General features: G+C 44.6%; 12 protein-coding genes, 1 long non-coding RNA gene and 1 other non-coding gene across 33 annotated transcripts in view; 11 read left to right on the plus strand and 3 right to left on the minus strand.

The window, feature by feature from the left end:
* Nucleotides 1–5,197: 5,197 nt before the first annotated feature.
* LOC131105335 (tumor necrosis factor receptor superfamily member 11B-like) lies at nt 5,198–24,419 on the minus strand. 3 transcript variants are annotated; one of them, XM_058053343.1, is made up of 6 exons: nt 24,279–24,419; nt 12,552–12,779; nt 12,017–12,161; nt 10,506–10,721; nt 8,307–8,531; nt 5,198–6,765 (listed from the first exon to the last, which is right to left on the minus strand). In XM_058053343.1, the coding sequence occupies exons 1-6, from the start codon at nt 24,360–24,362 to the stop codon at nt 6,371–6,373; spliced, it is 1,293 nt and encodes a 430-aa protein (XP_057909326.1). In that variant the 5' UTR covers nt 24,363–24,419; the 3' UTR covers nt 5,198–6,370. The 3 variants fall into 3 exon arrangements, with proteins under 3 accessions (XP_057909326.1, XP_057909327.1, XP_057909329.1); XM_058053344.1 differs by lacking the exon at nt 24,279–24,419 and adding an exon at nt 16,996–17,185; XM_058053346.1 differs by lacking the exon at nt 10,506–10,721.
* Nucleotides 24,420–56,877: 32,458 nt separating this feature from the next.
* Nucleotides 56,878–68,858, plus strand: colec10 (collectin sub-family member 10 (C-type lectin)). Of its 4 annotated transcripts, none has more exons than XM_058053814.1 (7): nt 56,878–57,077; nt 58,873–58,944; nt 64,092–64,163; nt 66,262–66,315; nt 67,242–67,340; nt 67,979–68,190; nt 68,491–68,858. In XM_058053814.1, the coding sequence occupies exons 1-7, from the start codon at nt 56,951–56,953 to the stop codon at nt 68,725–68,727; spliced, it is 873 nt and encodes a 290-aa protein (XP_057909797.1). In that variant the 5' UTR covers nt 56,878–56,950; the 3' UTR covers nt 68,728–68,858. The 4 variants fall into 4 exon arrangements, with proteins under 4 accessions (XP_057909797.1, XP_057909798.1, XP_057909799.1 ...); XM_058053815.1 differs by having other exon boundaries at nt 67,245–67,340; XM_058053816.1 differs by lacking the exon at nt 58,873–58,944.
* A 133-nt stretch (nt 68,859–68,991) lies between these two features.
* LOC131105709 (uncharacterized) lies at nt 68,992–78,163 on the plus strand. Its single transcript, XM_058054116.1, has 8 exons — nt 68,992–70,880; nt 70,954–71,037; nt 71,182–71,787; nt 72,593–72,971; nt 74,936–75,021; nt 75,089–75,169; nt 75,341–76,150; nt 77,090–78,163. The coding sequence occupies exons 1-8, from the start codon at nt 70,784–70,786 to the stop codon at nt 77,467–77,469; spliced, it is 2,523 nt and encodes an 840-aa protein (XP_057910099.1). The 5' UTR covers nt 68,992–70,783; the 3' UTR covers nt 77,470–78,163.
* A 1,723-nt stretch (nt 78,164–79,886) lies between these two features.
* mal2 (mal, T cell differentiation protein 2) lies at nt 79,887–86,987 on the plus strand. The gene is made up of 4 exons (XM_058054039.1): nt 79,887–80,201; nt 80,705–80,875; nt 84,872–85,072; nt 85,846–86,987. Exons 1-4 carry the CDS (start codon nt 80,085–80,087, stop codon nt 85,915–85,917), a joined length of 561 nt encoding a protein of 186 aa, XP_057910022.1. The 5' UTR covers nt 79,887–80,084; the 3' UTR covers nt 85,918–86,987.
* A 756-nt stretch (nt 86,988–87,743) lies between these two features.
* LOC131105410 (protein MTSS 1-like) lies at nt 87,744–119,030 on the plus strand. Of its 9 annotated transcripts, none has more exons than XM_058053483.1 (17): nt 87,744–88,260; nt 89,774–89,835; nt 94,293–94,366; nt 107,270–107,354; nt 108,476–108,567; nt 108,707–108,781; nt 109,252–109,263; nt 111,779–111,936; nt 112,039–112,146; nt 112,244–112,341; nt 113,166–113,295; nt 114,289–114,405; nt 114,884–115,108; nt 115,286–115,519; nt 115,657–115,816; nt 115,907–116,182; nt 116,616–119,030. In XM_058053483.1, the coding sequence occupies exons 1-17, from the start codon at nt 88,189–88,191 to the stop codon at nt 117,134–117,136; spliced, it is 2,499 nt and encodes an 832-aa protein (XP_057909466.1). In that variant the 5' UTR covers nt 87,744–88,188; the 3' UTR covers nt 117,137–119,030. The 9 variants fall into 9 exon arrangements, with proteins under 9 accessions (XP_057909466.1, XP_057909468.1, XP_057909461.1 ...); XM_058053478.1 differs by having other exon boundaries at nt 87,746–88,260; nt 113,034–113,295; nt 116,616–119,029; XM_058053479.1 differs by having other exon boundaries at nt 87,749–88,260; nt 113,034–113,295; nt 114,887–115,108; nt 116,616–119,029.
* A 642-nt stretch (nt 119,031–119,672) lies between these two features.
* Nucleotides 119,673–139,347, plus strand: LOC131105468 (transmembrane protein 65-like). Of its 2 annotated transcripts, XM_058053611.1 has the most exons (9): nt 119,673–119,727; nt 119,819–119,915; nt 120,091–120,410; nt 126,925–126,969; nt 129,544–129,611; nt 130,248–130,302; nt 133,349–133,391; nt 137,114–137,219; nt 137,948–139,347. In XM_058053611.1, the coding sequence occupies exons 3-9, from the start codon at nt 120,131–120,133 to the stop codon at nt 138,098–138,100; spliced, it is 750 nt and encodes a 249-aa protein (XP_057909594.1). In that variant the 5' UTR covers nt 119,673–119,727; nt 119,819–119,915; nt 120,091–120,130; the 3' UTR covers nt 138,101–139,347. The 2 variants fall into 2 exon arrangements, 1 of the variants encoding a protein (XP_057909594.1); XR_009119940.1 differs by having other exon boundaries at nt 119,675–119,915; nt 133,801–137,219; nt 137,948–137,999.
* On the minus strand, nt 135,897–149,222 carry mboat1 (membrane bound O-acyltransferase domain containing 1). The gene is made up of 14 exons (XM_058053610.1): nt 148,963–149,222; nt 148,360–148,505; nt 148,033–148,110; nt 146,515–146,610; nt 145,603–145,658; nt 145,468–145,522; nt 143,809–143,989; nt 142,732–142,924; nt 142,553–142,656; nt 142,404–142,468; nt 142,173–142,305; nt 141,948–142,099; nt 139,965–140,179; nt 135,897–136,581 (listed from the first exon to the last, which is right to left on the minus strand). The coding sequence occupies exons 1-13, from the start codon at nt 149,050–149,052 to the stop codon at nt 140,020–140,022; spliced, it is 1,509 nt and encodes a 502-aa protein (XP_057909593.1). The 5' UTR covers nt 149,053–149,222; the 3' UTR covers nt 135,897–136,581; nt 139,965–140,019.
* A 3,365-nt stretch (nt 149,223–152,587) lies between these two features.
* LOC131105628 (transcription factor E2F3-like) lies at nt 152,588–162,488 on the plus strand. 4 transcript variants are annotated; one of them, XM_058053971.1, is made up of 8 exons: nt 152,588–153,215; nt 154,575–154,704; nt 155,506–155,636; nt 157,022–157,110; nt 158,622–158,780; nt 158,865–158,979; nt 159,282–159,423; nt 159,609–162,488. In XM_058053971.1, the coding sequence occupies exons 1-8, from the start codon at nt 152,934–152,936 to the stop codon at nt 159,911–159,913; spliced, it is 1,353 nt and encodes a 450-aa protein (XP_057909954.1). In that variant the 5' UTR covers nt 152,588–152,933; the 3' UTR covers nt 159,914–162,488. The 4 variants fall into 4 exon arrangements, with proteins under 4 accessions (XP_057909954.1, XP_057909955.1, XP_057909956.1 ...); XM_058053972.1 differs by having other exon boundaries at nt 152,590–153,215; nt 154,575–154,692; XM_058053973.1 differs by lacking the exon at nt 152,588–153,215 and adding an exon at nt 153,334–153,505.
* A 375-nt stretch (nt 162,489–162,863) lies between these two features.
* Nucleotides 162,864–296,605, plus strand: cdkal1 (CDK5 regulatory subunit associated protein 1-like 1). Of its 2 annotated transcripts, XM_058052923.1 has the most exons (16): nt 162,864–162,955; nt 163,521–164,149; nt 165,238–165,401; nt 166,361–166,473; nt 186,330–186,414; nt 200,337–200,433; nt 201,571–201,619; nt 204,989–205,109; nt 212,441–212,544; nt 231,720–231,886; nt 242,468–242,613; nt 257,184–257,364; nt 263,609–263,671; nt 282,301–282,384; nt 284,560–284,724; nt 296,042–296,605. In XM_058052923.1, exons 2-16 carry the CDS (start codon nt 164,036–164,038, stop codon nt 296,198–296,200), a joined length of 1,812 nt encoding a protein of 603 aa, XP_057908906.1. In that variant the 5' UTR covers nt 162,864–162,955; nt 163,521–164,035; the 3' UTR covers nt 296,201–296,605. The 2 variants fall into 2 exon arrangements, with proteins under 2 accessions (XP_057908906.1, XP_057908907.1); XM_058052924.1 differs by lacking the exons at nt 162,864–162,955; nt 163,521–164,149 and adding an exon at nt 164,189–164,675.
* Nucleotides 296,606–346,705: 50,100 nt separating this feature from the next.
* sox4b (SRY-box transcription factor 4b) lies at nt 346,706–351,934 on the plus strand. Its single transcript, XM_058053158.1, has one exon. The coding sequence runs from the start codon at nt 348,295–348,297 to the stop codon at nt 349,510–349,512; it is 1,218 nt and encodes a 405-aa protein (XP_057909141.1). The 5' UTR covers nt 346,706–348,294; the 3' UTR covers nt 349,513–351,934.
* A 40,772-nt stretch (nt 351,935–392,706) lies between these two features.
* Nucleotides 392,707–392,779, plus strand: trnam-cau (transfer RNA methionine (anticodon CAU)). Its single transcript has one exon. It is a non-coding gene; the product is annotated as a tRNA-Met (tRNA).
* A 109,252-nt stretch (nt 392,780–502,031) lies between these two features.
* LOC131105505 (uncharacterized) lies at nt 502,032–505,892 on the plus strand. Its single transcript, XR_009119948.1, has 3 exons — nt 502,032–502,301; nt 505,325–505,420; nt 505,550–505,892. It is a non-coding gene; the product is annotated as an uncharacterized LOC131105505 (long non-coding RNA).
* Nucleotides 505,893–510,449: 4,557 nt separating this feature from the next.
* On the plus strand, nt 510,450–517,496 carry nrsn1 (neurensin 1). Of its 2 annotated transcripts, none has more exons than XM_058054028.1 (6): nt 510,450–510,591; nt 512,978–513,095; nt 513,165–513,257; nt 513,356–513,474; nt 513,851–514,038; nt 514,120–517,496. In XM_058054028.1, the coding sequence occupies exons 2-6, from the start codon at nt 512,997–512,999 to the stop codon at nt 514,236–514,238; spliced, it is 618 nt and encodes a 205-aa protein (XP_057910011.1). In that variant the 5' UTR covers nt 510,450–510,591; nt 512,978–512,996; the 3' UTR covers nt 514,239–517,496. The 2 variants fall into 2 exon arrangements, with proteins under 2 accessions (XP_057910011.1, XP_057910010.1); XM_058054027.1 differs by having other exon boundaries at nt 510,467–510,591; nt 512,981–513,095.
* A 2,183-nt stretch (nt 517,497–519,679) lies between these two features.
* Nucleotides 519,680–530,000, minus strand: part of LOC131105301 (doublecortin domain-containing protein 2-like) — a 15,658-nt gene continuing 5,337 nt past the window's right edge. Inside the window, exons 7-9 of the mRNA XM_058053285.1 lie at nt 529,370–529,553; nt 521,371–521,441; nt 519,680–521,064 (exon numbers count right to left, since the gene is read on the minus strand). Coding sequence (XP_057909268.1) covers nt 520,090–521,064; nt 521,371–521,441; nt 529,370–529,553 — 1,230 coding nt within the window. The 3' untranslated portion in view covers nt 519,680–520,089. The remainder of the gene's footprint in view (nt 521,065–521,370; nt 521,442–529,369; nt 529,554–530,000) is intronic.

The raw sequence follows: 530,000 nt of genomic DNA on the forward strand, positions 1-530,000 counted from the left end.
AAATACTCAGTTTTATAAAATTCATTCCTGCATTGAATACTTATAATAATAATAATACATTTTATTTGTATAGCGCTTTTCAAAATACTCAAAGACACTTTACAGATGAATGGAGTTGAATAAAGTAAGTAAACAGAATAGAAGACACACCAAAATACAACATTCATTGGTTAATACACAGTTAAAACATGAGTAAAAGCGGGGCGGGGCACAGCAGTCAGATATAAAGAAGTTAGACATTAAAAACAGATTTAAAGAGGTGAGTTTTTAGTTGTTTTTTGAAGGTGGGAAGGTCAGGGCAAGCACGGAGTGAATGGGGCAAAGAGTTCCAGAGGGTGGGGGCAGCGATGGAGAAGGCTCTGTCTCCCCGGGTTCGGAGCTTGGTTATTGTAATGATGCGGTGTACAGAAGTAAGTTTTTTAGTCGCCATTAAAATAGACCGAATAAGGGAGAAGGGTTATGAGTGTGTTTTCTCTTCCGTTGTCACAATGATGCTCAAAGATAAAATCAGCGGCTTACACTCACCTAACAGATGCCTCGCCTCTGATGGCAACAAGTTCCGACACAAACTTAACACGCCATGCACGCGACGTAACCCGGACATCAAGGGATTTTCACGTCAAACGAAATAATTCCAAATAAACCACTTTTAGCTTCAGTTGTCATTGACTATGACGAGGGTAGCGAAACATACTTTTAAAAAATCGTTGTCAATTTGGGCCAAAGTCGTTCACATTATGTTATGGATTGCAAATGAACCGGTTGAAACAATTGTTTCCGTCATTTCGAGCATTCTGCGCGCCAATTATGTCCACAAAATGGCGACCTCGGCTTCAGCTCCTCAACTTCGACATCGTTTATATACTGTATATTGTCCTATTGTCGGAGCGAAACGCCACTATTCGTGCCTCAACGTGACTTAAAACTTTGATACTGACCTTGTAGCATTGCTTGTGCGTCGTCTGAGTTACATGGCAACTCCAGTGTTCTCCGTCAGGGTGTTGGAACGCCGACTCGATACCGAATTAAATTGGCGCCAATGAAAACGATGCTGTTGCAAGACAAACCGTTTACTTCGGCACTTCTCCACGGTCGTGGCGGTGTTAACTGTCACTATTTTCAGCCCCAAACCGTGGTAAGGGGCGGCCTGACTTCGTCAGAGAAAGACAGATGGTTGCCTGCTGCTTCCGGTCAACTTTTTTTTTCGACGAGCCAGCAACAACAGAACAGCGCGCGCGCGCGCGCACGAGATCCCCGCACTTCCTTGTTCACGCTCAACCCGCCCCACATAGCTGGCCAAACACATGCCTGTAACAGCGTTGAAAACTTCAAAAAATTAAGCAATATACATGTAATATATCCTAAAGCATTTTCAATAAAGAGTTTCAACAATCACGCCTCTTAGTTTTACAAACAGTAGACGGCATTCCCTCTAGAATACTTCAGCTTGGCTGCCAACAGGTTGACACAGCGTCATTGGGATCGTCGGCGCCATGATCCGGACGAAACCAGGAAGTGCAAACGGGAAGTTACAGCGCGGATGTGACGTCGTGTTTCACAATGATTTTACACACTATAACAAGAGAAATAATACTTTATACTCCTGAAGCACATTGGGCACCGTTCGTAGGGGGCTGTAAAAAAAAGAGGCATTATTTAATTTGTTGGATTTCACGTAACGTCACCGCTTACTGGCGGATCAGTACGGTGGCCTGTGATGGACATACATTGATGATATTAGCCTCTGTCGCCCTCCTGTGGCCACTTCGAAAACACACAAACGTCTTTTTGAAGTGTACTGTATTTTGGACTAACAAGTATATGTTGAAAGCACACAAATGACACATGATACATATAACATAGCCAAGAATTGCATAAAAGTAATTTTTAAGGAGAAGAAATCCAAGAATTGAGGCCCTTAATTGACATCCTCCCTCGCCCGCATCATAATCAGCAGTTCCTTGTCCTCTTAATAATGTAGCCGATAGGCGCACATCCCAGCGTGCTTTGCGGTACTGTCTATGAAAGAAATAGCTGTTAAATTACTTGTTTTAAGCCACGTAAATAGGTTATTCTTGCACACGACTGGCCAAGTCTGTTCTAAATCTATCTATTGTGTTGATGTTTGATGGTATTTTTTTCATGACACCGTGACTGTAATTGTTATGCTGGGCAATCATATACTGTGTTTTCTCAACGGTAAAGTCATGGCTAATGTAAGCTTTATCTTACTCTGCTGAAGATTGCGGGACAGCGGACTGACGATGACGCTGACGACGACGACGACGACGGCGACGACTAGAGAGCAATATGAAGGCTGCGGCTGCCGGCGACCAAAGAGCAATATGAAGCCGGCGGCAGGGCGCAGACTGCAGCGGCCGTCAGGCAATCTGTTGTCAGCTGCCGGCCTGCGGGCAAACTGGAAACGGTGGCCGGTGGGCAAACTGGAGGCGAGGGTTGGAACCTGAGGCCAAGCATCAATCTAGGTCCACCAATTTTTCGCCATGTCATCAGACAATTATTCTGCACGAGTGTGCAAAATTTCAGGGACGGGACTCAACAGGAACCATGTTTCCTTCCCAAATAGATTGACCACGAAGCCGGTCAAAGGCCCTAAAAAAAACAAAACTTTAATAAATTCATCAAGCATCGAGCTAGGTCCACCAATTTTTCACCATATCATCAGACAATTATTCTGCACGAGTGTGCAAAATTTCAGGGACGGGACTCAACAGGAACCATGTTTCCTTCCCAAATAGATTGACCACGAAGCCGGTCAAAGGCCCTAAAAAAAACAAAACTTTAATAAATTCATCAAGCATCGAGCTAGGTCCACCAATTTTTCACCACATCATCAGACAATTATTCTGCACGAATGTACAACATTTCAAGAGTCTAGCTCCAAAGGAACATTGCCTAGTAATCGAACAGACTGCTCAAAGGTCATAGGTCACCATCAACTTGTTGAATGTAGAAACACTTGTTCTTGGAGTTTTTTTTTCATTTTTCAATATGTTGCAGACACCATCCCATCAATTAGGGAGAAATTGGTCCCAGCTCGATACAACCTTGCTAAAGCTAAGTAGCTAACCAAAGGTTGCACAGATGTGAAACTGTGCACACTTGCTTCATATTCTTTGTAGATGTTCTGTTGCGTTTTTCGACACATTTGAACATTTTTTTGTCCGATCGGCGGGGGCGTGAACATGAGGAGACAACAAAATTCCGACGCCCACTGGTCGAAAAGTACATGTCCGACCGACACCCGACTGATGTCGATCCGCTCATCTGGAGGCCCCCAACAACATACTCGAATTTCAGACCTCTGCGTTGTCTGGAAAAAAAAATTCTGCGGATCAGGTCTGAAGCACACGACAGTCTGCAGGTCGATGACTCTCAGAGCATTTGCGGCCATTTCAGCCAGATTTGGAAAATAAAATTATGAAAAAAATGAATGGACTTTCTTTCATTGGAGTCTCACGAGGCTGGAAAGACGAAACCTCTGAAAAATTTGGGGTCGCTGGGGTCAATATGGGCCTCGCAGGGCGTGAAAAACTGCTTTCCCTCCAAAAAACCCTCTTTTCTCCCATAAATCTCGGACCCTTTGATCCAGGACCCTGATTTTTTGATATGTGTATCAGGGGCTGGCCGCTGACCTGTGTGCCAAGTTTCAAGTGTCTGGCTTGAAAGGGGGCGTGGCTAGACCTGCAAACCCACTAAATTGAGGCCTGCTTGAGGTCAAAGGTCACCCCTTTCTGAACTAAAATGGACTGACTTTCTTTCATTGGAGTTTCACGAGGCTGGAAAGACAAAAACTGAAAAATATGCAGTCGCTGGGGTCAATATGGGCCTCGCAGGGCGTAAAAAACTACTTTCCCTCCAAAAAAACCCTCTTTTTTCCCATAAATCTCGGATCCTTTGATCCAGGACCCTGATTTTTTGATATGTGTATCAGGGGCTGGTCGCTGACCTGTGTGCCAAGTTTCAAGTGTCTGGCTCGAAAGGGGACATGGCTAGACCTGCAAACCAACTAAATTGAGGCCTGCTTGAGGTCAAAGGTCACTCCTTTCTGAACTAAAATGGACTGACTTTCTTTCATTGGAGTCTCATGAGGCTGGAAAGAAAAAAACTGAAAAATGTGCAGTCGCTGGGGTCAATATGGGCCTCGCAGGGCATGAAAAACTGCTTTTCCGCCAAAAAACCCTCTTTTTTCCCATAAATCTTGGACCCTTTGATCCAGGACCCTGATTTTTTTATATGTGTATCAGGGGCTGGCCGCCGACCTGTGTGCCAAGTTTCAAGTGTCTGGCTCGAAAGGGGGCGTGGCTAGACCGGCAAACCCACTAAATTGAGGTCTGCTTGAGGTCAAAGGTTACCCCTTTCTGAACTAAAATGGGCTGACTTTCTTTCATCTGACTTTCTTTTATTGGAGTCTCACGAGGCTGGAAAGACAAAAACTGAAAAATATGCAGTCGCTGGGGTCAATATGGGCCTCGCAGGGCATGAAAAACTACTTTCCCTCCAAAAACCCCTCTTTTTTTTCCCATAAATCTCGGACCCTTTGATCCAGGACCCTGATTTTTTTATATGTGTATCAGGGGCTGGCCGCTGACCTGTGTGCCAAGTTTCAAGTGTCTGTCTCGATACGAGTCGGGGGTGGTCCCAAAAGAAAGCCCGTGCCCACTTATGGGGGGGGGGGGGTCGTCTTCGGGAAAAATGCCGTAGGACGTACCGTTCTCGAGTTATTTGGTTTTGGTATGGGCTACCAAGACCTCCTTCACCCCTACACCTACACCTAACCCTAATACTATGTCGCTATCTGGTCGTCAATTAAATGTACTGCAGGCAAATACCGACACCTTCTGGTCATTCCTATGTACTGCAACTCCCATCATGCAATGTCAATGGAGGATGCGTTTTTCGCCTATTACTCACCAACGGAAGCTCGTATCGAGACGGGACCCACGTGCATCTACACTAATTCGACCCCGAGCAGCTATCAAGACCTCCTTTACCCCTATACCTAACCCTAACCCCTAACCCTATGTTGCATTAGATTACTACAATGAGTCCGAAAAGTCTTTTTTCCATTGTCATCAACACGATGACATCTCCTGATCATTGCTGGTGTCCTGTGAGCTGTTTAAGAAACGATAAGTCACAGCAGCAAAAAAGTGTAATCTTTAATGAGGCATCTGTACACACCATTAGACATTAGTGTTACCCGAGGCATATATACAATAAAGAAACCGACACTTCTTTGTATAAAATGATAGAAAAACATACGTATATAAAACACATCTCCCTTCAAGATTTTGCAGCATGTAAGATCCAGTTTTTCTTAAAAAGCAATAAAAGCAAGCCTTTACAAAGAATGGAAAGTTAAAGTCCCTTTTAAATAGAAACACAATTTTACATTCAGAAAGCTGACAATAACAACACTAAATTCCTATGAACTTTACTTGCCAGCAGTCGTGGACAAAACCAACAAAACAAGACACAATTATATAGCTCATACCTGGATTTCATAATGAAACCAAATCCTTCCTCTCAAATAGTGAGAAAGTAATAAAAATAACACATTTGCTTGCCCATTTTCCATAAAAGTGTGCTATTTACATCTTAAATAGTTTTGTTTATTACTTTTCACAGACTCAAAAAAGTTCCCATGAAATATTTTCCAAAGATTACTCTGCCTGGAGGACACAAAAATGTAATTACTATTTTTTAAAATCAAAATCATCTGGTTAATTACTGAATAACATGCCTTTGTTTCAGAATGTTCCGCTTATTGAAGTAAGGGATGTTCTTTATGTGTATAGATCTGTATCTGTTCCACATAAATCTACAACTTTAGGTGCATCTGCACAATAGACTTTTGTCAACATCATAATAACAATACAAGAGATGTATCAGAAATACACAAATGTAACGTTCATTTTACACCATGTACTCGACCTCATTTGATGTTTCAAGTGTACCTAATGTTTTGGCCAGTAAATGTCTACGGTATCGGAGTGCATCTATTCCAACTTGAGTGTTATTCTCCCTTGAAGTTTAGTATGAACAAAAGCGAGGGATGGGCAGTTCTGTGGAATTCATTGTTGATGAATCATGACTGGAAGCTATTGAGGCAAAATGGAGTGCAGTACCCAGCTACAACAACCAGAGGCGCTGCTGAAGCACTGTAGCATGTAGACCGTTGCCATTGTACAAGTCTAATTCTGCTGAATACAACACAGGCATTGAAACTAGCGTTCAGAACAGTCGGAGAGACATTATCTCATAACATTAAATGTAATTGAGCATAAAATGTCCGCAAAGCCAATTAAGATTTAGTCATGTGCCCATCCCTAAAAAGTAGTTGCTCTTATTCGTTGAACGGCTTAAGAGTTTTAAAACACAGTTCATCTTGAAGCATATTAACAAACATCTTTTCATACATCTTGCGAGTGGAGGAGTAGCCGATGATGCGGTTAATCTTCTTCAGGCCTTTTAGAAGATAACGTGGTGCCCCTTTGCTGCGCAGTACCCTCAGACTGTGAGAAAGACCTTTGACTAGATCGAGGTCAAAGTTGGCGATCTTCCACAGGTGGAGAAGCTGGAGGATGTACTGCTTGGGAAGGCAAGTCGCGAACACCGCTGACACAACCTCCCGATGAACATGAACCCCTGGCAAACTGTTGGTGACCTCCAAGAGGTCGTCCAATGTCAGGTTCTTCAGGCTGTTGCAGCGGGAGATTTTGCGCTCACAGTGGTTCACACCTGTACGACACAATTGCAAGAAAAAGTTGCGATTATGTTGCCTTTTTTCTCTGTTTTTCACACGTAATGTTCATGCTGGGTTAATAGTTGGGACGAGTATACCACTATCTGTATCTGCATCTGTATCTCTTCACCCATCTAAATTATCTGTATCAGTGTCCGTACTTGTAATGGGCAGCATATAAACAGGAAATGGGTGTGGTTGATTCAGAAATGGGCAAGACTTAAATCTGAACATTATTTTAAGTCTGAAAATTGCTTGGGTTGATCAGAAGTTGCTATATGTATTGTTTATTATTCAGCAATATGTGTACTATGCTATGTGTGTAAGTGATCCTTGAGAATTTATTCTTCAGTTATTTTTAATGAGCAGTGTGAAGTTGGTGATTCAATAAACAAAATAATAATAATCTGTCAGCCTTGTTGGCTGTATTTTTCTCAAATGCACGGCATTGGGTACTAAAAGCAGTTTTCCAACTGACTTTATATCACCAGCCAAACCACCGTCAGTATACATTAACAAAACAAAACACCATCAGTGACTGATGCACAATCGTGCCCGCTGTCTTGAAAAAATATGCGCTGTGTATGTTACGAAACAAGTTTAAGGTTGCAGGTGCATACGGCAACGTATTGAGAGGGGGTTCATTTTTTAGCACACTAAAATACAGCCATACATGCAGGATGCTTGACACAGCTCTTGTGAGGCTGTGCAAGTGTACCTAATGTTGTGGCCAGTCAATGCAGGTTACTGTTGCCACTGTCCGTATACTGCTAACCGAAAATTATTTGTATATTGTAGGTAGCACGCCTGTTTTATCATGACTTCATGGAATAAGACAAAAACACACTTCTGGGGGAAAAAGCGGTCACGCTACCCCATTTGAGTTGAGTGTCTGCACAGCTCTGTGTGCTGCGCATGCTATGGAACAAGTTTTCCATGTAACTTTAGATACAAACCAAAGTAGTGGCCAGCTGAAAAAAAACTAACAAAGTGGAGGCATTGTGACAATCGCCAAGATGTTTTCAAATTCCCAATTGCATCGTGTGCTGTATGTGAATGAGGCACCGCTGAGGTCCGCTGCAGCCGTGTAGGGAGTGGTGCTCGCTGTGTGTGACTGGCCAATCACAGAGCGTGAAGAGTGAATACATAATGAGCATTTTCTTTTAACACAAATACAGATAATGACCAAATGTGCTCATTTCATACTCGTATCTGGCAAAAATGCATTATCGTTAACGGATGCATCACAAACTGCTTGCCCTTGCCAAGTCCTATCCAAAACACTCTTTTAAATCTGTGCAATTGTTGTGTAGTAAATCCTGGCCTACATAGGATTGGTTTTAAGTAGGGATGCCCCAATCGATCAGCCACCAATCAGTATCAGCCAATTTCCGTGACAAATGAGGCGATTGATTAGATTGAATTAGGTGATTTCAGTCCAAGTCGATCGGAATCGGCAGGGTAAAACACTGATTGGAGCATCACTACTTTTACCGTCTTTACTAAACAAAAGTGAAAAACATGAAAGTGGTCGCACCTTTTATTATGCCATACTGCTTATCTTGGTCCTTGTTCTGTTGCCTCCATAGTCGTAGCAGTTGGAGGACCTGTTGCTGTGGCAAACAGGACTTTTTCAACCTCTCCACGTTCTTGCGATCCACCCTCCGACCCGGCAGGCTCTCCAACAAACGTTCCAGGGGCACAGAGGACAGCTGCAGTGAGGCTAGTGACTGGAAAACTGCCTCCTCACACAAGAACACATCTAGAAGAAGATAGCAAAACTCACTGGTTAATCTAAAGCACCACAGTGCATTACTGTGCATGCAGATTTGGAATTTATTTCAACAAAATGTGGGTGTTCTGCAGTCAATACTTGTGTTTGATATGCATCACAAGTAAATACCAGTGATGAGCGAGTAGACCAATATCGGTATCTTTTAAGTCTGAAATTAACAGGGATTGATCAGATGTTGCTGTATTTATTACTATCTCGCTATATGTGTACTGTTTGTGTGTAAGTGATGTGTAAGACTTTTTTTTTAAATGATCTGTGTGAAGTTGTTGATTCATGCAAGCATGCAAATGATGGCAAGGGAAATCATCTATCAGCCTTGTTCACTGTATTTTGCTCCAAAAACACAGCGTTCAATACTTGAACTTAAAAGTTAACTTAAAAGTTTCCCAAGCGACTTTATCCCATTTTTAATATATTAATTATTTTTTAAAAAATTAAATTAAATTTATTTATTTTTAATATTAATTGATTTAATTAAAATATTTTATTTATTTATTTTTTATTCTCATTCCGCCAGTTTTTTCATAATTTTTAAAATTTCTTTCTACTCGTTAATTTTTCATCCAATTCAGACAATTCAAGCATTAAATCGTTCATTTCCCAGCTTTTCCAAAAATCCCCAAATTCGACGGATTTTTTTCTCATTAAAAATGAATGGGCTTCACCAACTTCACCACTCACATTTCTGCCGTGAGGTGTCAGCCTTTTTTGAAAATGCCATCAGGCCCCCTCCTTTCTTACAAACATCAAAACAATCCCTCCTATCAAATTGACCACATCAAACCGTGCGTCTTAACTCTTTACAATTGACAGTTTTAGATGATAATTTATTCTCTATTAGTGTCCTTGGAAATACTTCTTCACTGGCATATTGGCTTCAAATAAGCATTACTGCCCCCTGCTGCATGCATCCAGAATTACAGCTTGGTTCTTTGAAATAAACCACAAGTCTTTTGTCATGTTAAAAACGAAACCTTCATCATTTGGTGTCAGTGTTGCTAACTTGGCGATTTTGTCGCTAGATCTGGCGACATTCCAAACCCCCTTGATGATTTTCTCAACAGCAACTAGTGAGCCTCCGTCATTTTTCAAGCGATTCACACCATTCACGTATCAAATCATACAACTTTCTCATCAGATTCCGACTGTTCGACACTGCTTTTGCCCCACCCTCGCGTCGGTGCTTTTATAACAGTTTGGCGCCGCATGTGACCTTTTCTTCAAGAAGTACACGCACTGGCACACGAGGCATCACTCTCTGAGCTTGACCATGTCATGTCGACGGGGCTAGTTTTTCTATTTTATCCCCCCGTCGCTCCCCATTCTCCAAGTTCTCTGATTGGCACCATTGTTCCTTTTTAGATTCTGTTCATCTTTAAAAGTAAATACATTGACGTGTACAGTTAAAATGCATCCTGTACCCTTGCTCGGCAACGTTAGCCCCTTTGTGCCCTTGCTTTCTGGCTCTTAGCTTCTTTTCTTGTGAGTACCTGCCCGTAGTTTTGCTCTACCAAGATTTCTGTTTGTTACTTGTTTTTGCCTGTGTGACCTTTTGTTTTCTCTTGTACTTTGGTCCCTTTGTATCTCAGTTTTTTTGTTTGTACTCTTCATCCTTTATTTTTGACCCAAGTGGACTACCTTTGTCGAATAAACATTTTTTGTTCCTTGAAAGTGTCTCTGCATTGGGGTTCCAGACTGGCTCTCGCCACCCCCTCGTGACATATAATGGTTGTGCAAAAAAACAAATTTAAGCCTTTTACTGTGTATTTTGGTGTTCCAGTAAATGCAAAGAAATACATCACTAAGAAAATCCCTTGTCCAGCATGGTTAAAATAATTTGGCTTCGATCAGACTGTGTATGTACGTATATGTGACCTCTATAGACTTCTAAGTCGGCAACAGTATTGTATACTATCCCCACTTCAAACACCATGGCCTCACCTGTGTGACACAATGTGTGTTGATGAGCACAATCAATTGCCATAATTTGGTCCTGGCTCCCACAAATGCTGTCTGAAGTGGACGTTCCCTTTCTCAATCTCTTCATGCCCACATCTGTGCAGTTTCTGTGAGGTCGACATTGCTCTGTCGAAGAGGGGCTGCTGGAAAAATGACCAGCAGGACATGGCTTGCACACAGTGTCGCTCACCGGTGTACCTGGAAAGAGACCAAGCAATGAGGGTGTGCCCTTTCAAAGCAAGGAATAAGAAGAATATCTTATTGCTCGGTGGCCCACGCTACTGTTCTTTTAATCCACACTGCTGTGTGTCATGTTCAGGGTCACACATGAACTGGAGCTATATCTCAGCTGATTTTGGGCGGGAGGCACACCCTTATCTCACACTCATATCCACACCCATGGACAATTTAGTCTCCAATCAACGTGCATGAGGGAGGAAACCCCTGCAAGCACAGGAAGAACATGCAAACTCCACACTTCTATCAGAGTTTTGATTCCAGATCTTCTTACTGTGAGGAGGGCCAACTATACCATGCCGCCCACCTCTTATACAAAATAGCATTTACAGTACTCCAGTGGATTCATTGATTGAAATGTGAATTTTTCTTTTCTTGACATTTCTTTTGGTCATTTAGAGCTAGAAAGAGTCAGCACTATATATCGTATGTTTCTTCAATTAAAATACTCCATTACTCTCAAATTGTCTGTGTGGTAAATCTGCATTCTTCTCCCCTTGGCCAACATGCAGCCTCCCCACCATGCCTACTCTGTTGCTATCTTAAAATGTAAAAGATAGCCATGTAATCCGAATGATGAATTAATTTAATATTTTAAGAACATGAATATTCATTCATTCATTTTCTATTTTTGTTTTAGTTTTTGCCTAGCTTCTGATTCTCAAGGCTTCTGCCACATTTCTGTCCATTACATAATCAGTACTGCAGTTTAAGGCAGGGGAATCCCCAGTAATGCTGTCTCAAGTCCAGGTACACTTCGTGTGAATTACAGGGTAGGAAGAATGGCGGGTTAATGGTTGCAGGATGAATGTTAAATGTGTTCCACAGAGTAGAGATAAGGATAGATTTGTGGATTCTGGGAAGTTGGCATCTACACAGCTCCATGTGTAGCACTGTTTAAAGTAAATAAATAGAATAAAGTATGAAATAATGTAAGATAAAATATAAAAACTGGAAAAGATAGACACCATGGACCACACCCCAGCTGCACTGGGCCGCCGTGCAGACATAAGGTGTTTTTGTGTAAAGTAAATACCATATTATGTCACACAGAGTGAAATATTCCAAATTGTCCATAGGTATGAATATGGGTGGGCATGTTGTTTGTCTATATGTGCCTTGGGATTGGCTGGCCACCAGTCCAGGGTGGACCCCCCCCTCTCGCCCCAAGACAGATGGGATAGGCTCCAGTACGCCTGCGACCCTCGTGAGGATAAGCAGTAGAAAATGGATGGATGGATGGAAAAACACCTTACCTAAGGCTGCCACTCCATAACCAGGTGGGCAGGAGCTGTGTGTGATGCAAAACTCGACCACTAGGTGGAAACCTGCAGCGCATTCACACACTCTGTCATGAGTGCTATTGCACTCCTGCTTCACCAGCTGTCTCTCTTTGCACACCTACACAAGACAACACACAAGAAGGAAATCTGTCACCAATCCTGGATGTCTGGAATATGGAAAAATAAACATTTATTATGGACGGAACTAGCAAAACCGCAGACTTGAACCTACATGTTCCTGAAAGGAATACAATAACACCACCTTGTGAATTTGTTAAAACAATAAGGTACCGTACGATATAGTCACGCACATGAGGAAAAGATCTGAGAAAAACCATGCTAGTTTAACATGAGGGGAAAGGTGAATAAAAATAACAAGGTAACAAATTCCTATTCCAGTTCAAATAAGTGAAGTAACAGACTTGTATCTGCTTAAATCTTAAATAGTGTCTGAGAGAATGGCCATGAAGTGAAGTCTTATGTAGCGGTGTGAACCTCTCCTACCTACCAAGGTGCAGTATTGACATGAGTTCCCCCAGTGCCAGTTGTCAGCAAAGTGCCTCTCAGGGCAGTCTTGGCACTCTGTTGGGATGTCAGCGGTGCAGTGTCGCGTCACGGCCGTGCCCGGAGGACACTGGTCGCACAGGAGGAGGTCTGAAGTCACCGGGTCGCGGTACTGGTACTTGGGTGGTGTTGCCTGCTGCTGAAAGGCCCAGGTAAGAGAGGCGGTGAAGAGCTGCACAAGGGGTAAGAAATGAAGTGGTGGTGAGTGAACGGTGACAGTGGAAGTCATATTGAGCACATTTTATGGGACAGAGAACAAAATATTTGCAAATGCTGGAGCGGTTGCCTGCCCAAAGCCTTCCAGTAAGAGCGAGGTGAAGGAAAGGTCAGAGCTGTAAAGATGTAGCTCCTGGTGGACTCACTGGCTTAAAGTCAATTGAGCGCTTTATAGAGTCTGAGAAGAAAATCATGCTTAGACCTGGATCCCTGCATAACAGCTTCTTCATTGTTGGCCCTTGTTAATCTCCATTATTCACTTTGTAACGCTTCCAAGCATTATTTAATTGTCTTTGTATGATTTCATCATGCATTTTAGTCTTCATTACATCTCTCACTGCGTCTTTGGCATCTTTTCGTTACACTTACTAAATGATTTCTTGACAATAAAGTAAGTGGATTCAGATGTTTTAGTCGAACTAAATACTTCAACAACAACAGACAATTGTTCTCTTTTGACGTGTGATACACTGCTTCCATTCTTTAAACCTTGGTTATCAATCTGCTTTAAATTATTTTGCTTTCTTTTGCTAGGCAACCACATTTAGAAAAACCATCAAGAAAATGAACTTATTTTCTGTATCAGGGTTTTCAAAGCAGAGCCTCACATCAGGTGGTTGAGGTCCAAAAACAGCTTTTCTTGTACTTAAGGCCTAAAAATAGAAACTAGAAACTTTTTTTTCACTAAAATATTTTTTGTCCTGATTTTTTTTCTACCTTTTAAAGACAACAAAAAAATCTTTTAAAGTACTTTTAAAAAGATTTTATTTGGTTTTTTAATGTAAAAATGAACAAGTGGTTAACACGCAGGCCGCACAGCTAGGAGGCCCGAGTTCGATTCCACTCTCTCTGTGTGGAGTTTACCCGTTCTCCCCGTGAGTGGCTTTTCTCCGGGGACTCCGGTTTCCTCCCACAAGGGTTAGGGTTAGGGTTAGGGTTAACCCTAACCCTAACCCTAAGTGTGGTGTTTCTCCCACTGCGCTGGATACCTTGTTTTAGATACTGGAATAAGTTTGTTGTGCTGCTGCCCTTTGTTGCAATGGGCTTTGCAGGGTGCAGTCACTTGTTCCATGGCTGCTCACACCACTCACATCAGTTCCAAACTTTCTTAGGAACAAACTTCTTGCTGTTGTTAGGGCAAACGGTGCACCACAGCAAGAGGACAACATGTTGTTTTTTAATTGTCTGCAACAAAAAACTCAAATGAATCGATAAAACCGTACAGCATCCCCTTGTGCAAAGTGCACTGAAGAGTTGAGCTACGCACAGTGACAGCATCTGCAGCAAGATCATGTTGTAGGTCTTTGGAGCTGGTCTGTTCTCACCATCCTTGGCCTCTGCTTATCTGAGATTTTCTTGGCCTGACACTTCGGAGGATATGCCAATGTGCCAATATGCCAATGTGTTGCACTTTTTTTTGTTACAACACTGAGCAAAAGAGTGCCCTTACACTTGGCTGTCAATTCAAGTATTTATTATTTTATTTATTGTTTCTGTGAAGAGACTGAATAGTTCTCAGCAGACTTGGAATATAAGCCATCAGTTAGCAAGCATGTTTGACATGCAGCCATGCAGACAGTGGAGGGAGGACACATGCAGACCAGATGTTACCCAACAGCCTGCTTCCTTTCTGCTACAATATTGGCTCTGTGGACTTTCCCGTTCAACGGGCCAACGTTGCATTTGACAGGGAGCATTCTCGCATGTCACATATAATGTGTTCTGCGTGTGTGTGCAATACATACAGTATGTGTGTTATGATTGTGGCCCTCTCCGTGGTCGTCTCCCCTGGCCGCTGTTTGTTACAACAACACTAGGAGGTCACTGGGCTTTCCCTGTCCAACACCAGAATACAAAACACTCTGTCCTACTCTTTTATTGCCATTCACCACTGCCTATCCTCCTGTGCTTTTGTATTTATGCTGCTTTCCTCATAGAACACACCACCACAATAACAAACCTGAGGGTATCTCATTGGGCACATTTCGTGTGTTATGCTGGCACCGGTATTTAATGAACAATGGCAGCATTCTACTCCCAGTAGATGGCATTGTAATTCTGCTTTTTAAAACATCTCATACGCTCCTGGTCTACCAGAGAACAAGAACACGTTGCAGGAGGGATCAGTGCTACCAACTTTGTCACTATAATTACGGAGAAATATATAGACATATATAGCCATTATCGCTTGACTCATACACTAAGAGAGAGAGGGGAAAAAATAAATGTCCTGCTTATGTTAGTTATGGGTGTTTCTTTTAAATTAAACATTAAACATTAAATATGATGCCAAAATAATAAATTCTGTATTTCTTCAAACAACGGCCTCAGGTCTGATAGCTGCCATTAAATCTTGGGTGCACCTTCCTCCTGAAGAAATGAATAAAACATCTAAACGTAAAGCTTGTCTTTGTTCTTCAAACAGCGACTTCCACTAATACTAGATGCTGTGCCTCGTTTTGCTGTTGGTGTGTCATCCAGCCAAATAATGGATTCTGCTGGATTAGATGGTTTGCCCTTTCCTCTATTATTTCCTCTATTATTCATATAATGGTAATTGTAATAATAGTATATATAATAATATATAACTTCCTATAGTTTAAAAAAAGTGGAAAATTGAAATGTACTCTGTTTTTTCAAGTACCATCCCTCACTCTAACATCCTGCCTGTATTAGAGTTAGGGTGCGTTCTTCTTGTAAACAAATAAATATCCATCTGGGAGTACCTTCAATGTTCGTGCAGACCTTCCAACATGTACTCAGCATGCAATTTCACTTTTGAATACACTTGTATGCTTCTCAAAAGTATTTCAAATCAGGGTGTGTGAAAATATTTCTGTCCCCGGGGCGTCATTAAAGAAAATGATTGAGAACCACTGCATTAACCTAACACGCAGAAACACACATTGCTCTAGATTTTTGCACCAAAGGTCCATTGAGCCCCCGAGAACAAAAAAAATTGATGGACAAAAAAAAAAAAAGATGAATTTTTGCAAGTACTCCCCAAATTTTTCCACTTCATTCTCGCTCGCGTATGGGCAGACAAGCTATGACCGGAAGTCCGTCCTGCAGCTTCATATAGTTTTGCGAGCTCTTTGTGTTTTTAAATCAATGTCCCCTTGGGGGCACCGTACCATGGCTCTGTAGTGAACACATAATACAAATAGATGAAAGGGTTTCACAATCTTCAAGCAGCCCGTTGAAGATTTCAGTGTTCAGTGGTTTTTCCTGACAAAACATATCAACCATGAAGAAATTTCAGTAGAAGGATTTCACCTAGAATGACTTTGTGAGCCATACCATGTCTCTATGCTTTGTCTGTAGTACGGGTGGCCCCACACGGAATCAAACTGGTGCTCATAGTCATAAAGGAAGAAGGTTATTTGGCCATGAAATCAGAGACGGTCAATTGAAAGACATGAGAGTGTTGACGATATAGAAGCCCTGACGGAGAGTGACCTCGGCTCAGCTAATCTGGTTACAGTTACCGCCGTCACACCAACAAGTCAGACTGAGTTCACTGGCGTGTGCTCACAAGCACATGTGGAAATGGTCACGGTCACATTGTTTTTGTCATCCTTCAAGCAGTACTCTCCACTGGCCTGCCTCCAGTGGGACAGCACAGTTAAATTCAATGCCGTATGTACAGACAGTGGAAAAACAAGAACCAGCATGCTGGGAAATGTTGAAAACTAATTGCTATGCTATGAGTACATCACATAAATTCATTTGGGGGCAATTGAGGTAATGGCATAGAGTGTTTCAAGCACTATATTGCTTGTACTTCTGTATAAGTGACAAGAATAAAGGCTTGTTCAGTTCAAGTGTAGAACGCTATTACAAGAGCTGTAGGGTCACACAGCATGCGAATAAGCGTGACACATGAAGAGTTGGTCTTTTTGGCCACTTGGGGGCAGCAGAGAAAATTAAATTTGGATGAAAAAAAACAAAGCAAAAATAATTTTATAATTACTATTAAAAAGCCATTTTATATGAGAAAGAACTCCACAACCTGAAATCAACTTGCATTTGTTTTCTACCAGAAGTGTTACTCAATAAAATGCCAATGATTAGTAATAATATTGAAAATGTGATAGTTTTAGTTGATACATAAATATAAGTTCATGCTTAAACTCATATTTAATATTTCATAGTTTTTAATAACTAAATACCTGTTTATGTGTAGTTTCCAGCATATCCAGCAAGCAAAGTGAGGGTACACAGCATAAAAAATGAATAGATTGTCAGGATCTGTGTTGTCGCTTTGCATGCTGCCGCCTTCTGCCCTTTCTTTGCAGTGCACCTCTGGTTTAGGTGTCTGTCACTCCCACACAACTTGTGCCAATCTCATCCCTGACCTTCTAAAGCACATGTGTCGACAGAGGGTCGAAGCACTGCAGGTTTCCTCTCCAAGCAGTTTCTCCAGCAGATGATTTTATTGACGAGCTCCTTCCCTCAAACCAAAGGAGGGTTCATCATTCAAATCACCTGCTTTAGTGACCGGCTGGAAAGAAAACCTGTAGTGTCTCGGCCCCCCATGGCAGGAGTTTGACACACCTGTTCTAAAGCATGACGGCAGGTGTGCCTCGTTGTTACCTTCCTCGTCCTACATGTTGGGCAAGGTGTCTTTTGTGTCCTAACTTTCTGGCTTTTAGCACCTTTTTTGTAAGTACCTCGTTTTGGACTATGGGGATTTTTGTTGCTTCTTGTCTTCTTACCTGTGTGACCTTTTGTCCAGTGTTTTTTGTTGCACTCTGCTCCCGGTATTTCCTGCTAGCCGTTTTCAGCAGTGTTTTTTGTTCTCTTTTGTGTTGTACTTTTTTTGACTCTGTGTAGTTCTGTTTTTGGTTCATACTTTTGCCCTCTGTTATTTCCCCAAGCAGACTACCTTTTGTTAAATAAAACATTTTTGTTACACAAGTGTCTCTGCGTTTGGGTTCCAGACCAGCACACACCACCCCCTTGTGACATAGATGAGCGGAATTGTGACAAAAGTTTGTAGTATATAAATGTTTGTAGTATACTTTTTTGTGACTCTTATTTTTGTAATGCTGTGTGTTGTTGTGCCCTTCGTAGTATTGGGGACGGGACGTAGTATTCAGCTTGAGATGATGATGCATGACAGTAATTCTCAGCTGTTGGGTCGGGACCCAAAGGTGGGTCACAGTAAGCTCGTCACAAATTTAATTAAACAATTTCATATACTGTCGATGAAATGTTTAGTCAATATAGGTATTTTTTTCCATCTTCCTCCTTAATAAACATACTGTTTGCCCAGTTAATAGTGACATATCTGATTTACAACAATTGTGATAATTGATATGGATTCATGCGTTATTTGTATGCATACAGTTCCTCATTTCTTAGATGAAAGGTAGTAATAAATTAAATGGCGTATAATTTTGTGAAAATTTTAAATAAAAAAATAAAAACACAACATCAAAGTTGTATCTTGTATCTTGCAGCGCTATTGTGGCATGCTTGAGTCGTACAGGAAATGGTCAGATCTGTAGCTTGTGCAAAAACGTGATCCAAACATCGCAAGTCAAACACGTGACTCATAACGTAACCTACCTGCTGCAGCATGCGTGCATACAAATAAATATCTAGGTAAAATACCCATGTCAAAATTACATCCAGTCCTGCTGCAAGACATGCTGGGTAACTCGTTCTTGACCCTCTAGTTCAAGAAATGTCTGATTTGTTGCCATTTCCCGGATGTTCCCATTTTGCCAAACTACCACTACCAAACTACCAATGTTTCATCACTCTTTCCCTCATGCCAAGACACTTTTTGAGAATGGATGTACTGGAAGATGCTCAGAGGAGTGTGAGTGTGTGTATCAGCCACCAAAAGAGATATTGAACTTTTCAACCTCCTTGTTGTCTTTGAAGATGCCATTTGATGACATCATAGTCCATCACTGGAAAGCCAAATTACATGGCAGCGAGCACTCACCGACAGCCATAATTACACTGTCAGTGTGAGAAAGTACTAAATGAGCGCAGCCAGATGGGAGGAAAGGATGGATGAGGGTATCGAAACGAAGAAGGAAATCAAAAGATAGCATAGGGGAAGTTAAGATTAAAATATAATGATTTTAACGTAGTAGTATAAACATCAAAAGGATAAACGCTCAAGGATGTTAGCGTTAAGTACTTTAACTGGGCACTTAAATGCTCAGCGACCACCAAAATCTTTTCACTGGGAAGACACTTATTGGTTAGAGTAAATAAAATTGTATTACTATTTACAGTTGGTTCATGTCACACTGCTTATTATGTAACTTCTGTCCATCACAGCTAATGCGCTCTCTTTAACCGTTTCGGAGAAGACGTGTTTTCCAGCAGCATGAAACAAACATTAAGTACTATTAATTCCTAAAAGGCACTGAAAACACAAGGTCAAGCCAGTTCACGACACAACCCATTTCCCACTTCACGCATACTAACACGTTCTATTTGTTGAAATGTGCTCATAGGAGGCAATAACTCTAAGAGCTAAATCCAAATTATTTACATGAAATTACACATCACATTAAAAATTGTGTGCGAATGCTGAAAAATGATGTCAGCATGCGCCGATGCCAAGGCAAAACAGTGAGAAAACTTGGTGGTTGTCATCAAAGAAATCCAAATATATTATGTAATTGTTGCCCCTAGTGTTGGGAAGTAATGACATCAGAGTTGTCATACTTACGAAGTGCTATAATCTACATAATACCACACAATGACGCTGCAATTGCATTTTTTGTCCATATAATTATTTTTTCTGCAAGAACATCCATCATGTTAGGAGAACCAGAAGATCATAGTACTTACTAAATCTCTTTGCATATTTGCATGACAATTGAAGCTCACTGTGACAGGTATTGTTATTTTAGCTGCAAAGAGAATTGGGTGATAACTGCAAGCAGAGAGCCTGTTATTGATAACAAGTATATTACACAACACAGCAGCAACAGAAGCAAACTGGTAAGGAGCAAACTGGTCAGTCAGTACGCCAAATCTAACACGCATGAAGTTGCAGTTGACATGTAAAACTAAATCAAGAGGTTGCCGACAGCCACAGCTGTTAATAATAATGCTTTTTCATTCATTCATTCATTTTCTACCGCTTTTCCTCACGAGGGTCGCGGGGGGTGCTGGAGCCTATCCCAGCTGTCTTTGAGCGAGAGGCGGGGTCCACACTGGCCGGGTGGCCAGCCAATCCCGGGGCACATATAGACCAACAACCATTCACACTCACATTCATACCTATGGACAATTTGGAGTGGCGAATCAAGCTAGCATGTTTTTGGAATGGGGGAGGAAAGCGGAGTACCCGGAGAAAACCCACGCATGATAACCATAGAAGCAGAAATGGATCCTACAGTCACATAGGTCTGGGGGCTCCTAGCAATATGGCTAAATTGACTGTAATCTAGCGATAATGATAATAATAAATCAAGAATTGCAGTTCCATAACTTCATTGAGGGAATTGAGTCTTGAGGGAATTGCCTTGTGAAACAACACCCTCTGCTGCAGCACTCCCCTTGCATATAGCAGCAACAAAGCCTTTTCTATTTAAGTTCCATCCATCCATTGTTTTCCACGTATCCAAGATCCGGTCAGGGGCAGGAAAGGGGACTTTATTCAGCTTTTCTTGGCAGATCCCAGGCCAGTTGAGAGACATAGTCTCTCCAACGTGTCCTGGTCTTCCCAGAAGCCTCCTACTGGTCAGAAATGCCCCGAACACCTCCCGCCTCCTGTCAATGCGGACCTTATCTCCAAGGGAGAACCCACCCACCATATAGAGAAAACTCATCATTTAAGTTCCCATTACAAACCATATGTATGTGCACAATTCAAAGCAGAGAAGAGAAATCTGTGAACATGGGGGAACACAAATCATCCATACGAGGAGAACCTGCAATCTGGCTATGAGGCTGACCTGAGCACATGGGGGTGAAACATCCTGGACTATTTGTGTCAAAATGACTTCCACCACTAATTAGCAACCATATTGACTTAATGGCAGAATTTTAAGTGTCTGCATGAAATGGGAGAATGATGTTGGAGTGCATGAGGTCACCTATCAATTGGTGACATGTGGAGTGGAGCCGGAGCACAAAGGGATCAAACCACAAAGCAGCAGTTTGTCCACAGAGCACATGGCTTCAGTTAACTGAAGAACGCAGGTGGGCTGAGGGGCATTCCAGCTCGTTGCAAATATGTTTGTGTGTGAGTGTTTTCCCGTGAATATGGAATCTCTCTTTTTTTAAAGCATAAAGTGATGTGGGATATGCTTCCATGCTGTGTGGCAGGATATTACACATTGATTCATTGCTCAGTACGTCCAATTCTACATAGCTTTTCAACCCAGAATGCGTCAATCATCCATTTTTTTTTACCACAAATCGTCTGTAAAGATTCTAATTCATTTTTTGATGGTGAAAATTGCAACTGCTGATAAATACTTATCACACGAGAAACTATCACACTAACCCTAACCCTATGGCAAAAAGTCATTTGCTACAACAGAAAAGAGCCACCCCCTGCTGGTGGTGAGTAATGTCATCTCCAACCTCGCTATATCATGCTGAGCTGCTATTACATTGTGGATGAAACAATACCCCACATGCGTAAAGAATAGGTCCGTTTTTCTCACCTACTGTTGCTGACTTCTCTGTTTGAATAATATCACTTGATCAAGCCTATGCTACCATCTTAGCCTAGCATCTTAAACTAATTGGAGACTCTAAATTGTCCATCAGTGTGAATATGAGTTGGGTGAGTGTGAGTCTGTTGTTGTGTCCTTTAATTGACTGGGTGTATCCCACTGTTCACCCAAAGTGTCAGCTGGGACAGGCTCCAGCTCAGAACAAGCGGTATGGAAAATATATACGAATGGATCTTTTCTGTTTTTCTTCTTACATGTTTATAGAATCCGCACAGAAAAAATAAGCATTATTTGTCTTAACGCTCGTAAACATTTGGGAATGTTGAACTTCTGCTGTGTGTCTAATGTTATGAGGTTGTGTAACTATTTGCGCTGTGCTAACTGTATGTAACAATGTGCACACTGTGCTTTACATTTTCACCAGATTTGCATCAGTCATGCTGTTTTTAATGCAGCTCATACGGAAGTAAGATGAAAGATGAAGGCCAGTGTTTGACATAGGGTGATACAAATAGCTGTATCTCTTTTGCATACTCCCCCGCTTCTCCTTGTCTCTTGACCACACACTCCACACAGTCCTACACAAAAAATCCCTCCTGCCCCCTCAGCCACCCTCCATTCATGCAAACGTCTGCTGTTGATGCAAAAGAGGAAGTTAGCTTTGCAAAGACAACTTCCACAGGTGAGCGTTTGTGTGTTTAAAAACATCTTGCTCCTTCCAACACCCTCTGTATGACCCTCCTGACACTTCCTCACACATTCTTCAAAAGAGTGTGTTGTTCACCTCTCCATAGCCTCTAGTGGCTCTAGCAGTTTGCACGTCAAATCACTACAATGGACAACTAGCGGGTTTGGGGAAGTTGGTGTGACTCACAGTAACGGCCACATCAGAGAGGAAAGTGGGGATAGGGGCGTAAAGATAAAGAAGGAAGAGATAAAGCGTAATCAAACACTGAGATATTATTGTACTGTATGTTCCAACTTTGGGACTAAAATGGCAAAGGTTGATTGCACACCAATATGTGAATCAGCTTCCATGGTAGTTGGTTTCATAAAGAAGAAAAAAAATTAATCCAATAATAATTTCTTGGCTCGACAGTATTCAGCAATCCTTCATTTATCGAGGTACATTTTTTCCAGACCCGACCAAGTTAAATTCATGCCTGCAAAGTAGGATTCCTTATTCACAGATATAGAGCATAGAAAACCAGTGTCCAACCTTGTAAATATGGTTTTAACATTATTAGAGCTCTCTAGACATACTATCATAACACCCCTAAAAGAATATTAGTCAAACTAATAACAAATGCATTTCAAAATAGGTGCATAATGACTAAAGACTAATACATGGGTGGATGTACAGACGAAAGATGGTAGATGTGTAGATAGACAAATGGTTGCACGTGTAAAACAGGTGTATTGGAGACACAATGGAGTGAGATGGATGCATAGTTGTATGGACAGTTGGGAGAGATGAATGGACGCAGGGACAAACCAAAAGACAGCAGGTGGGAACAAAAAATAAAGAAAACTCAACGTATAGTTGGACAGGTTCATGGACAGATGAACATATGGACAAAATAATAAATGGATGGATGGATGGATGGATGGATGGATGGATGGATGAAGAGATGGACAGCCACACAATCTAATGGATGGATGGAAAGATGCTGGGGCATATACATCAAATTATGAACGCACGGGAAGACAGACAGATGGAAGAATGAACTGACAGACAAACAGACTGACTTAGGGTGGGTGTGTCAATGGCCGGCCAGACAGATGGGCAGATGGTGAAGTTGCATGATTAAATTCCTGATGTTTGTGTATCCACAACAGAATAACTCTCCCTTTGACCTTCTCTCCACGGCTCATGTCCTCATAAAGCCCCCAAAAGATTTCATGTTGATGTTTGAAGACAGAAGACATATTGCAGCCACATGTCAGGGGCATGCAGGGAGCAGGAAGTGCTCACAGGTGCAATGAGGTACGATCACTAATTCTGAAAACAGCTCCATTTTTAGAGGACACCAGATGATCATTCTGAGTGGCTGCTTGGCTGCACGGCTCGCATAGAAGCACGCCAGAAATATTAGGGATCCCCAAGGATATGATTGGCCAATTAGCAGGAGGTTGGAAAGGACACTGACTCATTAGTTGGCTAAATATGATGCTTGTCTGACTGAATTGATATTTTTGGGCGATTACCATATGTTTGGGAACATCATGCGAAAAGACATTACAAGTTAGACAGATGAATAGGTCAGATTAGGCTGAGCTGACCTCGGATAACTGTTCAATCAATGACAACAATATCAATCTATGCATATTGCTTACAGGTACACACACACCTTTACTGAGGGCAAACCCACTCAGAGTAACACCTCATTAGTGGCTACAACAGAATCATTTCGCATCATTTTGCATGAGCTGTGCAATATTTGCATTGTAAAAATTGTTCTGTTATTCTGTTCCGTCTCTAACGAATTTTGATGCTGAATATAGCTAGTACAAAAGTGCAGACTAAATGGAAATTCAGTGTACATATTTTATTCACATGTTGTATACTCAAATGAAGAGTGTCCAGCGCATGTTGCACACTGGGCACAGAAGTGAACAAAATAGCAACTAACATGAAGAATGATTTTAATTGTCTTAAACTGAAAATAATGCACATCTACCCACAGAACACACTACAACACTACCATCAAACCTTTAAAATAAATGTGGATGAACTTTGACATCTAAAAACGGGCTCTTCTGGAGAGGGTAAGGGAAAGTAATAAACTTACCAAAATGAGTTTCATGGCTGGGTTCGTGCTCGCTATCCAAGCGCTCATCTCCGCTGCGGAAAAGTGTACTGATGTGGACTCCATCACAAATGTGCTCTTATAAGCGCCAGACAGACACACGCACTCACACACACGCACAGAGAGAGAGAGAGAAAGAGAGAGAGAGTGAGAGAGGACCTTCCCAGCCACTGAGAGACGTCCATGCTAAGTCCCGGCTTTCTCCGTGCGTGGTGCGACATTCCGTGACAATGAAATGACGTCATATTGAATTTGTGGCTCAGTTATGTATTTGAAGTCTTTTAATGTGCTACAGTCAAAGGACGCGATTTGAATGCCAGGGGTATTACTTTCTAGGAATGTGCCCTCTTCTTCACAAGCAAACGTGTGAACACCACGTGTCACCACCACCCGGGTTTCCTCACCCGGGTATCAACATCAGTAGCCAGTATACATACATGGACCCTAATATTCCAATTGCATTTGGTTTATTTGCTCAAAAGGGAAGAACGGAACCTTTGTATACACCTCATTCCGAAGGCAAAGTGCCAATCCCAATGAACATATAATCGGATTCAGACAGGTGGAATATTCCTTTCCCCAATCCGATTGAGGTATCTTGTACCCGCTCAAACTGGAAAGTTGTCAGGGTGCTTCTTCTTCGTGTGTTTTTCTTCTTCTGTGATTTATTGGTGGGTGGCAAGCAGCTTTTGGTGTGCATTACTGCCATCTGTGGAACAGAATCTAAACACTTCTAGTATACTCACAAGTCCAGTTTTGATTAAAAACAAAATATATATCTATATAAAACATGTCCCAAGTTTAATTCTAAAATATTAGCAATATTGAATTTGATCTTTTCCTGTTTAAATTTATCCTGGGTGCGTTCTTTCAGCGCATGCTCAGATATGACGTAACACGCAGCTGGAGACGTTCTTCAGCCAATCGGCACTGGACTACTGTGAAAAGTTTGTGATCCAAACAAATTTCAAGACTGGACGAACGAAAAACTGGCAATACGGAAAAAATCGGGGAAGTCAGTATCACGTGATGTACAACAAGCGGAACAGTTTGGTGAACTTTGCACTTCACAGCTCCCAGTCCTAAAACATTTCTGTCTTTTTGTGTGTGTGTGTGGTGAAATCCACAGAAGGAAATCCCTGCATCCATGATTTATGACATGTGCTTATTCAAGTTATTAGGTGTTAGTCATAGAAAATAGATGTTGCAGAATAACCACAGGCCCAGTTGAGTCCATGACACAACATAACATTACGTAATTGAACAACTCATTTCCAGAGACACTTTGTTTGCTGTCAACAACCGAAAGTTCCACGTACTCCTGGAAACTACATGTTTTAAAAACATGTAGGGAACTGTAAACTTTCTTGTGCTTGATCATAACTAATAACTAGTCACGTCAAGGTGACGACCTGTAAAGTTTTTATTCTTGCAGTCATAAATGATTAAAAATAGAAACACGCATTGCATCTGAAGCAATCTAGCAGAAAACGTAGTAGAAATTGTATCAGTAGATATATTTTTTAAACGTTTTTTCATTATACTTTTCTTTAAAATAACGTAAAATACTGTCTTAAAGCATTAGGGTGGCAGGGCAGTCGAGTGGTTAGCGCGCAGGCCTCACAATAAGGAGACCCAAGTTCAATTCCATTCCAGTTTGCATGTTCTCCCCATGCATGTGTGCCGTCCCCGTGCTTCCTCCCCCATTCCAAAAACATGCTAGCTTGATTGGCCACTCCAAATTGTCCATAGGTATGAATGTGGGTGGGAATGGTTGTTTGTCTATATGTGCCCTGGGATTGGCTGGCCACCAGTCCGGGGTGGACCCCGCCTCTCACCCAAAGTCAGCTGGGATAGGCTCCAGCACCCCCGCGACCCTCGTGAGGATAAGCGGTAGAAAATGAATGAATGAATGAATGAATGAACTGTCTTGTCTTGTTCTAGTAGACCCAATCTTGTGAATGTTTGGTGACACTCCTAATTTTAAAGCTATAATAAATTTGGCTATTTTGATTCTAAATAAGAACGTAAGAATAATTTTCAAGGTAAACTATCAATGCCACTCCGTTTAACATTCTGGTGTGAAGTGCACATAAAAAGTATTTATCCTTATATCCATTGGCTTGACTATGGTTTTATTGGGGATTTACCTCTGGGGCTTAAAAGGTTATTAATGTCATGATTTGTACTCATTGATCGATATTGTAGTCATCAATGAATTTGCAGGGCTGCTTATCCTGTTGGTCTTCAATAATCTGGAGCCAATTGTGATTGATCGGATGTCATTCAATCACAAGGCAACTCTGAATGCCGACATTGTCGTGGGAATAGTGGGAATTGATTCCTGGCCAGCTACATGAAAATAACCATAACACTGCCAATGGCCTATAAGAATTATTATCAAGAGAATTTGGGTTTAATATGTGAAATTAACTGCCACGAAAACATTCAATCAGTGCAGAACCAATCAAGGTTCCAACCAAAAGCGGAACACCCACATAGGTCACGTTACAGGATGGATCGTTAATGTTCCTCCGACCTTTGAATGTAAGACAATGTTCTGAAACAAATGTGCTCATTCACATTCCATTAGGTATATAGTACTTAACTCATCTGTATTGGAAACTGGGTATTACTTCTTTTAGTTTCAGTGAGAGTACTAAACATGCTGGGAGAAACACAGAACTTCCCCTTGAATGTTCCCTGAAAGAAAATAAAAAGTAGTGACTGAGTGAAGAGGAAGGGTTTAGGTAAGGAGTGAATCTCTTCAAGGACCTTTCTGAGGCTGGAGCAGGAACATGCTGGATGTGGAAGCAGGTGGCTGGCAGAGCAAAGACGTTGAAGAAAGCCACAGTGCAGGCCCACCTCTTCCAGTCGTGTCGAAGGAGGGGAAATACGCCACATTTAAACACAGATCAGAGCGCTCATACACGCCAAACGTGAATTTAGTGTGAAGTCGGTCCAAATATGATTGACCTTGTGCGAGTACTCCACCCTGAACCTAAATCTTCCTGAAGTAATTAAGACATATACTGTGTTAAAGTCCTTATTGTGCCCTTGTTGTTTCAAATCCTTTCAGTTTTGTAAATAGTTGTGACCAAAAAACATCTTTCTGTTGTCCACCTTTTACTAAACACTTACGGTAACGTCTGACAGCGTTCTGCAGATGTGTGGGAAACCGTCATTAAAAGACACTGTTGCTTAGTCAAAAGATGTTCAGGAAATGCTGTCTCGTTACTAGTATTCTTCTCGTCCAAGCAGCCTGCGAGTTAAGGTGGCTTAAAGGTTGGCAGGAAACGTGGGCCACAACTCTGTTGTTGTACAAAGAATAACCATTGTTTGACCTTCTCATATTCTTCTCTACACCATCGAGGTCCAATGCAGACTTCATTTTTCAGGCTACTTTGTAGCTTCAGTATCCAGGCCCCTTGATGGAAATTACAGCGGACAGGTCTTTATTTTACTAAGTGGTCAAAAAGGCCTGAAATGGATGCGACACTGCCATGATGAACACAGAGTGAGAACAGTGAAGAGGGAAGCAGTAGTGGAGGTTAGACGCTTGGAGAAACACAGACACACAGGCATAAAAAGAGCAATGAGTGTTCCAGCGGACCTTGTGCCCAGCGTTGGAAGTGTTGCCAGCCCAAACAGTGAGTCACATGTGGCCTTGAGAGAAGAAATAACAACAGAGGGATCCCTGGACTTCCACAGCAGCTGATGTGGTCACCTTGTTTTCTCTTGTGAGGTTTCTGAAAATGATTTAGGGGAAACTCTACGAAGCCGATGAAGACAGACGTGTCTGGAGTGACACATAGGCGCATCAATATGTAGGAACACTGCCAAAGAGGATATTTATAAGGATTATAAGGAAATGCCAGTGTGTGTGTCTGTGTGTGTTTTGTGTAGGTTTTTTTTACAATAGGCCGTATTCAACCAAACAAATAGCATGATTTATTAATATCCATCCATCTTCTTCCGCTTATCCAAAGTCAGGTCACAGGGGCAGCATCCTAAAGCATCCTCTTGATGGATCATGAGGCATTCCCAGGCCAGTTGTAGGAGCCATTTATGCTGTCTTTGGGTTTAATTCACCTGGTTTGTTTTGGAGTAATCTCAGTGTTACAATTGGTTGACCACTGGGAGGTGTTGGGTATAATAGGGCAGAAGTGATAGTGCATGGATTTAGGGTGACGGGAGGTCACACGGTTTTACCGCTCACACGCACACCATTGCACCACTTTCACGCCTCTCACCCCTCTTATTAGATACATCTGCCATCATATTTGCCACCTTGGGCATTGGTTGTCAGAGATCCACCAGTACATTGAGGGCGTTGCCTTTCGGCTCAGCTCCCTCTTCACCACAACGGGTCAATGCAGAGTCCGCACCACTGCAGAATATGCATCAATCTGCCGGCCTTCCCTCATTTCTGAACAAGACCCAGAGATACTTAAACCCCTCCACTTAGGGCAGGATGTCATCTCGGACCCATATACAGCACTCCATCCTTTTCTGGGTGAGAAGCTGGACCCCCACTTGGAGACGGTGATTCTCATCCCAGCCGCTTCCCACTTGGTCCCGGTTTAATGAATCCAACATCAGTCAGTCAATCAATCAAACTTCATTTGTAGAGTACTTTTCATACATGAAATGTAGCACAAAGTGCATTACATGTTAAAAAAAAAACAAAAAAACAAGACACACACGCATAGACAGCCCCCAGCACAGAGGGCCCCCACTGAGGAAACACTGGATATATGGAATATGACCACATCATCAGCAAAAAGCAGAGACCATATTTGCTTTTATTAATTATTATACTGTGTTTGAAAAAGTGTGACTGAGTGAAGCCGCGAAGGCTCCAGCTCACCCTTACCTGGAACAGGATAAGCGGCAAGAGAATGACTGCTGTTGAGCCTATCAACCGTTCCATTGGGGAATGATCCCCATCACCATTCCAGCAATCGTCAACCACAACATTACAACTCCCTCACACCCAACACCCCCACATTCCTTTCTCGTTCCTGCGTGTGTTTGCCTTCGGGATCTACCAGGAATGTGGACCTCATGGTGGCACAGAAGGAAATATCAGGTATTGGAATCTATACAAACCATCTTGTTTATTTTGAGCCACTTCTCTGAATCAGTGTGAATTCTGGGTTTTAGTCATTATAGCAGGACTAGTGCCCTTGAGCAAAGCACTGAACCTTCATCTGTGATATTATTGCACACTGTGGTATCTCTCCTCAGACCTTCAAGACAGTTTCCCCTTTGGGATTAATAAAGTACATGGAAATGCAGAAAGAATCATCCTAATTTACCATTGGGTGTATTTATGGCAGGATTGTCATTTGCAATTTCTTTGCAAGTTACATTAGATGGAAAATGATATGCAGACAAATCATTTGGGGCGGGGGAATTTTACTGCTGTCTTACATCACCTTGTCTTTTAACACCACCCGGTCAGCATTTATGAAGCCAATGAAATGAAAGTCGGGTGTGTGAAACTGCACAGCATGATTACAAATCTACTGACAGCATCTGTCCATACATATACAACATACTAGGCAGTGAGACAAGGGGTGACAGGACATGATGATTGGTTGATGGGGGGTACAACACAAGGAGAGCCGAGAGGGGAGAGGGGAGAGGGGAGAGGGGAGAGGAAAAAATCCAAACTAATCTCCTAAAATGAAAGTAGCACAGTGTGGGACTGTTAAAAAAAACGTCTGCATACAATTTGGCATGAAAGTAAAACACACTGTTCACACACATAGACACAAGACCAGCGCCACAAAGAGGAAATGGTCGCCAGTGCGACCAGCAGCCAGCCACAGCTACCTGCAGCCAATTACGGCACAAGCTGTGGTCCCCGTCATGCCCGCACGTTTTTGATGTCCTCCACGGAAAGAAGAATCGCCAGGCACATGACCTACCACTTCCCCCAACTGTCCATCACGTACCTGGCGGTGAACGTTCCGCCAGGGCAATTCATCTAACTGTACGTTGGAATAGTACCAGTTTAATGGGCATATGTTGATATTTCACAGGATACTTTTGAACAGAAATGAACATTTTACATAGGAAACAATTCTGTCAGCGGGGGAAACTATTTGAAGTAAAGTCAATCGGCAGCAACCTGCTTTCCTGCTTGTGTGTTGGTTTCATGCGAAGAGGGTTAGTAATGTGTGTATTTGTGCTTGGCGTGTACTAGCCAAAACACATTTTAACTCACTGGACGCAACCTGGAATGGCACGGGCCCAATGTAAAGATGGCTTCACTGTGCAGCTACTGTGCTTATGCTTTACTCTACAGGGTCTCACCCCTCACCACCCTCATTACACCACAGTGAAATAACCAGGGTCAAAATCAAACACATCCCTTCAATAAAGAGGAAGTGGCGACTGGCCTTTAATTTGACATGTAAATATGGAATAACGCTTTCAATGTAAAACATTTAGTGTTCCCCACAGGCAAGCAGAAATCCCCCCAAAGCTGTGAAAACTCAAAACCTTCATTTTGAAGAACTTTGTAGCAGTTGGCAACAAGAGCACAGAGGCCAACCATCACAATCCAGTGGAAATCACCCTAATATTTTATCCTCAAGCACCCTCAAAAAAAGTCCATATAAATAACTTCTTTTGTAATTCAGTTGAAAAAAGGTAGACTTCAACGTTATTGTGCCAAGCTAAAATAGCCTGACATGCCTGTGAATTCGGAAAGAGCCGATGGAAACAGTTTGGAAAAGAGCAACAAAGTGCAAACTACACTGAGCTGGTTTGACAAGCAGCCACTATTGCTTGCTGAAGCCAATCTGGAAATGACCCTAACAAGGTGCTTTTCCAATGTACTGATATCGTCTAGCATTGAATTATGAATATCCACTGATACTGATGTAGGCAGCAGCTCTTCCCTCTAACTAAATCACATTTCATGTGATACATGAACATATTATGCTTCTTTACTGTCATGCAATTATGGCAAAATATTTATATCATGTATTATATATTTTTTAATATGTATAGCATTCATATATTTATTTGTAATTATTTTTAACATTTTTGTTCACAATATAGCCATTCAATGTCATGACTAATAATAGACCAACTGAAATAACATTAAAAAATAATCTTCCCCTATTATTAACAAGTAAGACAGGTTCGTTTGAGTAAATTGGCAAATTTTTTCACAAAATCAAATGAATTATTGCTGGTGATGATACAATTTGAAAAGGTACACATTTTTAAATTGCACAAAAACACAAATCTACCGTATATAAGAGCAAAGTGTGTAATTCTGGACAAATATGATGAGTGAAATGATGAACTAGGCTTATTCAGGACATCGCGCATGAACACAGCATGAAGGAAACATAATCAATAGAAGTAGTGAAGGAGAACGCCTTACTTCGCCAGAACTTTCATTGCAAATGGCAGCTAGGGCCACATCAAAACAATTTCAAAATGTACAATGGGATCAAATATGAAAAATATCTGATATTAGCAATCCATTCCGGTGTTTACAATAGCAAAGAGTTGGAGTGATGGCGACCATATGGCGGTATTCTTTCTAGTCAAAAAACTAGGTGTTACGGCAGAGTGCAAAACTTGTCATGCACAAGTTTTCTGTGATGGAACATACGTATCTGGGGAAGCTTAATATGATCAACTTCATTGACTTCATAGGTACTGTTCTCAAGACACGACATATTTTGAAACGGTTCTTAAAAAGAAAAACAGACTTCAAGTCTGCTTCTTCATTTTAAAATGGACAAACTCAAGGTGACCACTTGATTCAGATATTATTTTCTTTATTGTCTTTTCCCCCATTATTATCTTGGTAAGTATTTTCCACTGGGCTAATCTTTTGCAGTCTTTGGTTACCTTGGAAAAGATGACAAAGAGGCGAGCAGCCTGCAAAGCAGCAGCATGCTTCCTGCTCCCTCGCCAGGATGCCACTGGAATGCAGGCCACTGGGCTTTCCCGCAATGGGCACTGTGCTCTACTGCAAGGAACGTCCTGTCTGCATGCAAGTGTGTGCTGGGGAGTATGCGTGGGTGGGCATGTGTGTTGCACATACAGTTTGTGGGTAAAATGGGTGATAGCGTGGTAGCGTGTGCTAAGTTGACATTGGTGATTGTTAAATACAGAATAGGCCCGAGTTGCAAAATGCCATACTGTAGATAGAAAGACGTACAAAGATGTATTATTAATGAATGGCCTTTTACAGTTTCCCTTGTTGCTCACCCTTACACCCACAGAACTTCCAGTAAACATCACTTCTTTATTTGCAACCAGTCCTATTGTTTGTCTTTCTAATGAGAAATACTGTAGGCCCATGTTAATGTTATGGAAACGATGACCTGTGGCTTGAAACTATAATAGACTGTACAGAAATACGCAGCCAGGCAGACACACACATGCTGACAGTGCCAGAAGAAGTGTGAGCTTAATCCAGTGATGGGTGCACTGCCAGTAAAAGGGCGTTGAAAGCTAAATTTGGCTGGATCTGGCACAGAGGAACAGTTGAATCTTTCTGGAAGGAGAAATTGATAGGTGGGCTGAGTGGGGAAAAAGTCCACAGACAAGGGCATGAGAAGAGAAGTGGATGTATTGAATGGATCTTAAATCTGGCGAGTAAGAGAAAAGGAGTGATTTTTGGGCCGTCAAAACACTGAGCTATGTTTGTTTAACACAGATTTGTCATGAGGAGAACTGACTTCATCTCCACCTCATCTATCGACTGGAGCTGTTCCTTTCAGTGAGGTCTCAATGTCTGGAGCGCAACAGTGGTGGGCTGAGGGTTGTTCTGCTGTGGTCAAACAGCTTGCCTCACAAAAACATCAGCACAGCCACACATGGAGGGACAGGGAATATAATATTATATACAGTATGTGTGATATGCACACTCCTGGTTGATCTCTTTCCGCCGTGTCCCTCTACTCCCTCTGTGGCAATCGACCCGGTTGAGTCTTGGTTCTGTTTGACTTGTTCCTTTCCTCGGTCGAGCCATGAGTGAGTGACAGCTGTTAACGCCGTTCCCCCCGTTTTCAGGCAGAACGACACATCCCATTCAGTTTAGCTCGTAACTGTGTGCGTTATGTGCTTTGCAATTGGCTGGCAACCAGTGCAGGGTGTACAGTCCGCTGTTCGGTTCGCCCAAAGTCAGCTTGGACAGGCTCCGGCCATGGACATGCAGGACAGAAAATGTATGCAAAGATGGATAATCATATCGTAAAGACACTGAAACGAAAAGGAGTGCACAACAACCATATTAATGACATCATGTCCAGGTTCAAATTGTAATGCAACAGAATAGTACAACGTTTTGCCTTTTTCAAGGTTCCACAAATGGCAGTTCCAGGATCAGTGATATTCTGTGTGAGACTTCTTTTGGACACCCCCACACAATATGGAGGAGTGCTAACTTCTCACCAGATTGGCCATACACAAAAACAGTTCACAATTGATTGTTTTATTTAACAATTTAATTTATTTTTTTCTGGACTTTGCTATGTTGTCATTGTGCTATTTCTGGCAAATGCAACCATTCTTTGTGACCTCCCAACTTTGTCTAATCCTCACAAACTCCTTGCAAAATTCGTCATTTTCACCCATCGAATTTGTCCCAGAGTAGCACACAAATGTGCATGTTAACTGTTGAGCCAATTCAATGTATCCCTGCATTGAGCACTGACATCCTGCCTTTGTTGTTGACTTGTGACGATAATCCTTTGGTTTTAGGGGGGTGCCAGTATCTTGTGACACACATATCGGGACCTACTGAGCACAAATAAATATGCGTACTTGTGGATCCCCGTTGAGAACGCCGCTCTGGGCAATTGCCCACGTGGCACATAATGTAAAACCGCCCACTGTACTGTGTTATAAAAACTACACTGCCACATGGTTGATATTTGAAATAATGCGAAACTAATGTTTTCAGTTAACAAAGCCAGTTAACTTTGCCAGAGTGGCATTTTTGAATCACACTTATGAGGAAATGTTTGTACACTTTTACTGCAAATGGGCTGATTAAAAATACATTTCTGTATAAAATGTGACAGCATGGAGAAAGGAAATCCAGTCAATAAATTCTTTCATAGACAACTTGAGGTTACCACATGCATGCCTATTGTGTAAAATCTGTGTAAAATCTTTATGATCCTATTGTTTTACAATCTGTCCTGTCATCTCGTTTAACCACATACAATATGAATGATGCTGGGGAAAACACAAGTGTCTTGTGAGAATTTAGCAAAAATTCCTGCATTTGTCATCAATTTACGGTAAAAAACTTCAGTTTATTAGTTGATTTGTGTGTTTTACTTGGTTGCCCAACAAAAAAGAAAATGTTTCCCCAGAGATTCATGATATTAAAACATCATGTCAAACATCATTTTGGGAATTGCATTTTGGACCAAAGGGCAGTCTCTGAGGCCACAATCAGCAGCACTCTGCTTCTGCAAACAGTTTAGCAAAAACCTCCAGTCGGAAACCATTTAGTTCCACACTCAACGGCAGTCATAAACATAAACCAATGTTCCTGAGTGGACACACACACACACACACACACACACAAAGGGGTTCGGTGCTGGGAAAGCAGTGTGTGGCAGCCAGGACAACAAGATGCCTTTGCACTGGTGTGTGGGCCAGCCAGTAGCTGTGCTGGTAAAGCAAAGCAATGGGTGGCGAAAGCATTTATGTGTCAGGGCTGAATAATCAGTGATGTTGTTGCTGCTGTAATGCTTGGCAGGAGTTTCACCTTTAGTAACGGCATGAGGCTTCACCCCTAAGCTTCAATTAGTAGGGAATTTTCATGGCGGGAATAGCTTGTTATTCCTTTACTGTTGCAGTGTTTTGTTCAGTAATGATTTTTTGCGCAGCGGCTCACTGCATCAGAAGAAACATTTTACATAATACTAATTATGTGCATAAGAATCAATGAATCAATTAATTATTTATTTAAATTGTGTAAGAATCTGTTGTTCATCAATTGCATGTTGAAGCGACTGAGGGATACATTTGTGCACTACTTGGCCGCAACCAGCTGAGGCGCTGCTGATTCTGTCTTAACAGGGGTAGCATCTTTCACCTCAATACAACACTGCAATTGAAACAAGATTTCAGAATGGAAACAAAACGTAACAAATCAGTTAATTAATTGTCCATTATAATTAAGGAAATGTCACCTCCAATACAACATGAAGTCACGATTTAGTCACAAAACTGGTATGTATTAATGCCCCTTTTTCAGAATTGTTACAATTGCTGTTTTTGTGATAATATCCTTAGTCTGTGTTTGTCAGATCTTGTCTGATTATGTTCACACACAGATCTTTCTGAGGTCCGGACTGTGTGGCCAACATCGTAACCACATATGGCTTAATTATTCATATGTTTAGATTTTGTCATTAAGAGCTTGCTCACTTCCTGTGTTGACATGTCACCCAAGGGGAACTTCCCTTTTTTTGGAATTTTGCCCATCATTCCCAGCCCTTATGTGAAACATGAACACATATTTCTTTCCCTTTTCTGTGCATACTCATTCTGACGCTAAATCCCTTAAAACATTTAAAAATGCCAACAGTGTTCCGTTTCCACAAATGACTTGTATAACTGAGCTACAGCAATATTATTCTTGTAGCAGCTAACATGAAAAACATTTTTCATCTGGTGTACTAACACAACGCCTTGCTAATAGTCCCAGCGTCATTCACAGATGGAAAAATGGATACCTAGCTCTCCATTTGGCTACCAAGACTCCAAGATGCTGGTTTGCCGTCAGCATTTTTTACCTGAAGACTGGAGCACACGTCTTCCCTTTGCAAGTGTTGTCGCGGCATCTATGCTGCTGTTGTTGACAGAGCTAGCATAAGTTTGGGTATCAATGCACTCGGGAAAGAAGTTTGGCTCATGTTTTAAATGATCAAAATAGAGCATGATACTGCAACTATGGCATGTTGTCATCAGTGTACGTGTTAATACATGATCACAGCTTGGATATCCATGCAACGTTGGTAGAGGGTTTCATAGTCTAAATAGGTGTATCCCAATGACAGCATTATAAACTAGCTCAAACTCGTTTTCCCGTGTTATTATGCACAAATGCGTAGTGTAAATGATTGGCAAAATTCCCCAAAAGTGCAGTTCCCCTTTAAGTGTCACCACGGAAACAACACACTAATCTTGATTGGCATATGGGATGCCTGTTTTTAATGAAATATTCAAATGGTGATCCTATCGGTATTCCTATCGGTAAGTATTGTAGTCAACCATTCAGTAAAGTGCAAACAAGGACAATCCCTAATAGGTTGTCAGCTGCCTTACCTTTATTATTATCTTGTGCCAGATATTCTTTATAGTGCATAGAAATCTCACTTTGAACAAGAATTATTCCTGGAAATTAAGTGAAGATTATTTTGAATGTCCTTACATTATTTGGATTAAAAATGCAACAGGCTCGTTCCCTATTTTACGGCAGAATTCATGACAGAAAAGAAGATTTAAGAAACTTTCTGTGGTAGACGCAGCTGGAAAATATTAAGTTAGGAAACTTGGAGCCATGATGCGTCTTCTTATACAAATGTGTACACTTCTCCCACATTTGTTCATGGAACTGCTTGGAGTCAGTATATAAAGGGATTACGTTCATCTTCTGACATCAGACTGATGCTGCCATTAAAATGCTCAAATTTAGCTCTATTAAACAGGATAACCAGATGAGAGTCCAACAAGCAGCCACATGAAGCCAAACAAATTCGTCTGGGGCAAAAGGAAAAAGTCAAAACTTCAAAAGATAGTCCAAACAGAAAACCTGGAAAATACACTTGAAACACATAAAGAAACGCTAGAAAATAATCCAGCTGCTGAAGCAGGAAAGCAGGGTGGGTATTGAGTCACTGGTGAAGAACATGAGGGTGACACATTTGATCGAAAAACGAAACACGCGTAAGTAGGCTTTTGATTAAGTACATAATTATCCAAAATATATAATACATGGATAATGATGATAATACAGCCACAATATACTGGTTGGTCGGAATGGGGCTTTTGTCAAATCAGCGAACCCACCCCACAATGCATGCTAAGGCTGAGCTCTATCACATCTGGGAATGTTGACTATTCCAGGCGAATAGTGGACTTGAAACGGTATTGATGGACATTCATGAGTCCATAAGAACATATAAACAGATTGCATATTGGAACAGCAGCTTTCAGCTGGACACAGAATATTTGAAGGTTATGGATGTGGCTGTATTTCATATTAGTCCCAGACAAGACATACATTGATTAGTGTCCCTAAATAAACGTACCTCTTTATGTATGTATGTATTTAGGACCGATTCCAAGCCACACCGCCCATGTTCATTCTGACACTCAACAAAGACATTTTTTTAAAAGTTTATCAAATGTGAGGTGCTGTTTCCCACTGAACCCAAAATGGTTGTCCAATAACGGGGTGTGGTTTTCTCAGGGTGTGAAAGTGGTGACTAAATGCACCGCTGTTCTTTTGCGTCTCTAAACCAAACCAGGAGTAGGACTGTGATGACAGGCACATATTCGTTGTGTGAATCATTGGATTGTCTGTGGTCGCAGTAGGTGTGTGTGTGGGAGCAACACGGTTCTTTATCAAGATGTAAGGGGTTAGCACCCCATCAATATTATTAATATATACATATATACATATATACATATATATATATATATATATATATATATATATATATATATATATATATATATATAGGACTAAGATGACAGCAACAGGATATTTGTCTGTGTTGGTCAAGTCAAAGCACATAGCACTTGGTTCAAGTGGGCATTTTCCGCTATAAAATGAAGGATTCAGGTCCAAGAATCCAATGACGGGGCATTCCCAGCTATGGCTACCACCACTGCAATGTGCCACCTACAAAGGCCTGCACCATCAGCCAGCTGCATTGGGCCCTCTGAAGGCAACATCAGAGAAGCGAATGTGGTCACTCGTGGTGAACCAGTAATTATTTCATGAGCTGAGCTCTTAAGTCTTTCTCTAAACCAACTCGAGGTTCAAAGCAGTGGTGAAATTTCAGGACAAGGCACCTCCGTCATGCTCCCCATTTTGAGTATTGTGGTGTACACGGATTGACCAAAATGAATCCAGGGTACTCAATAAATAATAAAAAGAAAATGTCTGAAGATGGAAGTTCAAATGATGGACTAGAGACTCATCACAGACTTGACATACACGTGACATGGTTTATCTGCTGTAGTCCTCTGAATGTATTGGTCTGTGACACTTTTGTCTTCATCTTAATCAAATGATTGGTCTCATTGCATGCCAATAATCAGGCGACAATCAAGTGTCATTGCCAGATGACACAAGGGACGTTAGTATGTGATGGTAATCATTATTTGGTTCAAAAGCAGTATTCCGGAAAACGGTGAGTCCTTCAGGAAATGGACCCCAAATGAAAGAACCTGACTGGAACCAACCATGGGTCCAGCTGTAAAGTGTTCTGCTGTGATGGCACAATCACCGCAAAGACACCAAACATGTGCTGCCCTCAAGAGATGTTTGTCTGGGATGCCGCATTTTGTGAATAATACAAATCGGAATGGCCTACCATCAATCAGCTTGCCCTCCACTAATAAAGTAGTACCCAAAACAAGGGGGTTTGAATCTCTGCTTGAGCTTCTCTGTGTGTAGGTTGCATGTTCCCACCTCCAGTACATGCATGCAAGGCTAATTGGAAACTCTACATTATCATATGTGGGAATGTGAATGTGTCTGACTGACCAGCATTTCAGGGCATAGCCTGCTTCCGATCAATGTCAGCTGGGATAGGCTCCAGCTCACACATGACCTGGGGTTGGATAGCTGGAGAAAATGGATTACTCAAAAGTCCCATAAAATCCATTCTGGGACAGCAGTCCAGATGCGATTTGCAAAATAGTTTTCCAACTAATTTTTACACCAATATAAGATCGCACTTCATGTGGGGTCAGCTTGAATTCAGAACTGTACAACCTTAGTGACATTTATAATTCGAGGTTAGAGGTTGCATCAGAGATTCACAAGATCATCTTGTGAAGTTGCCAAAACAGTGAGGTAGCCTACATACCAGGAAAACAAAAAAATGTATCTGTGCACACTGGGAGCCATCCTGGTCAAAATGCTTGTTGTGTATTCCAAAGCCAACCGTTGTGTCCGGCATGTGATTCTTTTGCATAATCACCTCAATGGAGAAATGGAAATTATGACTCTGTATGTAATATAAATTACACAAGTATCTTGTGGAGTCTCAACAGGTTACACACATCATCAAATATGTAAATACGTTGTCTTTGCATGCAGTCAAATTTTTCATCATTAGTTTTTGGGTATCACTCACAGTGTGAGTGTGCAAGGCTGTGTGAGTGTGTGTTGCAGTGTTCAACAATCTTAAGTATGCTTTCCTGGGCCCTTGTCCCTCCTTAAAATGTGGTTTCCATGTTGCAGACTCCTGCCACGGGGGGATTTCTTTCCAAAGTTCTGTTTTAGTGATTAACTATATTCCTCAGAGGCAACCCAGGATTGAAATAGCTAAATAAAGCCTTTAGTTGAGCCAGTATCTGCGTGTATTCTCGGAAGTTAAGACGGTTGATGTGGCTGTGTGATCCATCATGGTCACGTTTGTTCTTTGAAAATACCATATTTGTATGAAGAATAGCGGTGTGTGGAAAAGGCCACCCTCCTGTAGCTTAGTTTTGTGTGTTTAACGTGGTTTCCTGTTAAGTGACAGAACCTCTAATCCAATGAACTAGGCATGATGGGAAGAAAAGTGTCATCCTTACTATTCCATGAATGCAAAGAGGAACTACAGAAGTGAAACTCCAGAATGTTGGCACGTTAGAAAAAGAGCGAGGGATGGCACCACTTTCATGCCTCCACTTCTCCACCCGTGCTGCCCCTGGGTGCTTGCAAAAGAGGCATAGCCGAAAGCCTCTTCAGCGTTCCTTGCTTTTGCCTTCTTTTTAGAGAGGCACATTTAAACAGTCAAAGGCCTTGCTGTGGTCGCACACTGTTCCAGTTTCCCCTTCTCCTCTTTTCTCATCTTGTCAAAGAGCTGTCAAACTAGATGTCTGAATGAACTCTGAGTTGACATAACAGCTGCCTGGTCTCATTCAGTGGTAAATCACTGCTGATCTTCTCATGCGTGATGGGAAACTCAAGGAGACCAAAGTCCTGGTACGCACAGACTGGCCTTGGACTGAACATAGAGACAGGTCAATGCCTTTGAATATTTATATTCAAATATGATCAATACCTGGGGGTTATTTGACACATGAAAGCACCCTGTGTATCAGCCCATCATTCCACACACCTTTGTAAAAAAAAAAGAAAAAGCAGGCTTCACTACACAGCTTGAAATAAAGCCTGGGTGTTGCTGACAAATGTGCAAGGTGTAAGTTTTAACAGCAAGCTTTTGTTTCTCCTAGCCTGTTAAAATGTGACCATCATATACCCAGGTCAGTATGACAGGCCTATATAAGATTGTATGTTGTATATTGTATATGGGAGCTTGAAATGGTTGCATTTGCAGCTTTGAACATTTTTGAAAATCTTGGAAAATCCAGGAAAAGGTGGAGTTTCAAGTGCATCTCCCATGATAATCAACTTCTATTCAGCCATTGTGTGAAACAAAAAAGCTGGCTGTATTAGTGAGGGTAATTTCCTTTTCCTTATCAAGGTCTACTTAGAAATACACTTGTGGCTGTTCTCATTTCCACCACTGACTATTCCAGACCAACAATAAATCGTCATCTCTCAGAACTGCAGCAAATCAACTTTTCCTGTTGTAGAGACAAGATGAAAGTTGTTATTCCTCAGGGAGATACTGATGCCAGACCTTAAAACCAGTACTTTCACTCAAGAAAGTTTGACACCTGAGAATAGTGTAAAAATTCCCCATGCATGCAGCAATTCCATCCATAATTTATTCATATTTTGCCAAAAACAAAGACACCACAGACGCACATTGCAATTTGTGTTTCAGATTTAGTGTAGCGAGCGCTTATTTATAAAATGTGCTGACTTCATAAGCAACTGACTTTCTCACAGTGTTTCAGTGTACACGATTTGTGTGACTGTGTGTTTGGCTGTGACAGGGGAAACTCCACACTCTTGAGACCCTAATGAATGGGTCACTTGTGTCTTGTTTTGTCGTCATTATTATAAAATATTTCCCCTGTCGAAATTCTCTTCACAGGCAATTCCAAAAAACATGCTCTTTTTGTAAGCTGCCAGTTGCTCTATAGAGAATGGATGGAAGGATAATTAAATACACTTAATAAATGGACCAGTGTACATCCATTGAAGAAATGGATGTGTCAACCTAACACAAGCCAACAGTGAACTCACAATGAGCTTCTCACATAGTGAAATGAATCAAGAATCAAGAATCAAGAATCAAGAATCAAACAGATCAAACAAAGAATGGAAGGCCTCACTTGCCTCAGTTAAGGTCAGTGTTCATGACTCCACCATAAGAAAGGCACTGGGCAAAAATGACCTGCATGCAGAGTTCCAAGATGGAAAGCACTGCTGAACAAAAAGAACATTAAGGCTCATCTCAATTTTGCCTAAAAACATTTTGATGATCCCCAAGACCTTTGGGAAAATACTCTGTGATCTAACGAGAAAAAGTTTGAATTTTCAGAAGGTGTGTGTCTCATTACATCTGCCATAGATGTAATGCCACATTTCAGGTTGCTGGTTGAGTTATTCTACTTTCTAAATATTTTTGTGTGATCATTTTCTTTATTTTTATAGTCATTTGTCATTAAATAGAGGTATAGTGTCTGACTTGAACGGTTATAAGAATACTAATAGTTGAAGAAATAATTATTTGACCCTTTGGTCAGCTACTCAAAATCAGGTGGCAAGCTTCTTGTAGCTGACATGCTATTAGATCGGTGATCTAAAGAGGTACAGTGATATCCATTTAATAAAAAACACACAGTGTATTGACAATACGCACAAGCCAGAAGCACTCCACAGACGTCAACAGCTGAACTTTAGCCACTGTTTCCACAAACATGTCCCAAAAACGTCCATACTTTGGGGGGAAAATGCACAGCCTTTTTTTTTCCACAAATGTGACATTTGACTGTGACTTCAAACCTTTCAGACATTTTGTCCCCATAGGTCAGAGATATCTTGATTCATCCTTGGAATGTAAACTGTGAAACCTTGCAAAAAACATGCTGCATGCTAACATGCTATAAAACATGCTACAGCATGCACGGCAGAGGTTGTGTGCTCTGGTCACATGATGCTTTCTTTCTGAGTTTCTATGACAGCTCAGTGCCAGAGCTGTCTGCTCCTCTCATCACAACCAGTAAACCCAGAAAACAGTCACCCTCGGTCCAACCTGTGTTGGCATGTTGACATATTTAGGGGGGACATATAAGGGGAGTGAGACACTAGCTGGGATGAAAGACAGTCGGTGCCTCAGAAAGAAAATTGGAGGATAGCAAAACGATAACGAGTGACAGGAAGAACACAAGTAATCAGACTGTGGCTCTAAATTGCCCACTTCCAGAAAAACTAAACAGTCTGTGCTGCAAATGGGCTGAACAACCACGATGTGTGTTTTAAGAAGCCGTAATGAGGATGATGTCAGTGAGTCCTATGAGCAATAGTTCCGTTGGGTAGATTACAAAAACACAAGACTTTCAAGCCATTTGAGGAGGAGATGAATAGAAATTGATGCGATACTGGATACTGGATATTTTTTTGTATGACAATTGTATGACATCCCAATCAGCAGTGTAGTTCTGGTCAGTTTTTGGTTGAAGAAAATTGTTCTGGCTAGTTGGTGAGGTCACTAAAGTGAAGCCTTTTGCATCTCCAAAACAATATGCATGGTGGACAGTTGACAGACAGCAGACAAATGCACAGATTGTGAGGTCTGCCTTTTTGTGTGATGCAAATGTATTCATCTTTTCAATGAGAAGCAAATCGCTTTGCTTCTGTGACCCCACCAACTAGCTAGAACTACTTTCTTAAAGAAAAACTGCACTTTTTGGCAAATTTTGACCATCCTCCATCATCCTGATGTGAAACATGAACACAAACAGTATTTCTTTCCCTTTTCTTAAAACGAGAGAAAAGGAGCTCATGTAGCAGTGCTATTGGTAAAAATGATATGATGTGTGTAGTAGATACTGTGGTCATTTTCTTGGACATACTAGGCAAACACTTGTGTTTTTGTGATAAACTTTATATACTGTATCCTTAAGACTGTTTTTGATAGTAGCAATACAGAGCCCAAATGGTCAAGAGTCTCCCTCCCTTCAGCCATTCACCACACGAGAATGCTCATTAAAACAAAAGGCATCGCAGTGATAAGATGACCATGCGAGAAGGGCCTTAGAAGCGGGAATACATCACACATGGGACAAATATCCAATACACTTTCCCAGGAGAAAGCAGACCAAAAGGAGATGAAAACACGATGGACTCCCAAGAGAACGCTGACCACAAGGAACCCAGTCAAGATCTTCTATCACGAGAAGCAAGCCAGCAGGAGAGGTTCAAAAGACTCACCTGGCCTTGACCTGAAGGGTATGGGACACTATCAGGAGGATTCTGGGGTGGGAGAGGGCTGGATGATTAACTAACTATACTTTGTTAGTTTGAGGAGGGGTCCACCCTGGACTGGTGGCCAGCCAATCCCAGGGCACATATAGACAAACAACCATTCCCACCCACATTCATACCTGTATGGCCACCAGTCCAGGGTGTACCCCGCCTCTCACTCGAAGACAGCTGGGATAGGCTTCAGCACGCCTGCGACCGTCGTGAGGGTAAGCGGTGGAAAATGAATGAATGAACAATAGCATGACCACATGTTCTGTAGATAGCAAACAACTATATGCAAATAGGGAAGATCAAAATGAAACTGCTGTCACACCAAACATGAAGGTGAACCTTTTCATGACTCTGAATGAATCGGTCATAAAATCTGCTTTTCATCATCCCAGCCCTTGGCCTCCCTTGCTGACATGTGCTGTACCATGCATTTGGCCATAGGTTCGTTCATCCGCAACTGACATGTTGTGATTTCTGTCTGGATGAGTGACAGAAAAAAGGATAAGTGAGATAGAAAGATGGACAAATGTACTAAAGGATGTAGGCTTGCTTGTTCAGGGGAGAAGTATAGGAATTTAACCCTCAGAGGTATTGTCATTCTGGAAGTCTTGAAAGGAATGACAGCCAATGAAGAATGGATGCCTAAATGATGGACAAGTTTTAAACACTGTGGAGAATAACAGCAATTTTTTTTGGCATGAATGGAGACAAATTTCATTCTTAGTCTTTCCATCACGCTATCTGTCAAAAGACAGCTGTTTGCAGTTTCCTTCAATTGTCTGGAAATTGTTATTTTCCTTACTTTTTACAATTTTCTGTGATTTTGTCATTAGGCACATTTCATGATATTGAAGGAGACTCGAAAAAGACTGGGAATGTACTCGTGGAAGACAGAGTTCATGAAAATATTGGAGCAGTATGAGTGATAATTAACTATATATACTACTACTGTACATGTGCTGTATGCGTGAATATACTGCATGTATAAATGTATGTATGTACCGTATGTACTGATCCTGTATACAGTACAGTATATAGGTTGTGGATGGACTGTCTCAGAGTATCAATAAACTGAATGAATAAGAAATAATAATTATATTATAGCATGTAGTTAGCGCATAGGCCACACAGCTAGGAGACCCCAGTTCAATTCCCCCCTTGGGCATCTCTGTGTGGAGTTTGAGTGTTCTCCCCGTGCATGCGTGCCTTTTCTCCGGGTACTCCGGTTTCCTCCCACATTCCAAAAACATGCTAGCTTGATTGGCCACTCCAAATTGTCCGTAGGTATGAATGTGAGTGTGAATGGTTGTTGTCTATATGTGCCCTGGGATTGGCTGGCCACCAGTCCAGGGTGGACCCTGATGGGACTTCATGAATAAATTGGCTGCTCAATCCCTTGAGCAAGTTCTTTGTTTTCTTTCAACTTGTATTACTGTACTATTTCTCTGGAAGAATCCTGTCCGCTTTGAATGATATCCAACCCAAGATTACAGAGGTAGGTGCGTTCCAAAGTCAAATTGTTTGCTTGTTTCAAATTTCAACCAACTTTTTTTCTGTCACTGCAAGTCTTACTGACGTAATTGACCACTGATGCTTCGGGTAGCTGAGGGTCAAAGCGTATACAGTATATGTGCATGTTTTTATGGCAAGCACCCTTTCAACCCATTTGCCATGCCACAGCACATAGACATCGACAATGCTTCAAGGGGCATTCAAGGGCACATTCCTGGATGTCATCTAGAACATCTAGGACGGAGATGAGAGCCAGTGTCTCTGATATAACATCAGTGATTTCCAAAGTTGTGGATGAATGGACAGCAGTTCCCTCAGATTCTCAAAAATTTCATAGAACGTCGTCCCATAAGACCTTAGGCTGTTATAGCAAAGGGGGGAGGCCAACCTCACATTTTCCCACATTTTCACATCTCCAAGACCCCTTCCCTTGGAAAGTACAAGTACACTTGGGGGTGCATATCACGGACAACCTCGGCTGGTCACTCCACACCTCCGCTCTGGCGAAGAAGGCACAGCAGCGACTGCACTTCCTGCGGCGGATGAGAAGAGCCTCCCTCTCCCCTCCTATCCTTACCACCTTCTACAGAGGGACCATCGAGAGCCTGCTGACCAACTGCATCTCCGCCTGGTCTGGGAGCTGCAAGGCCTCGGACTGGACGTTACTGCAGAGAGTGGTGAGGACAGCGGAGAAGATCATCGGGACCCAGCTCCCCCCCATTAAGGACATAGCAAACAGCCGGTGTGTATCTAGAGCCCATCGGATCTGCTCTGACCCCACACACCCCCAGCATGGACTGTTCTCTCGTCTGGCATCGGGGAGAAGGCGCTGCAGCATCCGCTGTAGGACGACCAGGTTCAGAGACAGCTACTTCCCCCTGGCCATCAGACTGCTCAATGCCAAATAAGCCCTTCTACCTTTACTCACATTATTATTATTTATTTAAATTATTTCAATTATTTGGGCAATTTACTGTTCACGCTGCACTTTACTTTATGTTGTTCATATTTGGTGTCTATTCTATCTATTTATTCTCCACATTATTATTATTATTATTATTTATTATTACTTATCTTCTTTTGTGTCTGTTATTATATGGGAGCCAGGCAACGACATTTCGTTGGCAATTTCACTACTGTGTTTTTGTGCAATGACAATAAAGGGAGTCGATCTATCTATCTATCTACAAGCATACTCATACCTAACAGGATGAAAACTCAAAAAATGGCAGGTATGCTGGAGCCTATCCCAGCTGACATTGGGAGAGAGACAGGGTACACACTGGACTGGTTGCAGGAAGAAAATTTCAGCTAGAAAAAAGTAAAATTGAAATTTGACGCCCATGCACAACCTGAATCACCATTGTTCCACTGAAGGAAAAAGCACCCCAGATCATGATGGCACCCCCTCCACCACCCATCAGATGGGATCATGTCATGGGACCATGTCACGTTTGGTGCTCTCGTGCAAATTCTAAACGGACAGTTTTGTGCTTTTGATGGCGACATGGCCTTTGTAGATGTTTTTTGTTCTTACAACCCTTCTGTGGCAGATCAGATGAACTGCACTTGGCACCAGTAACAACCTTCATTTGGGCCAAGAATCGTCCAATTGGATCCTCCTTCTGAGGTGTACCAGGATCTTTTAAGAAGATTCAATGACTGTCTTACTGTGTACAACCACAGCAGCAACGGTGCGCTGCGAGAGGCCGTGCTTCTGGAGCTCAACAGTTCGACCGTGTTCAAGGTGAGAACGCTTTTTGTCCGTGCCACCAAGATACCAGACAGAAAATGACAATGAGTCCACATTTGTGCCAGGATTTTGGCTGTCAAAGGCTGTGATCTCAAACTTTTGATCAGCTGATGAATAACCTATTTCACATTAATGCTAGTTTGCAATTTATTGCTCATCAATTTTTTGTCTCGCTCCAATTTCTTCTTTTTTTGAAGCTCTTCTTCGAACATCCAGTGCAAAATGTAAATTCTTGCAATTTTTGGTCTTAACATTTTTATCATGTTTCATTTTTACATCTCACAGCAACTATGGCGCATTAAAGGACAGCTGAACAAATTGCAAGACGATATATAATGGGCTTGAGGATATTTTGATGTGAATTGCGAACATATGGAAAGCTACTGTCTTTCATTATTTGTGAAATCTATAGTGCATATAACTTCAAATACAAGATCCGACACTGTTCATCTTTAAGCAGGTATTAAATTGCTCGTCCACTCGTGGAATTCAGTATTCAGTATTTTTTCATATGTAACATAATTTTTTCCACTCTTTTCTGTTCCAAAGTTTTTAACCTTCGGGAGATAAAAACGTTAAAAAATACCTCAGAAGACATGTTTTGTAATTACACCAAGGTAGTGAGACATACACTATTGTACAGCGTGTGTTTTAGCCAAATATGGATAGAGACTTGAATGAAATGCACATGTAATGTACAGACGTACTCTACTCTTTTCAACGCCTTCGGCTGACGTAAGAGAAAAGGTGGTGTAACTTTCAGCCATGGAAAAAATGTTATACATCAGTGATGCATGTTTTTCATCGCTCAACTCTGTACTTTTTCAAATGATGTCTGTAACCCGACCGCTTTGCTGTGGCTTAACATCAATTTGTTTGCGAGTTGGAATCAATTACTCGTCATGGTTTCAGCGTCAACATTTGGAGTCTGTACCCTTTTCCCGTGTCAGGCGTTTAACCGCCACATCATGGAGGGGATTTATAGACCCAGTGTGGGAGCACAGAGCAGAGTGGGCTGCTTTGTCGGATTGTCATGGACCCATATGTCACGCAGCCCATAATTGTACATATTATTGGGCTTTCATAAACTTTCTGTACTGCGATGAATCTCCTGTTAAAGTCTATATCAACAAAATATGACCACTCGTGTGCCTTTTGTCACAATCCAAAGTCTACAAAACACACATCCACAATGACCAGCCATGCCTAAACCAACATGGCGGTCTTCAACATCAGTCTTCCAATGCAAACCCAGCCTTCTGTTGTCATTCCATAAGTCATCTTCCACAAAATATAATTTGTTGTGTCAGTGATTTATGCTGTGTGGTATAAGATCACAGTTGGAAGCCAAGAACTTAAGTTGTTGTCTTATATCTTTCACTTTCATAAATCTGGGAGTACCATAAGTCACAGAACATTCAGCTATGTTTTCCTTGTATCTCACAAGTCTTTTCATTATTACATTAGGGAGGGTGGTCACAGCTCAGAATGGTGTGGAAAATTAGGTGACACCATCTGTTCAGCTGCCTCCACTCACACATGAGATCAATTATGACATGCAAACAAGTATTTTTGAACGGCTTTTTTGAACAGCTGTACTCATCAGTGTCACAGATGACTTCAGGTAAGATAAAGCGTAAACCCTGCTCACCAGTCAATCACGGAAAACCAAAGTACCAGGTGAAAACCCAGACAAAGACAGGCAGAATATACAGCCTCCATACACGGATTGCCAGTGGAGATTTGAGCACTCTGTAAATGGACATAGCTCTATGTACAATGATGTGCATGTTTGATTTCGGTTGCTTCAACAGTTGTAATATTGAGGTTATTCCTACATTTCTGAAGGTAGTTTACAACCACAAAAAAAGAATTCAGGTCTAAGTCAATCATTGGGAACATGAGGGATGTTTCGTGTCAAAGTGCAACCACATGTCTGGATGAAGTATGCTAGAAAAACAGAGTGACACCCAAAACTGTGAGGTGGAGGCGTGAGAAAGGCTGAGGTGGTTTGCTCAACATCCATCTGACAGCTCCGCCCACTTGACATGTTTGCATCTTACCCCAAGACTAGATATCCATCCATTTTCTATGCCGCTTATCCTCACTAGGGTTGCTGGGGTATGCTGGAGCCTATCCCAGCTGACTTTGGGCGAGATACAGCCTGGACTGGTGACCAGCAAATGGCAGGGCACATATAGATAAACAACCAATTTAGACAACCAACATGTTTTTGGAACGTGGGACGAAACCAGAGTACCTGGAGAAAACCCATACAGAGATGTCCAAGCGGAGAATCAAACCCTTGTCTTCCCGATCTCCTGACTTTGTCTTCCCCTTTGACTTCTGACTTTCCGAAGGCAGTCGCATCTTTCCCCTCTCCTCCCTTATCTTCCCTGCTTTTCTTGCTTCTTATGTCTTGTTAAGTTCCGTCTTATACTTTTTTAAGAGCATCTCTCTGCACTGAATCGTGGAATTGATCAACTGGTCTCCACGCAATTGAGACGGTCTTCTCGACAAGAAGCTCAGGTTCGGGGGAATCTGTCTGCCCTGGCGGAATGTTCACCGCCGGGTACGTGATGGACAGTTGGGGGAAGTGGAAGTGGTCATGTGCCTGGCGGTTCTTTCCGTGGAGGACATCAAAGCCGTCTACCCATTCGGAACCATGATAACAGGTCTGTTGCTGATTGGATTGGCCACTTTCCTGGTGTATCGCAGAATTTGTATGATGGAGGCAGCGGATGGAGTTGGCCCACAGCTGCCCGTCGTGAATGATCTGGTGGGCAAAGCCGTTCACACTCTGGCTGTGACTGCCAATCACAACAAGGATGCCATCTTGGAGAAGATTTCGGCTTTGCAAAGGCAGTTGGATCGATTGGGAGACCAGAATGGACAGTAGGATGGCCAATCTATTGGAATGTGGCTGCCCAAACTAACCCGAACAATATTCTTAATCTGGATTTTGGCGTCCCCACCACGCCTAACCAAGGTCGTGTTGTGAAAACAACTTCTCCCAAGAGATTGCTGCAGCAGGACGCTCTGACCCGCCATTATTTCTTCACGGACACCTGTTGTATCTCTTCTCTGGGCCCACCACAGACGTCTCCATGGCAACTGCTGTTTATCGCAATGACACCCTGCGAACTGAGCTCCAAGATTGGGCACCTGACAGGGAAAATGTCGCAGGCCACGCACTCATGCATCCAAAGACACACATACTCATTGCACTTTTTTTCTTGTTGCAACTAAGACTGTGACTTCAGTGCCAGGTGTTCCAGCCAGCAAGCTAACAATTGCTAGTATGGGGAATCACTATTTTAAATGCTGTTTCATAGTTAGCTTGTTTATTTTATCCATATTTCTGAATGCATGCTTTACTTCCAGTCTAAATCTTTCCAGATGAAAACAAAGTGCAATACCCACTCTTTTTTTTCATGGTTGGTGAAAAATGTTTTTAAAAATTACACTTAACCAAGTGTGAAGGCATTGTACATACGTACATCATTTAACTGTAACACTGCCACTGGCACGCCCAGTTGTGCCTCATTTGCATCACGTCAGGTTGGATTGTTTCAATGTTCCCAAACACAGTACAGTAAAATGTGATACATGTGACCTCTGTGTCACAAACTGAAAATGGATGAATGAGTGTCACACGGGAAGCAAGTTGAGTTAAGGTTGGGTTAAGGAAATAAACGGACGGCTGAGATTTAGCAACAGAGCAGTTTGTGTAAACTTGAGGAAAGCCACCAGTCACGGTTGAAAAAGACAAACTTTTGTCTTGAAATGAAATCTTGTCTCTGTAAAATGCTTCCTGGAAGAATCGCTGGACATTGAACCAAAGTCAGCAAAGTTTAGGTCAGATGCAAACACCCATCCTTCACAAGAACCACAAAAATGGTATTTTGGGTCTCACACACACTGCGTTTCCATGTCCAACAAATGTCTAAGTTTGCTAAAATAAATATATCATGACCTTCTCGCTACCTCTGTCCAAATGACATGACGGTTAGATGGAGAAGACTACCTGTTTTTATACAAGTTAGCTGCTTTAGAAAATGGTTACACTTCCCATTTTCATTCATAATTGCCCACAAATATATTATTACAATATACATTTCAAAATACGATATGATTTACTGCCTTACCTTCACACATTTTCTATATGTAATGTCTGCTGTTGCATAAGAGAGCCAGTGTATTTATCTTAAAATATCTTTTACGTGATTCAGTGTTTTCGCACTATGAAAGAAATCTCAGGGAAGCACAAAGAGAACGTTTACCATTTCAAAGTGTCTTTACACCTTGTGAAAAGTTTTGTCAGATGTATTATTATTTAGAGTTTTGTCACCACTTTTGCTCCGACCAAATGTGTGTCTGCATCGAATCTGTGGTTGATTTGCCCACCATGAGTAATACGCTTGAGGGGGCGAAAGAACGCATACATTAGTGGGTTTCTTAATGAAATGAAATTATGTTTCACTTGCTGACTTGCCTTGATCTTCATAGCGCAACAATTCCTGCGGTCTGACTGTACTAGTTGGCCTCAGATGTCTGTTTTCAAATTCCTCTCAGGGATCTTTTTGTTTTCAGGAAATCCAAGAGAGGAATGAAAATTTGGAAATCCATCCGTCTCCCCAGATTTATTTTTGGTGAGGCGAGATTTCACAATAAGTGTGAAATGGTTACAAGACATTTCCTGCGACCTTTGCTTTGCTCCATATTTTTCATGTTGACACCGTTCTTAGTGGTTTGTTCGTGTTATCGTGTCAATTAGAGCTGAAACCCCTGTCAAAGCAACAAAGCAGACTAAATAACAGCTTCAGGACCACTGGACATTATATGTACTATATGCAGGAGACCAGCCTCTCTCTATCATGGCAATAACATCCCTCAGATCGCCAACTGTAATGGCAGTGTTTCCCAATAAATTCATTTACTTGTGGCAGCCCTTCACCAATAAATCTGAGCCGCCACTTATGGTTTTGCCGCTACATGTTAGACGGCAGTATGCAATGTACGCCCGCTCCAAAGTCCCATGCAGTACACAATTAAGATGGAAGAGATATGCGTTTACTCAGTAAACACAAGCGGTCATGCAAGGTGAAGTATTCATCACGGGAGCAGAGATCCAGACAAGTAGGGCAGGAGTGTGCATTCCTACCACTATGAAAGATGAGGTGTAGAAGCTAACCCTAACCCTAACCCTAACCCTAACCCTAACCCTAACCCTAACCCTAACCCTAACCCAGCCCTGCCTTAGACGAGCAGGAATCATAACTAGCAATAGTGCTAAGGAGACTCTTCCATCGTTGACGTCTGAGTGAAATACGTACATCAGGTGTGTGCAAAGTGCTCATTCAACAAAGTTGGGACATTCATGCTGTTGGCCACAGCACAAAAAATCACACATTTTTTCTTATGTAAAACAAAATGCCTTTGATCTGAAGAGTTCTAACTTCCACTCTAACTTCCAATCATTAATCAATTTAAGGACATTCGTGCCATTTTCCACATAGCAAGAATTATTTTCTTGACATTCCCTCTTTTTGGAAGGTAAAATGCCTTTGATCTAAAGAAATGTAACTACTTCCACGTTTCCCAATTAATTCAGATCTTTCCAACATCAAAGCATTCATCAAATTAAGGACCTTCATGCCATTTTCCACCTGTCAAGAATTCCCACTTTTCTTGACATTCCTTCTATTCGGAAAGCAAAATGCCTTTGATCTAAAGAGTTCCAACTACTTCCACATTTCTCAACTAGCCCTAACATTTAGCCTTTCCGGTACAATGCGTTATCATGCTAGGTGTTAGCATGTTGTCATTGGTAGCATGCTAACATTTTGCCAGCACACAGCTGCCTCTTTTTGCCTGCTTTTGTATCAGTAGCACGCACAGAAAAGAGAAAGACATCTTTGTTCGTGTCTGATAAAGATTATGGATGATGGGCCAAATTCCAGAAGAAGTTTCCTCAGAGTATGCCATCGCACAGAGATTTGTATCAGAGCAGGCGTGCCCATCACGTCGATCGCAGGTTACCGGTACATCATTTTGGCTTGTAACTTGCATGCACTCCGATATGTATGTATAATAATGTACAGTATAATGTAGATGAAAAATCATCCTCATATTCTTTAAAAACTTCATCATAATAAGATACAGTTCAGTTAGAATTGAGCCTGTCATTGTGAGTTGGTTACATGTCTTATGGCACTCCAGGGATGAAGATGAAGAGTTTGTTATTTTTCACTGGATACCAGACTGACAAGTCATGCGTGTTGGAAATGCGGCACAGAGCAGACAACTTCATCTGTTAATGCTGTTATTTTCTAATTCATTTCACTGGATGAAATACTTTGTTCTTTAAAAGACAAGCTGTGCTCTCTGTGTCAAACAGCATTTCTTGCTGCAGGAAAAACAAGGTTGTTTGTGGTCGGGTTACCAATGTGGAGTCACTCCTCGGTTTAGGGGTGTGAATCACACACTTAATTAGAGAAAGGAACAAAAAGCCCATGTAAGCAATTAGCTTGAGGAGGCTTGTAATGTACATGTCATGTAATGTAATGTGTGCATGTGCACATTACACTCATCGTTTAGGAATGCGGAAAAAGCCCATGGAAGAAGATGGAGAATGAGCGCTGTCACACACATACTCACAAATATGAACTCTTTTACTATCCATTATATATCTCAGAATTGTGTTACAATATTCATATGTAGTAATTGGTCATTGCTTTTGGTCTTCTCTATACAATTGGGAATTGTAAATAGCAGGGATGTCCGATGAAATCTTCCGACTGATCAGCTGATAAGGACACAAAAATGAGATATGGCTTCCTATCAATATTGTTTTTTTCTACCGATAATGGGTGAAGGCTCAGTATCTCCATGGTCTGGAATTATTTCCACACAGAATTCCAAAGGTGAAACAGCACACTACCAGCCACTTCATGGTTCCAACATCGCCCCCCCCCCCACTCTATCATGTTTTTTTCTAAAATTGATTGATAAATGATCTCTGTTTTGTGGTAGACTATGGCCCATTATTAGCCCAAAATATTGGGCTGTATGTATATAATATGCAAGTTATACAGTATGTAGTATTCTGGTTACTAGGAGGCAGCAATGCTACGTTGATGAGGCATTACCTTAGATTACATTTCCTTAACCCTGCATGGATTCAGCCATGGCATGTCCGACATGATAGAGTGGAATAAAGGTTCTCCTCTCATTCCAAGTGGAAGTGGTAAGTGTTTGGCTTCTTACTTTGTCCTTGAAAGCCTTTCTGAAAGGGGACGTATCATACTCATTTTTCAGCCCTTTTGTATTTTAGTTATTGACTCCTATAGAGCACAGAAAGCGTTCTACGTCTTCCAGAATCTGCACCTATTCAGCTATATTTCTTTGGATTTTGTGGTTCCCAAAGAAACGGTCTGTTTTAATGTACTCCAGTTCCCTCCCCCATTCCAAAAACATGTTAGCTTCATTGGCCACTCCAAATTGTCCATAGGTATGAATGTGAGTGTGAATGGTTGTTTGTCTATATGTGCCCTGGGATTGGCTGGCCACCAGTCCAGGGTGGACCCCGCCTCTCACCCAAAGACAGCTGGGATAGGCTCCAGCACCCCCCGCAACCCTATATTCTCATAATATTTTGACTTTATTATCATAATAAAATAACTTTTATCCAACCCAAATGTGCTAAAATTATGTTATTCTTTATTCTTCTTATTCTTCTTTTTTGTTTGGTTCTTAGATTATTTTATTAAAATGGCATTTGTAGGTTTTAATATTTCAACTTTGTGCAATTTTTTCTCTTAATTTTATGACTTTATTCACCTAATATTTTCTCTTTTTTTTATCCACGTGTGCTACTTATTTTTTTTTTTTTTTTTCGTTTTTTGTCTTGTTTAATTGTTAGAGCTAGTGTTAGGGTTAGTTTGTTTGTTGAATGTGCCCAGGGCCAATGAAAGAACTGCTTCAAGCCGTAAATGGCTGCAATTTTGCCACTTTTGCCACCGCTGGTTAACAGATGAAACATCATTGTACATTATTATAACAGGCCTTCTGCTTGCGAGAGTTTAGCAAGGTTAGTACAGAGGCATGTTGTTTACATTGGTTGTTCCTCAGAGCATGTTTCCCCAACCGGCCAGCTATTGTCAGCAGCACTGAAAGCCAGGACCATAAAAGAGTTACTGAACCAAAATACACATATTTTGGAATCTATTAATTCCACTGCAGAAAGGATATACTAAAGTCTTCATAGTAAAAAACAATATTAGACTTTGGTCTATTCTATCGATGTTACCTATCAAGAGGTTATAGCTGAACAAGTCCAACGTGTGACAGGTCTGCATCACTTCCTCTCAGGAGCACAGTGTGTGCTATAGTTGGATTGAGTTGTTCCTTTGCTGAAAACAAACATGTTTTGTCATTTCCCAACTGTTCCACCGGTATTCAGCAGATTTTTGTCTGCAAATACAAATAACATGAGAAATAACATAAGAAATGCCAAGCATAACACAGGCAGTGAGCTCAAATTCAAGAGGTTGTGTTTTAAAGTCTTGATTACCAAACTCTGTCCTTCAGGGAGCAATTGGCGATGATGGATTTGTTTTCTTTCTCATTAATACTGTCTTGGTATTACAACCTCTTGTTGTACCCTGGGGGACGTTCATGCTCTGGATACTGTCACAAAAACAGTCAAAGACATCCTAGGAAGTCAAGCTATTTTTTAGCTCAACATGTGGCACTCTGCAAATGCGTTCTTTGTTTGCCTCCCTCGGCTCTCCCAGTGTCGTTTTCTGTAACGAGACCTCTTTTCTTTCTTATATTTATTTCCCTTCTTCCCTTCTAGCTCTCCCAGACACTTCCATGCCTCCGCAGGTATGCCATCAGGACCTCGGGCCTTCCACTCGTCATCCTTTTCAATGCTCTTCTCACTTCGTCTTTACCAATCTTTGCAGACACCTCTTATTTTTGATGATATATTTCATACTCCACACACGAGATGTATGGAGTAATGTGTCAAATGAAATGAAATTGACAGTATGAAAGCAGCTGGTACACCTATCAAAATCAGTGTAATACTATGAATACGGCTAGACGTAATAATTGAATAATACTGCGATGTGGGATACCACCGCTTTCCCGTTACCACCGCTTTCCCGTTACCATCCGATATTCCGGCTGCTATTGGACCAATTTTGGATTTTACAGCTAACGTGATTGGTTACATCACATTACATTACATGACATTACATCACAGTATTTTTTACAATTATTTTAAGCTTTGAAAGCTTAGCATCTGCCCTGGTTAGCATGTTTTACGGTTTACGTCACAATCTTGCTTGATTTATTATTCATTTTCACCTCTCCTCAATCAAGCAATCAGTTCACTCAAATTCCCACTTTAATGACACATCAGTGTTTCACTGGAATTGATATGACACAAAGGATGAGCATTCTTACGTTTTATGTTTCTGTTTCGCATGTTGGTCTTTTTTCTCGCACTATACTCAAACTGAAATACATTCAGAATGATGGATTCCGCCTATGATGGAGGAATGTGAGACTCTGGTAAGTGTTGCTTGATAGCATGACAAGGAGCTGATAAGACCATGTAAACAAGAGTGTGTGAGCATTTTAGTGTGTGTGTTTTCTGCTCATTAGCGCTTCGCTGATCTGCCGTCTTTGGTTACGTCTCTCAGTAGGCACACCGACCACAGAGGAGGCAACACAGCCGACATAAAGTTGCCAAATAACATGGCATTTATGATAATGGCAGGAAGATGCATCCCGGGATTGCTGTTACTCTGTCTTCCAGTCTTACTGACCTCCCTTTCTGCAGCCACAGAGGTCTGCAGCAACTCCCTCATACCTGGAGCTAAAGGTAAAACTATTGTCATTTTGCAAAACAGCTTTACTTCATTAATTCCTCAGCATAAGCTTTAGCTAGAAAATACTTTGCCATGTCGTTACGAAATGCTGTTTAACTTCTTGTAATTCAGGAATGTGGTCAAATGAAAAACGGAATGGAAAATTGTGAGGAAACACCAAGAATAATTTTGGAGTGGTTTATAGAGTTGGTGACGAAGGTACCCAGCATGTAATGTCCTGTAGTTTAACTGCTAGCCCACAGTCTTTTGGAGGGAATGCCTTTCCTTTTTATGACATCCAGTAGCTCATTCCCCTGCTGATTCAGACAGACTTAATAAAACTCACACAATGTGAAGTGAAGCACTCATGTCTTCAATAATGTGGCGTGAGATGTGTGGTAGAAGTGAGTTGGGACGTAAAGTCCTGTGTCTGTGTGTGCTGAGAAAAACTGCCATTGTAACTTTGTGTATTTAGACAGCCGCCATGATACTCGAGCGATTATTTGGACAAGACTCAGCTAAGATATGACTGACCACGCAATTTGTGTCTGACATCTTGTGTGCTCCTGTTTTTATACTTTAAAGGGTGTGTTTTTTTTCAGTGTTTATCCAATATTATACACCCCTCCGAACGGTATCCTGTTATTGTACTACTATTTCTCCTACTACCTTCTACTTTGACTTTAATGTAGATGCACAACATGTTTCTTTTTATTCACACGGCATATATCAAGAACTGAGAATGATTGAAGCATCTTTCAGGCTCCCTTTAAAAATGGCCTTCCCCAAACGTTTGAGCTGGTTACAGCATTTGTGATGTAATGCTCGGTTTCGATTGAAGAGGTTAGATGCCGTACATGGAGTGGTGTGAAAAAGGATTTGCCCCTTTGATGGTCTCTTATTTTTTGCATGTTTGTCACACTTAAACGTTTCAGATCATCAAACAATTGAAATATTAGTCAATAACAACACAACTGGACACAAAATGCAGTTTTTAAATGAAACCTTTCATTATGAAGAGAGAAAAAGATGCAAACTGGCATGGCTCTGTGTGAAAAAGTGATTTCCCAGCAAGAGAAAAGTATTTTCATCTTTCAACGGCATTTCACATGTGACTGTTTTTTTGTGTGTCCCGTCCAGCCATTGGGGCAGATAGTATTGTTGATGCCCTCACATGCTAAACAGATTTGCTCTGTCAGCAAGTGGGACAGTTTTTGTGAACATGAACATGAAATATCCGGCAAACTGTTCGCGGAGAGGTGCACTTGTTTCGGACACGCACACGTTGCCCTCACGTCGAACATCTGAACTCCACCGCACCAACGGTACCTCTGACAAAGTGTGTGGGACAATGAGCACTCTTCCTCGGGCAGGTGAGGTTGCCGCAAGTCCGGCTTCTGCTGAGCTCCACCGTACCAGCGGTGCTTTGTTACCGCTCTGAGTTCATCCACGGTAAGTCAGGGGTCTCCAACCAGTAGATCATGAGCTGCCAGTAGCTCCTAAACACTTTTCAATTCGCTCTCCAAAGACTTTCATATAGTACAACTCCTATACCCACCATATCAAGAGGGCTAGTTCGTAGTTCGGAAGCACTTTGGCTACAAGCTGACATAATAGGTGGTTGGTTTTGTTATTGGCATTGATCGGCATATGCATGCTTTTCCATGCAAATCAGCTGATACTGATCCGTCGCATCCCTAATGCAAAAGTTTCAAGCCATGCCTCAGTTTGCATTAACATGTAAAAGCTGCTCTATTGTCAAATGTATTTGTTTAGCTCTCATGCTATCCATGCTTTCTGTGTATGAAGGAGATCAAGGTGAGCTTGGTGAAGAGGGAGATCAGGGAAAACTGGGGAAGAAAGGACCTCCAGGATGTCCAGGTATTATGTTGAATTACAGTTTTTGGCAGCCTTGAGACCAACATCTTTCAAATCAGGCCGATCAGGTTGTGTTCATTATAGATTTCTCCTGACCCGTTTCCCATGGACTGAAAGGAACAAAACCTGACCGAGTTTTTAGTCATTCTGGTCGTACATCGGTACCAGCCATGACAACACGCTTCCCACAGCTGCATGCCGCTGTTCTTTCAGGACTTGGGATTAAAACCGTCTTCATAGTTTAAATAAGCGGTCTGTGGAAGACTTGCGTAGCCACAAGACCACGCTTCTGTCTGCGTTGTGATGTGAACTAAGTCATTGGTTTTATGCCCCCCCCCAGTTGATTCATTGGTAATGCGTGGGTAGTGGGTTCTGGTAATTGTGTGACCCTTTGTAAGCGAATCCATCACTAAATCTCAGTGCTGCTCCAACATAACTAAGCATGACCTTTCCCGTCAGGGTTTGGACACTTGCCTTCTCCAAAGGTGGTGAGTGATAACGCTTCAACTGGATTTGAGTTTCTGGATCACAGCGATGGAGCCATGTTTCGTCCAGCATGACTAGTCTTTAAGAAGTCCTCCTGATTTTCTTGACACATGACCAAAGGAGCTTGGCTATTTTGACTTTCCTGCTCCTGGAAACGATTGAATATGAAAATGGTCATGAGGGATCCATTATATATTTTCCACAGACCCCACACTGATCTTAGGCTAGTTGATGAACCGCTGTTACTGTATGCTAGCAAAGCGTATTCTAATGAATTCTTATTTCAAACGATACAATGCTGTTATGGTTATCGAACGGGGGCCGCCCGGGGGCCCAGTGGTTAGTATGTAGGCCACACAGTCAGGAGATCGGGAAGACCTGGGTTTGATTCTCCGCTTGGGCATCTCTGCGTGGCTTTCCTCCGGGTACTCCGGTTTCCTCCCCCATTCCAAAAACATGCTAGCTTCATTGGCCCCTCCAAATTGTCCATAGGTATGAATGTGAGTGTGAATGGTTGTTGGTCTATATGTGCCCTGGGATTGGCTGGCCACCAGTCCAGGGGTGCCCTGCCATTGGCTGGTGTACCCCACCTGGACCTACAAGCACTACTTCCACGTCATTGATTAACGTAAGAACATACGGTGACGGTGTAGCAAAAGTGTTTGTCCGTGTCATCAACATCGCTCAATGTCACTGCAACGCTAGATTTCAATCATTTAAAATATAGTTGGAGGGTTTTTCAAAAATGTAACACAGTAATTACTTTCCAAGGTAGCTAATTACATCCATAAAGGAATAACTCCATTACTCATTCAATTACATTTAATGAAAGTACTTTATTAAAGTAATTGCCCAATACTGCCAACCGCCCTCTAAAATGGCAGCCGACAATGGGGGCTGATGTCTCTTTATATCCTGCCTGGCCAAAAAATGGGTCATCACCAAGATTTAACGAAGCAAATAGGTAAGGTATTGAATAATTACTGCATTAGTTCTCGTTTGTTAAACGATCATGTTGAAAGACATCCTGTGGTTGTGGAAAAGACTCTCTTTCTGAATGGTCAAATTACTGGCACGCATCAAGCAAGGGAAAACATTGAAGGAGATTGCTCCAACTACTAACATCAGGGTAAAGACTGTCCCAACATATTAACAAAAAGTCAGGAATCTCCCGTCATCAATATGAAAACACCATCTTGGCAAAAAAGAATGCAATTCTGGACAGAAATAAATGTTGCAACATTGCAGAAGCTTGTGGAAACGATTCCACGGTGAATCAAAGCTACAGCGAAGGGAGCCATTTCCACCAATACCCAACCACAGTTGAACCCGCAGTGCCAAAGTCAGTTTCTTCTCATCAGACATGCCCGTTGGTATGCAGCCTGTCAAGTACGGGGACCTGAAAAGCGTTCTTCGCTAAGACAAACAAATCTGAATTCATATCATATAAACTATGAAGGTACATTAGGTATTAAGTTTCCTACAATAACCAGAAGTCATGCTGCAGCCCGTCCAAGCTGTCTTCAGGCGAGAAGAAATACCCATTGCGCAATACTCAGTGGGTGCGTAATTTGAGGACTGGTTTTGGAGGCCCAAAGAAGGCCAGCATTGTTAGTGCAGTGAACGCCATCATGCCACGTCGAGCACTGGGTATGGTGGAGGCCGCTTTGAGTTACAGCGATATACTGTAGCAAGTTCCCAACCCTCAATTATGAGGACAAATCCAGTTTAGATGTTGAAAAATATCACTCAACTATTACAGTGACAAAACAGCAAATGTAAAAGATGGGCAAAAAAGGTCTCCTGTCAATTCCCCATACTGTATTTTAACAACACTCATCAAGTTACGACTACAAATATAATGAGATCCAATGCAAGAGCTGATGAAAAAAAGATGATAACTGTAACACACCGTATTAATCATCATCACGATATATTAATCATCATTATGGCACCTGCTCACACACTAATTATTGGTAGCTTGTTTCTCTCCATAAATCTTCATTCAGTGAGAAATGTAAATCACCTTCCAACAGAGCAGCCAAGCATTAAACGTGTGTTTACACTTACTGCAGCAACATCACTCTGATTTTTAGCTGCAGATGACAGCAGCTCAGCAGATGACGCATAAATTCCCCGTCTTCATTTAGGAGGTTTTACAGGAAAGCGTGGCTTCATTTTAGAACGTTATAAGGGACTACCGGACAGTTATTGCTCTGGAAACATAAACAACGTGTTGCTCTTGGTTTATTCATTCAACAAATGTTGGTGCCCCCCCCCCCCCCCCCCCCACCAAAAAAAACAAAACATTTCTATTAAAGTTACTCTAACCCGAGCTGTGAATTTGTTTTTGTGGAAGTTAATTGCTGCGTGGCCGCTGTTGTGAAAGCCAGCAGGGAAGCACATGTTGACAAATGGAAATTGGGCCTGCGGCTTCTGTTGGATGTAAGCCAGCTCTCTATGCTCCGTCCACGACAAGGCGCACGTTCCGGCATTTGATCATTACTGAACAAACAAGCCGGCATACAGAGTTCAGCTCAGGATTTCCATCAGAAAAGTCCCTTGACCATCTGGGTGATTCAACTGAAGCAGCTCTAGGTGCCTTCAACGTGTTTCCCTCGTGACACATGAAGCCTTCCACCTTGTTAATCCACTAGCAGCTGCATGGGGAATCCAGACGTTAAGCCGGTTGGAGGGTTTGGCCATTATAAAGAGCAACAGAAGTGATAGGAAGAGCTGTTATCTGCAAGACGGATGGACGGTTTAACTGGCAAGTGTAAGCTGAGGGAAAAGTAACATTCATCAACTTTTAACACTGGGAAGACGGAGCAAAGAAGAAAAGACCCCTCAGGTTCAAATGGTCAGGATATGCTGCATGTAATCTAGAGCTGAAGTATTTTGAGTGACTTTAGATTAGAAAAATCAACTTGTGAGGTGAGCTGGGATTGGCTCCAGCACCCCCGCGACCCTTGTGAGGAAAAAGCGGTATAAAATGAATGAATGAACTTGTGAGGTGCGTTTGTGTGTCTCACAGCAACAGGCTCTTCGTTTTATCAGCTCAAACATCATTCATTGCCTTTGCAACGGCTTCCTGAGGAATGAATCCCACTCCACACTAGCATGGGCCGGTTAGCGCTTTCAAAGTATACCGCGGTATGAAAAGTCACGGTTTCAAAACCACCAAAATGATCCGTCATACTGTTTCTGCGGTGTTAGAGAAAGTGGAGGCTGTGCACAGTATCACGACCCCTTCATTTGTCCCCTGAACGTTTCCCCCCCGTCCAAGGACCAAGTCGGCTGTTTGGGATTACTTCAACTATCGTAAAAATATTTATGGCCACGGCTTGGAGGTTAGGCCACAAAGGTCACCAAACGTGCTTGCGGGCATTGGTGGCGAGGCGACCCATGGAACATGATAGCACATGGACGGGGGCTACACTCAGCGCTATACGCTAAATTCAAGGTGAAGTTCATGTTGTCTTCACATGAACTAGCTACTGTGGTGCTGAGATACACAAACACCAGACTTGACGCCGGAAAGACAGGTTTGTATTGCAGGTTTGAATGATCTCACAGTCATTTCTAACAAAAATCTACCGTTGCGGTAGCAACCCACACCAAGCTGCAGCTCAACTCTGAACCTTCGATGTCACTTCCTGTCCCCTCAACACTCAGCTCACCTCGGGACCACATTTACTGTGTCGCAACACACACAGGCACATTTTAACTAGGAGGTATGCTGGAGCCTATCCCAGCTGTCTTGGGGCAAGAGGCGGGGTCCACCCTGGACTGGTGGCCAGCCAATCCCAGGGCAGATATAGACCAACAACCATTCCCCCCACATTCATACCTATTTGGAAAAGGGGGGGGGATACCCGGAGAAAAACCATGCAAAATGTGCAAACTCCACACCCAAACCAAAATGTTCCAGAGCTTCTGACTGTGTAGCCAACATGCTAGCCACTAGTCCACCGTGCGACCTGCTTATTTAGTCTTATTATAAAAGTGCCTTTATGACAGATCACATCGATCATATAAGATGTTCAGGTTATGAGTCTGTGCAATAACCTTTCATACATCCTGCTTATTTAGTCTTATTATAAAAGTGCCTTTATGACAGATCACATCGATCATATAAGATGTTCAGGTTATGAGTCTGTGCAATAACCTTTCATACATCCCTCTTTTCCTCATTTGTACCTAAACTTGCCACAAGTTCCGCCGATGAGCTTGACTTTTGTGTATTCCAGCTAACCAGAAAAGGGATGAACACAATGCAGTTTAGCAATTTGGGCTAATCTTCTGATTCTCATTGAATTGAAACAAGAGGATAATTAACGACCACCAAACAAAACAAGAGTCCAATGAAAAACAGGCGGAACTAATGTGGCACAGAAATGCACAAAATTGTCCAAAATGCCCTGAATGATCCAAACTCCACTTTAAAAAGGAGATCTGGAACATGCACCAACACAGATGGGTTCTTTGGGAAGCACCGTGACAACCGAGAGATTGAATATCATATATCAATAATATCAGAATATCAATATATAAAATGAAAGACGGTATCTCACACACCATGTCTTCCTGATTGGATCATGTGTTGGGTGGTAAAAGTTAGGACCTAAAATATTTCTCCTCCTCTTCTTTCTCTTCATTGCCAGGAGCAGCCGGAGAAGTGGGGCTCAAAGGAGCGCTTGGTCCCATGGGAAAGACGGGACCGGATGGAGACAAAGGTACGGTGGATAAGTGGTTGGCTCTGAGGGTCCATGCACTCAAGCGGAGTGCTTTACACTGAATGCTGAACAGTATTTGATCTATTTATGAGTAACCCAACATTTCCGACATCACAAGAATCCCTCGCCCAAAAATTCCCAAAATGAGGAATTTGGTCCTGTGTGTTATTGTAGCTTTCAGTGATGGCGACCTGCATCCCACTGAGACGTCTGTCTTATATTCTGGTTATTTTAGCAAAGTCATCAGAAGGATTCATTTCATTTGTGTATACAAGTACACGGAATTCAAGTATGACGTATTCCACTTTCTTCTTGTAGTTTTTTCAACTAGAGATTCCAGAGCGATGGGGATAAGTGAATTCCGTAGAACAGAAATCCACGCAGGCATGGGGAGAACATGCAAACTCCACCTAGAGATGCCCAAGCGGAGATTCCAACCCTGGTCTTGCCCATGCTTTGCCCGTGTGGCCTACATGCTAACCACTTGGCCACCGTACTCTTAAAGTGTATTTCATTTGTTTGCAACAAGTCTGACTTTTAATTGAAGTGTGCCACTTTATATCCCGGATGTCCTTCCTGACGAATACCGCTGATGCTGAATCGTGGACTATCCCGCGCTATGCTTGGTGTGATACCGCCATCTATTGGTCACTTTATGGAAACGCAACCAGCAGTGACGTCAGTGGGTCCCAGCAGGTTGTTGGGCCACATTTTATTTAGTGTTTTGCAATCTATGACTTGTGTATCTAACTTGTGTATGGTACCGCTCACTTTGCCGCTGAGCTAAGGAGCAGAGGTATTTATAGAGCAATGGGCAAGTATTCATTATTATGATTATTATTATTATTAGTTGTATGGCGTTTGATTTTACAGAGAACGATGACGGAAGGCCAAAATGTGTCTTCAGGTGCTTGCAAATGACGCCATGATGCCAAGGCTGTTACGATGTTCATTTTATCACATCGTTTTGATTCATTGATGAATCAGTGGTTAATTGATTAGCCATTTCATGACAACTATAACTTTTAAATATGTAAATATGCTGTGATTTCAGCCTCTCAAATGGGACTATTTCTGAATTTCCTTCATCCATGAAAGCAGATCTTTAATCTCTGTGTTTGGACACGTTTGGAGACATGGACACAATGATGCCTCTTTTCTGAGCCGTGTGTTTCATCATATCAGACCTGGGTTGGAATCTCCACTCGACCATCTGTCGAGTCTGCATGTTCTCCCCGTGCATACGTGCCCCCCCCCCCCCATTCCAAAACATGTTAGCTTGACTGGCCACTCCAAATTGTCCATAGGTATGAATGTGGTGCAGCTGCAGCTGATATGTGCCCTGAGATTGGCTGGTGGACCCCGCCTCTGCTGGGGTAGGCTCCAGCATACCCCCACCCGAGTGAGGATAAGCAGCATAGAAAATGAATGAATGAATTGGTTCTGAAATTAATTGTAAGTTGCAGTTCTAACTTTGATAATAAGCAAAGTTGGATCAATTAGGTACGCTTTTAGCTTTAAATAATCCCTGGTATCGTATATTAGTACTGTATATTTGATAGTCCTATATTAGTACTGTATATTTGATAGTCCTATATTAGTACTGTATATTTGGTACTCCTATATTAGTACTGTATATTTGATACTCCTATATTAGTACTGTATATTTGATAGTCCTATATTAGTACTGTATATTTGGTACTCCTATATTAGTACTGTATATTTGATAGTCCTATATTAGTACTGTATATTTGATACTCCTATATTAGTACTGTATATTTGATAGTCCTATATTAGTACTGTATATTTGATACTCCTATATTAGTACTGTATATTTGATAGTCCTATATTAGTACTGTATATTTGATACTCCTATATTAGTACTGTATATTTGATACTCCTATATTAGTACTGTATATTTGATAGTCCTATATTAGTACTGTATATTTGATACTCCTATATTAGTACTGTATATTTGATAGTCCTATATTAGTACTGTATATTTGGTACTCCTATATTAGTACTGTATATTTGAATCATACTCCAACCCGTTCAAGGTAAGGCTAACTTGATGTATGTGTCATACATTTTTGCGTAGGGGACAAAGGAGACACAGGTCTGGATGGGCCCTCTGGTTTGAAGGGGAAATCAGGTATGAAATATTTGGTCCAATACATTTTATCCAGCATATTTGCACCTCCAGCCACGTCTCACATCATATTACATGAACACGCATTAGTGGTGAACACCTATATTTGACTATTTGAAATGTGATGTATATACGTACGTATATAATAGGGATTCAAACCTGGATTATGCTTCTATGCCTTAAACTTGTTGGCTTCCTTCATCGCGAGCAAACGTTGGCAACTGAAGAAAGACGGGGGGGGGGGGGGGGCTCTGGAGATGAATGTAATCTAACCATTCCAACACTTAACTTATCACCAATATTCATCTGAAATCATATGCAGAGCTACGTGGGGGGGGGGGGGGGGGGGGGTAGATAAGTACGGCGGCACCGCAATGTAGCAGCATTCGTCCAGGCTTTATTAAAACATTTGATGCCAATTTTTGGTGGTGCTGCCAGAGCGTGAGCCACGCTAATAGATAGATAGATAGATAGATAGATAGATAGATAGATAGATAGATAGATAGATAGATAGATAGATAGATAGATAGATAGATAGATAGATAGATAGATAGATAGATAGATAGATAGATAGATAGATAGATAGATAGATAGATAGACTCCCTTTATTGTCATTGCACAAAAACACAGTAGTGAAATTGCCAACGAAATGTCGTTGCCTGGCTCCCATATAATAACAGACACAAAAGAAGATAAGTAATAATAAATAATAATAATAATAATAATAATAGATAGAATATATAAATATAGCTGCCAAATAGCTGCCATCTCCAACAGCATTGCTATAAAACATAGTAGTACCTTATTACTCTTTTTGGCCATACTCGTTGGGACTGCAAGAAGGGAATAAACAACAAACCAGTATGTGGAATAAACTGCTGCTCCCCGTAGCGATGCTGTCTCTAACACATGACCTGTATCCAATCAAGCAGGCGCTACATGTGACTGTGAAAGGTACAAGAGAATGATGGGACAGATGGATGTTCATGTAGGCAAGCTGAGGAATTCGGTCAAGTTTGTCAAAAATGGTGAGTGTGAGCTTTATCCGATAAATTGTCCGTAGGTGTGAATGTGGGTGTGGATTGTATACAGCCGGGGTGTCAAAGGAGTGGCCATGGGGGGCGGAGACGCTGCAGGTTTTCTTTCCAGACGGTCACTCAGGCAGGAGATTTGAATGATGAACCTCCTTTGGTTTGAGGGAAGGAGCTCGTCAATGAAATCACCTGCTGGAGAAACTCCTTGGGGGGGAAAACCTGCAGTGCTTCGGCCCTCCGTCCACACGTGGTTTACAGAATATACCGTCATGGAAAATATGTCAGACCCTTTTTCCTTCTTAATTGAAATGGCTGCTACCATTACAGTTAGGAACATTTCAACATGGAATATGTCTTTGGCATAGCTATTGATTTTGGTTATCAAGAATATAACCAAAAGTCTTGAAAACCACAGAAAATGGCGAGATATGAGCTCTTAAAGGGGACCAATCAGGTGTGAGTGAATTCTCTTCCTGTCTTTGGAGGCGAGAGACAAGGAAAACATGGCAATATGGAGGCCTGTGGGGGATGGATTTATTTGGGACCACATTTTTCCTAATATGATATGAAAATATCATCTCTTCACCCCAAGTAAATATGTTTCAAACGCCATCCTCTCTGCTATTATCCAGTCGTGCCGGGCTTAACAGAAAATGAAGAGCACTACTACCTGCTGGTGAGGGAGCCCAAAGACTTCAAGGAGGCCTCACTGAGCTGCCAGCTGAGGGGCGGCACCCTGGCCGTGCCAAGCACCAACGACAGTAACCGCCTCGTGGCAGACTATGTTGGTCAGGCAGGACTCACAAGAGTTTACATCGGCGTGCAGGCTCGGAGCAGGGACACGGTAAGTATGCTAACAGTACACTTTGAAGGTTGCTAAGATGTGGGTGGAGCCACAGTTGGTCAGCAACGGTAAATGAGGCTAAATGGATAGCGATTGGTGGCTGACTGATTCCTAAAGCATCCCTAAATGTAAAGATATACAATGACATACAACTTGGTCAAGTCATGGCTCAAAAGGTGAAATATTGCAGTTTCATCCTGCAGGTGCCTGAATATGAAAAGGCGTGAAGTCATAAGATGCGTGGGCGTTGGAGATGTTGGCATGTCTTGTCAGTCGCTTTCTCCTGCTTCTTGTCAACAGGGTGGAGCAAACGGCTCACAGAATGGACTTTCCAGTCCATTCCGGGGGTTTGAAGCTTGGAGTCAGGATGAGGAGCTCAGTTCTTCTGGCTCCAACTCAAGCTGTGTGGAGCTGCTCAGCACTGGGACGTGGGGGCGTGTGGAGTGTGACGCTGCCATGTTTTTCATCTGTGAGTTTCCAAAAAGCAGGAGAAGAAGAGGAGGAGGAGCAAGAGGGGCTACCTACTCTTCATCTTGAGTCATTACTCTAATTGTACTTCATGCAAGTACAATTAAATACATGATGTATCATGGATGTTCTCACATTTGAAATGTTTTCACTGTGTGTATTACTCTCCTTCTCCACACCATTAAAAGCCTCATACTGCAGCTGATGGATCTGAGCGTGGTCCAAACGGCCTGAGGTTGAATTGAAGGCATTTGGGATTCGACCGCCATGTCGAGGACTTACATATTAGAGCGGTTCAAACGTTGTATGGATTGGTCAAATATCTAAAGAGGAATCCAAAGTAGTATAATGGAAAGCACGCAAGGCCTATTAGATATTATTAGATAAAAAACACAAGGTCACACTGCAAGAGATGATTAAACACAGCAAACATCAAGTCATTACTTGTCAAACTGGCAACCATACAGCGTCAGGTTTAGTCTTGGATTCCCACCACATGATGCATGTGACCAGGAGCGTTTGGACCACGTGATAGCAGTTCCCTAACTCCTAAGAAGAGTTCCAGCATTGTTTTATTTGCTCCCAAATGTGTTAACTCTGGTTAATTAGTGGCTTGGCATAACGTTCATTCATTCATTTTCTCATTCATTTATCCTCACAAGGGTCGTGGGGGGTATGCTGGAGCCTATCCCAGCTGTCTTTGGGGAACTCGGGTCTCCTAGCTGTGAGGCCTGCGTGCTAACCACTCGTCCATCGTGCAGCTGGCTTGCAGCAACATCGCAGTGGACGGTCCACAGTGGAGTGGACCGTCAGCTCCTACGGACCAGAGTGGAGCTCCACGCATATGTCAATCACACAGCGAAGCGTGTGGTGTCTGTGTGGGGTTTGCATGTTCTCCCCGTGCATGCGCACCTTTTCTCCGGTACCCCCCCCCCCCCCTTCCAAAAACATGCTAGGTTAATTAAAATTGTCCATAGGTATGAATGTCGGGGGGAATGGTTGTTTGTCTATATGTGCCCTGGGATTGGCTGGCCCCCAGTCCAGGGTGGACAGCTGGGATAGGCTCCAGCATACCCCCACCCTAGTGAGGATAAGCGGCATGAAAAATGCACGGATGGTGTTTTTACTCACATTGTTATCTCTCCTAGGAGGGAGGACAGATAGCATCTCCTACAACATCATATGGAAGTAATATGCAAATTAGCCAATGACATCACATAAGAATTTCCGGTGACTTCTAGGAGAGCCAATAGCTACTTTTCTTACTGTCGGCAGGCAACAGTGGTGCGACTGAGGAGTGAATGAATAATGGCTTCACTTCAATGTGAAGCTTTCACGACATGGAGGATCCAACATGGCTCCCTCACTCTATTGTGTTTTTAAATGAATGAATAAATGGCCTCTGTGTGTTGGTTGGCGATGGAGTATCACAGTATTAGTATTAGTATGTAGTATTCGGGCCACTGGGCGTCAGTAATGTTACACCGATGAGACATGACATCAGATTAGATGACCTTCACACTGCATCTAATCAGCCATGGCATGCCCGACTTGACATAGTACTCCTCATATTCTGTGTGGAAGTGGTAAACCTTTGGCTTCTTGCTTTGTCCTTATCCCCTAATCCGTTTAAACATTTTGGCAATTGGAGAGGCCGGGAGTACAACTGCATAGCTAATGTATTAACATTTAGATAAAGTCTAAAATGCCCCACACATGAGCCGGTGTTGAATAGCAAGGAATGGACAAAAAAGGAAGGAAAGAGCATTCATAATCTTGCACTATTATGCTTGCTGACTTCCTGTTATTACAGGCTGGAATTTTGCTGATGGGTTTTGCTGACTCTTCTTCCAATGTGCATGTAAAGTGGAGTCTTATTTCTTCTGGAGAACCGTGCACAAACAGAAATGAACAAAGCCTTGCTTCATGTTCTAGACACCTACTACACTTCATAACTTGTTCACTGCTCCTTTAAATTGGTATCATCCTCAAGGCGTGGCTATTGCTTTTTCCTGATTCAGCAGATGCCAGAGCTTTAATGAGGATGTTTTGATGCAACACTTGTTGCAGTTGTAGCGGAGTGACAAGCAAGTCGGTGACTTGGGAGTGATTACAAATTGTACACATGCCTGTGACATTTAACAACAAGTCAGGGACCATTACAGCAGATGGTTGTGGCTTGATGGACGGATCAGAATATGGGGATAAATGTCCAAGATCAGGTAAGATCGCTCAGACTTTATATCAAACGATTAATGAAATGGCGTTACTAATTGCTATTCTGATGGGTCTCAGTGTGGTGGATCGGAGCGGCCGCTGTGTGTCTGGGGCTGCTCTATCTTCTTCTGCTGGTTATCATCATAGCGATGGTGGCTCAATGTGAGTACGTGCCTTGACACCAGTGCAATCAAACCATACCACAGTACGTCAGTGTGCGTGGGTCTAGAACTCTTACGTGCACCGCGAGCAGCATTTCTCTGTGTTTTCTTGCAAACATCATCTAAATCTGCCCATTCTTTGTAGACACCAGGCCAGCCTCTCTTAATGACCCGGAACAATGGCCCTTTGGTGTGACTGGGTATGACAATCTGACTTCATGTGTCCAGTTCCAGAGCAAATACATCGCCTTGCTAGAAAGCAACATCCAGTTAGACAGCCAGCTCCGTTCTCTGACTAAAGACAAAGACGATGTCACAGGGGAGCGGGACATCCTCCAAAAGGAGCGAAACACCCTACACAGTGAACGTGACACCCTGCAAATTAAGCAGGAACACATCGAGAAGGAGCGTGACGCTCTCCAAAAGGAACACGAAACCCTTAGAAGCGAGCGTGATGCCCTCAAGGGTGAGAAAGAATCCCTCCAAAACGACATGGACACCCTCCAAAATGAGAAAAACACCTTGAAAAGTGAGCGAGACTGGATCCAAAGTGAGAAGGAAACTCTCCAAAATGAGCGAGACACCATCATGACTGAGCGAGACTCCTTAAGAGACGAGCGAGACTATCTGAAGATGGTATCCAGCAATCTGACCAAACAGTTGGAGGTTCTGCAGAACCGATTCAACACCGTGGTTGAAACTCGAGATGGCTTGAAGGAGGAGGCTAAGGAGTTAAATCAAAACAGAACAGGTAAGAACACCACACAATCAACAAGTTGAAGCCTGTTGGAAATACCAGGTAACTTCATCCACTTTATTGATCCCAAAGGAAATTCTTTACTGAGATCCCTGCAGGAGATCCCTGCAGGAGGTCCCTGCAGGAGATCCCTGCAGGAGATCCCTGCAGGAGGTCCCTGCAGGAGCCCATGATAAAACATAAAGCAGGGCTTTCTTATCAAATTCACTGCCAAAGTACGGCCATCCTATCGTATATTGGCTCAGATTCACCACTCTTATGGCTGGGACTGAGCAGCGTCATGATTCAGTAGAGCTGGATTTGTGTGCTCAACAATAACACGTCCACAATAAGGCAAGCGTTCCTTCATTTGGCTTTTAAAGATATTAATATATCTTAGATATATTAAGAAAGATATTAATATGCCAGTCATGTATTTCCATCGGTGGAATGATGCCAATGATACGAATAATAACAATGTCCCTGGAGCTGGGTTATTCTGCATGTCACATTTTTGGGGAGACTTTTTCAGATGTCCTTATAAGAGGAATAAGAATGTCCGATACAGTCACGAGTTGGCTCTCTTGATCTGTTTTAATAGTTTTAAAACACACAGAAAAGAGAAAGACTTGCTGTATGTGTTCATGTTCCACATCAAAATTGGGAATGATGGGCAAAATTCCCAAATATTCCCAAAATGTCCTTTAAGAAAATGAGCTTGGGTTGCCATGGTAATGACAGAAACACATGCATACTTCTTATGAAGGTGTTGTACATCGTGACGCCTGACAAATGTACACTTTGATTCTGTGTCCAATAGAAAAAGTTTGTCCCTCGGATTGGGTGAAATTCCAGGAGAAATGCTACTACATCTCGAAGAAAGGGAACACTCATTCATGGCAAGCAAGTAGAAGGGACTGCAAAGACAGAGGAGGTGACCTGGCCATCATCACCACAAGACAAGAGGAGAACTTTATCACCGCATATTACGACCAACTGTGGATCGGCCTGTCTGACTTGGATCACGAGGGCAAGTGGAAGTGGGTGAACGGGGAAGAACTGGACTTTAAAGGTTTCTGGCAGAAAGGGGAGCCCAACAACTCAAATGGAAATGAGGACTGCGTGGAGGTGTCACATACAGGAGGGGGATGGAATGATGCACCTTGTCGCTTGCAGTTGTCCTGGGTTTGTGAAGACTAGTATCTACTTTGTGGGTGTGCTTTGCTAACAAGTCATCTACTGCGTATCCATTTGAATACAGCGGCCATCTTGTATTGTGTATCTCAGCGGGTCTTCTAGGGTAGAACGTAAACGTTCCTTGTTTTTCCACATAGTTATCGAACAAATAGTTGATAAAGAACTCAAGGGTGAAACGGTCCTCATCAAAGCTCATCAAGTCGTGCAACATTTAACATTCTTCACCGATTGCATGTCAAAAGTAAAGCTGTCAAATGAATCCTTTTTTGAATTCATCCGTTTTCGAATGAATCATGGCAATTTGGAACTACAGTCCCAAACATGAATAGACAAATAGAAATCAAAAAGGAGTCAGTAATGAGTAGCTGTGCCATTCTTGGGATGTTTGATGCTTCCAGGAGGCTAGTGGGAATGGTGGTGAAGATGGCTTCACGGAGGGCTTCCACTGTCTGGAACTGACGGCCATGTTTGTAAACGTCCTTTGCCATCCATCACCAAATGTCCTCAACTGGATTTCGATCATGGGAACACGCAGGACGGTCCAAAACAGTGAGGTTATTTCTCAGGAAGACGTCCTTTGTCAGGAGGGCATTGTGAACTCCAGCCTTGTCCTGTTAAAAATACCTGGCCTTTACCACACGGACGAGGGCATTCAATCACGAAGGACGCTTCCTGCAACATGAATTGTTGCTGGTTGTTTTACCTAAAAGGGAAAGTCTTTAATAAAGAACAAAAATACACGAGAATGGTCAAAAGACAAAAATGCAAGGTAAGGAAAGGAAAACTACGAGTGGGGACAGATAGTAAAACTAAACCATGGTGAGACTAACAAGACCACAAGAACCTACCACAATGTAACCAGAGGCTTGTAGCAAACAATGATGAGGGGAATAAGGTGGGCATAAAGCAAACAAACGGCAAAGGCAGGGAAAACCTTAGACGCTCTGGTGGGCTGACGGCCTGTCCACACGGGAACCTTTTCCACAATATTTCCAGGGTGGGGAAACCTGACAACCCTGTTCAGTTGCTGTCTCGACAAGCCAAAACACTACTTTCTCAGAATGACGATGCCGCACCAACTGCTAACAGCAACAACAATGGCGGACTACAGAGTTGTGTTCGTGCTGCTGTTGGCCATGAACTACACTTGGAGCAGAGACGCATTTGCAATTACACGCTTTGGTTTGGAGTCTAGCAGAACACGACAGACCGTAAGGGCGTGCTTTCCTTCTTCCTCTATTGTTTTTTGCAGCATTTGGTGAAATTGTTTTGTCCCAGTGATGCCTTCTATGGTGGACAATAATGACAGAAACATGAGCATAAGTTTGCTTATTTGAGCCTTTGAATAGGAAGGAATGAACATTCATAATATTGAACTCTTGTGACTTCCTGTTATTGCATACAGGAACTTTACAGCGTTTTGCTGACTCTCCTGTATTATTGCTCTGTCCAGTCAACTTATTTCCCAAAAGAGCCTCAACGGGCTCGACAACCCGGCAACAGCGGACACCAGTGGACGATAGACGACATGATCTGAACCCGCATCCGGGCAACCAAAAACTCAAAATCTTGACGAGGGACCGCAGACGGTGTGACGTTCACCCGTCTGTGCCTTGTGGTGCTCTCTCTCTCTCTCTCTCTCTCTCTCTCTCTCTCTTTCTCTCTCCCCTCTGTTGGAATGTCTTATTAATTCTTCCTAACAGCACACATAGATCAATACAATAGTCAATACAGCCATAGATAAGTTCCATACACCCATTACACATCGTAACCTTATCAGACTGCTCCTTTCAATTTGTACACATCCAAAAGGCGTGCCTTTTGCTTTTTTCCTGATTCAGCAGATGCTAGAGCCTTAAAAAGGACACTTCCACGCAACACTTGTGAAAGTTTGTAGTGGGCTGCCAAACACGTAGGTGGCTGAAAAGTCATTACAAATTGTACACATGCCTGTGACGTTTAACAGCAAGTCAGGGGTGATCAGAGCAGATGGTTGGGGCTTGATGGACTCGGATTATAAACCAGAACATGGAGACAGACTTCCAAGATCAGGTGAGAATGCTAAGGACTTATATCCAACTATCAACGAATGCTAAAGTGCTATTCTGATGGGTCTCAGTGTGGTGGATTGGAGCTGCTGCTGTGGGCCTGGGGCTGCTCTACCTTCTTCTGGTTATCATCATAGCTATGGTGGCCCAACGTGAGTACATGCCTTGGCATGATTAAATGTGTGCAAATGTGTGTGTGTGTGTGTGTGTGTGTGTGTATCAACACACACACACACACACGTGCGGATCAACACGTTATTAACGGCAGCATTTCTCTGTGTCATTTTTTGAATATCAAATCAAGATCTGCTCTTTTCTTGCAGATATCAGGTCAACCCCTCTTAAAGATGCTGAACAACAATTACCTGATTGTGACAATCTGACTACCCAATGTTTCCAGTTCCAGAGCAAATACAACACATTGCTAGAAAGCAACAAGCAGTTAGAGAGCAAACTCTGCTCTCTGACCAAAGAGAAAGACGCTGTCTCAGGGCAGCGGGACACCCTTCAAAGTGAGAGAGACAGCCTTCAGAGCGAGCGAGACGTTCTCCGAAAGGAGCGAAACACCCTGCACAGTGAACGCGACACCCTCAAATATCAGCGAGACACCTTCAGGAGCGAGCGAGACACGTTACAAAATGAGCAGGAAGCCCTCGAGAAGGAGCGAGACACTCTCAAGGGCGAGAAAGAATCCCTCCAGAATGACAGAGACAGCCTCCAAAAGGAGAAAGAAACCCTCAAAGGTGAGCTGGACACCCTCCAAAATGACGGGCATACCCTCCAAAAAGAGAAAGAAGCCCTGAAAGGTGAGAGGGACACCCTCCAAAATGAGAAAGAAACCGCCAAAAGGGAGCGGGACATTCTCGAGGGTGAGAAAAAATCACTCCAAAAAGACAGAGACACCCTCAGAAGTGAGAAGGAGATCCTCAGAAGTGAGCGAGACGCTCTCAAGTGTGAGAAAGAAAATCTCCAAAATGAGCGAAACACCTTCAGAGATGAACGAGATCATCTGCAGTTGGTGTCCAGCAATCTGACCAAAGAGTTGGAGGTCCTGCAGAGCCGATTCAACACCGTGGTGGAAACCCGAGATGGCTTGAAGGAGGAGGCTAAAGAGTTAAATCAGGACAGAAAAGGTACGACCGCCACACAAACAAGTAGAAATCATAAATCGTTAAATCAGCTGAGGTGAGCGCTAGCTTTCAACTCTAAAGGACTTACGGGCTCACAATGACAACTGAGAACCGAGTCCCGACCTCGCCTTGCTCAATAAGGCAAGCATGGTTTCATTTGCTCCCCGGCGCCCCCCACAGTTATGAGGTTTGATAAATGCAAGCGGTAGACAAGCACTTTTGGATCAGGTCTGTATGCTTTACGTATGCTTTGCCTCTCCAGCTCACGAGAACATGTGAGTGACAGAAAGAAAAGCTCGGATTTGCCTGCAAAGAAGTCATTTGCCACCACCTGCTGATTTGACATTTTTACTTTTGTGGCAGACCCATAAAAAACAAATTCATCCGCTGAGCCGGACATTGGACATGCCTGTTTTAAATATTACCACAACTAGCATATTTTATGTTCCATGTTAGTGTTGCTCTTATTAATAATTCACTCAGTGTTGAGCAATTTGGTATTAGTGCTACCTCAAGAAAACATCCGTCCATCTATTTTCTATGCCACTTATCCTCACTAGGGTTGGGGGTATGCTGGAGCCTATCCCAGATGTCTTTGGGGAGAGGCGGGGTCCACCCTGGACTGGTGGCCAGCCAATCCCAGGGCACATATAGACAAACAACCATTCCCACCCACATTCATACCTATGGACAATTTGGAGTGGCCAGTGAAGCTAGCATGTTTTTGGAATGGGGGAGGAAAGCGGAGTACCCGGAGAAAAGCCACGCCTGCACGGGGAGAACATGCAAACTCCACACAGAGATGTAAAGAAAAGATATAGAATAGATAAAAGATGGCATAATTACTGCACACACGCATGCATGCTTCTGATGATGTTCTTCTTGTTGTACATTTTCATCCATCAAAGTGATCACTTTACACTTTGATTCTGTGTCCAATAGAAAAACTTTGTCCATCGGAATGGGTGAAATTCCAGGAGAAATGCTACTACATATCTAAACAAGGCAACACAAAGTCGTGGAAAGCAAGTAGAAGAGACTGCAAAGACAGAGGAGGTGACCTGGCCATCATCACCACAAGAGAAGAGGAGAACTTTATCACCGCATATTACGACAGAATCTGGATCGGCCTGTCTGACTTGGATCACGAGGGCAAGTGGAAGTGGGTGAACGGGGAAGAACTGGACTTTGAAGGCTTCTGGCAGAAAGGGGAGCCCAACAACTCCGATGGAAACGAGGACTGCGTGGAGGTGTCACGTGCAGGAAGGGGATGGAATGATATGCCTTGTGGCGAGCAGTTGTCCTGGGTTTGCGAAGACTAACATCCACTTTGTGGGTCTGCGTCCTCAGGTTTCATTTTTTATATGATTTTATAGCTTTTTATATCCACTGTACGTTCATCTGTGTCGCTCAATCAGACATCCTCACCTTCATCTCCTTTGCACAGTGCACCGTGTGCTGTGGTACATCATCTACAAGTATAAGAATAGAAATAGAAATCTGTGGTCAAACTGTCACCATCATAAAAGCTCATCAAGTAACATTTAACATTCCTATGTGATGACATGTAAAAATGCAAGAGTGAAATCCAAATGTGTTGTGTCCCACAGGACTGCTGTCCATTGACATCAAAGTGTAATTGACATAACCGTCCATGACCATGGACGTGGCCATAGCTAGGCGTCACTTGGCCTGTTGTACTGAGCAGCCAGGATGATAGCCGTCTGTGGTGACGTAACAAGTGAAACACACGTTAAGCAAAGATATACAGAACACGCACTTGACGTCATGCACGATGGGGATTTGAGTCTTGGGTTTATCTATTGATAAAGGTATTTGCCACTTTGACTATTTTCTTGTATTGTGCGTGTATTTGAGAGAGACATTATAAAACCATGTAAACCAATGAAGATCGTAATTTAGCACCTCCATACTGTCATACAGTTTGTGTATGTATATGCCATATATATTTTTGGTATATTTGAAAGATCACTTTGTGGCGGCTGAATCTGTTCGGATGTGTTTATACTTTTGTATAATAAAGTTTATTCAAATGAAACTAAGGGTCTTTTTAACCTCTGTTATTTCCAGTTGTGGTGAGAGTTTGGCCGACATGGACAAAATTTGGTTTTCACCACATCCTCAGCCGTTCCTTCATATTTGAAAACATCATGCGAACAGGAAGGAAGATTTGCCCGTCTGGCCGTACCCCTCTTAAATACAATGCCATGACATCATGCGATGGGACGCACTGGCCCATCATTCACTGTGACGCCGAAACGCCCCTCAACTCATACCAGAATGCCCTCATATGGGCTCCTATATTCCAAATTCTGGCTAGACATTAACAGCAACATTTCTTTTCCACAAGTGCGTTTTGTAAGGTGACAGCATCATGTGTTTTTAGCACATACTAGACAGTACAACAACTCCTAACCTCTTACTTCTCGTGTCTGAGGCAGATATGCCATCTGCTCCAGACGTCGCAGCCACCCCGCTGTGTCAGGATTAGGATATGCCGCGATGCGTTCAGGTGGATGTGGTATGGGGTACTCAAGCAGCCCATTGTCAGCCTATTGAAATAATGGCTTAAGTCATATTTTCAATGACTCAGCATTGGCAGAGAAAGTACCGGACCTTGCCATCAGGGCTAAATCATGGACACTTTAGTGATTTGCCAAGTTTGCGTCATTGGGAGCCGATTGACAGCAGCTTCGTTTTTTCTCTTCAAGGTAAATGTCATTGGTCAACATGTGTGGAAGTCAAACTTCGCTATTGCTGATAGTTGAAAACAGAATCTGAACCCAGTTGAGGTGAAAGGTCGCGTGTTTACAAAGCAAAATACGGATGCTAACTCACTAAGTTAGCGTCTACTTCCCATAACATCTGTTGTTCCTTTGCTGGTGTTATAATGCGCAGAAAAGGGAAAGAAATATGTGTTCATGTTTCACATAAGAATTGTGAATGATGGGCAAAATTCCAAACAAGTGCAGTTCGCCATGAATTTTCACTCCATCGTTTTAATCCCCCCCAAAACCCACTAAGTCAGCCAGTGTCTCTTAACTTCATGACTAATATATTGACTTGTGCTCCTTCAATGTGAAAATGAATCAGTAGCCACGCCGTTGTCTCTGATTTGTTATCATTTTTTCTCTTGGTCTTTCATAAATCATCCATGAATGCCACTCCTGCCTTAGTTTCCTTCTTACCAAAGTAATGGCTGACGCTTTTAACTGCATGAACAGCTGCTGCCTTTTGGGGGTGGAAAGGGTGTTCATAGTCCGGTCTGGGAGCCATTTGTGGCCCTTTTTAAATGATCAAGCTTAAAGGTACAATATAAGTGAAATGGGTGTCATGATGATATGTGGCCCTTGGTTGAAAAAAGTTTGGACACCCCTGGTTTACCCAATTAAAATGATGTTGCATTTTTTTACGTTTCTGTATTATCAGATCAATGCCAAATGTGTAGTATCCCCACATTTCTACTCCCTATATTGTTTGAATAAATTAAAATATGGGCTCTGGGGTTTTTCATGTTTATGATTAATAATAGTGATGAGTCATGAAATAACTGTTGCGCAACTTACAAATATAATAGAGTTTTGATTGTCATTTTCACTGATATTGAAAAGACGATTATTCAAGTGAGATTGTTTGTTGTTGTTGTTATTTACGATCGTCTTACTCGGTCTTTCATTGACAGGACAATTGGACGTTCATGTTTCCGTGATGTCTTTGAACGCAGCATCATTGTTCCCTGCCTGGGAGCGGCACGGCTCGTGCACCTGTCCGACCTGTTCCAAGAAGGACTTGACTCCTGAGGAATTTCCCCGGCAACGCTTGTCTTTTGTTCCGGCGGCTTTACGGCGGGTGAGAGCCACAGGGGAGGCCGCAAAACAGAGGAGGGAGAGAGCCAGAGAGACGGGCGGAAGGAGAGATGTCGGATCCGGCCACGAATCCCGCTGCCACCTCCTTCCCAGCGCCAACCATTTCGCTGCCATTGGGACTGGAAGTGTTGAGGACGTACTCTGGAGCGCTGGTCTTCTTTGAAATAGTAAGTGTACCGGGGTCCAAAGTGACACACCGAGTAAGCTTGCGGTGTGGTCGGAACAGTACGGCGCCATGGGTCACCTGGCCTGGTAGAGAACCAATTGAAATACTGTAGTGGACGTCTAGTTTGCTAGCATAGCGACCTCATGGTGTCTCCTGTTGGTGACCTCACTGTACCTTCATCCTGCCTTCTGTTTTTGATAGATCACAGGTTTGCATCATTCAGCAGCGCGGTGCAGTACCTTCTTCCATGCATCCAAAAGCTTTGTTTTGTTTACGTCATAGTTGTAATGCATGGCAGCCATACCTACATCTACTGTATACCTGTATACCTGTATACCTGTATACCTGTATACCTGTATACCTGCACACCTGCACCAAGGCGTCCATGCTATCTTTATGACCTTCATGGCCACCAAAAAGAAAATGGACACTCTGATTCAGACAGACATGTTTGATTGAGGCGTTCATGTGACTGCAAATCATTGCTCCCGCTTGTGTTTACAGTTATTTGGTGCTTTAGTATGGATCCTGGTGGCGTCCTCCCATGTACCAGTGCCTTTGCTGCAAGGCTGGGTGATGTTTGTGTCTGTCACCGCCTTTTTCCTCTCCTCCGCCTACCTCACGCTCTTCATCACCGGCCTGGCGGACCGCATCAATACTGATTGGAACTTTTTGGTAAGGAGGAGATCCATATGTTGACTCTCAACAGCTCCGGTATCTGCCAAAATGGAGTGCGCCCTTCTCATGTATAGCTTGTCCATGGACTGTTATGGAAATAACTTAGAATAGTCAGTGTACAGCTTGTACAGGTGCAGATTTTCTTGAAAATAACTCAACACGCATTATTGGCTCATTCAGTACCAAAGACGTATTTATACCCTTTTATAATCCCAAATCTGCTGCACGCTGCCTGCACACAAACATTTAATAGTAATAGCTAAAAAGTCAAACATTTCACAGCTCATGCAATAGTCTCTCAGACTGAAAATATCCCTGAATCCCTACCTCTCATTCAGATATTTACCCAGACAAGACAACTTTTACCTTGGTCTCCACCACTTTTGGTCAAGCTAACATTAGTGGGAAAACAATCCTGTCCACCTTTAATTATCTTTGCAATAAAAACCCACGCTCAGCCCCTCACGGTTTGATAGCAATGCTTTCAGTAGTTTAAACTACTTACATTGTTTGGATAATACTACTACTACTACTACTACTAGTAGTAGTATCAGCAATTTAAAAAATGGCCTTAGCAGAGGTAAAACTGCAAAGAGATGTTATGTCATGCGCAATATTGCGTGTGAAATCAAAGGGGAAGTTATTCTTTCACATCGCACGCGTGCCAACATGTCTCAATTACCGTAAATGCAACATTGCACTTTAGTTGCATAACTCCAAATGATCTAAGGCCATAACCACACTAATGATTATACTGTTAATAATGCATTCAGTCTGTTGTGTTGTTGTGTTTATCACGACTTCTTCCCTTGTAGTAGTATGACTCCCACTACTACGTCTTAAGAGATGATCTTAGTTTGGGATCAGAATACAGGCTGCCAAGTTTGTTCAAGAAACAGTGCAAACTAATAGTTTTTTTGTAGTTTTTTAAGTACATGGATGCTCATCTTTATCCACTGAATTAGCTATTTATCATCATCATCATTATTATTATTATGATTACACATTGTGGTATTTTCTTAGTCTATTAGAAAATGGTGCACGCTAAACACAGGAAGTGGACAAACTATGAGTGACTGCTGAGTTGGAAGGACTCTTAGGACATATTGAATTGTGCAAGGGGAAATATGTGGTGTTTCTTAATATATTTCGCAAGTTTTCAGCTAATGAAGCATTAGCATGACCATAAATACTCATATTTGGATTGACAGCAGAAAACTGGACACGAAACAACAAGATGCTTCCTCCTCTAAAAGACGTTGAATAATGCCATTCTATTTACACACTGTAATGACAGTCTTGTTGTATATACAGTGTTGGATCATTACAAAAAATAAGATCATGCTGACATTTGGGCTGCAAGCTTTGTTCCTCAGAGAAGCCATGCGGTGCTGCTGTTTGTTTTCATCCTGACAATGAGCGTCATGGATGATGATCTCACACCAGAACACAACAAAGGCCTCACAGAACTGACAACAGTCTTTTGTTATACCCCTTATATAGATGCCAGCTTCTTTTTGCTATGTCAGTGGTGTGTACCGTATAATATATATATATAATATATATATATATAAACATATATATATATGGAAGGATTTGACTTTGTCCTGTGTCCTTGTGCAAGATACATATAACCTTCATGGTTGACTTATTGACACCTGAAACCCTCCAAACTGGCCGTGTTTAGTTGAGCAAGCGAGAAGCAAGACGTATTGTTTTGTTAGTTATCAATTAACCATTACACTGAAACAACACCTTAGAAGCGGCCCTGAAAAGCTTTGGTGAGGATCTGGGTAACATGTAGATCCTAGGGGTGGGACCAGGCATGGAAACAGAATGAAAACATGCATGATAACTAAGTCCTTAACATCTTGTTTCCAGCAAATATTTATTGAAGAAAAGGATACTCCTTCCAGGTTTCGGTGCACAGGGAACTGGTTCTAGCAGGGACAACACATGAATGGGACTTTGGTGAGGTGCACCGACAAAGAGCCCATTCAGTTTTGCTCCGAGTTTTCACAATGATGCTGACAGGATTCCATTTTCCAAAATGGAAAAATACCATGCAAATCCTCTAAAGTTCACATTACGGGCTCTAATTTCATAGACCAGGCACCTGCCTTGCTCCACGCCTACACCGTACCAACGGGGTGTGGCCAGTGCACTTTGCAAATTTCACAAGTAGCGCAGTCTGACGCAGCGCCGTGCACTCACGCGCACGTGGCAAAGGGGGAGGAGAGAAGGCAGACGAGTGTAATCTTAAACAAGCACGTGAACACCTCTCATTGTCTTTAAATGCACCGGACTGTACTGCATCAGAGGCCACCAAGCGTCATTCACTACACACGCCCCCTGGTGGGCTAAGTCATCTGTTCCTGACAGTTACATTAAACACAGCAGCAGGCTAATCCAAGCATCTTGCTTGTTTTCCACCAGCATTCCTGCTCTGCCTGGCCAAATAGCAGAACCTTTGGCGGCATGTTGGCGCTGCCTCCTCCTCATCCTCCTTGAACAAAAACATGAACAGTATTTAACAACCAACTTCATATTCACCCTTGTTTTTGGTTGTTGTTCATTATTATTTGCCTAATGGCTCACTTTCTCTGTTTACACAAAGTCCGTGCTGCAGGAGGGGCAATCTGGCGTGCTTTCAGCACAACCATGAAGATGCGAGTGGAGCTGTCTTGTGCTTTTTTTCTGGCCGAGTTTTCACTATTTCTTAGTGGTTAGGGGGCGTTATCAAATGACCCAATTGGCTACGCATAGTGGTGCACCAAATTACCACTGCCTGGGCTGCACCACGCTCAGCCACCTTGCGCTGCGCCATGAAATTAGAGCCCATTAGAGTCAAGGCAGACGTCAGGTCATTTGCTTCTAGTCTTCCGCCATTCAATTCCAGTTACATTGTGTGCGGACTACATGTGTTGCCATCGCACCACGTGCATTTTTGTACTTTGGTCAAAGTACACGTTTTGGATGCAGCAAAATGCTTTTTAGCATTAGCATTTTTAGCTTTCTGTGTTATTTATTGTCTGTGTTACTTATTGTCTATTATTTGTCTCTATAATTGCAATGTGCAGATTGAAAATCGGAAATTGGCATCTCATCGTGTTTTATACACCACAGACAAAGAAAATATTCAGCACAGTTCCCTCGTTTATTCAATGTGTTTGCAGTATAGAGCCAGAAAACACTGTAGTCTGTGTGTTACACCCCTTGAAGTGACGGCATCCTCTATCCTCTATCCTCTATCCTCTATCCTCTATCCTCTATCCTCTATCCTCTATCCTCTATCCTCTATCCTCTATCCTCTATCCTCTATCCTCTATCCTCTCCTTTCAGGAGATGGAAAAAATATATATATATAAATATATAAAATGACCCCAAGAGCACAGCGGCGACTTATCCAAGAGGTCACAAAAGACCCCACATTCAAAGAACGTCCAAAGAACTGCAGACCTCACTTGCCCCAGTTAGGTCAGCGTTCATGACTCCAGCATAGGAACCACACTGGAGAGTTCCACTGCTGAACAAAGAACATTAAGGCTTGCCTCGGTTTTGCCAGAAAACATCTTTTTGCTGCTTCAGGACCTGGAAGAGTGAATTGTGCTGTTTGTGACCGCAAGCTGAAACCAACTCGGGTTCTGTAGCAGGACGATGATCCACAACACACCAGCAGGTCCACCTCTGAATGAAGACTTTGGAGTGGCCTCGTCAAAGTCCTGACCTGGATCCTTTTGAGATAGTCTGGCGTCATCTCAAAACCTCATTTTGTGTTTGATTGTGTTGTCATTGACTAATATTGAAATGTGTTTAATGATCTGAAACATTTAAGTGTGACAAAAAAAAAAAAGAAATCAGGAAGGGGGCGGGGCAAACACTTTTTCACACCACCGCAGAGACACAAACAAGTCAGGCTCTCGCTCCTTTCCCCCCTTTTACTCTCCTGAGTGCCATTCCAGTTCCTAACGCATCCTTTTTCCTCATTCGCAGGATGTCTTTTACCATTTCATAGCTCTGCTTTTCTACTTTGCCGCCTTCGTGCTGGAGGCGGCGGTGACAGCAGCCAACGGGGGAGCCATCATCACACCGCTGCCAAACAGCACCGGAAGTGTGATGTGTATACCCTACCCTCGAGGAAACGTATTCACAGTGCTGACTGGCAGCCAGTACAATACTAATGTAGCAGCCACGGTAAGTGCCTTCTCACGTGTCTGTTAGATGGTGCCCTTTTTACCTTGGCTTTGCCCATCATCCACAATCCCGAATGTGAGACCCTTGTGCGTGCCTTCTAGTGCTGTTTTTCACTTACGATGCACGTAATTAGGATTCACCTATTCCACCTCGGTCTTTCAGCAACACCGTGCCGGGTTAGCCCATTTCCTGAAGAAAAACGTTGTAAAGGCGTAGGCTAGTCCAGCTGCATAGGGGCCCATCTTCCCAAAACAGTCGACAGATGAAAGTGCATTTTTCTCTGCTGGTAGGGAACCAGGAACTCCAACCACTTGCCTGATGGTGGCGTCTTTAGGAATTGGAAACAAATGTGGCTTTCCCTTATGAGGCATTGCTAGCAAGTAAACGGTGGAGCAGACGCCCACATAAGGAAGATGGCCTTCTGTGACATCACAAAGGAACAGTTTTACCACGCCTTTTGAAACCGAGCGTTTTGAGCCATCCCAAACTTCTTTCAGGGCTCTCTTCCAAATATGCAAACCTCATGATCTGAAACCTGGCCATGGTTTAACACCAGAATGCAACATTCTAACTACATTTATAGGTCAGAAAAGTGGAAAAAGCATCATAGGTTCCCTTTAACTATCTTGAATCAATTGACCAATTGAATCAACTGTAGGCAACCTCCTGAATGGAATATGAGTGTTTGCATCCAGCAGCGTTTTCTACTTTGAAGGTATCTATGTCGGTCAGAATGATGCAAATATTGTCCACATTCTCTTTTTCTCTTCCAGATATTTGCGTTTGTGGTGACACTGTGCTACGGCTGCAGTTTGGTGATGGGCTTCAAGCGGTGGAGGATCTAACCTGCACCACAATGGCTTCATCCAGGAAACAAACGGTTGCTCTGTTTTTACATTTCCCACCAGCTTTGACCAAGAACCAAGCTTTTTAAGGTCATTAACCTCTGAAAACATTGAAGTGCCGTATTGTGGGGGATGTGACAAAATATGTTGTCATCGAAAGTGTAATATGAGTAATGTAGTGACACTGAGGAAACTTTTTTTTTTTTTTACTTTACATCAACACTATAGCTTCCTTTTTTTTTCTGAAATCACTTCCTCATTGGAGGGAATATTTCCCATTTTCAAAAAGCAAAATACCACCTGTTCATGGTGTTTTTGTTTCATGCATAATGGGGAGTTCGGTTGCAGCGTTTCTTAGAATGAACCTTAAATAAAGGGTGGCGGATTGATACAATGGGAAGAGAAGGTCACTTGGCATAAAACATTTTAAAATGAGCCCTAACTTAAAAGGGGAGTTGCCGTGGTATCACTTTTGTCTTTCACACTTTTCAACCATAAATAGAATATTGGAAATGTTGCACCTCGCTTTAAAACCATGCTCTAAAGAATGCTATTGCATAACTATAGATGAGTGACTTTGTTGATGTTGATTAAATTGCTCCAAGTAATAATACCATCACTCAATGAGCCTTGCTTGCTATACCGTTTTATTAGTATGAGTTGAACTGACCATAGAATAGTCAATTATTTGTGATTTAAATGCATTTAGGATGTTTGATTGAATTTTTTTAAATGTGCCTTTGATATCGTTCAGGTGCCTTTTTATTATTCCCAACAAAGATTTTTAATTAAAAAACAATTAATACAAAAAATGTCATGTCAATTTTGTTTTAATGTTTAATTTTCATCAGAACTTAAACGCAAATGGTTGTGTAGCTCAAGCCATAATGCCAGTTCGTATGTTGAGTTTAAGTGAAATACTTTGGAAAGAACGGACGGGCCGTATTCAAACACTTGGCGGGCCGGATGTGGTCCCCAGGCCGTAGTTTGCCCACCCCTGTATCAAATCAATAAGCTGACCGGGCCAACGTGTTGTTGACTCTCTTCCAGTTTTGAACATGGCTCAGTGCCGTCCTCTGGTGGTTCGTTATGGAACTGTCATTTTAATGTTTTTCTCAAGAAATTTGCAGTAAATTGCGATTGCCTTCAGTGTTCAGACCATGTAGAACACATTGTAAATACGTGCATATATTTCTCTTGTCCACCAAAACCGCAGAGCAATACAACATACTGGCATATTTTTGTTTTTTTTCCCTGCAAAACATAAATGTATTGTTTGGAAACATTTCGGTCCTTGGAGATTTTCACTATTTCGATTTTTGTGCAAGCGAGAGTGGGAGGCGGTTTGAACCCGTTCGTAAATCGGCTTAAAATATGCTATTAATTGTTATGTACACTTTAACCACTAGATGTCGCCCATTATCTGTTATACAGTAGCATCATCGGCATACAGTTGCTGTTGCATACAATAGTGGTAGCCGCGCTGGGGGTTATTTCCACCAACAGTATGTCCATATGATGATATCAAATGATATTCATGCCACATGCAGTGAATGGAACTGTGATTATTATTCCATATTTATTCGCAAATTAGGTTTCGTGTTTTGGCTTAAATAGACGCCACCTGTTTTGCCGCAGGAACTGGAAGCCTGCCTTCAAAATAAAAGTGTGACAGGTTTTATCCAATGCAAATCACTGTGTGATTTGTGTCGATATAGACTAACATTAATTTATACTTTATTGTCAGAGTCGCTATCTAAACTTGAAACATTGACTAGACCGGACACGTTTTCCTTTTTGACATACTTTTCTTTAGTTGTGGTTAAACTAACCGGAAACGTGTTTTCCTGGTTGTAGTAGGCTTGGTGTGTTTTCTCACTCAGTCGATGTTAGGACGAGTAGACTCACGGCCGGGGGGGATAGGCTCGCCTTACCTGTCAAGATATCGGACAGGGCTACCTATCCAACATTTTATCTTCTTTTCTTTTCGGCTTTCAGATTGTTAAAGTCGTTGCAGAAGTCTTAACATGGATGTGAAGACGGTGGCGTGGAGCGGACACTGGGATTTAAATTTCACTCTCCTTCCAACAGCTTCTTTTGGCCTGAAGTGAAGTATACACCGGAGTAGACTTCCAACGCCTTTTAGCACCATTTTAGCGAGAAATTACTTTGGTTTTATTCTTTTTTTTCGCGCAGTCCTATTGCGAGTGATTTTTCTCTCTTTTTTGCTCGATTGAAGTCGGGATCGACTACTTGGAGGTGGTCCCGAAAATGGAGGCTGTTATCGAAAAGGACTGCAGCGCGCTTGGAGGACTCTTCCAAACGCTTATCGGAGACATGAAGGTAAGATCAAGTTCAAATAAAACGCGGTGGTGTTTTTTTAATCCTACAGCTGTTACGATCCCATCAGTACACACGGCTAAGCTAACTTTCTTAAGTGAACCAGTTAGCTAGCATAACTTCTTCATCATGGTTGGCCTCTGAACTCTGAACTCCTTCAAACGGTCGCGGACTTCCAGAGTCTTTCATGGTTTGGTTTAAAAAGTCTACATTTCTTGACGCGCTAAGACACTTTTCGGTGTTGTTATTTTGGAGAAAGGCAGGTGTAAGGTTAATGGGGACGTGTTATTTCTGCGTGTTTTGGACAGACGGCTAGTTGAGACATTTTAGCTGGTGTCTCAGCTGCCGTGCTTGGCAGCAGGAATGGAAGGAATGTCATGCCGGTGGTAGAACATTGTCTGCGGGGGTCAAATGGCCAGACGTCAGTTTGTTGGGAACAGGGTTGGATCCTTCGGCACCTGTTGGCATCCCACATTGTCTCTACGCTAGCTCCCAGTCCATCCGTTTCCTACACCGCCTGTCCTGTTAGAGGGCGGCATGAGGCTCCCGGGCTGCGGTTTGCCCACCCCTGCTCTAGGAAGATAGGGCTTGGATATCAGCTGATGTTCGGTAGCTCGCCAAAGAATATTTGTTTTTCTAACTGTTCAATTCAGACACAATGCCTGCAATTGATGACAAATGAGGACACAGCTGAGTGGAGAGTGCTTTGTGAATAAAGTACAATTGGAATGTTGCCACTGGCTTAATGTGAATAAAGTACAGTTGGAATGTTGCCACTGGCTTAGAGAAACAGATACCTCACCTCTCCCTGGGTTAGTCAAAGTAGCTTTGACACTGCTGGAAGTCGGACGCACCTGGACTCGTATGAATTTATACTTTCCTAGGACAGTTCTTTTCAGGGAAAGAAGTAAACGATGCTAAGGTGTGTGTAACCATTACCATCGCTTGGAAGTCTTTGTTGGGTGTCATGTTTGACAGCATAACATGACATTCCTCAGGCCCCTGACGGTAGTAGCACACAACCTGCAAACATTTGTTCAAGCCCTCTGGCTCCCTTTGCCTTGTGCCGCTCTGCCTTCTGCTCAGCTCCACTCGCCACCGCTTGGTTCTTGCCTTGGTTTAGAGGACTCTATTTTCAGCTCAAGACCTGAATTGGGTGCATGTAGAGTCCCATTAGGACCCAGGCTCATTATGGCGTAGTATTAATACTTGCTGTGTGGGGACGTTTCCTCAAGAAGCCACTGACCTGTTTTGCAGCCTTCAGGACATGATGGTAAAAGACAATTATATTATACAAATATTTGTAACTGTTTAAAAAAAACAAAAAAAAACAAACATAATTTTGGTGGTGATTGAACTAAAGTGTTTGTTATAGGAGCAGTGAGCCCATTAGAGCCCCCGCCTGCACCAAATCTTGACTCAAATGTTATGCAACTGTGGGAATGGTGAAATATGTCTCCATTATGAGATTATGGCCTTCATGTATGGTCTCTATCTCTCTATCTCTCGTTTACAGAGCAGCTACCCTGTTTGGGAGGACTTCATCGCCAAGGCTGGCAAACTGCAGTCCCAACTGAGGTGAGCTTCATATTTGCATGACAGATGACCCCTTGGTTGCCACCCAACTCATAGTTTGCCAAGTGATGTTCATACCTGACCACTTTCAAATGATAAAAATGAACATGGCTTGAACGTTTTTCTCAATTTCTCAGAACATTTGTGATGAAATTGGTCATCCGTCTCTTAACTAACCAGCTTGAGCTCGTAAAATCATCTTTTGCTCATCCTGTCCGTTCAAGGTAATCTAATTTGTCTTCTTAAAGCTGTGCATTTCCACAAGTCCTGCCAGTCTTCTCCTGATCCTGACAACGGCTGCCTGTCCTCACCACCTCTCATGGTTGGCTTTAAGTGGCCACGTGTCGCTAGACAAACATCTTATGACAGTTGAGATAAAAGCATATTGTTCTGCAAATACTCTAAGTATGGATGCCCTGCAGCCTGGAATATTCTTTGATGAACCGTGCACAGCAGCTCTCTTGGCGTGTGAGTGTCCACGTGTTCCTGGGCAGACTCGGAGTGACAGCTGTATAAAGGCTCGGGGACATAACAATGCTTTGTCCTGTCCCATGCCTCTTTTCTCAGCATTATGGCTGATTAATGGTGATATGTCGTACGGCTGCAGCCATCATTTAGGGGTTAAATATGTGACCCTGTCATATTAAGCTCAGGGGAACATTTGTGGCCTTGTTGCTAATGACTGCCTATTTGACAGTAAGGCGTTTCTGTGGGTCTCCGCATTGGGGAAATGTTTAACAAAAGCCTTTCCTGGTGAAAAGGTGATATCTTCTTGGCTTTTGGATTTGTTGCCCTCTTTTGGTCACAATGATACTTGGAAGAAATGTAGGGTTTATTTGCCGCCATGGAAGTGAGGATTAGGACGTACTGAGCCTGCTAGCTACAATTTGCTTCATTGCATTTTGCAGCTAGCTAGCAGATAGATGGCAGGAATACCAGCCGAATCGTTTTTTCCTAAAGTTGGTATTGCCTGTTTTATTATTTGATGCAAGTTCTGACCCAATTAAGCTGAGCCTACACTCCGCTCCGGTCTGCGGTAACTGTGCTGTATATCCAAATTGATGCCAATCCTGCTGGAGTCCTGCTGGAGTCCTGCTGGAGTCCTGCTGGAGTCCTCCTAATGCTGACCTACTATAAGGCTTTTTGTTTGCTTTCATGTTTTCCACAGCCACTTCACGTTTGGCAAAATAGTGGTTTTGACCACAACTTAACCTCCCCCCATAGAGCTGTGTAATCTGTTGTGGGACTAGTTGACATAGAGGGACACACACTTACACACACATGGTAGAGCACAAACACAGCCACCTTCCCGTTTTGGCCCAAATAAGTGGCTAGCGAGCAGTAGTAGCATATGTCTGTGTGTAATGATGTCCTTGGGGTAGTACCCTGTAATTTAGCCCCTCTGCACCCCTCTTACAAAGCAACTCGGAAGTCGACCAATTACAGTGTTCAGACTGTTCTGTCTTATTTTTTTTTGTTGTTTTGCACCAACTGGGGGTGTTTTTTTCCTGCTGCCCATTTTGGTTTGAGTGCTAAAAGAAATAGCGCAGGGTGGAATAAAGGCTAGCTGATTTCTAATCACGGTCTCCTTTTAACTTGTCAGTGTTTGGTCTTGTTGCTGGCTTATGGCTGATGCAGCTGGGTCTCGGCTGAGTCATACACACACTTACAATTTATTTGAGCTGGAAGCCCTGGAACAGTGAAAGGCCACCTTGAGAGATCACATTGTCTGGCGGTAGTGCGGCTATTAAATGGATTTGAGTTGAGATATTGAAAAGGGAGATAGGTGCATGACAGTCGTGCCTTATAGTAATGCATATGCTGTACAACACCGAACACGTGGTGATGTATTCTATATCATAATGGCTGGAGTTTTGTGTCTCGAAAGTGGTGTTAAATTCTCTTTCCATGGTCCAAATCAACCACAGCTGCATTCCAGCTTCTCCTGCCCTTAGAATAGATGGCGGCAGCAGTAGTAGTGTATCATTGTCAGAAAGTGCACTCTGCTGTGCTATGCTGCAATCTATGAGATTGGCTCAGTCGGACATTTGTGAACTGGCTGTGATAAAGTTGGGGCCGGTGTTTTAGGAAATGTAAGGCCAAGTTTGAAGTCATTGTGGCTACTATGTGCAATGTCTGCAGCAGGGGTCGGGAACCTTTTTTGGCTGATAGAGCCATCAAAGCCAAATATTTAAAAATGTATTTTTGTGAGAGCCATATTATGAATTTTTTTTAAACATTGCATACAACTAAAAGCGTGCATTTTTAAGCAAAACCAACAATTTAAAAAAACGAGTCTTTATTTATTGTATTTATTTATACTGAAACTATTCAATAATATATCATACTTATAACTACTATATATACTGTATACTTGTATAGCTCTAGTTATAGCTGACTATTTGATTTAAAGGAGAAACGTTTACTTCTTGGCGTCTCAATGACACGGGTAAGCTCCCATATTGTCCAGTAATAATCAGTTTTGGCGCTGGCATTGGCTCCGACCACCTGCATTGCAGCAGAAGTTGGATGGATGGATTAAAATGCATACACTGTGAAGCCTGATAAGTCCACACAACTCAAAAATGATGTTTTAACAGATTACACAATAATATTTTTGTGAAGTTTTTCAATGTTTTATGTTTACACCAAATAAAAAATAGATATTTGGAGTTGCCTTAAATGATCTCAATGTCATCTTATAAATATTGATACTACACAACTCATAATTGGAGAGTAATTGACTCAAAAATGTCAATATTTTTGAAGTCATATGTTATGAGAAATACACTCCAAGATTTCAACATTTTTGAACTCGTATAATGTAGGAAATGCACTCAAAATTGTCAATATTATTCAACTCATAATCTCAAGGACATGCAATCCAAATTAATTCTAAACTGCAATGCTGATGCCGCCTGCAACACAATGTTCATCAGCCAATAATGTTCGAAAAGAGGAAAGCAACACCACAGTGACAATTAATTTCACATTGTGCTTCTTAAGTCGTGAATCAAAGGAGCTCAGTCAAAACAAAACGCTTGCCATAAAACAATATGAAAAGAGAATGGGACCAGTCGAGGGTGTACCCCACCTCTCGCCTGAAATCAGCTGGGATAAGCTCCAGCATACTCCCATGACTCTACTGAGGATTGTCTGCAAGTTACTCAGTTTTGTTCTGTCACATCCGTTGGCAGCCCCTTGAGTAGAATGTAACTAAGCAGCTGTTAGCCATCATATTCTTGGGCCGCGTTAAACACTTATTCAGTAGAACACCCTATACGGTGAACCCTAACATTGTCCAGGCGTTTTGTTTTGGTTGCATTCCGTATGTTTACAAATGAACAAACACACTTTTGTAGCTCCAAGTGCCTTGGATGATGTCTTGCATCTCTCTGTGTGGCATGTGTGAGCGATAGTTTTGTCTCATGTGAGATCAGATATTTGTTGAAATGCACGTGCACACAGGCACCAACAAAAGAGGCTTTCATCCCCAAACCTGTGATCTCAATTATGAGAGGTGTGTTGATGTTGATGTGTGTGATGTTGTTAATGGATGCTGGTTAACCAGTCGGCAGCATGTTGTCAGCCACCCAAGGACTGGTCTGTCCGGCAGCCTGCAATTGAATGAAAAGAGTAAAGCCAATCTTCTTCTGAAAGAATGGACGGAAGCCCTGAGGTCCTTAGGTTTGCTGTGTTGTTTGCCCCAGGCTGTTGGGACCGTACAGCAAGGGTTCTTAACCTTTTTGATGTTGGGGTCCGATTTTTTTTCAGTGCAGAGTGGCCCGGGGCCCATTAAATATCAACACTGTAGATTTAATTGATCTCATTGATTTGTTTAACTCACAGTTTAAAAAGCTAACACCTGAATAAAGTTTAATGAATAATAACATGAATAATAACAAGATTTTTATTAAACCTATCTTAACTTTTGCTAATAATTCATGGAACAAATCAAGCAAGAAAAAAGGTAAAGGCTTAAGTCAGACTTACTAATTAAAAAAATAAATAAAGTGTAAATAAAGTGCAAATAACACAATAGCCTTACAATCAGCAAATAAATGTAACAATTGCTTCAGCAGTCTTCATTTTGACTTGGTAGAACCTTCATTCGCAAAGCCGTAGTTGAGCAGTCTGGATTGTACTTTTAGTGTACAAATTGGGAAAACTAAATTTCTCCATAAATAAACTTCTCCATTGCTAGTTGTAGTTGAATGTCTTCTTGGGATCTTCTGTGAGCTTGTTAAACAACTGACTCATCGCTTTTAACATTCTCCACACGGCAGGATACATTCAGGCTTTGACTTTGGCACCTGCTTATACTGGAGAACCGTCATTTGCCCTTTATTTTCCCAGAGTTCAGTCAGTATGTCCTATCCAACCTAGGACAGGTTGGAAGCACTACTCATGTTGCCATCAGCCGATGTGTTTTTGTAACTAAAGTTGCTTTTCTCTTTTAGGGCTAGCGTGCTTGCCTTGGCTGCCTTCTTGGATGCTTTTCAGAAAGTGGCTGACCTGGCTACCAATTCAAGAGGTAGGAATCTGCGTCATTCACCTTGTGCTTTTGCCCAAGCAGTGTAAAATGTCGGTGGTTGTGAATCACCTGTGCTTCACAATTGATTTATCAGAGTTTTCACATGAAACCCTGTCCAGGGCAGTCATGTTCTCTGCGCACCGCCCCCACCTCTAGCTCGTCCACATCTGGACTCTCAGATCCTTCAAGTATGTGTGTTTGAGAGCGAGAGACTACCTCCCGCTCCCTATTAATAGGAGCTGACACAGACACATACATTCATCACCCTACCTGCTGAAGTGGGCGAGAGAGAGAGTCGCTTGAGGAAGAGCTTGGGTTTTCTTTCATGGTTCCTTGTAAAATGCCCAGTAGTGATGTTTAAATTCCATTCTGTCAGTGTTTTGTGTCATCACTTATTGGATCATTTGTAACTAGTATATATTATGTCATCATTGGGTAATGTTAATAAGATGGTATTGAATACCAAAGAAAGACATTTTTACACCGTTGCCACCCCAATGCCACTGCCAAATGCCAAATGTCTTAATCATTTCAAAGACATCATAACGTGAGGATGCATATTTTTGATATCCAGTTAATCACATAACGGTAGATACAACATGTCTTTAGTGATTACTATAGTTTTGGGTGTAAAAGCCTCCTGTACTATGACTTACTGCATACTAGTTGTCACCAAAGCCTGCTGCTCTGTTAGAATTTTCAGAGTGTGTCGTGCATTTGATTTGAGAACAGCCATTACAGTATACTCAGTGAAAACATCAGCTCTCTGCCCTATGAAACATTGCTCCGCATGTGAGTACAGTATGTGATCTAGGTAGCTCTGACGTGGATGAGCATCGGTTTGGTTTTTATATCGTCATCAGATAAGTGTCCATTTGACGGTCAGTCAGCTAGAGCCTGCTGAGGTCACATAGTAGATGGATGATGACTTTACCCGTATCTTGTAGAAAAGGCAAGTTCATAACCACAGCAGTTGCACCAAGCAGTGCCGTTTCACTCAGTCATTAGACAAAATAAGGCACTAAAACAACTGATCCCCATCATACCACTGCCATACCTTTTGCACCCAGCCATTGAAGCACCAGGAAAGAAGCAGAGCTTACTGTTCAAAATGTATCTTATTGAGGCAAGCAGAACAAGAACTGTTAAAGTTTAGGTACCGTACTTCATTCATCACATGTACAATGTGCAGTAAGCAATGGGTGGCAACCGTGTGACGCCAACCGTGGATTCCAGATCTTGTCAGCACCTTTTCTCAATTAAGCTGATGGAAAATTAAGTGCAGATAGTTTTACTTGTGGAGGAAACTGGAGCACCTACGGCGAAAACCTGTGCAAACATGGAAAGAACATGGAACCTCCACACAGCAAGGCCCCAAAGTCAGATCCATGCTGTAATGGAATGTAATGTAATGGCAATGGGGCTGATAAAATGCTGTGGCAAAGACGTATATCATGATTGCATCACAGTCTGCCTGCCGCCTTTTGACGCTGTGACTCCTAATGTTATAACGATTGGCTAGTTGATCGATAGACTCTGAGGTTTACAGTAGGTGATCAGCTGATCTGCTGGGCTTGGGGTTGCCTGTGGCAGGGGCACCTCTGTGCCCGCTGCTGTGTGGTCCTCGATGCCCCTCTGCCCTAGTGGAGTGTGGTCTTTCGCCAGTCTCAGGGGTACCTACCTACCTACTTAAAAAAAAAAAAAATCTTTCGTCTATTCCTGCCAGCTTTGTGTTCATCTAAACAGGCCCAGGTTTCACACCGACTACATATAAATACATTGAGAAGTTATTTTGTAATTAAATATACAGACTGTCATTTGTAACATATTTGGTTTGTGTTGTACCGAAAGGTTTGTCCAATGTAAAAAAAAATACTGTGCTATATGATATATTTACCTGAAATGGCTGATCCCTACAACCGGTCATTTGGAAAGGAACATCTTGACACTAATCAGGGGTGCCCAAACCTTTTCATACCACTGTATTATAGAACTTCATATCCATTTTGGAAATTAGGACTATTATTTTATTATATCCCCATCGCCACGGCTTTAAAAAAAATCCTAGGGGAAACCCTGGGTAACTGTATAGTTGTTCTAGTAACAGCTAAACTAGCAGGTTGTGATACTTTAGATAGGGGATCATGTCAGCGGCAAGCAGATGCACAGAAGGTTGAAACAGCGCTTGGTTTCTTTTGCCAGCTGCTTTGATTCACATTGTAATATTTTTCATGGAAAATGGATAGTGAGTTTACTGCATCCTTTCAGATTTGAACGCATCAGGGACACAGAATGCAAACTTAGCAACATCACTGGTGTTTTTTTCGATTTGTAGTGAAGACAAATTGACTTTCTCATCATGATCTTCATTTTCTCAATGAACAGATTTCTTGCTTCTAACTGTGTGGCATTTCGAACAGACAGTCTTTCATGCACACAATGTTCCTGTGTGTGTACGCATACTCTTATATACAGTATGTGTAGATGTGAGTATATGCAAATGCTTATGCATCTACTAATCCCATTGCCCTGTCAGCGGCTCTACTTCAGGGTTGTTTTGACATGTCCGATTCTTTGGGGATGATAAAGATTCCTGGCTAAGGCTGGCATGTAGAAACATGTTCAAATTGGTTTTCCATCTAATATGGTCCTACAGATCAAATCTGCCTTTACAATTCATTGTACAACTGTGCCTCGTTTATGGCGGTGAATTGGTTCCAGACTGCAATAAGGTAACTCCAGCAAAGTAATCGGAATATGTTTGTAGTTGCAGCATAGGAACCTGTTTGACTTTCTAAATACGGGCTTTAACTAGGGATGAGCCCGATACCTGTTCTAAACAAATATTCGTTACGGGTATTTTTGCCGGATACAAGCATGAAACAAGTAAATTTGGTCATTATCCGAATTCACGTTTAAAGAAAATGCTCATTATGTATTCACTCACCGACTCTGCAAGCGGCGGCCACAGAGGAGCTGAGCGGCACCTTATTTGGCAAGTTAAAAAGGGCTGCTGTTTCATTGGTCACACTGCCTCCACTGTATGAGGTTTTCTTCAGCTCGCCTCTCTTTGGTTTGGATCTAAAGTTCCTTGGTGAACCCGTCTAACATACGCAGGCTTCTAGGCAGCCTTGTGTGGCGTCTGTCCCTCATGCATCAGGGATAGTAGCATGAGCGCTATTTTCCTTGAAATGTACTTATTTTATTCCAAGTCATCATGAAACCGGTGTACTACTTACAATAGAATCATTTTGTTCATTTTCAGTGACTGGCCACAACATTAGGCACGCCTCTGCCTGTATGGCTGTGGTCAAATATTACACCCCTCTCAATATGCTGCAGTATGCACGTTGTAATTAAGATATGCCTTAAGATATGCCTTTATTCGTCCCTCAGTGGGGGAAATTTGTAATCTCAAACTTCTTTCCTACGCCACACGTTTCACAAGAGTCGTGTACACGGCTTGTCACTGCCAGTGTTTTTTTTCCCGTCTTGGCCACTTAGCTTCAAGTACTGAACGCTGTGAGAAAAATACAGTGAACAAGGCTGACAGATGATTTCCCTGTTTGCCGTCATCGCATGTTTGCATGAATCACCAACTTCACACAGATCATGAAAACATAAGTACATAATAAGTCTGACACATCACTTACACACACAGTACACATACGTATAGCCGGATGATAATAATAACTATAGCAACTTCTGATGTCAATAATATACACATGTAAGCCCCACACATTTCTGGTTAAAACACTCCCACTTCCTTTTTATGCCCCGCCCAATCCGAATACAGATACGGACACAGATCATTTAGATGGGTGAACAGATACGGATACACATAGTGTACTACATTCAGTGTAAAGGTAATGTATATGTGATCCGTAGCCTGCTCATTAGCAATGTGCAATGTGAAGAAAGAATCACAGGAGACTGTGGTGACTGTAGTGGTGTTACTTTGGGTCTACGGGGAGAGTCTGGAACCAATTAACCGGACTATACAGGGTCATTGATGTAATGTACGTATATGTGAAATATACTTGGAGCCTGCTAATTGCTGCCATTGGTGTTTTTGTATCATGCAAGCATAATTATTACAGTAAAGCCTATGGTACAGTAAAGAGGCTACAATAATTGACAGTAAAATCCTGGGCAGCGGAGGGACCCATTTTACTATTAACATGAGACCTTACTTTCAGGCCACGTCTTTGTTGTGCTTAATGAGGGACCACATTAGGTAAAAGTTCTTGCAAGGCAGACGTGGGAAAGTTGAGTTCACTAATAGCACAGTTGAGTACACTAACAGCACAGAGTTCATTAAACAGCAACGTGAAACAGCAGGGTCTCAAACTCTAGAAGGGCTATATGAGGTTTGTAACGAGTGCGTGTCCGCATGAGCTCCATTCGATCCATCCAAAATTCTGCACACCAATTGTGCTTACACGTGCACAGAACCGTAGTCCACGTGTGTGCGAGTGAAACGGATCAAGTGTGTCAAGTTGATCAAGGTGTAGTGTGTGGAAGTGCTGGTGATTTCATGGGTACTTTAGGGTATTTTAGCAAAGCCCGTGCCATACTGTACATGTTTGCCCGATTATGTGCCATGTTTTATCAATGATTATGACTGATATCAATCAGCCATCTGCCACCTGTCAATCCTGTGACACAAATGCACTCATCACTGTCGACTAGAAATCTGCCTGCTTTCCTTGAACAAGCCGCTTTTTAAAATGGAATGACTGGAAGTTATTTCAGTTGTCTTTGTGATTGACTTCCATACAGCTCGATTTAAAAACCAAAAAAAAGTGTATGGGTGTGTCCTCCATGCCCTGCTCGGTTCACGACTTGGCCTCTTATTACAGAGCAGCCTCAGAGGCTGAAGTAGTCCACTGCCTCAATGCCCCCTTTGAATTGGCTCTGTCCTTTTTTGTGTGTGTACATTTTCTGTCCACTATCCAGCCCAGAATCTCGTTCCCCATACGATTTGCGTGGCTCTGAATCAAATCTCTGTTGTCCTGTGTCTGACCTGACCCCATCCCGAGAATCGTACAAATATCTGGACCAACAATTAAATCACTTAATGGGTTGAAAAACAGACAGGATCTTTGACAAACACAAGCTTGCGTTTAACTGGAATAGATTGTATTGTGTCTCATTTAATAACTGGCTTTCTGATCCTTGACAATGTACTTTTAACATCAATAAAAGGGCTATTTACCTCCAGGGCAGCACCAAAGATATGGTATTTAACAACATTGCCTTTGCATGATTCTGCAGCCTTCGTGTTCTTACATAACAGCTGCACTATGATGCAATTAATTCACAGATGGGCGCCAAAACGCCCTTGTCATAGAGTTTAGGGACACTAATGTGAGTGTCTGTAGGATGCTAGCTGCTCAGCATCAAGGACAAAGTAAAAAGACACACAGGTGAGTAGTGCTAGAAAGACTAAGAATATCTGTCAGTGTTTGTGGGTGTTGTCTCTGTTTGCACTGTTTTTGTTTAAACATCAACCTGGTCAGACCAGTGAAGCTCTTACAAGCGTCTATGTTGTCTTCACGTAAGTTTTGCTCTCTTTAATAAGTAACATTGAGCATTTAGACTGAAGACCACATTCCCCTTCTAACTCAACCCGCCATCCAACAATCCAGCCTCTGTTCTGTATGAGCACATAGACGGACTCACACTAGGTTGCACAGATATGGTGCTACCTTACAAGACCTTGACTGGAGCCCAAATAAAACAGAGGAGTATTAATCTGGCCGTGGTGAACGTGACTTTGACACCAACTTTGGCTTTCCATACAGACTACAGTGAAAGACTTTTTCCTCTTTTCCTTACTTCATCAACCACATTCTTTATTTCCTGGCCTTCTCCAGTGTTCACTCTCCTCTTTGTACTGGCACCCAGATCTGTCTACTTTCAGGCTTGCCAAGCCAGGTGTGACAGCTGAGACCCGGCTGTTGTGTATTTGGTTCATCACAAGGAACCGAAGGCTACAGCAAAAGCAGTCCAAGGTTGGAACAGGAGTAAAAGGTTTCATTTCAGGTTCTTGTGACCTCTTGGAGCACTCTTGGGGCTAATTCCTTCCAAATGTGCTTTTCATAGATACCCTACCAGAGGGGTGCATTTGTTGCCCGACATGCTCAAAAGTAGTTTTACAAATATTGCAGGACCATTATCTCAATGACTTGAATGGCGAGTAGGGCTGTCAAATGATTCAAATTTTTAATCAGATTATTCACAGATTTTTAATGCATTAATCATGATTAAACACATCAACAACTAATTCTCAAATATGCCCATTGTACCGCACTTAATGACTAGAAAGTACTAGAAAAGTACTAGAAAGTACTAACTAGAAAGTAGTATCATAATTGATGTTATATATCATTATGTATTAAGAGATCCAAATGAACTGACTATGCCAATCAAGCTAAAAACCACTTGTCTAATAATAGTCTATTGAATAGTAGTAGAACATTAGAATCCCACTTCTATACCAATAACTGTCTTATTATGAGCCATGAGGGGTTGGGTTCACAGACATCACGTAGTCTAAGGTAAATGTCTTTTTTTCCAGTGTCATTTCAGCATACGTAAATGTAGCAAACTCCACATCTGAATGAACCCTTTAGGAGCCGTCACCGGATATTCACCCCCCCATGTCGTACTATGGCATCACCAGTCTCAGAAATGACCAGGTGCCCGTCTCCACCATTTAGCTCATTTACTCTTTCTCATCTCTCAGCCAACACAGCCACCACCATCATCATCATCATTTACAGTGGGTCTTGCACACCACCCCACCTTCACCTTCATTAGAAGTGTATTTTTTCTGACACACGCATTCTGCCATTTCCATGTATTTTTTCCTCCATCTCCGCTATCCCCCCACCACCACCTCCAGCGCCATATCGGTGTGCGTTAATTACGCTAAAACATTTAACGTAATTAATCAAATAAATTAGTTACCGCTGTTAACGCGTTATTTTTGACAGCCCTAATGGCGACACAATATACTGTATACTGTATGCAATACTTCACCACATATACAGTAGCTGTTAAACAGCTCAGTTGGCAAGTTCACGTAGCTTCCAGTTTGCCGATTGTTCTTTCTTGTGCGATAGACTCTTTATGAAGCTCTCTGAATGAATGATCTGCTTGTGTGAAGCATTTCTGTCTGTGTGCGTGGGCGGGCGGATGGACATGGAGGGACAGTGGGTTGGATGTCTCTTTGACAATATCGGTGGCTTTCACACATTGATGGGCACGCATGCACGCACACACACACGCACACACACACACTCACACACACGTCAGCAAGCAAAGGCTCAGGAACAGTGGTGGGTGTGATGTGGTGGTCATTCTTACAAACAAGCCAGCGTAGTGTTGTGCAGACAAACTTCTTATTCTCTTCTATTTATCTGCTTTTAATTGTCACCATGCCAGGCTGGAGGGCTCGCACTGGAGGGCTCGCACTCTCTGTTTTAGAAAGACCCATTGACAACCAAGCAGTAAGGGCAGGAGGTTTCTCTTTCTTGCCTTTAGTCAATCTGATCAATTTTTACATCACTTTAAAGTCACTTTAATGCATGGCACAAGAACAGATGTTAGTCAGTTGATTGAAATGATAGTCTGTCGTTAATCCTTTGTTTGTGGAATGTGTGTCAGACCAGATAGGAAGATCACAAAAGTGGGACACCACAGCCTGAAAAAGCACAAGAGGGAGTCTCTAGGGCGATCTACCCCCCCTACGAGTCATTGCCTTTCTCTCACGATCCTTTTTCTGCATCATTCTCTCTATCAGACTTATTTGTTGTTACAAATGGAAGGACTTTGCTAACTGTGATCAGACCAACATTTATTCGTGTCACGTCTAATGCTGCCATTTGTTTATGCAGCAGGAATGTCATCGGCATTTTGTCCATGGCTGAAGCAAAGGAGTTCCAGTTTTTCTTTTTCCCTCGGGACGGCGCAGTAGAATAGCCACTTTTAAGGTCCATGGTACACGAGTTCACCAAAAAGCTGTTTTTCCACCGGGTACTTTCCCATGCAACATTCAATACTTTACTTTGAACATTTATTTTTGTCTTGACTTTGGCCGCTCATTGAACCAGCCAATTGCTTACTGACTGGATAAAGCCAGGCACTATGCTAGCATCATAGCACAACATTCCGAGAGGCATCATTATTATTATGGACAGCAGTATAGCTACAATTAGGCATTCATAACCTACACTTGCAATAGTAATTATTATTTAGTTGTTCTCCTACAACTGTGCTACTGAACATTTCTGTGTATTGTAAGATGTCCCTCTCAGTACGGCCAGTTGACGATTTGGACTGATGTTTCAAGGTGCATGGAATATTATAATATTATAATACACAGCTATATAAACATATTGAATACCAGAAGAAAGGTTAGACACTCATCTTTCATTGTTCCACCTTTTTTCATTTTTAGTAACATAGCTAAGTTTCAGCTAAATTTAGCGAAGTTTTCAACAAAAAAAAGCAGAAAAACAGATTTTGTGAAAAGATACATTTTACTTTGACACAAATTTAGCCATATTTACTGTATTTAGCCAGAAATATCTAAACAACCATACCACAGGATAAATAACACCCCAAAAATTAGTTTTAGATGAAAATAACAATTTAATTACAAATACAACACTATGAACTATTTACAGTTTTCACATTTGGAACTGAACTGTGTGTGTGCATTTCCCTTCCATGCGTAACCTACACGCTACACGCCTCCATGCTTTCCCACTTCCTGCTTGCTATGGAGCCTTTACTACATTGGAAAAATGCAATTTTTCACCATATTACGTTTTTGGGGGCTTAAAACTGCATTTAACATGATCTTTGCCTCTTGAGCAAAACAACGGATAAGGTGTATGCATACTGTACATCTTTGTATCTTTGCGACATCAATATTGGATTGGGACATCCCTAACTGGAATGCCACTGTCTTTGATCAGTTTTTACTTCAAATGTTGCGTAAACAGTCTTCAGAAGAGACAAGTCAATTGTACTGAACTTTCTTTAAGGCCCAGTGAGAATGCCAATCAAAGCAAACGACTTAATATGGAACGCTGACATTAGACTTTGCCTCAGATGTGCTTCTATATGCTTCAAAAGATGGTGCGTCTATACTGCTGCCTGCTGAAAGCACATTTAATAACAGTGTAGACACAAATATGGCTATTTCCAAATGATTTCAGATTTATGAGCTGCAGCGTACACCCTGACATTGAATTGTCAACAAAACAACGTCTCTTTCATCTCCTCAACTAACCTCCTCGTATTCCCCTCCCCCTTGGCTCCGCCTCTCCAGTCTTTTAACAACAGCTGCTGAGAGATGGGTTCAGGCAGTTTGGCTTTTTTGCATGTCAGCACCCGCCACCGTGCAGCAGGTGCGCGTGTGTGTTCCTTGCCCACAGCGGTGCATGTGTCGGTTCCCACCGAGACCAGACATTCGGACTGTCGAGTGAGTGGGATGCCGGAGTAAAACCGCTAAGGAAGCTGTCTGTCTGTCATTAGATGTCTTAAGAGGGCAACAGCATTCAGGACAACATATACTGTAGACCGGGTTATTATTCCCAAAGGCCTTGTCCTCATTTCAATGCCATCATACGCCTCTGTTAACGTTGCCCTTTTAATTGTCATTCGAGCCACAGAAACACTCACCCTCTCTTTTGGGCGACATCATTGTCTAGCACACTGACACCTAAGACTGCTCCAAAGTGAATGTGTCGTGTGTGACAGACAAGCAGAGATGTTTTCAGATGCCACCGGAATGCCCAGAATGTGTAGTGACGGACCACCACAAAAATGCCTTTATTGTTGTCACTCAGATACTGTATTTGCAGTGAGCATTCCTGCTACTATTGTTCACAGACACAAATCAATGTGTCCACTTGAGGCTGGGTCCACCTCCGTTTTATTTATATTTCAAAAACATTTAGACTGGCCACTGCTAGCTTTGAAGGCCAACATAAGGAGACCCTCTTCTTTGGTGAACCCCCCACACCCACGGCTCTCTAATTAGTGAACATATCAGTGTACCTCAGTCCAGATGGGTGTGTGTGTTTAAATCTAGCTGTATGGTCTCTAGTCTCTTATCAGTGTAACCGCTGGCCCACACTTAACGGCAAACATCTGCTGCTATACACGATGTTGGGGTGAAGCCAACCCCCGTGTTCTGGAAGCAGGTCGACTCTCTTAGTCCAGCATGCATCATTCTGACACGGTCTCACTCATGCTATGATGTAGCGGGGAAGAAATGGACTGAAATTTTAATCCCACTCTCATAGAAAGAGAGATAATACAGCAATCACACTGGCTTCCTATTGTATTGATTCTTCCATTTGGGTCACATTCTGTCAGCCTCAAGGCTATTGTCCGAGACACAAACACTGGAATAAAAGTCCTTTTTTCCTCTACCCTGTATAATTAGCATGTAGTTTTAGAAAGTGTTCTATATAAAGTAGACAATCAGACATGCAAACATGTTATTGTTGAAAGCGCAGTGTCACATTCCTAGGACCAATACAGAAGGCTGATGAAGGCATGGACATACGTACCCTACACAACTTGGTAAGTCAAGATCATGCTGGCAGTGGACCGTTGGAGTCTTTCAGAACACAAAAACCATTCTGTGGCCTATTTTGATCTTTGTTTCCTCTTTAGTTTTACCATTTGCCATTCCAGTCAGTTTGTTTTGGGGGGTTTTCCAAGTGTAAGTTTACACTATTGCACACTTGCACGCAAAAATGAGGCTTATCGTGCTTGTGAGTGTGTGAGTTTTTTTCCAATCGGTTAATGTCGGTGGTGCGGGTATAATTACAAGCCTGCAAAATAGCATGTCTCATTGCAGCTATTTCTCGTGACTGCCAACGACTCCACTGCACATACACACATACTGTATATCAGCGGGCTGGTCTTGTCTGGTGCTTGTGCCAGAGTGTTTTTGTAGGTTTGTGTTGATGTGCTATTTCTAGAGATCACTTGGTGTTGTGTTTACAGCCGCTTTTGTGCTTTAAGTCCATCCATCCATTTTCTATGTCGATTATCCTCACTGCGGAGGGGGTACGCTGGAGCCTATCCCAGCTGACTTTGGGTGAGAGGCGGGGTCCACCCCGGACTGGTGGCCAGCCAATCCCAGGGCACATATAGACAAACAACCATTCCCCCCCACATTCATACCAATGGACAATTTGGAGTGGCCAATCAAGCTAGCATGTTTTTGGAATGTGGGAGGAAACCGCAGTACCCGGAGAAAAACCGCGCATGCAAGGGGAGAACATGCAAACTCCACACAGAGATGGCAAGCAGAGAATCTTCCCCATTCCCCCTTCCTCACTGTGTGGCCGACATGCTAACCACTAGGCCACCGTGCGGCCGTGATTGAAGTCAAAATGTTCATTTGTATATACCCGCTGTAAATGAATGCTTAAGTCACTTGCACTATACACAGAACACATGAACGACATGAATAACAGCAATAAACCCATACAGTACAAACACCATTTTTAAACATGGGGACAAACATCAATTTACGACCGGCCAGTCGAGAAGGTATTCGACAACAGGTTGAAAAATATCCAAATATGAAATATAGGTGCAAAGCAAATTTGTTCTCGATCAGAAATCCCTCCACACTCCTCACCACAGCCCAGCTTTACACAGGTGCCGTTTCTATGGAAACCGGCAGTCATTGCAGAGGCCATAAGGATGGGGCAATTCTGATTTCAACAGGCAGTTTCACAGACGTCATATTTGCAAATTACCATTAGCTAACAAGTTGGCAACTATTCCACACACACAAATCAGTTTGCTAAGCGCAGTCTTGCTAGGTATAGGGCGCGTTGCAGCAAGCCAACTGCGGTCCTTTCATATGCTTCATATCAAATCCAGATGTACGGGTGTGGTAGTAAAAAAGAAATGATCAACTGAAACCTAACTCTTCCCCCGACACTGCACACTTCAGCTGCTCAATTACTGTGCAATGAATAGCTTTTGCCAGTACTAACACTTTTTGAGGCGCTGGAAGCCTCCCTGTGGTACTCCAACATCTGTCAGCCCCACCTTCAAGAATAATATGACTTCTCGTGATGGATAGATGGATGATAGGATGGAGTAATGGATGGAAGGCAGCCTTAAAACCTTTATTGTACTTTGTAGGTTGTACTTCTCATGCATAATTTTGTTTCAAATGATTGTGATCATATCCTCAATTGGACCGACATGAATGGTTTTATTGTTGTTGTTTTCAACCTTTGAGCGTATTTTGGCATGTGGCACAAAGCACGAACAGTGCTGACAGCAGAAGGACTTTCTCTGCTGGAGGGACACACAAGTTCCTCCAAGAGCCCGTCGCCCCTCACGGCTTTCTCCCTCATGCAAACACAAAGTCACACAGACGTAAAGATATGCAGACACAGTCCCGCTGAGAAACTTGCATACTGAGCAGCCACACAAAGGTTCTGTCAATCACCATAAAGTCTGCATAGAAGCCCAGCCCGAGGTCTTCCTAAGGATGGAAAGCCACACTAGTCCAATTCCAATTCTCGTCATGTTTCCAGGCTTCATTAGTCATGTCACGTTAATACCCGTATGCGAAAGAATTAGATTTAAGAATTGTGCGTTTCGAGATTATGATCGGAAACAGGGATTGACTATAGATACGTTATGGTGTGGTAAAAATGACGAGGATCACACAATTAAAACCTTCAATGCAGCAATTCTATCTACTGATGCTGGCATTTGGGCCCATATTGTGTTCAAAAACAGTCTTGAACTCCTTTGAAGTAAACACTGGATTTATCAGACATTACTCAGAAATGTAGTGCAATGCCCTGTTCTGATGATGTTGTTTGTATTGTCTTTCAGGAGGAACGAGAGACATCGGATCAGCTCTGACCAGGATGTGCATGAGACATCGCAGCATCGAAGCTAAATTCAAACAGTTCTCCATGTAAGGAAGCCACTTTGTCTGTGGCACCGCTCTCCCATCATTTCTCTCTGCTCAAGTACTACAAGCCCGACATTTATTTACATGCCAGACTGTTTTGGTCTGTGCTTGGTTGGTCTGTACGAGGGTGTAGGTACAGGAGGTATGTACCATCAAGCCTCACGCCATGGAGCCTGTAGTAGTGCAACACATTTGGTGTTCTTCGACTCTCGCAGTGCCATTCAATACAAGAGATAGCACATGTGACGCGGTTATAGCCGCCAAGTGTTGATGTCATGTGGTACTTGTGTGTGAGAATGCCCCCTGTAGTTCTTTACTGGGAAAGAGACCATTGGTCTGGCAACAGGCATCTATAACGTTTCATACACTGCATAGCTGTTTCCCTTTCGCACACACACATTACCTAGACAAGAGGCTCTAATTTTGGATGGCATTTCAGCAGATTCCTCTTGGATCTCCGCAGCAGGGCCTGTACAAGGGTGGGGGCACCACCCACCCCACCCACTGACAGAGAAGTGTCTGCAAGAGAGCGGTGGTGTCTAATTTTAGTTATATGCACTAAGCCTGCAGCTGCTGAGCACTCGCAGCTTCTTTATCACGCTCCTAAATGCGCGTCCCAGGACTGGCACAGTTGGGTAATGATTGACAGATAGGACTGCACAAGCTCCTAACATCCCCTTGTGACACAGTCGCATACAAACGACACTGTCGCCCAGCCTCCGGTCTGTTAATGATTGGCAGACTAACGATACGAGATAGCCAGAGGACACACACCTAATGGTTGTAATGCCCGATTGCCTGTCTGATACTTACTTACTTACGGCATCGGGTCCAACATAAGAAGGTTCTACAGCTTGTATGTTGACCATTGGGATCACACTTGGATAAAAACTTGTTGTAATTCAGCCAAACTGGAAGGTTTTTGAGCACAAACTGACTTATTAAGGTCATGTCACAGCATCGCACTAGGATTCAGGTCAGGACTTTAACTAGGCCACTCCAAAGTACAAATAATTGTGTACATTTCTAAATAAGTATTTGCAGAAATTCACTTGTCACGGTAAGGCCTGGAACCAATTCCAAGTGTGGGATTACTGTAACTATTTTTTCACTGATTTCAACAGGACCTTCCTGGAGGCTCTGATCAACCCCCTACAAGATCAAATGGAGGAGTGGAAAAGAGGCGTCAACACCTTGGACAAGGACCATGCCAAAGGTATAGCAGCTACTGTAGACCTCATCATTTTGAAGCAGGGCGGGATCAGAATTAGATTGTAATCTGCTCTGGCTTTGATGGCCATGTCTGTGAATGTACAAAAATATATGCAAGTGTTTCATATGTTTGTCTAAACTAGAATATAAGAGAGCTCGACAGGAGATCAAGAAAAAGTCATCAGACACGCTGAAGCTTCAGAAGAAAGCAAAGAAAGGTAAAAAGGTTATTTTCATTTTAAAGCCTAAGGTTTTGGAATAAATCCTTCACAAATTAGGATCACGCTAACTTGTGCAGAAGAGCTTTGTTCTGACTGATGAAGACTTTTGGTACAGATCCGGTGCAGCTAAACATGACCTTACTTGGTAGCATGCGCAGGGCAGTGGGGTCTACTCCTCACTTCTCCAAACACATGCACCTCCATCGAAAAACCATAAAACATAAAACAGCCAGGCCAAATTCGCTTCCACTTTGTTTTGTGATGTTTGGATTGAGGTTCTAAAAACATTCCATCAGTCAGTATTTGAATTGTACAAGCCGTACAGCAGATTTGCTGAATGTGATGCCACACCGACACGTCATCAGTTTAGTTTAGAGTTTAGTGGTGGCATATTTTCAGTTGACTTTTTTTCTCTCCTTGTCTTCATGCATTTGTGATGCCACCCTTCTCTTCCTGCTGCTCTGCAGCTGACACTTTTGGTAAGTCAGTCAATACACAGAGGTAGCACTGGCTCCATCGTGAATAAATCATCACCATCTATCATTTAGCTCCCCCACTGACATCCCCTCTTTCATGTAAGGTCTTTGGTTTCCACGGCTAGGTTCATAGCATGTAGGCATCTTGTCCAAGGTAACACCGACCCAGCCGCTGCCTCTTTAATGCATCTTCCTGTGCCTCTTTTTCTTTGTCTTGTTGTGACTCTTCTCATTCATGCTGTATGTAGACCTGAAGGTCAGACCATCCAGTTACCCTGGCATCCAGGCTCCATATTGCTAAGAAGCTATTGCTACAGAAGCCCGCGATGGGGTCAAAACACCCTTCAAAAGAAAAATGTTTACCCAAGTCGAGACGCGTGTTCGGGAGATTTGAGTGAAAACAGAAGTGGAAGGTACAGCAATGCAGACCCTCCTATCCTTGAAAGTGGCCTCACTCACCTACCTTGTTCATAAGTAAGGTAGTGAACATCAGCAAAGAGTCTTTATCCAGTGAAGAAGCCAACAACGATGAATATTGGTTGGCTTCTTCACTACTTGGCTGTAACTCCAATACCCAGAAACTCCGGATACCCAGTCTTGTGACAAACAGCCCATAATAATACATTTTATTTGTATAAAATGTAATATGACTGTAGCGTCATGTAATCACAGCTGCAGTTGCAGTATTCTGGGGAGTAGTATTATTATCGTGATTATTTACAGATCAAATCCAACATGGTAGGACCCAGTTATGATGGGTAGTTGTCCCTCACCTCTTGGTATTTCACGGCTTCACTTTGTCACGGTTTTTCACAAATATATTAAGAAATAATGCTGTTTTGTGGTTGAATACTATTATTCATTAAAATAAAATATGCATAATGAAGCACATTTTTGCCAAAATGAAGCATTTTCAAGCATAAGAGTGGCTAAATGAACTACAATACAGATATGAGGTATTCTGAAGATGCTGTGAATGATATGTCACGTTGTATCAGTAATGTTACTGTAATGTTTGCTGGGACGTGTTCACACCAGACAGGCTTTTATTCCAGGTCAAAGAAGCGCTGGTGAACCATACCATTTATGTCAAATACCCATACTAGTCTGAATCACATTCAGAAGTACACAGGTTGGGGGGGTTGCTCACATGAGTGGAAAGCAAACAAATGACTCAAATGGATCATTTTGAACCCTGGGGCTCAGTTATACAACTAGATCATCACAGAAACTTACAATGTAATCAGAAACCTGTCTGTATAATGTTTGTATACTGAAACCATGTACATGTACTGTGTGTTGTCTCTATTATTTTTGAACTGTACCCTCGGAAGGTAAATGTTGTAAATATTAGGCCATTAACAGTCTGTCTGTCTTTATCCGTGTAAGCATCCCATTATATTTGATAGCTCTCAGGATTCAGGAGCAGTATTCATTGTCTGTATTGCTTGTCATCACGAGGTAGAAATATATCTGCCAAAATTATTTGACATTTACAGTCTGTTGCGATTTCCTTGCTCTAAGTAAAAACACCATATGTAAAGACCTAAAACAGCCAAGACGTAGGTAGGTCGGTCGGTAGGTAGGCACCTTTTCATCCCCATGGGGAGGTTTGATATATAGTGACGTTTGCACTATATATTTATTGACTTCACTTGTCACCCCTCATGAATGTCTGTTGTAATGTAATCCGGTGCATAATGATCTTTTGCTTTTCTGTGGCCAGGTATGAAGATGGAGGATTCCCAAAGCCTCATTACGTATTCTATAGAGTGAATTTGTCATTGCAACTGTACTCCTTTACTTGTGACTCACATTGACAAGGTCACAGGTGCTCCAACAGCGCCAGTTGGGTTTCTTTGCCCAGACACAAAATCAGATAGACCTCAGTGTTGTTCACTGAGAGTTTAACCTCGGCGCATCAAAAACATGCCAATGTGCTGCCAATTGTACGTCCCAACCTTTCTGCTTCTATTGAGACTTAGTAGTTTTTTAGTAGTCAAGGTATTCAACGTCCCTCTGAGCTATATCTAGAAACAGCCTAGGTTTGAAGGGCTTGACGAGGAGTACACACAATCAGAAGACACTTAAGTGCCAAAATGCTTCCTCACGTAGGACTGACAGGGAGAAGTGAAGTGGGTAGTAAGTAGTCCATGCTATCACACTAACTTCTCAAATGGTCCCCCCCCCCGCAACGGGGGCCTGCAAGAGGCTTTTTCATTTCAGTGCAGACCTACCAACATGTACAAATGTATGGTACTCAACATGCAATTTGACTCTTGCATATGCTTCTATGCTCTCTATTTTGTTGCATTTTCCTGCTTTCATTTTCAGTCCGTACAGTACCGATAAATGAAGAATTATCACTTTCTCTAGTATTTCTAAACAACTCTGTTCCTTGGGGGGGCATGACAGAAAATAATAGATATTTATTGAATCTATTTAATAATATATATATACTGAAGATGTTTTGTCTCACGTTATGAAAAGGTTAGGTCATGTGTGTTTCATGTTGCAGGTCGCGGCGATATCCTGCCCCAGTTGGACAGCGCAATGCAGGATGTCAGCGATAAATACATTCTTTTGGAAGATATTGAGAAGCACGCCCTGAGGAAGGCCCTCATAGAGGAGAGACAGAGGTTCTGCTGCTTTGTAGCCATGCTGCGGCCCGTGGTGGTGGGTACAATGTTTGGCTCATTGCTGCTTCAGGTTTCACGCTCAATTATTTTTCAACTCTTTTACACCTCCGTGGGACCACCAACTGCCTGATGGGTGCAGGATGAAGAGATTTCGATGTTGGGAGAGGTCACCCATCTGCAGGCAATCTCTGAAGACCTCAAATCTCTGACCTCAGACCCGCACAAGCTTCCCCCAGCCAGTGAACAAGTGAGACATCCAATAGGCATTTTTTTGCTTTGTGCATCTTTTGTGTTGCAGTTTGTTTTAGATGTTGTTTTATAAGGACTGTGTCTATTCCAACCAGGTCATCTTGGACCTGAAAGGTGCAGACTATACTTGGTCGTACCAAACTCCACCCTCTTCACCCAGCACCACGACGTCCAGGAAGTCCAGCATGTGCAGGTAAACACAAATACCACCTTGATTTCTGGCATTGTTTCCATCCTTTATTGAACCATTTTTTGTTACAAAAACCTCAGGACACGCCACCAAACATCACAAAAAGTATATGTGCTATGTGATATCTTATGCCCCCCCCCCCGCCATCCATTTCATTCTTCTACCTGTCGCTAGACCTGTCAGGCATAGATAAATGAACAACAATGCATTATTTGTTGCAAATAAATAACTGTTGGACCTGATCAGTGAAATTGGCTGATTCCTAAAATCTTTTCTCCACCGAAAACATCTTTCACTTGTGCTCCCAAATGGAGCATCCGTGCTACTATTGAACTGTTGTCTTCCCTTTGTAACTGACACTATTAACAGTTCACTCTGGCCAAAACTATTGTCTAACTAATGCTGTGTTAAAATGGTGACACAAGATCCCCACACATATTACGAGCCCCTCTCCTACGTAACGTTTGAGCGCTTTATATGTCAATATGTTGGTGTCGGGACGTGGATTAAGCTTTGCTTGTCCTGTATCGGTGGTTACATGTTGGGCTGCGTTCATTATTTCCTAACCTTGTTCCTCCTCACTCCCCCAAATCCCTGCCTTCCTCCCTCGTTTCTCTTTTTTCATCAACCTTTTATTCAAACTCCACCCTTATATTCTCCTCTTTGGGTGTCCTTGATCTCCTTGCTCCACGTAGTCTGAACAGTGCTAACAGTAGCGACTCCAGGGGATCCAGTGGCTCTCACTCTCATTCTCCTTCCTCCTCTTCTTCCTCCTCTTCCTCACACCACCTCTTCCACAACCATCAAACCCGCCACCGGTACCGCAGCTCCACGCTGTCCCAGCAGGCCCCGGCCCGCCTCTCCAGCATCTCCTCCCACGACTCTGGCTTCATCTCGTCATCGCTCGACCAGTACGCATCTTCCAAGTCGTCCTCGCCGATGCCCACTGAAAGCAAGGTGAGGGGGACAAAAATCTACACACTCTTCCTCCGAATGACTTATCTAACATGTAGGTAAGACATGTAAACAATCTACACACTCTTACTCCGAATGACTTATCTAACATGTAGGTAAGACATGTAAACAATCTACACACTCTTACTCCGAATGACTTATCTAACATGTAGGTAAGACATGTAAACAATCTACACACTCTTACTCCGAATGACTTATCTAACATGTAGGTAAGACATGTAAACAATCTACACACTCTTACTCCGAATGACTTATCTAACATGTAGGTAAGACATGTAAACAATCTACACACTCTTACTCCGAATGACTTATCTAACATGTAGGTAAGATTAACAATACAAAAGGCTTTCCCGTCCGCTGTGGCAGACTGTGGTTTGGAGAGGCAAGCCTCGGGACTTAACATTTGACTACTTGGAGTGCACCTCTATCTACAACTCACATTGTGAGTGCTAGGTGGCTCTGTACGGGCTTAGTGTGGTTCGGGATAAACCATAAACCAACCAGGCTCCCCCAACAAAACGTGTACCATCCAGTGAATCTGTTTTTACAAGTTAACGTCCAAACGCTTCATTATGCTGCTGTGCAGATGAGGCGCTGACAAACTGGGTTCCTTGCTTTAGATCAGATAGGTGACTCGGGAGTATCAGATTTATTCAAATAGACACGGGTTGATCGTTCGTTGTCTTCAAAATCACCAATTGCATGTTTTAAGAATAAGGAATTTTCCAAAGCAGAGGGATCTTCAAGCTCTCTTCAATCCTCCAGCAGGCCTATTAACACCATGCCACATCAGAGCGACAATGCATGTCATGGACTAATGACTCCCACGTGGCCGCACCTCCGACTAACTGCTGAGAATTACGTTGCCTGTGCCATCTAACGTACTGCTTGTAACGCTGACATGTCCGTTTGCCCGTCTCCACGTGTCTGTCCCTCTGCCACCTGCTTTGGTCCCGCTTGCTGCCGTTGTCCCAGCCTTGTGCCAGTTCCAGCTCCTCTGATGTGTCAGAGTGTGGGCAGCTTCACGGGGACTTCACCAGTGAACCCCATTCCCTAGCAGCTGCCGCCACACCTCCGCACACTGCTGACCAGGTGAAACCCCCTCTTCCCCCACCCCCTCTTATGCAACAATGTTCTGTTGTACTGGTAGCCCTGCTTCATCCTACTGAACCTCATAGTGAACATCGCACCCACTTGGCTTCCCAAACACCACAAACCACCTGAGATCACTAGACCGCTAGAACTAGAGCAGAATGGAGTGCACTACTTGTCCACCACCAGTAGAGGTGCTGTTGAGTCTTTTTGCAATATAAACACATCAATTGTGGACAAAATCATATTAAATAGTGACAATATATACATTTGTCAATCAACAAAATAACCAAGGAATCGGAACCCCATACCATTGCCATACCTTGTTTACTTAGTTTTTTATTCTTTTACTTGTCTTGGGTATTTGGATGATTTCCATTGTGTACATTTTTATTCTTCCATCTTATCATTTCAATCATTCATCCCGTTGTTTTTTTCTGTCATGTCTTTCTGTTATCCTCCCACCGACATACGCAAGCAGCTCTCCAATGGCTTTGACCACCACGGCCCAGCCAACCCCCCCTGCAATGGTGTGAGCCTGTGCTCCAGCACAACCTTCCCTTCCTTCCCTCCATCCTCCACTTCCTCCTCCTGCCCCACACCATCATGGTCACGTCCCGCCTCAGCACTGCTGCCAGACTTCCCCCACCACTGCCCGATGGGCTCTCTCATGGTGCCTTCCTCTCGCGTCCCCAGCTGGAAGGTTGGTCCGAAGACCATTGTATTTGACTCGTCCGGGGTCTGGTCTACATGTCATCCTTTTTACCTTTTGTTTATTCATTGTCGTTTGCCATCATTTAAACGGATTGCACAGAAGGAGAAGTATTCCTGTGAGTCCATTCTGATCAGAACACTGACTGACTCGACTGTTTTTTACCAGGACTGGGCAAAGCCAGGACCATATGACCAGCCCATGGTCAACACACTGCGCAAGAAGAAAGACAAGGGGCCACCAGCTGTAGTGGACTATAATGGTGGTACGGGCACTGAAAGCACTGCACCGCAAAACCTTTCAACCCGTACCCCTACCCCAACCCCTACCCCAGCTCCAGCTGAATTGCAGACGCCCCAAAAAGCTTCAGTCCAAGGGAGGAACAGGACAGCACCAGTTGAGGTCACTTCAGTCTTTCTCAGCCAACACAGATTCTGTCTCGTCATTGTCGCTCTTCTTCATCTTCACTAAGTTCTACTGTGATATATATGTAGTAACACTTGCAGAGCTGAGTACTCAAGCTATATTGATGCCTCCAGGCTGCTGAATTTGAGGCCCAGGATGAACTGGCTCTAGCCCTATCAAGAGGCCTGGAACTGGACACACAGAGGTCCAGTCGGGACTCAATACAGTGCTCAAGCGGATACAACACTCAGACCAACACACCCTGCTGCTCTGAGGACACAATACCCTCCCAAGGTAACGCGCAGTACTCAAGTACCCAAGCAGTCACAGCAACACTTGCTATATATATTGTATATTGATTTCTCTTCATTGGTCCCCCTCCAGTGTCAGATTATGACTATTTCTCCATGGCTGGGGACCAGGAGCCTGAGCTGCAGCACTCCGACTTTGACAAGTCATCCACCATCCCCAGAAACAGCGATCTCGGCCAGTCCTACCGACGCATGTTTCAGACCAAGCGGCCTGCCTCAACGGCCGGCCTGCCAAGCGCACAGGGTCCTTATCCGGCACAGGCGGGCTACCCCGATGGATCTCATCCCTCCACACCCACCCACATGGGGACGCTTACCGCCACTGGTCCTTATCCTCCTACTCCGACAGGTACACACTCGGCTCACACAGTCCACTCGCAGTCCTCATCTTTTTATGACACGTTTGCACCTGCTTTGGACTGATGGATTTAGAAGATGCAGCAGGGTTTCCTTAGGATTGTTTGACGCTGTGGTGGTCGACTGCATGGGAGGCGGACTGCCGCCGCCGCCGCATCGCCGTGGCACCAATCCATTTATTTAACATTTCCATTTACTGTCGCTGATGATGTCAACATTGGGGTGGGCTTCAAGAAGAACTGCATGAATGAACTTGAATACTTTTCTCTCAGCTTGTACTCCCTCTCCTCATCTGTCAAGCGCACGTTGTGAAATGTTTTTATGATATTTGACGTTAATATTTGAAACTTATTGTGGTCAATTTGTAAATAATAGCAATAGAATACAAATAAAAACTCAAGTCTAATAGTTGTCTTTCTTTACAGGCAATTCACATCATGGCTTTTACTCTGGATCCCACAATTCCTCTGGCTCCTATTCCACGGGGCACGGTCCAATCATTGTTACCCCTGGCGTCGCCACAATCCGCCGCACTCCCTCCTCAAAACCCTCGTCCCGCCGTGCAGGCTCACTTGTAGGTGCAGGTCCGGTTTCTGTTCGCACAAGCGTCATCCCGGTCAAAATTCCAACCGTGCCTGACATGCCGGGGGTGGTGAATGGGAGCAGGAGCGGAGAGGAGCTAGGAAGACAGAGTTCAGATTCTCTCGCATTTCCAGGAGGTGAGAAGGCTGGCACACTGCCCGTGGCGTCTTGGAGCGGTCAGGCTTCGACCAATCCTCCCACCACCCCGCTGTCCCACCAGCTGGCCCAGCAGCACCCTCACAGTGAGCCAGGAGGAGACGAGGCAGGCGTGGGGGCAGATGGCAACATGTTGATGGCCATCCGCAAGGGTGTCAAGCTCAAGAGGACCCTCACCAATGACCGCTCTGCACCCCGCGTTGCGTAACGTCAGCGACATCCTTCACAGGGTTCAGTTCCCTCACGGACATTTGGGTTGTTGGTTTACTCGACAACCAAATTTCAGTTGTTTTATGTGCCGCATTTGCTGCTGGAGTGAGAACACCTCCTGTCGTATGCCCACCGGTAAATCCCGTGCCATGAGTCAAGCAACGTTTCTCAGAAGATGTTAAAGTTGGACATTTTGTGACAAAGAACGGACGTGTTTTTGCCGATTTGAGTCCATAGCTGTGCAATTACAGAGTTCATGACAGAGGATGATGTGTCCCTGACACGACTGACAATTAGATGGACAGCACGCCTGCTATTCTAGTTATCATTTAGCATCACATGGCGGATGCTCTTGTTTAAAGGGAAACACATTCACGTGCTCTTTACTGACTTGTTGCCGTATGTCCGTGATTTGTAAACATTTGTTGCCAAAAAGCGTGTTGCTGCTTCTCACCTTAACTTGGATGAACTCGTGCTTCTCCACGGTGCCGACTTTTTTTTAAGAATCCTCCCTTTAAGTAGTTTTAATATCGTGTGGCAGCACAATGTCAGCCTCGTTTTACAAAGTAAGTTCTTGATGTACATGCACCGTTGCCTTTGGGATACCACCACATTTGAACTCTTCTAGTCTAATATGAGCTAAAATATCTCATGCTGAGCTTTGGATGTTAGCATTTATGAATTGGCTTCTTTTCTCTAGCATTAATTAGCCATACTGCCACATCCAGCAGAGCGATATAGAGCATAAAGCTTACTAATGTCATGTCATGTAAAAACAATGGAACAAATCGAATCAACACTTAGAAACTAATTAGGAAGAGGGCGTTAATACAACAGCATGTAGCATTGGTTAGATTTGCCCATCTGTCGCGTGTGGAAACTTGGTGTTGGAGTCGTAGCATTAGCCGACCAGACACGTCCTGTGTGTACAATCACAACAATGTCATTGGTATTATCTCACAAATACACAAATACTGTGGCTGTCTTTTTCTACCCACAAGATGACGTCACACTGTTTGTGTTTGAATTTCACTTCAACACTGTGAGAGCATGCTGACCTAACGATGCATAAGAATTGTAAATATTTAACTGTCGGAGCATTTTAATTTATTTTCTCCATGTTTATTTTGTACTCCCCCGTAACACGGTAGCTCTGTTCACGCACCCACGGTCTGATGTGTGATGAATGCCATTCTAGCAACACCGATGCTTGCTATGAATGACTTTGGGTCCCTTATTTCACTCCGACACGTATAAACTAGAATTGATCAGAGCTGGCCGCCTAGAAAGTACATCACCACTATAATAGTACTACGGGTTGCTGTGAAAGCTCACAGATACTGGCTTTGTAATGGAGATACTGTACTTCATCGGTATTACTCCTGAGGTGGAGACATCAAGAGCATGTAGGCCTACTCTAACCTGACTTACTTTCCCAAAGTTATACGCTATAATGAGTTAGAATCGAACGCTTAGGAAGGGTGGCAATGAACGAAGGCATCTGAATCCGTTGATTTGACCAACAATGAACAATTTACCTCCATACTGTTACATTTCAATGGCTGTACAGGTGAAACGATGACTTATGTCAATATTGTTGTAACCCTGTCCACTTGTCCCCTTGTCTAAAACTCGTATTATCCACCTGAAATGTTTATATTTACATGACCACTATAGCAATGATATAGTATCAGAGTTCCTTGTTGTCTGCATATCTAGTGGAATAATAAGGCTATACTGAACATTCTGCTCAGAGAGTTGACCTATTTACCTGTCCCTGCACAGTTCAACAGGCAAGGATGCAATTTATTCCCAATAGTTCGTGGTTGTTGACAGCTTTAGCAATATAATAAAAATAAGAAATTGAATGGTCTTGTGAATGAATATGTCTACTCTATTTATTTGTATATTTTCCTTCTTTTCGTTGTTTTTTAGTGTTTTCATTTTGTTCTGCTTCATTAGCCATTACTGCACAAATCACAACACATTATTATTATGGCCACCGGGGGTCACTGTTTTCCGCTGCCTGCATGGTTGAGCAAAATAGATACAAATAGATCGGTTATGCAAATAGATACTCTATTGAGCTCCAGGAGAAATTCACAATTAAAAATGCATTAATTATCCCGTCAGAAAAATATTCATATTAAGAAGAAATCATCATGTGGATTTTCCATAACATTCGAGACTTACCAGTGTTGTGTGGAAACCTCCCTGGTGGAGTGACGTGTTTAAAGTAGGCAGGATTGTGGCCAGGCCCAGTCCTACATACTGTTAAATGATGTTAAACTATAATATTCCGACAGGTAGCTTTAAACTTTAAATAAATACTACATTTTAATCGCAGAAAGGGTGCGTATTGGTTTAAAAGTCTGCCAAATGCGACTATCCTGTTTTCTTGCAGCTGTGCAATGTCAAAACTCTCGCAATGAAAAGATGGAAATCAACACTCACTGAACGTGTGTACGTCGGGAGGTGACGTCATGAGCACGCGCGGAAAAAAGCTGCTCTCTCATTGGTCACTTCTGCGGTCGCTTCCAGTGGCTCGAGCCAGGTCTCATCCGCCTCGCACGATCCCGTCAAACGAAGGTTACGCTAGCTGGCGCTCCTTTTGCCAATATGTCATTTCCCCAAATTATGACCACGAAGAGCGTCTTTTTAACGGCTTTTCTCTCGTTAGTCTGTAGCCTTTGAGCGGGGAAGAAAAGAAGAGACGTGCCGTTTTTAGAGCCTTTATCCCGGAGCTTGTTGGACGGGACAGCCGAGCACCGACTGATGTAAGCCAAGTTGATTTAAATGATGCTATCATTTAGCCATCAGTACTGCTCATCTACTACCATTTAGCCACGCCTGCTCGGGGCCCTTTGGGCAACCCTCGTTGTCTTTTTATGTTTTATGTGTGAGTGTAATAGGGCATGCACCACTAACCGGCCCGGTGCCATGTCCCTCCAGCTTTCTGACCCTCGTCGCCCCCCTCCCGCCCCATCTGGAGATGCTACCCAGCCTGCGGGGACTCCTGCGGCCCGTCCTCTACATGAGAGCCGGCAGCGGGCCCCTACGAGCCGGGCTGTTCGGCCAGCAAGCTTCATCCTTGTCCGGCCCGGGTCTGTCGGCCGCGAGGCGCCACCTGGGCACCCACCCGCTGAAGGAACCGGTGGAGCCCCTCAACTCGCCCCGTGGAGCCAAGGAGTTTATTTATAGCCTCCACCCGTCTGAACGCACATGCCTGCTGCGGGAGCTGCACAGGTTTGAGTCCATCGCCATCGCCCAAGGTAGGTGTGCAGCAGTGCGCGTTTGATGCTGTATAGGCTGCATCTCTGCATACGGTATGCCGATGATATACCTTTGGCATGTCGCTGTCACCCGTGGCCAGCCAGACCTTTTTTAACTGGGGTGGCCAAGGTGAGACCATGACTCAATGTGGGGTGCCAATAAGTTGATACCTGAAATGTGTAGAAGCCTGAAGAGTGACCATGGGTGGCCACCACGCCTCATGACCTGGTAGCATACTATACACTTTATTAGGTACGCATGTCCTTAACCCGCCTTGACCAGCCAGGGTCACATTCCACCTGCGCTTTACCAGGGTTTAGGTTTATAACCAGGGTTTATAACCAGGGTTTATAACCAGGGTTTATAACCAGGGTTTATAACCAGGGTTTATAACCAGGGTTTATAACCAGGGTTTATAACCAGGGTTTATAGAGTTCGAGTCCAGAGCCCTGGACGTGGAGCTAAATGTCCAGACTGAACAGCATGACTCAGCATGTCAGGGAGTGAGTAGTACACATACCACACATGGGACGTTCCGATGGAGATTCAAACCCAGATCTTCGAGCATGCGGGCAATCAATGACATTTCACCTCCCTCTGTGTAGAGGCCATTATCTATGGACCTCCAATCAGTGGCTGAAGTTGAACTCCCATTGCTGAAAGCATTCATGTGTAGCCATACATGATTCTCACATTTGCAAGCCATTTACAGTACATTTTGTAGTAAATGGATGAATTTGTTAGTTCTGGGGTCAAACTGTCACCATCATAACATACATAACATATTTACTGACTGACAATACGGCGGCCAAAGGAGTGATTTCAATGACAAAAGATGTTTTGAATTGTACTGAGCTTTGACTTTAGAGGTTGCACTTTATTTGTAAGGAATACCCAGCACTTCATGGAGGTCACCTGTGATTCTGATAGCCCCCTTATTGATTTTACAGTACACTATTCATGTCTAAAATAGCCCACTGGTTGTATATGCCGTATTCCCTATTATTAGAATTACAAGAGTGAGTCCTTGGTAAGATACTGCATGTCCCTGTGCACTGCACTGCCATACAAAAACATGACGCTGCAAGTCTTGAAACACATCCATCATTGGAGCAGATCGATTAGTCGGGAGAGGAGACGATGACAACCAGGGTCTCAGTATTGTGTGAGCGAGAATGATTCTTGTGTTCTCTGCTGCCGTTCGGAGCAAAGAGTCATTTTCTTGGATGGATATGTACTTGATCCTGGAATGGCAAGCTCAGCAACAACTCCAGTCATCAGCCTTTAGTGGAAAGTCACAGCAAAGAAATAGAAACCAGAATAGTTGTACATGCAAGTAGGATCTCTGGCATCTGAAAGGAAAACTAGAAGTACATTCACCAATACATGCATACATGTAGTTGATACCAGTCATACATTATTCACCAAGAATAATGAATAATAATCACATGTTGAGCCATTTTTCTGTAATCCTACTCACTAACAACCGAACAGGGACAAAAACATCCTTGACGCAGCTGATGTAACAATAAACAAAGCTCCTTTCTCAGCATGAATATTGACCCCAATATGAAAGTAAAATACTAATAACCCCTTTCATGTGCAAATTCACCCCACTTGATGTTTAACTTGCTGAGTATGTTGTGTGCAGTCTTCAGCAAGTTATTGTAGCTTCCTGTTTGTAGAAATAACAAGAGGAACGGCATGAGAGCACGCGGATTGGCGGAAATTCCAGACACAAGGAGACTGTATTTTTGAAGGCTGCAGCTCGGGCTGCTCCGAACGATCGGCCACTAATCGGTATCGGCTGATATCAGTGGGGAAAAAACACAGTATCGATATCGGCCGATACTTGCCTCAAAACGCCAATCAACTCCGCCCCACCGCAGCATCCGGAACAAACATGTCTGCCGTGTGTGGGACTCCTGTTTTGGTGAGAGTGAGAGAAGTTTGGCCCGAAAGAATGTCGCATTGGGGCGGCGCTTTGAAAAGCTTTAGATTGGTGCGGCACTTGGGGGCCAGCGCTCAGCAGGGTGTGGTGAGGGGCAGGCTGGCGATGTTTGTGTTCCATATAGCATCTAGTACTTATTATACAGATGCTGTCACTTTACCACAAGGTTGACACCAGGCTGTTTCCCTTTGATGGCTGACAAGTCATTGTAAAAGACACAAGTCAAGTGTGTGTGTTGAGGTGTTCCTTGTCATTTTGTTTTGGTCGCACATCAACGACCCCTGAAGGCCGCACAGAAGAACATTTCCATCTCTGCCGTGTTATGTTTGCAGCTCAACTTCAGCCCTCACTGATCCTACTTCCAGTCTTTCATCAGACCATCTCAGTCCAAGCCTCAGTCCGTTACCATCTTGGCTCAGGGTTCATTCTTATGTTATGTTTGCAGTCTTTTGTGTTTGTTTTTTTGTGTGTAACTTTGTGTATAGCAGCTTTACACTTTCAACCACTGGCAGGGCAAAACAAAAGACAATACCAATAAATAGCAATTTCCGTACTGATGATACCATAGAGATAGAAAATGAAAAGATTGAGCATGTTGAAAGCTACAAACAACTCGGCAACACAAGAGACAAAGTTGTAATCCCGGTTAAGGCTGGCTGGAGCTTGGCAGATTGAAAGATATCCTTTGCGACAAAAAATGTGCTGTCGTCCATAGGAGACGGCTCTTTGACCATGTGTACTACCTGCAATGACGGGTGGGAAACCTGGACAACTACCATGTTTTCTCAACAACAACGTATCACCTCACAGAGACAAATGCTCCACATCTCGAGATACTTATCACAAAAGAGGCAAAAATGTCCATTACTGTTTTCAAAGCTGACGTGTGTGAATATATCTTGTTTTGCGTAAAACATCAAGATAGTAGGTCTGCTTTCGTGGGTGACGAAGGACATCATCAGAGGATATTTACATTTGAATTTGACCTTTTCAATTAGTGGGAAATGTGAAAGATTTTCATTTAACGCGTTTAACACGGACACCTCCTAGTCCAATTTGTGTGGGCAGATGTGGCTGTAAGGCACACTGACCAAGGGTTCCAGCTGGAAAACTATGAACGGTGTATTATTCAGCCCCCGTACAACAGTATTGCTTGAAAAGTGCAAGTGTCATAGTAGCTGTTAGCAAAGGGTCTGGGCCCAAAATGTTTGATGGGTAGAACTGGTGCTTCCAAATGGTTAGATGATCCAAATGGCGTTAAGCTGCTTGAGGATGCCTTGGGAGAGAAGTCATCTTGGGCTGCATGGATTGTATGCTATGATGGTAGATGGTATGCATCAACAGGAAACTGGCTGAGATCAAATGTGGACATGGATTCATCATCATCATCATCATCATCATCATCTCTTTATGGTCAGAGTGACACTGCAGGCTGTCTTTGTCGATTTTAAACAGCCCAATTAAAATATATTTTTCCCATTTCTGAGCCGTATGAAGCTCCGCCCCTGCCTTGTTAGTCGGGACAATATTTCCAGGACTTAATCTTCTTTTATCTCTTCCTATTCTGCTGCCTAATTGGCGTTTGTGGGGATTGCGGCGGGTGTTTGGAGTCCTCTTAAGTCCCACTGAGCAATCCTCCCGTGGTGCTCTGCTGACATGCAGCACTGTCAGGTGTACTACATAGCAGATGATTACAAACCTTATTCTTTTCACTACACTCTCTTATGATGTGGCCCACATAATTCTGTCTCATAAATCATAGAAATATGCTGCAATGTTTGAGCTTGATGAATGGCTCTTCTACACACACGCACACATGCAGTCTCGGTAGAATGCAGTATGTGCCAACCGAAATGCTGCATCCCACGCCTCCTTAATGAGAGACTCCAAAATGGCTAAAAAGCAAAGGGCAAATGAGGATGACCTTTGCCAGTAAAAACAGAGCGTGATATGCCGCCGTCGGACATGAACAACCATCGCCTCTGCAAATGTTGTGTATGAGGCTGCAGTGGATCGTCGGAACAGACTTTTTCTTGTATTTGATGATTGATGGTGTACTGACAACTTATCCAACGTGAGGAGTCGTGTATATGTTGATGTTGTTCAGACGTGAAAATAGTGTCTCCATCGAGCACAGAAAAAGTTTCTTTCTGTAACTGTACATAAGATGTTAACACGTTTGTTGATGAACCCGTAATGTTGGACCTTTCCCACGTGAAAATGTGTCAAAATATATCCATCGCCATGCATTACGTTTCCTACTGGTTTGTATGCAGTCAGCTCAATGGAAGCAGGAAAGGCGCTCTGGACAGCATTTGTTAAATATCACCATATCACAAGAGGGTTAGCAGTAATTATCATGCATGAACACGTTTTAGCTAGTTAGCTAGTTTTAGCTACATTGGGAAGTGCATTCAAGTGCATCTTGGATACGAGCAGTTATACACTTGTAATAAACACGTTGTTCAGATGTGAAAGTGATTCTTGGGGGTTGCCAATTCCAATCTGTCAGTACGGTCACTATGGGCTACTCGGACAAACGTGCAAGATTAAGGCCGCCCATGGCCGTGGTTAGCGGCCCATCACGCTCCATTAGAGGCTTTTCCCCTTCCTTCCTGCTGAGCCCAATTTCTTGCAGGAGGGCAGTGCTGCACCACACAATCAATGCCTTGCCCCAGGGGACCTTTGTCAGCCAATCAATGGTCTCTTCTTACCTGGTGTCTTTGGGAGTTAATGTGTGGATGAACTGCAAGGACTTTCTGTCGTAGCCTGACAAATGCGTGTGGTCTCCATGACAAACACGCTTTGCTGTTGGAGATCCTTCCTCATTTGGTCTTTCAGCAACATGAGACATCCTGAAAGGACAGGAGAACGGGATTTGAAGCTCACGGAGGGAGAAAACGTGCTGACACTGTGCAGTCCAGAAAATGTTTCATGTTGAATGAAATTAGAAGAACTAATGTCACTCTCTTATAGCAACCCCAAAGTGCAGGCTGAAACACGGCTTTTTCTTTAGCGTACCTCGGAAATGCCTGTGACGGATGGAATTAGACATCTGCATGTGGAAATTGGACTCCTACTTCCACAGATCGGCGTGAAACAAATCCAATTTCACAGAACCTGCAAGAGGAAGCGACTTTATTGCCCTCAGCTTTGAGAGCGAGTGGAGATTCCTGCTGGTTTCTGCTCCGCATAGCGCCGCTGAAACTAAGTGGTACGCTTTATTTTGGTACAGTTGTTATCCAAAGTTGTCAGTTGGACTAAAACAAGCAATCGTACCAAATTTGCTTGACTTTTGTTGCGTTAAGAAGGGTAGTGGAATGGTAGCGGCAAGGTGGAGAGGACACATCACTCGGATGCCACCATGGGAAGAACATGAATGGATTGTTTTTCTTCCGTGTTAATGTGGAGATGCAGCACTGCTTCTTTCCATGTCATTTGTTCGTCTTTGGTGGCACCGGTGCATTGTCACACGAGCGTTGCTGATCCCCATCTCTCGCTGTCAAACGTCACATTCCCGAGTTAGCGTTATCTCCTGAAAAGTCCTTCACGGCAAACACACACAAGAGGCTCATCTATCAAGCGACGACAGTTGAATATTTTTGTTGCCACCAATCAAGGATTACTAGCGTCGTGTCAGGTTCGCCTCCCCCCTTAGATGTACGTATCAGTGCTGGTGTCTCCTAAGGATGTGTCCTCACCCCACTTTTCTCCAAACGAGAAATATTGCCAATTTCTTTGTGTGACACCCCTCGTCAACATGGCTGCACCTTTGTGCACCTATAAAAGACACCTCTATGTTGTACCGTCCATCCATGCTCTGGTATTGTTACAGTGATGCCTCCTCCATCGCCATTAATGGCTTTCAGACCTGTCGATGCATTCATGTGTTGGGAAAATGAAGTTGCGGAAAGTGACGTCAGGGGCTGATGCGGGTTACCCCTGCAGCAGTAGGCCATCTTTTTAGGATGATTGCACCTGTTGTGAGATGATTCAAACCTGCAGTAAGAGCCTATTGGTCCAGTGTTGAGTCTATTTCCGCCTATTTTCCATCTTCTATCTTGTGTGTCTCACCCAACATTACTGTAGTATTACTGAGTCAGTAATACTAGTTCATCATTTTAGAATACTCCATATCTTCATACCGTTGACGAATGTGTCTTCTAAAGGCCTAATATTCATTAGTTCACTCAGGTACTCCCCTGTCCTCCCCCATTCCAAAATCATGCTAGCGTCATTGCCCCCCTCCCCCAAATTGTCCATAGGTATGAATGTGAGTGTGAATGGTTGTTTGTCTATATGTGCCCTGGGATTGGCTGGCCACCAGTCCAGGGTGGACCCCGCCTCTCCCACACACAATAATACACCATCAGTGTTTCCTTTTGTGACGTCATACGAGCTTTCTGAGTGAAGGCATCACCGTCCTCTTCCTCTCTCTGATGCACTTTTACCTTCTCTTTTTAGGTGCTTTTCACCTTCTAGGCTAGCTTGTTTCCCCAAATGCATGTTTGACCTTTCTTCCTTTTATAGTTGAAACATCTTCATCCTCTCTTTGTCACCAGGGCAGCTTGAGATTGCACCACCTACTGCAGCACAGTTGAGATATGGTAAGGAGTGTTTTTTCATGTTTGTATGTGTGCTGGCCGTATCATGCACTGTTATTTAGCCTTTAAGGTAGACCTTTCAACAGGACTGGATGCAACGTATGAATCCTCCCGTCCTGTGCAGTACTGAAACGTAGTAGTGAATTTTCCTGCTGTAGTAGTAAAACATTCATGGTGGTAGCAACACTCCTCACTTAGCAGTCGACAAAGAAAGCTATTGGCTAATGTAGTAATTCTTAAAGTTTGGGACACACAAACACATCTGGTGGTGCGTAGATCCTTCATGGAAATGAAACTGATTTGAGAAACCGCCTGCCACCCAGACGATTACGGAGCAAATACATGAACCAGACGCCAGCGCTACCAAATAGGTCTGTCCCTGGACTAAAGTAGATTTCTGCACAGGTTAAACATGTGGTCATTGTTTTGAAACCATAACCACATTCTCCAAAGCACGACTCCGCTCTAAAACTTTAAAAAATATATGCTTCTGACCAGCAAGACGAGGTCTCAATAGCCACGTTTACATGAGGAGTTTTTCATCTTTCTACATGGAAAGGAATGTTCCAATCTCCTGTCTATATGCGCCGCTATAATCAAACAGAATAGTCAATGGGGCATGCCCAGTAAAGCATAAACATCAACATCACGTGATACCGACTTCCCTGAGTTTTTCTTTCACCTGTTGGAATATAAACAGCCATCATAGTAAACATATTAATGCCGTACCACCTATAAACAGCCATCATAGTAAACATATTATGCCGTACCACCTATAAACAGTCATCATAGTACACATATTAACGCCGTACCACCTATAAACAGCCATCATAGTAAACATATTAACGCCGTACCACCTATAAACAGCCATCATAGTAAACATATTAATGCCGTACCACCTATAAACAGCCATCATAGTACACATATTAACGCCGTACCACCTATAAACAGCCATCATAGTAAACATATTAATGCCGTACCACCTATAAACAGTCATCATAGTACACATATTAATGCCGTACCACCTATAAACAGCCATCATAGTAAACATATTAACGCCGTACCACCTATAAACAGCCATCATAGTAAACATATTAATGCCGTACCACCTATAAACAGTCATCATAGTACACATATTAACGCCGTACCACCTATAAACAGCCATCATAGTAAACATATTAATGCCGTACCACCTATAAACAGCCATCATAGTAAACATATTAATGCCGTACCACCTATAAACAGCCATCATAGTAAACATATTAATGCCGTACCACCTATAAACAGCCATCATAGTAAACATATTAATGCCGTACCACCTATAAACAGCCATCATAGTACACATATTAATGCCGTACCACCTATAAACAGCCATCATAGTACACATATTAATGCCGTACCACCTATAAACAGTCATCATAGTACACATATTAACGCCGTACCACCTATAAACAGCCATCATAGTAAACATATTAATGCCGTACCACCTATAAACAGCCATCATAGTAAACATATTAATGCCGTACCACCTATAAACAGCCATCATAGTAAACATATTAATGCCGTACCACCTATAAACAGCCATCATAGTAAACATATTAATGCCATACCACCTATAAACAGCCATCATAGTAAACATATTAATGCCGTACCACCTATAAACAGCCATCATAGTAAACATATTAATGCCGTACCACCTATAAACAGCCATCATAGTACACATATTAATGCCGTACCACCTATAAACAGCCATCATAGTACACATATTAATGCCGTACCACCTATAAACAGTCATCATAGTAAACATATTAACGCCGTACCACCTATAAACAGCCATCATAGTAAACATATTAACGCCGTACCACCTATAAACAGCCATCATAGTAAACATATTAATGCCGTACCACCTATAAACAGCCATCATAGTAAACATATCAAGTCACTTTCAAAGTGAAATAGCTCAGTCACGCTGCTTGCCATCCCAACATTACATGAGATATGTATAATGTTGAGCATGAGATATGTATAATGTTGAGCATGAGATATGTATAATGTTGAGCATGAGATATGTATAATGTTGAGCATGAGATATGTATAATGTTGAGCATGAGATATGTATAATGTTGAGCATGAGATATGTATAATGTTGAGCATGAGATATGTATAATGTTGAGCATGAGATATGTATAATGTTGAGCATGAGATATGTATAATGTTGAGCATGAGATATGTATAATGTTGAGCATGAGATGGAGTAGTCATTTTTGTGTCCCAGAAATCATTCATTAATGTTCACTCTTGTCTTTGTCGTAGTTTGTAGTTCATCATTTCCATTGTTTGTCTAATAATGAGATCAAATCTGGGATGGTATCAGGTGACACGATACTGATACCAGATGTATTAGCGATATTGTCTTCATGCATAAAAGATGCATCCATTTTACTGCCAGCAGAGAGCTGTAGTTTTGAACAACTATTACTATTCTTATTCTACCCCAAAAGGCGAGGCACATCAAATGGCCGTGTTTTTCTTAGTGAACGACTGTAGTGTGTGCTCATTTCCTTATTTCTTTTGCAGTTCTACTGCACAATGCACTCCCCTTCGTTGGATTTGGCTTTCTGGACAACTGCATCATGATTGTTGCCGTAAGTGTTCGACCAAGGCTGGTACGCTGTCGTTGCTAACACTGAGAGAAGGCGCCAAGAAAGAAGGAAGTGTGTGACAGTGAGGAGTTATTTTCATGAAAATGTGGTGTACTTCGGCTGTCGAGTGGTTAGCATGCAGGCCTCACGGTTAGGAGACACGAGTTCAATTCCACCCTTGGTTTGCATGTTCTCCCCGTGCATGCATGCCTTTTCTATGGGGACTCCGGTTCCCTCCCCATTCCAAAAACATGCTAGCTTGATTGGCCACTCTAAATTGTCCATAGGTATGAATGTGGGGGGAGTGGTTGTTGGTCTATATGTGCCCTGGGATTGGCTGGCACCAGTCCAGGGTGGACCCCGCCTCTCCCCAAGACGGAGAAAAACCCACACATGCACGGGGAGAACATGCAAACTTCACACAGAGATGGCTGAGGGTGGAATTGAACTCGTGTCTTTTAGCTGTGAGTTCTGCGTGCTAACCACTCACCGCCGTGCAGCCTGCTGATTACTAAAGAATGAAAAATGGTAGAAACAAACGTGTTTTTCTGCTAAAGATGAGTGTAATCTTGCATGTTTAAAAATCAAAGGTGTAAAATGGGCGGGTCTTTGAAGAGATGGTTGTTGTTCTACCTGCAGGGCACGCAGATTGAGTTGTCCATCGGTGTGATCCTCGGCATCTCTACTATGGCAGGTAAGATCTCCATGCGTCTTGGATGGAAAGCAATCAATGTGACGGTTGGTTGATTTTGAAACGAAGCAATAGTACACCTGATCATCACCACACCCGCTGACCTTTCCGTGGCACACGTCCACATGTTGTTACCGGGTTCCATGACTGGCCCGTTCGCTTTTAACATGATGGCTTCCTATTCCGGGAAAGCAATATTCCTATTGTGTGTTATGCAATACATTAGAAATATTACATTGCTGATTGTCATTAAACAATCGTAGTCATTGTCAAGAACAGGCAACAGCATCACACACACGGAAACAGGAGCTCAGAACGCTGAAAGCAGCTCTCCCGTACCTCCAGTGTAGCCCAACGGATCAACTCATTCGCTCACAAGACCGATTTCTACGGCTTTTCCATCTTTTCCATCGTTTGCCCAAGAGGCACAAAGAGGTGATGTTTGGTGCGGTTAAGCTCTAGGGGGCCACGGCCACAAGGGGGCAGTAGTGCATGTTGGAGGGCATCTTTCCCATCAATGCCAGGCATGCTCCACAGCAACCAGGAAGTGAAAAGGCATCTGGTCATGTTGCACAAGCAGGGTAGCAGTAAAGGGACATTTTAGTCATACACACGTATGACACACGTTTAGTCATGCACACGTGCACACGTGCACACGTACAAACACACACTTCAGTTGCAAATGAAATGGCAAGATTGTAAATAGTTATGTATTTGTTTTTTTCGTTGAAACAACCATTTTTTGTGGCGTTACGTTGCGGCATGGTTGTTTAGACATTTAGGCCAAATGTACGGGTATTGAACCGGGTTCCACTGCTGATTACCAACCAAGAGGAAAAGGTAGAAGCAGACCTTGTTCTGCTGAAGGAGGACTCTCGTCTTTCTTTTGCTATCTTTGCGATGTACCGCGTGTCTAAAGCCCAAGAACACAACGTTGGCTGTGCTTTGACGTATCATCAATCATGGCTGGGATTCAATGACTTCAAAGTCTGACTTTTGCTGCCTTGCTTTGACTGCGTTTACGGTTTCTGTACTGACTGCCTGTGAACGGCCTCCTTACCAGCGATATCGGGCAAGAAAGCTCTGTGGTCAGACCTCCAAGCCAGAGATGCGTTAGATTCCGGTTTTAGACAAGCTGCAAGCGCTTTAACACTCGCTGCCTGCTAAGTGCGAGTGTGCGGATGGGACTAAAACGTCCACCGCCATAAGACCACGTAGCCGCAGATAGATGAAGGGTAAGAGCTGCTTGCTTCCTTATCCTCACTGCTTCCACCACTGAGACGCCATTACTGCAGCTGCGGGGACATTCAGGCTCCAAACGGCCGCTCCAAGGTGATGCAGTGCCAGTGTCAAGACTGCAGTCAGGTCCACCAATCACAGCATTTCTGGGGTGCAGATGTTTGTGGATGAGTTGACTGACGCGTTGCTAAATATGACCTGCTAATGAAAGTCAAAAGATTTAGAAAGGCTGCACCTTGACTGTGTTGCCATCCTCGTTTGTTTCATGCTTCATTTATTCACTAGCCATTATTCTTGTACCAGAATGGATGGACCACCACCACGTTTGTTTTATTTCACATTTACAGTACATTACAACTTCTACAAGATACTAGCATAGCTGGGTGTCCATTGACGGTATGGTGCTTTAAAGATCTAACTAACCTTACTATATTATTATGTCCAGCAAAATATGTGCATCTACCTTAAAATTCACCTCTTTTCATGGCACTATTAGGATAGGCCAAAATAATGGAGACACTGTTATTAGAGCTTTTAGTGCTGTGGTCTCCGTCCTGTGCGAGTAGCAGAAGCCCCCGTATGCTTGGAGCCGAGCTGGACGCTAACATGGTAGAGTTTCATCTCGGCACGCTGGCTTCGCTCGCTGGAATCCACATGTGCAGGCGTTCCCTCCCAAACGGGAACAGCATGCTGCCGTGGAGCGTACTTAAGTCGTGCTGCCGTGGAGCGTACTTAAGTCGTGCTGCCGTGGAGCGTACTTAAGTCGTGCTGCCGTGGAGCGTACTTAAGTCGTGCTGCCGTGGAGCGTACTCCGTCGTGCTTAAGCAAAGTGGAATGTACATCGAATGTCGTCCCTCGGCCCCCACCCTCACACGCATCACGTTGCAGTTTCACAACTTCACTCCATCACCGATTTTCAAACTTATATTCATGAATAAATCATGATGTTTTGTGCTTGAAAAGCCAGTGGAATATCAGTGGAAAATATGCATCATAAAATAAATGAAACATTGTCAAGCATAAAAGATGCGTTGAAATTGGGGAAGTACTGGTAGTATTCTACATTGGCCACTAGGTGTCAGTAATTGTTGCATGAGAGCATCAATTATCTAACAGGCACAACAATCATCATAACAATAACAACAAGGTCACTTCCTGTCCTCCACACGGAACACATCTACTGTGGCGAGCACGGCTTTGACTTGCGTCTTCATGGACTTACTTCCTCTGATTACATCTGCTGTGCTGGCTGAGCCGATCTAAAGGCTACTTTTATGGGTGCTACTTCATGGACATTCACTCATCATGCTCGGGTCTGGAAGGGATTACCAGTGATAAACCAGGGACGACCGTACACCAGCGCCAGTACGTCCTGATGTTAAACCCACGTTGAACCGCTCTCTGACAACGTCAGTCAAAACAGAGTGTTGTCAAAGCGGTGTATGTCATATGCAGCAGGTATTATTGCTGTCCTGCCAAAGCCGAGGTTTGGTGCGTGTGGGCCAGCGTCTCGTCATTGTGGGCGAGCGTCTCGTCATTGTGGGCGAGCGTCTCGTCATTGTGGGCGAGCGTCTCGTCATTGTGGGCGAGCGTCTGGTCATTGTGGGCGAGCGTCTCGTCATTGTGGGCGAGCGTCTCGTCATTGTGGGCGAGCGTCTCGTCATTGTGGGCGAGCGTCTGGTCATTGTGGGCGAGCGTCTCGTCATTGTGGGCGAGCGTCTCGTCATTGTGCCCGCGGGCCAATGAGCCATGCAAAGCTCAGTCTAATAACTCCAAACTTCAATCTCACTCTGGTCTCTTCCACCCTCAGCTGCTGCTCTCGGCAACCTGGTGTCGGATCTGGCAGGACTCGGGTAAGAGTTTCTCACCAGCACGCACGTCAACACACAGACACGCCTCCAGACGTCAGGGTTCGGGTGACGCCTGGAGGTCTGACACCAGGCACAAAGCACTTTTGAAGCACCTGACTGCTAACTTCAGACAACCGTGTTGATACTTTTGCATCCTTTGAAAGCTCCACGAGTGCTGATGTCATTCTTGCCCTTGGCATGATGATAATATTTCATCACAGTCTGAAACCCCAACTTGTCAACGTATGCCAACGTATGCCAACGTATGCCAACCTATGCCAACCTATGCCAACGTATGCCAACGTAGCAGCCTTGGGTTTAGCTTTCTTCTATTAAGATGATTGTTCTTGTCGCCAATGTGCTTTTCCATCATATTTTGCTCCTGCGTGTCACCCATCACGGTCGTGTACAGCAGCCGATCCTCATTGGACCAGCTGAGGGTTAAAATGGTGGACAGTGGAGACCGCCGCCTCAAAGGAAGGTCACGTGCGTACACGGCACAACTGGAGTCCAAGCAGGATTCCAGCCACGTTTGTATTTTTGTAACAACTAAGTTTGCTCCATCAATGAAATAACATTTTGGCATATTGTATATTATGTCAAATAAGCCAAATAATCCGCCAACAACAAGAATACTTTCCAGTGTGTAATCTTCTACTTTGAAACTTGCATCTTACACAGCAGTGCGGCTCATTTGGGGCCATGTTCTATTCTCATGACATCTCCGTTACCTGTTGAAATACGTAGCGCTAGCGAGTCAGGGAGGGAACGGCAGCCCTAATCACAAGATAATCCCGAAGTCACACGAGGACTGTTATGCAATATAAGTGTATATGTGTACATATATGTGATGTACATTCATGTAACATAAGGTAACATTTCATGCCTGAAATAAATTAAGAGAAAGAAAGATAAGAGTCTGTTACCTTAGAAGCAACACTAAAATCATCACATGGCAGCTTAACACTCAAAAGGTAGCGAAGAAATATGCAATCCAAGTACCAATACAAGTTTGAAATAAACAACTATTTTAACCCCCCCCCCCCCCCCATTCCAAAAACATGCTAGCTTGATTGGCCACTCCAAATTGTCCATAGGTATGAATGTGAGTGTGAATGGTTGTTTGTCTATATGTGCCCTGGGATTGGCTGGCCACCAGTCCAGCTGGGATAGGCTCCAGCACCCCCAATAGAAAATGAATGATTAGTTCCAGTGTTCCCAATTCCACATCCAGCAGCCTGCTGTGACGGGGTCATCGTCCGTATGGCCAGACGTTGTTTTCGAGTCTGATGGTGTAGATGTCACGCCCTGTGTGGGTTTGCACGTGACAGTTTATGTTTGAGTTTCCGGCCTAGGTTTTGGTGTCCGTTTTGAACTCTTATTTTGTATTTAACTTCCTGTTTTGCCCTGTCGTCCTTGGTTGCCTTAATCACTCACACCTGTCCCTAATTTGTGTTTGTATTTAGTTCAGGTGTGTGCATCTCCCCTTTGTGGGATTATTGTATTGTTTGTCCGTCAGCTACCTGAGTTGCTATTAATGCACACAATAAATATTATTTACCTGCACTTGGTCCTGCTCTCTGCATCCTGGGGTCGAACTTTAAAGCAATGAAGCCGAATCGTGACAGTAGAAGCACAATGAGTGGTCAATGAGGGTGTGTGTTGTGGTGCATGATACACCTACACCGTTTGTGTGCTTGTATCTTCATCCAACTTTGGAGCCCCTCGGGGTGATTTGTGGAGGTGAACCCAGGTCAGACATGAGGACCCGTGTGGTCAAACAATTGAATGTTTTATGTGGGAGAACAGAAAATGGTGCATTTCAGTGAAATTCATTTTCTTTGGAGCTCAGGCCCATAAAGTCTAATTACCAGGGTCCCATGTTGTTCACGTTGATGAATGATGCAGCCCCCCCCCCCCCAGTCGAGTGTCGGATATGTGACAAATAGCCCAACCTTTCCTAGCACCCTACATTTGCATAAATGACTGGCTGGCCTTTTACTCCAGGGTGGCAGACTTAGCTGTGACGCCCCCCTTGGGAGACCATCAGGACCTCGACTTCTTGCAGTAAACATGAATGAGCTCTGTCAATTGATTTTGGCGCCGCCATTCAACGGCCATCATAAAAACCATGGCCGTGCGGCGGCGACATGACTTGACTGTAGGGTTCCCGACACCCGCATTGAGCCGAGCAGGAAGGCACTATGACTTCATGTCGTATTGGCGCGACAGTCAACACTAGTCTGTAAAACCTCCAAGGCTTCAGTTTGCCAGCCAGACACGGGCGACGCCAATCCATGCCCGGGTCTTTCATCAAACCTACTGGCGTTCCACTTCTCATCTTTCTTTACACGCTTCGCCTAGCTTTCAACAACTGCCGCCAACTAGCTAGCTGGCGAGGATTCTCGTCTTCGGTCACAGTGACATTTTGTTTTTGAAAACAAACAGGAAATTAGGGTAGTTTGGGACTCCTTTTTGTCCCACAGGGAAGTGGACATGACGTCCATCGGGTACGTACGGACTGTCATGAAACTAAATATGGCTTGTCCTCCAATGGACATTGTCTATGATAGCACTCCTCATAAACATTAAACATGTACAGCTAACCCATGTGATGGGAATTGGGGCGTCCCTATTTAACACTCTGGTCCTTGTTTGGAGTCAGTGTCACCAAAGCCAAAGAAAAAGCCATCATTAAGCCTTTAATACGAGCTCAACTGACGTGTTGTGAGGTGCACTGTAGAGGTTGGCACACTGGATAGGAAGTAGATGGATGGATGGATGGATGGATGGATGGATGGATGGATTAGATCAGATTAGCTGAGATTTTCACTCGATGTTCTGACACATTGACTGACTTGACTCATCCCAGCCGTCCAAGCTAATGCGTGTCATATAGCAAGTCAGTCCCCATCTCCAAAGGCATCGTGTCCTTGGCCTTTTCATCAAAAGGGCGACTAGATGGAACCCGCGTGCTCCCTTCAATTGAATAGGAATTCTACTAAAAGGATTGCCTGTGTAGCCTCAAGTGGCTCCGGTGCTCCACTTCCTGCTGTGGCAATAGCATGCGTACACTGGTTGAGGTGTTGGCATGCTATTGGTGCGTATGCGTGGCCTGGCCGCCTCGTCTCAGCTGCTGTTGTCTTTTCTCAGTGGTCCAATTCATCTCCCGCTTGCCAGCACAGCCTGAACACTGTAAAAAATAATAGCATAAGAAAATAGGACAACTGAACACCGCTGGCACACACAAGGGATACTATGATGCTCCACGAGCTGACTGGCGCCACATGGTGGAGACGCGTTACATCACACTTATCACTCTTATTTCATGGCATCAAAGGTCAACAACGTATCAGTGCAGGAAGGAGCATCCGTTTCTGCTGAGAAGAATAGCAGCTGAGTCCTACATAATTCAATGTAGCAATTCCATCTTGTCATTTGTGTGTCAGCGATGCGGACTGTAAAATAAGATAAGATAAGGTTTGCCTTTCTTAGTCCCACAAGGGGAAGTGGCAGGTTTAGAGCAGATGAAGAAGTCCAAAATCAAGGTAATACAGGTAATACAAGTTTTATACATGTTGACCAAGCCACGGCTTTTTTATTGCACGCTTTATTGCACGGTTATTGTACAGGATTTTTTGAGTCTGAAAGTGGCCAATGGAAGACGGCATATGTTTTCCAACATTCGAATCCTATTGACTTATTTTCTTCCTGCGTGTCTCCAGGCTGGCAGGTTACGTGGAGGCTCTGGCATCTCGACTGGGCATGCAGATCCCGGACTTGAGTCCAAAGCAGGCCGACATGTGGCAGACCAGAGTCAGCTGTCACACGGTTGGTCGTTTGGCGATAATATGCGAGATAAGACTTATCGCTGAAAGCATCGTAGCTAAGAGAAGTGTCCCTCTTGTTGTCATGGTGACCCCCAGTAAAGTAGCGGCGGACCTGCCTGGTCCGTCTGTGGTAAGGTTACGGGTCGGGGTTGTGTGCAGTGCATGTGAACATTTGCAACAGCGGGCTGTCAATCATATATTTATTTGTAATGATGTGTGAGGTGATGAAAAAGTCACTTAGTCAATTAAGACACTTAATTACACTTGACCACTCCAAAGCACGAGTAAATAAATTGGAACGATGGTTCCCTAGCGGTGCTTTAACCGGCTACGTAATCAGCCGCTAACGTTGCTCCGTGAACGACGCTGATGTGTTTTTGTCTTCGCCATGCGTTGTCTGCACCTGATGGGTTTCCAATGCTGCAATTAGCTTTCATTAGCGGCGTCATCAGACGCGACAAAGGCTGACTCTTCAAGTTCCCGACAGATCGATGCGCCTTCTTTTCATGGAAGCGTGACAGGAAAGTAATAAGGAAAGTTCTTGGACTTTTGCTATGGTTTAACCCAGAATGGAAGATTCTAACTCCATTTACGGGTTGGGAGAGTAAGGGAGCGAGGAAATAGGATCTAATATGGTATTTATTATTATTATTATTATGATCAGGTTAGCCATCTATGTACGGCATGTGGTTGGATCAACACGTTCCCTGATTCCCGTGTCCTGTGCAGGGCAAAGCCATCGGCGTGGGGATCGGCTGCATCCTGGGAATGTTCCCCCTTCTCTTTTTCAAGGACGATGACGATAAGAAAGACGGTAAGACGGAGAGCAAAAAGGAGAAGACACAAGAACAAGCTGTGACATTGGAGGGCAGCAGGAAGTGACCCCGTGAAGGACTGTTTGGTGTGCTGTCAGGACTCTTTGGAGTTGGATTGATGGACCAAAATGTCCCTCAACTCCTAAAAAAGTCTCATTGTTTAAAAAGACACCTGAAGACCGGAGGTGTCACATTAGTGCTTCATTGAAGTGGAGCACGTGGACATCTCCTGAAGACGCGTCATCATCAGCCTGCTGCTATTGGCTCCACTATTACTCCTCAATGGTCCTCCTTCTCCCAGGTTTCAATGGTCCTCCTTCTCCCAGTTCAATTCCGGCAACACCAAGTCCACTTTAGTGTTGGTCTTTGGACTCGGGTGAAGCCTGGGGGTGTGCTCTTAGTTTGTGTGACGTCAGGTGACTTGGCATGGCGGCTCCCCAAGGGCGGAGAAAGGTGTGCTTTGGAACCGATCAGCGTCTTTGGCTTGGGGTTCTTCTTCTTCTTTGTGGATCACCAAATGAGACAAAATCAGCTTAACGCCGTCATGGAATTCCATTGACATTTGACACCAGGCGGCTTTTATCGGCTATGGCGTCTCTACTGCCCCCTAGGGGCAGCACCCGAGACCGCTACATTGGGTACCCGCCAAGTCCTAGTCTGATACTTTACCCTAAAAGGTCGCTAAAGGCGCCCCACATATTAGGATTAGCTTTTGGACTGTCTGTGAAAACTGACCTTTAGATTATGAGCAGATTGTGTCGGATATTAATGTTGTTGAACATATGAGTACACAAATCTTCTTCTTTTGTTGTACAATGTGTTTATTTCTGTTGGAGTACTACAACTTAAGTAACTTTATTGTTTATTGTTTGTTGGACCTCCACCATGCATGCGCTACTGACAAATCTTATTGTGTGTATTTATTTGTTACAATCCATCGTTAAAAAAAAGGATGGATTATGAATCTTGCTTCATTGCTAAACTCGTTGATTGAACAAACTATTCAGATGAACTAAGCACAATCAGTTGTTTTTAAAAATGCTTTTTCATACTTCTATTTAACATCATCAGTATTCCCAGTTGATTTGCTGTCTCGTTATTTTTAGACAAAGACGGAAGAACACTATCAAATATTTGAGGTGACAGCTGTTCATATTTTGTTGTCATGACGACTACTACTCTGAAGGAGATTTGGAAAGCATCGTGGCGTTTTGCCGCATGCTAATGAAAGCATGTAGCTATGACTCTTTTGTTTTTTGCTTTTTGTCTGCTTTTATTAAACATCATTGACTGTCGTGGTGTGTCTTTGATTGACAGTTTGATGGCCTTCCGGAATTAGTCTCTTTATGGAAGACCTGTCATCCATCCAGGCTTCACACAGATATGTTTTTGTCAAAATGAAGGTGATTTTGCGGTTCCTTTTTTCATATCGTCTAGTCGGTAGCAGGGCTGCAGCCTGGAATTTAAAAAATATATCTAAAAATAACGCATTGGTAAGCTAAATGATCCTTTAGGGCATGAACATTTGTCTACATTGCGTCATGGTGGCGTTTCATTCATGCAGCCTGTGCAAGCAGTGACCAGATGACGGCGCACACCCACGGGGGGGTGGGGGGCGTCAGTAGGGGGAGTTTGGTGGGTTGCAACTGTGGCTAATGGAGTTGCTGCTCCATCGGCTGTGGTGACAATGGTGACCTTTTTGTGTCATGTCTGCCACAAAGAGCAAGTGTGCACGCACATAATTGAGCTATAATGTCTTGTGTTGTGTTGTGTTGTGTTGTGTTGTGTGTGTGTGTGTGTGTGTGTGTGTGTGCGTGCGCGCCTTCACACTCCCACTATGCTGGCGTGAATCCTTCCCCGAGACAAGGAGCCTCGTGTCTCGTCCTACTTGAGCCACGGAGGTGATGTAAAGAAGACTCTCCGTGTATTACCTGGCTGGAAGCCTTGTAGGGACCGTTCCTTGGTCTGGGCGTCGTGCAGGAGACCTCAGTTTCTTTCTTCATTGTTGTTACAGTGAAGAGGAAGACACCGGGGGGGGCGTGACGCTGACTGGGAGTCTGTGGTTTTTCCAGCTTTGCTTTTGCGTTTGGGACGCAGGACAATAACGGCCACCAAGCTGATGACGTGCACGTGAAAGTACATGGACCTGGAGGACAGCAGATGCGTCAGCTTCCAGTGCGTGCCGTAACGCATCCAGGAATGTTTTCCCATTAATAACGGGGCTCGCACCACTTTGGTGAGAGCCTTTTCTGCAATAAGATACGTGCGCTCTGACAGCAACGGCGCAGTAGACGGCCATTGTAAAGCTTCCCATGGAAGCACAACATCAGCCAACATGAAGACCAATTAGAACGTGATAAGATGCCGTACCATCAAGTCCAGGTTCTAGTGCGACTACAATGTCTTGATGGAATCATCCACTTTTTATTATTATTATTTTTATTATATGTGTTATAAGGTGCATGCACACGTGTCCACCGCCGATGTCACACCTTCAGGGTTTTGCAAATTAGACAAGTCAGTGCCACACATAGATTGCAGGCCTGTGGGAAACCCGGATAAGCCACAAAGGGAAAGAAAATAGTGACAAAAGAAATAATAAAAACCTCCACCAATAATAAATACTATACCACCAATATATATAATATACCACCAATAATAAATACTATACCACCAATATATATAATATACCACCAATAATAAATACTATACCACCAATATATATAATATACCACCAATAATAAATACTATACCACCAATATATATAATATACCACCAATAATAAATACTATACCACCAATATATATAATATACCACCAATAATAAATACTATACCACCAATATATATAATATACCACCAATAATAAATACTATACCACCAATATATATAATATACCACCAATAATAAATACTATACCACCAATATATATAATATACCACCAATAATAAATACTATACCACCAATATATATAATATGCCACCAATAATAACTAATATACCACCAATAATAAATACTATACCACCAATATATATAATATACCACCAATAATAAATACTATACCACCAATATATATAATATACCACCAATAATAAATACTATACCACCAATATATATAATATGCCACCAATAATAAATACTATACCACCAATATATATAATATACCACCAATAATAAATACTATACCACCAATAATAAATACTATACCACCAATAATAAATACTATACCACCAATATATATAATATACCACCAATAATAAATACTATACCACCAATATATATAATATACCACCAATAATAAATACTATACCACCAATATATATAATATACCACCAATATATATAATATACCACCAATAATAAATACTATACCACCAATATATATAATATACCACCAATATATATAATATACCACCAATAATAAATACTATACCACCAATATATATAATATACCACCAATATATATAATATACCACCAATAATAAATACTATACCACCAATATATATAATATACCACCAATAATAAATACTATACCACCAATATATATAATATACCACCAATAATAAATACTATACCACCAATAATAAATACTATACCACCAATATATATAATATACCACCAATAATAAATACTATACCACCAATAATAAATACTATACCACCAATAATAACTAATATACCACCAATAATAAATACTATACCACCAATAATAAATACTATACCACCAATATATATAATATACCACCAATATATATAATATACCACCAATAATAAATACTATACCACCAATATATATAATATACCACCAATAATAACTAATATACCACCAATAATAAATAATAATATGAATATGATCAATTGTCATCAACCTGAACTTCCACATGCCTGCTGCTGATGATGATGGTGGATGAAGGTACCTGTAGAAGGTCATGCTGGGTTCTGCGGCCAAGAGTAGAAAAGGCGTGACGGTGTAGCAGACGGCTAGCTGGGTGGCGGCCCAGGTCAAAACGTCGTAACCCAGCTTTGACGCTCCAGATCCCAGGAAGTAGCGGCGGAGAGACCTGCGTGCCTTGTGGGTCAGGAAGGACAAGAAGATGCGTGAGATGAGCTCCTCTGGCGTTTGTCTCGTTTGGCGGACTCACAGCTCGTGCGGCCAGCGTGACGGGGATGGCGGTGATGAAGGTGAAGTAGTACCCGGGGTAAACGCCGTGCCACAGGGCGGACAAGACAAAGGTCAAGGCCAACCGCTGCCGCGGCGCTCGCTCGTAGCAGACCCTGATGAGGGGGCGGAGTCAGTAGCAGAAATCCAAGCATCCAGAGGAGTGAAAGCGAGTGAAAGCGAGTGAAAGCGAGTGAGCGGCGGCGGAGCGTACGTTTTGAGCCAGTTGCTGGTCTGGATGTTCCAGTTGTCTACGAACGTCTTGAAGCTGGTGGCCGTCTGGGGAAGGACCAGTCAGATGATGATGATGATGATGATGATGAGGATGATGAGGATGCCATTAGCTGAAGACATTTGGCCTACCTCGATCCCCACGATGTTCAGGTTACTGATGAGGTTCCAGGAATACTTCCCATTTTCATCCACCCCCAAGAAACCGTAACCGGCGGCGTTGTGGACGGCGTCGGCTGGCGGCACAAAGAAAGACAGATGACTTGCAAAGGCGTAGCTAACGCCATCACGCTGACGCCCACGTTGCTCACCTAGCGTCCAGGCAAAGTAGAACTTGGGCCTGGCGGCTTGAACGGAAAAGAAAGCGTAGGTGAGCCGGGTGAGGAAGGGGGCGTGGCGGACAAAGTCGGGGTGCACGTTGTGCGTTATGGGCAAGGACGGCGTGACGATGAGGAAGAAGAGCATGCAGCCGCAGCACACCAGCAGCTTTTGACAGATCGCCTTCTGTGGAGATGATGGATACAACAGGGGATGAGGGGCTGGTCCCTGGGCCAGCACGGCCACATGAGTACTACAATATCAAATACTAGCCATACAAAAACTGCTAAATGACAAAAATACGCCTCAACTAAAAGCCATGAATGTAAAGAGTGGATCCGGCGTATTCGCCACTGGCGACCCTGCCATCCTTTCGCTAGGACATCCCATCCATTTGTGTTCTTAGCTCCAAAATGTGATAATACTGCAGGAGAGTACTGCAGGACAGTACCTGCACTACCAATGCACTACCAATGCACTACCAATGCACTACCAATGCACTACCAATGCACTACCAATGCACTACCAATGCACTACCAATGCACTACCAATGCACTACTAATGCACTACCAATGCACTACCAATGCACTACCAATGCAGTACCAATGCAGTACCAATGCACTACCAATGCACTACCAATGCACTACCAATGCAGTACCTCACAACTACTGTGTTTGGAGGCTGAAGATACTGTCACGGGCGAACATCATCCATCTTCTATGCCGCTTATCCTCACTGGGGGGGGGGGGCGGAGCCTATCCCAGCTGTCCTGGACTGGTGGCAGCATGTTTTTGGAATGGGGGGGGGGGGGGGGGGGTGCACGAGGAGAACATGCTAACTCCACACAGAGGCGGCCGAGGGTGGAATTGAACGCTAACCACTTTAGCACCGTGCAGCCGTGATCCAAATTCCTAACTTTTCACATGAAAAGTTTTAGTTGGCCTAAAAATAAGACATTTGTTGGTCCGAGATGAAAATGTACTGCTTCTTGTTCTTCCATATTGTGTTGTACTACATACTGAATACTGAATACTACATACAGTATGCTCTTGATGAAAACGGGGGTTTACCAGAGGGGACGGGTCTGGAACTCGATGGTAGCCGTTACGGGGGCCATGTTGCCCGAGCCTGCTGCTGATGTGGCGTCCGTGGATGAAGTGGATGTAGTCGTCGTAGTTACTACACGGGCCCACCAACACGCTCAGGAAGTTGAGGTTGTAACTCAGATATTCAACCAGCGAAGGCCTCACACTGCGAGAGACAGAAAAAACCAAGACCCGTGACCGTGGGACCCCCAGCCCGCTAAAATCTGGATGAAGAAGCAAGGACAGGGGACAATTTCAACTTCCATAAAAGTACACATTTGAATATGATACAGTAAATGTGAGAATACTCCTACAAATACATGATGATGACGATGATGATGATGTTGGCTAACGATATTTACAGTAAATAATAGCCAATCACGTCCTATGGAAGTCAGGAGTGCAGCATGGTGTTTATTGTCGTTGGGAATGCATCCATGTGTGGATCATATTCCATCTATCATGCAATCCTTCCCATGCAAGATGGCGACATGGAGCGTACGTGAACAAGCTAGTCACCATGGCCGGATCTCCTTGTCCTTGCTCGTCTTGGCTGAAGGGACAAAGACAATGATTCATTTTTAAGAAGCAACCATCCCGGCAGACAAGAAAGCGAGTGCTGGGAGGACACGGTATCAATTCAATCAATAACTTTATTTAACTTTATGTTTGTCATCCCATTTGGTCTGCGTCCTGTAGCCAATCACCAATCACCACACTGGATCGAAAAGAAAAGTTAAGATGATCTTTCACCAGAGATTGGGAATGAAAGAATGTTTCAACAAATGAGGAGTGACTGGATTTATCATTCCAAAAAACCCCTCCATCATTTGGCAGGCTGTGCTTGCATGTTTTCCTCATGTCCCGCCTACCAAAGGCAGGAAGCCAGCACGCTGCATTGCTTTCAGCTCCTCGGTGCCGCCCTTCCATAGCACAACGGCATGCACGGAGTGAGCCCTGCATCCCGTCTTTGGAGGCGGCACCGGAAGCACGCAGTACAGGAGATGTGCTGTCCAATATTTACACTTTTTCCATTGTACTTAAAAGTAATCTTGTCTCGTGTATGGTCTCATGACACCTCCAAATGACATGTACTACAAATGTACTACACTAAATACACTGCTACACTGCTATACTACCAGTGTATATGTATTGTAAATGATATAAATATATGAACTGGTTGATGTCCACGGTCTCCAGACTTCTGATCATCATTGATTTGACTGAAATACGGATGGCGTTACTTACCTGGTGATACGTTTGATTCCCTGCCAATGTGTTGTCCACACACTCATTGCTTTGGGCGGACACAAACATAGAACATAGAAACATAGAACTGGTACAATTCTATGTACTGTATGTAAAAGGCTTGGATGCCCGCCATAAGAAGGGGTGAGGAAGGGGTGAGGAAGGGGTGAGGAAGGGGTGAGGAAAAGCTGAGTAAGCGATGGCACGGTGCGGAATGCTGCTTTCCAACATTCCACTGCCAAGCAACTTAGTGGGCGGACAATGAGCATCCTTCTCTAATTCCACAATCCCAGTCTCAGGAAAGGCTGGCTTTGTAATAAAAGCGGTGTGACTCTTCCTGTCCTCTAAACATGATCATGTGATCACTGCTAGCATGCTAAACGTGTCCAAACTTACTTTATGGATCGTCGCTTCTGTTCTGCGGTGAGTTGTTCGGCTTTCTTACACATACCTGGAAAAAGGAGAACTTTTGAACATTCCATAAACCCCCATTGTGCGTAGGCGGGGCTTTTGGCCATGTGGCGTTCTTACCGTCGTGGAGCTGGAAGGCTAGTGTGGTCATCTTCTGGGTCACAATCATCAGCGGGCTGGGCAGGAAATCAAATATTGCTTCATTCAGTAGCATACGGATCCACGTCCAAGTACAGTCAAACCTCGGTTTTCCAACGCCCTAGTTTAGGTACGCTTCAGTCTTCCATGAACATTGTCACCCAAATTTGGGCTCTTTTGGTTATCGTACAATATTCCACGTTTGCCCCGTTTTATATCGTTCCTCAAAACCCAGTGGCTTGGCGTTGCTGAGTCCTCTCCATGCATTTCTATTGTGTGACTGCTTGATGACCCGCCATGGGGCCAAAGAAAGTTGCCGTAAAGAAAGTCCAATCTGGCCAGGAGGTCTGCATCAAGTGCAGGTCCCATGCTGGCGAGGAAAGAAGAAATCAAGGAAGCTAATGTTGCTGAAGGGCTAAGACGATCCCAAGTGATCCAAGATGGAGGAAGTGCTGTTGGCGTGCATCAGCTCCTCTCTCACCTCCAGGCTGAGCTCAATGGAGACAGTGAAGTGAAGTGGCCATTGTTCATTTATCCATGTCATCTCAGCCAACGCACGCTGGTTGGGTAGTACTCGTGCTAGCACCTAGGACTTACACCGTAGCACTAAACGTGTTTGATTTATTTCATGCTAAAAACACGGGTGACTTGCCATGCCCTGAGACATGACGCTCCCTCCTACTATCACTGGTTTTCCGTCTTATGCAAGTAAGTAGTATTCCACGTACACTGCTGCTCTTCATCAGCGGTGCTGTGTTTACCCAAGGCCGTGGCGCTGGTGACGCTGTGAGCCGGTAGAGCACATTGTAGGAAAGTTAACCGATAACACATCATTCCACGCTCGCAAAGTGGAATGACTAACAGCCTCTCATGGCAAAGGTGTGGCTTCCTCACCCGGAGAAGTCAGTGGACAGGATTCCGTAGTTAAAGATGAACACTCTGCTCACTTGGCACATGGTCAGGTATCCCATTGCGATCACCATGGAATTCCTTGGAGGGAAAAGGAAGGTGTTCATGTGCAAGCTCCAACGGCAACTGGGAATCATTTGTCTATTTATTGTGTTAATGAGGTCAACATGGGCAAGGCCAACTAGATAAGGGGTCCTTAACCTTTTTTCCAGTGTAGAGTGGCCATTAAATATTATCATTCATTCCTTTTCTACCGCTTATCCACACCAGGGTCGTGGTCGAGAGTCGCGCATTTGTCATTAAACAAATTAAACACACTGATGTGCCCGGTGGTTGGAGGTCAGGGCCAGCAAACCCTTCTCTGCTGGCCTGAAAGGAAAATTGGTCCCAATGATGTGCATTGTCAGCTAGCTCATATTAAGTCATTCTCTTTCGTTAGAATGCACAGAAAAGGGAAAGGAATGTCTTTTCACGTTTCACATAAGGATTGTGGCTAAAATGCGCCACGTACAACAAAATGTGGTCTCAAGTGAACAAATATGCCTACATATGCCTACATGTACTAAGAGTACCCGGTTACTGTAATGATGGACTTTCTACAATATTCTATGATGGCTCATTTGGAGTGAGCTGTGGATGTTTCTTGAATCACTGGGCCTGTGCAAAGACATGATGACAGTTTCCACAGCTCCACCTGAATTACCCAACAACACAACGCCTGCAGTCACCTCTACCTCCACGCACATCCCTCCACTCGGGAAAGGGTCAGAAAATGCTTCCACTGTCTCATTTAGCAAATATGAGCGGCTCAGCTGCTATGAACTTGAAATGAGGATAAAATTGCTGTCATTCCTAAATAGTATATGATCTCCAATTATAGCCGGAAGTGTACATTTCAATCTAATCGTCTCTTTTGTTTGGTGTATGAAGGCCAAGACAAAGGCGGCACCCAAGTATACACACGTCCCACTGTCTTCATGGGATTCAAACAATGCAGTACACTGAGTGAATAAGCTACCATTTGGTGTCGTGGCCATCAGCTCCACCAATGGCTGAGCCTGACGGACAAGTTTGACCTGAATAGGACAGACGTAGCGCTAGCACTATCATAACGTTTGCTGCTTTTGCTTCATCACTCTCTGTCAGCTTGTTGCCAGGCAGACTGGTCAGTCTGGTCTAGAGACCTTGGCCTGTTGGACACAAAAGAACTCTATTCACCTGTCAATCCTGATTCTCTGACTTAGACATTCCAGATCTGAGCTGCTGTCTTTTTCCATATAGAGCATTTTAGACATGACGTTAAGTAAACCGGCCCAGTCCCGAGAGTGGTTTCAGTTCTTTGGGCTACATGATTTAGCTTGCTGTGTTGTCCACCTACCCTGCTTCATAATGTGAAAGTCGTGAAAGTGTCGGAAAGTCAGACATTCTTCAAAAGCTGACAGTGGAAGAAACCTGGACTATGCATCTAATGGATGGATGGACAATCTCATCTAATGTTCTTACCTGTGTACATTGCTTACGTCATCCTGGATTATGATGACGTAGTTTCCTAGCACCACAATCACGATGAGGGCGGAATACCTGTAGAGAAGGACACGTGAACACAATAGAGCAACATGTCGACCGCGCTGCCTCCTCAACCACAAGAAAGCGTGATCATATTGACAAGCACATGCGTACCCTAGTTTACTCTGTGGGCTTAAAGGCCCGTGGAAGTGGCCTGGTGTCAGAAAGGCCCACCAAGAATCCTTTGTAAGGTTCCGTAGCCAAACGTTGTGGAAAGTACAACTTCACATACCATGAGTGCAGTGTGGACGTCCTCATACGTACCATCCAAAGCAGAAGATGAGGAAGGCCATGCCAAGTAGGGTGGCCACGGCATGCCTCACCAGGGGATTGCTATGGCGAGGACTCAGGTACAGACGGAACCAGAAGGCGGCCGCCAGAGCAAACAGCTGACATGCCAGAAAGTTCACCTGTGGCGTATAAACACGTTGCTGGTGTTGCAGGAATATTCTGCTATTTGCAAATATAAGTACCACCACTGATTCTGTATTATGGTGTATTATGGTTATGTTGCCTTGTCTTTCACATGTGGAACAGCTAAGCTACCAAGGCAGGGGAGATATTTAACCCATGACATCATTACCAAAGTCTAATTCCCCCAATAGGATCCATCCATCTGGTGAGGACAAGAACATGGCTGGATGGATGGATGGATGGATGGATGGATGGACTTGGTCACAGTTTAGCACAGCATCTGTCACCTCATCAGTTTATTACACATGCTTTGTTTTTCACACCCACGTAAGGCGAGCGGGTGGGGTTAAGTGATCAGTCACTCTATGGGAGGTACGAAACGAGCGTGGTGGACCTGCTCAATGGAAAGTGCTGGACCTTTTAGTGAGATAATAATGTGCTGACTCGTCTTACCTGGTCCAGAGGAAATCCCAAATGTTCGCTGACCGGCAGCAGCCACTGAGAGCCAGTAGTTTTAAACCCGTTGACCGCGCTCTCGTCCATCCTACACTCTTGTTCCTCGACGTTCCGGGTCACTCGCTTTTTCTTTCCTTTCTAAGGACACATTTACTATTTTGTGAGACTAAAACACATTGGTCCTCCAAGAGAAGGTCCCGGGGAAAGTCAGACCAGCCCACAAGCCCGGCTTCCTCCCACTCCTCACTCAATTGAAGTCCGAGACAGCCTGAGCTGGATTAATGAAGGTGGACAAAACTTCCGAAAACACCTTCCAAAATAAAACACATACCGGAAGTTTATATTGGACTGACAATACTTGTTCCATCTTGTGACGACACCTGTTGTCCCAGGATGGAAATAAAAGCGGAGAGTGCTCTCAGATATTCTACACACGTTTTGTAAGTGATACTTCTTGTTCAAAGTACAAATAAACAGAATACATAAAGCATACATTTGCTATGTTATACATTGTAAGCATACATCGGTAATGGTAATGGTTTCATTTGATTTGAACATGCATCAAGTTACAATTGAGTGCATCACATAACCAATTCACAGTTCCACATGTCCAAAAGGAGTAGGAAGAAGCAAAGCTTATTGTACCCCCCCTTACTTTACAATCTATAACTGTTACATTTGTTCACTTCCTGCCTTTCTGATTTAATTTTTATTTGTATTTTTGACACATACTGAAGTATATGGTGATATAACCATATAATGACATAATGGTTACCATAGTAACCATCAATATAGTGATATATATAGCACATCATGACTGGTCCAAGACTCTTCATTCTTGTATTTAGCAAACATCAACTGCTGGTATTGTTTCTTGAATGGGCTCATCCTTGTACATTGTTTGTAAGGTGGGTCTTCTCCCCGTTTCCATGTTCTCCTCGTGTATGCGTGGCTTTTCTCCGGGTACTCCGGTTTCCTCCCCCATTCCAAAAACATGTTAGCTTCATTGGCCACTCCAAATTGTCCATAGGTATTTATGTGGGGGGAATGGTTGTTGGTCTATATGAGCCACCAGTCCAGGGTGTACAAAGTCAGCTGGGATCGGCTCCAGCATACTACACCCTTCCCAGTGAGGATAAAAAAACAGATGGATGGAAAAGTGGGTGGCACTTGACAAGTATTCAATATGACAAATGATACTGCAGTGCGAGCTCAAGTGTTAAGATGGTAAGTAAGTAAGAAATAAACACCCTCTGTGGGCTGCTATCAGAATATTAGAGTCATCTGCACCGTGTGTATAGTGTGTATAGTGTGTATAGTGTATAGTATAGTGTATACTATGTGTATAGTCCTAGCATTAGTTTGGATGTAATAAACAGCATTAGGAGCCCAATACCTCCACCGTGCCGTCATAAGGATTGTATCCTCCATTCCTTTTTCCATACTAGTGTCTATCATCAGTCTGATACAAGTTGCTTTCATATATCCAAAGATGTATACAGTATTTTTACATGTTTTCCCATTTATCTTTTTATCTGTCTTTTTCTTAAATGTTACCAGGAAATTGCGATTTGTTCTCACCACTCTCCCCTGTGTTTACACTGATGACAGCATCTCCTGGTGGTCGCTTGCCAAAAGACTTCCTGTAGCGCTTGTCCTCATGAGGGTCACCAGTCAGCTGGAACCCCAAATGTGAGGGATCAGCCCAGAATTACACAGGAGGAGCTGGTTAATGATCTGAAGGGAGTTGGGGAGGATAGTCTCAAAGAAAAACATTAGTAACACACTTCCCCATCATGGATTAAGTTGCAATAGGGTCCCCCCAAGGTCCCCCTGCTGAAAAAGGCAGTAGAAACCAAACAAGCTAGTCTGAAGGTTGCCAATGAACACCTGAATGATTGAGACAAGACCAACAACCATCACCACTGTCATATATGGAGGTGAAAACCTACTGTTTTGGGGTTGTTTCTCTGCTTAGGGTACAGGAAGACTTCACCACATTGGGGGGGCGATGAATGGGGGCGTGTACCGTACAATCTCAGATGAGAACCCTCAGCCAGAACACTGAAGATGGATCGTAGATGGCTCTTTCAACATGACAATGACCCAAACCATACCATCAAGGATGGCTTAAAAGTCTTGAAGTTGCCAAGCGACAACCTCAAGGCCTTTGGGAACCGGAGGGTGTAAAGAGGAGTGGGCTAGAATCCCTCCTGAGATGTGCACAACCCTGGTGAGCAAACAAAGGCTTCTTAGCACTAAGCCATTTTGCTTGATGATCAAATGTTTATTCCATCCATTCTCCTCCGCTCATCCAGGTCAGGGTCATGGGGCAGCAGTCTCAGTAGGAACCCCAGCCTTCCCGTCCCCGGCCACCTCCTCCAGCTCCACCAGGAGGACAGGAAGGCGTTCCCAGGCCAGCTGTGAGACATAATCCCTCCAGCGTGTCCTCGGTCCCATCCGGGAGGCATCCGGACTGGATGCCCGAGCCACCGCAACTGGCTCCTCTCCATGTGAAGGAGAAGCGGCTCTACTCTGAGCCCCTCCCTGATGACCCTATCTCTCAGGGCAGGGTTCAGCAACCCACGGCTCCAGAGCCGCATGTGGCTCTTCGGCCTCTTTGTTGTGGCTTCCTTCGCAATGCTCCAGTATTTTTTGAACACCGGACTGGGTAAAATATGCATCTTTGTCATGAGTTTTTAAAAAATTAGACTTTCTGTGAGACCCTGAATGAATCCTGGCTGAGTTCTGAGTCCCCCGGCTCAGCTCTCTTTTCACCACGACGGTCCGGAACAGCGATCGCATTACTGCAGATGCTGTGCCCATCCGCCTGTCGACCTCTCGCTCCCACCTTCCCTCACTCGTGAACAAGACCCCGAGATACTTCTATAACTCCTCCACCTGGGGCAGGACCCCATTCCCAACACCATTCCCACCATGGAGGGAGCACTCCACCCTCATCTCAGAGGCTTCACACATCAGGACCTTGACGTCCCGATGAATGATAGCATCATGTAGCATGATTATTAACGTGAGTTAATAAACCTACCATACTTTAGCCACACCTCCCAGAAATGATTGTTTCCTCATGTTTTTTTGCAGACAATTAGTAGGGTGATCAAATCATTATTCCCCCCTCTGCAATGAATCGCTCTTCTCTTTGCATATCCTTTCCTTTCCTTTCCTTTTGTCATAATTTTCACATGATTACAAAGGCATTTCCCTTGCTCTTGATAAGTTTTCACTTGGAGTGAATATATATAATGTTATGTCTGGTTTAGAACATTGCAATCCGTGTCGTTTGCCACACCTGTTTCATATGCAACGTTCAAAGATACTTGATATTGATGTTGATGTATAATGTATAAATACACCATATAAATATAGATTTCGGACGAGTACGACTTAAAATAAGACTTCGAAGTGTGGAGCTTTAGAATCAAAATCCACACCTTCAAACTCACTTGGTACAGTATGTTTGCTTTCGCCATCTAGCGCCTGTGTGTGGAATTACAAGACGTGTGACCGATGACGTTTACCTGTTTACAACTGCCAATGAGCACGTGGCGCGCAGAATTCATCGCCGCCATTGGACAGAATGGGCTGTAAAATAGGGCGGGGACCCCGACACGAACACCCAATAGAGAGGGACATGTAAATTCTTTTTGAAAACTTCCCGGGAAATCTGAGTTTCGCGGGAGGGCTCTTGAGCGCGTAAACCGTATCCCTTCATTCATCAGGCCGCTTCCTGAAGCCATTTCTCGACGGGGGAAACGAGAGTTGGCTTACTTTTTAATCCGTTGCATCTGCCTAAATGCACGTTCACGAGGACTCCTACGTTGCAAAAGTCGATGATTCGGACTTTTATCTTCACTTCGGTCTGAGTATTTTTGTAACTCTTGCGGTGGATTAGCAACCGGAGCGGCTTGTAAGTGTCGAGACAAGAAAGGGGCTACCCGGAGAACAAGATGAGAAGAGGGATCTCCTCGGCTCCGGACAAAGTCATTTTAGCGGGCGTCGGCGGCTCTCCTTTAGACAATAACATCATTTTAACAGCTCTCTCGGATCGTTTAAACCCCAGTCAAGCCAACGCTACTTACATTCAAATAATAACGACACCCCCGCCTTGCAACGTTACCCAGACCCCAAGTGTATGTTTGTCCGAGCCCTCGATAAACAACATTTACACAACTCCACAACAAAGTGCGGCCAATGGAGCAGGACGTCGAGCCGCATTAGGAAGACCGCCGGTAATCTCCTATCAACATATTGAATGCATTTCCCCCGACTAGCGTTAGCCTGCTAGGGTTAGCCGAGCTTGTTGTTCTGCCAGCTAGCTGCTAGCCGCTAGCCGGGCAGCTAACTAACTACCGCTGGCTAAGTTGTCCAACTGTAGCACTCGAGTGTTTTATGTGACTGTCAGCGCAGCGACGCCTTTAAAGTGTTTTAGCACCGTTTGGACACATCGGCTTGTCCTGAACGGCTCGCTGGGCGGACTCGGTGATGCTTTTGAGTTCGCTTGAGCCAGATGGAAACATTGGTAAGAGATCAGCAACGTTAGCGCTGGCCTAGTGGCCGCTCAGTCTTCTTCATTTGGGGGGTTGGGGATGGTATTCGGCTGTTTTTGCCTCATCTTGGCCCGCTTTCGGCCGTCCACCCTTTTATACTCGCAGCTCTTGTTCTTGGGGGCACTTTAGCCCCACTTGAGCTTCGATACGAGCAGGGCAGCTTCTATCGGCCATTAAGATGCAACTTGGATGAAGCATGAAAATGAGTTAGCTGTCATGGCTAGCAGCAATGTTAATGAACAAGGTGGAATCATTAGTTGGCGGCCCTGACTGATGTTGCACAAGCGTATGCTGTATTTATGCCGACTCTGAATTAAGTGCAAAACGATGCCTTTCATAGTCACCCTCGTTTGTTCCTTGAGTGCTACTTTGGTGCTACTTTGCACATTTCCTGTGCGCATAACCTGCTTAAAGCACACAACTAGCCATGCTTCATTCCAGGATTTGGCCTTTCTTTAGTGTTTTATATATGGTTTAATTTTGAGAGGTGAACTGAGCGTGTTTCATGCTGGAGCAGGCGGGGGAGGAGGGGGGTGCTGGCTGATAGAAAATGGCTGACATTTAGACTGTCAACAGAGGACATGCTTCTCTGAGAGACTTAAAGGTTGAAGGATGTGATGATGTGGCACCAGGATACTAGCATGGCCGCCTTGCCCCTCCAACGCACCCACAGTGGGGTTGCTGTTCAAGAACCTTGGAGGGCTCCATGAAGCCCCTTGGCATGTAATGGTCACCATCTTGATGCATGCTTGTAGCTCAGCAGATGGAAAGGCTTTTTGGGCTGGTTGGTATTGGTAGTGATTGAGGGAGGCGTTGCACAAATGAGTTCTTTGAGGTGAAGTCCCATCTTGTTTCCAGAAATGGACTGCAGCACGACGTGATGATAGCAAGCCTGACTTTGGGTAAAAGTAGAAGCAGGTGTCATGGAATGGGAAGGATGGTGTTGAACAGTACAAAGTAGTGAATACGCTGCCTGTCATTGACTTTTTGCACATGCTACAAAATTGGAAGCTCACCCTCTTCCCTTCCATATTGTCCCAGGCCAAAAGGAGGTTAGCCCTGGACGATTCGGACCACCAGTATCAGTCAGAACCCTCGAGGTCGTCGAGAGGCAGAGGTGCCCCGGTAGCCAATGGGACACACGTGAAGACTCCGAAAAGTAAGACTTTTTGTACGTGCAACACAATAAAGTTGGAACCTGGTTTGTATCCTGTTTATTTCTTATGGTTCTATGATTACGTCACTCACTGAGATGTAGACCCCTGGGATCCATCCATCGGAGATGAAACTAGATTGCTGTTCCCCTTGAACAATCCTACATTGTGCTGGATGTAGAGTGCTCGTCGCTGCCATAAAACTCCACATGATCCTTGGGGGGGGGGGGTCTCTTCTCTAGGTGTCAAATTCATACTGTTTTTTTATATATTTTTTCATTTTTGGGAATGACAATGTAGTAGTCAGGTTTGGCAAGTAAACCTAAAAGCTAGATTTTTGTGTACATTTTTGTAAAGCAATTGTATTTGTTATTGGGAACCCAAGGGAACCTGGTACACAGTTGTACCGCTTTGTGCCCATTGGATTGGGTACTATGACAAAAATAGTCCCTAACCGAGGAGGGTATGTTTTATGTGGAACATAATTGGCGCTAGTTTTCTTCCTCCTAATAAACGTCATTCAAAAGACAACCTTGCATTGCTGAAACGTCTGAATCTTCATCTGTTTTCGCTCAGCTACCTTGGCTACTTTGGCACATGGTTGTACCGTGTCGTTCAGTGTTTATATAGTTTTCCGGTACTTTGGTTTGTATCATCATGCATGTTGGCTGTTTGTAGACCAGGCTGCAGTGGCACGACTGGGAGTCGGAATGCTTTGTGTGTGATTGAGGACGAGCGGTGTGATATCCATGGATGGATGGTGCTTCATATTTTAAAGATGCTAGTATTTAATAGCCTATGTTCGTCTTCCACTGTAGCACCCAAGTCCCCACCAGAGAGGACGCGCTACGACACCTCCCTGGGCCTGCTGACCAAGAAGTTTGTGGATCTGCTGGCCCAGTCTTCAGATGGAGTTTTGGACCTAAACCTTGCAGCAGAGACTTTGCAGGTCATTTGCTCCTCCGAACTGAACCGATTGCTTATATTGTGGTTAGTGAGCGCTTAAGTAGGCCACACGGTCATGTCAGCATGTCAACATGTTGCCCTCGTCATGAGGATCCAAGGCTTGACTCTTCATGGAGCACCTCTGTCAGGAGTTTGCACGAGGTGTGAATGGTTGTTTATGTCAATGTGGTCCTGTGATTGATGTGAACCTGCCCAGGGTCTACCCAGCCCCCACTCAAAGTCAACTGTGGTAGGCTCCAGTCAATGAACGACTGCTAAAGTACTGTACAGTATGCAGTACGTTGTAAAGGCTTTGGCTGTGTCTGATTCCGGGGGCTGCTTCCTAAAAGTGCGCATCTGTAGGCTGCATGACGTCATTGTGCTGCGCCGAGGCTGTCCCGATTAGAAGGGCCACACGGGCTCCTCCATGAAGAGGTCTGCATGCCCACCAACCGTGGTGGCCCATCATATCCAAACATTCTTATTAGGATGCAAAGCTGAGAGAATCAGAATTCACAAGTATTCCTTTGTACAAAGTAAGTTTTGATGAATTCACAAGTATTCCTTTGTTTGTACATAGTAAGTATTGATGAATTCATAAGTATTCCTTTGTTTGTACATAGTAAGTATTGATGAATTCATAAGTATTCGTTTGTTTGTACATAGTAAGTATTGATGAATTCGTAAGTATTCGTTTGTTTGTACATAGTAAGTATTGATGAATTCGTAAGTATTCGTTTGTTTGTACATAGTAAGTATTGATTTATTTGTAAGCAGAGTTTATGTCATGCTACAAAGTTTATATGACGTGGAGAGATTCGACTTTAGATATTAATAGTGTTATGTAAATACCCAACACTTCATATTATGAACAGAAATGGAACAAGATTTCATTATTTGTGTACATCACCTCCATGTTTTATTGGCAAATTCGGTTAACTTTTATGAACGTAAAACGTCAAAGTTGAGAGGAAGTAGCCAAAATGTGCTAACTAAATACAGAGTTATGAATATTACTACAGTTTAATATACCAGGTTTAGCTGTGAGCTGGAGATAAATCTGGCTCGGAGAACATTTCTTCCCTCTCCTGTAAAATAAAATGGTAAAAACTACTAACTTTGTTACTTTACTGTCGCGATTGAAGGCGGATATTCTGTCAGGACGTTAAGGTAAACATGAGACCACGTAACGCTACCAGCTGGAGGAGGGGCCTCCCGAAGTCTGGCCTCCGTAGACCGGGTAGGCTAGTGGCCCAGTAGCATGCAGACCCCGGATTGGGACGCAGCCTTTATGAAGTTCTGGAGGTTGTGACATACTGTGGATGTACGTGGATGTGTGGTTCAGAATCCCACCTCCTAACGTTTAGTGATGTACTGTTCTGTGTTCAGGTCCAGAAAAGAAGGCTGTACGACATCACGAATGTACTGGAGGGCATTCATCTCATCAAGAAGAAGTCAAAGAACAACATTCAGTGGATGTAAGTGATGACTTAAGCCTGAAGTATGCATCGGCATCACGGCAGGCTAGCTCCTCCCCTTCCACGCCCACAGAGCTGTGATGGGTGGACCTTTTTGGAGTGCATCATTTGCGTTTGCTCCCTTCCATGAAAGCACCAAAAGCTGTCAGACTTACTGTGCGGCGTGAAAGCCAGGGGTCGGCAACCTTTACCATCATGAATGACAGCCTTACTTTGAATAGATGACCATGGGGGTAGAACAACAAGATGCCACCCCGCCCCTTCACTTGCTCATCCAATCAGCAAGCAGAATGGGGTCTAGATGCATTCAGGGACATGCGGTGAGTCGGATATTTCAACCGCTTAGAAAATGCCCATTTCCTCCACTTTGGTGTAAAAAAGTCTCATCACGGAGGCCGGGATCCGCATGTGTCTCTGGGGCTGCGGGTGGCCGAGCCCTGGACATCAGGCTAGTTGTACCGTACTGGGGGCCCAATCAACCCCTTTCGTGCAGAACCTTTGGCGAGAGTGGAAAAGGTGGACCAAGGCACGGAGCCATTAGGCCACAAGGTAGCTGAGTCACAGAAGGGCAGCGGTACGATGGGTCATCACCAGTTGGAGATGACCACCGCCTTTCCTAGTGAATAAAGACTGTAAATAGCGTCAACGTCAAAGCACGCGCGCTCATCCACAGACATCCTGTATGAACGTCTTATTTCATTCATGATGTTGTTGCTCTCACAAGGGATGACCGCCTTCCTCAATCCCACAATTAGAAGAAGTCCAAGTAAGGCCAGATGGTCTACACGTGATGTCATGAGCAGGAGCCAGCGGGGGACTTGTGGCCACGCCCAGCATGGTACCAATGGCCTAATGTGGCACACCCACCGTTACTATCCCAACCCCTCTGGCGACGTTCCACGTCTTCCGCCAATGGCTACCGTGTGACTTGACTAGCCACGTACGCGCCGCTAATGCCAATGAAATATTGCATTTTTATGCTAAGCTATTTCTGAATACATTTGATCATAATAATATGGTTGAGCATCAGTTTGTGGGCCAGTAAGCATTCTTTCTAACTCCTAGTCTGCCTTTGCACCTTTGCTTTACCAAGCATCAACATCTGCAGCACCTCTGCAGAGCGGCGAGGAGAGAGGAATCCAAGCAGGATGACCCCTAAGGTGCTGCGCTAATTGCTATGAAACTTACATGTAGCTAGCAAGACGCAAAGACAGCGGGAATCCCAGATGTGGAGGTGACGTTTTCTCTTGTTGCATTGTCGGGTAATGCCGTCGCTCCTCCGACCAGGCGCTAATTATTTCATGACACGAGCCCTGCAAGTCAGCCAGACTGATGGGACTGCAGGGTTGCTAAGGGAAGGCCCGAGTCAAGACTCAAGCCAAGAGTCAGGGATGCGTGCAGGCCTTTTCCAACTTGGCGTCAATGACGTTAGTTTTGTCAGGAATTGTTTGTGTGGAGATTTGCACTTTACTGAAGACCTTCCTTGTTAAAAGTCAAACGTCTGCTCAAAGGGGCTGCAGTCTGTTGGAGGTGGAGGGGTCACTCAACCAAAGGCAGAGACTGACCGCAGAGGTTTCCGCGCTGGCAGAAGAAGAGCAGAGGCTGGAGCAGCTCATCCAGAGATGCAGCCTGGACTCCAGGCACATGAGCGAGTCTTCAAGCAACCAGAAATATCCTTTTTTCCTGAAGCCGATGCGACTCTTGGCCGCCTCTCCTTCTGTCTTTCGTTCTTTCTTTGACCCGTTGACCTCCACGCATGCCTACGTCACGTATGAAGACATCAAACAACTGTCGAACCTTCAAGACCAGACGGTTATTGTTGTCAAGGCGCCCACAGACACCAAGCTGGAAGTACCAGATCCTGACGAGGTAAATTCTGTGTTCTGCTGCTCTTGTCTTGCTTACAGAAGTCAGGCAGTAGGCGAGGTGCTTCCCTCATGCCACTAGCATGCAAATGATCTTCCGCTAATGAGCTCGTATCAGCCATATTTATCATGCATCCCCAGAAAATATGGCCAAACCTTTGAAGGGTTCTGCAATTAGATTTTTTCCCTACAAAATCCAAAATGTCACCACCGCACACGGATCCTGTAGGAACCACTGAAATGTTCTTTAACATTTAACAAAAACAAATCTGGCTAGTTTGGATTGACACTTCCTCCCTTCTGCAGAGCTTATCCATCCACTTGACCAGCACCAGAGGCCCGATTGAAGTCCTCTTGTGTCCTGACGAGGAGAATGACCACAGCAGTCCTGTGAAAAATGGAAACACGGACATCAATGGGAACTCACCCTTCCTCAAAGTCCTCCAGGGTAAGCTGTAGAAGGAACGAGTGACTCAAAGCGTCTGAATTGATTGGGTTTAGGTCAGGCCTCCGGTATGCGTGGTACAAATGTCATACTGTGATTCCCAGCCGGGGATTACGTGGGAAGTTGTCAGGTCTAGTCCTATCATAGTCATATGTTCAGTAGTTAACCTGCTTCCAAATCCTCTACAGATCCCAGCATCCCAACCCAGACCCCCAGCACCTCCTTGGCACCAGCACCACCCTCCTCCTCCGTCACCTCCGTCTCGGTCACTGCTCTCTCGCCCATCTCGTCCCCGTACACCAGCCTTCTTCAGCAAACGGAAGACCAGATCCCCTCCTCCCTGGGGCCCTTCTTGAACCTGGCCCCCCCGCTCCTGGAGCAAGATGACTACTTGCTAGGTCTTGGAGACGACCAGGGGATCAGCGACTTATTTGACGCCTGTGACTTTGATAGGATGCCCTCCTTGGGCCTGGACGACCTCCTGTGCAGCTAGCACTAGCTGCTGTCAATCATCCTGGAGTGCATTGGAGCGCGTTAGACATGGTGAGCGTGGATGTCTGTGACTAGTTTGTATAGGCCAATTCTAAATGCAACCCCAACCCTAACCAAAGGCAGACAAGCGGCTGGTTTACTCACCTGAAGAGCAGCATGGTTGGTACTGGTCTCGTTTGGCAGCAATGAACCCGAGTGCTCATATTAACAGAAGACACACTTGGAGGGAATCGGATGGTACAGAACTGAATGCTAACAACCCTAAAGTCAAACAATCTCAGCAAAAGTTCCCGCAGGTGATTACAGTCGCCCCTCCTTTATCGTGGTCAGTTGCTTCCAGACCCAACTGTGATGAGCGAATCACCGCCGAGGAGGATTCCACATGTACAAATGTCATATTTGCATAGCGCATAGAAAACCTGGTTATGACCTTGGGAAATACGTTAAACATGATCGGAGCTCTCTGGCATGGAATAACATCCCTATAGTCACTTTTATTGGCCAATATTATAGACGTGAGAGAAAATAGGACAATAACGTGGACGCGCTTACACCTACCCGTTTGTTGGTTTCATTTGACTTGATGGCCTGAATGAAGTCCTCAAATTACCGAAGCTGACACGGTGTCATTCCCACTGCAGGCTTTCCCATCAGACTCCGTGCCGGACCGGGCTATGCCTTCGCTTTGAATGCATCACTATAGTATGTCTTCTCAATGCCTTGTCTTTGGGTTTTTGCTCAGTTTAGGACAAAGATAGTCAAATGTTGCTTCAGTTTGCTCATTGTTGTTTAATAATATGTCGTAGTCAACCGAGGAATAGCGATAGGACTTTTCAATGAATATACTCGGGAAAATCCAAGTGCAAAATGGCGAGGGGCGACTGTATATCAGCACATTTTGGACGCGGTTAACTTAAGGCGAAGTGTTGCAGCATCCGTGCTGTCGGGCCGTTGAACCTGCCGTGATGTAAATGGAAACCAGGTGACAAATAAACCAAAGCCATTTCTAACCACTGCACGCCAGTCTGGCTTGGTAACAGGTTACCATGTTACCAGGCTACCAGGTTACCACGCTACCAGGTTACCACGCTACTCGTGACTTGACTCGATCACTTCCACTCCACGTTATCCACTAGCAGTTGAGGCGAGTAGACCGAACTCGTGATCGCTCGGTCATCACTGGCCTTCATCTAACCAGTGATCTAGATCTTAAAACTGGTGAAATATAATCTGTCATGAGAAGCCGTTTGCTCGGGGTGGCTGCCCGGACTTGGACCCGTGTGATGGTAAAACACAACAGTCTTGTCGGAGTCTGTGGTTTTTAAACCTACGGTTGCAGGGCGTGTTGCTGCTGTTGGTGTGACGTGTGCTTGTCTCAGCGTTTATGGCAGAAGATCTGTCTTGCTCACGACGGCCTGCCACGTGTCCTTTGTTTTGCTTTCTTTACTAGAAATGTTGCGTGCCCTAGGGTGCCCTAGGGTGCCCTAGGGTGCCCGAGGCTACCTCGCTTGCTGTTTGACAAGATACAAGAGTTAAAAAAGATGGACGCCAGTCTTTGTGGTTACCTTTGCATTCCTAGCACACTTGGATCATCAGTTGTGTGAGCATCCACGTGTAGACCTTCTCACGAGATTTACACCACCACCCAGCTGGGGTGCACCCTTGGTGGCCGTGTGCTTGGGGTTTCTTTTCCAGATGATAATGTGAGCCCCAGATCCTATTCAGACATCAAGCGGGAGCTTCTGGGCCCTTTAAATGGCCGTCACAGGACATGGCTACGTCTCCACTGGACTGGAATCGGTGACTTCTGTCCACTGCTCCAGTGTCTAGCATTGCTTCGTGACACCGTGTGTCCGTTTTACATTTGGGACTTTTTTTGACATGTCAATGAACTTTTATTTTGTTGTCAATCTTCGAGATTAGGGAAGTCTGGTATTCCGGTCTTTGTCGAGCAAAGAGTATTTGGGCGACATTGGAAAGAACAGCGAGGCTGATGTCTTCCGATTAGCCGGACTTAGCGTTACGTGAGCTTTCCTAGCAACATCGCTACTTTTGTCTTGGCAGCTTCTTTTCAATGTCTCTCAGATACTCCCACATAGAAGCAAACTATCTTTTATCCGCTTTTTGGGAAGAGCTTGGCAAAGGAATGTTGATATATGGTAATGCACAGTTAACCCTGTAGTGTTTCTTCCACAGGGTGCGGTTGTGCGCCCATGACTGTTTGATGGAATGTTGTTGTGGTACGACAGCCGATATTGAATTAGCACCGCCGGACTTGCGAGGCTCATTCTGTCTGTCGCCCATTCAGTAAGCTGAAATAAAAACGAATATGTGATTAAAAATACATGCTTCTACAAAAGGAAAACTGTAATACACATTTTGTTTTTAAAATTTGGGTGGAAGGTTGTTGGGATGTCTAATGTTTAGCATTTTCCTGTGTGTTCCTACGGTTTTGCTTTGCTTTAACTTTTGCTAACGAGGAATTGAGGGTTGCATATGTGTGTGTGGGGGGCAAAGTGGGATTTTTCTATCTACTGTCAGACTTTGTAATGGAACATTTGAATAAAGGAAATCTACGTGAGCAAAATGCTTGCAGTTTGGGGTCTTGTTCCCTATTCCCATTCTGTGTGGTTCAAATGGGTTTTTAGCCACTTCAATGTAGTATGTACTCGTATCAGTACGTGTACACAGTACATTTCACAACATATTAGTGTTCAAAAGTCGGCAACATGCATAAAATGTCAACAAAAAAATCTTGGACAAGGTTAAACAGACTGCTGGTTTGCAGTATTTATTGAAGTAAAACATACTATATACTTGTATACGCTAAGTAGGCACTGGTACATAGGCTGTGTCTGAATCCGGGGGCTGCGTGACGTCATCGGGCTGCGCCAAGGCTGTCCGAATTAGAAAGCCCGCTAAGGCTCCTCCCACTGTGTCCTGCTCCTCCTCCTCCTCCTCCTCCGTTGAGGAGGACTTGTTGCATTCCCACCAACCTCCGTGGCCATCATATCCCAACATTGTCAAGTGTTGCTTTATTTGGGTAAGTAGAGTTTGATTGTAAAGTCATACGTTTTTCTACAACGTGGAAAGATTGGACCGATGCTACTAGCCTTATAAACACCCAGCACTTAATATTATGACCATAAGATGACGTCATTATGTGTGCACCCCGCCGACATGTTTTATTGGCCAATGCTGTGCTAACTTTTATGAATGTTCTTGTGTTCATGTTGTCTTGTTTCCATTTCTCATAAGCACGCAGTAAAGCAACCATAAACAACATTTAGCAGTAAAGAATGTTTAAGCTGAAACGACGGCTCTTGTACTTTTCATTGTCTGGATTCATTGCAAAGATTGAAGAATAGGAGGATATTCCGCCTTTCAAATGATGAGTGTATTTGAATACGGTCAGCCATTAGTAAGGCAGAATGGAGTATGAAGATAGATCTAGGTGATATTCATGAGTACAGTGGAAGGTACAGTTATTTCTAACAGGCTTAGCAAATGGCTATTTCATAGCATGAATGATAATACCGTGACTATGTGAAAGATGTATTTCAGTAAATGAGTATGAGTGCATGGCGCTTCTGTCTGTGTTCCATCAGCAAAGATGTCCAGTGTCGGCCCATGGGACATCCTGGGGACTGGTCTCCACTGTCATCATCCATCCAGTGGGTGTGCTGGATGCTCTCCACTGCCGTGTCACTAACCCTTCTTGAAGAAAATACTCCAATCTAATAGTTGTAATATACTAAAGATAATCATGATCAGGATGGAGCTGCAGGACGGCCACCACGGCATGTGGCACCACCATGGTCTCCAAACCTTCTCCTTTGGCTTCCTGCATTGTTCTACTACTTCATATAAGTCATATATGGCATCAGATAATACATGCAGTAAAACTTATGTGGTGCTGCTGATCAGTATTGTAGTAATGAACCAAGTAGCCAAAAAGTACTAACTAAATGAAGGAGCTATGGATATTACTACTGTTTAATGTGAACTGGAGAATCATTTATAGAAGGATAACATTTCTTCTCTCTCCTGTAAAATAAAATGGAAAAAACTACTAACTTTACTTTACTATCGCGATTGAAGGCAGACGTCATTCGGGGTAAGCATGAGACCACGTGACACAACCAGGAAGTGTGACGAAAGGCTGGACCGGCTCAATTCACAAGGCTGGTTCGCGGCTGGAGGAGGAACCTCTGAACGTCTGGCCTTCGTAGACCGGGTAGGCTACTGTCCGAGTAGGATGCAGACCCCGGATTCAGACACAACCTCTGAATGAGCAAAAACGTTGGATTTGGACACTACCGGCACCTCTGGCTAATGATTGGCTCCTAATGAACCAATCACAACCAAGACAAAGACACGAAGACATGAAAAACACGAAAAAACATTAAAAAACGAAGAATGGAATGGCCTTTATTGTCATTATACGAGATGTACAACGAGATTGGAGAAGCATGAAACATCGATTTCATGTGGGGGTTGGAGTAAGCAAAACGGTAGAAGTAGATAGTTTTGTGCAGTAGGAACTTGCGGGTGTGAAACAGTAAAAAAAGACTGGTTCTCATACGCGAAAGCACCCACAAGTTTGTCCCTCTGGTCTCGCCGTGCCTGACATACTCAAAGTATGGCGGACGGGACCTTCTGATAGTGTATTCTGGCCCTCAAAATTCTTATTTTCGCATCTCGCACACCCCGGGGTTCCTGAATTCGTCTTGAAGTAAATAATTTGCAACGCTGCAACTGAGGTAAGAATGACCTTTTTTAGTACTGCTCGTCAACTTGCCCCACGTGGGCGCTTGCTACAAACCCCGGTGAAGTAGGGCATGCTAACAGCTAGCAGGGCCCCACTAAACCCCTTTCAAGCAGGCTGCCGTGCTAAACAATGTACTATACTACGGCAAATGTGCGCTTGTCATGAATGTGCACTAATTGTGACTGGTGTCAATATTGCACCTTACAGTGCATGTTCTAATAGGATGCAGCAAAAGTTGTAAACAAGCGTGGCATCTGCGATAGAGTACTGGGAATTCAATAGCGTTGTTTAATACGTGTTTACTTTGAACAATACCAGTGCAAAGAACAGGACAAACGATGTAACCTACCGCGAAATGTTTCATTCATTTCACAAATAGGACCGAAATGTGTTCCAAAGTGGAACTATCTTATCCCAGCGTGTATGTAGTCTGTACCTCTGAATGATTGAATTGATGTTGGAATGAACCATTCATCTGGAAGATTAAGTGTCTTTGCTGGGGGGGCTTCCTGGGCCCAGAAAAGGTTTGTAACCAGAGATTTGTGTGATTTCAGATCATGCCTTCATCTTGTGATTCTTCCCTGATCGACGACATTGAGGACATGGTGTCCTCCAGTGACCCCACCCCCCAGGAGAGACGGTCTGCTAGAAGGAGTATCATACCCAGGTCCAGGAGGAAAACGGACATTTTCAACAAGGAGCAACTCCAAGCTGACAGGTACACGATTATTTGGATATATCTTTTTTGTCACTGGGATTATTTTATGTAGGGGTGTCTGTCAGGGTGCTTAACCCCATGGTGGAGTATCGATACGGTCACACCGTATATCATGGTTTTTTCATTATTTAAAGTCCAGCCCATCAGCGGTTTCAACATGACAATTAGAAGGCGTGCAAGTCCATCCACACTGCTCAGTACAGTGCTAAAGCGTGGAACCTGAAATGTGCACGAATGGATTGAACCTTACATCCGTGTATCTCCATTTGTTTCTCCTTGTTTATGGTTCTATCCTAACGAAGATCCTAACCAAGCTGGGGATAGAGAAAAGCTCCTGTGAGGTGTACTGTAGGTGGGTTAGGATGAACAAATAATTTGACGTGCTACAAACGGCCCCTTGTAACTTCCCCAGCGAGTGGGACTTTTCAGAGGAAGACATTTTGCCAAATGCTCTGCACACACGTGATGAGAAACAAGCTTCCAACGCATCAAACCTCATCAACCACGTCAGCATCAATGCTACGCTAGGAGCCCGGGGCTTGTTCCTATCATTGCAGCAGTTTGGAAAGTGTAAAAAAGTTTGCCAGACATGAACCGAGGTCTGAAGCAATGTGTGATTTCGTCCTGGAAATGATGACCCCGCATGACCAGACCTCTACCATCATTGGAGATAGAAGTAAAGCTTTTGGAGCCACAGTTTGTACTTGTGAGTTTTGTTAACAGTCTTGATATCTGATAAGGACAAATGCAACTTTCAATCGTTCTTACCTCCAGGTGCACACAAACTACAGTTGAAGTGAAAAAAAAGTGTAAAACGTTATTGGTTATCTACGGGTCTTGAGAAGCACAACGTTAACGGCATCGGCTTGTGCATCCCAACTATAAAGAATTTGATGTAAACCCGGCTTAATATTTACTATTTGTATTCATGAGACCATGCCATGCATGTTTTCCCCCAGTCTGATTCCTGGCACCCAGAAAATCTGGATGAAAACATGGGGCTGCAGTCACAACAACTCCGATGGGGAGTACATGGCTGGACAGCTGGCTGCCAGTGGATACAACATGACTGGTAAGTCCATGTTCACTGGCGGTCTGATCATGCCGCTTCCCACCCAACTCACTGGCAGCTGTACCCAGAGGGGAGCTGTCTGGGGGGGTCTTGGCGTGTGACTGCTCTATAGGAGGCCACGGCTCAACATTTAACATTTTATGAAATGTATCCAACGTGGCATCTGAATTGATGTCATTATATGATAGAACACAAGAGGGCGGTATAATAAATAGAATACCTTATTGTGCAAGCCTGATTTACACTTAATATGCTGTCTACTGTCTCCTCAATATCGCAGGTTATGGAATGTTGTGGCATTGCAATATGTTTTAGTCAAGTAAAATAGTTTCAGAAGCATCGGACAGGTGACGAGTGACGGTGACAGGTGACAGGCGACTGACGACTGGTATCGGCTCACAGCATTTGCATGTTTTTTGTATGGAAACCAGACGAGATCAGTGCCTCATTTTGTTGCTCACTTTATGCAGACACGGTCCTGAAGGTGATATTGTGTAAAGAACGTCTGTAAGATGTGACGGACAACTCCATGATGTGGAACGCTCTGTAGGGAGTGGATGAATGATTAGCAATTAGCATTTGTAGGATTATGATACACATCCATATGTTGGTGGCATTGTAGCGTATAACCCCCGTCTGAATTGGGGGTTTCTGTCATGATTGGCATTTTACTACGCCGTCATGTAGACTTCATCGGCCATTTGAACTTGGTGCTTCCCTTCCTTGTCACTTTCTGTTGCTGTTCGATTCCTGGCCCGCTCTCCTTTTAATTTCCCATAGTCTCTTTTTCTGTGCATCACGTTTTCACAGATCCGCCCCTTAGCTCTCAGGGTGAGTATTGTTCTTTACCCTGAGACTGCGGAAGGAGAACTTGCCTGTCATGGCCAGAATCGGGGATGGTTCCGGCGTTAAGGCCATATGCTAGGCCTTGAGTGGCGTGTGGAATGCCATGCAATGGTCTCCAATGACGTGATAGTATAGGAGATAGTATGGGAGCGCCAACGATGGAATGCCAAGGACTGTGAGAATATTGTGTCTGGTCTGCAGCATAACGGGGGAACTTTTCATTTTTGTGTTTATGTCCTCGGTGAACACAGCAGCTGACACCCTGGGAATCACAGCGACGCTGCGTTGTTGAAGAAGACGTTTTAGACAAAGACCATGCTATGAAGACATGACATCACCTCCTCCTTTGCCTCTGCTTCTGATCTTCACAGCCCCCCCCATTCCTTCCAAACTATGACATCACCTGGTGTGATGCGTAGTAGCAGTTCTGGTGGCGGCCTGTAGATGGGAGCCTTTCCTCAAGAGCCGCAGCATAAAGATGATGATGTCATGGGTTGGAGAAACAACCCAGTGTTCCTTGTTCTTCTCAGTCATGGGTTCACATGTGTAACTTTCTTTCTTTATTTGAATGGAACCAAACAATTTAAGTCGGCGCAGTGGAACAGTATGATGGATGTTTTGGATTTCTTGGTGAAATAGATGATCATTCTGGTCATTGAAGATGTTGTGGGGAAGGGGGGGGGGTGAGGAACAGCTGAAGCGCTTGAACAAAACGTGGGATTTGACTTTGCTGTCATTGTTTGCACCTGCCTACCAACTGCCTGCACTTGGCCCATGCTGGCCGGCCCGCAACGTCTCTGCACGCCCCAAGAGGGCACTGTTACCCTGCCATCGCACCCTGTCGGCAAAGCAACCACAGACTGACTTCATACACAAACACACACATGCAGCCCCCCCCCACCCCCCACCCCTTGTTGTTGCCAACCTCGCTTCGCACAAAACACTTCAGTTATGATTTTTACATAGCGGTTAGCGGTTAGCGGTTAGGCAAAATGACTCCCTTGTACACAACGTCAGCCAAATCAGGTGTTCCTTGTTTGGACGGCCGTTGGAGGATGTGACCTCACTTGATGACATGCACGTTAGTGATTAGATAGCTAGTTAGTGATTGACACTCGGTGACTTATTAATAATACTCACCTCCACGAATTCTCATGTTGATGGCGTACAAGTGCCATTTAATGGACTTAATAAGTACTCGCCTTTTTCCAGTGAATGCAACCTGTCTAAATGGAAAATGGCTTAGTTTTTCCTCTTGTTTTCCACACCCTACTGCTACTCTACGGCTTGTATTACATCACTGTGTTAGCGTATTCTGGCTTGAAGTGTCTGCGCATGGCCCTCGCATCACTGGCACCTCATTCACAAAACGCAGGGGGAGGACTTTTCTGATTGGCTGACTGCACGCTACGCAACACTACACTGCCGCCGTGTCACAGCCAGCGAAGCTTTAAAATCCTCCCTCTGACTCCGCCTCCCGCATTTACAAACGTTTACGCTTGGGTGTCGGACAGGCGCCGAGTTGCAGCAGTGATGAGAAGTGGTTTCGTATAGAGTCATGTAACGTGTCATGTTCCTGACTGGCGGCTGTCAACCATCAGGCTGCTGCTCGTGTGACAAATACTCTCCGTCTTTCCGCCGTGGCGCTGCTATGTGTCCGGGAGTTCACTCTGGGAGGGGGAGATGGTGACGGGGGATGGAGCGACGTAGGCAAGGAGGAGAGGAAGTATCCGTGAGGAAGGGGGCAGAGTAATAGATGAAGGGTGTAGCCGACAGAGACGGATGCTCTTGAAGCCAACATGGAGCAGCAGACAGTCTGGCAGATGCAGACACTAGTGAGATGCGGCAGTAGGGGGGCAAAGAGGTAATAATAGAAAATGAAATGGAGACCTAAATGCAGACACTTAAATAATGTTTATCGCTACATCCACACTTGGTGCTATTTATACTGGGACTTTAAAAGAGCAAAGCAGACAACTGACGCCTGGAATGGCTGTTAATATGCAAATGAGGATATGCAAATGTATATGTTGACGGGGGTACAACCCTTTAGAATATTTACGTTGTCACATAAACACGTGGAATGCCTAATTATCTCTCCCCGACTCGCTGTGCTTCAAAACGGCCCATTTATTTAGTCTCCAACATGACTAATGGCCTCTATTTATCATTTTATCTCGTGAGGCGCCAAGTGGGTAAAAATGGTGTCTTCTCTATGCTGTATCTCGCCCAGCCAGAATTCATCTCCAGCCTCCAGATAGACCACGAGTCCAAGCCGTGGAGTGGAACCGCTTAGAGGCCAGGAAATTGGAGTGATCCCAAGCCGTGCGTGTGTCGGGGTGATCCTACAAGGTGACCCTCGTGTATGCAGCACCCGGGAACCTTTTAGAAGCAATGGGATTAGGTAACCCAGCCAGGCCTGCTTTGAACATTCCCTTGAGAGAAATTGGGATAGCGAAAAGAAGAAAGTGGGATAGCAAGCGGGAAGGAGGGATCATCGCTCAATCTCATCTATTGATTACTGCAAGGATAGGAATTTGGACCACATCACAAACCTGATGAAAATTGCTATTACTGCAAAAAATGTCCAGGAAGTTAAGACTCACCAGATTGGTGTCAGGCCATAAACGGAAAATGTACTGACATCTACAAACACAAACATTTAAAAAGGTTTCTTAAAGGGGAAGCAACACTGAAAACGCTGGGGCTGACCCTTAATCGGGCAAAAGTCATATCCCCATATATTTAGGTAGAATATCCATATACCATATATATCTTTTTTCCATAAACTCAATTTAGACAAAAGGCAAAGCCAAATATGTTTTATTCAAATGTAAACAATCTTCTCTCAAAACAGCCATTGTAATAAAATAGTCTCTTGTCTTTTTTGAAATGAGTATATAAGAAGGGAAATATACTGTCCAATCTTCCGTGCATAGTGCTGCACCCACGGTAGTCCCTGTAGCCGCTTAGCACCGTGGACTGCACAGCACACCGGACAATAACTTTGCTTTTTATCAACAGCAAATGGACAGAATTGTTTGTAATGTTGTATAATGGCAGCATTGGAAGCTAGGTGAAATGAACGTGTGTCTTGTGTCATATTACACAGAAGAGGGAAAGAAATATGTGTTCATTGGGAATGATGGGCAGAATTCCAGAAGCAGTTCCCCTTAAAGGTTTAATGTGTTGAAGCTCAACGTTTTTTTTTCCTCTCATTGCAAAATATCTCCAGAGCATTTGGCAACATGTCTTCCTCTGAAACAGTGAAGTCTCACGTGATCAACGGCGTGTTTGTTTACAAATGACTCAAGGGAGTTTTCACCCCGTCACAGAAAAGGAGCAGAGTATTTGCTCAGCCTTCCCGCCTACAGCGCAGTAGTACAGTAGTACAGTAGTACTGGTGATATGTTTATTTGATTGATCGTCATGGCTATTGATGATTGCTTGATAACGGCCGTGCACCGATGGCTACAACCTTCCTGATCCCCTTTGGTCTCCTGCCTAAGCAGTTCCTCAAGCACCGCCAAGTAGCAGTCGATACGGAGCTATGACGGCGTTGAGGCACGGATGCACAATGACGAAGGTCATCAGGGTCATCAGGGTCATCAGGGTCACCCCCGGTCAAATGAAGCTTCATTTACATTAAAACAGACAAACTGGCCGGATTTCAAACGGTCTTGGAGGACATTGGAAGACGTTGTGCCTGACTTGTTGACAATCACACTGGAAGATCCAAAGATGTGATGTTGCCTGATATTTTCACTCTTCTGGAATAACTTTATTCTGGAATAACTGTCTGTTCCATGACTTTCTTTCCACTCATTTGTTGCTTCTTTGTTTCCTTGTGAACTTGACTAAAAAACACGCGTGTAATTTCCCTTATGAAAACGACATGAATGCTTGAAAGGCATTAGCAATTAATGAGACTTGTGAAGCTCACGTGGGGGTGGGGGGGAGGCTGGGGGGGGGGGGGGGGGGGATGGATAGAAAGCAAAAGAAATCCAGAGCGAGGCCTTCAAGGACATGCAACAAATGATTTTCAAAGCTGCCTTTAAGCCCCCCCGTTTGTGCTGTTTTGGAAGATGCCTTCTATCAGAGTATGTCGTAGTCGGCCCCAGTGCCGCTATTTGTTGACCACCTGCGGAAAAGGAAAGCAAAGCGTGCGTTCGTGTAAGACGGCCTGCTGAAATGAAAGCCCCGGCGACCCGTGATCGAACACTGGCGTTGTCTGGGCTTACACGTTCATATGATCTGGGACGATCTGTGGAACAGACCATGTGATTGCAGGTGGGAGGTGGAAAGAAATGAAATATTTAGCAGTGTGTGCATGAATGGGCATGCCAGTCCTTTTGTAATAAATGAATTCTACACGTGTCTCGGACTAATCTTTCCTTCATACATATAAATGAATTGGCTATGTGCTAGATTTCCGTGTGAGAGCGCAGATATTAGATCAAGTGGATTTAAAAGCTGTGATTGATTGGAGCAGCGGGTTTAATTTGAATCGCCGTCGGACAAAGTAACCTTGATCACCAAGCAGAAAAAAATGATTGGAGGCATCGCCGGGCCGCTGCTTGGCCGGAGAAAGGCTGCATGAATACACGAGCCTTTTCCTGTGTGTGTTGGGTTACGCGTGACTGCCCAAGTGCCATCGATCGAGGAATTAGGATTGGTCATCTTGGTTTAAACAAAAACTGTTGCATGCTTTCCTTCTTGCCTACCACTTCTCGCTCACTTTGGGAGATGGGAGATGGTCCGTGACAAACCTAACTTTACAGAGTGAATGGTAGAGATGTGTACCTTCTCACTTGAACGTCATGGTGAACTAAGCAGCAGTTAAACTGTTGCCTCTGCAGCCCGTGTCAACTACAAACCTTAATATGACAATCCACACAATCCCATTTGTCACAATTGTCTTCAGTCTTCAAGATTCAGTGACAAAGTTGCAGTTGGGCCGGGGCTGGATACTTCCACCAAGACAGTGACCCTAAACACGGCTCCAATTCCACCAGGGCATCCATGCAGAGGAACAAGTCCAACGTTGTGGAATGGCCATCTCAGTCCCCAGACCTAAATATGATTGAAAATCTGCGGTGTGATTTTAAAGTGGGCTGTCCATCAAACCTGACTCAACTGGAGATGTTTTGGAAAGAGGAATGGACAAAAATACCTTCAACCAGAATCCAGACCCTCTTTGGAAGCTATAGGAAGCATTGACTTCTGCTAAAGGAGGATCTACTCAATGTTGATGTCACCTGCGTACTTTAGTGGACATAATGATAGCAGACTTCCTGCACATCCTATCAAGTTCATTTGACTTGTCATCCATCCCTGGTTGGTCTGCTATAGGATATATTTACCAGGAATGGCTGATCCCAACAAGCAGTCAAAGGAACACCGAGACCATGACCAGGGTGCCCTAACCTTTTCACTGATTACGATATGAACACATGCAAACATTTGGCATGCGTATTACTGTTTGTAGTCATTCAATTCTGCAGTTTGAGTTTTTGATCTTACAAAATTGTTTTTGTCTAAACATAACTTCAGCTCGCTCTTTTACCGTGAAGAGTTATTTGTGGTGGCACTTACTACAGCCAAGATCTGAACCTTTACAACCTACTTGTTGTCAGACAGAAGTGCTCACCACATGTGCCACTGGAGATCCGCAATTTGGGACATTTAGGATTTTTTGATGGTTTTTGTGTGAATTGTCCAGGACAGGACACAAAGACGTCATCATTGCTAAGATGTAGCATGGGAATGTTGTGTGTCTGCTACCACACCTTTTCCCACGGAAAGACATCCAACGTTGGACTTACTCCAAACCGCCTTTGTCTTCCTATCCTGCTAAAATGTCTCATGCACACCACGGCATCCCCGTCCCTTGTTGGACAGCAGTCTGCAACTTGTACACCGTCTGTTCACCGTGTGGCCAAGACGTGCATAGTTCACAAACACGCTGTACTTTTAGATGACCTTTTTTAGTCGGCATTCTGTTGCCTTTTTAGGACTTGGCATTTGTCTCCGCCTTCACTTCATCTTCTCATCAGCTTCCACTTGAAGCCGAGCACATGGACCCGGCTGAACAGTCGACAGCGGGACCCCCGCTGTGCTGTTTGAATGACAGAATGAGTGCTCGCGTATCACTGTCACGGTGATCCAAATTTCAGGTATGATTCCCGTTTGGAGGTGAATGAATCAGCCCAATTTGCGAGTCCACTAAAATACATCAAGTACAGTCCGTCTCAACAATTTCTTTTGATAGATTATTTTCAGATTGTATACTCGCAGCATGGGTGCCTCCGCTGGATTTAGCTCCTGACCACATATCACATTAAAGGCACTCAGATGTGTGCTGCCACTGGATTAGCATATGAAAAGGCCATCCCATAATTCCGATGCCATCTGCTTTGACTGGAATCTGTTAGTGGGTGATGTGTGACAGTGTGCATGTTTGAGTGGGTCCTTTTCCATCACTTGCGTTTCCACTTTTTCCTGTTTTAGTTCCACATGAACCTATTCCGCACAAAGAAGCTGTAAAGCAATGCATGTATAATTTAGGAAGGAAAACACTTCAAATTGTTTCATTTTGCAATGATTTATTAATTAGGGGCCAAGTTGGGATCTGGCTTCATGTGTGCACCAGCTAACTAATGTATTCAAGCACAGATGCATGGAGGCTCTCGTGCCAGCGAGGATGCTCACGCATGTACACACATACACATTCTATAGGTGCTTTTGTACTTAAGAGAACATTAGGAAAAAGTTCAATGTTTTTTGTCTCTCACTTCAGAACAGGAAACGCATACATTATGTACATTCATTACGCGTAGACTGAAATCTCAAGCCTTTATTTCATGCAAGTTGGATGATTGTGGCTGACAGTCATCATCACAATTTGCCTGTTGAGTATAAAGTTATGACGGGACTCTTTCCACGTATATACACTCTTACTCTCCTGAGAAACACGCACCAAGTACAACAAAACATTGTACTTACTTATTGTAACATACAATAAAATCAGGGAATCGATCCTTGTGCCTTGGCATGAGAGACCATGAACTTGATGGTGGTCAAGCATTGCTCTGCTGAGTTTTAAATGTTGAGGTCTTGGCGTTTTCAGTGAAATACTTCGTAATGCTTACACGAAACGTCGTCACATAAAATAGCACACTTCCCATGAAACAGACCTTTCCAACGATGTGCCGTATGCCAACGATGTGCCGTATGCCAACGATGTGCCGTATGCCAACGATGTGCCGTATGCCAACGATGTGCCGTATGCAGGGCCTGAATTCTTCTGCGTAGGAATAAGATGCATGATGATAGAATGGCTGGCAGGCCCGTGATAAAGAAGCCGCGTGTTTAGTGCTGTATCACTCATTCTATATGATAATATGATAATACACAAATGTATGATGCCATATAAAACCGAGGGTACTATTATCTTTAATTCACCTCTGGTTTGTTTTTCCCTTTTGTTTAGTCAGGTGGGAACACGCTAACCGAATTTGGGCGAGGCCCAAACCAACTGCATGGTGCTAAACCAACACAGGATGGTTTGTTTGTGAAGAAGTCCTCCAACGTTGATGCCAAACGACAAATGAAAGCACAATCGAGCTGTTAAGGTCATGAATATGAAAGAGCACATCAACATGTGCAAAATACAAATGCTGCAATTGACTTTATTGGATTCATCCATTTACCCTCATTTTTACTTCTCTCTCTTGAACCCTGCGGCTTGTACAGTGATGCTGCTAATTCATGGCTGAAAACTAAACGTCCCAGGATGCTTTGCGTGCGGCTTCAGGAAGTAGTCTTGTGGAAGTGGAAGCTAAAATCACCTTGTGAAGTCTTATGCAGCTCTCCAAGTGCACAAGTACTACACCTTCTGTTTGGACTATGTTTGGACCCCAACCACCCAGCATCACCGAAGGGTTTCCAAAGGCCGGACTACCGTGTGATGAAAAGCTTTAGCTCAAGTTAAACGGACATAAGTGGCACAAAGAGCGACAACGGAAGAGAGAGACTGACAAAGTGTGTGATGAAGGAATCTTAAGGCCCTTCACTTGTGATGCCGAAGAAGAGGACCTGAGGGGTTTTAGTTCCCAGGAGGAGGATGGAGATGAAAGACTGTAGGCTGTTTGACTACGTTATAGGCACTGTTCAGCGTCCGTGCTACACGTGCACTACATATCCCAAATCCATGGCTTCGATACCAGTGAGTTGTATAATCTGGAACTTTTCATTTCACTCCATCTTGCTGTTTTTTGTGTCCTTATTTCTTTGACTTGCTGAATACACAGTTCCAGGTAATTCCTGAACAAGCATTCCCAAGATCTTAGTTGCAGTGATGAACAGAAGTCAGCGAGCTGGACAACAAACGGAGCAGCTTTTCTTGGTTTTAAAGTAAAACAGTCCTCATCAGAGGTTGTAAACTAGAGTTCGTATGCGTCGGCCAACATCTCTCTGCTAGGCTGATGGGCGATAGTCTTGGAGGCTGTGGACGCTTGGAGGCTGTGGTTAAGATCTTAGCCGTGTTCATTTCAAATGCGTTGGCATTCCAGGCAGTGATCAGGTAATATGTTCATTAAGAGCATTAAGGTAGTTATTTCTAACACGGTAGACCTGCAGGTGCACGTAGACCACGTTGGCCAGACGAGTAAACCGTGAGCAGACATCACCAGTTGAGCAAGGTGGACCACAAGGTCTTCTCCTGTTCTGCAAAAGCGGTTGCCTCAGCAACTCACTCCATCCCATTTCCTTCAGCATCTTTGTCTTTGACTTTCCTCCCTCCTGGAGTCAAATTGTATCGCTCACTCGGCCCGTCTTTGCTTCCTGCACACTGATCTTCTAATCATCGTCTGCTCTTTGCTTTTTCACTATCTTGTCGTGCGCCCCCCATGTCCCGTATTTTGGATGCCGTCTTCTTTCACTTTAGTCTTACAACTTCTTCAATTTCAGGAATGCAAATGAATGTGGGGATGGCTAGAGGAGCTGGCTTGGAGGCCATCATATCATATGGCCGTGCTCTGGGCCTCTGCCTTGGAAGCCCCTTGGAGGGCACCAGGATGCCCCCCTTGGAAGGCACCAGGATGCCCCCCTTGGAAGGCACCAGGATGCCCCCCTTGGAAGGCACCAGGATGCCCCCCTTGGAAGGCACCAGGATGCCCCCCCCTGGAAGGCACCAGGATGCCCCCCCTGGAAGGCACCAGGATGCCCCCCTTGGAAGGCACCAGGATGCCCCCCTTGGAAGGCACCAGGATGCCCCCTTGGAGGGCACCAGGATGCCCCCTTGGAAGGCACCAGGATGCCCCCCTTGGAAGGCACCAGGATGCCCCCTTGGAAGGCACCAGGATGCCCCCCTTGGAGGGCACCAGGATGCCCCCCTTGGAGGGCACCAGGATGCCCCCCTTGGAGGGCACCAGGATGCCCCCCTTGGAAGGCACCAGGATGCCCCCCTTGGAGGGCACCAGGATGCCCCCCTTGGAAGGCACCAGGATGCCCCCCTTGGAAGGCACCAGGATGCCCCCTTGGAAGGCACCAGGATGCCCCCCTTGGAGGGCACCAGGATGCCCCCCTTGGAAGGCACCAGGATGCCCCCCTTGGAGGGCACCAGGATGCCCCCCTTGGAAGGCACCAGGATGCCCCCCTTGGAAGGCACCAGGATGCCCCCCTTGGAAGGCACCAGGATGCCCCCCTTGGAAGGCACCAGGATGCCCCCCTTGGAAGGCACCAGGATGCCCCCTTGGAAGGCACCAGGATGCCCCCTTGGAAGGCACCAGGATGCCCCCTGTGCTCAGTGCATCAGGAAAAATACAAGCATGCGACATCTGGGCTATTTGCATACGATTTGCATTTGGGCCCCAACTGGCTGTTTTTGGAATGCCAAGAGGCTAAATTCAGTATTTATTACTCAGGCCCATGACTAGTTTTCACATTTTTGTGCCATTTGCATCTGATTTGCATGTCCCTCTGCTTGGACGTGGGACTTTGGGGCCAGATGACCTAAATTGTTTCTATTTCACTTGTAGATGGAAAAAGGAAGGAAGAGGGGGGGCTTGTATCACATGGAATGACGCTACTTAGCATACGAAAGCCTAAATACTGGAAAAGGTTATTAGGACTGTCAAAAATAACACAGTTTTATTCAATTAGTTAATTACGTCAAAAATGTTTGCACCTCATGTGAAGCCACGCCTCTGACGCACACAATTGCATCTCTACAAAGAACTATTTTCTCTCACAGCTCTTTCACAATAATAGCACTAAAACATATCTTATGTGTTTTCTAAATCATCAGGAAGCCGGAAAAAACCAATAAGTGGCTATTCTTATCATTCACTTTCAAGAAGTACAATTTACTGCATTTTGCAGTAGATGTGCTCAGAAGTCACAGAAAATGCACTCAAAGTTAATGCAACGGGATTTCCATGGTGTCTTTGAACGCAACCCCTCATTGCTCATAATAACACGGTTAAAGTGAGATTCAAATGTTGTGATGCTATTGAAGAGACTGGTGTTAGGATAGTATTAGATATTACAATATTAGATATTAGACGTGTGGCTGATTAGCAAATGTGTCGTCATTTGCTATAGAGAATTTATAAATTCATAAAATACAGTAAACATGGGCATACTTAAGGCAGTGGTGATTAATCATGATTAATTTGTAAATCTGATTAATAGTTAGTAGTAGTAGTAGCAGTAGTAGTTAGTAGTTGCAGTAAAAGGCTGCATGTTGGCCACACAGTTTGGAGATGGGAAGACCTGGGTTGGAATCTCCCTTGGGTGGAGTTTGCATGTTCTCCTCGTGCCTGCTTGCCCCCCCCAGGTATGAATGTGGGGGGGGACGGTTGTTTGTCTATATGTGCCCTGGGATTGGCTGGCCACCAGTCCAGCTGGTATAGGCTCCAGCATACCTGCGACTCTAATGGAAACAAGGAGCATAGACGATGGATGGATGGGAATCAAGCCAAGGAAGATAGTTGTGTGTGTGAGATGGAGCAACGCTTGTCCTCCTCTTTCGTTCTTTCTTTCTTTCGTTTGTTCTTTTCTTCGTAATGTGCATGTCAGGAAGCTCCTTTAGCTTGAATAAATAGTTTTCAACAAGTGCTTCTTTCCATTAAACAGTGGGATATCTTTCCCACATTGGTAGAGTACGGGTTAGCGTTCATCTGTTAGCGCCACCATACTTTCATACCCGTTTTTTGTTCAAGTCTGAGCTTGTCCATCCGCTCAGCTCAGCTTTTCCATACAGGTGGCTTTTATGTCCTTCTTTCTTTGTCTCCTTCCTGCAGGTGACAAGCCTGGAAGACGGGGAATACAATACAGACACACCTGCATGTTTTTTGGATCACACCCATGTCATCCCATGGTTTTATGTACACTGGTGGCTGACCTGTTCCTGCGTATACTTTAGCCACCGCAGACGGGCAGCTCACGTGCACGCCTGTCATTGAACGTCAACCGCCATCAGCAAACGGCAAACACGATCACATTTGTCATGTCAGCAATGTGGAGCATCAATATTCCCCACTGTTATTGTCATGAGTCTGAACTGGCTGCGGTTATGATTTTGACAGATTGGAGGTGTTGGAGTACGTCTCGTCTCCCTCACTGTGCTAGCATAGCTCATATCTATCATAGCTCATATCTTTCTACATGCAGCTACGTCCTTTCAACAAAACATAAAAAGATAAGTCGGAGCATTTGACTCCAATCTGTTGGGAAAAGTTCCAAGTGAGTGACTCTTACTTTGGTAAGAGAATTTGCTGATGACTGCAGCGCCACATTGCATGGCATGGTCTTGTTCAGGGTTGCTTGTACGTTGGAATGATGAGATCATAATGCCCCTTTGCCGTTGTTGCTGATTGTTTTGCTTATATTTGATGTAGTAGAACAAAGCAGTGGTAAGCTACATCATCAAATGTCAGCGAGAAATGACTTTCCAGGATTATATTATGTGGGATGCAAAATGTTTCTAAATGTACTTCCAACATGTCTGTTCCCGCCCGGCTGCTGCTCACCGCTCATGTTGGCCAAATGTGGCTTGATGTTCATGAAAAGCAGATATTCTGCCTGGAGACGGGGGGGGGGGGGGGTCGTATATCTGTTGGAGGCCTGCGGTCCGAGTGAGATTGCTGCCGAATGACTTTCTCTTTGTACGCTTCCTAGACCTTCTCTTGGCCAGACACACCGACTTCCTTGCCCTTGACTCTTCCCAATCTCTGTCCCGCTATGTGGAACATCTTTTCATGCCTGCACTGATGACCATAATGGCTTTCCGTCTGGGCTGCAGACGAGTGATTGGCCCCAATTAGCGCTTGAACCCGAGGCTTCATATCATCGTGGCTATGCAAGGTGAGACGCGTAATGGCCTGGTTCCTATCCCCCGCCTTTACGCAGCTCAATAAATCATCCATAATGCGAATTTAAAACCACAACCGACCCACGATGGACTTTTATCCTCACTGCGGGAATGGCTCCTGTATGCAGCCGCCCGTATGTGCGTGTCCTTCTCTGCCCTCTGTTCATGTTCACCCTGGACAAATACAGGATGTAAGTACCAGTACTGCATGCACTTTGGTCTTTGTACTCTATATAGTCCTTGGCCGCCTTCCATCATGTCGTATTTAGCGTTTCTGCTGTTGCTTCAGCCTCGCTTGCCTTAAACCATATCAGCTCATCAGTCAACGTGTGAAGTAGCATGTTCACAAATATTGTCATAAGGTCATGGTTGATATTTAACATACAAATACTCCGCTCCAACGGAAATGACTGGGGTGTCACACGCTGCCATTTTGCATGGCGTCATGAATGACGAGGCGCAATTCAAAATCGCACATTTGGGGTTCCCGGTTCCCAGATATTTACATTTTATGCAGTTACTTTGCCCCCACCCCAAAAATATCCCTTTATTAATGATTTTGGCTCGCTTTTACAGAATATATTTCTCATCTACTCCCCCCCCCCCCCCCCCCCCCCCCCCACATTTTCTCTGTGATGTGATGGCTGCTTGTCCGCTGCAGTAATGGACTCCACTTAGTTGTTCAGAACTGGAGACAACCCCGAGGGAATGGTTGTTTTTAAGATGCTGTCAAACTGTTGGGTCGGGGCGCTGTGCTGTACCCCCGCTGTGCCTAACTTGGCGTACACCCCCAGTCAGCAGTGATGCACAGTGACACCTCGGCAAGAGACTTTCCTCTCTGCAGCGATCTGCAGCCATCCTTCCTACCAGTCCCAACTATTGACAGCAGCCCACCATAGTTATTTTAGTCTAGACCCCCTAGCCTCCAGCACAGATGACTGAGGGCTGACTTTCTCCTTCTTTTCATGAAAAAACTCAACTTCTTCAGCCCCAATAGGGGTTTCCACGAGGGACATAACATGGGGCATGTTATCAGATTTTGTGCTGCTCCCTCTGGAGCCAAAATGGCTTGGGGGTCTGTTTTCACGAGCTGCTTTTGTGTGCCATCCATGACCCCGTTTCTGAGCGTTTCTGGGAAGAGCTTATTGTTGCAAGGCGGCGATCTGGCCTATCCCGGGTATCGGATTTGTAGGCCGCATTGCACTGCATTATGCTGCTTTATAATTGCTGCAGAATCATTTCCATTCTAATAAATTGGGGTACACCCTCACACCAGTAGGGTCCTTCCACAGACACATTGTCTTTTTATGAGTTTGCAAAAATCAATCTATTATCAATCTGATGGTTAATCCATTACCCAATTCATCGACAACTTATTCTTGTTGACCCAACTGCTAAGTGTAGGTGTTTGCATCTCATTCATTTGGTCCATCTATGGCCTAACCCAGGCCTGGGCAGACTACGGCCCTTATGTCTTAGTCACGTACAAAATGTCCAAATATAGTTTAGGTATTTCATGTGGTTTGGTGTTTCAAGTGCAGACACAAGCAGATTGACAGACAGATAGGAATAAGGAACACAGGAAGAGGAACATATCAGTTCCAAAGTCCAAAAGGGAGAACATCTTTGACACTTGGAAATCTCTAAACAGCGATACCAACATAAACACCAAAAGGAGCTGTTTTACATCCACATGACAATTTTGACATACAGTATATCACACCATGAACTATTTGGCACTAAACTGTGTGCACGTGCGTGTGCATGCACACCATTGGATGCCCATCAATGTGGGGGTTCAGAACCTATGAGCTTGAAGAAGTACCATATGACTACATCCTCATCAGATGAGATGCTGGAAGCGTATTTGTCCTCTACGTACTCTGTCAATATGGTACTGTATGGTATCTAATAATAATATATGGTATGGTGATCGTAGCATGATCCCAAAAAGACATCAGGGCAGTGCAGCTCTAAAGCAAGGCACTCCCATGTGGTTGGCGTGCACTTGCATCAGACGGTCAACTGCTGAGGAAGCGTGTGCTCTGTGTTGCCATGTTCCTCTTCCTCTGTATTCCCAAATGTTTGGATGAAATACGATGTCGATGTTGGTCACCTTGCTGGTCTGGAGTGTGCTCGTTGTGCTAAATGCCCCATGTGTGGTTTTCCTCAAGTGATTGACAGCTGAAAGAACATTGTGTGTGTTCACTGGCCCTCTAATGACAGTTGATTGCATTATCTTCCATGCCCGAGTGGTTGCTTACCCTGCTAGACGGATGGCTTGAACCACCACCCCCCAGGCCTGTATGTGCGTCTGGGTGGGTGTGTGACTTGATCGGAGGTGAAAGTCATGAATCCTCTTAGGCCCACTCGGGCTTTGCCAAGTCAGTCAGGCAAACGTGCTCTCCCACGTCGCCACATGGAGATTTCTGCAGCCACACACCCTTGTGGGTCCAAACACATGCAGTGGTACCCGGGTAGTGTCCAGACTGTTGTGTCTAGGGAGTACTACATAATGGAATACTTTCTTTGTACTTCTTTCCTGTGAAACACAATGTCTGAGCATCGTGATGATGGCTTATATCATGACCTTAATGCAGTGCTTGCGAAACAGTGGGCACCCCTGGGGGGGGGGGGGGGGGCATGAGAAGTAGGGAGGACTTTCAGTATTACTGCACAGCAGTACGCACACATGTACGTACAAATTTGTCGTACTCGGCAAGCGGCTTGATGCTTGAATCTGCTTGTACGGGCCACTGCTGTCTTTTATTATTTTCATGGGGAAATATCACTTTCAGGTTCAGTCTGTACTGTACAAATAAATAAATGGGGGAGGGGGGGCTGGACAGAAAATGTGACAACCACTGCCTTAATGAAAATGTTAACTATAATGCATACATACATTATAATTTCACTCTTGGAATGATGGGCTCACAACAATTGTAGAACAAATAGCATCCAGCAAAATGGCGACAGGCCTACCCTGCTCTTCCTCTTCTATTGGACTAAATCTCACTGTCCCGCCCAGCTTTGATGCACACCACCGGGGTCACCGGCCCGATCCGCCTTTGGGTCCACCTGTCCTTGGAGCCAGCCTGCCATCCAGCTGCCCGGTCGGCCAATAGGCCAGACAGGCCTTGTTAGCTCAGTCAAGTGTGTCCATTCACCCCAAAGCCACCCTTTGCACCGGAATGCTGGCTCCTATAAACCTCTATGCCGCTGTCTCCCAAGGTCGGCGTGTCCTATGGATTTGCCTGGCGTCTGTGTGTATGCGTGGGGGGGGGGGGTGTGAGGAAGGCGGCGGTTGAGATGTGGGGTGAAAAGGATGGAGGGCAGAAGACGGAAATGACAAGACAAATGTGTTTGTGTGCGCGTCCATGAAGCGACGTGTTGGATCGGATGGAAAAGTGGGTCATGATATGTGCATGCGACGCTCCGGGTGTCTGGTATCGAGCCCCAGGGTGGCTGCTGTCTGCTTCTTCTGTGTCTCACACATTTGCATGTGCACACACACACACACACACACACACACACACACACACACACACACACACACACACACACACACACACACACACACCAGTACGTTTGCAGGCACAGCCAGCACACTGGGTTGAAACATGTGGAAGTATCTAGTGCGTCCTATACTTGCAGTGGAAAGGTGGCCGTAGGTATGAGGAACCAAGATGGAAGAAGAAGACCATACGGTTCCATAATTGAGCGTGACAATGAAGGACTGCGTATGAAAGGCTCATGCAGCTTGCATGCTCTCCATCTACCGTGGACATGCAGTATAAGATCTGAATGTTCTCAGCTTCACCAACTGTCTGCAAAACCAGAGGAGGTTACATAGAATCATTTCCTCGGGAACTTCTTGGAAATGCTTGGAAGCCTCATCATTTTATTCTTTTCACACTTCTGTCAAAATATTTTTTGTGTTCTGGGGATGAGAACATTAATTTAAATTTTTAGCCTTGAGGACATATTTTATAATTCTAATTCTAATAATGTTTCACTTAGTTTACCAAAAACAGACCAAACCCCAGCCAATGTAGATCAATGACAAGTTGCTGTCAGCTTCGTTACGCTGAGTGTTTCCACTAACAGTTTTCACTCCAATATGTTTGTATATGGAATGGAATGGAATGGAACGGAATGGAATGGAATGGCCTTTATTGTCATTATACAAGATGTACAATATATCTGCATACGTGGGGTTGGGGAAAGGATCTTACTCCCATCCTGCCCATTCTTCCGACTGAGGGCGTCCCTGCCCTCTGACCCCCCAGCTGAGCCTCACATTGCTTTCTCTGTGGGGGGGCGGGGGGGCTTCACACACCTGTGGCTAAATCGATAACAGTCTGGCTGGCTGTTTGTGGTCATTCCCAGACCTCATTTGGATGGGGTACCTTCAGCTGGCTCCTTCTTCACCTCTGGAAGTCTACCTAGGCTTTGGATTTCCTTGTTCCATCCGTCTGTTTACTCCATGAACTCACCCGCACCGCTAGCCCCTCCCCTCATCTCCACAGTGGGTCTGTGATTGAAAGGTGTTCTGCATGACCTTGGGTTAATGTAGGCATGCATACACACATTGACCCCTGCGGTGACCTTGGCAATGTCAGCCAGGTGTGCTTCATATCGGGATAATGCCAAGGTATATGTTTCATATAAGGGTAATGCCAAGGTATATGTTTCATATAAGGATAACGGCAAGGTATATGTTTCATATAAGGATAATGGCAAGGTATATGTTTCATATAAGGATAATGCCAAGGTATATGTTTCATATAAGGATAATGCCAAGGTATATGTTTCATATAAGGATAATGCCAAGGTATATGTTTCATATAAGGATAATGCCAAGGTATATGTTTCATATAAGGATAATGCCAAGGTATATGTTTCATATAAGGATAATGCCAAGGTATATGTTTCATATAAGGATAATGGCAAGGTATATGTTTCATATAAGGATAATGGCAAGGTATATGTTTCATATAAGGATAATGGCAAGGTATATGTTTCATATAAGGATAATGCCAAGGTATATGTTTCATATAAGGATAATGGCAAGGTGTATGTTTCATATAAGGATAATGGCAAGGTGTATGTTTCATATAAGGATAATGCCAAGGTATATGTTTCATATAAGGATAATGGCAAGGTGTATGTTTCATATAAGGATAATGCCAAGGTGTATGTTTCATATAAGGATAATGCCAAGGTATATGTTTCATATAAGGATAATGCCAAGGTATATGTTTCATATAAGGATAATGCCAAGGTATATGTTTCATATAAGGATAATGGCAAGGTATATGTTTCATATAAGGATAATGGCAAGGTATATGTTTCATATAAGGATAATGGCAAGGTATATGTTTCATATAAGGATAATGCCAAGGTATATGTTTCATATAAGGATAATGGCAAGGTGTATGTTTCATATAAGGATAATGGCAAGGTGTATGTTTCATATAAGGATAATGCCAAGGTATATGTTTCATATAAGGATAATGGCAAGGTGTATGTTTCATATAAGGATAATGCCAAGGTATATGTTTCATATAAGGATAATGCCAAGGTGTATGTTTCATATCGGGATAATGGCAAGGTGTATGTTTCATATAAGGATAATGCCAAGGTGTATGTTTCATATAAGGATAATGCCAAGGTGTATGTTTCATATCGGGATAATGGCAAGGTGTATGTTTCATATCGGGATAATGGCAAGGTATATGCCGAGAGAAAACATTGGCACAGGTAGAATGGCTCGTGAATGGGGCTGACCTTTTTTAATCACTTTGTTGAAATCTTTGACAGAATATGCTCACGAGCACATTCACGTGTATGAATGAACGCACTGAAACGGTGTCAAAGGTCACTTGCGTATGGAGTTTATCCTAGCTAAAAATGCAGGCAAGTAACAAAATAGCACAAATAGCCAATTCATCGTAGGGTCAGCTGTTGTGTAATGTCTTTCCCATATTGTATACTGGTTTCCAAAGGAGTTTATGGTGTGTAGTAGTGTTTGTGTACTCATGAAACCAATATTTGTCTAAGCTGAACCGTCCAAAATTGAGACCGCCTCCCAAGGTGTAGTAGTGATGGTAGTGAAGTACGGAACGTAGTGAACTTTGGGCTGTGCCCACCTGGAGGTAAGGAGGACTGAAACAAGGGTGGATTTGTCCTACCCAAATATTGTGACCTTGGCACAATGTAATTGCATGTAATTGCTTGTTATTTGAAGCGCACATTCCCCACCATTCCAGGATGCGTGTCTCCACACAAAGGGCTTTCTTCATCAGATCAAGTCAACTGTACATCTGCAGCAACAACCTCACCCATATTTACCCCATGGCTATGATATGCAAAGAAATGCCAAGCGCTCTCTTGCCATTGGCTATGGCGCCCTTCCTATGCAAATCTAACTTTCTAGAGACTTCCCAACACTGTGGCGGAGTTGTTGACATTCGGGATGTGCACACTTGCACGCTGAGTCACCGTGTCCGTTAGGGAAACTTGAAGCCATGTCTGCGTGTACAAAGTATTATTAGTATGGCTCATCTGTGCTTTATTGGTTGCAGTTACACAGAACAATAACAATCATAAAATGACTTCTATCTTTCCATAGATGACCCAACAGAAGCAGACCTGTGGCTACTGAACAGCTGCACCGTCAAAAACCCTGCGGAAGACCACTTCAGAAACTCAATCAAGTACTGAACACACCCACACCTTTACAAGTGATGTTTAAAATGTCATAGCATTTGAATTATTCATTGCTTGATGTGAATATAATATAATATTGCTTTAAAGGCAGCCCACCCAACCATAGCTTATTAAGAACAGCCATATTTCCTGGGACTGCCAAAGTGCTACTCTGTTCCACTGGTGTTTTCATGCACATCACACACGTGCACACAGAATGCAGACAGGGAGCCACATTTGCATAAACACAGTGAAATTAAGCTAGAAACTGTTTAGCATTTTGATGAATTTGCTGCCATCGGGGGCACACCCACACCTGGCGGGTGTGTGCTTATTGTGCTGGGGTGGGCAAACAATGAGTCGCTGGGTGCCTTGCTGCTGGCTGTTCAAAAAACCAAAGCCTTTAAGTCCATTTACATGTTAAGTGTGCGATTGCATGCATTTTTTTCATTTTTTCAATTTTCCAAATGCTGGTAAGCTATCGTTTCCGTCTCCTAACAAGAAGCATCCTTTTTTCTTTAGAATTCAAAACACATTTGGCATTTTTTAACCTCAAAATTTGAAATAATGACATTTTTGTTAATATTTGTATCTTTTCATGTGGCAACACTCAAGGGAAGAGAAAATCCACTATCGCTGTCACCCCCCCCCCCCCCCCCCCACCCGTGCCCCAGCAGTGGCTAGCAGTGTCCCCGTCTGATACGCATCGATATCCATTATTGCCAGTTATTATTGTCATGTCACAACAAGATGCAACTGAGTACGGAAGATTTCTGTGGTGGTAGAAGTTTAGTACGACATTTGAAGCGGAATGTTTGCAAGGCCACGGCTTCCTGAAACATATTTGCAAAGCGGGACAAACTCCCACGGGACAGGAAAAAGTCATTAGCTATAACGAGGGCCGTCAAAGTAAGTTCTCTTTATTATTAATATGATATATATATTAGTACTTTAGCTGACATAATGATTGCAGACTTTCTGTAAATCCTATAAAGTTCATTTGACTTCCATCATCCATCCCTGGGTGGTCTGCTATAGGATATATTTCCGTGGAATGGCTGATCCCAACAAGGATCGTTTGCAAAGGACCACCTAGACCATGACCAGGGGTGCCCTAACTTTATCACATCACTGTAATGTGTTGATATGGCAGCTTGAGAATACTAACAAGTAAATGAGTATAGTATATGTACGTATGCATGTTATGCTAAGATGTGTCAGGCGCCTTTCAAATCAACGATGTGTTAAAGGAGATGTTGCGCAACAGCGTGTAATTAAACATCTCTGTTTGTGCTTGCATTCTAGCATGTGTTCAATTTCTCCACTTGGCTCTTTCTAGTGGTTTCTGTGATCAAGGGAACGTGTGCTTAATGAATTAGAACCAAACTCGGAGTTCTGTACAATTTTTAAAATAAAGCAATTCCCATGTTTTATTTAGATTCATTTCATTCTAATTTTAATATTCATGAAGCAACGGAGAGAGGGAGAGAGAGGAAGAGCGAGACGGGGAAAATCAGGTTCTTTTTAATTGAAAAGGGACACGCAGCAGACAGAATGAACACTTGGATGGAGTCCAAATGGTATATGCTGATACTTATAGCGTGTACTTATTGTGTGTACTTAGCCAGATGCCTGCACTGCTGCTGTAGTACAATTACTACGGCCTTTTTCATCACTTGTAGACTGTACTTTCTTGACGTGCATTGGAAAACTGAACTTGGAAACTATTTTGGCTTTCCAATAAAATAACCTTGAACATTGGAAGATGATGAAATAAAACATCTTCCATTTCTTAGTAAGCAGTACTATTGAATAATACATGATCTTTACTGCAAGTTGAAAGTGTTTGTTTAGGTAATTTGCTGATTGAATGGGTGTCATAGTGTATGTGTGTATGCCATTAGTGCTTTCTAGTTGTGGTATTGAATATGCATCATAGCCCTTAGCTGCATCTGCTCATTAGTACCATATTAGTCAGATGTTAGGCAAGTGATTTTACAGTAGAAACACGGAGTCTCAGGGCAAAGAAAGATATATTACAATACATAGGCAGATCTTACAGTAGCAACGGCCGTCATCCAACCGCGGCCAAAATGAGCATTTGTTGCTTTTCCATATTTGGCAGAAAGTCTAATTACAAAATGCAAAAAAGCGTGCTAGGTTGGCTGAAGGCCTGTCATGGATGATGCAACCTATTTGTGTTGTCCCCGATGGCTTCTGCGCTCCTCACAGAAGCTGACTTTATTTTCTCCGGAAAAAAGCAAATTGTTAAGAGTAAAGTCTGTAAATCTCATATGTAAAACATATCAACATATAAAAATAGGCAGAATTCTTCTGTCTACCATGAACTCATTCATTACCAAAGACATCGAGCATTGCCACATTCCTTCTACCCACACGTCCGACCCCAAAGACATTTGTTTGCGCCAGAAGCAAAAAGAGGTGATGACGCAAGTGCGCACAGGAAGAGACCATGTTTGGTGCCGTAAGAACGGCCACAAGGTGGCGCTTGACCAGAGCTCAGCATGCATCTTTCCCAAGAGCTCCACGGGACGTGGATAGGCATGGAGTAGTGTAGCGTGCAGAAGGTTGGCATTGAAGGCAAATTTTAGCGAATGCGCACACACGTGCCTCAAAGGTTGGTCGGCCCCGTAGGGAGGAATGTCTTGTGGAAAACGGTCCAACATACTATAAGTAAGATGAAAAGCACCTGAGAACTATTGACCAATTGTCCAATGGACCAATCGAACGTGAGGATGGGCTAGCGCATGTTGCTGCAGCGTGTTTGTTGTCCCTTTGTTCTCCGCAGTGTTTAGGCGTCCGCACAGTCGGACACAAAGCAAATGTGCGTTATTGCATCAGATGTTGGGAATCATATCAGTGACGTTATGGTGAAAACTCTCTTCACCATGAATCTGAGTCCAAAGGTCTGAAAAGATTCATTTTGCCTACGTGTCCCTTTAGGGCCACCCTGTAGATTATAGTTCAGGTAAGGCTTCCAGGTGAACGTACGGTATGTTTTTGCCTGAAAGGTCGTTCTAAGTAACCTGACAAAAAACATGGCTGACATGAAGGCCATTAAGGCCAGAAATGTTTCCTTCCCTCTCGTACATGACAACAAATCGCCAGTGACCTTTTAGAGTTTTTACTCAGGGCAGTTGTTTTAAGTCTATGTTCACTGACTCTCGCAGACAACACGTGGATTTGTCGTTGACTCGAGAGACACACACACACACACACACACACACACACACACACTTGCTGCTGGGGGCGGGTTTTGGTGCAACCCAGGGATTGGCATTAAAACTGTCAGTTCTGCAGGGCATTAGCCTACATTTGGGGGTACACGTAAACACACACATACTCGGCAAGGAGTGAGAAGGCAGAACGGGGTGGCTTTAGGGCGCCTCGGACTGAAGCACACCAAGGTGAAGGTCGGTCCATGCAAGGCCCTCCGTTGGGTTGTCAACATTTGCAGTGCATTCTATCAGGACGGTATGGCATGATATGTTTATTGATGATGTGTTCATGTTTATTGCACACTTGCATTACAGTTCATTGACAACAGAACTTTCACTTGACACTTCCAATATTTCACCTTCCTACATTTGTCATGTACATATCTTCCACTTCCCGAAGGAGAGGACAGTATTGAAAGAAGCAAATAGGAGTTGACATATGTTCATCTTCTCCTATAAATATATACGTATAAATAAGTTCAAAACATCACAAAATGCCTCCTCAAAAAAGACCCAGCCATCGCTCGATGTTGCTTCCCCTGCCGTCGTATCGCTGCACGTCTATTGTACGGTAGGCGTTCCACAGCGTTGCATTGTTGTTCTCATTTAGAGAATGCAAGGCGAGAGGCCGCATCTGATCCCGTACGGGTGGTGAAAACCAGCATTCGTCTTTGACTCATGGCCTCGCTCTGCTTGTGGAAGTTGATTGTCGTTTTTGGCAAATGACAAAGTGCGAAGAAAACCTAACATCCTTGGAGAAAGCAGCCCAAGAAGGGTTTTCCATTTCAGACCCTCTTCCTACAGGAAAGGTAGATCACACTTTGATTCAGTCCACTTTTTGTCACAATCGGGTCAGCATTTTGTATTCCGTCAGACAGACTGATCCTTTTAAAGCAATGCGGCTTTTGTTGGGCAGATCCTATCAATAGGCTCTCCGCTTAACCTTCAGGACGTTTAGCCCCAACAACAGTCAGATGTCATTTGGTGCAATGAACGTTGAAAAGTGAAGTGCTCGTTCATCAGAACAGGTGATGGGCAAAGCAGGCATCGGAAGGGACGGGAGGCTAACGATGTTGGAATCCCTGTCTCTAACGGACTTGACGTTTATCAGCTCTGTTGGCTTCCAATGGCCAGGCATGAGTTGCTCTCATTTCACAGCCACTCAAAAGTTTAACAGGCTTCCAGTCATGGCGTGTCCAGTCAGAGGACATTGACTTTAACAGCACTGCTACAGGGGCAACTTAGCTGTGTTTGACCACTTTATTCCTTTTTCTGATGAAATACTTTCCTACAAAGCGCAGAGTAGGGTTGGGCTATACGGACCTTAACGTCTACCTCAGGATATTTGGGGATGTATCACGATGCCACGATATCAATTACTGCGTAATTACTGCATTTGGACGTACAGTAAAGTCTCGTTATATCTATCGGTAATATCGAAGTACTGCTTATTACGATACTATTTTCATTTCCTGGTAAATTTCTAGTCTTTTATGATATAATTAGTTCCGTTAGTACGATACTGGTTATCATGATAATCCGGTTACTACAATGCCCTTTTCATCTCATCTTGTTCTATACTATAGAACAATGTCATTATAGAACATTGTTCTATACTATAGAACAATGTCATTATAGAACATTGTTCTATAATATAGAACAATGTCATTATAGAACATTGTTCTATACTATAGACAATGTCGAGTGCATTATTGCCCACTTTTAATGCAGTTCGGCGCAGGATCGGATATATCGACAGTCCGGTTACATCGATATTTTTCCGACTCCCGACAATATCGATATAACGAGACTGTACTTACCACCTCCAGTACAGGTAAAGCTGTTCAATGCCTGCTGAGACATCCAAATGGGGGGCAGCCTAGCGCACGCACGGACAGTGTTTTTCGTCCGTGTCCGTATGTTGCCGTGTTCCTCTCGGATGCGTGCGTACACGAGTGTTGGCTAAATGAACGGCTGCATAATCACAGCCTGTCACATGGCGGCTGCGGCCGTTATACGGCTTTTCAGAGCAGCAGTCACAAATAACCCCGGGCTTTTATCCGCTCCGTCTCAGACGGTTGGTTGCTTTTAAGACACCCCACGGGGCTCCAATGTTTTTCCTGCCGATCCTCAATTGTGGATTTAAGCCGTTAGAGGACAAGTTAATATAGCATTGGAGATAGAGAGGCGACCTTTAACCCTGGTGGGCTGCGAATGAGTCCAAGTCTGATGGTTTCTAAAGGGATGGACTTGGAGTTTAGTTTGGGTGCTTGAAGGAATCCTCTCATCCATATGGAAGGCTCAGTTAGCATAGCGGCTGTTTCAGTGTCCTGAGGAATGCCGCCAAGATAGGAGTTGGACTTTTAGAACCCAAAAAGGGTTACCACATATACGAACCCTTCGTTGAAGGTGACTTAACAGTGAAGTCTGCTTTCGATTGCTAAACATTTAAACAGGCTCTGGTGTCTATTTTCAACACAAACTAGCTATTTTTAACATTTCTGCTCTGTGTACCGTACTTCGTTTGAGACTGACTATTGGGGAAGTAGACGTGTACATTCACCCGGTAGGAGAGGACAGGATTAGCAGTATTTCATCCTAATAGCTTTCTCTCCTCAATCTTATGTGAGCTTTTAAGAAAGGAGGGCGAGCTAAGTCCCTCAGCGGGGGGCAGGATGGGGTGTCCCGTGCTTTTTTCTCCACAAATCATCATCAGACATTCTTTCCTCATCTTGGAACTTTACCAGCAGTTGAAATCTATTGACATCAGACATTTTTACTGTGCAAATATATTGAGATATAGAAATATAGAATCTATTTCTAGAAAAATATAGAAATATATAGATTGTCTGTGGAATTGGTACCTTGGCATGGTCACCGTGTCAGGACGTGTCGGTGGGAGAGGAACTGACAGTTGGCATATGGAAAATATTGCACTGACCCTCAAATACCCCCCCCCCCCCCCCCCCGCCCCCCCCCCCCCCCCCCCAGATGCAACACCTGCCCCTCTTGTTCTGTCAAACTGCTTTCATGACAAGAAAGGCACCAACCGTCATGCGGTGCCAAGAATGTTCTTCTCGGTTTGCGTGCTGGCGTTGGTCGGAGTGGTGAGGGTGGCCATTATGTTCTTAGATGCTTTGTTTGTATACGTGTGGATGACGGAGCCACCCACCCAGCTGGCAGGTGGGTGGACGCCAAGCAGCCTGCATAGCAGCTGCCGTGTCCCGCATCACGTCTGTAGTCACACACCGAGGGGCGTGACGTTTGACCACACTGATGCTGAAACCTGACCCGCCTGGATGTCTTCATCAGGGACGCCTTGCAGTGTGTGTGCCACAAACCCAAGCAACATGGCTGCCTTTTAGCCCAACCGTGGCCGTTCCGTCACACATTGGCCCCAAGGGATGTAGGACACAGTTTGGCAGGTTTCTGCACGTATTTTTCACATCTGATATCATATCGTATGCCCGCTGAGCATGCTGGGGAAGTGTCTTATGTGACCTTGTGTAATAATGGCTCTTTAGCCAAACGCAAACATGTTAATGGAAGCCATCTTCTCCAGAATACCCCATTAGTCAAATGTTGGAGAGCTGCAGCCCTAGTTTTACGTACGTAGATGTGTTGTTGTTCTTCCTTTTCAACCTTGAAGTCCAAATACTGTCACCCGGCCGACAGCAGCCTCCTCTCTGCTACTTCCATCCGGGCAGAGCTGGGCCGCTTGCATCAGATTGTTGAGATTGTTTTGCTGGCATCGGACGCTTATCGGATATCAATATCTGCCTCTTCAAGCAGCTAAACAAGCACTGACCTGGAAAGGGTTTTGTTGAACTGGCTGCAGATTATTCCGGATAACATTCTCTCCCTTTCTAAATGCTCAAGGTAACGATTGACAACTGTGGCTCTTGAGACCTTGTGGTACCCCGCCCACACCGAGTGAGACCTCCAAAGAAGGAGGTGCTCGGCTTCTCAGTCGACGTGACATCCATCCTCACGAAGTTAAAGCTTCCAGACATGCTTGATATACGTCAAGTCATGCAAAATGGCAGGAGAACTTTTGACCTTTGAATGGCTTATGCTGAAACCTCCTGGGGGGGTAGAAGTGGTGGTGGCGGAGGAGCAGAAGATGTAATGTAAATAGAATAAATGACATGATGGCTTATTCCACCCAGCGATGAGCCGAGGCTGATTTGCTGATTGGGGTAGAACGTACTCGGAGAATATTGGGGCCACAACCATGGATTTCTCAAGTATTTTCTCAGAAAGCTGATAGAGACGTTGCAAGCAAGCCAAGAAGCAGTTTAACCAAAGAGTATTTGGAGTGACAAGCCCCAGGACTGCAACCTGAGAACCTACTTTGAAAAAACGATTAGACCAGCCTAGTTTCTTCAGTCCATCGATTCGATCGTCCAGCGATTAATAGCTGGCAAGTAAAGGAACATTTGTTTGGGCAGATATAATAACCAAAATAGCTCATTAGAGTTGAACGTAAGAGCTGATATCTACTGATATCCAGCAACTTCCAATAACTCGGCCAAACCCACAATGAAAGATGAAAAAAAAAAAAAGTGCTCCAGCAAGGGAGCGATAATGGCTGCCATCGATGGTTCAGACTTGACATACTTCTCCATGAAAATGCATTTTGCTTTTTGTGTGATTTGTGATTTTTAGTCCTCTTGAATTGGCTCGGAAGCCTGAAGCAACACGCACCTTTTATTCAACTTCAACATTAGCCAAAGGAAAGACGAGATTTCATTCAACAAAGAAGCTGGGGCTTCGCTATTCATCTCCAGATCCTCTCCTTTTTCACAAACTCAATGCATTTTTCCTCTTTCCTTCCCTTCAAACCTTGCCTTGAACCTTCCTTTTAATTGCTGTCGGCTCAAACGGTTGCACACAAGGGGCTAAAGGAGAAATATATTTCTTTTTCAACATCCACGTGATGGGCTTCTGCATAGAAATGTAATCAGACAGTTGGCTTTGTGCACGCTGCACGCTTGGCTTCTAAATGGAGGCTATTTGGAAGAAATAAGGAAATAAGGCTCTGTGGTTAAACGGAAGCCCTTTTAGGGGGCCTGATGAGCCACCAAGGAGCTACTTGAGGCGGCTGGGGGAGCAGACATCAGCCGGGGAAATTAACAGCCTGAATAGATGTTTAGACATTGTTGCTTTATAATGAGACTTCTTAGCGCTTGCATCGTCCCCAAACACGTACCGCCGTTCCTGTATTCACACATCTGCTGCATATGCACGCTGGCACAGCGCTAATACGTAGCAGAGCACCCAGCGTCGTAAGCGCACGCTTGCCCGTGTCAAAAGGTTCGGTGTAGGCGAGAATCTTCCTGAAAGCCGCATTGTTCCTTCATCCTGGTCTGGTTGGCTACCAGTGATGGAGACAGTTGCTCCTCCGTAACCACGTCGTGAGTTCTGTTAGTGGCCGACATCGAAGTGGACATTAACATCCAATATCGGACAGTGTTTCCTTTGTCTGGGAGAAAATGGGAATGTTTCCGCCAGCCGGGAAGAGAGTGCCGATGCATCCCAGGTCACTGAGCATGTGCCATTCCATTTGAACAAACCCTGGCTCGTAATAATTCATATCTTGAAACCAATCATGCTGGTTTATGCTTCAACTCATTTTCATTGACTCATTCATCCGAGAATGCCCTTTGACCTCCGTCAGCCTGCTAAGGATTCCCAGTCGCCTCTACTTGGGAATCACTACACACACACACACAGGAAGTGACGACATGTTCTTACAAACACGTTCAGGTGTTTTCAGCCGTCATGTATGTTCTTCCACGCCACATGTTCTTTCTAAAGTGTTGTGACCCTTGGCGCCGATGCCATGCATGAGCAGCGAGCCAAGAGTCTTCGTTCCCGTGAACGAGGCAGACGCTCATGCATTCCCACAGGAGAATGTGATGTTCATCCGAGTATCGGCGTGTATCCTCCACATTTATTTAGTCCATGCTGTCAATCACCCACGGTGATTCATCTCCTACTCCTGAAAAGGACATGAAATATGACGTGAATGAAACATTAGCTAAACAGACATATAGCTGGCAGGGACGAACATGGAAGTGTAGGAATTAGGAAGAATTCCAGGATCCCTGGTGGAATTGGAATGAGGGCAGTACAGTCCAGCTGCTAAACAACGCCTGCTTCAGCCAGAAGAGTTGATGGCTAAGAGGAAAATACCCGAGACGTCAAAGACAAATGCACCCCCCCCCCCCATTTTACGTCTGTCTCGCCCCACCGACCAGCTCATATCTTAATTACGGAAGCTTGATGGCTACTTAACCTTGCCCCTCCCTGCTTACGCTAATGCGGAGAGGTCAGGACCGGCTGATTGGCTGACTCGCTGTCAACTCAGCCGGAAACGACCGAGTGCGGATGAGCGGATGAGCGGATGAGCAAAGGGATGAGACGCGTGAGCAAGGACGAGAAATCTAAAATATGTCACTTAAACACAAACTATATGGGCTGTTTGACCTTTGACCTGTAGAACACGCCAGGGATCGGAATGAGGACTGATGTCAGTATGAGGTCTTGGCACAATGACTTTGCTGCTAAGATGTTTTTATGTCTGGGGTTCAACGCCTGCCGCTGTTTGAGCTGCCATTCGTTTAAATTGACCATCAATTTACTCTTACATCAATTTACATACGAAGACCAGTGGAGGACGCCTGGCCCAACTGCCACCATCATGGAACCCATAGACGTGTGAACACTGCACTCTTCCAACATACGAAGACCAGTGGAGGCCGTCTGGCCCAACTGCCACCATCATGGAACCCATAGACGTGTGAAGACTGCAAGTCATTGTTGTCCAAGTCCAAGTCGTGCTGCAAGTCTTTGATACTGTCAGGTCGAGCACAAAGTCATCAAATTGTGAGCGGCGTTTGACTCGAGTCGGATCTGCGTGACGTAGTGGAGTCCTCACCTGATTCATATACGTGTCGTGTATGCACACGTATATGAATATATATATGTGTCGTATACGCAGCGTGTACACGCACAAAAGCAGGCTCAAAAACGTTGTTGCCACCTTGATGTTGTAGCCATAGCGTAACATTCAATAATGGCTAATGTAAGTAGTTGAACTTGGCAGATAGAAATAGGTTCTCTATAATAAGTAGAGGAAATCTCTTAGTGATAAGCAACTACAACCATAATGACATCACATTCTATGTCAAGGATATCAATTTGGGAACTTTGGGAACCATTATTTCAAACAATACAGTCAGCAAGCATTTTTTGTATGACTATTTGTCTTTATTATTAGCATATTAGCTTGTAAACTCGCCCACAGATGTCTAGCAAACACCAAATGTGAGCGAGGGAGACCTGGGGCAAACAGGAGGAGCGCATGTAAATCGCGTCACTGCTGTTAAAGGACACTTCCCTTAACGTGTCATTAACGTGTCATTAACGTGTTAGCTCGTTGCACTTTAGTGGTGAAATGGGATTAGCTGAATGGGTGATGAAGTGACGGACATACGCCACCGAAGCGGCAGGTGAGTCTCTTGTTGTCCTACCCACAGACATGGGGGGGGGGAGGGGGCTGCACAATTCACACCATCTCCTGCCAAAGCATGGCCGACATTCCTGCATCACGCTACTCGCTCCCTGCCATCGACATTGCTGACACAGGCGGTAAGCAGGCACAATCGCCGTCTCATCGCCTCGGGGGAGGGGGGGGGGGGGCAATCTCGTCTCACCCTGTTCCTGGGTGGGATGAGACGGAATGGGATTTTGTCATGCAGTTGCCGTGGTGATACTTTCAAGCCCAACCGAGCACTCGCCCCAGTGACCCCACCAGAGCAGCTGTCCCCCGAGATCAGAGGACGAGGGGTGTGTGTGTGTGTGTGTGTGTGCGTGTGCGTGTGTGCATGTGCGTGCATGCATGCGTGTGCGTGTGCGCGTGTGCATGTGCGTGTGTGCGTGTGTGCGTGCATGCATGCATATTTCCTTGGCATCCCGCCCTAAACGTCTCCAGACCACGTCAGGTTTTGTGCTGCTCTCCATTGCCTGAAGTCCACACGCATGCGTGGGCACCACAGGGTATTAGCCCCCCCGTGCCTGGAACATACTGTAAAGGCATGCCCATAGTGAGGGATGGCGATGTGGAGGCTATGCATACATGAATATGGTAAGGAGGGCTGCACTGTACATGCGGTTTTACTTGAGTGGACTCACCAATCAGTGAAATGAGAGCAGACTAAACGTCTCAGTGAACTGATCTGGTTGACTTGGAGCCCTTCACCGCCAGTCCAACATTGAATGACTCGAGGCCAGAGCGCCGGGCTCGGCCTGGAAGCTGGGTAGCAGCCGCTTGTCCGACTTTGGAAGAAGCTCTGGAGTAAAAGAGCCAATCACGTCAGAAGATCTCAAACTGTGGCACCAGCGCCACGTAAAGGAAGTGAACTATGGATTGAACATTAAGAATTGTCAAACGCCTGGAAATGTTGACCAGGACTTTACCATTTACCAGTCCACCCTGCTCCACTGTGGTGTGCATGTGTGTGCTCCTGCCCTCGCTATGGTTTGTCCCGCTGTCTGACCCCCCCCGGCATGAAGGCATGAAGCAACAGACCCAGCAGGGAACCAGATGCCTTCATTCCAGACACGGGCAAACGTCTTTCCTTCATAGACTGGCAACTAGAGGCAAATGCAAGGCAGCCTGATTTGGAAAAGGAGAGAACAAGTCAGGAAGGAGACGACCAATCACATCCATCCGTTCATACCTATGGACAATGGGGAGTGGCCAATTAACCTAGCATGGTTTTGGAATGGGGGAGGAAGAAAAGCCCCAAGCAGGGAGTCGAACCCGGGTCTCCTAGCTGTGTGGCCTGCACGCTAAGTCTAGTCCCCACCGTTCATTTAGCATCATTTGGCAGCCGTCAAAGAAAAACCAAAAAAACAAGCCGTGACCAAACACTAAGGCGGCGTCCATGTTGGTTTTGCTGCCACCGCGTGTCCGACGTCTCCAATTGACGGGAAAAGTAAGCCGCGGGATCACACTGCATCGCCTGTGAACGCCGGAAGCGTTCATCAACATGGCGATCCCTGTTGTAGGCTTACACTCGCTTCCTTCAGGGCCGCTCCGGCGGCCGGACGGCAAGAAGCTCCTGTTGTTGATTTTTCTTGTTTTGTATCGATGGAGACCAACAGTAGCCGCACGCTTTCCCATAAATATATCCCATAATATGCACGGATATATACATTGATATTGAAGGGCTGCTGAATTGACCTCAGCCTACCCGCCAATCATCTCTCACTGCCTAAACACTTCCATCCGCTCCGGCTGGGCTCGTGGCTGCCGTCAAGTGGCTTCTTGTCTTCCTTCCACATCTTCGCTCCCTTTTTATCACTCCATACCCACACACACACACACACACACACCTACCCACACACACACACACACACCTACCCACACACACACACACCGAGACACACACACACACACACCTACACACACACACACCTACACACACACACACACACACACACACTGAGACACACACACCTCAGTCTTTGTTTTGTAAATAATACCAACACACTCTGAATCAAAACCCAACTGACAGTTTGCATCCAGTTTCATTGCTCTTCCCCCTCCTCCGCTTCCACTAATTCCTGCCTCACATCCACGCCCCCCCCCCCCCCCCCCCCCCCCGGATCCCTCCCTTCATCCCCCCTTGCTGCTTCCAGCTGTCAGGAGGCTTCATTATTAAAGATTCATGGTGGAGTCTGGCCAGCGCCTCCAAAGGCTTTTGTCAGACAGAATATCTCAAATGTGACTGCCGCTAACTGGAGGTGACATGGAGAGAGACTCCCATGAACACCCCCGTTGGCATGTATATATGTATGTATATATGTATGTATATATGTATGTATATATGTATGTATATATGTATGTACATATGTATGTATATATGTATGTACATATGTATGTATATATGTATGTACATATGTATGTATATATGTATGTACATATGTATGTATATATGTATGTACATGCACATGTACATATGTAGATATACACCCTGTATTTTACAATTCAATAAAGGATGGTGTTTACTTACCATATGTCGACTTGATTAGAAATATTGGAGCGCAGAAGATACTCCGGAATCATGGAAACGTGTTTTAGATTCCAGGAAGTTCCGTGTCAGCCAACGGATGCGTACAATGAGCTGCGCTACATGTTAGCCATGTTAGCCATGTTAGCCATATGCCCCTTTGAAGGGACGCCAGAGTGAAAAGTAAACCACATTGGAGCAGATTTGTGAAGCGTCCAATGTAGTCTTCAGTGAAAAGCTCATGAATGCGAGGATGTGACGACGTTTTTACCAGCAGTCCAGCACTCAGAAATACAAACCACACTCTTGTTTGTTCTTAAACCCCATTGGATGTTCATAGATGCAATTCCATGTAAAGTACATGTATTGATGTCATGAAAGACATTTCTGTTGTTCTGTACATTTTATGTTTGTAGTTTGTTGATTTCATAAATGAACGGAATATAGTTAGTATCATATATAAATGCATATCAGGACATTAAGGACCTTCCATTCATCTTCCCAATACTGTAGGTTTTCTGAAGAGACCACATTGCTAATGTAGCATTGGTTGCACAATGCTAAGTTGCAGAAGTGCAATTTATTTATTGTTTGACTTTTTTGTTGCAGAAAAGCCCAGGAGCAACAGAAAAAGGTGGTGGTAGCCGGTTGTGTTCCCCAAGCCCAGCCTCGAATGGACTACCTGAAAGGGCTCAGCATCATTGGGGTATGTGCTACGTCATGTCTAGCTACCCGCGTTGCACTATGGAAATAACAGAAGAAACTATTTTTATATATTATCGTTATATACACGCACACACTTTGACCTGCCAGTCGCCTGTCTACCGCCATGCCGAGCCGTGCCGAGTCTGGCCCACCTGCTGTTCAGTCAATCGATAAACCTCCCAAGGAAACCATCAGCACAGTGTCCGTGTCTTTTCCAGCGAGGGCCACACCCTGGAAAACAGAAGCCTTGTTGATTATTTGACGTTTCAATACACAGTACAGTACTGTTTGGCAGCGTCTGAAATATTGCATAAAATATCCATGGCCATGAATAATGCAATTCCCTTGAAGTCACCATGTAACATAATTCCATTCCAATCACATTCCAGTGGCATGTATATGGAATATAATTACATTGGGATAAACAAGCCCCCTTTAGGCCGAGGCAGGAACAGCTGGGAAGTTCTTTTGTCCTGGATAGATTGGAGTTAGCATCCATACAGACGACGCATAGAAAGACACGTGAAGGGGCGCATGTGGCAACAATCCCAGACGGGCGTCCCAGTGCCCTCACACTCTTTATGTGCCCCCCCCCCATCAAACCCACAACGCCAGTGACAGTTGGCGCTGTATGGAAATGGCATTCAAATTAGCACTGGTTTCTTTTAACGGCACGGTGGGGGGGCTTAAAGCGCCACTCATTCCTTCCTTCCTGTTCACGTGGGCCGCGTGATGGCGGCGGCGTTGCTGTGGAATGAATGACGCTGTAACTGCGAGGTACACCACGTCACGCCAGCCCACGCCGCTTCACGTCTCTCAGCTCGACATGTCACTTCCTGAATCTCAGATGCATCACACGCCGCTAGAAGCGACGCTGGCTTGGGATTGGACAATTACAGGGGGTCGACAAATGCTGTAAACAAGAGACATGGTCCACCTGTGGACCTGTCCACCTGTCCACCTGTGGACCTGTCCACCTGTGGACCTGTCCACCTGTGGACCTGTCCACCTGTGGACCTGTCCACCTGTGGACCTGTCCACCTGTGGACCTGTCCACCTGTGGACCTGTCCACCTGTGGACCTGTCCACCTGTGGACCTGTGCCTGGATAAAGCGTTGTGTGCTTTTGTGTGTTTCAGGTTCAGCAAATTGATCGAGTGGTGGAGGTTGTGGACGAGGCTGTTAAAGGTATTTGAACACACACACCAGACTTTACAAATACAGCGTGTCTTCTGGTCGGGTCTGGTCACTTGATGGAGGATTTCTGGTTTTGAATGTGATTGTTGATTTTGGACAAATGATTTTGTCCAAAAAAATGTTCATGTCACTTTGGTCATCACAGCCATTTGAAGGGGTGTGGCGTACGTATTTGGGTATGGACCCCTGGCCTCGGTCCACGCTACAGCTCCACATTGGGTGCTTGCTTTGCTTCTCAATACTCCACGGCACTAGCGCAGTCATGGCTAGCGACGGTGCCAAGGAGAATCGGGAGAGCCTTTTCCGCTGTTAGCTTCTTGTTTTTGAACACTACTTTAATGGACTTCTACAAAAGGGGGCAGCCTCGTTTGAGCCAGGGAAAAGCTAGGCCACGGGACTACAAGCTAAAACTATTCATGCTGCACTTCAGCTAACAATGAAATCATGCAGTAGTTCTCACTCTTCACTATCGCCCAAAAAGAAACCCTAAAACACCGAAAGGGGGCCGTGTGCTCTTCATGTGATCTCAGATTTCCCACCCTAGTCAGGTTAATTGGCATGGATGGATGGAAATATGGATGGATGGAAATATGGATGGATGGAAATATGGATGGATGGAACTATGGATGGATGGAAATATGGATGGATGGAACTATGGATGGATGGAAATATGGATGCAAAGACTATTTATGAATGATTATTACATACATTATTAACATTGCCCTTAGAATGGAACAGAATGGTTATTATGGCATGTAGCGTGATTATGTGATACCATTCCACCCACCGGTGTTATTTTGGGCGATACCCTTTCTGTTTAAGGCGTGGACTCGCATGGCCGCCAGTAGATCATCATGTGAAGCTATGTGGTCACCACGGTGCTGGCTGCCTAACCAAGCGTCCACGGAAGCGGTCCCAGCCAGCTCTTGTCACCAAAAACCAAAGTAGAAAGCAGATGTTTGTGTGTGTGGCTATTTAGACCGGAAGCTCCCTAATTAGGAACATCTGCTTTTTTGGGAGGATGGAGTAAATTGTGTCTGGCTGCGGGTTCGTGCCTTTGATGACCAGTTTCTCTCCTCCAGTCTTCATCATCCATCCTGCCACATCTTTGGTCTTTCTCTTCCTTTATTGTATTCTTCTTCCTGCCTCTCCTATCCCGACTCTTTCCTCAGCTTTCCCATCTCTTCCCTCCCTGGAGAAAGCGGTTCCCAGTATCATTACTGTTCCTGATGACCTCGTATAATGGAGAGCTCAGAGGCCAGGAGAGCCTTAAACTGGGGGGGGGGGTGCCTTTTGTAAGGGTGACTAAAATGCGTACCCCAGTCAATGGCTAGTCATTGTTCTTTGGCCCACGGCTGTTTTTCCATGTGAACAAGGGATTGGCAAGCTTTTACGATCTGGGCTCCCTTTTCACTTTGGCTCTTAGTCCAAAATGAATATGGCCGCCATTCTATCAGGATGCCTCAGCACTGGAAAAGTGTTTACTTTGACGGAATCCTTGGAGCGTGAAGCTGATGTTACTACCTGTTGTAAACGACGTCCGTTATCTGGAGTTGCTGAGCATGCAGGCTCTACTTTAACGTTCTCACACGTGCTGCCGGATCGGCGGTCATTGTGCCCACCGCCTTCGTCCTCTCAGTCGGTCTGCTCTCCGTATTGGTTCAAACCAAATTAGCCCTCATATCCTCATAACTGCCATCTGGTGTTTGTGCATACTTGAGGTGATGCCCAGCGATATTTCCTTGCTAGCAATAGCTTCGGACGACCACAAACCCTTGAGCTGATCCAGAAGTCCACGTCAGATTGAATGACACCTTAAGGGGGTGTCCGTTGCTAAGCTCCCAGATACTGATGCCATTCCACCTGTTATTCTGTCGGCCGTCGCCCACTTTGGATCTAGTGGGTGTGGGGGGTGGGCACCACCCGAGGTGGACAGGCTAATGCATCCAGTAGCTGGAGATCAGAGGCTGCATAGCATCAATATGACCCCATGATCCTTATTTCAGCAGGACAAACACTTCTGGTGTCCCATGCTAAAATAAGATTAGCTTCATCTTAAAGACACGGCAAAGAAAGAGAACGGAAGTTGACACGTTTAAAATCACAATCCAGCGTGCTTTGGTAAACCTTATCTTCTGATGCTCCGTGACCTCCTATCTGGGCGTGACAATACCCCAAAGCTTTTCTTGGGCTTCTACTGGAATGGCTTTCAATGTTGGTGTGCTCCATCCCATCAGGTGAGCTAGCTGGGATTGCTACAATAATACGACTGTTATCAAACTGTTAGCCATTATATTGACAAGATGGACGATAAACATGAAACCACTCCTCTTCTCTTCATCGGCCACCTTTACATCGGAGAAACTTGTGGTGATCATGCCTCGGTGGGCGGGGGGATGGATGGAAACAATGGCAGAAACACAAATGATGGAAGAAGCTGCCTCCGTCTAAACCCATATCCTGGTACCAGATAGCCACCCGGTCCTTCCGTCTAAACCCATATCCTGGTACCAGATAGCCACCCGGTCCTTCCGTCTAAACCCATATCCTGGTACCAGATAGCCACCCGGGCCTGGCTTCTCTCCAGGAGGGGGGTTTGTTTCATTTCCTATCACGACCAGTCACGCCTCACTGATTGGCTCTTGTCCTGCTCGAGGGCACATGGTCATGTTCATCTACCAATGATAGCCAAGCTTTCTGCCCGGGGCCCGCCCTCCCATGGGGCTCACCCTCCCACGGGGCTCGCCCTCCCACGGGGCCTAACCCATCAGATCAGGGCCATCTTGCGTCAGCATTTTCCCATCCTGAAAGCCTGTGCTTAATCAGGGTTACCAGAGCACTTGAATGCATCATCACATGAAGAGGGCATCCTATCTCAACGCGCACAAGACACGGACACGGGGTTGCTAGTCCGTCGTCGTTGTTGATGTTTGATTCCAAACTGTTCCAGATTATCATCTGTAGTGTAGAGCTTTGGAGTCTGCAGTTGTTTACAGACCATCTAGTCATGGATAATCGTGGTAAAACATAACAATTTCATTCTCTCGTCAGAAATCAATATCCTAACTTGGTCCATGGAAAACGTTTTTCCTTATTCTTTGACTTTTCTAGAAGGCCTGTAAATGTCCGCCACTGTTAATATGGCTACTTAAAAACCATACAATCTGTGTGAACTTCAGCAACAGCATTGGACGTGTGCCACAGTTGATCTTAAGTAGGAAGAGGTCAGCAAGAGCCCCCACCTCCCTCTTGGGTCTTAAGTCGTCTTACAGCAACTTCTTGGACAATTAAATGCTTGCAGAGAGATCCAGCCAGCATGCCATAGTACTGAAAGCACCACTTTGTTTGTATTCAACTCAGGTCACTCGGTTCGTCTTTTGGGCCAGAAGAAAGATGGAGGCCGCAGGCTGGGAGGAGCCAGACTGGATCTGCCCAAGATAAGGAAAAACCCCCTGATTGAGATCATATCCATCAATACAGGGTAAGACACCAGGAAGTACCATCATGGCGGTATGCAGGGTGCTGCCATGCTGTTCTATCTTTCGCTGCCGTCCGTTAGCGGCTTAGTTTTCAATATAAACACAAACGCGTGTAAAGTGTAAATATACTACAGTACATCCTGATATCAGTGGAGTTTTTATCCCGAGTATGGACTTGAAAAAGCTCTTACTGCAATGCTCGTGAAGTATCAAAAGTATAAATGAACTCACCTTTTTATGAATAGGTGATATATCATATATTTATGATATACGCGCCCGTACAAACCCATGCAGACACATTTTATGGACTCATTTCATATTGTCTACAGATCTACCAACCCGTAATGTCAGCGGCTCCTTAAAAGGGCTTCGTGCAGGCCCAGGCCTTCCCTGCCGTCTTCCCGGCCAACAGCGGCTGCAGTTGACTGACATCTTCCTGACACCCGCCATTGATTGATGGTTAGGGTAGACGGACGTTAAATGTCGCTAAATGTACAATAACGGACACTAATTTCCAAAGATTGTGTTTTAAATCCGTCTCTAACTGACGAAGCGTCTGGTTTTTGTCACCTTTACTTTTTGGGCACCAATCCTGACAACAGTGGCATAGATTTTCCACATGGGACAATTTATTGGAAATGCCATTTTGTGTTCAGATTGATTCACAATATAAGTTTCATTAGGTTGCATATTCATTTCATTTGCACCTATTAAATTCAAATTAGATTAGCTTCCCCCTCGACTAAATTAGTTTTATCCGCACCAGAGGGAGAAAAAAAAATCAATATAGTCCAGCTTGCAGTCAGATGCCCTCTGGTAGCATACTAAAGGAACAATGGCGGCTTTCATCTGGTCCTCTTTGCTCGAGGCAAATGGCAGCCTTTTGGTTTAAAAACACAACTCATGAAATAAAATGTCTTTATTTTGCTTCTAATATTGTTACGTTACGTTATGTACGTTATGTTACGTTATGTTACGTTATGTTACGTTAATATTGTAAGTGTGCTAAATACGAATCAGCGTCACCAGACATGCATCCTTTGACAAGCAGGATCAACTAGTAATGATGAAAGGGGCCCTAACATGCTCCTTTTGGGGCCCTAACATGCTCCTTTTGGGGCCCTCACATGCTCCTTTTGGGGCCCTCACATGCTCCTTTTGGGGCCCTCACATGCTCCTTTTGGGGCCCTAACATGCTCCTTTTGGGGCCCTCACATGCTCCTTTTGGGGCCCTTTGTATGGAGTCGTGGACGCCTATAAAGCAGCGACACGCCTCAACCAGCAAAGCTTTCTAGATCTTCCACAATCCGCAGCTCTTTTCCTTTGGAGTCCGTGCTGTCCGCGAAAATGGTCTTCATTTATTCCACCCACAGCCTGCCCCCAGTCACGCCCACTCCACCGTGGTTGGTCACTCTCACCACGACCTGCGAATGGTATAGGAGTTGATAATAAACGCAATGTATCGTTTTATAGTGTGGCCTTTTAACATCCAGCCATATGTGTTGGATTCCGAATCCTATCCGGAAGGAGAGACAGGACAGTCAAGTTTCTCAAAAATAGAGGTTACCTCAAGACGTCTCTCAGTGCTAAGTAGCTTTAGCATTTTCTACAGCAAGGTGTGGTGGGAAACGGCTATTAGCAAGCTTTATGTGGTGGTTATTGGGTGTAGCTGCTCTATAGGAGTCCACAACGCGATACCCAGGGTTGAAAATGCTATGATGGGCCCCCTTTAAAGCGCTGTAGAACCACAGTGATGGATTCAATGACGTCACGTGTATCTGACCTCTATGTTGACCAAGCCTTAGCGGCACGTTCTCCCAGCTGCAACGACACGTGCTCTCAAATTGGATCGTGTTCTGGTAGCCGGTGCTATGTTGTTCCAGATCAGCCAGAGGTCAGAGTTCATGGCTCAGATAGCCTCAGACTGGGTCCAAAGGCTGCACTCGGTCCTGCTGATGCTCTGGTTTGTGTCCCGCTTTTAGAACACTTGACGCTATTAGTGAAGTTGGTGCTTAGCTTTGGCCCCGGGGCCCTTTAAGGGTCCCTCCTCCCGTGTTTATCTCTACTCTACGTGTGGATGTGTGCCGTCAGCAGCAACAAAAGCCCTTTGTGAGCACGCTCAATCGGGATGCTTTAGCATCATAAACCAGGAATTTACAGCCACTCAGTCAGAATGGGCCGTTAAATGTGTGTGTGTGTGTGTGTGTGTGTGTGTGTGTGTGTGTGTGTGTGTGTGTGTGTGTGTGTGCGTGTGTGTGTGTGTGTGTGTGTGTTGCTGTTTGTGTGAAGCCTTGCCATTGAACTCCAGGCATTAAAAAAAGCCATTTGTTCCACAGTCGCAGCTCATTTCATTTCATTATGTGCCCTTCCTGTTCTCCTGGTCTGTCTCTTACTTATTGCAGGCAGGTTTTGATAATCCTCTGCCCCCCCCCGACCCCCCAACCAATAACTTGCCCCATCATTTGCGTCCTCCAGGCACACAGGTAGGCAGGTGGGTAACAGCAAGAATAAACGGGTGGAGGATAGAATCTTGTCGTGAGGACATTAATGGCAAGGGTCCACATTTCTGTCCTGCTTAAAAATGTAACCTTTTATTAAAATCACTGCAATATTTTAAGTAACGTTTTATCACAACAGAAGATGTATGCCTCCGTCTAAGGTTTACACCAGACGGCGCCACATGACGTCATTAACATTTTTCCCGTGGACGGGAGACAGAACAGCATCGGTAACTTTGAAGTACGCCTGAACAACGTCTGACGAACGGGACACACGAGACCAGACCATGAACGACATTGGACACACGAGGTTTTAACCTTCATTTAAAGAAGCGGACAATAAAAAATGAGCCTGCACCAGCTTTTATTTAACCCCATCACGAAGGTTTAGGGTGAAGACAAGGAGATGCCGAAGAAAACCAAACAGCCCTTTGAGGCAGAACTTCCCCGTGAAGCCACCGCCCAAACGTCCTGCTTGTCAACATTGGAGTTATGACCTCAAACATAAGAAGCTGAAACAATGCAACTTTGACCTTGAGGTCAATAGGATATGTTGGACATTGCTGTATTTCCTTAGCATTTTAGTCCTGTTCTCAGTTACGGCAGGCAAACATGAGCTTGTGTTCACATGTATTGGCGCTTCGAAGGGCCCTCCGAGGGCCGCCATAACGTCATGTGGCCCTGAATGAAAGGAGTTTGACACCCCTGTCATGGAGGAGCAACAGCTACAGTATGTGAGGATGAGGGCAGGCTAGCAGGCACGGCTAGCAGTAAACATGAGTTACGAGCACAGCTGGACTCCTCAAGATGAACTCCTTCAATACCAGACATTTTCCCAAAGTGGCCTCCAGTACGACCATTTCACAGCACTGATCTTTCAAGGCACATGCAAGATCATGTTCTAGGGCGATACAAACATCAGCATACCAAAATAGAGAAAATATAAATAACGTAAACGTAATGAGAAAATGGAAGGCACAGTTCTAGTTGAGGCCTGGAGTGGCGGACCAAGACAAATCTCAGCTAAGCAGAGGCTAAGGGTGGTGAGATGGCCTTTGTTCCTCTCACCTCTACAGAAGCAAATCATCCGTCCATACGTATGCGCCATACCATGCAAGGACAAGGGCTGACAGGACAGGACCATTGGGCGATGAAGGGGGGGGGGACAACATCCAATTCCAAACTAACCTCCTAAAATGGAGCACAGTGCAAGTGAGAAGAGTCAAAGTCAACCCACAGACCAGCTCCAAAGACCTCCAACAAGATCTTGGTGGAGATGGTGTCAGAGTGCATCCTCCAACTATTCAGCTATTCTGGAAGACGAAGAAGCCTTTCTGCTCACATGCCACAAACGGCTTCAATTTGGGGTAAGGTGCTGTGGACAGGAAGTCAAATGGAGTTATTCGGACATAGCGGGGGGGCGGGCGTATGCATGGCAGATGAAGAACACAGCATTCCAAGACAAACACTTGCTACCCACAGTAACATTTGGTGGTGGTTCCACCGCGTGGGGGCTGTGGGGCCAGTGCAGGTACTGGAAATCTTCATCAAGTTGACTTGAAGATTGCCGGACTGGTGGCCAGCCGACTGCTGGGTGTAAACTATCACCTCCCAACAAAGACAGCTTGACAAACTCTTGGCCATTTTCACCTGACCTACCAAGGGTTCCTCAGATGTTGGCCCGGAATGATGATGAGTATTCAGTAGAATGAAGCGGAGAAGAGACGAAGTGAGGGGAAGCTTTGGAAGCTTGGGGAGAAGTTGGGAAAGCGCCAGAGTTGATTGATGTAATCAATGCTCGCTACGACTCCCTCAACTCCAAACTACTGTTGCATCACTCTCGCTAGAGTCCTTTCTTCTTGGATCTGTAACGAACAGTCCAACAGAACATGTACTGGTCCACCTAGTCCAGCTGATGGCCATTTGCATTCCCAGCGGTAAAGAAGAAGAGGAGGAGGACAGCCTGTTCAAATGTTGCTAAGCTAGACGTCATCTCATCTGGCAGTCTGGCACCTCAACACACAGATCCCCAAATAGCTCTGTATTATTTATGAACAATAAATACGAGTTATTTATTTATTTTCCCTCCAAAAACCAAGCACGAAGGCAGAAGCTGCCACACCTTCACCTCCACCAGCGCTGCACCCCACGGCCTTGCTGATGTTTATCAAGCTGATGTGGGGGTCGTTTTCAGCTCCACTGGTCTGAACATATTATTCCATTTCCCTCTTTCCCGCTGTTTAAGACACAGAGGCGCGAGTTGAACTCCCATACACACCATTGCTCTGCCTGACTCACCAGGAGAGGCCGTGCTCCCTGCGGTAAATCCAGAAGATTGATGTGTCTCCTTGGACACAGATTGGATGTCATTACAAGACATGACGCTACAGAAGCCCCCAGTAACCCAATTAACGCCCGCGTGACTCCGAAAGCACACGCTGCAGACGCTGCAGACGCACGTTGACACAACGGACCATTTGCATACACCCTTTTTCATTTTCCCTGTCAAGCATGCCATTCCAAACGTTCCTGGTGGAAGGGAAGAAGTGGTGAACTGGTGTGGATCTGACCAGCGTGCTCGCCATTCAGCGGCCCAGTTGGCTTTGGCGTCTTTGGAGGTGGTCTTCCCGGGTTCATTTCAGGACTGCCCGGGAGTCCGTGGAGATGCTGTGATGGTTTGGACTGCAGGGACCTGGTTTTCCGTTTCCCAAGTCATCCACTAAAGCCAAGCAAAGCCTGAATGCCGGTTATGTCTGACGATGATGATGATGATGATGATGATGATGATGTGGGTTCTCCCTCATCAGGCAGCGTTTGAACTTTTCTCGTCCGATGTCACCCATCACCTCGTGGGGAACTATAGAGTCCAATCCCGGTGTGGATGGGACGTGGACATCAGGTTGTGCTCACACACGCATGCACTGTGCACAATGCCAGCACAACACACACACACACACGCACACACACACACACACACACACACACACACACACACACACACGCCCGGTCTGTTTATGTATGGAGCAGTAATTATATATTTAGCTAATTATAATTAGCGTGTAAACCCTAAGTGCTTATCATTGAGAGAACCTTTTCCTGCTCAACGATCTCCAAGTGTGGAGATTAAGATTATGAACAGGGGAACTCTACAGGAAACTACTTGTTATGGTGTGTGTGTGAGTGTGTGAGTGTGTGTGTGTGTGAGTGTGTGTGTGTGTGTGTGTGTGTGTGTGTGTGTGAGTGTGTGTGTGTGTGTGTGTGTGTGTCAAGGGAGGTTTACAAACGTATAGAGAAACCGCAGGGCTTTCTTTTCAAGACTGGAACACAATAGTGCCTCTAACAGACACACACACACACACACACACACACACACACACACACGGCGGTCCCGCCACACGAGGGAGGTCGCCCCTGATTGTAAACCGTTGATGAACCACACAGTCGTGGTGCTTTAATTAGCGGTATGAAAGAGCAGGAGGAGATGTGAGGAAGGAGGAAAGACGACTGATAAGGAGGCAAACTCGGTTGCTTTTCCCAAAGTCAACGCTCCGTGAATGCCAGTGGGACACGCCCCCTCCGTCCCATCCTGGACACGCCCCCTCCGTCCCATCCTGTTTGTGTCAGGAACGCTGACCAGTTGTCGTACTCCGTTTAGGTTGATGGGGACGTCGAACCTGCTAATGCATTGTCGTGGTATTGGACAAACGTTCAGCAGCAGCACGCTGACCAAGTCACGTGCACGCACGCATAATTGATGTGCACACACACACACACACACACACACACAAAGCCAAGTAGACCACCGACTGTCTCTTGGGATTAATGTTGGTGTGATCCACTCAGCTGGGCCTGATCACATTAAGATGGATGGACCCCCTGGTGGTGGCTCTGGTGTGTGTGTGTATGTGCACATGCGTGTGCGCCTGTGTTTGTGTGTTTGCGGGGCCCCATCTGTCTCTGTTTTCTCCACAGCGAGGTTTGGTGACCTAGCTGCCAACTCCAGCGCCCTCAACTGGGACGAGCGAGGCAGAGAGAGAGGCAGGGATGGACGGATTAAAAGTCCTATATTTGGGGTCACATGATCCATGCATATCGTTTGTGTTTCCAATGGATTAGTGGAGCGCTGATGTGCTAATCTCAATGTTTCTTGGTTTCAAACACAACATTAGAAAAGTTGCATTTAAATGGAGTTTGGAACTTTGGTTTTCTTTGGTTTTCTTCTTCTGGAACTTAATAGGGATATGGATCATAATGGTATATAACCTGAAAATGGATTGTATACGCAAGGTAACAAGGAAACAAGTAAAAAGGCAAACATTTTTGTAAATTGTGAAATACAGTAGAACCAAATTCAATGTGTTTACATTCCACATTTACGTGTTTTAACTTCCTAAATATCTATTTTTACCATTATTAGAGACCCAAATTGTCACCTTTACTTTCCTATCCTTTGTTCGCACCACATTTCTAAGAGATGGCCTTGGACTTAAGCATGCCATGCTAGTGAGCTAGCTAGTTAGCCTCCAATGTATTTGTTTTGAACTTAAGAAAGGCTTTTAAATAGAATGGGGTGAGGTCGAAGGTCAAATAACACAATGAAAAATGGACCACTTCCACACGGAATGGGAGGGTACCTTTTCTCCACCCTACCATGTCAGACATGCTGTGGCTGGTTAGATGCAGTGTGATGGAATGTCAGTGGTGTCATGGCTGACACGCATGCTTAGAATATCCCTAAAATATGACTTTAATGAAGTATAGTTGAGGCATAAATGTGAAGGATAAATATGATTTGAATATGATTTTAAAGTTGAAATGACCCCTCTCCTGTCCAGGTGTCTGAATGCGTGCACCTACTGCAAGACGAAGCATGCCAGAGGAGACCTGGCCAGCTATTCCACGGATGAGCTGGTGGAGCGAGCCCGGCAGTCTTTCCAAGGTGAGGTCCTTGTTTTGCCAACAACGCCGCATGTTGAATACGCTTTAATGTTCATTGCAAATGTCTGTTAGCGTGTGCGTGTGGCGGGAAAAGGTTCATCATGTTGATGTTTGTGTTGAGTTGCGTGCCCATCCACTTGGCGTGGTTTGATGCCAGATGAGCAGCTGTTGTGCCCCAACATCTGTTCCTTAAGAGTAGACTCCCACCTCTACTACTGCACAGCAGGCCATGGCTCAATAAGACCCCCGGGGGGGTCAGTCAAGGGCATCAGCTACCAACTGCAATCCCGTTGTGCGTCTTATCAAAATGACAATATCCAGTGACTGAAACGGCCATGATGGACTTGCTGTTCTAACGACTTCTGCACGATCACGGTGTGTAAAACATAAGGTTGTTTGCATATATATATTTATATATATTTATATATCTATATATAGATTGATTGACAGGCATGTCAACTATCCATCTCTCCCTCCCTCACCTTCTGCTCATCCTGTGACTACCCCGGATGCTGTAGGGTGGGATTCTTGATGCCCCGTCAATCACAGGGCTGACACACGGAGCCAAATGCTCCCACTCATGCTCTCACCTACGGGCACTTTGAGTCAGGAGTTGACCTAGCGTCCACGGGTTTGGACCGTGGGAGGGAAGCCCACGCCAGCGAAAGCAGACCATGCAAACAGCCCAGAATGGCTGCAGCTTGGATTTGAACCCGAGACCTTATGATGTGTTCTGGTTTAGTTTCAGAGCTACCAGAACTCTTTAAAGCAGCTGCATGCATCCTCCGGCGGTGCCCGAGGGCGAGCATTGAAGGGCGAACTCACCAGCTGTTGGTGTGCTCCTGTAGGATAGAATCCATGGCGGGTTGAAGATGCCCTTTACACTTTGGGAGCAGTTTAAAGACATCGGGGCATCGGGCTTCTGGGATGTGGTAAGACTGTCATAAGTTGCTGTTCTTATGCCAAGGGTCCTGAAGGTGCATTCACTTCCAACACCGAAGCCGTATTTATACATTTTCATCAGGGCAGCGGCCATCGGTATCGGCCGATACTTGCGTCATAATGCCGATCCCATCCGCCAGAACAAGCTTCCTGCCGTGTGTTGGACTTCCTGTCTTTGTGAGAGTGGTATAGGCTTTTCACACTCCAAAACACGCCACAAAAACCGCTTTAAAAACTCTAGATTGGGGCGGCATTTGGAGGGGCGAGCACTTGGCAGGGTGAGCTGACTCTTTCTGAGTTTCGTGATGTCATCATCCGTCGGGTAGCGGCTATAACGCCCCGATCCCAGACCGCTGGACCTGCAAGTGTGGGAACAAAGGATGAAGGATAAGCGCTACAGAAAAAGGATGGAGGGTTGGAATGAGCTCACGTCATCCAAATTCATGTGAAAGCGAGGGCTCGTGTTCCAAGGTTTTCCTGTGTCGGTGAGACCCACCGTGGCAATTCCGACTCAATCCGCACCTTTCACACCAGGATGGTGAAGTCGAAGCAGGAAATTCAGCTTGGAGGTCAGATGTAACGTGCTTACGTGATCCGTTATGAAACAGGAAACGTGATAGTCAGTGACAGTTGTTGTTTTCAAAACACAGCCAGAGGAACCCGAGGGCTGGTGCCCCACTTCAAACCAGAGGTGGGGGGCAGGCAAAATCCCTTTTTTAGAGAGATGTTTTGGTCCACAACATGAGATCCCGTATGTCCTGATAAGAAGTATGAACCAGTCGTTGGAGCTAACACTAAACATGTTGCTACCCCGGGAAGCTTCACTGGTGTGACTGGGTCAACACACACACACACACACACACACACACACACACACACACACACAGGGCGGAGTTGGTGGCCACGCCCTTTAACCATCAGTCACCATTTCCCTCTTTTGTTCATGAAATCACCACCACACGGCCCCCCTGATCCCACTCAGTTAGCGATGTACCTTTTTAACCTGACCCCAATGGAACCGCCCAATCCGATTGGCCACTTTGATTTGTTATTTGGTGGCAAATAGAATCCACCGATTTTCGGGTGTGGATTGCGGTTTGACATGTATGGTTTTGCGCTCCAAGGAGCTAGCATATGCTATAGGGGTGGAGCCGAACTCGAACCCGAACCCGAACCCGAATACGGCATTTGGAACAGCACGAATGCTGACTTTTTTAGGCCTTTCAATGCAAGATGGCCGTGTTTTGGTCACATGGGCACTAGAAGCCATTCTTTCATTCTTTCATTCAAGCAGTTGCTGTTTGTGATGCATCTTACCGTATACCACGCTTTGAAAAACTCCTCATTGGGAGGGGCCTCAGCTGTCCCCCCCAGTGGCTGTCACCTTTCCGTTTGAAACTGTCAGTTGGAAATCCTGATGACAACACAACCTGACACCACTAACATTCCGCCATGACACCATACGTCAGAGTATGGCATTCATCTGTCATGACACCGCCTGGCGTTCAGGCCAGCACCCGCAAAGGATTCAGCGTTCTCAGCAGAACCTAACATGAAGGAGAACAACTTGGAATTTGTTCTCCAATGTCAGGACCAAGTAGCCCAACATTATTCCCTTGTCTTCCTGTCAGCTTTTTTCCGGCTTTTCCATTTTCTTTTTGCTTCTTCCTTAATTCTGATGATAATGTACTACATCCAGTACTTTGCTACTCCATCACCTTTACTTTCAGTAGTACCTCGTTGTTTATGCCAAAAGGTCAAACGGAAACAAATGTACGAGAATTGAGATACTGCCGAGTCGGAAAACTGCCATGCCGGCCGATTAGGCTCTTCTTCCCAGTATGTTAGCATGTTGGACTTCATGTTTCCCTAGTATCAGTAGCACTCATGCAGCCCCAGACCATGACACTACCACCACCATGCTGGACTAGGCAAGACGTGCTTCTCTTGGTCCGCACTTGTTGCAATCAGTTCCAACGATAACGCTTGCGTGTTGCGTCATTTTCGCTGGATAGTGAAGCAATATGGCCGTACGAGCTGTACCCTGACTACTTTAAAGTAGAAGAGACATATTGAACATATCCACGGCTGCATGGATGGCATGTTTTCCATGGTTAAGCTTCCTTTTATGTCGCTTCCACATGACTGATGAATTTGAAACACGCAAGAGTGACAGCATTTCTTTAGCCGGCGTCAGCTGGATGGCATTTGACAGATATGTGGGCAAGCTCACCGGCGAGCTGCAACATCTGTGACAGATGTCAGCTCCTGTTTACCTTTGCTGCTGCTGGAACGCGACACTCGCGCAGACAAGACTGCCAAAGTTTGCCAGGAACAATCCTCCACGGGTCGGCGAGTCTACCGCTTCCATGGTTGTTTGTTGGCGGCAGGAATCACACACCTAAACAACCGTTATTCGCCCTGTCAGTAGCAACCGGGCGTTGCAATGGCCTAGCGGAGCTGTGGAGGTGTAGATTGGTCAGGTTCATCTCTCCGATTGGAATAAAAGCATGGCCACATGCCGAGATGCCTCCAGGATGCGAAGGCTCGGTGTGGTTGCCTCCAGTTGATGGCTAGGTGACAGCTCGGTGCAGACGTGAAACATCGACAGCTGCATTGATTCCAGTTGAGTCACCACCGTCTAAACTGCTGTGCTTGCTAAATACATTCCAGCCAAGGTCATTATCCCAGACCGGAGCTCTCATGGAAGAGCGAAAAATGGATTTCTGGATGGAACCTCTTCCCGACTCACAAGTTGTTATTTTCAAGCTGAAGCATCTCCCCGTGTACGCTCTTTGGCACTCAGACACAGTTTAGGCTCCAGCAACAGTTTTTCATTGCCTGGCTCTTGTCCAGCCACTGAATTCCAAAGGTCAAAGCAGAGGTCATACGTATCCCACCACTGGCAACATTTCGGACTTTGGCTGAATGTTTTTAGCTTCATGTGTTGGGTTTCTACTCCTGCATTTGCCTGCGGACCAAAGCTCTGCCGTCTGTTGATGGCAGACAATACATCCAACATGACATCCATGTCAAATCATGCACTAGCATGTGCATTAGCATGAGCATTAGCATGTGCATTAGCAAAGCCCATCCAAGGTTCCATTGCGTCTGGCTCTCTGATTGGAGCAGCTGAGTGGACGAGGGACTCCAGGTCATTTGCTGCTCCGTAGCCCTTGGCTACTTTCACGGCTGAGACCAGGGATGGTGCGCAACTCGTGGATGCGTAGGGCGCCACCAGTGTGGTGCGCAACTCGTGGATGCGTAGGGCGCCACCAGTGTGGCGTGTACGTAACTCGTGGATGCGTAGAGCGCCGTGTGGCGTGGAGCTGACTGCACACCCGCTGCTTATGTCCGCTTTGGGCCGTGACGGACCCCCCAGCAGCAATGTGTGCTTTCACTTTTAAGTCTTTAAATAAGAGAAAACTCTCCCAATTTGATTTGAACATGCATCAGGTTACAACTGAGTGCATCCCATAATCAATTCCCAGTTCCACATGTCCAAAAGGAGTAGGAAGAAGCAAAGCTTATTGTACCCCCCCCCCCCTTTACAATCTGTAACTGTTACATTTGTTTCCTGCCTTTCTGATCATTTTTTTCTATTTTTTATTTGTGTTTTTGACATACCAAAGTACTCTGTGATATGACCCTACAATGCCATAATGGTTACCATAGTAACCATCAATATAGTGATATATATAGCACATCATGACTGGTCCAAGACTCTTCATCCTTGGATTTAGCAAACATCAACTGCTTGTATTGTTTCTTGAATTGGCTCATCGTTGTGCATTGTTTGATTTCCTTACTCAATCCATTCCATAGTTTGATTCCACATACTGAAATGCTATGGCTAGCATAACGCAGTCCTAGCATAGAAGTGTTTCAAATGTACTTCTTCCCCAAGGTCATATATCCCCTGTCTTGTAGAGAAGTATTGGATGACATTTTTAGCTCGTTTGTTATTGTTAGCTTTATGCCTTACTTTAGCTGTTTAAGTTGAAGTATTAGTGATTTTCGAAATAAGGAGTTAGTATAGCTATATAACTCCCTCAGAACGTCCTGGCAGTGCTGCGTGAATCCGTACGTGTCCTCAGCGTGATGGACAGCCAAGACGTTGACCTCCGGCGCTCTTGAGGCTGGACTTGGACGCCACCTGCACCAGCCGCCACGCATGACCATGGCGCTGATTGTGCGTGTCCGTGTGGTGTCAGATTGCATCAGTTCATTGTGAGCGGAGGACCATGGCGCCCCCCCCCCCCCCCCCCCCCCCCTTACAGTTTCATTTCAAAGTTCAGCCAAAGTAACGTTATCCTGGATTTGTTTCTGTCTGGATCCTCTTTGGACGTCTTTTCAGTCTCTCTGCAGGCTGGACAAAAAGGCAGCAGTGGGCGGGGTTTGCGCGTGCACGGTGTCGCCCTGTGATGAAGTGCCAAGCTGGCAGCAGAGTGCAGTAAATAGGACCCCCCCCCCCCCCCCCCCCCAACACACACACACAAAGAGAGCAAGGGATGGAGACAAACACGCTCACACACTCTCCCGCGTTACACTCCACTCCACTCATTGCCAGACTGAGGCCGCCAAGCCCACACCTGGCGTGGTGCTATTATGTCACCGGGTGGGGGGGTGGGGGGGACACCATCTGCTCCGTCCTCTGTCGGCTTGGATGATCTCTTGGGACCACCATTTCCCTCTTACATAGGAACTTCCTGAAGTCCCCATAAATGCTCTTTGCTCGTGTCTCACCTCACGTCTCCTCCAACTGCTTCCCTTCTCTTCAGCTCAATTGCTTTGCCCCCCTCTGTGCTGGCGCCCCTGGGGGAGGGGCGTGCAGTTGCACAATCAGTCAATAGGTGGCAGCACAACACTTAGATTTAGTCTTCAGCACACTCAATTTGCCATTGTCTGTCAGGCTTAGCGTGTACTACACACACACGTACTACACACGTACTACACACATACTACACACGTACTACACACACACATACTACACACGTACTACACACACACGTACTACACACGTACTACACACGTACTACACACATACTACACACGTACTACACACACACATACTACACACGTACTACACACACACGTACTACACACGTACTACACACGTACTACACACGTACTACACACACACGTACTACACACGTACTACACACACACGTACTACACACGTACTACACACACACGTACTACACACACACGTACTACACACACACGTACTACACACACACGTACTACACACGTACTACACACACACGTACTACACACGTACTACACACGTACTACACACACACGTACTACACACACACGTACTACACACACACGTACTACACACACACGTACTACACACACACGTACTACACACACACGTACTACACACACACGTACTACACACACACGTACTACACACACACGTACTACACACGTACTACACACACACGTACTACACACGTACTACACACACGTACTACACACACACATACTACACACACATGTACTACACACACACATACTACACACACATGTACTACACACACACGTACTACACACGTACTAAGACTGGGTTTGTGCCTGTTAAAATGTTGAACTCCTCTCAATCGTCTGACTCACATCCCCCCCCCCCCCCATAACACAGTGTCGGGTGTGTTTTTATGTGCGTCTTCCATTTTGTGGCTTTCATGCTGTTTCGCTCTGCTGGTCATAGTCGCCACGTCCAACTTCCTCCTGGGTAGGATGGATTGCGTACGGCCAGCTAAAACCCGTGGATGCCAAAGGCTAGATGTCACCTTGCTGTAAATACTTCCATAGTAAATACTTCCATAGTAAATACTTCCATAGTAAATACTTCCTTAGTAAATACTTCCATAGTAAATACTTCCATAGTAAATACTTCCATAGTAAATACTTCCATAGTAAATACTTCCATAGTAAATACTTCCTTAGTAAATACTTCCTTAGTAAATACTTCCTTAGTAAATACTTCCTTAGTAAATACTTCCTTAGTAAATACTTCCTTAGTAAATACTTCCTTAGTAAATACTTCCTTAGTAAATACTTCCTTAGTAAATACTTCCATAGTAAATACTTCCATAGTAAATACTTCCATAGTAAATACTTCCTTAGTAAATACTTCCATAGTAATTACTTCCATAGTAATTACTTCCTTAGTAAATACTTCCTTAGTAAATACTTCCATAGTAATTACTTCCTTAGTAAATACTTCCATAGTAATTACTTCCTTAGTAAATACTTCCTTAGTAAATACTTCCATAGTAAATACTTCCATAGTAAATACTTCCATAGTAAATACTTCCATAGTAATTACTTCCTTAGTAAATGCTTCCATAGTAAATGCTTCCATAGTAATTACTTCCTTAGTAAATACTTCCATAAGATATATTCCATATAACAATAACTGCCAGCGCTCCTGTTGACGTACTCGGGCGGGTGAAAGCTTTTGGAGGAGTGGAAGAGATGGCATGAAAATAATAATTTCCACATGATTACGTCAGATGAAAAGATGATGAAACGTGAGCCAGATTGAGTTTGTCTCCTCATGAACATCCAGGATGATCGTTGCATATGTTTATGTTCAGCAAGGTTGCTATTTTGTCTCCTCCTTCCTCCCTTGGACTCTTTAACACCTACTCCTCCTTTCACCTCCCAAGGATGGCATGTTCCTCTCTGCCAACATGGCTGCTGCTCCACACATCCCGTGGCGTTCTTCCTCCCTTCATGTCACATCATCGCTGGTGGAATTTCATCTTCAACTGGAACTTTTATTCTTTTACCTTTTGAGCCCAGTTGTCTTCTTTTCTTTTCTTTTCTTTCTCCATGGTTTGATGCCGTCCAGCAACAGAGGGAGTCCTTTGCAGTCTGCACGGAATGATTGATAGGTGCTGATGGTCGTCACTCCACCAAAAATCACTTTGCTGTTTCATGAAACGTATTTGACATGCAGAAATGTATCTATGTTTGTTTTCCTCAATTGAGACATGATGCAACTGTCCCACTTTGGTTTTGCTGTTTGTCTCTTTCCCCGCCTCAATCCAAAAATTCCCGTAGCTAAAAGTGATTAAGTGACATGGGCCAGCACTGCTGATTCTGAAGGCCCCGGGCAGATTCCACTGACATGACAACGCACATCAGCCAATATCTTTGGTAAAACCAGACATCTGTGTCAATCACTTCCAGATCATCAAGGATATAAATAACATCCAAGCCGGAAGGTTTCATGTCTGATGCCGTCTTCATCTGTCAAAACATTTGACGATCCACACGTTAGGAGTACGGCGACAGGAAACTGCCAAGACAAGGCAGTGTGATGGACTTAAAGACAAAGTCGTTTGGTAGTCAGACATGTTTACTTTCACTATCTCAGCAGTAAACACTGTGAAAGCGGTGAAGCAAACGTGCCAACAATGGATAGGTGGGAACCCCAAGGGATACCAAGGCAGGGAAAATAACACCCAGCGATTTGTGAGGGCTGAATTTTTTTTATGATGCCAATATATGATGCTTTTGAAGGCATATTGTTTTGGGAAGCCAAACTCTTTACTTGTTACCTTCCTACCCCCCCTTCATCGGCCAATCATCCTGTCCTGCCCCCCCGGTCTCCCTGCATCGTGTGGTGTTGATGTACACACGTCTGCATAAGCGACAGGAATAAAGGCTTGTTCGTTCATACAATGAATCAGAATAGGAACAACCTGGCAGATGTTGGGTCTACTAAGGCTTGACGGGACCGCTGGGATCTTTTCACACCAAGGTGTAAGACACCCCCATTAGCGGCTCACTCCCCACTTGGCGTCCTGAGTCGAGTTCTGGTGGGATTTGGGTGGGACCGTTAGCACAACACATCGTCTACGCACAAACACAAGAGGTGTGTATCTACGATGCATGCGTGTTTTTACGTAGACGGGCCTTTCAAGTGACTTTGTACATAATTGAATAAATCCAAATAAATCCAAATGTCATGGCGTCTTCAAGTGTTTCAGAGAAATGACTTTGGTCCCAGCGGTTCTCCGAGTCTTCGTGTGGCCATTATTACTTGTTTGTCCTCCTGCTTTCTATTGTCATATCATCTGTTTTTTTCATACCCCCTGCAGGGACCACTTCTCACATTGTGGGCCACCCACGGCCAGAGCCCCGAGCCCCTAGTGGTGGGTGACACAAATAGGCCACCGGGGCGACAGCTCATGCACACGCTCATACCGACAGACACTTGCTCAGAGAAACGCTTGATAGTCTATTCAGCACGTCCGCTAAGCGCTAAGTGCTAAGTGCTAAGCGCTAAGTGCTAAGCTGTGCTCCTTCGATGCTTCGCTTTCATGGTCGTTGCTGCTTCGGCCGTACGCCGCAAATAAGACGCCGTTCTACCACCCACGCCATCTAATTAACATGGAGACGTTGTTCGACCAATGACTGCAAAGGATTTCTAATCGTATTTTCTGCGTTTTATGCGTTCTATCACACCCAACATGGCCATAAGTCATTCATTCATTCATTCATTCATTTTCTACCGCTTCTCCTCACGAGGGTCGCGGGGGTGCTGGAGCCTATCCCACACGGCCATGATATCAAAGTCCAAATGAGTAAATCCATAACGTCCACAACGTCCACAACGTCCATACTAGTCCTGAAGATGTCCTTTCTGCAGGGCAGTATCGTTCTGCGTTTGCTTGTTTACGCGTTTGCGACCGTGCTGTCATGTCCGCCTCGCTCTCGAGCACCAGTAAATGTCACTTCAGGTTTTCAGCTGAAGAAGCTGTTGAGTGTTTCTGCCTGACAAGATGGCCTCTCCTCGCATCTGTCATGCCAGAGAGAACCGGCTCTTTGATTCCCGCTGACCCCCATCGCGTGTGAGGGTTCGGGGCAAAACTCTCCGCTTGCTGAAATGGCGTGTTTGTGTGTCTGCTTGAACGCCCATCTACTTTCTCTCTTCTCTCTCGCCCCTTACTCTCCCGAGTCCATGGACTAGCCTGCCAACAATGCCAGACCGCAACTTGCATCCTTACTCTAGTTGTTGTTGTGGTTTAGTCAATCCTTGGAATGGTCCCCATTTGTCCCCATGGACTGGTGGACCGCTTGCCATGTGATCTGCAGATAAATGAAAGTATTGCTACCTTGATGCATCAGTGGCGGTACCGTACCCTGATAGCAGACCCAGCCTAAAGTAGCTCAATGACTGAGATCTGGTCTAGATCTTATTCCCTTGGTGGGGACTACTTTTTCTTCCGCCTGGGTAAGTGCGTACGCGTAGCGCCACGCGGCTCAGTCGATCCGGCTCAGCTTGTTGAAGGATGGCCGATCGTAAACCGAGTCGTGTGAATTTAGAATTCGGTTTCATTCCTATTCTTAATAATGAATCATTCCTAGAAATGGTTGTTATTTCACTTTTTTATTGTGGTATTATTTAAAGCAGCATTTTCACATATGCCATGATGCCATGTACGCAGTAGAAAAGTACAATCTTTGGCTTCTACTGAACTGATAGATGGATAGATACTAGATAGATACTTCATTCATCTCCTCGAGAAAGTCACACTCTGTATGCTTGAATTCTAGATGACCAGTAGGCACCACAGTAGATGGTGCCAGGTGACCAGTAGGCACCACAGTAGATGGTGCCAGGTGACCAGTAGGCACCACAGTAGATGGTGAGAGATGACCAGTAGGCACCACAGTAGATGGTGAGAGATGACCAGTAGGCACCACAGTAGATGGTGAGAGATGACCAGTAGGCACCACAGTAGATGGTGAGAGATGACCAGTAGGCACCACAGTAGATGGTGCCAGGTGACCAGTAGGCACCACAGTAGACGGTCGGTCTTGAATCTGCGTTTCATTGGATTTTTGTGAGACAGCGTTGGTGTCTTGTTAAAAAGCAATGTTTGGTTCTGATAAAACTGCTCTCAGTGGATAAACTTTGTCAGTAAACCACAGCCATTAAGTCATCAGCCCTGGGCAATAACACGGAATATGCTGCATGTTTACATCACATGCGAACATTTACATACAAATTCCAATATTTACATGATTAAACCCGTGTTCGAGGGCCACAGTAGAAATTAGCATACACACACAACGTGTTATCACCAATGCCTTTGCGCTAACGCCATGCTAATTTCTCAATGCAGCCATATAACACACGCATGATATTGTACTCAGTCACATATGAGGAGACACGGCGTGCTAGTCAAGCTCATCAGGATTTGCCACAATAACTCCTTTTGTACACACACACACACACACACACACACACACACACACACACACACTCTCCCTGGCTAAGCGAATGAACAAACCCAACCATGATGCCTGCCGGTGGCTCATGAATACATTAGCATAACTACTGACCAGACATGTTATTATTTATCACATTAGTCCCGTACGTAGCACGGCACACGGGCCAGCACACACGCATCTACACACGTTACCAACACAAATTAGGTCGCAGCCTTAAATTCAAGTTACAACCTTATTATGTCTGATTCATCAAAAGACGTGCGCGTGCACGTGCACGTGCACGTGTCCGTCCATTGCCTGGACGTCTTTGACAGCAGATAGGAACTATTAGCACCTCAAGGACCTTTTAGTAGGATGTGATGTCCATGTGTCTGCAAGCTGGGCGTGTACGTGGCGTGCGTGTGGCGTGGCGCGTGGTGTGTACGTGGCGTGGCGCTGCGCGCGTGTGGCGTTCCCCTGCCTACCTGTTCTTGGGCTCTGTGAAGCATACCGAAATGTGATTGGCCCCCCACAGCTTCCTTCCACTCGTGGACCCGATGGCGCTCGCTGCGTCTCAGCCTTTCCGTCTCTGATCCAACACGCCCCGTGGACATTCATCGTCCTCTTGGTTTCCCCTCCCACACTTTTCATGACTTTGAATGCATCGTCCAAGTTGTATTGTACACATCCTTCACGTCCTAAAAGTGGTGGCTGATATGGAAAGCAAACTAGCAAACTATGCCATCCACAGCGTACCGTTCTCCACAGCCACTTCTAAGTACTGCAGTATCAAGTTCAAAGTTCTGCAGTATCAAGCTCAAAGTACTGCAGTATCAAGCTCAAAGTACTGCAGTATCAAGTTCAAAGTACTGCAGTATCAAGTTCAAAGTACTGCAGTATCAAGTTCAAAGTACTGCAGTATCAAGTTCAAAGTACTGCAGTATCAAGTTCAAAGTACTGCAGTATCAAGTTCAAAGTGCAATATGCTTCATATTTGACATTTAATTTCCTAGCAAGATCTCATAGTGTATATACTGGTCATATATTAGTCATATATATATATATATATTTGTCATATATATATTAGCCATATATATCACATTTAGGTGGTTTTTTAGATTCTTTCCAGTTTAACGGTTTCTGTGGTGTTTGCTGCTGTGCAATGTAAATTCCCCCAGTGAGGCACGAATAGAAGTATATCTAATCTAATAATCAGCCATAGTTTATGAAATTGTTATAAAGCGTGACAGAGGGAAGCAGTGAAATCGGAAAGGCGAAGTGGTGAAGGGAAATGTTTACATGTGACTTAAATAGTATTTGTTCCACTTTTTCTTTGATATTCCATGTGGTTTGACGGGCATTGAACAATTTCACGGACCTCTCCTTATTATCTTACAGAGAAGGAGACGGACTCCCCCGCATCCTAGCGACGTCATGGCGTAGCAGAAACGGGCCGTCAACAAATATGTAGAATACCAACGGTCTGCACATGCTTGGTGTTTTAATGTATTATTCATAGATGTTTACATTTTATCCTCAGCCAAGTGTTTTTGTGGAGCAGTTCCATGTTCTTCAAAAAGCCTTTAAACTGTCGCACACTGCAGGAAAGTGGAGATAGTGAGGAAGCCAAACCGCCGCTGTTTGCACGGGAACAAATTATGACAAAACGTCAGTTGATTTGCAATTTCTTCCAGTTTTTCGTCGTCCATGACTTCACTGTTTCTGCACTCCGGTTTGCCAGGAAGCAGTCATAGCCTGCAGCTCCGCTGGTGTCGAGGGCTGGTCTTGTCCCTGCAGATCCACTTTCCTCTCATGTAGTTGTCCGTCTGCTCGGAAAACTTCAAGCTACTTCCGTCTTCAACACACCGGAGCAGATGAAAGTGAAGATGTACATCGTTTCCAATACCCAACACGTTGATACGTTGAAATGCGAAGGCATACCGTGGAAGCATCCGTGTACTTGTGGTACTTCCACACAATACGCCTGACCCATTTACGATATGGCGCATACGTTGCACGTGCTCACAACGACACCAGCGGAAGCTTTGATGTACCCAGGCACTTTATCTCATGTTCAGGCGTGTGCAGAAGGTCATGCCTGTAGTTTGGAAACTAGTGAAAGTAGGTTAAAGCTGACAAGCTGCCGTTTCAAGGCTTGTGTAGGCTCTTCATTAAAGTCGCACACACACACACACACACACGGTCGCTGCATGGCGGTGTGCACCCATGCACACGCGTGTGCTCCCATACGTGCATGCTTTTTAATGTAAACATGCCTTGGAGGGAGTATTTGCATAATACAAGTGCGTGTTGACGCTACCTGCCAGGCTTCCCACGCGCCGCATCAACACGTGTTACTCTCGATTAAGCTGATTAATTATGGCCGTTAAACTCTGTGTGGCGTGTGTTTATTCCTGGGGAAATGTACTCGTACTTGAATACTCGTAATTCTTCTTCTAGAGGAAGGAGCACATGCGACCCGCATGGATGCTGGTCAGAAACCAAACCTGATGGTCTTTTAAATGGCCTCGAGTTTAGCTTGATTTGTGGCTCACACGGTGAAGGCATCGCATCAAATGATTGACAAAACATGTTTGTGTATTATATGTCGGAATCAAGCGATGTGTCGCCAGTCAAAGTGTTGTCAGGAAGCGGCACATGAATGAAAAAGCACGTGCACATATGGGACATATGGTGGATGTTGACAACGACAAATGGCCTTTTGGTAGCCTGCACCATGTCCACGTTCCCTGCTGTACGCCACTCTTGTTGACCTGCGGCCTTCTTGTCTAGTCTCCAGCCCTGAGGTCTGCACTGCTGGATGAGGGGAGGACTAACGGGAAGGTCAGCCTTCAAGTCAGTGGCACAGCCCAAACATTATTGCCTAGATTACGTATGATCCGTGCTTGTGGTTAAGAAATTCATCATTTCTTGACAATTTGATTCGAATGAATGTGGTAGAACGCATATCATTCCAAAGCTCCTCTGCTCTACCATGTCCATGCTGGCACCTTTCAGCGGTAGTGTTGGCCTTGCCGTCTTATTTGGTCCTTCTAAAACTACTTTTCACCTTGGAAATACTGCCAACGACCAGACGGTGTTTTAGCTAACAATGCAACATTCATGGCTGCTGTAGAAGGGCTGCTAGTGGAAGAATAACAAATATGGCTATATTCATATGAAATATTACAACTAGAGGGACCTGGGAGAAGGCTCTTCATATCGGCCACAAACGCATCCTGCCTTCCCGTCATCTTCCCGTGTTGGCCATACTCCGTCATCTTCCCGTGTTGGCCATACTCCGTCATCGTCCCGTGTTGGCCATACTCCGTCATCTTCCCGTGTTGGCCATACTCCGTCATCTTCCCGTGTTGGCCATACTCCGTCATCTTCCCGTGTTGGCCATACTCCGTCATCTTCCCGTGTTGGCCATACTCCGTCATCTTCCCGTGTTGGCCATACTCCGTCATCTTCCCGTGTTGGCCATACTCCGTCATCTTCCCGTGTTGGCCATACTCCATGTATACCATGTAGATGTTTTTGTTAGCAAGCTGAATACGCACTTGGGTGAGGGTATCGATCCTTGTGCTGTTGATCCTTCTCACGCTTTGCATTGGGCAGATGTGTGATATTATTAATATGTGTGCATATTTCTGTTCCGGCTAATGATGGTCTCCTTGGGAATCGGCAAGTAGAGCGATGGCACAGGTCGCATCAAGGGGAGCAAAGCGTTCTCTCCACTGACTACATTGACTATTCCGACATCATGGAGGTCTTTATTGAAGCATGCCGTAGGTTGCTCTTCATGGCGGCCACCCGTTGAAGCAACCAACCCACCTGTGTGCGTCCCGGTGGGTTTCTGAGATCAAAATGCTGGCAACTCCAAAGACGGAAGGAATGACATACATGCCACTGGATCTGTTAAGCTAATATGCGCTAAGGGATGGAACTGAGCTGTGATGGAGTTCATGAGGTCATGGACTTTCCTATTGGTTGCGTGAGTAGTAATGTTTATTAGATTATACATTGTAATGCACATAACGCTAATCCTATTATCCGGTATCAAACCCTTGTTTTCCACAACACAAAGCAAACCCGCAGCTAAGCATGTTTAAGCCGCTGATATGTGAGGGTGTGTGAGTTTGGAATTGAACATGTTCCAGCCTGAAGACCACATATGCAGTATCCATGTTCACTGTATTTGACTACATTTGACATCTAAATGGATTGAGACATTTCTTCCTCCTCCGTCATGCTAACTCGGCCTGGATGCGTGTTTTGGAACATGCATAGGAACGCCTTGATTTGTGTCACGGAAAATAGGCTTTTACTGCACTTTAATGGGATCCTTGTCATGCTCACGTAATCTACCATCAGAGCCCAACTTGGTCGCTGGAAATGCATATCGTTGGGAGAGATTAGTTGGAACAATACATCCAATATGTACATACTGTACGTGAGTACACGTGTGTACATACATTGTACATATTCATTCATTTTCTACCTGCCTGGGAATTCAAACCACAAAGTGACGACCGAATGCGGCATTTGAAGGAAGCACAGCCAGAAACAAACATGACAGGAAGTAGTTGGTCATGTTGCCTTTACGGCGTTTTAGCGCCATCTTTGACATAAGCTCCCAATCACTGCAATCAATTGGATGCGTCACGCTTCTTCAAAGTCAATGCATCAGAGCATCTTCCACTTCCTCCTGCGTTGCCGTCTCATCCTGTGAAGTAAACATGGAGACGGAGCCAAAGCCCCGAGCGATGATACCGAAATAATAGTCTGGAACGAGTCTGGAGAAAGCTTGGTGCTGTGGGCGGCGTAGCGTGCAATCATGCGGAGAGATGTTTCTCCTGGTTTCTCCTGGTTTCTCCTGGTTTGGCTGTCATACTGACTTCCATGAGAGTTGCTAGCTACAACCAGGATATTAACCCCGTGGTAATAATGCAGTGTCAATCACAAGTCAGGCTAATTCATGTTGCTAAGGCACATGTGGAGATTGTGTAGGTGCGGCCCACGTTGCGGCTGGCGAGGCTCTATTGGCGTAGCTCCACTACGCTTTTTGATAAGCGTCACGACGGCTGGTTCGAACCAGGAAGGCTGACACCCTAAACAAAGTCCCCATTTGCATCGGTTTATTTTACAGATTGCATATGAGCGACGTTGCCCCGTTCTTCAAGCATAATTAAGACATTGGGATATCAGACGACGCTGGCGTCCACTGGAGGCCCTGACGTGGCTCCGAGGACCATTGAAAGCAGGTCCAGTCATTGATTTCAACAGTGTGAGGCCAGCAATTACCTGACACAAAAAGTGATCCTTTTCTTCTGGTGGCTCCAGGAATACGTTGGCTGGTGAGACGGAGATGATGCAAGCAAGTGTAAGACCTTGGCACTCTGATTGATTGATTTGAATCCAGCCTTCTTCAGATGTGGATTTTGTGGAAATGGAAAGAAAAGAAATGTAATAAATGGACCTTTGTTTGGAAAAAATAACCTGCAGCTGTAATATGGGTTGAGGTCTTCACCTGTCTACGTCCAGAACATTGACCAAACAAGTGCTTGACGTCCTTGAATTGCTGTAATGCGTGTCTTGGCCACTAGCGTTTATGGAGTAGACTTTTTCTCAGACCTTTTGGCCGTGTTTGCCTGAATATCAGCCAACTTGGATGTGTAAATACGTCCTTCAGTCTGCCTGCTGCAGATGATTCCAGGCTGGGTTGAGGTGTTCTCCTGTTGGTCTGCCAGTAGTCACCAAGCTCCAAACGCCGAGTGCTCGGTAAAGGATGGAATATGTCGTCCGTATCACTGGCTTCTCTCGCTTCAAACCCCGGCAGAGCTTGACTTGCATCTCCCCAAAACTCCCACCTAGCGTCAATGTCCACGTGAACCACAGACGGGATTTCTCAGCTTTTTACTTCCGGCAGGCGGAGCTTATGTTTTTGCTGCACCATCTCCATCCTGCCGACAGTCGCCATCTTCCATGACTTACTGTAAACCTCATTGTTGTAACTATCACGCCGTACCCTGGAGGATTCTGCACTGTGACTGGAACCCCTCCTCAGGGAATCCCGTGTTTGTCATTAATTGGATTTATTACAACCTCAATTTCAGTCCTACAAGCCGGAATCCAAACCAACCGGGATGGTCACGGCCGTGTTCTGCAGAAACGAGGCAAACGCTGTCAGTCTTAAATCCTTTCATACCAAAATGAGTTTTACAATTTTAACATGGTTATCATGCATTCTAGATATAAAGGATCTAAGGATCTGAGGATCTGAGGATCTGAGGATCTAAGGATCTAAGGATTTAAAGGATCTGAGGATCTAAGGATCTAAAGATCTAAAGATCTAATGGATCTGAGGATCTAAAGGATCTGAGGATCTAAATCAAATGTGGTAAACTCTGAGGACAAAGACAATGTTTCAAATACCATCTGCTATCTTTCTAGCTCATTTCTATCGTTTGTATCGCCCATACAATGAATTCAGGACGAGGTATTGCACCCGTCTTGACCCATTTGGGAGTTCAGCTACAGTCCGATTCCCAAGTGAGGCGACATCGAAGGTGCTGGCAGTTTCTGCCAACATGCCGACTTCAAAAGTTGATGGGGCATCAATACGTCAGTGCAATTACTTAAATATTGTCATTGAATGCGTGCCTACACAAGGCCTGCAGAAGCCCACACAAGGCCTGCACAAGCCCACACAAGGCCTGCACAAGCCTAGAGAAGGTCATGACCTAGCTGATGACCTAGCTGATCAGTCAGTCACCAGAAAGAAAACAAGCTAGCACCTTACAGTACCTGCAAACATTCCAGGAAAGTGAAGGTCACAAACAGCTGGGGGGGTGTGGGGGGGTCTCATCTGGCTTCCTGCTAAATTAGAGCAACATTCACTGAGTTTAATGAGCTATCTGTCATTTGGGCTGCAGGTCTGGAAATGGTTGATTGTGTGCCTCGGCTACGTGTTGGGACATCATGCAGGCAAATCTAAAGACATTTACACATGGGGGGTGGGGGGGGCAGTACACACACACACACACACACACACACAACTGTCATTATCATTAGCCGAGTGGAGACGGACAGAAAGATGCATGTGGTCATTGAGAGAGCAGAGCTAGGTTGCTAATTGGAGTGTTTGTGTGTGTGTGCAAATGTGGCCGTGCACGAGGGTCTAGCAGTTAAAGGATGTATTTAAGGGCGTGCACGGACCAGACAGATTAAAGATGATGGTGGCATAATTGTGCAGATTAAAAGAGTTTCCAAGGCCCATCATCTTTGACAATGGGACACGCTAATGACTTGTGCGGCTAGCGCCACCTAAAAAAAACCTCCATCGATCACACACCATCAGATACAAAACACAATACACACCATAATACACACCATAATACACACCATAATACACACCATCAGATACAAAACACAATACACACCATAATACACACCATAATACACACCATCAGATACAAAACACAATACACGCCATAATACATACCATAATACACACCATAATACACACCATAATACCCACACTTCAGCGTGCAATTAATTGAAAAGAGTTAACCTTGGTCTAACAATGGAAATACGCTGCTTCATTAAATGTACTTAATCGCGTGGTACAGATAGGAAATGAGGTCTGTGTCTGTGAAACGGTTCTACAGAGACTCCACCTGGAGGTCAAGTTTAATGAAGAAACCATGGCAATGGAGAAAGACTGTTGTGTTTAAACGTATCCTGGTAAACACTCCCTGGTATGCCCACATACCAAGAGCCCACACCGGCCCTCTTGGATGTGGCTAGTCGGGTTTTAGTCCGTTGTCACGAGTACGAGCCGCAGGAAGCCAATCATGGCTACGATGCGGACACCAAATGTGACCCATGATCCCAGTGAATGTGGCACCTTTCCTAACGACGGCTGACCAATTAGTTTGACGAGGTCTGTGACGCTCCGGTTGGCGTACCAACGGTGTTTTTGTGTCGCTGCAGAGGGGGTGTGTGAAGTCTGGCTGACCAGCGAAGACACGGGGGCCTACGGCCGAGACATCGGGACCGACCTGCCCACCCTTCTTTGGAGGCTCGTGGAAGAGATTCCCGAAGGGGCCATGCTGAGGCTGGGCATGACCAATCCGCCCTACATCCTGGAGCACCTGGAGGTAGGCCACGCCCAAAGTACTTCATTGCTTGCCTTCTACTCAATAGTAGCAACGTTTCAATAGATTGAGCCGTTTGGAATAACATTTGGGAGTTCAGGACCACCTTCCTAATTGAGGGCTTTTGTTTCTCCTTGGTTTTGTCCCGACGGCTGATGGCGTTATCCCTTCCAGTGGACAAATATTGCTTTGTGTAGATCCTCTCTGTTTTGCTTAGCAAGCAGTTTAGCTGCAAACCTCCATTCATTAGTGCAGTTCATTCGCCTTTCTCCCTAATGAGTCAATTAAGGACCATTGTGTCCTCTTTAGTAGCCTCATTTTATCAGTCGTTACTGCCTTGCCTAATGGAACAATGGACATTGTTATCCGCTCTCTCTCTTCATTCAGGCCGCACTTGGCCGTGCGTCTGTCGGTCTGACTTCCTATCACTGAAATCTCCTCATTTTCTCTCTGACCGTCTATCTTGGTTCATGTCTGAATCCGTCGTGTCGGTCTGCGCGTGGCGACGCCACATCGTCTTTTCTACATTTTCAACAGGCTTTCAGGCCTCTGCTTTCACACGGCAGCAGGAGCAGGAAACACAACCTCCATATCAAAATGGCCGACAAGTTGTGGTCGAACAATCCGCCCCTTTCATATATCCGTCCGTCCTATCCTCACAAGGGTCGCAGGGATGCGAGGGATGAGGCTGAGCGAGGCTGAGCGAGGCTGAGCGAGGCTGACCGAGGCTGACCGAGGCTGACTGAGGCGGTCCAGCACGCGAAGGACAGGGAGGGATGGAGGAATAAAGTGAATAAATAAACCAATAAAGTGTTTTCAACCCCCCACTTGCCCCGTGAACTGTACGTGAATGCCCGCTGCAGCCGTGGAGGGAGGGGCGGTCGCTGTGTGTGACTGGCCAATGGCAGAGCACGAAGAGCGAATACGTAATGAGCATTTCTTTAAACACGAATACAGATAATAACCAGATGTACCCGTTGCATACTCATATCATAATACCCGTCCCAGACCCTGGTCCATAAGGAATATGGGGCTCATCCCTAATATCGGGAATATAAATCCATTTGGTTCCTCCGGCGTCTAGACGGGGAGATGCAGGGTAGCCATGTTTAAAGCCAAGGAAGCTTAAGCAGACTGGTTTTATTAATCTGTTGGCTTTGTTAACCCAAGTCTAAAACATCCAGTAATTGCAGCACTGTAGAAAAACGACTATGAATTATTGATGTGATCAATGATTTATCATATGTTAAACATGACATTTATATGAATGATGTAGTTCAGGGGAATTTGAATTAGGTCAAAATGGCATGATTATTAACTCATGAAGCAAATCTTCCGCTGTCACGTCCACTGTACAACGTCATTGTTGTACTTGTACTTGTCGTACTTGTACTTGGAAGCTGATATTTCTTTCTTTTTTACTTCTCGGGTCGTCTTTGGCAGTCGCTGATTATTTGTCAGCTAATTGATTGGGAAATGTAGAGTAGCAAATTAAAAAGGGAGGCAGGGAGTACATGGAGGAATCAAGCAGGGAATCTTAACCCAGAAAAAGAGTTTTTAGTCGTAAGTCTTGTCAGGTTGGCAACACAAACGCATTTGAATCAAACAATCAAAGTTGACTGGAAATGAGGGCACGACTGGGGAAAAGGAAGCCGGGATGAAGGCCCGAGGATAGATACCAGGACTAAAGACGAGTGGGAGCGGAGCTGTGGGATGTAGCAGTGGAGGTTGTAATTAACCGGGGGTTAATGGGGGTGGCTAATTGTCCCCCACATGTATAGGTAGCTTTCTGCTTGGCTACATTACAATTAAAAGCACCCTCCTAATGATAGGGAATAACAATTAACCCATAATTAGAAATATGCTGGGATGACACGCGGGCTTGGCGTGGACGTTAAGAATCCTTTCTTATGCTTTTATTGTTAACGTCCGTGCGTCACATTCAATTGGATCCTTTCTTATTTTCATTCCTCACTCAATTAACCTACATAAGAAAAGATAGGAGTCGTCTTCTTTAACTTATCATCTTTTGTTTCTCGTGTCCCCCATTTACCCTTTCCTCTCTCCCCGTCCACACCCACTCTTCATTTGCCCCCCCACGCATCTTGACCTACTTGGATGATTATTGGAAGGCCGTTGTGAACATTTTCTGTTTTTAGAGAAGATATTATGAGTGGAGTGGGTTCCACACTGGAACTGACTGCCATGCAGCCAGGATCGATTCCCACTGAATGCTTCATTTCCAGCTGCCGTGCGACGGACCGAAGACCATGGGACCATTCGCGGGCGGAACGGGCTCCAGGCCCTGAACAGGATGAGTGGTAGCCTACAGAAAGTACATGTACCAGTAAAGTAGTGGTACCTCTACTTTCAACACTTGATTAGAGCTTACAAGAAAACTACGCCTCAGATGTTGTAGGTGGAACCCTCAAATGTCCCTCTCACCTGTGAACAAGACACCGGGATACTTGAACCTTTCCATCTGGGGCAAAACCTGACTCCCAACCCAGAGGGTGCAATCCACCCGTTTCCGACTGAGAACCAAGGCCTCAAATACCGTATTTGTCAACCACAAGGGTTCGTCTTGTTGCTTCTGAGTTTGACCAAAAAGATTCAATCTCATTCTCAGGCAGGGAATCAATCCCACCCGGGACCGTTCAGGCTGTCTGTGAAGAAGCCTGCTCTGACTTGATAGGACAGCTCTAGTCTGAGGGGATGGCGTGTTGGGGGCACGCCACTACAAGGGCGGCTTCACTCTGACCATTGTCACAACTGAACACGATACTAGCAAAGGTCATTCCACAGAGGTCGTACCACACGACCAATGGCGGATGGCTAACGCCTATTTAGCCACTGTGCTTTTATGCTGCTGAAGCGTTCTTTCTTGGGGCGTCTGGGGCGTGCCTGGATGGATGAGAATATTCCTTTACTAATTCTTACTCCCTCTAATTATTCTCTCCAGCTTTGGACCATTCCCCTTTCATTGGCGTTGTTCATGGTGGCGCTAATCACAGCAATAGGAACGGTATGACGGAGGCCAAACGTGGATTATCCAAGCGACCCCCTGCTCTCCGTTCATTTGGAAAACCGCAGCATTCCTGCCGTAAAACAGCCAATGGCTCTGATTGAGGCTGAAAATTGGAAGTAACCTCTTCACTTATCCTGAAAAGTTCACGTTCTCTCGCGCTCGTCTCCTTCTGACAACGAAGAACATGCAATTTCCTCTCATGTGCTGCCGCTTTTTCTTCTTGTTGGCTCGCTCTCTGTCAGCCATCCTCGGTAGCATTTACTGATTGGAGCAGTTTCAGGCCCGGTCGCCCCTCACGGGCCTCTGCTCTCTGACATTTCAGTTGATTGCGATGAGCAATCAGAGGTTCCTGTTAAAAGTAGTTTGAAGTAAAAGGCCACATTTTTGTTCTTGGCATTTCTTGCCACTTTTTTAGCCGCTCGTCTTTGCTCTGCACCTTATCCACCGATCCATAACTCGCTAAATGGCTGTCAAAGGTGCACCGGTCTTCCTTCCTTCCCATCCTTGGATGGTCTACGTTGTCTGTGTGCACGTGATGATTCCTGCCGCTTGCTTTTGCAAGGCAGCGTGTGATTGAATTGAGCACGCTAGCAGCAAATGAGGTGTGAAAGTAGCCTCGTACGTAGCAATCAGCCAGGCTGAGATGAATGAGATTGCTCTTGTCCATTAGACATCCTCCTCACAGCTCTTCCAGGTTCCACCGGAGATCCATCAGATATGCAGCTCACACGTGCAGGAGTCGCTTGGGCTGCAACTGTGCATGCAAGAAGGTTTACTATGCTTCATTTAGGATTAGACCCGTCTTTCATGTTTCTACCTCTGTCCGTTCTTTAATAGACAGCAGTAGAACATGGCTAAGTTTCAGGACAATATCGGTTCCCGACTAGAAAGAAAACCAGCTTTTTTGCTCCGCTCCATAGCACTCCATAAAAGATTAGGATTATACAGTAAGAGTCTATCAATACGTCCTTATGACTGCATGCTTATCCTTGACTTTGAAAATAACATCATAAATAAGAAATCATTTATTACTGCTTTTCTTTTTTCTGCATGAAAATGCCAAACACGGGCCTTTTGCCAATGACATCATAATGTGGACCCTCATTTGCAAGTGTTGTACACTGATGGGCTCAATTTATTGCTAAAATCTACATTTCCCATGATGCATCGGGTGCAGCTGTAGGACGTAGCGGAGGGTACGAGTGAAGTGGAAACTAACGTCATGGTTTGAACTCGTATTCAACGATCTCAGTGTAGAATTACTCCAACTTCTGTTTGGACTACTCGGACCTCCAACCGTCCGTATCACCAGTTGGGGGTTTCAAAGGCTGGACTGCTGTGTGATGAGGAGGCTAAATGGCTAATGGCTAATAGCTAATGGCTAATGGCTAATAGCTAATGGCTAATGGCTAATGGCTAATGGCTGGAGACAAAGTGACACCAAGAGCAAAAATGAAAGAGACAAAAATGTTTTGGGGAATTATGAGGGTGTTCAATTGCCATGCAGAAGACCTGAGCTGTTCTTGGTTCCCAGGAGGAGGAGGAGGAGGAGGAGGAGGAGGAGGAGGAGGATGGTGAGGAATGACTTTGATGGCAGGCCACCGCCTTAAACACACTTTTCTGTTGAATTCACCAAGATAAAAAAACATCTTTCTGTGTATTAAGTATCCATCCGGCATGGACGCCTGGGGCATATAGACAGGCGTGGCCTGTATACGGTACATATACGGTTGGCCTGTATACGGTACGTATACGGTTGGCCTGTATACGGTACGTATACGGTTGGCCTGTATACGGTACGTATACGGTTGGCCTGTATACGGTACGTATACGGTTGGCCTGTATACGGTTGGCCTGTATACGGTACGTATACGGTTGGCCTGTATACGGTACGTATACGGTTGGCCTGTATACGGTACGTATACGGTTGGCCTGTATACGGTACGTATACGGTTGGCCTGTATACGGTACGTATACGGTTGGCCTGTATACGGTACGTATACGGTTGGCCTGTATACGGTACGTATACGGTTGGCCTGTATACGGTACGTATACGGTTGGCCTGTATACGGTTGGCCTGTATACGGTACGTATACGGTACGTATACGGTTGGCCTGTATACGGTACGTATACGGTTGGCCTGTATACGGTACGTATACGGTTGGCCTGTATACGGTTGGCCTGTATACGGTACGTATACGGTTGGCCTGTATACGGTTGGCCTGTATACGGTTGGCCTGTATACGGTACGTATACGGTACGTATACGGTTGGCCTGTATACGGTACGTATACGGTACGTATACGGTTGGCCTGTATACGGTACGTATACGGTACGTATACGGTTGGCCTGTATACGGTACGTATACGGTTGGCCTGTATACGGTACGTATACGGTTGGCCTGTATACGGTTGGCCTGTATACGGTACGTATACGGTTGGCCTGTATACGGTTGGCCTGTATACGGTATGTATACGGTACGTATACGGTTGGCCTGTATACGGTATGTATACGGTACGTATACGGTTGGCCTGTATATGGTATGTACGCATCTTTTAGTTCAGTGGTTGGCACTTGTCACTATCAGTGCGCGCTGGAAGTTAGGATAGCTTCTACCAATCAATAAACTAACCTAAAACCCGACCCAGTAGCTCTTTGGGGTCTTTTTTCTGTTGCTGGATTTACACTAAAACCAATGTAAAGCCAGCCCTCTGTGACATCACAAAGGGGCCTTTTGCACCGCCCTCTGAAATCCAGTTCTTCGAGCCATCCCAAAGTCCTTTCAGGGCTCACTTTCAAACGCACAAACGTCATGACGTGAAACCTTGGCGTGGTTTAGCATCACGAGACAACATTCTAGCCACGTCTAAAGGCAGACAAGGGAAAGAGCATCATGGGTCCCCTTTGATACCGTAGTATCCTCAACCAGCCAGCAGCTCTTGATCAAATGAGGCAACTGTGTCCTGGGAATGTTTAGATACTACGTGTGTGTACCCTTGTAGCCACACACACACACACACACACACACACACACACACACACACACACACACACACACACACACACACACACACACACACACACACCAACCCTTCAAGCACCCCTCACCTTCACACTAAGACGTGCTCGCTAGCAAAGCTTAGACGCCGTCCCTCCAAGACCATTTTCATTTGAATGAAGGCTTTGGGGGCGTCTGCACATTAGCGGCCTAATGTAGCGTTATGTGAGGGACCCGCTAGCAAACGAAGCCCCACAGTAAAATATTCTCATATGTCGATAAACGACGGGCCCTGACTTCCCGCATGGAATTCTGTTTTCCCGTGCGTCCTGCCACTCTGGTTGTTGGGGGTTGGCCATTTTCTAATCCGTTTGAATATGATATCATATAGTATAATACAGTAGACTATATGATATCATATAGTATAATACAGTAGACTATATGATATCATGTAGTATAATACAGTAGACTATATGATATCATGTAGTATAATACAGTAGACTATATATCATGTAGTATAATACAGTAGACTATATGATATCATATAGTATAATACAGTAGACTATATGATATCATATAGTATAATACAGTAGACTATATGATATCATGTAGTATAATACAGTAGACTATATGATATCATGTAGTATAATACAGTAGACTATATGATATCATATAGTATAATACAGTAGACTATATGATATCATATAGTATAATACAGTAGACTATATGATATCATGTAGTATAATACAGTAGACTATATGATATCATGTAGTATAATACAGTAGACTATATGATATCATATAGTATAATACAGTAGACTATATGATATCATATAGTATAATACAGTAGACTATATGATATCATGTAGTATAATACAGTAGACTATATATCATGTAGTATAATACAGTAGACTATATGATATCATGTAGTATAATACAGTAGACTATATGATATCATATAGTATAATACAGTAGACTATATGATATCATGTAGTATAATACAGTAGACTATATGATATCATATAGTATAATACAGTAGACTATATGATATCATGTAGTATAATACAGTAGACTATATGATATCATGTAGTATAATACAGTAGACTATATGATATCATGTAGTATAATACAGTAGACTATATGATATCATGTAGTATAATACAGTAGACTATATGATATCATGTAGTATAATACAGTAGACTATATGATATCATGTAGTATAATACAGTAGACTATATGATATCATGTAGTATAATACAGTAGACTATTCCAGGCTAAGCCAGCCCCTAAATGCATCAAGACACGCTTTAGCGGGGTGGGGGGGGGCTACCGTTGTCTACCATTTTAACAAGCCACATCCTGCTAAGGTGCAGCTGCTTCCTGTCTTGTTTTGCTCCATCTCACTAAACGCAGTAGATGACGGGAGAGGCTTCACAGCGCTTTGCCGCAGACGCCTTTCTTCTTTGTTGGGAAAGGCCTCTTTTAATTGGCCCCTTTTCCCTCCGCTTGGCTGCAGCTCGTCTTCGCCACGTCCTGCTGCGAGCGTCGCTAAATTCACAGGTTGGAGTTTTAGCACCTTACACTGGGATGGGATTGCACAAATATTCTCACTTTTGAGGTGACCCAAGTATCGCCTATCAAATCTCTGATATCAATCTGTTATCTGATGGAAGCTAGGAAAAAATCTGACGTAATAGTTGGCGCCCGTCTTCCTCCCGTCTTCCTCCCGTCTTCCTCCCGTCTTCCTCTCGTCTTCCTCCCGTCTTCCTCCCGTCTTCCTCCCGTCTTCCTCCCGTCTTCCTCCCGTCTTCCTCCCGTCTTCCTCCCGTCTTCCTCTCGTCTTCCTCTCGTCTTCCTCCCGTCTTCCTCCCGTCTTCCTCCCGTCTTCCTCTCGTCTTCCCGTCTTCCTCCCGTCTTCCTCCCGTCTTCCTCCCGTCTTCCTCTCGTCTTCCTCTCGTCTTCCTCCCGTCTTCCTCCCGTCTTCCTCCCGTCTTCCTCCCGTCTTCCTCTCGTCTTCCTCCCGTCTTCCCGTCTTCCTCTCGTCTTCCTCTCGTCTTCCTCCCGTCTTCCTCCCGTCTTCCTCCCGTCTTCCTCTCGTCTTCCTCCCGTCTTCCTCTCGTCTTCCTCCCGTCTTCCTCCCGTCTTCCTCTCGTCTTCCTCCCGTCTTCCTCCCGTCTTCCTCCCGTCTTCCTCTCGTCTTCCCGTCTTCCTCCGAAGCAGTTTGATAAACAAGCTTCAAGGGGGCCGACGATGCTCCTTTCCGGCTTAGTATTGAGTTGTGGACTCCGATACGGCAGCTTGACACCATAACCCACGCTGGAAGCTTTCTAGAGCTTCCAGAATGTACACCTATTCCAGCTGTACTTCCAAAAGGGTCTGTTTCACTGTATCCCACCCACAACCCGCCTTCGGGTCCGCCCGCTCCACTGTGATTGGTCTCACTACCAAGTGCGACAGCTGAGGCCTCCAGCTTGTACCTGGGCACGCCCATATGAGGAAGTCACCGGCTGGATGAGCCATCCCAAACTTCTTTTAGGGCTCACGTCCAAAGGCGCAGACCCGCTTATCTGAAACCTTTATAGTTCAGAAAAGTGGAAAAAGAGCAGAATGTCCCTTTTCAATATTTTGAAGGCGACACAAAGTGAAACAGACACCATGTATTTGTATTTGAGATTTTTTCAACACGTAGAGATCAAAGCCATGGTAATAATGAAGACCTGTTCCTGCAGCTGGTTTAGTTTTTGTTTCGTACCGGGAAAGAATGGGGCCAGACTGCCGAAAAGAACTCCAAATGTATTTATAGAATACAGTGGGAATAATCAAACCCACTTTTCCAGAGAAAAGAAAAGCTCCACAGAAAACATAAGATGATAAAACATAAGATCACTGAGGGTTGCTTCCACGCCCCCCCCCCCCCCCCCCCCCCCATACGGATATGTTCCTTGTTCTCCTATCTGATTTTAAGGGGGTAGATATCAGATGATTGGAGCTAAGCCAGTTAAGATGGAACCTTTGTGGTGTGTGTCTATCCGAGGCCGCGTGCTGAAGATGAAAGGATTTCCTGCCGAGCTCGTCCAATAAGAGCGAAGGCTTAGAGGAGGTGGAAGAGGAGGATCGTTGTAGCCGTGCTAAATAAATGATAAACAAAATGCAATCACGTCACACCTAACGGAAAAAGCTCATCAGCCCAGGAGTGAAGTTGATTTTTCCCACTCGGTGACGCCGAGACGTGTTGTCGTTATCGCCGCATCGTTTTCACTGTAGACTCACTAGAAAGGCCTGCACTCCACCGGGTTGGCTAACGACAGAGATTCATATCGTGGTCGGGGATAATGATTGGCGGATGGGGTGCTCCGTGTCAAAATGGCTGGTGTGAATGAAAAGTGCCTTGCTCGTCAAGCTAGCACGTTTGGACCTCGTTCACCCTTCGTCATACACGCACACGCATCATTGATCGTCATTGATCGTCATTGATAGGGAATCTAAATAGAACGCTTTTCATACGGAGGCGTGCTGCTTGCATACCAGAAAGGAGGACTGGAGCAGTAATGGGTTCAATTCCCTCTGCTATCACTTGCTGACCTACAGACTCATCTGCATCCTTGACTAAGTCATTGACAGATCACTCAGCTCAGTGGAGAAATGCTGAAGGCGACAGTCCGGCTTCATCTACTGTGACCCGCACGTACTAATTACCCTCACCTTGGACATGTCGCCGTCGTACCGGGGATCCCTTCCACTTGTCACTGGCGCTTGTTTAGCATGCACGTTACAGAGAACACGTTTCTATTTGTGTCACCTTTGGTAGCACAAAACCTGATTGGGACAAAAAGCAGCTCGGGAGGACTTAGGAAGAATTGGCTCTCAGCCCCCCAAACAGCATTCAAGGCAAACGTTACTTTCTGTTTGCAGCCACCCCCCCCCCCCCATCCCGTTGTGGCACACTTGCAGTGGGCTGATTTGTGTCGCCAATCAGGCCCCATTTTCCAACCAAATTAATTCTTTCTAATTTGGAGCTGGCAGTGGTCGACCCCCCGCGGTGCACTGCGACTGAACTGTGGCTCCGCATGTGTGTGTGTGTGTGTGTGCACGCTCTCGTGTGTGTGCACGTCTGCGTTTGTGTCTGTGTATGAAGTGGGGAGCGTTCTTCAATAGATCATAATGAGAAGACGGACTGCAATCAGCACATTCTTGGAGGAAATCATTACATGCTTTCTTTCTCTCTCCTTCTTCTGGTGATTAGCATGCTAATGACACCACCTGATTATGTCCATCAGACAAATCTGACATCTGGGGTCTCTCCACTTCTGTACTTGTGGAAATGATAACAACCCGGCAAACTCTGGCATATTCAGTTCAATAACTAGAACTATAAATATAAATAAATAACTAAGAAAGAAACAACTGCAGAACAAAAACATACATGGCTAACAACTGCTAAATTAGTGAAACAACCTCACTCTATGGGACATCGGACACACACCAAAGAAATCTTTCTGTATATTGGTTCATGTTTCTGATGGCCCCTGGGACCCGTTTGTGCTCTCCTCTCCTCTTTAGGAGATGGCCAGGATATTGAACCATCCCCGAGTCTACGCCTTCCTCCATGTTCCAGTGCAGTCCGCCTCAGACAGCGTCCTCATGGACATGAAGAGAGAGTACTGCATTGAGGACTTCAGAAGGGTGGTGGACTTCCTGAAGGACAGGTAAGCCACAACGCTGTCATATACATGTCGTATACATGTCGTATACACGTCGTATACACGTCGTATACACGTCATATACATGTCATATACATGTCATATACACATCTGTAGTAGCAGAGTGTACTTGTGTATTTCATCACGACACCTTAGCCCACAATCACATGTTTTATCACGGTTATTAAATCATCATGCAAACTGTATGGAAACTCATCTGTGGGATTAATAGTAGCCGTGGACGTCTAGATCATCAACATCTACATGATATCCCATAATAGACTAAGGAGAGATTGATATGAAAATGGATTCAGACCAAATGACTCGGTATTACTGAGAAGCGTATCATGTCTGCTAGGATGCTACTGCTGTCACCAGATGATCCATAACCTTATTCTGGTGTTAAACATGAATTTATTGGAGTGATCTGCTACATGTTGTTCTCTTTTTCCGTTGGTCTGCCCGACCTGTCTTGAAGCCTTGCAGACATCTGATTGGTCACAGTCAGAAGGTCACATGTTGACTGTGGTTGAACGTCTCTGAAGGAGAACCACGTTGTCATCCAGTCCTCTCAGGAGGTGTTGATTTGTGGAGTGGAGGCCTCTCTCTGTCTCCAGTTGTTATTTTAGTGTTCAGTTGAAATGCAGCACAGTGATCTTCATCCCAAAATCCTAGAAGGCCAGGAGGCCAGGAAACAGTCCAGGAGACGCCGAGTGCATCATAAGATCATGAGATCATAAAGAGATCTGGTTTCTGCTGTCTTTGTTCGATATATTTTGCTGTGGTCGGTTTGTCGCCGCCTTCTGTCGCTTCAACACGATGTTGCTTCTGTGGACACTTTGCTGGTTCTGGTGTCGTGGTTGGCCCAATTTAGCTCAGCCGTAATGGCGGGGATGTAGCTGGGGGTCTGGGAGGGGCGCCAGGACAAGCCAAAACACCCCCTCCGTGTTTGATGGCGTGAGACTATGCACGGTGTGTGTGTGTGTGTGTGCGTGTGCGTGTGTGTGCGTGTGCGTGCTCATGTTTGTGTATGTGATTAGCATAGCCATTGATATCCTACTTTTATTGGGGGGGGGTTCCCTTTGGCTATCACAGAAGGAAACTGCTATGATGACCTCTTCTCACCTTAATGATAAAGTGTGTGTGTGTGTGTGCTTGCGTGTGTGTGTGTGTGTGTGTGTGTGTGTGCTTGCGTGTGTGTGTGTGTGTGTGTGTGTGTGCGTGTGCGTGTCCGTGTTCGTTGGAATGAATTCAACAGTGGACTTCCCGCAGGTAACACGTGACTTTTGACAGCCCTCGTAAACGATGAACTTGCCCCACCTCCACAGCAGACCTGCCAAGGCTTGCAACACCAACCCCGGCGTTGGGGTGACTGCAGGAGTCCTGAAGGGTCTAACCCACAAGGATTTCCACTCGGTGGCTGGAAGGGGATTCCCCGTGCGTCCAAAAGTAGGCCAGCAGGTGGTTCGCCTGTGAGCGTCACAGATGACGGCCATGACAGATGAAGGCCAAGTGAAGTTCACCACCAAGCTGGAGACAGACACGCTGTTGTTGAGCTAAGGTCAGGGTTTATCTAACGGACACATGCAGCAGGAGATAAATGGACTTTTCTTTACAAACGGCTTAGGACCTCCAACCTCGTGGGGGTCGTGAAGGGTCAAGGGTCAAACGCTTCTGGCCTTTCTAATTCCAAAACACATGCAGACCTCCCTCCTCCACCTCCACAGTTCAACTCTTGTTACGTATGACCTTTATTTGGCTCTACTTGCCGCACGTACACAGAAGGAACATGTGGAATGTCATCATCACGGACCAAATGGGCATGAGGGGAACGTCTGCTCCTTCGCTGTGATTGGCTGCCCGTGTCCGCATGACTCTTTACTTCCGTAGGGCCGTCCAAAAGAACGTAGTACTTCATTCGTTAAGGGAAGATTTGTCATGTAATTAGCGCATGGACCTCACCGAGTCACACGGAGTCTGCCCGTGAGGTGCATTCACGGACACTGCGAAATCCAAACATCAGCCCACCTTAACTGTGTAAACTGTGTCAGGTGTTCAAAGACAAAACACCAAACATGACTGGGGACGCGTTCCAATGCCCGGTGGGGTAAATAAGATGGCTGTTTCCAAAGGCAGGGCAGTTGGGGTTGGGGGATGGGCCGACCTCAGGGTTGCCACCTTCCGGAGGTCTGGGCTCCACATGCTCGAGTCCTCGCTGTTGGACCACGACTTGTAGTTGAACTGCTATGATCTCATTTCATCAGGCAAGTGGCAAAAGGCTCTCAATGAGCCCACATGATCCATGAAGTCCGTTGTCTTGACAGCCAGCCCACATGATCAAGTCCATCGTCTTGACAGCCAATCAAGCGTGGAAATGACATGTTCTGTCCTGGTTCTGTCCTTGACGTAGCAACTGGTGTGTCAAGTCCTTCCCTCCATGCATAATTCCAAATGTAAGCGGAGAGATGATTTGATGAAATGTCTTCATTTGTCATCGTCTGCCAACGTTTTCATCTTCCTCTTCCCGTTTCCATCAATTAAAAGCAAACGATGGAGTGCTGCTCTAATGTCGCAGCGTATGAGGAAATCCTGTTATGGTGGAGCAAAGCCTTCCCGGGCGAGGGAGCGAGGAGGTCCGATGGTTCTCCACACTTATTTGATAGTTTGTTATATGATCAGGGATTTCCCCTCCACACCCCAAGTACTCTCTTGGATTAAGCGTGTCTGAACCACGGGGGGGGGGGGGGGGGCAAGATGAAACACATGCGAGTGTCTGAGGATTGATTGGTGCTGTCTGTTCACAGAGGAGCAGAGTTATGTTTTAATGCGTAACCGCAAGGCTACTTGGCCGTGTTAGTGGAGAAGTGGAGGTGTTATGCTACCAGGAAGGTATTGATGGGGGGGGGGGGATGAGACGCTTACAGGCATTCTTCACTTCCTGTCAAGGTTGCGGATTTGTTTCCCTTGAGGGTTACATGATCATGGCCTCTGAAATCAGCAGTTTATGAACGTCAATAACTGCTCCTCCTCCGAAGCCCCTTACCACAAGGTGTCCCCCAAGGTTCGATGCTCGGTCCTCTCCTCTTCATCCTTTACATCCTCCCACTTGGCAACATCAAACGTGGTCATGGCCTGACGACATACAGCTAACATCTCCACCACCTCCATCAGCTCCAGTATCTACTCCACCCTCATTAGCCGCTAGAACCAAACTGGATGGAGCACAACTTCCCCAAACTCAAACGCTGACAAAACCGATATGATCATCATTGGTCCCAAAACCTCACAAAATCCACCCATGACTTCTGTCTCCAACTTGACCCCCCCCCCCCCCCCCCGCCCCCCCCATTCCATCCCCTCTCGCCCCCAACCTTGGCATCCTCCTAGACCCTAATCTTTCATTCCACGCCTTGGCCACTATACGATGAATATACATAAAAGTTCAAATGGACAGAATAGTACAGTCAAGGTACTGTCGTACTACTTCTTCCTCAGTATACAGTGATGCAAGTACAAGCCATGTGGATTATGTCAACGTGCCGTGGAAAAGCGCCTTTCCACTCAGGTTGCCGGGCAACGGAGTGGCCTGCAGATCCAACAAGAGGTCAAAAAAGTAGACATTTTTATGGCGGTCTCAAAGAAGTGGGCGTTACATTCCGACGTCCGTACTTGTGTTTGATTTTCGCCAAAAGTACGACCCGCTCGCAACCCTCTGACTACCCCCACTTCCTCTACACATTTTTTCAGAAATTGCGTGCGGTAACACGCACGTCGGGATGCAATTCCCTCTTGACTTGCCCCCCCCCCATTCATGAGTGCCGTGGTTACATAACCCCCACAACCAGCAGTGAGCCACTGCGTACTTCAAGGGTTTCAGGTCGTTTTCTTGCTCTTTTAGCAGCTATTAGCGTTGTCCAATGTGACAACATGTCCTGGCCTCGGTCGCCGATATTTCATTCATCTAAGATGTCAGCCTTTGCAGTGAGCGCTAACAGCTACATGCTAATCATAGCAACATGCTAATCACATGATTTCCAGCTGCTCCTTACGCGCTATTCCAAGATTGTTTTTCTTCCCAGTTTGCTAACATTTACGCATCAAACAGTCCTTTGCTAAACACGGTCATTGCCTTTGGCGTCTGCTGTCCAACCGTCTCCCGAGTCTCCAGAGTCTCCAGAGTCTCCCGAGTCTCCAGAGTCTCCAGAGTCTCCCAAGTCTCCAGAGCCTCCAGAGTGGATGGTCGGACTGCGGATTGAATGTGTTGATAGCGTGTGCGCCAGTCTGTCTCCAGGCGGCTCCAAGATGGCGGTGTTTGTGTTCCGTCTGCGTGTTCCTGCGTTAGTCATCTCTATTAGTCAGGAGAAGTGACAGCGTGATATCAGGCCTCCCGTCTTACGAGGCGACACGTGCGGCGCTAGCGTGACGGCGGTGATTGTGCGTCCGTGTGAAGGTGTGCATGTGTGGGTGTCTCTGATGACTGGCCCCCATTGCTTTCCTGGTCACACTCCCAGGTCTAAGGTATCGGATGAGGCTAATGTTTCACTGGGATAGCATGCAGGAGGGGCGTCACCTCCCTGGGGGGCTGGAAAGAAAAGAAGAGAAAAAAAGGATAAGACGGGGTTAAAAAGAGGGAATGAAGCGGAGGGAAGGGGGGCGGGAAGCGACAGTGCATGTAAGGCAGGTGGGCCGGTTTCACTGGCGGGAATTCTCAGCTTCTACCCCCCCCCCCCCCCCCCTTTTTTTTTTTCTTTTTCTCCTCTTCGTCCATGTGATGACTCAGCAAGATCTGTCTAACGCTGATTCAGCTTTTGGATGGTAGCAGCGCTCCAATGTTGGTGGAAAGTCAGCCGGTGCTCCGTTCGATACCGCCGTTGTCACCAAAGATGAGATAAGATGGAAAAGACCGTTAGCCTCGGCGACTGACGTTAGCAACCACTCAATCCTTCCAGAAGTCTTTAGTTTATTTCACGACACGGTTAAAGACTTCCGTTGACCACCATTGCTTTGCTTTGTTTCTGGGAAGTCATCATCAGAGTCAAGTGTTTCAGGTGTTTCTGTAAGGTAGTCGTTGAACCTGTGTTAATATCTTTTGTCAAATAGCTTCGTCTCATGGTAGTGCTTTAATAGCGATATCATTCCGTGACCACATCAGCTTTCACTGCTTGGAATTGTTCATTTAAGCCGACTTTGTGCTCATTTAAGATTTAGTTGATTGGTGAAAAGTGTGTTCTTTCCACTAAGGTTCTCTTTCATCCAAATGGGATCCATTTGGTATGGAACAACCGTGTGCTTACCTGGAACACGTTATATAATATTTCATTCCCTCACCCCGTCTACTAATCTGGATTAAATCTAAATAACCACCTAGCAACAGTTGCTACAACAATCACATGACATGTGATGTTTCATTCATTACACGGTGCGTTACCACACAAGTACATGAATCAAAACTTGGGAAATACACGATCCAACAAACACTCTGGGGGACAAGTTTGACCTTCCCATGGAGCACGCCATCAAACAACAATGGAACATTTACTGTATTTACCGTATTGTAGGTTTCATATTTGCTGTTTATGTTTGGTTATGTTGGTGTTTGTGCTCAGGATGTCATCCTCACACTCGGGAGATCTTAGATCGTAGTGTTGAAAATGTTTCTTCCTCTTGGTTTCAGTGCAAACATTGAAGAATACCTTTACAGGTGGAATATAATAAGTGAAAGTGGACTATTGTTGGAAGGGTTATCAGGGTTATCTTATGCCGTGTCTAAGGTATTTTATTGTATACTGTAGGTGAACCTGTTCTATATCCATCTGGGGACTCTTGAGTTGTGTTATTTCTTTGACAAACACAAGGAGAAAGTAGAAAGCACTGCAAGTACTAATATAGAATAATAAGCCATGTCAGCAGGCCAACCATTCCTTTATTTCCTAACCAGGAATCAAGGCGTCCCTGCGTTAAGGTTCCATGTGCGTGCACCGTGCACGTGCACTCAGCAAAACACCCAAGACCAGCTGATACTGGGGTACTTTATAGCTAACAAAGCTGTCATGTTAGGCGGTCTGACTCACCCTCCGGTCTCTCAGTCTCATCATGTTTCTTTCTCCTGAGTCACCATCCCTTGGCTTCCTTTCAGCCCCACGCTTGCGTGCCGGGACTTGAAGCACGTGTTTGTGTGACTTGTTTTTTTGACCCCTGAAGTGGATTGCCACTGACAGACGGCGCTGCCTCGTTGCCACTCCAGTGCTTACGTTTGTTTTTCTACATTCCTACTCTGCCGTCTACGCGGAGGGAAGCGTGCCGCCGAAGCAGCGAGCTTACAGCTTCCGTTCCGTCTCGTGGTTGGGCGACTAAGGTCTTGGGAATGCCTCGTATGAATGTCCTCTTTCAACACACTCACTTACTTATCAGCATGTTGCAACCATGTCAAGTAAGACTGAAATCCACCTAAGACACCCAAACCTAGCACGCATGCTTGTGGACCGTCGCATATGTCATGGCGGAACATGCAACTAGTATTCCTAGTATGTGTTTGATCATACCTGCCAATAAACCATTTCTGATTCTGAAATACATACAGATGTCTAAGCCAAGATTTTGAAGATTATTCAAATTATTATGATGAATTCTTATTAGAATGCTGTTTGTTTGTTCTTCCTAAACATACATGAAGCAAGCACTTTTACCCCCCCCCCCCCCCCCCCCCCCCCCGCCCCCCCCACCACGATCACACATTTGCACCACGTAGGACTTTCATGGTTTATCCGGTGCAGTGATCCCGTCCATAACTGGCAGGTCAGATCATCACAGCGCTAAGGAACGATGAATGATGGTCTGCAGGCACGTCAATAAAGGTTGATAGAGTGGAAGATGGCTGCCACGTGCACACGTTCAATATGTTTACATGCACTAAAAATGCTTGAACCCGCCTTTATTAGATGGTTTGACCGCCACTCATGAACAATGCAACTGGAAACCAGATCCCTCTTCCCCGTATCGGCCCATCCTTCTCTGCATGGGCCAGTCCCCGTGCAGGACTGAACCACATTGAATTCACGGAGGAGCCCGAGGGATCGGGACTGGAGTGTGCCAATACGATAAAGCCCACCGGTTTATGGAGTGGCAGACCATGGTACAAGAAGCCATTTCTAATGACCCTAAGAACATCCCGGTGGTAGAAACATTTCAGACGTATTTTTCTATCCACCATTCATTCAAAATGAAAATAACGTGTTGGGTTTTGTTGGTCAGCAATAAGCCGACACCAGCAATGGCGGCAATGGTTAACCGCCATGAAGGACTTCTCTGGTTGGCTACTGGTGCCTACGTTACCCAACATGCACCATCCAATGCTGTTTAACTGGCCGTGTCGCACAACTGGGGGGGGAGGGGGGGGGCTTCTTTAAAGCATCTTTCAGTGTCAAGTATTTCCGTGCAGGTAATATCTGTAACGTTGACACGTATGGTCTGGTGTGTCTATTATTATTATTATTATTATTATTATTATTATTATTATTATTATAATAATATAATAATTATTATTATTATTATAATTATTATTATTATTATTATTATTATTATTATACTAGAAATGTAGAAAGCTAGTTTTCCTTCATAGTGAATGGGTGCCACTTATATACATACACTGGAATTGACCTATTTTGGGGGCCACCTGGCAGTCGGGGGACCTTGGAATTATCTCTTCTTGTGTGCGTGTGTGCGTGTGCGTGTGTGTGTGTGTGTGTGCGTGTGTGTGTGTGTGTGTGCGCGCTTGTGCGTGTGCGTGTGTGTGCACGTGCGTGTGTGATTTCAGAAGGCTTGTCCAAGCCTAATGAATATGTTCCCCTCGTGCGCGGCCAACTTAAATGGAAGTGCAGATACGCTGAGGCCGTTTCATTAAATGATAAAGTTTACTGATGAGTCCAGCAGGATCGTTATTTATGTGCCCCCCCCCCCCCTCTTCCTGTGATCTTTACAAATGACCTACTGCACACCAGCACAGAGGTTGTTGCGCTCCGCAGCTTTTGGACAAATGGCGGTGTCGACTGTGAGCAAGTCGCCCCAGCCGGCGTGTCTCCACAGCCTGTCAATCATAAGTCAGACGTGTATTGATTAGTCTCCAAAGTTATGGTAGGTACAAGGTGAAGATACATGGCTTTCAGTCATCTGTCATGCGTGTTTATTGCATGTTGCATCCTTTAATGTTCACGTGTCCATCGTACTGCAGAGCAAACTAAAGCATCGCAAGCTAGATTGAGGAAAAAGCAAATAGGAGTAAATCATGTGTGGTAATTGCGGTGGGGGGGGGGCTTATTGATGGTTTGCAGGCTCCTCTCCTCACCAATCACTTTGGTGCACCCCCCCCCCCCCCCACTCATCTATGTGCTCTGGATAGCATTAACCTCCTCTTCATACTGGAGCTCCTGAATCACTTGACATGAAAATGAATGGCCTGCCAACTTGTCTCTTTTTATGTTCACCCAACATTGCAGCTGTCGTGGCAACAAGAACCTGTCCACACACTTCCACAGACGACTTGAGTTACTAGAATATGGATCCACCCGAGCAGCAGGAATACATCAAGCCAACACGGCCTCATGCATGGCGCTCTGCATAAAAAGGAAATATCACTCACAGTCGATGGTCCTTCAAGCCTTCAAGGGTTTTCCACGTTTGTGACCAACACATGTCGTTAGAATGTTGGATTGTGGTGATGAACGAGCCAAAGGTTCAGATCATGAGGTTTGGGATGGCTCCAAATGCTCAGTTTCAAAAGGCGTGGTAAAACCGCCCCTTTGTGATGTCACAGGGGGGCAGACGTCCTTATGGGCGGGGCTGTCAGCCAGATAAGTTCTCTGCTCTCAGGTAAACCACTGAGGGCAGCACAGGTGGGGGCATCGCTAGGTAAACCACTGAGGGCAGCACAGGTGGGGGGCATCGCTAGGTAAACCACTGAGGGCAGCACAGGTGGGGGCATCGCTAGGTAAACCACTGAGGGCAGCACAGGTGGGGGCATCGCTAGGTAAACCACTGAGGGCAGGTGGGGGGGGGGGCATCGCTAGGTAAACCACTGAGGGCGGCACGGGGAGGGGCATCGCTAGGTAAACCACTGAGGGCGGCACGGGGAGGGGCATCGCTAGGGTAAACCACTGAGGGGCGGCACAGGTGGGGGCATCGCTAGGTAAACCACTGAGGGCAGCACAGGTGGGGGGCATCGCTAGGTAAACCACTGAGGGCAGGTGGTGGGGGGGGGGCATCGCTAGGTAAACCACTGAGGGCGGCACGGGGAGGGGCATCGCTAGGTAAACCACTGAGGGCGGCACAGGTGGGGGGGGCATCGCTAGGTAAACCACTGAGGGCAGCACAGGGTGGGGGGGGGGCATCGCTAGGTGTAAACCACTGAGGGTGGCACGGGGGGGGGGCATCGCTAGGTAAACCACTGAGGGTGTGGCACGGGGGGGGGGGCATCGCTAGGTAAACCACTGAGGGCAGCACAGGTGGGGGGGGGCATCGCTAGGTAAACCACTGAGGGTGGCACCGGGGGGGGGGGCATCGCTAGGTAAATATTTACCTTCCCAGATTGTTTCTTCCGCTCTCCTTTGCCGTACCTGCCTGCCGCCCTGAACTTTTCAATTCTCTTATTCACCTTCTTTTCTCCCGGCGGTCCCATCTTCATCTCATCCCGGGGCGCCCGCTCACAGGCATCTGCTGGGTAAACATGCTAGCATCCACACGCGCCACTTTGGATATATGATGAAGAGGAGGATGAGTCAATGGAGGGAATCCACACATAAGGGCCTCGGCAAACAAAGACCTCATAATAAACAAAGACAATGGGACGTTTCATCAGGCTTAAGTCAGCCTATTGAGGCAGATGGGGGGGGGGGTGGGGGGGGGGTGTGATTAAGGTTTTCATCTCCTATCAACATATTCTACTGTACATGCCAGCACAATATTTCATATCTGCTTAAACACACAAATATGCCTCCTGACTTGGGGGCTTATTGTGAAGACATGCTCCATCCGTCTTCAGTTTATCTTGGACTATCATTGTATCCCACCTGGGGGGGGGGGGGCATACTCACTATGCTGTCATAGTTCTGGATCCTGTTCAAATTGTAGATGTTGGTAGCAGGAATGGAACTCTCCATGTGGGACAAATATACTGCTAACGGTCAAGCTATGAAACACAGCAATGATTCTACTGCCATCCCTGGATAGATGTTCCTCTCTCTGTTCCTCTCTCTGTTCCTCTCTCTGTTCCTCTCTCTGTTCCTCTCTCTGTTCCTCTCTCTCCGTTACTCTCTACGTTCCTCTCTCTGTTCCTCTCTCTGTTCCTCTCTCCACCGTTCCTCTCTCTGTTCCTCTCTCTGTTCCTCTCTCCATTCCTCTCTACGTTCCTCTCTACGTTTCCTCTCTCTGTTCCTCTCTCCGTTCCTCTCTCTGTTCCTCTCTACGTTCCTCTCTCCGTGTCCTCTCTCCGTTCCTCTCTCCGTTCCTCTCTCTGTTCCTCTCTCCGTTCCTCTCTCCGTTCCTCTCTCTGTTCCTCTCTCTGTTCCTCCAGATGTTGGTCTCTGCAGTCCAGCTTTTCGGATCACTCTGTTTGTCATGGGAATCTTCTGGGAATCTTCTTGTCCATGGGCATCTGCATGGGTGACATTTGCAGTGTAGAAAATGTACCTGCTGGCCCAGCATCTTCAAGACGTGATGCAAGTCATCCATCATTCAAAATCAAATTCAAATGACTTGACTAAGTTTTTCTTGTTCCAAGTTCTTTTTTCCTGCTTTGCATTTTTAAAAAATAACCGTGTTTGACTTAATTGAAAGCAAGTCGAAGCTGCAGGCTCATATGGCATGTGCCCCCCCCCCCCCCCCCCCCCCCCCCCCCCATTTTCTTCTACATGTTTTGAAAGGTGAACAATAACAAGATATGTTCTTTTCTGTCTGATTTTAACAAGGAGCGTATCAGGCATCCTTCATTAGGATCCCACATCACACCTCAGCACCCTTAGATCTGGCTGAGACGGGGGGTGTCGACATGGCTGTGTGTGTGTGTGTGTGTGTGTGTGTGTATGTGTAGGTGTGTGTGTGTGTGTGTGTATGTGTGTGTGTGTGTGTGTGTGTGTGTATGTGTGTGTGTGTGTGTGTGTGTATGTGTGTGTGTATGTGTGTGTGTGTTTTACTTGCAGCCTCCAACGCCACCTAATCCACCAAAGTCAATTAGCATATATCTTTGCAGTATTTTGTCTCCGTGTGCTGCTTTGCTACTTTTTTGTCCAGCTCTGTTATGACTGTTCCAAGTAAAAAAAAAATCCCATCAAATAAAAATCACTGGTTGTCAAATACGCCCCCCCCCCCCCCATACCAAAGGATACATATGACAAATTAAACAAGCGCCTTGAAGATTCACTTTGCTAATTTTATTTACCTCCCACTGAATAGGAACATGCTCGTACACTCCAGTGACAAGACCATTACATAGCAATAACACATTTATGATTTATTATTATTATATGTATATATCATAACATTTATGATTTATCATTATTATATGTATATATCATAACATTTATGATTTATCATTATTATATGTATATATCATAACATTTATGATTTATTATTATTATATGTATATATCATAACATTTATGGTTTATTATTATTATATGTATATATCATAACATTTATGATTTATTATTATTATATGTATATATCATAACATTTATGATTTATTATATGTATATATCGTAACATTTATGATTTATTTATGTATGCTTACTTTTTGGAAAGATTTCTGTAGTTGTGTCCCATGAGCTTCACATGTTATTTAAATGACTGATACAAGCCACATGATTAGTGTTATTATTGGGGGGGGGGGGGGGGGCAGGCATAATTGGCAACGTCCCAGGATCATTTTTACAATGAACTCCTTTATTCCCCCCGGATGCTCTACTGTCTTTACTGTGTACGCACATTTTGATTCCTGCAGATGTTTTATGGCAATTAGCGTTAACTACCCTGGAGCAATTCAAATGGAATACATAAAGAATAGAATAATAATATTAATAATCATACAATCAATAATAGAATAGAAATGGAAGAAACAGCAGCTTCTGGGACCAGCAGAGAATAGTGAAAAAAAAAAGATTAGAAATTGGCTGTTTGGTCAACTCTGTGTACATTTTCTATGGTCTCTCCATGTGTGGAAGGTCTCTCCGTGCGTGCAAGGTCTCTCCATCCATGCAAGGTCTCTCCGTGCGTGCAAGGTCTCTCCGTGCGTGCAAGGTCTCTCCATCTGTGCATGCATGGTCTCTCCATGCGTGCAAGGTCTCTCCATCCGTGCAAGGTCTCTCCATCCATGCAAGGTCTCTCCATGCGTGCAAGGTCTCTCCGTGCGTGCAAGGTCTCTCCGTGCGTGCAAGGTCTCTCCATGCGTGCGTGCATGGTCTCTCCGTGCATGCATGAGTTGCTGCTTTTCCCTCCCACATTGCAAGAACATTTGCCGGGCTGTGAATGCTGAGTGGTGAATTTGGAGGGTTCCACTGTGATATGTTGAGCCATATAAATCTTTTTTCATGTCGTAGTTATCAGTGAAATCAGCCGAGTCAAGGATGTTTGTCCCCACAGGGCAGTGATTAATATTCATGACCATCAGCCGATTGGAGCCTATCGATAGGTCAGAGGTTATCAGCTGGTTGCAGATGCAGGAAGTTCATCTAATTAAAGATGCATCATGCTGTCCATTGCTGATACATTTTCTTTTCTACTCGTAATGTCTTTCTCTACTCGTAATATCTTTCTCTACTCGTAATGTCTTTCTCTAGACGTAATATCTTTCTCTACTCGTAATGTCTTTCTCTAGACGTAATATCTTTCTCTAGACGTAATATCTTTCTCTACTCGTAATGTCTTTCTCTAGACGTAATATCTTTCTCTACTCGTAATGTCTTTCTCTAGACGTAATATCTTTCTCTACTCGTAATATCTTTCTCTACTCGTAATGTCTTTCTCTAGACGTAATATCTTTCTCTAGACGTAATATCTTTCTCTAGACGTAATATCTTTCTCTACTCGTAATGTCTTTCTCTAGACGTAATATCTTTCTCTACTTGTAATGTCTTTCTCTAGACGTAATATCTTTCTCTAGACGTAATATCTTTCTCTACTCGTAATGTCTTTCTCTAGATGTAATATCTTTCTCTACTCGTAATGTCTTTCTCTAGACGTAATATCTTTCTCTACTCGTAATGTCTTTCTCTAGACGTAATATCTTTCTCTACTCGTAATGTCTTTCTCTAGATGTAATATCTTTCTCTACTTGTAATGTCTTTCTCTAGATGTAATATCTTTCTCTACTCGTAATGTCTTTCTCTAGATGTAATATCTTTCTCTACTTGTAATGTCTTTCTCTAGATGTAATATCTTTCTCTACTCGTAATGTCTTTCTCTAGACGTAATATCTTTCTCTACTCGTAATGTCTTTCTCTACTCGTAATATCTTTCTCTACTCGTAATGTCTTTCTCTAGATGTAATATCTTTCTCTACTCGTAATGTCTTTCTCTAGACGTAATATCTTTCTCTACTCGTAATGTCTTTCTCTACTCGTAATATCTTTCTCTAGACGTAATATCTTTCTCTACTCGTAATGTCTTTCTCTAGATGTAATATCTTTCTCTACTCGTAATGTCTTTCTCTAGACGTAATGTCTTTCTCTAGATGTAATATCTTTCTCTACTCTGTTCTCTACTCTATTCTGTAGCTGCCAGCCTTTCTTGTGTTAACACGAGTGAAAAACATCACAGACTGAATCCCTTCCTTTCTTCCATTCCTTAACATATTGAATACGCTCATGGCCGAGCTTCTAGTATGGAATATGGTGCTGCTGTAATCCCTGGTTGGACTTGTTTTCATTCAGAATATTGCAATCATTGTGTAATGGAGATACTGTTCAGTGTCTGCCTGCAAGTAAATACCTTTTTAGCTGGAGGAACCCCAACAAACAAGTTGGTACTCATGTGGGAAGATCACAAACCTCACCTTTAATTTCTTCTTTCCACATCCTAATGTGTGTGAGAGATGTGGAGATGTGGAGATGTCCCTAATTAGTTCTCTAATTCTCTTCCGGTTATTTGTTGAACTCCTGGTACAGTTTATTGCTGATGGAATAGAAACGCTCTTTCCTGCCTCAAAATTGCTATTCCACTTTAGGTTGGGTCTCTTCCAAGCAGTATCTTGGTTTGATGAATGGATTAAGATTCAGATAATAATCTGTAACGTATAATGTATATGTATAATCTGTATGATGATAGATATAACCCCCATATGTATAATCCGTATGATAGATATAACGTCCATATGTATAATCTGTAACGCCCATATGTATAATCTGTAACGCCCATATGTATAATCTGTAACGCCCATATGTATGATATGTAATGAAATCCGGTGTTGCCGTGCATCCGTGCGACCAGCAGCCTGGTCTTGGTCAGCCTTCCTCGTGTTGTCAGTCATTGATTGAAAGGTGGTGCTAAAGTGGGCGTCGTCAAACCCTCTTCTTGTCTTTGTCCCCGTCTCAGGGTCCCAGGTGTAACAATTGCCACAGATATCATCTGCGGTTTCCCTGGCGAGACGGAGGAAGACTTCCGAGAAACGACAGACCTGGTGAAATGTTATCGATTCCCCAGTCTCTTCATCAATCAGTTCTACCCCAGACCAGGGACACCGGCGGCCAAGATGGAACAAGTGCCAGCTCATGTGGTAAGTGCACACCGGAAGACACCGGAAGACACCGGAAGACGGTTATTTGGTTCTGATCACTGCTGGCTTCCCGATGTTGTGTTCACCTCGCGTCTCATTTTCACCTTCTATTATGCAGAGAGGTGAAGTCTTATTTTCTTGCACGTTTTTAAACTTAAATGTTTAAGATCATCAAACAAATTGAAGTATTAGTCAAATACAACAAGGCTGAGGAAGAGGAAGATGAAATATGACTAATGGCAACTGGCCCTATTGTAAATAGCAATAAAAGGGATAGAAGATTGATCATCTGGTTGGTATCCAATAATAGATCGATAATAGATAGATATTGATAGATAATAGATGGAGCACATCACGGGGCCCGCCATTGACTGACTGACAACAGCTCCGATCTCGGCCAATGACAAAGTCCCTTTGAATCCGAGTATGGAAGTTTGCAGGGCGAGGAGTGATGTGTGTTTATTTCAGGTAAGACGTTCCCGCGCGTGTGCACGGAAAGATATCGGAATTACACACTTGAATTTGCATGCGGGTTAAGAGGAAACACACGCCTGCCTCTTGTCATGTGAAAATCCAAAAATCCCGCTCCAGTTCTGTCGCGCTGCTGCAACTTCCATGCGTCTTCAAATGTTGCTAATCCCGAAAGCTATCAAAAGACAAAGTGCACTCTTCCTGCACGTCGTTGTTATTTGAAAGTATTCATGTGGGATGTCTTACTGTACGCGTTAAAGCCTGCTTGGGACCTCCACGTGGAAACTACCTGCATGGGATTTATTTGGGATTAGCGGATCTTCTGACTGGAGGTGACAGGAGGAGACGTCTGTCAGTCCAGCAGGTCTCCAAAAACCTGCTTGCGGCTCTTGTAAATGCCGATGGTTTCTGCCACAAAGAAGAGTTGGAGGTCAATCAGTGCGTTTGGAAAGATATCGCCTTTGAGTTCAGCAGCAGCTCGTTGCTTCTCCTCCTCTCCTCGGAGACTCGCTAAAGACGCATTAGCTCAGGGCCTTGGCACTTCATTTGGGATCATCTGGAAGTAGCTTTTATGCAGGACCCGGTGGTGAGCAGCAAGCCATTAACGCAGTATGTCTACCCCTGCTTGGTGTAACCTCAGCGGGCCGCATAATTGATCAGGTTTCACGGGAACCTTAACCACGAGCGCCCGCCGGAGTTCTTCTTTTCTTTGACCTTTCTCCTCCAGCGTGACCTCTTGCTCAGCCCCTTCCGTGTTCCGTTCAGATGTTCCTGGCGTCTACGCCCTCGCACTCTTTACCATCAAAGTGTTGACACGTCTTTCATGTGCTGCGTCTTCATAAGTCATTCCCTTTGTCCCCCCTGCACTTGATTCTCCGCGGAGAAGCTGAGTGCGTCTTAGAGGGATCAATCCCAAGGCAACCGCACAGCTGCTGCGCTTCTTATCTTATTCTCATTCTTCCCGCTCGCTTTTCTTCCTCTCCCATCCGTCTCATCCGACTGCTCTCGTCAGGGTGGAATGTAAGCCGGCATCTCTCCAAGCGTCCTTCCACAAGCACCGCTTTGAAAGTTACACGTGGAAAAATGCAGGAGCTTGGAGAAACTGTTTACAAGGGATGTTGGAAACATCTTCCCCGACTTTACTTCAAGACGTTTCCTGCCACAAATTCCTGATCATTCAATGCACTCATAATTCATATGCATTTCTTCTGAATAATTCATATGCATTTCTTCTGTAGCGTCGTCCCTCACCGCTTATATACGTACATCTCCATGTCTGCATGTCTGTGTCTATCTATCTATCTATCTATCTGTGTATATATATATATATATATATATATATATATATATATATATATATATATATATATATATATATATATATATATATATATATATACCGCCTGCACGCTACGCTCCTCCTTGCGCTTCCACTTCCTCCTTGGGTGGAGCGTTTGAACACGTGGAAAACATGCTGAGCTCCCATCAAACGCACTTCTGACATGAAACTTGAAAGCAGCGTGGTAGCTTCACTGTTCACTGGGCCAAGCTGTTACATCATCAGGCAGCAGGCACCTACACGTACACACACGTGCACATGCACGTGCACGTGCACACACAGCGACGTCTGGGCCGTGTAGGTCAGTCATTAATAAAGTGGAACATAACTGGGGGGGGCGCAGGCTCAGAGGAGGCTAAGTTAGGAATACAGTGAGAATAGAATCGAATAGAATAGAATTTTATTTTCACTGTAACAACAAAGTCAAAGAATCCCTAGACGGGGGCGAGGACGCGGGGGGGCCTGGAGCGGCACCGTGCTTTGAAAATACCAAATGATGGCGAGATGAAGACATGAGCAGCATAAAGACGATGTGGGCGTGTCCAGATTGTGGGCGTGGTAACGTTGATACACGTATGCTGTCCATCCGACCTGCGCTGTCACTTATGAATTATTGGATTCCTTATTTAGACAGTTCTATAATTTCTTGGTTAAGATGTCTGCAGAAAACAAGTTGAAAGAAGGAGAGATGAACTTGATCCGGGCCCTTCCCATTGCTGTTAGGTTGCATTGTTGGCTCAGCACGCCGCATGTTTGCACTGCAAGAAACGAGCTCCTAATGTGGTCAATGCACCGTTTGGCTGAACATCAGCAGCACGTAAGAAGGCTACCGGTGACCCACCAGGCGTCGGCCACAGGCTGATCAATTAGGACGGCGGTCCAAGCCCGGCCGCTAATTAGGAGACCTGGAGACGGTCCAGCCGTGAGGAGGTCCAGGTGCTCTGTGGTTCTCTAAATGATGGCCTATTGTACTCGCTGATATATGAGAGAGAGACGCACCGAGGGCCGAGCCAAGCAGATGGAAGGAAAATAAGACCACAGGGATGGAGGGAGAGAATATAAGGAAGTGATGCTGTTAGCTTGGATCTCCATAATCATCCCCAGGTGAGCGGAACTTAGCCTTGATAAATGGACTTGCTCAATTGAGTCTGTGGGGGGTGGGGGTGGGGGGGTCTGTTTGAATACAAGAAAGAGTTTTGAGTGAGCAGCTGCTGAAGCGAGCGAGGATGGGGGGGGTGATGGTGAAAGAGATGAGTTGCTCCGGTGGGGCCGCGTGTATTTAATTTCCCTAGACCGTAATTGGTTAAGGACTCCATTACCCATGAGGCCTCCATGCAGCTGGCGTCAAAGTAAAGCAGCTGGCCGGCTAGCGGTAGCTCCATTTCCGAGCGCGGCCACCATTCATCTACACCAGCACGGACATGAAAACACATGCAGGCCGGTCCCAGTGCCAGCCTCTCCTCCAACACGTCCAGCATCATGGGAGGCGATGGTGGCTGACCAGAGGCAACAGGCATCAAGTGGGGGGGTGACGCTTCGGTTGCTGTCTGGGGCCAGGTGGAGCCTGCACGTGATTAATGAGTCGCTGAAGATGAACATATTGTCTTTTCTTTCCTTGTGAGTTTTTGCTGCCCACAAGTATCCTGGAATCCGTGTATTACCTGGAATCTGCTAACATGCTCGTACACCTTCATCACCCGACCTTCTACGCATCAGCAATCACGGCACCACACTAGTAGATCAACGTCTCCAATGGACACACTTTGGATCCGGAACCAAAACAAATGTGACTAATGTTGGAAGTGTCGTTGATTTGGTCTTGGTGGTTTACTACTGCAAGTACCTAAACATAGCAAATCATCATGAGGCTTGAATACTTTTGACTACAACTTTATACAGTATCTCTGACTAGTGTAGAAGTTACTATATATCTGTTTGGGCTTTTGTTGGATCCAGACAACATTTGTGATGTTGACAAGGTTTTGCCACCTGGTCTCTGGTTTTCCGAGTGACTTGCGGTACTTATGATTAGCCTTGGCAGACGTTGGTGCTCCGTGATGAGATCCAAGGCATCATGGGGACCATCATGGGGACCATCATTGGCAGTCGTGTGAGATCTGCACCAAAAGTGTCATGGATGTCTTCACACGCGTGTACTGTGTTATTTGCGGAATGAGGATGTTTGGAGGTGCTGTTCGTGTCATAGACATCCGTGTCATGTCACTTCCTGTTAGTCACGGCATCTGTCTCCGAGGCAACCACCAGATGGATGTCACGGTGACAGCTACTGTTGTCCGTCACGTTGATAGCAAATCCACAAAAACCCACCCGGGCTTTGCATTGCTGTGTTGCCACTGACACCACGTCGGCAGCATCCATCGAGTTGTCTGGCGTCCGGACGACAGTGAAGCAAGCACGCCACTTGCACGGCTTGACTTGCTAACATGGGAATTGTTACTCGTGAAAAGAATGTCGAATGCACGTGAATCCATCACTTTGACAGAACTCAAGAGTGAAAGAAATAGATGAACTTGAACATTTCCACCAAATGTGGTCCCGATCAACCCAGGCCATCAGGTGGTCCATGGATGGACAAGGTTCATTGAACATGTCATGCTGAAATCTGCCCGTGACAGATTTACATTACTTTGAGAGGCTCTTCTCCAACTTCCATTTGGTGATGGCAAAGGTCACGTTATTAAGAAGGAGTCTCCTGCACGTTCCCAGGCGGTCATGCTGGGTTTTATTCCGTATTGTCTGTCAGTTTGAAGTCCACGGTGCAAACCCATGTGTGAGTCGATGTAGAACCTTAAAGGGGATTGAGAAATCCTAACCTGCGGTTACGTCTCTGTTGGCTTTGGCACTCACACTGGTGGGATGAAGGGGGGGGGGGGGGGGCACGAGCAGGCACAATGCTTGTGAGGAGAGATGATGAGAGGATTGCTCTCACCTAAGGTGCTCCAGGCGGATGGAGTGAAGAAACCCAGGAAAGGGGAAGGTTGGGGGAGAGGGTGAAGAGTGAATAAGTATGAGTTCTCCGTCCTGGGGGAGGAATAGAAGGGAATAGAATAGGGCAGAAGTGAGGCTACCGGGGGGGTATGCGGAGAGGCAAAGAAAAGATTGAGAGAGACCAGTTTGGAGCCTCTGGAGAGCCGCTAGACTGAGGATGCTATCGGGATCCAGGTGAAGGCTAAGAAAGCGTGAGCTAGATGAACATGGGACGTAATTATCCGATTGGATGGTCTAAAAGAGCCTTGGGTGACGGCGCTAGAGAGCGGCCATTGGGAAGAAGTTATGTGTGAAGACAGGAACCGAGGACTTGGCAGCAGTCGGTTCCTTCTAGAACCGCTGTCACCAAATGGCGGACCTCGGTGGTCACCTGGACCCGGTGATGGCCCTTCACGGACACGTGACCAATTAAAGTGAATGGGACCTGTAAGAACCGTCTTGCTGACGGACCAATCGCAGCGACAGTTTGCTGGTGTTTTGGTTTTTGTCTTCTCCCCAAGCGTGGCTTTGCTCCCGGTGGCGACCCCACGAGCAACCCATGGAGGGTGAAGTTCCAACCAGTTGCCATGATCAGGATGCTGGCACAGGATTGGGAATCCCCCCCCCCCACTCCTCAGGGTCGGGTTAAATGAAAATTGGCTGCCGTTGTGACATTCGGTACATAAACTCCGATCCCAGTACTTTTTGTGTTTCTTCCATCCGACCTGCCAACGTTTCTCATCTGTCTGGACTTGATGGGCCTTGGTCTGCCGGACTACACTTACAGTAAATCTTTTCTCCCGCTCTTCATCCTCTCTCCCTCCTGCAGGGTGCGTCCATCTTGACGCTGAAACCGTAATGATGGCGTGTGGAGGCAGAGTGACCGTAGGTTGCCTGATCCCGATGTACCAAACTGAGGACCCGTAGGGATCCGCTTCTTTACTCATCAGGGGTGATGAGAATAGAGCTGGAGAAAAAGAGATTGTGGTTGCTAAGTGCCCTTTAGCGATGGCGGCATATACTGTACATACGTCCCTTCTTCCCCACAGCCAGACGTCAGCTAATCAGTGAGCTAATTAGGCCTCCGTGTAACGTGCGTCAGCTTCGTGTCACTGATTGCTTTAACAACCGCCACGTATCAAACAGTCACGTTTCGGTCACGTGCATCTTTGCACACTTTATGCAATCCCAAATGTTAAGGATGGAACTTCAGCACAAAAATGTATACATTTTGTATTTGATACATAATTGTACAATTGGAACACGCTAGCGCTGTTATTAGAGGCATTGCTCGCATACGCCCCCATTGGGTAGGAAACGCACCGCACGCCATGCTACGTTATCCGTTCCCCACCAGTGTTTGAGCGGCGTACTCAGTGTGTAGTGATGTTTGTATGTAGAGGTTTCCTGACATGTTGTTCCATGTTTGTCTTTTTGTTCTCACAGAAGAAACAACGAACGAAGGAACTGTCTCAGCTCTTTCACTCCTACAACCCCTACGACCACAAGGTAAGACTGCTCTTCATTGGCTCCAGTCTCTCAGCTCTTTAGAGGTTCTCTTCTTCATCTTCAACATCTTCACGTCTTCCCTGATGGGCCTCAGAAGAAGCCTTCACTTGACTTTTGATGCGTCAGTCACCGGTCTGGTGTTTTCTTGAGGACATCTCTTGTAGCAATACTGTGGATAGGAGAGCCTTAAGTGTTCCTGATTGCAACGGGACCCCTAAAAACCTGGTCTCCTTGACTGCAAATGATTCTTAGCCTTTCTGCTGGGTGCCCCACATTGAACTATACAATATAGTACTGGATACTGTAGTGACTGTAGTGAATTGAAGTGAACCGGTACATACAGTTTAGCGTACAAGAAACAAACATCATCGAGTGAATAAGGTGAGCATGTTGCTCATTTCTTCATAAGATTCATTCGCTTTCACTGACGCCCTTTGGCAGCAATCATGGACATGGGAGGAGTTTGATCTCTGATAAACATTTGACATTGATAAACATTGATAATATGATAAACATGATAAACATTTGACATTGATAAACATTGATAATATGATAAACATGATAAACATTTGACATTGATAAACATTGATAATATGATAAACATGATAAACATGTGACATTGATAAACATTGATAATATGATAAACATGATAAACATGTGACGTTTCAAAGCCAGGAAATAAAGTAGTATGGGTGCTAATGAGACCAATATCAATGGAATGTATATAATCATTTATAATAAATCTCAATAAAATAGTAATATTAGTTTCATACGTGCATTTTCTGTATTCTACCAATAGTGAAAATGGCTGAGTTAGCACATTGCCTGCTGAAGATGCAGCAAGCATCCAAGCATCTTCTCTGAGCTCCTCTCAAGCAGCCCACCTTGTGAGTGGGACCGTGGTGTCTGCCACTTTCTGTAGTCAGCATGTCTCCAATACACGTGTAATACTGTGGATAGTACTGTGGATAGTATTGTGGATGTAGTGGATGTATTTATTATACACCATGCACCCTCAGCCAGTCGTGGCTTGCTAATGGGACATGGGAATGTCATATACGGAATCATCGCAGTTGGCTTCTCACACTGAAGGTGTGGAGCCCCGCCTGAGCTGGTGGGGGTTGTCACTGCTGTCCTTCCATAGAGAGGAAAAGCCAGTGTCTTTTTGTTACTTTCTTGACAGCAGCCAGTTGCATTCATGAACTATATTTGGATGTTGTGCAAAATGAAGGAATGGATGATATTTATACTTTTTATACTGTATATCCAAGCTCGGCAGACAGTTACCAGACTCACAATAAAGTATCACCACATTTCCTGTGGGTAGTGTGTACTCCATGTACTCCATACACAAAACAAAGGTAAAAGACCGCAAATGTTTTTCACTTGTAAAAAGAATGTGGGAATGCTCCTATTCCATTTCCAGAGATAGGATTCCTTTGTCAAAGGTCTAAGGTCAAGCATGAGTCCTACCAGACCCTCGAAGATGTCCATTGGCTGGTGCCCCGTTGGGGCCAATGGGCTTTTATTAAGCTGCATAGCCGTTAGATAGAAATAAATGAAGTCTGATAACATCCGTCATGTAGCATGAAACCGGGCTTATAGATTACATCAGGATATTGTGTCCGTACGGTCACGAAGGCTCGGGATAAATTGGTGCGTTCACGGCCATTTGGGCTAATATGCATTCAGCAAGGCAGGAAAAGGTCATGAATAAAGACTGAGGTGCGTTTGTGGGGCTTTAGTGCCTCTAAGCTCCAGGCTAGCAACCAAATGAAGCCGTGTTTAATGAACTAATTGTTGTTTTATTACCAGGATTGTCTTCACCTCCCACGGCGAACGTGAAATCACAACAGAGACAAATGTGGTCTTTCCATAGACTGACTGGTATTGATATTGACACTCCATGGATTCAGGAAATATGAGCTTCATTCTTCCTTTATTGGCCTCTCGGTCATCCTGCCATTGACTTGCTAACGGCTTCTACATCTCAATGCCACCCTAAGCCTATATACACGCTTTTATGTACATGAAGCGTTACCCCCCCCCTTCACCCCCTCCTCCCCCCCCCTCCCACGCCCCCCGGCGTGTGTTTTAAGAGTCACACTGTGAGCGTGCGTGCCACCGTGTGTGTTTGTCGTGATTAATGTGAAGGATCCTGTAGCCAGATGGTGCCCACCACGCCCATCCATCAGCATGGAAGACCACTGGGCGGGAATCTGGCAGGGCGCTTCGTCTGGGGCCGGTGCCCTGCACGGGGACGCGCGCTGCGCTACGCTACGTGCTCTCTTACACGCTACACACACACACACTAGACTACACACACACACTACACACGCAGACACGCACTGCACTGCGCACTCTCTCATACACACTACACACACACACTACACACACACACACACTACACACACACACACTTACATTACACACACGCACACGCACTGCACTGCGCACTCTCTCTTACACACACTACACAATGTGAATGAGTTTATTATTATTATTATTATTATTATTATTATTATTGTTATTGTTATTGTTATTGTTATTGTTATTATTATTATTATTATTATTATTATTATTATTATTATTATTATTATTATTATTATTATTATTATTATTATATTGTAAGCTAACCAGGAAGTGGTTTTGTTATGGGAAAACAGAGATGGATGTTTTCCGTGCTCCGATCCTTTGTAGTGTTTTTTTCCTGACTTCATCAAGGGAACATTTGAGGTTGTCAAGCTTTTGTTTGTCCAGACTCCTGACAAAACGTACTCGCCAAGCCGGGAGAATAGCTTGGCGTGTCTGTTACGCTCCGTGTAAACACGCCACACGCAGACCGGCACCTCTGCATCTTTACCTTCGCGTCCCTGAAGGCTTGGCCCTGCCGGGTCAAAGTGGGGGGACCGGTTCCGCAGAGCTTATGACGCCCCCTGCTCCCGTCATCATCTCCCGGGAACGCCCGCCCGCCCGCCCCCGCCCACTTGCATTCTCCGTGCGCTGCAAAGGCCTGAATGACGAGAGTGACAGTTTCCCCTGCAGCAGGAAAAAGGGACAAGCTGTCAACATGGACCGTTGCACCTGCTCAGCCCCCCCGGGACACGAAAGAGGGAGCGGGAGAACCAGGGAAACAATGCAGGTTCCTGATGAAAGACCAGAGGCAGAGGCGGTTAAATATGTGCCCGATAAGAAAAGCCCAAAACAGAAAAGGTTCAGGTTTGATGACATCCGTCTTGGCCTCGCCAACGCTGACGTAATTATGGTTTGTCAGCGCTAGGAAAGAAGCGAGATGTTAATTAGTCCAACAAGACCCCCCCCCCCCCCCCAACACATCTCTCTTCATATTTCCAACAATTAGCGTTGTGATTTTGCCTCCTTTGGGGGTCCTAACGACGTTTATTTGCTGAGGGATGTTTTCAAGCTGCCGCTTTCTGTTGTGGGAAGTCAACCTGCGTCTTTGTCGAAGTTGACATTTCTCTTTTGCTGCTAATGAATTTCCTATTTGAGGAGACAATACAAAAGTGATTAGTTTCCATTTGCTGCTTTAAATATCTTGCTGTTATTATTATTAATTATTGGTATTTTCCTCCCTAGCGTTCACCTCGTTAGTGTCAGCCAACTAAACAGCCGCCATTCTTTTTACTCTCAATTCCTCTCTGGATTTGGGACGACTTTGGTGCTCCTTAATGGAAACGTGCCGCTTGGGGGCCATCAGGGGACATTTTAGGGTCCAGGCCCGGTCCAATGAATGGCTTGTAAAAGTGAGACATTCTTCTTTGGCTTTACTTCTTGTACTTCTGTTCCTGTAATAACGTCCTCTACACGGCACCGTCCCACTTCCTGTTTGATCAAAGCCGACGCAGATGCAACCAGACGTGTTGCTGTGTTCTTGCGAACGCACGTGTGTTTGTGTGGCGTGATGTTCCGCCCACATGGCTGCCTTGCTCGGCAAAGACGTGCTTGTCTCTTCTTCTGCTGTTGCACCGCACACTTCCATGCGCTTGGATACTCGCTCCCAATCTGTCAACGTTACAGGAGGGATTTATGAAACACATCCGCATCCGTGGCCCGGCTAACGTTCCCACGCGTGCACGGGGGCCTTGACTTCATGTGGAACCAAATGTTGCGTCTTCCTAATCTGTGTGGCTCCACGTGGTGGCTTCATCGTGTTGTCATAACGAGGTCTAAACCAGCGTGGCTCAATGTTTTCATTCTCTGCCCCTTTTCCTCATTCGGATCACGGGGGGGGGGGGTATGCTTTGCCTATCCCGGCTAACTTCGGGAGAGAGGCGTCCTGGACAAACAGCCATTCACCTTCCTACCCGTGGTCCCATACGTCCTAATCTACTGTGGGACACGACAACCCAAATAGGGGATGGCTTTATTGTCTGTCTAATTATTTCTCTGCCCCTAATTGCTTAGGACAGCCCACCTCCAGAGGCATGGAAGCCCTCCTGAACACAATCAGTCCAATCTAGAAGGAAATTCAGACCCATTGTCTCAAGCTATCGACACAAAAGGTTTGACTTTGGTTGCTCCTTTCTGCCTCGCCATCAGAGGAAGTCCTGGCTCATTCAGACTCGGCCTTTATGCGAGCCCAGAAACACGAGGGACGGATGAACCGTCCGGCTGCAGTCGTTATTCATCTCGCTGATGTTGCGCATGTTGTCGGATTGGCAGCTGCTTTCACCCCCTTTCGTTCATCGTTCAAATCCCCGTTTATCACTTTATCACCGCGTTGCACACGCCGTGCCAAGACGGCCAAATTACTCAGCCAATATCTGCACGATTAATTCACTTGGCCTTGGAGACGCAGACCGCATTGCATTTCTTTGTTAGCCACTTCAGCGTCTCATGAAACAGGCTGGGGGGGCTGGGGGGGCGGGGGGGCTTATCTCCTCCAGTGAGCGGACACGTGTTTACATGTTAACTGCATTTTACATCTTGCATCGCTTATTGACTTGGCTTTGTTGCTGCGCTGCGTCTGCGTGAACCCTACACGAATTCTAACTTCATAGGTGGTCCACTTGTCTGACGACACTTCAGGAAAATCTTTAGTCAATTTCCGTCTAAGCCGAGGCTACGTTGGCGGCGCGACGACACGTAAAATCCATTTGCTTGAAGAAGTGTCGTCTATTGGCTTTGAATTAGCTGGATGTTTACACCCGAACTTGCACCACACCAACCTTACCAGGTCATCACAGCAAACGTCTCCCCCTCATGGGGCAAACCACACAAGTGGCAAATGTGTGGGCTGTTTTTGAAGCTGTGGTGGTGGGCTGCATGTCGTGACGCTGCTTTTATGAAATAATCACAACGTTCCTGGCAGCAGCCTTTACGGCATGGAAACTCCAAGTCTTCTGGCTCTGTCAGCCATCGGGCATCTCCAGCGACCGAGTCTGTAGTCTTGCTAACGAACGGTTAGGCCACAAGTCTCGGCTTATCTTATTGACGGAGCCAAGGAAGCTGCACTTTGATAAAGAAGGGAAAATCCACTATTGAACTGACGGAACAACTCGGAGCAAAACACCAAGCTGGTCCAAGTCCAAGTCCGTGTGGGCGTCGGCTTTTCTTTGGCAACAAGTGTTGAGTCAAGGTGAAGGTGACAGGAAATGTTCATTCATCCTTTCATTCATGGTGTGAATAGTTGGATGGTTTATTGCGGTTAACAATGTGTGTGGACGTGAAGGATTTGTTCAAGGAATACAATCAAAATACTTCCATCAAGTTCCAGCCCTCCATGGATGCACGGATGGGTTCCGTTGGATTGGTTTCTGAAATATGTCCCACAATGAATAGAGATGATGTAGAACCTTTTAGATTTATATTTAGAACCAGCCATACATGCCGTATTGTGGACTGGTTCTGGACTATCTTTGCAAGAGAGTAAACTTCCAAATGATCAGCAGATAAAAGAATTCTTTTCCCAGTGAAAAACCGGCTCAGGTGAATTCCTGTCTCCATCACGTCCTCACCTTATCTAAGCAGGCCGGATAATTACGGCTATTCATTAGCTGCAAACAGCCAATTAACAGCCTCTCAGAACAAGCCACCGCGCTAATCTACACGCAACACATGGAGTCATGACGCCACCGAGGATCGGGGCAACGATACAAACGGGGGGGGGGGGCAAGATGCTTTAGAATGGGGGCTTTGTTCTTCTTCTTCTTCTTCATCCTGACTGACTTCAGTAATCAGAATCACTTCATCACGGAGCCTTTCTTTCACTTTAACGTGAACTCGTGTTAGTCCATACGTGTGTGTGTGTGTTGTCCATGCGTGTGTGTGTTGTCCATACATGTGTGTTGATACGTGTGTGTGTGTTGTCCATACGTGTGTGTGTGTGTTGTCCATACATGTGTGTGTGTGTTGTCCATACATGTGTGTGTGTGTTGTCCATACATGTGTGTGTGTGTTGTCCATACATGTGTGTGTGTGTTGTCCATACATGTGTGTGTGTGTTGTCCATACATGTGTGTGTGTGTTGTCCATACATGTGTGTGTGTGTTGTCCATACATGTGTGTGTGTGTTGTCCATACGTGTGTTGTCCATGCGTGTGTGTGTGTTGTCCATGCGTGTGTTGTCCATGCGTGTGTGTGTTGTCCATGCGTGTGTGTGTTGTCCATGCGTGTGTGTTTATACGTGTGTGTTGTCCATGCGTGTGTGTGTGTTGTCCATACGTGTGTGTGTTGTCCATACGTGTGTGTGTGTGTTGTCCATACGTGTGTTGTCCATGCGTGTGTGTGTGTTGTCCATGCGTGTGTTGTCCATGCGTGTGTGTGTTGTCCATGCGTGTGTGTGTTGTCCATGCGTGTGTGTGTTGTCCATGCGTGTGTGTTTATACGTGTGTGTTGTCCATGCGTGTGTGTGTGTTGTCCATACGTGTGTGTGTTGTCCATACGTGTGTGTGTGTGTTGTCCATACGTGTGTGTGTTGTCCATACGTGTGTGTGTTGTCCATACATGTGTGTGTGTGTGTTGTCCATACGTGTGTGTGTTGTCCATACATGTGTGTGTTGTCCATACATGTGTGTGTATGTTGTCCATACGTGTGTGTGTTGTCCATACATGTGTGTGTGTGTGTTGTCCATACATGTGTGTGTATGTTGTCCATGCGTGTGTGTGTTGTCCATGCGTGTGTGTGTGTTGTCCATGCGTGTGTGTGTGTTGTCCATACGTGTGTGTGTGTGTGTGTGTTGTCCATACATGTGTGTGTGTGTGTTGTCCATACGTGTGTGTGTGTGTTGTCCATGCGTGTGTGTGTGTTGTCCATACGCGTGTGTGTGTGTTGTCCATACGTGTGTGTGTGTGTTGTCCATACATGTGTGTGTGTGTGTGTTGTCCATACATGTGTGTGTGTGTGTTGTCCATACATGTGTGTGTGTGTGTTGTCCATACATGTGTGTGTGTGTGTTGTCCATACATGTGTGTTGACACGTGTGTGTTGTCCATACATGTGTGTGTGTTGTCCATACATGTGTGTTGATACGTGTGTGTGTGTTGTCCATACGTGTGTGTGTGTTGTCCATACATGTGTGTGTGTGTATGTTGTCCATACGTGTGTGTGTTGTCCATACATGTGTGTTGATACGTGTGTGTGTGTTGATACGTGTGTGTGTGTTGTCCATACGTGTGTGTGTGTGTTGACACGTGTGTGCAGGTGTAGGAGTTAGTCAATGCAGACTAAAGCGCCATAAAGCAGATGTGGATCCACTTGCCTCAGGTGTTTTTCCCCCAGAGATGAAGAGATAAAGTATAAAGCCAAAGCTCTTCATCTTAGTCATGCTTAGCAACGGTATCCTCCCGAGGAAATGACATAAAAGGCATAAAACTTGATTTTCTAACTCTGACTTGATTGAGGGGAAATAAGTATTTGATGCCGTACCAACCAGCAAGCATGGGTCCATGAAGCGCGACAATTAGTCCCGTCCTCGGGGGAATTGCTCTTGATCCCAACTCCCAACGGGTTCTTGCCTTAAACCTCTTTGATACATTTGTCCACCTGTAAAGTACTGGAATGGGACCACCAAAGACCACCAAAGACACTATTATTGGCACAGTCATTTGGAAATGGACTAATGTCGCCCTAGCTCTGGAGCTTCCGACTTTGTGTTTGAGAACCAGGTTTCTGGATTTGTGGATATTGGTCAGAGGTAGTCAGCCACACAGCAGGGAGTCATTGATCAACAGGAAAAGTCAGTCAGGTGTGTAAGTAAGAAGATTATGAATAATAGAGCCCAGAGAACAAAACCCTGCGGAACGCCAGTATGTTGATTGAGTTTGGGCAGAAAAGATGATTAAATGTGACTAAGATTTGGAATGATTTCAACTAAATAATCCCCTTCCGTCTGCTTGTCACCTTCTCAGTTCACTTGTCATTTCATTAATATCATTTCATTAATATTTCATTATCTCATTTCATTAATATGCCAGTTATCCGTCCATCCACGTGTTTGTAAAAACACAACCATACGATGCACGGGAATTGTGCAATAATAACCATGAGGTTACATTCATACAGCATATACTGGATCATAAGCGTCCCTGTGGGGGCAGCCATAACTGTGGTTTGGTCCTGGTAAGAAGATGTTGCGTTCAAATCAAAAGTGGTCTGAAGTCCTGTCAAAAATGACAAATGAAACGTTGGCACCTGTTCCGCCTTTTCCATGGCTTCTCTTTGGACTTTGAAAGACTCGGAGCCATCAAAGAGCCGAGTTGTAGACGCTTTCTAGTTGCGTCTTCCATCCTAGCCTGCAATTTTTATACAGTCCCTCGCCTGTGCTTGTACTCGCTGTATGTCTTTGTTTCCCCCCCACTGCTGCACATCCCCGAGTGTTGATGTAGAAGAGCCCAGACTTGTTGGAGCGACTCGTTTGAAGTCGTGCCAGTGGAGGGAAGAATGGACGTAGCCATCTTTTAAACCAGCCAGACACATCAGGGGTTTTCTCTTTTATTTGACAAGAGCAGCTTGGTTTCCATCCTGGCTGATTTGGTGCCGTCAGAAAGGTAAAGAAAAGGTGAAAAATAAAAGGTGAATGGGTGCGGATCAGTGCTGCCAGATGGGAAATGATCTTGCCAGAAAGTTATTGTATTTGCAGGAAAATGATTTTCCATCTGCGACAGTAAAACATTACTGTTACATTATTACAATATCACGGAGACTGCATGTTACAGCTCTTAATGCATTTAATACGTTCAAATATACCAACAGCATGAAGCTGCAACTGTTAATATGTTAATATGAGCTAGCTAACAGTGCATCATTGGGACCTACCTGGTGGATGTTGACTACAAAGCCTAAAGACTAAAAAAACTTATTTGACATCCATTCTGTGACCATGCATTAAGTACACCGATAGATAACACGTAATAGATCTTGCCGACATTATCGCAACGTGCATTGATTTATTGGTGCATTGATTGATTGGTGCATTGATTGATTGGTGCATCGATTGATTGGTGCATCGATTGATTGGTGCATTGATTGATTGGTGCATTGATTGATTGGTGCATCGATTGATTGGTGCATCGATTGATTGGTGCATCGATTGATTGGTGCATCGATTGATTGGTGCATCGATTGATTGGTGCATCGATTGATTGGTGCATTGATTTAGCGTGTGCTGCTCCCGTCAGCAGCAGCATGGAAACGGCGACACTTGCGCTCATTGCGATGGCTGCGTCTTCCAGCACATGACTTGCTAAAAGATGCTGACAGTCAATGAGCGTCAAATTGAACCTCTTCCCTCTGTGAGTGGCGTTGCGGCGAGTCAAGTCGTGTTAGACCACCAGATAAATATCATTTTCAGCTGCAATAATAACAATAACGCTGTAGCTTGGTCTGCCAAGTCTGCTGGCATTTTTTGGAGTTTTCATTGTCAGGGCTTTGGGGTCAAAATGGGCAGGTCCCGCTGACATGCATTGTCAGCTAGCTCATATTAACTCCCTTACTCCCGGTAGAACGCACACAGAAGCTTTCCTATAAAGCAGCTTTCTTAAAGCAACAGTAGACAAATGGTTTGAGCCTTAGCCTTATTTTACCCCTACAGTATTTTTAAACCCTTTGATAGATCCCCGTGGGTTTATATGACCAGGGTCACCATTGAATATGGATTTAAACATGTCAATAGTGTAGACCTGATGGACTAGGGAAGCAGAGGCAGAATAAGGATGATTTCTCCCCATCTTGTTCTTCCTTTTCTTTTTTGTTTTCTCTTCATCAAGCGTTCATCCCTCTCATTTATTTGACACCATTTCTGTCAGCGTGAGTGCGTATGAAAAGGTAAGCGCAGCGCCCCCCAGGCTTGTCAGACAACGTGATGACACCAAGCTCCAGCGGTTGAATGAAGGCGGTGAAGATCAAACACTTTGATGGACACGCGTGTACGTGCGTGCGTACGGTACTTTGGTGCAGTTGCTTTACACGCCACCAGCCAAACGTCTGGACACTTTCTAACGTTCAATAGCATGAGGACGTGTCTCCAGACGTCTGACAGTACAGCACAGTACAGCACAGCACAGCACAGCACAGCACAGTACAGTACAGTACAGTACAGCACAGTACAGTACAGCACAGTACAGCACAATACAGTAGGTACATTGGTAGAACACCAAGCAAGAAAGAGAGGTGACCTCTGAGTGGAAGTGGCGTGCAGCCGCGTGTCAGCGTGCCTTAAATACGACACCAGGCTCCCCCGGCGAATCCGTGCTGGAGGTGAGCAATGAGGATTGGTTCTTTTGAAAGGCCAAGAAAGTGGTTGTTGATCCCGATGGTACTTTAAGAGCCGCGCATGCTTGGCGATGCACGTGGATGCCGTCATTCAGTCTGTTGACATCCATATTGTGAGGCGCACGGCAAGGTCACGGCGTGATGGCGTTGTTTGGAAAGTGGTTTTTGATTAAGACCAACAGCAAGTCCTCAAGCAAACACTCCATCACGACACCACCAGCAGGTTTGGGCAACAAAGGGAGGAAGGGTCTACATTGTGGAAGGTGTTTCTCCATGCACAGCAATCATTTACTCAACAGCAGAGAGTTCTAGGCATCAAGGTGTACTGCGGGAGGGGAAATACATTTTTAGGATCATTCATCCATTATTACTGTACTCAAGAGTCGGGGGGGGCAGAGCACACCCTGGACTGGTTCATTAAAACTTCCTCTAATGTTCACCGATGCCGTGTTGTCCATGTTAGTGATTCCACTTTCATGTTCCTTCTTATGTGGGTGGCCTTAATTTGGGTGGAGGACGGGCCGGCCTTCAGACCTGCTGGCCTTCAGACCTGCTGGCCTTCAGACCTGCTGGCCTTCAGACCTGCCGGCCTTCAGACCTGCCGGCCTTCATACCGGCCGGCCTTCAGGCCTTTTTGCCTACTAATCAACTTTTTTGTCCCCTAACCCTCAAGAGCTACCGTAGTCGCGTATTTTATTTTTTTTTTACGAGCAGAGCTAATGGCGAGCCACCATTTTTTATGCGATCTTCAACACCGGCTGGGCAGCCGACGCCGATTGTGAAGATTGTCTCGGGACGTCCCTAATCAGAAGGGTACAATACGCTATCAGTCCTCACGCAGGACTCCAAGGCCACATTTGGCTTTTCAAGTCTCCGTTCTTAGACTTTTGATCAGCTGATGAAAAGCGTTTTGGGTAGATGTCCAGCTCTCTACTTTTCTTCTTTTGCTCCTCTTTCCTCTTTTTACACTTGATGCTGGAATTACAATCTGGTTCCGATTCACCAGCACGGCATGCGAACACTTCCTGCGAACACTTCCTGTGAATTTCTTCAGGACCGTAAATGTAAACATCCCAGCTATCATGGCAGTCTAAAAGGCCGCTGGTCATGTGATGAAGGCGCAGGGACCCTTGAGCCAAGTGATACCAAGCTGTCTCACGCAGTACTCGTATTACTTCATAACCTTTTATGCCAAGCGTGGATCAAACCATGGAGGACGAGAGGCCACTTTGTTCATCTAATCTTCTCTGTAGTCGTTTTCTCTCGCCCTGACCTGCGGATGACTAAATGCCCGCTGACATTAAAGTGTGACAGCTCGTGCTCATTAGGGGGCCGATGTATGGAGCTGGCAAAATGGCCGTCAGCTTTGTCGGCCTCATCGGCTACGTTCACCACAGGCGAACATGCCGTCGTATGTGATCCACCCTGGGCAGCAAAGGAGCTGAGTCTGTTTTTCCTGTGCATGGATCCTATTAATAACCAAAACATCAAGCAAATGTAAAATGGCAGATTTGTTAGATGTTCAGTCGTATCTCGTATGAAGACTACCATTGCTTTGTTCGCTTACGTTGTTTTACAGATGTGTGCCCCTTCAGACGTTAGACCTGGTTAGACCCCCCCCCCCCCCCCCCCACTCCTACGCACTCATGAAGCCTTGCTTTTTATCATAAGAAGCTGAAATGATTGACCACAATGAATGTCTTCATGCATTGTGTAGTTATTCCAGGTGGAATATGTCTATGGTCACATGTTGTTAGTTCTGCCTGAGCACTGCTAAGTAGACACGTCTTTATTCCAGTCTGATGCTGCCGTCCTTCTGTTTGAATTTCAGCTTCTTTTTTGCCACTCGTGTGTGAGCGGTTGAAGTCGGCATAATCATGACATTCCAAATCGAAGGCAACGTTTAAGAGTACAGATAAAGTACATACAAGTACATACAAGCAGTGACACAGTCACAGTGGCAGTTCATCACGTACTATTATACTATATATAATGCATACAGAGCAACAAAACACTCTCTCGCTCCTTTCTGCTCCGTTCTCCTTGTGGCATGAGGCGTTCAGGCGCACTCGTTGGTGTTAGGTGCTAATTGGTATTCCTGTTTACTCGCGTACCCCCTATGATAACTGGTGTACCCATGGGGTACGCGTGGCCCACTTTCGGAACCCATGAGTGCCCCATAGGTCGTTGCCCCAGTTTGATTTGAAAAGCACAGCCGTGCTTAGCAGGCTGATTACTACCTGCTCCCTTTCATGAATGTTACTACCTGCTCCCTTTCATGAATGTTACTACCTGCTCCCTTTCATGAATGTTACTACCTGCTCCCTTTCATGAATGTTACTACCTGCTCCCTTTCATGAATGTTACTACCTGCTCCCTTTCATGAATGTTACTACCTGCTCCCTTTCATGAATGTTACTACCTGCTCCCTTTCATGAATGTTACTACCTGCTCCCTTTCATGAATGTTACTACCTGCTCCCTTTCATGAATGTTACTACCTGCTCCCTTTCATGAATGTTACTACCTGCTCCCTTTCATGAATGTTACTACCTGCTCCCTTTCATGAATGTTACTACCTGCTCCCTTTCATGAATGTTCACTACTCAGTCGTCTGATATTCATATTGTTACCGTATGTGAGGAATGACCTCCTGCAATTTCCAAGGGATTGTTGACAAGATCCATGTGAGTTTTTTTGATAGCTCTTGATTGACATGTCAGATTGACATTTGACCTTTGACATTTTATCATTCCATCTTCTTCCTCTTTGTCTTTGGGCTTTTCCCTTCTTCCCTCCAGGGGTCGCCACGGCAACCAATCTCCTCCATCCAACGATGGCCTGGCGTCTGTCTCTGTCACACCAACGACCCTCATGTCCGACATGGCATCGTTTTGTATCTGCATATTTCTTCCTCTGCGTGTAGTTGGTGCTGCTTACACACCAGCCATGACGCCATCACTTATGGAATTACTGTAGCAATAACTTTACAATAAGGTCCAAAATGTAAAGGGGGGGGGGGGCGGCGGCACTAGAGGATGTGCGGCCTTTTAACCTAATCAAATATTGGGAACACGCAATCCTCGTCTTATCCACGCAGCCACCAGGATGGCCTTGGAGCCCGGAACGTATTTTCCTCTTATCAAAACCCGTACATACATTTCTCTCCTGCTAATAAGACGACTGGAGGGCTCGCCTTCAACTGCAATCAAAAGTGTTGACAAGATGGGCTTTCTGCCGCACGTATGAGTTGCTGTCTTCAGGTGGCCCCCCAGTACTCGGAATCATGCTCACATATGCCAGGCATTCTTTTTTCAGCCTCAATTATAGATTCATGCGGGTGTATAGATGTGTGCATTACGTGTTGCCCCCCCCCCCCCCACCCCCCCACCCCCAACACATCCCAATCCAAGGCCTGTGGGCCCACACACATAATGGCCAATCATCCTGACGGCCATCACGGCCTGCCTCCGGTTGATGCAGCGGATGCCAACATGGAGGCGCTCCAATGCCAGGGGCTTGGTTCCCCGCAAGCCCTGAAGACATGCACGCACGCACACACACACACACACACACACACACACACACACACACACACACACACACACACACACACAACTAATACATTCATTTTCTATTTGCTTTTTTTTAGGATCGAGAACTTGCAAGGTGAAGCCATTACAGCAGAAGCAGGAAACATATCATAAGAGTATAGAAACTAATATTTAGTTGCTAGTTATGGCCCCGTACCATTGGCTCAACTCTGCGTGTCTTTACCTTCATCCATCCATAACCACAAATCCACGTGGCATTGAACGCATCACCAGAAACAAGACATGTTAGCTAACAAGAACAATGCAGCAGAATGAGGCTCTTCTGTATTATCATTGGCTGTTAGCTGCAGTACAGTGCAGTACAGTACAATGCAGTACAGTACAATGCAGTACAGTACAATGCAGTACAGTACAGTACAATGCAGTACAGTACAGTACAGTACAATGCAGTACAGTACAGTACAATGCAGTACAGTACAGTACAGTACAATGCAGTACAGTACAGTACAATGCAGTACAGTACAGTACAGTACAATGCAGTGCAGTACAGTACAATGCAGTACAGTACAGTGCAGTACAGTGCAGTACAGTACAGTACAGTACAGTACAATGCAGTACAGTACAGTACAATGCAGTACAGTACAATGCAGTACAGTACAGTACAGTTAGAGTTAGGATTGGTAAAATGTGGGCTAACCGTTAGCAAGCTGATGAAGATGAAGATGAAGTGGTAGAGTGGTTGAAGTAAATATATCTATATTCTATATATCTATATTCTATATATCTATAAAGCCTTAATTCCTCACCTCCATCCAGGTATGGACGTCACTAATGAAGGATCTGCAGCCGCAAGGTTGAAGTACTTTAAATCCTTAGCCTTTGGCACGCGTGTGTTGGGGGGGGGGGGGGGGTCGTTTCTGCTGATGAGCTGAAATGAGTGACGCAATCACATGTGAATGTACTTATGTATTTGTGATCGTGCTGTAATTGTCCAACAGGCCGTATTCGTGGATCGGGATGCAGTATCTGTGTATTTCTGGGACTGGTAGCGTATCCTACCACATCGTTATAGTCCCTATTTCCTTGTCTCCTTTTCTGTACAACTATCACTTGTATTTCAAAGGTTTCACTTTTAGCTGTTGCCACGCCAACCGCTATGGCGTACTCCATGTATGGTAACCATCATCAACGCCACGCTCCCTTCACGTTGGGCGCCATGAAGTCATTCCAGCGTACGCTTCATCACCTAAAACCCGGCGAACAATGGAACCGGTCCAGTGCAAATTCTTGGAACACTCTAAGAAAAAACCTTGCAGTGTGAAATCTCCATAAATCTGTTTTATTGTTTCCATATTTCATTATTCTTCTTTTTCTTCTGTGATGAAGTTGAACAATATTTTGGTCAGATCTTGAGATCTTACCTCAGCCAGACATCTCCATAAAACACCACCCAGTCATGGTCAGCGTGGAAGTACTTTATGAAGTAGCGGTGTCCATCAGTAATCAGTAAGGGAATCATTGACTATACAGTATACAGTAGAGATGGTCGCATGGTGGTGGAGTGGTTAGCGTGCTGGCCACACAGCTAGGAGACCTGACTTCGATTCCCCCATCTCTGTGTGGAGTTTGCATGTTCTCCCCGTGCATGTGTGGCTTTTCTCCGGGTTACCCCCCCCCCCCCCCCCCCCCCCCCCCCATTCCAAAAACATGCTAGCTTGATTGGCCACTCCAAATTGTCATTGATATCATCACTAAGCAGGCTTCAGCTTTGGACAGAATACAAAAGGAGTTGTTGTCGGTGATGTTTATGATATCAATGCATCCCTGACATAATGATATATCACCCCCCCCCCTCAGGTGTGGACCAGCAGGATTATCATGCACGGACACGCCCTGCATAGACAATCACATGGAGGGAAATCAAACCTTGATGAGCTTCCTGTGTATTCCATACGGCTTGTGTGTGTTTGCATGGCAGATCACATCAATTGCCCTCAGCTAGTGCACCTCCTGCCTTAGAGAGCCTGCATTTCCATTTGTGTTTACTCCATCTGTTGACTGGCGGGCCACCCAACAACACGTCTTTGCACAGTGACGTTCAATTTCCATCAGCATCCACCAGACAACATCACGCTACGGCGCATCCCAACACATCCATGGGATCAGGAGTTTAATTGCTAATTAATCCACATCATAACACGGGTAATGACGGCACCGTGGCTTTGAATTTGTAATCGATGTTTTTATCTGCGTCATAAATAAAGCGGCAAGTCGCTCAAACGGCGTCCCGAATCCCTCGTCGTGTTGTTGGCTTTTCAACACATGCAAATAGAAAATGGCAATCCAAACTCAAACTGTTTCGGAAAGCGCATCGCAAAGTGCCCGGACTAGACTCCAGCTAAAGGTTTAGAAGGACTGATGTCCACGGAAATGCCAGTGATGGAGCCGACGTCTGTGTGGGGCTGCTTTCAAGTAGTACCAATGCAGTACTGACCACTAGGATTACAGGGTATCTGCTCCGCCGCTGCTTCCTGTACGTGCTCCAGTGCTATCCAACGTACTTGGATGGAGCTTTGATTTGACCGTTGCATTCTTCTGTCAAGCCAAGTCTTTGGCAACAAGTCACCGTGAAGATCAAACCTTAAAAGCACTAAAATGGATGTTAAAGATATTCTTTCCAAAAAAGTGTAAATCTCCTTCTCTGTCAAAGAGCAAAGGGCTTGTTTTCATGGCTGCAATAATTCAAGTACTTTCTTGGTGTCTCTATTTGGTCTGGTCCATCCCATCAGTAGTATTGATCAGAGATGTTCCAGTTACACCAGCGTCCTATTTGCCATGGCAGAGTCCATCCTCATCCTCACTGATCTGCCAGTCATCAAACGTCCCAGCTCAGCCCAGTATCGGCCTAATGTCAGCCCAGTATCGGCCTAATGTCAGCCCAGTATCGGCCTAATGTCAGCCCAGTATCAGCCTAATGTCAGCCCAGTATCAGCCTAATGTCAGCCCAGTATCAGCCTAATGTCAGCCCAGTATCAGCCTAATGTCAGCCCAGTATCAGCCTAATGTCAGCCCAGTATCAGCCTAATGTCAGCCCAGTATCAGCCTAATGTCAGCCCAGTATCAGCCTAATGTCAGCCCAGTATCAGCCCAATGTCAGCCCAGTATCAGCCCAATGTCAGCCCAGTATCAGCCCAATGTCAGCCCAGTATCAGCCCAATGTCAGCCCAGTATCAGCTTAATGTCAGCCCAGTATCAGCCTAATGTCAGCCCAGTATCAGCCTAATGTCAGCCTAATGTCAGCCCAGTATCAGCCTAATGTCAGGCCAGTATCAGCCCAGTATCAGCCCAGTGGGCATGGGCGTGGGCAGACGTGGGCAGACGTGGGCAGACGAGGGCAGACGTGGGCAGACATGGGCTGACGTGGGCTGATACTGGGCAGACGTGGGCATACGAGGGCTGATACTGGGCAGACGTGGGCATACGAGGGCAGACGAGGGCATACGTGGGCAGACGAGGGCAGACGTGGGCAGACGTGGGCTGATACTGGGCATACAAGGGCATACGAGGGCAGACGAGGGCAGACGTGGGCAGACGTGGGCATACGAGGGCAGACGTGGGCATACGAGGGCAGATCAAGGAAGACAAGACTGGAGTCTGACGGAGTTTGAATAGAAAGAGCGAATCCTTGGATTTTTGAAGTTGAGGTGTCATCTTGAGAATCACGGTGGTTGTACGCTTTTCCTTTTGCTGCCATGTTAGTTCCATTTGGAAGGCCGCTCCGTGCTTTGCATGATTATATTCTTTAACTCCTGAAAGTACTTTGAATAGCATACTGTTGCAGGAATTGTACATAGAAATGCGAAGCGCCATCGCCTTGACATTGTGTTGTTTTGATTTCTGATATCTTCAAGGGACCATTTTCTCGATTTGATTCATAGCCTTGCTTTTCTCCATTTTCTTTTCATCCACTTTGTACGTTTTCCAAAGAGCAGGATGAATACTGCAAGTTCTGAGGCGGGGCCCTGAAACTCAAGTGGCTGGGGAACCTTGACGTGGTAATTAAATGTTGGTGACTGCTAGGAAAAGAAAAACTTTGAGTGAGAATAGAGACTGGAGGGACTGGGGGGGGGAGAATGGAGGTCGGGTGAACAGAAAGGTGTCGCGGAAAGATGGAATGATGTCGGTAAAGGCCACCAAAGCTTGCTAAAGGGCTGTGTAAAATACGATGATGTAACACAACAATCCTAAAACGTATTGTCGGTCGCTGGCATCAATGGCAAGACAAAGTACTGCATGAGCCAGTCCCGCCGGCGGGCATTGAACCATGGATGCTTCTGCTTCTAGGTTGGCGAGAGGCAACACGTGCTGGTGACAGAGGACTCCTTTGATGCCCAGTACTACGTGGCGCATAACAAGTTCTATGAGCAGGTAAGGCAGCTGTTTCAGGCTCTGGTCCATGTGGTCTTCATGTCTGCGGGTCAGAATCCTGAAAAACTTGGTCTCACATTATCTTCCATCTGTTCAGCAGCATAGCGAGATCTTAGAGGGAGAATATTTTTCAAATCAATACTTGCTTCCACGGAGCCCAGGAACCGTCATGAATGTTATTTTAATCAGCGCATGTTTTATGAGGCGCGTGCACGCCCCTCTAGCGCTTCCATAGCTCCAGTAACTCCATTGGAGTCAATCACGTCATGTTCTGCTGTTATAGTTTCTAAACATCAACAAATGTTCCACATTTGTCACGACTCCAACCCGAAGGCGCATGCACAAATAAGCGTTTTTCGGGATCGGTGTGGACACGACCTCAAAGTACCAATTTGCTCTTTTGTGCCTGCTTAATGCAAGCGTTCTTATCAAGAGTTGAACCCGCGGCGTGACGCGGGGGGAATGTCAACGTCAACAAGCTATCGATATCTTAGCCTGGCAAATCAGATGGGCGGCTAAGCTGGACACGCAGCTGCCTGGAGTGGATGGAGTGGGTTAGCTGGCGTATCGCACACGTGGGCACTGGCAGCCTACGGTGGCAGCGAGTACAAACATTAAGGTCAGCCCTCCAGACATGAACATTCCATCCAACACGCAGATGTTCATCCAACGGGTCTTCAAAGAACTTCTGTGAAAAATTAACTTTAAAACATCTTCAAATAAATCAATTTCCTCCTCGCTTTAACTATCATCACAAGCATGTTTGAAGTTGGGCCTTTTATTAGCGGGGAGGGGAGGGGGCGGCAATCAGCCCCCCCCCCCCGCAGGCTATAAACTCAGGTTGCAAGTGTCAGTGGCTTCATGCATGTTTTTACGTGAGTGCACTCGCTCCTCGAGAGCTGGAGCTTCCTGCTTCCTGCAGCGATCCTCCGAAGTCCACCACGATCCTTGACTTGGACCACGTCAGACCACCCTGGAAAGCAATTTCATATTTGGATATATTTGTGTCATAAAGCTAAAGTACGGCTTATTGACCTGTACATATTATACTTTACTGGCAGGTATTTATAAAGGATTACCACCTTTGGATGAATGAGATTATTATTTAGAAATAATGTCATAATTTCATTTTAGATTTTGCCGTGGCATGAATGCCTTTGGCGAAGATGCAGAGTTCCACTGTAATGTGTATAATATGTAAAATGTATTTGCAGATAAAACCTTGTGTTGTTATGAGTTCCATGTATGATTTCAGCCAGGCATGCCCACATCAGGGGTTTTACTGCCAATTCTGATCCCAATACTGATAGCGATCACATGGATGAAATGGACGTCTTAAATTATTTATGGACACTTGAAAAACGTACCTGATGCAGGTCATATCCACTTTACACCCCCCTGGTGTGGCGAGCAGCAGGTGTGTTGATTAGGTAGGTGTGGCCATGAGTTGCTGTCGCTTTGGCCCCTCCCCCATCATCAGTTCATGGCTTCCATTCTTTTGCTGACTGGAGCTCAACTCAATCAAGACGCAATCATCCTGGTTTAGTCAAGTGGGAACGAAGTCACTTGTGGAGGAGACCGGTTGGCCGTGGCGACCCCTGAAGGGGAACGCCCACAGAGAAAGAAGACGGAGGAGTCATCAGAGGAATCTTGAGGTTTGCGTTCTTGCCGCTTGAAGTACACAATGTATCCTCGGGACACCCCTCAACCTTTGACCTTTAGCGGTACTCCAGCTTGGCCGTGTGTGCCCCGCCCGTGCCCACTTAGACCTAAAGCACATTAGGTTTGCTGACGGGAGCACGCCGACTCCCAGCGTGAGTCCATGCGGATTTGTGATGCTAAGCAACACAATACTTCATAGAAATACACAAATACACAAATATACACCCAAAAGTCCAACAACTACTTTTGTTTGCTGATTGAATTCATGTCATTGCTGCTCTCACGTCGTCATGGCAGCAGACACCTTACACGAACGGCAGAAATGTTTCCTAATAAGAAGTCAGACAAATTGCATAGAACGGCAGAATAGAAGCCATGGGACGAGCGATCAGCCCAAATCGTGAGTACTACGATGCAGTAGTACGTCCATGAAAGCTTGGAAGGAAGTAGTAAGGTGACACTAAGAAGTCCCGTCCAGACACTGAATGATTGATGGTGGTTTTGTATTTGCAGGTTCTGGTGCCCAAGAAGCCAGAGTTCATGGGGAAGATGATTGAAGTGGACATCTACCAGGCGGGAAAACACTTCCTGAAAGGACGACCAGTAGAAGATAGCAGACCTTTCACGGCCTCCATTGCTGCACCCTTTCAAAAGGGTCAAGTGTCCGGACTGACGCAGGTAAACACGTTCTCACGTGATTTGTCGGTTTACGACAGTTGCACTGCATATGTTACTGCATATTCTACTGCATATTCTACTGCATATTCTACTGCATATTCTACTGCATATGCTACTGGATATGCTACTGCATATGCTACTGCATACGTTACTGCATATGCTACTGCATATGCTACTGCATATGCTACTGCATATGATACTGCATATGCTACTGCATATTCTACTGCATATGCTACTGCATATTCTACTGCATATGCTACTGCATATGCTACTGCATATGATACTGCATATGATACTGCATATTCAACGATAGGTAGAAGAAAAGCTCCGATTTCCGTCAGGAATGAAATATTAGGCCGTTTTCTCTCCACCAGCTCAGATTGTGTTGCTCAGCTTTTCCCGTCCGTTCTATTTGCTGTGGAGTTCATGTTCCCAAAGCTTCTAGCATGTGAAAGCGGGGTTGATGCTGACGTATCTGAATGCTTCTGAGTAGTTTGGGGCAGTCATGACGGGCGGCCGCCATATTGACATGTTTATGTCCGACTCTGGAACAACAGCCACTGGTAAGTCATGAGATAAGCTGAGACTGGATCAACTGGCTCACGCACACACACGCACGCACACACACACGCACACACACACACACATACACACACATGCACACACACACGCACACACGCACACACACACAAACCAGCATGTTAATGTTTCTGTTTCAGTGCATGTTATTTTTCACCGTGACTAGCCGTAGCTTATAGCTCAGGACATGGAGCCATAGAGCAGAATATGATACACTTTCTAATTTCACACCCCATCAACCTTTACTGCCAGACAGCCGGGGGGGGGGGGGGCATAGAACAGAAGCAAAGAAGGGGGCCCAGCGATCAGGGAAGACAAGTGGAGAGAGAGAGAAAGGGAAATGAAGGCAGAGTGGGCGAGCAAGAAGGCATTCCCTTGGCCAGCGTCAGGTTATTCTGCAATGAAAAGTTCAGTGGAGAAAACCTTTTCAAGTCCACAGCCCATCCGACACGCGCTTTCCCCGTCACTAAAGTCACCCGCGCATGGCGTCCTCCAACGTATGTTCTCTCTCTACGTCCTCACCAGCCCCTCTAGAATTGTTCCTTGGATGTCTAAAATGGCAGGAACTCTTACATGGAGCTTCTCACTGGAAGAACCAAGCTTGGTGGAAGAACCAAGCTTGGACACGTCATCTACCTTTGCCAGAACATGTTGGAACAACCAGGCTGCTTTTGAATCATTCCATAAGGATTGTAGTATTGTAGTATTGTAGTATTGTAGTATTGTAGAAGCGCTTGATCGAAGGCAACACCACCTTGCTAGTTGAAGACACCTTTCATGCTAACGGCTTTTTCAGGAGGAACCCTGGCCTCAATCTGTAAAGATTCCCGAAAGATACGCCAAGTATCCTTGTATACGCCTTGTCTTCCTTAACGGGATCATGGCTCACAATAATCTATCATATACGTATATATATATATATATATATATATATTTTTTTTTATTTTTTTTATTTTATTTTTTTTTAACAATTTAACAATATTGAAAGACAAAATGGAGCAAGTCATGAAAGGGCCTGAAACAATATTCCATGTTGTAATTATCATGATGATGTGAATACATAAAGTATTGACGTATGCCAGAATGTGCTGTGGGTCACAGCATGTCAACATGGAGGACATGACGGTACTAAATCATACGTGTCAAGTGTCAATACGTCAATACGTCAATGTCAGTAATGCTGATGATCATCTGACTCACAGAAACCATTATGACTTTCATCGTCATCACGTTGGCGCTGGGGCACGTTAGCAATAGCTAAACGACCTCATGGCGACATCTAACCATATACACACACACGCACACACACACACACACACACACACACACGCACACACACACACACCGACAACTCAGCCCTCTGTTACGTGAACCTGGATTGTCAGGTATAAGTCATGACTGTACACTCACATACGTTACAGTTGGCCGACCTAATCATATTTGAACACCATCTATTATCAATACGTCTCTGCTGGAGTCCACCACACTCTGAGGTGTGTGTGTGTGTGTGTGTGTGTGTGTGTGTGTGTGTGTGTGTGTGTGTGTGTGTGTGTGTCATATCAGCTTGAAGCTGAGCAAGTTTCTGTTAGCGACTATTCTGTTAGGACTATAATAACATGTAGGACTATAATAATATACAGGACTATAAATACATGTAGGACTTTCATAATATACAGGACTATAAATACATATAGGACTATAATAATATATAGGACTATAATAATATATAGGACTATAATAACATATAGGACTATAATAATATACAGGACTATAATAACATACAGGACTATAATAACATGTAGGACTATAATAATATACAGGACTATAATAACATGTAGGACTATAATAATATACAGGACTATAAATACATACAGGACTATAATAATATATAGGACTATAATAACGTGTAGGACTATAATAATATACAGGTCTATAATAATATACAGAACTATAATAATATACAGGACTATAATAATATATAGGACTATAATAATATACAGGACTATAATAATATATAGGACTATAATGCAATAACTCTGCTCTTTTGTCATTGAATTTTATTAAAAAAAATGTAAAATGGTGTAAAATGGCGGTCAGCTTGTTATGGGATGTACATCGGCCGTGTTACATGACAGTTTTTGCAATTTGGGTCCACTGAAAGAAGACCAAGGTTTCCCAGCACCTGAAAATGTAGTCGTCCTTTGTTCTCCGTCTATCGTAGGCATCTGGCAACCCTCCATTCATAGAAACCACACTTTCCGTGGAAAGGGGGAGGACAGTAATGAGTCTTTTAGCGGGACACAATAGCCGAGAAAGCACTCAACAGCACGGCCGAGGAAGAAAATGAGAAAGTATCTTCACCGGTCCTCATCCTCAGATGAAATTAAAAATAGAAGGGAAGGAGAGGCAAAAAGAAGCAAGAATGAAAGAGAGCTGGAGGTAGACTGAGAGATCAGGAGACGGCAAAAGCACCCTGAGTGCCATCCAATAATAATCAGCTCTTTTCACCGCACACTTTCTCAAGGAGACTCGTAGAATGGATGGAGAACAAGAGCTGTGCTCCCCCGCAAGGCAGCAAATGGACAGGAAAAGACTAAATACAAAGCAGGAGTCACAGGAAGGGAGGCGACTAAATGTCCCTTCTAACCGCATCAGAAAGAATGGCTCCTGACTCCTGACTCCTGACTCCTGACTCCTGACTCCTGACTCATGACTTCCGACTCATGACTCCTGACTCCCGACTTTCAACTCCCAATTCCAGAGGCCCGACTCCTGACTCCCGATTTGAGAGGCCCGACTCCCGACTCTCGACTCCCGACTCCCGACTTGACGAACATCTCAAGGAGTCCGTTCGTAATCATCCATGTTTCTGTCTTCTGTTTGGAATTGTCCTTCAGATGATTAGCATCTTCCTTTAAATGTCCTCCCCTTTATTCCTACCTCACACCTTTTTACTCTACTGTACTATGAACCCCACACGTATACTATGAACCCCACACGTATACTATGAACCCCACACGTATACTATGAACCCCACACGTATACTATGAACCCCACACGTATACTATGAACCCCACACGTATACTATGAACCCCACACGTATACTATGAACCCCACACGTATACTATGAACCCCACACGTATACTATGAACCCCACACGTATACTATGTACTATGAAGTTAGTGAGTACAACTTGGAAATCCAAACAAATAATTGTAATTACTTCTTTTTATTTGTATTTTTTTATTAAACAAAATGGAGCCCTTTGTGTATGGGGTGGGCGGGGCCTGGAGCAGCACCCGCTGCTTGTTGAGAAGAGCAACACTAGCTAGCTAGCATGTCGGTGTGAGATGTGTCTCTAGTTGCTGTTTGAGAAGGTTGGCGTATGTAGAGACGATGTTTCTTGCTATCACTGCACTTCATGATGCTGACAGATGTTTCTAATGGTTTGATCCCCTCACGTAGTTCCTACAGAGACCTTCTCCACACCAACCTTAGTTCCTACAGAGACCTTCTCCACACCAACCTTAGTTCCTACAGAGACCTTCTCCACACCAACCTTAGTTCCTACAGAGACCTTCTCCACACCAACCTTAGTTCCTACAGAGACCTTCTCCACACCAACCTTAGTTCCTACAGAGACCTTCTCCACACCAACCTTAGTTCCTACAGAGACCTTCTCCACACCAACCTTAGTTCCTACAGAGACCTTCTCCACACCAACCTTAGTTCCTACAGAGACCTTCTCCACACCAACACAAGCGCATTCCAGCCTCCTGCTGATCCGAGCAGACGAACGCTTGCTGCCGGCGATGTAAAGGCATATATATATATATATATATCTATATATATATATATATATATATATATTCTATATATATTCTATATATATATATCAAATATATCATATTTACTGAAACACGCAGTATGCATGAACACGATGGCTTTGTTGTTTGATGAGACACACGGTTGTGTTGATATTTGATGGCCGCACGGCGTCACTCCTCACTCACGTGTTGTCTATTTTTACTCTTCGTCTTTGTCTTTTTCTTAGCGAGGTCAAAGGTCGCGCTTGGCCTCCATCTCGTGTTGTTTTCTCCAGCAGCAAATACTTTGTTTTGTCTTCAAAACAGCAGGCGTAGCTATTTTAAGCTTTTCATTGGGCGTGTCAAATGTTATTACATGGCCTCCGCTCGAGGAAGCAACATCACAATAATGGAGGAATGATGAGGCCGTCAAAATATGAGTCATGTCTGCTTTTCAGTATTTTAACCAAATGTGCCAACTGACATTACACAGTCCCGTTCTGTTTTGTTTATTTGGTGTCACAAGGGTTTTATATTCCCGAGCCGCGACTTTGCCTTTCAACCGCAGATGAGCAATAAAATAAGCACAAGCCGTCACGCCGAGAAACTAAGTTTGTCGTCAAGTCCGCGACTTGGTCTTGCCTTTCCTGAGAGTTCCACCAAGGGCTCATCGTTCCATCTGAGTAGGTCCGAAACACCTCCATCTGTGCAGATCGTCGCTCAATCCGAGAGATGATTGGATTTCTTGCAATGCGGTGTCGTGCAGGGTTCAGGGTGAGTCCTGGCATTCCCTGAAACCGATACCCTAATGATTATATTAAAAGATCAGGAATAAAATAATACCCAGATACTCATTCTCATCCGGTGAGTCGCAACCCAAAAGTGGGTCGGACTCCCATTCTGGGTGGGTCACAGCAAGACTCCATTGGTCTTCCCCTTGGTCCATAGTCCCTGTGAAGCCGAGGTCACAGGCGCTCAAACAGACTCCGACGGCCGTTCGTGTGTCACCTGCTGATTTTCAGGCCGTAGACCGCCTGCAGACTGGCCGCGATTGGCTGAGACCATCAGTGGACCCCTGCTTTAGAGGACCTAGACCATCGGTGGACCCCTGCTTTAGAGGACCTAGACCATCGGTGGACCCCTGCTTTAGAGGACCTAGCCTGCATGGTCTACAAAACCTTTGAAAGCTCCTCCAAAAGCGGCATTGATCCAGGATGTTTTGGACAGTCTAGTCCTCTGCAGATGACCTGGTTGTGTCACCCGTTCACGCCTTTACCTTTACGTGACCACGGGATCCTAGGTGACTACATGCTAGCATTTCAACACAATTCTCGTGTTTCACGTACGACTTTTGTGGCACACGTAATTCCAAAGTGAATGGGGGCAGGGTTCCCTCTGCTTTGTGTCACCATATTGAATATTCTGCATAAGTCAACAATAGAAACCTGAAAAGGCGGCCATGTTTGGGGTCTGCTTTGGAAGGGGCCTTTAATGTGGACTGGCCCTACCTGGTGTTAAGCAGCCTACAAATGTGGCCCCCGACCTGGATGCCGCTAATATCTTCCCTTTGAAAATGAGTATTCCTGAAAACTATCAATGTCAGCGGACAAAGCTGACGTGGACGCTTCCCCCACGATAAGATCGCTCGTCAACGCTCCTTCCGCGTCTCTTCAATTCCACCGTGGCGCCGTTCTGCTGCCGCTAATACCTTTCTGGGCTTTTCAACGTCGGCAGCAGTGCAGCCTGACTTCTTATCTGGTGTAGATCTTCAGCCTGACTAGAAGACTAGAACCTAGAAGGTAGAACTCCCCCACCCCCACCTCCAATCTTCTTCTCCAGTCGACTGGAGGCTTTGCAGCATGTTTACAATTATTAGTGCCTGAACGTCTGAGCTGTCTTCTTCCAGTCTTCCTGGATCCACCTGAGAAACACCATCTGCCCTCTCTGTAATCTCCGGCTCTTGCTACCTAATCACCTTTGACACGTCGGATTAGCGGCACACGGCACTCAGCCACGAGTGGCTGGGAATAACAGGATGCACGAGAGTCATCTGCATTGTTCCCGACTGTCTGCATGCACCAAGTAGACCAGCAAGGAAGCTCCAAGACCTTCTCTCGTCCAGTCTTGGTCCAACAGGCCAAGCAGGATGTGGTGAAAGTAACGTCAATCAGGTCATCTGCTGGAGTTCCTGCTACTATCGTTGCGGTCACGGGAACGACGTGTTCGCCGAGGCCTCCATTACACGAATGAAGCTGACTTATTTCATAAGACGAGCATCAAGCTTTTTATGCTCTTCATGCTCTTCATGCAGCCCATCTGCATGCTCTGCTTCTGTGTGGGACAAACTCGTCTTTGTTCAGGGGAGACTTTGGATCCAAATACTTCTGGTGATTCTTTTTAAGATCTCACCAACTCATGCAACATTATTTCTCTTATTAGCTTAGCCAGTGTTTATAATAGATGCTAATTTTGTTTGATGGGTAACTACATTGTTAGCATGGTTTGTTGACATTTTAGCCACTCAGAAGCTATTTCCATTATAAGCCATTTCCGTAATACCGTAATAGGCACAGTAACAATTATGCCAAATGGAGGAAAAGTCAGTACTTACCGCATACTAGTATACTATGTATACTTGCTAGTGGGTGTGGCTGCGTAATACCATATGTTTTATATTTTTCACTATGATTCTTCTCCTTTATTTACAATGAGAACCCCCAATTGTGTTGTTATGTCCACAGAGACTCTTAACTTGTGTTAGAAACTGAAAGGACAGCATGGAACTCCCACCAAGTGACTTTTTGATGAAATAGACAACATAAACCCCACCAGCAGCTTATGTTATTTTTGGCCCGAGCCCTTTCAATTCCAGGGGCCCTTCTGATGAATACCGATGTTGCTTACTCGTGGAGATCCCAACCTGAGGCGTCCAGAAAAAGAACATCATACCAATAGTAAAATATGGTGGCGGTAGTGTGACGGTCTGGGCCTGTTTTGCTGCTTGAGGACCTGGAAGACTTGCTGTGATAAATGGAAGAATGAATTCTGCTGTCAGTCACTTGCTTGCAGTTGTTGCTGCTAAAGGTAGCCCAACCACTTGCTAGCTTTTCCACTCAGGGAACGCAGGTCGGGCTTTTACAAAGTTTGATAGAAAAACGACATCACATACAGTACATGTACATTACAGTACAGTACAGTACAGTACATGTCCACTACGCGTTTCTACATGCAAAAGCAGGCTGAGAGGCGCCCAACAATTTGCGGTTATTTAGTTGTTCCTTTACATTGAATGATGGCTAACGCTAGTAGCTAAACAAGTAAGGGTCTCTTGAATGCTTACCCAACCTTAGTCCAGTGGCCGATCCAAGCACAGCTTCCATTGCTGCTGTGATTTATTATCTTTTTACACCCAAACGCACAACTTGGGCGTGTCTGGAGTGACGCTGACAGCTGGCGAGGACTTGAGAAATGTGACCAGCGACTATTGTTTTTTCTTTCCTGGTTCTCCGTCTTCTGTCTTTTGTGATGCGGTGTAGGATTGCAGTCGTAACGTTTCAGCGTCTCCGACTTTGTAAGAAGAGTACTTTAACCGTGCCAAAAGAGTACTTTAACCGTGCCAAAAGAGTACTTTAACCGTGCCAAGAAGAGTACTTTAACCGTGCCAAGAAGAGTACTTTAACCGTGCCAAGAAGAGTACCTGTAGAGTGAAGTATATTTTCTTTTAGTGACTGTAATAAGCATTCATAGCATTTATAAGCAATTATCGGCATTTATAGGCCTTCATAGGCATTCATAAGCATTTATAGGCATTTATACACATTTATAAGCTTATATAAGCGTTTATACAAGTATATGCTAGCATTCCTAGAGCCTCTGATGGTCTCATGGCCTGTCTGCGGAAACACGGATTCGAGTAGAGCACCACCAGGTACGCCTGCAGGAAGCACTTTTATTGTTCCTCCTATTTCACCATCAGGGAACTTTGCTTTGAGCTGAACATGAAGTAAACACGGATGTTTGATTCCCTTGTGTCTATTGTTGGCCGCCACCAGTAGACGTGTCAGGTAGGCGTTGGCGGTCATTGTATCCGTCCGCCATTGTGCACGGCAAAGGAAGACACAATGGCGTGTGATTGGTCGCGGACAAGGCAGGGGAGCTCTTGGACAGACACCATGCGGCTGTAGGCAACACGTGTGGGCGTCCGCTCTCACACTACGCATAAGTGTTCTTCTCAAACGTGCAGCTGGCAGAAACTTGGAGAACTTTCATATCAATACAGCATCGTAGCGACAGTTCCTAAAGTGTCCAAGGATCACGCTATGAACAACGCTGGTAGAACGAAAACACGGGCACTTGGGGGTGACCATCATGTGGAAAGATCCACCAGTTGGAGAGCAAAGTGTGAAGCCAAGAAGCCGTCTTGCACTTTTGGTAAATATGAAGGCCAAAGCGAGTGAGGAGGTCCCTTGGGAACTCCATGAAAGGTTGTTTTAGAAAGCCGATCAATATTCCCTCTGCATAATCTACCTTCGTGGTGATAAGGCGTTTTATCAACCGTCGTGCAGGAGATTTGCAGGAACCACCTCAAGGTCATTCCGATCCATTTTCACAGATCCTCTCCAGCAGCGTGCCCGATACTCAAATTGACACGTAGGAGTCCTTCTTTATTTATTTATTTGGAGATCGATACCTCAGGCTGGAGCCGTTTGGCTTCCCTCAAACTAATACGAAAATATCTATGCAATCCGATCGAATGAAATCCATTTTTTAATCAACAGAATCCAACATTGCCCGATTTCAGCACGAGCAGCATGTTCATATTTGGGGGCGTTACCATAGAAATCATTGGGAAAGGCGTTCCTGACGATAGAGGTAACACGTGACGATAGAGGTAACACGTGACGATAGAGGTAACACGTGACGATGGAGGTAACACGTGACGATAGAGGTAACACGTGACGATGGAGGTAACACGTGACGATAGAGGTAACACGTGACGATAGAGGTAACACGTGACGATAGAGGTAACACGTGACGATAGAGGTAACACGTGACGATAGAGGTAACGCGTGACGATAGAGGTAACGCGTGACGATAGAGGTAACGCGTGACGATAGAGGTAACGCGTGACGATAGAGGTAACGCGTGACGATAGAGGTAACGCGTGACGATAGAGGTAACGCGTGACGATAGAGGTAACGCGTGACGATAGAGGTAACGCGTGACGATAGAGGTAACGGATGACGATAGAGGTAACGGATGACGATAGAGGTAACGGATGACGATAGAGGTAACACGTGATGATAGAGATAACGGATGACGATAGAGGTAACACGTGACGATAGAGGTAACGGATGACGATAGAGGTAACGGATGACCATAGAGGTAACGGATGACCATAGAGGTAACAGATGACGATAGAGGTAACGGATGACCATAGAGGTAACGGATGACCATAGAGGTAACGGATGACGATAGAGGTAACGGATGACCATAGAGGTAACGGATGACGATAGAGGTAACGGATGACGATAGAGGTAACGGATGACCGTAGAGGTAACGGATGACCGTAGAAGTAACGGATGACCATAGAGGTAACGGATGACCATAGAGGTAACGGATGACCATAGAGGTAACGGATGACCATAGAGGTAACGGATGACCATAGAGGTAACGGATGACCGTCGCCTTCCTGACGCATGCCAGCGTGTCTGATGGTCAGCATGAAGTCCAATTCAGCAGTGGGAATAATTTGATGAGCACCAACCATCTCTGCCTGCTTTACAGCGTCGTGCTTTAATTACACTCGCTCATATTGGCCATTTATTCATAAAATAGCAGCTGTTTTTTGCATGAATGAATTGATGTAGAAGGTATCGCGTTTGCTTCATTATCGTGTTGCTTATCTCCAAATGAAACATGGTTGCCAAAGAAGCAGATGGAGGAAGACAGAAGGTGAAATGAGAGCAACTCCAACATCTTCTGGCACCCATTCAATATGTGCTCTTTAATTAGCATCTCTTAAAGCTAAATAACATACTTCGCTGTAGCAACAAGACTGCTAAAATAGACATAGGGAGACTCTAGACCGTATTTGGTCGATTCCCCGCCACCAGGTTGATTCCCTGTCAAGCATTCACCCACAAATATGCCAAGATGATTCCCCGGCAGACTCCAAGACAGGGATGTACGGAAATGGATGCTTTACGGAAGCATGTACACTAAGTACACCACTTTCTGTTTTGGGTGGGGGTAGAATTGTAGTACTGTGGAACCTCAGTTTTGGGGTTGGGGGTAGATTTGTAGTACTGTGGAACCTCAGTTTTTGGGTTGGGGGTAGATTTGTAGTACTGTGGAACCTCAGTTTTTGGGTTGGGGGTTGATTTGCAGTACTGTGGAACCTCAGTTTTTGTCCGTAATCCTTTCCAAAAGGTGAGACGGAAAACAAACCGTAAGAAAAGGGAATCCATTGGTTCCACCAGAGACAACCAAGATGGCTGCTTTTTGCTAATGACATTTTTGGCAATGGTTTTCAGCGAAGGTCGGGATGCATCAACCAAATCAGCATGGAGTACGTAGAGTTCAGCTTCATGTCCATCATCCCGTCTTTTTCCCATTCCTAACGTTGACGTATTCAAACATCGACCCGAGCTGCGCTATTAAAGGCGGAGCAAACTTTAGCCGTGGTTTGCATCGCTAAGCTCCTGATCCTCATGGAGGTCTGGTTTGTGGACCACATCAGCCCGTGTTCCTCTCCTTGTGCGGCACCCGGGACGCGCGCTGCAGCCGGTCACCACGGCGACCTTCACGTCAACTTTCTTCCAACAAGTCATTTGCTGGACCCTCCGGCGCTTTGTGGAGAAATGAACATTCTTTTGTTGCACCAGGAGATGTTGAAAAGCTCTTTTTCTCTTTGTGTGTCTCCTCCACAGGAGCAGATGGCAAATGGTGTCCAAGGTCCTTCTTCTGTGTCTTCCTCTGTTTTGTTGATTGGGTCTTACAAAGTGGACTGGGAGCTATTGAAGAGGCTGGCGGTCGGACTGGCGCTGGCAGCAGCCTTCCTGGCTTTTATTGTGGAGAGGCTGCATTAGTGGCGACCGAGGGGGAGGGGCCGACACAACATCTTTGAATGGGCTGGAGATCATTGAATTCTCCCACTCGTCTTCTGCTTTTAAATGCGTCCAAAGAGGAAGAAGGACATGCTTTGATTTTTACTTTTCATTTAAGGTCACAGCTCATCATTTGGCAAGTTTGGACGCCAATAAAACCGTGCTGTCCGCTTTCCCTTCGCGGGGAATACACCTTTTGGGCTTTTATTTTGGTACAAGCTGCTTCTATCTTTAACGGCTGTTCCTTAAAACCGATGGGGGGCTTCCTAATAGTCCTTATGATGCTTCTTTACGACGAATGGACTATGCAGAGATGATAGACACAGCTTGCTCGAGTTTGACTATTCTTTTATGGAGAAATTAAAATTAAACTTCATTTGTCTCCAACGTGTCCGTGAATTCATTTGCTCCAAACTACAAAAGGAAAACCTTTCAACCAACCAGCGTGTTGTGTGTATGTGTGTGTGTACATATATGTGTGTATGTACATGTGTGTACATACAGATGATGTATGTATGTATGTATGTATGTATGTATGTATGTATGTATGTATGTATGTATGTATGTATGTATGTATGTATGTATGTATGTATGTATGTATGTATGTATGTATGTATGTATGTATGTATGTATGTATGTATGTATGTATGTATGTATGTATGTATGTATGTATGTATGTATGTATGTATGTATGTATGTATGTATGTATGTATGTATGTATGTATGTATGTATGTATGTATGTATGTATGTATGTATGTATGTATGTATGTATGTATGTATGTATGTATGTATGTATGTATGTATGTATGTATGTATGTATGTATGTATGTATGTATGTATGTATGTATGTATGTATGTATGTATGTATGTATGTATGTATGTATGTATGTATGTATGTATGTATGTATGTATGTATGTATGTATGTATGTATGTATGTATGTATGTATGTATGTATGTATGTATGTATGTATGTATGTATGTATGTATGTATGTATGTATGTATGTATGTATGTATGTATGTATGTATGTATGTATGTATGTATGTATGTATGTATGTATGTATGTATGTATGTATGTATGTATGTAAGATGTAGAAATACAGATGCAACAGTAGAACCGCTGCTCCTTCGCACGAGAGGAACCAGATGAGGTGGCTTGGGCATCCTTCCAGAGGCCTCCCTAGGGGGGTGTTCAGGTCACACGTGGGCCAGACCATGTCTCCCAACTGGTCCCTGAACGCCTCAGGAAGTGCCGGGAGGAGCTGGACCAGGCGGACAGGAGAGGAAAGTCAAATGTGATGTTTTACTTTTAGTTTGAAACAATTCCTTACCTTTGGATGTTGATTCCTCGTGGAAACAATTAGCTTGTGAATGACTTCTCCACACGTGAGTCGTAATAAAAGGAAAGCGTTATTTGGCCATGCGTCCTGGTGATGAGCAGCATGGAAGTGAAAGCAGCAGAGGTGTCGTCTGTACATCATTCATGCGTCCGTCTGGAGTCCAACGTGGTTTGGTTTCCCATGAAAAGGACGTCTCAGCTCCCGTGACCAATCGTCAACAGCTGCAAGTGAGAAAAGAAAATGTCGCTTTTATTCGAAACAAGCGAAGGGAACGATGCAAAGTGAATAATGATCTCCTCTCCACGGGTCCCACCTCAATATTTCATAGTAAGTGATGATGTAGCAAACATAAAGGGTGTCGCCGCATCCATATTTCATTGGAGAACAATGCAGAGGAAAGATGCTTACGAAGCATCAGAAGAAGCATGGATGGTGGCACCGCCGGATGGAGTACCAAGCTTCATGGCAACACGCATCGTTTGATGGGCTAACGTGAGGCTTTGGCGCCTGTGTTTGCGTGCAACCTGATGTGTTGCATCCTTGGCCTCCACGCGCCAAACGTCTTCATGCCGTCTTTACGTCCAAGTCTAAAGCCGACCACATCGTTTGGTTCCCAGACGGCACAAAGCCATGGTGTGAGGGCACCAAACGCACCTTTGGATCTCAGAGCAGGCTTTTGGAATCAAGAGGTGAACTATCCTGTCAGTGCACACACACATCTACACACATTTACACACACACACATCTACACACACACATCTACACACACACACATCTACACACACACATCTACACACACACACATCTACACTCATCTACACACTGACCTTGTGCTAAATGAAGCAACAGGGAGCCAAGAGGCACCGCACCAGAAAGCGACGGCAATCATAGACGCACACGACGACAGGAAGAGAAGCTTGCAAAACAAAGAGTGGAAAGACACACAAATACACAAACGCACACACACAAATACACACCAGTGCAGTCATGTGGTAGTACGATGCCATATAAATTGGGGCTTACATTATTAAGTGTGCAACATCTCATGGATGCTGGGATGGCTGCACCTTAAACCAGGAAGACATTAGACACAAGCACAGGCTGTGTGTGTGTGTGTGTGTGTGTTTATAAGCGAGAGTCAGAAACAGAAATCCATTCTGCTGGCAAGACTTTGGTGGGAATTCCATGGGACCGTGTTGAGACTCCACGAAGCTGAGACGTCTCCATGTTCTCACAGGAATTCAGAAGTCCATCATACAAAACGTTAAGGAGAAAATAACGTTAGCTTTTTCGAAAACGACTCCTTCTGCACTTGCCTAAGTCGATGCAAATGTGGCGGATGGGAAGGGCGTCGGTCCCACGCAATATGGCGGTTTGATTAGCGCTCTCTTGCTACGTGGTGTTTTTCAGAAATTCATTGATGAATAAACGACCATGTTTTGGTGGTAAACTATGATCTGTTCTTGGGCAAAACATTGTAGTACAAGTGATATGCAGTATTCCCGTGACGAGGCGGCAGGAGTGACATTACCCTACAGTTTGTCTCCATTGCTTTGGAAATGACATTCTCCAAGACGGCCTTCCAGAGCGAGGAGAAAGTCCCGCCTACGCTGGTTTCACCGTCCCTCTCATAGGACCAGATCCTCCCACATGGCCAAAGATGCTCTTTGTGTCCTTCATGATGGTTGGATGGGTTCAGCAGCTTGGACCAGGCATGCAACCGTTGCTGTCTGGTTTCACACCGGCCCCCTGTTTAAGACCCCTGCCGCAGCCAGTAAAGGGAGGCCTTCAAAATAAAAGCAGGAAAACAACGCCGAGCCGTCGTATCTTTTTCCTCGCATTGACCAACTCATCAATTCATTCCGTTGTTCATCCATTGTTCTTTGCCCCCCCCACCCCCACCCCACCAGAACCTGGCATGAGCACAGCAAATACGAAGGAACGTGATCTCCATCTGCCAAGTTGCTCATTAACCTGCATCTCCGACGGTGACCTTTTCATTTGCCACTTTGATTATTCCATAGCTCCTGCTTGTTTGCTCGTCTGCGTGGATTTATAATTGGAGCACATTTCATGACATTTGCAGCCAATTTGCATACGACTGTGTGATCATTGTCATCAATTCCAATCAGGTCCATGATGGGACGCTGGCACTGCCGCACCCAGCACCCTACATGATGTATACACGACGTATACGGTCTTCTTGCAAAGACGCATCGGAACATTTTGGAAGTGCTGTGAGTGAGTAGTTCTTCTTGGTTGATGCAGGCCACGTTATTTAAATGCAGCATTCCTGACATTCCTGGGGGGGGTTTAGAAGGTTTTGTCGGTGGAACAGTTGTGTAACAGTACAGAGTGTCAAATAGTGTGTACAGTGTACAGTATGAAGCACAAAGCCCCTTGTTTGTTTTCAATTGGAATTGGAATCTGTTCACTTCCCGAATGAAATATTCACCAAGTGAGCCTCTCAGCAGCCCAAAGCAGCAGTACACACAGCAAATACAAGTACACATACCTGGTGTAACTATATTCCCAGCGTGTTGTGTATCTTGTATCTTGTTCTTGAAACATCAAAACATGCTTGGGTCAAGCTAGTGGTTGCTAATTAGCATCCAAACACGCAAAGATTAAGGGGTCTGCCCGTGGGCTAAAGACACACGCTACCCTCAAGACACACGTACAGTACGTAGTCTGGGAAAACATACAGTACGTAGTCTGGGAAAACATACAGTACGTAGTCTGGGAAAACATACAGTACGTAGTCCGGGAAAACATACAGTATGTAGTCCGGGAAAACATACAGTATGTAGTCCGGGAAAACATACAGTATGTAGTCTAGGAAAACATACAGTATGTAGTCCGGGAAAACATACAGTACGTAGTCCAGGAAAACATACAGTACGTAGTCTGGGAAAACATACAGTATGTAGTGAGGATAGGCACCTAGAATATGGATGGATGGATGGACAATATGACATAAAATATCTGTTCCTAAAGGGCTTTTAAGAAGAATGCAGTGCTGAGTATTGATTTCGGTTGAGCAACCCACTAGTGAATACAAACACTTTGAAATGCTTTAAGTCAAAGATGTAGCGGCCCATCAAACACACACACACACAATGATGTATATACACACATACACATACACATACACACACTAAACAACAGTGGCAAGCCACAGAGTAGCGCCAATCTCTCCCTCATGCACTGTAAATACTGTCATGCACTGTAAAATACAGTGTGTGTGTGTGTGTGTGTGTGTGTGTGTGTGTGTGTGTGTGTGTGTGTGTGTGTGTGTGTACGAATCCCAAGAATCAGTGAATGCAGGCATAAGGTCCATCAAAGCAAAGACAGGCCAGAATGTGAACATGAACGTGTGCACGTCCACGCGCACGCATGGACGTTAGGAATGGATATGCCTGCCAAGTGGTTTTCCCCTCGGTTCCTGAAGGCACCAGAGTGCAGTGAGGAGTCTGTATAGAAAAGAGAAGGCGGAGGGAGATGGGCTGGGTTGGGGGGGGGGGGGGACAGAAAGCAACAAAGCATGTTGGTCCCCAAAATTGCAAAAATGAATTGGTCACAGTCATGTGGGCCAGCTTGCTTCTGGCAATTTCCCTGCCGCCCAATTGTTGGGAATGAAGGCAATAAACGTTTTTCCCGACTGAAAGCAACGCTCGACTGGACACATTTTGAACTTGGAATCACACAAACATTTAGAGACGCTTTCATTGCAGAAGCACACACTTCCAAATCTCTCGTAGTCTGCGGCTTTCACATTCCGCCTGAAGGAGCGCTGGAACCTCTAAGCCGTTCCTGTCTGCCACTCGTGGTCCTCGGGGTCATGGTGAGATGGAGCCTATCCCAGCTGACTTTGGGTGAGAGGCGGGATCCATAAATCCATCATTTATTGCAGTTAATTGGGTCCAATTATAAGAACCGTCAGTGAGAAAAAAAGTTAACGACAGTCAATATTTGATCATGAAACAATAAAAGACAATAAAGCACGACTTACTTTGATGTAATACGTATGTAATATGTAATTATTGATGCATTGTTACAATGTTTCCGCTGTAAACAAGGCATCGTTGTATGAACACAAATCCACATTTGAATATAAGATGGTGACTTATTGAAAGAAAAAGTGCAAAGAAAGCAGGAATCGACCTGCGGCGGTTGTTTTCCTGGTGTTAATATTTGATTAGCGGTCTTCCGTTGGCGGCCCTGAAACTTTTAATGATGTTGTAGTAATAACTTCATAGCACGAGAGTCCTGGGGGCTGCCTGGTTGCCATGGTGAACTTTTCCTTCAGAACAGTCCCCACATGCAACAACGCTCCTTTACATAACGACATTCTTAATGTTTCAGCTCATCCTGTGGAACTCCAGCTCCAGCACTCCTGGCAGTAATTCCTAAAGTGTCTTCCCAATGTTGGCGAGACAATAAGGATCTCGTATGGCGAACCCTAACCCTAAAGCCAAACAGAAGTTCTTTAGTGGCCATTGTGTTGTTTTTCTTTGGGAAGCCTAATTCCAACCACCCATTGATGTGCTGATTTGCTATTAGTAGCCGTCACTCACCGTGTAATCAATCCTGACCTGCTGGTGTTGGATCTCACCTGGTTGGATGACCTTTCTGATGAAGCCCAATCAATGGCGAGTCCTATTTGAACTGAGGAAGGAGGCTGTCGGATGATGTTTGATGGAATTACGGAGACCCTTAAACTCCACTCGCCCATCAGTTGGGTCTGATAAGCTGCTGGTGACAAACCAGACCAACTAATGGCACTGAAGATGAACTCTGACCCTCAGCAGTCAAATGCTTCATGTGCCTGGTGCACAGCCAGCATCATGCCTCGGGCCGGACTTGATACCCCAGGCTTCTCATTGGTCCGTCTGAGATGGACCACAGCTTCTCATCGGTTCATCTGAGATGGACCACAGCTTGTCATTGGTCCGTCTGAGATGGACCACAGCTTCTCATCGGTCCGTCTGAGATGGACCACAGCTTCTCATTGGTCCGTCTGAGATGGACCACAGCTTCTCATCGGTTCGTCTGAGATGGACCACAGCTTCTCATTGGTCCGTCTGAGATGGACCACAGCTTCTCATCGGTCCGTCTGAGATGGACCACAGCTTCTCATTGGTCCGTCTGAGATGGACCACAGCTTCTCATTGGTCCGTCTGAGATGGACCACAGCTTCTCATCGGTCCGTCTGAGATGGACCACAGCTTCTCATTGGTCCGTCTGAGATGGACCACAGCTTCTCATCGGTCCGTCTGAGATGGACCACAGCTTCTCATCGGTTCATCTGAGATGGACCACAGCTTCTCATCGGTTCATCTGAGATGGACCACAGCTTCTCATCGAACATGAACCAACTTAGATGATTGCGATTTGGGAGAAAGGAAGAAATGATGCGGTGCAGACAAGGAAGTTAAAAAAAGGGAGCAGAAAGATAAGAAAAATTTGAAAGAACATGAAAAGGAAAAAAACGATCCCAAAGAGATAAAAGTGAAAAAAGCCCAAGAATGGAGAAGCTGCACTCCGCCTTGCCACAATCCTTTGCCTCTCACAGGAGAGGCAATTACAATTTCACAGATTGAAATGAAAACCCCCCGTGGTATTTGTGTGCATGCGTGTGCACGAGTGCAGGGTGAGAGATAGAGCGGCCTGTCAAAGTGATTTCAAGCTGTTTATAGCCTAAGCACACGGAATGGCATACGGGAAAAAGGGGAAGTAAATCCCTCTCCGCCACCTCTTTTTTTTTCTTAAAAAGAACACTAATTCCTTAAATATTAATTGCCTGGCTGGGTGTCGACGATCAGCTTATTTGTTTGTGATGAGCCTGCAAAAGAAAAGTACTTCTAATCTGTCTCTCATACGCCGTCTACCGTCATCGCCATTAATCTCCCTTTTGCCCTCGCCATACGTCTTCTTCAGCCAGAAGTCTTCTTCTTCTTCCATATGATGATCTGTCTGGCAGCATTATTTAACACCGGAATTCTCCTATATAATATTTGTAGCTGCATTATTTACAATCATGAAGACGTATCGTCTATGTGGGCCCAGAGTTCATCTCCACGCGTTCCCATTGTATTACATCATCTCCGTTTCCCAGTGCTCCGCTGAGGTTCCTGGCGGGATACAAGCACCTTATAATCTCCGAGTATTTGTATCAGTCAGGAGCATTTATGGAGGATCGACCTCCATCCATTTATTCATCCATGGAAAAGCCAACGGAGACGACATTTTTCCAACAGGGATCTGCAAAGTGGAAATCCTGCTCCGACATTTGCTTTTCAATTCCATCAGAAATGGCTGATGAACTATTGACTATATTAAAACAACAAATAGCATATTTATACTAGATGGATTCTTTTGGCAAATGGCAAAATAAATAAAAGTACAGTTTGATGCTGAGCTGCTGGTCTTTTACGTTGACGTTTTACGTTAGGTACAGTAGCTACGCAGATGTCATCATATTAGCAAGATAGCTAGAAATGTTGGGTACGTTCCCCGGTTAGCATACAATATGGTGCACATTTTTGGTTTTCTTAACAGCGTGAATGGTAAAAAAACAAAAACGGTGATTGTGGCCTCATAGATTGGCTTTCTGGCCTGTTGGATTGCACACGGGTCTGTTGCCCGAACGGGTCTGTGGCAGATCTGCTGGGAACACCCCATCCAAGATCCTGACGGAAAAGTACTGTGATGTATCGATGCAATGGAATTCAAGCGGATGAACTCTGACCTCTTACAGGCCAATACAGCTGATTGACCCGTGGGGAAGGGATCTGATTGGCAGACTCAATTTGAAAGTGTTGTATTGACCTTACGTCTTCGGGATGCCTCGGTGAATAGACCAGCTTCAGAAATGGACGCTTCTGGTATGCGTGTGAACATTGACAACAAGAAACGCTGAACACAGAATAATACATTCACAGGACACGGAAAGATGATCTGCATTTCACTTTTCATATATATATATATATATATATATATATATATATATATATATATATATATATATATATATATATATATATATATATATATATATATATATATATATATATATAATAACAAAAAAACACACATCAATAAAACGGGACAAACAATGTTAATCCATAAACGCACCAACAGAGACCACAGAGAGGCCTGAGGTACTTTTAATAAAATACAGGCCCATTTATACCATAATTCATACCATCATGAAAGCAACACCACCATCTAGACCAGTGGTTCTTAACCAGCTCGTCCAAAATATATATATATATAGGATATAATATTCATTCATAAATCATGCTGTGTTGTGGTTAGATATGGATATTTTAGCAAATCTTGTGTATTTTTGGACTAAATGAATGATTTTCAAGCATACAAATAGCAATAGAAATGCCTGCTAAAAACATGGACTGGACCCCAGGGCAAATTTAAACTCAACTCTGTTCTCTCCAGGCCAATGAGGCCAGAGCCGCCTCACAGCAGGACGCCATTGATGAATTAGTACACTCCTTACACGATTTAGGTAGGATAGAATACCCCCCCCCCCCCCCAACACACACACACACCATCAGCAGACCAATATGTGTGTGACTGGCCAATCAGAGCATGAGTTGCTGCAGGTTGTCAAAGTCGTCAAAGTCGTCATTTCCCAATCTAAAGGTCTAAGCCTAATGTATGTGTTGTCGGGGTGGGGGGCTGGGGGGCTGGGGGGGGGGGGGGGGGTGTTTGAAGGAGCAATGTTTGATAGAACTTCGGAATCGGCAAGTGTTTGTTTGCATCTCGTTGCTAACTGCATTAGCATTATTGGATATCAGCCTGTTGTCTCTAATGTTATGAATATGAAGTTATGAATATATTATTATATATTATTATTATTATGAATATCATTATTGTGCTTGGAGGCGTTGGAAAGCCATCTTTTGTGTAACAGTTGGTATCATCTTACTGATTCACTTCATGCACTTTAAGGTTTGATTGCTGCTAAACTTTGTCTGCCATACACTGGTTTATAATGATTGATTATTATAATGAATAAATATGAATGACTATAATATATATATATATATATATAACATATGGCAATTCTTTATTAAAAGCAATAACATGTATTGTACAATAGTGTATATATATACTATATAGAGAGAGAGAGATTAGAATGTTTCGTGTGTGCACATTGATGAACTTCTACTGGTCCTATATCATCTAGGCCAGGTCTAGATAGGGAACCAGGAACCGTGCACCAAGGCAACCCGCCTGAAGCTGGAAGCCCGGATTCTTCCAAGAGGAGCCAGCATCTCCCTGCTCTGGTCTGGTGGTAGGAGGCTTTGCTGCCGTCCCTTTTCTTCTGTCCCTCTCGTTGCTCAATGCTCATTGGTCCCTCCATACAGACTCGAGTCCCTTCCTTCACCCCCGGCCAAGCTGAAGAATTACTCGGTGAGCAGTCTCTAGAACCTTGAAAGTTCTAGCATTGGCTCCAGCAGGTCACTGCAGTTAGTTTATGAAGCAGCTCTGATTCTTGTGAGGCGCCCGCGTGGGAAAGGTTACCTCAACAAGGTCAAGCATCAGCATGACTTCAAATGTCACTGATAGGATGAAGACCTATTCCTAATGGCTGTGTGTTTGGTCAAGAGCGGCCATGACGGCCGTATGAAGGAGCCATCATGCAACGGTCTTAAAGTCTCATCTAATTGGAGAATCCCCTCAGTAAATAAAAAAGGTGACATTTTCTCTTTGGTGTCTGGGCTGGAATGTTAAAAAGCAGAAGGCCGACTCTCTTCAAATGTCAAGGAGGAATAATTTCTAGCACAGACTCTCAGCTTTTGTACCTTCACCCTTCTTCAGCTCGGGGAGGCTCAGAAAGGTCATCGGCACATTTGACTCGTTTTATGTCAACATTTGGCCACCAATCAATAGCCGCCTTTCGTGATCAAAGATAAGTAGGCCACTGCTAAATCTTGCTCCGTGCCGGAAGAGCAGCATCACGGCAAAGATGAGATGTGGCATTTCCACCTGCAGCATCATCTCCTCTTAACCCCCCCCCCACCCCCCCGGCACTATAAATAACTTTTAAGCACCCTGCAAAACACCCAAATAAAAGCAGGCCTCGCCACAAAGATCCAATGTCAAGAGAAAAGCTTCTCTGACGACATGAGACTTCATGGACCAGGTGTGCTCATTCTCATGCGGCTTGGCTCTGTGATGCCTTCAATGACCTGCTGCAACATGAACGTTTTCATGGAACCATTCGGCCTCTAAGCCCCGGAAGTAGTAGAAGTCTCTAAAAGAGAAAGAGTGGTGAGGTGCATCTTCTCCCGTGTGTGGCGGCATATGACGGAATGCAAACCGAAGCCCCCCCGATCGGTTTGATCCCCACATTGACCAGGATTTAAAGGAGACATGTCTGATGTCACATGATGTCTGATGTAAATGAACCACTGAGAGAGGAGTGTTGTCCTCAGCGCCTGAAATCTAGAAGCAACAAACAATCAGGCGGATAGAAAGACAGCCCCCAAAATTAGCCCCACCCTAGAGGTCCATTATCTCATGGCTCGGTTAACAAGCCAGAGCGGAATGAACAAACGAGGCAGGGAGCTTCACAGGCTTGATTGTTTACCAATGAGCTGATCTTGGATCAACCACTTGTTCCAGCCTGAAGGGGGCCATCTCGGCTCCATTACCACATCATCAACGCTCTTCAGGTCTTTCATGGTCTACACCTCAATCATCACTGCAAAATGTAGTGTGAGCCAGCTAACCTGCACGAGGCTGCTAGTGCTAGCTAGCGCTACACAGAAGGCCTGCAACGGGTGAGTCCTGATGAATTTAAAGCAAGCAGAGGCTGGTTCAAAAATGTGTTTTTTTTGCAACATACGTACGTGTTTATGGCATTGTTTTGTTTTTATGTCAAACTGTGTATTTAAAAGCCTTTTACTGCCCCATGAGTGCAAAGAGTAAGAAAAGGGATTGCCCTCCAAACACCATCCCCATTCCTGCAAAGCTGGTCAAAGGATGTTAAATGTTCTCTAGTTGGAGAAGAAGTATTTCATATGCTATATATACAAGTATTTCATATGCTATATATACAAGTATTTCATATGCTATATATACAAGTATTTCATATGCCATATAACGAAGTATTTCATATGCTATATATACAAGTATTTCATATGCCATATATACAAGTATTTCATATGCCATATATAGGAGTATTTCATATGCCATATATATATAGAAGTATTTCATATGCCATATATACAAGTATTTCATATGCCATATATAGAAGTATTTCATATGCCATATATACGAGTATTTCATATGCCATATATACAAGTATTTCATATGCCATATATAGGAGTATTTCATATGCCATATATAGGAGTATTTCATATGCCATATATAGAAGTATTTCATATGCCATATAACGAAGTATTTCATATGCCATATATAGAAGTATTTCATATGCCATATATAGAAGTATTTCATATGCCATATATAGAAGTATTTCATATGCCATATATAGAAGTATTCCATATGCCATATATAGAAGTATTTCATATGCCATATAACGAAGTATTTCATATGCCATATATAGAAGTATTTCATATGCCATATATAGAAGTATTTCATATGCCATATATAGGAGTATTTCATATGCCATATAACGAAGTATTTCATATGCCATATAACGAAGTATTTCATATGCCAGTTTCAAGGATGGATGCTCCGTTTATTGTGCCTTCCCCCAAATATCCACCTCAGATGGTGAGTCGGGGCCCATGGAGAGTGATGGTCTCTGCCATGACTGAATGACATTGCACGTCCTGTGCCAGGTAGCGCCACCCAAAAGAGGGCACGGTGCTCCCGTTTGATCCAACGGTGGTCCATTTGTAGGTGTGGAGAATCGGCCACGGTAAGATGGAACATTTTCTGCTATATCTGCTAACATGTCATAGCAAGCCATCAAAACAGAACCAAGTGACATATTGTGCTGGAGAGTCATGGCTTACTGCTCCGGTGCTATAAATTCATCATGTTTGTGACAAGTGGAGGATGATGTTTTTAATTGCTACAACCTTCAATGGCACCGAAGCCCGGCCCCCAGGGAGCAGGTACAGTACGGCGGGCTGGGTGGAACGTCTGTCTGATGTGTAAACATACTCCTGTAATCAACGTCTCTTGACAGCCCCCTGATGTGCAAGATAAAGCTATTTTTTTGTTTAATGTCAGTGTGGTCTCACTAAAAAGCCCTGGGATTCTATGAAAGGTACTAGCCAAGCGCTAGTACTTGTCGCTAAATGACATTTTGGGGTTATTTGGAAAAACAACACTTAGTTTTTGTTCCAAAATGTGTGGGTGTTTGTTTTTGGACGGATCATCAGAACCTCTGTTAGCATCTGCCCTGGTTAGCGTGTTTTTCAGGTAACATAGAAAATGTATTTCAGCCTCAATTGACATGTTCCACAGTTAGCATAAAATATGGCTGGCGTCTTTTTGTGTAATGAAACACACTGCCTGAGTCCAACCATGTTTTCAATGTTTTAACATTCTCGTTAGCATCATATTGCGTGGAAACGGGAACCGGAAGTCAACTTTGTCCCCCGTTTATGATGTCATTAGTGGCTGACTCCCCAAAATGCCAACACAAAACCAGTTTTTATAGTTTTCCAGTTGAAGTTGTACATGTATAAAACAATTCTAAAATTCCTAAACGATTACCATTGACGGTTACTTTTGCCTCCATTGACGCCATGACGGTGAACAAAAATACAACATGGTTGGGTGACCCCACACGGACTCCATCTTTCGGTTCTGTCGTCTGTAGTCCGCCTGCATTGGACCCACCATCCAGCAAATGGAGCTTTCGCTCTATTGGCCGGTACTTGTACAAAAGTACTATTCTTGTTTCTAATTGACTTCATGCAAACAAAATCCCCAACCGTTAGGGCTCAGTTTGAATGGGTTGCTGATCGTCAGAGTAAGATGCTATCAGCTATTTTATTGATCATCAATTTCTCGGCAGTGAGCGTTTGATCCCGATGAAAGCCGTCTGTGTGCTTTACCATGAGCTCATACTCGGTAGATGTGACCGTTATGGCAATGCAGGATGGGGGAGCTGTTATGTCATTATTATGCAACATATCCGACACCAAAAGTGCATTTTTGCATAACTTGCTCAACACATTTGAACGTACGCTTTCTTACTAAAATCTCCTTGGTGCTTTCACATCTACAGCTTCCATTTCCTGGCTGTTATGCTTGTTTACGCTCAGCTTAAGCCGGCATACTATTTTTATGTGCATCAAATCCATAATCTCATGATATGTAATTAAACTTCAGAGGGATCACAGAACATTTAATATTCAGTTGAGTCATTTATTAAGACTGCATTAGGGAGAGGAGCAGAAATAAATACATTTCTATCACAGCTGCCAAAATCAATGCTGTCCGCTTTCCTTCTCACACTTTGGATCTTCACTAATGATACCATGAAACCCACCTGCCTCTTCTGCTCCTGTCGCTCGTCCTCTCCTCTCTCTCTCTCTCTCTCTCTCTCCTCGCTCTCCTCGCTCTCTCACACCAGCCCTTTTTGCTAATGAACCAAGCTCAAACACATGCGCAGCTCTCTAAATTAGCTTGATTATTTCAGGATAATTAGCATAAGCGTATGGAAATGAAATTGGCTATAGTGGTGTGGTGACTCCAAGGTGTTTTTCCATGTGATGTGTTAGTAATGGGCAGCAGTTGATGATTTCTTCAAATACATGCATAGCATCTGCTACCATTGTGTACTTTTATTCCATTTCCATGAGGACGTCAGCTAAACCTTCGTTAACCAGATGGACATTTTTAGGATGAAAGGCCTGGTTTGATCTTTTACTGGGAATAAAGGATGCCACATTAAAAGTTGAATATGATACTTTCAAGTCAACTTAACTTATCAGAGTCAAATATTTGTCCAACAATTAGTCCAAAAATGAATGTGCATACGTAGTTAAACAAATTTGACAATTTCTTGAAAGAATTTTCAAGCATGAAAATGCCTAAATGAAGAAAAATGCAAATCTATGGAATTTGGAAGACGCACAAACGTGATATGTAGTATTCTCCACCGGCCACCAGGTGTCAGTAATGTTACGCTGATGAGATAGCCACAAGGCATGCTGGGTAACTTTATGTTGGGTTGTGTCCCAGGGCATAGAAGAGCTACGCTGATGAAAAACCAACTGCTTATCAAACTCCCCAAGATGTTTTTGCTCTCATCTAATGACTCCATCCATCCAGCCTGCTGGTCATTCCACAAAGATCTAACGATACAAACGATGCAGTACATGCGGTCACCAAGGTGAGGGCGCCTCAAGCTGTTTTCTTAGAAGAAAAGCAATGTTCCGTCTCTACTCAAGGGAGCGCATACATCCATACTGTAAAATATACATGAGAAGAACTTCATCCGTGGCTCATTTGTGCTCCCTCTCTTCTTTTCACCTCTTTGTCTCTCTTTCACACATACACAAACATGATCACACATGCCTGCACAAAGATATGGCTGATATATGATGGTGTCTGGTGCCATGCATCGGGGGTAATGATAACATTTATGAGCGTGATGCTTTTTCACAGGGAAGCGCTGTAGGTTATTGATGAGGCTCCGTGTGTACCAATACTTATGAATGAAGAGAAAGTCAAAGAGAGGAGGGGGGCCGTGGAGGAGTGGAAGGTATGGTTGTTATGGCTGCATCCCCTTAACCACCGTTCACCAAGCTGGGGGATGGAGACCCTGCCTGTCGTAGACGTGGCAGCGTCCCACGGTCCAGTTCTTCATGCTACTTCTATCAGTCTTGCAAAGCAATGAAAGTGTCACGGTGCGCTCGTCGGCATAGCGATGCGGCCCCGGGATGCGAGAGCAGGACCCAAATGCAGGTAAAAGTGCAACGCGGCCAAGCGACTAGCGTGCAGGAACACAAAGACGGCAATGATCCAACAAAGTAAGGACCTGAACCAGAACTAAATAGGCATCACTCAAATGGGAAACTGGTCCAGGGATAAATGCAAGAATGCACTAAACAACACCCCCTTTATTCCGGAGGTGTGAATGAAGGAGCAAAGTCAAATGAAATCGGTGGCTTCATTGGGCTGCTGGGGTCTCTGGGGGGTCTATGTCCATGGGGGTCACACATCAGGGCATAAACAGCAGGTAACTAGCTTTGGACACTAATGGACAAGCAATCACTGTGACTGGTTGACTCTACTGGGAATCAGTAGAGAGTGTATGTGTGTGTATATACATATATGTATGTGTGTGTATACATATATGTATGTGTGTGTATATACATATATGTATGTGTGTGTATATACATACATGTATGTGTGTGTATATACATATATGTATGTGTGTATATACATATATGTATGTGTGTGTATATACATACATGTATGTGTGTGTATATACATATATGTATGTGTGTATATACATACATGTATGTGTATGTATATACATATATGTATGTATATACATACATGTATGTGTGTGTATATACATACATGTATGTGTGTGTATATACATACATGTATGTGTGTGTATATACATATATGTATGTGTGTGTATATACATACATGTATGTGTGTATATATATACATACATGTATGTGTGTGTATATACATATATGTATGTGTGTATATACATATATGTATGTGTGTATATATATGTATGTGTATATATACATACATGTGTGCAGTGCTGCCTCATGTCACTGAAACGAGCAAACACCACGGTGGCTCGTTTGGTTTGCCAGGCTTCCGCTAATGAAAACGGAATGGAAATTAAATTTTGTTGTTTGTGGTTTTTGTGCATTTGTTAAAAAATGCCACTAAAGTCCAATTCCCGCGGTTCAGCATTGAAATGAAATCCTCCACTGGCAGAAAATGGCTGAACAGTTTTGCTGTTTCATCTTGAAGCTTCTCAAATGAGCGTTGAGCAGATAAGTGGAGTGTATATCTACACTTAGAAGTCTCATTCTACTGGCGTTTGAGCCAGCAGAAATGCAATTAAACACAGCAAAGTCCCAGCTAATTGGAAAATATATATCTATTTTCATGTGTTTCAAGTCAGTGGGGCTGACTGATATTACATGTGGAGTTAATCACAGCGTCTACTTGCTAATTCACTTTGATGAATTGCAGACGAGCAGAAAAAAAGACAAGACAGTACCAATGTGGATAAGATAAGAATGCAAATATAGAATCATTTAAAAATCTACATTTCATTAAAGTCATAAAAGAAGTCAACTTGGCCGCTGTTAGATAGGACCTACAGACCAGTGTGCCTAACTCCTCCCCTTCCTGCCCCATGGGGTGGGTCTGCTCCACCTCACAGCCCGGCCCTTCTTCTGATAGGAAGTAGCTTCTTTCACACACTTTGCCCGTTTTCGTGTCTTTTTCCATCCACCAGAGACCCGAGTCCATGCATTTGTCACGTCTGGCCTCCAAGTGCTGCTTTCTGGTCTTCCAAAGTCTAGTTGGAAAAGTCTGCAGTTCGTACGAAATGCTGCAGCACGACTCCTCACAAGGACGCGTGAATTCACCATATTTCTCTCGTACGAGCCAACCTGCACTGGCTCCCAGTCATTTTAGATGGAACTTTAAGGTTCTGTTGCTGGTCTACAAAATATGACATGGCTTGGCAATCTTCCCAATGGTGGACCTAATTGTACCCAATGCTCCGTCCGGGAACCGGCGTTCACAACACGCTGGGCTTTTGCCAATCCCGAGAGAGTAGGTGGGGTCAACAGCCTTTTCTATCGGGGCTCCAACGTTGTGGAATGGCCTACCTGTTGAAGGTGGAGCTGCAACCTCAGTAGAAGACTTGGCTTTACACTTTAGCCTTCAGTTCATAGTATTTACTGGCCTGTTTGACAACAGTAGAAATTGCGGCTGTTTGGAGCTCGCCATGACCGAATCGGACAAGATATGAGGTGGTCCGCCTCTTGGAGGCGCTGACACGCTTTTTCCCTAATGGGTTTTGAGTTTTTCCTTTCCCGGATGGTTCTGATCAGGTGATGTAGTCTACTGTTGCCTGCTTGGTAAGCCCTTTGAGGCTGGAAATAAACTTGATTGACTTGATGTAGTTAGAACTTAAACTAAACTGAACTGAACTGAACTTAGTGAAGTGAAGGCCGCGATTTACCTTTTTCACTTTTCATTTCAACCAAAACATCTTGCAGCCTCACTTTACACAGGACACTTTCAAATGGAGTACAATATGAAGTACTTAAGGCGCACCACATCCTCGTACCTGTATGACGGCTTTAACCACATTTCTTTTGTTGGGGGGGTTTGTTAAAAGACCAAAACAGTTTTCGTAGACGTGAATAGATGCCACGGCTTGCTTATGAAGGTGACAAAATAACAGGAACTGAAATGTGACGATCTATTCTGTCATTCTCAATTTGCCAATTTGGTTGGCAGATTCCGATTCAAGATATGTGCCATATTTAATTTTAATGTGTGATAAAAAAGAAAGGACGACGGCAATGCCAAGACTTCATCCGGAAAGCTGCTTGTCTTTTTTGCCAGTATCACCAAACTACCAACACACGGCCATCTTTGGTAGAAAAGCACATCAATGGAAACTATGAGCCTGGATTACAGAAGTTGAAGAATATGAAAGTAAAAAACAAGCCTTGGCCTAATTGCTCTCAGTGGGAAGTAAACAGTCATAAAGCAAGCGATATTAAGGATTAGCGATATTGAAGCACACCGGCGGGGGTGGGGGGGGGGGGTACGGCTGGCGTTATCAAGACAACGACAAAGAGAGTCTTTAAAAAAGGAAATTGGGGTTGGACTTGAGGCAAAAAGCATCCATCGCTGCTGAGTGACAAATCTGCTTTTTAGGATTCTCTACTCTAAAAACTCCTTTATGCCCCCCCCCCCCATTGCCTCCTTATTTATCCCTCTCTCCTTTTGAGCGCCCCTCATGCAGAGTCCCCTGTCTCACTTTCTCTCTCTTTTTCACTTTCCTTTAATATTTTTTTCTTTGAATAATTTACTGCAGCAGGGGAGGGTGGAAGTGCGTTTATTTTGAGTGTGTTTGCGCTTTAAACAGAATACTTAATGATTGCCGATGGGAAAGAGACTGCATTAATCCCATTTATGTTGAGACCTTTTACATGTACTGACACCCATGGCAGACAGGCAGGGCCAAGGCGTGGGGGGGGGGGGGGGGGGGTGCACGGGGGCTCTTTCACCACATGCTCATGATCCCCTATCACATCTGCAAAGACACAACCTTATTACTGCGTGTGAGAGGAGAGCGAGCGAGGAGAAGAGGATGAAAATGGCAGCTGTGTGCATGCGTACCTCCGCCCTGGATCAAGGCGAGGCCTTTGGGGCAACCCCGCATCACATCGCTCACAGAGTTGATTTGAAAAACCTCCTGATGAAATTCACATCTTTCAAAGTGCGTCTTTGGTGTTATTTCCATAAACGTTGGAAAAGCTTTGAAAACACTTTCTTTTTCCGGAGGAGGCACATATTGAATTTTATGGTGCCTTTTAAACTCTTTCCTCCCTGTATGTGTTTTTTTTTTACTTTGCAATATTAAGATTTGCGCTGAAGGACGCAGCAAAGTCATGGGTGAAGTTTCTAATGTATTGGTAAAAGTATTTCTGTGTTACATCAATTATTGCGGGATGATGATAAATATTCATTAGCGTTGCCAGGTAGATGTAATAACATATATAATAATAACATCAATAAGATGTACTGCCAAATTAAAAAGTATTTCCATGCTGCAACAACCACCAGTTTGTGTTGGACATGTCTTGTCACGACTAGCATGGATGAACATATTGGAAGTGATCTGAAGCTTGTTGTTTCAATTCATCAAGTCATTGATTGATTGTCCAAATGTTTTCCACTGAGCGCCACATACTGAAAGATCTGAGGATGCAGGGGCCACTTTTACGTATTCTAAACCAACCATGTACATATGTATCCATCCATGTATCCATCTGTCCATCCAGCTTTCCATCCATCCATCCATCCATCCATCCGTTTTTGAATGCTGCTTAATCCTATGGAGCTATGCAAATACATGTTTTATATTTCAAGTAAAAGCAGCCCATTTGTGTTATTTTGTGTTATTGGCGCCAAAGCGTGATATTCACCTTGACGGTTGTCTAAATGGAACTTTTGGAACAACCAGTTGCATAGTTGCTCCACCGGTAAAATCTCTGTTGATTTGGTTTTTAATTGACTGAACATGAACTTTAAATGAGGCTTTTCTGCTATTGCTTGATGAATTTGTGAGCATATGGCATATTCCACTAAAGACATATTCCACTAAAGACATATTCCACTAAAGACATATTCCACTAAAGACATATTCCACTACAGACATATTCCACTAAAGACATATTCCACTAAAGAGTAACATATGGCAGCACAGAAGCACGCTTTAGTTTCAAATGAAAGAAAAAGAGGAAATGAGATAAATAATCTCCTTCCTCCTTTTCCACCTTCTTCTCCTTCCTATTCCCTTCCCACTTCCATCCATCTGGCACTTCCGACACACGGAGCAACACGGAGTTGCTATGTCAAAGTTGTGTTGTTGGAGTGAAATGATCTAACAATGCCAAGTCGCTTTCTTGGTCCTTTCTCAGCCTGGTGAAGTGTGCACGTTCACACTCGGCATGCTAGCATCCTCCCTGACAAGCTGACATTTTTTATTGATGACTGTTCCTATGGCTGGAGCTAATCACAAGCTATCAATGAACTCACAAGCTTGTCAACCCACTGGAAGTCCCAGGACGTCATTACGCAATATAACAGTCTGACTCACGGTGTCATCTTTCAAAGAACGCTAAATGAAAAATTCAATGTCATTGATAGCAGTGCGAGGCTGCTTCTGTCGACCAGAGGGAGGCTGATATCATCGCAGCTCCCCAGCAGGCACCAATGAATGCTTTGCTCAGGGGAAAACCTTAGGTGCCCGGCGGGGTACTGCGATGAAGTCGGCCTGAGAAGGAACAGCACAACGCACACGCTGAACTCTCGTGCGGTGCGTTTGTAACCACGGAATTCTGTAAACCAAAGAACAGCTGTACAAGATCTTAAAAAAATAAATGCAACTCTGGACAGAAATAAATGTTGTGACAGCAGAAGCTCGTGGAGACGATGCCACAGCCAATGTTGGAGATGTTTGATCATTTGAAGATTATTAAGTGAAATTGATCACCACTGAGGTTGCTATGCGGTAATTGACAAAAATAAATATCTTCCTCTGATTTTGTTATGAGCATTGCATTTTTCAGTTATATTTGCATACCTTTGTTTGTTTTTTTTCACTCCCCCAACACGACCTCTCTTATCGCAGCCTATTTTATGGAAATGCAAACTGTAAGATTGATCTTATTTAGTTTAGCTATATTTTCCATATGTAAGAATTGCATTGCTTTTACATACACATCATGCATGTTATTTATGATGTGTACGCTGCTTACTTATAGAGTCTGAGGCATGATTATTCTGAATAGACCAGATGCCTGTGTGTGTGTGTGTGTGTGTGTGTGTGTGTCTGTGCTTTGAAATCAACTTTATGCTAATCGAGTTCCACGCCTTGACAATCTGAGTGAGGGGATTCATTTGCATAACTAGCTAGTGCAATGAACAGCAGGGGGTCTGAGCGGGCTACCAGAGTGTCGGTGTGTGCGTGTTCGCTTGGAGGTGCGTACGTGAGAGAAAAGAGCTTTAAAAAGACAAAATGTCAGTCTTCCGCCTCGTTTGCTCTTTCGTTCTGTCGTATTTAGAAGTGGGTCCCTGACTGCAGCCTGAATCTCATTTACACCTTCAAAAGTGTGCAATCTGGGAGGCTGGCGTCCACACTCGCACACAAACACACACTCACACACACACACACACACACACACACACACACACACACACACACACACACACACACACACACACACATCTTTTCTCCATGCTAAGAGAGGGCCTCATGGTTTGGCTTTATAATTCTTTTCTGCAAATATGAAAGCAAATGTGAATGTTATCTTATTATCTTTGTCAGTGTTTTTGTTTTCCTATGTGCTCTTGCTTGTTTGTTTATAACATCAAGCCTGACTCCCAATAGGGCACTTGGGGGGGGCGGGGGGCGGGGGGGGCTCATAAACACACACACAATGCTGTAGATGCTGCTGGCACCATGCCATCCTGTCTGGGCCTGTCTATTTGTAGGGGGCGAACTGTCTGCCCTCATCAGTGCCAACATGTCGCCTATATGTACGCGGCTCCGGGGGGACCCGTGTGTGTGTGTGTGTGTGTGTGTGTGTGTGTGAGTGTGTGGTTCCGTCTGTTCAGCATAACGGGCGACCCAGTGACCATGTGGGCACAACAGAGCTCGTTACACTTGCGACCCCAATCCCATTTGAAATGTGTACCCAGGTTTTATGTGCATGCAGACACACGGAGATAAACATAGACCTGCGGGGGGGTTGAAGCGCACACGCTGATGCAAATGCACATGAACGCACCGTAAACAAGTATACGCTTCCTATAGCGCTCACCATTTTAAACATACTAAATGTTCCCAGTATACAGAATACATATGCAGCTTGGTCCGCGACATCACTGAATTATACACCAGAATGAAACCAGATTTATACAGTATGTAAATGTGTAAACTTGATCAACTAAGCCACCGGGACAAATAAGGGTTTCTTCTATCTTCTGTTGAAGCTTGTTCTCTTGACTTGGATCTACTCTTGACTTGGATCTACTCTTGACTTGGATCTACTCTTGACTTGTCTACTCTTGACTTGGATCTACTCTTGACTTGGATCTACTCTTGACTTGTCTACTCTTGATTTGTCTACTCTTGACTTGTCTACTCTTGACTTGGATCTACTCTTGACTTGTCTACTCTTGACTTGTCTACTCTTGACTTGTCTACTCTTGACTTGGATCTACTCTTGACTTGTCTACTCTTGACTTGGATCTACTCTTGACTGTAACCAGTACTAAATTAGAAAGGTGTCCTCTTTTTTTAGACAACGAATGCAATGCAATTTTCACCTAGTCCTAACGACGTGATCACCTCAAGATGAAGACAAAACTCATTTCAAGGAAAGGATATATGATGTGTATATATTGATATATAAATATATATATGTGTGTACAATATATAGGGCGACCTTTTCATTTTTTGTATCGTGTCATTGCATTTCATGCAGCGTATACTCAACTACGTATGTACAGCGGACCAGTGAAAGGTCAGAGAAAAAACAAATACATTTTTTGGAAAAAATGTAATTAACGTGTTGCACACACCCAGAAATATGAAGACAAACCATGTTATAGAGAATATGATAGTTTTACATGTGGATTCCTACCTTTTACATTACAATCCTATTGCTGCATTCCGTGTTACGACCACTTGGTTCGTTCCCATATTCTCTCTTTGGCGTCATGGTTGGTTATTTTGCAGCCGTTGTAAGAAAAGCCGACAGAACACTCAGATATGCGGTGCATCAGAAGACATGCCTGAAAAGGATACAGAAAGAAAACTACCCCCACTCACATAATAGAGATGATTACAGGGTCCCTTGGCCGTCATCCGTCTATATTGTCCCACCACTAAAAAAAACACTAACCAGACTGTTTGGCCCTACGATAATTGAGACAGTGTGAACTGGGGGGGGGGGCAAGGAGGACTTTCCATATAAATGCAGGACTGCCAACATGTATGAATTTGTGGCATTTAGCATGGAATTTGACTCTCGTATGCTTGACTGGTCTGAAAGCAGCGGAATGCAGGTCAGCGTGTACAGTACACATAAATAAATATGGATTATCACTTTCTCAAATCTATTTCAAATTGGGGGGCACAAAAACATTTCCGTTCCCCAGTGGGGGCATGACAGAAAATACTTGAGAACCACCGCTCTACATGTGCTCCATTTCCACAGACACGCTTTTAAACGGATCAAATAAAGTCCATACTTTATCGTATCGGCTAAATCAAGATTATTGTACACTGTGTACTGCTTGTTAATTTCTTGTATGTTTTACTACATTTACCTAAGAGATCACTTTACACAAGGAATCTGTTTTAATGTTGAAAGGGTTTTTCATTCACCACCTGGAGGGGGTACTGTCAAGGGCACATCTGACCAATAAAGACCCACTCCCACTCAGGTTGACACTGACACTGAACCTGTGGGACACGGGATGTGTCCCAGTCAGCTGAGATAAATAAATACGCTCGAATATATAAATATACCCGTTGGATTTACTTGCCTACGGACTGGGCTCCCATTGGAGACCTGATCTGGACATTGTGTCCAGATCAGGTCTCCAATGGGTCATAGACATTGCCGGTCTAGTCAGGTTTCCCACTGGCTAAATTTCTCCTCCAATATTTGCATAATAAAGCACATCTTCTTTCATGACTTTGAACTGGATTCAATGAAACTGGAAGCCAGTTCTAAAACTGCTGCGTTTTAGACGGTATCATGGATTTAGTTAGGGAACTTTGGATTACATTTGCAGCCCAAACGAACCTCTTGTCCGTGTTCAAATGTGACATCTTTGGATGATGAAAGCAGTTGGGGGATTGTCCAAACATAAAGGATGAACGTCAGCTTAATAAAACCTCATTGGGTTGAAAAGATGTACTCTGTTGTCAAAAGGTAGTACTGGTCTGTCTCCAAAGCCCTTTGCTGGTAATTGCCCTTCGCTCTTATCATGACTGCCATTTGCACACATCCTGACGCTCTGCTTCTTGCTGCCATTTGCAGATGAGGTGGAAGGTGGAAGGCCACCATCAAACACACTATGGCCCCACGCACACGGCTTGGCTTGGCTTGGCTTGGCCTGGCCTGGCCTGGCTTGGCTTGGCCTGGCAAGTGTGATCGAAGCTCTTTGTCATTCACTTTATGGCTCCTGTAGTACTGCGTGTGCGTGTGCATGCGTGTGCGTGTGCATGCGTGTGCGTGTGCATGCGTGTGCATGTGCGTGCGTGTGCATGTGCGTGTGCATGCAGGATCTTGTCCCTGAGGCAGCAGCGGCATTGGGTACTATCGGAGATGACAGTGAGCACGTTCAGTAGGCAGCCTGGGCTATGAAACACTGATCTTTATGTCACCTCTGAGAAATGGACTCACCCTTTTCTCTGTCAGCCTTGGTGTGTGTGTGTCTGTGTGTGTGTGTGTGTGTGTGTGTGTGTGTGTGTGTGTGTCTGTGTGTGTGTGTGTCTGTGTGTGCGTGTGACAAAAGCGTGTAGTCTCGCTCCATCTGAGCTCCATGCAGCTTCCTATGAAATGCTCCTCATGTCTTCCTCATGTCTTCCTCATGTCTTCCTCATGTCTTCCTCATGTCTTCCTCATGTCTTCCTCATGTCTTCCTCATGTCTTCCTCATGTCTTGCTCATGTCTTGCTCATGTCTTCCTCATGTCTTCCTCATGTCTTCCTCATGTCTTGCTCATGTCTTGCTCATGTCTTGCTCGTGTCTTGCTCGTGTCTTGCTCGTGTCTTGCTCGTGTCTTGCTCGTGTCTTCCTCATGTCTTCCTCATGTCTTGCTCATGTCTTCCATTCCCTCCAGTGAGTTCTCCGAGTGCAATACGACACAACAACGTGTCGGGCCCACGGATGGAGCAGTGTGCCAAAGTGTGCTTTTCAAGTGTTTAATTGCTGCAACAGGCGGCAGGTGTTCCCCCTCGACACACGAGCTCCGTGCACGTGGTCCCAAAAGAAGGAGAAGCTCTAATCGCCATTAAGTGTTTGGTCTCAAAGGCGAAGATCCAAGAGCTGCAGCTCCTTACATTTGTCAGCGTGTTGTCACGCTGTCACCGAGCGGGAAGATCTTTCTATCCTTCTATTCCCATCCATCCGTGTATCCATCCATCCATACTCTCCGTTCCTGTTCCCCTCCAGTGATGGTCCTCTTCCATGGTTTAGCCAAACACGCTGTCATGTCATGAAGGTATGAGCTCTGGCTCCGTGGACCAGACCGGCACCCAATCACCATTAGGGACGTCCTTTTCCACTTTTCTGGCCTAAAGGTGCATTCTGGTGTTAAACCGGAATGTTGGAAGTCGGTGGAAGTCATGGAGCAAAAGCGCTCGTCTGTGTAGAGCAGCTGCTTGTGCTCAAGGAAAAGCAAACGATCAAATTCCAGCTCTCACGTGTGGAGCTGATGAATAGAAGGCAGTTAGAAGTCTTGTTTTAAGATGTGTAGTGAAGCTCGTTATCCCTCTTGACGTGGGGGGCGTGTACGTGGGGCGTGTTCATCTACCAAGGGACGGGTCCTGAGGAAAGAGGTTCTTGTCAGGACGTCGTGAACGTCCAAAACCAACCATTGGAGTACGTCAGGTACGTCAAGATGATACATTTTCCTCACTTTTGGGGCTCGTGAACGTTCTCTCAGGATACGCAGGGTGTAGCTAGCCCTGCACGCTCTCATCGTCCTGGAAGGGGTCTCTTCTCTTCTCGACTTACTTTCTCATGGATTATTTGGTCTTCTTTGAAGCAAAGGTGTGTCGTCATTGTACTTTCAGTCAATGTCGACATTTCAATGCAATATCAAGTCGTCATGGGCAGCGTTACTCCAGCTCACCTTAGTGGTTCATTTACTGCTGTTATATCATGATATGTAATATTTCTGTACAAATATTGCACAGTAAAACATCCATAGAGGTTTATTTCAAGAATGTTTTTTTGGTTTAGCTCATATTGACATTAGCATTAGTTGTCTTTGTCTTGATTCACCTCAATTTCAAAGTATGATGCACGGGAGCAGAAAAGCTCTCGGTTCCCTGCCACATTCAAGGTTTAAATGGTTCCCATCAGCTCGCCAATTGGATGGAATTCTATCCACACAAAACAGTCAAATGGCTTTTTAGGACGGCGTCTAAATGGCCTCTTTGGTTTTGTGCCACTATAATATTTGGACTTTAAAGACAACGTGGCAAGAGGACGTGGCTACAAAAGGTCGCCGTGGATTCTTTTTATGACACGGACAATTGTGATGACACATTTGTCAAATGAAAGCCAAGCTCTTACAAAGCCGCCATCAGGCTAACCCTCCATTTAGAAACGTGGACTTTCTGTCCTTTTCAACACACGCAGAAATGTCAATTAACGGTGCCGTCCTTCATTTGAATATCACTGATTACTATGCAGCTCCTGCTCTTACATATTCAAAATGGGGCTCTCAATCCAATTAAACGGCCAATGTGCTGGAAAGGCGTGGGCAAACACGATGAAGGCAGAGCTTAGGATGACAAACAAGAGCAGTCTGAGGAGATGGAAAAGCGCGTGCTGGGAAGTTAATGGGAGATTGTGATGATCGCTGATGGAGGTGGTGGTGGAGGTGGTGGTGGAGGTGGAGGTGGTGGTGTGTGGATGAGATCCTGCTTCTGGTTTAAGGTGCTAAATATGAGAAGATGTTGGAGCAGATGCTTGTGCTTGCGGAGACGTCTCCGTGGACATCTGTGTGTGGCGTTTGAATGAAATGAAACTTTTGGCACAGCAGCGTCAGGTGCTCGTGGAAATAACGTTTCCCTTCCCATCGCTGGCGTCCATGTGGTGGAAGGCTGTTTGGACGGCAGCTTCACTGGCCAATGTGTGCTGGATGACGTGATGTGGAATAAAAGGATGCATCCATTGCATCACGTGAGGACATCTTTTAAATGTCTGTAATTGTGCCGGCGCGCCTGCATGTGCCCCGGGTTCAAAACCCAATCAGTGTCTTTAAGGTCCGTGCTCAGGAGCGGCCTGACGCTGTTCTGCCAGACTATCAGTCTAATAAACGCCTCGGCGTCCCACCGGCTCTCTAAATATGTGCAGTGAAATGAGCTGAAACACGGACCTTAATTAAAAAGTGAAGACCCACCAAGATGTGATTAAAGCAACGCTCAGCGGATTATCGCGAGCAGTCTGGCAAGGCATAGAAAAAGGGAACGCGGGTGGGTGGCTGGGATGGCGGGGGAGAATGATGAAGGTGCCACAGTCTGCCTCTTTACTTTCATATCCATCATATTTCCTTCCGCAGAACCGAGCGGTCGGCTTCACGCCTCATGAAGCAACTTTTCTGCTGAAATGTCTTCATCCGGTTCACCTTTCTTGTATCGGCCTGGTGGGATGTTTATGGCTTCACTAAGTTGACTGGAATAATAATAATGGCTCCCGTGTCACTTCTGTGATTGGTGGACGGCAGATGAGCATCAATTGTGTCGGTGGGAGTCGTGCTGTCAGGTGATTAACAATGTACTCCGTCCTTTTCATTGGAGTCAGCACTCAACACTAATGACTCGCGTCCTTTTATGGACGCTGCATTGTTAAGCAGCCATAATGATGTTCTTATTAATAATGTATGCTGTTATTATGGTTGTCTCTTCGCTTTTTCCCTCTAATCCGCAGCCTCTCTTACGGTTGGCTTTTTCTATGACCTTTGCACAGCATATCCTGCTCTCGTCGCTGGTGTTTTCCACCGGCTTAGAGCACAAAGCAGCATCCGTCCGTCCGTTTTCTAGACCGCTTGGCCTCGCTAGCGTCGAGGACGTATGCTGGAATTCATTCCGATTTGTTAATTCTGTCCAAACTGAATTTGACTCAACTACAGTGGTGTGACAACGTGTTTGATTTCTTATTCTTTTGCATGTTTGTCACACTTAAATGTTTCAGATCATCAACACATTTAAGTATTCGTTCATGACGACATGACAACACAAAATTCTAAAGAAACATTCATTATTAAGGGAGAAAATCCAAGCTCACCCGATGGTGATCAGACTTTTACAACAAAGTATCAGAGCCTGTCCTGGATAAGGATAGGGTGTCTGTACTTCATATACAAATAAAAGGCAAATAAGTAAATACAAGGTACATACTTCCATGTCAAATAAGTGAATTCATGAGCAACCTGTATGAACATAAACACATAAAAACCCTCCCGAGGTGTCAGTGCCTCAACGAACATAAACCTCAAAAAACCCAACCTGGCTCACAGATGAACTGTAATAAGAAAGTAAAGTATTCTCCATCGTTTGGGGAACTTGGAAGTATGGATCATACATTTGGAGTAGAATGCCTCAGTCTAACGTCTAGCATCCCAAACATACAGTAGCTAGCTAGCTGGGCCATCTCGACTTAGTTTCCCAAAGTAGCCAATGCCCCCACTCCCACCCCAGCTATCGTTCCCCATCTTGGCATCTTTCTACCCTTTCAGCGTGGGAGTTGACCTCCAGTAGCGTGTCCATGCAAATGTCCTCCGCGTGTTACAGCATCACGCATGTCACCTCCCATATCAATCAAATCCTTTCACACAACATCACGCATGCTGAGTGGGATCATGTTCGATAACGCCCAGATAGATAGACGCCGCTTTCCCAAGATAATCTCTTTACATCAGCCAGATTAAAGCCAGTGAATCATATCAATAAGATCCGGGATCCACAAGCTCGTTTTTTCAGATCCCTGCTGAACGGGACGGGTGTAGGGGTGGAACGTAGGAGGGCCGCATGGTGGCGGCGAGGGGGGCGGGGGTGACAAGGATCAAGAACATCTGCAGTTTGACGTCTTTTCATTTCAAAGTTAAGGAGGATTACGTGATGGAAGGAGGATGGCCATCAAAGAGAATAAGTGCGGCTGAAAGTGGAAAAGGTGGAATGGACGCGCTCAAGTTTTGTCATATGTTACAACACGCTTTCATCACTCATACCGAACCTCAGATGTTCTCGTGATCTGCTTGCCTGAAATCCTGCTGACACCATGATGAACGCCATCTTCGAGGGCCACGCCCGTTCTACCTCGTCACAGGACCCTACGTCTATTCCACCATCTCCCTCCTACTGGTCACTTCATGAAGTACACGGTGATGACAATCCGACCAGAGGACCAGGGGCAGAGTATCCATTATTGGGTTTCATTTGCACTTGCTTCCCTTCGTGGCCCAACTTTTAAGAACACACAATATGGACACAATCCGCCCCCACTACCATACCGATGGTACACACAACACATTACACAATACACAATACACAACACATCACACCATACATTACACAATACACATGAGACATGATCAGATATAATAGATGTATAAAAAAGCTATGTCTCTAGCGAAGTGGGCCAACAGAGCCAGTCCTCTAGAATGAGACAAACCTTCACTCATCACTAATCTTAATTGAAATAACCAAAGACTGAAAGGTCCCACCTAGTCGTCTCTCGTTTACTGTATTAGGTTCATTTTTACCAAGGTTAATTGCTTCCAGACTCAAACCCGTTCAATCAATGTCTGCGATAAAGGACTCGATGTTAATTGAATCATTTCATCGTTCCAACAGAGAACCTGCTTATGGCTTCCTAAATACACGTTTTAAACATCATTAGACCCCAATGCCAGTCATTGTTTACACCGCATTTCAACTTTCATGCTGCAGGGACTGATGGCTTACGAGCTAGCGAGCTAACCACGTCGCCTTTTTTCACTCATCATGTTATTTCCTGACTTCATGCTAGGTTAAGGTAATGTCATTTAAGGAAATGTCTCATCAATGATTTCTGTCATTCCTGCCATCTGGTAACAGAATACTACACTAGTACTTGCTACCTGTATTTTATCCGTTTTGACTGATCATAGACCATGGTCTACCAGGAAACGGCGATCAGGAATGATTATGGTCTGCCAAAGCGCCATATGGCCATGGAGCCATCATGGAAGTGCGACATAGCAAAGGACAACAGTTAGACTTCGATTTTAACAATACTCATCTGTTTGAAAGTGGTTTGCCAAAATGTGACCTTGATGCTGATGTTTTTGCAGACCACAACGGGAACACTACATTTGCTTTGTTAGCGTTAATGCTAATGAGCTGTGTCGGTCCACGCCAGTCTCCGAGACACACATGGGGACGTAATGGACAAGGCGCGAATGTTGCCATCGCTATGTGAGACACGGTGGTAAGATGACATAACATAAGGTAGCAGCAAGTCCGATACCGTTTGATGTCCGTGAGGAAGGAGCTTTTCATTCATGATGTCATAAAACCCCACAAGTTCAACGCCGATGCTCCTCTCAGTCTTTCACAAGTGGAGAAAACAAATGAAGTAGATGATTGGATTTTTCTCCTAATCAGGCTCTAGGGACTCATGATATTGTTAGGACGCCATTAAAAAGTCACTTGTTCATCCCCGGGGACCGTTTATTCATGCATTCACTCTTTTAATTCTTAATTCTCAAAGAAATGAACCACTATAAAAATAAAAAACCTACTCAACCTACCTCAACCTGGACTGTGTGGCTTCATGTTAAAGAGGACCTATTATGCTCATCTTTCCGCTCTTGTGTTCTTTGGCTGGTAAGGAATCAGGAAGTCCGACCACCTGATGTTTTCCTCGCTAGGAATTGTAAACAAATGTAGCTTTTCCTTAAAGCTGAAGAAACCCTTCCTGGGAGACATTGCTATATCTGGCCTACAGCCATGCCCACATAAGGAAGTCCCCCTCTGTGACATCACAGATGGCCAGTGTGACCACGCCCTCTGAAACCCAGCGTTTTGAGCCATCCCAAACGTCTTTAAGGTTCACTTCCAAATGTGCAAACCTCATGATCTGAAAGCCTGGCGTGGTTTAACACCAGAATAAGATATGCCTTTATTCGTCCCTCAGTGGGGAAATTTGTAATCCTACACCCTAACCACATTTATAGGTCAGAAACGTGGAAAAGCATCATAGGTTCCCTTTAAGGTTTACATTGCTCCCAACTATTCAATATTAATGTTGTTTTTTATTTGGAATTAGGCAATTGAAAAGCTAATATGTACACCCTGAATCAGGGCAAACAAGGCATGCCTTTGACTAAAAGCCAAGCCGACCGAATGATTGCCACGACTTCAACCCTTTAGCAGCCACTAGAAGAGCGGCGACGTGTGTTTAGCCCCGCCTTTACCTTTGCTGTCGCCCCTTCTGCTATTCATATCGCCAACATTTTTATTCCTGCTTTTCCTAGAAGCTGGCAGCAGTAAAGAATAAAAGTGACATTCCTTTCCCAGCATGCAGTCCTTTCGTCATGTGTCAGCACCAGCTCGCCCTAATAAAGCATTCATGAATTGATTCATTAAGCCCGTAGACGGCGCTCCTTGCCTGGCATGTCAGCCCACACGTGCCGTCACCCGCACCGTGGCGAGAACATCCTGCGGCTGAAAAGGTCACGGCGCCAGCGCTTGGGAGGAAGGGAGAGTTTGCAGCCTTAATGCAGTCATGTAACCGACGCCGCCCGCTGGCACCGCTACACCGTCTCCACGTGTTTGATTCCCTGTGAGACTGCCAACCTTTTTACTGACAAACTGATAGGAAGCTGAATGTGGAACCGGGCAGACATGTGACGTCATGTGACATCATGTGACATCATGTGACATCATGTGACATCATGTGACATCATGTGTCATCATGTGACATCATGTGTCATCACCTGACATCACGTGACATCATGTGTCATCATGTGACATCACGTGACATCATGTGTCATCCTGTGACATCATGTGCCATCATGTGTCATCACGTGACATCACGTGACATCACGTGACATCACGTGTCATCATGTGACATCATGTGACATCACGTGACATCATGTGACATCACGTGACATCATGTGACATCACGTGACATCATGTGACATCACGTGACATCACGTGACATCATGTGACACATGTATCATTTGTCAATGGCAGGATGTTTTCCTGGGAGGCGGTCTGCAACGGCAATATGTTGCTTTTAGATTTAAATTTAGCGTGTCCAGGGTGTACCCCGCCTCTCCCCATGACAGCTGGGATAGGCTCCAGCATACCCCCTCCCTAGTGAGGATAAGCGGTATAGAAAATGGATGAATGAAGTTGGATGACATCAGCAGCGCATCAAAGCAAAACAATATGCGTTGAAAAGAGTAACAGTCAGACCTCTCATTCGCTCTGCAGTATTTTCTCTTTGTTCGAATCCCAGCGTGCTGCCGCTTGTCCGTTGCTGTGGATGTGTTCTCTGGGACGTGACAGGGTTAGCGTCGCAGCGGTCTTCATCGTGCATGTAAAGACTATGTAAGCACTATGAGCTTACGTACACCTTATGTAGGTTTTGATGATATATTTTCCCATTATTGATGATAACACCGTGGTGCAGCATATAATGATGACACAAGTAATGGGGGCATCTGTACAACATGAACCATATCATATGTGCCAGGGCGTCAAGTGTTTCTTGTCAAATCCAAGCAAGATGGACGTGCTTAATAACAACAAGTGTGGATTACAACGTGAGAAACTTCTCCCCAAGAGTGTGACTACCTGCTGATGTTTGCATGTTGTGGTGTGAAGATACACAACAGGAAGCTTTATGCCGCTCAGCCCCCTTCCCTCGCTTCCTGGGCACGAATGTCCCGTACACAAAGCAGCACTTTTTATATTGCAATCCGAAGTATAATATATATATTATACTATACTATGTATATATAAGAACAATGATACATTTGGAGCCACACAAGAACAATTATCAGCATCAAAATGAAACAAGGATGAGAGTAAATCAAGAAGCGAGAGAGCCGTCTGTAGTAAAATGTCTCCTTCCTTCCTTCCCTCCATCCGTCCTTCCCTGCCATGCCTCCTTGTGCTAGCATCCTATAGCTCCTATGGATAAACATGTATGATCCAATATGAGTTCATCTGCTTGACGCCGAGCCCCCAACAATTTCCAGGGCAGTTTAGGTTAGTGTTTGACGTCTGAGGTGCAGCGACGTCCACCGATGGCTCGCACACGATGGCTTGGATGGAGGACGATGCTTGGATGGAGGACGATGCTTGGATGGAGGACTGAGGCCGGCGGCTTGGTTCTCCACGATGCCTTCAAGAGGCTTATGACTCCCGGGCCCGGGATGCAGAGCAACTGAGCAAAGCCTGTTTTTGTACCGGCGCCCGTCTTTGCACGCGGCCCTTTGACACTCAACCACAAGCTGGGAGGACGTTTGCATGTCGTGCTCTTCAACACACCACCTCACCACCTTGGACTTTCTACCCTCGCTTGACTCGTACGGCTGCAACACAGACCATACACGAGGAGACCCAATTGGACTTGACATGCAATCACACACACTCTGCCTGTCAACCTCCTACAGCCACTGTCAGACACACACACACACACACACACGCATGCACACGCACACACGCATGCACACGCACACACGCATGCACACGCACAACGCATGCACACGCACTGGATTAGTCCCAGCGCCTGCCATCTGCGTGAGTTAGTATGTTGGCCTATTGTACCAGAGAACGTGTTACATTCATGTGTGAAATTCAATGAATGGGTGTCGGAGCGAGTCTTGGATATTTGGAAAGTACAGAAGGTCAGGCTGCTACTTGCTGTCAGGGCCAACGTTGTTCCTCACAGCAAAGTTGGGATTGAAGTTTCAGCTGAAAGTGTAACTTGGACGTAAATCACCGAGTGGCTCGAAAGCCAAATGACTTTTGGAAGGGCTGATTGGAAACGAGGTAGTGGCTCCGTGTGGGCTCCGTGTGGGCTCCTGTGGGCTCCGTGTGGGCTCCTGTGGGCTCCGTGTGGGCTCCGTGTGGGCTCCGTGTGGGCTCCTGTGGGCTCCGTGTGGGCTCCGTGTGGGCTCCGTGTGGGCTCCGTGTGGGCTCCGTGTGGGCTCCGTGTGGAGGTCGAGCGCAGTGCGTCCAACAAGAAAAGCACGCTTTTTTTACAGTAACTACTCTTTTGACAAGTACTTGCAGCATCTAATACATGAACTCACTGTCATTTAACTGTTGAAAGGATAACAATGCTCACTTTTGATTGACACTGGTATTAATGAATAATAATCAATCATAATAAACAATAGTTTTATTAGGTTGCCATTTGCAGTGGTGTCCTACTGCAGTGTGTGATGTACTACACTAATTAATTAATAACTGAAATGATACGTGTTCATGTATATGTAAAGTACACAATGTATTGCAATATTGCAATACACCCATGATTTTGTAAACACAGGACGCTTCCATTTTTAAGGGGTGGTTGGCAACCCCAACAGTAACCAGATGGTTCATTCCAACATGGCTTCTACTCTTGCTGTCTGCTGAGTGGTGAGCACTAACAGCGATCATCCTGCAAATGGCACACGTGCCGCAGTGTCACCACCCTCGACACCTTGCGATGCATCCGAGGCCGCCATGGCAGACGCTGACGGCCCTCCCACGCCGCCGTCATGATGCGCTACAGATGCATCACGTATTCCCCGGGTCACCTGATGCAAGGTGAAGGTGCTTTGGTTTCTGCGACCGAGTCCGTTTGGCTCCGCAAAAAAGGACAAGAAAATGAAAACGTCTTCAAAATAATCTTTTTTTGGCTCTTTTATACGACTAGTTGAGCAGAAAAAAGCAAAAAATAAAAAATAAAGTCAATACGAGCTTTTAAAACCTGCTTCCCCCTTTGACCAGCATCATTCAGATTGGGACAGCCCCCCATTTGGCCTCGTCACAGTGACTACACCCCAACACCCTGGAGGGATTATTAAGCTCCTCCGAGGTGGGATGGGGGGGGGTTTGCAGTCGCTGATGGCATGGAGGGACACCTGGGTTTGGGAAGGATGCTATCGATGGAGGAGGGATACAACAATTTGGGATTTCCTTAACGTTGGTTCTTCACTTCCTGTTGGAGTCAGTGTGAACTGCAGGCATAGGACAGCACACACGGGGGGCTTATTTGGGGGTATTATGGGATATTAGTTTGGCTTGGGAAATGACAGGGCTTTGCACAGATGGCGTGGTTGCTTAGCAACCAAGGTAATTTTCACCTAGCCAGTGCTGCTTCACTTTAGGTGATGGAAGTGTGTGTGTGTTTACAAAACATAGGGGGGTGGGGGGGGGGGGGATTTTTTGGCTGCCAGCTCTATGGAAAAAGGGGAAAAATCTTTTTTGTTCAAAAGACGTATTTGTTTATTCCATACAAATCAACGATGATGATGAAACATATTCCCATCAGTCAAATCTCAGCAAGTTCAAAATAGAACTGATGCATGAATTATACTCGAAAATAATACTCTATTTGGCTAGGATAGAATACTGTAAAATAATACTCTATTTGGCTAGGATAGAATAGTGTAAAATAATGCTGTATTTGGCTAGGATAGAATAGTGTAAAATAATACTGTATTTGGCTAGGATAGAATAGTGTAAAATAATACTGTATTTGGCTAGGATAGAATAGTGTAAAATAATACTGTATTTGGCTAGGATAGACTAGTGTAAAATAATACTCCATAACAGAGTACAACATGGAGGCTGTACTTGTGGTGGGCAGATTAAAAGGCTACAATTTCCCAATGAATATATTAACATTTTATGAGGCAAAGGAGGTCTGGCAATCTCTCCCTTGCATAAATAATCAGCTGGTTTAAAATGGCTGCCTGGTGGGAAGTCTCCCCTGACATGTGAAATTGAATGGGATAGTGCACGCATACGCACGTGCACGTACGTGCATGCCAAACAATGTGCATGCTCTTTAGTGGAGCTTGTGTGTGTGTGTGTGTGTGTGTGTGTGTGTGTGTGTGTGTGTGTGTGTGTGTGCGTGCGTGCGTGCGTGCGTGCGTGCGTGCGTGCGTGCGTGCGTGCGTGCGTGCGTGCGTGTGTGTGTGTGTGTGTAGGTGTGTGTGTGTGTGTGCTGAAGGAGGATGTTAATGGGTCACTGGCAATGTGCCAGGACATGACACAGGTACATACTCTACATATACCGTACATACATGCACACATGGATGGATGGATGGATAGATGGATGGACAGATGGTTGGAAGGATGGATAGATGGATAGATGAATGGACAGATGGATGGATAGATGGATGGATAGATGGTTGGAAGGATGGATAGATGGATAGATGAATGGACAGATGGATGGATAGATGGATGGATAGCTGGATGGATAGATGGATAGATGGATGGATGGATAGATGGATGGATAGTTGAATGGACAGATGGATAGATGGATGGATAGATGGATAGCTGGATGGATAGATGGTTGGAAGGATGGATAGATGGATAGATGAATGGACAGATGGATGGATAGCTGGATGGATAGATGGTTGGATGGATGGATAGATGGATAGATGGATGGATAGTTGAATGGACAGATGGATAGATGGATGGATAGATGGATAGCTGGATGGACAGATGGATAGATGAATGGATAGATGGTTGGAAGGATGGATAGATGGATAGATGAATGGACAGATGGATGGATAGCTGGATGGACAGATGGTTGGATGGATGGATAGATATTGATATTCATGCATGAGTGCTAAGTGTGTGAATTGCGTAGTTTCCAGTCTGTTGGCTCTTTTTGGAAAAGAAGGTCCATGTAAACATCCAGTGGATTCCAGTCCCTTCCTCGGTATCATCGCCAACTACATGATGGTTTGGATCTAAAATACTTTTCATGTGACTAGCAGAACTGAAGAAAGTGGATTTAATTCTACACTTGGAAAAGGAAAGGTTGGGTCTCCGTCACCTGGAGAGGAGCTGAGCGATGGCAGAGCTGTGAGTCGGTATCTCTCATGAGCCTGGCATTCATCACGCCATCAACGCCCGTCTCCGATTCCCTACGCTCCCTGCTACTTTAGCTCTTAGCTCCCGCGGCGTCACATTTGGACGCCAGCTTCTCCAAAGCACGGCAGATTAACGGGAGAGGGTCAAGCAAAGTTCACAGACAACGGGCAGCCTGGGGGGGGGGGGGGAGCAAGGCCGAGAGGTAAACATGAAGAAAGCTGCGGTAAAAGAATTGAAAAAGTTGGAAATGAGAAAAGGAGATCTTTCACCTCCCTTCATATCTGGAGTCATTAGGATGTGAGCGCTGTAAAGGTTATCTTTTATTAGGCGTGGGTGGCATATGAGGACCACACGCACACGTAGGACGCAATGCAAAACGGCAGGGAAGGAGCGGCCGTAGTCGACCGCCATGGCATCCATCTCCTCTACGAGACACTTTACGTCGCTGTCGTCATCCATTATCTTCACACCCTGGACTGGTGGCCAGCCAATCCCAGGGTTATCACAATCCAGTGGTCGGGACAGACGGCGCCGCCAGAACCTGGGTTCTGGTCTCTTCTCTTCTCTCTGGGTTCTGGTCTCTTCTCCAGAGCGTTTTTCCTCTCCTCCGTCACCTAGCGCTTGCTAATATGGAGTTAAGTTGGTTGTATGAGGAACATATGAGGAACCTGGTGGAAGACGTGCATTTAGTCATGAATGTAGAAGTTCCCACATTTTACTGACAATGAAGGGTGGAGACATCCTTTTCCAGTTGGCGTTCCCGTGTGTGGACGCCTCCAAAGGCTGCATCACTGACATGATTTTATCATGCCGGTGTCCCCTGACTAATTGCAGCTCGTTTGTTACGCTTCATTTGTTCATTTCATCTCAGTCATCACAATGAAATGCAAGTGGCAAACTCATGCAGATACATTTAGGGAACTAATTAAGAAGATGTCAATCTTTAGATTGTCTGGCAAGGAGCTGCAGACCTGAGGGACCCTGACTGTAATCCTCTTAACGATGGCAAACTCACAATCACAATTTGTCCCCAAATCGGGGTGTTGTGGGGTCCCGTGTGATGACATTTCTCGTTTGGCGGAAAGCTGCATCGTGAGAACAGGACAGCCTGTGAGCTATGGCTAATGACAACAAACAAATATATGTATATATACATACATATATATATCTTTATGTACACGCATACACACCGCACACAAAGTATTGCAAGAGTTAAAGTTTGCCTTCAGCAATGACACAACGTCCATAAGCCGTCTTCAATTGCATTTCTAGTACATATGTACACAAGCTTATGTGCATCCATATGTATGCATGATGGGCTGCACCTGTGTGTGTGTGTGTGTGTGTGTGTGAGTGTGTGTGTGTGTGTGTGAACATATTCCCCACAGCTCCCATCCGTTGTCAGCGTCAAAGCTGGTCCGTTGGGCTGTTCAGTGCACAGGTGGCCATAGACTGGCCCCTAATGAGTCCATATGGGACTGTCTGGGAGAGGTGTGTGTGTGTGTGTGTGTGTGTGTGTTTGTCATGACGGACAGTGTACACTGAACGTATTGATGTGCTTGTTGTGTGCATGTGAGAAAGACCAAGTCACATTGTGTCTGCAAACTTGAACTTGGTGAAGCATGCGGTGTGTTTCCTATAAGGACATACTATACTACTATACATACTACACAGTCAGGCAAATGTACAAGTACTGTATATGTACTGTATATGTACTGTATATGTGTAGGCAGGGTTTTAAATAGTCAATTCCTCATACAACGTGGGCCGTATTGAAAAAGTATCGGGACACCAGACCAGGACATTTCCATGCAGTCGTGTGGAGTCGGTCCCACTAGCTCGGCCGAACCAATTCCATCGTACCGTTTCCTTCCACAACATGACTATGTTGTAGATCTTAGATGATATTGAGGTCAAGGTTCTCTCATTCTTCCACAGCAAACTCATCCAATCTGGCCTTCATGGAACCTCGCTTGTACACTTGAAGCTGAACACGCGTCCCTAAAGTGGAAGGACGCATGGAATGGTCATAGCTCGCTAAGATACAGTTAAGACTGGAGGACAATGAAGATGTGTCACACCACACGTCCATATGCTGCGTTTACACGGACAGGAACATGCAGTTGGCATGCTCGCCCCCCATCTGCATCCTCCAGTCAAGTCCCATATCATTAAAGCACATTTGGCTTAAGGTGGGCTCCGTCTCTGACAGCGGCCTCAGGACATGCTGTCATTGTGTCGCCCCCTTCAAACTCATTCCGTTAATGAGACAGGAGAACCGGGATACGGGCCTGCTGGGTTTACAGCATATTTCCAGGCCGACACATGCCTGAGAAGATAAGCTTTCATGCTAACCCAGCAGCACACGTCCATACTGTCCATACGTGTGCAATTGTCTTATATCATCGCAAATATTGTTTTCTCACAGTAATTCTGCATGAAATTTCATAAGAAGTTCAGCACAATGGAGACTCCTGCTGCATTACTAATACATGCATGCATGCATACTAGTACATACTAATGCAGTGTACACAAGAGCTGGCAGCATGTACGACTCACTAAAGGTACTATGTTACCATGTTACCATGTTACTATGTTACTATGTTACTATGTTACTATGTTACTATGTTACCATGTTACTATGTTACTATGTTACTATGTTACTATGTTACTATGTTACTATGTTACTATGTTACCATGTTACCATGTTACTATGTTACTATGTTACTATGTTACTGAGTTACTAAGTTAGTATGTTACTATGTTACTATGTTAGTATGTTACCATGTTACTATGTTACTATGTTGTATGCTATAGTAACATATGTTGTATTGCTACTATGCAAAGCCGTCATTCCACGGATAAAACACAAGTTGTGCCGTGTTTCCTAGCAGTCTAGGATATTCCTGCTCCAGGAGCGTCGAGGCAGCAGTTACATCTGTTAAACTGAACAAACACATCATTTACATGCCGGGCTGGTCTTAAAGTGCACACTCATCACTGGAAGGGGGGGCGGGGGGGGGTTGTGTGCACATTCACATGTTGCCATTTTTCATATGATGTTCTGTTGACGGAGCATACTGAGTTTGGGCGCTGGTTGGAAGCAGGTTAGACCTGACTGCAACCTGAAACCTGCTTCTCCTTTCAGCCAATAAAGACAACGTTCCCTGGACAAGATGTTGATCAATCCTGATGGAGCATTGCTGAGAAGAATGCAGGGACTATTTAATTATTAACTGTCTTCAGCCCAAAGATCAAACATCTTTGATAAATGTACGCTTTCACATTTCAATCGCACAAATTAGCAGACATATAATGAGCGTTATGCTAATCTATCGCTGAGAGTAGTTGCTAATTATATCTAATAAAGACCATCACAACTTCATATGCTTGGTTGCGCCTGGCGACCTGCTGGGTTGGGAGTCATCTCCTCGCACTTCATTGGCTGCATGAATTTGGACGTTGGATTAAAAGATGAATGCTAATAACCATCGGAGATGCATGCTACTTTTACTTTGGAGTAAAAGGCAGGAACAAAATGAGCAGGATGGAGCAGATGGTGGAAATTCTGGTTGAAAATGTTGTTCCCTAAATACTTTCTGATCAGTGCCCACTTAGTTTGTCGGACGTCACTTCCCACGGCAGCGAAGGGCCAAAGCCAAAGAATTCACCTTTTCCCACGGAATCTTCATGCGTTACGCCAACATAATTGGACAAATATGAAGTCAAAAAATGTATGAAACAACTTTTATTGGAAAGGTTTAAACATGTATGAATGTTGGAAGAAATGCAGGAAGACATAAGAGGAGCGAGATGATCGAAAATATGAACATGGTTTATCTTCATCGCAGCACAAACGGCCCCGGATTGGGAATTGAACTTTGTTAAACACATAAAGCCGACCTTCATGTAGAGGATGTTAGCAACAGTTCATAGCAGCATAACTCATGAGCTGCAAAATATAGATGTTTTTGGAATGCATGCACAGGGAGAACATGCAAACTCCACACAGAGATGGCCGACGGTGGAATTGAACTGGAGATTTTTTTTCCTTAATTGAAAAACATTTGCGCTCTTGGTTTTTATTAGCATATGAAGTAGCTGAAGTTCCTCCTATCCTTTTCCAGCAAAAGCTGTGATTCATCTTGTAAGGTCTGATCACCTTGTGGTGACCTTGGATTCATCCAGTGTATCATCCTCCATCTTTTTCATTCATTCATTCAGCGTTGGCTCATTCTGCTGTGAAAAGGACCTCATAGTCTCATCGTCTCATAGTCATGTTGTCCGATTAGCATGAGAAGCACAGGCTCCAGGTCAGGGGTGTCAAACTCCTGCCCTGTGGGGCCGAGCCACTCCAGGTTTTCTTTCCATCCGTCACTAAAGCAGGAGATTTGAAGGATGAACCTCCTTTGGTTTGAGGGAAGGAGCTGTCAATGAAATCACCTGCTTGGAGGGAAAACAACCTGCAGCGCTGGGGCCCTCTGGCGACACACGTGCCTTGGATGGTGTCCAATCAAGGCTTTTATTGGCCACCATTAAACCCTTTGAGTGAACTCAAACGCTAGTCGGCGTTTGCCCACGAAGTTGAGAGGAGACGCTCGGGGCAGCCTCAACTTGGGCTTTGGTCCCGTATTTGGTCAATAAAGGGTTTCTATTTTTGTCTGTTATGTTATCATATGACTTCCTCCTCTTAGCGTTTGGAATCCTTTGACTACACAAGATCAATAAGAAAATCTAGTCAAAGTAGATCTTCTACACATGAAGCCTGAAGTAATGTGAGAAATGAAGGAGAAAAAGCAGCATCGCCAGCGCAGCCCACTTCCACTGCCACAACTAGAAGGTATTTACTTGAAAAGGTGAAGACCAGAAAGCTTTTCCCGTCTATTACAAAGTCCAACGGAGAATCTTCACATCATTTATGTAATGGGCTGCTAGGAAGGTCTGCCATGAACCAAACTGGAAGAAGCTAAATGGTAGCACTCTGTAAGGTTCCTCTATTTATATTTATTTATATCCTCAATGCTTCTTCCAAGATTTCAGAGAAACAACATGAGTTAAAAGCCTGCGCGTCCAAGAATGCCAACCTATAGAAAGACGGCAAAACGAGCGCCTGCTTAAAGCCGAGATGTTCTGTGCAGTTGCCATTTGAAAATAATGGAGCTGTCATATTATGTGGGAAGGAGACGGTCTGCGAGGATGGTGTGCGTGGGGGGGGGGGGGTGATAGTGGTTCATTGGATGCATGTTTGTATAAAGGTCAAGCTTATTATGCTGATATAGAAAGAGCAGAGTGGCCTAAACAAGGCTGTCAACAACGACAAGCAAGTCTCTGCCAGGGTCGCCGAGCATGGAGTTCGAGTTAGTCGGGACTTGCACTCCGGCCGGAGTGGACAAACAGGGCAACTAGACGGCAAGAACCGACACAATGCAATGGAACTATACTGGCAAGGCAAGTTGTTCTACTGATGGTTTTAATAAGAATGCAGATCATGGATGACCCGTCATATCGGATTGATCCCAGCGTACCGTATAGCACATCAGTTGTCCGTTGGTCGAGGTGGCGTTATGGCATGAGCATGCATGGCGGAAGGATAACGGAAGGATTTCAAGTGTTTGTTGGGGTGAAGGAAGTAACCCATTGAATAGTAAGCGTGTAGGAGCATACAAAAGGGAGAGCGTGCAGTTGAACGATGGTTCTGCACGTACTATGAACGCAACGGAAGAGTATTATTTACCAATTAGTTTAGCTGTGTTTTGTTAAAGCTTCCAGTGGAAAAGGTTGCCAAGGCCGTCCATGCCAGTGAGCATCTCCACATGTATTGGCATATTGGACATTCTCATACGTGAAGACGGGCATCGAACATGCCCACGCCATGCAGCTAGCAGAGGGTTCCAAACCACACTGCTGGCAGCCCAGCTCAAGAGAGGCCAACAACATGTGATTATGCGCCTACGCCCAGAAGGAAATGGTCGTGGTGCAAGTACGCCTCAACATGTCAACACGTATTCACCTTCAGTTCCAAATATTCAAAACTATTCCTTCAGAAATGTTGCCTTGACGAGCGAGTAAAAAAGCCAACATGATGACACCATCAATACTTTGCTGTGCTTAAAATCAAAAACACAAAAGGCTCCAAACTCCAAACGCTGCTAGCAATCCAACATGACGGCGACCGGAAAGACAAACGTCGACGTTTGATGACTCTCATTCAAGAAGGGAAAGCGGCGTCATTTTGTCTCCTGAATTATTCATTTGCTCTCGCTCTCGTCAGGTGGCCATGTGTCCTCTTCCATTAGCCGTGTCATTTCCTCCTCTTCAGCCGCAATCCACTCTCATGTCCTCAACGCTCATCCCCGAGGACTGCCGTGCACGGGGGGGTGAAATGATGAAGTGGCTCCGAGGCGGAGAAAAAGGCGAGAAGGCAGCGTGAACCCAAAGCGGCGTGGAAGTCAGGCTATTTGCAAAGTCAGCGAAACAAAGTCAGAGGTGGTCATGAAACCTGGAAAAGCCCCCCAAACGTACAGAAGTACTCCTGTAACCGGACGCTTTCACACGGACGTCCTTCCGTCTGACAGATCAACACGGAGCTAAGCTAACCCGTCGGAGATAAAGATGGAGATGCCGCTTGCTGTTCTTCCCTTCCACCGTCCCGGACAGCAGCATGGAGCCAGACAAAGTAATCCACCATCGAAATACTCTTAGCGCTACCGAGAGCGAGATAAACGGTCATGGAGGAGGAGGAGGCGCAGAGAGGTAGATGTGGGTGAGGAGGGGTGACAGTGCCGGGATAAGCGTGGAAGGATGGGGGGCAGACGGACCAAGGGGGGAGCGGAACTCATATTGGATGAAGATAAAAAATCAAACAGAGAGCTAGAGCGGCACGCTTGGAAACGTGATGAAACGCACGTCGGCATTCCTGGTTAGCGCTGGCGAATCACAAAGCAGGGACAAGGTGCACTGGGATGTCCGATTACGTTTCATCTCCTTTGGGATCTTTTCCATGGTGTACCATCATCGCACCTTCCTGCTGTCTCATCCTTCTTCTTTCTTCTACCCCCCGCTCCCCACCCCCCCCCTCTCTCCTCAGACTCCAGACAGAGCTGAATGTAGGTCATCCCGTCTGGAAGCTCCCCTCTCCCTCTCCACAATCCCTCCACTCTGCTCTCCCCCCACCGGGGCTGCAATTTCTCTGGGCCGGGTTCCTCTGGCTGGACAAGCTTCCTAGCAGGAACCTGCCGCAGCGCCTTTCATTGATATTGCTTTTATGTTGCACAGGGCCCGATTGTGTCTCCATCCCGGGATGAGGGCGGGAGATTTCCATCGCTTTTATCAGCAGCAGGACCCACGGCAGCAAGCGGCCGCAGCCAAAACCCGGAGGGGTCGCGTTCTGCCAGAATCTTGGCCAAGCGGAGCAGAGAGAAACCGCTGGCACATCTCACTCGTCCAAAATATGACACCGGGAAAACTCCATATTCCGTTGCTTCCAATAATCCAGCACATCCGTCCAAATTCCCTCTTCTGTCTTCCCACTTTTGCTTTCTTTTTTCGTGTTTTGCTTGGCAGGTTGAATGGCGTCCATTCCGTATGCGCTGGCGAGACCGCTTAGCAGCAGACTTCGAGTAAAACACAGAAAAATTGCGAAGCTTTCGGTCGCTCCTCGTTGCTTCCCTTCCAAAAAATATGGGATGGGAGTGAAGAAAAATGTGTGTGTGAGAGTGTGTGTCTGCCTCCCCAGCCTGCCGCACTGCAGAGCCGCTGGTGAGAGAGTCAAACGCACACTGTTGCTAACTCGGCTGGCAGACTGGCACCGAGTGTGTGTGTGAGTGTGTGTGTGTGTGTGTGTGTGTGTGTGTGTGCATGTTGCTTTCTGGCTGCCTACATGGTTATGATTTAGCAAATCAACTGAGGCCATCAATCAGCTATCAATAACTGGCACTGCAGTCTTTTGTCCCAACAAATGTTATTTTGGGGGGGGGGGGGGGGCAAGCGGGTGTAAGTTGGAGTCATCACATGAAATGCAGTCATGCACACCACAAACACACACACTGTCGTGCTGCATATATTTGATCATAATGCATATATATTATTATGATCTCATTCTCTCAGAAGTCCCCATGTGATCTCTCAGGACTACAATCATGGCTGCCTTTCCTTTCCTTGTAAGCAAGACCCTGCTTTCCCTTGTTTGATTCCACTTTCGGCCATCTCTGTGTGGAGTTTGCATGTCCTCCCCGTGCATGCGTGGGTTTTGTCTGGGTACTACCCCCCCCCCCCCCCCCCCCATTCCAAAAACATGCTAGCTTGATTGGCCACTCCAAATTGTCCATAGGTATGAATGTGAGTGTGAATGGTTGTTTGTCTATATGTGCCCTGTGATTGGCTGGCCACCAGTCCAGGGTGGACCCCGCCTCTCCCCCAAGACAGCTGGGATAGGCTCCACCCTGTGGTAGAAAATGGATGGAGGGTTGGGTGGATGGATGGATGGATGGATGGGTGGATGGGTGATTGGGTGGATGCATGGATGGATGGGTGAGTGGGTGGGTCGATGGATTGGGTGGGTGATTGGGTGGATTCATGGATGGATGGGTGGGTATGGATGGATTGGGTGGGTGATTGGGTGGATGCATGGATGGATGGATGGGTGGGTATGGATGGATTGGGTGGGTGATTGGGTGGATGCATGGATGGATGGATGGGTGGGTATGGATGGATTGGGTGGGTGATTGGGTGGATGGCATTAATCCTCACTGTCACTGCTTTGTTTGTTGTTGCCATCACTGACTCCCCTACTCCAGTATGTTGCTATGATGATTGTGGAAATCAAACCAGAGGCCCATCCACCACCAGCAACATTGTTAACCTTTCAGCCAAAGCAAATTGTTGCCAACCAAGAGTGGGATAAGAAGCATCACTGGGCTGACGTCGTGTCAAGCACCAGATGAAGTCTATGGAAACGTACGTAACGTGGCGAGGCTTTCTAAAACCTCCCCCACTGACGTCATCTGTCTCATCCACTGTCCCTTATCTACATATTAATAAATCCATATATGTATGACTTTCATCCTTTATCTTAGCACACCTTTTATCACCTGCTCTCCCTATCACCCTGGTACCGGTACTGGTACTGGCACTGGTACTCGCACTAGTACTGGTACTGGTACCGGTACTACACCATCAACTCTCCTTACAGACCTCAACTATACCAAAACCATGATGTGAGCCATCCGTTCCCTAAAGGAAGCAATGGTGAGAACCTGCCACCGCATCACCTGAACGTCACTCCTGGGACCCTTCATCATGTCATTCATGCAGTTTTTGGGGTGAGGACTGAAACCTCCAGAGAGGTATGACTGACACCCACCCAGCACGCACCCACCCAGAGTAAAGGTTGGAGGTGACAAGGTGACACCGCGTCTGTGATTTCTGCTTTCTGTCACATCCTGCTGGCAAGTGGACACCTCTGAATGGACAATCGCTCACACACACACACACACACACACACACACACACACACACACACTCTTGTGAACATGCACACACATGCAAATTTACACATGGAACACCTGCACACACAGAGATGTGCAAATGCATATGCACACATCTTGGTCTGTGGAGAGCAGCCCCCACACAATGACCCTTGGAGCGCCAAGGTCATTCATGCCAAGTGTCAATGACACAAACTCTAATATTCATTTTGTCATCAGCGTGAACGCTTGACTTCCTGCTCAATCCCACTTCGACCAAGTCAAAGGATCACGAACATCTCTATTTAAAAAACATGGCAAATATGATTATTATTACTTTATCATTACTTCGTGAAATGTATTGTTTATATAGTACTTCCATCATTAAAGTTCATGTAGGATTTTATGTTGGTACACGTTACAGAAAAACCTTGCAGCAGATGTTCAAATGGAACTAGTTGAACTTCACAAATCAAAGCTGGCCACTAATAATGAGCTCTTGTCAGTTGGCAAAGAGGTGAGATTACACACACGCACACACACGCACACGCACGCACACACGCACACGCACACGCACACACACACACACGCACACACACACACGCGCACACACACACACACACACCAGTACCAATCATTAACAGCTCAGCTCGGCTCATACTTTGCAGCTGCTCTTTCTGGATAAGATAAGACGTGTCGGCCGAGTGTGTGAGTGTGTGAGTGTGTGAGTGTGTGAGTGTGTGAGTGTGTGAGTGTGTGTTCTTGCTTGTGTATTTATGTCTATCATTGTCTGCATCTGTGCTGCCAACACCTGTTCAAACACGGCTTTAGAAACACGACTGAATAAATAGATTTCCTCCATACAGTAAGCAGCCATCTGCCCGCTAAGGGTCGTAAAGGTCTGCGTTGTGAAATGGACTCAATGAAAGAGTAGTACGCTGTATGTAGTACTGTAGTACTGTATGCCGTGTACAGGCCTTGTTGCCATGCAGACTACATTGTGTCGTCTGCCTTCATGACTGGCTAGCGTTGCTAGTGTTGCTATTGATGCTAATGTTGCTAGTGTTGCTAATGTTATACAATGGACAGCGTATTTTCTGTTTGCGGGGTTGGCCTTGTTGGTGCTCTGCCTCACAGCCAGGTGGCGCCGGGTTTGAATCTTGGCTCGGACCTCCCCATGCCGCCTGTGGACTTCCTCTCCTAGGTATAGTATCCACATGAAATATATACCTCGGCTAAATCAGTGTATAAAATAATAGCCTTTATTAGTTGATGACTATCATCGGAGCAAATGGAAGCATTCATATATCATATCACGAGGTCTCCAACTGTATTGGCAGAACTTCCATATGGAATTGATTCCATAGTTTAGCAATAAGGGTTATGATAAAGTTCAACCAGACTCAGTTCATACTGTTAATATTTCATGTGAGAAGATTTGAAGTTTTCATGAAAGCTGGCTGGCGTGAGTGGGTGGATGACCATATGGTGCCCCTGCTCTAAATAGCAGACCACCTCGGATGGGATTCTTGAGAGGAAAATGGGGGGGGCTTTTTGGCAGCATTGTTCCTGCCAGCACTCCTGCCAATTAAAGAAGAGAAACTCAGCAAGTTGAGGTTTGACTACAGCCATGGTTCTCCAGTTTTTTCTGTTACCCCCCCCCCCCCTTCCTCTGTCAGATTATAGAAGCTACTTTGTTGTTGTACGTTGCTAACATTAGTACAAGTTACTGCAACACCAACACTTTAGTGTCGCCTGCTACACTTTAGTTATGAATTAATCACTAAATAGTAGATGACAAAAGAAATGGTAGAGTAGCACTGCTAAAGTATTGTGTTCCTGTGCCGCCATGACAGATTGGGCTCATCTGGAAAAACCTTTTGATTTGATACCATGTATGATGATTGGATGATGGGGTTGAGGTCAGGGTTCTCAGCTTTTTCCACGGCATGTCTGTGACCCTGCAGCACAGCCATACTGGAAGAGAAAGGGCCTATCCTCCGCCTATCCTCCGCCTATCCTCACTAGGGCGGGGGTGCTGGAGCCTATCCCAGCTGACTTTGGGCGGGAGGCGGGGTCCCCCTGGACTGGTGGCCAGCCAATCACAGATGGCCGCAGCATCCTGCACCTCACGGAACTCTACTACCCTGGTATCGGAGACAACGACGTACCTCACAAGTCGAGGAAGACAGACGTCTCTGTGATTGGCTAAAACACATGAAGTGGTGCTGGGGGGGGGGGGGGGGGGACTCAGGAGGACGCTGTAAAAATCATTTAGGATAATCCTGTCCCGTCTCTCCTTTCTCTCCACTACGACAAGCAGTTCAGCTTTAGCTAGCTCTAGCTAGCTTTAGGTTAGCGCTACAATAGCTGCTATCCATCTTTTCAGCTCTTTTCAGGTTCATCTGTTCAATGGTGGCTGTGAAGCATAAACACCAAAGTTTGGGGGAAGTCAGGAGCGAAATGTGAGAGAAAGTGAGAAGACAACCAGAGCATGGGGGCAGGGGGGGCCGTGACCGGTAAGAGGGATGACAAAGAAGAAGGGAGGGGTGGCGAAGGGTTGTTGGGGGGCAGTGGGAGGTTTCCAAAAGAACACCTGTTGAGATTAGACTTGGCACGCGACCCACGCCGACTCGCGTGGCAGCTGCACCGCCGTAGAACAATGGCAGTAAAAGAGAGACGGAGAGAAAGCAAGACCAAAGTTTGAAAGCAGCACTTATCCTTTCAGCCCGAGTGTGTGTGTGTGTGTGTGTGTGTGTGTGTGTGTGTGTGTGTGTGTGTGTGTGCGTGTGTGTGTGCGTGCGTGCGTGCCCAGCATACTAATGTGTACACAGCGGGAGAAAGAAGAAGACATGCTCACAAAGTAACGATGAAGCCAAAAGTATAAATGCCTGCTATAGCTTTCAGCTGTAGAATAGAATAGAATAGAATAGAATAGAATAGAATAGAATAGAATAGAATAGAATAGAATAGAATAGAATAGAATAGAATAGAATAGAATAGAATAGAATAGAATAGAATAGAATAGAATAGAATAGAATGGATAAGAGCTGCTTGCGGTTTTGAATAGGATGTTAATTCAAGCTGAGGTACAATGTGTCCCCAAAGATCAAGTATACTTTTCCAGTGTGTAGTAGACTTATGCTTATTTTCAGTGTTACATGTTAGATTCCTATATTGATATATTGTCACAGTGATTACAAACAAAACATGTCACCACAGTCTTTAGACCAGGGGTGTCCAAACTCTTTCCACAGAGGTCCGCATAGTAAAATCAAAGGATGCCAACGAGGGGGGGGGGGCAATTTGATCTTTTATGTAGGCAGCCTTTTCATTTTGTAAATAGGCAAAAAAAGTTACATATAGTGAGAGACAAAGATGAGTTATTGTTTTTTTCCATATTACCTGGTTTTTGCCTCCAATTGTATTTCAGGCCGATAAACAAGACGCTGTGGGCGCCGTACGCCATCTTTATCGGCCGTGGACCAGCCAGTGGCCTGCAGTGTTTGTGTTCCATCCCTTTCCCTGTTTGCCAAGGATGCCATACATGGCAGCACTCCAGCAAGGTACTTCCACCAAGCGTGTTTACCTGCTATTACACTTTCCTACAGTCTCCTATTAAAACGGCATTTAGGAGCTTATGAGTTAGCATTGGCATTTCCGACGCTGTTCTGCTCCATGAACACACAAATTGGAGCCCAATTACCCGTTGCTTTACTTGGATGCACTGCAGATATGAGGCCATATTGAGTATAATTGTAACCACTGAAATGCATCCAGTAACACTGGCGACTACACTTCCATACTAATTTCCCACCGCTGGCGGAAGTCACCTCTGCCTTCCATTAAGAGGCAGAAGATGGGATGGCCTCGTGACGGATCGTTCACATGTTGGTGGTGAGACATCTAAAATAGATGCATCGTTACTAGATCCTTCACTCGGATCACAGTGTCCCAAGATGGGAATGGGCCAAAACAATAGGAATAGAAATACATCCACTTCATCCCAATGCAAGATCATCCTCCTTTACATGTTCAAGTCCGCATTATGTAATTCACCCTGGTAACTCCTCTGGATTCTGGATGCTGGATTCTGGATGCTGGATTCTGGATGCTGGATTCTGGATGCCGGCTCTACTGTGTTGCCTCTCTAACTTGTGTGCACCGCAGCTTAGAGGAGTCCTGTCCGGCTCTGCGACGCCATCTAGCGGCAGTCAGCGGTATAATGAGTGCCTGCTCTTTCTCTCCGTTTGGCTCCTTCCGTAGCTACTTGCAAAAGAGGTTTGTTTGATTTCCTTTCTCAGTGTCGCCGTCATTTGGCAGGACCAAATGATGGCACAGCAACACCTTTTCAAGTCAATTGTGAAACCGTGAAAATATGTGTGGAAATGTTGTCATTGTTGTGTAGTAAAGTGTGCATGTTTATTTCCGGTGCTCAATAACGAGGCTTCCACGTCGCCCTGTTGTTCGTGTCATTTTACATGGCTGATTGGTGAGGATCCAGATATGCTCACATTATTCTCCCCTCTCCTCTCCTCTGCTGTGTTCGGCAAAAGAGCGCCCAACCGGAGAGAAAGAGAGAGAGACTCCTGGAATGAGCCAAGCATCTGAGGTGAGAGACATTATTCTACTCTACGAGGCTCAACTGCGGTTGCTCAGCATTGTTTAACGCTCCTTCCTCACATGTGGATAATGTGGATAGATCATTGGATTTACATTAGAATTACTATTGCATTTTCTTCTTTTGAACGTATTTGAACTGTTTTAAATTGACACAAGTGCTCCAGAATCTACCCATTATGTGTAATAAAATAGAAATGTAAAAAATGAATATATCACGGTGTATATTTCTTGAATTGACATTGGCAAAAATTGGTGTTGGCAAAAATACACTTGGAGTATGTATATGGAGTATATGCAGGAGTATATGCAGGAGTATATGCAGGAGTACATGGAGTATGTTAATAGCATACACATGGTCCTGCCGGCAGGGAAAGAGGGGGGCGGTGTTAACATAAGCCAGCGTCTCTCTTAAAAAAATGGAAGTTTCTTGTTGTATTCTGGAATGAGGTCAGACACGAGGCTCCTCATTGCACGCGCTGATTATTATTAGATTCTATTTTGGACCAATCGGCGTCGAGGTGGGCGTTGTTTTGGCGCCGAAGCAGGCTAGCGACAGCCTCCCATTGGCTTATTTTTTATCACCGCTGTATCCGTGGAAGGGATAAATGCATGCAAAGGTAGACGGGACCGGAGGGCTGCTTGAAACTCTGCTACAAGTCTACAGATGGAGGGAGGACTGTGTCGTTCACTCTAGGCTCCCTTTCCCCCATTTCCGCCCTCAGCACGCATGGCTTTTGTCTCGAGGAGAGGGGACTCGGGCCGATGCAGAGAAAAGCACGTCTAGCCTTTTGTAGCGGCGGCCACTCGGGCTGCAGCCGGCATCAGACTGTGTGCGCCGCCTTATTGATTTGTGCCACGCCGGAGGAGGAGACTCATTGATCAGACACTCAAAAGACTGGGAGTTACACTTTGTGTTATTTGATGGCCACACTGGACTGAGCATTTGAACACTCGATTCCAAACATCACGGGAGTGACATTTGTTCATTTGAAGTCAACTCCCACTCGGAGAGGACAAAAAGCTGAGTTTCCTTCCAAGTGCGCGGAGAAGAGAGGCAGCATGGTGCAGAAGATGAGCCACACCGAGAGCACAGCCGAGGCGCTTTCCTCCTTCTTCGGCGGGGATTCGAGCTCCGGGGCGTGCATGGATTTGGACCCGGCTGTCTCGCCTCTCTCCCCGGGCTCCACGGCCTCCTCGACCGCCGGGGACAAGCTTGGAGACAACCCGGCGTGGTGCAAAACTCCAAGCGGCCACATTAAAAGACCCATGAACGCCTTCATGGTGTGGTCCCAAATCGAGAGAAGGAAGATTATGGAGCAGTCTCCGGACATGCACAACGCCGAGATCTCCAAGCGGCTGGGGAAGCGATGGAAGCTCCTCAGAGACAGCGACAAGATCCCCTTCATCCGGGAGGCGGAGCGGTTGAGGCTCAAGCACATGGCGGACTACCCCGACTACAAGTACCGGCCCAGGAAGAAGGTGAAATCGAGCACTTCCAAGCCGGGGAGTGGCGGGGAGAAGGGGGAGAAAGTTAACCCGAACAGCACCAGCACTAAGTCGTCGTCATGTTCGCGGAAGAACGGATCCAAATCACCCAGCAGCAGCAGCAGCAGCAGCAGCGGCAGCAAAGCCCATAAATCACTTTTCGGCAGCAGCAGCGCCACCAAAGCCCCACCGTTGAACTCTGAGCAGCCGGCCGAGCACCACCACAACTCCCTCTACAAGTCCAAGTCGACAGCCAAGCAGGTACCGGAGGGAAGGAGGGCCAAGCGGGTGTACCACGTCTACGGGGGCGGCTTGAGCGTCAGCCCCGCGTCTTCGGTCGCGGTCCCGGCCAGCCCCACGCTGAGCAGCTCGGCGGACTCCAGCGACCCGCTCAGCCTGTACGAGGACACGGCGAGCGGCAGGGAGGAGGGCGGCGAGTCCCCGGGCAGCGGCAGCGGCAGCCTGGGCGGGTCCTCACACAGCAGTCGGCGGGCTTCCTCGCCGACACCCTCCGGCTCTCACTGCTCCGCCTCCTCGTCGTCGTCGTCGTCCTCCGAGGACGAAGAGTTCGAGGACGACTTGCTCGACATGAACCCGAGCCCCAACTTTGACAGCATGTCGCTGGGGAGCTTCGGCTCCTCGGTGCTGGACAGGGACTTGGATTTGAACTTTGAGTCCGGCTCCGGCGGCTCCCACTTCGAGTTCCCCGACTACTGCACGCCTGAAGTCAGCGAAATGATTTCCGGGGACTGGCTGGAGTCCACCATTTCCAACCTGGTGTTCACGTACTGACGACGGAGCGGGGCACGCCGACAACCACACACAGCCCCCGGGGTTCCGGACAGGAGCGGGCGGCCACTTCCTGCATTGTCTCCGAACTAGCAGACAGGCAAGAACCCACTCGAACTGGCGCCCGGTGTCGCTTCTCGGCTGCGAGTGCTTCGAAAGCTCAACTTTTAAAGTGGAAAAAGAGCCTTTTGACGGGCAACTTCGCTCGGGATGTGCGGACGCGGAGGGCTGAATCACAGGCCGGCATGGAGGGGCGCGAGGCGGGAGGGAAGGGAAGAAATGTGACACCGGTTGGGTTTCCTGTCGAGGGCCCGCTCGGTGGCGAACCGGTTGACCCGAACAACTTTACTGTGATTGATTTGCACGTTATGCGGTCCGCCGTTCACTTAATCAATGTTGTTGCTGATTGATTTCTAAAGGGACGTTTCTCACAGCTTTTTACCGATTTGCCAAGTGACTTTCACCACTAAAGGTACACGACTTGCTATCATTTTTTACCGTGGTGTGTCACCGAGGGATTTTTTAAAATGAAAAGAGGTGGGTTGATGTTTTTTTATTTTTTTATTTTTCTCAAATGCAAAAAAAAAACAAAAACAAAGAAAGAAAAGAAGAAAAAAGTGAAGCATGATAGCCTACTCTGTTCCTATCTTGTGCTAACATTTGATGTGAGGCTGCCAAAGCAGTTCCAATCTAGTATTAGGGTTATTTCAACAAATAGGTAGCCTCTTTCACTTTCTACCACAAAAGGACGCTGAAATAATCACCAGCTGTTTTAATATTTCAAACTTCAGGATTCAAACGCAACTACAAATCAGTGCTGAACTTTATACTTGTGTTCTTTACTCTTCAGGACCAAATTGATCATTTTTAGATAAAGGCTTCACTGTTTTGTTTTGTACATTTTGTACGGGATCTTGTATTTCTATACGGGGCCGAACATTCAAAAGTCCTGGTTTGTTTTTCCTCAGCTATTTGTCAGTCTGTCATGTTTTCTTCTCAGGCGAAGGGCTAGACTTTGAAAAACACACAACTTTCATTTCTTTTTGATATTGCAATGGACACACTTTTGGACACGTAAAAGATAGGAAACAGTTTGATTTATTTTCTCAGTGTATTTTTGTACAAATCTATATGGAGAGGGAGGAGTCAACCGCGGGGGTGTGTAGCCTCGCCTACTCATTCCGCTGCGTTGGCTTTCCTGACTTTAAAACCTTGATGGCTGGTTTTCATGCTGCTTTCACGTGCTGTCGGAACGCTCACGCTCGCTCTTTTGTTGACTTGCCCGTTCACATCCAGCCAGCCGAACGACCGTAGTACACTGTGGCGGTCATTCGCTGGCGTGGGATCGATCACTCATTTGGCTATTTTTTGAAGCATCACCAGCAATCACTCGGAAGAGTCCATGATGTCGAATTTGAAACGTATCCCAATCTGATATGGTGGATTTGGCTTGACCATTATGGTATGCAGTGTACACGTGATGCCGATTTCCCCAATAGCACATGAAGGCAGCACCAGTCTTTGTGTCAGACTACCTTCTACGTTTACAGTGGCCGTCACGTGAACTGATTATTGCCAGAGGCCGTTCCTGTGGAGTATTGCTTTTAACAGTCGCTCTCTGGAGCCGCCGCTCCGTTCCTCAACATTTCTCTCTGATATCTTGCCTACAAAAACAAAGGAGGAGATTGTAGCTTTAAATCGGACTTACCGCTTGATGTTTTCATGAACCGATGTCAAAGTCGTCCACCAGCCGCTGGATGGGAGAGGCTATCTTTTTAGAAAGCAAACAAGGATGACAACATCAAGCTATTCAAATTGCTGACTTGAGTTCCGCAACATCTACTTGTACTGCGTTTCTCATTGTATTTGAATATATAATCTTTTCTACTTGTTGGCTAACTATTAGATAATAATTGTTTAGTAACTTTATGGCATGGTGAATAGCATTTGTACTTCGGATTCAGGTTACTTAGTTGTTGTGTTTTTCAGAAAAAAATGAGGAAAAATGATACTCAATCTTTGTATATTTGACTGTATCATAAAGCAAAAGATTGTGTGTTTATGTATGTTGTTACTCTCAAGGACAGGCACTGTCTAGAACGACTATCTTTTACACATCCTTACTTACACTCGAGGTGGTCAGTTCAGGACTGTTTTTTATACATATATATCAAAGCCTTTTTAAATATATTAACTTTATTTTTCATCCATCCTGTGCAATATGCTGTGTAGAATGATCATGTATTGTCTCTAATCATGCCATAAACAAAGGAACCACCTTTTTTGAGACTCAGAGAAAGGGAGAGAACTCATGCCAGCTAAATCGTGTCCATTCACTGCCTGTCAGATTGATGATAGAACCTTGTGTACAGAACTTTTTCATGGAAGGAAATAAATATCAGCTGGAACTGAAGCTCTAAAACTATTGTGTCCTCAACTCTTTGCTTTTCTTACACTCCGCGTGCTGCCTTTTAGATACGACACCCCCGCTTTAAACTGGAAGTCACCAAACGTAACCAACGACTAGTCTTGAGACAATTGACCTGTTGTGGTGCCGCCTTTCTTCTCCGTATTCCTGCACACAAAGGCCCATCTCAGCTGAGCCCTCGGGGAAACATTACATTGCTCTACACTGAATGCCTCGGATGCAACAGACTGGTAAACAATCGATGTATTGTTTTCTTAAGTTATACTGTGTGTACTAATTGGAGTACTATGTACTACGTGCATCTTCTCCTCACTTTGACAAAATTATAGGATTATAGATGCGGTGAGTACACGTTAGCCTTTAGCGATCAGTCAGCTGCATGAAGTGTATGTTTACAGTGTGATGCAGTACTGCGTGTACTTTGGCTTGCATGGGACTGACATTACTCACCCCGGGTGGCATTCTCCTCATACTCTGGCGTCTGAAACTTCAAAATGCCTCACAGAAGTCGTAAGTCCAGACGAGCCTTGGAAAATGGAAGATGCCTGACTTATGTGCCTGCCTTCTCTCTGAGTTAGTCACTAGTTAGTCACAGTGTAGTCGTAGTTTAGTTAGTCACAGTGTAGTCGTAGTTTAGTTAGTCACAGTGTAGTCGTAGTTTAGTTAGTCACAGTGTAGTCGTAGTTTAGTTAGTCACAGTGTAGTCGTAGTTTAGTTAGTCACAGTGTAGTCGTAGTTTAGTTAGTCAGTGTAGTCGTAGTTTAGTTAGTCACAGTGTAGTCGTAGTTTAGTTAGTCACAATGTTGTCGTAGTTTAGTTAGTCACAGTGTAGTCGTAGTTTAGTTAGTCACAGTGTAGTCGTAGTTTAGTTAGTCACAGTGTAGCCGTAGTTTAGTTAGTCACAGTGTAGTCGTAGTTTAGTTAGTCACAGTGTAGTCGTAGTTTGCTCTGTCGTAGTTTAGTTAGTCACAATGTTGTCATAGTTTAGTTAGTCACAGTGTAGCCGTAGTTTAGTTAGTCACAGTGTAGCCGTAGTTTGCGTTTTCGTAGTTTAGTTAGACACAGTGTAGCCATAGTTTGGTTAGTCACAGTGTAGCCGTAGTTTGGTTTGTCGTAGTTTAGTTGGGCGTAGTTTGGTCTGTGTGTCTGTTTACATCGCCGCCTGTTGGTGTGGGTGGTGTATTGCAATGTTTCCACCCACTGGTCCATTCCCATCTGGATGCAACCATGTATTAATATTATTATAACACATATTTTTCAACCCGCCAAAAAAGCCCCCCAATTCCCAGGAACGTTTGTGGGTGGACAAGGCCTCAGTATGATGTTTATTGGCTCAGGAAGATGTTTGCTTTTACACCTGTCTGAAAATACTTCATACATTGTACATTGATTTGGGGCTTGAAGGATTACTGAATAGCGAAATGTATCATTGTTAAAATACTGAGGTAACAATGACGGACTGACTACAGTATAAACGTGAAATGCTAGATACTGGCAGTAGAATAGAATGTACCTGAATCTACATCAGTGATGACACAGTTATCTTGCAGTCTGAATGATAGCGCCACAACAAATCAATGTTTCACTGTAGCACAATGTAGCACAATGTAGCACAATGTAGCACAATGTAGCACAATGTAGCACAATGTAGCACAATGTAGCACAATGTAGGACAATGTAGGACAATGTAGTCCATTGTAGCCCAATGTAGCCCATTGTAGCCCAATGTGTAGCGCATTAGCAATGGATGCATAGATGGTAAGATCACAGTCTGGTGAACAGACGGGCTGTGATGACCAAGGTCACATCTGCTGATAAGACCAAGCGTGCGTGTCTGCATTGCAGTGCGTCAGCCGTGAAAAGAATCCGAGTCAATTCAACCCAAAAGTCACCCAGCTTATAAGCAGTACAAGTGCAGCCCATAGTAGCCAATTATGCAGCATATTTGGGTATGATATTGATTCATATGATGAGCAAATACATGATAAATATGAGGCTTTCATGAGGGCCTCATTCAGCATCCCAGCAGCTGTCATCCCAGGGCTCCTTTCCATACGCTCTGCCGCCACGCTGGTTATGTATTTAAAGAGATTGTATTCTAGCAGTTATGTTGGATTGTGGCTGGCTGATGTTCAGACGCTCATGATTTCCCTTCCCCCCTCCCAGACAGATCTTTACTGTGGGGGAGGGGCTGCTTTAGTAGCAGTCAGCCAAGGGCCCTCCAGCGAGCTGACAAGCATGTCTGCCTGTCTAGGTCTGTGTGTATCTAGTGTGTGTGTGTGTGTGTGTGCGTGTGTGTGCGTGTGTGTGCGTGTGTGTCATGGCTAAAATGTTATTGCGTGCAATGAACGACAGGACAAGGATATCCCTACAGTGAGAGCAGACATTGTATGTCTGCCTCCTTCTGATGATTTATGGAGCTCAGATGACTTTTTGATGGTTGGTGCTGCTTTTCTGTCAGACGGTGCTTTCAATGAACACCAATCAAATTCTGATGTAACATTCTTGTGTAGTACTATTCAGTTCACTTCATTAGCGTCGGGACGTTTGTCTGTTGACCTGTGATGTAGAGTGGTGGCCATTTCCTCCTGTGTTGTATGATTGTATTTGGATGATTTCATTCAACTACATTCGTTTCACCGTCTGTTCATTTTTATGCAACGTTGCATGCAGCACGTAGCACGCAAAATGTCATTGTGTAATAGAAAGTACAGGAGCAAATTCATAACAAGTGCACAGTAGCAGGTATGTCCTTAAAAAATAAAATATATTATCTACTGAGGTGTTTTCAACACATCATATTTCCAGCGCAACTTCATGAATCCTGAACAGATTTTTTTCAAGCAAGTTGGTGTGTAAGCACTCGCAGCACCACAGCAGTCGACTGATTCATCCATTTATCCCAACAGTGCGTGGATGGGAGTAATTACTGACTCCACACTAACATAAATATTTCCACATCCCTTTCAGCAGTCATTCTGTGATCCCTGTTGTAGATTATTTTATTCCTTAACCCCTGCTCATAAATATGTATCACGCATGGATATAATATCACCAGCATGCCATATAATCTTGCACATTTCCAAAGAGCAGCAGCACCTCAGCATGTGCATTAAGCTCCTCCGAGCTCTAGGAAGCCTGTTCAGTGTGCGGGCTCATGCGGGCTCATGCTGGCCCATGCGGGCTCATGCAGGCCCATGCGGGCTCATGCTGGCCCATGCAGGCTCATGCTGGCCCATGCGGGCTCACTCAGGCTCACGCAGGCTCATGCCTAGCTCAGCTGACTCCTCAGTGGGAGACATGCAGGCATGAGATGGGGAGAAATGGGGAGTGGAGCGTAACAGGCTCGCTGCTGGAGTCAGTGGTCCAGTAAAACCACAGCAGGGGGGATAAGAGCTCTGCTAGAGGCTGGGTGAAGAGAGCCATGATTGTATCTCTGCTGAGCTCTCGTCCCAAGGTGGCTGGATGGGTAGTCATGGTGCTATGAGTATTTCTTTATTTCTATTTCTGTACCAGACTCAACCTGCATGTTTTGACTATTGAGTCAAATTCCTGCCCTTCATTATGTGTGTGGTTCCCTCGGTGGTTCTCTGTAGCATTAGCATTAGCACAAACAGAAATGTGAAGAAAAAACAGGCTTTGCACACTCAGACAGCTGGTTGGAGAACGTACTCCCGTGCTGTTTTCCACCTTGCCAAAGTAGTACAGTTGAACCTTGGTTAGCGTCCGCCCCGGTTAGCATGTTTCTCAGTTAACGTCCAAAATTGATGCCTGTTTGCATAGATTTTCCAGTTAACATACAACATGGTGCACGTCTTGCCGCCTTATTAACACACCGTCCAAGTCCAACTGTCTTTTGAACGTATTTTTATCACTCATCCTTGGCTGGCAATCGGAACTGGCAGTCGTTTCTTCAATGATGTCATCAATGGTTGACAACATTTTTTAACACTAAACACTTTCTTTAAAATAGTTTTACAATTCCAACTTTACATGGCCAAAATAAATATAAATGACAAATGAAAGGAATACATGAACATTTATGCTTACTTTTACCATCATTGAAGGCACGGCTGTTCCCAAAGACACGATCTGGCAGCGAGAGCAACACCTTCCTGTTCCTCCACGAGTTGCTTCTTGAGTTCGCCTTCTTCATCAAAATTCTAGCAGTTGTTTCTTTGATTCCATTTTCGGTTACCGAGGTGAGAAACACGACTGAATTCGAGAACTAACTCATGGCAAAACCAGAAGATGGTGTTGAAGAGGAAGGGGTTGGTCTTGCTTCCACGTGGAGTCGTTGGAACAGTCCCATTGGAGATGAACTTAGCCTTTCATTTCCATGCATTTGGAAGAGTTTTCTGCATGAATCGATCGGCTTGCATTCGTTAGTGGTGAGGAAGTGAAATGTGTGAGACGCATTGCAGAGCTTAGAGCGGGAGTCTCAAACTCCGTTTACCTGGGGTCCGCTGGGGGCAGGGTCTGGGTGGGGCCGGGCCGAGCCGCATCAAGTACTCGGAGTAGGGTTGCCCACGATACGGTACGATATGCGATAACCACAATAAATACATCATGTAATTTGGCTTTCAGCTGGGATAGACTCCAGCTTAGAAAAGAATGTCTTTGTTTGTGCAAACAGGATTTTAGTCCAGACGTCTGAAAAACAGTCAAGCTATTTTAACGTCATTCAGGAAACTCATCTCATGTCGTACGAGCATGCCAGAAGAAATATTTTTATACCATAGACACTCCTCTTCATTGTCTAGTCGCGGGTCGTGCTGCAAACGGCCCGCAGACCGCAGGTTTGAGGCCCCAGGCTTAGGGTGTCGTTATGGGTGTGTCTATTGTTCATGGCGTCGTGGTCAGTCATCATCAGGGTAGACCTGTCTCCACGGTCTAAAGCCAGCCCCCATTGGCTCTTCATGGGGGGGGGGGGGCGTCCAAGGCTTGACTCCCGCGTCCCAACGTTAGCAAGCGCTGACATCGGGAACCAAAAAAGGACGTAGCTATGAAATATGAAATATGAAATATGATGCTGTAGACAAAACAACAAAACGTCCCTTCCTTTGTTTCCTGCTGTCCGCCTAGTCGACCCCCCCCCCCCCCCCAGATAGACCACCACTGAGTTGAAATGACCTTGACAAAGACTGGATCAAACCATTTCCTCCATCTAATATCTAATATTCCTAATATTCATGTAAGAGTGTATTTCCTGTGAAGATGTGAGTATAACATGTATACAAAGTATACATGGCTGGGTGTCCATGTACTAATGTAGTACTAGTACTAGTACTCGGAGAAGGCGGGACTGAATGAACTAGGCGCGGCCAAGAGCCCCCCCCCCCCCCCCCCCCCCATCCATCTATCACACGTGTAGACAAAGGGGGGGGGGGCACACAAAGCCGCATGTGTCCCTCCAAACTTTAGTAGTTCTCCTCCAAGACGCCCGGAGCAGACCTTCAGACCTTCTAGTGAGTTGCCTCCCAGGTAAATATTCCCATATTCCCGAGTCCGTGTTGACTCCCGGAGGGATTTGTCTTCTCTTCCAGGAAAAGTTGCCGCTCTTGTCGGTGCGCCGGCGCACAAAGTTGAGGACAAAGCGGCAGAGGTGGAGCGGCGGAGGCAGACGGCGGCGGCGGGAGGAGGAGAGAGGAGAGGAGCGGAGAGGAGAGAGGAGCATTCCTGGTTCCTTTGTCCGATGCTCATCTCGGGCTTTTGGACTCCACATGAGCGGACTTCACCACAGCAGGTTTGATTCCCTTCCTTGGCAGCTCGGATGGAAGGACTCCGGACGAAGCTGATGCTCGTCACAAGTTCGTAGCGGAAGCGACTTTTGGAGGAAAAAAGTCTTTCGTTAACAGTTTGTACGGAGTTCATCATCATCATCATCATCATCATCAATCGGTCAGCCACTGCTTGTATTCGCGCCCTGCGAAGTTTGGACTCGACTGTGGGAATGTAGACCAATGTGGTGTCAATCAGGTGTCAAGCCGGTTGGAAAGAGAATAAAAGTTGCAGGACGAAGTGACAAAGATCTTTGCAGACCCCCCAGGTGAAAGGATGAGGTATGAAACACCCCCAAGTTCAATACCACTCGAATAGGACTCGAACTAGACTTGATCAACAGGTCCAAGCAGGAGGTCTTTGTTACAGTAAGGATCCTTTGTTCTCAGCCACGCAAAGAAAATCCCGGGGGGGGGGGGGGGGCACATCCACTCAGGACAGCTTTTGGATGCAAACAAAGATTTCCAAGGGGTTATTTTCTAATATTTTCTTAGACTTTAGCACCCCCCCCCCCCCCCCCCCCCCCAGGATAAAGCTGTGGGGATATGACAGCTGATGAATTATTGACTTTATTCCAGTATGTACCTTATTTTGCACATTCTATAAAAGTAGACCAAGAATGGTGTGGCTAAATGATTGCTTTTGTAGTTAAAAGTTTGTAGTTTAGTGTTTGCATGTATTGCATATGAATATTATATATGGAACAAATATATTCCATATGAATATAATATTTGGAACAACTTTCTTAAGTAGTTTCAAACTTGTGAAAACTTTGGACCGCCTGGCAACTTTTGGGTGGGTGGATGGTTTTGCAATATATTATTATATATATTATTATATTTTATTAAATACATTATTATATATATTACAATATATATACAATATACGTATATTGTATATATATATACAATAGTACAGTATATGTATGTCTTTTGTTTATTTTTGCATGTATTAATCGTAGCCTTTTGTTCCACATTTTCCCTTATGTTCCCAAATTTAGCTGGATCCCAAAGCCCGGACCGACAGAGAAATGTTTTCCAAGTTTTGTGGAGAATGATGGAGGAACTCCAGAGTCATCTGTGAAGAAGCTTTACGGATTAAGAGACAGGACTTTTTTTGGAAACGAGAAGAACTCCTAAGGATTTAAACCTGAGCAGAAGCAGCTTTGCCGGAGTGGTGCATTCAAGGCAAACTTGGAAATGTAAAAACCTGGATATACTTGGGAGATTATAGGAACGGCGTGGTTTCCTTCTGCACCTTCTTCGACTCACCAGGATGGAAGAATCTGCAGTTTGAGTCTTTATAAAAGGTAAGCGACCAACTGGCCCAGCCCAGACCAGACCAGACTTTCTACGACTTTGTCAACAGTCATCCTTCACTACTTTGGGGGGGTTCACTGTTTTTCAGAAAGTATGTTCATGGAGGGGAGGGGGCGGATGGGGCAGTCAAGGACTGTAGAGGATGAACAAAGTTGCAGTCAGCATCCTGGCCTTGCCAGACTTGCTCGGGGCTGATGAAGACCACGCCAGTCGTGTTCATCGGGACTCGATTCTCCTTTTGGCTAACGTTTTTGGATTACACACTAAAGTACACTGGACTCATAAAGCACCACTAGTGTATGTTGCGTTGTTCCGTCCCTCCCCCTCACCCAGCAGGCCGTAGTTGGTGTATTTATTTGTCAGCCAAGGCCTTGTAAAGGGAACGGCGGTCGGAACGCTACCATTCCTATTTGGTGCCTTTGGGCAAACATCCTCAGGCGTACGTTTTCACACCACATGGCCATTTTGGATGGCGTTTGAATCAAAGATGCACAATGAATAACCTTTCATTCTGCAATAGAGCGGTGAGACAAACATCATTTATTTGTTTTATTTGAACGATGGACCTGAAATCCTCTGATTGTGCCGCCAAAGGTCGCGAGGGGCTGATGGGGGGTCCTTTTTAGTCCGTGTTAGTAATGCGTGTCAGGGAGAGTGAGAGAGACTACCTCCATTCTGTCTGCAGCCCCTTATCAATGATGTCATTGGCAGCCAATGAGAGCCAGCAGTGGTCATTGTCGGCATCCAAGCTCCGCCTCCAGTCTCTCTTTGCATCGCAGACCGCATGGCCCCGCAGCACCGCATTTCCACTACGCAGAGACATCCGGATGACCGCTCAGCGTCCACCGCTTTGTGTTTTAGTTGTTCCAAACACAAATGTGGTTGTGTGGCATGCAGACGGTATGATTTATGATATATGTTTATGATGCAAGTTTGCAATTCAAATGAAAGCTGAAAGCCCATCCTGCTGCTAACCTACCAACGTACAAGACATAAAAACTCATCTCTGCCAACGCTCGATTTGTGTGAATTAGAATACACTTTTCTGCTTTTTTGTTTTCCTCCAAATGACTTGAAAATAAATGAGAACAAATCAAAGACGTACAATATCGGCTCAGCAGGAAAGAAAGTGAGAGTGACAAATACGTTTCAGTATGCTATCAGTAAGTAATAAGTAATAATAGTAAGTAATACTAAATCAGTAATACTTGCTAATACCACGCAGGGAAACCAGCGTTTGCCCCCGTGCTCCTCCTGCTGTCGGCGTGCTCTGACGCAGGTCTCCGCCTGGAAGTGCCTGGATGCGGGATGCGGGATGCGGGTCAGTCAGCAGTCCGGTGACACAGGTAGGACAGATGTAGGTCGTGGTAGACAATGGCCGCTGATGTCATGGAGACGGGGCTGGCAGGGACGGTATGTGTGTTGAAACAGGAAAGGGTGTGTGCATCTCTTTGTCACATGCAAGGGGGGGCCCCTTCAACCCTGCTGGGGCGGCCACTGTGCCGCCATGTTTATTTTTTTGCCTATTAAGAATGGTTGTAACAATATACGTATTTGGTGTTGAACCAGACTGCATCGCTTACACATTGCTTACATATGCAACGTGTTTTTGTCCAATAATAGGCCGTATTCAACCATAGAACAGCATGGTATATGAATTTGTATATGCTTGAAGAACCGTGATATATTCAAGCTGCAAAATTCAAACGAGGATGTAGTGAAGGACGACTGTGTACAGCTATCATCATCATTCTATTGACTCTTCTCAAGAATAGTTTCAAGCCTAGAGTATAGTCCATTGACAAGACATCCATCCATCCATCCATCCATCCATCCATCCATCCATCCATCCATCCATCCATCCATCCATCCATCCCATCCTAAGCTGGAGCCTATCACGGCTAACTTTTAGAAAGGGAATTTGAAAGTATGCTGTAGATGCTCTTCTGAGGACTTTCCATATGCTTCCCTACATTATACGTATGACACGTTTTACATTGAAGACCCAATTATGGAATTTCTCAATGGAACAGAAAGATCAGGTTGAGGACAGGAAGCCTTTTATAAGCACCATCACTTTTGCTCTACTTTGTGTTGCTTAATTACATTGCTTATCTGTAATACCATTATCAAACACAGTTACATTTTCACAACGTTTACTTATCTGGGGGGTGGGGGTGGGGTATTATGGAAGTCAGTCTTTGTGCGTTGTCTCAGTGGGAGATGAGTTCTAAAGCTGATCCACAGAGTTACACAGGACAACATTAGCACGTTAATCTGTGTCATCTTCCCGCTATGAGGCTTAAATGTGTGACTAAGCTGGAGTGCTCATTAAAATGGGCACTGGTTTCACAGAATCTCGTCCATCTGCTTTTGCTATCACACTAATTTAAGCTCTTTATTCTGTTGGAGATAACAGAAAAAGCATCTTTTTGTGTTGGAGCGAAGCAGCAGAGTGTGAGCGGCCCATCATGGAGGACTCAGCATAGCATAAGAAAAGTAGCTATTGGCTGTCCTGAAAGTGGCTAGATGACATCATTATTGTTTGCATTTATCAGATGCTGTGGAAAAAAGCACGATCTTTAGGACAGACCAAACAGTGAGTAGAAGAACGTTGATTACGGTTAGAACTACAAAGAAACTTCTTGGTTCGTTAATTTACAATCGGCCATCACTTCAAAGTGAATGGAAAGATCTGCTGTGGCGACTCCGTGGTCAGGAAAAACGATGGAACATTGTAGTGGAAATGTCGTGGAAATGGGTAGATCCCAATGACGTGCATCGTGAGCTAGCTCTTAGAAACTGGCTTTCCCTCGCTAGACTACACAGAAAAGGGAAAGGAATGGGATTGGGAATGATGGGCCAAATTTGAAAGATGCGCACTTCTTTCATTTGTAATTCATTCAGTCACAAGAGGAAAAACACTTCACAGTATTTATTAGCAATCAAATATGAATTGCCAGTTGAACTATGCTTCTGTCCTTTTAATATGTACAGTATATGGAGCACGTTCAGTAAAAAGTAGACCTAAAAGTTACCGTTTTAACACGTGACTGTCATGTAAACGTGTCACACGTATCTGCAAGGTGAATCCAACCCAGGTCAGGCGTATGATTTGACAGAAAAAGACAGAAAACAGGAGCTTTGAGAAAATGCAGCAACAATAATGTTTCATTTGGCTTGTGTGCTGACTTGTGGTTGGTCTTCCCTACGTGCGTATCATTGAGTCATACTGCAGGACGCAGTACTGTACTGGCTCAGTACAGTAAATTACAGTGCAGTGAAACATTAGTCTCTCCATGACGAATTGTAGGGACAGTTCTAATTCTCTGAGCCACAAACGTCCCGCGGTCGTCCTGTTGCAAATTATCTGAGCTTAGTATTACCACTCAGCGCCTGTAGCTCCGAGATAACTTAGCATGCTCTGCTGGCATGCTAATACATCCCCACACTGGGGGACAGGAATAAATTATTTTTATGGCTGTTCAGCAGGCAGAACATTTGAAGGAGGGGGTGCAGGGCTGGGGAGGGAACGCAGGGAGATGAAGACTGGAAAAATGGATTGAGTGTAAATGATGGGCAGAAAGGGAAGAATGGAAACAGTGAGGATGCTGCGAGACGAGACCAGAAGATGGGATGAAAAGCAAAAAGGATGATAAGGCTGGTCTTAAGACAAGCTGACTTATATCCAGCTCCTTATACTGTGTCGGTGTCTCCCAGTGACAAGGTGCAGTTGCCATTTTATATTTCACTGTGTGATTATGAACCGGAGCGCTCTAGACCGGCGCTTCCTTATTCTCCTGGCCAATGACGCCTGCTGTGTAAAAGCACACTAGACCAGACACCTATAATTAGCCAATATGCACTTGGTGGCATTTCCAATCATTTCCAATCTAGCAGATCAATGATGTCATAATGTGTTTCATTTTCAGAAATTAGGAAAATGCGAGTGTTTTCAGACCACTGCCTGAATCTTAATGTGAGTGTGAATGGTTGTTGGTCTCCACATGCCCTGCCATTGGCTGGCCACCAGTCCAGGGTGTACCCCGCCTCTCGCCCAAAGTCAGCTGGGATAGGCTCCAGCATCCCCCGCGACCCTAATGAGGACGAGTGATATAGAAAATGGGTGGATGGTTTAGTGATGGTGACAGTATGGGAAGACTGCGGGAGCGAATCACATGATGCTAATTTATTTTGCTGCTTGCGCGTTGGCCTGTAGGGTTTTCATAAAAGTCGAAAGTGCACCGCTCACTTCTGCATGACAAATCAGCCAGAAAAGCACATAACAGTAGCGCCAAATAAAAAATTCACTGAATTGGAGCACTGGCATGGTGTGTTTCACCCTGGGTGGAAGAGTCCCTGAAGGTACGACTCCTGGCCCAGGTATAGATGTAAACACACGGTTCTTAACAACGGGCTCAGTCTGTTGTCTGTCTGTCGATTACAGGTCAGCATATTACCTCCACAAATGCCCAGCGTGTTGCTGTCTGGGGATAGAATGATAATCCCCCCAAAGACGGGGGTTTTGTCAAAGCTAAATCTGCTGCTCACAGCAACACGCACACATCCACGCATCAGTCCTTGCCACGCGGGAACACGCAGACATGCATATGTAGATAGACTGGCACAGACCGGCTCAGAAGGCAGGCAGGCTGTAAAGACTGGGATTTCATCACAGACAAATCTGTTATTGTCTGGTCGTTAAGAGATTATAAATCAGTGATTTATAGACAGCGAGCGATACGACAACAGGAACAGCAGCTCGCATAGTCATATCTGGACTGGTGGGCTTTAATACTCTAATAGCGGCTCAGTAAATCATATGGCTGACAGCTTTTATAGAGCAATTTTATTTCCTTTGTGTATTCGCATTACACTTTTAATACACCTCGATTCATTCATGGCCTTTCCACTACCATGGTGTCTTCTTGCATGTTGTTTTCTTTATGGATTTTGCCGTCCGTTTTATTTCTGTTATTGGTTCCAAAATGGTTATCTCACAGGAAAGAAAACCATCCATGCTAGAATCACGAGATGGGATTTTAAGATCAAGTTTAGTTACTCGCTCTTGGGTAATTCCATGCCAGAATTTGGACTACACCAATCTGTTCGGTCACATCTCCAAAAATGTATTAGCCAGAAGAAAAAACAATTTGCCAGTGAGCATGTCCACCAATGCTTGATCAGCCTGGACCAGAATGATTACTGCAAGTTTCTTTTCTTTGAGAAAGTATCTGAAACTGAGGTGATATTTGATAGGAGACTGTATATTTTTAAAAACAATGGCATGCTGTGTCTGGAATCTGTACCTTGTACGGTTCCCACATTAGACAAGCCATTGACTCCATTGTATTTGTTGTAGGAAAAGTCTGAAATGTGTATGATCAATACAGTAATTCCTCCTTTATCACGCTTAAGTTAGAGCATAGAAAACCTGTGTACGACCTTGAATGTGGTTTTTAACCTTATTAGAACCCTCTTGCCAATGAAATAACACCGCTATATTCACCTTTGCACTCTTTTTACTCAATAGAGTAGATATATAAACTGCAGTGAAACAATCTGGCCATTGAAGACATAAATAATGCTTGTGTGTGTGTGTGTGTGTGTGTGTGTGTGTGTTGCAGTAAATGTGTTCTGGTGCTGGTGGAAATGAGGGAAGGAGGACGGTGAGTGACGTTGGGAGTTATTTATTCAAATCCTGTTTTTGACTTTTTAAATGTTTTTTGTAACAATTAGTAGAGACTGTAGAAACAAAATAGCACCCCTAAAGTCACCTTTGGTCTTATTATTCCTTGTTTACACCACATTGCTAATGTAGAGTGTACAGATTCATTTTTGACAAATGGCGACAGATTGAAGGAGCGAGGGACGACTGTCCAATGTGGTGGAATTCAGTACTTGGGCCTTGATTAGAGTCTTTGTTTCGTTTTTGTGTTTCCTCCAAGCAACACAGTATTGTGTATCTTGGTATGTTCCGTACTTGCTCTTCTGTATTTGTATTTCTATGGGTCCGAGCCCTTCACTTCATCATGGCGAAGGGCACAGATAGCTGGCGTTTGCACCCTGTGTCAACTTGCCCCGTGGAGCATGCCAGCATGTGCGGGCAGCTTTTATCAACCTTCAGCTGTTGCTGATACAGTTGCTGAGGAGATGCTGTATCTCCTCATGCCAGGCTATGTTAGACCTTTGGAATGTGACAACAGTTTCACGGTCCAAGCTGTCCTTGACAGTCGGTCATCTGACTCAATCCGACGTGTCCATTTACCGACTCTTTTCCTGAATGTGCAACTTGGGGGAAGTACTCTGAACAGAGCTGAGCGAAGACAAGCTCTTTGCTTGCTACTTGTTGCGGTTCATGGATTAGCGCTTGTATGCATGGAACATTTGTCTCCAAAACAAACAGTCAAGAAAAGTGAAAGGTGTTTCATTAATACAGGTAATCATCAGTCCTATTGACTGAGATCAAACTTTAAAAAAACAAACTATTTGACTCAGTAGCTATTGTCATGTTTGCATCGCCTTGGAAAACAAAAAAGTAGATCTTAAACCAGGTGCTATAATCCCATGTGGTCCCACTAAATGAATTCATACCCGACCATTTGTGTCTTTCCACGGGTCATGACAATGAGCGATAATGTGGTGTGGATCCAGCTGTCAGATTATGCTGGGTGCTAAACAGGAAACGTGGTGTGTGCGTGGCGTTGTGATGCTGCGTATCTGCCACGGTTTGGGCGCTGATGCTTAGCAGCATGATCCCAAATAGTATCTTGTCATTTTTACCATATCTTTTCTATTCTGTGTAATACCTTGTCAGAATTGGGCAGTATGGTTGAGTAGTACTGAATGGGATTCTGCTTTGTTGGGGATATATTTTTAATGTACCTGGGAATGGTGTGATAAATAAGATTATGCAGCGCAACACTTGCCATATCCGATACCGACGGTGTGAGCTTCCCCGGACAAAAGAGACGTTTCATCTTTTGTAAGTACATCCAAACAGGCCGGCACGCTGGAATTCCACCGATATGACAATGTGGAATTCATGCACCGAGCCAAGGGAACACAAGCTCCTCTCGCCTTTCAATAACTTTCCATTTTCTGTTTTGACTCTTGGATATTCATCTTTTTAAAATGCTTTTTTTGCACATTCACCGTGTGCCTTCCTGTGTTCATCCTGCACTAAATGATTGAAGTAAAAGTCAATTATAGCCGCATAGTCAGAGTCGCATCGTTGTTACTCTTCCATTTCCATGACTTGGCATCCAATCCTGTCAGTCAGGGTCTGGTATTGTTGGCCTACCGTCTGATACCAGGGTCAAATCCGCCCGATCAAACACCCAGCAGAAGTTGAGATGAGGCTACCGCTCAGTTCAGTGCGCAAGCCCAGCCTAGCGCCGGGAGTTGGATCATGCCGGTCGCTGGTTTCTGTTGCAGAAGCAGGCCAGGTCTTCAGTGTAAGAGTGGCAACATTATTCTTGCTAATGGGACATCAAAATACACAGAAACATCGTACTATGTGGAGGTGTTGCAGTACCTTCGTCATCCTGAAGTGGCTGGAAGGTGCTTGTCACTGATGTCCTTCCATAGAGAGGAAAAGCAGCATTGCAACGCCAGCTGGAGTTCCATTACGTATAAATATATACAATGTATCTTCATAAAATAAATATACAAATGAGACTAAACGGTTTGAACACTTGAGGTGAATTATTCTCTTTATTTATTCTCCGTTATCATCTTAATGAGCAATCTGTACTTTTACATGAAAAAAAATCCAAAGGCATCAGGCTGGAAATAAACTTCATTTCAGAGATATTGCTCAGTATTCCTTTATCAGTAATACTAGTATCCACCGCCGAATGTGGGACACAGAACCGCGTGACATAATACAACAAATCAATTCCCCAAGCAAGAGCAGTTTGGTTGTGGCATTGTCTAGGATTTAGGTAGCTATCCTCAAAGATGGCTCCTGTCAAGACTCTTGGTGTCTGGATGTGAGATTTACGGCACAGAAAAACAAATCTGGGGGCAGATTATACTGGAGACTAAGGAAAGCTTCCCGTGAGACAATCGACATGACTCGATTTTCCAGTCTAGTGAGAGTCATAATCTGAGTGGCTGGAAATGGGATGAATAATCCCAAGTAAGTGCCTGGCTCTCAATAATGTAAGAGATGCATGCTGGGATACGGCTGGATACAGGACACATTACTGCATGGTTCACATCCAGCATATGGTGGCTAAGTAGGAGTTCATATGTTGGATGAATACGGCATATCTTCACCACATGCAGTCTCGAAATGATGACATGCTAGCCCACTTTAACTCTAAGACCCAACAATGGACGCCTTGATTGTTTATTGTTGATGTGTCATTTGGTGGCAATGCAGCTGAAGATGGACTCGTTGTAAGTCACTCTCGTCAAAAGACATTCCAGGACATCGTGTACGCTGACAGCCATTCTTGCTAGAGTGGCGCACAAGGTCACAGTCGTGGCCCTGGTAAATGTCCTGGATGAATGAGATTAGGTTAGATTTGCATGCCAACTGGTTATGCTGTGTTTGTGACTCACGTCCGTGGTCCATGGGTCGGGGTCCGCGGTCCGGCCCACTCGCGGTCCGTTGTTGTTTGGTGTTCTGGAAGTCCAACCGCTCGGTGCTGAATCACAGTGGATTCAAATTTGTTTCCTGCCAAGGTCAAGGATTCATCTTCCGCCGAGAAATGAGCTGAGTCAGCATGAGTCATGCTCTCAATTATGCATTAGCCTGCCCACTGATGGACAGGCAGGGTTAGCTTCCAGATAGCTGTCCAAGACCAGATTTACACGTGGCCTTGGAATCCTTTGGCATGTCATCGCTAACGCCGGAAAATGGCCATTTCACTGGCCAAAACGTAAGACCTTTAAGGCCTTCCATGGAGCTGACATCTAACAACTGACGGACAACTGTCCATGACGTCCCCAATTTTACCAGACTTCTGGTACTCTGCAGCATCCGAGGCAGGGTTGTCTTGGACTAATCCGACCTTCCGATTGTGCCACTGAACGCAGGGATTTTATTCACGTTTGATACGTATAGGACACATGTCATTTTCAAGGCTTTTGTGGCTAAAATATCTTGACTAAGACTTTTTATTGTGATATTTGAATGTGACGTTTGTTGGTCTGCACTCGAGCCACTGGCATCATTGATGGAGACGGTGAAGATGTTGTTGTGGGTGTCGTTAGATGGGGGTGGGGGGGTGGGGGGGTGCAAAGTTGGAGTCAGTGATGTGTCTGCTGAATCTTCATGGATTCATCTTTGGTCTACCTCAACAGTGCAGAGTTTGGACGGAATGATTCAGTGTTTGTATATTTACCACTCGCTGGCCGCCATTTGTGTTTGTTGTTGTGTGTGTGTGTGTGTGTGTGCGTGTGTGTGTGTGTGTGTGCGTGTGCGTGTGCGTGTGCGTGTGCGTGTGCGTGCCCCGCCAGTGGTGGCCTTGCCAGCCGCTGAGATCCCCGATGCCCTGGACCGCGTGTGCTAACGAGGGCTGCTGACAGCGTGCACTGTGGCCAGAGACACGGATGAATGATAAACGAAGCAGAGTCAGGTGTTTCCTCTCCCGGTTTGCTTCCCAACGTGATGTATTCCCGTTCCCCTCCCCACTTGCCTTCCCCGCCGCCGCAGCTCTTTATCGCAACCTCTGCCTTAATTTTTCTGTGTGATTGTCTCAATCTCACAAGACACGCCGCAGCTCTACAACAGACAGGAAGAGAGGATGTGCGCCCCCCCCCCCCCCTTAGTTCACCTCCAGTTCACTTGTCGCTACATAGACAGAAATGATGCCTGACAGAAATGCAAATTTGACAGTGACAGCAAGAGTTACCAGACGCAAATGTTAAACATTACTCCTCAACAAAAAACTTCAGGTACTAATTTGCATACACTTGAAAGGTAACTTGTGACTTTTTGACAAGCGTCTGTATAATTCTTGCCTCAGAGGAACGTCTATCTGTTGGAACGAATAGATGCAGTCCCTTTGTGCTGACTCATCTGTCTCAGGAGCGGCCAAAGAATCTAAAAATATTCTACCCTGCCTGGCGAACGTGAGACAAAAAACACATCATTTGGGGAAACTAAGTGGCATCAATGTTTTCATCCAATCGATCTGGACATAAAGTTTCAGTGATGCTTGAAAAGTCTTGTGATGTCCTTCAGAAGTTCTATGAATCCATCACGGTTGACGGTTCGCTGCAGCCGTACTTGACATTGTAGATGGCGGTTAATCCTGTTGGCTGACAGGCTTGGAGAAGTATGGAAGAAAGACACGTCGTCCTTGACATGTGAGCTAAGTTTTCTGTTTAACTGGAAGTGCATGAAGCTCAACTTGGGCTTCTTCTCTCCACTTTGTTTTGCGTTGAATACAAATGTGTCATTTTCAGCCCCCACAAAAAGTACAGTGGCTTCTGTGGACTCAGGATGAAGGATTACTTTGTTATGCAACGTGGTGTACAACACGATTCAGAAGGAATCTGCTCTTCAGTTTGTGGCAAATATTAGCTTGTGTTGCTTCAGGACTGACTGAGATGGATGAAGCTGGATCAACTTGAGACTGTCAACAGCAATGCTGCTCTTCTTTTTGTCGGCTGGCCCCCCCTCCAACATTTGCGGCTTCCTCTCATGATCTCATGGTTCATCGGGTTAATTGGGAGCTCTACATTGAGTGTGAATGGCTGTCTGTCTCCATGCCCTGTGGTCCACTGGCCATCTGCCCCGGGTATACCCCGCCTCTCACACTCTTTGAGCTGGGATGGACTCCAGCGCCCCAGTGACCCGGCACGGGACCGGAAGAATATGCCATTGGTGATTAAGGATAGTGTTTCTCCTTTGTTGCTAACGCTTGCAGCAACTGTCTTTGAATGTTTGCATTGGGGCCTTTACTTAGTCACCTCTACGCTGACCTTGGTTTTCATCATCTATCTCCAAGGTCTGACTGGGGCGGAGACAAATAAAAATGTAATACATTGTCCCCGATTGAACTTTTTAAATTCTATATTGAGCAGATTGTTTTGAACATCGGAATGCCAATTTAGTTTATAAAATAACTGTTGATTAATTAACGCATTCATTATTAGCACTTATTATTTATTATACAATGATATCAACACAAGATTAATTCCAGAGAATCATTCATTCATCTCTCCACTTAAAGATATTTTTCAACAGCGCTCTTTAAAGCAACGCCATCATGCGGTCGGAGAGCTGCGATGTCGTCCATCCTTTGCCTGCTCAGTCGCCTTCTATAAAGTGGCAGCGTGATAAGCCGGTACTTTCACAGGCATGCAAAGGTATGCTGAATGGCCGTCATGCAGAGCCGCATTTAATGGGATCCCTGTGGGAGTTTGCAGCTTTGGCGGTCTCCGTTCCTCCAATTACCCGAAACTCCATTCGAATATGATGATTCATCACTTTCTTTGAGTTTAGCATGACTTATCTCATCTCAAGTTACGACCTTTACTACCTGCACTTGACGTGAACCGGTCTTCCAAGATCTGGCTGGGACAGGTCTTGTTATGCGGCGCTGCAAAGCCAAACTTGCTGAGCTTATTTGGAGTTGATATTTGGAGTAAAGCAGGTAAACGCCAACGGTTTCCCACAGCGTGAATAAATGGTGGAATAGGCGGGCTTGTGTTTGCTTTGTCTATGCAAACGACAGCTTGTTTGCACGCCTCAGTGTCCACACGTCCACGGCCGTGGAAGTCGTGTATCGGCCGGTGCATCTGTGTTTGTTTGTTCACATGCTCGTCTTTGTTGCCTCGGTGTAGACTCCAGCGTGTCTGCGTACAACGTGCTCTTTCATCCAATACATGGACTGTTGTGCAGTTTCATTCGCATTTGGTTGGTGAGCCCACCCATCCGGGACAAGCGTCGTCTCCAACGTGAGAACAGACTTTCTCGAGGGGTGGGGGGGTGTTTTCAAATCCAAGTGTTCTTATCTCATGCACTATTAAGCAAGGCATCGGGGTGTGTGGGTAACGTGGTTTAGCGTCCGTCTGTCTCAGCCTGAGGCTTTGTTGCTCCTCGTGCTGCCAGCCACATGCACACACGTCCACATGTATGGATGCGTGTGCATATGCATGTTTGTGCATGCATATGCACAAACACACACAAAGCACACGGACTGAGAGCCACATGCTTGCACACCTATTTCTCTCATTTGTCCATTAGCCCACACGAGGCGCCCCCCCAGGGCGCTGTTGCTGGCGTCCGATATGATTGTGGCGCAGGTCAAAGGGGTCAACTGGAACCCTCACTAGCCGCTTTATATGACCGATATGTTTCCACATACATTTGCCCTCTATTCCACTGTGGCCCGAGGGCACAGTGTGGAGCGCAGCCATTAAACATCTGTAATAGCCAGTCGTGTAATTAGAAGAGCACATTTGGCTTTTTTACTTCAGTTGTGTGCTGACGTTCACTACAAAAGTTTCCTTTGTTTTGTTCAGGTGGATTTTTTCCTGCTGCTCCTGCAATTTTGGACATTTGATCAATTCTTCCATTTTCCTTTATTGGTCATTCCACATCCGACGGACTGCAGAAATGAATTTAAAATATTTGTCTGTACATCTCCAGGACGTTGATGTTTGTTCTTGAGCCGCTATTCAGTCCTCTGCACCCCCCCCCCCCCCATGCTTTTGCTCAGTGAGTAACAGATAAAGGCAGCAAGCGTGTGAAGTGCAAAATGAACAGAAGATGCGCTGCAGACTTTCACGCTTCTTTGTGCAGATGGTGATGGGACCGATGAACCTATGAGTGTGCAGGCATCTTCTGGTGTTCCGAACATCACGTTGAGTCTGGTCTCTGGGAGGCCTGCTCTGGTTGTTAAAGTGCTGGTTCATGTTATGAAGCACATTGCCCACTTCTGTAGCGTGCATGGTAGCCGTGGGGTGCTGCCCCCTGCTGTTGACAGTGGCTTCTTGTTGACATCAGAGACTTTCAGCATTGGCATCTGATATCTGCTTCCCGTTTCAGCTTCTCTGACACGAATGAGCATCTTTGAAGTGAACACGCTTATCCCCAAACAGTGTGAGAAGGTGAGTGAAATCTCCTCACTCCAAAGTGGCTTTATCAACAAAGCTCTTGGAGCACCGGTGCCCGATAAAGACTTAAAAGTAGCAACAGGGGGGCTTTTTGGAGTTGAAAGTTTACCAGAATGGGAGTTTGAGATCAAGGCTCCGATGGCTGACTCTCAGTTGACCCGCGTCCAGGTGAAAAAAAGATAAGTAGACTCTAACGTCCAGCTTGGGAAGTTCCATAAGTTACTTTAAGGGGGGGGGGGGGGGGGGGGGGGGGACGAGTCACATGGTCTTTTGGCAGTCCTTCTCTCTCTCTAACCATCCTGGTCTCCAGCTTGGATTTGTTCTTTGGGCTTTGTCATTCTATACACTTGTCAAAGAAGCAAACGCTACATGACGGGAAGGTGAGAGAAGGAGTCAAGATGGCTCCTGCAATTACAACTCTCTGCGACTTTAATTAACCACCTTTCCGCCTCATCGTAATTCTGTAATAGCATCTCAAACTATTTTTATATGACCTGACAAGCATGCCTGTTGAATTAATTAAGCCCCGCAGTTGCAAGCGCAGCCACGTTTTCAAGTTGAGGGACGCCCTGAAGCTTCTTCTCATGTGGACCTTCTTTTACCGTATCCTTCTAAATTTGGAAGCAACAAGCCTAATTAGTGCCTGCATTTGGTTGCTGTGCTTTGGCTGCACAGATGAGTTCTCATTCCAGCCTAAAGCAAACGCAAAGGCTATTTTGGTTCCTTAGCACAATTAGCTTTATGCAATCAGAAGTGTTGGAGAACGCTCTTAGCTCAGCATGTTTGTCCCGTCCCACCTTTGCTGATGCAACCCAAACTGGGGACTTATTTGGATAAAGATGCTGTAGACTGTAGATACTGTAGCTATTATACTGTAGATACTCTAGGTATTATACCATAGATACTCTAGGCATTGTACCATAGATACTCTAGGTATTATACCATAGATACTGTAGGTATTATACTCTAGGTATCAGGGCTCGACAATAACGATGTACCGATGGCCCGGGGCAAGTTAAAACAAAATTCGGGCAAGTAAATCCAATCAGCGATATTCCCGTCGGGCAAGTGCACTTTGGAATGCCATACTGCCAAGAGTTTTTTTTTAAAGCGGTTCTTGTTGGGTGTTGGTAAAACACGGACTGAGTAATTCCGGTGGTAATTTGCAAAGCAATCCTTGCAAATCTTGAAATGGACCAATCAGAATCGTTTATTTAGACCGCGGTCCGTAATCCACAGTCCGCGTTTTACCCACGCCCGTTGTTCGCGATCAACCAATCAGCGATCGTTTGACTACGAAAACATCCGTCATGGCGGCGCTGCCAACATCGTCTAATTCTGAAGGAAACAGCAAAAAGTGATGAAGCAGTGCCTCCTAAACAAGTATTTTATTAGCGGTTAGCAAATCAAATGATGGCACAGGTGAGTGAATCACATTGCTGTGACAATTTGAAGTGGTCACAATGAAACACCACCCATTAGATCCAATACCAAGTGCTGATTTTGCACAAGCTACAAAACCTAGCGGTTTCATTTCTCTGTGTATTTTTCTCACCTTTGCTTCACAAATTATTGTTTGACCATTGAGCTTTTTTTCTGGATTAAAAACACTTTACTAGTACACAAATGTGTCTATTCAATAATGTTTCATTGTGGTGCACAACTTATAAATATCACTGCTTACTACGACTACCATGTGTAAAGTATTATTTATTTCATTATTTTATTTATTTGAGATTCTCATGTGATGCCACAAAAAATTACATGATATCATTATGGCAGTCTTTTCATTTTACATGGGGCAAGTTCGGGCAAGTAGTTCTCACCTTAAGGATTCCCTATGGGCAAGTCATTTTGGTTTTTAATGTAGAGCCCTGGGTATTATACTGTAGATACTCTAGGTATTGTACCATAGATACTGTAGGTATTATACTGTAGATACTCTAGGTATTATACCATAGATACTGTAGGTATTATACTCTAGGTATTATACTGTAGATACTCTAGGTATTATACCGTAGATACTGTAGGTATTATACTCTAGGTATTATACTGTAGATACTCTAGGTATTGTACCATAGATACTGTAGGTATTATACTGTAGATACTCTAGGTATTGTACGGTAGATACTGTATACATTACATGACTGCCACCAGACTCTCAAACAGCTGACCAGAACATTACACTACAGACACTTCCTAACCTGAAATACAATCTTCTTTGGACATCACAGCACACAGTTAAATGTATATTGCACAGTTAAATGTATATTGCACAGTTAAATGTATATTGCACAGTTCAAATTGTATATTGTACTGCATGTAGCACAGCTGACATAGTTTTTCTTTCCGTGTCAGCAGTTCTTTCACTTGTTGATGCCTTCAAATATCTCGATTTATTTGACTTGTGTCTTATCTATTTTCACCACCCTCGTCCTACTAAACGTTCATGCTGGTGTTCTGAGTGGACAGCAAAGCAAGAATGTGATTGTTTACTGTGAGCATGACAACAAACACGTTGAATCTTGAACGCTATCTCAGTGTGGCGTCATCAGATTGGGGAGGTGTACCTAATGTCGGACATGCGCAGCATCATGAATTACCACATGAAAAAAGAGGTGATATTTAGAGAAAAAAGGCTCTGACTTGAACTAGGATACGTCGTGCTTGTCTTCCACGTAAGCATTTGTGCCCCAACTGCTCATTAACCTTTCCTGATGCAACCTGCATGTATTAATAACGCACGGTGGGAAAGGTCAATCAATGGATGTCAACGTGTGCTTGTTCTTTCCCGGGAAGGCTCATGGAACCCGTTAGCGACTCTTTACAGGAGCTCCAGACGTGCCTGTCACTGAACTAGTGCTGCTAAATTGAATTTGCTCTTAATAATTAACCAAGACGGACGCTTTAGTGTTGTGTTGTGTTTGTGTGTCCTTGGCTGCGGGGGAACTCTTACTAATGATGATGATGATGATGGTGTGTTACGTGTTATGATCCAAAGTCGCCGCTACTCATCGTCTGGCATTTATTCATTTAAAAAGGGAGGTTTGATGATTCCTATGATTCCCGTGTTACAGATCAGTAGCTAATTAACATTTGGCGCTAGTGGCCATTCATTACCTTCATTATTACCTGAAATCCAATTATGGAAGTGTAAATATTACAGTATACTCATTTGCACATCGTCACCATAGCCGTGGGTGTAGATGGTGTCATTAATTTCTATTGACTTTATATTTGATCAGCCTCAGCGGGGGGGGGGACTCTGTGGTCCGCATCACGTGGGCACGTTGGGGCCAGGCTGACCTTGTCACCTGTGAAAGCGTCTGAATGTGGACCAAGTACAGCAAAGTACACCAAACCCCGGCCACCCCACCGGCCACCGAGACATTTCAGGCATCAACTTATTGCCACCCCCATGTGAGTAATGGTGTCACCTTGGCCACCCCCATGCTGTTACCATGCTGTACATTGCTTTGTATGCTTTGTATCATTAGCTGACCTGCATTTGCATGTGTTGCGTAGGGCGTAGCTTACGTGCTAAAAGCAGGAAGAGGGCGGGATATAACGCTTGCTTGGGCAGCCGCCAGCAGCTTTCAGAATGTTCAAAAACCAACATCGTACGGTCTGCTCATTTATTATTTATGAGCATTTAGTCCCCTTTTTACGCCTCTATGGTAGTTCCGGAGCTCCACAAAACTCACGCTAAATGAAGTACACTGTTGAATTGACTGCTCCTAAAGTATCATTAATCATTAATGTCATTAGTCATCAATTAGTCACTCATTTCATGTTCACTCATGCCATCCACCATTCAAGGAAGCACATTGCAACATGAGCTGCGGTGGGAAAGATACTTGTGTACTTAGTGCCTGAAGCGTTCCTTGAAATATACTTCCAAATGTAGCATAACCTCAAAGCTGACTCTTGTTTGCTAACATGTTCCCCTGCTGGGAATTTGCCAATACAGAGAGTTGAGGTCAGCTACCAATACCAGCGAAGAACCGCAAAGAGGTCTTTCTTTAAGGCGCACCCAGACCAGGATTGGGCCAAATGAATAAATGATACGAGCCAAGGATTTAGGAAAAGTTTAATCAGCTCCCCTAAGTGCAGAGAACACCGGTGATTAATGAAAGTTGAAATTTACATGTTGTGTATTTTTCATGACTGGAGGCCATACGCGACCCATTGAAAACTAATAAGGATATTTCATTCAAACATTCACTCTTGTGACCTTGAATTTCAATGAGCGCTGTATTTGATTTAAGGATGGCTGCCAGGTGAATGTCAATGATTAATACCCCCCCCCCAAAAAAAAAACTTTCACATTCTTCCACTCGCAGTCTCCATTGAAGCCGCCCGTGTGGGGTGTTCATCCTAGACGATGAAACAAACACGTTCAGTGTTCAGCTTTCTTTTAATTGCAACCCACCAGCGACAAGCGCCAGACCCCAATTTTTAGTCCCAACTCATGTTTTGGGAAAGCAGCCTTCACCACCCCTTGCAGATGAACATTTCATGTTTTCTCGCTCTGCGATTTCCAATCTGACGGAGGCCCGATAACGGCAACATCGCTGTAACTCATTCCCTCAGATCTCCTGCCTCCATCTCCCCTAATCAGATTTCTCTGCTTGGGTTATTTATCATCGCCAGCGCTGACTGTGAGTGATGCTCAGCTAATGGGTTTAGCATTCAAATCTGCTGGCTTGATGCGACAGAATCCCAACTAGGGTTGTCATTCCTGGGGCGGCAGCAGCCTCGGAGTGGCGGAAATACCGTCCTGAAATATTCATTCATGGCAAACTTGTTATTTTCCATTTTTGAAATGTATGGGGCCTTTTTGGGGATTACATTACATTTGAATTGATTTGAAAAGTATGCAAATGAAAAGGAGACAGAGAAGAGACAAAATAGATATGATGAATGGAAAAGTCAAGCTAATATCCAGTGGAACACTGGTTAGCATACACATATGTATATATATATACTTATATGTTATATATATGCATATGTTTCAGCATCACGTTGCCCCACAAGGTCCATATAAACGCACGCATGGATGAATTTAGTGGGGAAGAACTTGAGTGCCCTGACCTAAACCCCATCAAACACAGTTGGGATGAAGTGGAGCAGAGATGTTGGTGGCCTTCTGAACGATCCCGTGTCTTCCAACGAAGATGGTCATGTAGCAACATCTGCGAGGAGACAGCCGTTCGTCGGTCATCCTCCATTTCTTCCATTCAGCATGAGTTTTAATGCTGGACTCCGGGCCGTAAATGACACGAGAGGTGAGATAACAAGAGCGGGTAGTCCATGTGTTGATGTCACACTTGTCAGTGTTGGCCGCCCCCCCGGCTGTTCTATGCAAATAGCTCCATATGTGTGGAACTATGACTTTATGTGACTCGGGAGAAACATTCTGGGAACGCTCATTAACTCTTGGTGACCTTGGTCTGCCAAAGCCACGGTAAATAGTCTTTGGACTAAAAGCAGTTGTTTTTCAGGCGAGATGCAGATGAACGCCAACACATTTCTGCATCATTTCAGCCATGTTTGGACATGTTGCAGTTGGTCTTGTTGTCGCTTGATCTGTAGATGCCGACACCAACGCAAACGTGCGGCACCGGTTGACCTGGATTCTCAACCTTCTTTTTTGTTCCAAACGGTCTGGTTGCACATCTGGATGACCCAATAAAAGGTTGAGGTTGCAGCCTGCTCAGAAGGGAACCTTTGCGGAGGTGTGGAAGCCTTTGGGAGCAGCGCTTGTGTTCCGACGTGTTTGCGGTTGTTTGCGGTTGTTTGCGGTTGTTTGCGGTTCATGGTGGAGACGTGTCTCAGCTGATGTTGTGGTGATCAGGAACAACGAAGCAGTGCATCGTAGTCTCGCTTACAAAGCGAGGCCACGTCTATACACACAAAACTGTTTCCCCAAAAAGCCAGACCGCACAATCGCTCATCTTCTCTCCGTTGGTTGAATTGGTTGGGCGATAAATTCATTTATTGATTATCATTTCTGAACAAGAAACCAGAAACAGGTTTGTTTTCGCCTCAGCCATAAATACATTCTCCAAATACACAGAACACACTTCTGTGACTGTCCTTCAGAGTAAGAGCGCCATTGTCTTAGTAAACAAAACAAGAGTGTGATGAAAATATCACAATGAAGTTTAGATATGAGCTTCGTTGATAGTTGACAGTTAATCTGGTGAGGCTTGATGATTCCTTTGACTAACCCAGCACTACGTATCTGTCCTTGAGGAGATCCGATGGCTAATCCAAGAAAACACGTCAAATTGTCACAGTCGCTACGTTTTCATCAACGAGACGTGTGTGTTCATGTTTTAGTTACCTTGTGTGGTTGTGTGTGCGTTTCTTGGAAATGTGCGCCTCAGTGTGAGTTCAAGTCTCCTGTGCGGCTTTGTAATTACCTTTTTCTGCCTTTGACTGTTAATTGGAGTACTGGAAATCCACGGATGTGCCCACACGCAGACATCCATGCTGGGACACGAGCGCTCCTCCCAACGGCTTTCACACGTGTCACAATCTACTTGACGAACAGGTTGCTCGGCCTCAAAGGTTCATCTGGTCATCCGGATGTGTTGGCTCGTCTGAAAACACACACGTGCACGCGCACGCACGCACACACACACACACACACACACACACACACACACTGATAACGCTCTCACACATACTGCAGACATACTTGTACTGTATGTGTTGCCTACTCCCATTAGGCCAATGGTACGGTGCTTGTGTTCACCCGCCCACCCTGTGAGAGTGCACTGATCTGGGAGGGGGGGGGGGGGGGCAGTGCAATGCATGCACACACTCATGCACGAGTATGAAAGGACCGTTCCTCACGAATTCTTAATGATAACCCCCAATTTATAAAAGTAATCCAAAAGTCAACCCCATGCCACCCGGACTACATTGTGTGCACGGATGGGATGCATCATTTCATTCATGCTCCTCTAATGATTAGTAATTCACGACAACCGCCACCTTCCTCAAATGAAATCACGAGAGGAACTGAAATTAAGACTGGAATTAATCCCCAAGTCAGGTAAATTGTGTCATGTGACATGATGACGAGGCGATGCGAGTACTCCCGACCACACCACGGACTTCAGGAACTTTGCCAGGGTTTGGCATTAAAACTTTATTCGCACAAATGCCAGATATCATGACAGCATTCATTGGAATTTGGCTACTTTTGTCTGCGCCGCAAGCTGATCAATTCATCTCTCGTTAATTCTATCCGTTGTTCATCAATATCCAACTTGAGAGTTGAACATGTGTATGAGAGAGAGAAAATGTGCGACTGTGACAAGAGTTGAAGCCATTTCCCATCTGTGCACGTGTGCAGAGAAAAGCACAGATTATTGCACATGAAATGTTATTCATACAAAGCAGCTCCAGCGTGACTATCCTCTTGCTGCAGCGCTCAGCAGCTTGTTGGAGGAAACATCACACAGCATCCCAGTGAAAATAACAGTTCTTAAATCTCAGCAGACGCTTTCTATTCTGTCCTGCTGTCACCGTCAGTGCTTGCATGCATGGGTTGTGTGTTTGAACCCTTTGGGGAAACAACCAAAGGTCGTATAAGTAAGGATACGCACTCAACGTTGAAACAGCACAAACAGCTTCATTGGGAGCGTTGAGTGAGATGAGGAAGTACTTGATGCTAAGATTTTGTCAGCAAATGACTGTTGATGTCTTGTGTCCAAATTTGAAGGAAAGGGAACATTTCAAACAAAGCCTCAACTCCATCCACGGAAAAAGAAGACATCCAATATCTACCCCGGCAACTCAGAAACGATGTGAGTCGTTTGTAGTCTTAAGCATAAAAAAACAGTTTTGGGCTCTAGTTTGGTTTTTGCTATTGCTGGTAATTCCAAGTTTGCAAATTTCCTGTTACTTTTCTCATTTGTGTATGATAATACTACATAACTAATCGATACTTTCCCTGCCATAACCTAGCTTGTCCTGACGCGCATGAAAGTCTTTATTATATACTGTATGTTTTTTACTCCTCTTTACAGTAATACTTCTTAGTTGCACATACAGGAATACAACACGGAGTGATGCTAATATTGCATTGCTATAGCATGTACAGACGTCTGCTAATACACAGCGGATGGCCGTCGAGGTCACACTTCACCGATGGAGACACTACTTCCTGCTGAAACGTCCTTGGACAGTAGCGTCGTAACAAGTGGTGGTTGCCAAGCAACCTGGAAGCAGTGACTCAGGAAAGTCCTCTGCTGGTCCGAGTGCCACATTTCACGTCAGCAAAAAGACGGAACCAACAGACGAAAGAACGGCCTCTGCAGCACAGCTCTGACTTTTTAACCCCAGCGTTCATTGGGTGGAGGAGACCCCCACTCTGTCTGCCACTGGTTCTCATTTGCTCCCCTTTATGTCTGTCGCAGCCCCCCCCCCCAACCTACCCCACCTTTATTTCTCATTACCTCTCTCTACCCCCCACTACTCCAATCCTCCCCACAACGCTGCTCTCCTCTTTCCAAACGCCTGCGGTCATTTTCAGTTGGTGACTGAACCGACTGTGGCCTGTTTGAAGCGGGGGGGGGGGGGGAAGGGGGGGCAGGAAAGAAAGAACCAGAGCTCTGCCGAGGACGGCACGGCTGTAGCGAGTAACAGGATGAGAGAAGCGTGGCGAGTGAGAAAGACGAATTGGAAAAAGAGGAGGAACATGTACGGCCAGATATCACCTTGATGATGATGGCGGCCTGCTGACCTTGCATTGACCTCTGGCTCTGCTCTGGCCCTCCGTCTCACTAGCGCCCCCAAAGGTCACACGTGGCATTGATTGGGCAGAGTCGGTTAGTCTCCTTCATGGCCAGTGACTGCTGTCGCCCAATGACATCGAGGCATTGTGTTTTGCAGCCAATGTACTTTGCAGTACTTTATACTGCAGTACTATTTCTGCTCACCATGCAACACTTTTGGAAGGTAAACCCTGAGCGGGCTCGTGTTTCCGCTGCGGGGCGTCTAGGCATGGCGATAGCTACACCAGTGACATAAAATAGTGTTACATAACACGGCGACGCAGTGTAACTTTGAACTCAACAAAGACCATGAAGGCACCGCAGTAAAGCGAGAACAACAATGGAGGGGATCCGGTATTTCCACGTTCTTTAGTCTCGGCCTGTGGCTGCTTATTATAAGCAGTAAGTAAGGTGCTAGCTTTCTGGTCTTACAGTCTCCTTGGCATTGTTCATGGTCGTAGTCTGGTGGTAGAAGGGGAGGATGGTGGTCTACTGACAGCCGGTCCAGGCTGGACCCCGCCTCCATTGGATCGAATCCAGCAGTCTTACACCTTTTGGTCATTCTTGCATGTCCATTTGAATAGTTTGGACATAAATTCAAAACCCTCAACGACAAATGTTCCGTGCTTTTCTCGATCTTTCAACGCACCCCATCTTTGGTCCCATCGCCGTCTGAGCATTTCTCTCTTTCTCAGCAGCCATCCTCTAAATATTCTTTTTTACTTCCATGTGAAAGGAAATATTGAGAAAATCCCCCCGGTCGACTGACCCACCATTGAACCTTCTCTGGCTTTGACAGATTGCTGAAACACGATCCTTTCAGTCCTTTGGCCAAAGAGGGTCTCGGTCTCGCCCACTCTTTTTTCAATCTGTTGTGTCGTTCATTATAAACGAAGTGCAGTTAAAAAAAAAGACAAGCTCCCGTCCAGTCGCAGTAATGCAACGTGATCCTGTGTATTTGTCCGCCATGATGTCGTTGATCCACGGCAGCTGGCGATTGAGTCTGCATGGCGGCGTCAGATAAGCGTAGCTTTAGAGGCGATGAGGGTGGCACAGAAAGACGCGATGCTTTGGAGTTCTAATGATGAATCGGTCACAATTCTCACCCGACATTGCTAGCAATGCTCTCTGTGCTGCCGAAACGACTCTACCCAATTTAGCTTCATTGGTTAGCAAATGCTAAGGGGGTACAGACACGGTCCACAGGAGTACCCGAGGTCACAGCAGTAGTATTCTGCTTCTCGCCATTGCTCAACCTATACGACTCGCTTTATACGCAGGAGTAAATGAACATAATTACCACAAATGAACAATCACGCATTTGAATCACGATTATTAACCCTCCATTTGTAATCCAGTGGAAGGTCAACCTAAAGTGTTTTCATTATTTGTGAGGATAAGACCCGTTATTAATCCTTGTCAGTCCGGTGTGAGCATAACGGCCCCTTTGTGGTGGACCAAATGAACAATTACGGTGATTGAGAGCAAAATGAAAGGTTTACAATGAAAATGAGTATTTCAAGCAGAAGGCCGTTTACGTGATTGAAATCGTAATCGTTGCTGTTGGGGCTGTCAGGGAGCAAAATGGCCGAGGGGATGTTGTCTAGCTTGGAATGGGAAAGGAAGTACAATGCAGGTCAAACGTATCCGGGGAGAGGCAAGGAAAGCGGGGGGCCGTGATGGACGGGTGGATGAATGCATTTCAAGGGGGTAAGGTATGTGAAATGGGTTGGGGGGCGGGGGCGGGGGGGTGTGGAGTGAAACATTTGACATGGTTGGCTGCTCTGTGCCAACCCAACCCGATTGGGCCTACACTTTCTGTCTCCATGTTAAGTACCTCTTCTGACAATACAGCGTGCCCCCCCCCCCCCCCAGTCTTCTTTTGGCATCCTTTCCCCTTCCACACCTCTCATCATTATATGCACCACTTCTTCCTCCGTTCCACATTCACCATTTGAGGTTCAAGTTCCTCTTGAGAGAATAAAATGTAATCCATATTTAGACCTGCCAAGCTTTACACATTTTTCTTACTCGCCACTCTTTCTCGTTCTAATATTCTGTGTTCTGTCTTTGCAGGTCGGAGCTTTGGATCCTCGTGTTGGTGTTGCGAGGCCACGGGCATGGTCAACATTGGCAGTATACTTATATGTGTACTTATTATAATTATAAGTATACTTACTATAAGTATACTTATATGGATTTATTATCAAGGACAATATATTCCGATGATTATGACTTGTAGATTTGCTGTAAAATGAAAGAATGGAAGGATGATTGATCCCGTCCCTTGAGAACCCGGCCCTTAACACTCCTCCAAGAGGACCAGGACCATGCCGAGGAAGCTGAGCATGAAGCTGAAGGTGAGGGACCTGCGGGGCATCCTCAAGCAGAAGGTGGAGAAGTACAAAGTCTCCCTGTTCAGCTCTGGTGAGTTCCATGGCCGAGATGATGAAGCAGTGCAGATAATGAAGGTCCTCACACTAAATGTTCCCATGTTGGACTTTGGAGATGTGCTGCCGACTGTTTGGATAATAATGGCTGCAAGGACAGTCAATCCACACTGCTTTGCATGCTGTACACTGACTACTCTATAGCACGTCCCACTTGGGTTTCTGTTGGGAATATGGTGGTTACTGAAATGTACGCTAATCAAGATAGCCCAAGCTAATAAGCTAATAAAGAGCTACAACACAAATGAGTCCATTGCTGCCTGTGATTCTGCAAAAACTGCAAATACTCGGACGTGGGGGTTACTCTGGTAACCAAACGAGAGCTGAAGATGCCGACCCGATGAAGCCAGCAGGACCACATCACCTGCAAAAAGAAAGAACCAGGACCTGCCGTTTTACCCGTAAGGGTACAAGGATGTCCTCCATTGGGTGTACAGTTCAGGTACAACTACGTACATTTGGGTAGAACTGGACCATAAAGTGGAGTCAAACTACCAAGACCAACACGTCATGACACCTTAGCAAATCTTGTGAGACTTCAGCTTTGTGATCTTCCAATTAAATCCACGTGAGTTTATTATTTTAAATCTTTTTAACATTTGGTTTCTTTGACTTGACCAACTTTTACGTCCTACAGCCAAGAAATGTTTGAAGATGGCGGCAAAAAGAGATTCCAAAAGTTCTGCTATATCTGGGCATGGTCTGCAGGCCACGAAGACTTCAGGAGACGTCATTGGCTGCAGTTTATGCCCGTCATCAATAAAAGTTTCATTTGTAGGTTGGATCTGTCAGTGGTGGCGTTTAAGACTTGGCGGGCTTGCAGTCCCGACGCCTCTCGCTTTCATGCAAAGCAACCAAAACATTTTCAAATCATTTCTAATGCAACCAAAATGTATTTTGCGGCTTTGAGAATTCTGATCTCCATCCTGGCAGCGTGTCAGTCAGCCCGCCTCGTTTCTCCAACTTTGAAGCTACAGCGAGCCTTTATGGCCGTTGCTCGATGTTATGATGGATAGAATTTCCTCCAAAGTCATTAATCCGCTCTTTTTCAATCCCACGCCACAAAGTCTGTTTCTGCAGGACCAGGAGGAGGCGGACTTTTTAATGGCAATAACAAGAGAATGGGTCTTGGTTCTGACAAAAGGGCAAGTTGAATCATCAAATCATCATGGGAGGATTTCCTTTTCTTCCAAAAGTCATCAAAACGACATGACTGCACATCATTTCATGCTAATTGTTTAGTGCTACAGCAGCCCGAGTGTTTGATTCATGAATTGTCTCCTCGATCCACAGCGAGACAACGTCTGCTGCACAAAAACATCCCAAATGTATTCAATGTAGTACTGTAGTACCTGCAGTACCTGCAATAAAACACGCCAACTGACACATTAAATCCATGACGGGCTGCACGGTGGTGGAGTGGTTGGCGTAGGATCGATTCCACCCTGTGGAGTTAGCATGTTCTCCCCGTGCATGTGTGGCTTTTCTACAGGTACTCCGCTCCCCCTCCCCCCCATTCCAAAAACATGCTAGCTTCATTGGCCACTCCAAATTTTGGGTGGGAATGGTTGTTTGTCTACCTGTGCCCTGTGAATGGACCCCGCCTCTCGCCCGAAGACTGGGATAGGCTCCAGCATCCCCGCGACCCTCGTGAGGATAAGTGGTAGAAAATGGGTGGATGGATTCAATCCATAACATCAGATTAACGTCCCAGTGGCCTCGTTTCTGTGAACCGGTTCCTCCTGCGACTCGTGTGAACCCAGGAACCTTTACATTCCAATCCTGTTGTCACAGACGCTGCTGTCATATTTCGCCATGATTCTTTTTCTGTATTTCATTATCTCTCTTCTTTACCTTCTTCATCAAGCTTCTGGCATCGGCAGCCATCCTAAATAAAAAAGAACAGATTCCTGTAATAAGCACTTGAACGCCTCATGGACACACGGTGCAGACAGATGGGACTTTGTCATCGTTCGTGTTCTATGAACAAATAAAGTTGATGAGAGGAGGAAACGATGTTCCAGTGTATCCAAAACTTCTCCCCTAAATCCCGACACGACAAAGCAGGCGTTTGTATAAACTTGATCAAAATAAGCACGCCATTAATCTGCTTTTGTTGGATTTGATACATAGTTGCTTAGTAACGCACACACACACACGCACACGCACACACACACACACACACACACACACACACACACACACACACACACACACACACACCTTTTATTTGAACAAGATAGCCTGCTGTGCTTCCCCTTTAAAAGTTCTCTGCAACATCAATCTGAGATGTACATATTCCAGGAAGGAAAGTTATAATAAAGATAATGGCGGCTCCTGTGTGTTGGGGTTGAGATCCACGTGTGTGTTTGTGGGAGACAGGAAGTGAGAGAGGAGCGGAGGAGGGCTGCGTTTTAATTATTTACAGCTGAGCAACCCAAACTCCTCACTCTCCTTCTTGTCAGTCTACCCTGTAATCCAGACTTGGGTTATAAACACAATTAAAGTTTCCATCTCTCTCCTTCTCGTCCTGGGTGGCCGAGGTTTGGGAGGTGGCCTTCATATTTATGCTGCTTTGCCTCTCAGTGGGCCCGTGTCTCCAAGGAGGGGTGGCATCCAGCGAACCCGCCGACCTTCTGTGACCCATATCGCATTTATTTCACCAATTCTTGAGCCAACAGGACGCTAGCGGGGGTTGATATTGTTGCACTGGGAAGTTCTCACAAGTTCTCACAAACCATGGCTGCTATTTGCCGCAGACGTCGTGGAGATTTGGTTGGATTACTGGATGGATTTATCAGTGGCTGTTTTGTGTGGATGGTCTCCCATCTCCCACACACACACATATATATATATATATATATGTATAGCCATATATATACTATATATATATATATATATATATATATGTATAGCCATATATATACGTATATATTCATTCATTTCCATGGTTTATCCTCACGAGGGTCGCTGGGCATGCTGGCCAGCCAGCCTATCCTTCGGGCGAGAGGCGGGGTACACCCTGGACTGGTGGCCAGATTTCTAATGTAAATTAGCATCATGCTAATGTATGTTGTTGATGCTGAATGTCACTGGTAAATTTTTCCGTAAGTCATAGTTGACAGCTAATACTTTAATAATATTTAATAATAATAAATTGAAATCAACTGGAGCCGTTATGGACAATCTATGACGTGTCCTGCTAGCAAGCAGAGACCAAACGTTACATTGACCCCCCCCCGCACTGGTTTCAGGGCACGTCACTGACATAACTCTTGAGTTTGGAAGCGAGAGAGCGGCTATGCGTTCTGTGGGTGGGCTAACAGGTCTCGTTGCGAGGGGGGGTGGGTAGTCTGACAAAAACCAGCCATTCTGTGAAGTCCCTAAATCAACACGAGAATGTTCTTCACGTGCTCTTAAAGTGAAAGCTTTCAGTGGCTATTGGCTGTCTTTGGGTAGCTCACATTTCCGGGTTTGCTTTGAACGTTCCCCTCGCTAGCCAACTATGCGATAACATAAGCTGTCTTGGCTAGCTTTCCAGGAAGGTAATGATTTGTAAAAGGTGTTGGCAGATTAAATTATCACCTTGTGAAAGCCCCCATTGAGCGTCTGCATGCGGGCCCAACAGTCAGCAAAGTTCTTCTACCCTTCAAAACGTCACTTCGACACTGGAATGAATTTTGGGGGTAAAACATTTTGGTTGGCAGGCACGCCCTGTATGTGCTCGTAGAACATAGGAACGATGCCTTTTGCTACGTTGCTGGTCTATCAGCATTTTAAGACGCGAGGCAATATGGCCACTCTAAGCATGTCAATGAATAGTTGATATATCATGAAAGACCGTCTTTCAAAGTGGGACTTCCTCAGGCACTTCCTGTGTATGTGCAGGTTATCCATGCAGACTGTAAATCATTTAACCGATGGTCCGACTTCTGAGGCTTTCTGCTCATGCATCCCCTTTGCCAATTCCCCTTAAGAACATCAGGAGATGAAAAATCCCCAAGATGAAAGCGCAGAAATTGAGCCAGTGTAATATGACAGCTAAATTGACGGCATCGGAGCGGCTAAGTCGACTGTTCTGAGGGTCTAATGAAAGGTTTCTTTGAGAGGCCGTGTCAGCGGGTGAATGGGGGTGAAATATATGGCTCCCTCCTCATATCGCCCTCTGCACCGCCTGGCCGCCCATCCTGGCCACGCAACCGTTTTCAATGCAGCCGCCATAACGGCCTACATTACATTACAATGCAAATCGACACAACCGCTCCCTTAACAAGCTACCAAACCAACCTAACTACCGACAAACTACCGACCCAACCCTAGCCAACTAACCTGCCTACAAAGTATTCTTACGAACCAAAGCAACTGACCTATCCACCCACAAAAACAATCTACCGACCCTCTGGTCCTCACCCCCCCCCAGCTAGTGGGAGACAATATGTCGTTGTAATATGCTAATTCTTCATTAAAGATTCTGTGAAAATGAGTGTGTGAGATCATCACATCATTAAAAGTTAGCATTAACCACGTCGCATGCTAATCAGGCCAGATGGAGCCATTCTGCTCCCTTTTCTCTGAGCCACCACACTCAGGGGGATCCGCTCCGAGGTTGGCTCCGACGTGCCGGAATTACCATCGCAGTTGTATTGATCCTTATTTGTTGGGATGCTGATCATGGTTTTATGTTGTTTTTTCTTTTCTTTTCTTTCACAAAAATGGCATAAAATGTCAGAGTTTGAGGGTGGTGATTTTTGACAAAAAACATAATACAAAATACGTATGTCGTTTTTTTCTGTTTTTTTCAACTTGCTGCTAATGCCCTTTTCTGGTCAAAAAAACAGGGGATCCCAAATCCTTAGCTATGATGTTTTCGGCCCCGTGGCCCTTTCGTCTGTACATGGTCTAAAACGGGCCCATTATCTTGTCAACATGAAGTCACTGTTCCATCCAACCCAAATGATGTCATTTCCTTCAAAAACAAGCCCGGCTTCCTCTCCAGAGTCCTTATCAGTTGAGCTTATCCTGTGGTGTGCCCTTGAAGTGCTGATTGGACTGTTCCCCCGTCCCCCGCACGTATCCAAAAGTCAGTATTAGCTTTTAATCACTTTCTGCAGCTGAATCAAACCGTTCTTTTCTTTCCAATAGAAAGTCTTTGTTTCAATTCTGTAAGTGCTGCCAAAAACAGGGACGGATACGGCTTCAGTGAAGAGCAGACTCAGATGTGATCAATCCCCGCATATGTGGACTCTCCTCCAGCCACACTCGCTCCGACTAAATGAAAGCAGCTGACATCGCAGTGGCTCAGTGTTTGCACAGCAGTGTGTATTAAATGTGCGACCGCAGCCAACGCTGATGTCAAACAGTCTCCGAGAATATCGAATTCTGCCTTTGACCATTTCAAGGTCCTGCTAAGCATTCAGGAGATTCATCCAAGTGGAACTTGTATTTCTTTAATAGGACAAGCCAAAGCAAAGCAATTGTGAACACTTAGAAGAGGGTAAATTGGGCGACGCACTCCTGGGTTGGGTTGTTGTGTCCAGCCAACTTCATCACAGCCTGATGGCCTTTAAGCTGCTGCTTGCTGAAAATGAGTGGAGAAGCCATGGCCTCTCCTGGTTGGGCTTTTCAGGGAAGGTTGATATGGGCTGTGAGTTTGACATCTCCCCACCGCATGTGTTATCAGCTGAGCCGTGGATGTGGGAAAGCCCCCCAGGCAGAATGACATCATTCCCGTGTAAACTTGGACTGAGTTTACCATGCTGGGGTGTAACCAGGAAAATGTAGGAAGTGAGACAGATTGTTGCAAACGACGGAAAACAATGAAAAAGTGACACGACATGGCAATGAATTGGTCACAGTTTGGTTTTCCAAGGGAATCCTCGCTGTTCCGACAGGTCTGCCTTCTGTTATCCAACATGTTACAGAAAATAGATCAATTTATGGGCTTGATGTTGGAGCCTATCCTAGCAGGCGGGGGGTCCGCCCTGGACTGGTGGCCAGCCAATCCCAGGGCACATATAGACTTTTTTTTCATGAAAATGCCGGCTTGTTTGGTTTTCAGGATTTGGAGATGTATCCATGCAAACCGCATGTACATGCACCCAATGCCAAGCAAGTATGCGCTTTTCTTCCGGTCACTCACACGTATGAAGATGCCGCCATGACCCAGAGAAGCAAACATCGGAGGAGTTATGATGCCAACTTTAAGAGAACGGCGACCAATGAAGCACCGTCGTCAACAGTCATCGAGAAATTAAAATGTTTTTTTTTTTTTTTACAATTTGCCAGCTATTGATCTCATATTAAAACATGATTACAAAAATTGTTGCTGTTTTTGTCTTTCTAGTAGTTATCTGAAATGGGTCTTCAAAAAGATTAGATTAGAGAACATGAAAAACAGTATAACACCCCCTCAACGTTAAATAGCAGAGCTAGTGTGAAAGCAATCTGTAGGTCTGCTGGCATTTAGAAAGGCCTTGGAGTGCTGATCAGGACCAGAGTCCAGGAGTCCACCTATTGAGAACCTGTGTCCAACACCATTGTGGTTTAAGTCTATGATGCCTGTTACTTCCACTCGTAGTCTTCAGGGTTTGAATCCAGACGCTGTCTTATTGCTTCATAACGGCAGACTCCATGACTCCACGCTTGCTGTGTTGACTTTTAATATCGTCCGAGGCTTGAAGGAATAGTTTGCTTGTTGATTTGCTGGCGGCTCCCGTGAGCGGCCTTACAACTCAGACCAGGTTGCATTTTACGTAGATCCTTCGCCACGTCATCACTTGATTTGATGTTTTTACTCTTCTTATCTTTGTGACCATTCTGCTGCATATGTTGTATAATAATACAGCATATATAAGCAATATAATATGGAATGTCATAAACACATTGAAGTTTAAAGAGTGGAACTTTATGGTAAACGTCAGCAGCAGGAAGCGTCGTCATTGCATACCCCGGATGGTCTCACGTTCCCTTCAACTTGGGTTCCTACCTTGAGAATCCAACAGATGCTACCTTCGTACTTTGCTACGAGGTCGTGCTTGACTTTAGCAACGTTTGTCAAAGCTGTGGTACCTGCACTCATGAACACTCGTGAATATATGTACGCCCCATGAAAATGGCTCACCATGCGTACTGTATCTACACATACTACCTTAAGTATGTACGTAGTATCTGTGCAACGTTGCGTCTAACACAATGTCCCGGTCATCTCCTCATAATATAGCCGAAGAAATGGATTCCTCTGCATGGAGTCATTTTCCGCTCTGGCAGAGTCAGCTGCTTCATGTTGAAACAGCCTGAACAGCTTAAGATCTCGTCCAATGAGAGTCAAGGGTTTAACCTTGGGAGCTTTTCACTGCGTATACTTTTAATGTGAAAAGCACAAACTAAAGAGTTTAAACTACTAAAATACTTGCATATACTTTGTACTCTGATAAAACCACCACATGTTGCTAAAGGTCTCCAAAGCTTTTGAAATGTAAAGGCGATGAGCAAGAAGCCCCGCCCAATGGGATCCGGTGTACAGCGAAGGGGATCCCGGCTGGAATACGAGCAGGGAATCAAGTCGGATCATTTGGGCTGTTTTTGTCAAACTGGCTTTCATGAGGTCTTGGAAGTGACCCCGTTGAAACTTGAGCATGTCTCTTGAGTGTGCAGTATTAAATACCGGGACGCTTTTTTAACGTTTAGATTGGATTTAGTTCTGACCTGAAGGGGCCCTGATGATTTTACCAGATGGGAATCTTCCAGGGATGTTATTGCTCAGCTTTTTGGAGTCAAATCTCATGAGACTCAACACCCAAAACATGTTTCCTCCACTCGGCAAGCAGTGTTTTTGTGGACATGGTAAATCTGCTGAGCCGGTGGGAGAACTGGTGCTTCCTGCAAAGTCTGACGTTGCGATCTGCTCCTGTTCAACAGCTGAGAAAGGAAAAAAGGCTTTAGGGAGGATGACATCATCGTATCACCACAATAAATACTACACTGCCTGTCGTCATCATCACACCTTAAGAGCGAAGTGCATCAGTGGTAAACTCCAAGGATGACATCATCACCCCCCCCCCCCCCCACCCCGTGTGCAGCTCAGCAAGGAAACACATTTTTCCACCGAGTGACACATTGGCATCTTTGCAAATTTCTCAGCTGCGTTGTTGTAAAATTCTCCCAGAAGCGTCCCAGAAGGAACGCTGACATCATCCTGCTCAACAATGGCTACAATCCCTAATCCCGACAAGGACTTGACACATGTCTTCACAAATGGAAGAAATGAAAGCGATGGAAACGGTTGGCTCTGTTGCAGCGACCATCAGCTGTCTCGCCTTCAGGAAATCCACGTTGAGAGGGGACTCAAGTCTCACAGCAGTGAAGCAGAGACACGGTCCATGGACCAGGACTGAGAGGGTTCAGACCTTCCTGTCCTACATTTCTGTGTAATGTTCCATGTGATTCCAAATATTACGTATAAAACCCTGAATAACCCTCTGGAGTCTAACTTCTTTATGCCCTCAGGCTCACGGACAACATTCCCAGACGTTGGCAGCATAGTGTAAAACTAATGATCAACATTTGGAAAATATCAGAACGTTCAAGATTAAAAAACCCAAACTCATCAAACAGTGATAAGCCTCAGCAAACCTCCTGAATAATTTTCATTTGCGAGAGCAAATTAGTGAAACTCGGAAGCAGGGCTGAGCTGCCACATTTCCTCAAAGGAACCCCCAATCTGCATTCAACTAAAAGCAAAGTGGAACACGGGTTTTGGATCTGCTCATGGGACCTGGCCAGCATTGATGTTGGTTGGACTTGCACCTGAAAAGAGGAGCATGCTGGGAAACGAGGACCAGAGTGCTGGTGTTTGTTTGTTTGGTGTCACCAGTTTGGAGGAAGCGCTGGTCCGTGTGTATTCAAGGCAGATGAAAAACTTTGGCTTCTTCGGTGTTTGGATGGATGACCTCGCAATGAAGTCATCCGACCTTCAGATGGGATGCAACGATCAGAATGGCGTGGTACCTTGGTTTCATGCTTCCCAACACAATTGGAAATGTGTATAGAAGAAACGAAAGGGATGAATGAACATCTAACGTTTGGAGACGTGACTGTGACAGAAGGAAACAGGAAGGTGTTGATCTTGCCGCCATATTGTGGAAGGTCAACATAACTTTGAATTCATTTGTCATCTACTTTATATGCAGAATTACAATTCCTTTTTTTTCAAGCATGTAAAGCTATTTGTAAAACCAAAACATGTTTTTTTCAACATTTTTCAGCGATATCAGTGTTTAAAAACACAATAAAAACACAGTTGAACTCCGTCGGTGTCCTGATAGCAAAAGATATGCATCACATTATACGCCTCGTTGGCGCAGTAGGCAGCGTGTCAGTCTCATAATCTGAAGGTCGTGAGTTCGAGCCTCACACGGGGCATCATTTTTACAAATTTCCCCACTGAGGGACGACTAAAGGCATATCTTATCTTATATTGCACACTAACCTAAGGAAGTGTGCAAAGTAGCAAACATGTGTGATGCCACTGTAATTATATTTTCATATTACAAAAGTTATTTTACACATTTTGATGAGAAATCAATTTAAGCAACATAAAAATCAGAGGAGGCGAAAAAAAGTACAGTTAAACAACAAAACAAAACCACCAAAAAGAGCAATGAATAATATGATGGAGTTTCAGCAGTTTTCATATAACAATTTTTATATTACAGGCTGATTTTTATATAACGTTTTAATATTTCTATTTGGGTTGGTTTTATCCTGTGTAAAAACAATATATGCTGTATACTGTGTAAATATATATTTACTGTATACACTGTATATACTGTTTACATTTTCTTGGTATGTGTCTGGTGGAAAAGGACTCCCCTGCTCTTATAGGTTGCTCATAACTAAGTTATGTAATACATAATATGTAATAATCCTATGACATCATGCGGGTGTATAGGTGTATCAAGGGTATACGTGTGTAACACAAAATCAATGTCCCGTGAGTGTACTTCCTCAGTTACACAAAAGAGTGTCAGACATGCAAACAACGTTGTGTACCAGCGGCGGCTCAGGTGGCGAAGTGGGTCGTCTCATAATGGAAAAATGTCTGGATGATCCCGGGGGCGGCGTGCCACCATTTAAGCAACCCTGTTCCTCGTGAAATGTCTTGGGTTAGATCGCCCCATCACAACTGCTAATCTCATCATCTTTGCCGGGGGGGCCTTTTCTAAAATATCCAGCTTTATTATGGAAACTAGAATTCCGCAAACTTCATGACTCCGATGTTTTGCTTTGTATACATCATGTGATGCAATCACATGGTCAGGCTGGGACCTCCGACGATCCCTACCTGTGGGCATCGCCAATCTGAAATAGGCTGGTAAAATAAACCAGGGGATGAAGAACCCTGGTATGGAGGGACACGCCCACTGCGACAACACACTGGGATGCTAAGTTGTCTCTTCGTTTGTCTCGGCGAGTCCCGGACAACGCACCTTCCTGTCAGACCACCATGAGTCACGATGACCTCAACAGAGGAAACCGTGTTTGAAGCGCAGCTGAATCATTTCAGTCGCCGACCATGTGACCTCTTGCCAAGCGCCATTAAGCAATTTCACTTTGTGGGACGCTGAATGATGACCGCAAGCTTTAGATCACACCGTCATCGCCACCATTTCCTTAGTGAGGACGCTACTCGTTGGATGGGGAGGACTGTATGATGAGTATGATGATGCTGTTGGACACACACACACACACACACACACACACACACACACACACACACACACACACACACACATGCACAGTCACAAGTCAACAATGAATGACTCCAAACAGTCAGCTTATGACTCTCTAATTAAGCTCCATGAAGTCTTATTAAATATATGCAGGTCTCGTTAAGCTCTTCATTAAGTCATTTCATCCTTTTATTCCTTCATTAAGTCTCTTTTCATCCGTCTTCTTCGGCACCGTGGGAGTGGTGAGGTGTGGGGGATCATGACCTTCATTTTCTCCAAGACAGACGGTTAATTAGACCGAAGGAATCCTCGCTGGCTCCGGAGCGACAATTGGAATGTTCACGGGAATTAAGGTAAAGTGCTAAGTTGATGGATGTTTCCTAGAAATGTACCATGGCCATCAGTGGTACTGCGTCATGACGGTCCTGACGGTCCTGACGGTCCTGACGGTCCTGACGGCATTGCATGTATTATGCTAAAGCCCACGCCTTCGCCCCCGCCTTCGCCCCACCCAAGCCTCCGCCCACTTTAAACATCATTTATCCCATTCTAAAACACTCAAGGACAATGTTCATACTATATTCATAAGAAAAAGTGAGGAAAGTCCTTTAAAGCAACAGTATATTTATAAGTATAAGTATATAAGTATTATATATATATATATATATATATATATATATATATATATATATATATATATATATATATATATATATATATATATATATATATATATATATATATATATATATATATATATATATATATATATATATATATACAGTATTATATATATATATTATACAGTCTAATCCTACTGGCCAATAAAAGCCTTGTTCCACCAAACACTTTGGTGCTGTCGTCCTTTCCTGGTAGCAAATATCCCATCCTTGCTATGTTGGTACTTGGTAAGCCCATTGCTATGATTGTGTAAGCACCGTGTGAACATGAATGCATCGTTTAAGCCAAGAAAACCTGTTCAAAGACACGTTGGCACGTTTAATGCTTTGTTTCTGTGGAGGTGTTGGTGGAGATGAACATCTTGGTGAAGATGCGGCGCGTGTCCCATTCAAGTTTCTGCTCTTTTTTCATTGTATTTTTGCACATTGTATAAAAACGTTTTTGTGCAAACATCTCAGCGTTTAAGGCCGTTGATGCCAACTGACATGCAGCAACATTCAAGGCCAAGCAGAAGCCGGCCCGGGTAGGAAGACACGTGCAGCACACATCGGTAGCACGCCAATAAGTCAAGTGATTAAAAAGCAGAAGTTGTAACGGCCTGTACCTTCGTGTAAGGAGAAGTGAAACTTTTACAGTTTGCTCCATTTATGACAAGCGTATTTATCACGGAGCAGCCTGGAACTGTAAAGGTCAGAGCTGCCAACCACCATAACCATCAGCTAGCTTTTTGTGGGACGGCGCCACCATGTTTCCATGACATTTTACAGGATTGGACAACAAATAATTATGATCTGGAAGTGTCAATGTGAAAAGATGCTTTGCCTAAACTGCTGAACCCACAAATTGATGCTATGCTGCTCTTTCTGCTGAGTCAGCCGTCCCCGTGCGCAGTCTTAATTTTGCTGTAATTGTAGCTGTCGTCAATGAAGGCGATGCAAGGGGCGCAATTACACACGTTCTGGTCTCCAGCCCTGGGGGAAGAACGTGAGAACGGGACACACGGATGTACAAATACCAACGCTGCAACTGCAAACAGACACACATCAATGCAGCCGCCCACTCGTTTCCTGTGTGTTTCATGCAACACAGCCCATATGTCTCTCTTGTGTTTCTCAGAGGAAGTGCGGGTCTAATGACTTTTCCAATGTGTCACATATACTGCATGCGGGAGGCAGACAGCCGCGCTGCACGTGTGCTTGCCACAGTTTTCATGCAAACATGGCTTTGTACTGGGTGTCTTGGTGGAGAAACGAGAGAAACTTCAAATGCATGTACTTGTATACATGTACACAATGTTCCCTTTCTTTGTCTCAAGACAGGCCATGCGGGCATCTACTTCAGTGGTCACTCTGCTGCGCTATCGTCAGCCCCCGTCAGCCCCCGTCAGCCCAGAGTTTGCCAGTCAAACGGCCTAGTGGGCGTGACTAACCCATTTTATTGGTCTATGGCAGCTGTGATTAAGGTAACCGTGCGACATAACCAGGAAGTCAATTTGAAAGACTTTTGTGGTAAACTGAGTTTGTTTGCTATGCGGTGAAGTACATGCAGTTATTTTTGACAAAAGCAACAACACCTTTCCGAGTATGTAGAATATTAATATAGAAACACGATGACAGATTTCGTATGTTTGCAGAAGTCATCGGCATGATCGGGCGTGATCGGCGCATTCCGATTCGTGCCTTATAATGCTGATCACCTCTGCTGATCGACTCCGCCTCCTACTATGGCAGCATCCAACCTGTAGTGGCCGCCTCCCGCCCACGTTCCCGTGTCACCGTGCAGGCGTGCCAAAGCCAACACGAGCATGTCTGCCCTGTGGGACGTACCTGTCTTTGTGAAAGAGAAAAGGTTTTAACTTTGAAGTTTTGCACCCTGCAAAACATGCCACCAAAAATATGTCTCCAGTGTGCCACGTTAAAAACCTTGAGTTTGGTGCGGGCACTTGGCAGGGTGTGCTGAGTATTCGGGTTTTATTCAGATGTTTTCCAAATGAAGACTTTTCAAGCATAAAAATGTTTGAATGAACAACAATCCAAATATGAGGCGTTTAAAGACACATTTAAAGGCCTTCTTATGTAGCAGTCTACACTGGTCACTAGGGGTCACTGCTGTTCTTCTAATGTTCAGTGAGACACAAGCACCAGACTTTGATTGCCGGAGCAACAGGCTTTAATTGCAGGTTTGAATGATCTCCCAAAAGGCTCAGTAATTCCTCATAAAATCCCTCATTAAAAAACAGGCTATTGTTGCAGCCATAATCCACGCCCACATGAAACCCAACTCTAGACCACGTCACTTCCTGTCCGCCCCCCACCACACCCACCTTAATGCTGGAACACATTTATAACAACACGCGTAAGCACGACCACGGGCTGTTATTTCACGTCTAGAGGGCTTTAGTCGTGTTCAACACGCATTCAGACGGACTTGAACAGGTTTTCTTTCCTGTAACTTGAATGTCAATATTTGATTGATCATCGGAGGAGGCGGGGTTTGCTCCAGCAGGAGCACACATGGTATGTCCAATTAGTCTTGGACCACTTCCTTGCAGCTGCACGGTTCATCTCAGGCCACAACGTGTTTTCCTCCAAAGCAATCTCCAATCCCGAACCGAGGTGGGTGAGGAGCAACCAGCAAGTATCTAGCCAAACATCATTTGAGATCCAATGAGAAAATGGATCTGAAACGGTTTTTGATTAGCTCCAAAGCCTTTCCTGAACTTTTGTGGCAAACTCATCACTTCGCTCTCTACCTTTGCTCCCAGGTGCCAACGCTATCATTTCCTGTCCTCTGACATATAAACACACTATTTCCTGTCTCACTCTGCTTTCCACGCTCTTCTCCTGCCTGCCCTCCACTCCACTTGCTGTCCTCCACCCAACAGACTTTTCAATTCATTTTGTTTCAACTCCAAATGAACAAAAGTGTGGAGGTCAGCATGACGCTGAAGTCAAGTTAATGAGGACTACATAAAAGTTCAACTTATAGCTACAAAGTTACCTCATGTCAGGTGGAGCGGGATAAAGGCCGTCCTAGTTTTACATTAAAGAGACCCAACAGACCCCGATCAAAAACAAGACCACTATTTAGGGAGGACCCACTGCTGAGGCAGACGACATCACAGGAAACTCATCCTCTTGCTTTCTGATGATACGTTCCCATCCAGGCCGTGAATGCATGTCAACTCATTATGATGTCCTTTCTCCTGAGAACGCTAGTTGATGACATCACAGGAGATGACATCACAGGAGATGACATCACAGTAGATGACATCACAGGAGATGACATCACAGTAGATGACATCACAGTAGATGACATCACAGGAAACTCATCCTCTTGCTTTCTGACGATACGTTCCCATCCAGGCCGTGAATGCATGTCAACTCATTATGATGTCCTTTCTCCTGAGAACGCTAGTCGATGACATCACAGTAGATGACATCACAGTAGATGACATCACAGTAGATGACATCACAGTAGATGACATCACAGGAGATGACATCAGAGTAGATGACATCAGAGTAGATGACATCACAGGAGATGACATCACTGGAGATGACATCACTGGAGATGACATCACAGGAGATGACATCACAGGAGATGACATCACAGGAGATGACATCACAGTAGATGACGTCACAGTAGATGACGTCACATGAGATGACATCACAGTAGATGACATCACAGGAGATGACATCACAGGAGATGACATCACAGGAGATGACATCACAGGAGATGACATCACCGGAGATGACATCACAGTAGATGACATCACAGTAGATGACATCACAGGAGATGACATCACAGGAGATGACATCACCGGAGATGACATCACAGGAGATGACATCACAGGAGATGACATCACTGGAGATGACATCACTGGAGATGACATCACAGGATATGACATCACAGGATATGACATCACAGGATATGACATCCCAGGAGATGACATCACAGGAGATGACATCACAGGAGATGACATCACAGGAGATGACATCACAGCTGTTCTTCTTGATGCGCCTCAAGCGGTGATTGCAGCCTCTCATCTCTCCAGGAACTGGACCCTTCTCACCCTGGACACTCTGGATGTGTTTGTCCCCCCCCAGGTAGGAGGCCATGCTTTCTTCAGAGTAAAACCTAAAGCAAAAAGCAAAACTGGGACATAAAAGAATGAAGTGAAAGAAAAACAGCGAATTCAAAATGGCTGAGCACACAGCCAACACGGACACTTGGTCACCCACACGGCAACGTTTTTAGGAGATCGAGCCTGAGGCTCACCTGTGTCACGGCGCGGCATGTCTGTGTTGCGGTGCGACCCCAGGATGCAGAGAGCAGGACCGAATGCAGGTAAAAATATTTATTTTGCAGTAATTGTAGCAGCAGCCAAAAGGCAACTCAGGGAGCAGAACGACAAATGATAATAATCCCACACAGGGAGAAGCACACACCTGAACTAAATAGACAAATACAAATTAGGGACAGGTGTGGATGAGTGAGGCAACCAAGGCAGACAGGGCAAAACGGGTTACCTGATTGGTAATCAGGCACACCTGGGATGCACCTTCCAATAAAAACCTGATTTGGATTGTGATTGACAGCTGATGAATGAAAAGGAAAGTGATGTGTGCCTTTCTAATGATTTTATCCATCATGGAGTCTCCATATCGTTGTCCCATCAGTAAATGTCTACTTTGCTCAGCTTTCCGTGAGACTTAAGGCAGCAACTGAGAGGGAGGATGGCTTCCCCCTCTGAGTCGGGGCTGGCGGTCTTTGGCCCAAACTGTTGGACTTCCAGCTCAACTTTAGCAGTCGGGCGACTGATGGCACAGAGTTCAGTCCAGGTCAGGCGGACTAGCAACGAGAAAAGTTGCTCTTTTTATTCCCTCCTTTTTTGTTGCTTCCATGGAACGACGGAGGCCAAGCAGAAAGTTTGGAAAATGAAATGTCAGAGCTAATCATATTTCTATGGTAATAAATGAAATGCCGTTTTTCCCTCACGTCTTTAAGCCATCTCCAGTGATTTATTGATGTCAGCATCAACTCCACTGATCTCTGGTGCTCCTTATGAGAATCAGATACTGGTGCAGCTCCTTTTTACCAGGATGTTTAATGGTGCTTCAGTGCCAGCTAAGTTTGATTGCTGTGTGCTTGAGTGCGTGTGTGTGTGCTTGTTTAAACCCACTTGGCTTTCCCGACAAGTTTGATCTAAGTAAACAAGGCCTGGGCCAAGTAAGTGTGGGGAGAGAGAGAGGGCGAGCGAGAGAGCGAGAGAGAGAGAGCATTACAGTGAAACGGGGTCAGTGAATGCAGCAGCCACGGAGGCAAAACGGGAAGCTGATATTTTCCCAGACTTACTTTTTGTGGGAGTCTGATCCGACGAATGTAGCTTCCTCCGAGGGGGCTAATAATACAGCAGGCCATTGTGTGGCGTTTCCCCCCCATCTGATTTAGCAGCAGAGACGGCGTATGCGTGCAATCTTTCCACTCCCATTGAGCTTGGGTGGAGTTTCTCCTCCATCAGATTGGATTGTGGCACCGCATGGTAATAATGCTCCATTATAGTCTGGCTCAGATGGACGTCAATAGCCAGATAGCACAACTTGAGTCAAAAGGGTAGAAGCATTTTATTTCAGGCAAAGCAAGTAAAGCTTGTCAGACATTACGTTACAAATACTGCATATTCTTATCTTTGTGAAACCCTGCATAATAATGGCTCGGCTGTTACATGAGAGGCGTACTATCGTATGATTGCAAAAGAAATGCCATATAGTCCAATAAATTAATGTAAATATCATATCTAAAGAGTTCTGTGTTAGAGCATTTTATCAGCTTTGCAACGACAATATAGTACAACTACAATATCTCATTTGAGAGCAGACTTCTGCCAAAAAGTGGGGGGGTGGTGGGGGTGTCCATTTATTTATGTGGTTATAATAGAGATAATAAAAGACAGACAGGCTGTCATTATGTTTGCTGAAATGATGCCATAGTGACAGTAAAAATAAATAAATACATATCAATAAATGGTCTAAAACTTAAAATAAAGTCTAGTGAACAAAAGGTGAAAAGTATTAGTGCATAGTACGTATATATATTGATGTGTAGTTATGTAAAGACATGGTAAAATAGATTGCAGATTGCAGTTGATTCTGATTACGGTACAAGAACTCCAGTTCCCATGATGCTTTGAATGCTGAACCAGGATGTAGACATGTTTTGAGATATGTCATATGCAAGGATAACGCTTCAATCTGACAAATCTTAAGTAACTTTGATCAAATGTCTGCTTGGACATTAAGATGGCGGAAGCTGCTGAACTCGGATGATAAAAGGAATCCCAATTTATGAACAAGGAACGCTGGAAACACAGAACGCAGGTAGGTTATGGAAAGCATGCAATACATCATGTGGTCCGTGTTTGATCACTCGCAGAAGCGATGCCACAGTTTGCAGGCTGCAGACAAATCTTCTCGAAAGGAGAAATATTGTCAGGTTTTAATCTAGCCAGATTTTGTGATGTGATTTTCCACCGGTGCGATTCCCGTTGGTGGCATCAACTCATATTATCAGGTTATTCCTTTGACAATGTTAATATTTGAATATTTTCCTTTAGACGAGAAGAGTTGGGCCCCAAAGTCAAAAACGTGAAGAACCCCTCTAGGCACGTTCTATATTAATAGTTAAATTGCTGGAATGACATGAGAATGACATTCACTTTGCTTCAAGCAGTCAGTCTATTGCATAAAAGATGTTTGGATATATATTTTAAAAAGAGCACATGATTCATAATCACAATGTTGTGATCTTGATGTTCAATAGCTGGTCATGGAAAGAGCGCTGAGCTCAGTATATGCATTTGCATCTTCGAATAAAAAGATCCATAAGGCTAATATGTTCCTTGTTTGTCCTGTGGGAGACCGCTGTGTTTTATTAGAAACTGTGTCGGGGGCAGCTGCCTTATTGAAAGCAGCCCCACGCACACATAAAAACTGAGCGTGCACTGAAATTACTTGTTAAGATGGATGGATTTTGCAGTGCGGGCGACACCACCTTATAAAAAATATAAATGATGAGCCGTGTATGCTAATATAGCTTATCTTTGTTGAATTTTTAAGCACACAAACATTCGCTTGTTCTTCATGTTTTTGCAGCCAGGGTTGAGAGAAAATAATGTAAATAGCCAAGAATTCATTCTTCTGTGAGGGTGTAGTGTTTGCTATTGTACACTTTGTATTGTATTATATTGTATTATATTACATTACACATAAACATATATATATGTAAAATATTATATTATACTTACCAGTACAGTACAGCACAGAGTTACGTCATCTGTCAGGAAAGAGCCAAACACTCCGTCTTCGCCGTCCCCACAGGTATGCTGTTTTCCTGAATCTTTGCTCTGGTCGGAGTTTTCCAAAAGTTCCAAAACCTAACTTTGCGTGTGGATGACAACAGAAGACCGAACTCATAGAAAAATAGGCGTTTAAAAAAAATCCCTATTCAAGCAGACGTAGCCTTTGAGGTTGGTCGGGTATCAGTGGCCTGCATCGTGCCGAGGCATCGTGCCAATACATGCCACAGTGAGAGCAGCAACATCTGCCCCAGGAGGGGGCATGGAGGTTGGGTCCATCACACATCATCTAGGAAACTAGCTTACATTGCCGTTCATCTGATTGATGTCCATGTTGCCACATTTGGCTGGTCGGGCATCAATCATGTTATCAATGTGTCCATCAGTTGGTATGCGTGTGTCCATGGGTGAAATGGCCACCCATGACCCCCCAGCCCCCCCCACCCCTCGTGTTGACCACCATCTCAAGCCCACCTGGCCACTCTACCATGACCACCCAGGTTGTTCCGTGTGGCTTGGCTTCATGTTTCCTACGGAATAATCATACTGTGGAAGCATTCTGAACTGGGGGGCACACACCTTTTTAGCATACAAGTTACGAGTTAGAATGAGTTAGAATGAGTTAGAATGAGTTAGAATGACTTAGAATGAGTTAGAATGAGTTAGAAAGAGTAGAAGAGGACGGATAACGTGTGTAAAGATACAAGCGTCTACCACGGCGTTTGTTGGTCTGCAATCACAATAAAGAAGATGAAAGTTGAAGTGCCAGTCGATGGTTTAGTCATCACTTAGTCTTTGCCGGAGGAGCAGCAGCCAATCAGGAGGGGAGCTCGTGTCAGCTGACTAAAGCCATACGACAGGGAACACGTGGATCGTGATTGTAACGAGCTCCTCTGCTTTGGACGGCTTCGCTCACGATGTCGCCGATCGACACGACTAAACTAACGACACGGGGACGATGAGAACGACAGGAGCGGAGTCCGTCTCGATCTGTACCATCGTGTCATGAAAACCCTCCGTCCTTCCATTTTGGATGGAGCCTACCCCAAGACCGGCGCCCATGCCACCATCGATGTAATTATATGTTACTGTTACTTGTCACTTTTGGCCGAGGTATCGCACGGTGCCCATTTGTGTTGCACTCTTCTGCCCTGTTGTAAACATTCACTTGCGTCCTCTTTAAACTTTCGTCTGGTCCCGTTTTAAAGGGCGGACAGCAGTAAAAGCCGGCAGCTGTCGGCTCGCTCCTTCTCCGGGTAAACCTCTAGCCAGCTGCCTGCCCTCCACCGTTGACCTTGTTTTCATGAACACTGCAGCATGTGTGTGCGTGTGTGAGTGCATACATGTCAGTAGGCTTTCAGCGTGACCCTTGACCCTTTGTGACTGACAGGCTAAATATAGCCACCTTGCCTCTCCTGCTCGGGCCTCTCTTGCTTTTCTCCCCTCTGTTTCCTGACTGATTGCCTGTCAGTGGGACAAGCTGTGGGGCGAGGGCATTGTGTGTGCGTGTGTGTGTGTGTGACGGGTGGGTGTGTGTGTGACGGGTGGGTGTGTGGAAGTCACCCAGACAGGAAAGAGAACATGTTCAAGTGTGTGTTAGTGTATTGCTGAGGGGGGTCAGGGAGGAAGACACTGTCCAGACACCTGAAAGATAACGGCCTGTATAGTCATGGAGCTTTGTGTTTGTGTGTCTGACACTGGAAACAGTATCTTGTAATTATTTAGTCAGGCTTTAACCTCTGACCCCTCTCATTTGACCTCTGACATCCTGTTCAACTGGAAAGGATGGACGCATTCATACATATGCACGCCCGAACCCCCGCACACTTCAGGGCAACATTACTCCACTTATACTCCTTTCCTGGAGCCGGACGTGGACCGTGTTGACAAAGGCCCCGCCCACTCCAAAATGTTCCTGGGCTTTTTGTTTTGTGCCAAATTAGTTTTTAATGAGTTTTTATTGTCAGTTTCTTGCTTGATATTAGAATCTCATCCAATCAGACTACTCACAGGCAAGACAGCGGCGACCTCAGGATAAACAAGTCAAGGAAATGAGGGACACATGATTAAGGTTCAGGGGGGAACTTTGGGGAGAGGCGGGGTCCACCCTGGACTGGTGGCCAGCCAATCCCAGGGCACATATAGACAAACAACCATTCACACTCACATTCATACCTATGGACAATTTGGAGTGGCCAATGAAGCTAGCATGTTTTTGGAATGGGGGGGGGGGCAGAGTACTCGGAGAAAAACCACACACGCATGGGAGAACATGCAAACTCCCCACGGAGAGAATCCGACCCAGGTCTTCCCATCTCCTGACTGCGTGGCCTACATGCTAACCACTCGGCCTCCGTGCGGCATGTATAGTAAATACCAAAGGAAATATGATGGAAATGAGTATACTTATTACTTATTATACTATTTGCTGCCTCAATGCTGGTGGCAGATTTTTTTAAAATGAAAATCAAATTTTGTCAACGCAGGTAAACGGAATATACAGTAGCCCAAATCCCTCTCATCTTAAAGGCCGGACGTGTAAGTTGAGAAGGTGACTTGGCGGTTGCCTACAGAGACTTACTGTGCAAATATGTAAACAACCCACCTAGCGTAGCCGTAGCCGTAGCCGTAGCCGTAGCCGTCGCTCCGTCTTTTATTTACAGCCACATCCACATTCGCTCACATCCTGAAACCCCGGGTTCCTTTGCCGCGAGATAGACGCCTTTGACCTCCATGACTCTGAGTGCAGAGAGGAAGCCCAACGCGGTGTATGAACGACACGGTACATACACCACGGATGTGTGACCATGAGTCCGCTGGATCATGCACCCTCCTTTGCATGATTGTGTTGCAAACGTTGCACTGAGCCCATGGCTGTTTTTATGCACTTAATGCTAACTTTTTAGCCGCTTCTTCTTCGCTGGTGCTCGATGGCTTCTTCTTCATTGGTCTTTTCTTCCAGTCGGCGAGCATCAAACATGGAACAGGAATTGCAACGTTAGTCCGGTTCCCGATGGCCAACCCTTTCATGTGTTTGGGCATTGTGTGTGTCTGTTAGTGGACTCTGTGAGAGCGTGCAGGAGTCAGCAAATATCTTTGTGTGTACACCAAACAGCCCCTACCGTTAATTCCAGGGTGAACTTGAACGTTGCCTCCTTTCAAGTCTTTCCACACAGACTGACGAGTTATTTTTAACTGAGTCATCTCTCAGGCACTCAGCTCTCACACTGATGTTTATCACGCATACTGTACAGTCCTGCTGGAACGCCTTAATGTGAGCTGACGTATGATTAAAACGTCTGGGTAGTATTTGGGCGGGCGAAACCTGCAGCCTGTGAGGTTTGATGCACAATCTCGCATCTGGACTAAACACGCCAACGTAATATTGTGTCAATATCCTAAACTGGCTACAAGGTCGGGGTGAGGGTGGCATATCCTCGTCACCCCTTGTAGTAAGGAAACTTGGGCTGATGACGGGTTTTTGGGACTGATTCCAATTTCAGTATTAGAGAATAAGAAATACCAGTCACCAATATGCCGGCCAACTAAATGTCAAAAAAAAAATCAATTGAAAAAAATGGATAGCTTGAATGTAGTTCCAAACACTCCAAAACACTAGTTCCAAACACAGGTTCCCCAAAATTGTGTGGAATGAGCAGCATATGAACAATTTGAACATAAAATCAATAAAGATATCTAATGTGCAAAAGGGTGCACCTCTGGGTGCTAAGCATATGAATGAAGACATTTACCTTCTGATTCTAAGGACTGCCAACATTTGGTGGCTGCAATCCTGTTGATGGGAGCGTTAAAAGTAACTTCTACACCGGCATATTGAGTTTTGAAATAGTGTATGCTTTCTAACAGATTCATTTGTAAACCAAAGACCATATGAGCTGCTTTTTATTAGTGAAACATAAGCGATGGTGCTCCTTGTCTGCCCAAGAAAGAGCACTCATTGTCGGACGCACTTTGTCAAAAGCACCGCTGGTGCCGTGGATCTCAGAAGCCGGACCTGAGGGTGCATCGTTTAACATGGAAATACAACTTTCCAACAAAATGTATAGATCAGAAAAGTGGGAAAAGCATAATAGGTCCCACTCAACATGGGAGTCAATTGGACAACTTTACCGATGTTGGGTCGGTCAAATGACACATGCCTCACTGCAAGGCTGCAGAGCTTCCAATTCATTCCTGATAATCAACCAAGACAAGTAAGGCTGGAATGAAAACATTATAAAAGAAAGTTAACAGTAGCACAATAAAAGTAAAATAAAGTAAAAGCAATAACCTTCCGAGGACGTCTGCCTCATATCACGGCTGGCGGCATAAAAGCACATCTTGAGCTTACGGTTGCCGCACAGGAACACAATTTCCAATTGTATGGATCCCACGTCAGGTTTGCAGCTGTGTGCTTGTCCAGTGTCACTTCACACCACATCTAACCCTCGTGACTTTTCACCTTTGCAAGGAGGAACTTTGACCTTTGTAGCATTGACCCTTGACCCTAACAGGTCCTAATGGTGCAGCTGGGACTGCTGGTGACAGGAGACAGAAGGAAATGCTGGTTGGTGGGAAGGCAGACACACATGTGCTGGCTCACAAACGTTGGAGGGAAAAGCGTTGCAGGCCAAGCGAGTGACGGGAGAACCAGAGGGACACGCAGCAGAGCTCAGCTTACAACAGGAAACTGCTGAGACATGCAGCTCATGTCTCTTCTCAGGTTTATGGACCTAGCAGACGCACCAGCTCACACGCTCAGCGTGTGTTATTGATTGGATTTTTTTGGAAAGCTATTGGACGAGGGTTTTACCTTAGCGTGTTGTGTTGGACGCCCCTCTTCACTGCAGCAATCTCAATAACCGAAGGCTCCACTCCACTTCAAAAACCAGCACATATAGCTGCATGGGCAAGAGTGTGATTTTAGTGATTTTAGTCAATAGTGCAATAATATGGACAAAGTTAAGATGAATTTAGAACAGCACCCTGATTGTGGTGTTGGCTCTACTTCCTCAAGAACATGCCTGAATAATGAGCATATTAACATCATACCTACAGTAATTGAGTTTTTTGAAGGTTAAACTGGACACAAAGTAATTTGTTTTGGCCTGTGGGAGCATTCCTCTCCTAAAAATAATGAGTCTCATACTTTACCCTTTACTAAACCTCCCAAGTAGACCACAGATGGCCTTTCAATTACCAAGCTAATACATAGCCAAATGCAATGCATGGCATTATCAATGAACACAAGAGCATTGTTAGCCGCTTGTTAGCGAGCAGACACTCAGGACCGTATACGGAGGAACATATTTGCATGCATGCACACTCGTGCACATTATTTTGCTTATGTGCTAAGCATGCAGTCCTCGTGGAGGTCAGCACTTCACACTGCGGCACTGCACCACTCTACCGGTCTATCCGGTCCACCGTGAAAAATGAACAACAAAATATATTGTCCCTGTTCATAATTCAAGTTACTCCAAACTATTGCAATAGTATGCTGTCTTTCGAAAATGCCACCCCATGAAGCTTCCCCCATCACAACCCAACACAACACAGAATATAATACAACATAGAACAATGTACAGTACATATCATATCTATACTGTATCTATCAGTGGCCTGATGCGTGCACCTAAATTGCCCGTCGGTGTGAATGTGAGTGTTTGTCCTGGTGATCAGTCCAAGGTGTAGCCGAGACTCAAGTCATGATCCGAGTAAGAACAAGTAACTAACCGCCCAGGAAACTGTAAGAGTAATTGCAGTACTTGCAGTACTTGCAGTACTTGCAGCATTTGAGCCCAATTACAAAAGTTGGGATCTTTCCACCCCTAAATTTACTTCATCAACGTTAGAGAAGATTTATCTGGTTTTTAAGCTGTGCTTCTAACAGCAACAACCTTTTTACTCATTATCATTTTGTGAACGAACACATCTGAATGTGCTGGTAAAATATTTATACGTGCTAATACACATAGCAACAAACCATGGCAGAGATCCGCTGCAGCTTTAGTGTGAAATGTTTGTCTAATATATGAAGGAGTTTGGTATTGCTTCCTACTTGGACATGACAAGATGAGAAAGTTGTGAAAGCCGTGTGCGCGTACGTCCTCCTGGTTAGGAATATATCATTCTCCATTGATATGCTAAAAAGACGTTTGGGATTGGGGTTTTAAAGGCAGACATCCACCAGGGAGTTGTGGGCCAGCAGAGGGTAGCTGCATAATCAGCTCCACCATCAGCTAACTGATGTTCTGCATAATAGAGATGGGATTTCTGGGTCACTGTGTTTCTCTATGACTGGCAACGTCGCCGTGTGTGTGCTGCTGGGGTGGCCGGCAATTGGGGTTTGTCCTTTTAAGTGCATGATGTGTGCATGTTTGTGTGTGCATGCATGTGTGCAGTCTGTGTTAGTGTGTGTGTGTCAGAGGCTTTGACCTCCTTCCCCGCAGGGAGGATAGTCACCGTCTCATTAGGGAAGCGAGATTGAGAGAGAGACAGATAGACAGGAAATAGAGGGGGAAAAATTAAGGCGGTGGGAATAAAAAACACAGGGAGCCCAGAGGCAGGCATCGAATGTATTAGAAGGTCAAAGGTCACCCATCCATTACCACAATGTGCAGGAAGGACTCTGGAGAAGGACGTCTTGAAGTTTCCCAAATGCACACACAAACACCTCAAAAGGGTATACCTCATCCAGATTTGAGTGTTTTAATTGAATGAAGAGGCAAACGTGTGTCGTCGTGAAGGCTGGAGATCCGTGTGGCGTCAACGCATGTCACAACGGGATACAACCCATCTTGACCCGACCGCCGTGGTTCCCGGTGTGGCCAAATTAAAATTTTGACCAGGCGTGATGTGTTCCTGCCAGTACCAAGATGGTCGCGCTAGTTGGAGGCCAAATGAAGTTCTGCTTTTTGCTCATATCTCCCAAACCATTGAAGGATGTTGGAATCACACACTTCCACAAGAATAAAGGGACCAGGCTGACAAGCTTAAACGTTGTGGAGGAGTGCTGGAAAACCAATAATGAAGAATTCCACCCAAGACCAAAGTGACCACAACAGAGGCTCTAACCTCGATCACATCCACCGTCTCATGATCACACAGCAGGAGGTTCTCATTCAATTATCTAAACTCCTCCTGGGGTCCCGTTGGAGGTCATAAAAACACACATGACAAATCCATTATGTTAAGACTATTTTTTTACTGAAACTTAAATTGGACCCTTGTAATTTGAATAGCTAGCAATCCGATAGCTCAGCAAGGGCGTATTCATACGCTCGTAGTCCAGTTTCCATACATGCTCATACTACAACACAACTGCAAGAAAGGGTACTTTGCCAATCAGGTTGAAGTGACACACTTCAGTTGTCCAGGATGTAGCAAGGAACCACATGTACCGCATTTAGCTAGTTTGCCAGCGTTATTATAGCTCATAGCTTCCAATACGTGGCCAGTCGCCGGGTTCCCTATGCGCCTCATTCCGGTGGCCTTTGGGGTTCAAAAGGCTAATTGCTCGACTTAAAAGTATGGGAATTTGCCCAGGAAAATGGATGAGAATAAGGGAAGCTCACCCTCCACAAGCTCCCCTTGCGGTGCTACAAATGATAAAAATACTTATTAAAAGTATGAGTTTTTATTCATCGATCCGGGAAAATCCGGGAACAGGAGGACGCTGGGAAACAGAGGCAACATGCCAGAGTGTCTTGTGGCAAACGGGAGCATGTGTTACAGACGCATCAATAATAGAATGCCCAAGACTTATTTCAGCTGTCACATTAACGCGGCCTCTCTGGGGAGTCGGTAGTGAAAAATAATGTGAATAATGGTGAATGAGTGATGTTGGCTTCCATGGAGTCTTTGCGACGGGGGCTTGTTTTTGGTAACCAGCTCCTGATAAAATATCTACCTTGGAACCCTTGTGTCAACAGGCAGATGATAAAGCTGCGGTCGTAGGGCCTTCCTAACCACTGCCTCAATGCGGCATGATGGTTTTTTCCAAGGGCCTTGTTGTTAGTCATGTTGTCCTGCTGTTCCATCTGTTCCATCTTCACAATTGAATAAAGCAACTAAAGATTCTTAGGAAGCACATTAGATTTCTTCCACTTTTTTTCATGGATTTATATTATAAAAGAGCTGGATGGATTTAGGGTGAGACAGACTTTAACGGATAAAGGCGGGAGACAGAAGGCAGGACAAGAGTAACAGATCCATGGACAGAGAAACAGCAAGAAGTAAGCCAGAGTGAGAAGCCTTGGCTGGAACAAAGAGGGGGAGAGAAACCACAGAAGGAGCCCAAAGCTTATTAAGTGGTCTTTTCTTTATGATGGTGGGGGTGTTGCTTTCAGGGGCTGTGACACAACGTCCCACAACATAACTCTTTTCTTCTCATCTCATCCACACACTGAGAAACTTAGAAACAGATAAGCAGATGATAGTTCGGTTGATGCAAACGTTTCTTCAAATATCACAACAAAGTATCAGGTTACAGCCGACCTTGGGTCCAGCTAAGGGCAAAGGTTTGGGGTCAAGCACTTTGTTTTGAAGGCTCTCAGGAATGCATTATGTGCATGGCGCCAGTCTCCTTGCTGTTGATCACCTCCTCAGTCTTGTCCACCGTTTGAATCCAACCCTGCTGGCTCTGGTCAGGTGACATCGTTCTGTTCATACAATAAGAAAATATCACATTTTCTGCCCACTCTTTCATTCTGGTTTACATAAGACTGGCTCAGCAATGTATGGCGGAGACAAAAATTCAGACATTGTCTGTGTCAGCTCTTCAGTAACAAATGTAAATACAGTAGAACCTTCATTTCCTTTCGAAACAAACCCATAACAAGTAATGGCTACAACAAGGAGGCCCCGGGACCAAAAACAACTGAAAAATGGCAACGTACGTTTGGGAAAGGCTTCCTAGAAGAGTTTTGTCCCAATACTGACAATCGACGGGAATCCTATTTTTACACTTTAGTTCCCGTGTTTGTACCTTGGTGACTGATTCCGTATTTGTCAAGACACGTTTTCCTAGTTCACATCCTTACTTTTTGAACTTTTTGCAACCGTGTTGGATGACTGCTCTAAATGCAAGAGCGGGCAGCTCACTTCAGGTGTGCAGATGATTTTTCTTCTGTCAGTTTTGCCTCAAGGCAGCAGGAAACAAAGTGAATGTCTGTCCTGTGAAAGTCAACATCCTCAGCAAACAACACTTGGCATTTGTTGTCAAGGTCGCATAGTCAAGAATAACTTGAAAGCTTTGTGGTCATACCTTTGCAGTTACCTGTCAGCCATCAGATATTGTGTACAACAGACCGGTTCATTTGAAACTGGTTATTGTCTCAAGGAGAAAAGCTTCTCCTGCTTTCTTCTAGTTTCAGTGGCTCTGGCTGCCAGTGCTGACATCTTTACAACCCCCAAGACATCGGGACATCGGCAGAAAAGAGTTGGGTATCATGTATACAGAAATATCACCTTCAAGCTAATGTTGCAGGTGAATACGATGAAGTACTTTATCCAGATGTTGACCAGATTTTTCGACCCGTAATCTGTTTATTCTTACATAAATTTGACTGCATCCTCTTTATGTCAAACCATAGGGACTTTTAAGGTACATTGTAAGCACAAGATACTTATTTTCAGTGAGGCTTGGTTTGAAGAACATATGATTTGTGACTTTGGACCAGACTCTTCCAAAGACAGAGTAATTCTGTACTATCGCTTTCATGATTTATGACAGAGCCATGTGGGCAAGCCTGCTCGCGTCATATGTCTAGAGAAGTATTATTTTTTGGACGTACAGAATTATATGCTACACTTTACATCATTTCCTTAATAAAAGTGGCTTTCAACTTGCTGATACAGTAAAGTCCTTTGAAAGCATACCACCCCCTCCAATTAAGGATGTCGACTGTACATTTTCACCCTGCAAATCATAGCCTTGGAGTCATGCCATCAATCTGCCAAACTCATTCAGAGTCCTGGCCAATAATGGCTCGAGTATAACTAACCGGTCCAAGAGAGAACGCACAGGAGTCACATTTGGGATGCAAACAAATAAATAAAGCTTTGACATTTCAATGAAAAGCATGTGCTATCGTATGTGACGAGCTAAAAACCTGACACAAAAGTTGAGCCCCACTCAAAACTCAACAAACTTATTTATTGTATCTTTCAAGTCTTTTGCCCAAAGTCAGCTGGGATAGGCTCCAGCATACGCCCATGACCCATGCGAAGATAAGCGGCATACGGAATGGAAGGCTGGGGGAGTTGTTTAAGTACTTTTAACATTTTCATCAGGATTGTATATAACAATTAAAAACTATATACAACAACATAACAACTTCAGGGTGTGAATCTGTTCGTGTTTTACTCAACTCTAGTAGACTAACTTCCAGGCGACTCTCAACATACATATGGATGTACATCTGTTTCAGCATCTTGGTGCGCTTTGCTGAGTGGGCGGCTGCACGGCATATGGCGCGTTTGTATGTCTGTGTACACGTACGTACGCGTGTGCTTCTTTGAGGGTTATACTTGCATAATGTCTTTGTGCAGACATGATGGAGACAACCCTGCCTACAATATGTGTGCCTACACTGCAGTACATATGCTGCAGCGCCTGAGTGTGCTCCTAGTATGTAGGTCACCAATGTATTCCTGATGAGGTCTCATCCTCTGGAGGACTCTGCAGATACGGCACCCTAAATTAGACCCCATTATCTGTACGTTAGCGTGTAACCATGAGAAGGACACGCCAAGGCAGCATTATCTGGCAAAATACTCAAAGGCGTGAGGCGTCACTCCTGGACATGGCTGAGCTTTGAGATGCTGAGCTTGGAGATGAGTTTGTTTTGGTGTGTCGGCAAGTGAAGAATGACTTGTTTCCAATATGGAGGGGAGAGGGTACGTTGGACATCAGGTGCCAGGTGTATTGCCTGTCATTACTGACCTGGGACAGTAAAGCGCAAGCCTTGATTTGAATGGCTCTGAAGGCCAATCCATACTGAGGTAACCAAGGCCACTAACGAGCCTCAAGCATCAAGCATGATGTCAGCCATGTTGACCCAGCAGTGGTCATTCGCTCAGGTGTTGCCAAATAAAAGAAACATAGACAACATTTATGAGGGTGTTGCAGCTGTGTATTAATACGCTGATGGCATTGTTGAGATAGTATAATTCACCCTTTATAGAGGCAGCAAAGACCAAAGGTCATCCTAAACGCCGCCATCGTCCAATGTTGATACACGATGATACGCGATGATACCCGATGATACACGATGATACACGATGATACACGATGATACACGATGATACACGATGATACCCAATGATACACGATGATACCCGATGATACACGATGATACATTTAATAATAGATTCCTGTGGCGGCTACTGAAAAGTGCCTGCTTAAGCCAACGTGGGTATACTGTTTTTGGCAAGATAACATTCTAGTCTCAAAGCGGTCTTTTCTATGATTCCTTCATTTATGTTACATGTTTTTGTACCACTTTGTAAAATATGTGTATTGTATTGTAAAATGTTGCCCACCCCAAATTTTGGGGCATTTTTTTAGTGCAGTAAAGTACAGTTATCCCTCGTTCATTGTGGTCAATTGGTGCCAGACCCGATCAGGGAATTTCTGCGAAAAGAGATATTTTTGGAGTTAGCACATAGGACAGCTGACCTTCTTCTTCCGGATTCGGGCTTATGTCACCGTCAGTCAGCCAATTTGACTTTGGGTCACTGGGTTCCATGATGCAACACATTCGTTCCAGATATCGGATCTTTGTTCAAACCAAAGTTAAACAATGAAGGCATATTTTCTCCACCTTAATTCTACACGAGGTGGGTAAGGCCGTATGGGTTTTTATCGGACGTATTTTGGGGATTTCAGCTCACATGCTTAGCTTTTTCTTTTCTTCTGAAAGTGTTTGGCGACCAATTCTGAATCAAGGGCAAAGATAATGAGGTTCCTGGCCCGCATACACAATCACCTGTCCTACGTCCTCCGCCTAATAAGAATGTGGCTTTCACCAGAGGTCCTGATTTAGGACCATTTGCCGAGACGTCGCATGTAATCCCTTCATTTGGAGATGTCTATATTTCCAGACCATCTACTGTCTGTGAGTCGGGGAGACAACACCGCGTGCAGCCAATCTGTCAGACCCATTTGGAATTTTGCCAGCGCTCAGCCTCCAAAAAGTCACATTCAAACCCAAATCGAGAGAGATGAATGGGAGTGAAAATGTCTACCTTTGAAAAGCTTCACGCTTTGACCAAATCATATGCTGTCACTGGTAAGCTTTAGAAGGCCTGCACTTTTCATCAAAGCTTTGGACGGCTACCTTTCACAGCACTGACGAATGCACCCTCAAAGCCCCCCGTCCCCCCCCGTCCCCCCCGCCTCCCCGCCCTTCCGCTGCCGAATCTCTTTCTTCTTCCCTCCAATGTTGACTAGCCCCTCTTCCCCGCCTCTCCTCCCCCTCCCCAAATCCTTCCGTACCCTTGTCCTTAATCCCCCCACCCCCTCCCCTGCTCAATCAAACACGAAAACCTCCCCGACCCCGCCCTTTTTCTCGAGTATGTGTGACTTCAGTACTGTCAAGGCAGATGAAACGAGATGCGTTCAAATTCATCACAGTCATAACCCGCACCGCTAACAATCCGCTAGCATGCTTCCCTGGCGGCGGCAAGCCCATGTGACCGGCCCTTTTCAGCTTTATTTGCATATTTGTTTCCCTTTTGCTTCTTTTGATGAATTATTTACAGCGCGGTGAAATGACAGCGGAGATCACTGATGATTGCTGTCGCAGGTGGATGGGAGCCGTTCTCTTCTTTGTAATTATTCCCTTTTTTTCTGATTTTCAATCAATTCTTTCCGCCGGCGTTCCCTGGCGACAGCAGTCAAGAAGCAGATGAAAACATTTTAGCATTGCAGGTGGAACCTTTCCACTGTTGGAGGGGATGCAGCCTTCTTTGTTGCCGTAATGATTGCAGAGCAGGGAAATGAAGGGCGGAAGAAGAGGAAAAGAGTGGAGATCAAATGGAAAAAATACTGGAACGCCAAATGTGCTCGCACATGGAAGGGAGTCCAAACGCAAACATTCTGTTAGTCCTCATTCTGCTCATCAGGAGGTTTGATTAGGACAAAATCAACTGCTGATATTACTTCAAACAAAGCAGATTTTTATCCGTTTGATTAAAGTTGCATTGCATCCGAAATGACATTCCCGCAATTTTAAGTTTGGGCACTGATGGTATTTACACGCTAAACAACGTCTGGGGTTGTGCAATCACAGTCGGCTCCGTCCACGTTGGAGCTTTGACCGAAATTATAGTCACAGTAAACACACACGCATGCACACACACGCATGCACACACACGCATGCACACACACGCATGCACACACACGCACACACACACGCACACACACACACACACACGCACACACGCACACACGCACACACGCTGAGACCGCCACGCTGTCCCTGCTTTGCCCTCCCCAGGAATAACAATACATAATTCATGTTGTGAAGTCTCGTTTGCAGACAAAAGTCAGCGTTTGCATCAATTATTTATTGAAAATATCTCAGATGATGAATCCTAGAACAAACAGAACATCTAGTGAGAGCTGTACCTATTTCTCCTCTTCCTGTTTGTGTTTTGGCTTAGATTTAAGCGGCTCATTAGCAGAAATGAGGATGTCGGGAGACAAATGGCGAGGGATTGAGTGAGAAGTGGAGACGTGGAAAACCGATGAAAAATAAGGCCAAAGGATAGGATAATGATTTTATGTGTAGGTAGGACTTAATGAGATGCCTCGGCACCACAGCCTTCTAGAATGTCAACACATTGACGTACTTTATGGCATGACGAGGGAGCTAATAATGGAATAATCATGTAGCTAATGTTGCCAACAGCGCCACCTAGGGGAGGCCTGGGACCCCCCCACAAGGCAGACAAGTTCATTTGACCATATTTATATGGGGCGAGGACAGAGTACAATATAAAAATATACGATGCATTCATTTCAAATGTTCTTAAAATAGAAATACAATTGGAGGAACACAAAATTCTAATGAAACCAAACGCAACATTTGAGGTGCCCAGCCAGTGTTCAATAAAATTCTAATTTAGTCATGAGCGGCAATAACGGCGACTTACCAGAAAGGTCCTAAGACCCCAAAGGAGGCGCCCACACAAACACGCTAGAACAACGAGTAACGTAATCAAACAGGTGAGCACAGCCAAAGGGTCACATGACGGCACACCAACCACCAATGGCCCAAGTGGTTAGCCATAGTTGGCGGCACGAGCCACGGTGAGTACCAAGCATGTGCAGGAGGCGCCACAGACACGATAAGGAGCGCCCAGATCACCCATGAGGGCACAACAATAGTTGGATTGGGTGTCTGCGGCACAAATGGGCTGCCCAAATGCCGTCACCGGTGCTCAAACAGGTGGGCGCCAAGAACCGGTAGGCGGGCAGGGGGTACCCATTCTGCCATATTTAGTTTTGTTCCCCAAGTGTGAATCCAGTAAGTCCCTAACTGGTCTGTTGAGTTGTGGGGTGTAGTACTGTATCAAGCAGGTTTGGTTTCTTTAGTTTTGTGGCTTATTTCATGAAATGACTGCTAAAGTGTAAGAGGAGGAGAATGGACAATCACAATTACAGTCATCCAATAGAGAATATGTAAGGTCACAGAGGTCATTGATGTTAGACGAGAGGGCCTGGTTCACGATGTTGATCCACCGTACCGCTACCAACATGCCTTCATCCTTGCCCTGTGCCCTGGGGCAAGGTCATGCTGGAACACGAAGAGGCCTTCCCCAATCTGTTTCCACAACGTTGGAATCCTAGTCTTGTCCAAAAGGTCTTGCTATGCTGTGAAGCATGACATTTTCCCTTCACTAAAACACTCAAACCCTGGGAAAATGGTCCAAAATATTGCTCCACCTCTCTGAAACGTCCACTTGCATGATGAGCATAAGAAAATAAATCAGGGACCAAATGTTCATCCAAGCCAATATCACTATCTAGCTATCACTGTACGATATCGGTATACGTAGTACGATATCGGTATGCGTATTGGGAAAAATAAATAAACCACCTAAACAAACTCAGTCCGAGGTACGTCCCAATATTTGTGGAGACATGTTTTCATGAGAGAGTCTTTCTTTGGTAAAATCCGGTCTGGTTCAGTGAATATAACAGACCCCCCCCGGTCACGGACGGATAGCAGACAATCTATGAAATGATGAAATGAAAAAAGAACTAATCTGATCACCCCAAATACTTTTCCCTTTCCTGGACACGCCTTCGCCAGCCATCCGTCCCCCAAGATGGAAGGTATATTTATTCATGTTTTCTATTCCTTTGATGGTGAGTGGTCACACATACCCACACAGTCATTTTTGTTGGATATAAAAAAATCAAATCCGCTCAAGCAAAGGTTGAATAATTAATGTGTTCTGATAAAAAAGAATGAAATAATCATAGCCTAGTGGATGTTGGAGAAACATCAAACCCGGAGCTGGAGTTTGGCAGTCTGAGCCCAGAAGGGTAGGGGGCCTTATGTATTTGGGACGACTGCCCTGTGAAATAATAATGAATAGCAGAGAGTTAGGGGATTAGCAGATTTTTGTTCAGCGCTGTACCTGACACTTTATGGGTGCCCACCCATGTTTTTTACAGCATGACCGCTGTACCGCGGTCCGGCATTAATACTGCAAGATTTTCTGGAAACAGATTTTCTGCTTTAGTGAGCTGGAGAAGGATTCCAGTAAACCGCAGCGCAGAATGACATACGGGTAGTGACTGGTGCTGATGGGGAGACGATGGTGGCACGGCCAACACACTTGAAAGACTTGACAATGGATTCTCTTAAAGTCACAGTATTAAGTATTCTTCACTCTTGCCTCTACGTGTCTCCATTATAAGGTGGGAGGAGCCTGGGAGTAAAGCACGATTATTTCATCCATCCATCCATTTCCCAAGTTGCTTATCCTCACTAGGGTGGGGGTGCTGGAGCCTATCCCAGCTGTCTTTGGGTGACAGGTGGGGTACACCCTGGACCCTACATGTGTGGCCTACATGCTAAGCACACGTCCTACTAGCTTAAGCTTTTATTTACCATTCCACCTTTTATCCTTGGTAGTGTTTATTTATGAACTTCAACACACATCCCTTTAAGATATATTTAGTTAACTCCTGATGCATCCTAAAATTGAGAGAAGCGGTTCAACAATCAACACCCTGCGACCTAACATTACCTGCCATCCTCATGGTTTTAAAGCAATATCATTATTGTATCTACAGGATACAGTACAATGCAAATCCACCAAAGATTTGATTTCTTTATTTGGTCCTTTTTATTATCTGCTGAAAAAGGCTATCTCTCCACCGGAGCGCTACAGAGCAAATGTGTATTCATAGTTTTTAGTTGAAAGTATACTTGACTTGATGGCTTCTGTAGAATAGACTATAACCATTCAGTTTTATGCTTCTATAAACTCACAGTGGAATGGAATAATATTTGCTTGTTTGCTTCTATGCACCAGCGGTCCTCATTTTAATGGCCGTGAACGCCCTCCATGAATAAACAGAGCTATACGTATTGTAAACTTCTTCATAGAGACTCACACGCACACACATACACAATAACTATTCATCAGAATTTCAAATATTGCTGCTTTTTACATTTTTAGAGTGTTGGTATGCAACGGCAATGCATGATATGATGCATATATTCATTCCAGGAGACGTGCAGCTGTATCTTTGGTCAATATCTTTTTCATGATATGGAGAGTATGCATTTTACCATAATGCTGCAGAGCCATATAATATAATATTATTATTATTATTGTCATCGTTTCATTCTCTACATTTTTGCTCACCATTTCCAATTTGTATTTAACAAAAAATCTCAGTGTGTCATTAATAGGGAGGCCAAGAGGTGTTTTCATTCTCCATCCGTCCATCCATCCATCATCCATCCATCCGTCCATCCATCCATCCATCCATCCATCCATCCATCCATCCATCCATCCATCCTTCCATCCATCCATCATCCATCCAGCCATCCGTCCATCCATCCATGCATCCGTCCATCCGTCCATCCATCCATCCACTCATCCATCCATCCATCCGTCCATCCATCCATCCATACATCCATCCATTCATCCATACATCCGTCCATCCATACATCCATCCATCCATTCATCCATTCATCCATTCATCCATTCATCCATTCATCCATTCATCCATTCATCCATTCATCCATCCATTCATCCATCCACTCATCCATCCATGCATCCGTCCATCCATCCATCCATCCACTCATCCATCCATGCATCCGTCCATCCATCCATGCATCCGTCCATCCATCCATCCATTCATCCATTCATCCATTCATCCATCCACTCATCCATCCATCCACCTACTCATCCATCCATCCATCCATCCATCCACTCATCCATCCATCCACCCATTTACCCATCCATCAATTTACCCATCCATCCATTTATCCATCCATCCATCCATTTATCCATCCATCCATCCATCTTATTTTTTAAGTAAGATTTTCCGCAACATTATTTTCCTTTTTCTAGGTCATTCCGGTGTCGAGACGGATAAAACACAATCCATTTTCAATCAGAATGCTATATTAATGTGTATATGTTAGTCAGAATGCCCAACCACAGTTATATGAAATAGAAACTCACAACGGAGCCTCAAATGTGTTCATGAGTTCGGGCCCGGACAGAAACAGGTCTCGTACTTTTATTGCCAAATGGTTACCAGTTACCAGTCTTCAGCTTTTGTAGACCAACAGCAGTCCAGCAGTCCAACTGGCAAAGCATTGACCTCCACATGTGCAACAGACGCAGGGCACACGTCCTCCGCTTCCACCCGGGCATCGTGACCAGTTTTCGCTTTGTTAAAACTCGCTCATTGGTGATGGACAAGAAAAGAAAACAAGTGTCACGTTGTCGATGTTATGCGAGGTGTGGCCTTTAATACGATGGGATCCACGTCTAAACCCTCCAGTTCCACACGGGGGATATTTTATGAACTCACTGTTTCCTCTATTACCAGCTGCCATCTTGGCAGTCCACACTGTGAGAAGACCACCTCCCAGGGATTTTCCCCTTCAGCAGGTAACCACAAAGGAAGAAAAAAGCACATTATCCACATGGACAACATACACCCGACGCACACATGCACTCTTCCACGACACAATGCTGACCACCAGCACAGCGGGAAGCACACACACATGCACACGGCATTATCTTTATGAGGTGTTATACACCAGTGACCACCAACACGGGGTCTCGCTGTTCGCTAATCCGCACTGGGCCTCAATAGTCTGCTTCATGCAATGCAAGGATTACATTGGCAGATTAATGGCTCTTTTAATTTGACTCATTGTGAGCGCCTTGATAATGAGGCTCGGTCCGTGAAGGAATAGCGCCACCTCTACACAATATCATTAAATATGTTCCAAATGTCCATTTCATCCCGGGTTCTTAAAGTAATGTCACACACGTCCACGTTCCTCGTTTGGATGTGAAGGAAGCGGAACACGTCCACGGGATTAAGACTGCTGTTGCTATTGCAAGCGCTGCTGCTAAGGAAAGCCTTTTCACAACTCAACGATACGTTCTTTGTTTCTGGCTGGGGTTCTAGCTGGGTCGCCAGTCCGAAACACAAGGATCAAATCACGTTTTGGACATAGAACCGGTTTCTCTGTCTCGTATTAAAGGGGAACATTGCATGTTTATCTCCAACCATTCATCATCCATCCATCCATCATCCATCTGTTCGTCCATATGTCCATCCATCCATCCATCCATCCATCCATCCATCCATCCATCCATCTGTCCATCCACCCATCCATCCATCCATCCATCCACCCATCCATCCATCTGTCCGTCCGTCCGTTCGTTCGTCCGTCCTAACCACCCGTCCATCCATCCATCCATCCATGAGACGACTAGGTATTCCATATTCATGGCAATTCAAGTAAAATCTAAGCAAAAAAATGTTTTGGACCAAATATTTACACATTTGGGAAGGGAGCCGTGAATGCTGAATGGTGAAATGTGTGTGGATCCACTGTACACTGTACTGTACAGTACTTTCATAATTGGAATTAAGATACATAATGATAAACAATGCTGCACGTACCTCACACATGGAGAAATATGATGCTATTCATGCTGCTTGTTGAGGGATTTAAATTCCATCAATGACATGCAAAGAACACATCTGTGTGACTCCGCTTTTGGCTCTCAACCAATCTCATTTGGATTAAAAAGAGGATCATTACTGAATTTTCTATGCTTGCCTTGACACCCATTTGCTGGACAGCAAAATGTTTCCACAACTTGCTTCCACGTGATTTGGTTGGTTGCATGGTCTCTTCTGAACAATACATATTTATTTTACTGGGGCTGTTGTGGGGCTCTAACATATGGGGGTACTCTAACATTGTAGGTGCCTCAGTATTTATGGTCGGTTGCTGTATTTATTTTGTGTCACGTGAGTACAGTAACAGTTGAAAAAAGAGATTGCCCTCCAAGCATGACCCCCCCCCCCCCCCACACACACCCTGGCTCTTTGCATAACTAGGAGATTTTAAATGTACAGTTGTCCAGTCATTTGTCATTTGTAATTCTTTGTCATCATTTTATGCATGTAAAACTGTAATTATTGACTATGACATGTTTTTTGGTTGTTAACATTTTTGGGTTTCTGAAACGGATTCCTTGGATTTCATTGATTTGTGATGGGAAAAGGTGCTTGGGTTAAAGTCCTTTTGGTTTGAATCTGACTTTCTGGAACAGCATATCCCCGCAACCCTAGTGAGGATAAGCGGCATAGAAAATTAGCATATAGCATGTATAAATGTAGCATATATGAAATGGCTAAATAAACTCAAATGCACATATGGAGCATTCTGAAAACGCATTCAAAGATGCTGCAAACGATGTGTAGCGTTCTATGCTGGTCACTAGGTGCCAGTAATGTTACTGCGTTGTTCGGTAGGACACGCCCACCAGGCGTGATCATCAGAAGAACAGCTTTTTATTGCAGGTTTGCAGAGTCAACAACAGGAAAAACCCTCATAAAAACACGGCTACCGATGCGGCCATCACACACGGAGCAAAAAACTGCACATTTGAATAAAGATGCATAAGCTCCAAATTTGGATGTGCTTGAAAATGGGCAATTTGGGACATCCTTATTGAAATGGAGATTCTTTTTGCAAACAGAATGACACGCATCATATTACGGTACAGGTGGAAAAAACCCGTTAGAGAAGCAAGCAGCAAATTGGGAGTAAATTGGCTCATCCTGACAGATTTCCATTAATTGTGCTGCTGGTATTGTCAGGGCGTAGCAGGGTGACAGGCAGATGGGCGATGCCTGACACGTGTTCGGGGGGAAGACTTTAAAATTCAAATGCTCTTCAAGTGTGAATGCAGACACCTGGGGTAATCAAGGGTGGTGTTTATGTGCCGTGAGTGGCATGCGGTTGCGTATTTACCCATAAGCCCCACCGTCCCTGTCTGTCTCCTTTCCAGGGTCCCCCCTCGTTCCTTCTGGTGTCAGGTACGCCGTCGCGTTTGCTGACTGATTGGGAATAATCTTGGTCAAGAAAATATGCTGCGGCTGCACTTTTTATTAATATGATTGAGCTGCTGGCTGAATCCAAAGCTATTAAAATTCATTCGTTGGTGACCCCCCCCCCCCCCCCCCCATCCTCTGAAGTACATTTTCTCAATGTGTTCAGCTCCTTTTATCGACGTGATTTACCGTTCATGTCCATCTTTGCCAACATTCTGTCTCCCGATTCAAACATCGAGACAGAAGATCACCTGCTGTTTTTCTGACGAACTTTTTCTGTCCGTAAATCAAAAGCAACTGAGGACAAGTCGGGTTATTACCACGATTTTCACTCCCTCTCACCATCTTCCATTTCTTGCCTAAACTCTACGTAATCCCACACTAAGGAATCAGAAGCAGGGCAAGTTGGATATGAAAGGAGTTTGCAGTGAGAATGAAACTGAAAAACAAAGATGGGATGTAGGAGATGCTCATCTGTTTATGTTTATGTTTATGTTTATGTTTATGTTTATGTTTATGTTTATGTTTATGTTTATGTTTATGTTTATGTTTATGTTTATGTTTATGTTTATGTGCACTCATTTATTGTACGCGGCACATAATGTCTGACAAGCAGAAACAGAACCTACTCAAATAATAAAACCTCAATGCTTTCGTTGGGTTGCTGAGATACGTGAATTGATCATTAAAAACTCTTATCCAGCAAATATTTCCAATATTGTCGTTTGTGGTGTGTTCGATGAAATGGCTGTAAAATAGTTTAATCATGAATTGCTCCCGGGAACACATGAACAGGTCCATATGCAACTATGGTCTACAAACGGGAAATCCTGACTATTTTACTCACTTGGCTCTAGTTTAGAGTCATTTCAACAGCTCTTTTAAGTCAAGCGTGGGGGTCGATTCCCAGTTACATACAACATACGTGTAGAAGAGAAATCTCATCTATCTCTGCTACTAATTATTTTCAGTACATTAATGGATGACCTGGCAATGGCCAAATGAAGTGAACGTTCATGAATTAGGATTACTGTATGATAAATGGAATACTTTCATTGATAGCATAGAAAACATTAGTGGAACATCCCGACAGTCACCCTTCCACTCGTATTGTCCAATACCGTGGACATAATAAGAGTAAAGACTTTATAAACGTATTCCTTGGGGAAGATGAGTGGGGGTGGACAGGAAATGACATCGGGGGTTCAGAGTTGAGCTCACTTGGTGTGGGTTACTATGGCAACAGTAAGTGGTGTTTTTACCAGGGATTATGTTGGGATTGGCTAATATCCGTGGTTGGACCCCAAAGCAAAGACAACAAAGTGTAGAATCATTTAACTCATTTGATTTACTAAAGACGGATTTACTAAATGTTTTCAACCCGACCGCTCGCTCCCAAAGACGTATTTTTTCTGCATGAACGGTACTTTTATGAACTTCAACACTGAGAGGGACACAGTAATTATCTGTTGCGTTTAATAGATTAGTAATTTTGCCGTCTCCAAAGGGGAAGGTTACAAACGGCTTTCACTGCATTCAGAAGCAATTTACGACACTTTGAAAAGACCTTCAAACATACGAGTACGCTTTATGCGCTACAATTTGTGAACATCTGATGTGATCAACTTTCCTTTGGAGAACTAAAACGGAATAATTAGAAAATTACTTGTAAATGAATGTTGAGTGGCATCCCTTTTTTAAGTAAGAATGACTTGCTGGGCTGACAAAGCGCGTGTGGTGTTTAAAAGCAGGTTTTTGTGTTAAAAGTATGTGCCTCATTTTGTGCTGCTCCAAGGCCACGAAACAGCACACGTGGCCAAAACACAACAAGGCCAAAAATATGTCTTTGAGTTATTTAGCCCAAACCACAAAGACATGAACCGGTAGAATGTTTCTATTGTCAGACTGTCTCCACACGATTTTCAAAGATTTACAAAAATAGAAAAGCCAGAGATATTTGGCCTTTATTTTCCTCTTCTCTTACCCATTCCAACACGTCAAAGTGTTTGCTTTGCACAGACCGTATGAATTAAAAGTTGAGCGTACGTAAGTCAGAAAGCTATGAATGCCATAATTCACGACCTATCCAAGCGCTTTCCTGCCGGGCGGCGGCCAAACAAGGCTGGGCTGTGTTCGTCCTCACCTGTGCAAACGTCTGCCTGTAAACACGCTGGAACACGTTAGTTTCATGTGGCGAGCCGCTTCCTTGGTCAGGCGGCCCTCCTCAGACCAAATAAGCTATTTCCTGTCTGCTGAGGGAACCAGAAGCCTAACTGTAAGGTACTGTGATGCCGTCCAGGTGGAGGCGGAGTTTTATCTTCAATCTTTTCATCTTACAGTACTTAATACCATCTTTTCTTACACTTGGCATATTATTCCAATGGTTCCGTTTGTTTAGCTACCAAAATGGCCTTTCAATTGGAAACAGGTTCAGGTTTCAGTGTTTTGGGCGTCCACAAGAATTGCTACTGGATATAAACACCCAAGCCATGAAAAACAGATCCAATCCAAAGTGGACTTTCATTCTTTCATCCCTCATATCCATATTTTTTATGGTAGCTTTGTTGGAACAGACATAGCCATAACACCATCAAACGTCAAACCATTATTGTGATGAATTGCTTCTATCCCTGACGACGATAGACAATAGGATGACTAGGATTCAATATTCAAGGGGACCTATGATGCTTTTTACACTTTTCTCATCTATAAATGAAGTTACAATCATTACATCAGTACATCCAGTACATACAGTACATACAGTGCATCCAGTACATACAGTACATACAGTACACTCAGTACATACAGTACAGGATGCAACTTCATTTAGTCCAAGTCTTGACTTTTACATCCAGTACTCTTCATCAAGGGGAATGATGGGGTCTTCTGTGACCCCCGATGACCACCCCCAAGATTGCGTAACCACGTTTTTCCAGCCGTCAGCCACCCCACTCGTGGCTTTTTTCTTTTGACGCCCACCCCCTCTTCATCTCTGCCCCACGTTGCTGCTTTGTCCCTAACCTATAAGCAAAATGTGACCTGTGACCTTACCGCCATTGTTAGCCAACAGAGGCCAAGAGTCCCGCCCACAACAGAGGCCAAGAGTCCCGCCCACAACAGAGGCCAAGAGTCCCGCCCACAACAGAGGCCAAGAGTCCCGCCCACAACAGAGGCCAAGAGTCCCGCCCACTGTACCATCATAGCGCCAGAGTGCTGCCATACGTCAGTTGGCATCCATTTAAACGGTTTCCTGAGTAATTCTAGTCAAATGAAGTGACCGCCACCCAATTAATTTTCACCAACAGCTCAGTGGGAACTGTCAATCAATCATCGTGCCACTTTGCCCCACTCTCTGGTTTATTCCTTCTCTTTTTGGGTGGTGTGAAACACTCTGTTGCCGACTCACCACCTGTCAATCAGCTCCTTTTTCTTAGAAGGTTTTTATGTCTTCCCAGAAATGGAAAAATTCCAGGAGCGCGTGTCAGCACATTTGGATCATGTGACCTGAAGACATAAATGTAGCTTACAAGAATCCCATCATGTCAGTAGACACGGGACACGGGAAGGCACGGACTGAAGGAGCAGGGAATACCCGTGTTTGTTCCTGACTGTTGACAAGACGCAAAGCGATGGTATCTTCCACCTGCGTTGGTTCACACCTAACCGACAGCCCCCCCCCACCTAACCATCAATAAAATGTCAAGTTGCCCATACAGTGTGCCTTTCTTCTACCGTGCTGAAAAGGCTGCCATCTTCCAACCTACAGAATAAACCCAAACAAGGTCAAAAGTAACGTAGAATAGCCTATGTGGCAAAGGCGGCGAAGATATGGCTCATCGTCGATGAGGTTATGGCCACTCTTTCCTGTATGCCTCGCCACTTTCAGCTTCACGCTACCATGTTTATTTCAACAAAATATGGATTCATAAATCACCTCTCTTGGTGGTTGAATACTTACGTCTAGTCCAAAAAAATGCATATTTAAGCAAATGTTATGTGCTTTTTATCTCAAAGCATGCAAACATCTAAATACACTGTAACACATATAGTCGGACACACAAGCACCAGACCTGATGGCTGGAACAACAGGTTTGAATTATTCATGGGACAACTGCCACCACAGGAAGTACTGTACAGAACAGGAAGTTATGGTAACAATGGTAACATCTGTGAGTCTATAGTATTTATGTCTCCAATATGGCTGCCATAGTGGGGGTCACTGCCTGATGTGCTGCCCATACGTGTTCAAATGGACCTGGCAGGTTTTCCAGTGGTATTCCGTACAGTGCATGGCCAAGAAACGTTGCCATAAGAGGAACACAGCGAGCCCTCCGGTCCAATATCCGTGTCGTCTCACTTCATAAATACTACAGCTTTAAGTATAAATTGGCTGTTGAGAAACACAAAGTACTGTGATTTAAGACTACATTCTGTACATGCTGTAGTTATTCCTAGTTTTTTTTCCTGGTTCCTATACCACTCATTGATTTAGAGGGCATTCCCAGTATTTCCATCTTGCAAAGTCACCACCGACTTTAGTAGACTTTAGTACCCCCAATATAAGATCTAGTGGCCTTTCCACCAAAACCACGCCCTGCAGAGACACGACTGGATGGTGAAGTCGTTGGTGTTTCCCCAAAATACACACGCCTGCCATTATTTGTAGTATTTTTTTCACATCTTGAAGTTATTTTCTTTTTGTTTCATCTGCTCTTGTTCTCTCTTATCATTTACGGTCCCACTTTCACCCGAACTCACCACAGCGAGACACACGATGAACTCTTGAAAGCAGTTCACGGTCTTTGTTTTACTGCCAGTGTTACTGTGAACACCCTGAGAAATATACAGCCATGTGCCTTTGATACACGCTTTCAGGCCACATACACGTATGTTCTCACTCTTCCTGATTTAGCGATGCCTGAGCCATGTGTTTTTGTGCCAGCATCTACGGCCTAAAAGTCAGCGTTGTGGAACTCCAAGCTGGGTTTTTTATGTTGATGTATTCTCTATAGTTTACCAAGCACTCAAAACTGACATAAGGTCAAACATGCTATAGCAAAGTAAGCAAGGATTCTATAGAATCGATGTTAGCTTGCATTGTGTCTGCTTATACAAAACGTTTCAGGACTGTAGTGAGGGCCGTCGTCCACTACGGACGGTTCTTGAAACGGGTCACGGGGTCAGGAGGGAACATGTTATTTTTCTGTACATGAAGCTGAAGTACATATATACATAGTGTATATACACAAAGCTTCAACCTTCTCCAGCAGTCTTCTTTTTGTGTTGAGGTTGAGCTTTGTCTTTTTTTCCCAACGTAATTGCAAATCTTTCACTTCCCTGTTTCTTTGTCCTTGCTGAATGCCATTTTTTTCTTATGATGATGGGCTTTAAGTCTCAAGCCCGCACTTAGTGGTGGCTAAATACAGTTCCTATATGCTTTTAAATGCTCACAATCAAAGGCCTTCTATGATAATTGTCCTTTTTACAGACGTGTCTGATAGATTACTGATTTTCCGCCACTCAACAGATTCCAGACGCTTCCGTCAAATGACTTTTCTATCTTCATCGTTGTTCCTATCAATCAGAGGCCTGCTTTACGCTCCAAGCATGTGCACTTTTTTCACGTCTATTGAAAAGTCATTTTTGGTTGAAAGGAAAAACGTTGCCTCCAAAAGAAAAATCTATCTGAATTAACTCTGGGAAAAAAGACGATGAAGAGACGCAATACCGTCGCTCTGTTGAGTCGTTTCCCTTCCCTCATTTGCCAATTCACGTTCAGCTGTTTGAAGCCGGGGTTGATCTGTCCAATATTAGCGTTAATCTAACTTCAAAGGTCTGCAGACATGTCAAATGACTTTTTCATTGTGATAAGGAATATGCTTCCATGCTTAAACTCACCTCCCCTGTTCGCCTCAGTAGAGCCCATAAATATTGAGACAGCCTCTTTTTTATGAGCAATTAAAATAGGAATTGGTCACATTTTTCACTGTCGGCTATTTCCTTTGCACACAAACACGTGGCCTCACATACACAATGTACGTGTGTTGCTGCTGACAATCGCATGTGCACAAAAGTACTAATAATTCATTAAGAAAGGGCGGCCAAGAGTCAGCCGTACGACTGCATGCTTGGATTTCCGGCCAGTTAAACTTTTGCTAAAATAAGATGAGAACCGTGTGAATCACTTGCACTCTAAAATGAAACATTTTTGTGGCTTCGTGTAAATAATGTTCTGAGGCGGGTGAGGAAAAGGTTATAATTATGTTGTCACCAAAAGAGAAACCTGCATGAATCTACAGTACAGGTACTGCAAGTACAAAGAACACGATGATCTAACTTCCCTTTACATTAGCGTCCTTAACTGCAACACGTGTTAAAGGGGAGTTACCACGGCCACCATTTCAAGTCAAATAGTTTTAGTTGGCAGGGAGCCTCTCATCGTGACAGTTGATAAAGATTCAGAATTTAGTGTTTGACTTCCGAGGTTCAGCCGTGCATAGAAGTTGTACAGGCGCAGCAAACACGACTAGTTCAAGGAATCATCCAAGTCACTGAACTATTTTGGCGATTTATCAATTCATTGTTTCATTTGTAAACGTACTGTAAAATCCTGATTTCGGCCTCTCAAATGTGACATTTTTTCAATTTCCTTCGTCATCATGAAAGCAGACCAATTCTCTTTGTGTTTCAGGCAAAACAAGGTGGGACAGAGCAATGGACACTCTGGTCTCGCTCTGATGTCTTGCCAAGCAAACCGCTGCAGAGATGTTTGCGTCGGCGTGCATAAGAACATTCACGGGTCAGTCTGGGATTTCTCCGCTTGTACGTGCGCTTACATTCATGCACTACTCCTATCCTGCTTACATACGGTACAAAACCTGGTGGTAGAACAGTGAACTGCAAGTAGCTATGGCTGTGCCTGTCAGGCCATATCATCTTGTTACGTCCTTCAAACCAGAGCCTACCCCAAAATGTTGCATTTGTTACTAGCAGTCTGCGCCTGGTTGATTTGCAGTAGAGGGTTGCTGATGTTTGGCAGTTGGTTGTTTACGCTTCTCGACTTCAATTTCAGTGTCTTCGGTCTTCCTCACCTTGTGCTCTGATGTCGGGGAAGGAAGAGATCCGATCATGCATGGATGAACATCAGATTCATTGTAAATCCCTACGATTAATCAGTTCTTGAAATATTGTTAGTTGCAGCCCCCGACCAGTGTGTACCCCCACCTCTCACCAAGCATCAGCTGTGATTGGCTCCAGCTCACCTGTGACCCCAAATGGGATAGTAGACAAATTATCGGCCTAATGTTAATATTTATAACATAAATTGCGCCTTTTATGGAATTCTGCTTTGGTCGGAAGGATCTGATTGTGTGAACAAAGAGCGGCGGGAAGACGAGAGCCACCCAGCTTGATGCTTGACTTTGTGATGTAGTCAGTCAGCAAATCGTCCAAACTAACTCTCACTGTCAACACTCGTAGTGGCAGTTGTTGCTAAGTTTGGAGGCTAAACTATTAGTGGCGACTCGGGACCTGAGGACGCCCCCTCACCTCGACCCAAAGCAGCCCTTCAGTCACTATGGATCTTTGGGTGTTGGCAGACTGCTGGTTTAGCAGAAGTCGCGCTACGTGTCCGTGTGTATCCATGCCCAGGCTCGCATTCCCAATATCTGGATGTGTGGAATACAGGACGAGGTTCCCCAATGCTGCTTTCATGACCCGATTGTCTGAATTCCCAAATATTGAATGAGAGCAGTAAAAGTTTTTTCTTTCGGCAGGATAGCCTCATTAGCCAGGTGTTTACCCCCAACCACAGGAAGTGCTTGTCAGTGACGACTGTCTGTTGGCAAACACTGCCTGAGGGAAAGAAATACAGGAAGGTAGGAAGAGGCGGTGGGATTTCAAATGAAAAACATCCAACTGTCTTTCTATCTAACGAATTACCTGGTCCAAAATATTGTCATGCCAAAGACACCAGTCTTTGTGGCCATGGTTGTATAAAGAAGGCCGGTTTTGTGGTATTCCATACAAGCATAGACAAAACCAAAGGCATCTTTGTCCAAAACATTGGCGTGTTTGGCTTCTTTTTGGGCGTGAGCGTATCTACTTGTCTATCTACAGCATCTATTTATCCAAATCCACACCAAGATGTAGCTCTCCCCTCATGTGGAAACATTTGCCTGCCTGAGACAGTGAGGTCATCGGGTTCCTCCACTCCTTCGCCAGTGGAGGGACCGAGGGAGGGAGAGAGCGAGGAACGAGGAGACATACAAGCTGTTGACAGGAATTTATGAGCTGATAGTGTCAGACTGCAAGCACAACAACGTCTCCCTGTCTCTGCCTGTCTGTTCGTCCTGAGCCAGACAGACACTGACAGGGGGGGGGGGGGGGGGGCAGACAGCAAAATAAGTACAAACCAGGTTTAAGGTGTTGGTTTTCATACTGTTTATACATTTAAATTAGATATCCTAGAAATTGTCTTTCCTATTGATATCCCATATTGTCCAGCACTACATTACCCTCATTACCAATGAGGGCAGCCGTGGCCTCAAAGGAATGTCGTGGAATGATGATGATGATGATGATGATGATGATGATGATGATGATGATGATGATGCCACTGGATGTATTGACAAATAAACACTGTAATTAGTCATGTTAGAGAATAGTGATACTCGTTCTAAGCTGGGCTGGAGACCAGCATGCCAGCACCAAAACACAACATATGCTGGTCATGCTGGTAGCTGGTCTATGCTGGTAGCTGGTCTATGCTGGTCATGCTGGTAACTGGTCTATGCTGGTAGCTGGTCTATGCTGGTCATGCTGGTAGCTGGTCTATGCTGGTCATGCTGGTAGCTGGTCTATGCTGGTAGCTGGTCTATGCTGGTAGCTGGTCTATGCTGGTCTTGCTGGTAGCTGGTACATGCTGGTAGCTGGTCTATGCTGGTCATGATGGTAGCTGGTCTATGCTGGTCATGCTAGTAGCTGGTCTATGCTGGTCATGCTGGTAGCTGGTCTATGCTGGTAGCTGGTCTATGCTGGTCTTGCTGGTAGCTGGTCCATGCTGGTAGCTGGTCTATGCTGGTCATGATGGTAGCTGGTCTATGCTGGTCATGCTGGTACCTGGTCTATGCTGGTAGCTGGTCTATGCTGGTAGCTGGTCTATGCTGGTCATGCTGGTAGCTGGTCTATGCTGGTCATGCTGGTAGCTGGTCAGGTTAGTAGCTGGTCTATGCTGGTCATGCTGGTAGCTGGTCTATGCTGGTCATGCTGGTAGCTGGTCTATGCTGGTAGCTGGTCTATGCTGGTCATGCTGGTAGCTGGTCTATGCTGGTCATGCTGGTAGCTGGTCTATGCTGGTCATGATGGTAGCTGGTCTATGCTGGTCATGCTAGTAGCTGGTCTATGCTGGTCATGCTGGTAGCTGGTCTATGCTGGTCATGCTGGTAGCTGGTCTATGCTAGTCATGCTGGTAGCTGGTCTATGCTGGTAGCTGGTCTATGCTGGTCTTGCTGGTAGCTGGTCCATGCTGGTAGCTGGTCTATGCTGGTCATGATGGTAGCTGGTCTATGCTGGTCATGCTGGTAGCTGGTCTATGCTGGTCTATGCTGGTCATGCTGGTAGCTGGTCTATGCTGGTCATGCTGGTAGCTGGTCTATGCTGGTCATGCTGGTAGCTGGTCTATGCTGGTCATGCTGGTAGCTGGTCTATGGTGGTCATGCTGGTAGCTGGTCTATGCTGGTCATGCTGGTAACTGGTCAGGTTAGTAGCTGGTCTATGCTGGTCATGCTGGTAGCTGGTCTATGCTGTTTTTTTCAGCCGGGAACTTGAGCTGTTTTTGCCTATTTCACCTAAAACTACACACTAAGAATTGTAGGTGTTATCTACACATATATTTGTCTTCTAATGCATGTAGTAATTCAGTCCTACTCTATCTTCTCTCCTGTTTCTCCTCAGGATGTGCGTGTGTGTGTGTGCGTGTGTGTGTGGGTGCATGTGTGTGTGTGTGTGTGTGTGTGTGTGTGTGTGCCAACCGTTAAGCCAACGGAGGAAATGTGCAATAAATGAGATCAGCCCTAAAACGAGGTAACGCCTGAGCTGAACCACTGACACCAGAGTAATAACTGACATTGACTGCACCTGATACTTAGATGCTAAAACCATATGTGATCCAGAGAGAGGGCGTAAAATAAATGATTAGAAAAGCAGAATCTAAAGTAACTATGAGACCACACTAAGACACATAAAAATAGCAGCTGAGTCGCGTCTTATTTGGTGTTTGTGGATGTGAAACTGTCATATCCATCACATATTGTCTTCCCGCTGATGACAGACAGCACTAGATAACTTCTCTGACAAAAGCCGGCCTGCGTAAAATGTGCATACAAAACATTCCAGTGTATGAAGACTGTCACAGGCCAAACTTGGCCCTTTAGAAGAATTGCATTGTGGGAAGTTGAGTGCTGTAGTCTCCTGCATCCTGATTGGCTGTAGACCCTTTCCTGTTGTGGTAATGTCCATACATGGCTAGAAAACTAGCTAACCATGTGAGCTGTTTGCTAACCGCTAATAGTGTAAACAATAGAAGGAACAGAAGAAAGCAACCCTGTGAATGGGGAAAGGCCGCTAGCCCTCCCCCTGACAACCCCCAACACCAATGAAACACTTTGTATGCTAATGGAAGATAAAGCTAGCCACCGCACATTAAACACAGCAGCAGGCTAATCCAAGCATCTTACTTGATTTCCCCCAGCATTCCTGCTTTACGGGGTCAAATAGAAGAACCTGTGACAGCATATTGGCGCTACCTCCTCCTCATCCTCCTTGAGAAAAATAAAAAAATAGATCCTACAGCCAGATTTTAAAAACCAACTTTGTATTCCTCCTTGTTTTACTTCATTATTAGACAAGTTTATTTGTGACACATTCCATGTTTAAGCTGTAAATATGCCTCACACACTTATTAAACACATGTAAAGTATAAAATATACAGGTACTCATCGGCAATTAATGATAATGGAAGATGAATGATGAACAGATGGAATCTGAGTCCCGCTGTAGCCCTTGGCTAGCGTGAGACGCTGGCAGCCTACGGAAGGCGGTTGGCCAAGATGTGTCCACATCATCCACTCCGATTCTGTACTGACTCGTGTTCACCTTGCTGCTAGTTTGAGACCGGACTGACAGTTGGAACTAGCACTTCTGTAGGCAAAATATACGTGTGCATCTCACAGCACAGAATTATGCTGATTTCAAAAATACAACAATTGTTTGAGAAAAAATATGCAACTTTGCAGGTTCATGAATACTGAAATACAAATGTGCTATCATTTGTTCACTTCCTGTATTCCAAATGTACTCTTTTCTATTTGAAGAGCCATAGGTATACAGTATGATAAGGTAATATAAGTTAACATAGTGTCACATGGTGATTGATCGTAATTCATTTGAAAACCGACATTTAGGCCTGTCACAATATTGGATATATAAAAAGAAACGTGTCGATAAGTCTGATGTTGTATGACGTATGATGGAATTGACATGCATGTATGTATGTGTCGTCTCTCCGTGACACAGGCTGGATGACGAGAGGGTTCACTCTGCATTGGTTCTATAAGTAGAATGAACAGAGAGTGGGCTCATTCAGCTTTTTTGTGGCGGCGGGGCTACTAGCTACGGTAGCTACTTGAGATAGGATATGCTAACATGATTGACTACACAAAAGCGATTTTAAGGTGAATTCCACAGCCATAGTGTGGGAATATGTCATTTTTAAACAGAATGTACACGGGGAGCGCATTGACACCGATGGCCGACATGTACAGTTTTCACAGCCGCAACTGCAATGACGCCTCGGTCCCGACCGTCAACGCTTGCTGAGGTGCTTGTGGGGCAAATGTCAACAAAACAGTGCCAAGTGGTGCACGCTCGCAGAGGAGACGTGTCGCTGGCTACGTTGCAAAGAAACATACACACAATCAGGCAACTTCCGTATCAAGCTCAGGTCTCCCACGGGTTGTATCAGGCGTTCATAAAATGGAAGCACGGGGATATCAGACACGGGTCACTAAAATGTCTAAATCCACTGAGGCAGCTTTAAAGGATGGTAAACTCTAAAATGACATTGGGCACTACCATTTATTGTCTTACAGCGGTTCTATGGTCTGCTTACCAACTTACATATGTTTACTTATAGCTACAGGTCCTGTACATCCCATCAATAACGGCTATTGCTTATTTGTTTACTTTTGTATATACTGTTTTTCATTTGAATATTTCATTTCATTCATGCAGACAAGTTGAAAAGACATTTGGCAGGTTGATGCAACATCGTGATATTGGGGGCTCCTTCATGCACAATAAAGCACCTCTGTCAGACCACCTATGGCGCGGTGTGCATGTGCAGAAAATCAATGTGAGTGTTTGTGTGTACTGTACGTGTGTGTGTGTGTGTGTGTGTGTGTGTGTGTAGCACTGATGGCAGACACAGGCTGTCTCTGTTGTTCACTCCTACAGCGCAGCCGGAAGGCAATTTTCACCGTGACTGTTGCTGCCGGTGTCGATGTGGCCGCTTCTTAGCGCTTGATGGAGAAATGTTGGCTTTCGATGTAAATCACTCAGCTGCAATACCCCCAAACCCGGGGCCGCTAGCGGACTTGCTACAAAGCTCAACAGAGATAGCACTTAGCACGTAGTCATAGTTCCTTGGTGTGTTGGTGAATTATTGGATTAGTTTACGTAAGACCTTAGAACCTAAGTTCCTTAATCTCCGTCCAAACTCTTGAATTATCTCCGTAGTCATTGAGGTCCAATTCCCTTTTCCTTTTTTCTTGTGCCGCTCATTGCCAGTGGTTTCAGATGGTCTCATGTGTTGGCCCCGCCCCTCTTGTGTCTCAGCCAATCAACTCCCCCCTACCCTAACCTGGCGGTTTAACAACTGCGTATCAGGAAGTTGGGCTCAGTTGTCGCTACCTGGTTTTGTTCACTTCGCTAAATCCTTGCTTATTGTGCTATTTTCATAATAACCTAATATTTTATTTACTGGGCTGTTATGACGTCCGACGCATTTTTGCAATTTGAATAAAAGAAAAGCTGTTTTATATGCTTGCATTTGAATCCATGAGAAAGCATTCATATCAACGTTCATACGGAGTTCAGATTCAGTTTTGTCAACAGTTCTTCCACCGCACCGCTAGTTACGTAAAACTGCAATATTTCTTCCTCTTCAGCACAAGGGGGGAGCGGAACAAAAAAGTATACTGTTAAAGCTTAGGCCACAAAGTTGCCTTCTTATTCACCCCCCCGCTGTCTTATATTCCAAATGTTTTCAGGCGCCAATAAAGCATAACGCGTTCTCATACATGCGGAATTTGCAAGTGAATTGCAGTGCCCCGCATAGCCTAATCAAAAAGACGTCGTGCGAGGAGAGAAAGAAAGAGGCCATCCAATATCGTGTGCGACTGTCCCGAATGTTATCTGATGGAGATGTTGACAACGGAGTGGATACAGTGTGCGAGTGCAACGCCATGCTGCTCGGCCATATGGCTAGCAATAAGATGCAGACGTATCAAACAGCGGGAACAAATGATTGGTAAATGACAGCCACAGCGCTGCTTGCATGTGACAGCATAAGTAAATAGGACAAGCATATGGTGCGGAATAAGTTCTACGGATCAATTGTTTATATGTGTATGCGTTGTCAGTGAATGTCATATCCATTTTCTTCCTCTCAGTCTCATTGTGTCATCTCATTTCCCCCCCAATCAAGCCTCCGTTTCACATTTCATTCTTATCTCTCTGCTGCCTCAGCCTATTATTCTATCCACCGTTGTTTTCTCACTCGCGCTTCTTCTCTTTTATTTCACTCCATTTATTTCCTAGAAAACGTCTTGCAGTCGAGTCCGCTGCTATCGTGGAGACGTTTACACGATACGCACTTTGATTTTCTTTTCAGGGGGTAAACATCCAAGTATTTGCATGTTACTTATCACGTTTACTTATCCCCATCCAAGCGGCATTGCCTTTTCCTAAGATCCCAAGAAGATGCTTTATTTCTGTCCGGATGATTTGGCAAGCGAAGTTTAGAGCTGATGAAAAATTTGGACGGAAGCAACACGTTGACATGCAGCCTCTGAAAAATTGTGACGGATGTCATGGGTGCTCTTGGTCTGCCCTCATGACCCCCGAGGTCAGGTCACCGTCATCTCATTCATATCGGCAACAATCTTTAAAAAGGGTTGTCGATGTCACACCGTGTATCATTCCTATTCTTCTAGTCCGAATCACTGAATTAAAAGGCAGCCACAGAAGTGTGTTGCAGTCATTTTACCCCCTCCCCCCCCCCCCGACAAGACTCCATTATTGCTATATTACTCTTGGCAACTTTTCAAAGCTGAGCAGCACAATAATAGCCACGCACTGCCGTCATTTCAGTGGGTTTGTTTTCAGTCCAGATGGTATCTGACTTTCCTTTCCTGTATTTTTCAGCAGTTAAACTGTGGTGCAATACAACCGATGTGAATCTAGCAAATGAGGCTTGCAGCTCCAGCTGTTGGCAAGGACACAAATCCGAGGTTCATAGCCTGAGAAAAGCAGTTCCTGGACATTGCCATTAAAATACAGATGCAAACCGACTCCACAAATCTTCGACAAGATGCTACTCATCCGAAAACTATTTGATGCGCCTTTAAAGGTTGGCTTAGAGAAATAGAATGATTACATTGGGAAGAAAATATGGAGACAAATTGGGCAAAGCGGTTAAAAGAAGGATTATTTCTTAAGATCAGAACTTTAAGGCTGAGGTGACTAATCATATTAGTCCATCTTCAATGTACAGTATGACCGGGTTATTCTACACGTACGATGCGCTACAGAACAATTAGAAAAAAGAGCGGTCCATGCATAAACGGTGCCGACATTTGAGAAGTCAGTTGTCAGTTGCCCAAATGCTGACGTTGCGTTAAGTCCCAACAAAAAAAAGATTCATTTAAAGCATAACTTTCACTTTGACACACATTTAGCCAAAATGTATTTAGCCAAAATGTCTAAAGAACAATGCCACAACATAAACAACACAATAATTGTTTTGGTTTTTGTTTGGCTGTCAATTCAGGTTCCTGTTCTATGATGCGTGAATACACCATTACGAATAACCATGATATGTACTTCATGCTCGTACTCGTCCAAAATGCATGGTCCGTAAACGTTCATTTATAACAAGAACCCAGCTCATCACGATTAAATATGCAGATATTTTTAAAAGGGTATATTCTGACTACAGGAAGTCAACTCAAAATAAAGTCAACCATTACCAAAGGTAATTCTTGGCGTCTTAATCAGCAACCTGGATTAAAACTTAAGAACATAAAAGAACATAAAAACTCCAAAGGCGTCGGTGCCTCGCCACACATGGTGCTGGTGGGATGAGAGCACTAGTCAAGACTACTAGTTACTCAAGACTACTAGTTACTCAAGACTACTATTACTCAAGACTACTAGTTACTCAAGACTACTAGTTACTCAAGACTACTAGTTATTCAAGACTACTAGTTACTCAAGACTACTAGTTACTCAAGACTACTAGTTATTCAAGACTACTAGTTACTCAAGACTACTAGTTACTCAAGACTACTAGTTATTCAAGACTACTAGTTACTCATGACTACTAGTTACAGACTTAACACTTCAGTCAAATCATTCTTCAATAAAAGTATTCTTCCGTGGCATATAAGTATAAGTATAAGTAAAGTATAAGTATATAAGTAAACACAGAGGAACGCACGTACATCAAACTCATGAAACCGCACAAGAGCACGCGCGGGTGGGTGGCGGTTTTACGTCAAGCGGGTTGACTTTAACACATGATGTCTATCGCCACCATTGAGAACATCCTGCCTTTTATTATTTTGACACTAATTATGAAAATGATAGGGATGGGATGAGATACACGTTGGTGCCGCTGCCTGCATGTGCGCCTCCCTAATCTTGTTATGCAAAAACATTGAAATTCCAATTACACAATGACTTGCTCCCATTTGGGAATCAACCTCGTAGCCCAGCATGCCCGCTGTATGACATTCCTTCCCTGGATGACATTCCCTCTCAGAGTTCATCCCTGTTCATCTGCCAAGTCGCTGAATATTAACAATTCGCTGCACTCCATATTCAAATGGCTCAGATATGACTGATGTACTGCGCCGTGACAGTACTTGGATGACCAGATTAGCGGCTCATTGTAGTAATACATACATGACATCATACTGCCAGGTACTACACGACTCCACTTGTTGTATACGGTATGGTAAGAAGTATAAGTACAGTACCTGGATTACCAGATTAGCGGCTCATTGTAGTAATACATACATGACATCATACTGCCTGGTACTACACGACTCCACTTGTTGTATACGGTATGGTAAGAAGTATAAGTACATACAGTACCTGGATGACCAGATTAGCGGCTCATTGTAGTAATACATACATGACATCATACTGCCAGGTACTACATGACTCCACTTGTTGTATACGGTATGGTAAGAAGTATAAGTACACTACCTGGATGACCAGATTAGCGGCTCATTGTAGTAATGCCACTCAAGAGTACTACATACATGACATCATACTGCCTGGTACTACATGACTCTACTTGTTGTATACGGTATGGTAAGCAGTATAAGTATAATTTAGCTATGTGTACTGTGTATGTGTGTAAGTGTTGTGTAAGACTTATTTGAAATGATTGATGCAAACATTCAATGATGGCAAACAGGAAATGATCAGCCTTGGTCACTGTAGTATTTTCCCCAAAAGACACAGCATTCAGTACTTGAAGCCCAGTTTTCCAAGTGACTTTATCTCACCAGCCAAATTAGACCATTTGAAATAAATTAGAGATCATTAACGCATTTAAGTTATGATGTCATCATGTTGTTTTTTAATGGTGTTTATTTACATCAATAACAGAATATGCGCTTGAGTACAAGCACTCCCAGCGACGGGACTGACATACTGACATACAACATATTTCATGGCATGTTCATCCCATTCTACACGTATCCGTACCGGGTGGGACCCGTGGAGCTTTTCTATTGACTTGGATGGTTGGACTCATGCAAACAGCTTAGTCATCTACTTCACCTTTGGCTTTTCATGACATCACACCTCGCTCGCTGTCCTTTCTCTCACATCTCTGTGAAGGCCTTTTGCTTTTACAATAAATAGTTCAGAGGCGCAACTCCAAAGTAAAGGCCACGCTGACACACACACACACACACACACACACACACACACACACAAAGGCAAGCACACATGGAGCTCTGCTGTGTGTTGCAGTTCCAGAGACTGTAGGGGGTTCTGGGAGCAAAAATAATGAGCTCATCAGTTCAGCCCGGAGGAGGTGAAGGCAATACACACAACACACACGTACACATTTTTCTTTCTACCCCGTACACAAACGCTGTGGCAATTACAACAATCCATGGCCGCCGCTACGTTCCATCCCTCTCCAGCCGACCTCGGAGTGACTCGCTGTGAGGACTCCAGGCTGCTGAAGAGATTGCATCCCTGTTTCTGTTTTGCCTTTTCCCTTAGAAAAGCAGGTTCCGTGGGGGGGGGGGGGGGGGGGGGGCACCGGTGTGTAGTATCCGTGTGTGTGTTGACGTTTGACTAAAATGCACACTCATACTCATGATATGTGCTACTGTGCAAAGCTGGGTATTTCCTTTGCCATTTATGTTTACTCCATTTATTCTGGGTCATTAGTGGGCCCGAGGCTGCTTCCTTTCACATCTTTTATCCTTTATTTATCTTCTCAAACCAGGTTTTCAATGAACTTTAGTCCATGTAGTTCAAATATTCTACTTCCAAGGAATAGGCTAAGAAGGCTGAATAATTGACTTAGTTTATATTTAATAACTCAAAATTGGACGAGCTAAAACCTCTAATGTTAATGCAGATGTAATATTCTATTATTAACATTATAACACTATAATATTATAACATTCTATGATTGAAGGATTGGTGGAATTAGATGCAGTGATGAAACTAATTTGGCTATTTGGAAAGCAGCAGAATAGTCAAATGTTAAATGGCACATTATTGTATGTATGTATGTATGTATGTATATAATGTAACATCACTCATTTTTTAGTGTTAAGTTGATGTGTGATGAATTTAGCATTGTTAGTAAAGCGTTCCATGTGTTTCATAATCACAACTTCATTTCACTCATATTGTATCGTTGTTTACTGTCGGAAGTTGAAAATACAAGACATTTCATCACGTTGTTAACCATCCTCTGAGCTCCACCTTAGTAGACGTTCCAGTCTTCCTACTGTCCACTTCATTATTTGTCTTCTTCCCACCGCATGTACAGTATCTTCTGTCATCTAACCTTCACTTGCCAAGTGTTTTTATTATAATGATGGCCTGCTTCATGTTCTCAACTCTCTGACTTATTAGATAGAATATTACTTCTGGAGCAATAAATGGTAGGCAGCGCGTGTGTGTACTTTATTCTTTGTCTTTATTTTATTCATCACTTCCAGGACGCATTAACAAGCTTACTTTTTATCCTCAGAGGCGCAAGTTTAATTACAGCGGCAGAAACGTCACCACCAGCCATGGAGGAGAATGTATAATGAAGGCTTTTTTGATTAAAACCAAAGTTTCTGTTTTGACTTGCAAGTTTTATTAGCTAATATCCGCTTTCTGACTGGAGGATGCCGTGTATTTTCAATAACCTCATATTCATATAGAAGGTTAAGCTCTCCAAATCCAGGATGGTGAATATTTAGCAAGCAAAATGTCACACGGGAATATGGCATTAACCTTTTGATATTGAATCACTCATTATGCAACTTATCAACACTGAACATTTTTCTAATAACGGAAGCTCGCTATGTTTCTGAATCTGACTGTCAGTACAGTGTTGCTGCATTGTTGGAATATTTGTTTCATGTTACTTATGCTTCTATCACTATACTATTTTGACACTATGTGAAGTTTCTCTCAGTATCCAGAAATGCATGTTAAATATGACATGTATGATCATCCATTGCATGTTTCTCTTTGAGGAAGTAAACCCATTCAAAGCAAAGGTTTGTGTCACTCAGCTCAGCAATATTTACTTGATGATATGAAGTTTACACTCCCTCCAAATTGCATTTCATCAATACTGCATCAAGGCTGACACCAAAGGAGGCACGACCATCTCGTATTCGGCATCTCGTATGCCCCATCTCGTATGCCCCATCTCGTATGCCCCATCTCGTATGCCCCATCTCGTATGCCCCATCTCGTATGCCCCATCTCGTATGCCCCATCTCGTATGCCCCATCTCGTATGCCCCATCTTGTATGCGGGATAATAATAAATAAAGCATTTTCTGATCAATCCATGTCAATTTTACACTTCAAATAATGTACAGATGTAAGCCCCACACATTTCTGGTTAAACCACGCCCACTTTCTGTTTGTGCCCCGCCCGCCCCAAATACAGATGCAGATAGAGATAGAGATAGAGATAGAGATAGAGATGGAGATGGAGATGGAGATGGAGATGGAGATGGAGATGGAGAGATAGAGATAGAGATAGAGATAGAGATAGAGATAGAGATAGAGATAGAGATAGAGATAGAGATAGAGATAGAGATAGAGATAGAGATAGAGATAGAGATAGCCATAGAGATAGAGATAGAGATAGAGATAGAGATAGAGATAGAGATAGCGATAGCGATAGAGATAGAGATAGAGATAGAGATAGAGATAGAGATAGAGATAGAGATAGAGATAGAGATAGAGATAGAGATAGAGATAGAGATAGAGATAGAGATGGAGAGATGGAGAGATGGAGAGATGGAGAGATGGAGATGGAGATGGAGATGGAGATGGAGATGGAGATAGACATAGAGATAGAGATAGAGATAGAGATAGAGAAGCAGACGCAGACGCAGACAGCTGCCAAAAATGTACCGTGCACGAATGCTACTGGAAGCAGTGTAGCTAACACACAAAATGAAAATGATGGACTTGGGAATACAGTGGTCCAATTTCATGAAACATATACTACAATTGAAGTTGTTCGTGTAGATAGTGGTTTGGCCTGCAGAGAAGGCTTTGCTGGCCCTGACTGCACACCGCTACAAACATCCATGGGATTAAATAAGATGACTTTGTCGGTGCTGCGATGCGTTAGCCATAACAGAAAGTTGAGTTGAATCCTACTTTTATTTTGGTGATGATAGCAACAACATGAAAGACTCGCTGTGAGGGAAATGAACATGAAGGGACGTCCAAAGCCTCCTCTGTGATCACACAGCATCTGGTTTGTTCTTCCTCCACTTTGTTGTTGCTGTTATCGCATGGTGGGCCACAAATAGGTTGAAGTCCTGCGTACTGTGTGAAGCTGAGAGAATGAAACAAGCTGTGGCAAGGGCGATGAGAAAAGCTATTCTCCCAAGTTCTGACCACGTGTGATCCATCTGGGCATCTGCCCTCCAACTGTAGTTCCTAGCACCAAACATACCAGATGTGGTAGATGATCACCGATTCCATTGCACCCAGATAGCTTCTCACATTCAGGAGACGAATGGAGTAGGCCATGTTCACATGGCAGGGTACGATGCCCAAACCAATCCTTTTGTATCTATGTGTTGACATTACCAAAACATTTATTTATGTAAAACGTGAAGGCAATGCGTCCAGGAAGTGATGCGTATGCACACATATGAGCGTATATTCTGAAGTAAATGTCTGCAATTGGGAGTCTGTCCCATTGGTGGCAACTTCAAGGATTGGGTCGCATTTGATTGTGAAGCTCTGTGATTGACGGGTGATCTGCCCAGGTTGGACTCCGCCTTTTATTCCTGACTCAGCTGCTATCGGCTCCGGCTTGCCAATTAGCCTGACCAGGTTGAAAGGTCGACAATGCAGACTCTCCAGAGCCCGGACATGGCTACCGAGACTCTTTAGGAACAGACTATTAATTAGCTAGACTGAGCTGTTGTCCCTGTGGCGTCTTAAAGTATGTTTGTTTTTTCATGAAGTACTATAGATAGATATAATATAGATAGATATTATGCTTCGCTGCAACTTTGTTCACTGCAAGGAAGGTGATGATGAAACAGCAAAGGAAAAAGTCTGAGGCGGACCGCTGCCAAATGACATTTCTCAGCCATGTTGCTTGCGTCTATGAGGACATCCTTTGGGATTCCTAACTGGAGGCAGGATTTTGCAAATGTCTACATCGCAACCGTTTTATAGCGTTCAGATTCAGGCCATGAATTACTGGCATGCAACACTCAATCAGGGAAGCAAATGGACATTCACGCCGTCGTGTTGATCTCTAGCGAGCTTTTAACACCATCAGGCCTGTCAATGGCTCCACGCCACGCACTGGCCAACATGTCTGGTCGATGGCCCGTCAGACGTATCGTGAGAGGCCAACTTGATGCCAAGGAGCCAAGACGTTTGCGAGTGTCTGTTCCTGCTCATTGATCCTGCACATTGTGTGCGTGTTTGGCGTGTGCGCGTCGGCGGCGAGAACAAGTTGGTGGGATGCAGGTGATTGCTCCCATCGCTCCTTGTCATTTGCATCAGCAACATGGCTTCACCTGTACCTCTCTCAGTTATTGATATGAAATATGATGATGGGCTCACACTCCAAGTAGCTTTGTGGTCCCCTTCAGCTTGCCCTTGGAAAACAGGGACAGCAGTTCCTGCCATGAACACCCTGTAGGTTATCACAACGGGTACCTGAAGTAACACACCCAACACTTTCACTTGGGTCGATTAGCATGGAGTCAGTTTGATTTCAATCCTTCCAATAATGCTGGATATAATGCAGATATAAAACACAAGCAAATGTAGCCAAATTTAACAAGACAAATACATGTGGTCAAATAGGGTCCCGGGACCCGGAACCTGGGACCAGAGGTGTTTATAGATTGATGTATGCATCTCAGTCGGTGACGGAGACACCTCTGAGCCATGCCTCAGAAATGACCACAATCTTCTCTTTAGCCGCTCTAAAATGGCACGCCTGGCCCACAATGCATTGCGTGATCACATGCAAGATTCACAACATTTCATCTTTGGCATATGATCCAAGATGGGGGCATAAACAGACCGCATGGTACTTGGGTTGCAAGGCAAGGCAAAATGTTTGCAAAAATGTTGGATGCTAACCAAAATATGCACTAACCGAGGCGGACATTAACCAAGGTACCGCTGTATTTCATTATAGTTCTTTCTTTCTTAATTTATTTCAGACATGCATACAATGTTACATTAAAGTACATCACATATAAACATATACAATATACACTTCATTGCTACACAATGAAAAGGAGCAGGAAGAAGCAAAGCTTATTAAATCCAACCCAGAGCAGTTACCAATTCAGTGCATGATTTTTCATATATATCACACATATAATATATAATATATATATACACATATAATCACAGAATCTTACATAAAGAGATGATATGACCATGCACACAATGTATAGTGTGTACATAGTGTGTGTACTTTACAGTACTGTCCCAAAACGTGAACACGGGTCCTTAAGCATCGTTGGGGCAATGACACAAATATAAATAAACAATGGCAAACAAAGCTGACTTTGAAGCGTACTTTGAGCCCTTTCATGAGGACTGATGTCAACTCCAAGCCATTTGCAGCAGCACCTTCACTCAGGCTGTAATTTATGATTCAATCTGTAACTACCTCATTTGATCCCATCCTTGTTATGCTAATTTCCACTCACAATGGCAGCAAATCAGGTTGATTTAACTGGTAAACCTCGTGAGGAAAGCATTATGTTTGTGTGCGGGCAGCGTATGGATTGCGGTAGTTGTGTATTTGTGTGCGTTCCAGTACACATACGTGTGTATTTGTGTGTGCCTGTCATGCAGCAGGCCCGGAACTAAGAGGTATTTTGTTCAGAAGCTGAAGCCCCTAATCTGCATTTTGATATCATTTTCATCACAGCTGAGCTGCTTCCGTCGCGTTTTACACCCGAAAGCTACTTTCAAGTACACTACACAGAATACGCAATGAAAAGACTCTTACACTGAAATCACATATTATTTGAGGTATCAGTTGTACCTTTTCCAAATGTACTGATGACTGAATAAGTAAACGATTCTCTCATAGGCTTGTTTTCATCAAAAGACCCTCTTATCAGGCAAATCATATTTTCTTTGTGATGGACTTGATTTTATCAAAACATATCTTCCATCCATCCATTTTCTACTGCCTGTCCTGTTTAGGCTCACAGAGAGCTGGAGCCTACTACAGCTGACTTTGGATGAAAGACGGACACCCTGAACTGGACACCAGTCAATCAATATTTCCCAAAGTTAGAGAAATTGCAATAAACCAGCAGACTGGAAGTGATGGGACATGGAAACAAGTCAGTGGGGGCCAGGAGCGGGGTGGGGGGGCAAAGTCCAGCCCGGTTTGAGTAACGCTTGAGTAGCCCTTGTGTGAGTAACGGAACGTGTATGTTTTGGGACTGTAGGAGGAAAAGGAAGTACCTGGAGGAAACCCACACAAGCTCAGAGAGAACATTCAAATTCAAAACATGCCCTCTCAAACAACCCAATAGGGGGTGACCTGGCACCCTCACCTGCACTCATTGGCCGGACCACGTCATGGCATGTGGTGAGGAGAAAGATTATGGGTTGACTTAATATCACTCGTGTCCTAAAGGAACTGTTTTTGTTGAACATGTGAAGGGCGAAGCGGCTGCTGCTTCACATTTCCTACCATCCATCAAAATACGAGAATCAGGACGCCAGGTCTTGATATTCAAGCTTAGAAGCAAACCTATAAATAGTGGAAGTATTATGCTAGTCCTAGCTTCAGATTAGGGCACACTCATATCATCAGAGGCCATTATGATTACATTCTCTCTGGATCTCTCTCGGTTCATTTCTGGCTCCCAACTAAAATCTAACACCATGTCTCTTTTTTTCATTCTATAAATACGTTTTTGAACCGTGCTATGCAATCGTTTCTCTGATAAGTGATCTCGATGAAGTGATTCTGGTAGACGGATATCAAAAGTGTAATAATAATGTCCAATAAAACTCATCTCATCGAGCCTAAACACGATTTAAAGGTTCTGGCTTTTTATGTGCGTCCTACACACACCAACACACAGCTACGCCTCTGGATGCGCAAAATTAGGAGCTTCGTCCTTCTGCATCACATGTGTGGGCTTAGCATTCGAGAGTGGGGGGGGGGGGGCAACAGGAGACACCAGGACTTTGAAGGCAGATGGACCTGAAGGCAACGTCCTTCAAAGACGTTTGATGAAGACGTGTTAACAGGCGGAGAGGAGACCAAGGCTAAAAAAGTCAACTTATGTGAGATGATGAGCCCATTGCCTCGCGTGTTATGGTTTCTCTTACACGCACGCACACACACTCACGCACACGCACACACGCACACACGCACACACACACACGCACACAAACGCACACTGACCATAGAAACATTTCACCTTTTAAGATTAGTTGAAACTATGAGTAGGGAATAGAAATAATAATAATGGGAATAAAAACACCAATATTAGTAGCTGAATTGCTATATTTATATATATATATATATTATTATTATGATATATTATTATTATATATTAATAACTCAAACATTCGGCTTCTCTGTGTTCCTTTGGAAAAGTGCTGCAAATGCTCCTCTGAAGGCCTTGACCTTCCCCTCCTGTGCTCCTCTAACCCGTGACTTAAACAAACGTATGGAAGACCCAGAAGAACCCGAGCCCATGTGCCGCCAATGCAGCCGCCCGTCTTCCAAGGGTCCCAGGTTGGGATGTGACATTCAACAAACTCCAGTCCAGACCTCCCAGTGGCACTGGTGGCTGCCATTGTTCATCTTGTGTGGAATAGCTCCACCTGCTGGCCCACGGCTGCATTGGGCCTTCATTGCTGCTCATGGGCTTCAGGCACAGCACAAACATCATCAAATAAAATATTAAATATTGAAAAAAGGATGGAGTGTGACATCATGTTTAGTGGAAAACGTTGCTCCGATGTTTGAAGTCGCTTTGACATTGAAGTGATGTATAAGTAGTACATGGTAGCATAGTATACCAAGGTGCAAGCAGTAGTACTAGAAGGAATACTTGAGTTCAACTTCAGACAACACAAGCAGCAGTTGGACTGATATTATAGTACAAATATTATATTAGAGTACATTGCTTCTTTCCACCAACCACTTCCTGCCAGGTGGAATGGCATTTTGTGAACTGTTGTGTTCTAAATATTGTTGACTGTTGATTGTAGCGTATGGAAGCGACTTTGACATCATTGCCATGCAAACGTATGCATCCCGTCCATGTGACTCCCAGTGACCTACCAGGGGATTCACCCATAGGGAGAGTTCTGGGCTTCATGAAGGTCTGTTGATTTGCTTTTGCAAAACAGTCAAAAGTAAAAGAAAAAAAAAAAGTAAAGCGTAAAAAGTCAAAGAAGCAAAAAGCTTTTTTGGTTTTGCTTTGTAAAAAGCATATCTTTGATGAGCCAATAGCAGCATCCAAAGTCCTTTAGCAACGCCAATGGTGCCACCTAGAGGGGCGTTAGTGGGCATCGTGGATGGAACCTGCCTAACAATATCGCTCAATATTCCATATTTTGGTTCATATTTAGTTAATACCGCTTTCTCGTCCTGGGATCACTCACCCGTCACCCGTCACCCGTCCTTACTCACAGAGGTAGGACGCCCCCCCGGTGTGTGACTACGCGTGTAACCGCCAGCAGCACCTGGGGGGTAATGGAAAGGTGTGTGGGTGTGATGTATGATGGGATATATTCATACGTGTGTGAGTGAGTTTTCATGCATCTCTTGGGGTACGCAGCCATAGCAGCTGTACATCACAGCTGCCTCCCGTGTGGAACCTCAAAGTGGCAACGTGCACGCTTCAGGCTATTTATGACACCGTACAGGAAGTACAGGAAGTACAGGAAGTATAGGATGTACAGGAAGTACAGGAAGTACAGGAAGTACACGTGTGTTCCGCTCACCTTCCTTCTCTCTGTCCTCTTCCTTCCAGTATAGCATGTTCGCAAGTTTATCTGTGGTTTGGGTGTAGGGGGCCGTGGAGAGCCCCCTCTGGCCCCAGTGGAGAGCCCCCTCTGGCCCCAGTGGAGGGCCCCCTCTGGCCCCAGTGGAGGGCCCCCTCTGGCCCCAGTGGAGGGCCCCCTCTGGCCCCAGTGGAGAGCCCCCTCTGGCCCCAGTGGAGGGCCCCCTCTGGCCCAGGAGTGAAGAAGCATGCATGCTAACATGTCTTGTGTCCTTCACCTAACAAGAAACACAAACACTTTGAAAACTTCCTGTCCAGAGTGTATTTGTCTCCCAACCTGGACTATCCTTGCAAGTCACGGTGAAAGATCAATACGGGAACCGAATTGTAAAAACTACTATTGGATGGCATAGCTAAGAATGAAATGTTTGTTCCATCTTTACAGACTTTGTTGATGTTCCTCATCGCAACAATTGAACGCATAACTTTTGTCTTTTGTTGTAGTTGAAAGATTCTTACTACCGAGTTACTTTATCCCCAATCAGAATAATAAAGATGAAAGTAGCTTGACACGCCGCGTAATGTCAGCTGACTGATCACATGACATCTCCATGGTGGCGATCTACCAGGAGCTCCCAATCCCCATAATGAGCAATACTATAATACCCTCCATATAAGATGTATTTCATAGTAATGATGGATTCCATCCTGGCTTCCTTTTTCCATCTTCCATAAGAAGTGAAGTGTCTCCTGTCTCTCCAGTCAGTGGCGCCACAGCAGGACGTGGAATGGTGCCGGAGGCAGGTAGAGCGGCAGATGGAGGCAGGGAGTGCAAAAGTGCAGCAGGGAATCAAACTTGACAGCAGAGGTGGTGAACAAACGTGTGACACTGCAAAACCACAAAAGGGAAATGTTGGTGTGTCGCATGTGGGGAACAAACGGCTGTTTTGGAGGTTTCAGGGTCTTTGGCTTTCCTTCCTGCGTTGGTAGCAGTTAGCAGCTACCATCAACCACAACAACAACCATCCATGTGTGATGCCGGCGGGTTGTAACGTTAAAGTTATCAATCTTCCAGAGAAATTGGCAAACAAATAGCACTTTCATTCAGTTGTGGCGTTTGTTGGTATTTCTATCCATTTTCTATTACACTTGGGGTCACAGGTGAGATGGGCCGTATCTCAGGTGGCTTTGGGTGAGAGGCGAGGTGCATCCCTGACTGGTGGCCAGTCAGTATTATTATTATTATTATTATTATTATTATTATTATTATTATTATTATTATTATTATTATTATTATTATTACAACATATGTTTTTCTCCAGTAATTTTAAGACACATTGTCATGCTTCATTGCATTGTTATTATGAATTATTACTATTATTTTTACCAACCCTTCTACTAGTTCTAAATGCTATGGCTAAGAAGTGGCTATGTGATGGTTAAACATGGCTGTCTCTGAGTTGTTCTCACTTAAACAAACAAGTAATGTGTTAACTAAATAAAAAGGGCCACCCTCATACTCAATATTATGTGAATATTTGTTTTCTTCAATCAGCAGCTAAGAGCCAAATATGCTGAATGTGGTGACTGCCTGTTCATTTTTAGGCATTTTTATTTTCACAAGATTTTTGTGCTGGTTTGTTTTCAAACAAAACTGAAACAGGATCTTCCCAAAGTTGTTAAAATTCTGTATGGTTGATATATGTTAACATCAGAGTGGCCTCCAGTGCTTACAAAAAAAACAGGAAGGAGAACAGGAGTGGGAGGAAGAAAAACAAAGGCGGCGAGGGAATACCCAGAAGAACCGGGTAGGAGAGGAGGATGCTGCCAGTTTTCAGCGGGCGCTTAGGGCGTAGTGTTCAACACACACGAGTTATTGTGCCACGAACCGGATTTCTAGCGCTAAAACCTGCTAAGTTCAATTCTGTGATGTCAATGGCCGACATCAACACATTTGTATATTTTCTATGCTGAGCCAAGTGTGTGGCGGATATCGGGTTGGGTAAAAGAAAAAGTCTGGAGCCCCAAAACCCAACAGTTTAGGAACTTGGAAAAGTTGTCATCTTTCTTCATTTTACCAGTGGAACAAACACACAGAAGTGGAGTGTGCTTTTAGGGAAACCTTTCTCTTTTCAAAGATATAAAAAGAGCTAAAACCAGGCAGCTAATAATGCATGTAATGGGATGCACCTAGTATTTTGGATATAAAGTCTTCTGAAAAGATAGAAACCAATAAGCATATGATATTCTCCGAAGCAAGGCTCCCTGTGATATACGAAATTACAGCAAGACGTATTTGGCATGACCAAGGTTTATGATGATGTCCTTTTTTAGATGATTTGTAATAAAACAACGTCATCAAGGGGGAGACTATTGCCTTTTTTAAGGATTCTTTTAGAAATGTAATTGAATCCACAATTGATTCAATATTTTATTTCTTATTTACAGGCGTTATGACCTTTTATATACATAATGCATTTCTTAAGTTCATCATAATGCGGTAACCAAGCAACCATAAAGTATATTATAATTGCTTCCAATGTCAACATAATAATGTAACAATCTTGCCGTACACTGCAGCTCTTACCCTGGAGTGTAAAAGTTAAATTAGGAATTGGCATTAAACACGCTTCTGGCCGTACTTACCAAGGAACCACTCACTCAGAACGCGTGTCTGCATGCAAGCCTAAATACTGGCCTCAATTGAATACGCATGGTCGTTTCCCATTTCATTTGCCTCACCGTGTGAGTCATTTGTGCTCCAATAAATAGCATACACCCAAGGCCATGTACGGTACCCTCCCCATCCATAGGGTCCGAAAAGGCTTGAACAGTCCCAGATACCAAGGTGAGAAACAATACTTTGCTGCTTTTCTTTCATGACACATCTCAGGACCCAGAGACCAAGTCATGTTGCCATCAACTGATTTTTATCTAAACAACGTTTTGTGCAAATGAAAAGTACGAGATTCTTGCAATAAAAGGGTTGTTAAGGATATCTTACCCTTTACTCTGATAAGAATCACTCATGCCTACTCATCTAATCCGGCACAGTGTGGACCCAAATCTTTTTCATCCTGTCAAAAACAATAACAAACCTCAGGAGCGTTCCGGTGTGGACAGGCCTTAACCCAGCAGGTTTTTAGAGTCACACTTGAACAAACCAAAAAAACAACTTCCACTTTGGCAGCCCAAGATTGGACATTAACGCAGCGGTAGCTGCTGAACTGGGATGGATGGGAAAAAAACCATACTTCATGTTTCCAAAGTGAGTGACGCTGGGGACACGGAATGCAGGGAAGATTGCAAGGTTTATAGCGTGCATAAAACACTTCATGTATGCTTCTAATAGCCTTTCAAGTAATAGTATTCACATCTATTTTTATTTCAAATTGGGTTATGGTCGTTTGTATAGTAAGTTGACAAATAAACATTTCTTAAGTTTCTAAAGATTCTCCATTTATTTTCCCCGTCTTCCATTTTCATCCGATTCAGCTCAACGGTTGACAGACTAACACAGCAACCCCCCCCCCCCCCACCCTTTTCCGTCACCTCCTGGCTAACAGCGTCTTTGGCATCTTTTATTTGCCATGAACGGTACCATTGTTAAACGGAATTATGATCAAGGAGTTTGTGGCTCTGCATTGTGCGTCCTAACGTTAGTCACACATCAGTGAGTTGCGTTTTCATGTGCCTGCAGCGCTACACGCTAAAAAGTAAGGCAGACAGACTGCAGTGGGAGAGATGGGGGGACGGGGGGGGGGCAAAGGTAGTGGAAATGTAAAAAACGGCAAAGAGAAAACAATGCTCTCTGCTGCCAGAATCGCATATCACTATCTGCCTCTTTTTCTCCGTCTTGGCATCTTGTTTCCTCTTGGTCTCCCTTGAAGCATTCAGTTGGATTCCCGGCTGCCACCAAGGGAATTGAGGATGTGTGTGGAAGAACGGAGGGGGATGAAGCGAGAGAGGGAAAGTAGGTTCAATAATGAGGTAATGTCGAAATGCTTCCTTGTCTTGCTGGTGTTGCCACCGAAACATCTTGACAAATGTTTGCAGCGAGCAAAGTCTCCACTGTCAAATGGCAAAAAAATCGAAAAGGTTGGTTTGTCAAAAATAAAATGTGTATACAGTCGGCCCTCGCTACATCACGGTTTGGACCTCACGCCCTCGCTTATCACGGTTCTTCAAATATCAATTGATTGTGGTTTGGTGGTTGAATATGGCTTATTAGTAAAAAACACGTTTTCAGCAAATCGGAAGTATTCTTGGCCTAATCTCACGCTCATACTGAATCGAAGGTTGTAAGCAGGTTTTCTGTGCTCTAACTATGAAAATAATATATTAACAAGGAATCCTACTTTGCGAAAATGTACAGTCAGTTCAGGAATTAATTGCAGTAAACAAGGGATTACTGTGTACTGTACTTTCATCGTAGAACAGTTTGGGTAAGGCCCTTTTTTGTTTCATGTTCATGGATAAGTTGGCTAGACTGAGAGCCTTGACCTCAACCCCATCAAAAAAGTTTTTCTATTCCCGTGGCTTGGGATGTAAAGGTCCCAATTCCAAATACTTTTGGCTGTGAATGAATACATTTCTACAAAATTGACTTTTTCATTCAATATAGTATTTTGTCCTTGGAAAGCAAGATGTTGAATACAGCTGTTTGGTTGGATGGTGTACAGGTCCACCTAAGGCTATTAGCCTTCATATGGTGAGGTATGGTGTTGTTACATCATCCAAGCTTCACTCCAGTTTAAATCTCCCAGTATCTTCTAATCCCAAGAGGTTGGGCATTGAACTCTGGTGAACTCATTAGAGGGCAAATGCATGTACACGGTGTGCATGTACGCGTTGGCTTGCACGGACATGCATGTGTGCGAACGTATAACCGTGGACCGGCCAACCTCAGAGCGGAAGTCTACTGAGTGACGGGTGAGCAAAATAATGGGCCATGTGTCCTTTTCTGTCTGAGGTTGTGTGTGTTTGCAGTTCCTTGCACATTGTACAAAGACTATGACCCTCCACAGGACCACTCCTCCATCTCACTCCTCCAGAGGGTCCGAGGTCTTGGCCCGGGGAAGATAATTGGGCGCTGCAATACGGACAGGTAAAAAACGCCAGGGCAGTCGTAGATTAGCACGACACACAAGGACCAAAACAGACACACGCCAATCACTGTCGGTACATTATGGAATGAAATCTCTGGTAGAATTTGATATAATATTATTGCAACCTCGGGATGGTTTTATGGAATTTGTAGATGACCAGTGAACACAGAATACGTTGCAAAATATCAAGAACACAGATGCGGGAATGTCCTGACGCATTCCATTCCTTCTAAGAAGCAGAGATCATTCAAAGTCAGGCACGAGCCGGAGTGACCATGCCGAGGGGAGGTGAGGTCACGGGGTCTCTTGGCAAGGAAAATAATTGCTCGGGAGACAGACGGGACACAGCCAAACCAGGGAAAAGGTTCCACAGCAGACACACAGACATAAGCTACGCTGTTAGGAAGTCCAGAGAGGCCAGATAGCGTGATGACAACATTTCACTCACCAGGGATGGAACGTAGAGAACCTGCTGAAGTCAGGAGGACTGACCTCAAAGACAATCACAAAAAAATGTCCAACTCCTGAACTGTGACTTTCAAGTAAAAAATGCAGTTGTATCAATTGTATTTGACTGCAATGATGAAATGCTCAATGATTCAAAAATTAGACAGATTTATTCTATTAAGACATTGTTCCTGAAAAATAGCACATTTGCCAAAACACTGCACCCTATTTTCTTGATGAGGACAATTCACGAAGCACTGTGCTTCAAAATGAGTACACACAAAGCAAAAGTAGGACACGGCACTGCTAAATACAAAACACTCCTCTTGGCGTTTTGACATGAAGTATAAAAAAACATGATGTTCCTCAAAAATGACAACTTAAATGTATTCTATAAATGGCTGCACATAAACTAAAAATACAGCACAGTATACACAGTATATAAATATTTCCACTACGTCTTTCAGCCTGGTTACGCCACAGAACCTCAACATCACGATGGATCAAGATGGAGGAAAGACCCAGCGTGTCTGATCCAGCCTTGACATGCATCAAGTGAAACATCTCATGCCAAAACCGTGATTGCAAGAGATGTTCCCGAATGTATAGCTGCCGCTCGTAAACCTTCCATGTCCATGGAGAGAATTCTTCATTGGGATTCAGAAAGGGAGAATATGGTGGCCGAAAAACCACAAGAACTTGAGGGTTGATATGAAACCATTCCCAAATCAACAGTCCTCTAAATGAACATTATTCCAGACAACAACAAATACCTTGTATTTTTAAAATATCTTTATGGATTTTAAAGAGTGTTTTGAACTTTTCTGTCCTATAAATGTAGTTAGAATATTCTATTCTGGTTGTGTTGGAACAGTGTCGGAATTTTTCCTCTGAGTGAAAGTGAGCAAAAATGTGTTCAGTCTTTTGCAAAAAAAAAAAAAAGAAGCAAGACTGAGGTGTTCAAGGTTTAGACACACAATCCTGTTTTTGAAAAATATGAAATATGTGCAGTCAGTGGCTGTGGGCAGTAAAGGAATTTAGCGTCTTATCAATCCAGAAAACAATTATGATGAAATAGCAGTCAGGCAGTGAGGCAAGATTAAATAAGTAAATGCATCATCAGACTGATGGCTTTGGAAATAACATAAGCAACATAATTCATGAATAGGCCAACACTATTTCTATTCTATTATTTTTATGACACATTAAAGTTGAAATGATGTCACATATGGAATATCTATCAAAAGAGCATCTGTCGCATACAATACCCTTAATATCCGCAGCACTAGGGATGAATATGAAGATGAATGAAGTAAAGAAGTACTGAAGTACTGCAATCGTTTTGGCATGAACTAGCAGTTAGCAGTATTACCCCCAAAATACATATCCAGCACACTTTGTAGACACAAAGAAATTCCTGATATCCTGGTGTGGATAGGGACAAAGATGTGGATGCAGGAACATATTTTTACATTTTGAGTCTCTAGTCCAGCAGCCCAGAATCATAACGGTGCCACAGTTGTGTTTGTCATGTCTTCCATGAACCTGGATGGACCCCGCCAACCAAGGTCAAGGTCAAGGTGACAGACATGGAATGCGATGGTTCAGGAGACTGTGGCTTGCTTGACCTTTGAGTGCCAATCTTCCACGTTCGGTGGAATCTCAGTTTTTGTTACTAACTGTTCCAACCAAAAGGGTCCTAATATACAAAAAATGTTTTTACGTGTAGAAAACGATGCAAAATGCATCCAAAGGAGGAATGAACATTTAATGTCACTGTTACATTGACTGAGCGGAGGAGAGATCCAAGGACCTTGTGTTTACATTTCTCTTGCGTCTGCCTTTAGAGCAGTCTTGGAGGAAGACAAGTCTGAACATGCGAACACGTAACACAACCACAGAGTGCAAGGGAGATTAGACCGTCTCAATTCTCAAGGTTGGTCACGACTTGAGGAGGAACCTCGGAACGTCTGGCCTTCCTGAACCAGGTAGGCTCCTGGCCTTGGACACAACCAAGGACTTGTGGTTTGGGTTTCCAGTCGAGAGCAGGCTAACTGCTACGTTTTGTAGCAAAGGCATGTTACCAACACTGATGATATGATGTGCTGACAAACGGGCTACTTTGTCCAAGACACTCATCCCAGTTTGCCAACTGACTGAGCGTCCAGGATGCTATAGTTTTAAGTAAAATAAGTCTGGTAAGATTTGGCGTGTGACCCAAGAGGGCTTAATAAAAAAGGTAATGTCTAATACTGCATGGCAACCGAAACAATGTACACAAACCAAGGCAACATTTTGACAGACAACACAATCCGACACAAGAGGGGGTGTTCCACTGCAGTAGTACTGTAGTACTGTAGTGTGCCGTAACAAATCAGGATGTACCAACCGGTCTATGTAAGACGCTGGCACAGCGTCTGCCATCCCAGTGTCAGGCTGTGGATTCGTACAAAAAGGTGTATGTGTTAGATGAGTACATGTGTGTTGTTGGTCCCAGGGGGCGCGGCTGGGACCAAATTACCTGTCACTGGTTGACATCACCTACCCCCCAGCAACACACACACACAGAGGACAACTGGTCCCCGTGCACTCCTGTGAACTATCAGCTCAACTAGATTCTTTCTTATTTTCAGGACAGCATCCAACGGAAAGGTACAGCAATGTCTCCCTCTGGTGCTAGCTACTATGGATTCCCGCTCACGTGCAGTCTTTTATTCAGCAGAAGGTCTCCCGGCCCCTGGCTGTCTCTCGTCATGCCACTGCCATCAGTGGAGAACCAGGACCAACGGCAAACTGCCCCCTAAGACAAGATCCCTAACCCAGCCACTGACGCACGCACACACTTTAAAAATACATGGCACCCATAAGCCAGATAGCCACCAGTCCCCAGCATGAAACACCCAGGTCTGATTGGGCAGGACTTGTCAAAACAACAGGAGTTGTCTTTGAATGTTGTCCAGAACGTTCTCTCAAGGTCACTGACTTTTCAACTGTTTTTCTTCTCTCCGGGGAAAAGAGCTGACTGACTGCTGACTGCTCGTTCGGGTGATATGTTCCATGTATTTTCCACACAGTAACTTCAAGTCTTGTGTGGAATTCAGCACCGCCCATTCACCTGTGTCAATGGAGGCCAAACCGACAACCGGTTTCTCCGGCAGGTCGTTTCATTGACGAGCTCCTTCGCTCAAATGGAAGGAGGTGCTGATCACTCAAATCACCCCCCCCCCCCCCCCAAACAACAAGAATGTTCCATAAATAAAGTTATCCATTTCATTTGTCATTACTTTGCATTGTTTTCTGCATATTATTTTTTATAAAATATATTTGGTTCATATTTTGGGTGTCTGGAAATGACACATTCATTTGAGAAATGGATTTGGTTTTGATGTTTTTTAGTCTTTGTCTGATTTAAAAAAAAAAAAAAAAACCTGAGGTGCCACTGCACTTAGTGGTACAACATTTATTTGACTTGTTTGCAGATGTCTGAAGGTAATGGAACATCTAGGCTTGACTTTACTGAAACATGAAGTCTCCTTTACCATAAACTGTTGAGGCCATTCTTATGTTAAATAAAAAGGCCAAACTAATAATCTTAGAAGCCAGCTCCAAAATCAGGAATTCTTTTTCAGGGCAGTGAACCAGAAGATAAGACGCACCTCAGCTTAGTGGAGGATTTTCCTGCCACACTCTGATATTGCTTGATAAATCAAGTCCTGCATGCACATAGAAATGCATCGTTTGATTTATCCAAGTACCGTGAAAGACTGAAATTGCTTTTTCTCCGTGTGTGTCAACACTCCCGGCCCATTGCTGAGGGGCTTTTTTTAAGACTTAGAAGATTCAGCCGGTTTCTTGATGTGTCAGGATTTCTATTCATTTGGAGTCGAGGCATGTAAAAGCACCGCAGGCTCGCCCGCATGCAAATGCTTTCAGTCCACGTTGTCATGAACCAATTTACCAACAGGGACAGGTGGACTTAAAGTTATTTACTGAGGCTGCCGAGCAATTTATTCCTACTCAGTCCAATTTACATGAAACTCTTCCCACCCCGAAACCTTCATAGTATATCATCCTGGTCCGGATTGAATGTGCATGGTGGGATTCTTTCTAAGGAGACCGGAGTTAGCGCTTGTCTCCGAGATTGACTAGCTGTCGCCAGGTATTGACCACCTTCACCTACTTAGTCTTTGTGTAGGACGCAGTTCAAGCATGGTCAACAGAAAGCATCGTTTTTATACAGTCATTCTAAAACTTGATGGTGATTGATTGACTATCCATTCATATTCAATAATAATGCTATCATTGTTGGGAATGTGTCACTTTCCTCACGTACGTCCGTGGCTGTGGTTGTTTGCACCTTGTTAGTCGTCAGTGTCACCCTAAGTGTTGTGTACCTGAATGGCTTGCACAACATGGCTTGCGGTCCCGTGTCCTTCGAGCCTATCTTGCAGTCAACCTGTCAGACTCTGGGAGTAAATACATATTTGTTGACTGGCTTTCGTTCCACAGCAAACTGCTCTTTTATTTTCCAGCCGTCTATGTCACACGCTGGCGGTCCAGCAGACATGTACGCACTCGGGGCCATTTTATGTGTTATCGTTGTCTCACCACAATCTCAATGAATGTTATGGTGTTATTGTTGGGAATATTGACTTAGACGGACGTCCACCAGATCCACAAGGGACATTGCTTGGTTACAGTTGCTCGATTGGATAGGAAAAAGTTAAGTAAAGTAAAAGCGAGTCGGGCATTAGATGTGATCTACAGTTTTTGTGCATATACCTTTTATGACTTAAAACACAAACCAAAATATCCCCAGGTATATATATATCTAAAATCCATATCTATACCCTGCAAAGTGGAACAGCACTACAGTATATTACATATTATTAGGTTTCCAGATACCAAAATAATTTGCATTTCTGACCTAATAATCTCACCTGACCTGAAGCACCCCCCCCCCCCCCCCCCCCCCAAGATGAACTGCTAAATACAGCTGTTTGCCGTCTATCTATGCCAGCACACATGGATGTACAATCCTACAATCCTTACATCCGCATACGTGGATAATGATCCTTGGACATAACGGGACTTGAGACACAGCCGTGTGTAAAAAAGCACATCCATCCAATCATTCCGCCAGTTATCCAACCATCCATTTGTTCATCCGTCCATCTGCTGTCAATTCGTTTATCGGCCCATCGATCCCCTCCATCCTTGTGTCTGTTTGTTCATTCATCCGTCAAACATGGTCTGGAATTGGACTCTTAGGCGACAGCACCAATCTTGAGGCAAGTATGAGTGGAAGGACGAAGCCACGACATTTCTCATTTTAACTTTTAACATTTCTCATATCTCCAAGGGTGTAAATGATATTCATGTTGGAGATAGCCAGAACCTTTACATTCTGACAACTGGAATATTTCTCAAATATATCATTTAAACTTAATCCACCAGCGGCCTTTAACAAGTCAATGCCAAACAACAGCAAAAATATAAAACTGGTCCTCAGCTTACGTACGTAAGACATAGTCTTAATTAGGGGTTGGTTTCTGTACTCGCAAAAAAGACAGCAAACAAAACAGTGAGTTTTTCTTGAACTTTATTATTTATTTTAGCGGTAGTATACCTACCACGGGTGTGGCAGGCGTTGAGCATATATACTGTACGTATTACATATTGTTCTATGATTGGTCTGATCGCTGCCAGCGTATATACTGTACGTATTACATATTGTTCTATGATTGGTCTATCGCTGCCAGCGTATCTATTACATCCTTGTGTCAGCAGGACTGACAAGTCCGACAGTCAATCAAGTGGCTTTCAAGTGCGCCTTGTAGTGCGGAGAATAAGGTATATAATATACATAATACGGTACATATGCAGTATGTACCATATTACATACCATGTATATGAGTGACTAATTAAGGAAACATTGATGATGTGGGGGGGTCTTACCCCCAGACCACGATATAGACTTTCTGTCTGGGACGCCTTGCTTGCTTCCAGACTTCATCGTTCTTGACTGTCTTTCTATGCCACTGTGATTATGCTTATCCTCTTTTGGGGTGACCCCCCCCCCCCCCCATCCCTCCCAGCTCTATTTACCCCTTCTTTCTAATCTTTATGGATTCCAAGCCAGTTGTCATGGCAACTGGATGTACGCCAGGCACATGGCTCCACTTTGAATAGCATCAATATGTAGACTGGTATTTTCGGGTACGTAGGAACGTAGACGAGTAGTATGAACTGGGGGGGGGGGGGGGGGGGGGGGGATTGGGGTACCAGAAAACTGGAGAGTTTGGATGAGGTGAAATTAGCACTTTAAAAAATGAATGCATCCAAAGTAGGAGGTGTGAGTGTAGAGAGTGAAAGGGTTTGGGTGGTTGGATGGGGGGGGGGGTAAAAAGGGGATGAAGAAGTGGAATGAGCTGATGTTATACCAGCCTTCCCAGTGAGGTGGGTAGACGGGCGTGAAAGAGAGCTGATGTGTTGTCAGCGATCACTAGCAACGGTAGCTAGCATGCATTGAAAATGTTGCCATACGGAATGTGGAACATAAACATACGAGGAAGAGGAGTTGGCGTAGGCGAAGGTTATCCTCATCGCATCATATGATCCGCTTGTTTATGTCCTTTGACATCTACACTACTTCCACATTCCGTGCATCCATCTCAACATTCCGTGCATCCATCTCAACATTCCGTGCATCCATCTCAACTGCCTTTCACTTCCTGGTATCCAGCAACTTCAACAGCACACATTATCCTCCGCCGTTAGACGCGACACGAGAGCACTTCAGCTGCGGCCGAGGCTTGATCCTACAAGGGGGGGTGGGGGGGCGTAGAGAGGATGTGAGTGAAAGAAGGAGCCGGCGCCAAAGAAGAAGAGCAAATGAGAAGAATGAGAAGAATGAGGACGAGATGAGGCGTACCGGCAAGGAGAGCGAGCCAGGTGACAGACGCACAGAAGCAGCTGGGCGAAAGGAGCTAAGCGCCGTGCCAATTAATTCCCTCCTCGTGTTTTTAGACAAAAGCCAGCACACTTGACCCCCCAGGGAGCCGAGGAAAGAGAGTGATGGGTTAAGGCATTGGGGGGGGGGGGGCAGGTGACAAATGGAAAAGAACGACAAGAAAAGAAGAATTGTGCAAAAGGAAATAAATAGTGCAAACAAAAGCAAATTGGTTGTGTGGGTAGAAGAAAGAAATGAAAAATTAAAATCATGAAGTTATCAAGTCCATATTGTACAATGCAATGGAACCTTGGTTAGCGTCCGCTCTGGTTAGCGTCCGCTTTTCTTTTACCCCAAAACGTCCTTCCTTGTTAGCGTCCTATTAGCAAGCTAAAGAAACTGGCAAGTGGAACCAGTGACTACGTTACTTGGTCTGTATTTGTATACATTTCAATTGTTTTCATATTCTTATGGGGAAAATACTTCGAGGTGTAGTTTGGAAGTTTTTACATGAAGTTGGGTGACATCCCCATCAGCAGTGCAGCGCATCATTGGTGACTTTTCCTCCACGCCGCTGCATTCTGGTTAGTTTTTGGCATTGAAGAAAGTAGTTCCGGCTAGTTGGCGCCGTCCCAAAAGTAAATCTTCTAAAAAACAATATGTGTTGAAAAGAGTAAAACACTTGCATCACCAAACTGTTTGACATGAAAGAAATCGACCTCAAAATGGCTCGGCCTTATTTTCACTCACTCATTTCAAGTTCGTTGAAAGTTACAGAACGTTTAGAATAGGCAGGCGTATACTACATACGTAGGTACGTACGTACATCCGTATGTACGTACGGTATTTCAACAGTCCAGCTGGCGGTACGACCTGGCAGGAACCAATGGAAGTGTTGTTTTTACCAACACAGCAAAACGGGAGAGAGAAAGAGTCAAATATTTGACAACCACAAACGTTCCTAAACAATCAAAACAACCTCTCACGGTGAACCGTGTTTTTAAAAGAAAGCAAATATACTTTGTACCATCAATACCTGCTCTGCCACTGTTAAACTTTCACAATGACTGTCAAAAGGAAAAGAGACCTTGATTTGGATTTGGGTAATGTGTCCATTACCCTTAACGTCACTCACGTCAAAACATCAGTACAAATGTAGCAGATGTGTTTTTGTGCTCCAGTATTTGTGATACCAACCTAACTTCTTGACGACAGAGGCTTTTTTGGAGACAGTTGTCCTCTCAAGGTTAACAGATACAACTATAAGAACTACATATATAGATAGATAAGTAGATAGACAGAACTACAATAACTACCATGACTTGTGGGAATCATAACAATCACATGGCATTGATGGTATCCAACAACCGTACACGCCAGCCTCACGCAGTCCAAACAGAATAAAAGCAACACGTCGTATTTGACCAGGATGTTCTCCAATAAAACACGCCGGCACATTTCTCACCATTGCAGGGAGTTGCTCTCCAACCAGACACAAGCAGACTACAGCTCCCAAGGTACCGGAGATCTTCAGGTAGGTGCATCTTAATCTATCTACTGAGATACACAAGTACATTATACGTATATATTATACGTATATGTTGATCCATTCCCACAGGATGATATTTGCAGTTGTGGCCCTCACCTTGTTGGCTCTTACAGACGAGGCAGGCGGTTTGAAGGGTAAGCGTTTTGTTTTGTTTGAAATGACGAGGAAGAGATTTTGTAGGTTTGTATGAGGGATGAGCTGGGTACTTGGCATAAAAGGCTGAAGGATGCTGCCAGGAAGGAGGTGTAGAGGAAGGCCAAAGAGGAGGTTGTTGGTGGGGAGGGACAGAAAGACAGTTTTACTTTACTTCACTGATATTTTTGACCTTTAATATAAATAAAAAATATAAAAGTCACCAGTCCACTTGGTGAATTTGTACATTTTTAGAGGCAAGTTTTCCCCAACTTCTCTGTGTGGAGTTTGCATGTTCTCCCCGTGCATGCGTGGGTTTTCTCCGGGTACTCCGGTTTCCTCCCACATTCCAAAAACATGCTAGGTTAATTGGCAACTCCAAATTGTCCATAGGTATGAATGTGAGTGTGAATGGTTGTTTGTCTATATGTGCCCTGTGATTGGCTGGCCACCAGTCCAGGATTTACCCCGCGTCTCGCCCAAAGACAGCTGGGATAGGCTCCAACACCCCCGCGACCCTCGTGAGGATAAGCGGTAGAAAATGGATGAACGAGTTTTCCCCAAAACTTTGGTCAAAGTGCAAACTGTATCATTGTATCCCTGTATCCCTGCATCCCTGCATCCCTGCATCCCTGTATCCCTGCATCCCTGCATCCCTGCATCCCTGTATCCCTGTATCCCTGCATCCCTGTATCATTGTATCCCTGTATCCCTGTATCATTGTATCCCTGTATCATTGTATCCCTGTATCCCTGTATCCCTGTATCACTGTATCCCTGTATCCCTGCATCCCTGCATCCCTGTATCACTGTATCCCTGTATCCCTGTATCCTTGCATCACTATCACTATGCTGTGCTTTTTTGGGGCAGGTAATAACATTGCCAGCAGCGGAAAGGTCTTTCAATCCTCGCTGCATGGCAAAGGGTTCCCTCAAAGAGCCATTGATGGAAACCGTGCCAGCCGATGGGCGCAGAAGTCCTGTACTCACACAAAGAACGACATGAAACCATGGTGGAGGTTGGACCTCCAGAAAACCTTCAAGATAAACACTGTCACTATTACAAACAGAAAAGATTGTTGTCATAAGCGCATCAATGGAGCTGAGATCCGCATTGGAGACTCCCTGGATGACAATGGCAATGCTAATCCGAGGTAAATGCACCGTGCTGTCAAGGTTTAAGCTAATACTGGAACTGATATCACACATAATTCACCACTATCTCACTGAGACCTATCTACAGTGCTTTTCATATTGTACACAACTGTAATTCTAATTGTGTTCCATCAGATGTACAGAGATCGTATCCATCCCGGCTGGTGTCTCCAAAACCTTTACGTGCAATGGAATGGAAGGCCGCTACGTGAACATCGTGATTCCTGGAAGGCGGGAATACCTGACGCTGTGTGAGGTGGAAGTAGACGGGGAACAGTCCAGCGAGGATCTCGGTGAGATTGTTTGCAACTGAGACTAGAAAGCTCCACAAGAGCTTAAAGAGCTTTAAAGGTGAATTACAGATGATTAACATCCTATATTCTTTCTTTCTGTAATGTCAAATCAAGTTGTGTTTTTCTGTCATCTTGGCTTAAATGGCCCCTTAGAACTTAGTTCATCATGATCTATGCCTAACTATAACCATGTCATGTAATGCCTTAAAATAAAATTTGCATTGAAATAAGAGAAATGTAGCATGCGGTGGATCTCAGTTCCAAAGCGTTCCGTGCTACGTGTGGACACGACCTGAGTCAGCACCACATGGACGCTTTAGGCAATCTTTGGCCGTACGATAAACCAGACAGTTCACGAAAAATAACACAATACTGGTAATCATTTTCATCGAAAACTGAAGTTCGACCGTAATTAGAAAGATTTATGCCTAATGAATGAATTGCAATTATACATTTGAATAAAGCATAAAGGCTACTTTTACTCCAAATCCATCAGGTTAAGACTGCTGTGGCACAGCCATGACTTCATCGCCTTTCAAGAATAGATACATGATTTTCATGACTGTGATGCCCTCCATAGATACAGCAAAGGAAGCTGATGTGTTCAATTATGTTCAATTCTGTTCAATCAATGTGTAGAAATCAACATTTACAAAGAATGTGAATTTCTACACATTGATTGTGTGCAGATGTTGTCCAAACAAAGCCATTATTGCATCAGTACAACCCAAGTGTACAGTGAAATTGTGCTGACTATCAATCACCAGGATCAGGGCCAGTCAAGTTAGCTGTAATTGATCAGCCAACGATCGTCATCTCTCTCCGTTCTTTTCCTTCGTGTACTTCTTCCACAACTGCCCATTTATTAGGACACTTCCTGGGCGCCATTGCTGCAGTGTATTATTGTTGCACATCCATATTTCAGATCTATTCTCTGGATAGTTCCACCATCAGATATGACACATTATGCGTCAGTTCACCATCAAGGCCCCTGCATCATCGGGCCGCTGTCAGAGGGGGGTCAGGCGTAGTAGGTCTCCCTACCCCAATTTTACACCCTCACACACACATCGCCTCAATATGTGTCTTTCCTCGACTTGAACGCTAAAGCTCTCCTGCAACATCAGGACTTTAGCGTAGTCAGATAAATCATTCTGTCATCGGGGTCGAACAATGAGCTGACAGCCTCACGCTGAGCGAGGCTTACGGGACATCGAGCATGGATGTGGTGCATGCTGTTTGCCGGGCAGCGTCACAGCTTTGATTGGATTTCTTTGATTTATTCATCAACAAAACCCATCAGGAGAAATACTTATAAATATACTCATCTAAATATAATATAAACATGAATATTGTTACTTATGTTAGTAGAGAAATGCACATCCTTAACCCAAAAAAGATTTTAATTTGAAAACATATTGCGGTCAGCTGTTAGTTATTACACCAATTAGTTGGTATAGTTAGTTAGTGATTATACCAATTAGTTGGTATAGTTAGTTAGTGATTATACCAATTAGTTGGTATAGTTAGTTAGTGATTATACCAATTAGTTGGTATAGTTAGTTAGTGATTATACCAATTGGTTGGTATAGTTAGTTAGTGATTATACCAATTAGTTGGTATAGTTAGTGATTATACTAATTAGTTGGTATAGTTAGTTAGTGATTATACCAATTAGTTGGTATAGTTAGTTAGTGATTATACCAATTAGTTGGTATAGTTAGTTAGTGATTATACCAATTAGTTGGTATAGTTAGTTAGCGATTATACCAATTAGTTGGTATAGTTAGTGATTATACCAATTAGTTGGTATAGTTAGTTAGTGATTATACCAATTAGTTGGTATAGTTAGTGATTATACCAATTAGTTGGTATAGTTAGTGATTATACCAATTAGTTGGTATAGTTAGTTAGTGATTATACCAATTAGTTGGTATAGTTAGTGATTATACCAATTAGTTGGTATAGTTAGTTATTATACCAATTAGTTGGTATAGTTAGTTAGTGATTATACCAATTAGTTTGTATAGTTAGTTAGTGATTATACCAATTAGTTGGTATAGTTAGTGATTATACCAATTAGTTGGTATAGTTAGTGATTATACCAATTAGTTGGTATAGTTAGTTAGTGATTATACCAATTAGTTGGTATAGTTAGTTAGTGATTATACCAATTAGTTGGTATAGTTAGTTAGTGATTATACCTTACACTAGAGGCCACCGCTGAAAGTGCAAAATGTCTTTCCATACGAAGAAGATGAGTCAAGTTTTGGTGGCAGTAGGACTGTCAAATGATACAAATATTGATAATTAATCATCATTAAAATGAATTAATCATGATTATTTACAGTTAGCCATTATGGCTGAAATCCTGTCATCGATGACAATGACAGGATTATATATATATATATATATATATATATTATATAGATTATATACATATATGACTGTATTAACGGCTCCAAATGAAATGAATGGTAAAGATGATCACATGACAGACGTGGCATGACGCCGTCTTTTTTGGGCCTTTATCTAGGACTCCAAAACCTCAAGTACTCTCTTGATGTATAGTATATATAAGTATATATATGCTTATATATATCTTGTTGAATAGAAATATTTGAAATGCTGAAATACCCCTTCGCAGACATGTCCAAAGTCTAAGTATGTCTGAGTACCGAGTAAGTCTGAGTACAGTTTTTGGTACACGTTGTATAGATTTTGGCAAATGCGGCCTTCCATCACTCGTCTGATTTTTGATGCGGCGCGTGAGGAAAACAGACAGCAGGGGAAATGTTTCCAGGAGCCATTAGTGCTTCACGCTTCAGCAAGCATTTAATCAGGCTGCTGAAGACAGAAGAGAAACAAGTGGAAGCATGTGACCAAAGGAAAAATGTTCCGTATGCCATGTTTTGCACCGCTTGGGCTATTCACAAGAGTTAGCAGCCAGCCAAAGATGAATATGGGCCCAACAAATATGCTTTGCAAGGAAAGACAACCGCAATACAAAAGGTTTAAAGGACAACTTACAAAGGCAAACACGCACATTCACTTTTACGGCACACGGCATAAAAGACGCCACAACACGCGTACTCGCCGAGCCGTCAGAACAAGGTCAAGCCTGACAGCAGGCAGATGAAGAGCCACTTAGGGGACCTGTCTCTTGTCTTCATCCCGGGCTCCCTTTGAGAGCGCTTTACTCCAAGAGCGTTTCAATTGGGAATAAACAAGGAAGTTATGGCTGCATTCAATGTCATCTTGGAAAGACATCTTAGTATTACATGTTCAAGGTATAGTAGACATACGTATATACTGGAAGCTCCTAATGTAAACGTAGGAATCATAACAGCATTAGAGGGGAATTTATCATGTGGGGCAAATACGGATGATTGTTATCTCTGCAACATCGTACATCTGAAGAAAGATTTGCAAAGGCGTGAAGGTATAATCCCATCTGATGCACAGGAAATGGAAGAAGTCAACCGCTTCTCCCCAAGGAAGATGCCACTTCTTTGTTCTCACCCTTTGATAGAGCACCACAACCATTATTATTATTATTATTATTATTGGATTAGTAGTTGTTACTGTATGTCTAAAGGTGTGGGAAAATTCATCTATTTAACTAAATAGATTGAACTAAATTTACAGGTCGTCCTCGTGTTAGGAACAAAGTCAGTTCTGAGACTGCAATGGAAGTTTTAGCATAAGTCCGACCCGACAGTGCGTGTATTTCATGTGAACTAAAGACGAGGAAGACCGAGGCATTCCGTGTTAAAGCAACACTTCCAAGCATGTTCTACAACACACACAAGACACACAAAGAAAAAGGAATGAATGCCGTATATCAACACATACGGATTGGAAAGACGTTGGATGTTTATTGAAGTTAATTCCGCTCCATGGAGCAGGCCCATCACCTCCGAAGGCACTGGAGACCAACTAGATCAGAGGAATTATAAATATGCATGGCGATCAATAGACGTTTGGCTGTGGAGGAGAGGAGAACCCGGGAAGGCAAAGGAGGCCTCGCAATGTTCATCTTCATTTATTACTCTTGTTTATTTGCTTTTGCTCTTTCCCCTCCATTGCACATGTGCACATTAGCGCTCCTTAGGCGACACACGAACGCACGTACGCAAAACCAAAGAACGTGAGAGAAGGAAAGTGCCCAGGTCAGCAAAAGATGTGAAGTATTCTTTCCATTATCCACGACTTAATGCTGAATGTATCCTGAGTACAGAACCCACCCAGCCATCCCTTCTCTATACCGCTTATCCTCATGGGGGCCGCTGGCATGCTGGAGCCTATCCCAGCGTTCTTCGGGAAGTATTTCTTACTTCACTTGCACAGGGGAAGGCAGAGATCATACTGGTCATACTGGTCATACTGGTCATACTGGTCACACTAAATACAAGAATGAAATGAAGTAGAAATATTTGGGAGGAAGACGTGGAGGAGGCGGGGGGAATCTGTAGGAGGTGCCGAGGTAAATATTGTTAGTCTTTGGCTAGTCTGGAGGGATGACCTCCTCTTCTCCTCTGGAGCACAAGCAAGCGTTATCTGTTATCGTTATTATCTTATTATCTTATTATATTATATGTTAGCGTTACATCTGGACAATAAGAGCCCTGTGATGCTTTGTTGTCGCCGTTCTGTCATTGGGACGTTTTATGTACCTGTTTACATGGCCAAGGTGCACTCGTTATCCTTCATGATATACGTCACGGTCCGGCGACCAACAGAGCGGCCATTTTTGCTGGGTTTCTCCTCTCTCAAATCTTCCAATGATGCCCATTAGAATAAGAGTAGGAGGTATCCTGCTGGGAATGCCGGAGATGGGAAGGCCTGGTTTGGAATCTCCACCGGGCATCTCTGTGTGGAGTTTGCATGCGTGGGTTCTCTCCTGTACTCCGCTTTCCTCCCCCATCCCAAAAACACGTTTACTTCAATGCCCTTGCTCGTTAAACTTCCATCAGCTCATGAACAAGATGGCGACCGGAACCAGAAGTTATGTCACCCATCAATAACGTCATCAGCGGTTGACAACACAGTTTTTACTTTTATAATAGCAGTTTTCCATAGCAGTTAGAAAGGAAAGGCGTGAAGAGGAGCGGGAATAGATGATATTTACATTTGACATTTAGAGGCTTTGGGGGTTTTTGGAGCGATGGTCTTAAACCTTCGATCAGCTGATGAACAGCCTATTCCAGTTTCTTTGCAATATATATATTTATATTTATTTTGCTCACCCCATTTCCTCTCTTTGCATTTTGAAGCTGCATTTAGAAGTAGAAAATGTTAACATTTTGACTGGGGGGTGCAGGTTAGTATCACGGGGCAATATTCACTCACGTTGCCTCATTCCATTTATCTTAACATGAACTACGGCTAGACGTCGGTCGTGCGTGTGCGTGTGCGTGTGCGTGCGTGGGTGTGTTTTTAATGACAATAGCTGTAATGTCTTTTTGCCATTATGCAAGATAAATGCCCCCCCTGATAGTTGTACTTTATTGTCTTTTTTGTGTGAAGCGTTCCCTGTATAGGCCATTAATTCATAGTAAACCCAAGACAATGGTCTGTGTGATGCTAATATATGCAGTGTGGCTTCCTTGCGTGGCTATCTGATTTATTTAGGGCTTTCTGGGAGCACTTGGGTACCTCTGATGTCTAATCTTTCCCTACATGGCAATATCCTCTCAGTCTTTCACGTTAGCCCACCTCCATGCGTGCGTGTTGTTTTCTTTCCCTTTACCTCTTTTACACCCTCCGACAAGCACCTTTAATTTATCTTTACCTGACCAGCCCCCGCTCGCCGTCTCATAATTGCCTCACATACGTGCGAGCCAATGGGCTTGAATGCGCGGCTCATATAGACCGAACTGCAGCATCATTAATCTCAGCCTCTGCGCTGTAAGAAATGTAGCAGCAACCCGCCAAGACATTGTTTCCTATGTGAGCCAATGCGTCCATATTATCTACCATCAACTCCTAATGAATTGCCCCACCAGAGTGGCCCCCACATGGGGCCACGCCTTGTTCTTCCACGCGTTTCCATGTGGAGGAACGAACGAAATGCATACAGTATGTTTTCTCCAATGACCTCATTTGAATTTATATTTAAATTGACTTCATTATCTCTTTTTATAATTTTATATTTTTATATTTTATATCTCTTTTTATCTCTTTTCACATTATAATGTGAAAAACATACGCATGGAAACTATTTGAAATCATGCATCATCAGTCTACTAAACACTCGGCAAACATAATCAGCCTTTTTAGTAAAGTCAAAGACAACAACAAACGACCAATCAGATCATTGATAGGGACGGCCATGTATCGTTAAATATTATCTAATACATCGGTACTAATGAATGGTTCTGGGGCTGAACCTGTGACAAGGCCTAATGAAGAAACCAGCTAATTGTTTCCACGCTCATGATGAGGTCGGACATTGGTTGAAGTGTAGTCACATGGGACGGGATGGTAGAAGGGATGGTAGAAGGGATGGTAGAAGCGATGGTAGAAGGGATGGTAGAAGGGAGGGTAGAAGGGATGGTAGAAGGGATGGTAGAAGGGAGGGTAGAAGGGATGGTAGAAGGGATGGTAGAAGGGATGGTAGAAGGGATGGTAGCAGGGATGGTAGAAGGGATGGTAGAAGGGATGGTAGAAGGGATGGTAGAAGGGATGGTAGAAGGGATGGTAGAAGGGATGGTAGCAGGGATGGTAGAAGGGATGGTAGAAGGGATGGAAGAAGGGATGGTAGAAGGGATGGTAGAAGGGATGGTAGAAGGGATGGTAGAAGGGATGGTAGAAGGGATGGTAGCAGGGATGGTAGAAGGGATGGTAGAAGGGATGGTAGAAGGGATGGTAGAAGGGATGGTAGAAGGGATGGTAGAAGAGATGGTAGAAGGGATGGTAGAAGGGATGGAAGAAGGGATGGTAGAAGGGATGGTAGAAGGGATGGTAGCAACCGTCCTCTGCAAACACGACGCCCTCGCGTGGATGAGTTTTCTATACCAACACATGACATCATCTTAGCTGACAAACCCACTGTTGTGTGCCCCCCCCCCCCCCCCCCCAAGTCCCCCCCATGCACACGCAGCGGGCCATGCTCCAATCGTCCAATATGTTGACGCCGGGCCGAGTGAGTGGATGTCCTGAGGAGGGGGAACAGTTGGCTGCCACATTTGGTTGGTTCCACGCTGTTGGTCAGATACGAGCGTGCGTGCGTACGTGCGTGCGTACGGAGAATCCTCTCTAAATGACACCTGCCCCCCCCGCCTGCCCCCCCGCCTGCCCCACCGCCTGCACCTACGTGCTGTGCGGATGCGGTGCATGCAGATTTGAAAGACATGTACGGCACCGTACTTTGCGGTGCATATGTTGATGCATAAAAGGTGTTTGCTTCAATAATTATGGAGCTGATCTTCAACGTAAGCTTCACAGGCGATGATAACGGTGAAAACTTGTTTGCCGGCCCTGATTGATTCGTATTTATCTGAAGTCACCGGAACGGCAACAGTATTTCACAATATAGAAAATATTAAAACCTGTTTTATCATAATTTATCATTCAATGACTGAATTTGATCACTTTAGTCATTTTAGGTCAAAATAAAGGTAATCCTCATTTACTGACAGTACACCTTTAGTCACTTGTACTGTAGTAACGGGATCAATACCCAAATCCATTAGGGCTCCCTTTGGTTGACATTACTGCAATAAAAAGTAATAATGGTAAAAGCTGTCCTTGCTGTCCTGAATGAGCAGCGGCCATTACGGCGTGTTTGTTGCTATTGTAAGCCATCTCCCCGTTGACCCCAAGACATTTAACCCTTTTAAAGATGATTTATTGAAACTAAGCATTATTTTTAATTATCTCTGCCGCAAGGTGCGCGGCAGATTTGTAAAGCCATTACTGGCAATCAATACTCAGCTTTTAGGTGATGAATTCATTAATGAAGTGTGAAGTTTACCACAAATGAGTCGGCTGATTAGGACAGGAAGACAAGGTTGAGGAGGCACCTCGTGATTTCATGAGTTGGTTTTCATGATTTGTTTCACTTAGTTAATGACTTGGATTGTAATTGTATTTGTTGCTTGAAATAATTTGTGGAGGGGGCTGCCGTGGGTGTAAAAAAATCGACAAGGAAGGTTTATTCATGAAATGGGGTACAGGAACATGGAACAAGAAAAACAGACAGACCCAATGAAATTGAAAAGCGTACCAGAGGGAAGGAGGAAATAACCAATGGAGATTCATGTTTGCTAGGAGCAGCATGTTCTACATTTCGACATACAGGAGTAGAAATCTATTTCTCAACAAGCAAAACATTTTTGGAGGATGTCTCCTTCAATCCCACGTCTAAATTAGACACCCTGCGGCAGAAATGACTTTTTTTTCCCCTTAAAGTGCAGTATCTTGCAACTAATAGTCTCCATTATTCATGGCCCTACAGCAGAGGTCACTGCCATGGGGTTTACTTTTTTTTTACCTCTCTAAATTGGAAGTCAAGAGAAAATGAATCGAGGCACCCACACATGGAATGAGCTATAGGTTTGACTTTGACTTGTCCTCAAACTGCAAAGTGATAAGATAGTTTCATACAGCGTATGTCATGATGTCATGTGGACCGCTAACGATGGCGCTCTGGTGCCACAGTTTAGTGCTTTTGGGCTTCCGTGTTGTGATGTTGAAAGCGCATTTTATCGGAGTTTATAATGAGTCGGTTTTGCCGTGGTATGGAGTCAAACATTAGTGGAAGCTGCAACTCATACCTGAATGACCAGGTGAGTCGCTCACACTGAAGGACATCAATAAAGCCACAAAATGCTAACTACAATAAAGTTGATAAAGTGGACTCTTTCACCTTCCGTACGTAGCTCTTCTTGCTAAATATAGTGACCATGTCGCTAAATAAATCGTCAACAGAAGAGGTGTGCCATCCAGTGATCGCTGGAGCTTTTAAAGTTGGTACTCAGCCAAATGTAACGAGCGTAACGCACATTTTTATCTGGTTTATGTTGCGGTGCAGTTGTTGACTTTTGAATTGTCGAAAAGGCGTTTGAAATGTACATTTTCACCAAAAGCTGTTGTTCTCACTTTGGTGTTGTGAACTGATATTTTCCTGAAACTAATGTTCTACTGATGACCTCTGAAGAATGCAAAAGAAGAGAAGCAAATTTTTGGTTTCTGTCCAAACTTTCTTTTGGGAGGTTGGCATGTTTACATCGCAATAGAAAACTATAAACAAACCATCACAAACTAAATACTCTGTACGCCGTGAAAACCATCTCAAACGGCCTGGACTGAAAGACGTGCGCCATATTGTACACTCCCGAGAAAATGTAAGCAAACCGAGGCAATATTTGGACATAAATGTCGTACGTTGCTCACCGAGGCTCCAACAGATATCAATTGAAGAGTTTTAGCTTTATTGCCTTTTATAAAATGAGATGCGTACGTACTGAACAGACATGAAGTGTTTGAGTCCCTGTCTCATTTGCTTAGAAATGTGATGTTTCTGGCATCCCTAGAAAGCCCTGAACAGCGAGCATATGAAAAACATGAAAAAGCAATTATTTACCTCAAGAAATATCGTGACCGAGTGGCCAATTCTCCACGTTCACCAAGAGCAAGCTATCTCTGATAACGCAGACACGGTGGGATGAATGGAATGGCGGTGGCAGTTTGAAGCATGGGAATGTTTTTCATCTACCAAGTTCAAGGTCCAACTGCTGTCATTTCAGACATTTTTTCCATAAGCTCGAAAAATATTTGGAGCATTTATCATTTTATTGAATATTGAATGTTCATAAGACAATAATATAACATAGAGAAGGCGTCAGTAAAAGTACCTTGGCTTTGGTTTTAATGAGGACAAGCGGTATGGAAAATGAATGGATGGTGTATTCTAAAACCATAAAGGTGTTATTACCTTAAATGTCTTAATGTCATTTCATATTATTGTTCATAAGTTTGCTTTGCATATGTTCTACATTTATTTCAAGGAAACCAGAGCTTCTTTCACACACACACACACACACACACACACACACACACCGCTGACATACACAAACATGGCATTCCTACTTTTAAAGGAATCTTCAGATGGAATATGAATAGCCTGCACCATACCATGGAGGATCACTTCCAATCCCTCCCCATATCCAGGCCCCGATATTATGCGCATTGGACCATTTCATTATATTTCTAATTACAGGCGAATGGTGGAGTCTGATAGGATTTGATGTCTTGGAGTATCTCCATTGTCTGCCGCCCTGAGGGATGCCAATATATCACCTTTAAAAGTCCATATATTGTCTTAAGCATGAGGTAATGTTGCAATTGTGCTTCCTGATATTAGTCAGGTAATTTATAGGACACTGGGAAAATGGCATTCCCAGTCAATGGAGCTCTCAACTCTTATTTGAAGGCTTTTCGCTTCACAGTGGAATCATTGTTAGCGTCATTAATTCACCAAAATGTTAGGTGATTAGTAGTCGGGATGGTTATAAAGGAGTATCCGTTACGCATAATGCATTTTGGCCGGATATGAGTATGAAAGGAGTACCATTTGTCATAGTCCGTATCCGTGTTGAAAGAAATGCTTGTGATGTATTCACTCTTCACAGTCTGTGAATAGCGACCGCCGCTCCCTAGAGCGAATCCCAAGCAGCGGTGCCTCGTTCACGGACACGGTGCAGTTCGGAAGTTGAAGACATCCTGAAGTCAAAACAAGCGTCTACTTACAAAATAAGGAATGTGTTTATTTTCAGTTAGCAGTACACAGTGGTAACAGTAACCTGCATCGACTGGCCACAATATTAGGTACACTTGCACAGTAGCACGTCTGCGGTAGGGTCACTGGGGGAACTTTACTTCAAGTACTGAATGCTGGGCTTTTTGAGAAAAATACAGTAAACAAGGCTGACAGATGATTTCTGTCTTTGCCATCATCGCATGTTTGCATGAATCACCAACTTCACACAGATCATGAAAACATAATTCAATAATATGTCTTACAGATCACTTACACACGTACACAGTACACATATAGCTGGATAATAATACACGTAGCAACTTCTGATCAGTCCATGTCAACTTCTTTCTTTTTCACGTAGAATAATGTACAGATGTACATTATTATGTACACACTTCCGATTAAACCACGCCCACCCACTCTGAGTACAGATCCGGATAATTTGGATGGGGGAACAGATCGTTCAAGTAGTTAACAGATAGTGGTGTACTCGCCCATCCCTACCAGACAATATACTCCCTGCAAGACAAGCCATTGTCATTTAAATGATACGTTCATATATTCTATTATAATAGTATGTAGTCCTTATCAATATATCATATAATATAATATATAATAATACAGTATATAATAATAAGGATAAGATGTCAGAAACCGAAGCCCAACAACGGAGCTAGTATGATTTACATCTTTAAAAACCAAGATGTCAAAATACTTGATGTAAGCGGAAGAAGATAGTTGAGTTAAAAGTGTTCCGAATGATAAAACGATCAATCCAAACTTTATTTAATGGTGATGCATAGAGCCGGAATGACGAGAGCGGGATAACGGAGTTATGGGATAACGAGAGAAAACAGGTGAAAGATGAGGAGAGATCAAACCGGATCAGACCGACCAAGCAAGATCATTCCCTGGGTTATTCCCAAGTTTAATATCAGCTCTGACTCTAATATATATTTATGAAGCTCTCCTGTGATATCCTAGTCACCACAGCAGCAGGTGTCCGCTCGCTGTAGTATACAGCCTCGCTGTCGGACAAACACACACACACACACACACACACACACAATGGGACGCCCAGATATTACACCAGAACCAAAACACACATGGACCTCAAGTACAAATTTCCTGGAGGTTGACAAGAACCACTTTCTGGTGCTTGCAAGGTCAAAAAGAACTCATTGTCCCATTCCAATCTACAGGTGATTGGAGAATCCCATCACAGGTGTGTATCCGTGTGTATGTGTGTTGTTACGTGCTGCGTGAGAATATGTTTTGTGTGTGGGAATGGAAATACGCCCTGCGAGTATGGCTAAAGGGCTCTCACCCGCTCTCACCAGATAGATAGGGTCTTAACAAGCATGAGTGCTGAAGGGTGCGCGGGTCTACCGGTGTGTGTGCACGGGTCTACCGGTGTGTGTGCGCGGGTCTACCGGTGTGTGTGCGCGGGTCTACCGGTGTGTGTGCGCGGGTCTACCAGTGTGTGTGCGCGGGTCTACCGGTGTGTGTGCGCGGGTCTACCAGTGTGTGTGCGCGGGTCTACCGTTGTGTGTGCGCGGGTCTACCGGTGTGTGTGCACGGGTCTACCGGCGTGTGTGCACGTCTCCTGGCAGACAACACCTTTCTGATTCCTATTGCATTAAATCAGAAAGACAATTCCTTTTGATTTCCTAACTTGAGGCATCACCAGGGGCGGGGATTAGTTGGACCGCTACCGATGCATCTCGGTGTTTACAACAAAACCATGGAATTGCATGCAATGGTGAGAGGATTGTGGTGTCTTGAAAACAGAAACAAAAGACAGAATCATAGCAAAGAATGAACGTCTGCATTAAGGACTTGGAATAGAAATGATCAAATTGTGCTGTGATGAAGGAAATACAGAATATACAACCGATGGTCGACAACAGAGGCAAAAAAGATATAAGGTTATTTCCATCTGCATTATTTCCTATGGAAAATAATGATTTGGTCAGAGTAGGTTTGGGTTTGAGTCGGTGCTTCCGGAAGAGATTAATAGCGCCAACCGATAGTTTTAAAGCGGTGGTACGTTACGATGTAGTTGGATGGAATTGTGTCTCCGGGTGCAAATTTGTTAAAGTTAGGCTGTATGTTGTGAGGCAATGCAGTATTGAGAAGGTACAGCAAGTAAACACCCAATATTGGAGAAACAACACGCACGGATATACTCCATCAACGTGATTTGAGCATGCACATATACTACAGTATACTACAGTAGAAGCACATTTTTCATTTTCTGTCTGCTTCACAATTGCCTCGCTACAGTGCTTGTTGGGATTGTGTTACATATTTCCCTTGTGTTTTAGCTCCATTTCACATTTTGTAAAATTTCACTTGCTGTGTACTAGTACGTGAGAGGAAGTTCCCGACGGAGCTGCAGTACTGCTTGGCGTCATCACATCGTTTCATTGCTCAGTGAAATAGGGCCAAACGACAGATTAGAGGGGGGCGAAGATTTGCATCTACTGACGAAATTTGGGACTATTTGGGAAAACGTCTTTTAGAAAAAAACTGTTGATATCACTTATTGATATCCCATAAAACAGAATCATGTATCATTTATTCCAGTTGAGACTAATTCAAGTGAAACAAACAGATGCCTTTTAACGTGAAGCCATGGATCATCTACCAGCCAGACTGATTTTATTATTACAATATGAATATAAGTTGATTGAACAATGCCCTTAGTTTGACAGTCTCGTTTCCTAATATACTGCACGCCTAAATATCAAAGAAAAATAGCAGTATCGGAAACAATGGCGTCCACAGGCTCTCAATTTCATTGTGTGTCTTTTTCTTCCTGAAAAAGTACCCAGCTCCAGTTTCAATTATTCTGACTGAGGGCAATATATTTTAATGATGAGCGGAGTCGGTGAGCGCCGTCTCCAGCTTTGCCAGCCCGAGCAGCAATGCCTTTCGCACAAGTCAGGGTCGAGGCCTCGATGTAATCTCAGGCTCATTACGGCTGGGGAGGCCAAGAGCAGAAACGGAACACAACTTCTCCCTCCAGCGCTGAATTACTTTTCCACCATTGGGTTTCCCTCTCCGGGTTCAACGTAGCTCCCCTCGTCTCAGCTGCTCCGCTGTTTATCTTTGATCTCCTCTTCCCTGGTTTATATTTTGCCTCAGTCTCTCAATTTCAATATCTTGTTCTCCCCCATCTGTTTTCTTATTTATTTATTGGTCTACATTTTTTGTAACGCTTCCTCTCGCCTCCCTCCCTCCCTCCCTCCCTCGCTTGGTTCTGTCTCCACACTCTCAACCCAACCACTGAGTTTAGACTTTTATTGAGTTTGCTCTTTGCACTGGAAAGGTCTGTTGACCAATAAGGTCAAGAAGAGGCGCATCAAGTCTAACAGCAAATCCTCAAATCTCCATGAGACCAGTGCTGTTGGGTGGATTTTTTGGTTTCCATGGTGTTCCCAGGTTTTGTTCGCACTGTAAATACATTTCCTACATGATGCTTTGACGATTGATATTTAACGTCTTATGTCATTACTCGCTTTGCCGGTTTATGTTAAGCGTGTTGCGTACAGAAATTGAAAGCTTTCTTCCATTTTTTACAATCTTAATGATTGTCTAGTGACAAGTGGAGGGAGTGGTTCGCCTTCACCAAACTAGAATAGAATCCGGCCGTCCACACCCCTGAATAGGACAAGCGGCGCAGAAAGCGGATGTATGAATGTTATTCATGCCAAGAGTTCTTGCTGTGGAATCATATGTGATATCCTTAAATAAGAACGTATGAGAAATGACCCAACAAAGATCTGACATCAACATGATGAACCAAGCCCAAATCCTATGGACGATACATTCTCTATGTTGGAGATCCTAAAACGTTGCTATTGTGGCATTCCAGACATGACAATGAATAATTCAGCTAGCGTTAAAAGTAGCTTTTCCAAACAGAGTTGGCCTTTTTTTCCGCCTTCATTTTCCTGAGAAACTGTCAATAGGAAAACCTCCATCAATGTGTGAAAGATATAAATGTAGGATTACGTTAAGATGGAAACTTTTCTGTATTCTTTGCGTATGGAGAGATCATTTATCCTTCACAGGGATTTGTGTCTATCAAACACGATTGACATGTTATATAAGAAGAGTATGTGCAGGAATTTATTGGGCTGTAACTGATCCCTTCCCTTTCTTGCCTTTTCTCCTGATGCTGTTTGACATCATATAAAAGCTAAAGAATTGACTGACGTCGACTACTTTCAATAGTTGAATGTGCAAGCTGCGGTCGGAATACAGATAGTATTGATGGTGTAGGGATATTATGGGCTGTATAGTTATGATGCTGAGGTGGGGGTTGTGATGTCATTAAATGGAATTATCATCACATTTTGCATAATCTGCACCTATTCCAGCTGTATTTCATTTGATTTTTGCTTCCTGGTCTGTTTTAATTTACTCCATAGAGTCTTGACCATCAATGAGAACTGGGACTAACACTCCGGTTCTCTCAGAATTGTTCAAATGTGTAATGTTTGATTCCTAGTTTCGATGTCCAGTCCACCAACTATAAGAATTAGCCTCAGTTTTGGCCGGGCTCGAGGCGTGATTTCTGTCTGAGCTGCTGGAGGCCGACTTTGTTGTTGGACTTCCCTAACATGCCAAAGACGCCAAAGCCAAGACTGTAGGTCCACTGATGACGTAGTGTCCACATGCGCCCTCAAGGACATGCTCATCTAAACCATACTTTTATGACCCTGCCTCTTCAATAAACATATTGAGGATTGTTGAGTACCAGAATCAAAAAGAGTGATCTGAATCAAAATTGGCATGGATCAAATTCAAACGATGCCCAAATCCATCACTTAGTACATTTGAAATGAATTATAATTGACCTGAAACAGTGACCCCTGCTTTTGTAAGTAGCAGTGAACCTGTTGTCCGTTTTAGATCTCCTCTTAGTGAATACATCTCTAAAACCTGCGATAAAATCAACACGTGTTAATCTCGTTGAGTGTTCTGTCGTGCTGAAGACAACTGGTCCAAAAGAGGTCTTTTTCTTTGTGATATACGGGTGGCTTGGCCTACATAAAAGTTATGGTCAATTTGAGAGCTACACAACTGAGTCAGTGCTGGGATGATAAGGGAAGACCTTGGAGAAGAATAAACTGAAATGTACTTGGAGGAGGAAGTGGAGTGGATAGTGAAAGATACTCAGGCAATCAAAAGATCAAGAGAAGGAAACAAGAACATCCGCTCTGAATCATCTGCTCATTGATTTAAAACAGGAACTATTGTCATTCCTCAAGTACTTCCCGTTTGGCCGCTTGGAATGACTCCAACCAGGGATTATTTGACCACGTTCAACTATGGTGGATATGCTGCTATTGCATGTATGCTACAGATAGTAGCTGTGCTTTATTGGTCTTTTCACTTTCACTCTTCAACTATTCAATCCAAAAGCAAGATACCGTACTTTCTGCACTAAAAGCGCACCAAAATCCTTTCATTTTCTCAATTTTCTTATAATCTGGTGCAGTTTATGTGCCCTGACTTCCACAATCTGTAAAAATCTTGTTGTGCTACTTCAGTAAGCAGGCCGCTTGATTCGTGTTGGACCATTTCCTGCTGACACAGGGACATAATACGTACGCTGGCAGCGATAAGCCAATCAGAGAACAGTACTTAGCATGTGCAGCACATAGGCTAGCAGTGATGAACCAATCAGAGAACATGACGTGATACGTACAGTAGGTACGCTTAATGTCTGCCAAGCCTCTGGGGCAGCAAAACAACATTGGGCCTCTTTAATTAAGATTCATTAGATTAAATTAATTACTTACATTCATTCAAGAATATGTTGAGCGTGTTATTAAATAGTAGAATAAAGTTCAAGTAAACTCACTCTTTTGCTTCCATGGTCGACCGTACAGTGGAGGGGATTGGTACACACTGAGAGGGTTCAGGCAGTAGGAGGAAGCATTTTGTTGCGGTTTTTGGCTTCTCCTTATAATCTTATAATCAGGTGTGCTTGATGGTGCTGAACATATGGTAGTTTATTTACAGCAAAGAGCAGAAATTCTCCAGTAAAACAATAGCTTTGTTATGATTCTCTTAATCGCCAACGTCTTTGCTGCTTAGTTTTGCTACGGCCACACTCATGACGGAATGGTTTGCATTGATGTGGTAGGAGAAACACCTGAGCTGCCGTGGTAAGTCAACTCCTTCCAAAGAAGGCATATGACTCTGCCTTTATCAATAATGCCGTCAGGCCATTTTTCAAATGTGATTTCCTCATTCATTAGAATGATAACGCTCATATTTCCACGTCTCCTCTCCACTACTCTCTGCTCCTCACCTTGCCCTCACAGTCCATGAAGGGATGCTAAACAAGCTCAAACAAAATGACAGCCAATCCGTATCCACTTCAGGGGGTGACTGAACATCGGCTTCCATCTCCAACAACTTAAGAACAAGCAGCCCAATGCCAGAAATGCAAACAAAAAGTATACAGAAACCGTAAAAGTAAAGTAAAACACTGACTGTCAGTAATTCATCACAATTCATGCTATCATTTGACAACACGAGAAATTGGCTGGAGAACCGTGACCCTGATGGCCCTTTGGCTTTCAAAATCATGTACCCCCCGCCCTCTTTTCATATAAAGGTCATCAACTGCTGTAATTGGGGGCGGGTTGCAGGTAGTGGACAAGGACAAAACAGTAGCGTGAGGCTTTGAGCTCCTACCCATATTCCACACAGCAGGCTACAGAATCATTTTTTCTTGGAAGAGAGCCTCCAGAAATCCATAAATTCATGAGCATCCACACAAAAAGGATGTGCCCAAAACAGAACATGATGGTTACCAGTGGAAAAGAGAAAAATGAGAAAGGAAGGCCAAGAATGGCCAACAGCGGTGGAAGGGCTGGGAGGAACCCAGCATGGGTCTGCTCTCCACCACCAACGGATGGACACAGGAACGTCATGTCAACATTCTTTGTTATTTTCATGCACACATACTAACTAACACACAAACTAACTTCTCACAGACTAACTTCTCAACCACAGGAAGGGATTTTTGTGGAGTGAGATTTCTCCGGGTTCCTCCCACTTGTGGACTCTGAATAGTCTACAGGTATGAATGCGAGTGGGACTGTCTATATGCGATTGGCTGGTGACCAGTCCTTGGTGTACCTGTTCCTCTGGCCCAAAGTCAGCAGGGATAGGCTCCAGCATGACCCCAAAGAGGATGGGTGGTACCATGCACTGGACCAGTGGAACACGGATGCGCATGAAGAACATGTTTGTGTTGGGAGTGTAAATATTGGTGGCTGTTGTCTCATTAGGTCTGGTAGATCTAACTGTCCTTCCCCAGTCCAAATGTTAACGTATCCTTCTTCCAAAGGTCTTGTCTGCCTCCCTTAGGCTGCTCGGAAAATTACACCCTTTTTGAAGCTAAGTGTAAGGATTCTGCTTATTGTGTCCCCCTTATTGTGTAAGACCCCCCTCCCTCCTTACATTTCCCCGTAGTCCAAGGTTTTGTGCGTTCACCCGAATCAAGTGGTATCCCAATTCTCCTTAAATGAAGGGCTAAGTGCTCGGGTGTGTTTTGGGGATCAGACTAAAATGGAGGTGGAGGTGGAGTCACAAGTGGAGAACACTGCAGTGGCAGAGCGGGGACTCAAACAACTATATACATCTTAATCTTAAGCATAATTATCGATTTTCACAGTGACAGCACACGTTTTATTAGATGTTCAATCGTTTATTATTCCATATAAATATTGGCCATGTTTTGAATTGTTGGTATTCCCCCCTCGGCCATCTCTGTGTGGAGTTCTCCCCGTCATGCATGGCTTTTCTGCGGCTACTCCGCTTTGCTATTGTGTTTTTTGTCAAAAGTTGATTATGATTATGAACTGCTCCAGATGATGCTGTAGTGTAGAGGTTTGAAGTTATCGGAACTATATTCCAGTTCCGCTCAAAGTATTCGGCTGATCCAGGGAAGCAGGGTTTGATTCACAGTCAGTGTGTTTGGCAAAGTACTGTGATTGTTATTATTATTACTGTTTTTACAGTACCGGTCCTCCCGTTGTCATAGTGACCAAACGCTACCTGCCACTGCGACCGCTAGCACCTTAGTGTTCGCATCATCCATACATAAACTGTCAAGGAAAATCTGCGGAGTTCTTAAGACCGAAGGCTAATGACTAATCCATTTCCTGAATCGCTACAGTGGCAACAAACTCAAACAAATAGTCTCCATCTTGCCAGCATGTCAATGGTTAATTGTATTGTGGCCTTCAATCAAATTAGGCCAAGTACTAATTGATTGTAATGGAAATGAGTTGACCACTGTTGTCATAAAACGCCGCTGCTCCACGGTCCCAACATCCCCGTCTTTACACCGATGGCTAATTGTTGGTCTGATTGGCTCGCCCCCGCGGTGCTGTGCTTCTCAATGCTAATCAGCTCATTATTGAGCAACAGTGTAAGCCCACATAATTCAATCACGGTAGACATTAATGAACACGCCAGCCAATAACGGCTGCGGTATTTTAATCGCATTCTTCAGTACTTGAAGGAATTGAGGTCCGATACTGAATTTGTAGTCGCTAACTGCACGGACCTTTTGTTTGCCGTCTTTTCATTTGTCAAATGGAAGAAAACCAAACAGTTGAAGACAACTTCTATTTGTTTCTTGGAAGACATAAACGCAACAACAAACAATCGTGATGCACCATTTTTAAAGGTTGGTTTGCATAAGTAATTAGCATTTAGCACGCAGACATGGTGCTACTGTCAGTGTGACGATGAAACACTGCAACAATTAAGTGAAATAATTATGAACCATAAACTATAAAAAACATTACAAATAATGAATCCGACAAAAATGATTTCATTTTTATCAGGAGGGGGAAAACAGCCAATCGCAGCTTTTGTCCCCACGTCCCACTCAGCCCCACGTAGAATTAAGATGAATAGTTGAGTTAATAACAACATAAACATAACCAAAGGCGTTGTCGAGTGAAACTGAAAGAATTGTTGATTGGTGTGACGCTCTCGTGGAATACGTCGTATTGATTAGTGTTGCATGAAGGAATGCTAGAGGAGGTTCAATCAGTGACCAGCTCTTAGTAAGTAGTATTAGTAATAATACTACCTTTCTTTGTTGCCAACCCCTCAGTAAGCAAACTATCTATTGGTCGTAGAATGATGACATTTGCTAATTTGCATATTAGATACATATGATGTAAGAGATGGGAGATTAAAAACAAACTACAAAGGAAAGTGAACCTCGGCCAACAATTCATCAAAATAAATGAGCTCTATTTTTTTTTTGTGGGCCAGCCCTTGTCAAAGTCTAGACAGTTTAATAATTACATTCCGGACTCACCTCCAGCCTCGACCCTTTACCTTGCCATTTGTTTCATTTATCACATAATGTTCTGCCTCACACGTTCTGACACGCCGACGGGTAACGATGGAGTCCAAACGAGGCTCGGCTGTAATGAAACAATTTGAGGAGGATGAAAGAACATTTGCGTGTTAGATCCCGCTTCGTAAAATAGGGTTTGACCCCCGGCGGCATCGCACCTCACGCCATCGTGATTCATTTGGATGTAGAGCTCCTCCATGCTCTCAGTGTGCCTGCTTTGGGGTGGACCTCTCAGAAGAACAACGTGCTTTCACTTTCATTTTCATTCATTCATTCATTCATTTTCTACTGCTTAGCCTCACTAGGGTGGGGGTATGCTGGAGCCTATCCCAGCTGTCTTGGGTGAGAGGCGGGGTCCACCCTGCCAGCCAATCACAGGGCACATATAGACAAACAACCATTCACACTCACATTCATACCTATGGACAATTTGGAGTGACCAATCAAGCTAGCATGCTCAAGCTAGCATGAAGCCAGGCATGCAAACTCCACACAGAGATGGCCGAGGGTGGAACTGAACTCTGGTTGTGAGGCCTGCATGCTAACCACTCAACCACCGTGCAACCACTTGAATGAAACCCATTTGTCAATCATTTTTACCAAAAGTAGAAGCATCACATTAGAGTGAACGTTAAATTCTAATTCATACCAACAATGATCTTATTTAGTACTTTTATCAACGTGTTTCAGCAACCTTGGGCTAAACAAAAGTTCCTTATCGTGTCTGCTGATTCCCAGGACATAAAAGTCAAATGCTGGTCGGGGAAAAAAACACAAATGCGTCAGCCCAACATCGTAACGAAAGGCACATTTCATATAAAGATGGTTAAATGCACCAAATGCTCAAGCGTGCCCATTGTTTTTCAATTCTTAAGCATTTAATGTATTAGGTTTGTGCTTCAATGTCTGCTGCTGTTTTAGGAGGAATTCTGGGTGTTTTAGGAGGAATTTTGGCAACACAATCTTCAGAAAAAAAACCAGATCATCAGCATAATGACCTTTGTTTGCTAATATCACCTGCCTTATTCAGGTGTTTGCATTTTAGTGAGTATCATTTCCCTGCTAATATATAAGCTCTTTCATCATTTGCATGCATGAAATATTCTCTTTTATCACATGTTGGGGATATTTGAAAAACGACTTTTTTTTATAACCACGGTCCCATTTTGATGAACTCATCAAAACTGTTTCTTACATTATGCTTACAGAGCTCGGAATGATAAAGTTACATTGGGAGGTTATTAATAACATCATTAACCAAAGTGATAAATATTAGAGCAACATCAGGCAGAGTGACATCGACGGCCGACCGTGCCGTGAATAATAAACGGCATTCTTCAGAGCGGTCTGCAAATATTAGCCCCAGCTGGCTAGATTTGAATTTGAGATGCCCGCTGCGTTGTTGTGTAAAGCAATATCAATGCTACAAAAAATAGAAAGATTAGCTTGAGATGACCTAATAAAGGTCACTTCAATCTTCCTTTACCTTTCATTTCAAGAAAATGCCAGGCACCATTTCAAGATAACACCGTCCGTGAGGATCCTGCCAATATTTGATCAGCACCTAGCAGCTAGGAGAAAGATATGGACAATATTGGGGGGCTGAAAATCTGAAAAAAGACAGCAATACACACACACACACACACACACACACACACACACACACAAACCAAGACTTTTCATGATGCCATGGTGATTGTACCTGGAGTCCACGCAGGCTTTGATGGCTATCGTTTTAAATGTCGAACATTTTACTCACAGACCTTGGAAATTGGATTTCCGGTTCATACCAGTTGGAATTTAGATTTTTGAGAAGTCATTTTCTCGGGGGTTTTGTGACAATTCTGGAAATACATCACAGTCAGATTCTAAAGTGTTGTCATTCTTCAAGATACGTCTTCCCACCTTTCCACATTCAACCAAGGCCTCTTTTCCAATTGCGTTGCCTTGGTGGGACTGGAGGGTGCTAGCCCTACTATGCTCCAAACGACACTGGCTAGCATAATAATAACAATAATAACAATAACAATAATAATAATAATAATAATACATTTTATTTGTATAGCGCTTTTCAGAGTACTCAAAGATGCTTTACAGTGGAGAAAAAAGAAATAAAAATAGAGTTGAGTAAAAACGATGCATTAAAACACAATATCCATACATTCATTCAAAGCTAAAACAAGGCTAAAAGCGGGGTGAGGCGCAGCAGTCGGGTATAAAAAGTTAGACATTGAAGACGGATTTAAACAGAGTTGTGAGTTGTTTTTTGAAGGTTTTTTGAAGCACAGAGTGAATGGGGCAAAGAGTTCCAGAGGGTGGGGGCAGCGATGGAGAAGGCATATGTTAGCATAGCACATCGTGCTTTCAGAGAACAGATTGTAGAAAAAATGTTGACATTCTTCCCCATCCCAGTTAAACCTGTAGCGATTACAGAAAGGGGAGGGTTGTTGATGGCTGTCACTCAATCACGGCTGGCGCGTGCCGTAGCGTGTGCATACGTGCACGTTTACACACGCTCAGAGAATGTAGCGACAATTAGCAGTCATGGCTGAGCAGGGGGAGCGCAGCATAGCACGTGTAAACACTTCCAGGACCTACCCTGGCGGACAGCTCCTCATGTGTGGCTTACATAGAACATGGTGGAAGGGCACCGAGACCATCCTAATTCCATCCAAAGAACCGCTGGCCAACACCCACGTTTGTCAGGAAGCCATGTTTATTGTTTATTACACACCTGTAATGGTGTTGAAAGTACACACACACACACACGCTTGCATCTCCATGCCCCCCCCCCCCTTTGGCCATCACCTCACCTTTCCCCCAAACTACCCTGAAACTAAATGTATTCATTCATTTATTCATTCAGCCAATCATTTTGGGGCTCTTGACTGTGTGTGTGTGTGGGGGGGGGGGGGGGGGGTGAATAGACCCATTGTGCTGCAACCTGTGTACCCCAACCCCTCAAGCGGTCTGGCCAATTTCTGCCTCCATGCTGTCCCCTTCAGAGAGGAGAGGTAAAATGAAAAGCCTTGTCTCCCCTCCACCATCATCCTCCCATCCTCCTCTCAACAAAACAACCCATAATGGGGGACTGGAGGCTGTCCATCCATTTTTCTGCCAAAAGAGGAGGGAGTGAAAGGGAGAGCGTAAGTGCGAGACGAGGAGAGAGAGGGAGAGAGCGGGCGAGCGAGACCAAGCGTGAGCTCATCATCCTTGATTAGGCCTGTCACCGCCAGGTAGGAGGCAGCAATTAGCCTTGGCCGGGCCTGTTCCGGCGAGACACGCTCATGCACACATGCCCGCACGTGCTCCCTCGCACACATCAGCATAATTACGCCGACACAAGCGATACCCGCTCAGACACACACCCGGACACCGGGGGGGCGACTGAATGAGGCCGGCATCTGTTAGAGAGCGATTTGGCTGCTGAAGTTAAGGAAAAATGGCTGGATGGATGCGTGGTGAGCAATAGTGTGGCACCGTGGCGGGGGGGTGAGGAAGAGGAGGGAAAGTCACGCTGAAGGACGGGGGATGAGGAAGGCGGGAAAGTTTGCTGTAAAAGGTGCCGACGAAGGGACAATGAGCAAGGCAGGAACAACATGTGAATGATGTAAGCCAGGCGGCGGAATGGCCGTTAATGAGCAAAAGGAGAAATCAGGGAATAAATGAGGAATTCTGCAAGAGCAGATTCAATTGAATTGGGACAAAGGGGGGGGGGCGAAGAAAGACATGGTGGGGAATGACTGATGAGGTGGTGGTTGGAGAAAAAAGCCGTGGGGCGATAGTGGCGGTGGAAGGACAATTTGAGTGGACAGATGGAGTAAGGAAAGCCAGTATGCGAGGAGTGGGGGGTTGGGGGGGGGGGGGGCAGTGTTGAGATGGACAAGGAGAGGAGATGGGTCGTTTGGTTTGGATAGCACGAGCCAACTGGATGGTAGCTGAGTACATCCAGTGAGTTATGGCAAAGGCGTACAGAGGAGGAGCTTATTACGGTGGCGGCGTTACGTCTCCTTCCTGGAAAAAAATACAAACGTCTAAATGGACTACAATAGCAATATAAGGTTCAGGTGACGCATTCAAAGATGTTGGAATATGTAGTATTTTACTACTAGGTGTCAGTAACGTTGCTGAGATGTTCGGTGAGACACACAAAACATCAGATTTTATCGCCAAAACAACAGCCTTTTATTGCAGGGTCGAATGATCTCACGACAATCCCTCATAAAAACAAGGGCTACAGTTGCAGCCAAAACCCACACAAACTCACAGACGTCACTTCCTAACTTCCTCACTTCCTCACTTCCTCACTCTGCTCCTCGAGGTAACATTCCTAGCAACACGAGCTAGCACTAGTCTTATGCTGTTTATGTCTTAATGGCTCTGCTATATGGTAATATGAGCATGACGGGCCCTAATATTGATAACAGCTTCACTATGATCTAACTATGAGAATATCATATCATGATAATATTCACTTATCAGGGTCGGGTCTGGAACCAAGTAATCACAATAAACAAGGGATTAAAGACTAAACTTGTTTGTTACAATGTTAGTTCATCGTTTATATCGTTAATACAAGTTTTGTCATGGCAACGTTCAAGATTTTATTTTCCAGTGGTTAAAAAAACCCATCAGAATTAATACAGTATATATAATATATATATATATATATAATATAATTATATTCAACCATAAAGGTTGGAAATTCATTTTTCCTCCTCTGTTGTTATGATCAATATTATTTTGTCAAATCTATTTCAAATATGTTTGAAATAAAATAGTGTATTTATCTGTATTATTTTTTACCAAGAAAAGCGCATTGCATGATTGTGACATGTAAGGACACCGTCTGGCATCCCGCCGCATCACCGCTGCTGCAGGAGACGCTTTGACCACTTAGCACTATTTTTAGCGACGCCAATAAGGAATAGCGGCGTGTCCAATCACTTCATCCATAATTGCCTACATTTAGAGGCTTTACATCTCAAAGGCCTGAGAAATGCTACCACTGGCCGTACTTCTGATTAGGGTCACGGGGCTGAAGAAAAGGTTTGACGCTCATTTTTCACAAACAATTTTTCCATTTTTCTTCCCAGCAGACAGTCGGCATTAGATTAGGGGGGGGGGGGGGCTTGGACAGCCAGGGCTGCTAGCAAATTGTGCAACTTGAAGGGCAAACGCCCCTCTGAATTTATCAACTTATAGCTCCAGTGAGCTGCGAGGGACGGCGATGACCTTACGGTACTCTCCTAAGGATGCATTTGTTGCATGCATGCATGCATGTTACGCAGCAAACAGCATTCAGCCCAAGCGCTTTGGTCTCCCCTTCAATCTTCATCAGTTGGCCGTGGAAGATGTTCATGCTGTCCTTGCTTGCTTTCCATTCTTGTGTTGGTCATAATGACAAACACAATATTACACACAGTTGTATTGTTATATCATCCGACATTAAGGGCAATACTGTCAATAGGGCATACTGTACAATCATAAATCATAAAAAACAATGATAAAAACCTGTTGGCTTTTCCTCTCTATGGAAGGATGGCGGGGACAAACTCACACTTGCCCCCACCCCTCAGGATGAGCAGAGTACTGAGAGTACCTCTGTGTACTACATGCAGTATCTCTGTATTTTGTTGTCCAGTCAGCAATGATGTCACATTGACATTAAGTCATGTAGTAGAATAAATGTTTCTGCAACATTACAATATTGGAACATCCTGACAAAGAACAGCAGGCAGGCGCCGTGATCCCACTCAGTGCACTGACAGAGTGCACTGACAGAGTGCACTTAAGGTCGGCAGGGCTTGCACACTTGGAAGAGAAGAGAGAGCCGGGGAGAGACGTCTTAGCTTTCTACACTACATTTGATCAGCAAGTGAAGTTTTTTTTACACAAGTAAATGTTAAAAATGAATCATACAGAGAATAAGTTTATAATGAAGATCAAAGGAAAAATATTAAAATGTATTTTATGTTATTATCATTCAGCTCTGCCTCGCTTTCCTCCCCCGACCACTGATGAGAAGGACATGTGACTCTTCAGGCAGTTATCAGTTTATTTAAGATTGCTAAAAAACAAACAGCATTATGGTTGAAACATTTATGCTCTTGATATGATTACAGATCCGTAATAAAACTTAATCATTGAATATAATTGATTGTCCTTGAGGCAACTCAAAGTAATAAGGTCGGCTGAATCAGTAGACTTTTTGGGATCAACAGGATCATGCATTGCCACGTGGACCTCCAGGAGGCGAGTCGGTCAAATATATCAGTCCCAAGCATTTGATGCTTTTGCTGTTGAAGCGATTACGGCTGCATTAAATTATGATTTTTTTTCCAATAACTACAGGCATTGCAAAGGCGGCGAAAGCCACGACTGATTCAATTGAGTCCATATAAAAAGCTGCAACAGAGGACTGTAATCAATGGATAATTTCCACCTTTTCATGTCTTGCGGACTCCCGTGGTGTCAGATGCAATCAAAAGTGTCAAAACCTGCGCGTACGTGTGCTTTGGTGAGAATGTGTACTTTATCCCGCCACTCAATATCCACACCTCCCGCTCACTCCACCGCGCTGAACAACAAACGGAAGCAACCACTGTGGTGAGAATCCAATTTTCAACACCCAGTAGGTGTCATTGTGGGCCGTATGTCAACCTCCTCTGTGCCCGCTGCATTTGCATCATTACAATTAAAAACACTGCCTTCACGTTTGCTCGTTAAAAAGACGTCTACGCCGCAGAGGACGTTGGTAGATTGCAAGTTGCAAGTGGGCACGTGTGCATATGGACTCCATGCGATGTAGCTGCTTTGTTACACCTCCTCACTTACAAAAGATAAATACGTGATAGCATTCATATCTTCCAGAATTTCCTTGATTTTTAGTGTGCTGGCTAATGACATTACAGGTCTTTCTAATGCCTGCTACGGGCAGCCTGCAGTCCCTCAGTAATTAAGGACCAACGCTGGGGAGAGAAAGCCAGGGAGAAAGAGAGCGGAGAAGGCTCAGCTGGTTCCCTGAACATGAAAATAGGTCTAATTAACAGCGTTGACTTCACACATGAGATTGACTCAAAGGGGAGTGAATTTTGGGCATTTATTCATACGGCGGAATTTCATTTAAAGACAATTCATTTGGAGACTTCTGACGATTCAATGCCCTTTAGGGCCCGGCTCATTTAAAAGGAACATACATGTCCTACATTTTAGATACAGGTTTGGTCTCAGCATGTTGTTATACGTAAGATTATATACAATAGTAATACATATGTATCAGGTATAATACCTATATATTATATATTTTTGTATGTTTTATGTTGTTATTATGTATTATGTTGTGGAACCAACAGCAAATGTGAGAAATGTCTATTTTTGGATGGATGGATGGATGGATAGATGGATGGATGGATGGATGTATTCTACTAATATAAACAGAATAATATTCTATTCATTCTATTTTTAACTGTAGATATTATGAAGGTAAAAAAGTCAAGAGAAAGTCAACGTGCTATTACCCAGTTGATGATGAAAAAGATTAATTTGCCCCCAAAAGGCTACCCCCCCCCCCTTTATAAAGTTGTTTTAAACTCCCCAATAGGACTTCCCATTGTGTGAATATGCTTTGTCATCAGTTTGTCTGGCAAATGATAAAATACTGCAGGCTGGTTTTCCCTCATGTTCTTGTGCTAAATGTCTAGTCAGCGTCCCATCAGAGAATAATAGAACGTCATCCTTTGCTGGCTGGCCATGTATTGTGTCTCTCCACCAGTACATTCAAATCTTCTCCTTCTTTTACTCGGGCATCTATAATATTTCTTTGCATTTGGCCCCCCCGTCTTCCCCCAGTGTTTCATCCGCTCGCCATCGACCCTCCACACCTTGCCCCCCTCCCTCCCTCAGCCAGCAACCCCAAGCCAACATTATTCTAGTAGAGGAAGCGGTGAGGGTTAAAAGGCGACCACGGTCTAGTCTTCCAGGAATTAAAAGGAAAGAGCTCGGGGAAGCGGGTATAAAGACGGCCTGTTTAAAATTCTGACACCTCTCTGCTATAAAGTAGGATTTCTGAGCCACTTGGGGCCCGGGGAGGGGGGGGAGAGACTTAAGCAGATGCAGAGGGTAAATGCAAGACTTTGTTATTTCTGACGAGCACAGAGAACGGAAATGTCATTAAGTGACTGTAAATATTCAAACTCTATCGCTCAACCTCTGATGGGGTTTTACCATGTTTTGTCTTTGGGCATAAGCGTGAAAATCCACGCTGCACAGGGAAGGCATTCTTAGAGTCTTATATCAATAATTCAGGCATATAAGGTAGAAAGACATGAGAGGCGAGTGTCAGCCTCCCCACAAAGAACGATTTATCTCCAAGCCTGAGTTACACAACTTTCAAACGGGAACAACGTCTCTGATGGGGAAACTGGCAACACTAATGAAACTGTACGTTTGAAGCGGCGTCATGTTATGCTGAAAGTGTCGCCAATGTTCCATATTTAAAAGGCTCCTTTAGGGTTTCTGTGAAATACTTTCAGCACACTGTGGAAGATAGAAATGATTATCCATATCTGGGTTTTTGGACAAAAAGAACTAATGTATTCTTTAGGATGTCATGTCTTCCAATCGTTTCATTTTCCGCCATTAGTTATTCTTCTTTATCGTAACTCAAACCAAAAATGGCAGTTAGACACTTTCCATCCCACCTCAGACTTCACGCTGCCCCCCCGAGTGTGAATGTCGCCGTTCAGCGATCTTCATTTAGGCTTCCAACTAACCTCATTGATTCAGTTTGGGTGAAACCGTAAAGTTACTTTGGAGGTCAAAGCACCCGTGGCCCAGCCATCCAAAACACCCCCAAGGACGACCAAGGTGTCATTCCATCAACGGCTACTAGACTCTGATGTAAGTGAAGTTGTGATGAAAGTCCGGACTACGCCTGGATGGACTCCCAAGTCATTCCCACAAAACGCATGAAGGAGATAAATACAGTCCTGAAATCACATGACATCAAACAGTAATTAAAAGAGGACAACCTCATCCCTGCAGTTGACTGGGAGGAAGGAGAAGAGGTGCTGGTTGGGAGTACAGGATCACTTCCTGAATCCACACGAGGCTCACTGATACAACGTTGTTTCAGGTCTTCCTGCACGAGCGTAAGCAACCCTTCCATCTCAGTAATAAGACCACGACATTGCTGACTTATTCCTTTGCAAGGTCGAGGGTACCATCTTTATCCTTAATGGTGGACGTCACAGTCAAGACACGCTAAGACCGAACGTGAAGCCATGGTTGGTATGCCTTCCTCCTCTCTCAGAGCTTCGATTACGTTGATTTTCACTTCCGGGGTGACGGATTTTCTATTTGTCAGTGGATGTCCACCGTAAGAGCATACAGTACCTTGGGCTTGGTCCACATTATGTTCAATAATGAATTAGTTCAATAATAAGAGACATTATTCACAGTATCCATCCATGGCGGTGAGATGCTGAAAGGCGCCTGCCTTGATTTTGCTTACAGTGCAGATATTTGAATAATTTTTTTATTGATTCTGATCAACTGCTTTACCTTCTTTAAACATGTGCTTAAACTGTGCTATTTTTCCAAATATGGCCGCCGCATTGTAGTGTCTCGCTGCACATAGCAGTGCATATCCGTCCGCTACGCGTGTGGAGTTAGTCCAGTATTTACCAATCAGAACTAAGGAATGGATTTGTGGGAGTACACATGTAACTATGAAAGGAGGAAAGCGATGCCTTGAGCTTTGGCGGATATTCTGGTTATTCTGGTGTCCACTGGTTGAACCGTATACGGGAGACATGTTCCACGGGGAATGGCCTAATGACCATTAGGTCACGATAGCTCATTATCCATCCAAGTGAGGATTTGGTAGAAAGTCATGTTGCAACCCCAACAAGAGTGGAGCAATTGGAAGTGGGTTCTGTACACACGATAAAGCAGGAACAAAAGAGGCGATCCGAGCAGATGACAACATTCCCAGCCAACATCTTCAAGGACAAATAGAATAGCGCTGGCAGCCGCGGAACACCTGAGGGCAGCCAGCAGAATCACTCTCCACCACCACCAACATATATTTGTCATTTAGCCTGTAGCCATCGGGTCCCGTGAGACATTTGGAATGCCTCATCAAATGATGCCGATGTTCCCTTTCGCTGGCTTTGTGTTGTGTGCCCGAAAGCTGCGAGGCACATTCATCTTTGGAATAACCCAATCCCGTTTTGGTTTCCTCCCCCCTTGGCTATGTTGGGAGGGGTGCTGATGTGGGTTATTTGTCCCCTCGTGCTGAACACACAGACTAAGTAAGTATTTGGGCTCTTATTGTTGCAGAAAATAAAAGTCATGGTAAATTGAATTGAAAAATGATTCTATATCCAAAATGTACCGGACAAACAGACGATGTGAAAAACCAGGTCCATGTCTCCATCACTGGTCCATTCAAAGTCAGATATTAGGAGAACACCCAGCAGTTGCGTGCAGGCAGCTTGGTACAAAGAATGGAAAGCAGCGAACATCAATAGCATGAGCCTTGGCCACGATGAAATGGGTGACCTTTGGCCTTTAATGGGCTTCATGAAAACTCCAATTCTTTCAAACTACTGAATGATGATTTCTAATGAATGGCCGACTAGCAGAGAGAGAGAGTGGCCGGTACTTACTAGAGTGAGAAACCTTAAAAGGCAATTATCAAGGTTCCCAAATAGCAAGTACTTCCATGTTTTATGATTGCGTAATAGCCTGGATGCCAGCAATCCCTCTTAATTGGTTAGATGGTTCCAGACCTGACAGTAGTACAGTCCGTCAACGTAGGACTTCCTATTTAGAAATAGAATAATGTTAACATTATTAGAACCTTCTCGACATAGAATTGCACTATACTCAACTTTACTCTCGTGGTACTCAATATAGCAGACGCAATATGAGCAAATAAGCCATTTAAGACACAAATAAGAGTCGCGTGTTGCTCATGTGTGTTACAGAAGCAGGAGCAGACAGGAAGTGATGTCAGAGTTTCAGCTTTGCATGGAGACCAAAGAAGCCCATATTTTTATTCCAGACCATTATACCTGCTGTGAGATAACAGGACCTTAAAAGCCTCACCAAACATTACAGCACCGTACTGACACCTAGTGACCAGCGTGGAGTACTACATTTCATCAGCATCTTTGAATGCGTCTTTTGATGACCTCATATTTGTCATTTTTCGGCACTAAGAATCGAACATTAACAGCAGCTTTGATTCTTCAGGTTTTTATATTCCAGCGCCACTCGTCATGCTTTTCCTTTTCCATCCGTGTTATTGATCCGGAAGCAAACTGATTGAAGATTGCAATTAATGACCTAAGATGAAAGAAGTAATCCTCTGAGGTCCGTCCCCTGAAATGTCAGGAGATTACTCCACCCTCCGCCCCCGCCCACACACCCCGCCCACACACCCCGCCCATCCACCATGAGAGCTTTATCATCATGATATGGGGCGGGGGGCCTGAACAAATGATGGCCCCGTGAGTCACAAGAGAGTGGTGTAAGTGTAGATGTAAGGTAATTTTTGTAAATGGTCGGGACTCCAGCTCTCTCTTTCTGTCATCTGTTCATTTCCTCCTCAGCCTCCACCCGACATGGCGGTCGGCTGTCCTCACTCACGCTCTTTACTCACACCCCCTCTTCTCCAGCTCAAGTCCTCAATTATTTTCAGAGTGCCAGGCAAGGCACTGCGGGGGCACAGGGGACCATTTGGACTTAGTACATTAAAGAATTCATGATTTGAAACCACCATAGCCACTCTGACGACTTTATGATATGACTTTTCAGCGCCTGAAGCTCCTTCCTGTCCCCCCCTTTTCCACCATAGCGGCTTTCATTCCCCCATGACGACTGACATTGATCTATCCTTGAGTCTGTTAGCTCCGGGACTTCCACAGCGTAAACTTCTGACTCCTGACCATTAAAGGAAACAGAGCAGCTGATATTTATGAAAGCGTCTGTAATGATTCCCTTGTCCGTTTCTGGTGTCACCGCCTGTAAATTGGCCTGTTGGTGTCGGGCACCAATAGTGACATACATGACAGCGGACGGCTGGAAAATGGATGGATCGTCCCAGATTAACACTAAAAAATCAATCATAAAGGCACAGGTGTTGTTTAAGAGAGTTGAACATTTTGTGCAAAGATGTGTGTGTGTGTGTGTGTGTGTGTGTGTGTGTGTGTGTTGGGGGGCGGGGGGGCGGAGTGTGTTTTATATTGATTTAACAGATACACAAACAGATAAACAACAAGGAACCATCAACAGCGTTACCTAGATAGTGAAATACACACAGCCATCATTCTTTGTTTGTCTGAACAATAAAGCCAAAATTAGAGATGCACATTGGGGTGACATCGGTGCTGAGGTAGACTCCAGTAAAAGAGTCAACAATAAAAAAGTTGCTATTGGTTCCTCATTTTGGTGCTAAATGAATGTAGGCTCGGCCACCTGCAGTAGGGCTGGAAGGTGATATTTGATATGGAATGTCGTGAAGCTACAGTCATCCCATGCTAGGTCAATTGGCCTCTCCAAATTGTCCATAGGTATGAATCTGAGTGTGAATGGTTGTTTGTCTATATGTGCCCTGGGATTGGCTGGCCACCAGTCCAGGGTGGACCCCGCCTCTCACCTCTCACCCAAAGACAGCTGGGATAGGCTCCAGCATACCCCCACAATCCCAGTGAGAATAAGCGGCATGGAAAATGGACGGATGGACCCACGTTCAACTCCAAGGTCCTTCATGGTGGCCCAAGGTTGCCCCCGCATGTCCGGACGTCTGCATTACTGCATGGTGCAGACAGCACATCCATCCAGAGGGATGATGCCATGTTTACCTTTTCATTCAACACTGATGGGCATCTCATTGAAACGTTCTTTGCCAGGCAGGCTGCATCTCTATGATGAGGCAGGCACACTTGCTCTTTGCAATGCCATGGTGATATAGTGCCATCTTCTGGCCAAAGAGGGTACTTTCATTTCCATGGCTAAAGGTTGGCTGCTGCTTTGAGACATCTGGTTGCAGACACATAATAGCATTGCTCCTGGGAGTCTTTGTCTACCGTCCAACGTGACGTCTCCCCTTCAGTGCGACTTTGTGTGGAAAGAGGAACATGGAGAAATATTAGACCTGCAACTCAATGCTCTCGTCAACGTAGCAAATTCCCTGACGTGTCTCAAATGCAGGAGATCTTTTTTTCATTGCTTGGCTGCAACATCTCATGCAGAACAAGCTCTCCTCACTGTGGGCGGCGTGCTGCTCTCAGCGTGAGTTCCCTAATGGCCATAATGGAGGACAAGACCATTTATTATTGGGGGGTGAGGTATGTATACCACTACAATTAAGGAGAAAAACATCCTGGTGCTTGTAAAGGCCAGTAATGTGACTCTGGGAGTGATGGATGCTTGGGGAATGAGTCTTGCAGGCCAGTGGGAGTTTCTTATTATCTGAAGCAAGTGGGGGATCAGTCATTGGGCTAAATTAGAAAGGAGAGAGAGAAAGAAAAAGGAAATTGGTTATGCTATATTTCAAAATAATAATATAAGCTATATGATCGGGAGTGAAGGAAGTGTATGACACGAAAGAAAAGGGTCACTGAAATCACATATAATTACATCCAAAAACCGACGGCGCAACGCGTCATTAACATAATGCACATTACAAAAACATATTATATTCGTTTTTCTCTGTTGGGAATTGCATCATTTGGTGAAATGATTGTGGAACCGTTTTCTTGTAGACGTTAGAGCGGCTGTTTAATACATTACACACTATATGCCATGTGGGTCGCAATTCACCAGGGGTGAACCTCAGACAAAAATTTGGCCCCGGCCTTTTTGGTCTTTTTGGTCCAGACCAGCCCGCTATAATCCGCATGCATAGTCGCCTTATTGATGTCATACGAACACACGAGCCCTTGATAACACCACTAACATTCATCATTCATCATCATCAGCGTCCCTCGTGAGATCATGTCCATACTGGTTGGGCGTATGGGCGTGCTTTCACTTTTAAGTCCCCAAATATCGGAAAACTTCCCAACGATGCCAGAAAAAGTCACTAGATTTGTCGTTGGTTTTGATGAGCTTGTGGTTCAACCGTTCCTATTGGTCGTAGTGCCTAGCATGAAACAGTAAGCCGAGTATCATAGTCATCTATTTAAATTACTGACCCAGCAGTAGGAATTGTCACTGTTATCCCCTAGGGAGTACGTCAGCGAGACGGTACGGGTGGTCAGTCAGACCAGACAGTGGGCTGAATACATGATGGTACCTTTACAGGAACACACACAGCAGCCTGCGTGTGTCTATTCGTAGTATAAATGTACACATGAACAGCCATGCAGCATGCATGAATTTATTCTGCAGGCCAGCAAATGCCAACGAGCTCCTTAATAGCGCCATTAGGCTCTGACAAATGAAAACACTAAGTTACTCTAAAATGCAGATTCATAGGAGCCAGTGCAGTATGTTTCACGATCATTTCTACCAGGTCATTCTTATGATTACGTATGGCCGTGACATTCTGAACTGCAATCGATTCAAATAGGACATTAATGTCCACGGGTCACAGTAACACAGTACGTATCGTACAGGAGGTGAGACCGTGGAATTCTATTATCACTAGGAGGCGATCCAATTGTTGGCAGCTAAGCCATTGGGAGAAAAAACAACACGTACTCCAGGATTAACCAGGAAGTCCAGAATACAGTCAACGCATGTTTTGGATCTGCTGTAGTTTTTGAAGGAAGTAGCGTAAGCTATCTGGGCGAGGGGAAATCAATGCGCAAGGAAATAAGTTTTGGTAACGTTTTAAATCATCAAAATACGGCAAGATACTGTAAGTATTACATGTTATCATCAGTGAACTTAATATGTGATCAGAGCTTAGAGAGTCAAAGTAGGGATGTACGTCCAAATGATGTGCATTGTTAGCTAGCTCACACTAAGCCGTTTTCTCTTGTTAAAATGCAAGGAAAAGAGAAATAAATATTTGTCCACATAACTATTATGAATGATGGGCAAAGCTTGAAAAAGCAGTTTCCCTCCCCTCCCCCAGGTCATACACGGCATCGGGATTCAGGTCAGGATTTGACTAGGCCAAGTCTTCATTTTGTTTTTCTTCAACCATTCAGAGGTGGACTCGCTGGTGGTTTTGATCGTTGTCCTGCTGCAGAAGCCAAGTTGGTTTCAGCTTGAGGTAAATTGTCCGGACATAACATTGTAGTGTGTGGTTTTAATAGTGTACTGTATAACTGTACACAGTAATACAGTATACGCTGTTATCGAAAGCATTGATTTCTTATGAATGAAGTGAGGAATAGTTGAGATAAACCCCCATGCATATTTACATGTCCGGAATACATCCTTGAGGAAAGGAAAGCATGGGAATCCGATGGGTGAGGGACATCCAATTTCCACCCGCTGATATGCTGTTTAGGCACCATGGAATGTGCTCTCTTGATCCTTATCGGGATAATCCAAAATCCCAAAGTCAGAATGAAATGCCACAGTACGCTATCGTATATTCATACCTGTGACATTTCTAGATAGAGAATGTTTACCACCGTGTCTGTGTATGTTCAATGTCTTTGTACATGGTGTATTACTGTGTGTTTACCGTTTAGATAAACAGAATATTATTGTGTGCAGTCAGCCCCGTTTTGGATGTTTGTTGACTTCAAAATCTGCCTGATTGGTAAATGTCCTTCATTTGCAGCATCAGTGATGTGCACTGTCTGGCACACGGACCAATGCTAAAGTAGATAACCCACAACTCTGTGCCGGATGCAGAGTGATAAGAAATTCATAGCGAAACCAAAGTGATTGCATTTATACTATTGCAGACTTCCATACATGCTCAGGGATGGGAGCAGCAAGTTAGAGAGAGAAATATGACAGTAACGTACAATCATGGCTCGTGGTAAAGTCAAAGTTAAGTAAAAATCATTTGCATTCTTATTTGAGATAAGCACGCATGAAGTAGGGCCAAAGTCAAGGCTGGTTTGTTGAGTTTCGTGGGATACAGGTGGACGAAAGGTGGTAATTGGGTAATGTCGGGTTTAGCAATACTGAGTCAAATCATTTTGAATGTATGAAGAATAGAAAAAGGTGTTTGGGTTATCTTGTGACGTGCTGGCCAACTTTGTTCCTAATGAAAAAACACCCGCTCCACCATTCGGATGCAAATGTTTAAAGGGCCTGATCCATGCATATCCAATGACATGCACTTTGTCGCCGTTTGATACCACATCCATATTCGAATTGTCACTTCGAAGCAAAAACATCGAAATGTGCCAATTGAGGCATTTAAGGCAACCAGAAAGTAGGAAATTCCAGACCTCTAAGAAGGAACAGTGCATTGGATTGATGCTCAAAGGGTCACATGACCTGTGGAAACCCAATGGACCGGAATATCTGGCCATCTGAGATTTACATGAACACATTTGGACTGGAGAGATGCCTTACTGGTAAAGCCATGCTGCTGGGATCACATTTATGGGTAATCCAGCCCACAGGTTATCCTTCTAGACCAGGGGTGCTCACACTTTTTCAGCATGCGAGCTACTTTTAAAATGACCGAGTCAAAATGATCTACCCACTACAAAAATGCAAAACATCTATTTATTTTCAAATGTATTGAGGATTATTTGTACGTACAATGTATGTTGATGTACCTTACATAACCAAATGAGCCAATATTGCAAAACACACATAATTAACTATTAACATTTTTTGTAATTACCTGAGTTTACTTTGATGACTTGCACGGAATTGAACCAGCCAGGGATGCATAGTCCGGACAGTAGCTGCTGATAGCCAGCCTCAAGCACACTTCCAAATGTTTATCAGTCATGGATAATATCCGTATCACAATATCCGTATAATATTCCATATCCGTATGGAAGTGATATGTTTTTTGCCTTTTTACTTGGTCCAGCTCCTTCACTCATTTTAGTGACCATAAACTTTAGCGAGGGCTTTAAAATCTCGCAATTCGCCGACTAGCTTAGCACTTTGCATCGTTGTTTACGCATGAGCGGTGACCTAAAGGTCAAAATTCAGTTGTCATCTGATTGGTTGTCCTGTATGTCAATCAAGTAACGGGGATGGATGATAGGCTGACATCGTAAGTTCTGTTGCACTTAGAGACGTTGTTTGATTTGATTGGTCGCCCGAAGGGCAACATTCAGTTGTCATCTGAATGGCTGCCCTGTATGTCAATCAAGTGACGGCATTGATGCTGGGATGATATTTTTTTAATGTCACGCCGCGATCGACCAGCGATCGACCAGTACCACCCCCGCGATCGACCGGTAGCTCGCGATCGACTTAATGAGCACCCCTGTTCTAGAGAAACGGTCCACCAGACATGGACGACACTTGCACTTTTTCTTTTTAAAAAAACATCCTCAATTTTTTGAACACTTTAATGTTCAGTTTTTTTCCATTCATTCCTTTTCAGTCTTTTTTTCCTTTCTTTGGCTGTTGCCATCTATTCATCTAACTCTGCCGCTCAGCCGTCTCTCTAATATCCCCCCCGCAGCCATGTTTGGGACTCTACAGAGAGAGAAGCAATCTTAGATTTATTTTACCTCCAATTTCCAATTTGAGAGCCCCCCGCTGCTGGAGGCGAATCTTCAGAGGCCGTGATTGAGTGAGTTGTCCTGTTAAATTAAAGTCTGTCCTAAAAAATAGCAAACGCTTCCGTGACTCCCGATGTTCTTTAATGGATTAACAAGAACGCTACATGTTCTGTGTTTTGTGCACATGGGCCAGATCAATGAAATCAATTACTTACGATCAATCTAATCTGGAAGTTAGACAATGACATCTGGAGACGTTTGCAACTGCAGGCAGACCTTGGTTGATATGAGGTAGTTTTTGGAGAGAAAATGGTCGCCTCCGTCTCAGTTATGGTACAATACTGCGTGTAAGGAGCTAGTCAGTAGCCCAGAGTACAATTAGGTGTCCCAACAAAGCACCCACCATGCTGAGGACTCAGAGACGCACGGCTTGCCATGGTGCATATGTGTTCATCACGCTTCAAAATTTAATGCAATTAACTCATAAATGAGTTAGTGCTGTTAATGGGCTTATTTTGACAGCCCAATTTTTAAAAAATCTTTTAAGGTGCTGGAACTGATTAATTGTGTGTACATTAATTCTTATGAGAAAAAACGTCTTGGCTTTATTACATTTCGGGTTTCTTCTCACCTTTTGAAATAAATTATGGTACCACTGGTGGAGGTACCACTGTAATTCTGTTCTGTCATATTGATAGACATGCACTCTAGAGTTACTGTGAGTACCATTCAAAACACAGGAAGAACCTCTGTCGGTCTAGTGCTAGTACTTATCTGCCCCCCTGCTAAATGAAACCCAGCCATCTATTCCCCAAATGCCCTTTGATAGCACATTACGGCTGAAAAGTGTCCAGCCTCCGTTGTATCGCCATATGTCCATTCTCAAATCCTCAAAGAAAAGCATCATACACGTTTTTTTGGTTGATTGATGTTGTTGAAATGACATAGTGCCCCCCCCCCCGCCTTTCAAAACACCTACATATACTCCATTCCACTTGAGTTCCACATACTGTATTCACAGGCTCCCGGAGCTCTCGCATTCAGGAGCACACTGCTCTCTATTTGCCGAATAAAGCCTGGAGACAGGTGTTGGATTAGCTTTCTGCAAGAAAAAAGAGCCTGACTCCTTTTGATAGGACGACTATAGCTGGCCTGGAGAGTGGGGAGGCAGGTGCACCATGAGAAGAGCGAAGGGAGGGGGCTGGGGGGGCTGGGGGGGCCAGGCAGAGAATGCAGCCCAGACGTCCCATCTATTGAAAGCAAAAGAGGGGACTTTTGGCATGGTGGGCTTGTGTAATTGGAAGCGCTTTGGTGAAGCGTGGTCGGCTGTTGCCGCGTGGTGACGGTAGCTGGCCGGTCTGCCTGCCTGCCCATCCGCACACATGACATTAGCGTGCTAGCATTAACGTACGACAACAGATGACGTGTATCGGGCTCGGTTTTTACCAGAAAGCCAACCTCGTCGTCAGAAAATAGCAAAAATTCACAAACACTTTTCAAATACAGTATATCAACAGCTTGACTGTCCAACGCCACATGGCTGCTGTAACCATGGCAACCCCCCTCCCCGGATGCTTTTGTTCTATCCCTTGGAGACGCATGCATGTGACTCTAATCCCCAGTTTGACGCTTTTTCATTTAAATTACCAATTACAGAGAGAGGAGCGCAGAGAACAGAGAAGCAAACAAGAGAAAAGAGCGTGTGTAAAATCAATGACAGATGGAACTGCAACATAAAAACAACAGTAGAACACGGACCTGCTGCTGCATGGGGGGCTTCGTCCAGACAAACATAACTAATTCCTGCAGAACTTCAAGGCCTGTATTCTTTAAGGCTGTATGATGTATGTGTCCTATAAAGTCCTTATATGGGGGTGTGTGTGTGTGTGTGTGTGAGAGAGAGAGAGAGAGAGACAGAGAGAGAGAGAGGTTCATGGCTGGTGAGGCAGTGTCTCAAGAACAAGAACTTACCTTTTGTCCGCACACCAAATACCTACATCCTATCCTCCAAATGTTGTGATTATATTGTTGCAAATGTAAATCACTCACAAAACAACACTAAACTCATCACGCAGCAACTTAACACTCAAAAGGTATACCTCAGAAATATACAAAACAGGTTAGAAATGGAAAACTACACATGTAACTGAAATAGCACACACCAAAGATGGAGAGACTGGCCGTACTAAAAGGTTTGTGGCAAATGTGGGGGGCGTCCGGGTGGATGTGGTGGGCCTTAGCATGATGAATTGCTGCTAAGTGTATCTCATAAGTAACGTTGTGCCTGGAGAGCCAAGCAGTGACAATTACAGCACAGAGCGATACGTCAACACAACAGACGTGCGACTGATGACAATTCAGGGCAAATGTTCCAATGATGAGATTAAAACATGGGGGTCGCTTGGCATCACTTCTTAAAATACAATTACAATTTTTAAATAGATTTGCTACCAGGTAATTTGGGGGATCCTCGCATATTTTCCACTCTGCATTTGCAAATTCAAGTAATTATTTAATAGATTATTTATTATTGCTTTTAAATGTTTTTGATTTTTTTGAAAATACATTCATCATTTTGAAAATAATTTCTAAATGGATGATAATAAAGCATAAAATGATTAGCATCACAGTACAGCATACGTGTACGCCACAAAAACATGGCGTTAGAGCAGAATGGCGGCGCCATGTGTGCTTTCAGAAGGAGTAGCTTCCAGCAGCCAACTTCTTGGCTGCACCATGTTTGTAGCTCTTGTCTAACAACCAGGCTAAAGGCGAGAGCGTGACTCGGAATTCATCCGTTCTATAGATGCTTTTTCATTTTCATTCATTAATGGTGAGCAGCTATACATTTTATACCTTCAAACGTGTTAGTAAGTGTTCTTAAAGCTGGATTGTGCTTCAATCACTTTATTAACAAGCAGTCAGCTAATAAACGGTCAATTCCAGCAAGCTGGTGTCAAACACATTGCAGATATTAAACTACATATCACATCTTCTGAATGCCTGATATTTGTATTTGTATTATGTTGCCATCTTTATGGTAGCCAAATGTGTGTACAATTTGTGCAAATGTGCTTTTTTGTTTCCCCAACAGGTCAAATTAGCTGGCTTGGCTCTACTGTATGTGCTTAGTGATGGACCAGCCGGAGGTTGTCTGGGAGATGGTCCAGCTCACCACGACGCTAAGACCGTAAGGACTATGTAGACATGACCGGAGTGTCTTCCTTCTGAGGAGATGTGTTGACTTTCTTTAGATAGTTTTAATTCCAAATCTAAACAACATTTCTGACCCCTTCTGACATGCTGTGCCTCAAAAAAGGGTCACGTCCATTGGAGCGTCACCTCCAGTCCCCCCCGGTGCCCCCCAGTCCCTCCCATTCCCCTCCAGTCGGTGGAATATGAAATACTGTGGATGTCTGAGTTTCCTGCGCTGGCAAGATGACAAAGGAATCAATACGATGAAGAATGGACACCATGGCCAAGGAGAAGGTTTTTCAGATGGATGGATAGCATCGGCCTACATCACATTCATCATGACAGTTGGCGAGGGCGGCGGTAGGCAAAAGAATGAGGATGTGATCAGAAGTCTGCGAGGTTTTCCACTCAAGCTTTGTAACTTTTTAAGTTGGAAAGAAATGAGGCAAACATCTGATATTTGAAGTTTGGCCGTGCATTCCCAGGAACGAAGCATTGGAGTCTTCATGGAACACCTTGTTTTGTCTCTTCTTTGATGATTATAATAAATATGAAATGTGTTCATGAGCATCATCTGTTCAAATAATAATAATGCAATAGGTTCAAAACTAGCACTTTGGGGTTTGCACTGCTGCCTCACCTTCTCAGAATCCTGGTTTGAATGTTTTCTTTGTGCTTGCGTTGTTTGTACCCGAGTACTCCCAAGTCGTCAACTGGAGACCCTAAATTCCTCCATCGGTGGGAATGTGAGTGTGAAAGCTTGCTTGGCTATCCCGAATATCGGCTGTACTGCTCTGTGATGGACCAGCCGGAGGTTGGGTGGGAGATCCAGCTCACCCACGACACTAAGACGGGATGGATTACGTGGAAAATGGATGGCTGGATCAAGTCAGTGCAGCACTTCATTGCTTGATGAGTTCTTGTGTTGTCCAGCAGATGGCAGCATCGGGACCAAGGAATCGGCTTTTCTGAGCTGTTCTCCATGTCGGCTACACTTTACTTCTTTGTTGACAAATACATGACAAAGTTTCAGTAAAATATCTTCAAATATTAAATGCAGTTTATTCATGTTTTCCATTGTTAGTGGATGACCGTATTACCTTGGAGATATTACTGATTCTTCAGTATTTGAGTACAACAACTACTGGGGTCACATACTACTATGTGCTCTCTTAGATTTACTACATATACCATAACATTTATACAGCATATACGGAATATTGTTATTGTCATCAAAGGAAATTGAAGGAGTCGTGTATATTATGTTTGCATTGTGTTGACGTTTCCCGAGTACTGTAATGTTTGTCTAATAACGGGGATGACATGTAACACATGTCACATGTACACATGTACACATATGTGTATATATATATATATATATATATATATATATATACACACATATATATATACTGTATCCATTTTTCTACTGTATCTAGTGACATTGTGTGCTTTCCTGAATATGCAATTATCAAAGCAAATCAAAAGTGTCCCAAACCATGAACATAATAAGTACAAGTGCAAGAATACCTTTAGTACAAATACTTCCTGTGCTCAGATGCTAATAATCTACCTAAAAGCCCCCCGCCCTCCGTGTTTCAGTGTCTGTAATGAGCTGTGGTCTGTTATCAGTCATTACGGGAAGCCTGATTATTCGGCTGGCATTCTGAACACGCTCACAGTGAGCTCCCTGAAGGTGACCTTTTCATGTCGCCATAGAAACCGCCTCACTCTACGCTGAGATGCTCACTGTGTACACACAGGGAGAGAGAGCTAGAGGAGGAAAGGAGGCGTTTTTTCCCCCGACAAAAGTGCATTATTAATGCTTAATGTGCACAAATGAAATGGTAATTTACAGTTAATGATTTATAGCAATCACTTGAAGTCAACTATTGCTTATAGCTTATATTTATTCAGATTTATTGTGGAAAAAATAGTATGTGCTTTGTCTGGCTATACCACCAATCAACACAATAGCCACTACACTGGTCATGCTGGTCACACTGGCCACACTGGTCACACTGGTCACACTGGTAACACTGGCCACACTGGCCACACTGGTCAACTGGCCAGACTGGTCAACTGGCCACACTGGTCACACTGGTCACACTGGTCACACTGAACCAATAGAGACTTTGAGGTGTCACATCATACAACCAAGACTATTTGATTGGCAGGGGAGAAACCAGTGGTTACTCTTGTTGGTAGTCTAGCTCGAGCAGTCAGTGGGGGGGGGCTTGGGTGCAATGGTCTGTCTCTGACTGAGACCTAGCTGGAGACAGCATTGTGTCCGTCATGAAATAGGGTCTTGTTTCAAGATGTCAAGAAAATGCGGAACTTCAAAAGCTCTTCTTTCAAAAGAAGTGAGGGAGATGATAATGTTTGATGTTTATGAAATGAGATGAATGAAATGTTTTTATTCACTGAAAAACATTTGTGCTATTTACATGTGACCTTTCCAGAGAACGTTTTTATACTTAGTTGTAAAAGTCTCATCACCTTCCTGGTGAGTTTGGGTGTATAATCCTCCTGGTAAGTCACATTCATCCACTCATTCAGGACTACATTTAACTTGCTCTCCAGCTGTTATTAAAAACCCCACTGGACTTTTCTCTATGGAAGGATGCGGTGTCTGCTTATAACAATGTCCTTACACCTCTTCGCCTATACCGGGGGTCGGCAACCCAAAATGTTGAAAGAGCCATATTGGACCAAAAAAACAAATAACAAATATGTCTGGAGCCACAAAAAATGAAAAGCCAACATCCGGCATGTAAGATGAATGCAAATGATTCGGTCCAATAAACTTGAATCCTCGGTTCTCCTCAGTTATTTTTCTCTTTTTCCCTTTGGGATCCATGGCCCATCACACAGCCGCCGCTTTGTTTTCAACAGGCACCTACCTGGCATCCCACCCTGCTGATAGAAACGTGTGTCAACAGAAATGTTGACATTTAATATTTACTCTCCACGTTTTTACAACATTGGAAAACGTTTGTCCTCCTACAGAAACCATATTAAAACAAAAAATAATCTCCCTCCCCCCTTTTCCATTTTCAAACATTTTTCAAAAAGCTCCAGGGAGCCACGAGGGCGGCGCTAAAGAGCCAACAGGCAAATGACCTATTGCTATGCAGGACGGCTGTTCACGTCATGCTCCACCACGATACCAACAACAAGCCACCCCCAGGGGATGCACCCACCGGAGACGTGAAAGCGAAAGTCCACATCTAAAAGTTTACAACTAAAGAAGAAGAAACATAAAACGTCTTCAACAACAAGATCCCAGCTGCCTGGACTCGACCTTTGACACAGAGACACAGGCACGCCACAATAATTGGGAGCAGGAGTTGCAATGACAAACGACACGCTGTGATGCTGACCTACGGATCCCAAGGAACACCACACGGCATTTGTTCCTACGGACCCTGAGACATGCTGAATGAGCAGCACGCTTTGTCAATATGTCTTTAGTTAAAGCGCCAAAAACACCAACAGATCTAAGATCTTTCTCCATGGAGACTCAAATCCCCGATGAGCAAACACTAAGCAACAGTGGCAGGAGAAAAGTCTCCTTCAACGGGAATGCCGTCTGCACAGTGGATCAGTTCAGGAAGAGCAGGGGATGAAATGCAATAAGAACAGTATCATTGGAAATAATGATTCTACTTGTTGAGAAAGCGAGAGAAGACGGCGTGTTGTAAAACAGAAACAGGATATGAATGTAAACACAGGCCGCGGTGTAATCAGATTAAGGGGCGTCATTTACGACAAGCCTGAGTCAGCGCTTAACTCCGAGCTTCATCCAAAAGACGCTTTCCAGACAGGTCCGGAATAAGGAATGTGCTGACATCTGACGGAGTTTTGAGGATTGTGGGAAATAAAAAGGACTGACTGCTGGGAGTCAGACGTGTTAGTGGCGTGATAAGGCACGATGATGCAATCAGCAGCAGTGTAACATCATGTGACGGTAAACAACACACAACTATACATGTGGTGGGATCTAGCTGTAGGTGCATGGATCTATAGACACAATATGACATTCTATGACTTTACCTTTGGTTAGTTCGTGTGGACCTCGGCGGTTGAGATGAAAGAGAAAGGTCAAAAACAAAACACAAACGGCCGGCGACTGCCAATCTCTGGTCATGTGACAGGTTGGACACCCCTGGAATAGATGTGTCCATCCAGTATGACCCCCTGAATGGTCTTCATGGTTGGAATGAACCAATCAGTGAGCTGGAGAAGTGAAACAAGTGCCTCCATTGTAGAATAACAGCTAAGATAGCAAATAAAGCCGATATTCCACAAATAACAAGACGTCGAGAAAGCTTGTTTTGGCCAGGCAGTGTGTTCTCCATCGATTGCCGGGTCGCCATGCTCTCATGTCCTCACTCACACTTATTTTTTATATTTGACCACCTTTATAGTTGAAAAGGAAAAAAGACGGCACATTGATTCTAATAGTCAGCTAAGAACACACGAGGCCATTCTGGACTGCTGCCATGACAATCATGAATATCATTCTACTTTGGCATGGACGACTTTTGAATTCATGACAAAAAGCCATTTATGAAGTCACCATAAAAAGTAGTCTTTATACACCAAAACCCTGGAAAATGATATAAAAAGACCCGAGTACATGATGTAAATGTTTTGGGAATGTATTGAATGTAATTACCTGAATCAAAAACACAATTTAGAATATAATAAGTGAAAGATTTTATGATATGAATGCATCTCTCTATCTACCTATCTCTCTCATTCATGCATTGCTTTGTTCAATCTTGAATGAGTGTCCCTGCCAGTCCCATCCAGTTATTGCCTGGTTATAAATATATATATATATATATATATATATATATATATATATATATATATATATATATATATATATATATATATATATATATATATACACTATATAGCTCTGAATCATCACGTTGTCATGGGACTGGCACATGCGCAGTAGACGAGAGCTTCTGAATCATGCACACAAACAAGAGACCCGGGGGAGAGAGAGAGAGAGGGGGGAGAGAGAGAGAGAGCGAGAGAAAGAGAGAGAGAGAGAGAGAGAGAGGGAGAGAGAGAGAGGCGCCTTCAGAGTGATGGGAGCCGGCCGAGCCAGCAGGAGCGAGTGATCAGTCTCCGAGCTGCTAATGACAGGTAAATTTGGGTAAATTTGGGTAAATTTGGGTAAATTTGGGTAAATTTGGGTAAATTTGGGTTGCAGTTTTTCCAAATATTCATTTTCATGCAACAACAAACTGTTCCTCTTGTTGACAACATCGTCGTTCCGTCGGCATGGTGTCAAATTACGTCTCTCTCATAACGTAACAACGGTAATTTTTAGGGGGGGAGGGATGGGGGGGGGGGGGTGTCAGCAGTTTTGCATTGAATGTGTGTGTGTGTGTGTGTGTGCGTGTGTTGTCATGTTGTAGATGGGATGTAATGATGAGATACAAAAGAGCAACCTAACGTCCTCCCAGACCCTGCAGTTCTGTGACCGTCGACTGCAGTTTGGCCCGGAAGTCTGGCGAATACAAAGCCTGTAAATGGAATTGATGAACGTAATGCGTGTCTATTTATGTCTGGTGGGGGGTGGGAAGCACGTATGCATGGGGTTACCTCATAGAGGTACTGTATGCTCTCAGATGAGCGTCACCTGTGACGTAGGCATATTTTCATGCTGGGGTCGTAATGGCGTTCAGCACCAAGGCCAGCTCACAACGACTTCTACGTTCACAATCTTTTGATTGTATTGTTTTTTTGAACGAGGACCTGATCGTAATCCAAACAGAGTTTAGTTATTTAGTGAAAAGCTTGTCCTTGCTACACACCTTTAGTGATGTACTAATGCAGTTTTCCTGGAATTTGGAATGAGAACTAATTTATCAAGACCATGTTAAATGTGACTTACTGTTCCATGAAATACTGAAATGATGACATGAAGTTTATGGGTGCAACAACCATCCATCCATCCACCCACCAATCCATCCATCCACCCATCCATCCATCCATCCATCCATCATCCATCCATCCACCCACCAAACCATCCACACATCCATCCATCCATCCATCCATCCACTCATCCATCCATTTCTATGCCGCTTATCCTCACTAGGGTATGGGTGCAACATTATCAATAAATTCTTATAGATCAGGTCACTTTAAGCAAATATATCAGGTTTTCTTGCTTGTGACTGACATCTGACAATCCCAATCCACGTTAACGTTCTTTTCGTCTACCATTTTGGTCAAATCCAAGGTGCACAATACTTAAATCAGGACACTAATATGAAGCCATACAACCAAACTGGTTTGGTAGTAATTCCTTTGCTTGTCCCATTGTTGCTGATGTTGATGTTTTGGATGACTATAACACAAGAAGGGTCCATCCACACCTCGGCCATGCCTGGTGTCCACATTTGTTGCCGCTGTTAATTCAAATTAGACCAACGTGCTTAGTAACCATTCCCCAATTGCTTTAATCACTTTTGCCTCTAACCAGACCTATTTTTATCTGGGATGAAATTATATTGATTGAATCCAGCAAGATGAAATCAATGAGTAATGACCAAGAAAAACTATTTCCATATCTCCACAGCATATTACCCCTTCTGTTGTGTTACTTGAGTTAATTCAGCTGAACAGGGATAGCAGATGATATTTCTGCAAGCTGACAAAAGCATAGAACATCATTATGCTCATATGCACAGAGGCAGTGAGTCATGGAGTACATGAATTCATCGACAATATTTCGTGGGAGAAAGTTAGTTTGGAGATACAAAGCAAGCCAACCAGCATCCTAGACCCGTCTCCACCAGGGTTGGACTGCACGTCAGGGGGAAAAATATTGGTGGCAAACCCCAGACATGTGAAAGTGAGGGTGCTGTGCAGCTATGGAACTCCTTGAAGCAGTTGGGGGGGGCAGGGTTTGCGCCAAGATCCTCCATCAAGCGGTCCTAATTGAGCCGTGTAGGAGTCCCAAGCCTATCTTTACAAACTGGGATACTGCTACCCGTCTTCTTCAAGGGTACTTCAACTGGTCTATAAAGGACCTGGGGGGCTCGACCCTAACCCCGAATATGTGTCCCCATCAAAGAGTCAAACTAACATGAGCCTTACGTCATTTCCAGCAAGACACCAAATTTCCTCTCAGAATGATCCAATGTTGTTATTATATTAACGTGGTGACATAGCAACACTCGCCTAATCTCGTTCAACCTCTGACTGACAACTTTTGTCCATAGTACATGTATGTTATATTAAATGTTGTATGTATGAAAGAAATGAATAGAAAAGTGCAAAGTTCTCTGACAATAGCGCATCTCGTGCGTATAATCATTTCTCAACAATCCAAAACACATCATTAATATTCAATCCACTTGCACATGTACGGTCTGTTGGTTAGTTAACGTTTGGCTAGCGAGTGGGAGGGGTTAAATGTGCTCGCTGGTGCGTAGATGTATAATATGAGGATGCTAATCATGCTGGGGGCAAAGCCGCGTGGGCGGCGTCAGTCATGCATTACTATCTGTGTTTGCTCAAGCAGGCAGACAGACGTGAAGATGGCGTCTTGCTCAGAGATCTGTGGGTCTGAGTATGGCGAGCAAGCCCAAGTCAGCGGGAACTACCAGCAGTATGGCGTCCGCTCCTACCTACACCAGGTAGAACTCAATCACAAACGTCCACCCAAAGAACGGACATGAACGATAGAAAATGTCTTTGTTATCCAGTTTTACGAGGAGTGCACAGCCTCCATCTGGGAACGTGATGAAGATTTTCAGATTCAGAGATCACCTAGCAGGTGGAGCTCTTTACTCTGGAAGGTGAGATTGACCTTGAGCAAGTTCAAGCAGAAACGAAGGTTGGCATCATGACATTTAAAACAACATTTGAAAATATTTGATGATTTTTCCTACCTCAGGTCTGTCTCGCGTTTGGCACTGTGATCCTGTTCGCTGGCCTGGTTGTCATCGTGGTGGGCTATGCTACTCCGGCTAGGATTGAAGCATTTGGGGAAGACGATCTCCTTTTTGTGGACAGGTACCTGACAACATGGCTTGGAGTTATACTGGCTCAGAGACAGGATTGTGTACTTAGGAGTCCTGACTGCCGTTTGTTGCCATTTTTATTATATATGTTGGATATATTTATTAGCTTGTATGCTAGCATGGCCCATCCAAACCGTGCCACTTGATTACACTGAATCGTGTCCTAAGACTCGATGTAACAAAAGTAAACAAAAGAAAACCCCGGGCAGGGAAGGGTGGCACACTGGTAGGCCGAAGTTAATCAAGTATTTAATCCCAGAATAACTGAAATAATCCCCCCCCCCCCCCCCCCCCCCCCCAACAACAGGGGACCAACCAAAGAAGAACCCTCTAAACCGGGACATAAAACTTTTCTCTTTTTTCAACAGCCAGGCCGTCAGTTTCAACCGTGCTCTGGATGTTTGCAAACTGACGGGGGCCGTACTCTTCTGTGTGGGGGGCACGTCGATGGCTGTCGGGTTCCTGTTGTCTGCGTTTGCCAAAAGCTACTCCAAAGAGGAATTATATCTGCAACAAAAGTTTAAGGAAAGGCTGGCTGATCTGCAGTCAACAGTTGGTAAGGTTGTTCCTGATGTTGGTGCCTTCCAGCGTCCTCCATGGCTAACATGGCTGACCCCACTCCTGGCTTCCGTCACAGGCACGCCCATAATGAGAGCACCAACTCCCGGGGAAGGAAAGGTGCCAGTCACACTCTCCAAAGTCCAGAACATCCAGCCCGTCAGCCCCAAACCAGAGACCCGACAGCAGTCTGGCTGAAGGGGGGTACAAATACTGGGTGTATGTTGAGTACCGTGATGGGGTACCAACTGGGGGTGAGTGTACAGTGGATCCCCGGACATTCGACATTCAGCATTCACGGCCTTGCACATTTCGGGCTTTTTGGTCCAAAAACTTTTTTTTAATTTGATTTTCTTCAGAAAATAGGTTGTTTAAAAAAAACCTAATGTGTAACGTGATAATACCGGTAAGATGTACAGCATACATGTACCACCGTTCAAAGCCCCCACTTTTTACATGTTTATGTCTTTATACTTCACTGCTGTCGTTTTTTGCCAAGCGTTGAGATATCCCACTTTGTCCGGCGGCCCTTGAACGCTTCTTAGTTGTTGTGAGGTACAAAGGTGAAACTTCACCGTGACTCCAGTTCCATCTGGTCGTCAGTCGTCTTATATTGTCATTCATGAGTGGGGAGCACCTAAACATGGTAGATGTGTGGTTCATGAACGCAGCTTCCTGGGATCCGTTCCACCATAAAACGTAAAAGGGCCACGTGGGGATCTACTGTACTTGGCATGTCAGAAATGAAAGGTGTCTTCACCTAAACGGTCACCTTGCATGACTGATGCTCACCTTCCTCCATTTGTTTGACACAATTCAATATCAGGATGACAAAGTTTAGCGTAGACGTAAAATGAAACATCCATGTGTGCCAGACGGCTTTAGCATCACAGAGCGGTTGTAAGCGCTAGCCACCAACCCACACAGGAAAGAAGACGACAAACAAAGCAAGCCGAGAATAAATCAATAGAACGCAGCTACTGAACAAGCTAACATCTTTTTAAAATGGCGCCACATTGTGTTTGAGGGGAACAGCCGCCATTATTGATGATTAACGTCCATTTGAGGACCAGAAAGAGTCACAGCTGAGTAGAAGGCTATTCAGGCTTTCCACTCAAAGTCACCAGCATTATACACTATACTGTATACTGTATGTACAGTATATACTCTATACTGTACATATGTATAGCAACAAGGAATTGTTGGAAAAGTTAGTCAGTATGGTCTGAACTTCCAATTGTCACATCTTCCACCTAGTCTTCTTCGGTACCTCTGGCTGGATTTGTAAGACCAATTAACGTAAGGAAAGGTCTTGGGTATTGGATGATGATTTGTGTCGCATCTTCTGCTGCCTTCGATGTTTGCAGACACATGGGCACACAGGTTGTTGGTCAAAACATGAATGTTTGTCATAGTTCCCAAATAAAAGCTTTAGTCATGGAGCACTAGAAAACCGTAGTGCTATTACAAATTTCCCCACTGAGGGACGAATAAAGGCATATCTTAATTGTAGGCCAGAAAAATACAGTAACAGTACGGGACAATGATTATTCTGTATAACCATAACAGTTAATAATAATGCTATTTTATTGTGGGTTTGTCTTAATGAAAACCTTTTGGGGAATTTTGTGAGACAATATTGACAATCCTTACGTGAGACATGAACACACGTTTCTCTTTTCTGCACCTTGTAAATCGTGAAAACTGCTAGCACGAGGCAGCTAATAATGCAGTGTCATGGATTCACCTACTTCACCCATAAACCCCCCCAGCATGTTTGTGACCATGTAGAAACAAGAATTTTGGTCATTTTAAGCATTACTGGCGTTCCCTTCTTAGGCTCTTTGGTTCCACAGAGTCCATCATAACGACCGCTACGTCCGTCAAAAACAGGGGCATAGAGAACGTTTGCTTCCACTAATCATGGCAGACTCCTTTACACCCCCCAGGCAGAGTTAATGTTGCTGGGTGCGAGGCAGATCCAGCTTGAGTGAAACATGAAGTCATTCTCATAAGTTAGCATGTAGCACAAGATAAAACCATAATGAAACAGTCACTTAAACGTCCGCTCTGGCTGGATGCCGACTGATGGTCTGAGAGCTAACGAGCATCTAGCTAAGTGACGTGTGACGTACTAATTTATCCAAACTCACAGGCGATGCAGAAGATCCAGTAGCTGACGTTACCTGTCGGTCGTGGCCCGAGGCATGGTGTCACTACACCAGAAAAGTAGTTCTTCTGCGGTCGCTCCTACAATGACATTGTCGCTGTAGTTCGGTTAATATGCAGCTCACGTTTTGGCAATTATTTTTAGAAGGTTTTATCGGTGCAATACGGGCTTCTCATTACGTGTTTCTTTCTTTGGATTGCACAAAACGTGAAAGACGTATTTTCATGTCTCACATGATGGACAAAATTCCATAAAGGTGCAGCCAATCAGCAACCAGAACGCACTCATTGATCATCTCATACACCAAGTCAAGAGTTCAAACCTCCAACCTCCGTGACGCATATGCAACATTTTACTATGAATGCCAATCAGCTTCCTTTACACTTGTGTGATCAATAAAGTTTTGGGTGACACATGGGGACATTTTTATTTCTATATATGTCATTTCCTGTTTAACTTCAAGCACATCATAGATTGACCAATGTCTGTTCACGGATTGCGTTTGACTTCGGAAGTTCGGAAGGTGCCAGAAGAGGAAGATACCCAGCATGCTTAGTGGGAGTGGTTGGGAGCAACTATTTTAAGAACAGTTTGAGCAATACTGCTTTAGAATCACAACACGGTATAGTTCCTTTCCAAATGCCGTTTAGTTGTCTTTACGTGATTTTCTTGCATCACTGCTGGAGGTCCCTTAAGCAAACCCACATTAGGAATGAGAACCTTCATGTAAGTTCAACTTTTATGAAGATTTGCGATGCCACAACCCCCCCCCCCCCCCCCCTTCACTCGCCAAGTTCAATATGGTTTGTTTTCACACCGACACAAGGCTATGCTCGTAGACACTAACTAACTAACTAACGATCAATATCGTAAATGTTACCCAAACATGCGGAAGATGTTCCAGACCAAACACCAAGATGTTCAAAGGCTTGTTCCCCTGCACCCCCATTGCACCCCCATTGTAGTCAGGGAGCTGGCGAGTGATCAATATATGTGCTCACTAGTAGTTCCATGCTGTGAATTGTGTATTCATTGTATTCATCCTTTCATCCACCAAAGGCTGGATTCCATATTGAGTATATTTTTGCTGTAACTACCAAAAAAGATGTTATTCCAGGTTGAATCTTGTATTTTAATTAGACTCATTAGACTTTGAGTGTGCCTCCCCATGTACGTTAAGTGTGCATTCCCCAATAGGAAAGTGCAAAGCATAAATAAGAAGAGTATATAAATATCCATCATGCACTATGTCTATTTTCAAGGATAATAAAAGTGAAATATTTGCAGGCCAACATTGTGTGACACTGTGCTTCTGTCCACACATTGTGCATCTCCAGTTCATCTGCAGGACGTGAACTGCTTCTCTCACACTCCATTACTTTGTTGGCGATACATTCTGATGAAGCAACGATCTCCAAGCTTTCATTAGGCTACGAGTCTTCACCGCAATCCATCAGGAAGGTCATTTGGAAGGGGAGGTATTGAATAATAAGTGTGTTATTCGGGGTCTCGTTAACTCCGCCAAGCACACGCTAAAAGGGACCCCTGCACTAGATAAGACAAAATGGATGGCATATTGGGAAATAGCCCCCATAGGACGATCACCTTGAGCAGTCAGAAGTGACTCATGGCGACACGCGCAATGATGACTCACGAGCACCAAGACTGCACGGATGGCAAATTAAAAAGAAAAGTTGCTGGTGGGAGACAGCGAGGCCATCGCCCACATGGAATCTAATAACGCTTGATGGCAAGATGGCTGCCGATGGCCTCAGGTTTGGTTTTCATTGGAATTAAGAGGCCTTCCTTCCTTCAGTTTTCTGCTATTTATCCTGTTCAGGGTCGCAGGAGCCTACCCTGGCCGACTTTGGGCTGGTGGCCCATCCAGGGTGTTGTCCTCCTTTTGCCAGGCGTCCACCGGCCCACAAGCCTGGGGGGAAAGTATAGAACATGGATGGGTGGCTCGAGTACGGACTACGTATGCCTGACATGTTTGATATGTTCCATTGATTGCATTTTCTACTTTGGCTAAAACCTAAGACACCTAGGCTCTGATACTTGTCAAAATGTTACCAAAATGACGTTTTTGATTGGCATGGAGTCACTCTCGAAGACTGTTTGACCCCACCCACACACCCGCATCGGCCGTGGGAAACTTTCAGGTGCAATAATAATCAAAAAAGACACATACAAAAAAATGTCAATAACTACATCACATTCCATGTTCATGTTGGTTTGTTTCATCCGACCTTTCTCACTTGTCCGACGGTCCTTGAATACACCGCAGTTGAGTTCTCCGACACTGCACAGATAACTTAGACTGTATTTTTCTCCTTCAGCTTCCTTCAGCTTCCACCTCCAATGCTTTGATGACATTATTGAGCGCTAATATGCATATTTGTCACATCATACTACACACAGTAGCTTCATCATCTTCTCCCTGACAACAACTTCAGGCTTGTACTGATCCTGAATGGCTTGTATTCATTTGGGATCAAAGGTTCATGTCCTGTATGTCTTGTTTGATACCCCCCCCCCCCAACACACACACACACGTTCATAATAATACTCAAGTTAAGTTAACCAAACCGTTTAATCATCATCAACAGATTCCTGCACTCAGTGGTTAAATGGTTTTACAGAGAAAATATTGAAATGATCTTATCTTATCTGAAATTGTAATATCATAATGTAATGTAGCATCTTTTTATGCTTACAGTGTGAAGTCGTTGTTTCGTGAAACTTTTGTTTTCTTTAGCTTCAGGAAATCGCACACATGCTCTCTTCAATGAATAAGTCACATCACTTAAGTCAGCGTACTAATTCCTAGATAAACATAACTTTCATAAGTCAAGATTTCACCAAACGTTCCATCAACAGGAAAGCACTCGCTGGCATCATCAGCTAATGATCATCACCATCATCACCATCATCACCATCATCACCAATCTAAGGTGCCGGTGGTTACTTCATGTCTTTCCAAACATCCGAGCACCAGTCAACAGTCCACGTTCAAAGTTAAAGCAACATCGTGCTACTATTAGCGTTGACTTCCTAGCCAGCTAATGCGTCTTTTTTAAGGTTTGCTAGAAAACATGAACGCTAGCTCTGAAGCTAACCGGGTTTTATTTTCTGATTATTTGCTACTTCTCTGCCTTGTTGTTTTGATTAAATGTAGATTACCATCAGAACATCCCAGCATCTTCATTCCGTAGTCCAATCCTTTGGATGTTAGCATTCCAAGCATTCCTTGTACGCTGGTGTGAAGAACTGTTCGCTGATTTATTCTTTTTTGCGTGTTTGTCACACTTCTATGTTTCGTTTAGTCAATGACAACACAACTGGTGAATTGATGATGAATTGAAGTCCATGAAGCCATTTGTAGGGCTTTAGGACTCCAGAGAACCACAGTGAGAGCCATCATCCACAAATGGTGAACACATGGAACGGTGGTGACCCTTCCCAGGAGTGTCTGGGAAGGGTCACCTGGGAAGGGTCACCTGGGAAGGGTCACCTGGGAAGGGTCACCTGGGAAGGGTCACCTGGGAAGGGTCACCAGGTCACCTGGGAAGGGTCACTGTGGAGTGTCCTCCACAGCTGGAAGAGACTCATTGCAAGTTATGGCCAACGCTTGATTGCAGTTGTTGCTGCCAAGGGTGGCCCAGCCATTTTGTAGCTTTGGGGGGGAAGCACACAGGAACTTGGACCTTTGGGTTTGTTTCCTCCCTTAATAATGGAAAGTTCCATATTCATTTGTGTGACCTTGACTAATATTTGCATTTGTTTCATCATCTCAAACGTTGAAGGATGACAAACATGCAGGAAAAAAGAAATCAGGAATCAGCGTCGGTCTCCGTGTCCTCGTTATTTCTTCTTCTGCTATTGACTTTTTTCTTGGTCACGTTGCTTTTTGTTCTCATTCTCATCCTCATCATCGTCATCTTTAGGAATGGGATCTTTGGTATTACTCTTCATGTTTTGGTCCTCAGAAGATGGAGGTGACTTATTCTCACCCTTGCTCTCGTCTGTGACTTCATTATCGTTGGCGACTTCCTCTTCACGCTCCTCTGCCAGCTCTTTCTCATTTTCATCAGCATCCTCATCATCGCGCTCATCCACAGACTGCTTTTTCACGTCATCTGCATTGTCCTCATAACTCTCATCTGAATCCTGACCTTCATCTGCTGCCACACTGACATCTTCATTCTTGCCCTCACTCTCGGGTGCAACAGACTCCAAAACCTCTTTATTCTCATCTGAGATCTCATTTCTCTCCTCCGGGGCCTCCTCATTGTCAGCTGGAATCTCCTTAGTCTCCACTAAGGAATCCTTACTCTCCTCTAAGTCATCCTTACTCTCCTCTAAGTCATCCTTACTCTCCTCTAAGTCATCCTTACTCTCCTCTAAGTCATCCTTACTCTCCTTTAAGTCATCCTTACTCTCCTCTAAGTCATCCTTACCATCATCTAAGTCATCCTTACTCTCCTCTAAGTCATCCTTACCGTCATCTAAGTCATCCTTACCATCATCTAAGTCATCCTTACTCTCCTCTAAGTCATCCTTACCGTCATCTAAGGCCTCGCTACTCTCATCCAAAGCCTCTCTACTCCCAACCTCCACTTCCTTGGCATTCCCTGCCTGCTCCTCAGAGACGTCTTCATCATATTCAGTCTTTGCTGCCCCGGTTTCATCCTCCGTGTCTCCCTCTGCTTGACCACGCGTCTCCTTATCTGCTTCTTCTTCTTTACGACCATACGTGTCCCTGTCAGCCGTATTTGGATCAGAGGCTTCCTTCCTTTCTTCAGCCTTTTCGCCGTTGTCTACTGATGCTTTTGGATCATCTGATGTAGGTTCCTGCAACATCACACCAACAACTTATTGTACCACTTCATAGTATTTGGGTTGTTTAACAAGAAATCCTTACGTTATACAGAAACATAAATACATCTCAATCATCGCTCGCACGCTAGGACTTAAGGGCACACACTTCCCCCACGATGAACTGAACGATATTAAACGTGTGCATGGACAGTTATACTATGGAATATAATATGGAAACCAAAAATATAATAATGTATAATAATAATGTTGGATGAAAGGCTGCCTTCAGACGGCATTGCACCAGCATCCCTTCCTGGTGTGTCATGGTCACTAGCGTACCTCCTCAGCTGGCTGGTCTTGAGGAGATCGGCTATCAGCGTTTCCATCCTCAGTCTTTGAATCAAGGTCATCTGAGGACAAAGAGAGAAAATGGGGGGGGGGGGGGGGGTGAATCCAGACAAATATGATTGATTAAATATGATTCCATTTATCTTCTTAGCCAAGACCAAGTACTTCTTCAAATCTTGAAGGCCACTTCGTGTTCTGAGTAGTCTTCAAACCTGGTAGTCTAAAGTTCTCATCCGTTCTGACTGCCTTCTCTTCTCAAGTTGAATGAGCTAAGAGTCATGGAATAACATGTATCCTGTTTTCCTTCGCCCCCTGAAGTATACACAGACGCGGCACAAGAGCGACACCCGGTGGTCAGGAAGGAAAACACCCCCAATGCCATGCAAGTAAACAACACGCTCAGACAATGGAATTGTTCCAGGGAGACCCAGTAAACATTTTAAAAGCTCTCAGGGGAAGGATCACGTCAGGGAAGCTGAAAGGCGGAGGCAGATGAAAAGCGTAAATGTCATATGAATGCTGTCATTATATTCAGCGGCGCGGAATGAGTCAGGTTCCTTCTGCTTTATGTCCGCCATCTACTCTTTATATGGATGTACGTGTGTGTTTGCTCACATTAAACAAACAATACATCATCGTTTCACCTTGGAACATCTCCTCTAAATTCCCATTGCTGGAAAACTGGCTGAAATGTGTGAAACACAGTTGGAGTCATCGCCATGGTGACCACAAATCATCACCATTAGTGGTCTGAAATGTCCAGCCTTTGCCTCTCTGTTCACACTGCAATACCTGCGTTACCTGACTGGAAGAGCGGCCATTTCTACTTGGGGGCATTTTCACGACGCCATGACGGTCATCATGCTAAGTGTTTGGATTTGGATCATTTATGTATCTTATGGAAATAACACGACGCCAACCAAGAATAAAGACATCGTTCTGCAACACAACAACTAATAATTGGCTGGTTGATTCCAGTCAATCAATAAGGGAAAGCCAGTTTGCTGGATTCTAAAACCAAGCTTTTACAGCAAAGATCATCAAAGACCTGAGCGGAATCAAACCTAAGTGCCAGTCGAGGAATACAACTTTTGGCTAAACACCGTAATTACACACGTGTTTGAAAACACGGCATGGATGTGGAGTTTCAAATCAGGAATGAACAACACAAGAAAGACAAAATAGAGCAGCCTAATTCCTAATTCATGTCGGAATTAATTCACTTCTTCATTTAGCAGCAGAAGCAGGAATGGACCTGATGGAGATGAGACAGTTTAGGAAGACGAAATTTCAAAAGCAAAACTGATTGAGGTTTAACGACGTTGGAAGATGAAACGTTACGGTAATAATAACAGAGCTCTTTAAGAATATTTTATGGAAGTAGCTCATATTCTTCCCGTGATGAGCGCATGGAGGAAGGAGATGAGAAGCTAAGCGGGTCCATCATTGAAGGCCAGGATAGACTTTGGATTACTTTGCACTGCAACACTAAAATAGTTGTATGGTGACACGTGGGTGTGTTTTATCTTCATGAGAAGGTCAAATAATGTTCCCTCGTTCACACACACCGTGTCAGCTCAGCCTGCGCAGACCTGTCAGTCAAAGCCAAGAGAACACATCAGTCAAGTCAACCAAGGACGTAACAATTGGGAAATACTTGCTAAATCCTCATTTAGACAAGACACAATAAAACACAGATTTCAGATACACAACCTTAGCAATGGGACTTCTCATTGGCCTCACAGCCAGCTAGCAGGCCCCCAGTTCTGATTGGTTGACCAGAGCAAAGGTATTTGATGCCTATAAGACACCCACCATGACATCTTTGGTGAGTAGATGTGTTTTAGTTCCAAGTATTTCCATGAATTTCTTGGTACTTCCTTTACTGTGTGAAACGTCCAATGGATCAATTGTGATTGACACATCCAACGCATGGTTGATCAACCTATTTCCTTTCAAGAGCCAGCACACAAGGAGATGTTTCCAGGATGTTAGCATTTTATGTTAGCATTTTATTTTCAAAAGATGGGCCCCAACCATCACGGAACTGAAAGCCTGTAATCTCATTCCCGTCCTTACGGTACGGCTTCTCACCTCTCCAAGACTGCAAGGAGGGATGCGGAATGCTGCAGATGGACATTCAAACCATGCATCTGCCCCCGACTTTTGCCGTGTAGAGGCAAAGTGTGACCAGAAGCGTGACGTGTCGCTTCACAACGTTTAGCGAGCTAAAGCAGATACAACGCTCTCACAATCATGCAACCAAATGAGAAGTTTCCCAGAATGCTGCGTTGTCTTTGAGAGATGTTTTTACGAGCAGTGATGTCATCGTATTGAGAGCAAGCACACACACACATGCACGCACACACACACACACACACACACACAAAAGCTAATTCTGCATTTATGACTTTAACTCCCCAGTTTACGCAGCGGCGTCGTGATGTAGCACTTAATGAAGCTAAATCACCGGCCGCCATCATCATGCAGCCCAAAGTGTATTTCTTGTTTACGCCCGGCTGGGCGACTCCACCAAGCGCACGGCTGAGTTATGGTGGTGTGTAAAACAACATGGACGCTAACTCTGAATGGCAATTAAAAAATGTTGCCACTCAGCAAGTGAGGCTGCGTTCACTGACCGGGTCCCGTTAAAACATTTCATGAGCGTATATCCTGAATCCACAAGAGACTCTCGGCTTGTTTACGCTGATTTGACACGCTGAGAAAAAAACAAATCCATCTGCTGCGTTTAAACGCTGATGGATTTGCTGCTCCATCTGTTAGCGTCTCTCGCTCACGCACACCGATGCCCGCTTCAGTTTTACTACATGTACTTCATAGGATTGCAATACTTATAATGAGCGCATTCAGCATATCGGTCAAGTTCGGGTTTTCAAGATCACATCTTCTGCATCTATCTATCATTCTTAAACCTGGAATTATTATCATCACGTTAATAATACCGCTGGCTCATCGTTTCATCTTGGGAGCATACAGCGGAAGCTAGTCGGGAAGGAAGCGTTCATCTTTACTGTAACCTGGTAACCATGGTAACTACTAACTACGCTCTAAAAGTCACCAAAACGTTTACACAATGACCTCAGGCACATCCAGGCAAGCCACGCCTGCTATGACAACACACCGAGGAACCGTGCAGCGCCCCCAAGAGTCACACGGAGTCTACCGCTCCTTGGAACTTTAGTCTGACCTTTGACCTCCAAAATAGGTAAGCCACAAGATAACTTTTTTGATATGAACTAAGATGCCTGGACACCCAAGGCTCTTGGAATCGGGGATAAGCATGTGGAGGACGCTAGGCCTTGATAGCATGTCAATGTGGGTTGGGGCGTAAATACATACAGTATGTACAGTATGTACAGTATGTATAGTATGTACAGTATGTACAGTACGTGCAGTATAATTTTAAAACCATGAGTCAAGTCAAATCAAATGAAATAATGGACATAAACATAACATAACAAAGCATATTTCCTGACAGCAAACTTGTATTTCGGTCAATGCCGCGTTATGCAAAACAGATGCCCGTCAAGGACCATAACTGGTCCGCTCCAGCATTCATCTTGCTTAATTGCAAGATCTTGCCCTCGGTGCATAAAAGCTGTTTGAGTGTTGGGCCCAGATTTGAACAAACCTTGTAGAGTCAACAGAGTATCTAGATTAAAATGACAGACATGAGGAAAATGTGTCAGAGCCTCCACTCGGCATGTCACACTCACACATCTCACACCCAGTCATGTGTCACATGTGAAACACTTGTTAGCAGATTAATGTGGCAGATTAGCGCCGCCACCCCGCATTTAATCCCCTAATCCTGCATCAAAGGGTCATGGAGAACCTTTACTGCTGCCGTGAAAAGACCGGATAAAGGAAGCAAAAGAAAGGCCAATTGGGAAGGATGGATGTTTTTCCAGTACGACACAAGACACACACACACACACACACACACACACACCTACACACTAAATCATGTCAATGTTGCCGTCACTCATCCTCATTTGAACACAGACGCGCCATATTTGTCTTTGGGGATGTGCCCCCCGTCTCCCAAAGCCCTGCTCCCCTCTGACAGGCGCTATAGATACATATGCTAACATGGCTAATTCCCTCTGGCAGGATCGCATTTTATGACACCAGAAGCATTTGGCTGATCTGGTTGGATGACTTGAGCGTTGAAGAAGTCACACGCGTACGTGTACATACACAGCAGGCTTCCTCGGATTATATTTACATTTACATTCTATGACACACACTTTGGATTGTGGTTCAACTGCAGTGGAAAGTTCAACACGCCTGAGATTTTACATTCAGAAATGGAGGACAAGATGAGGAAGGTAAGAAGGTCACAGGAGTCCAATTCAGAGACAATTATAAATAATTGTAATGATTGGGCCAGATAATTACTTCTTGCCCTCATGCATAATGGTGGCAGTAGTCTCATGGTCTCATGGTCTCATGGTCTCATGGTCTCATGGTCTCATGGTCTCATGGTCTCATGGTCTCATGGTCTCATGGTCTCATGGTCTCATGGCCTCATGGTCTCATGGTCTCATGGTCTCATGGTCTCATGGCCTGGGGCTGCATGAGTGCTGCTGACGCTGGGGAGCAGCTGCGGTTCACTGAAGGAAACACAAACTGTGAGGGTTATCATTAGCATGGCATAGCTAGAACTGCTAGCTATGTGTTTATTTAGATTGGGGGGGGGGCAGTAAAGCTATTGGGAGATTTTGGATATGCTTCTATAGTAAGTTTACCCAAAGATCAAGATATCATCCATTCATCCATATTTCCATTCATCCATCCATGCATCCATCCACCCATCTATCCATCCATCCATCCATGCATCCATCTATCCATCCATCTTTCCATCCATCTTTCCATCCATCCATCCATGCATCCATCTTTCCACCCATGCATCCATCTTTCCACCTGTCTTTGTTTTTGTTGGTCTACATCTTAGAAAAGATTGTGTTTCTGTGGTCACCTTCCACTTCTGTCCAGAAAGGAAATAAGCCTGGTGGACATAATGCGGCTCCATTTTGGGACATACGGTAAATTGAATTGGCTCCTGCTGCATTAAAAGGTGGGGCCGCGTTGATAAAAAGGTTTTTGTGTAGAGCGAATGTCCTTGAGGCTTCACAAACGGCCCTGCCTCGACCGGCTCCATTTGAACGTCACTCAACACATTTAGGACCTCCAAGAGGTCCGACACAAAGGGGCCGTAGTATGTCTTCACAGACACGTTGGCAAAGCAGACCTTGGTCTATTCCTGACTGGGTTTCCTCCCTTGAATGTAAAATACTAAAATACCAACCATCACTGAGTCCAAAGGCCTTGATGACATGAGGAAGTGTAATGGCAGATGTTGTCTTTGTGGTTTCCTGTGAAGACTCCATCTTTAAATGTCTCCACAAAGGTTTGCTCTTTACTTTGGTTTGTGTTGCTACTTTCAGTGCAACGGGAAGAAAGTTCTACTACGTGTCAAGTGACATTTACTTATGAGCCACTAAAATAAATCAACAATCAATCGACTTATTTTGTTGGCTAAATAAGTCGATATTTGTCCAGCCTCACATTGGATAGAGTACGTTTCGGTTAGAGTCGGACCTTCTGGAAGAGATGAATGAAGCTACCCAAGGTTCCTCTGCATTAGATCACTCTGTAAAATTGTTCACTCACGACACAATCCAGGTCCTGGCCTTTAGAAGTTCTAAAATGAGGATGGGGGGACCAAATGACAAAAATCGACGAGTGGCTGTGCAAACGTGGGACCTTACCAAGCCTGAAGTGCAACTGCATTATAACCAATGCGTGTCGTGTTCAAATCACACTTCCATCAAGATGGCAGTCTGTCCGTCTGTACAGCAGTAGACGGCATCCTTGCTTCTCCACCTCCATTACCTCACCTTCCCCTCATCTTGGTCATATCTGCCGGCCTCGTCTTCCTCAACTAAAAGGCTCTTTTGTTGATTTTCAGAGCAGCAATTTGGTCCCAGCAAGGGGCACAGACAAGTTCACTTCTGCTTTGATGACTCCAAATGGAGAGATTAACCAAATGACGGGCAATTATCCAAAGCCTAGCATCTCCTGGCCTTCAACACGTTCATGCATTCTCCCTCCCAACACTCAGGCTATTCATCATATTTGATTGCACACGCTCCGTTTCCAGCTTCCATCTGCCTTCCTCTTTATGTTCACCTTACATAACATCCCTTTCACTATACTACACCACAACTTGAACACATCCTCCCAATAAACCACTTATTCTGCTGCCGTTGCTCATCAAGTGGAAGTCGAGAAAAGCGGACATGTTTTGGGGGAAAAACACCCCGATTGCATTTCAATTTGTCTCCAGAATCAAACATGGGGGGGGGGGGGGGGGGTTGAGAAAGAGAAAAACACACTGAATGACCTTTGCTGCATGAGTTGTTGCACTACCCCCCCCCCCCCCCCCCACTCCGCTGTCTTCACTGTCACTTGCTGTGTTCACTCTAATGAAGCAGAAAAGTCGGATGCTTTACGAGACATCCAGCAGAAACCGCTGGATTGTTTTCTTCCCTTGCCCCCCCCCCGATTGACAGCCAATCAGCCAATAATGGCGACACCCACAAAAGGTGACCTGGCCAACGCTGAACAGACGCATAATCATCAAATTCAGGGTCGCTGTATCTTATTTGTCATCGTTCACATTTCTCTATTTATTCCCCAGCGCCTCCTGTTGGTCACCAATATCGTTAGCATGACTTTTAGCATGCTAACTTTTTCTTGTAAGGGTCGAGCTTCACAGCATCTTCCTGCTGCGTTACTTCCACAACCTCTGCCAGTCAGACATCTTTTTGTGTCTTTGTACCTTTTGGCTTTGTTTTTACTTTTCCCATCTGAGGGGGCCACGGGGGGGGGGGGGCTTCCTCCAAGAGAGAATAACACCTCGGAAAAGTTGACATACGTTCCGGATCACTGAACGTCGAGGCTATTGAACGCCATGCTTACTGGGGCCCTAAATTGGACCAAAACTATGACATCAAAGATAAATATCCTCTTTTGAATGTAATATTTAGCTCTCGTTATTTGATATTATTATTATTATTTTTATTGTCCTTTCTACTTTCTTTGCTAATCTTTATTTTCTTCATTTTCATAATTTTTCAAATGATTCTAATTCTGTTAACGTGAATGAAGTGTGAATGGTTGTTTGTCTCTATGTGCCCTGCCATTGGCTGGCCACCAGTCCAGGGTGGCCCCGCCTCTCCCACAGTCAGCTGGGGTAGGCTCCAGCATACCCCTCGCCAGTGAGGATAGGCAGCATAGAAGATGGATGGATGGACTCGTTTAGAATGTTGTCTTCTCAGCAATCTGCTTGCTTTTCTTTGTGTGGGGTCTGCCCAGTGCCCCCCAAGGGGACCAGTAAATGTCACGTAGTCTTCTGCGATTCTAATAACAATCAGATGCCTCAAATGAACGTTTTAAAGCATTTCAACAAAGAAACACGCACACGCCTTTTCTTAAATGGCGAAAGGCTGATGAAAGATGACAACACAGCCAGCATGGATGATGCTGTGCGAGTCGTGCTGCATTAGAGGTCACATGGAGGTCATCCGTAGCCTGTCGAGTCCCCTTATCTGTAAACTTCAAATGAGCGTGCTTTAACCGGAATTGTGGGCATATTTACGATATGAGAGCAAAGTGAAGATGACGTAATGTGTTTCTTGTAAAAGTGTTGAATGTCATCATGCCAGCCAGACCTTCCTCTAGCTGCCGCGGAGCAACAGCGCCTCTTAGTGGCCTCTTAGGAACACAGCAGGTTACCTAAGATTCCAGGGTATGAGCATTACATCATCAGACTTGAGGCCGTTTGCACAGCGAGATCAATTTCATGGAAGTGGAAGCAAAGAAAGAAATGGCAGATGGGGCGACATTTAGTGATGTGAAATAGTAAAAGTATTGGGATAAAACGTGTGTTTTGGTGTATTACCATTGTCACAGAGGCCCAAGGTTACGCTCTGTCCGCTCCTCTTCTTCCTGAGGGAGAGGAGTCTGGCTTGGGAGATCTCTCTCACGATGGAGGAGAGGTGCTCCTTGTTGCTGCCACTGTGGCTCGGAGGCGAGGCCTTCCATTCACTCCCTCCGCTGTCACCGTGACGACCCCCTGACTTGCTCTGGAGGAATCAGACGCCATCAGTTTGTGTGGCAAACACTACAGAAATAGTGATCACTTCTAAGTATAAATAATATAGTCATAATAATAACTATATTATGTACAAAATATGAGGAGCAACCATACAAAAAATATGTCTCTAATTTAACACAATTTCGTGGCGCAGCCTAAGGTGGCGCACCCCGTGCAGTGGTAATCTGGTAGACCGGGCTGCAAAAAGATGGGCGTGGCGGCGCACCACGGGAGGTGTCCACATTTTCAGCTTGTCGCAGTGAACATTTTGTGACAAAACAGTGCGCAGAAGGTGCGCTGACAGCTCGCCAGCTCCAACCTGGTCTATTCTCGGCACAGGCGAAGCGCACCCGGCGTAGCAGTAAAATGGCTGACAGGCGCACTGCGCACACACGTCACCAAAACCTCGCAGGCAGGTTTTTCAGAGTGTCGCGCA

The sequence above is a fragment of the Doryrhamphus excisus genome, chromosome 17 (genome assembly GCF_030265055.1).
Source record: "Doryrhamphus excisus isolate RoL2022-K1 chromosome 17, RoL_Dexc_1.0, whole genome shotgun sequence".
Taxonomy (NCBI): Eukaryota; Metazoa; Chordata; class Actinopteri; order Syngnathiformes; family Syngnathidae; genus Doryrhamphus; species Doryrhamphus excisus.

Coding starts and splice junctions, on each gene's coding strand:
- LOC131105335 (XM_058053343.1), bottom strand. CDS start 24,362: ATGGAGTCCACATCAGTACACTTTTCCGCAGCGGAGATGAGCGCTTGG. Junction 12,162..12,551: donor CATGTCAATACTGCACCTTG/GTAGGTAGGAGA, acceptor TGTCTTGTGTAG/GTGTGCAAAGAGAGACAGCT. Junction 10,722..12,016: donor TTATGGAGTGGCAGCCTTAG/GTAAGGTGTTTT, acceptor GTCTCTTTCCAG/GTACACCGGTGAGCGACACT.
- colec10 (XM_058053814.1), top strand. CDS start 56,951: ATGGCATTTATGATAATGGCAGGAAGATGCATCCCGGGATTGCTGTTA. Junction 64,164..66,261: donor GGGACCGGATGGAGACAAAG/GTACGGTGGATA, acceptor ATTTTTGCGTAG/GGGACAAAGGAGACACAGGT. Junction 67,341..67,978: donor GGTCAAGTTTGTCAAAAATG/GTGAGTGTGAGC, acceptor GCTATTATCCAG/TCGTGCCGGGCTTAACAGAA.
- LOC131105709 (XM_058054116.1), top strand. CDS start 70,784: ATGCCTGTGACATTTAACAACAAGTCAGGGACCATTACAGCAGATGGT. Junction 71,788..72,592: donor GTTAAATCAAAACAGAACAG/GTAAGAACACCA, acceptor TGTGTCCAATAG/AAAAAGTTTGTCCCTCGGAT. Junction 76,151..77,089: donor GTTAAATCAGGACAGAAAAG/GTACGACCGCCA, acceptor TGTGTCCAATAG/AAAAACTTTGTCCATCGGAA.
- mal2 (XM_058054039.1), top strand. CDS start 80,085: ATGTCGGATCCGGCCACGAATCCCGCTGCCACCTCCTTCCCAGCGCCA. Junction 80,876..84,871: donor ATACTGATTGGAACTTTTTG/GTAAGGAGGAGA, acceptor CCTCATTCGCAG/GATGTCTTTTACCATTTCAT. Junction 85,073..85,845: donor ATACTAATGTAGCAGCCACG/GTAAGTGCCTTC, acceptor TTTCTCTTCCAG/ATATTTGCGTTTGTGGTGAC.
- LOC131105410 (XM_058053478.1), top strand. CDS start 88,189: ATGGAGGCTGTTATCGAAAAGGACTGCAGCGCGCTTGGAGGACTCTTC. Junction 107,355..108,475: donor AAATTCAAACAGTTCTCCAT/GTAAGGAAGCCA, acceptor TGATTTCAACAG/GACCTTCCTGGAGGCTCTGA. Junction 116,183..116,615: donor TTATCCTCCTACTCCGACAG/GTACACACTCGG, acceptor CTTTCTTTACAG/GCAATTCACATCATGGCTTT.
- LOC131105468 (XM_058053611.1), top strand. CDS start 120,131: ATGCTACCCAGCCTGCGGGGACTCCTGCGGCCCGTCCTCTACATGAGA. Junction 126,970..129,543: donor TGCAGCACAGTTGAGATATG/GTAAGGAGTGTT, acceptor TTTCTTTTGCAG/TTCTACTGCACAATGCACTC. Junction 129,612..130,247: donor ACTGCATCATGATTGTTGCC/GTAAGTGTTCGA, acceptor TTCTACCTGCAG/GGCACGCAGATTGAGTTGTC.
- mboat1 (XM_058053610.1), bottom strand. CDS start 149,052: ATGGACGAGAGCGCGGTCAACGGGTTTAAAACTACTGGCTCTCAGTGG. Junction 148,506..148,962: donor TGGGATTTCCTCTGGACCAG/GTAAGACGAGTC, acceptor TATACGCCACAG/GTGAACTTTCTGGCATGTCA. Junction 142,306..142,403: donor ACCAGCAACTGGCTCAAAAC/GTACGCTCCGCC, acceptor CCCCCTCATCAG/GGTCTGCTACGAGCGAGCGC.
- LOC131105628 (XM_058053971.1), top strand. CDS start 152,934: ATGAGAAGAGGGATCTCCTCGGCTCCGGACAAAGTCATTTTAGCGGGC. Junction 157,111..158,621: donor AAGAACAACATTCAGTGGAT/GTAAGTGATGAC, acceptor GTCTGCTCAAAG/GGGCTGCAGTCTGTTGGAGG. Junction 159,424..159,608: donor CTTCCTCAAAGTCCTCCAGG/GTAAGCTGTAGA, acceptor AATCCTCTACAG/ATCCCAGCATCCCAACCCAG.
- cdkal1 (XM_058052923.1), top strand. CDS start 164,036: ATGAGACCACGTGACACAACCAGGAAGTGTGACGAAAGGCTGGACCGG. Junction 165,402..166,360: donor GAGCAACTCCAAGCTGACAG/GTACACGATTAT, acceptor GTTTTCCCCCAG/TCTGATTCCTGGCACCCAGA. Junction 257,365..263,608: donor AACAAGTGCCAGCTCATGTG/GTAAGTGCACAC, acceptor TTGTTCTCACAG/AAGAAACAACGAACGAAGGA.
- sox4b (XM_058053158.1), top strand. CDS start 348,295: ATGGTGCAGAAGATGAGCCACACCGAGAGCACAGCCGAGGCGCTTTCC.
- nrsn1 (XM_058054028.1), top strand. CDS start 512,997: ATGGCGTCTTGCTCAGAGATCTGTGGGTCTGAGTATGGCGAGCAAGCC. Junction 513,258..513,355: donor GGAGCTCTTTACTCTGGAAG/GTGAGATTGACC, acceptor TTCCTACCTCAG/GTCTGTCTCGCGTTTGGCAC. Junction 514,039..514,119: donor TGATCTGCAGTCAACAGTTG/GTAAGGTTGTTC, acceptor CTTCCGTCACAG/GCACGCCCATAATGAGAGCA.